Consider the following 566,052-nt stretch of genomic DNA (forward strand, 5'->3'; position numbering starts at 1 on the left):
CTGTAAAATTCAGGTTTTACCATGAAAATGTGTTTCATGGATGAGTCTGTCAAAATGTATTTCGAAACAAAAAGAAAATACTAGTTACATGCTCAAAACCTATCTAACTGAGATACACATGTGGAAATGGAACTTCTCATCACTAGGTATATGGCCGATGATGGAGGAGGGCTCCATGTTTGGCCCTTTCTGCCCGTCCTCCCAGATGTCCTCAAAAGGTCAGATTCTCTGGGTAACAGAAGAATGACAAATTTCAGATGCTGCTGTTCAAAGTTTTCCATAAATTTAAAAAGCCACCTCCTGCTCTCCTTTCAGATAATATAAAAAATAAGTCACACAGTTGACTCAGATTCGAGAGGCCCAGAGCAGAACACAAAGCTTTATAGAAAGCAACGTTTACAGAGAGGACATCTAGGGAAATGCACTTTACAACAAGCACATCGGGGGACTTTTAGCAACAGATGACATCCCCACCCGGCGCTGCGTACTCACACGGGACACGGCACGCCACCAGGACTGAGGTCAGAGCCCACAGAGTGAGGGCAGGCCCACAGAGCGGCTCCCGGGTCGCACTGGCCCACTTTCTGTCCGACTTCCTCTTGGTGTTTGTGGCTCAGTTTCACTTAGATGTTACACAATCACACTGTCATGTTATATAATCGCAACCCTTTCGTTATCACTGCCCTTCCCATACGAGGGCCCGGCAAAGACTTCCGTAACACTGAGGCAGACAGGAAAAACCGGCACTACCGGAACGACGAAGTCTGCTCACTTACTGAAATCAATCAAGTAGGTCTAGCTTACTCTTTATTAATAAAGGTGACTTTTAATAAAAAAACATAATTTAATTCAAATAAAAAAGTACAAAATGTAGCACACGCTCACAGCTTCACTTACAGTCCTGGGAACACACGCAGCACCCCCAGCAGTGCGGGTCAGCGACCCCCCGGGACAGCAGCACGGCTCGGGCAGAGGGAGCGAGGCTGCCCGCAGGCCAGCGCCGCCTCCATCCGGACGGGGCTGCAAGGAAATACGGACAGTGCACAAAGCCCAGCACTCTGGATACGGTCTGAGGCCATTACTGCTGGACAGTCCAATTTGGATTTTAATACGATCAACTTACAGATCGGAAATAAAAGCACTGCTTGGTGGTTTCAGATGCATTCTGGTATCAAGTATGTTTCCAGGCATCTTCAAACACAATAAATTACAACAATAAAGAAGACAGCCTGTGACCAACAGCTTCTTCTATGGACAGGGAGGCGACCACGACTGCTGTCAGCGACAATTCATGGATTAGAAGTCAAAACGACCTCTAGATTTCTTCGAAACAAGCAAAACTAGCACACACAGGAGTATTTAATAAAAGCTTACTGGTCTAACAACCCTTCCACATGGAAGGAAATACAAAATAAAGCTGACATATCAAATCTAACTTTCGGTAATAAGCTTCAGGCCACTTTGCCAACTCTCTGCACAACCGCCTAGTATCAAATATGCTTTGATTCTGGATGGCTAAAGCCACACACACACACAGAGTTGTGTGAACCTACAGCTTTATTGACACCTTTCAGTAAGCTATTAATACTCATATTTTCATGGGTTCACTCCTTGTAATGAATTTGAGCTATAGATAATCAACTTCCACAGAGAAATGTGTAGCCAAACCAAATTAAGAATATTGTATCTTCCACACATGGGCTCAACTAGGAAGCTTTTGTTTAGTATAATGAAAACTTAAATTTTTAAAAATATCTGCAGTCTTTTTGAAACACAAGGCACCAATAGGGAGCAGACATTCCAGCAAAGAGTGATTGTCTGGGGAAAAAAAAAATGGAACTGATCAGAGTCCTTTGTCCTTTGTTGATTAGAATACTTCCTTCTTTCACGTCTATGCAACATCTTCCAGATAATCTGCAACGTCACTGAGCTGGGACACAGTCAGGTCCTGTGTCAGGTCATCAAGCTTGGTTATTCAAAAGAAAAAAAAAGAACCAGTATCAGAATGCAGAGTCATAAACAATTCTTAAAATACATTGCTATAATTTAAATACCTTATACTCTACAAACTGCTTCATATTCCTAAGTCCTCTACCTCACCCTCTTCCTATTTTGAAATCTGTGAGAATTACCAAAAGACTGAGCTAATAGCAAAACTCTACATTAACAACAACACAAAAACCTGCTAAAATAACCCGTCTGGAGCCCCTCTGGTAACTTTAACGCAGCACGCGGTGGCCTCCGAGGCCGGCATGAGGTGCCAGGTAAGAGGCAGACCGTGGAGGCTGACCACGTGTCGGGAGTTCTCACTCAACCTCACCAACAATCCTGGGAGGCAGGCATTCCCACTTCCACTGCACGAACAAACCAGCCAAGGACTGAAGGTTAAAGCTTGCCTAAGAACCACAGTCCATGAAAGAACACGTGCCCAGACGTTGCTGGCTCAGACGTGTTTTCATTATTAACATTTCATCTCATTATAACACCATAATGAAACATTATAACATTTCATTATAACCCCTCTCAAAGGCCTTCCCGTCTGCTAATCCCTTGATGGTCACGAGCACTCCCTCCTCACTCTGGAAAGCAACGTTCACCTCCAGGCTGTAAGGACCTACGACCCGAGAGGCCCTCGCCTGACCGGGCTGCAGCTTTCTGTGGGCACGACAGGAGATCCCGAGGCTCCCTGGCCTCTCCTGACACACATCGAAGCATACGCCGCTGTCTGCCTAATAAAAAGGTCGTATGTGGACCTCCGTGGGGGACTCCTCACTGTAGAGCCTGAGTCCCCTTCTGCTGTGCCGCCCCCACGGGCTGAGCTGACCTGCCCGCTGAGACGCAGCTTCACCGCCTCTCTTACACCTGCGCCACTTTCTAGCCTGACTTCTCCAAACAGGACGACTTGCTTCTGCTGACTACACCACCAGGTGGCCAGTTCGGACTCCAGAGCCGGGGCCAGGACTTTGTTAAAGCTCTGCGGTCCACCACCGCAAGAGACTCGGGCACACGCAGCACTCCCCAGGCAGCGCCCGCACCGTACTTTATCACTGGTATTGAGGTCGTCAATTTCCACAGAAAGATCTTCTTCGATCTCTTCACCAATACTCAGCTCACTTTTCTCTGAGCGATGGCTGGTACTAGTTTGAGAGAAAGAAAAGAAAAAAGAACGCTGAATATAAACATTTAAATAAAATATAATAAAATGATATTAAATTTAATGAATTTCATACATATTATCTCACTTGATCCTTAAAGTGACTTAGTGAGCCACAAACAGGCGAGTCACTTCAAGAGACTAGAAAACGAAGATCCATAAAGGTGACCGTGGCCACAAGATCAAGGAAGACGCAAACCCAGATTTGTACTATTTCATCTACTACATCATGCCACTCCTCAAAAAAAAAAAACTATTTAATAAATTAGTGTTTTTTTTAAGATTTTATTTATTTGAGAGAGAAAGAATGAGACAGAGAGAGAAAGCATGAGAGGCGGCAGGGTCAGAGGGCAAGGCAGACTCCCTGCTGAGCAGGGAGGCTGACGCAGGACTTGATCCCAGGACTCCAGGATCGTGACCTGAACTGAAGGCAGTCGCTTAACCAACTGAGCCACCCAGGTGCCCAATAAATTATTCTGTTAAAAAATAAACATAAATTCCCAATTGGGGGAAGAAAAAGAACCTGTCAATTGTATAAAATTCTCAGACTCTAATTTAAAATTTCTAATCGTATCCATGACAAATATTATTTCCAAATTATTAGGCAACTCATAGGATTATACTGTCCTTATGTATGTAAAAAAGTGGTCTGAAACAAAGTATTAAGCGATGTCATCTGAATCAGAACAGTAACTGGAGAGGGCCATTTTTAAAGTTGTGTGTGCCTCCCCCCCTCCCCCACCGCCGCATCTGGGGAGAGCACATGGATCCTGACAACCTGACACCTCTGAGCGACTCTGCGTCCGTTCCTTGGGGCCTCTGCTTGACCCATTCTTATCAAGTTTTCTGGACGTAACACATTTGTTCACATTCTAATGCCAAACCGAAACAGGCTTCAAAGTCCAGTGTATAATCCTGGATTAACTGTCTTCTCTCCATCTGCAATCAGTACGAACAGGAGAGTCTAATACACTAAAATGAGCACAAATGGAATTCTGTCCTACTTCCTGTGTCAGAAACTGTTTACACTGTATTTGTTGCCCAACTATGTTTCTCACCTATTAAAATCATCAACGTAGTCATCTTCTTCTCCAGTCCCTGGTAAGTTTAAGAAAAGATATGTTATGTTTATACCAACATCCACAATTTATCTGCAATCACACACACACATTTCCTTCAGGAAAAACTACATTAATGAATTATATTGCAGCAGTAAAAAAGAAGTCACCAGGATCAGAAATAGTATTTTTAACATATGTGATATGAAAGCAAATGACCAAATAAACTGCCTAGGAAACAATAAAATGTCATAAAATGTAGTTAATACCCGGTCTTTTATTCCAAGTCTCTAAAAGCTTAATTGCATTGTATGTTTACCATTTATAAAGTCATTTGATATTAAATGATATTATATTCATGATAAGAGCAAGTTATCATAACTGTTACTGACACTTTTTTTGAGATTTTTTTTTAAAGGTTTTTTTTATTTGTCAGAGAGCAAGAGAGCAAGCGAGAAATAGCAAGAGATAGAGCATGAGCAGCTGGGAGAGGGAGAAGCAGGCTCCCCGCTGAGCAGGGAGCCGGATGCAGGACTCGATCCCAGGACCTGGGATCATGACCTGAGCCGAAGGCAGATGCTTAACGACTGAGCCACCCAGGTGTCCCGTCCCTGTTACTGATACTTTCAACTCAACATAGTATATAAAATTTCAAAGGATCACGAAGTGTGAAGAGGCTACAGAGCAAAGCAAACAGGAGCATCTCACTCAGTGAGACGTAACGGGGTTCAAATCCCAGCTCCCCCGTGAAGAGCTGTCAGCCCGTGGGAGAACTAGGTAACCTTCCTTGGCCGTTCCCTCAGCTGTGAAGATGGCCAAACCCACACCAAACACAGGGCTCGCGTCAGGATCCATACGTGCGAAGGGCTGGACCCAAGCCTGGGACACGGTCTGCTCCCCACAGAAGGCCGCGGGACGAGCAAGGGCTGCAGACGAACGGAGCAGCATCACCAGCGTGTGACCGCGCGGCCCGAGCACCTGAAGACTTCCGAATCCCCCTCCCCCTCCACATCACCTGAGGAACAGGGAAAGGCCCCCGAGAGCCATCTTCCAGGGACGGCCGGCACAGGGAGGACACACGGCCATGTGTGTGGCTGCCAGAAGAAGAGCGCAGACCGTGAAGAGGAGGCCCGGCTCAGCGGCCGGCAGGGCTCGGAGAACCCTGGATGCTCGTGAGTCCCTCCAAGTATCAGACCAGACTATGTCTACACAGACGCATCCCTGAGGGCATTCAAGTTGTAGACTAGTCAGACAAGTTGATCCTCTTCCGATAAAGCCCATGATTACTTTATCCATTTGTCAAATATGTGTGCGACTCCCAGGACCCCTGAAGTACCAGAGTAAGCGGTGTTTCTAGCCTCAAGGAGCGCCAGTGGAAAGAAAGAGGCAGCCGACAGCCAGACAAACCAGATGCTGTTAGAGGGCCTGGAGAGAACTCTCTGAGGGAAAACCTAAAGAAGGTACCAGACATACAAATTATTGGGGAACGTGGGTTCCCACAAGAAACACATGCAAAGGCCCAGAGACAGGAAGGGTGCAGTGGTTTGGAAAACAGTGAGGACACCAATACACCCTCAAAATAATGAGTCTGGGGGGTGGAGGGGGGAGACAAGAGGAGGGAAGAGTAGAAAGGCTGGCAGGGGCCACCGAAGGCCTAGAACGTCATGCTCAGGACTTTAACCAAAGTGCAAAGGGGGAGGGGCAGGAGTGGAAGAGAACAGGGAAGTGATGTGTAATTTCTACTTTCTGTAACATCCAATTCCTGCAGGAAGAAGTGCGCTGGGGGGAGGGGCACGCCTGGGTGGTGTCGTCAGCTGAGCGACTGACTCGGGTTCGGCTCAGGTCATGATCTCAGGGTCATGGGATGGAGCCCCATATCTGGCTCCGCACTCAGTGGAGAGTCTGCTTGAGATTCTTTCCCTCCCCCTCTACCCCTCCCACCACTCACACACTCTCTCAAATAAATCTTAAAAAAAAAAGTGACTGCCTTTGCACAAACTGTCGTCAGTCTGAGCTGAAACCTCTCCCCTTGGCCCTGACCCATCAGGTCCTGGCAGAGAAGTCACTTCCTAGGTGAGGCCTTTCCGGAATGCCTAGGCTAGGGTAAGTCACCCTACTATCCATTTCCACACCACTGCATATGGACTCTCAACTCCAAGTATCTGTAGGGACCTGTCTGATGCAGATCTTCCCTACTAGAATCCGAGCTCCACAAGGAGAGTCTGTTGCGGTTGGCTGTTTTATCCACCCCGGCATATGGAGTAACCCTGGATTCACGAAGACCATCCAAACATCTAATTACAAAGTGCTCACTGTAGGCTAAGCCACTTCAATTTAGATTTTATTCTAAAAAATAATCACCTTCGGGCCATCAATGCTAAAATTAGAAATCTAGTTACCTAATCCAAGTGATCCAATTTTATCATTGACCAACTTCAGATCTTTCAAAACTGTGTTTCCTCTTTTACCTGTGAAGAAAAATATTCACATAAATTGACTTTGAGAATACAACAATCTCTAAACTGTACCACTTTTCTTCAGCATAGGGTTTATGACTAAAACGTCCAAACCAAACACCAAGAAAGAATTACAAGCTCTGATGATGCTGACGTCATGCACTGCCTGCCCTTGGTCACCACACGTCACCACACGTCACCACATGTCACCACACGTAAACACGTAGACTTTACTGGAACCTGACCACCAAAATACTTTCTGGCCCAACTATCCGGCGTCACCATCTATAACAAGCCTCACCGGGTATGAGTTAATTACTCTCATCAATTTTACTTTCCTCTGAACTTCTCAATGTTGCTTTAATTCAATTGCTATTCCATTTACCCAACTGACCTCACTGGTTTTATTTCTTCAGTCCCAAGTGCTCAATGTCCTGTCCACATCATTCTTCCCTGATCAGTGTTAAGAGTGATGTGATGATGACATGCTAGACTCCTACTGCAGGTGACAAAGACCAGGAGAAAGGACAACAAGAGGGAAACTGATGGGGTGCATTAGCAAACATGTGGCAAGTTTGCCAGATGGCTAAAAGCAGCCACACATCATCTCCTTCGCCTGTCCCGGCAAATCCTACTGCCCCAACACATGACATAGAAAGGTTAATAAATACTGCAAAATTACACAAATTCATACCACAATTTCCTAATAAAGATCTGCTTTTTAGGAAATGTTCTCAAAAGAGGCACATTTATGCCTGTGAACATGCTGTCGATGAAATCTACATTTACTATGATACAGTAAATGAAGTTCACGCACATATCTCCGTGTTTAAGGCTGTGCTTTCGAATCCTTGGTCTTGGTGCCGTCTGTGTGTGGGGAGGGGGCAGGAAGTGAACTGTAGTCGTATGGCCATTCCATGCCTGCCTGACACCCCACCTCTCTGCTACACGTAAACACATCAGATTCATACCCCATTGAAATCTCGCCATTTGCACAACATAAATAGAGATACAGAGTATAATGCTGAGTGAAGTCAGTCAAAGAAAGACAAATACCGTATGACTTCACTGGAATGTGGAATTTAAGAAACAGGTGATGGGGATTAAAACATACAATTATCATGATGAAAAAATAATCTAAAAAATCAAACATACCTGTACTTATGAAACAAATAATACATTATATGTTAAAAAAAAAAAAAGAAGATAGCAGGAAGGGAAGAATGAGGGGGGGAAATCAGAGGGGGAGACAACCATGAGAGACGATGGACTCTGAGAAACAAACTGAGGGTTCTAGAGGGGAGAGGGGTGGGGGGATGGGTTAGCCTGGTGATGGGTATTAAAGAGGGCACATTCTGCATGGAGCACTGGGTGTTATACGCAAACAATGGATCAAGGAACACTCCATCAAAAACTAATGATGTAATGTATGGTGATTAACATAACATAATAAAAAAAAGTAAAATAAACCTACTATCATGAGTCAAAAAAAAAAACAAAACAAAACATACACACAAAAAGAAAGTGATGCCAATATCCAAAGTAGAAAAAAAAGATAAAACAGATCCAATAGCTAAAAGACGAATATTTTAACATTCTGTGGTATCACAGAATCTAAAAAACAAATTCTTAAGAACTGAATTTAAATCCTACTCAAATCAATCTAAATGTCCAACAACAGAGAAAGGACTTAAAAATGTTTACTATATAAGGCAGGTAAAAAGTCAATTTCCTAAAAAAAAGTATTTTGATGGCACAGGAAAAACAAGACAAAACGATGAAGTGAACACAACCTTATTAAAGCGCAAAGAACAGGAACTATCACTGGTAAAATTATGGGCTTTTCCTGAACAATAAACAATGACCACATAGCATTTAAGAGAAAACACATCCTGAGTCCTCCAAGTCCATGTCTTCAGTAAGGAGACCCGGGGGCTTCCAGGCACTCACTTTCAGAGTCTTTCAATGAGGGGGCTCCAGTAAGGGAGCTGAGTCCACTTTTCAAGGGGGGCGCGTCAGAGAGTGATGCAAGGCTTCCTGCTTGCTTACTAGGTTCACTTCTCCTAACAAGAAACAAGCGTACAGTTAAAGGTCACACTTACGTTCGGCCACTAAGACATAAGCAACGTGAATACACCGTACATGCACACAGTGCTGGGAAAGACAGGTTATACGCTTCATAGACTCAAAACCATCAAGCATACCTACAAGGCGAGGCAGGCTGAGCGTCATCACAAATCCACGGGGCAAGTTATCAGTGAGAAATCCGCTCAGCTCCCAAATGATACCGCTGTTTGCCATCTTCAGTGTCCGTGACTTTTATCAGAGGCCCCTTCCAGCGCCCAGCAATGCAGGCAGGGGACAGCACAGGTGACCCGCGCAGCCAGGTCGTGGGGAAGAGGCACCACAGCCCCGCCAGCTGATCTCCCCAACAGCCCTGCGCTCTGCCCTCCTGCGCACCCCCTCCCGCCACTTCCTACCTCTCGGAGGCCTCCTCTCCAACCCTGCCCTGCACCCCCCACTCAGGTGGGAACCTTCACAGGCTGCTGCCCGCACACCCCCCCCACCTGCCCACCTGCCCACAGTGCGCCCACACCCCCTCCTTCCAGCAGCCTCCGCAAGGGGGTGCTCTGCGCCCCCAAGCACAGCACCCCCTGCACATCACTCGTCTCCTCTCTTAATGCAGGACTGTTCTCAGCAGACATGCGCACTGTGATTTCCCGCTATTTTTCCCCACCCCGCTCCTCCACACCCCTGAACAACACAACTCACCAGGAAAGCACTCCCCACCTACAATCCCGCCCATCCTTTCCTAAACCCATTCTAATCCTCTGATACCCTGTCCCCTACCCCCCCCCCCACAATCCCATCATCCCCGCCTCCAAGCTGCTGTGCGCCCTGGCTGACTTTCAGAACTTAGCTCAAGGACTCACTCTGGCCTCCTCCTTCCAGAACACCTCTCCTGGGTCCTCTCGGTCCCCTTCCCTCTTCCTCCTCCTCCTCCCCTCGCTCATCTCCAGGTGCCACTCACTTCCCAGGTGACCACCTCTAGGCTCCACTGGCAGCAGGATCGAACACGGAAACCTCTCCCCTCATGCCCAGACCCCTTCCCTGCAGCCGGCTTCACCTGTGCATTAGCAACCTGCCCACACCTGACCCATCAGAAGTGAGTTCCAGACTGTCACCTGGCCCACCTGTGCAGCCAACCCTGCTCGCCATGCTTCACCTGTCAGTGGTGGTGTCCACCTTCTGGTTACTCAGCTGAAAACCCTGAACTTCCCTTGATGTCACTTTATTCTTTAACACTTAACAACAAATCCTTTTGGATCTAACCTCAAAAGACATCCCCAAACCATCTATTTCTCACCACTTTTGCCATCATCTTTCACCTGGAGAATCCTGACAGCTTCCCGGCTGGAGACCCAGCAGCCCAGGGAGCCAGTCACTCTGCTGCTCAGACCCCGGGGCCCCCAGTGTCCCTCGGGGTAAAGCCCCACTCCTGCTAGAGTCAGCGCCGCCCCGACCGGAGGCGGCTCCCCAACGCCGCCAGCCCCCCAACGCCGCCAGCCGTTCTCTGACCTGTCGCTCACCTCTGCCCGCGCTGCCTGGGGCTCCGGGATCCGGTATCCGGGATCCGCCGGGCTGACTCTCTCACGAGCTTGGGCTCTTTGCTCAACCAGCCCCTCGAAGGCAGGCCCTCCCTGACCTAACGCCATCACGGGACAGCACGCACCTCCGCACGCTCACCCGCCCCCGCCCCTGCTCCGCCCCGTCACTCCGGCCGCATCCAGCCAGCCCAGAGTGTGCGGACTCTCACTTCTCGCTGCCTCTGCCCACGGGCCTGTCAGCTTCTGACGGCAGGGGCTCTGCTGTGTTCTGGCCGCGCAGCTCGCGCCTGGAACAGCGCCTGGCACGTGACGGGCACTCAGTCTACACTTCCCTACAGAAATTACGAATATCTACGCTTTTTACCAGCGGGAATTATTTTACAACATAAAAGGCTTTATGGACAGAAAATCAGACTTACATATTCAATAAGTATAGAAGTTTTAGCAGCTCATTTTTTAAATATATTTAGAAATTGTATTTTTAAGCCCCTAGTTTGATAATCCAAAAAGAGTTTACTCACCAACCATAAGTTTTTTCTGGTTTAGGAATGGGATCATCAAAGAAAGAATCCCCTTCCATATCATCTTCATCTGGACAAAGACCCGCTTTGTCTTTGACATCTAGACTTTTGTTACTTAAGAAAGATCCAGTTTTCGTTTCGTGGGCCAGCAAGCGGAGACCACCTTTGCTCTTTGGTTCTGATGAGGAGACACTCGTATCACTCTGACTAGCATCATTACTGGCCTTCTAGAAAAAGAAATGGGAAAGAGAAGAGGCCTCCTTGGTGAAATAAAACATAAATAAGCAATTTTAAATAGCAAAATGTCACATGAACATACACAAATCTGTGTCTACGTGTGCAAGTGCATGAGGGGGAGAGTAACTCCAGGACCTAACAGTTCACCCCCAGTTCATAGCATGGCCGACTTCTGAAGGAGAAAATGTCCACAATGATGTGTTCAGGCCTTTCTTTGTCTCCCGCCCTAAATGGAAATATCTTTACCTATTCCATTTATAAACAACTTCTGCATTTCCTCTTAAGTGCACATCACTCCTTCGAAAATTATCTTAAAAATGAGTAAATTTCCAACTTGCAGAAAAGAGAAGGCATTACTAGTAACAGAGGAAGAATAGTTCACATACACGAACCAAGTACTAAAGCGTCCGTCAGTAAAAACAGCAGTTTTCCACCCAGGGCGAATGCGACAGGTGTCAGGGTGAAAGATGTCGCCTTTCCCACTGCCGTCCGAAGGTAGACTGGCTACTGAAAGTGCTGGTCTGGATTCAGACTCTCAGATAACTTCCTCTCGTGCCCAGGGACCTGCGCCATGGAGGTCTCCGGGCATCTTGAATCATACAAAATACTCAAGCATTTTTACACCCATCCCGCTGATCTGGTGATGTTGGCACAAAACAGCCCAGTGCATTTCTCGTTGCACAAGGCCTTTTTACTCCATGCTTGGTCAGACTGTCTATGTCAGTAACAAGAGTAACAGCAAACACAAACCACCATGCTCGTCACTACAGAGGGAGCTGACATTTCTGGAGCGCCTTCCGGTCCTCCCACAGGTTACGTCCTTCTCACTCTCAAAAGCAGCCTACGGTGCGGGACGAGCAGGTTCTGGCTTCTGTGCAGACACGGAAGAGGCGGCATGCAGACACTCCAGTCATGTGCCGAGGTCCCCAGGAAGTGAGAGGGTCAGGTCAATACGGAAGTCTGATTCCAGAGCTTAGCTCCTAACACTCAGGTCACGCTATTCAGTTGAGTCGTATGAAAATAGAGCTTCTGTGGGTTAAAACGGACAATTTCCCAAGATTCAGCCGTGCACACTGAAGAGGGCCGTGCTGTGTACAAGGCCTGTGGTGTGCGAGAAGACTCTCCTGAGCGGTGCGGGGGCAGGCCGGCCATCCTCCACGACTAAGCACGCGATCCTAAGGAACTGCCTGTTCGCAGGCGTGAGTGTCCCCAAGAATTCAACCAGAGCGGGCTCTTCCAAACCTGGCTGCTGCTGGGAGCTAAGCAAGAAGGCGTGTGCAGCTGGGGAGAAGTTTCTGGAGAAGACACTCCCTGAGGAGGACTGCCCTTTCAGCACGCGTAGAGACAGAATGGAGCGTGTATGAAGATGCACGTTTACAACAGGCAGAGGCCAGCACTAGCCGAGAGCAGGCAAGACATATGCTATACAATTTCTAGGGCCTTGTACAGAAATTAATTATCGTAAAAGACAGGTCTGGAAAAATAAACACCAAGTTATCATCTTTTAGACAACACAGGATATCTTCCAAGAGCAGAAACATTTTACAACTTTCTTGAAATTTTCCTGGTATGATCAAATACAGAGAAGCACTAGCCTCTTACATATTCCTTAGATTCATGGCCACTGTAATTTATGATTTATAAATGTTGAAAACCGGATTTATAGATTTTCAAAGACATATGCATTTGGAAATAAATACCAAGTCTTGTGATATTTAAACCCATTTACAATTATAGATCCTGAGAGATCTATTCTCTCCATCAAAACACTCCTGAGAAAATTGAGGACAGACTGGTGTGAAATAAAATGGAATGTAATGTACATGTAAAGCAACTTTACAAAAAAACCACACTTATTCCAATAAAGTCTGCCTTCCCCATGAATTCACACATTACCAACATAACTTAAGTCCACATGATGAACTATCTAAACTTAGTAACTAACATCTACCCATGACTAGTTTTTGACTGCATTCAGCAATACCCCTGCTATAGGAACAAAGACTAGTTTGAGGAACACAAGTTTCATGGACAAGCACACTCTGATGTTCAGCACAGTATGAATTTTTAAAAATAATAGTTTGCTTTAAAATTATAGTTTTAGTTATCTAGGGAGTAAAATTTAAAAACACCTGATCTGTTTCGGAACTGTTTTCAAAATCCATTTCTAAACCACACAGAAATGTGTCATTTTAACTATGGCTACCTATTTACCAATAGGACCGTTACTCAGTTGGGTTACTAAGGAATTCACTGAACTGAATTCCAAATCACTTTTAGGTTAGAAAAAAATTCACACCAAGAGAAAGATTTATCATAACATCTGTAAATTAACACTCAAGTACTACAGAACTTTAAGAGCAATTTCCATGCAGGAAATCCAAATCTTTTGGGCAACAAGAAATCAAGTCATGACATAAACCCTGGGATCTGTTTAAAAAACCTTAAGTTTTAAGGCATTGTCCGGGGATTTTTGTTACACGCCTTTGTTTCAAACAGTGCTTGCTTAATTTTAACTATTTAGATTCCTCCTGAACTTAGCTCCAGTTTATCCATATCTAGATGGTAGGAAGGCAAGTAACTAATGTTTATGTGTATAAAACAAAGACTTGCCTTGGCATTCATTCCCTGGATAGCCTCACAGGCCTTAGCAGTTATGGGTTCAACGGTGTCTCCCGGAACAGATGAAGCCCTAACTCCCGTAGTTCAGAGCGTGCCCTCACTTACAAATAGGGTCGCGACAGATGTAACTAGTTATGATGGGTCACGCTGCAGGAGGCAGGCCCCTAATCCACTGTGCCCGGTACCCAACAAGAGAGGACACTTGGGGAGAACACATGTGAACGGGACAGCGGGGATGGGGTGATGGGTCTACAAGGCAAGGAACGCCCGGGACTGCCAGCAAGAGACTCTCGTGCCAGCCCGCAGGGGGAGCCTGCTGCACCGTTACCCTGATTTCAAACCTGCAGCCTCCAGAACCGCGAGACACTAAATGTCTTGTTGTTTTAAGTCACCAAGTTTGTGTACCTTCTCACGGCAGCCCTACATATAGGTGTTTATATTAAATAACTAAAACCCATAATAAAGTTTGTCTTTTCAGAAAACCTAGAAACCTACTGAACAGCAGTCGTTACATTCCCTTGGACCAATCTCAAGACTAAAACTTCATGGTGAATTACTGTGAAGTTGTAAGAAAGTTTGAGCATATACTTAATGGTCTACAAGTACACTTACACATCTGGATTTCAGTCATTTCTAGATTAACAGAAAATGAGCCTCACAGAGAAAGAAGTTTCACTGTGAAAATAACTACAAATTTCCCAGGTGCCAAAACATGAATTATCACTAGAGCATCTTAAGAACCTAAAAAAAATAATAATTTTGTTTTTCCAAGCTCATAACAGAGAAACATCAAAGCTAAAGAAATACCCCAGTTCTGCAAAAGTATTTAAAAAATGCATGGGTATTAATTCCCTTCCCCACCCACACCTCAAGGCCCCAGCTCTCCTCTCCCACCCCACCAAACGCCTTTTCTTGACCCATGATTTAAACAATTCTACCACAGCGGTAACACACATATATTTAAAATTTATTCACCTAGCACATAAACACTGTAGGATTCTAGAACCAGAAAACAAACATTTAAACTCCTCTAACAACTCAGTGTTTCTAGAAATCCCGTCTGTGTGCTCTACAGACTAACTGTAACTCCCGTAGATCCCTATCTCTGGCTCCGACACCGGACTTGAGAATGACCCTCCGCACAGGTGCTCCGCTCCATCACCCGATGCAGCCAGCAGCCTGGGGGCCAGCGGGGAATGCCCGCTGTCCAGTCTCAGATCTGAAGCAGCTGGAAACGCGGAGCTGGCCAGGCACAAGGGCGAAGCGTTGGGAATACTGTTCACCCAAGTGTATTCATCCATCCCGGAGAGAGAGAGAGAGAGAGAGAGAGAGAGAGAGTGCGTGTGTGTGTGTGTATGTATAAGGGAATGACAGTGAATGGTTTATCTAGAAAGCCCTGTCTAGACTGAAAAGACCCACAAATATGCCTGCCCTCCCACCCCAAACATATATACATTGTGGTCTTCATCACTGCCCTTAATCAGCTTACCCCAGAATTTTGAAAACAAGGAATAACAAATTTAAAAAGTCCTTTTAAAGGAACTGGAAGCAAAAAATACCTCAACACACACTAGTTTTAAAATACCTGAGAACTGATTACAAAAAGGATGACCTTTCCTATTATTTAATGTAGTGATAAAAAGCATCTTAATCTAAGTATTACAAACAAAAAACATCTAATAACATCTTAAATAACAAACCTAAATTAGTAGAACCTACCAAAAGTCTGTTGTCATTTTTGATATGCATTTTTTTTCCTCAGACAACTGGCACCATGTTTGGTAGAACAAAAGGGTTTACACTGAAATAGACTATTACAGAGGATACCTTGGAAGTAAGTGTTAATATAGACTTGGAATGTTTAAAGAAACGCCCTCCCACCGAATACTTCTCCACCAAGTATTCCAATTCTCCCACCCATCCTTTACTGTCTCACAACAGTAACAAAAACTTTTATTTGCACCCAACTTAAATTCCTTCAAAAACCTTGTATTTTGCTCTGTACTTTGACAGGTTTATAATAGCAAGTACATATCAATTATTTATACACACACACGCACATGTATATATACATATATGAATAATCTTTAAAGTTCATTTCTAATATGAATATAACTTCTCTGAAAGCCACCAAGGATCTCTGAATGAGCCATTAATACTGTGCCTTCCTGTACGCAAAAGAAGTAACAAGACACATCAACAGTCCTTGTTCAATGTCCTGGGCTCTCCTGCTGCCCCGCTCATGGTCCCTTCACTGCACGCCTGGCTCATGGCAGGCAGGGTTACTACCACTTAGAGCTCTGCACAACAGGGAAATGCCACCTAGCTCCCCTGTGGATGGCTCCCCCGGGCACCTTGCTACGTACCTCAATGACCACATGCAGCATGGCATTCAAATATTAAGATGTTAAGAATGTTAGGATATTAAGGATCTGCAAACCTACTGCATGCCTGAGGCAAAGCAGAGAGGCTGAGGAATGAAGAGCCACGGGCTCACCTGCCAGGCTGGAAAACAGGCAATGCTGGGTATAATACAGACTTAGAAAGGCAATTCAGAAAAAAAGTCAAGGAAGTAGAGGGGAAAAAAAGGTTCCAAAGTGACTTAAGTATCTTGGGTCAAGAATACAAAAAATGAAATAAAAGGGGCCGGACGGAGAGCCTACAACTGCAGGGCAGGGCCCGTCCGGATCCCTCAGTCACCCCCGGTCGGGGGAGCCCGCGTGGCCTGCCCGCGGCAGAGCTGGCGGTCTGCTGGGCACCACGGCTGTGTGCTGGGAAGTGAAAGGTGAAAATCCGTCTTCTAATGTGCTCTGGTTTAGACAATGTATAGACTTCAAAGTGTTTTAACCGATAAGTGAGAAAAACTTAATACTATGAAACATGCTTTTAACTTTCTTAAAAAGTCCAAGAAATTGATTAAAAGTATCTTTAAAAATATGCTGTTTTATTTTCTTAGTCATCTTTCTTAAGGTGGGTCTCACCTCTCCAATTAGACTGTCACCTGCCGCAGTGGGGCCCACAGTGAATCTGTCTTGACCGCAGCCCTTCACACAGCAACTCCCACCAGGTAACTGGTCACACATACTTGCTAATTAATGCTCTAAATTGTCTTCTCGTGTAGTAACACATAAAAATAATGTAACAAATAGAATAATGGGAATCTACCAGTGAAACCACTAGAACTAAAGGCAGCTAAGACAGCAGATACAATTTTTAAAAACCCTTTAATTTTGAAGATCTTCAATAATCTATATATAACCTAAGGTTCAACAAGAACCAAAGATTCTTACAGCACTAAAAATTAAATATCTTAAGTATCTTATTCTAAACAAATGTGAGAAGTATACTGACGAGTAGTGCTTCTAAGACCTGTAATATTTAAATTTTAAAAGCAGCTAATCTACTGGCTTAGTCGATTTTTGTCATGATTTGGGGAGGAAAAAAAAAGCAGCCAAGGCCCCATCACTGCAGAATCAGCTCGCCCAGCCCTGCGTGTCCCCGCGGGTCTCCTGTGAGCCAGGGCTTCCAGGGAAGGCTAACCGATGTGCAATGGTCTGATACACCGCCAAATGCTCAACACAAACAAAAATGTCTTGAAAGAAACTAAGTTTAGCCTTTAATTTATCAATTGAAACTTACCCAAAAAGTAGTTTGATACGCTATTTACCTCAGATAAAAATCATAACGTTAAGAATATGTATATGACCATCCATTCAAAAGGAAAATATTTTCAACTTTATTGCCAACAAAACAAGGAATTCTCAAAGTAAAACTGACAGCACATTTTTAAAATCCAACAGTATGATTTTCACCTGGATAAAAATCGAAAAGTCAAATTACTTTTTGTTTTACGCCCCATGACGCGATCATATTCTGATCACAGCTGGAAGACAGTGACACTGCACAGAACACTGAACCCTGGGCCAACAGGGATTCAGTGCCCGCTAGGAGCCCACAGAGCTGGCGGTCTGCTGTGGCAGAGGCTGCTTTTTTCCTCTGCCCTCATGCATGTTACCTTGGCACCAGACTTCTGCCCGCTTGTCTTCTTCTTACCTTGTCCTTTATACCTTGGTATCTGAGCATGAGAATAAAATGACATTTTACCAAAAAGTATAAATCTTTACAAAGAAACTAATCCATAACCAAACTAATAAAGTTTCTTATTAGAAAAGCTCTCAAGGGGGCACCTGGGTGGCTCAGTCAGTGAAGCGTCTGACTTAGCTCAGGTCATGATCTCAGGGTCCTGGGATCGAGTCCCGCATCGGGCTCCCTGCTCAGCGGAGAGTCTGCTTCTCCCTCTGCCTCTGCCTGCCGCTCCCCCTGCTTATTCTCTCTCTCTCTGTCAAATAAATAAAATCTTTAAAAAAAAAAAAAAAAAGAAAAGAAAAGCTCCTAAGAATGGAAAACCTAATCAATATGTTCCTTTCTGAAACCCACATTTTTTTCCTCGTTCCTGAATTCCCTTCTCCTGCAGTGGTTCACCCTGCGTGTAACTACCGAGCCTCGCAGTGACTGGGCCCGCGCCCCCCGCCCCGCCCCACGGCAGCCTAGTGCAGAACCACACCTCGGCCGGCGCTCCATGGCAAAGCCAGGCCTGGCCTCCGGAGCAGCCTCCCCGAAGAGCGGCCCCGGCCTCGCCTTGCTCGGGAGCACACAAAGCGGGTTCCTGCGGGCCGGGCAGGACTCGGCTTGGCCACAACGTCCCACAGCCCCAGAGCCCCGAGTGCTCTCCGTGGCACGCAGCCTGACGAGGTACCCTGAGAGCCCAAGATGATTCAAAGACCACTGAGAGAGAAAAGAGAGCTGGCAAGGAACAGGTGGGGAAAGCTCTGAAACCCCAAATCCACATCCTCAGAACTACAGGGAACTGCAGCTCACCTGCCACCAGAAGGCCTCCTCTTGACACGAGTCAGCCACGGCCCTGCGGACACGGCCACTGCCCCATGGGCCTCCCCGCCGCACGGGGAGCCGACAGGAGGCGGCGAGCGCGAGGGGACAGCTGGAGGACAGCTTACTGCTCTCCAAACCCACCTTGGTAACTACCGGCACTTCTCTGTATTTAAGGCAACATTTCCTGACTTAAAAGATTCTCATCGTAATTCTTAGATCTTGAAAATAAAATTTGTGTAGAGAAAGTATGTCAAAGACTTTAATCTGTTATCCTGAAGATGCACCACAGTAGAAGGTTCGTGTTGCTATTTTGCTTTACAAAATAATAACTGGCCAAAAAGAGAACTTCCAAACAGCTCAATTCTATAGGTACTGATATTGTGGAATAAGCATTAATTTTAACCCCTTCACAGCCAGACATGTTCACAGAAAGCAAAGCTTTTTTACCAAGGCTCCTATATCTGATAATTCATTTAAAGGGACTTTTTAAATTTACTCACAACCTTGCTCCCTCTGTAACCATGGTGACAGCCTCCCATGAGCATCGAGGGAAAGCCCTCCCCACAGCGAAGGCTAACCAGATCTCAGAGAGAAGGGACACCTACAAACAGCATGATGGTCTCTTCCCTCGGCTGCAAATAAAGCATAAAATCCTTTGATTTCCAAATTGAAAAAAATGAAAAGGAGCAACACCATAAAGACCCAGCGACAGAACAAAAGGGACCACGCACTGGTGTCTGAGCCCAGGCATCTGAAAGAGAGAAACCCTCTAGAAGCCACCTAGTTGAAGAGGTACCGCTGTGCCCACAAGTCAGTGCAGCACCATCGTGCCCCAGGGCACCACCCGCATCCTGCAGAATGGGAGTCACAGCAGCCGTCAGGGCACAACCTGACCCAAACCCGTCCTTGGGTACAACCGGTTGGTTGTACCAACACATAGGACGCTGCAACCAGTCCCGAGACAACATATCCCCTAACGATCACTGTTCCTGTGATCCTGGACTTGAAATTCCAGTGTTCCACTCAGCATTTTTCTCCAGTATGCCAAATTCCGGCAATCAGACAGCCTTAACTTGAACAACCCATAAACCACGCGCACACACACACACACACACACACACACACCCAGGGCACATGTATTTTCTTATAAATCCTCAAAAGAGCTCATTAATATAAAAAAACCACTATAATTTACAATTCTAAACTGGTCATCCATCTACAATATTCACCACCACAATATTCTGGAACAACAGTCTGGAACCTAGTATCCTCAAGCTAGGGATTTATAAATGAAAAATAAATCCTCTTGTCAACTGAGGAAGAAAATTTTCAAAGTACCAAACGAGTCCAAATAACTCACAATTCTGTGATTCAGCAGTGCATTCCTTTCTATGACACAAAATTCAAAAAAACTACCAACAAACTGAAATAATTGTTATAAATATATGCTTCATTAAGGGGAGAAAAGCAATTTCAAGAAACTACGCAGCATTTTCATTACAAAACAAAACCTGGAACAAGGAGGACGAGGGTGAGAAAAGCTGAGCCCCGTGGAGTCTGAGCGCAGAAGTCCTCGTACCCGCGGCCTACTCACCTTACTGGGACTGCTGTGAGCGCTTGTTTTGCCTTCTGGTGACTTCGGTGGAGAATGTACATCAGATAGATCTAGTGCACCCTAAAATATTTCACAGTTTAAGATTAAAACATAGTTTAAAATAAAACATAAATACACTATTAAGCCTCAACAGCATTTTAGCATTTAAAACCACTACACAATACTGATGTTTTTAACTCTTTCTAAATTATGTAAATATTCTCACTAGATTTTCCCCAATTTTACTCAAACAAAAACAAAACAAAACACACTTAGATTCTAATTGCCTACGTATCTGACCCAGTCCCCTTGAACAGGCCGCTCAGTCGCGGGGTCCAGGTGCCCCAGACGAAGCCGTCGCTCAGGACCCGGCGGCCCGCACCAGCCCTGTCCTGTGATTCGCACACATCTACTCTTTGACCCTCGCCAGACTCGCTGCCTCCTTCACTCTGTCTCCAGAACACCAAACAGCGGCTGTGTCGGAAAACACGTCCCCCTTTTCAAAGGACCACACTCCCCTTCCTCCTCTGCACGCTCATGCCACTCTCTCATCTCTTAGAGCACGGGGGCTTGTCTGGCCACGCCACCAAACTGCACGGCCACCAGACCGCACCGCACCAGGCTGCACCGCGCCGCACGGGACCGAACCGCACCGCAGAGCCACCGCGGGGCATGGCGCGCCGCCGAACCGCACCGCACGGCAGCATCACAAACCCACCACGTTCAGGGCACCCGCTGGTCACTTCTCAGCGCTATGCTAAACGCATAGTGAATGGAATGGAATGGAAGTGACCTAAAATTCATCCACTACATCATTAGCAGCTCTGTGCACTGTGTGCCTATTAAATATTGGTTATTTTGCTTTAAAAATCCTACTGATGTCTACAGCTCTTTAAATATGACAATGTGCTGCTCATCATACCTTCTGCTCCTCCCTCGAGCAGCGTGACTTCTGGTATGGCATCATCTTCTCCCAGGCAGAAAACCTCATTTCACCTTTGCAAATTTTTCTTCTTCCCATATTACCCTCTGAGACCCTAACCCTCTGCCGTAATATTAATTTACCAAGTCTTATTGCTTCTTCCTTTAAAGGGGAATCTTTATCTGCCCATTTGCTTCTGCATTTACTGCCACAATCATTCCTGTCTAAATTTGCCTTCTAGTGGATTTCACTTCTCCCAGTCTTTGAACTTCTCCCAATTTCACCATCTAACCTTCACAAATTCATCTTCCAAACAAGTACTTCCTCTGTACAAAAGTCTGCAAAAGCTTCCCACTGACCTTGAACACATTATCTGTGAAGAATCCCCGTTGGGGGCACTTGGGTGGCTCAGTGGCTGAGTGTCTAACTCTTGGTTTCGCCTCAGGTCATGATCTCAGGGTCATGGGATCTAGCCCCTTGTTGGGGCTCTGCACTCAGCGGGGAGTCTGCTTCAGATTCTTTCTCCCTCTGCCCCTCCCCACCATGTGCGCTTTCTCTAAAATAAATAAATCTTAAAAAAAAAAAAAGAAGAATCCCTGTTGGGTTGGACCCTGCAAAGGATACAAAGGTGAGCCCAAGCCCTTGTCCCCAGCCAAGGGATGACGTGGGGAGGGACGGGCAACCGCAGGGGGCTGCCACACCCACGCAGAGCCAGGCACTCAGTTACAACAGCTGCCAGCAGAGAGAGAGGAAGAACAAGAAGAAACATCCCAGAAGGCAGAGTGGAAGGGAGACCGTGAATGACAACATTCCACGGCTGAGTATGGGGATGATGCACCATTTTAGGTGGAGAGCAGATGAGAAAAAGGCAAGAAAGCAAAAGCCACTTTCAAGTATAAGCAAGTCTGGCTGAAGCACAAGGTTCCACGTTTCAAAAAAAGGCATAAGGCTAGAAAAATGAGTAGGCACCGCATCACGCAGATCTTAACATCAAGACTGAGGAATCTGGAAACTATCTAGTTGCCATTACACAGTGATTGCAATTTTTAAAGTGAAAAGGAACAGATAAAAGGCTGAACCTTAAAATGAAGTCAACAAGCATGAAGGACGCAGAGTGAGTGCTGGCCATGCCCGCAGGGGTGCTGGGGAGCAGGACGGGAGTGACTGCAAGGTGCTCACGGGCAGGGAGGGGGCTCACCCGGGGCAGCGCGGCAAACAACCAAGTGCTGGGATTCTCCACGCTGGGGAACATCCAACACCCTGCAAAATCAACTCAAAGTCACGGTAAAGGACGTGGGGCATAGCAACCTGATTCTTAAGGTGGTTTGAAAATGCACTTTTGGCAAAAGCATCACTAACTGAGTTCAATGGGCTGAATCCACAGCTAGTTTTCTTCTCCAGCATCAGAAGTCAAAGGTTAATAAAACCTAAGGAAAGGTGTCCCCTCAAAGTTATAAACACTAGTGAAGATGGAAAAGCCAAAATGGACACCTGTGAGTTCCCTATTTTAAATATGAATTTGACCACTGATTTATGTGTGTATACACATACACACAACCAATTAAAATGACATACCCCAATATTCAGAGGAGAAAAGTAGCAAAGAGTGGGTATTTCATAATGGTTTCAAACTTTAAAGAAGTAAAACAATGACTTCTTGAAGCTATAAAAATCTTCTCCTGTGTCCGTTTGACAGAAACCCAGCTCTGAAACAGGGTAAACTGACTGGGGAGGCTTCGGATCCACCAGTCAGAAAGACATATAAAGAATACATTTATTGAGTTTTCATTTTCAAATCAACCCAACTAGACAAGAAATCTCTTACTGGGTCTCAGTTTGAGGCAGATGCCCTGTTTAGCAGCACACAGAGTTTCCCAGTAATCAAGCTTGCTTTCTTCCATCGTGCTGCTGGTACAGGCGGGAGAGAGACTCCTTCCTGACAGGACTGAACCGAGGGCACAGAGAGGCAGCTCCTCGGATTGAAACCAAGGAGTCACAGAAGCACAATCAACACGAACACAGAAATCTGGAGCAAGAACTGGAACTGGGTGGTTATCTGGGAGGACACATATTTTTCACCTTTTGCGACTTTCACTTTGTTAGAGTGAAGTCTGTTTTTTCACACAGAATTCAAATGTGTTCGTGAGTTAACAAGGGGTATGTGTGGGGAAGAGCTGGAGATTCTGGTTTCATGCTGGGGAAAGGACTGAGCTGGACGTAGGGAGCCATCAAACAGTAATGAGAACAGAACGACAAACGATGATGATGAAGGCAAAGACTTGCAGATCCCTGCATGCGAAGCACGGTTGCACAAGCTACCCTGACTCCCCTCGGTTCTCACCACCACCCGCAAGGCTGTTACTTCCATCGTCCCCATTTCGTGAGTTAGGAACCTAAAGCACGTGGAGGTTAAGTGTCTTCAGAGAGTCACACACAGGACACGGCAAAGCTGGGACGTGACCCCAAGCATCCTAGCTCAGAGCCCACGCTCGTGCTCGTGAGCTCAGGGACAGCACACCAGAGAACGGGGGCCAACAGCACCTCAGAGAGCTGAACCCAAGAGCTGCTGCAGCACGCCCGCCCCCGCCATGCCCCACTTTCCCCTGCAGCGCCCCCTTCTCACCCCAGCGCCCTACCCCTGCTGCAGCATACCCCACCCCTGCTTCCCACTCCAGCGCCCCGCCCCAGTGCCCCACCCCAGCTCCCAGCTGCGGCACCCCACTCCTGGCCCCAGCTCCCCGTAGCCGCCTTAGAACAGCTTCCCAGTCCTCTCCTCTACTCTCACATTGAGACTGAGTTTAACAAAATTTCCACTTGAAAATTTCCACTTGAAAAACCCTTTAACTAAAACCAATTTGACTCCTAAAATGTGTGGTACTAACCATTTACTGTACACTCCCTCTATTACCGTAAGCCATCACTTACACGTCCATTTCCTTATGGGAACACATTTTATCTTTAATAACTCTCAATTCTTCTAGTCCAGGAAACTGTTTTATCTTTTCATTCAAAGCACCTGTTTGTTATGCCCGATATGCAAGAGGTGCTCAGTCAGGCTCTCCTGATGTTCAAAGATTCTAACACAAAACACGCTCTGAGGCTCTCCACACAGAGCACAGCAAGTGCACAACCCTCCACATTCTTACTTATAAACCAGTGACTAAAAGCACACATTTAACCGGGAGTCTGAGACAGCTACCACATGGTCCACATCTGTGAAACAGTATCTCTCTGTAAAACTAACGTTTGTAACTAGTAACTAAGAATCAGACAATCTCATTAGCAGATCTCTAAAAAGGAGTAAGAAAAGCAGTAGCTAATCAAGAAAGCAGAAGTTTGAAAATGCTTAGAAACTAAGCACAATCAACAGCTTAAACAGCTTTAAGTCTATTTTTAAAAAGCCCTTAAGTTCAAAAAATTATTAAGTAGCCTCTAATTCAGCCCTGTTCTGTTTAAAACGGTAACAAGACTACTACTAAGGAGCTGAGTGTTCTCTGCACTTGACAAGCACTAACCTGTGCCTCAGGCCTCACAACCGCCACGATGCCGCCCAGGGGGAGGCGCCCGCTCTCCCGATGCCGCCCAGGGGGAGCCGGGGAGGGGCCTGCACGTCCGAAGCCAGCCAGCCAGTGGAGGAGCGCGGCTGGTTCCACACAGCCGGACCCCTGACCCCGACGCCCGAGTGCCCATCTGCAGAACAAGCGCGGCACCAGACTCAGCTGCCGGGTCTCCAATTTTCATCAAAATGTGCCTTTATGTGATCTGACTGTGTTTTGTTTTGTTTTTAAGGAATAGCTTCTTTCCATTTAAACTTTGATTCACTATGTATGCAAAACTCTGCATGGCTACACTAAGCAGCCAATAATTACAATAGGAAAAGCTAACAGAGGCTAGAATTATACTTACCTCCCCATTGGTTGGCCCTTTTTCTTTCTGTTGACACCGTCTGATCACTTCTAATAATAAAGGGCCACCCACAGTACCTTCCGCTTCAATAATACCTAGATCTCGGGCTAAATTCTCTCGGCCTTCAAGACCTTGAAACTAGAGGAGAGGTAAGATATAACAAGTAAGATATAAATGCAGAGAAGTATGCAAATTATTTTCAGAGATTAAAGAAAAATATTTTGGGGACGTAAAGATATCTCTAAACACAGAGAGATCATTTTTATAATGAATAAAATGCCCATTTAAAAAAATTATATATTTCTTTTAACCAAGTCTCTACATCCAAAAATGGATGTATCTGACATCAGAACAAATTAATTCGACAAAACACTCCTTTCAAAGTTCTACGAAGCAGCATGGGTACCAGCTATCTACAGCTCACGTGGCTTTTAAGAAAAAGATAATCAACTACAAAAAATAATCTATATGCAAGACCCTATAAAGTGTCAAATGTTGTTAAGTTTCAGGTTATAATGAACTCATCTGTACCAAGGATGGTTTCAAAGGATAGATGTAAAAAATTCATGACTCTTACTGTGCTGGTTTCAGGCTGAAAAACGGCCAAGGTGAAGTCAAGATTGAAAAACTGGAGAAACTCTGCAACAAGACTAGCCACCAGCCGGCCTGCGAAACGTGAGAGGCGGTGAGCACACCTGTGAGAGCCCTGAAGCCCCCTTCACTAACACCACGGAGTAAGATTAATTAACTGAAGAAAAGAGGTTTCTAAATTTAAATTATAAATTTATCTTTGAAGAACACCAGTAATGAAAATCTCAGTCCCGTGTTTTCATTAGGATCATCAGTTTGAAGCTAACTATTAATAAAACAACATAACATTTCATAAACGGATTAGAATATTTTGCTTCTTACGTAAAATTGGTTTTAACCAACAATTTCCCATGACCAAGAATATTCAAAACAACTCAACAGTTGTACAATAAAATATGATTTTAAAATGAGAACCTATAAGAATCACAGACTTCAAAAAATGTCTGAAACTCCTTGAGGCGCCTGGGTGGCTCAACTGGTTAAGTGTCTGCCTTTGGCTCCAGGTCATGATCTCAGGGTCCTGGAATCGAGCCCTGGGTCAGGCTCCCTGCCTCAGGGAGGGGAGTCTGCTTCTCTCTCTCCCTCTGTCACCCCACCCCCCCCCCATGTGCTCTCTCTCTCTCTCTCAAATAAATAAAATCTTAAAAAAAAAAAAAAAAAAAAAAACTGAAACTCCTCATCTCTCCTAAATAGAGTCAACATTTGAAAATTCGGAGACAGACAAAATAAACAAGAACGAACTGAACATCTTACCATCTTTCGTATTTAAAAACTTTCTCAGGCTCTCATTGACTAGAGGAGTTTTGTTCTGTTAAAAAATGAAATATTATGTCATGCATTTATCCTAAAAACAACTACAAAATGTGGTTTAAAGTTTAATTTTTTGGCAGAGATGTAAGTAAAATATGGTCACTCATAAAATTATGGTTAAACCCACTCCACAACTACTGATTACTAAAGGAATTCTTTCATGCTACTTAATATCTCAAAGCTAATAAAATGAAACCACACATGAAAATTTGTATTTATTTTTAATTTTTAAATATGCCACAAATTGTTTATGAAACTACTTTAGAAGCTAGATCTTCAGATACTCATGTGAAATGGCAATACATTTACTTACAAAAACAACTGTTTATTATTCTAAGTACATGTTGACATTTTGTCATCATAGATATCTACCATTTATAGCATGCTTACTGTGAGCAAGGACTCAAATTACACACTTGTTATTTGCAGCTCATCAGCAGTATGTGACATGATTTTGTGTAGTGCATAGGCCAACTTATTTTTGCCATTAGACGTTTATTTGAATAAATACAGAAAAAACACTTCTAGCTCACTCAAGCTTCTTTAAGCAGACTGAATGAATTATAGGTATAACGACAGTCTCATATTCTACTGATGGAATTATAAACGGTGCAATCACTTTGGAAAGTAGTCTAGTAAAGTTTTAAAGAGTTAGTACCCCTACCATATGACCCATCTGTAGGCATTTTCTCAAAATAAAAGCACAGATCCAAGCCAAGACATGTACTTGAATGTTCACAGAAGCCCTATTTATAATACTAGAAACTGGAAACAAGCCAAATGCTCATCAACAGATGAATGACTAAACAAACTGTCACATATCCATACAATAGACACTACACAGGGAAAGGCAGAATGAACCATTAATACAAAGGACAATATGAACAAATCTCAAATGCATTATGCTGAATGAATGCAGCCAGATCAAAGAAGAAAAGAGAGTCTGTGCAGTAGGATCCCACATGTATGGCTCTTAAATACATGGGTGGCCCTGGGGTGTGTGGTGGGGGAGGGTGGTACAAAGGGGCTTGAAAAAGCTTTCAAGGGTCAAGGATATGTGCACTATCTTGACTGTTTCAAGGTTGCATAAATGTGTTAAAATGTAACACACCATACATTTAAGTATACTGAATTTACTGCAGGTCAACTGCACCTCAATAAAGTTGTTTTTAAAAAACCCAAAAAAGACAAGGAAGGGAAAGATCACAAAGGTCCTTAGTAGGTTGGTCTAGGAAATTTTAAGACACTGAGTCAACTGAAATATTTAAAGAAAATGGAGGAACAAGAGCAGATGTGTATTATAAACAGCCAAGCTAGGAGCACTGCAGAAAAAGGACTTCAGGAAGATGGTGAGGGACAAAAGCAAAAGGGAGACTGGAGAGAAGAAAGGGGTAAAGCAACCTGCAAAAGAAATAGCTCAGCATAGAGTAAGAGGGCAGCAGAGAACCTCCTTAGACATCTCAGCTACAGAGCTGCCAGACAGAACCAGGCGAGCGACTGGATGCAGAGAACGAGGAGCAAGGTCCAGGCAACTCTCCGATTTCTTGCTTGGATAAAAAGCAGTCCCCATAAGCAAGATCGGTGCAGCAGGCAGGGTCACATATGGGTCTGAAGCTCACGATATGGATCAAGGATATAGGGCTGAAGTTACTGGTATAATTAAGGTCATCCAGGGAGAGAGCACAGAATGAGAGCTACTGGAAAATACACCAAGGATTTAAGTCAGGTGTAGAGGAAAAACATCACGCTAAAGAAACCAAGGAGTGCTCAAAAGGAAAAAAGAAGAGAACAGAAAAAAGTCCCAAAAATCAAGGGAGATTTTCAGGAAGGAAGGGAAGAATTAAGAATGTCAAATGCCACAAAGAACAACTAAGTTAAGAACTAACACAGGTAAGAACTAAAATATACTCAATAAGGAGATTCTTCTTGACCCCAGCAAAGGGAAGTCCTTAGATGTAGAAGATTTAAGGCGAACTTAAGTGGATTTAAGATGTTAATGTATTAAAGGGTGCCTGGAACATAAGAAATAAGACATACACATTCTTTCAAAATTCGACTGTGAGGGAAAAAAACTGAGTGGTATTAAAAGGAGAACATGAGTTAAGGAAAACAGTTTTCTCCTTGAGAGAGATACAAACGTGTTTCTATGCTCAAGAGAAGAACCAACAGCAAGGGAGAGGCCAAAGACACAGCAAATGGTTGAGGAGCCGAGAGTACCTGGAAGGCAAAACCCAGAGAAAGTGACTATTCTTGGACAAGACAGAGGATCCTCCACCAAAGCAGGAAGGAAGGCGTAGAGGTACATACAGACGCAGGGCAGCTTCTGAGCTGAGTGACAGATCTGCAGGGGAAGACACAGAAAGTCAGGACCTGATGCCCCTACAGGCCAGCTGCTGAGAGTGCAGCACACAGGAGAGGTGGAAGGCTAGGCGCAGCTAAGTGAGAGCTCTGAGTGAAGAGGACTCCCGGCCCGCCCAGACCCTCGCTGAGGCACGCACCCGCCAGCTAGTCACGGCAGCAACCCAGCGCTGGGTGACGGCTCTAGGACGGACACGGCAAAAGCAGGGAGGGGGGTTAGGTTGCTCAATTAAATGACGTTTGCGGTTTTTCCCAGAGCAAGTATGGCTGGAAGGCAAGGAAGCTGGGGTTTCCTAAACATGGACCATAGAGTCCAGACAAGTCAAGAACAGAGGGCAGCCGAGAGAAAACTGACACCTGGACAAACACAGAAGAGCCAAGAATTGAAGCACTTCATGCAGTTAAAGAGGAGCAGACACCTAAGTCTAAAGTGAGGAGGAGATGAGACGGATCTGTCACAGGAGCAAGGTGAAGACCCTGATTATGGAGTAATTCTCGCTGACAAGTTCCAGGATATTTATTCAGAGTGGTGGGAAGACTTGAGGTAGAGAAAAAAAACTAAATGCACTTATATAAAGAAGTGGCTGGACTTCTGACAGTGACAAAGAGCACATGATTTTAAAATAACTGGGCGGTCAGATAGTGGAGAAAAGTTACGTACTCTATTCCCCCACCTGTGGGCATTCACAATATACACACTGACCTACTAAAGGTGCTGCAGGATCCTGCAGCAAACCGACAGCGGAGCCCTTTCTTCACGGAGCGCCTCCGACCTCGTTTTTCGGATTTCCCCTACGGAAAGGCATCTGCGCCACCAAAGCCTGACCACTGGCCCCCGAGTTACTACTGTGCCTTGACTTTCTTTAGGCTACTCCAAAATTCTAAAATATAGGCAAAAAGAGAGTAAGGCTGCCTCTCTTCCAATAGTAAAAAAATGTAATCCTTAGTACTTCAAAATCATCCTTGGCTACACCCTGACGTATGTACTATTTTGGAATAACGTCTAAGTAATTAGAAATTAAACATAAACGAATACGGTAATGTTAAAATTTGTCGATTTCATACCTCTACTTTTTCTTGCTCTTCTAGTGCTAAAAACACAGCTGCTCGGAGTTCAGCCTTTTTTTAAAAAACAAGGGTAAAGGGACAAAAATTGTTTCAAGGCAATTTTCATGACCAGAGGTGCGTACGACGTAAGTTCCACAGGCACCATCCCCACCATCTAGAAGCCGAACACTAACGAGACAGCAACGCCTGGCGGGCAGGTGCAGAGAGGTCAGGTGCACCGCGAGGCCCTCCCGCACAAAGCCCCCGCTCCCCGCCCGGCCCGCCCCCAGCGCCCGCCCCGGCCGCTCAGCCCCGCTGTCGCCGCCGCGACGCCACGCCAGCCACCGCCCGGCAGCTGCGGCGCGAGCCGGCCTCCCGACCCGCACGCCGCGAGCGCACCCTGGGCCTCCGCGCGGCCCGCCCCCCGAGACCCGGCCCGGCTCCGCGAGGAGCCGCCCCCCGCCCGCGGCCCAGACGCGACCCCGCGCGACCCTTTGTGACGCCCGCCGTCCGCACAGGCCCTGCGGCCCGCGGGCGCGGCCGGCGTCCCCGCGGCCCGGCCCGGCCCGCTCCACCTTGATGCGGTTCAGGACCCCGCTGTTCTCCAGCGTCTGCACCAGCAGGTCTCGCAGCTCCGTGTCCTCCTCCGGCACCACCGCGGCCGCCGTCGCCGCCATCTTGCTTCTCCAAGACAACCGCCCAAGCCGCGCCAACGGCCAACGGCCGCCGCAGATTCCGCACGCCGCGCGGCGACGCGGCCGAGACCACGCCCCCCGCCCCGGCGCGAAGCCCGCCCTCGCGTCGGGGGCGGGGCCGAGGGGAAACGCAGAGGGGCGGGGCCCCCGTGCCCGTGGAGGGCGTGGCCTGCGGCTGGGGCGGCGCCGTGTGTCTGCGGCTGGCCTCTGCTGCCTGCGAGCTTCGAGGGCGGCGGTGAGAGTGGCCACGCAGCGTTGCGGTGCCTCGTCATTAAAATTGTATTACATCGCACGCATAAATAAATTGTGTGCTGTGAACGTTAGACGCGTTCGCACAGGTTGAAAGGGACGCCCTGTCCTGCTCAGCTAGCCCCGGGCGGGACTGGGCGGGACGGGGCAGGCGGAGGAGCTGTGTCCGAGGCCCGCGCCGGCTACCCGTGCAGGCACGCTGCAGCTGGGAAAGTCCTGACGTGGGCCTCGTTTCCGCCGTGCTGCCGAGATGTGTGCACATACACGCGGGTATGTGTGTGTGCACCGCTCACCGCGCTAGAGCCTGCACACACAGGCATGCATGCGTATGTGTAAATGTGCTCATCAAGAGAGAGCGTGTGCACACATGCGTGTGTGTGCACGCGCTCACCGAGAGATAGCCTGTACACGCATGCATGTGTGCGCACACGCTCACCGAGAGAGCCCGTACGTACATGCGTGTGTGTGTGTGTGCACGCGCTCACCGAGAGACAGCCTGTACACGCATGCATGTGTGCGCACACGCTCACCGAGAGAGCCCGTACGTACATGCGTGCGTGTGTGTGTGTGCACGCGCTCACCGAGAGACAGCCTGTACACGCATGCATGTGTGCGCACACGCTCACCGAGAGAGCCCGTACGTACGTGTGTGCGTGTGTGCACGCGCTCACCGAGAGACAGCCTGTACACGCATGCATGTGTGCGCACACGCTCACCGAGAGAGCCCGTACGTACGTGCGTGTGTGTGTGCACGCGCTCACCGAGAGACAGCCTGTACACGCATGCATGTGTGCGCACACGCTCACCGAGAGAGCCCGTACGTACGTGTGTGCGTGTGTGCACGCGCTCACCGAGAGACAGCCTGTACACGCATGCATGTGTGCGCACACGCTCACCGAGAGAGCCCGTACGTACATGCGTGTGTGTGTGTGCGTGTGTGCACGCGCTCACACAGAGCCCCGGGAGCATGTACTGGATACGCCTGAAGCGGGTAGAGGGAGCTTTCCTACTCACTGTCAGTTACAGGAACAGTGACAGTCAGTTACAGATCCCAGGAGAATAGAGGTCCACAGGACAGAATCATCAATTACAGGCCCCAACGAGGAAAACTGTACACTGCACCTCCTACAAAAAATCCACCACAGCTGCAATTCAGCCAATGAGAAATCATCCCCACCCTGAACTCTTGCTTTTCTCCAAAGGACTTTGGTTCAAAACAACCCCTTCCAATTTCCTCCTTCTCCATAAAATAATGTTCCTCTCCTTTGTTTGGGGGACTTGCCCATGGTTTTGCCATAGCTTGCATGTCCTAAATTGCAGTTCTCTGTTATTCCCAAATAAACCCATTTTTGATGGTAAAAAAAACAAAAAGAAAACCTGACTTCTATTTTTGAGGTTACCAATACATGGGTGTGTGTGTGACTATGTGCACGTGCACACAGAGAGCGTGCATGTTTACACTGGAGTACAATGCAGATTACATATGGATGTACAACATGCTATTGTACTCTTCTTTACACTCCGCATGTTTCATTAGTTTTGCAGTAACATGCTGGGAAAGTGAGGGAACCCCAAACTATGAGGAAGCTAATTAAGAAAAAGTGCAGATTCTGGAACCCTACCCTAGGCACCCTCCCTGGGTCTGCAGTAAGTCCTAGGAATCTTTTTAAAACCCCAGGTGACCATAATGCCAGTGGTGGGGGAGGGGTCTGCAGATTGCTGTGTAAAGGAAGAAAGCAGAAGTGGAGATTTTCCGCCTCACCAGGCTCTTCTCCCCACTAGCAGCATCTGTTAAAATTGGTATATGTCTTTCCAGACAACCTTATATAGAAATCTGTTCCATACACCCATAGTTCTCCCCTTGCATAATTTGCATCCTAGGCTTACTTTTTAATTTACCAAATTCACTTAACAAACCCTGACCACCTTTTGATATTTGTACACACAGATTCTACCTCCTCTTTAACTCCTGTGTAGTATATTCTGTTGAGGGGTACTCCAAATACGAGTTTTTGTAATTACATTAGGGTTTGTTTGCATCGGTTCTGTTTGTTGTGGAAGTAGTGCATACTGATGGTTAAAAATCCGAACAAAATGGGGCGCCTGGGTGGCTCAGTCGTTAAGCGTCTGCCTTTGGCTCAGGTCATGGTCCCAGGGTCCTGGGATGGAGCCCCGCATCGGGCTCCCTGCTCGGCGGGAAGCCTGCTTCTCCCTCTCCCGCTCCCCCTGCTTGTGTTCCCTCTCTCGCTGTTTCTGTCAAATAAAATCTTTAAAAAAAAAAAAATCTGAACAAAATGCACTTGTGATGAGCATCGGGTGATGTATGGAAGTGTTGAATCACTATATCATACACCTGAAACTAAGACAACACTGTATGGTAACCAACTGGAATTAAAACAAAAAATTTTTTTAATCTGTTGTCCTAACACTCAGACTATTTATCATTAAGTATTTATAAAATATTTTTGAGGAATCTATCAAAATAATCCAAACAAAATGGGAAAATATTAAAAGAAAATAACAGTCTCCACATCTTTCCTGCTCACCTACCCCTCACCCAGTCCCATACTCTAGACCCACCCACCATTAAGTTTGTTTTCGTTCTTCTGCTTCTTTTCATTATAACTCTGAATGCTATACTCCCACATCTTCACTCATCAACCATGAACGGTGCCTTCCAAAGAATGAAAACTTATCATCCAACTTCTATTTCTTAAAATTATGTTACTTTTAATTTTACTGGTGAGGATTTTGTGACTTTCAATTGTCTATCTGTATCATCATTTATCCATTCTACACATCAGCTATGCCTTTGAAATGGACTTTTTCCTGTACCATGGGCCCACCTCCAACTGCCAGCACCTGAGATGATTTGCCTGCTGGCTTTTCTGGCCACCGGAGTCTGCTCTGTCTGCGTTTGGGGAAGGCCTGAAGCGCCAGGGAAACACTCTCTCCTGAGGGCACCTCAGGCCATGAGTGCATGAGGACGCCCACCTCATTCCCCAGTGGGACGGGGTTCTCTGCTAGCCTCCATGGTTCAGGTCTGAGCTCCCGTTACCTGGAAATCTACTGGATAGCGCAGCCTTTACTGGTTTCCTACCTGCCCTGTCCCATTGCCCCCACTCCCCCTCCCGTGTTTCCCAGGCCTCCCCCTCGCATACACTGTTCACACTCAAATCCTTATCTCGTGATCTACTTCTGGGGCACTTGAACCAAGACAGTTAGTCCAGAATCATTCCCCAGGGATGAGGCTCTGGAACTGGATGGCCCACCAGCCAGATAGCAGCAAGGAGCCACCGCCCCTGTACGTGGGGTGGCCACAATCCCGGCACGCGGCGCAGCAGCTCGCTGGGAGGACTAAGCGGGGGAGGATGCGCGGAAGGGGACACTGGCTTGGGCCATGTCTCTAGCATCAGAGATGAGCACAGTGGCCATTTTAAAGATTCTGGAGTCAGGTTTTTTTTTTTTTTTTTTTTTTTAAGGAAGAAGATGACAGGTTCAAGTCGGCCAACTCTCAACCTAGGACATGATGTAGAAACCACTCTTATGAGCCAGAAACTCCCAGGATACCACATCTGCAGCTAGAAATCCCCCACAATGGGAAACTCTATGGAGATGAGCAAATGTTACAAATTAGGGGTTTTTTTTAACAGAGGGCCGGTTAAGTATTTACTAGCACACCTTTGCATTCACTAGGCTTCCTGAACCCGAGGATTTATACTGTTGGTTCATTCGCAAAGCCTCTAGACCTCTCTAAGCTTCAGACCCCTTAGCTGTGAAGTATTCACCTATCTCACAGAGTTTTGTAATATAAAATAAGGCAGTTTGTTGGAAATCACATTTCCTAATATCAAGAAAAGACTTAATGAAAAGTTGGCTTCTGAGATTGGCCTTAAGGAGAGCCATTAAATCAGAAATAAAGGTCATTCCAACTGTGAAGGTGAACATGAGTAAGAGAAGGGGCTGGGAAGTAGGGCCCACGTTGGCAAATGTAGGATCTGATCTGTCAGAATCAGCACACATGAGAGAGAATGGGAGGAAATGACTATCTGTAGACTTTAGGTGGGGGAGAGCCAAGAGCTGCAGGCAAGGGAAACTGAGGAATGGAACCGAAGTTCACATCAGTGGCAGAAGCACAGGGGGAGTGGGTTCCACACAGATAATGGTGGGTTATTTGGGGAAGGAAGATGAACCTAGGTTTGGATATCTGGAAGGCAGTATGAAACTCACTTGTCAGCATCTGACGTTGAACCCCGGCTGTGGAAGGTGGTAAGACAAGGTCAGGTTCCTTCAGTCAAGGAGCTGGCAGGCGCAGACATCCAGAGAGATGACAAACTCTCCTGACCCCTATGAAGACTCGGATGAGGGCTCTGGCGGGGAGAGGGCAGTGTTGGCTTCCCGAAGCAGGCAGCACTCAGGGCACTCACGGTGAGACACAACAGGATTACACCAGGAGGGTCCCTGAGGGGCCTTCCAGTTGGACGGAGCCAAACAGACCAGAACACCAGGGCCCAGAGTGCAGGGTGGTATCAGGGAGAGCAGGGGGGTGGCCAGGCTGCAGGGAGGGAGGGGGGAGGCCAGGGTGGAAGGAGGGCAGGGGGGAGGCCAGGCTGGAGGTAGAAGTCATTGGGTGTTACAGAAGCTAAGTAAATATGCTAAGTAATGAGAAGGGAGGCATGAGGGGCATGAGGAACGTGTGCTCAGCATATGGCAGAGGCTCAGTGACTGTGTTCATAGGAGAGGGAAATAAATAAGCAAGGGAGGGAGTGATGGGGAAGGAAGTGATAGGGGAGGGGGAGGGGCAGGGGGAAGTGGTGGGGACGGGGAGGGGAGAGGGGAGTGATGGGGCAGGGGAGGGAGAGGAAGAGTGGTGGGAGAGGGAAGAAAGGAGAGGGAGGGGTGGGAAGAAAGGAGAGAGAGGGGAGGGAGGATGTGGTGGGGGAGGGGAGGATAGACGTGGTGGGGCGGGGGAGGGGCAGGGAGGAAGTGGTGGGGGAGGGGAGGATAGACGCTGGGGATGGGGAGGGGGACTGCTCTGACCAGCTAACCAGGAGAAGCCAGGTTTTATTCAGCCTTTTCTAGGTCTACAACTAGAGTTCCTCTTTCAGCTAAACCACAATTCTCCATTTTGTTTCTTTTAGCAGCTTTAGAAGATAACTTTCTAAGTCACTAGGGTATTCTTTCAATGACTTCTTTATCATAAGAGTTCATGTAACTCCTTACCTACTCCCAGAGAGCAGTTGACAATGGGGGAATTTGCCCTATAATGTGTGTGTTTCCTGTCATGAAGACAGTAAAGTAGAAGCTCTGTCCAAAAACACTCATTTCCTTGAGGAACTTGAGGCTGAAGATGTCCCTATCTGTACATTCATAAATGTGAGATTTTTAATACTGTTGCTTAAAATCTACTTAGTAATTGAAAGGAAACATACTCCTGAATTCAAAGAATTCCCAAAGAAGCTTTACATTAAGGAGAAAGACGTGGAAAACGTTTCACTGATTGTCTAGGGAGGTAAGAGAGGTAATAATGCATTAATCTTCATATCTCACCAAAGCTGAGGGATTAAAGGTTAAGAAATATTTAAAGTGAAACAGTGAAAAAGATGCTCTTAAATGTGACTAATTATCTGTTTCCCATCTAGCTTGTTGTATTCACTAATTTAGTCTCCGTGTTTGATTGGAGAACACTAGGAAGAAGAAACAACTGCACAGCTGGTAATTATGCTTTATCCAAGCTACTCAATAAATTGCTCTTTTTTTCACAGCTTCATTGAAGAATAATTCACACATCATGCATTCATTCATTTAAAGTGTACAATTCAGGGCACCTGGGTGGCTCAGTCAGGTAAGCGTCTGATTCTTGATTTCAGCTCAGGTCACGATCTCAGGGTCCTGGGATCGAGCCCCACTGTCAGGCCCTGCACTGGGCATGGAGCCTGCTTGGGATTCTCTCTCTCCGTCTCCCTCAGCCCCTCCCTCCCCTGTCTCTAAAAATAAATAAATAAATACAAATAAAGTGTACAATTTAATGAGTCTAGTATATTTACAGAGTTGCGCAACATCACCACACTCTAATTTTAGAATTTTTTTGTCCTCACTACAAGGAACCCACACCCATCAGCAGTCGCAGAAGCCCTAGGCAGCCACTAATATATTTTAGGTCTCTGTAATTTTGCCTATTCTGGTCTATCCCTATACATGGACTCCTTGTCACATGGGGTCTCCTGTGACTGGCCTCTGTCACTTAGCATCATGTTGTCAAGGGCCATCAGCGCTGTACTTGGTTTCTCACTAAGGAGAATGTGTTACTGTTACTACAGGGTACTGCTCCATTGGGTGGATACACTTATTTATGTGTCTATTTATCGGTTGACGGACACTTCGGTCTTTTTCTAGCTTGGGCTATCATGAATACCGCTGCTGTCAACACAAAGTCAAGTTTTTGTGTAAGCGTATATTTATTTAATGTGGTTGTGATTGACACCAACAAATGCAGACAACTTGCCTTCCAAGAAAAGAAGGGTCTGGACTCAGGCTGCAGAAGTGAAGGGGTGTGGAAGGTGGTTTGAGAGACAGGAACGAGCCACAGAAGCAAACTCTTTCCCTACATTCTGAGAGTGAATTCTGGAGGCTACCGTAAGGAAATTCCTTCGGACACCCCCACCCTCCCCCCACCCCCCAGCTTGTCCCTGGCAAAGAAGAGCCCTGATTCTTTCAGGTCCCAGAACTGAAAGTGTGTAGTGCGCGCGGAGTAGTCTCTGAGTCTGTACTCAGGAATGGTGGTGCTTTCTCCCTTGAGGCCGGCCATCCTGTGCTTGTGAGGCTCAGGGGCGTTTAGACAGAAGCGGGGAATGAATGAGGTTCTCTGTGGCCTAGGGGTTTCCACAAATGTCATGTCCAAAGACATGATCAAAGCCACCAGAGGGCAGTGCGCGCAAGGACAAGAGCCGGGGGCCCCTTGCTCAGTAGTTTCATTAACTGCTCCAAGATATGATGTGGAAGCTGATGGCCACTGATATCAGTTCGTGGACCCTCCAGTTAACTGATGCATTTAAATTAGGTATTCTTCAATACCTAGAACAATATTAACGTTTTTTCTCCTTTCTGCTACTTCTGAGTATTTATGTATTTAGCTTTACGGTGCATAGCCCTCTTTATGAATTGATTTTTTATAGACCTTTTTTAAAAAAATTTTTAAAAGTAATCTCCACATCCAGCATGGGGCTTGAACCCAAAACTCTGAGATCAAGAGTCTCACGCTCCAGGGACTGAGCCAGGCAGGCACCCCTCCACTTTATGAATTTAATTACCTTGTTGCAAAGTGCATGTGTACTTGAAAGGAGTTCAAGTACTTTGGGTTCAAGCATGGGGCTTGAACCTTGTTGCAAAGTGCATGTGTACTTGAAAGGAGTTCAAGTACTTTGGGTTCAAGCATGGGGCTTGAACCCAAAACTCTGAGATCAAGAGTCTCACGCTCCACCGACTGAGCCAGGCAGGCACCCCTCCACTTTATGAATGTAATTACCTTGTTGCAAAGTGCATGTGTACTTAAAGCCATAGCTTTAGGACCAGATCAGTATATGGTACATTCAGACCTTGGAAATGCACATTCTCTGTGCTGCAGAAGCTTTCTATACACTACTCATACTTGAAGAATTGGGATTTTTAAAAATTACTTTGAATTGTTATTTATAATTCACTATTTTCATCCATTAGTTAAATATCTTTGACATTGAAGCTCAGAATTCTACCAAAATAAATTAATTAAAACCATTAAGAGGCACCTGGGTGGCTCAGTCGGTTGAGCATCTGACACTTGATTTCAGCTCAGGTCATGATCTGAGGGTTGTGGGATCGAGCCCTGTGGGGGGGGGGGGGCATGGCAGGCTCTGCGCTCAGTGGGGAGTCTGATTCTCTCTCTCTCTCTGCTCCTCCCCCAGCTTGTGCGCTCCCTCTCCCCCTCTCTCTCTCTCAAATAAATAAAATCTTAAAAAAAAAACATTAAATGCCAGTACTATTTTAATTCCCAAATGGATGTGAATTCATTCTCTACAATGTGAGTGAAATAGAAGATTGTTATAAAGAAAAGATTCACGGTAGCCATACTCTCAGTTTTGAAGGGGAAGAAACACTTCATTGATAGGATAAAAATCTAATAGAGACAGAAAGAAGAAAAGGGAAATCTGTGTATAGATGAGAGCAGTAGTAAGCAGTAAAGGAGAGTAAGACACATCAAATCGGGTGCTTACAACATCCAAACTCAGCATCTGGGGAAGCCTGTGGAGACAGCCAGTCTAGAGTCCCGGTGAAGAGGTCTGGGTGGAGTGTCCTCCCCTCACGTGAGACTTCTAACTAACCATCCCCATAAGGGCCATATTTACTGGGCAAATGACGGGTCTGAAGTTAAACATTTGTTCGCCTACATGCAGTTCGGAGGGAGCTGCATTCCTAAGTTTTCATGTTTTTGCATATTCAAGGAGCCTGGGCTAGGTGTGTTTGCCTCCCCTCCTGGATTCCATTCCAGGGGGCCAGCCGGGCCCGGAGCCAGAGGGGATGCAAGGCAAGTTCTTGGTGTCCAGACCAGAAGGCTTAGTTCTGACCTGGGGGCCAGCTAATGTCACTAGCCAGGCTCCCGAGGTCACTTACGCAGCAAAAGTCTCCCACACAACATTCCTTAACCTGCCTGCCTACATGCAGGTTGGGGTGGTCAGTTATGCCGGACAAATCATAGCAACCTCCGTCTAAACAATGTAAGAATTATGCTGATTTAATTGGTGAATCTAAAAAATACCTGTGAAGATTAAAATACACACAACACACAAAGATCAGGATATATCCATTGAAAGAACCCCTTAGCCTCTTAAAATGTCTTTCATATATATTTGCATATATACACGTACCAAACTCCTCTTTTTGCCTTTGACTTGTGTTTTAAATTTGCATTTCCCCAATGACTATTGAGATTGCATGTCTTTTCATCTGTTTATTAGTTGTATGTTTTTAATCTTCTGAGATTCTTGTTTGCCCATTTTCATAGTAGGTTGTCTTTTGCTTATTGATTTCTAGAAGTTCCTTATATATTATGGTTACCAATCCTTTTTCAACAATGTGTGTTGCAGATTATGGCTTATCTCTTCAATTTCTTTATGTTGTCAGAAATTTTAAATTTTAATGTAGTTATATTTGCCATCTTTTTTATGGTTACTACTTTATGGACTTCATTTTCTAAAAATCCTGTGTAACCCAAGATTAGAAATAAAGTATTCTATGTGTTCTTCTAAAAGTTTTAAAGTTTTGCTTTTCATATTTAAATCCTTAATATCTCTGAAATTATTTTTTGTGTATGGAGTGCAGGAGGGATCAAATTTCATTTTTCCACATACACAACCAATTATCCCAGCATTGTTTATATTGAAGGGGCCCCTCTTTCCCTATTTACCTGCAATGCGGTCTCTAACGTAAATCACAGTTCCAAACATCTGCGAGCTTTCCCCTGGGGTCTCTATTCTGTTCCAGTTTTATGTTGGTCTATAACTGCACCAATAACACAGCTAAATTATTAGAACGGTATGATATGTTTTGAGGTACAATAAGGCTATCTTCCACTTTATTCATTTTTAGGAATGCTGTGGCTACTCACCCAGATGTTAAATTAGTTTATCGATATCCTTGAAAACACTTACGGATTTTGACCGGGTCTGAGCGTTAACCTTAAAAATAAAACTGTTAAGTTATTTTACTAGCAAAAAAATGGGCTTATTCAGGAAGAGCAGAGAACTGCAATCCAGGATGCACAAGCTATGGCAAAACCACAAGCTGGTCCAGAGAACAAAGAATCAGGTGCATGATTCCCTAGAGGAAAGGGCCAGTGGGAGGGCCTGTTATAAACAAAAAGTGGATTGGATGAAACTGAGAGTTTGAAGGATCGTCATTTCTCATTGGCTGACCTGTGACCACCTCTCATTGGCTGGCAGTTGCTATGGTGAGGAGGAAGCTTTTCTTCCTCTGCTGGGATAATAAATTAATAGCTAAGTTGGTATGGACTTGCAAGGTGGTCTCTTCCCATTGGGTCTGCAATTGCTGACAAGGGGTAGGGCCTGAGAGCTCCCCCTACTGGCCTCCCTCTCCATTCTAAACAAGATTTCCTTTTATTCATTTTCACAAATGGTGAATGGACAACAGAAGAGAGAACAGAACCATGAAATTAGAAAAACCACCCTAAATAAGTCTTCCCTTCCACATGTTCAAGAAAACTAGTGTTATACAAAGACGACCAACAGAAGAGGATTAAGGTCAAATCCCAAAGTCCTTATAAGAAAAAAAGAAGATAAAAAACAACCCTGTGGGTAACAAATCATGCAAGAAAGTCCTGTCTCCAAACAGAAGAACACTATAATATTTTTAAGTGACTTGTACCACAATAAAAAATATCCTTCTTAAAAAATTAAAATAAGTTAGCAGACATAAAAATGGTGTAAGATATGAAAAAGTGACACTTCAGATTTAAGGAAAAGCCAGAAAGGATGTGGGAAACTCAGGAAAGAATTAAAATTTTTTAAAAAATTATTTCAGAAACGGAAGACATAAACAGACATTTCTCCAAAGAAGACATACAAATGGCCAACAGACACATGAAAAAATGCTCAACATCCCGTGGGGTCAAGGAAATACAAATCAAAACCACGATGAGATACCACCTCACACCAGTCAGAATGGCTAAAATGAACAAGTCAGGAAATGACAGATGTTGGCGGGGATGCAGAGAAAGGGGAACCCTCCTACACTGTTGGTGGGAATGCAAGCTGGTGCAGCCACTCTGGAAAACGGTATGGAGGTTCCTCAAAAGGTTGAAAATAGAACTACCCTACGACCCAGCAATTGCACTACTGAGTATTTACCCAAAAGATACAAATGCGGTGATCTGAAGGGGCATCTGCACCCCAATGTTTATAGCAGCAATATCCACAATAGCCAAACTATGGAAAGAGCCCAGATGTCCATCAACAGATGAATGGATAAAGAAGATGTAGTGTATATATATATATATATATATATATATATATATATATATAATGGAATATTAGGCAGCCATCAAAAAATGCAATCTTGCCATTTGCATTGATATGAATGGAACTGGAGGGTATTATGCTAAGTGAAATAAGTCAATCAGAGAAAGACAATTATTGTATGATTTCCACTCATATGTGGAATTTAAGAAACAAAACAGAGGATCATAGGGGAAGAGAGGAAAAAAATAAAACAAGACAAAATCAGAGAGGGAGACAAACCATAAGAGACTCTTAACTCTAGGAAACAAACAGGGTCGCTGGAGGGGAGGGGGGTGGGGAGATGGAGTAACTGGGTGATGGACGTTAAGGAGGCCATGTGATGTAACGAGTACTGGGTGTTATATAAGACCGATGAATCACTGACCTCTACCTCTGAAAGCAATAGTACATTATATGTTAATTGAATTTAAATAAGAATTTAAAAAATTTTTTTTCAGAAACGAGGAGAAATAACATAAAAGCCAATAAAGAGAACTGACAACGCATTAAGAGAAGATGAAAAGAGCTGTGCGGTGGCCAGAAGGACGGGTGCCCAGAGATGTCCAGATCCTGTGTGTTTTTTCTCCAGACGGCAGAGGGAGTGGAGGTGGAGAGATTGTCCGGGGCGTGTAGGTGAGCCCGGGCTGCTGACATGGTCCAGCAGGGTGGAGTATTCTTCCTGGCTGTAGTGATGAGATGCACGCACGTCAGAAGTGAGAGGTAAATGCGAGTCTTGAGAGGACAGGTGTGCAGAGCTTTCCGGAGAAACCTGTCTCAGCTGGAGCGGAGCGGCAGGACTATCCCCAAATGAGCCTAAAGGAATAAGAACCAACTCCTCTGATGATATACTTGGCCATTTGGAAGATAGCAATTAGGCTCTTTTATTCTTACATATCCCTTTGGAGAGCCTAAGAAGCAATGATAGAATGCCCCATAGTTAACAATGATTACCTCTAGGAAAAGCAAAAATTATGCAAGAGAGTAATAAATATAATCATAGTATTCAACTAGTCTCAACAGGAAAAACTACTTACATTTTCACATGAGGTAAATAATTAATACTGTTTTAACTCTTACTGCCTGGGAAGAAAGAGGAGAATCGGGGGAGATGATTTAAATATGCCATTAAATCCTTGTCTTCCCTCACTGGGAGACCACGGAGGATGCCTCCAAGTGATGCGGGGAAAGTCTAAGAGTGAGCACAGTCAGAAGGCTGGGGGCGGCAGTGTGTGCCTCGGAACTCTTCCTGATTCACCCGAGTAAACATTTAACAGAACTGAAAGCCTAATACAAGAAATTAGTATTTTAAATATCAGACACAAAGTGTGCCCCACTTTTATCTCTCCATATAAAACTTTTGTTTCTCTTTAAAAATATTTATTTTATTTATTTTTTATTTTTTTTCAAGTAGGCTCCATGCCCAGCATGGAGCCCAATGCAGGGCTTGAACTCATGACCTTGAGATCAAGACCTGGGCTGAGATCAAGAGTCAGACACTTAACCCACTGAGCTACCCCGGTGCCCCTAAAAAAATATTTTCGTGGGTGAAAATATTGTAGCAAGTGAAATAATATTATAGTTTGCACTTTTCAATTTGCTAACTTCCTGTGTTTAATATATATTTTATAGTCATTTTCCTGTGGCAAGGTCACTGACTTCCAAATGTCATGACAGAGGCTAAATTACTCTGATAGTCGTTTCATGCACCTGGAAAGAATTTAACTTGGGGGTTGGATTTAACATTTTTCTGTATACTTTGTCCCACTTTGGATCAGAATTCTATGTCTGATTTTTTTTAAAGATTTATTTATTTATTTGAGAGAGAGAGAGAGAATGTGTGTGTTTGTGCATGTGCACGAATGAGCGGGGGGAGCAGAGGGAGAGAATCTTCCAGCAGACTCCCCACGGAGTGGAGAACAAATTCTGGGCTCCAGCCCACAACCCATGAGATCACGACCTGAACTGAAACCAAGAGTTGAGCCACCCAGGCGCCCCATGCCTGATTTTGACTGGTAAGCAAGTCTTATCCCTTTATGGGCCCAACATTCTAGGATAGCTAAGACGTGTGACTTGGATGGACATGAAGAAACCAGAAAATACAGGTTTGTATGTCTAGATTTTAATTTTTAAAAATTAGATTCCTGTTTACAAAAGTAGCATGTAGTCATTATAAAACAAGTGAAGATAAAATAAATACAAGGAAAATGTTTTCAGGGTTTTGTCAATATACACACATATACACACATAAATGTTTATATCAGCTACTTAAGACAAAACAAGCATTCTTTTTTAAAAACTTTTTATTTAAATTCCAGTTAGTTAACATACAGTGCTGTATTTGTGTCCGGTGTACAATATAGAGATTCAGCACTTCCATACATCACCTGGTGCTCATCCCAAGTGCATCCCTTCATCCCCATCACCTGTGTCCCCCATCCCCCCACCCACCTGCCCTCTGTAACCATCAGTGTGTTCTCTAGAGTTAAGAGTCTGTTTCTTGAGACGATGGACTCTGAAAAACAAACTGAGGGTTCTAGAGGGGAGGGGGGTGGGGGATGGGTTAGCCCGGTGATGGGTATTAAGGAGGGCATGTTCTGTATGGAGCACTGGGTGTTATACGCAAACAATGAATCATGGAACACTACATCAAAAACTAACGATGCGATGTATGTTGATTAACATAACAATAAAAAATTTTTAAAAAAGAGTCTGTTTCTTGGTTTGTCTCTCTTTTTTTCCCTTTGCTCATTTTTTGTTTCTTAAATTCCACATATGAGTGACATCATACGGTATTTGTCTTTTTCTGACTGATTTATTTTGCTCAGCATTATACTCTCCAGCTCCATCCATGTGGTTGCAAATGGCAAGATTTCATTCTTTTTGATGACTGAACAATATTCCATTATTAGTACACCCTCCGGCTCCAGCCGCCTCAGGGCCCAGCCATGGGAGCAAACTGAAACGGGCCTGAGTCCTCCCACCAGAGGCCTCAGCGACAGCTATCCCAAACGGGCCTTTCCCTCAGTCTGTGGGCATGATAAAATCATTGTTGGTTCATGCTGCAAAGCATGGGGTCCTACCCAGCAAAGTGACACAAACACTAGGACATGGTCCTGGGCCTGGAGAGGAGAAGACAGAACGAGGGGTATTTCTTAGACGGCATTGGAGGTATGTGTCCAAAGATGGCAGGGCAGCTGTTTGTGAGGGCATTAGGCCAATTCATAGATTTTTGGCTTAGGAAAACGGTGGTGCCTATGACTGAGACCATCTTTTTCTTCTAACTTGCATTTACCCGGTACTTTTCCATGCATGACTTCATTTGCTCATATCCACAGATGGACGAGTGCCACAGGGCTGGCAGCAAGCAGGGGACTGCATCCCTGGAGCCACCAGCTCAAGAGCCCGGGGCTAGTGTGGGGCACAGCTGGGTGCAGAACTTCAACCTCTTTCTCCACCCCACAACACTCCTTGCTCTTAGGTTTGCAGACAATTCATGCGACACACATGGATTTGTATTTAATAACAGTAAATAACCATTCATTATTTCTGTCAATGGATCCCTCAGACTGGAGGAGCATGAACAGGTTAGGTTGTAGGTTCTTAGCCCCGACCCCCAGACACAGCTGCTGGTTCTCCTGCAGGACTCATTGAATACAAACACCCAGCTGCCCTTTGTGGTGAGATCCAAATGCTCGGTGTCATGGCAGGAGCCACCTTCAGTCAGTTTTCCTGGGGTAAGAACTAGTGGTCGGCCTTCCATACCTGCCACCTGCAAGAAGATAGGAAATAAGCGGTTTTCTTTGATCTCCTAACACAAGCGTCTCACTTCCTAGGTTCATGCTCTGTGTTATCCGTACACAGCTGCAGGCATTGGAACTTGAGTGAATTATGGCCCAGAGAGCACAACCATGGCTTCCCTTATCAAAGGGACATTCGTGACTGTGGACGGACACTGTTCACGGTCCCACTGCCGCCGCTACCACTGTGCGGACACTGAGCCCTCGTTTCTACCAGAGACCTCTTAATAAAATTAGTAAATAACCAATAATAAACGTGGCTAGAAACGTTGTGTGAGGTCATCCTCCAGGAACGCTCCAGCTGTGAAGCAGAGCCTCTGGATGATGCTCACAGCCTAGGGGATACAGATGCCATGTCGGGAGGGCCAGAGAGTTAAGACTGATATCTGCGGGGCGCCTGGGTGGCTCAGTCATTGGGCGTCTGCCTTCGGCTCAGGTCATGATCCCAGGGTCCTGGGATCGAGCCCCGCATCGGGGTCCCTCCTCCGCGGGAAGCCTGCTTCTCCCTCTCCCACTCCCCCTGCTTGTGTGCCCTCTCTCGCTGTCTCTCTCTGTCAAGTAAATAAATAAAATCTTAAAAAAAAAAAAAGATTGATATCTGTGTGCCCAACTTCCAAGGATTCTTCTTCCTAATACTGAGCTTCTTGAAAAGGAGTCTTCCGAAGAGGAAGGCTTCTCCTGCTCTAGAGAAAAAAAGATGTTCCCTCCGCCCATGGAGCCCCTCTCTGTGGGGCACTGTCTTGGGGTGTCAAACCCTCTAGGGCAACTAAGGGGCAGTTCAAGAGGACCGCTCCTGAGGGAGTTTTCCAGAGAGCAAAGACTCTTCCTCCTGAGGCTCCCAATCAATCTGCTCCACAGAACTAGAAGAGATAGTGAGAACCCAATATGCTCCCTTGAATTAGAAAGGTAAGCTTTTCTCAAATCAAGAGTAAGCCTGAGTTGACTGATGGGTTTGACTCTGAGGACAGGATTGGGTTTCCAGCTGACACTCTCAAATATAATAAGTTCTTTGTAGGTTTAAGGTTCTGAATAAAATATATTTAAACATGCAACAGATGATATATACAATATATAAATATATAATACACCAGAAAATATGTTTTTATAATGATTTGAATTTATGATAATGTTTACATGTAAACTTGCAAATGGGTTTGCAGGCTTTCAAAACTATTTTAAAAGTTTGAGAGCAAAACCCTTTGAAGTCCCCACATCACAGTGAAATGCTAGCCCTGGTTGGGTTGGTTTCTTAAATTGGGTCAGTGGCAGGTGTCAAAGGTGTTTGAAGTCAGAGGATCTAGAGCTCTGTTCTCAACTGGAGGTGACTTTGCCCCTTGGGTGCATTTCCAGAGTCTGGAGACACTTTAGGTTGCCCCACCCGAGGGTTTGCTCCGAGCATCAGTAGAGGGAGGAGCCAGCAATGTTGCTCCATCTGATATAGCCTCCACCCCTGCACATCTAAGGATCATCTGACCCAAAGTGTCAAGAGTGCTGAGAATGAACCCTGATCCCGAAGGTCAAGTTTATTCAATACTAAGCTATTTGAAGTACCATTTTAAAGTTCAATAAAAAACAATTTTATGAAATAGAATTAAAATTTAAACTACAACAATGAATTTCAAGACAAGTCAGTTCCCATACTAGTGACCTTGATGAGGATTAACATATTAACTTTATTCACTCTTGCCCCTCCTGTGTGAGTGTCCTAGAGTTCTGTGACATAAACCGGGGAGAAGGCGCAGAGCACTTCCCCGCCCTGGGCAGCATGAGGTTACCTCCCTGCGAAACCTGAAGCCCGGGCTGCTGGCCAAGCTGCCAACTGAAATACATTCTTATTTGAGGGAACAATGGGCAGATACGATGCTTATTCAGACTTCAATATTTGGAAGACTTTTTTTTTTTTTCCAAAAATGAATGAAGTTTAGGCTCTTCCTTCAAGCCAAACAGCTGACCATGTTTGTCCTCAACCATAACATTGGAGTTTTCAAGTGAAAACTTTGGAAAGCTAGGATCGGCCATGGCTGCTTGAAAGCTTCCTAATGTTTAAAGAGCTTTCTGCGGAGGTCAGTGTGACATTAATGAAGATGATTCTTTGATATGGTATCATGAGACACGTCAACACTGGGGAAATCTACATGTAACCCAGTGAGCCATTACTTTCCAAATTCCTGGTACACAACTCTCCAGAGTCCTGCGTGGTGCAGGGGTTTCCCACTGCTGCCGTGACAGGTAAAGTTGGGGCGGGAAGAACTGGACTATAGTGTGACTGAGTCTCCCTGGCTGAGACCAAGGTACCATGTTGGACTGAGGTCTTTTCTGGAGGTGCCAGGGGAGGATCTGTCCCCTTGTCTTTCCAGCCTCTTGGGCCTGCATTCCCAGCTCATGGAATTCATCTTCCATCTTCAAAGCTAGCAACACTGGGTTGAGTCCTTTCCATGTCGCATCCCCCTGACTCTTCCATCCTGACATCACCCTCTCAACGTCCCCAACCACCACATCAGCCAATGTCCCTTTTGCAAAGTCAGGTAACATACTTCCAGGTTCAGGGAAATAGGACGTGGATGCCTTCCAGGGACCATTATTCTGCCTACCACACATGATGAATGATGTATTCAGAATTCCGAGTAGAGCAATGGATCCTAAGGTAACAGGGCACAAAGTTCATTGACGTAGTTTCAAATCCTGCATTGCAGCTAATCTTTTCTAAATTTTACGTTCTAGAATTTTTGTCTAGTATCTAAAAGGCTATTAAAAATACTCCCACCCTTTCCAGCTACATATGTGAGTGGGCCTGGATATTCTTTATAAACTTTAACCAAGCAACCCACTGCAACGGAGTGAATGCAGAAACAAAAGAATCCAATTTTCTTTCATCAAACCAGACATTGAGGAGATTTGCAAAAATGTAAAAACAATGCCAGTTTTCCCAGTAAATTGCTTTTGTTTTGAAAAACATTGTAATTTGTATAAAAAATATGTTATTTGTGTTAATGCATAAAGGGCTTATCATTATTTTTAAATTAATAAATGTTTAGAATGTTCTCAGTTTTAACTTCAAATAAGGTAAATATTATTAAATGTAACACATAGAAACAAAAGTCCCTTGGAGTCCTCAATAATTGTAAGGATGTCAGGGATCCTGAGACCAAAAAGTCTGAGAAATGCTGTCTTACTGGGGAGGGTATGTGCTCTGGTAAGCGCTGTGAATTGTGCAAGACTGTTGAATCTCAGATCTGTACCTCTGAAACAAATAATGCAATATATGTTAAGAAAAAAAAAAAAGAAGAAGATAGCAGGAGCGGAAGAATGAAGGGGGGGAAATCGGAGGGGGAAACAAACCATGAGAGACTATGGACTCTGAAAAACAAACTGAGGGTTCTAGAGGGGAGGGGGTGGGAGAATGGGTTAGCCTGGTGATGGGTATTAAAGAGGGCACGTTCTGCATGGAGCACTGGGTGTTATGCACAAACAATGAATCATGGAACACTACATCTAAAACTAATGATGTAATGTATGGTGATTAACATAACAATAAAAAAATTTTTTAAAAAAGGAAAAGAAAAGAAATGCTGTCTTAGAGAATAAAGTAATCCTTGGGCAGGCCTGTAAAATGATGCTCCAGGATGACATTGCAAGGGCCCGTAATGATGTTTTCTGCATTATTTCCAAGTCTTAGGTAACATTTCTTAAATATTTTCCAGAACGTCTGTGGTGTAGGAGGGAGAACAGTCTCTGAGGACTCAGGACACTGGGCTCCCCCAGCAAGGACCCATCTCCTTCTACACCTGCTGACCTTCTCACGGCCCCAGGCCCCTCCTCTGAGAAATGGACGCAAACACCTGCTTGTCTACCTATTGGATTGTCAGAGACTAAATAATTAGGGTAAAATGCTTTCGAATCCAGACGTTGCTATATAAATGGAAGTTATTTGTTTTGTCTTGTTTATAAGCATAAATAGGGGAACAATATAGCTTTTGGCTGAGTGGGTGAAGCAGGGCTGAATTTATTAATTAGCAAGTGTCTGTTAATTGCCTCCCCTAGCCACAGCACAGCACATACAAGAATCACCAGACACAGCTCTGTCCTGGGGAGTTCATAATTTCGTGTCAGAGAGTGAGTAGCAACGTCCATATCTGAGAGTATATTTTCAGTGGCTTTAGGCTAAAAGAAATTCGAATTCGGGTAAGGAATTGGAAGGGTTCCATGAAGGGGCCAAGTTTCAAGGAAAAAGATGAAACTTGATTTGAGTTTTGACGAATGGCAGGATTTGTTTCCTTTTTTATTGGGATATAATTGACAGGTAACATTATATTAGCTTCCAGCGTACAAGGCAATGATATGACTTTTGTGTACATTGTGAAGGACCACGGGAGTAAGTCTAGTTAACATCTGGGACCACAGAGTTACACAGTTCTTTTTCTTGGGATGAGAACCTTTAAGATCTACTCTCTTAGTAACTTTCAAAGAGGCAATAGGGAGTGACTAACTGCGGTCTCCATGCCATACATTTTGAATGGACGGGATCTGAAGCAGAGGGGGAGCGGCTCCCAGCAGAGATGCTACAGTTGAGAACGGTTAAAACCGAGCGGGAAAGAGCATGATTTTGGTTTCTGAGCCCACACATCTGGTGCACTTGGAGGCCCCAGGCCTGCTGCTGGCCTGGCAGGAAGCAGCCTCCTCTCCTCCCGGCCACCCTAACTCTTTGCTTCCCCTGCTGCGTTCGACGCTGTGTTTATGCACAGATGCAGAGGGTTAATTAATGATGAGCCAAATGACTCCCCCATGACACAGACTTTTTAAGACAATGATGAAAGCCAAATTATGATGAGCTCTTGTTTACTTTAAGCTAGTTATGACAAATTATGAGTCACCATCTTAATCTGGCCCAGGTAAACTATTGTGTGGAGCAGCTTCCAGGCCAAATCAGCCCCAAAGGAGAGGGCAAATTGCATTAATGACTAGCTATGTGTTGAAGGAGGAACAAGATAACACTTAGACTAAAGAGTCCCCTTTTTCATCTGTGGCCAAATAAATGCTTGAAAGGGATGAAAGGGAAACACAAAGATGTATCAAAATAAGAAAATCAGCCCTTCCATCCTAGATTTGACTCACCAATGAACCCATGATGCATTTTCTTCAAAACAAAACCCAAACAAATGGACACACAAAACTTATCTCCTAGGCTTGGGCCTTTGCAAGGCCTGGAAAACCATGGCTCACCCCGGGGCAGAAAGCTCCAGGACTGTGGTCTCTGAATACAGATTTCCACCTAGAAGGATCCAGAGTGCCTTTCAACAAAGAAAGGCAGGAGTAGCAAAATGTGTATTAACTGATGTGGAATTTGAGGCAAATACAATAGAAATAGGGAAACATTCCTAATGATAACTGGGAGTTTTATAAAGAAAACGTGAAGCTGTAGCACCAAACAACTCAAAGCAAAATACACAGAAATGTAAGACCATGGCGAGGAGGTGGCGCGGGTGGTGTGGTGTGCGCCCTGTCACCTCGAGCCCAGAGGACGCCCCGTCTGCTTGTCTCCTGTGATGTTAGCATGGATCATGGCTGCGGGGGTCACCACACCCATCTGCCCCCTGTAAATTCCCTCTGCTTCTCCTCCAATGGTTTAGCTTCTGTTGACGATCATCACCAAGATCCATTATTTTACTTGGGGTTGCAAAATGGCAATATTGTAATACCTTTATTCCTTCTTCATGTTTTGGCTGGAACTCTATGCAGAAGAACTTTCCTGATCAATGATTTGATTGATGTGCACTTCATCAGGGAAGAGTGAATGAGTGATTCTTACTCGTTAGTCACAGGTGTTCAGAATTAATGACTTGGTCCTCAAAGGACCACTGAGGCTCGTTCCCTGTGAGGGAGGTGTCATTAAGCATTCACGGATTTTAATGTATTTGATGTGTTTCAATCCATTGCAGTTATCTTTTTTTTTTTTTTTGTGATGCTCAAAAAAATGTGATTTTTGCCAACAGGAGCCCCTCAGGTACACTCCTGAGCTGCGTGGCATGGCCTGGCCGTGTTGGACAGCGTTCCTCCCCCTGTCATGCTCTGGCTTGCGGGGTGTGGTGACCCCTCCAGCCTGGGAGCAGCCATTCCCCAGAAGCCCTGGTCCCCCCGGTGAGAACCTGCGTGTCGAGACCACAGCCCTGGTGCTTGTTGGTGCGAGCCGCTCACTGCTACCGGGACTTTTCAGTGGAGAGGTAACAAGGTTTCTGTTTGGCTGGCTCTGTGTCTCCTTTTTACAGAAAATAGATCGCGGGTTTGTAATGAGGTTCGCAATTCAAACTGAGCCTGACAGAACTTCCACTTAATTTGTAGTACATTTCTTCATTTTCTTTAATTTTTAGGTTGGCAATGGCTTTCTCTCATTCTTAAAACATCCCTAGTGGCTTTCATCTCATTCCCTACTTGTTTTGTTGATTTATTTTCTTAACGCTGGGCACTTGCTAACAAAATGGACAGTGGACACAGCTCGGTCCCTTTCCAGTTCTTTCTGCCAGTAGGATGTGTCCTACTGAGCAGTACGGTCAAATTACAGGGTTTAGGGTAACTTCACAGAATTCTGGACTGTGTGGTTATGCCGCCCATTCCCTACCTACACCCATTTCTTCCATTTTGCTTTCAGTTCTTAGGGGCTGCCTTTCTAAGAATTAACTTGTGTTGCACAATTATGTCACATGTACACTGTTCTGAAGTTAAATCTGCAAAGCAATCGCTCTCAGAGTCTCCTTCCTTTGTTCCCTCCGCTGAGACCCATTTGTCCCAGTTTCTAAGGCTGTGCAACAAAAGACACAAAGCTTAGTGGCGTGCACAACCATTTATTGGACTCACTAGCTTTGTGGGTCATCCATTCAGACAGGCCCACAGCAGGATGACCAGGCTGTGCTTCTGGATGAGGGCGGGCCTCAGCGGGGATCGGCCATGGCCCGGGGGCTCAGGTCCTCGGGCCGAGGCTGCTGCTGGCTCTCAGCTCCTGCCCAGACAGGCCTTTCCGGGCATCCCTTTGCCTGGGCGAGCCTGCGCTTCCTCGCGGCCCTGCTGGTGGCCTCCTCACAGTGAGCGCCCTAGGACAGAGGGACAAAGCCACGGCGACCACGTGACCTCAGAAGCCACCCGGAGTCCCTTCTGCCGCCTGCTATCTGTCGGGGTCAGCAGTCCCATCCAGGTTCATGGGGACGAGGGGTCTCCATATTTCCATACAGCAGGGTAAGGTTCTGGAAGAGTCTCTGGGCTGGGAAGAATGCCAAGGCCACTTTTGAACACAAAGTGCCATCACATTTTAGTTAGATTTTGGTTTGTCTTCTGCTGTAAACGCTTAAAGACTGGAGAAGAGCGGGAAAAGCCGTACAGGAGCATTGCACATGGCCGTGGATCTGGGCGGGGACCTGGAAAGCTGAGGAGGGGTGGTGTCTAGGAGGGACAGGCTCCCTGAGAACGAGGAACAGGGGCTAGCAGAGAGTGCAGGGCTGGGCCCTAAGGCCAGGCCAGGAGGAGCCCTCTTTTCTCCCTCTACTCTGGGGGAAGGAGGACACTTGGTCCTGTTTGCCTGAGGTGAGACTTTTTTAATTGACTTGTAAACGCTTCTGTGTAAGGGAGAGCTGCCATTATGGGACTCGTATTCAAAGACAGGGCAAGCTTCTGTGTGCGAGCTGCCTCCTGGACAATGCGTGTGGGCCCCTCGGCCCGGCGCACGCAGGTGCAGTCTTTCTAGGGAGGACGTGACGGGTGGGTGGAATGAGCGCAAGGGGCCGGGTCCCCCCACCCCCAGGGGCTGATGGGCACATCCCCAGCCTCTAACGCCACACGGTGGGCAGTGAAGACAGCTTTGTGCTACCCAATGGCTGGCTTTAGAGTGCATGCTCTTTCCAGTATATGTTTGGGCATTCTCTCAGCTCCTAAAGACTGTAAGTCAGGACTAAATTTTGAGAATATCCACTACATGAACTGTTAATGCAATATTCAACTATTTTTCATAATGCAGAATGTTTCTCTGAAGGAGAGCAGCTCAGTTAGGTAGGACCCCCTCAGAAGTCTACAGTAGATCGCTTGCTTCTTTTAAGATAATTGTTAAAAATAGCCCAAGTAAACAGTCTGTTCTAATATCTATATAGAAGTGTATATGAATGTGTGTGCGGGTGTGAGAACACGTGTGCATATATAGGTGAGTGAGCTCATCTTTTTTTCTGTTCCTTTTTCAGAGCCTTTTATTTATTTATTTATTTATTAAGATTTTATTTATTTGACAGAGAGAGACACAGGGAGAGAGGGAACACAAGCAGGGGGAGCGGGAGAGGGAGAAGCAGGCCTCCCGCGGAGCAGGGATCCTGATGCGGGACTCGATCCCAGGACCCTGGATCATGACCTGAGCTGAAGGCAGACGCTTAACGACTGAGCCACCCAGGTGCCCCTTCAGAGCCTTTTATGAGAGCAGTCAGAAATATCATAAATAATAGACTTTTTAGTAAACATTTGATAATAATTCGTTGACCTTGAAGTCTAAAATTTGTTATCAAAGAATAAACTTAATACAGTTGATTCTTGCAACAACATGGCTTGAACTGCTTGGGTCCACTTATATGCGGTTTTCTCCAATGGACAGTACAGTACTATAAATGCATTTTCTCTTCCTCATGGTTTTCTTAATGGCATTTTCTTTTCTCTATTTTATTTTAAGACTACAGTATATAATACATACAACATGCAAACTACATATTAATCGACTGTTTATGTCATTGGTAAGGCATCTGGTCAACACAGGCTATTAGTAGTTGAGGTTTCGGGGAGTCAAAACTTACATGCAGATTTCTGACTGCACGGCTCTGTGTCCTTAACCCCTGAGTTGTCCAAGGGTCAGCTGTACATTCTTTTATCTCACATTTCAGAATCTCATGCTGTTTGATTTGATTTAGTCATTTTCTGTTCCAGAAAGTTTCTTCTTTGTGGTTCCAACTATTAAAGTGACATTTTCAAAAAGCATTACCCTGAAAATCCCTCGTCTGACCTCCCTGCTCCTCTCCCATCCCTGTTTCGTGGTAGTCACTACCCAGAAGAAACAGGTCCACAAAATTACCGCCACAGTAGCCACACCACATGGAGAGGTCACAAATATTGATACAATAAGAAGAGAAAGCTCAGGGGCGCCTGGGTGGCTCAGGTCGTGATGCTGGGGTTCTGGGATCCATCCCCACGTTGGGCTCCCTGCTTGGCGGGGAGTCTGCTTCTCCCTCTCCCTCTGCCCTTCTCCCAGCTCCTGTGTGCATGCTCACTCTCTCTCAATCAAATAAATAAATAAAATCTTAAAAAAAAAAAAAAAGGAGAAAGATCAGAATGAAAACATTTAGAAAGTGTCCTAACTTTCTCAGCATACAAATAATTTAGAATACAAAGGAGTTTTTAAAAGAAGATTCTCCTAAGGGTGGCAAAGCTATTTAAAGCTTGAGAATCCTAAGCGGACACAGCAGAGACGGGGACCACAGTCACCCCTCACACCTTTAACACACAAGGTCTACAAGCAGCCCCCTAAAGCCAGGCTCAGGGCTAAGGCAGAATCTGCAGAGTTCCCACCAGGAGCCCCTTGCTGTCCTTCCCTCCCAGCAGAGGGTCCAGAGTGTCTGTAGTAAGACAGGACACAGCCCTGAGCTCCCACCTGCACCAGGCTCAGTGGGCTCCTGCTAAACCACCACTGACATCTCTTTTCATCATCCCAACACTGTTAGAGAGGATTGCTTTCCTACTTTACAAATGAGGTCACCGAAGCTTAGAGGAGCCAGCTAGTTCACCGAGTTTACACAGGTAGCGAGTTGGAAAACCCGAACTTACACCTTCGGAGTCCAGGTCCTTACCACTGTCCGCCCTCTGCTCTAAAACAAGGCCACTTGACCCGAAGCCCTTGTTCACCCTGAGCCTCCTGGCTTGGGTCAGGGCTGCTTGTTTGGAAGACACCCAGTAAACATAAGCTTTGAGCCCAATGGGCCAGAGTCCTCCCTCGGCTGGCCAGGACCCTGCAAGCTCCCAGAGTCTCTATCCTTGAGCACATGCGGATCTTGAGGAGCATGTTTGAAAACTTTGCACCCTAACATTTGGCACACTCAGTTGTTCCACAACTGAGTGCTCGTGTTTATTAGTTGCATCTGACACAAATCCCCCACCAACAGATGCTGGTCGCCCACGTGGAGCTGTTCAGTTGAGTTTGAGCTTCTCCGGAGTTTCCTGTTCACTCCACCCCTCACCCTCCAGGCTGCCCCTCTGTGGGAGCAGCATAGGGCCCTCCTATCCGGACCCTGCATGCTGTCCACACTGCTCACCCTTCACTTTCCCACCTGGGTTTGTTGAAGGTCCTATTTCTGCCTCCTCACCTATGATAGACCATATTACTCTTCCCAGCTATTTGCTGTTGTTCCCCGTGTGTCCCAGACACTTGCCCTGTGACAGCAAGGCCCCCACTTGTAGGAGGAGGATATTTTCTACTCTATTGATGCCAATCTTGACCATGTCACTTGTTTGGGCCAAAAACACTTGAAGTGGAAGATCAGACATCAGACGCCCAGGTTCAGAGCCACAGTGTGGTTCTGCCGCAGCTCAGCTGTTAGAACGGCAGGTGGTGGCTGTGGCTGTTCCTTTAGCCTGGGTCCCAGAGTGAAGAAGGCCAGGGGCTGCAGCTGCCCCGACCTCCAGCCAGCATGGAGTGAGCAAAGGTCAACCCAGTTGGGGTAGTTAGTGAGCCACTGAGGTTTGGGGACTGTTTGTCATTGCAGCATAACCTGGCGAAACTGACTTGGGAATGAGAAACCAGAAGGAGCGAAATCGACAGGAAGCTGGTCAATAAAAGTATCTTAGTCTTCGAGGCATCAGCAATGACTTAAGGATGATCTGTTCATAGAAATGGCCGTTGCCATCTGTCCCTGCGTCCTGTGCACCTGCTTCCGCATGAGCTGACTCCCCTTCTTAAACCTCACAACTGGTCCCCGAATATGCTGTCTCGTGGGAGCTGTTAATACCACCCTCCGCTTCCTCCCGGTTCCTGCAAGCTGGAGCCACCTCTGCTTGTCCCCGTGACAGAGCCTCTACTCAGGGTCAAGGAAAAACCGAGTCTCCCCATGGAGCGAAAAACCCAGTTCTTCCCGTCTGTGTGTCCCTTCCCGGTGAGTCTCTCTTACTACTGCCACGTAACACCCCACTTCTGGTCACCACATGCATGGGGAGTTTTCCTGGCAGCCGGTTCCTACAATGTAACTCAATTCTGACACTACCTGGAATTAGCATCAGACCCCACAGGTAAGAGGTCAGTCTAGAGGGAAAAACAGACTTTACAGGATAATCACACACTTACTCAAACAGCGGTAAGTCCTATGCGGACACCACCCAGGAGAACATATCACCTGTGCACCTGACCCTTAGATGGTCCTGGATGACAAAGGACCCTGAGGAAGCCATGTCCTTACTCGGAAGGTAAACATGATTGGCGTTAAGCAGGTTGGAGGGGTGTGGGGTGGGCACTGGTGGGAGCAGTTACCTCGGCAGTGACAATGGCTGGGGCACTGAACAGACCAGCACTGCGGCGGGCGCCAGGGCCTCTGGCACGGGTGTGCACCCTGGTCCTGCCCAAGAGAGCCAGGCAGCGAAGGTTGTCAGGGCCGCAGAGAAACCACGGGACAAGACATCCTCCAGTGGGGAGGTCTTGGGCAATCCGTGAGGGTATAGTTTCTGAGGACCCAGAAGGGGGCTGTGAAGGCCCGCGCAGTAGGCGGTGGAGGATGGAGAGGGGCCTTAGCGACTGCTTTGACAGATCGCCCGCCCCTCGCCCCACGCCCCCCTCTTCTTAGGCCCAGGGACATCCGTTTGCTGCCACGGCTTTGCTTTTCCGTTGGACGGTCCCGCAAGGAGGCTGATGGCCCTCGGAGGGGGAGCGGGCAGCTTCCGCTGTGATATCCAGCTGTGCTCTCCGGTTTCGTGAGGTGCCGCCCACGGTAGGGACCTGTGACTGGAGCAGAGCCGACTACAGCCCGGTGGGGCTCGTGCCGGGGCGCGCTTCGTGCTCCGGGAACTGAACACACGTGACCTCCATCAAGGTCACAGGTGCCTCCCTAACGGGCCCTGTGGCAGGGGGGGCAGGGGTCCCGAGGGAGCAGTCGCGCCCCAGCCCCCTTAAGACTTCAGCAGGGCCCTAGAGGGCCACCTTCTCTGCGGTGGACTTGCCGAGGCCCTGGAAGCCGGTCCTCAGCGCACCTGTCACGGGCTCTGCGCGGAACGGCCCGGAGGCGGCCCTGCCCCGCGGGATCCCAGGCGATTCACCTCCGCGAGGAAGGGCCAGGGGACACAGAGAACATCACAGAAGGCAGGCCCGGGCCGGGAGCTAGGCTGAAAGAGAAGCCTCCTCAGGGAGACAGGCAGGAGAAGGGCGAAGGGCGAAGAGCCAAGGGCCGGGATTAAGGGCGTGTCCCACCTACGGGGGCGTGTCCCGGCGGCTGGGCGTCAGGGGCGTGTCTGCCGGGATTAGGGGCGTGCCCGTTACGGGGGCCTGTCCCGGCGGCTGGGCGTCAGGGGCGTGTCTGCCGGGATTAGGGGCGTGCCCGTCTACGGGGGCGTGTCCTGGCGGCGGGCGTCAGGGGGCGTGCCTGCCGGGCCGGGGGCGTGCCCGCCTACGGGGGCGTGTCCTGGCGGCGGGGCGTCAGGGGGCGTGCCTGCCGGGCCGGGGCGTGCCCGCCTACGGGGGCGTGTCCTGGCGGCGGGGCGTCAGGGGGCGTGCCTGCCGGGCCGGGGGCGTGCCCGTCTACGGGGGTGTGTCTGCCGGGCCGGGGGCGTGGCCGCCTACGGAGGCCTGTCCAGGGCCAGCCGCCCAGGGGCGGAAACGCGCAGGTCCTGGAGGCCGGGCGGTGTCAACTGCGAGGTCGCGGCTGGGGTCGCGGTGCGGCGTTGGCAGGGACGCGTGCACGCCTGGGGGGCCCGGGTGAGGCGGGGGCCCTGGCAGGGCCCCCTCGGGACGGCGGGTTTTGGGGGGGCGCCGGGGCCCCGTCCGGAAGGCGGGCTGGGGGAGGGGCCGGGGCCCCCTCGGGACGGCGGGCTGGGGAGGGGGTCCCCTCGGGACGGCGGGCTGTGGGGGGCGCCGGGGCCCCCTCGGGACGGCGGACGCCTTGGGGGTGGAGTCGGCCGCCGGCCGGTCAGAGGTGGGCTTCAGGAATTCCGTCCCCTTTCAGGGAAGCGCAGGGCCTGGCGCGGCTATCTGAGAGCTGAGCATCTGCACGTGAGCGCGCAGTCCTGGGTGTGGGCACGATGAAGCCTGCAGCCCCCCACGGCCTGCTGCTGAGCTCCCTCTGCCTGGCGCTGTGCTGCCTGGGCGGCGCGCGCGGGTCCCGGAGGAGGTGAGCCCGGGGCCCCTGGGCGTGGGTGCGGCGGCTCTGAGCTTCCGCGGGGGCCGGGGCCTGGGGGCGGGGCGAGGCCCCGGCAGGTGCCTGACGCCCTCCGACATTGTAGACGCGCACTTTGGGCTTAGGTTCCAGTACAACGGCGGGGATATGGTGCTGGTTCCTCTTTTTAAGTTTCTGACGCTGGCTCTTCATCCCCCTGCCTTCCCCTTCCTCCTTTTCATTCAGGGTTGCCGCTGATCCGGGGTAAACAGGCGGTTTTGTGGAGGATTCTTGTTGCACGTTTGTAGAGGAAACCAAATTTTGAGCACCAGATTTTAATTTTTTCTTCTATTTATTTTGGGTAATGATTTCGTATTTAATAAAAGCTTTCGTACTTACATGGTAGGTGAGGGAAAAGGTGGGTTTTACTTTTTAATTAAGTGTCATTGCTGTTTTATCATCTACTTGAAAAGGTAACATTGTATTTCAGCTTTCCCCAGGAAGCTTATTTTCTGAAAAAGAGCTACGTTCATTAATGGATTAGTTTTTGCCGTCAGGTTAAGAGTGTATCATTGGAGAGGTAGTGTGGGGTGCTGGTGGAGTACCAGCCGCTGGTTCATCCAGATGTGTGACCTTGGGGCTCCCTGTGTGGCTTTGCTCATCCGTCAAGTGGACATAACAACAGCACCTGCCTCCTAAGTGTTGATTCGAGGCGAGGCAGAATGTGCTTGGAATCATGTCTGGCCAGTAGCAGTCAGTAAATGTCAGATAAAGACCTGACTCTGTAATATGTGGTCCCCGCCACCCCCATCCCTGCGTAATTCATGCACTGATGTAGTTGACAACCACAGTGAGTGAGGTGTGGTCTGGAGAAAACGCGGCTGATTCAACCCTCCAGGACTTAAGGGGTCCGAAGGTGTTCCCAAGTGCTGGCTGGGTGGACAACTTGGTGACCCTCCTCTCTTCCTCTGCCTGGTGGCCTTCCTCTTTAGAACAGCTTCTGCACTGCTTTCAGGGGAGGCTTCTCTACACCCCCGCCGCTCTTGCCTGGCTTGTGTGTGGACCTTGTCTTGTAGACGTTCTGAGTCTTGATAGAGTCCTGGTAAATAGCATACTCGGGGTCTCCCTCCCTGGCCGTAGCTTGATCCTGTAGTCTCAGTTTCCACCTAAACGAGGGTTTTGCACCCAGAAAAAAGCAGTTTCTGACATTTGTCTCAGCTCTAGTTCTCATGCTGCAGCTTATCTTTTTCTTTTATACTGAGTGCAACTTACAACTAAGTTTGTGTAACATCTGAATTGTGATTCTGTACTTATTCAGCAGGACTCACCTCTTTACAGAAACCAATGTGTGAGCACTTGGTCCTGTTTTACTTTTGAGTCATTCCTTCTAAAATCTAATTTATCCTGAATTAAGTGTCTGTTTGAGTGAAGTCCCTTTGTGGCCGCTGACGTTTCCCATCTGTAGAGTGTTTTCACCAGCTATCCTTCCTGCTTCAACCTGTTTGCAGACATAGCTCCACGCCCCCTCACCTGGAGGTCCTAGAGCCAGGGGGTTTCAGGGCGTGTGGGTCATGGGGGGCATGGCCATGCTCCGGACGGAGTCTGAGGGAGCACCGAGTCTGAGGGAGCACCGTGTCTGAGGGAGCACCATGGGGCCAAGCACCTGCACCTTCACACTGAGGGGTGTAGAGCACTAAGCAGCTCAAACTAGTTGAGGTCATGTTTTGTTGCCAAATGAACCACAAAAAAATTCAGGTTTGAGGGCCTTATGGGTTTCACAAATGTGGCTAAGGGATGACAATCCTTCTGTTTCTACACTCGTGACCAACCCTAGGAGGAAGGCACTTCAGGGCTCCTTCCCTCTGCCTCCTAGCCTCTGCCCCCACCTTTAGTGAGGCCTTCCCGGGCTTTCTGGCCTAAAATTTCAGTTCCTGTCCCCACTGCTGACATGCCTGTCCTCTTGCTTCTATTCTTTGTCACTTGTCACTGTGGGGCACCACGTGTGTTCTCTTAGCTACCGTGGTCACTGTCTCCTTCCCTGGCACGCGTGCTTCAAGAGGGTAGGGACCGGGTCCCTCTGGACAGTGCCCCCGTCCCGCGGTAGTGCCTGGGGACCAGGTCCCTCATTCACAGTGTGGCCCCATCCCACAGTAGTGCCTGGCCCATGACAGTCACTCCGTGTTTGTTGAATGCATGATGGTGTAAATGGATGGATGAATTTTTCTTTAAGCAGTTCTTGAAACATAAGTTCCTTGTCTTTTAACAGTGACAACCATGAGTGGAAAAAGCTAATTATGGTTCACCACTGGCCTGTAACAGTGTGCAAGGTGAGTTTTCCTGCCTCGACTGGCCCCGTTCGTGCATAGTGGGTTTCTGTGCCCACGTTTGCTCTCGGGCTGGCCTGTCATTCGTAGCCGTGTCTCGCTTCTGCTGCGAGGCTGCTCTCTCTGGGCCGAGGTTCCTAAACTGCACACCGCATTGTCTCCTTCTGCCTCTCATGCTGTTGCTGTGCTCTGGCTCGAGGAGTGTGGGAGGGCGGAGAATGGAGCGGTGGTGACCAGCTTTGAGTGTGGTTGGAGATCTAGCTCTCCACCCTGGCGGTGGGGCATCGCGGGAGCCCTGGGTCCCGTGGGCAGGGCCGGTGTGGAGAGCTCCCGGGCTGGGTAACACCAGAAGGTCTGCCTGGGGGCAGGGAGCAAGGTCATTTGGTGGCTGAGGCATTTCTGTGACAAAATGTGGGTGTGTCCTTGTGCACTGAAATGCATTCCTAGCTTGGGGCTTCAGAAAGGAGATTTTTAAAAAAATCTTCTGCCAGTGAAGCGTCATTGTTAGGGAATTAATTTCACTGCAGGGTGCCCATGACAAGGGGTCCCTGTACTGTGGCCCTGGTGTCATCCCGGGCAGTGGGGCTGTCTCCGGGCTTGTTCCCCGCATGAGTGACGTAGGTGTTATAGGGTGCAGTGGCTGGTCTGTCTTTCTCCACGGTCCTCGGTGCTCTGCACGGGCCTCGGGCACATGCCGGGGACTGACAGGTACTAGCTGCCCCTGGGTCTCAGTCATCCCCTTAAAGGCTCATCTGAGACACTGGACGTAGGGCCGACAGAAGACCCCCCCCCCCACTGCCCTGGCCGTGGGTCCTGACCTTGCTCTTCACCAGCCGGGCACCTGCGGGAAATGGGCCCCCTGCTTGGACTGTGCTTTCCTGAGGGATGAACCTGGGGTGTCAGGAGAGGTGAAGTATACGCCCCCCGCTCTGATCCTGCACTTTGTTGTCCTGCTCTTCTGCCCTTTCGGTCTGTGGCAGGTACCTTTCATGCCTCCTCGTGCCAGTCTCCTAAACCAGAGCCTCCCTAATTTCCAGACCAACCTGGGGCAGAGCTGCCTCCCCACAGAAGGTGATCCCCACAGGAAAGGCTTGAAAATCTGCCTGGAGCCTCACTCGTTCCTCACCAGACACCCACACCCGCTTTTCATGGGTTTATTCCCCGCGGGCGCATCGGTCCTATAGCCGATACATTTCTTGATGGTTGTTTTGGAAGAACTCCCCAATTTAGCTAAAAAATTTGGAAGTCCCTAAAGAGTATGCTACTGAGCTTTTATCTCCGTGAGTTTATCTTTATTGTCCTATCCTCACCTTGGCGTTTTCGCTCCGGAGCACTCGCACTCACGTTTATATTCTGTAACGTTCACACTTACTATATCACTAACACATCCAGAGCTGGCGCCTGGACCAGCTCATTTCACGGGTGCTGTGAGCCCTCAGACATTTATTTTTGATTACACGATAAGAAAATTAATGGGCAAATAGGTGTGTTTCCATCAGATTGACTTAATTTGAGAACATATAAAAAAAGGCAAAACTCAGTTTTTAATTGGTTATGTAATTGAGGACTGGGCCACTCCTTCCAGACGGAGCGCCCGCCCCCTTATTTACTGGAAGCCGCAGTAAATAAACAACGGAACCGTGATGTGCTGTCTGTCTTTCCTCTGCAGGAGGTTGAGAACGACTGCAGAGACCCTCCGGATTACTGGACCATCCACGGATTATGGCAAGCCCTAGCGCCGTTCACGTTTAAACAGGAAAAAACTAGCCAACCCAAAAGTAGATTGAGGCTGGTCCTAAGAGTTACCCTAGTGATTTTTGTTAGTTTATTCAGTGGACCAAATCCTTATTTAAAATATCTTCGCTGTTTGTACAATAACCCTAATTTTGTTGCGGCTTAGTTCTGTTTTGGTGGAACAGGGACGATCCGGCTTACATCTGCTGGTAGGGACTCTGGGTCCAGGCTGGGGTCACTAAATGTAACCCTCTCATTTTATCCTTCTTTGGGGGCAATAAGTAGATGCATAAAAATAAGTAAGTGCGTGTGCATTGTACATGCGTGTGTATGTGTCTACATCGTACATGGATACCCGAGTTCATCGTTCAGGTTTTGCCTGCATTTTGTGTAGTTTATTCTTCCCTCTTTGTGCGTGTATTTGTCGTGTTTAACTGTGCCCATGAGTCAGCCTGTCAAAGGGATGCCCTTGCCCAGCTGCTCCCGTGGGGGGAGGGGCCCTTCTGGCCTTTGCCCCTACGTGCTTGTTCCTCAGGAACGGGGTTCTGTGAGCAGCAAATTAGACTGCGGCCCGGGGACCTGGCTCCAGCCCCTCCTTTGCCACAGACTTGTCAGTGATCCCACACTGCAGTCTCGGGGAGCGAGCTTCCTCGGGTCGAGCTGATGTTCCTGCCGCTTCACTTGTAGCTGGGAGGACGGTGCACCGTGTGCCCCCGTCCCGGCAGGGAGCTGCGCTGGTTTCGGGGTGCTGGGCCGGCCTGTTGACACTGGAGACATGTTGGGGGTCTAGGAAGTAGATTCGGTGGCCTGGTGAACTCAGCTGCATCTGAAGACCGGGAGTTGACACGTCCAGAATTAGACCTGGGGAAGTAGGGAGGGGATCCGTGCTTGGGATTTTAGGAAGCCGTGCTAGCTGAGCCTGGGTCATCGGCAGGCGCTCTGAGCACCGTCTGTATGCGGCGTCATTGAGCCTCATCCTCCTGTAAAGAGAGGGAGTCGCGCCGCGGCCCGTGGGCACGGAGATTGGCAGAGGGCAGAGACTTCAGGACCCGGCCTGACTCCCGAGCTCCCCCGACCGGCTTGTTTCGTTTGCTTCCGGGGAGGGAGTCGTCGTGTGCCTTGCCCCTGGGCGGATTCTTTGACCGCCCCTACCTGAGCGTTCTTTGTTAAGTGACTCACACGGCCTTAGCCCTTAGCGTGTCTCTGCCTTTGCTCCCGCAGATGCTCCCGCAGATGCTCCCGCAGACGTTAATGAAGTGCTTCCTCCTGCATTGGGAGCTCATCTCAACCAAGACTAATTGCTGTTGTTTTTCATTTTAATTTCAAGGCCTGATAAAGCAGAAGAATGTAATGGATCATGGCCCTTTAATTTAGAAGAGATTAAGGTAACACTGTTCGTTATGTCACTACTGCGGGTACCGCGCGGTTAACTCCTCAGAAGTGCACCCTCAAAGGCATGCTTTCAAATGAGGAATCACGATCCTATTCACCAGGATTCAATCCCTGGCACTTTTTCCGGATTTATGGATCCCTAAAACAATCCCACACATTAAATCCAAACTAACCTTTCTCCCCTGCCTGGGGCCCACAGCACTAGAAGTGAACTGTGAAGTGACAGCAGACGAGGGTGAAGCTGACCCTGACTGCCCCCCGCCAGGCCACGTCAGTCCCGGGTCCCCTGTGCCTCCCGGTCAGCATTTCTAGACCTCTCTGGCTTGGAGGACAGGCACAGGGTACCACACCTGTCCTTCCTGGCTGTGGGCGGGTGGGTTTCCAGGTAGGGCCTGTGCGCAGAAAGGAAAGGATGGGCCCTCCCAGCACAAAGGCCTGTGTTACCGAATAGCCCAGGGAGCGGCTTTTACCCGCAATGCTAGCAGACGCTCTCTTGAGACACTTCGTTGTGCGTGTAACCAGTCATCTGTCAGGGAGCAAGTACCTGGACTTACAGGGTAGGGCCTCCCTGAAAACATAAGATGGCATCAGGATCTGCTAGAATGAGGGTCCTTCCCATGAATATATGGCCCCCAAAAGGGCAAGGCAGGAAGTTCCAAACCCTTCACACGTTCTAGTCCACGTGGTATTCTTTTCTCCTCTTTCCTTCCTGTAAGGGCCTTCACTGGCATGAACCCAGAGGCCTGAGTCTGAGGACTGTCTGTAAGAATTATTAGTGTACCCCAAAGCCTGGCAACGTCTCATTCCTCAGATCCACGTCCCCCTTCCCAGACTCACTGCAGCTTGCCTAATACCGCAGGGGTGTTCCTGGTTAGAGTCTCGTGACCCGACAGCGGAATTACAGATTCACTGACAGTGTCCTGAGTGCCTCTAGCTTTCCCGCCCGAGAGGGAAAGAGCCCGGATGCCACGCTGGCTCGCATGAGAGCTGGTGTGGGGGACGGGCCAGGGCTGAAGAGCTGAGTAGGCAGGGGCCGTGGGAATGGAGAGCAAGAGGGGAGCCCAGAAGTCGAGGAACAGGGCTCGGTGACTAGCTGGGAGAGAAGCTTCCCGTGGGGCTCTGGGTATGGGCTTTGCTGGGGGTGTCCTCCTTCCTGACATCGGGGCGCTGGCGGGGGAACCGGGCTTTGGTGGGTGTGTGGTGGACAGTCAGCTTTGCACGTGTTGAGTTTGAAGTGCCCTGGAAACATCCCGGTGGGTTACGTGTGTCTGTCACAGGAGCTGTCTGGGCTAGAGATGAGCTTTGGTGTGATCAGCGCATAGGTGGTATGAAGCCCATAGGTGTGAACGTGGAGTGGGTGGGGAAGCAGGGCCGAGCCTGGAGCAGAGATTGGGGGGGGGCATGTGACAAAGCAGCCAGAGGAGGGGAGGGGAGGGGGGAAGCCAGGAGAGGGGGGTTTGGGAAGGAGCACTAACAGGATTCATAAAAGGAAGGCTGAAAATGCCCTTTCAATTGAGTGGCCTGCTGGGCAAGGTGGGGAGGTGGCCGCAAGCCACTCTTTGTTCAGAACACTGCTGGGTTACTTGCTCTGTCCCAGAAAGCCCAGTTTAGCGTTGGTCCCCTACGAAAGTGGCCTACTGCCCCCTCCTGTGGGGCTGTTGGGAGCTGAAGCCAGAGTGTGGGAGGTGCAAGACGGGGGCACATGGAGACAGTGAGGCAGACTGCTTCCTGGGAAGTTCGGCCGTGGGAGCGTGAGGACAAGGCTTACGAGGCAGGGGACGCGAGGGGTGTCCAGTTGTCCGGTGACTGGCGGGTAGCGGGGGGTGGTGGCAAACAGGGGAAAGCGAGGTCGCCCTGAGTTTGTTTAGACACTGTTTTAAGTGAACCTTGTTTTTGGTCCAGTGGGTTTATAGAAATTGAAAAGTAAACCCGAACGCTGTGCAGTTCAGGGCAACTATCTGTATCGTACAGCACGCCCAGCCCGGATGAGCTCCTCTTGGGGGAAAGGAGAACCTGAGTTTTGTGGTGTGTGTTTTAATTAGTAGATGCTACTTTTTACAGCAGTCTCAGAAACCTAAAGCAGAAAAATTAAGTGGCAAGTGCAGAGTTCCCACGTATGTCCCCCGAACACACAGACCGTGTCCCCTGTGGTTGACACCTTGCATTCATGCGGCACGCTTGTCACAGGATGGATACTTCATCGCTAGCAGACATTGCGCCGTTCCCAGTAGGCTCGCTCTGTGTCACAGAGTCTTACGGGTTTTGACAGATACGTAATGACGTGCATCCCCCGTTATACCGTGCAGAGGCGTCTCACTGCCCTAAAATCCCTCGTTCTCCCACTATCCCCCTCCCTCCCCCAGCCCCTCACACCGCTGACCCTTCACTGTCTCTGTACTCTTGTCTTTTCCAGAGTAGCTCACATCGGGACTCACAGCCTTTTCAGATTGGCATCTTCCACTCAGTGATACGCATGGAAGGCTCTCCATGTCCTTTCATCGCTTGATGGCTGGTTCCTCGTTAGAGCTAACATCCCCTTGTCTGGGTGAAGCACTGTGTGTTTACCCACTCCCCTCTGCAGACTCCTCTATTTTCCAATGCACTTTCATGATTAGTCAGAGTTCCCTTTTATATGTGTTGTAAGAAATAATTTTACTCACCTGAGTGTTATTGCTTAACAGAGGTCAGTTCTTTTAATGTATTGGTTTATCAGATTTGCCTTCTAGGTTTTGAGCTGTTAGGTCCTACACAGATTTTCTTTTTTATGCACAGGACCTTCTGCCCGAAATGAAGATATACTGGCCGGACGTGATCCATCCACTGAATCACAGCCACTTCTGGTGAGTGCAGGAGCGCCACAGCCTCGGGGGCCCCGTGCGGGGCTGGGGGCGCGGGGACAGACCACGGGGCCGCCCTCCTGAGGCGCGGATGTGTGAACACCTTGTATTTGGGATGCCATTTTCAGGGCCTTTCTCCAATAGATAAAAAATGTGGGCGAGGGGCGCCCGGTGACTCAGTCAGTTAAGCATCTGACTCTTGATCTCAGCTTAGGTCTTGATCTCAGGGTTGTGAGTTCGAGCCCCACGTTGGGCTCTGTGCTGGGTATTTGAAAAAAAAAAAAAAATGCAGGCAAGTGGAATTTATAGAGTTGCTCTTAATCCACTATTTCATTCATCACTTTGTTTTAGACTCTCCTTTCCTGTGGTTTCACTAAGCCAAATACATGGGTACCTAAGGGGCAGTCGCTTCAACGCAGGCAGGAGAGAATGTTTCTTAAAAGACTTTGTGCTGTTGTCTCGAGATACATCAAGAAAGAAGAAGAGGCGCTTCAGAAGATCATCGTCCCGTGCTACGACTTAGGGGGGACAGGGTGAGGTCCCACCTGCGGCTCGATCCGCAGAAACATCTTTAAGTGTGGTGGGAGCTGAGCCAAGGAGAAAAATGCTGTTTAACTCAAGATAGCTTTTTAAGTCATTGCTTTTGAAGAAGGTAAAATTAACATTCATTTACATTATATTAACCGAAAATAATTATTATCTCTGCCTCGCCCCAGTGTGGCAGTTTATAGTTCACATTGCAGTTATTCAGATTTTGTCCAAAATGATTAATTCAATTTGGAAATATTTGTGTGTAGAACATTCAGGAAAGGAATTAAGTGTAGACGGAAGCTTTCTGAAACCATGGAGGGGCACTGGGTGCCTGTCCCCCGGGCTCCCTGGTGCTTAGGCCGACAAGTGTGGCAGGGGCGTGGCTCTGGGGTGCACCCCCCGGGTCTCTTCAACAGGAGAAGCACTCAGAGTTAGGGAGGGGAATGGCCCGGGTCTCCGACACATGTTCTGCACAGCTGCATTCCAGAGGACGCTTTCCCAGAACTTGACGCCTGCATGAGCTGGAGTGGGGGGATGGGGGAACACAGGGGAAACCCTCTACAGCGCTTCACAGTGCACGTAAAATGCCGAATCTGTGCGAAGTATGCAAAGTATAGTTTCCACTTGTTCCGATGTGTTCCATGACACCATCAGTCAGATTGTTGTTGCCAGGTGACTTAACAATAAATCAACAAATACCCATAAAGGAGGCGGTCCGAGCTGGTCCTTGAACATGAAATCCAAGTACTGCGGGCAGAGTACACATGTGTTTGTGCTCTGTAAAGGCAAAATGATACGTTTTCAGGTTGGATAGTAAGTAGCACATCTAAAAACTCTTGTTGTAAACTCAGAGGTGACTATCCCGCTCTCCTTAGTATTTATGCTCCCAGAGCACCCGAGTACAGGGCAGTCACCGTCACTGGCCCCCTGCGTGCGGCGTTGGGTCATGCTTCCCTGTTGCCCAAATTCCCTTTGCTGTGTGAGTTTCTATAGGGTCCTAGAGGCACTCGGGCCTGTCCACCTCGGCTTCGTCGTTGGGGGCTGGGGATGGAGGAGGGCTCCTGTCCGAAAACTGTCTTCTTTCATCCCAAATAGGAATCAAGTATGCAGAGTACACGGTCTTGGTATTACTTTATGCTCGAGATAATTCTCTAAGATTAAATCTATTCATAAAATTTGCCATATTGAAAAATACCTTGGACAGAGCCCCCTGCAAAGTAGGGTTTCTGTTTGTTTTTAGATGCTTGTACAAAGAAGAATGAGAGTTGAGGGAGGCCCAGTTTGGCGAGCAGCCTCACTGTGGGAGGACAGCCTCACTGTCCTGGGCCTCGACATCCCAGAGAAGCCCCCACCTCTCATCCCGGAGGGCGGCCCCGGGCCTGCTCGTGTGCCCTCCTGGCGGGTGAGAGGGCCACAGGATGGGCACCCCTGCCTGGTAACTGACCATTTCGTGTTAAATGCAAACTGTCCAATTCCAGGTGATGTGGGAGTCATTGTTGGATGTACGCTAACAATGCTCTAGTAGATTCTGATCCTTAAGCTAAGCTTGATCCAAACGTAATAGTAACTGACATTTGTTGAATATTTCTTATGTGCTGGGAATGGCACGAAGCTCTTCGCTCCGCCAGCACCCTGTACGACAGGTCCTAGAATGATTCCAGCTCCACAGAAACGAGGGCGTCTGTAATTTGGGTTCCATTTTCATCTAGTCGGAAAGAAACTCCTTTTTCTACTCTGTAGAAATAATTCACCCCAGAAACCGTGGTAGATGAAGAAAGGTAGCTGTTCCCACGCCATTTTCTTGGGCTGGAGCGACTTGTCATTTAACACTGGCCCTGTGGATGAGCTTTACTGACGCATCAGTGTCTGTTCAGATGACACTTCTGTAAGACAGCGTAGGACCCCTTCACGAATGCCCCTTCCATTTTCCCGCACTAACGATGGCGACCATCCGACTCGACAGCGTCCGCGAATGTGAAGGCGGCGCACCCTACGTTTGTGGGGTCTTGGGATGGCGCCGCAGCGCAGCCGGAGGGGCCCCAGCTGTGGAGTCCAGAGTGCCATTCGGGTGCAGACTCTGGGACTTCCTGGCCGAGTGGCCTCAGCAGGGCGCCTCGCTAGCCCCTCTGCCTCAGTTTCCCCATTTCTAAACCAGCAGTGTTGTTGCCTTGCAGAAGAATGTGAAATTTCCTAGTTAACTGCAATAAAACATGGGGAATTGTTATCAACAATATTCTTCTCAAATCCATATTGCTGTTCGCGTGTTCTGTTAGAGTTCTGTCTGTGGGCGGATGAGGACACGTCGTGATGGGCAGAGGCGGAGATGGGGAGGGGGCCCGCGGCGTTTCTCTTCTCGGCTAGCTGCTTAGAAAGGACCGGTCGGCGTCCCTGTGAAGCAGAACACCCGGGCCCCGTGATGGCTGGGTGCCTGCCTGCGTGGGGGCGCTTTGTTTTTCCTCAGCCGTGGTTCGTGCTGAGTCACTGAAGTGAGTTGTCCCTGACTGGCAGGGAGGGGCTGCAGGGAGATGGAGCACCCTCTGGAGACCGGACCCTGTCCCCTGGGGCCTCGTTCCCACGCGCAGGGGGCTCACGAGTCGTGCCCGTTGCACATAAGGAATCTTAGCCTCTTTCTTCGTAAAAGAAACAACGTGCGTGCGAATATCCTGTCCTAGGTGTGAACTCTTCGTTGTGAATCTGTTTCATGACTTTTAACCGGAGATTGTTTATTAAAACGCTCTCCCAGGAAGCACGAGTGGGAGAAGCACGGCACCTGTGCCGCCCAGGTAGACGCCCTCAACTCGCAGAAGAAATACTTCGGTGGAAGCCTGGACCTGTACCGGGGGCTGGAGCTTAACAGGTAGGGGGCCCCCTGGGGCCTGGCCCTCCCAGGCCATGGAACCGTCCTGAGGAATCCTAGCATCTCCCACCCAGCCTTGCAGGTCAGTCTGGGCCTCGGAGACGTAGGGCCCTGTCTGGGCTCGGACGTCATCGGACGGTGAGTTGGCCCGAGGAAACAAGACTGACCAGGGCACACGTCTTTCAGCCGGGATTTCTGACGAAAGTCTATTGCATGAACACGGCAGGTTTTGTAAAGACCGCGCATCACTAAGTGTTTGGATCTCTGCTCTAGTGTTTCTGGAACAAGCAGGAGGAGGTGGTAGGCAGGGGTCCTCGGAGCCTAGAAATTACCCAGACCCAGAACTCGTAAAAACCCCCTCCAGATGGCCCTGCTGAGGGCCAGGGCGCCCCCTGCTCATCCCGCCCGGCCGTGACTGAGAGCTGGGGCTGAGGCTGGCCATCCGCTGTCTGAGCATTTCTGGTGACCAGGTGTGTGGGCAATTCTTGCTTTTCTTCATTTAAGTGGTCACATAATAAACCTGTGACCTTGTTTTAAAGACCAGGACAGGAAATTAGATAGTTTGCTTTAGTTAGAAGAAGCCAGAATCCTATCAAGCGCCTTTGCTAGTCACCTGTGTTTAAGCTTGTGAACCACATCTGCTTAGAAGATGCGCAGGCCCGCATCCGTTCTCTGCACATGCGCTCTACTGCCCCGGCCTACAGAGGCGCAGCCGGCCCCCCGTGTCACTGGGATCCGGGTGGGGGGGCGAGCGCCCGGGGGGAGGACAAGACTGCCTGAACTACGCCCTGCAGAGGAGGCCTCAGAGCCACGTGTCCCTGGATCCTGCGGCTGCCACTGGCCCGTTGTGCACCGTGTAGGTTCTGCGTCTCCGTGCCGGGAGGTGACGGAGGGGTCCCCGCAGGTTCCCACGCCTTCCTGCTCTCGGACCGCAGGACTGAGGACCGCCGCTCAGGGGGGTACACACCAGCCAGCGCCCCGGCTCCCGCGTGCTGGGCTTCTCTGCAGCTCTTCTCACAGCAAGAGCAAGACCTTTGGGAACATTTCCTCACCCCAGAAGTGTAGCTGATACCCAGTCCGGACATCCCGGTGAGGGCTGCCTGGGAGAGTTTCCGCGGTGCAGAGTGGCGGAGCGGGGTCCACTCGCGGGCCGTCTGCAGAGAGGAGGCTGCCCCAGGTTTTCCTGACGCCTGAGCGGCGCGAGGTCCGGCTCACTGCCCAGGCCCGGTTCTGCTCAATCAGGAAAAGGGCAGTGAATGGGGACTGCTGAAAGGCTTTATATAAAACATCTCAATAATTCATCCTTTCATCCGACAACTGTTTAGGAAGCACCTCCTGCTTACACTTTCTGAATGTAGCTCTCCGTGCACACACGTGGGTGCAGGATCCCCAGTGCTGGGGTCACTGCAGCTCGGGCAAGGCCATCACCACTGCTGGGGGCGCCTGCTTATTCCTCCTGCAGAAACGTGCGCTCAGGGCCTGCTGAGCACAACGCTCTGCGGGGGTATGAGGTCTGTTAGGCTACCTGGGAATAGGGTTGGAGAGAAAGTATATTCCTTCCCCGTTCCTCCAAGGAAAATCTAAAATCTCAGTGCTCACAAAATTAGCAAGTCAAAACATAAGATCCCTTGTATTTTTCTCTGTTATAAACCCTTACCACAGATTATCTTTTTCTCAGAGGGAAGCCTGTCATGTTATCATAAACTAGCAGTGTTTTATTCACTTTATAATATGAAGGTAGCAAACCTGAAAAATGCAAAGTATCGTGAACCGAAGATCTTGGATAACCCACAGACACGGGCCAGGGAATTAATGCCAATCTAATCTTAACGCCATAGAAAATATTATAGACTAATCTGGGCTGAATGCCAGGCTTCCCCAAATATTTCTCTCTCTCTGCCTCACTTCCTTGGTGACCTGACTCTCGGGCTCTTCAGCAACACTGCCCAGTAGAAAAATAATGCAAACCATATATGTAACTTAAAATTTCCTAGTACCTCATTAAAAATAGCAAAAAGAAACCAGTGAAATTGATTTTATATTATTTAACCCAATGTATCCAAAATAGTGCAACTTGAAATAAATATTTAAAATGTGCAAAGTTTTGCATTTCTAGAGCCAGAGCTTTTGAAATCTGGTGTTTACGCTGTGCAGATAGCATGAGGACAGGCCGTGGGCACGTTTATTTCTAGGCTCCGAGGACCCTTGCCCACCACCTCCTCCTGCCTGGGCCAGGAGCGCTACAGCGGAGACCCAGACACTTGGTGGTGTGCTGTCTTTACAAACACTGTCTTGTTAACACAATATATACTGTTGCCAGAAATCACAGCTGGAGGAGGCATGCCCAGGACAGTCCGGTTTTCCTCGGGCAGACTCATCTGACGATGTCCGTGTCCAGAGAGGCAGCCCGGGTCTCACGTCTGTTCCGGGTGGTCATAGCCCCGATAATCCAGGGAGACGTGATGGAGGCTCGAGTGTTGTTTTGGGACTTTTAATCTGAGAATTGTTTATATTGTGCTCCATCATTTAACAGGTAAATTAGTCATATGGTATTTTGATGGGATAGCTGGTCAAAACCATATGCTTTAGGAAATGATTCAAGTCTGTGGGTGTTGAATGTATTTAAAGATTTGACCAAGTGTGGTTTTCTAGGATAAGCCTGGAATCCAAAATCAGTTGCTAACTATCTTTTGAAGCATGCTTGGCAAATAGGTGGTAATGTGTGTGCCAAGTCCAGTGGGTACGGGCCATCTGGCCACTGTCGAGAAGGGTCCGGGTGCTGGAGAGAGAGCCGCAGTGGGTGCGCTGTGGGGAGGGGTGGTCAGGGAAGCCCGAGTCCCAGTTGTGTGTTGTCCTTGCTCACAGATTTATTGCTGAAAGCAATAGAAAATAAGTACTTTCTTTTAAGAGTATCTTCATTTTTATTAAGAAATATATTTTAAAAGAACAAGAAAGGAAAATGTATGGTATTATACAGCTAATTTTTTTTAATTTAAATTTTAGCATGCTCCAAAAATTGGGAATAAAGCCATCTATCAATTACTACCAGGTAAGTCTTGCTTTCACCTTCATAACCGAATGTGTGTCTGCCACGTGAGGACACCTAGCATCCCACCCACGGTAGAGTGTCTGCAGCCTGAGCACCGCACTTGGGTTTTAAAGTGACTCGAACAAGCCCTCTCCTATTTGACTATTATGTTTCCAAATAGGCTTTATTTATATCTTGTTTCCCAGTGCACATTGTGATCTGAAAGCTGCATAAACCTTGAAGCCGAGGTTCACGGTCCCTCGGTGAGAATGTGTTCCAGGCTCGCACAGGGCAGGGGAGTAAGTGGTTTGAAAAGCACATTCCATTTTATAGTATTTTGTTTGAGGAAGAAGCATAAGATTTTTTTTGTTTTCATGATAAAACTACAGAAATTTAAACAGACCAGATCTTACTGTCTGGTAAGCATATGCAAAAGATAACTGTTTTCCACCCAGGATAGCCTGTTTTCATAAAGGGAGTCTTACTGGCTCACGGCCCGGCGGGTTCCTTTACTGTCCCCCGTGGTCACCCTCCGTGGGCAGGTGTCCCACGGAGAGACACTGAGTGACCCTCGGAGCCTGAAGTACTTCCCCTGGTCCTTTGCACGGTTAGCTTGCTGACTCCTGCGTTAGAGAACCTGATGTGTTCTCTACATAAGCTGATTTAATCTCCTGGGATTAAAAAAAGATTAAAGTTACTGATTTTAGCAATCCCTGGTTTCCAGGCTCCTGGCTGCACACCGAGCTGTCATTTAGGTCTCCTGACTGTGAAATCAGTCGGCATTTCTGCTGCGCTCTGTGACATCTGTGCTCCACCCTGTAGCCGGTTTCCGCTTGATCTTGATCTTGATCGGATCTTGACCTTCCGCTTGATGTCCTGCCTGCAGCGAGAGTGGGGCTGGGAGGGAACAGTGACCCTGGGGAGACAGTGTCAGCTGCCCCAGGAGAGAGAGGGTTTGCAGGGCCCCCTTGGTCCTCGGGGTTCATGTTCAAGCAGGTAGGGGGACTGTGTTTACATTTTTGCCCAGAATGTGTCTATCAGAGAACGGATTTCGATGACAGTAAAAGCACCAAGGACAACTAACGTCTTGAGCTCCCTGTCTGTGCTGCAGGCACTTTGTTAGGTTCAGAAGCAGCAAGATGTGAGCTCAGACAGGAGTCCTGGCCCGTGAAAGTTGGTCTGATCTATTGCACGCAGCACCTACGTTCTGGGTGTGGACAGAAGCTCAGGGCAGGGGGGAGGGTGGAGACTGTGGAGCATGTGGGGGCCACTGTGGTCTGAGGGTGGAGCCCAGGTGGCTGACGGCCTGTCCCCGGGGTCTCGTCCGTGAGCGCGGAGTGCCGGGAGGACTGTGCCCTGTGGTCTGCTGTGCGTGTTTGTGAGCGCGGAAGCCGGAGTGTCCCGTGTGCATGGGGTGGACCCCTTACACTGCCTCTGCCCGAGTATTTCTAATGCATTTTATTTCATTTCAGATTTCAGATATTAAAGACGCCCTTGCCAGCATATACGGAGTCGTACCTAAAGTCCAGTGTCTCCCACCGAAACAGGTCAGAGGTGCTGTGCTATGTTTTGTTGCTCTTTGTCTTTATCGAGAAGACAGGTTAACGTTGTCAGCGTCTGCGTGCTCATCACGGAGTTCCCAGGGGCAGAGATGTGTGTGCGCGTGTGTGTGGGAGTGTGTGTGGGAGTGTGTGCATACAGGTAATGCCGTGTGCGCTTTAAAATCGCAGATGGTTAGACACGGATCCGAAGGGACACATGCGTCCCTGTTTACAGCGGCATCATGTACAATAGCCAGACTGTGGCAGCAGCCCAGGTGTCCACCGACGAATGCGTGGTTGAAGACGTGGTGTATACACGATGGAATGTTACTCAGCCATAGAAACGAATGAGATCTTGTCATTTGCAACAACATGGATGGAGCTGGAGAGTATGATGCTAAGTGAAATAAGGCAGTCAGAGAAAGACAAGTATCGTATAATTTCATTCATATGTGGAACAAGCAAAGGAAAAACAGAGAAACAAACCAAGAAACAGACTCTTGACTCTAGAGAACACACTGCTGGTCACCAGAGGGGAGGGGGCGGGGGGATGGGGGCCTCGGTGATGGGGCTGAGGAGGGCACTTGTGACGAGCACCGGCTGTTGATGGAAGTGATGAATTGCTGTATTGCACATCGAAACATATATGACACTGTATGTTAACTGTACTGGAATTAAAAATTCCACACACACACACACACACACACACACACACACACACACACTGTTCTTCGATGCCATGCTCGAATAGGGTTTGTTTTCTTGAGGCTTCTCCCCGACAAGAACACACGGGCTCTGGCAGGGACGGTGAAGGAGGCGAGTGTACGAAACATTTCTAAGTTAGGGATTTTCTCAGGCTTTCCATTGTTAGTCTTAGTCGTCTTAACCGTAGATACTTGTCTAGTGTGTACAGGGCCTGTAGTTTCTTTTGTCAGCTTCGATAGAGACTTAAATCCTTTGAGCAATAGGGTCCTTTGACCCATTTATTCTGCAAAACGTCTCCCGATGCCGTGATGCATATGCCGTGCACAGAGGTGCACGTTCCTCAGGTTCAAGCGGTGTCCCCTCCCCCGAGGCCACCAGGCTGGCAGGGGGACATCTGGGTGAGGACCGGGCGGCGAGCCCTGCAGCCCCCTGCCGGTCGCTGCTGGACAGAGTGGGGGGCCCCCGCTCGTTGCTGGCCCCCGGAGTCCCCCCTTGTCTCTTCAGATTCTGAGACTTGATGACCACAGAACAGGTGATCCTCCGAGATCCAAATTCTCAGACGCCCCTCATTTTCTGTGTTTAGGGTGAGGAGGTGCAGACGATCGGTCAGATCGAACTGTGCTTCACCAAGGAGCTGCGGCTACGGAACTGCACGGAACCGGGGGAGCCCAGGGGGGCCGGGGGGGCCGCGGGCCCGGGGCTGGAGGTCTGCGAGGACGGCCCGGCCTTCTACCCCCCGCCACAGCAGACGGCTCCCTGACGCCCACAGGCCACGGGGACGTTTTGAAAAGCTGGAGAGATGCACAAAGCGCTGCCCGTCGGAAAGCGGCTGCCAAGTGGAACGGGGCGTCTGCCAGCGTCGCTGCTGCCAGGCTCTTCTGTTCCGCGTGTCCCTTCACGCCCGTGCGCTGACGCTGCACCTGTGAATCTGGGCTGACTATGGGTGCGGTGGCGGAAAGGAAGCCTCCCACGCCTCGGTGGAGGCTTTGTGGTTGGAATAAAGGATACAGGTTTTCTTTCTTTCTCCCTTATTACGCTCTTTGGCGCCCTGGGCGCGGCAGGCCCCCTTGGAGGTGGGCACACGGTGGGGATTCAGAGCGGCCCGCCTGCCCCTCCAAGCAGGTGGCCTTCTTGGCGTGGGGGTCGCGCGGGGCCTGTTCTCAGGCTGGGTTCAGGCCAGCGGCGGGTGGGCGTCTTGCCTCCTAGCTCGGAACGTGTTCACCCGCGTCCCCTCGGTGGCCTGGCGCGGGCAGGGGAGATGCTCCGGGGGGCTGCAGGGGACCTGCCAGCCAGCGTCCCCACCCAGTCGGGGGCTGCACAACCTCAGCCCAGACCCCGTCTGGGTTCCTTTCTGAGAGGAGGTAGCCCAGCCGCAGCCTGGTGGGGCCGCTGATGAATCAGGGTGCAAAGCGCGCAGTGACACAGTGTAGCCCCGGGGGGCAGCGCCCCCTCCCTGTCCCCGGAGACTGCGCCCTTCCCTTTGTGCAGGACGACGCGGCTCCCCCCGCCGACGGACAGGCTCTCCCCCTGCTGCACTGAGGCTTCGTCTGCGAAGTGAGGACACCTGACGGTCTGTGAGATGGAAACCCTCGGAACGTGACTCCCCCTTGGTCTCTGCCCTTCCGGGACGTGTTTGGCTGTGGGGGGTAAAATACGACCCATCTATTTGTCTTAATCTGGTTGATACTGTCCTAGTTCTTTTATTTATCAAACACTTGAAATAGAATTGACTCTGTGTACTTCAGAACACTAACTTACTTAATCCTAAGAACAGCCATATTTTCAAAATAACTCTGTCTCTAACAAAAAAACCTGTTGAATTGAAGGGCTATAAAAGGTCATGCTGTGAGGAATAACTGATGTTTCCTTTCACGTTTTAGGGTTAGTGTTAGTGAACAGGTAGGCATGACTGATCCTAATAGCAAGCAAGAAGATTTTTTAAAAGATGCTGGATTTCTCATCAGAGCAAGTCCTAATTTTACTGCCCCACAGGGTAAATCTCTGTATGTTCCCACGGCTGCCGTAACAAAGGACCACAAACTGAGTGGCTTAAAACAACAGAAATTTATTCCTTTATGGTTCTGGAGGCCAGACCTCTGAGACTAAGGCGTGGGCAGGGCCGCGCTCACTCTGAACACTTGCAGGGGGGACCCTTCTTTGTCTCTTCCAGCTCCTGGCAATCCCCCACAGGTGGAGGCTTCATTTCAGCCCCTGCCTCTGCCCTCCTGTGGCTTCTCCCCATGTGCCTGTCTGTGTCAGATCTCCCTCTCCTTTCTCTTGGAACGACACCAGTCATACTGGACTAGAGCCACCCTAACAACCTCATTTTGACTTGATTACATTGTAAAGACCCTATTTCCAAATAAGGTCACATTCACCAGTCATGGGGATTAGAACCCACAACACGGACCACGGACAAGACCTGTCTGGCTGCTGGCCTCTGTATTCTGTACAGTAGGGCTGACGCGCTGTGATGCTGTTACCCCAAGGAGGAGCCCATTGGAAAATTATCCTCCTACAAAAACGAGGAACCTGGGAATTGTTGGAGAGGAGATCTCTGAAGGCTCTCAACACGCTTTAAAACCCACGCAGTAAAGATGGCTTACTTGATCAAGGCCGAAGAGATTTTTTAAGCAAGATTGAGGTTATCCTTTCTAACACATACCTTTCTGGTAATGCACAGACTACAGTGAGAAAACATTTAACAGGTTCTCAGCAGGTCCGATCAGGATGTGAATAGTTACAGCCCAATTGGAACTTGAAGTGGGTGCCCTGTTGGGGGCCAAGGGCAGGCTGCCCCCAGATAGGTCACTTCGGCATAAAGATTATTTTGAGTTATAAAGGAATCAAAACCCAAATTTGGAAAAGCTCCTTGCCTCCCCTTCAAGAACGTCCAAAAAAAAAAAAAGAATTTGGTAGGGGCCCTGCTCCTGGAAGAGAGCTGTCTCCCTATGAACCAGGGGTGGAAGACCGGGGGGAGGGCCAGCGCCCTGCTTGATCAGAGTCTCCTAGTCCCAGTGGGTCTTTGTGGCCCAGCAAACATTTGTTTACCAAACATGTGCTCATTTTCCTCTTCCTGTGAATTGCATTTCTTCCTGGAAGTCCCAGACCCCTGCCCCCTTCTTACTTCAGAATGACACATACACCTCATTTTGCTGGTCTCTGGAATTTCTAGGTCTGGGTGGACTTCCCGTGTGTACACTATTAAATCTGATTTTCTCCTGTTAATCTGTCTCATGGCAACTTGATTCTTAGTTCAGCTAGAAGGACCTTTGAAGGGGACAGGAATTCTTGCTCCTGGACAGCTGACAGATGCATAAATAAACTTCTGGGAGAGAAGGGCACGAACAGCCAGGCCCTGGCCAACAGGAGATTAGAGAGGACATGATAGTTGAGAAGGGCCAGGAAGGTTAGTTCTATGGAGAAGGTTTGCTAGGATATGTCTCAGCGGATCATTCCGGATCAATTTCTCCTGGCATACCCAGTAGGTCCTTTCAATTATGTACATCCATATCTTTTATCTCTGGAATGTCTTCGAGGGTTCTAATTTTATTTTTTAAATTTTATTTATTTTTTGAGAGAGAGAGAGCGCCCTCGCGGAGGAGGCAGGAGGGGCCGAGGGACAGAGAGAATCTTAACCAGGCTCCACGCCCAGTGTGGGGCCAGCCGCGGGGCTCAGTCTCAGAACCCTGAGATCATGACCTGAGCTCAAATCAGGAGTCAGATGCTTAACCAACTGAGCCACCCAGATGCCCCTGTAAATTTTTTTTAAAAGATTTATTTATTTATTTTAGCGAGAGAAAGAAAGCCTGTGCATGAGTTGGGGGGAGGGGCAAAGGGAGAGAATCTCAAGCACACTCCCCGCTGAGCCTGACATGGGGCTGGATCTCACAACCCTGAGATGATGACCTGAGCTGAAATCAAGAGTTGGACGGTCACCCAACTGACAGCTACACAGCGCCCCATCAAGGGTTATCATTTTAAAGGGTAGTTTTGTTACATTGTTACAATTTTCTTCTTCAGGGACACCATTTATACATTATAGAGTCTTAAACTTCCTCATAACTTACAGCCCATTTGATGTGGTTTTGGAGTGATGTTGGGATCTGGACCCAAGGGCCAAGAAAGAATTCTTGAGACGTCTTTGGTGCAAAAAGGTGGTCTTATTAAAGCACAGGGACAGGACCCGTGGGCAGAAAGAGCTGCTGCCCCAGGACTGTGAGGAGCAACTGATTATAGACTTTGGGGTTGGGGAGGTAAAGACAAAGGGACGTTTCCAAAAGGACTTTGATCTGCTAAAGAAGACTCACAGGATCCAGGAGGCCTGGCTCTTGTCAAGCTGAGGTGGTTTTTCCCTCTAACAAAGCATCAGCATGAAGACAGTTGGGAGTTTCCTGGAGGAACGTTCTGCTCTGCGTGCCACAAGGACTTGTCAGTGGGCTGCAGGTTATCAGCACATTTAATTTGATCTATTTCCCTCTGCCTTTGTTGCCCACATCACACTGACAACTACCTGAGACAGGCAAGGTAACCTTCCTCCAGGAACTCAACTGCCTTAACGTGAACACCTGGCTAAGGGCAAAACGCAACCTTAGCTTGACATCAGCCGACCTCCAGGGTACTGCAAGTCTACTTTCACAAATGACAGTGCCCCCAAGATGTATGCTGGCAATCATCCTTCAAGCATATGACCCACTGATAGACATCTGTAGGGTCTCATAACTAAGGTTTTACTAGACAGTAGTAAATGCCCCCTCAGGGTTCTGGAAACCTTGCTTCCAAATGCCTCAGAGGCTCTCCCTAACCCCCTCCCAACTGAAAGTATATAATCAGCCACTCCTGCCCACCCGGTGCGGCTCCTTCTGCCCACGGGTCCCGGCCCCATACTTTAATAAAGCCACCCTTTTTGCACCAAAGACGTCTCAAGAATTCTTTCTTGACTGTTCACCCCCGAACCCCAACACTTCACATCAGTGACCACTAGAGTGAAAACACAAACCTTCCGAAGTACCAAAATCAATTTTTCACAAAACAAAAAGAACACACCGAATAAGGAAACGTTAAATGTAACATAAGACACATGGTAATTGCCACATGCTATAAATGAGAGTTGAGACCAAACAGCAGCCCTATCCAGACACGTGAATGCACATCACTTACCGTTGAAAAAGAAACTTTTTTAAATGGCTCAAAAGCAAAACCCAAACTCCCTGGTATAAAAGAGACGCGCCTGAAGTGCAGCGATTTACAAGGCAACAAGTAGAGAGGAACGGCGACTGACCCGGCAAATGGAGACAGGAGGGTATCAGGTGTCTCAGATGCAGAGAATCTGTCTCCCCAGAGCATTCCGGGGGCTGCAGAGGGTCCTTGGCTATGTCTAAAAGTAAACACTACGCTAAGACCTGGTTTCTTGAGACAAAGATGCTCATGACTGCTTTCCCCAGACCGGTCACAAAGTGGCCGTGTCAGGAGTCTGATCAAAAGCAGTGGCATTATTCTGTCTTCTCTGCAAGGCCGAGGACGGGGCCCTGCTGTCTGGGAGCTGAGGGCCCAGGCTCAGTCACCTAGGAAAGAAGAGCCTGCAGCCCTGGCCTCTGGCCCCAGGCTCTCCTGTGGGCCTGCTGGCTCCGTGCGGCTTGGCCTCCCTTCTGCTGGACCACCTGTGTCCCGGTCTGGAGAGGCAGCCGGTGAAACAGAAACAGGATTTTATCTGTCTAGACCGGCTGACAGCCCTCCAGGCCTGGGTCGCCTGCAGCAGTGTCCTTACTCCATAAAGAAACTTCATACCCCAGAGTCATTTAAAAGATGGCCATTGTTTCCTTGAGTCGTTTTGCAAATACACGGCTCGAGGCTAGAGTTTCAACTTCATTATTTCCAGCCTGGCCAGGGAACCTAAACAAGCTTCACGTTTGGACTGCATTTCAGTGCTGGCCCAGGGGGATCCAGGAAAGCGGGCGTCTGGCGACGCTCCTCAGACACCCATCTATCCAAAGCCTGCCTTGTCTTTGTTCTGATAAGCCATTCTCTTTTTAGATAGGGCGTATTTATCAGCGCGCTAGCGGGGGCACTTCCTGCGGGGGAGACTGGGGCTGGCGCAGGGGGGCGGGGCGCTGCCCGCGGAGCCGGGCGGAGGGCAAGCCGGGGGCAGGCCGGGCAAACTGCACGACAAGGCTTAGATCCCTGCGGGAGGCCACCAGGCCCTGCTGCGGACTGCTTACCAGCACTTGTTTGGGCCTGGAGCACGCAGCAGGTGCGGGACGCGCGTCCGGTAACCGGGATGGAACCCAGCGAGTACGGGCCCTGCGGGGGGCCCCGGGGCCGCGAAGCAGAAGTCCGCCCCAAGGGCTCAGTCCGGTCCGGCAGACACAGGGAAGTCTGTGTGTGAGCATCACTCCCTGGAGCCAGCTCTGCCCACGCCCTTCCCGCTGCACACACCCGGGGGCGGGGCCGGGGTGGGCCCCGGGGGTCAGCGCCGGAGGGTGGGCGGAGCTGGTGGGGGGACGGGGCGGGGGCGAGCGGGATGGGGGATGGGCGGGGGGCAGGGGTCTCCCACGGGACCAAGGAAGGCTCCTCCCCGGGGAGTCAGTGCCTAGCAGGTGGGCAGGAGCAGGTGGGGGGACGGGGCGGGGGCGAGCGGGATGGGGGAGGGGCGGGGGCAGGGGTCTCCCACGGCTCTGCCTGCCCCCGAGCCCGCTGTGGGCAGACCCCTTGGCGTGGAGCACCACGGAAAGAGCCCTTGAAAAACCCAGACGAAGAGCGCCAAAGGTGCAGCCCAAGAATGACCTTGGCCCCCCCGCAAGGGACCTGGCACCCGGTGCCCCGACCTGCCCAGAACAGTGCCTCTGCCCGCTGGTGACTTGCCGTCATTCCTGAGTGGTTACTGCCCCAGCCACTGCTTCCCGTGGAAGCCTGGTGTCCCCCCTCAGTGAATGCCATCACCACCCTCCCCTCCCTCGGTCCTGGCAGAAACTCCAGCGTTAACTCGGAACTTTCTCGTCCTTTGTTCTATTCCTGTCAGTCAGAACGTGTTCGAATTAGATTCCTTCTCTCCTTTCCAGGAGGACTTAGTTCAGAGCCTCATCCATCCTTCTGCAGACCCCTGCTGACTCCAGGCCCGTCTCTCCTCCAAAAGGCACCTCAGCACCGCGTTCTGTCACTCTGGATCCCAGCCGAGGCCTCTGCCATGGGGTCAGGCCTGCAGTCCGTAGCGTGGGGACCCTGCAGTGCCCTCCACCACAGCCCTCAGCGGCACCAGCCCCGCCCCGGGGGCTCTGGAGGGGCCCCCCGGCCGGCCAGCAGGTCTCTGTGCGCCGGGAGCGCTCTCCTGCAGCTCGACCACCCCCCACTTACACCGTAACGCCCAGCGCCCCTGGGACCCCCAGACCCCCACTTACACGGTAACGCCCAGCGCCCCTGGGACCCCCAGACCCCCACTTACACGGTAACGCCCAGCGCCCCTGGGACCCCCAGACCCCCACTTACACGGTAACGCCCAGCGCCCCTGGGACCCTCAGACCCCCACTTACACGGTAACGCCCAGCGCCCCTGGGACCCCCAGACCCCCACTTACACGGTAACGCCCAGCGCCCCTGGGACCCTCAGACCCCCACTTACACGCTTACAGGCTGGCTCGGCGGCTGTCCTACAGACAGCTAGCGCCCCTGGGACCCTCAGAATTTCCTGCAGACCTCCTGGACCCCACTCTGCCCCTGGGTCGGGCAGGGGGGCCGGTGTCTGGGGTGTCTTGCCTCTGTTAGAGCTCTTGTTGAGTGTAGACATGGGCTACACCTCACTTGCCATGAGACCGGGGGCTTCTTTATTCACTCAACAAACGTTATAGCACTTGAGTGAACCAGGCACTCCTCCAGGCACTGGGATCCAGCAGTGAACAGATAGACAAAAGCCCCTCCTCTTGGAGCCTACAGCCTAGTGGAGGGAGCAACAGACAATGAATAAAATGAAGCCCTTGCGTGGTGCTGAGTTTGGGGGGCGGGGCGGGGCTGAGGTTTAAAGAACCTGGTCGGGGAGGAAAGCGCCGGAGCTGTCTAATTACGTTTTCTCTTTCTGCGGTGTTTTTGTGAACTTTGGACCAGGAATACAAGGAATTTAATCCAGGTCCCGAGGCACTTTGTAAATATCTTTCCAAACTTCAACTAGGTCAGCTGTGCTCATCACTGCAGAGGGCTGGAAAAACACTTTGTGCAGTCCAGAGAGCTGCTTTCGCTCCCGGGATCAGGCTCGTCGGGTGGGAGGCCAGGACACGGCCCCACATGTCCCACTGATGCCCGCGCTTCTGTAAGGTCGCTGCCGCATTGTTGTACGGGTCAGCTGCGTTTACATAGAGGGGCGGTAATGGGAATTCCTCATCCTGAGCAAAACCTTTGACAGTGAGAAGTGCTGGTTTGTGATAGGAATTCTGTGTTTCTGGGAGCTGTAGCCAGCCCTCCACCGACTGTAGACGAGATGGACGGAGTTTCAGGTTCAGGTGACACTACATTGCCAGAGGGTTGGAAATGCACAGGGTCAGAGCTGATAGGTTCCACGGTGACCTCACATGGACTCGCCTGGAACATTCCAAACCTGCGCGGCTTCCGTACATTCAGAAAGCAAGAATCGTGCAGTAATTCCTATTCGTTTTTGGATGTTGAAAAGTCTGCAGGGTGGACGGGCCCATTTTCGCCAGCAAAGGCGTTGACCCTGGCTTGTCCAGCGTGGGTGGTCCGGTCATGGCCGGCCCTGCTCTCCCAGTTATTGGGGTCTGTTTGGGATTCTACCGTGAGCTGTGCACCGCACAGCTGGTTGAACACTGTGGGTGCTTAGTAAACATTTGACCAGATTTGCGGAAAGACGGTTGGCAGTGGCCCAGAGGGGTTCCTGTTCATCAGAAGTCACCTCGTAGTGGCCCTAGTTAGTCCCAGTGTCCTATACTCAGGTGCAGGGCTCCCTTCGTCACAGACTTGACGGTCACCGGCATGCTTTTCCTCCGTGTTAGAGCACAAAAAACAGCAGTTAGAAACAAGAACAGCAACAGATACGTGCGTGGTCCCACCCAGGATGCTGGGAGTCTCCTGCAGGTGGGCTACGCCCTGTGCATCGATGGACACGATTTGATGTTGCTACAACGGGCGGTCTCGTCTATGATGTGGGTGCAGTGGGGTGCCACTTACTGGAGGTGACACACTGAGGTATGGGCAGGAACCAATGGAAGAGGGGTTACTAGCTCTCGGAGAGTCTTGCCTCTTGAGTATGGGAGTTAGTGATCCATGAGCATGTGCATAGATACTTCTTTCACATTGATAATATATATCACGGACAGAAATATGAACATATATATTCATGAAAACATTCATGCATGCATATCAGTTAGGACCCTGACAGTTACAAAGAACAAGAAAATGAAAGCTATCTTTAAAAATGAAGGGAATTAGTTGGCCTCAGTAATTGAAAACTGCCTTCAGGTGTAGTTTGATCAAGGGTATAGCTCAATTACTGTCCTCCACGTGGCGGTTTTCCCTCTGCCCTGTCTCCACATGTAGCTGCGCCGAGCCTCCGGTCCATGCGGGAGGAGCTTCCAAGTCATTTCCTTTGAAAGCAAAGCAATGTTCCCCCAAACTGAATCTCCCTAAATTCCATATTCTCTTTCATTTTTATCTCTGTGGGACTTAGAAGGACAAGCAGTCCCCTTCTACAGCTGCTACTCAGAGCTGCGGGATTGTAGGAAAGGCCGAGTTTTATGCTTTATGTCTAATTACGACGGACGGTAAGTACCTCAAGTCGTACACTGGGCGTATGCCGCCGGCAATTGTCCTCCAGCTTTCTTTAACCTCGAGGTGAGGCTTGCGGTGTGGCTTCGCACGCCGTGCAGTTCAGTCACCTTCCCTTTGGGCCCTCGTTCCTGCAGAGAATGACGGGGGTGGGGGGAGCCGCCATGGGGCAGGGCTCCCGCAGGGGAGCCAGGTGGGCAGGGGCAGGGCCGTCCTGGGCCAGCAGAGGACGGAGGTCAGCAGAACACGGCCTGCTGCCGCTCAGAGGACACACTGGGTCCCCGGGCCACATTCCCAGCATACAGAGGGCCTCAGACCCCAACCCCAGACAGCTCCTCAACAGTGCGACAGGCATGGTCTGAGGGACACAGTGGCTCTTCACCCGATGAGCAAACCTGGGAGGCCCACGTTCCAGGAAGGGGTGTGGTGCAGGTCGCCGCGCAGCCCCCACGTGGGGCAGGGAGTACCGTGGCCACCGAGGGCCAGAGAAGGCAGTGAGATGGGGAGTCTATCCCTGCTCCCACGCAGGCTCTCTCCGGGGACCTGCTCCCGGCCGGGAATGCACTTAATGACTGAGCACTTGTTACAGTCGAGTGAATTGGCTCTGCCCTGTGCCTTTTCCTTCCTCGTTCTTGCCGAGAGAGAACAGGAGGGCAGGCGGTGACTCGGGCCTTGTACCACGGGCTCAGCGCCTCCCAGGCACCCCGCGTCCCCCGGGGGGGCGGGAGTGCCCTGGACGGACGCCTGCTCGGGAAGGGCTCACTGCTCTGCGTGTGGGGATAAGACAGCCTGAGACCTCCTGGAGGCAAAATTGTCACTTGCAGTTTCCTTAAATCTGAGGTGTGCAAAGACAGTGCGTTCGGTGGGGGGAGCCCGGCCCCAGCGCGCTGCCTGGAGCCGGAGACCCACCCCATCGTCCTCTCGCCTCCTGTTGGGCCCCAGGGCTGGATGGGAGCTCTTCCCAGCACCCGCCGTGTCTGTGCATTGGGATGGCAGTTTCTAGGGTGACCACGAGGAGGCAGACGGCAGTTAGCTTTCACTCAGGTGAGTGTGGCTTGTTGAATATTAAAACGAAGACTTCTTAATCCCTCCCCACTAAGCTTGATTGCGGGGCTGCTATTAATTCTGTGTTAGTTTGTATGCAAAAGGATGGGTCATCAATGTTCCATCCGCAAATAGACTGTGTTGTAAAGCTCACCTCTGCCTCCGCGATAACGTATTTTCCCTGTCTGATGGGGTCCGTGTTCCTTTATCAGTGATTTTCTGTAGTCAACAATCTCTTTAGGAGGATCTGTCAACCTCCTAAGAATGTGGTACATCTTCCCCTTATTTTAATTTCCAGATTGGTCACTGATTTAAAAAAAAATTTTTTTTTTAAAGATTTTATTTATTTGAGAGAGAGAAAGAGCAGGGGGAGGGGCAGAGGGAGAGAATCCCAAGCAGGATCCACGTGGAGCCCGACACGGGGCTCGAACCCACAATCCCGGGATCATGACCTCAGCCGAAACCAAAAGTTTGTCGCTCAACCAGCTGAGCCACCAAGGTGCCCCCAGACTGGCCACTGACTTTTAGGCTGAGCTCAGGGCGGTCCTGCGTCTGTGCTCCCTGCAAGGCTGCCGTGGGTCACTGTGCCGTTCGTCTAAGTGTAATGCGTAGAACGGTGACATCGTATCTGGAATATATCGTTGCATTTGCGTTGGACCATAGCTGTGACATTCAGGCAGTTTACCACTTTTGCATTAAAATCATGAAATACGATTTTAACCAGCAAGCTGCTGGTTCTCGGGCCTTGGGCCTCAGACTGAAGGAACCCACATGAAAATATGGGCCAAAAGCATTGAAAACTTGTTCTGCTTTCCTTCTGGTTCTTCTGTTCAACATCTTGGTCCACTGTGATGGTTAATCGTGTATGTCAACTTGGCTGGGCCACTGTGCCCAGATACGTGGTCAAACATTATTCTGCATGTTTCTGTGAGGGTGTTTTCAGAGGAGATTAACTTTTAAATGGGTAGACTTTGAGTAATACAGATTGTCCTCCCTAGTGTGGGTGGGCCTCGTCCAATCAGTTGAAGGCCTGAATAGAACAAAAGACTGACCTCCCCAGAGCAAGAAGGAATTCTCCAGCAGATTTCAGACTTGAACTGCAGGTTTCTGACTTGACAGTCTGCATAATCATGTAAACAGATCTTACACTCACTCATTCACTTAATCAGTTTCCCTTTCTCACACACACATCCTACCGTCTCTGTTTCCCTGGAGAACTCTGATACACGCGCTTTGAGTGAAGGTAGCATTGGCACAGCAAGGCTCCCAGCCAGCTGGGCTCCTGGGGTCTCCCTGAACTGGCTGAGTTTCTGCTGTTCTGCTTTTCACGGGCAAATGAAGGGTTAACGCTGATTCCATGCAGGGCTCCCTACAAGGTCTCCACTGCCAAGAACGGATGAGCATGCACAGAGACAGATCGTGATGGGTAATTGGAGGTGTCGACTCGGCTGAGCTAAGGGCTGGTAAACGTCATTGCTGGGTGTGTCTGTGAGGGTGTTTGTGGAAGCCATGAGCGTTTGACTCATCGTTACCCAGTAGAGACCCACCCTCACAACCGTGGGGGCACCATCCCATCCGCGGGGGCCTGAATGGAACGGAAGGGCAAAGGAAGGGCAAATCACTCTCTCTTCTTGAGCTGACATGTCTCTCTTTTCCTGCCCTCAGACATAAGAAGAAGGTTCTCGGGCCTTGGGCCTCAGACTGAAGGACCCCACGGGCTTTCCTTGTTCTCCAGCCTGCAGATGGCCGAGGCCTCGTGAGCCAAGTCCTGGAGTAAAGCTCTCCTCTATGTCTGTATGGATCCTGTAAGTTCCCGCTTTCTCTGCAGAACCCTAACCCAGACGGTACCACCAATATCAACGGAGTTGGTGGAAATAGTGAAATGTGGAGCTGGGAGGCCCCTGGGTGGCTCAGTCAGTCGAGCGGCCAACTCTTGATTTCTGCTCAGGTCATGATCTCAGGGTTCTGAGATCGAGCCCTGCGTCCGGCTCCCTGCTCAGCATGGAGTCTGCATGAGATTCTCTCCCTCTGCCTCTGCCTCTCCCCGTGCTCGCATGCTCACGCGCTCTCTCTAAAATAAATAAATAAAACCTTAAAAATAAAATGTGGAGCCAAAAATGTGACCAGTGAACTACCCCCACCCCGTGCCATCTCTTAGTCTCTCAGAGACACTTGGCCACATGGTACCATATGTCTTCTTCTTTCTAAAGAGTTTTGAGTTTACAGGAAACTTGCGAGAACGGTACAAAATGCGTCTCCCGTCACCCACACATAGTCAGTGTGTTTTCTACAACAAAGGACATTCTCTTACGAGCTCACAGTGCCTCCATCTGGATGAGGAAATTGGCCTGACCCTCCACTGCCACCCAGTCCATAGACTCGCTCCATCTCCACCAACTGTTCCCACATCACCTGTAGAGAAAAGCATCTACCCGGGACCCCTCCTTGCATTTAGTGGCCATGCCCCCTCGTGGCCTTCCATCCAGAATGTTCCTCGGGACTTGTGTGACCTTCCTGTCCTCGGCACATGGGCAGACTATTTGGTGGGCTTCCTCTGAGGTTTCCTCAGGGCATGTTCTTTGTCGAGTCTGCTGGAGAAGTGGGCCTGGGTCTCCCACATCCTGCCAGGGCGCCTGATTTCCACACATCCCGGCCAGCTGCTGACAGCGTCTTCACCATTGCATGTCTCCTTTCTTCCTCGTTAGTGACTGTTCTGTGTGTGGACGGACTCTGCAGTGACATAAATATCCCGTTCCTCACGGCACTTTCAATCTGTTAATTTAGTAACTTAAGTCAGTGTGGACCCGGGCTTCCTGTTTTATGCTGTGAGTTATAACCCATTACTTTCATTATTTGGTGCTCAAATAGCCCCCGGTTTGGCCCGTGGGAGCCCTTCCGGCTGGCCTCTGTGTCTGCTCACGTGGCCCTGTCGCTGGTTGAGCATTTCCTTACCTTCTGGCACAGAAAAATGCCTCTCCACACTTAACATCTACATGTGTTCCCATATTGGTCCATATATGTTGCAAATGCTGGGTTCACGCAGATGCTTTCGGTTCCACTCGAACGCTGCAAAGATCAGTGCTCTGCTCGCTTCCACGTCTGTGACTTTCCCCAGCGTCGGCACAGCTGACTGTTGACCCGTCCAGCTCCTGCCCTGCTGTGCCCCACGCGTGCGCTCCGACACCCGCGCTCCTGTCCCCCGTCCCTACGGGACCTCGTCACGCTGGGGCCCCAACGGCCCAGAGCGACCAGGGGAGGAAGGGAGTCTTACCCCTTGTGAAGCTAGTCATGGCGTTTGCGTGTTTGTGATCTACGAAGTCTATGCGCGTGCACAAGTTCTTCCGGAAGATGTAAAACCGAAGCCCTGAGACCAGACAGAATGGGGTATGCTTAGTAATGAAGCGTTCTGACAGCTAACACTCAAAACACTGTATCCCAATTATCCGCTGTGCAAACCTACCCCGAGGGCTGGCGAGGGTCTCAGCTGGGGGTGAAGGTGGGGGATGGCCTGGATTCTCCTCACCTTGCAGGGCTCCGGAGGCCGGGCCTCTAAGGTGGAGTCGGGGGGCACTTCTGGTTCCCTTTATGCTGGATTTTTGTGATGCTGCGATAACACTCTTCTAAAATCATCTGTTTTGCCACATCTGCCTTCTGAGCTGGCTGCAGCCGGGAGAACCGGGGCCCTCGCCCGGCCGTGCCTGCCTCTGGCAGGGGGGCACCTGTGCGGGGAGCGCGGGAGGCGCTGAGCAGAGCTGACGGAGGGCTTGTCGCCTGGAGGAAGCCTGGGGGAGGGGGGCACCATTCGGGGAAGGTTGAATAGGCGGCTGATGCTGCTTCCTGAAGCGCCAGTGTGAGAGAAATGTCCCCGAGCACCGGGGAGAGAGGTGGCGCCGCTCGGAGGCTGCCAGCCACGCGGAGCCACGCAGGCCGCCAGCTCTGCGGCTGGCCCAGGACCAGAGGCCCGCTCAGCATCCCAGCTTCCCCGAGCATCTCCCTGGGCCGTCCCTTCTCAGAGCTCGCATGGCAGATGCAATGCAGCAGGCAGTCTTGGTTTTAAAAACGCTCCCTTTCCCCTCTCCCGTTTATCACACAAATCCCCATGAGCAGGAGACCAAGGAAGCAGAATTTCCGGGGGTGAGAAATTCCATAAGCTCTGGCGCTTACGCACCACCTTCTGTTGGATTCACCCCCACGGAGGGGAGGGGAGACAGTCACCCCGTGAGTGATGAGGGGCTCACCGCCAGGGGCCCCGGCGGCTCCACGCCGGGCGCAGGCTCAGACCCAGGCCGTGGCTGCAGCCAGCACACGGCGCCGGTGGTCAGGCCCGACCGCTGCTTGGTGGCTCAGGGACAGACGCACAGCGGGCACCCGTGACTGCCCCGTCACCCCCTCGGGGTCCCAGGACGCGCTCAGTCCCTCTTCTGGGAGTCTGCCAAGGCCTCTGTCTTGATGGCTGTTGATGGATAGGTCAGATGAAGCACACGCATCCCAAACAGGCAGGCCTGTGTCTGAACCTCGGTGTCCACAGTAACCAGTACTGGTGTTACTTACTGGGACATGGGAGAGGGACCCAAGCGCTACGTAGAAATGAAGAATCCGGAGGTGATTGTTCATTAGCGCATGACAGCAATACTTACTCAGTATCCCAGGGTCAGGAGAGCCGTTGGGGGGCACAGGTCCAGCGCAGGGTTGGGGAGCAGAGAACAAAGATCCCAGGAGAGAGGAGCTTATGGGAAATTGGGAGATGAAAGCCCTTTTTGAATCTTTTGTGTTATGAAGAATCATTTTTCTTTTTTTTTTTTTTTTAAGATTTTATGTATTTATTTGACAGAGAGAGAGAGCGAGAGAGAGAGAGCACAAGCAGGGGGAGTGGGAGAGGGAGAAGCAGGCTTCCCGCGGAGCAGGGAGCCCGTCCCGGGGCTTGATCCCAGGACCCCAGGATCATGACCTGAGCCGAAGGCAGACGCCTAACCAACTGAGCCACCCAGGCGCCCCAAGAAGAATCATTTTTCAACTTAAGAAAGATGTCCACCTGGCTCCCCGGGTTGCCTGGGAGAAACGGTGCCTGTAGCAGATGGAGGACACAGGGCAGACAGATGGACTCGTAGAGCACCCTCGAGTAGGACTCACGAGCCTGGCAAGGAAGAGCGCTCAGGCAGATTTCTGTCCAGGCCATCAGAGGCAGAGGACGTGGTCACGCATCAGTAGGTGGCATGAACCAGCTCCTGCCCATGTCGGTGGCCCAGATACCACCACTGCCTGTCCTCTGCCCTGTCCACACTGCGAGGGGCGCGGGCCCCCAGCTTCTGGAAGCAGGCACTTCGGAGACAGTGACTTCACTTCCTTCTGGTCGGAGACTCGAGGGGGCCGTGGCTGAGGCTCCCTCGCACCCGGGGCTGGCTGTGTTTGTAGGGGTCCTGCTTCCCAGGGCCTCCGCCCCGGCCCCTCTTGTTGACCTGCTGCCGACAGGCACCTTACATCCTCCTCCCACTGCCTCCTTGGCCTTTTAATCCCGTTGCTGTCATGTTTTATTCACGCTTGTCTGTGAAGTCTGCAATTTTTATTATTAGTGTGTTACTAGCGCTCATGGTGTGTTCGCGGTGGGGCGGAGACCCTCCGTCGTATCCCTGGTCTCACCCCATCACGGGGGCCTGAGCGCCCGGCAGACACTGGGACAGATGAGGCCGCGGCATCAGAGAAGCGAGGGACCGGCCCCGGCCACGCGGACCGTGAGGGCCCGGCCAGCTGTCCCAGCTCAGGAACGTCCGAGTCCGAAGCCAGCTGCCAAGTGTCCCTTCTCGATGACAGTTTTCATCTCTCCGCATACATAACCACCCAGGACCGTTTATGACCAACGTCCTGTGGATGACCCGGCCCCTGGACGTGTTTGGAAATCGTGCGCATGCACTGGTCAGGAGTGAGTCTGCCGAGAAGCGTCCCCCGTGCCCCGGACACACTACCCACACCCGGTGGTGGGGGCTGTCTCATCCCGTCAGCCTGCCCTAGCAAACCCACCGCAGCCTGGGTGCCGTCTGAACAAGACCTTGACTCCTCACGGTTCCGGAAGCGGGAGGTCCCAGATCACCCGCAGAGTCAGGGTCCGGGAGGCCCTTCCTGGTTCACAGAGCAGCCTCCTCGCTGTGTCCTCACGTGGCGCAAGGGTCGGGGTGTCTGGGGTCTCTTTTATAAGGGCACTCATCCCGTTCACGAAGGCTTCACCCCATGACTGATCGCCTCCCGAAGGCCGCCTCCCGACGTCAACACACTGGAGATGAAGACAGCAACATGACAAATGTGGGGGACACAAACACTGAGGCTCTCCCAGGAGCCAAAGCCAGCGGAGGCCTCTGACTCCAGATCAGTCATCTCGGGGAACCTCGCTGGTTCTTGTGCATCGGGGAGTCTCAGGCGCCTCCTGGAGGTGTGTCTGGAGTGAGCCGGCGGCGGAACGAGCGTCTAACCCGAGGATGCTGTCGGCTGCATCTACTCTTCACCTGCTCACAGGGAAAGCGGGAGACCTCAGTTTTCGGGTCTTCACCCAAAGGCTTGAGCTGCCTTTCACATGCCCCCTTCTTGCAGAGGAACCATCTAGACATCTGTGCGGAAGAGGAAAAGACGCTGAACCGTGGATTGCTGTCAATGATTATCAACCATAGCATCATTAAAACTGGGCTTAGTTGAGTCAGGATCAAGGTGTAATTATTTCTGGAGGAATAATTCAGTGAAAAGGGGAAATCGAGTTTAAAAGCAGCAGCTTCTATAAACTACAGGCTCAAGAAATGTGCCTACAATTAATTCACTCACGCCAATGACTGTGGAGTATGATTTGTGAAAGAACGTGTAATTCAGACCGTTCGCTATCTCAGAGACGGCCTGTAAGTTACCCGCCTTATTTTACCCCCTTATTTTTTCCGAGCCAAGGACGTTTTTGTCCTGATATGTCTGGGAATGCTTAGGAGTATCTTCATGATAAATTAAGTTATCATGGCCTCTGTGTTAAGGAATTGGAAAGACGGAGCGGAAGACCCGGTGCAGGCCTTCTAGACGTTTGCTCTACAGTTGGGTAAAAGTACATCCAGAAGATCTACAGCGTGACGACGCAGGTGGGGCACGAGACAGCCGTGGTGTGAATGGCACAGGACGCCAAGGCGGGGAGCAAGGCAGGGCCCCCCAGGGAAGCAGAAGCGTTGGGCAACAACACGGAGGAGTGGGGAAGCCCCAGGGCAGGAGCCGGGATGGGGCAGAGTTTGTGAACAAGAGCAGCGAGCCCGGAGAAGGGCTGAGGGGCCGCCAGGACCCGGGCAGTTACCGCAAGTTGAGCAGGAAGGGGCGCCTCTTGTACCTCCCGCCACTTTCACCTTTATCTATTCGTTCATTTATTCAACCACTACTCCCAGAGCGCCTCCTCCAGGCGAGGAGCAGTGTGCCGAGGGCTGGGGGTACCATGGTGTGAGGGAGGAATCCCGGACCACCCTCCTCCTCCTGCCACACCCGCCTGGATAGGGGCGGTGAGTGTGAGGCCGGTCCCGCGAGGCGCTAGGAGCACGGGGGTCTCTGGGGACCTCATGCGTCTCGATCACCGCCCCGTGTCCCCCACGTGTCTCTGCTTTCCCTGCGACAGTCTATCCACGTCTGGAGCAGAGAATCTACCCCGCCCGGTCTCCACGGTCTCCATGGTCTCCAGCACAGAAAACACTCAAATCTCTGTGCAGAAAACCTCCCAGAGGCTCCCAGAAGGTCAAGACCACGGCTGTCCTTGCTCTTCTGCGCCCAGAGCAGCGTGCTGTGTGAGCGAGCAGGCCCACGCCACGGGCCGCACCGCCATGGAAACAGGCCCGCTCAGCGGGGGCCCCTCCTGCCCGCGGCGGTCAAGGCTGCGAGCAAAGGGAGGGAGGAGGCAGCCAATAAAAGAGAAAATTACGTATTGTGACATAACACAGCCACATGCTGTACTTTCTCATCTCCGCGCCGGGAACTGCGACCTTGGGATTTAACGCCCCCGTCCAGGGAGGACGAGGCTACAGTTCTGGCGCTCGGCTCCCAGACGGTAACTGGAATGCCCCTGCATTCCTCTCTCTTCGCGTCGTGGTCCTGCTCCCCATGTCGTGTACTCGGGGGGTGTGGTTGGCGCTGAGCCCCTGACCTGCACACCAGAGCTGGGGTGACTCTGCGGTTTGCTTCCCCAGCTGGGGATTCCTAGGCAGTGCTCAGTGGCTCCAACATTCACACGTAGCTATAACCCTCAAGGAGCAGGGAAGAGACCACATCCTTCCCAGCCTGACATCCCACGGGCGCGGCGATCGCTGGCGGATTCACCCGGCCTCCTTTTGCCCCTGCACTGCTGTCTGCACGCTGCTCCGGCCCAGCTCCCCGCCGGGGGCCGTCAGGCGGGGCAGCGTCCAGCCAGTGCCCGAGGCCTCCCGGGCTCCTGCTGTCTTGCTCCTCCTCCTCTGTGGGGCCTGTTTGTCAGCACTTCTGGGCCAAGGTCTCCCCTCTGCTCCACAGGGACCGTCAGCAGGAACCCGAAAGGTCAGCACAGCAACAAGCCACCTCGGGTGAGCTGTGCTTTATGATTTCAGTGTTTCCTCCTGCGATTTCCCACGTGGTCCTCCCCGCAAGCCTGGGCAGGTACATGGAGCAGGTATGCTCACACTCATCTGAAAGGTTACCAGAAAGCCTCCGACAGGTCCATGTTACTCCAGCGTGGGCCCTGGGCCTCCCACACTGCAATCACCGGGGGCTGGTTACAAATGCAGAGCCTCAGGCTCTTCCTCCACCCGTGTCTCAGTCTGCATTTTAGCAGGGACCCCGGTGATTGCTGTACTCGATGCCCTCCGACAAGCATGGCTTCGGGGGCCCAGAGCCGGGACTCTCCATGGCCCCCACAACCACCCTGTCCTTCGGATGGAAAGTTCAGTGTCTCCCCAGCTCCGCGCTGTCTCCTAGCGAGGTGGCTCAGGACTAGGGTCTAGATCTGGGACACAGAACCAAACAGATTCCCAGCTCCTGAAGCAGCAACTGGAAGGCTGAGTCCAACCAGCAGGGAGGGGCAGGCAGGGGTGGGTGAGAATGGCAGCAAAACCCGTAGGCTGGGCATCAGGGCAGGAGGGCCCAGGAGAGACTGCAGGGTCCCGGGTTCGAATCCCAGTCCGACCGTGCACTGGCTTCCTGTTTCTGCTTCACTTCCCTGGCCTGTGAAGTGCGGGCCCATTAGGGAGCGATAGGCGAGTCCGCGCAGACAGGCCCAGAAGTGTGTCCGGCGTGCGTTGAGATTTCCAAGGCGTAGCGGCCATCGCTCCCCGAGAAGCCTCCGGGGCAGGTGAGAGGTGCTGGGCGCCAGTTGGGAAGCAGCTCCTCCACCCGCTGGTGAGGCCCGATTCTCACCTCCCCCTCCTCGCCTCCTCCTGTGTGTCCGAGGCTGTGTTCCAGCGAGGGCCTGGCTGCCCAGGGGCTGGGGTGGGAAGCGAGCCGGGGTCTCTCTGCGCGAAAGGGCACCGCTGTGCGACCATGTCAGCTCTCGGGCACCCCCGCGAGGCCAGCGGATGCTGGGGCCATGGCCCCATTTCCAAAGCAGAATGATCATGACAGGACAGCCCCGGCAGTGCGTCTCAGCAGCGGGGCCGGGGCAGGGGCTGCCTGACTCAGGCTCCTGGGCCAGGACGCCCTCCACCCCCGGCCCCGAGGGCCCGTGCCACAGGGGAGGCGACGGGGCAGCTCCCGGTGGCCGCCTGCTGTCCCTGCAGCAGCCGGGGAGGTAAACGCACCGGCCTACTTCCCGCGCAGCGCTCGGGGCCTCGGGCGCCCAGGCCCCTGTGGAGGGCGGCCCTGCCTGCCCCTCTCGCCTCCCTGCTGGGCTTTATCGCCTCGGGGCCATGGACCCCTTCCGGTGGCCTGAGGGATGGGCTTTTCTCGGAATAACTCCTTCAAAATAAAGCCCCTGGGCTGACGGGGAATGGGGTGTGAAAATGCGATTTCCATCAGTAGCAAAACCACCAGTCCTGATGCGGCCACCGTGTTTCCCACGCTCACAGCCGAAGGAAATGGAAACTTCACGGAGGTCAGTAAACACAAAGACGTAGCTCTTTCCCCACCTGAGTCCACAGACCCCCGGCCCGCCGCAGGTGCAGACCCTCGGCCGGTGGGCCGGGGAGAGAAGGCAGGACAGCCACGCCTGTCACATGCACGGGCAGCGCCGGCGACAGGCTTTGTTCTGACACCAGGGCTCGGGCTTCCGCCCCTCGTGTCTGCCGCGCCCCGAACACTGACGTTTGCCGGTGGAGGGAGCATCTTCTCCTGAACCCTGGGAGGAAAAGTTAAATTCGGGGCCCTGCTCGTGTCATTCCACAAATCCACCAAAACTGTTGTCACCGAGTACTACCTGGCCAAGGTCCACCTGAGATCCAGGTGGGATTCCGCCTTCAGGTGGCTCCAGCTAGAGATGCTGCTGGAAGGGACACGGGCCGTGCATCTCCTCAGCTCTGCAGAGACAGACCAAGACCAGCGGCCTCGGGGAACAGGCGTGACCTGCGACCCCTCTGTGCTCCCTCCTCCACACTTCTGTCTGTCCATCTGCCCAGCGCATGACGCGGGGGCCGGGCCTTCCGCAGGTGGGAATCGCCGGAGAAGAACCAGGTTGGTCCTGGGGCATCGGGCATCTTCCACCCGCGGTATTTGTGAGGTGAGCGCGTGAAGCTCAGCCCGCACGGCGAGAGGCTCTGGTCAGAGTGGAGGTGACGCGCGGCCTGGGCCTGTGCGGGGGGCAGGTGCTTCGGCTGTTCCTCCGGCGCCCGCCGCGCGGGGACAGCCGGTCTGTCAGCCCGGAGAACAGACACGGCGCCCCAGTGCCGGGACTGCTGTGTACCCCTTTGCTCAGGCTGTCGGAGCACACTACCCCCGGGCGGCTTCCGACACAGGCACTGACTGTCCCCCGGCTGGAGCCCACCCCCCAGAGCCACGGTGTCGGCAGGCTGGGCTCTTTCCGACGCTGCCTCGGCCAGCTTCTGGTGGCTCCAGGCGTTTCTTGGCTGTGACCACGGGCCTCCAACCTCTGCCTCCGCCTTTGCGTGGCCTCCCCCGTGACTAAGTTCTCTCTTCTTGTCAGACACCAGTCATTGGATCGGGGCCACCCAGATCTAGCATGGCTTCATCTTATCGCATCTGCAAAGACCTTGTTTCCCGAGAAGGTCAATCCGCAGCTTCCAGGTGGACGGGACTTGGATGCGGGACACCCTCCAGCCCAGTACGCAACACCCACACCGGATTCCAGCCACCCCCGTGCACGCACACGCCTGGGCGCGAGGTTTCTCTCCTCCTAACCGAGCTCTACGTGCCCAAGGCTTGAAAAGGATAAAAATATGTTGCCTAGTACTTCTTTGGCCCTGCCTCGGTTTCCCACGTCCTACTTTGAGAGGAAAATGAGCAATAGTGATGATGATGCAAGGATGCTACATGAGCAATCGTGTTTCCTTCTTATGTCAGATCTGATAGGTCTTCAGCCCACGTGCTGTAAGGACTAATTGTTTTTCAGGAGGGTGTTTGTTGGAAAGTAGAATATAAGGATCCTGACTGATGATACCCTTACTTTCTCTCTTTTAAAAAAATCATTCATGCATAGAACAATTATTATCAAATCCTTGGGAGCCTCAGACATGAGCTTTTTAAAAAATCTCCCCAGTGATCTAACCCCTGACCTAAAGCTTTGGGTTTTCTGGTTCAGAGTTTTGTTTACATTCTTTATACAGATCCAACCTGTTACTTTTAAAAAATAAGCAATTTCAAACAACAAAATTGAAGGAACATCTCAGTGAACATGTGTACACTCATCACTTAGATTCTACCATGAACATTTTCCTATGTTCATTCTGCCATCTGTCCACTTATCCATCCCTCTGTCCATCCACTGAGCCATCTTATTTTTGACCCATTTCAAAATAAACTGCCAACATCTCTATACTTCCCAATAAATATTTCATCATATATATCATTAACCAGATTAACATTTGTTTATAGGTTTTTACTTTAGGTGTCATATTTGTATGCAGTGAAATGCAGAGCTGAAGTGTCCGTTAACTGGGCTTTGACAACGCACACACTTTTATAACCCTGACCCTATCAATATAGAGAACAGACCGTGGACCCAGAGGTTCCCGTACCTGTCTCAGTCAATCCCCGCCCCAATTACTGTGCTGATTTTTTTCCCATCACACATGAGATTGGCCTATTCTATAACTTTACAAAATTGAAGCCAAACAGCATTTGCCCTTTCACATCGGAATTCTTCTACTTCGTTATATTGGATTTCTACAGGGGCTGTAACCAATTATCACAAATTTAGCAGCTTAAACAATGCAACTTTATCTTCCAAGCGCAGGAGCTTCTGACCCTGTGGAGTGTGGGGTGACCACGCCCCCGCACATGGATGCGTTCTTGTTCACTAACCCAGAAGCTCTCTGAACCCCATCCTTATTTGTTTTTATGGAGGCTTCGTTACACAGGCATGATTGATTAAATCATTGGCCACTGGTGATGAATTCAACCTCCAGCCCCTCCCTTCCCCAACTTGGGGGTGGGGCTGAAAGTCCGAGCTCTCTAATCCCACGGCTGGTTCCGCTGGTGACCAACCCCGTCCTTAGGTCATCGGGGGGCTTTCCAAAAGTCACCTCATTACATATGCTCAGAGTTTGTTATGAACAACGGAAGACACACATTTCACCTTTATTGTTCTGAAACTATTTCAGGAACCAAAGACAAAATCAAATATAACAAAAGGTGCCTATTGCTCTAATCACTGAGGAAATCACAAGGGCTTTGAGGCTGTGAGCCTGGAACTGAAGACCAAAATTTCTATTTATTATGTCACAATTACACGCTCGTCCTCCGTCTCCAAAGCCAGCCTCGGCCTCTCTGGCCTCACCATGCACCACTGTGACTTCTTTTCTTCCCTGTTCAGCTGGTGAGGAAAGTGATGACAGGGCCCACCTGGGTGATTCAGGATAACTTCCCTATTGCAGGTGAGCGGATTAGCACCCCGAATGCCTCCTCACCATGTAAGCTAACAGGGCCAGGGTTCTGGGGGTCAGCCCTCGCAAATCTTTAGGAGGGTGTTGCTCGTCTACCCTGTCTTCACAGCAGTCCTGAGATTCAGCCGTGTTGCTCATGCTGGGGAGTAGAGTGGGTAGTATTCTGCACGGAATCATGGGTTTGTTTGTCCGCTCTGTGGGTGGGCAGCTGGGATTCTCCCCGTGTGGGCTATTAGGAATAAAGCTGTTTTGATCAGTGTTGTTCAGGTCTTTTGATGAGATATGTGTAATTTCTCTTGAATAAATACGTAGGAATGGAACTGCTGGATCAGAGAGTAAATAGATATTTCATTTTTTAAAGAAATTGCAGACCTTTTCCCCAAAGTGGTTATGTCATTTATCCTCCCAACAACAATCATGTAAGAGTTTTGGTTGCTTCGCATCCTTGCAAGTAATTGGTGGTATTGATCTTTTTAATTGTAGGGATTCCAGTAAGTTGGTGGTAGTATCTCATGTGGTTTTACTTTGCATTTCCCTGATGACTAATAATGTTAAGCACTTTTTGTTGTGCTTATCAGCAGTTCCTGTATCTTATTTTACGAAGGGGCTCATCAAATCTTTTGCCCATTTTTAGAGGATTGTGTTTTTATTATTGAATTGTAGTAGTTCATATTTTCTGCAAACCAGTCCTTAGATATATGTTTTCCAACTTTTTAAAAAAAGTTGTATTTTGCGTACGTGTTTCCTGAAAGATGCTGTGTTTTGATGAGAAGTTTTTATTTGAATATAATCTATTTTTTTTTCTTCTATGGTTATTTCCTTCTGTGACTTCCTTAAGAAACATCTTACTACTCCTACTCCTAAGTCACAAGGATTTTCTTTTACATTTTCTTCTGAAATTTTATGGGTTTTTTTTAAGATTTTATTTATTTATTTGAGAGAGAGAGAATGAGAGAGAGCACATGAGAGGGGTTAGGGTCAGAGGGAGAAGCAGACTCCCTGCTGAGCAGGGAGCCCGATGCGGGACTTGATCCAGGGTCTCCAGGATCACGACCTGAGCCGAAGGCAGTCACTTAACCAACTGAGCCACCCAGGCGCCCTGAAATTTTATGGTTTTAATGGTGATCTATTGAAAATCAATTTTTGTATATGGTATGACTAGGAGTCAGGTTTCCTTTTCCTACAAAATGGAAATCCAGTTATTTCAACGCCATTTGTTGAAAGGATTCTCTCTTTTTCTGGGGATTGTTTTGGCATTTTTGTTGAAATTTGGGAGACTATATAAATAAAGGTCTATTAATGGGGTCTCCATTCTATTCCATCCATTGGTGGGTCCTTTTGCCCATATCATACTGTTTTGAATCCTGGAGCTTTATGGCAAATCTTAAAGTCAGGAAGTTTAAGCCCTCCTACTTGGTTTTTCTCTTAAGGGATTTCTTTGGATATTCTAGGTTCTTCGAATTTCTATATAAATTTTAAAATCTACTTACCAATTTTTGTTTTAAAAATCTGCTGAGATTTTGATTGTAATTGAGTTACTGTGCTAAGTATACAGATCAATTTGAAAAGAAACGACATCCTAACAATACTGAGTCTTCCAATCAGTGAGGATGATATATCTCTCCATTTACTGAGGTTTTCTTTAATTTTTCTTTATAGTGTTATATAGTTTTTAGTGTAGAGTCTTATATATCTTTTGCTAAATTTGTTCTTAAATATTTTGTTTTTGATGGTATTATAAGTAGACTTGTTTTAAATTTAATTTTCCAATTATTTGCTACAAATATAAATTTTGTTTATTAATGTGATAATCTAGTACTACTTTATTTTTTTTGAGACTTTTTTTTAAGATTTTATTTATTTATTTGAAAGAGAGAGAATGAGAGAGAGAGAGAGCACATGAGAGGGGGGAGGGTCAGAGGGAGAAGCAGACTCCCTGCTGAGCAGGGAGCCTGATGCAGAACTCGATCCTGGGACTCCAGGATCATGACCTGAGCCGAAGGCAGCTGCTTAACCAACTGAGCCACCCAGGTGCCCCAATCTAGTACTACTTTAAATTCATTTATTAGTTACAGTTATTTCATAGGTTCTTTAGGATTTTCTATATATGCAGTTATGTCATCTGCAAATAGAGACAGTTTTTTTCTTCTTTTATACAGTTATGTCTTTCATTTCTTTATCTTGCCCATTGTGCTTTCTAGAATCACCAGGACAGTGTTGAATAAAAGTGATGAGATAAAGTATCCTTGTCTTATTTTTTGCTCCTAAGGAGAAAGTATTTAATAATTTACCATTAAGGATGACATTAGCTGCAGATTTTTCATCAGATGGAAGATGCTCTCATCCATTTCTGAGGGTTTTTTTTTTCCTTTAATCATGAATGGATATTGAATTGTGTCAAATGCTTCTTCAGAATCTATTAAAACAATCATGTGGGTTTTCTTCCTTTTTTCTATTAACTTGGAAATTACCTTTTTTTACTTTTTGTTTACTAACAGGGTGGTTGATTTTGATCAACGGTAAACCAATCTTGAATTTCTTAGATAAACCCAACTTAAAAATATATTCTTCTTTTCATACATGTTTAATTTATACTTGCTAGTATTTTGTTCAGAATATGTGTGTTTATGAGGGTTACCGATTTGTACTTTTCTTCCCATTTTTGTTTTTGTTAATGTTTTTGTAGGGTTTTGGTATTAATGTTAGATTGGACTCATGAAGTAATTGGAGTGTTTATCCCTCCTTTCTTTTCTTTTCTTTTTTTTTTTAAAGATTTTATTTATTCGTTAGAGAGAGAGAGACAGAGAGGGCACAAGCAGGGGGAGAGGCAGAGGGAGAGGGAGAAGCAGACTCCCCGCTGAGCTGGGAGCCGACATGGGCTTGATCCCAGGACCTAGAGATCATGACCCAAGCTGAAGGCAGACACTAGACCATTTTAGACCCAGGGGGCCCCCTTCCTTTGTTTTCTGGAAGAATTTAGGTGACATTTATACTACTTTTTTTCTACAATATTTGAATTCAACACTAAAGCTATCTGGGCCAAACATCAAAAGTCTTTTTGATATTAATTCAATGACTTTAATAGATATAGGATTATTTAGATTCTCTATTATCTGTGCCAATTTTGAAAATTTTGTAGTTTTTCATCTACAGAAGTCCCATTGGATCTTTTTCTCATAACTTTGGTTTTTCTCCTCATTTCATTTATGCTTTCTTCTACCTTCTCAAACATTATGGTACTTATTTATAATTGCAGTTTTAATATCTTTTTCTGTTATTTCTATTATCTCTGTCATTTCTTTCTTTCTTTCTTCCTTCCTTTCTTTCTTTCTTTCTTTTTTCCTTTCTTTCTTTAGAGAGGGACACGGCACAGGAGGGGCAGAGGGAGAGAGACAATCTTAAGCGGGCTCCATGCCCCATACGGAGCCCGACACAGGACTTGATCCAACAACCTTGAGATCATGCCCTGAGTCGATATCAAGAGTGGGATGCTGAGCCAATTGAGCCACCTAGGCACCCCTCATCTCTGTCATTTCTGAGTCTGTTTCTTTGATGATTTTTCTACTGATTATGGGTCATATTTTCCTGTTTTTTTAAATTCAAAACATTTTTTTAATTGAAGTGTAGTTGACATATGATATTATGTTATTTTCAGGTGTGCAACAGTGATTTAACAATTCTATATGTTATGAAATGCTCACCACAGTAAGTATAGTTACCATCCGTCACCATATGTTATTACAGTATTATTGACTATATTCCCTATGGTGCACTTTTCATTCCTATAACTTACTTATTTTATAACTAGAAGTTTGTACCTCTTTATCCCTTTCACCTATTTTGCCCATCCCCCCCATCTTCCTCCCCAGTGAATTCTCTGTATTTATGAGTTTTCTGTATTTATGAGTCTATTTCTGTTGTTACTGCGTTTTTGTATTTTCTTGTTTCTTTGCATGGCTAAAAAATTTTTTTTATTATTATTATTTATTTATTTGAGAGAGGGAGAATGAGAGACAGAGAGCATGAGAGGGAGGAGGGTCAGAGGGAGAAGCAGACTCCCTGCCGAGCAGGGAGCCCGATGTGGGACTCGATCCCGGGACTCCAGGATCATGACCTGAGCCGAAGGCAGTCGCTTAACCAACTGAGCCACCCAGGCACCCTGCATGGCTAAAAATTTTTGATTAGATGTTGGACATTTTAAATTTAACATTGTTGGGTGCTGAATTTTGTTGTTTCAGTATTGTTGAGTGTTGTTTGGGGATGCAGTTTAGTTACTTGTAATTCGTCTAATCTCTTCAAAGCTTGCTTTAAAACCCTGTGACGTGGGTTCAGGACAGCCTTTAGTCTAGGGATAATTTATTCCTATTACTAAGGCAGTACCCTTTTGAGGACTTTACTCATGCTCATGTAGTAGGAGGTCTTTCTACTCAGGCTGGGGAAAGTCTGACCTGTTCTCAGCCCCATGCGAGCTTCCTGGATTGTGTTCCCTGCTCCCTTACAATGGCTCTTTCTCTGGCCTCTGGTACACTCCCCATATACACGAACAGATAAGTATCAGCTACATTTTCAAGGGTGCACCTCTTCATATTTCTGGAGCTCCTTCTTCATTGGTTTTAAAACCAGAAATTCGAATCTTCCCAAATTCTAAATTCTTCCCAAATGCCAAATTCTGTCTCCTCAATTCAGGGGGACCACTTAAGCTCTGTTTGGACTCTGCGTCCTGCTCTGTCACCTGCAGACTCTCTCCAGGTAATAATGTGGGGAAGTCTTAGGGCTCCCCTTATCTGATTCCCTTCTCTCAAATAAATGGTTGATGGGATTTCTGTCCTGAGCTGAAATGTCCAGCATCTAATCCGAATTGGCAGCCATGCAAAGAAATAAGAAAATATGACTCATAGCCATTGTTCCACATATTTTGAAAAATATATTTTTGCATCTTTTTTGTTTTAGGTAGGAGGGTAAATCTAGCCTCTATTGCTCCATCCTGGCTGAACAGAAGTCTCTGTGGGTTTTGATCGCAGTTTTCCGCCATGCCATACTGTTACTGTGGCTAAAAGTCATAAAACAAGAAACTCACCATGTGGCATTTCTTCCAAATTGTGTCTCCCTTCCAAAATCTGCTTGTTTTAGTTTACTCTCAGAGCCTCTGGGTAGTTATTTTGTATTTTGTATGTAGTCAATGATTATTGTATTCAAGAGGTTGGTCTGTTGAGAGGTGAAACCAAACTTTACCTTTTCTTAAAAAAAAATGCAATTTACTTAATCCTTAATATATCCCCATTAATACTGCCAACCAATGTGAAAACATCCTCTCATCCTCTGGTTCACGGTCTGGTTCTTCCTAGGCTGGACCCAGTCTATGTCTAAACTGTGAACGCTCTCAGTAAGTAAATCATGACACCTTCCTTTCCACCAGCTGGTCAGTTGCCTATCTGTTTCCTGACCTTTGCTCGCCCTTAGACCACTTGGCACACAGTCCCACCTGAAAGGAGCTTTGAGCTTTCTGTGATGGAAGCAGCTTTTAAGATATAATACAACAATAATTCATATTATTAATTCCTTAAGCTCCCAGGCATTCTGTAGGTGTTAGAGATAAAGTTGAAAATCAAGGTTTCTGGGGCGCCTGGGTGGCTCAGTTGGTTGGGCGACTGCCGTCGGCTCAGGTCATGATCCTGGAGTCCCGGGATCGAGTCCCACATCGGGCTGCTCAGCGGGGAGTCTGCTTCACCCTCTGACTGTCTCCCCTCTCATGCTCTCTCAAATACATAAATAAAATTTAAAAAAAAAAAAAAAAGGAAAAAAAGAAAATCAGGGTTTCTTTTTTTTTTTTTTTTTTAAGATTTTATTTATTTATTTGACAGAGAGAGAGACACAGTGAGAGAGGGAACACAAGCAGAGGGAGTGGGAGACGGAGAAGCAGTCTCCCTGCAGAGCAGGGAGCCCGATGTGGGGCTCGATCCCAGGACCCTGGGATCATGACCTGAGCTGAAGGCAGACACTTAACGACTGAGCCACCCAGGCGCCCCAAAAATCAAGGTTTCTGTTCTCAGATCATTTCATTGTAGGTCAGAAGAGCGAACAGGTGGCATAAAGCATCAGGGAACACGTGTGAAAGAAAGTATAACACACTTAGGTAATTGTTATAAGGCTCCTAATGACGTCCAGTGTGGATTTAAGGGAAGCCTTGTACAAATCGGCCTCGGGGAGCAGGGGCGCTGCATAGGGCTGTGTAGGCACAGGAGGGTGCTAGCGGCACTGACCCCCCCTTGGATAATAGACCCTGCACAGCAGTCCACCATATAGCCTTGGAAGAATGAGAAAATCCTCAGGAGATCATTTCGAAGAAAGACTTGAAGTATGAATACTCATTTACCAACAATGATAGCATAAATTAACATTTGGGTGGCTGATGGTGACCTATAAAACCCTGTCCCTCCACACCCAGCTGACGTGCCGTTTCACGAGGCGGCTCCCAGCACGTGAAGGCTGACCCCTGAGGACCATGCTCTTTCAACTCAGTAAGACTCATTCTCCCTTATTCCAAATGTTCCAAGTGCTTAGCTCCCTCACTTTCTGAGCCACAGACCGGCTTCTGGGGACTTTTGACTCCTTCCGTTTGGCCACCCTTCCTTCCTGGATTTTGGGTTTACACCATCTGGGGTTTGGGATGCTTGTCGCGCAAGTGGGGGATGCTCCTTCCACCCGCCCAGGGAGCTCAGGAGGCTCCATCACCACCATAGGGCGGTGGCCTCCAGACACACGTGGTTGTTAGTGGCTGTTGGTTACAATACCGATACTCTTATTTCTGGGTGGAAACTGAAGGTCAGAGAAGGGAGGCCATCAACCCAGGTCACAGGATAATTAAATCATGGAGTTGGGGTGTGGACTTTGGGTCTTAGGCTTGGACGTTGTGGTCTTTCTACCCCACACCCATGTTCTTTCCGGAAGTTGATTTCACTCCTTCTTTTTATTCACACCCAGGCCATGTATCACCTGGGAGTCACGGGCTCGAATGCTGGTCGCGGCTTTTCCCCATCTTCCTGATCCCGTATTTTGTGAGTATCCTGCACCACCCTGCTCTTCCCCTTTTCTGGCCCCAAGGCAACTAGCTTTTGTGTTTTGTTTAGTTTTGTTTTCAATCCACTTGAAAATTTTCCTCAAGGCTACATAGTAATGTACATTTCTGTCCTCTCAAAGAGCTCTATGGAAGTTAGGACACGCTTGTATACTTAACCTGATCATCTTGAGCTGCCTGTCTGGGGTCCTTTTCCACACCGACAACTGCCTCATTGTTTCTTGGAACATTTAGCTCAGATGGCAACTGTTAAATCACCACCAATAATATAAGCATAAACAAGTCTGTAATTTACCCAATTACTAATTTCTCAATTTTTGAAAATAATTTTTGGACAGATGGTTCATTAAAATGTAGTAGAAAACATCAAAAGTGTTACAGACACATAATGAAATATATAGATAATGCTTCGATGTCATGTTTGAAAAAATCCATCCCCCCCCGCCCCGTTACGGAAAAAGGCAGAAGTTTTTGTTTCTAAGCAAAAAGGAAAGGGAAGATTTCATAATTATGTTCATGTTAATTAAGTTTTGGGTTTGTCCATGTATTTCAAATCTTATAATAACACAAGTTATGTAAAAGTGATTATTGCAAACCTTTACCATCCCCTCAGGATATTAAGAACAGTCTTTAAATTTTATATAGACAAATCTATTCTTTTGTGATTTATTCCATTTTTTTATGCTTAAAAAGTTATTCCCCGGGGCGCCTGGGTGGCTCAGTTGGTTAAGCGACTGCCTTCGGCTCAGGTCAGGATCCTGGAGTCCCGGGATCGAGTCCCACGTCGGGCTCCCTGCTCAGCAGGGAGTCTGCTTCTCCCTCTGACCCTCCTCCCTCTCATGCTCTCTGTCTCTCATTGTCTCTCTCGCAAATAAATAAAATCTTAAAAAAAAAAAAAAAAGTTATTCCCCACCCAAGTCAGATAAACATTCAGCTATATTTTCTTTTTGTTGTTATGACTTCATTTTTTACAATGAAGATTTTAATTATCCCTAATTAGCTTTGTGTATTTGGGAAGTGAGACTTTAAACTGTTTCTCCCCCCCAGAGGGCCAGTTTCTCCACATAGTCATTAACTCATCTATCTCTTTGTAACTGCCGTTCAGTCTGTCTCTACTATATTTTGAGTCCATCGGTATTTTCCGCAGACATCCCAGGGAGGACTCTCTGCCCCTGACTTACTGCACATCCCTTCCTCACAGCTGCTCTCCTCTCCTCAGTGTGCCTCGGGGTGTACGTTACAGCTAAGGTAACGTACTGTTCCTGCTGTTCTTTCTGCTCTTTCTTTGATTAGTTTTAAACTCTTTTTTTCTTTTCTTTCTTTTCTTTCTTTTAAAGAGTCTATTCATTTATTTGAGAGAGAGAGCATGGGCGTGGGGGGGGGGGGTTGCTGAAGGAGAAGCAGACTCCCCGCTGAGCCAGAAGCCCACATAGGACTCGATCCCAGGACCCTGAGATCGTGACCTGAGCCGAAGGCAGACGCTTAACTGACTGAGCCCCCCAGGCGCCCGTTAAATATATACACAAGGATACACCCAGTACAGGCATGAATACACATCTGCGTATACACCCAAGGACATGCCCAGTACACGCCCAGTACAAGCCCAGTACACACCCAGTACACAGTACATGCTCCGTACACCCCCAGTGCACCCCCAGTACATGCTCAGTATACCCCCAGTGCACCCCCAGTGCACCCCAGTACGTGCTCAGTACACCCCCAGTGCACCCCAGTACATGCTCAGTACACCCCAGTGCACCCCAGTACATGCTCAGTACACCCCCAGTGCACCCCAGTACATGCTCAGAACACCCCCAGTGCACCCCAGTACATGCTCAGTACACCCCCAGTGCACCCCAGTACATGCTCAGTACACCCCCAGTGCACCCCCAGTGCACCCCAGTACATGCTCCGTACACACCCAGTGCACCCCCAGTACATGCTCAGTATACCCCCAGTGCACCCCCAGTGCACCCCAGTACATGCTCAGTACACCCCCAGTGCACCCCAGTACATGCTCAGTACACCCCCAGTGCACCCCAGTACATGCTCAGAACACCCCCAGTGCACCCCAGTACATGCTCAGTACACCCCAGTGCACCCCAGTACATGCTCAGTACACCCCCAGTGCACCCCAGTACATGCTCAGTACACCCCCAGTGCACCCCCAGTGCACCCCAGTACATGCTCAGTACACCCCCAGTGCACCCCAGTACATGCTCAGTACACCCCCAGTGCACCCCAGTACATGCTCAGAACACCCCCAGTGCACCCCAGTACATGCTCAGTATACCCCCAGTGCACCCCAGTACATGCTCAGTACACCCCCAGTGCACCCCCAGTGCACCCCAGTACATGCTCAGTACACCCCCAGTGCACCCCAGTACATGTTCAGTACACCCCAGTGCACCCCCAGTGCACCCCAGTACATGCTCAGTACACCCCCAGTGCACCCCAGTACATGCTCAGAACACCCCCAGTGCACCCCCAGTGCACCCCAGTACATGCTCAGTACACCCCCAGTGCACCCCCAGTGCACCCCAGTACATGCTCAGTACCCCCCAGTGCACCCCAGTACATGCTCAGTACACCCCCAGTGCACCCCCAGTGCACCCCAGTACATGCTCAGTACCCCCCAGTGCACCCCAGTACATGCTCAGTACACCCCCAGTGCACCCCAGTGCATGCTCAGTACACCCCCAGTGCGCCCCAGTGCATGCTCAGTACACCCCCAGTGCGCCCCAGTACATGCTCAGTGCACCCCCAGTACATGCTCAGTGCACCCCCAGTGCACCCCCAGTGCACCCCAGTACATGCTCAGTACACCCCCAGTGCACCCCCAGTGCACCCCAGTACATGCTCAGTACACCCCCAGTGCACCCCAGTACATGCTCAGTACACCCCCAGTGCACCCTAGTACCTGCTCAGTAGACCCCCAGTGCGCCCCAGTGCATGCTCAGTGCACCCCCAGTGCATGCTCAGTACACCCCCAGTGCACCCCCAGTGCATGCTCAGTACACCCCCAGTGCACCCCAGTACACCCCCAGTGCACCCCAGTACACCCCCAGTGCACCCCAGTACATGCTCAGTGCACCCCCAGCACACCCCCAGGGCACCCGCCGCATACTCCCCAGCACATGCCCAGCACACCCTCAGTGCACCCCCAGTGCATGCCCAGCACACCCCCAGTGCACCCCCAGTGCATGCCCAGCACACCCCCAGTGCACCCCCAGTGCATGCTCAGTGCACCCCCAGTGCACCCCAGTGCACCCGCCGCATACTCCCCAGCACAGGCCCAGCACACCCCCAGGCCTCTGCACTTGCTGTCCGCCTGGACCGCTTCCTCCCAGGCGGCCGAGTGACCGAGCTCTCTCACCACCTCCAAGTGTGTGCACGACATTTGTCCCTGCGCGGACGTCCGGCAGCTCTGCCTGGAATCCCGCGCCCCGCTTGGCGTTCCCGGTCCTCCTTCCTGATCGTCACGGACATACTACGTGGGACTGACTCTTCGTTTCTTGTTGGCCTCCTCCAACCACAATGTGAGCTGGACAGGGATTTTTGTCTTCTTGGTCCAGATTTTTCTACCCAGGCCATATGGAAAGGCACCTGGGCACAGAAACAAGCACTGTCAACAAATTTTAAAATAATTGGTTTAGAGACATTCTGTTATTAATTTGTATCCTGTCAGTAATGATGAGCAAGGCCTATCTTGCCTCCTGCTCGGAGCAGCTTTGCCCACTGATCCTTATTACTGAGGGAATCTAACAGATAAGGACAAACTTGGGTGGAGGGACAGGGGCTGAAGGAAAGAGGCTGCAGGTCCCCCCAGTTTCTGGAGGGCACTGGGACTCCGGTGGGCATCCGGGGAAAGCACCCCCGCCTCGGCGCTCCCTGCCCTCACTCTGCGCTGGGACGGAAGGCTCTGCAGGTTCCCGTGAGCGGCAAGTGTGGCTCCCCTGGGTGCCAGTTAGCTGCGAGAGCAGTCCCTGCGGTCCCTACTCACGGCCCCGGGGCCGCTGACTTTGTGGGGTCGGGGAGGGGGAACCGTGGGCTCACACAGACCCCGCTGGCCTCAGTGGAAATGTCCTGGCCAGACCCCAGCCGACACCTCCAACCCCTCACCCGCATCACTTCTGTGTCTGACTCCGTCCCCTGGATGGTCAGTGACACTTGATCCAGAGGTCAGGAGAAATGATCTTCCCTCTCTTCGGGCTTTTCAAGTTCATTTAGAAACTATTACTAAGAGAGAGCAAAGATTTACACGCCTGAGGGACCAGCACGCGGCAATGCGGAGGACAATGCACGAGCGCCAATCAGAAAACATCTATTTTTACTGGAGAAGAAAAAAGTCAAGCTGAGCTTTCTCAGCTGACGGAAGTGCCACCTCAAAACTGTGGTATTCAGCTGGGTGGAAGAAAAACATATTCCAAACACAAGACAAAAGGCTGTTTTTAAAGGAAATCAAGCTGGATAACAAAAACGCTAGATGAAGTAAACAAATGGGAGGCTATTTGGCTTGTTTGAAATAGCTAAGACTTCAGTGTTTTTATACGAAAGGAATCCAGGTCTGTGAAAACACATAATGAAGTGAAATCACTGGAGAAATTGGGGATTGTTCTCGGGCCACCATTCGGGGCCCCAGGTAGGTCAGCTTAGGCCTACAAAGACAGGGGATGTCGATTTAAATAACCACGTCGATTTTAACCTCATTGTGGGTGCTGTACTTGGGAGGACCGAAGAGAACAGCTGGGAAGAACAGCACAAAGTAATTTCCCTTCATTATCAAGGGCATTCGAGCTCCTGCAGCTCCACACGTAATTTTCTTATTCAGCAAGTCCACGAAGCCTGACTGCTGGGAGGTCACGTCCACGGCGCGCCTGACTCCCATGGATCACGAGGAAAACCTCATTCAGGTGACTCCTTCATAGGTAGAAAACTCAGCTGTGCAGACCAGTCATATTTCTTTAACTCTAGTGAATTCTGAGACCAACTCCCAATCACTGCAGACCCCAGTTGTTCAGGGACTATATAACCCCATTGGGGTCCATGCTGGGCACCCACTCTCCCATCCACCTGCTCCTTCCCGGCCCAGCTGCCGTTCTGGGCATCTATGTCCATCAGGGGGAAGCTGCGTGGAGGCAGGAGGCGCAGAAGGGCCTGGCTGAGAGCTCCAGGGGGGTGGGTAGCAGTGGATGGGGGTGCACTGAGGACAAACGGGGGCTTCTCATGCCGTGAATCCCCGACACCCGCTCTTGCTTAGACCAGAGGATCACCCTCACTGGCTGGCTGCCCCAGCCTGACCCAGAAGCTCAATCTGCCCTCTCTGCGGTCACAGGCCACAAGCCTCCCATCAGAGGGTGGGAAGAGGGGGTATAAAGATTTATGAGAAAAATGTGTTTGGTCAATCAGATGACTAAATATATATTTCTCAGGTGTCTTTAGTCTTTGTCCACAGTTCCTGAAAACACTCAGAGCCCTAAGGCAATATGGGTGTCTTGTGATTAATGAAGGTGACCTTTGGACCTGCCCAAGGGTGCGGCTGGTGCCTGGAAGAGGGCGTCATTCTTCTCCATGGGACTGGAGGGTCGGAGTGTTCAGTCTCACCTCAAGCCCTACCCCTAACCCCACTCCAGAGAGGGGAGAGGAGCTGGAGTGTGAATCCGCCAAGGACCAGTGACTTAGTCAGTCATAACTGTGTAGTGAATCCTCGCTAAAAACTCGAGAGGACAGCTTTCGGGTCCTTTTTTTCTGGACAGCGTCCATGCTTGGGGAACTGGAACATTTCCACTCACCACTGAGCCAGGCCTCAAGCTCCATGCAGACAGAAGCTCCTTTGTGCATGACCCAACCCTACATATCTCTTCATCTGGCTGCTGATTTGCATCCTTTATCACGTCCTTTAATAAACTGGCAAACCGGAGTTTCCGTGAGTTCTGTGAACCACTCGAGCGCATTCATGGAACCTAAGGAGGTCCTGAAAACCCCCAATCTGTATCCTGTGGGTCAGAAGCACAGGTAACAGCCTGGGCCTTGCACCTGGAGACCCCGGCTGCAGTGGGGGGCCGGGGCGGTCTTGTAGGACTGAGCCTCAGCTGTGGGATCTGATGTTGGGTAGACAGTACCAGAACCGGCTTGATTCGCAGACTCCCAGCTGCTGTCTGAGACTGGCTTGGTGTTGTGTGTGTTTGCGTGTATGTTTGCGTGTGTATGTGTGTTGGGGGGGGGGAATGGGTCCAGGAACTCAAAGAGGAGGGGTCCCTTGGGGACTTGGGGGGAAGAACAGAATGGACTTTTCCCAAGACTTTTTATCCTTACAAGAGATACACACTACTTCATTCCCAAAATTAGTCTGAGAATTCAAGCTTAGGTTAAATTTTTTTTAAAAGATATTTATTTATTTATTTGTTTGAGAGAGTGAGTGTACATGTGCGAGCTCGGGGAGGGGCAGAGGGAGAGAGAGAGAATCTCAAGCAGACTCCCCACTCAGCACGGGGTCTGATGCGGGGCTCGATCTCACAACCTGGAGTTCATGATCTGAGCCGAAACCAAGAGTCGGAGGCTTAACTGACTCAGTTAAATTATTCTTAATAAATAGCCCAGTAATACAAAAGAAGCATTTGCTTTAAAAAAAAAAAAGTGCCTTGCTATGATGATTCCTTTACCAGTATTCTCATTAATAGAGTCAATATTGATCTCACAGATTCTACAATTAAAACTAGGGCAAAAAATCCTCATTCTGTCCTTATACCACTTTGGCAAAAATCAGTAATCAAAGCACTCAGATCAAGGCACAGATCCCTTTGGTCCTACACATGTTTTTTGTCTCCCTCTACCACGCCTGACCCTCTGCAGCCTCAAATATTCCTTTGTTTAGCGAAGACTTGACCAAAGACTACATGTGAACTAAGCACTTTGCTTGACCGCAGAGACGCCAGGGACAAGACGGCACAAGACGTCCTGCCCTTGTGGAGCGAAGGACGCGGGACACCTGCTGGCAAGTTGTGCTGCTTGGACGGTCCATGAACCAAGTCAAGGGGGAAAGAGCACTGGACAATTCTGTAACCTTCACCCTTTCCAGGAAATCACCGTGTCACATGTGGGCACGTGCACACACACACCATGTTGATACCTTGTCAAACTCCCTTAGCGACTAATCAATTATCATTTATTAAGCACTAAGCTTGTTCAGCTCTGCGTTGGGTGTTTTGGTGAAGGCAGCGTTACTTGTCTTCTGGGATTGTTAGTGCCTTGTTTCCTGTTCGTAAACACTCTACCACTGCTCACAAAGGGGCGACGAGACGACCCTCCTTTTCTTTTATGATGGAGAATTCCACACTGCTGTCATTATTATTCTATAATTGTGAATATTATAACGTACTTCAAATACTTTCACCAGGAGTAGATATTTGATTCCATAGGTTATTTGGAAGATTTCTATAAATACCGTGTTTTTAGTGATTGTTTATATTCTAAGAAAGTAACTAGCATGGTTTTAAGAATTCATCAAGTACTATTCATACATATGTGTAATTTTCTAAGGTCAGTAAAAATTACGACTGGTTCCAGTTCCTTCCAAAGCCTAGTACTGAGTTGAGGACAGAATGGTCTTCTAAGTTTCACTATTTATAGTCTTTCGTTATTTTTATGGATAAGTTTGTTGCCTTTTTCCATTCTTAACCTGATAAGCGGTGGTCATTTCTTAATACAGAGACTCGATCATTATTAAAACTTCAGTAAATGATGGTAATAGTAATAAATGATCTGTATGCCATCAGCCCTGGGAAAGAAGGGAAATCAGAGAACATCTCTGGGAATGTTCCCGAGTCATTGACCGGGCTTCGTTCCCGACACCCTCCCCTGCCCTCAAAGCCAGATTCTGTGTCCACATTCTGCATACACGCTGCTTCCTTTAAAAGAAACTGCACGTGTTTGACTTACAGATATTAACATTAATGTTTGTGTTTCCAAAAGGAACTTGAGTTGGTCCAACGGGCAATGCTTTAAAAAAAAAAAATCTAGGAATATAATTTTCTTTTAAAACTCTTTCTTGAAGGCATGGGTTACTCATGTGAATTCCCACAGAAAGGCCTGGTGCGCGCCGACCTAGCATCTTTCCGATGAGGCGTAGCTTCGGGAAGACAGCAAACACAGTGTCTTGCTGATGATAGTTTGTTCATGTCTGTTAGTTGAAGGGCAATAGGATTAGCTTTATGAGAGCTGAAATAAATTTTGGAACAAATATGTTTGGCTTGAGGCCACATTAATTTAATTTAAATAAATCCCTGGGAAACACTTAATTGACAGTTACTGCAGAGGACACTGAATTAGGAGAGCGCAGCTTTTGTCTTAGAGCTCGGCAGGACCAGCGCGTTAGGAGACTCCCAACCGGGAAGGCTGGTGAACGTCATGCAGGCTATTTATTTATTTATTCATTTTTACAGGATTGTGCTAACTTCTGGGAAGTATTATTTGTGGGCAAGACAGATGAGTGAGCTGAAGAGGTAAACGTAGATATTTTATCATTTTTACTTCCTCCCATATTGTGTGTGTGTTTTCTTATCTCCAGTGTGAGATTCACGTGACCGGACAGGAAAGTCTTTTGCCAGAGCTGCGTGTGTCCCTGAGTGAGACACCATCAGGACTCGCACAGAGACCCGGGGCCCAGCTGCCAACGGCCCAGGAATCATGGGGCTGGGTCACGTCGACCTTCCTCCCAAGTGAGATGAAAAATTAGTCAGGAGGATTGCAGATAAAAGTTCCTTCTTTAAAATTTTCTCCTAGCTTATAATTTACTTTTTATAGTGAAGAGATGCTGTTTACTCTGTACTCAGCCTTTTTTTTTTCTTCCTTGTGAATAATTTCTTTTGGAAAAAAAAGCTGCTGTTATGGTTCCAAATGTCACGACTCTGTTTTGTTGGAAATGGGGCTTTGGGTATTTCCCATAAAAGGGGCTGATTTGGATTCCAAATACCGTTGGGGTCTTTCTGGACAAACTACGGAATGTTAGTATGTAAAGTGGTTTCTGGAAGCCTGGGAGTTGCCAACTAACATGATGTCCCCTGGGCCCTGGCTCGTCCCCACGGAAGGAAGATGCAAACAAGTGTCTGTATGCACCAGTTTTATTTGGGCCTCTGGTTCCTGATCATTGTAGAACTGTAGCATTCTAGTGCTTTCTGATTTATTGTTATATTCTGTCCTCGTTCCCCAGTGTGCGTTTGCTTGGACCACTGTAACAAAGTAACACAGACTGGCTTACACAACAGAAACTTACCGCCTTGCTGTCCTGGGGGCTGTGGGTCTGGGATGCGGGCATCGCCGGGCCACGCTCCCTCTGAGGGAGCTGGGAAGATCCCAGCCTCCCTCCGGGCTCCCGGAGGTTCCCTGGCTTGTGGCAGCAGAACTCGAGTCTCCCATGGTGTTCTCCCTGTGTCCACACTCCCACCAGCTGCACTGGATTAGGGCCCACTACTCCAGTATGATCTCACCTTGACTAACTACAACTACCGTGAACATCAGGAATAGAGAAACCTCATTAAAGCAGAGTGGGGAGGTTGGGTGGGGGCACTCTCACAACCTATGGTTCACACTGGGAGTCCATTGCAGACCCCACAGGAAGAGCCAGACTAGACCCTACATGGACTTGACCTTGCACATGGACACTACCATCCCAGCCGGAGGAAGAGACACTTCCCTCAGCCTAAAATAGCTCAGCCAAGGAGAAGCCACCAGACTTCCTACTCCCAGCGGCTCTGACAGCCCTCCGTCCTACTTTGCTCCTCACAGAGCCTCCCGCCTCTCCTTTGTCTTCCAGACTCCCCTATGGTTTTGCCACGGCTTGTCTGCCCCAGGTTGCAATTCCTCTCTTACTCCCCCCAAAACCTATCTTTTGCTGGTGGAATAATTGGTAGATTTATTTTTAAGGTTAACCCTACAAAGACCCTATTTCCAAATAAAGTCACATTCTGAGGTGCTAGGGGCTAGGACGTCAGCATGTGAATTTGGGGATGGGGATAGGAGACATCACAATTCAGCCCATAACGATGGATAACATGCCTTTTGTTAAAATTGAGTTGGTTTTGAGGGTTTGGGAGGATTTTGTGAAACTCTGGAGATTGGAAATACCAAGGCTGATGATCATGCCCCTAGAAATTAGTAATTCTCTTCATTTTACCAAATTCTTCGAACATATCAACTTGCAAAATGCAACAGCCTGATATAAACCATGTGGGCCAGTTAAACATGCCCATCACAGCGTGGAGGACTTACCTCAAGCACTAGACCCCTCGGAGTTAGCAGGGTTCCCTGCCCTCAGAGCCTGACACACAGTTTTATGCACTATTGTGGATGAGATGAACTTCAGACCGGTTGGGTCTTCGTGGCAGAATGGGGCCAGAATCAGATTCCTGATCTCACTTCTGTGCTCGGGTGGCTTTAGCCTTCCTTTGGTTATAGGAGACCCACAGGGTGAAGGGGCTCTCTCCCATCCTCCTCTCCTTCCTTCCAGGGCAGGGGACATACCGAGTTCTCCTGTTTTCATTTACTCAGGAGAGTCATTTTTACTGGGGGCCAGGTTTCAGGGAGCGTGGTGCCCGTTCACATCTCATTTTGAAAGAGGACTTTGGCTGCCTCCATTTTGACCTTAAACTTTCCAGGTGGGTTCCTCTTTCCAGCTGGTCTCTTGGCTCAGGGGGAAGACCCTGTGGGCAAAGCAGGTTCCCTGATGGGAAATGAAACTACCCCTCAAGCATAAGGATTGCCCTGAGCCAGCAAGACCTGCCTGTGATTGACTCCGCGACAGTGATCCCTTGCCTGCCTGCACATACCCACCCGCCTTTGCCCCACATTTTCCTTATATAAACCTGGACATGTTTTCCACCTTTTGGAGACAGTCTTTGAGACACTAGTCAGCTGTCTTCCGGGCATTGGCCTCACTGAAACAAATTCCTTTCCTATTTTACCACTACTCGTTTCTCCACCTTTGGGTTTTGTCAGCAGTGAGTGGCCAGAGCTGGTCTGATTGGGATCCCCCCGCCCCCCCAAGCCAGGTGCTCAGACACCCCTGCCCCCCCATTATAATTTCACTATGATTTAGTGGCCAAGGACTCTTGAAATACTCCCCACTCCTTGTCGGCTGTAGGGCTTGCTTCACTAAAGACCCATTTCAGCAAGTATGCTTTGACAGCCATTTTTTCTTGGAAATTGATGCTTGTGGCTGGGATTCCTGGAAATCAGCTGTTTGAGCTGTTAATCCTGTTGAAAATGTTGTTCAAGTTTTCTTGGGATTGGATTGAACACTCTGACCCCGTCGCACATGATTTCTTGAGTCCTTTATTTGAAGCTTTATCCTTTAAGGTATTCAGATAGAACCATTGTCTCCTTTCCGAAAAATTGTCTTTCTCTTCACTAATTGTTCATGCCTCCTAACGCCATGTGAGCTTCTCAGATGTGGCTAATACTTTCCTGGGTCTATTATGTTTTTTTGAAAGTTGTCTTTTTTATTTTACTTTATTTTTTGGTCTTGCAGTTAGTGTGTGTTCATGGTCTTATCTCTTCTCTGTCCGGCACACCTGGTGCCGAGTCTGGGCACGTTGTCCCCAGGGAAGTGCCACGGGCTTAAAAATGAGTACAGAGGTAACTCACCAGAGGTGGTTGTTTTTAAATAATCATCTTGGCTGCTTCAGAAGGCCACGATGCACAGTGACTAAGCCCGGAAATGTGATTCCAGAGCTCCCGGATTACATCTTGTCTGGCTGTCTCCACGGGTCCCTCAGCGCTCCTGGCTCCTTCGCCTCACCTGTGGACGGGCTGAATGATGTCCGGTGCCTCTGTCGGGGCCACATCGGCAAAGTTTAAAAAGAGCCATCAGGCTGAATCGTGAACCGTATTTTCAGCAATTCCTAGAGATATGCCTTTTAATAAGAGCTCTTTTGTGTCTGATGACAGCTGATCGTGGTACGGTCCGAGCACATCAGCCGGAGGCTGGGCTCCTGGGCTGGTTGTCCTCCTCAGTGGGAGGCAGGGGGCTTGGCCGGTCATCACAGGAGGTCCCAACCAACGTCCCTCTCCATAGGCCTTCCCCAAACAAAAGGATGATGTTTCCCTTCAGTCTGCCTCCCTCAGAGTGCTGGTGGAAAATTCCAGAACGTGGAAGTTTTATAAACACCCAATAAGGAATTCAATTTCACTTCCCTCCCCACTGCCTTTCGGGGCTCCATGTTCTCAGTCGTTCAGGTATAACGATCTTGACATCCCACCAGCACTATTTTTATGTCAATGATTTCCCTATTTTTATTATGTAAATATCGTTTCATTTTATGTTATTAATCTGTGACCTCTTACCCTATGCCCCAAGCTACCTTATTAGAGTGAACACATTGAAACCCTTCGCTCTGCTCTATCAGCGAATGCTTTGAAAACAACATTATTATTTTTATTTTGGATGGAATTAATTTTCACGATCTTACTGGCCTGATTTTGTAGATAAAGTGCCTCCTAAATCAACACTAAGAATGGAATGGAGCCTCTCCTGTTAACTCTGACTCTATTTGCTCTGAAATATAAAGTATCTGGGATTTGAGCTAGTTTATTTATTTTTTTTTTTGTAAGCAACTGGATTTCTTAGTGACTTTATAAAGATGAAAAAGACAAAGGGATTGATAATTTTTGGAAGCAGTAAGCCATTTTCTTATATATTCTTCTCAAAGGTAAAGGAATTTGCTGTAGAAATGAATAGAGGTATTCGACTTTAACACTGTTTCCCAAATGGGGACCAAACATCAGATTAGCACGTAGAAGCCTGGGAGATGAATCTTTTATTCTGGGAGAGAAATGAGAAGGAATGGTGGATGGAAATGTCTCCTTGAGACACGCACACGTCCTGATCCCTCTCGAGAGAAATTGGGATCACCGGTCCTTCATTTCCGGTCCTGCCCTATGGGTGGGTGCCTTCGGGCACGTTCCTTCTCTGTGAGCCTCAGGATTTTCTCATCTATGAAAGTGGATTGTTAAATCCACATTAGATGGAAGTTAAATGAGAAAATGTGCAAGATGCGCACAACATTATTCCTGGAACTTGGTAAACGATTGACCCTACATTGTTTGAATTAATATCCCCCCCACCAACTCTTGTCCTGACTTGGACAGGTGCTGTAATTGGCGGTTTAACCAGCCCACTTTGCTTTCGTTCCCCCCGCCCCGCCCCAAGCCTCAGCCGCCTCGTGGCTGGGCCGCCGGGGCCAGGATCGTGCGCCCGGGCGAGGGGGCTGGACGGGACCGCCCGGCGCGCAGGGAGCGGGGCCTCCGGGCCTCGGGGGCCGCAGCACCTGCCGCCCCCCCACCCCCCCTCCCCCGGCCGCGCGGTCCTGCGGCCCGGCCCTGCTGCTCTCCTGCGGGGGGCCCAGCGCCCGGGATGGGGTGGGCGGCGGGGAGGAGGCGGGAGGCCCTGCTTCTGCTGCCCGGTGCGCGGCAGTTCCGACACCAGGATTTTCTTCAGCATCCGAGCAGGAAAAGCCGCTCCCCTGCACCTGGCTTCCTGCCTCATCCCCTCGTGTCGGGCCAACGGGGGTCTCGTGGGGCTTAGGGAGTGGTTGGCGAGGGAAGGGGTGTGTGTGTGCGCGCGTGTGTGTGCGCGCGCGTGTGCCGCGCCGGGAGGGAGAAGGGCAGAGTCTGCCGCAGGGCCCCCTCCTCGCTTCCCCTCTTCCCAGCCCTTGGTTGCTATGCAGTTTCTATGGCAGCAGCATCCTCAGACCCAACTTGCACCCATCATTTAGAGCTAATTAAGGTAAAATAGTGGGGGGAGGGAAGGAGGGAGTGGCAATGGAAGGGGGAGGGGCGAGGCCGGGAAGCGGCGCGGAGGCTGCGGGTGCGGGTCCCGTGGGGTCTGGGCTCTGCTCGTCGGCCCAGCGCGGCGGCGGGAGCGGCAGCTCGGCGCGCAGCCCCCTCGGCCCGCAGCCATATTGCAGACCCCGGCCCCCCGCCCACCCCCGGGCCCCTCTCCCCGCGCTGCCTGCCCCCTCTCTGCACTGCTCGGTGCCCCTGCTTCTTCTCTCCCAGCACTTGGTCAGACGGAAAGGAAAGTTTTAAAAAATGCCGATTGCACAGTTGCTGGAGCTATGGAAAAAGATCGAGGTGGAGCCCATGGAAATAGAGGTGAGTACCAAGGAGAGAAGAATGCATTCTGCAGGAGCCTAACTGTGGCTCGCGGGATGTCTCATAGAATGGATTCGTATTTACTGGGGACTTTTATGTGACAGAACCTTGAATATTTAATGTGTGCAGAGCTGTGTATGTCGTGTCCTGTGGATGCATGCGCGTGTGTGCATGCATGTAAACATTATGTACACAGGTGCCCACCCACGGGGCGCTGGGTGGGGTGTGAATTAAATGAATGAAAGCCAGTGCGTTGAAGGAAGAAACTGTTGCTCTTAAACCAAACTTCAGGATGCTTCCTGAGCAATGTGTATATCTTGGAAGTCTTCACGGGCTTCCAAACTAATCTGCATCCGTTTGATTGTCCTTCAACAAGTGGCTTTACATTTTAAGAGCTCCATTTGCTACAGTCGAGGATGAAACCAGGGGCAAAACAGTGATGACTTCTTAAGAAACAGAAGGCATGAAGATAATGCAGGGTTAATAGTGTGTGTGCCTTTCAGTAAAGAGGAGTTGTTACAAATAAGGAGAAAAGATAATGAAATGTAAGTGTCGGTGGCCCCTCCCCAGGGCTGGCTGGTGGGTGTCCTCTCTAATACTCTTTAACTACATGCTTCCCCAGGGTCCTGGAACTCTCTGGAAGTCTGGTCCATAGAATTAGATCTCCTTAATTTGAATTATAGATGATCAACACACATTTGTCCGTGAAGGGTCAGTCCCTCGTCCATTATTAGACCATCTACTGGATTCTTAGACGTACCCGTGCTGTGTCTCTAGCAACTCAGATTGCTTTCCCAAATGGCAAATTCTAATAACTTGCTAAATGTTTACTAAGTCCAAGCTTTAATTTTTGTCTTATCTCCTATCCCAGCATCATGTCTGTAAATTCAATTCTTCTTTTAAGTGTTACTTATGTTTATATGTACAATCTCTATGTTGAGACATTCACGTAACAATTTTAAACTGAATGGGAGATTCTGTTTTAGAAGAGAATTTACTTAGTGTTTTAAAGTGCTTTTTTGGGGAGCCAGACTAACTTAATGCTTGTACTATACACTGATGTTCGACAGAGGGGGTAGAGCACCGCATAGATACGAAGCCTATTTTTTGATGGAAGAATGTACCATTGCTGCCGATGACTAGCACCCAAGTCTAGAGAGGTGACACCCCCGCTCTTTATGTCATTGACTATTCTGTTTGCCCAGGATGTCGTTCCTGGCGTCCAAGACAGTGCCTTAGAAAGAGCCTCTCACAAGGGTTGCTAATTCAGGGCTCTTTTTTTTTTTTTTTTTCTTTTGAGAGAGATTTGAGTTTTTAAAGAAAGTGAATGAATGAATTGAATTAAGAACGATTAGCCAGGAGTTCTCTGACTTCCTGGTGCTTTCTGAAGCCCTCTTAGTAATCCAAACTGTGTCTGTGGTGGAGACCCAGCTCCCAGCCCCCGCACAGCTGGGCCCCACAAAGAGGGGGAGGATTTGGCTTCGGGCAGAGAAAGGAGGACAGAAGTGGGGAAGCGAAGGGGCTTTGCATAATTTCTCAAGGGGCTCCAGACTTCACATCACTGCTGCTGACCGAAGCTCTAAGGAGCTGCTGGCGTCGGAAATATTTGAGATCGACTGAAAATGGGCCAGCAGTGAATATATTCATGTTGTTCAAATATGTCACAGACCGCACTGCCTTGCCACCCCATTTAGAGGGCAAATTTTAAAAGTTTTTGAGGTTGATGTACATGCCACAACAAATCACGAAAATTGGATAAAGTAGATGGTCTCAAAGCCAAAGAAATTTTCTTCAAGCTTCCTGGGTAGATGTTTGAGGATTGCATACCCTTTGCAGTATGCTTTATGGAGACAGAGCATCCAGTCCCATTGCTTTGGAACCCAGAAAATCAGAGCTTTTTCTGGAAAGGTTAAATGTGAAGCCTTGGTCCCGAAGTCCTTCGGGTCCGGGGGCGTCCTCTGAATCCACACAGATGGGAGATCTGTCTGCTCTGGAACTGAGAGGCTCATTTTGCTTTCCACGTTTGCGCGTGTTTTATGTTGTATGTTACTAAAATATCTCACATGTCAAGACATTGGGCAAAACACATGGAGCACGTTTGGCCTCTGCACTCCACACAAAATACCACAAAATCCTTGCGTGAGAAGTTTCACATGCTCTTCCTATAAGAGAATCTGCTATACGGCGCACGTGATTCTATGATTTGCTTTTGCACAAATTTAACAGGACTAATGGCTGGTTTCCCAGTGCTAGGGACCAACACTCTGGGATTCCAGTTCTTCTCTAACTTAGGAGTCGCCCTCCCCTTGCCTTGTTTTCTTGAACTGGCCTGGGTTGGGTTTGAGGCTCACTGTACTGGACACACCATTATCTTTACATAAACCAGCTTTGCCTCAGCACGTAGATGGGGGAAATTCATTTGATTATCGAGGGAGAGTATTTGCGGTTTTATGAATTGTTTTGAAATATTTCGGGTGGTATATTTGACCAGTTAGATGTATTTTCAAGGAAACGTATGCTAATTAAAAACTGGGCCCTCCATAAAATCGCTGAAGAATCTGGCCTTAAAAAGCAGCATACATATGATGTTTTAGTGGCTTTCAGCAGGCTTTATCGCGGCCAAGGGCATGCCTGGGGTGGGGCGGGAAGGTGAGAAAATGGGAGACAGGATGAGTAAGGTGGTGGCGGAAGGCTGCCCACAGGGGCTTGCTGACCCATTTATCCCCTTTTCATGTTCTTTTAAAGGAATAAGCATGACCTTCCTTTCTGGGATGTCATCATGCATTAAAGAAAGGAAAAGCCCCTGTCTTTAAACAATGCAGATCAAATAGGACTCCCCGACATCTCACGGTCTAGCTTGTCCGTTGCTGGTTATCTTAGAGCCGCTAGGTGAGCAGACCGCCTGGAAGTGAGGGACCCAGCCGGCTTGGGGTGGTGGCGGGCAATGGTGCCCGTGCTGCGAGCCGGCTGGCTCTGCTCCCCGAGCTCTCTCCACATCCCTCCGTAGGTAGATGCTGTTAACGTTCCAGAGGTATATAGGGAAACTGAGGCCCAGGTTAAGCAGTTTGCTTTAAGTCATGATGCAGTAAGCAAGACTCAGACCCAGACCCTCCTGGTGAAGCCTTATCCTACAGAAACACTCTGCTTTATGTGTTTATGGGCCAGGAACTTGACTCTGTCCGAGTTTAGTCATTCTCTGAGTGTCAGCTGAGAGATTCCGTCCAAACAAGAATGGTCGCAAATGCCTTCCATTTGTCACTTCTCTGTTTCTGTCTGTTAGTCGTTGAACCCCCACTCGAATCCATAGCCCCTGCCTTGCTGGTCAGGGAGTTACGTAAATCAGTAAATCACCTGCTTCTTTCACGTGTGGCCGGAGTTATACACGCTTGGCTGATGGAGTAATTTACAATTGTGGATGTAAACACTCTGTGCTTTATTCACCGCCTGTTACGTTGAATACATTTCCTGGCAGGAGGAAGCCTGCGGTGCGTTCCTTCCAGGCAGGAAAGATCCATTTCCTGCCTGGAGCTGCACGAGGTTTCAAGTAGACACAGGTGGGAAGGGGCCTTGGCTTAGTTGTCCTGTTCTGCTGCGCTAATAGGGAATAGCTCGTTCGCCCTCGTATTGATTACCGGTGTGATGCTCTTTACAAGAGTGTTGCCATGCTAACGCCATTCAATGTGTATCTTTGTTGTCAGACCGCCGAGGAGGATCTTAACCTGGACTCGGAGCCCACCATCGAAGATACCGTGGAAGAAGTAATTATACGTGTTTTATTATAGCCTGATTCTTTGGGGAGGAAGGTGGGGTGGAGGGAGGAACGGCAGTTTGAAATTAACAGCCCGTGAGCGGTTATTTTAGTGAAATATGTGTGTGTAAACATACACCTGCACAGATACATACATGCACACGTGTTTGCTGTGTATATGACAGTCAATACATTTCCCTCAAAAGGGATACATGAAACAGGAGGAAAAATCACAAACCAAGGTAAAAGGCATAGTTTTTGGGCATGGGCTTTTCCGAGGGAGATGGCGTATTATCACCAATAAAGACAGGCGTGTGGAGTAACCAGCCGGGGCACGAAGTGATACATAATTTCACCTGCGGGAAGGCCTCTGAACACGTGTGAGGCTGTGCTCTCGGAGCCCCGAGAGCAGAGTAGGGAAGGGCCCCTCTGTGGGGAGCAGGTCAGGAGGGGAGGCTGGGAGGGGAGACGGGGGATGTGGAGCGGGCACCCTGCAGGGGCGTGGAGTGGGAAAGAGCCAAGGGCATTAGCTGTCGCTGGCGATGTCAGCCTGGGTTCCACGCTGTGTGGGGCACATGCCTGACCCGGGCGGCAGGAAACGGGGTTCGCCCTCAAGGGAGCGGAAAGCTCCAGACCACCCCCGAGGTCTTGGGGGACGTTGTGGTGCCAGCAAGCACGCTCTGAGGGGCCTGGGACAGGAAAGCGCTACAACCCAAAGGGGAATCACAGCCAAAGGAAAGGGATTCTGTTGGAGCAGCCGCACATTGACCGCTTGTGAAGAAGTGCCCTCCGCGGGGGAAGGTTGACAAGGCAATTAAGCAGCTTTCATTTCCTGAGTTGCTCAGTGATGCACCACTTGGAAGCATGAAAGTTGTAAGATGTGCAATTCTGTTGCTTTTTATAAAACAGCTGGGAAGGTCTGGTAGCTGGGAGGGGTGGATCAGTGAACATTGCTGGCTTTACAAAATGGTCTGTTCGGGTGCTAAAAACTGTCTGTCAAAATGCATGCCCGCCAATCTGCATTTTCAGCCCAGTGCCACCGGATCTTATGATCACATGACATGATATGTTGGTTAAACAAAGAGAAAGGGCACAGAGCGGCCTCATCTTTAGCTGGCGGCCTTCCAGCTCTGCTCTGCAAGCAGCCCGGCTCGGCTCCTGGCTTTGCAAGGAGCTTCCAGCGTTCTTGAACAAAAGGTTTGGCCTGGGGAGTGCTTTCCTTCCGTGGGAGAGTAGGTGTAGCCCTGTTTTTGCCAATTTCACGGAGGTGAAAGGCCAAATGGCCTTATGAGCCGGAGACTTACTTCCCTGAGAGGACAGGACAACTGGACAGGTCCCCGGGAGGGCCAGTGGATAAGGAAGGAGGCCCTCCTTGCAGACTAACAAGGTCCAATGCCCAGGGTCTCAGAGAAACCAAGCCACGCCTGACTGCCACCTTTATTTACACTTTGCTAGGCATTTGTGGGAATTTTGATCACCAAAAACCCGCGGTGCGTTCCTTGCAGGCAGATTGCCTGGTACATTAGCAGCCCGGTTCAGGAAGCTCTGCGGCGCGGAGCTCACACGGCTGGTGCCGAGCCTTCCCCTGGTAGGGCCATCCCGAGCGCCACGCCTGTGCGACAGGGTGTGCTCAGAAGTGCTTATGCAGGGGCACCTGGGTGGCTCAGTCGTTAAGCATCTGCCTTCGGCTCAGGTCATGATCCCGGGGTTCTGGGATCGAGCCCCATATCGGGCTCCATGCTTGGCTTCCTCTCCCACTCCCCCTGCTTGTGTTCCCTCTCTCGCTGTGTCTCTCTCTGTCAAATAAATAAATAAAATCTTAAAAAAAAAAAAAGTGCTTATGCAATTAACAGAATCTTTTTAAATTTTAATTTTATTATTTTTTATTATGTTAATCACCATACATTACATCATTAGTTTTTGATGTAGTGTTCCATGATTCATTGTTTGCGTATAACTCCCAGTGCTCCATGCAGAACGTGCCCTCTTTTTTTTTTTTTTTTTTTAAGATTTTATTTATTTATTTGAGAGAGAGGATGAGAGGAGAGAGAGAGCACATGAGAGGGGGGAGGGTCAGAGGGAGAAGCAGACTCCCTGCTGAGCAGGGAGCCTGATGCGGGACTCGATCCTGGGACTCCAGGATCATGACCTGAGCTGAAGGCAGTTGCTCAACCAACTGAGCCACCCAGGCACCCAGAACGTGCCCTCTTTAATACCCATCACCAGGGTAACCCATTCCCCCACCCCCCTCCCCTCTAGAACCCTCAGTTTGTTTTTCAGAGTCCATCGTCTCTCATGGTTCGTCTCCCCCTCCAATTTCCCCCACTTCAAGAATCTTTTTTTAAAAACAGATTATTTATTTGAGAGAGAGAGGGAGTGCATGAGCACGGACAGGGGGAGGGGCAGAGGGAGAAGCCGACTCCCCACTAAACACAGGCTCCATCCCAGGACCCGGAGATCATGACCTGAGCCAAAGGCAGACGCTTAACAGACTGAGCCACCCAGGCGCCCCTAACAGACTAAGAGAGAATCTTTTAATTCACTCACAATATTTATTTCCTAAGATCTCCTAGTCTCAGGGTGTCTTATCCTTAACATTTTGGGTGGAAATGCAGGTGCTGATTTGTTGCAGTAAAATTATTCGACCTCTTTAAAGTTATTTTTGATAATGGGAGGTGAGACACAGCAAATTATTACTATTTCCCGATGGTAGAATATCAATTTAACTTTGACTCTTAATAAACGAAGGAATAATTTCCAAACAAGTTTTAGGAGTATTTTGCAGGACGCAATGCTGCTATGTGACGGGTTCATGGTGTTTGCAGGGACCCTGAGACATAATGGGCGCTTCCTGAGGTTTCTGATAGACGATGCTGGAAGCAACATGCAGGTCCAGCCACAGCAGATGGGTGTTTTCACAACTGTCTGAGGGTTGGTGGGAAGCAAGCGCTTCCTTGTGCGTCCTCTTGGGCCTTCAGAGTGGAACTGCGGGGTCTCCTGTAACTGAAGGATTTATGGCTCAGACACGGGAGGGAAGTCAGCAGAAAAGTTTCACACTGTTGGCCAGTCTGACATGTATGATGATGAAAAACCCTATTTAGGAAAAAAAAATCATTCAAATCAACAATAGTTGATTCATTCAATCAAGAATATTTATTGACGCCCGGTGGGCAGAACATGGTGCCCAACATGGGAAGATGACAAGGAAAGTGGGTGCATCCTGGAGGCATGCGGGAGGGGACGCGGGAGGGGACTCAGGAGCCGCTGCGGCCTTGTGGTCACTCTGATTCGGCGACTGTGTGTGGCATCTTCATAAGGATACATTTTAAAGCATAGAACACACTTGGGACATCTTATGTATAAATATCTCAATGTGTGGTTCTCGTCCAGTTGTATTTCACGTCACGGCTCCGTCCATGGAAGAACGTCTAGAATAAAGATTGCAATTGAGACAGGAAGTGGGTGTGAGTGCCACGTGCCTCTCCTCACCATTGCAGAGGGAAAGGCTCCCCCCTACCCGGGGTGCCCGTGCAAAAGAAAAAACCCTCAGCTGATCGCGTCAGGAAACGTTTCTTCAGCTGTGTCTTTCAGGGGTTATTGGGAGGGACTCACAGTCCTGGAAGGGAAATCCGGGAGCAGAGAGTTGACCCGTGAATGTGTGGGAGGCGCCTGCTTTGTGAGATTTGCACTCCTGTTCCCTGTCTCCTTTTGCAGGTTACGTGTTGCAAAGCTGGGTGGGAGGTGAGGATTTAGGACCCTACCAGAGTACAAGGTTGACTGCAGAATCGCATGCTTCGCTTGGGCTCACACTGCAGGATTTGTCCACGGGTGACTGAGCCTAGGTGTCTGGGGAGCCCTGTCATTGGTCCCTGGGGGCAGTGGTGTGTGGTGTGGTGTGGGGAGGCAGGAAGGAGAGGTCCCCTTCCAGGATGCGGAAGCCAGGCCTCTAAGCACCGCTCAGCCCCAGACTTCGCATCCCCACACAACCCTTAACCTTCTGTCTCTGGATCACAGACAACAGGTGTTTTAGACAAGTTCCTAATTTCACAGAACAACAACCTGTGAAAAATACTGGAATTCGGTGTATGCATTTTTAAAGTGCTTAGATATCAGGGTTATGGTTATTATTAAAGACCACTTTCTTGTCGACTTCAGAAACAAGGTCCAGATAAGTTATTCTCCACATTAGCATGATTTTACTTTATTTCCTCAAGATGACTGGGGTGTTTCCCTGTCCCCCCTGAGCTTCTACTCCGGGTTTTGATAGCAGAGATTCTAGCATCTGTAGGCAGAACAGAGTGGGGGGGGGGGGTGGCATCTGCTGAGGTCAGCTACCTCTTGGTGGAGAGCTCTGTGGGGGGCAGAGGGGGGTACCAGGGCAGAGAAGACAACTGCGGCCCGTCTGAGGATGCTTGAAGATGCAGTCCCCACTGCCAGGCCCCTGGCCTCTCCTCAGGGGTCAGGTGGAACAATGGCGGTTATTTGGGGCAGGATGTTCTGTCAGCGTGACCTCCTTTAATGACCAGCAGCCTGACTCCCAAGCAGCTACAGCTTGGACCCCTTGATTTCTCAGCTTGGGGGAGGGAGGCTCGAGCAAGGCCAGGGAAGAGATTTGGGGGAGCATGGAGGACCCTTCATGCTTGAAGGAGAGAACAACCCAAAAGTGTTATCAGAACCCTCTGGGCTAAAGTCATGGTCAGAGTGGGATGTCACCCGGGTCGGGGCTGAGCCACCCTGATCACCTGTAGGTTCCAGCGTATCTTCTCTTACCTGTCTCGCCCGGGGGATCTAGACAGGGTTCCCCTGTTCCTTTAAAAAAAGAAGAAACAATCCAAACTGGTTTGAATAGAAATGAGACAAGAAGAATAATGAAGCCTCAGAACTAATAAAGCAATTAAGAGCAAAGCAATTACAGTTTAAAGCGAGAGTTAGCAGTTTGGAACAGAGATGGTTGGTCTTCCGAGCCCTGCTCATTCTCTGCCTGCCTGTCGGGTGCTCGTCACGTCTCCTGAAGCTGGCATCAGCCGCGTCACCTCCGCCCTGTCAGCCTGTTTATGTTCCTTCTGCCTTCCGTTTTTCTGTCCAGCAGAACACAGGCTTGCGTTCAGTCCTCAGGGAGACTCTGGAGAAGGCGCGGTAACCAGAATGTGTGGAGGGAGGGCCGTGGGCTGAGGCGGTGAGAGCCCGTCTGTGTGGTCACGGCGGGCTGGGCAGCACCACGCACTCGCGCCTCCCGGGGCAGGAGTGGAGGAGGATGGGCCGTGTCGTCGGGGAAGCCGCTGCAGCACGCCCCTGGGTCGGCGGGAGCGCTCTGCGAGCATCCACGCGAGGCCAGACGTCCGGCTCTTCGCACGCGCCCAGCCCCGCGGCCGGTCGTCCGTCACCACCGGGCCTTCGCGCCCGTCACCGCTGGTCACAGGATGGCCTCGGCTGCTTCCGCGGCCGAGACGCTCGTCTTTCTGCTTCCATGACAAAGCCAGCAGCCGGCCCGTTTCTGGGGGGCCTTCCCTCTGACGATACGAGGACTGCCTCGACAGTGCTGGCCCTGCGCGCCCCCGGGGACCCTGTCCCGCTGTCTTACAGCACCCCGCCCGGGGGCAACGCGGGCCCGTGTTTGGGCGAGCAGAGCAGATTACCCGCACGGTGTGTGTCCGGACTGGAGCCAGTGTGAACGAGCAGGGGGCCGCGGGGGACAGGCCAGCAGCGGAGGTGGTGGCCGGTCACATAAAGAATGTGCTGCTTGTCGGGGGCCGAGGGTGCTGACCCATCCATCACAGCCAGCAATACCCGTGGCCGGGTAGCTGCTAAATCACAAAGCAAACACCTCGTTAAAGCTGCACTTCAGCCCAGAGCAGGGCTTGGAAAAAGCCCTAAGATCAAGTGTGGGGTGTCCTGTAGGGCCTCCTGTGTTTGAGCCTCCAGGGAAGGACGGCGCACCAGTCCCACCAGAGAGGAAGCCCAGTGACTCGCTGGAATAAGAACGCCGCCTCTTAACGCGAATCTGATTTCTATCACCTTCCATCCTTGCTAAGCCGCGGAGAGGTGGGAGGGAGGTCCCTTACTTTCCCTCGGTTTCTCAGGTGGTGAAATTGAGGCACCAAAAATGCTGTGATTCACTCAGTATAATGCAGAGCCAACAAGTAAGGGAATTTCAAGCCAAAGCTATTCACGCTGCTGTGCTTTCTAATCCTAGAATCACTGATTCCCCGGTGTAGCTGATGGTGGCTGATGGCTTTTTGGCTACTGGGATCAGGGCCCAGGTCAGACGCTGTGGCTTGTCTTCTCCTCTGGGCTTAAAGCAAGGTGACAGGTGCCTCCCCGGCCCACACACGGGAGGCCTCGGGCAGCGTCCCTGCAGCCATATCCATGCTTCCTGGGGCTGTGGGGGAACTCAGGGTCTCTACATTGTCACACTGGGATTCTCTCTCCTTTCCTCTTTTCAGAATTCTCTCTCCCGTTCTCTTCAAAGTGGGAAAATACAGAATTGGTTTCTATGTGTACCAAAACATCCAAGAATTACAAAAGTTCCTTATCTTCTGTTAACCTCAGATGGATAATTTGAATATTTATGGTAAGAGAGGATACTTGTATCCTCCATAGTGATGCTCTATGTGTGGGGGTAAAATTCAAAGTATCAGGTGGAGAATTGTGTAGTGTATGACCGTTCAGATATTTTGAGGGAATAAAGAGTAAAACAGCAGAACTGTACTCGTGTAACAGGTGCAGCTGTGAGCTGAGTGTGGAGACACAGACTTTGCAATTTATGTGAGTCATAAACCTCTCTAGGGAATCGTTAAGACATATTTTTCTCCAAGATGTAGTACCAAAACACCCCTCAGTGCCAAATGCGTGTTGAGTAAGCAGCCAGCTGGGCATCGGCAGCGTCTCTGCCCTCCGTCTCTGTCCTGGCCCGGCTTCCCTGGGTGCCGGTGGGGGGCTCGGGTCCCTCGGCCCTACCCCAGTTCCCATCCTCCCCAGAACGAAGGGAGCAAACGGTGGGCGCAACTTATATGCAAAGAACTCGAAGTCTCTTTGAAGACCTAGTTTGGGGAGCATCTACTGTCTATTTTAGGCTTGACAGAAACATGAGTAAGACCTCCTGTTCTTCAGGAAGTCATAATTTTTGAGGATTCAGACACATAAACGCCTGTTTCCAGAGTAATAGGATAAATACCAGAGGGTGATTTCTAGATTCTTCTCGAAATGACGAGGGTCTCTGGCTATGTGGGGGACCACAGGCCCTGGGCACATGCCTGGTGGGAGCCAGCCCTCCCCTCCCCCCCACCTCCTCCCACCCTCCCTCCTCCTTAATTCTCCCGGCAAATGTCTGAGTGAGCGCTGTGTGCCTGGCACTGTGCCAGGCTCCGGGGACTCAGTGACTCAGATAACAGAGACAGACTAAAGTCTCTGCCGCATGGACCTTCCATTTTAGTGTTCTTTCAAATAAGCAACTAAAGGAGACCATTCCATTCCAAGTGGTGTAGGGAGAGCAGTGGGGATGGAGAGTGAGGGGGGCCATGTCAGCAGAGTGGTGGGTGGAGAAGCCCCTCTGGGCTGGTGGGGTTTGTGTTGGGACTTGAATGAGGGGACACACCAGCTAAGGAACGTGGGGAAGACAGTTCCAGGCGCGGGGTGGGTGTGGCGGCCGGGGGAGCGCAGAGCCCAGCGTGGAGAAGGCGAGGTGCAGGGCCTTGGGGACCCGGCTCAGGTCTCTGGGTGTTACTCTGGATTTTCTGGGAAGCTGCAGGGACTTCTAAGCAGGACCCTCCCTTGGAGCTCATGCGAGAAGAGTAGACTCCGGGAGGCTGGTGCAGGCGAGCGGCGGGGTGCAGTGCACGGCTAGCAGGTGTTTGTCGGCTGCCCGGGTACGGCATCCAGGCATCCAGGCAGCCGGGGCTCCTTCCCAGACTGCTGTGGCAGCTCCACGGACGGGCTCAGGCAGCAGACATTCATGCCCACAGTTCTGGAGGCTGGACGGCTGACCTCGAGCAGCCAGCCGTTGCTTCCTTCCAGGCTGGGAGGGAGAGCCCGGGGCAGGTGCCTCCCGAGCCCGGTGTTGCCGGCCGTCTCCCTGTTCCTGGGCTTGCGCACACGTGGCCGGGTCCCTGCCTCCGTCCTCACGGGATGTTCTCCCTGTGTCTTTACACAAGGAGTCCATCACATTGGATTAGAGCCCACCCAGTTGATGACTGACTTCTTAGCTAATTATGTCTGCAGTGACCCTCTTTTCAGATAAGGTCATGTGCTGAGGTCCTGGGGTTTAGGACTTCTGAGGGCAGAGTTCAACCCATAACAAATACAATGTTTGAGAAACTCAGTTTTCTTGGTTTCATGGGTCTGGGGCTCAAAGTCTTTGGCGCAGACCCTGCTTTTTAGGGCCTGAACTAAAACCCACGCGTGTACGCTGACTAGGTTTGTAGCAATTTCTTCTTCCACACCAGCCAAGCAGCGTGTGGGGCTCCCTCTGACTTTGGGCAACCCCAAGCTCCCGGTGGTGGGGGTGCCTAGTTTGGGATGAGAGCACGTTTTGGGGTGATTTTGCCTCAGACACCCGACCTCTGCCGGCACAACTCTCCCCCTCGGTCAGTCCCTGTCCCTCTTGGAGCGTGGTCATGGGGGATGATGCTTACATGGCAGCAGGAGGAGGGAATAAAACACAAATCGTGACACATGCTGCAGAAACCCTCCCCTGTTCTCAGCCACGAGGCCCCCACCCCGGGCCCTCTCCTGACTTCACTGCGGTGTGCCTCTGGGGGGGGCCAGGGGTGGCCAGCGTGGTGGGGACAACGCGTGTCGAAAGAGCCACGGGCTCAGAGCTTTTTAATTTTTACGTTTTCTTGCTCTGCAGTTAGGCCCCTTTCTTGGGCTTTCATCTTGCCTTCCTGCAGGCCTAGGAAACCGCGTCTTCTGCCCCTTCCCGACACCTGACGGGCCCCGCGGCCGCTGCCTCCCAGAGAGCGGGTGGCCTCCATGCCCAGAAGGCCGCGGCAGGGGCCCGGGCTTGCAGACACCTTTAACAACACAGGGAGGGGTGGGAATACGCAGCTTTCTTTTCAAGTATGGGGAGGCCGTGCGCTCCGTCCTTCGTGACCAGTGAAGCGGCTCTGCTCTATTTACGAAAAGCCAGCACGCTCACTATGGGAAACTGGAGGACGGTTGGCAGTAGGTCTCACGAGCGCGGCTGACGGACCCCGGGGACCCGGAGTATTGCTGTGGGGTTGTCAAGGCGCATGTAGAAGTCAACCCAGAACCCCGCCTTCGCCCGGCCCTGGCCTACCTGCACTGCGCAGCCTTCTGTTCCCTGGGTCTGGCCGCCCCAGCTGTGCTCAGGTCCGGAGGGAGGCAGAGGGGGCGGAGGCGGGCCTGCTCCCTGACGGGGCGCGCTCCCTCGCAAGTCTGACCGTCACCTGGAAAGTCTGATAAAGCTGCAGAGCTGGCCTAGCAGGTCTCGGGGGGCCTGAGAGTACATTTCTAATCAGCCTTTTCCCCAGGGGTGTGGTGCTTCTGGTCTTCAGGCCACACCTTGAGTCCCCAAAGCAGGGAACCCTCAGAACAAGGGCAAGATACACTTAGAAAAGGCTTTTCTAGAAGCAGTGCGGTAGACTGGGCAGTCTCTGAGAACAATGTCATTGACTTCCAAATCCACTTTTTTTCCAAGCAACTGGCGTTAGGTCATGGATTTGTCTTGTTGCTAATATCTGTAGTCATTGCTCCATCACAAGTATTTTGCTCTATGTATGGAGAATACTAATTTATTCAATAATTCAACTCATGATCTATTGGGAGGGTAGATATTTGTCATTTTCTATTTTAGTTATTACTATTTTTAAGCAGCATGAGTTTATGATCTTACGGCTCGGGAGAGCAGACACCCGTGGTCACTGGGCTCAGCTCGGGCATTGGTGGGGCTGCGTTCCTTGTGGGAACTCCAGGGCAGAGCCCGCTTTCTTATCTCAGTCCACACCCTGGGCTGCCGGCCCTGTCCACCTTCAGAGCTGACAGCACGGCATCGCGTCTCTGCTCTGACGTCTGCTTCGGCCCTCACATCTCCCTCTGACTGTGGTCCTTCTGCCTCCCTCTGATGAGGACCCTGGTGACTGGCAATCGTTTTTAAGTTGGTAAACTGAACTGCTCAAACGTCTCTATTATAAGGCGAGAAGCAAGTCCATTTAGTTTTACATTTAGAAAATAATATGAAGTAACTAAACTCTCAGGTATGGCACATTCCCCCATTCCTGTTCATTCCCTCCCTTTTACCTTCCTTAAAGGTTGCTCTACGAATAGCAAATATTTATTCACTTATCTAGGAAATATTTCTTCAGCAGCTCTCCTGCAAAGGGCAGTTTGGAAGATGTAGTGATGAATGACTCATGTCCCCTGGCTTCAGGGTTTCTGTTGGATAGAAGAACTGATAATTACAGTACAAGGCACACCATGATACATTCCTAAGGACAAGGCAGAAAGTTACTTTAAACAAAGCGGCCAAGTTCGTAGGGAAAACACGAAGAAAGCAACAAGGCAGAGAGCACTGTGATTCAGCTCACAGGGAGCCCAAGCAGTGGTTGTGTTCGCTTCTGATTGCCCGGTATGAAATGACCACACAGGTGAGGGTTCCAAGCCACAAAGGCCTAGAGATCTGGAGGTCAGAAGTGCTAGAGTCTAGGTGTTGGCAGGGCTGCGTTCCATTCCAGAATCAGCTTTCTTGCTTTTTCCAGCCTCTGGAGGTGTCTGAGTTCCTTGGCTCACCCTGCCCTCTGCTTCCACCCTCCCATCTGCTGACTCTGACCCTCCTGCCTCCCCCCAGAATCAAACCCATCTGTATGATTCAGGATAGTCTCCCCATCTCAAGATCCTTAACCTAAACACGGAAGGTAACCCATTCACAGGCTTCAGGGCTCCCCGTATGGAGCTCTCTGGGTGCCGTTATTCACAGTGGGCTTGTCTGTGGGACAGCTGGTCAGTTCTCTTCACAAGTCTGAAGCAAAAGACCAGGAAGGACAATTGCATATTATAGGGACAAAAGAGACAGAATAAAATGTAATGTATATTTCCAGGCTGAGTCCTGATCTGAAGAAACCAACTGTAAAACATGTTTCTTGGGGCAACTGGAGGATTTTGAATGTGGAATAAGTCATATTTTTGTAGATTACTTTTTGTTAGTATTTTTTGCTCAAGTATTTTTAGGTAAAGTATATGAACCATACATTTCACTGCTAAATATTTCATTTTTTTCTCCCTCAAACTTAACATTTTCCTACATAAGAACAGTGCCCATTATGACCGACAGGTGGAGGCTTTCATTCTGCCTTCCCCTAAACCATTAGATTAGGAAGGTCAAAAGCATCTCACTTTATAAGTTAAGGGCTACCTACCGTTCTGTCCATGTTATTTTACTTCCATGAAAAAAATCAGCTGCAGCTAAATTGTACCTCTGTTGGACAGGGCATTGATGTCTAGCTATTAATTTTAACAAAGAGTATTAGCTGCTGACCTCTTCGTACGAAGCTTTTAAATACCAAAGTACTCCGTTTGTGACTCAGACATACCTTGTTTACCAGACAGGGATTTGGGGTTTGTGACCTAGAGCCTTGGTCAATGAGTACTTGATCATGAATAGAGTCAACATAATTTTTGTGTGCCTTGAAAGCAGGAATTAAAAAGAGGTCTTAAGTTAATTGTAAATTAGGGCAAATTCTGCTTCTTGATTGTTTTTTCTCATGTGAAAACTTTACTTCTGAAGGGAAGGATGCTCGGATACATTATTGGTTCAAAGCAAGCAAACAAACAGCATCAACAAAAGACTTTGGTGCTCTGGTTCTGCTTAGGATGCAGAAAGTCATAAAGAAAATGTTCTCGAGAATGAGAAAAAGCCAGGTGAGCTACAAAGTCATACCTCTCCCTGAACCCATCAGAGAGCAAGGCAACCAGGGAGCTTTATCCTAAAGGATGACAAGCGCCTTCGAGGAGGGCTGGGACATGATCTATTTCACCTGTGGCAGAGAACAGGTGGAAGAAACAGTCATGGAAGTGGGTAAAAACAAAACAGCTGAGTGTGGGCTTCTGCACTAGTTTAGAATCTGGGGGCCCCAGGCATACGGGAGCCCACACTCCCTTGCATCTCCTCTCCATGGGCCTTCCCTGGAGGTATGTGAGAAAGATCGGGGCCAGGGCATGACTGGAGGGAGACCCAACCCAGCTCCTAGCACTTCTCTCATAGGATGCAAAGGCCTAAGACCATGGGAGGAGCCTCATGCTCCCTCCAATGCTCAGTACCATGGAGGGATCCTGTCTGTGGGGCAGCTAAAGGCTAGCTGCTGTGAAGGGGTCAGGAATCCCTCCCTGCTCTCTGTACTTCTAGATATTACCAATAAGAATTGGAAATTGAAATTAAGTTATATGCAATAGCCTGCAAAGACTGTAACACATAGGGATAAATCTAACAAAATCTATGCAAAGTTTATATCCTGAAAACTATAAAATACTGCTGGGGAAAAAAAAACTGCTGAAAGATTAAAGAAGATGTAAATTAATAAAGAGACATACCATATTCATGGACCAGAAGACTCAATATTATTAAGGTGTTCATTTTCCAAACTGATTTTGCTAGTCAATGCAATGCCAACTGAAGTCCCACCAGATTGTTTTCCCTTTTATTTTTAGAGCAGTTTTAGGATCACAGAAAATTGAGCAGAAAGCACAGAGATATCCCAAATAGTCCCTGGCCCCACTAATGCGCATCCTCTCCCACTATCACTGTCTCCCTCCAGAGTGGTACATTTGTTACAATCGATGAACATACATTGACACATCACAGTCACCCAAGGCCAAAGTTTGCATGAAGGATAGAGCATGGTGCTGTTTGGACGATGCATGATGACATCCATCCATTGTTACGATATCTTACAAAGTAGTTCCACTGCCCTGAAAATCCTCTGTGCTCCTCTGAATTTATTTCACCTTCTTCGCTCTGTGACCTCTGCTTCAGGTTCATCATCTTTTAGTGCAGATAAGATTTGTGTCTACTTCATAGTTGTGAGATTAAATTAGGAAATACTGAGCGAAAGTTTGGCTAACTGCCCGCGCACAGTGAGCACGCTGTAAATGCTTGCTGTTAGGATGATCTGCATTGTCATGGAAGAAAAACCTCACGAAGCATCTTAATTAGGCTAATTAAGTTGTCTTACATAAAAGAGCAAGCTGTTTTCAAATACGCTGGCAAGATCTATTTACGATGAAACATTTTAATGGGGACATTATAAATAAATTCTGCTCTTTAAGGCATCATGGAAACGCTTTGGCTCCACAGTGCTTTTCCAGCTTCTAGTTCCTTTGATTATGTGTGCTTGGAAGTAATAAGTGTATATTTAGAAAACATGATATATGATTCATGGTTTTCATTAATTTAGACTGTCCTTTACTTATTTAAAGATTTTATTTATTTGAGAGAGAGAGAGAGCGAGCTCATGAGTGGCGGGGAAAGGGACAGAGGGAGAGGGAGACGCAGACTCCCTGCTGAGCAGAGAGCCCAACGTGGGGCTTGATCCCAGGACCCTGGGATCATGACCTGAGCTGAAGGCAGACGCTTAACCGATTGAGCCACCCAGGTGCCCCTGTCATTATTTAAATATCTACTTATCAGCTACCTATCATTGTCATCATCAACTTGTTTCTATTATCTATTTGTCAATCAGTCATTCTATCTATTTATCTATCTTTTATCTACCTATCCGTAGTATGTAATTTTGAGATTGTGCGTATATATGTATGTGTATGTGGTAGAATATAGTTTGTTTGAAATGCTTCCTGTTGTAATTTCCCTTCTCAGTTTTGGAGGAATTTCTCTCTATCACCTTTTGCTGCTATGACCAGGCATGGGGAAGGCGAGGAAGAATACAGCCAGGGAAACAGGAAAGAGGATGTTTGCCCTAAAAGAACTCCTACCAGGAAGTGTGAAGCCCTTGTTCTGTAGGAAGACGCTCCTGTAAGGAGGTGCAGAGAAGGGCAAGAGCATGAACTCAAGGCTCTATGTTCTCATTTTCCTCAGAGTTGATCTTTTTTTTTTTTTGGCAGAGGTGGGGGAGGAGTGATGGTTGTTAGAAACATGAAAGAAGTTTAAGGGTAAATTCGAGTGAGAGGTGTGGTCCTCACTTCTACCGGCCAGGCCTAGAAAGTCCACCTGCTTCTTTAGAGATGCACAGTGGTCGTGACCTCCATGGATCCAACATAGCTGAGGAAGGATCCTGAGGAAACGAGTCTGTGATGGGGCTTCTGGTTTTGGCTGCTTGGAACTGGGATTCTGAAATGAAGACCTGCCTTTGAGGGAGTTTCATAGGAGTGCTCTCGGGGTCCATACTTGTGGGGAGTGAGGGGAGAGACTGGGCAGAAGGAGCAGTGGTGCACATAGGGAGCCACAGCAAAGGCCTCGTCAATCCTAATCAAGAGGGCAGGGACCAGGTCATTATACCCCAACACTGGTACCCCCCCAGAAGGGGACGAGCTCTTGGGTGAAGGGGATCTCCTAGCTGAGGGCAGTGACTTGCAGGGATTTGATTCCCCAGCCACTGGAAGGGCTGTGCTCCCGTCTTGCAGGGGTGAGGCTGGAGAGCTGGGATGCATACCCCAGTGTCTGCAGTCAGCCTCTTGGTATCGCTGTGGTTCCAAGGAGGCCTTTCATCATAGAAGTAACACTCCAACTGCGTGGCATGGTCCAGCTCCAAGGAAGAGAGAGCATCTGGCTAGAGGAGTTCAGTGGTCAGGACTCTAGTGTGACGGAAAGGGCCAAGAAAAGGTTTTAGTCTAGAAGGGAGGGGGAAAGAAGAAAGAATGTCCCAAATTTCAAATAAAAGTTCATAAAAATTAACATGGGAGTCAGGATGGAATGTCATGGCTGCGGAGCCTGGAGAAGGGAGTTAAGGCAGCAGCCCAAATACCAGACCTGCTTTCAGGATTGAGAAGGGAGGGAGACAATACCAGGTGGAGGGAACGTGTCAGATCCCACAACAGAAGCACACCCGTGAGAAAGCACACTGGTGTGGATTCACCACACTGTGCCTCTAAGACAACTGTCCTTGTTTCATTGCCTTGCAGAGAGATGTCTATGAGCTTGGTATAGCTTCTTTCTTGCACACGTATTGAGAGAGATGTTTTATACTCTGGACCAGTGATGTCATTCTTTGGGGGAGATATTTCAAAAATTGTGGTAAAATACACATAAAATTTACCGTCTTAGCCATTTTTAACTGTACAGTTCAGTGGCTTTAAGTTCATCCACACTGTTGTGCAACCATCACCACTGACCATCCAGAAAACATCTTTTATTTTGCCTGGTGATGGGTATTGAGGAGGGCACGTTCTGCATGGAGCACTGGGTGTTATGCACAAACAATGAATCATGGAACACTATATCTAAAACTAATGATGTAATGTATGGGGATTAACATAACAATAAAAAAAATTAAAAAAAAATAAAAAAATCTTCAAAAATAGTATACACTTTAAAATGGTAAAAAAGAAAAAAAAAGAAAAAAAAAAGAAAACATCTTTTATTTTGCAAAACTGAGGCTCTGTACCCATAAGCAATAACTCTCCATGTCCCCTTCCTTCAGTCCCTCCCCTCCCCCCATAGAAATAGACACCCTCTACTTTCCGTCTCTATGATTTTGACTACTCCAGGTGCCTCATATAAGTGGGATCCTACAGGATTTGACTTCTGTGACTGGCTTATTTCACTGAGCATAACGTCCTCAAGGTCCATCCGTGTTGTAGCAGGTGTCAGAATGTCCTTCCTTTCTAAGGCTAAATCAGATTGTATGTACAAACCACATTTTGTTTATTCATCTGCTGATGGACACTCTTGTTGTTTGCATCTTTGGACTATTGTGAATAATGTGTCTTTGAACATGAGTGTACAAATATTTGTTCCAATTTCTGCTTTCACATTTTTTTGTGTATATATCCAGAAGTAGAATTGCTGGGCCACATGGTGTTTCTATGTTTCATTTTTTGAGGAAACTCCACAGCAGCTGCCCTGTTTTATATTTCCACCAAAGCTTCCACAGTCTCCACATCCTTGCTGACATTTGTTATATTCTGGGGTTTTTTTGACAGTAGCTTTCCTAATGGGTGTGAAGTGGCATCCCATGGGCGTTGGTCTGCATTTCCATAATGGTGACATTGAGCATCTTTTCATGTGCTTATTGACCATTCGGAGATCTTGTTTGGAAAAATGTCTATGCAAGTCCTTTGACCATTTTTGATCAGATTATTGTTGCTGTTGTTGAGTTGTGGGAATTCTTTAAACATTCTGGGTATTATCCTCTTACCTGATGTAGGATTTGCAGATATTTCTCCCATCCAGTGGGTTGCCTTTTCACTCTGTTGATTGTGGCCTTTGGTCCTCAGAAGTTTTCCATTTTGAGTAGTCCAATATATGTATTTTTCCTTTGCTGCTGTTTTTTTGGTGTCCTATCCAAGGAGACATTGCCAAATTTAATGTTATAAAGCTCTTCCCTGTTTTCTTCTAAGGGTTTTATACTTTTAGGCTTTATGTTTAGGTCTTTGATTTAAGTCAGTGTTTGTATATGGTGTAAAATAAGGCTCCAACTTCTTCCTTTTATGTGTGTGTCTTCAATCCTTGATCTTCCTTCCAAGGACAAGGGCTCAGAGTCCCTGTGGTGTTAGCACAGAGCTGGGGACACAGTGGGGTCTCGACCCCTGCTCTCTGGGCTCATTGTATGCCACAGGATTTAATATTTCAAACATGATGAAGATGTGGCTTATTGTTGTAGTCCTCATGCCCTCCAACGTTTCTCAGAACACACAGAGAACTCTATATCAATTTTTAGATTACAAATATGAACTGCATATCGACTTAGAGTTGATTTGGAGGAGGAAGAGAAAGCTGTGGAAAAATGTTTTCTGTGCCCCAGTGATGCCAGCCAGTTCGTAAAATTTACATCTGTTTTCCTCAGTAAAACTTAAATACCCACCAACCTAGAAAATTTGCCAAAAAAGAACATTTATTTATGTCCTAAGTATTTTTTTTTTTAATATTTAAAGATTTTATTTATTTATTTGACAGAAACACAGCGAGAGAGGGAACACAAGCAGGGGCAGAGGGAGAGGGAGAAGCAGGCCTCCCACAGAGCAGGGAGCCCGATGCGGGGCTCGATCCCAGGACCCTGGGATCATGACCTGAGCCAAAGGCAGACGCTTAACGGCTGAGCCACCCAGGCGCCCCCTAAGTGTTATTTAATGACTCATTGTTATATTTGTCTTGATTCATTCTTTTAGGTTAATTCCATTTTTCTTTAGTTTCTACTCAAGATTATTGATAAGAAAAGCAGGACAATTGGGGGACAGTCATGCCAGGGCACTGGTCATTGCTGCTGGGAGATCTCATTTGCAGGGTCCAGAGTCTCCCCCACCCCACCCCCACCCCAGGGTGAAGCCCAGCCGAGCCCGGGGTCTCTTTGTTCGTGGCATTATCTAAAAACAAGAGTTAGAGTTACTGCCTGTTAGAAGTGGTGGCTCCGCGCAGACCCAGCTCCCTGGACGCCGCCGTCCCAGCCCGTCCAGTCCGTACCCCCCCGGCCAGCACGTGCACACCCTCCTTTCTGTGGTCCCACCTGGAACCCCCAGCCCGATCTCTCCATTCATTTGGAGAACCTGCTGCTGTTCTCACTTTGAAATGGATTCCTGACCATGAGGTCAGCTGAGTTCTTAAAAGGATTTTAAAGGCTCTCTTTCTTCATTTGTGTGGAAACACCCCCTGAAATGCAGCCATGTGGGTGGAACCTGAAGCATGCTCGTTTCCTGTTAGAGGCCACATGGGGAAGGAAGCTCTCAGCCCGACGAGCACTTTGGCCCATTGCGGTATGAAGTTGTGGTCAGCAGGCTTGTGGGGGCCAGGCAGCAGAGGACCCTAACGCATGACGCTTTGGCTTCTAGCTGTCTTAATGGGACAGGTCTGAGCACACGTGCAGGCCCGTGCGTGTGCTTGCACATACACACACACATACACAGAAAGAATTGAGTTGGAGCCAAATCAAATACTCAATTTCACTTCAAATGTCATTAGGAAATGTGTCCCTGGAGCGTCTTATAAAGTGAAAATCCCAAGTTCTAGCTGCTGACCGAGCACAGGACTCCCCGGCTGGACAGAGCATGGGTGGCATGAGTCACTGTGCAAAGTGGGCCGAGCGGCAGAGAATTGCGCTGGTTCCCATTTTGCTTTTGGTCGAGATCACCAGTGGTTCATCATTCGTCCACGCACTGCTCTGATTTATTTATTCATTTACTTGTTTTCTATAGACATTCGTATTCACAACACATAGAGTATATGTGCCAGTTTGTCCTGGATTTGTTGATGTGTGTGTATAGGTTTACACACACACACACACACACACACACACACACACACACACACACACACACACACACACACACACACACCGAGATGGAGTTGTTGAAAGGAATTCACAGAGAGAGCGTGAATGTTCAGTTTTAGGGGAGAGTGACATGCTATTTTCTAAATCAGTGTTTGTACAAAGTAAGGAATGATGGTTTTAGGTCACAACCACCCCATCCGGAGGAGCCCGTGTGCTTGTGACTCCACACTCACCCAGTATCTGTCAGCAGGTTGCCGCTCTGCAGGGCAGGGCCTTGTGGGGTTTCTCCTTACACAATTTATGTCTTAGGAGGGCAACATAGGAGCATACGTGACATTTAAAAGTGTGCTGCTTTCCTCACCTGACCATTTAATAGCCTCCTGAGACATAGTTTGACTTTGATTTCCGAGTACTTCCCATGGAGTAAGCCAAGACGTTCTGTTTAAAGTTTCGTAATGAGACGTAGTCCATTTATATCCACTTTAAGGCATTACTGTCATCTTCCCATTCAGTTCAGTGCAGTCCTTTTTTAAGGTAAACACCTTAGACCCGGGCCCTTCAGGAACCTTATGATGGGGTGTGCGTGGTTATGAGGGCATTATGTGGAGGACAAGCAGGACTCTGCTGTTACAGAAGAATTCTTACCTTATTTTAAAATCTCAGCCAAAGCCCTTTAATCCTCCGTCATCCCTATTCGGAAGAGGCATATGTATCGACAGCAGTGTTTTTTAAGAGGTACTGCAAGTGTTCTTCTAGGCTTGGTGCTTGTAGACCTCAGTGGAGAAACTGCTACCCTTTTGTGTGAAGTCTCCTTTTCCTTGTGGAAGCAATCAGTTTGGATGAAAACCCGAGGAGCCGCAGACAAACCAAGACCTCTATCCATGGTACTAAACCCCTCCTTCTCACAGGCGCAGAGCTCTGCGGGCATTCCCTACCTAGTCAACCAGCAGTTCTCTTGAATTTTTCTTTTTATCATCTTTTCCTCTCCAATTCTGCTGCCGAGGATCTAGCCCAGGCCCCCAGCACCTTCCTGAAATGCCCATCCCTTTGGCTGAGTGCCTGTGTAACCATGGGGTGGAGCATCCAAGCAGTTGCTTGAGAATTTCTCCTTTCATGCCCTGGACTGTTTCCCCAATTAATTGGTATCTGCAGATCTGAAGTTACAGGTGGGATGATACAGTTTTGGTAGAGTGGATTGGTTTGGACTTAGGTTGCAATAGTATTTGAATCCTAAGGGTGTTCTTATACATTAGCAACTGTAAGTCTGGATAGGCTAAAAGCTGTAACAAATTATCCCAGTAGCTCAGCAATTTGAAGAAGTAAATATTCACCTCTTCTCACATCCCATCCAAGGAAGTATCTGTGGGCAGGCTTCCCATGCAGTGAGCTGGGGCCGGGCTCCCCTGGGGGGCTGCCCTGCCATGTCCTTTTGCTCCCCACAGGCCCCACCGGGGCCCCCACATCAGTCAGAAGGGAAATGATGGAGGTGAACACTTTTCTGGATTATATGGAATGGTGACAGCAGAATAATCTTTAAACTCTTGTTTCATGTGATTTTTTAAAAAGGTTTTATTTATTTATTTGAGAGAGAGAGAACGAGACAGGGGGATTGGCAGGCAGAGGGAGAAGCAGACTCCCAGCCGAGCAGGGAGCCCAACGTGGGGCTCGATCCCAGGACCTCTGGGATCATGACCTGAGCTGAAGGCAGATTTCACCGACTGAGCTGCCCAGGTGCCCCAGGTTTCATGTGATTTTTGGTCCGTTTCTTTAATCATGCACACGAAACAGTGCTTTCCTTGGGGTTTTTCTTCTCTCCTTTGTCGTACCAGAGAGTAGCATCTCATAGATGCTGGGTTGGGTAAGATATTTCTAGCTTTGGAGGATTCATGAGAAAGCATTAGCGCATATTGCCGAGATAGTCTCCTGCAGCTTCAGTGAATAATAATGAGCAGTTTAAAAGGAAGATATTTGTCTTTGCTCTACTATGCCTTAACATGAAAGACCTCATATGATTTCTAGATTACACTTTAAAAACATTGTCTCTTTGTTCTTTCCTGATTAATATAGCCAACACTTAAAAAGGGTTCTTGATTATAATTGGTTTTATAGATAGTCTTTTTAAAAAGCATAATGTCTTCTATGTGGTGTCTCAGATGATCTGGTACAAAAAAATTTAGGCATAAAACCATACATATTTTTGAAAAGCATTAAATATATTTTATGTTGTTTATTGCAAGATGTATGTACATCAGTAACATGAAGTTGATCAGTAACAACCAATCAAAAAATACTTATTTAGTGCCTGTCACATGCCAGAGAGAATACAAGGGACCAGGCATTGCTAAGCTTTGAGGTGGAAGACAGTCTGACCTCGATGTCCTACATAAATATGCTAGAGGAAGGTGAGGGGAAAGTCTAGTCTCTCTCCAATGGTATTACTCCATAATGTCTTCTAAATTACATTGTAATTTTAATATACTTCCTCTAGGAAAAAAACAGTAACGCCCAGAGTTTTCTTCACGGGGAAGGTAAATGCTGCTAATACCAGGTGCACAGGTTGACTTGGGTCCCCCCACAAGGTATGTTGTAGTTCTCTGAATGTGACCTTATTTGGAAAGAGAGACTTCACAGATAGAAACAAGTTGAGATGAGGTCCGTAGGGTAGGCCTTCATCAAATATGACAGCGCTAGGGGAGGAGGAGGGGAGGAGCATGGACACACGGAGGGGACGGCGTGAGCCGAGGGAGGCAGAAGCCAGGCGATGTGCTGTCAGCTCAGGGCCGGTGCGCTCGCCAGCGACAGCAGGAGCTGCAGGAGACGAGGGAGGATTCTCCCCTGGAGGTTTCAGAGGGAGCACGGACCTGCCAGCACCTTGATTTTGAACTTCTCTCCTGCACAACTGTGAGACAAGGATGTGTGTTCTTTTAAGCTCCCCGGTTTGTGGTACTTTGTTACGGCAGCCCTGGGATGCCGATATAGAGTGTTCTAAATGAGCTTGGGGAACAAATGACAACATGTAGCATGAATTTCCTTTAATTTTATTAGAGTCAAACAAGATCAAATCTGGAGTCTGAACAGAATTACTTTATAGGTTCAGGTGGTTCTAGGAAGCCCGTGGTGAGGTGGTGACCTGAGGTTTGGCCAGGAGGAGCGTGAGTGGGGGAGGGTCCCCTTTGTCAGGATGCCTGGTCCCTCGTTCCTGCTGTGGGACCTTCCCCTCCACCCCTGGACTACAAACAGGACCCAGAGAACACAGAGATGCAGGAGGGCCACGTAATTTACTGTGGGTTATGAAAATAAAATCCATGAGACTGTTTTTTTCTCTGAATGGTCTTAAAGTTACTAAAAACATTTTTTAAAAGTAAACTCTACACCAAACGTGGGGTTTGAACTCACAACCCCGAGATCAAAAGTTGCACGCTCTATGGACTAAGCCAGCCAGGGGCCCCTAAAGGTATTTCCAGTTAGGGAGGGAGTTTTCTGACTTTTATAGGAAATCCTCTTTGGGCACAGTTCTGTTTTGAATGGGATCATTGAATTTATAACCCATCAAACACTCCTTGACATATCTCTCCGTGAAGTGATGGTGAAGCTCAAAGATGGACGGCACAAGACACTGTGAAATTGATCTGCCCGTGATGTGGCCTGAAAGCATGCAAATGACCAGGGTCTTCTGAGGTCTTTTAAGTTCTTAGCTTAAAATTATTCATGACACTAGGTGTGAAGTTGCAGGAACAGGGCCTCGGACCTGCCTGAGAAGGCGCTAGAAGCAGACCATCTATTTACAGCCAAGTGGGGCAGGATGGGCACGCAGGAGGAGGATCCCAGGAGAGGAAGGTAGAGGATGCCACCTCTCTGGACGAGAGTCTCAAGGGAATGCGTGTCCACACTGCATACCTGGGAAGCCATCTGAGGAAGTGGTGTTTACGCTGGGAGCTGACAGGAGGACAGAGGGGGTTGGGGGTGGCTTGCAAATATCTGGGAGGCCTGATTGTTGCCGGGATCCCCCCAGCTTCCAAGATGGGATCATAACAAGGCTGTATGGGAAGTCCCCTCTAGAGAATTCAGGCTCTGCAGGGAACCGGCCACTATTATTCTGCGTCATCATTAACATTCTGAACGAGACCCTGAAATATCCACCCATGACTCTGGAATCGCTAGAGAAAAAATGCATTATGTTCAATGTAATTTTCTTGTTAAGTAAATTTTATTTTTTGAGAGCGATTATTTCAGGAGTATATGTGGTAATTTGATTCAGAAGAACATGAGATTAACCAGGACTCTTCATCTCTTGACCACACAATGGGAGCTGAAAGCAGACTGCACTCACATTTGCCAAAATGCTGCTTTAGACCTTTTAAAAGGCCAAGAATGCCTTCTTTTTATCAAGGGATTAGAAATAATTTTTATACATATACAACTTTTTAAAAAAGGAGTGAGTATTGATTCTAGCATGCTAAGACTGTTGTGCTTTCAGGGGCTGAAGGTTCATGCAAACATTCCCCAGTTTCAGCGTCAAGTGCTGTGGGTTTCAGTTTGGGGTTTGGAGGCATTCACAGAGGGCCTGCTTCTCGATCACAGACTCGTGCTGGACCTGGGCTGTAGGCGCTTCCATCAGCAGCACTGAAATGCAAGTCGAATACGAAGCATCAGGACGTTTCCACAATGGTTTGTTTCCATTTACAACAAGAATGACAATTATTGCGTGGACGCAGGTAATCATTCTGTGTCCGGGAGCTGCTGGACTAGGGGAAAGGGCTCCTTCAGCCAGTGAGCAGGCCTGCACACGCGCGCGGACAGCAGGGGTACTGGCTGCCCGAGGGCAGGGTGAGTGGGTCCGGCCGCACTGGCCGGGGTGCAGGAGACACACAGGACGGGCCGAGAAGCCACTCCTCGCACGCAGGTGCCGAGGCGCATCGTCTGAAGTGACCTGGTGAAGATGATGTTCAGCCCACGCGCCCTGTCCCCGTGTACGTGCTGGAGCCACAGGACAGTGGTTGTGGTGGCCTCGGCCTCTCCATCCAGGTCTGCTGTCACCGTGGTGCACACAGTGTGAGCCCCCCCCCCCCCCGGCACGAATCCTCCCACTGCTCCTGTTCACACTGTGCCGTTTGGAGTGGCTGGTCTGCTTCACCACCAAGTTCAGGTATATTTGGGAGTCTGTGTGGGGCACTCACGGAGGCAGTCTCTGAACCGCGTGGCCTGGGCCCCGGCTATGTGGGCCAATGCGTGGCCGTCGTCGGAGCCGCGGGTACCGACCGTCCGTTCTCGCGGCTCGAGATGGTTACGTTCTGTAAAGTTGCCACGATTGCTGAATTAGCAAATACTGGACCACTGCCCCTGAGGGAAATACAGGGTGAGGTCGCTGTGAGTCTCTGGTCACGACATCGTCATCAGTGGACCAATATGCAGCCTCGCTTTGTTTGGGTGTCTGTTTAGCAACCTCTGACTTAACATATGCAGTTGAAACTGCTCTCAGTGACACCGGTGTGTCCCCCTCCCAGGACACTTCACGGCATGCGTATTTGCAGGACCTCCGCATCTCCCTGACTTCGCTGTCGTCGGAGTGCTGGCCCCGGGCAAGCCGTTCTGTCTGAAACGCTCAGCTGCATGGGTCCCAGGCTGCCTGCTCTGTCCAGCTAGTCCAGGGAAGAAGCGTCCTCCTAGACTGGTGCTGAGTTGTTAGCGGTCTGATGTTGTGTGCAGACACTTGGTGCACTGTGTCTTGGTCATTATTATGTATATTGGTGATCACTGTTGCCACAACAAAGCCACAGTGAGCGTCCCCACATGCACCCCTTTATGGACCTGCGCACATGGATATGCATTCAGGAGTGAGGTTTCTGGGTCATGGCTGTGCGTGTTTTTAGCGTGCGTAAACATTGCCCGAACACTGTCCAGCAGGGCTGTGCCCGTCCACACCCCACGACTGTGCGTGAAGTCCTGGGTCCCACATTTCCACTGGCCCTTGGCACTGTCCAGCACTCCGACTTTGCCAGTCTGGCGAGTGTCCAGTAATGTCCTGTTGCTATTTCAATTTGGACCTCTCTAATTACTAACAACTTTATCTCTTCCTAGGCTTGGTATCCACTTGGGTTTTCTCTTCTGAGCATTGCCTATTCATATTCTTTGCCCATTTCTGTATTTGAATTCTTGTCATTTTCTATGGATTTGTAGGCTGTCCTTATTTATTCCTCACGTTGGTCCCTTGTTGATTTTAAAAATTACAAATATCACTCTTAATATAGCTACTATATAGTCACCTTGTCCTGCAGTGAACACGAAGCCTAAATTTGATATTATCAAAACTACATTTTTTGTTTTGCCTTATGGTTTGAGCTTTGGGAATTTCCTCATTTAAACAAATGTCTTCATTCTTTAGTCACAGAAATATACTCCTCTCAGGCAGACGATAGACTCACCTATCTTCTGTGAAGGTTACAGCTTAATTTTCCAGTTGCGGTTCTTTGGCCTCCTGGGGCTCCTCCTGGCACACTGGGGTCAGGACTCTGTACCTCTCTTCATGCAGTGATCCAGTTTCCCCAAAACCATGGGCTAGAGATCAGATTAAAGTGGATGCTTTAATGCCTGGGGTCAGGCACACAGTGATGTATCTGGAGGGAGTTCAGCGAGCTTGCCGACCGCAGCGTGGGTCTGACTCCTGGGAGGAGAGGGCAGGAGAGGATAAGCATGGAGAGAGCCCCAGCCCGGGGCCCCCATTTTTTTTTAAGATGTATTTTAGAGAGAGAGAGAGCAGATGTAATTTTAAAAGCGTGTTCAGAGAAGGCCTCAGGAAGATGCCTCTGAATAAAGACTGGAGAACATGAGTACGTGAACCCTGCTTCTCCCCAGGGGGATCATTCCAGGCAGAGGCAGGAGAGCGCTGGCCCCTTTGAGGCTGGGAGAAACCATGAGAAGGCCATCATGACTGGCGGAGGGGGAGTGTGGGGAGAACGCTGAGGTGAGGTCATGAAGGTAATGGGGACCGGATTGCGTGGGGCCTTTTGGAGCCCTGTAGGGTCAGGGCGGCTGCTCGGTGAATGGAAACCACCGGTTTTGTGTGATGTCCTACCCGCGTTCTCCCTGGGTCACCCTGGCCGCCATGCTGGGAAGGGAGATGTCTGTAATCCTACACAAGAGGCCGTGACTGCTTGGACCAGAGGGAGAGGTAGCGAGGGAAGTGGTAAGTGGTCTGACTACGGGCATGTGTGGAACTAGAGCCAAGAGCATTTTCTGCGAGATTGGGTGTGGGTGTCGGAGGAGTTCAGTGCAGAAAGCTGAGTGAGGGGGGTTTTAGGAAGGAGGGAACGACCTGGGTGCTGAGCAAGGGGGTGGGGGGGGGTCAGAGGATGGACCGCCACGCTGAGCAGTGCAGAACTCAGCTCTGGTGGGGGGCTGAGTTCCAGGGCGCCGGGAGGAGGGAAGTTGAAGACGATGGTCAGCAAAAGGGGCTAAGAAATGGAGACAGGCAGCAAAGGAGACTGTTCGGGGCTCCTGTGATTCTCTAGCAGGCAGATCGTGTCTTGGGGAAGCAAGTGAACTTGCCCAGGAACACCTGGCCAGAGCCACACCCAGGAGCCGGGTCGTTGACCCCGCCCACAGCCTCTGTGGGACCTTGTGCAGGTTTGCTCACTGTGAATGATCATTCTTTTGATGGTAGTTTTTGTTGTTTTTTTGTGAGGATTTTTGCAAAGTGAACTTGTCCCAGGCAAACTTAACCTGTCATTAGGCCCCAAATTTGCAAGCCCGTTAGTGTTTCTTCATGAAAGGTCGTGTCAGAGCAGGTGATATGACCTCCTATCACATTGTCCTCCAGTCGGGTGCGCCCGGATGTGCTTTAGGCCCACAGGGGACGGCTTCACACCAGTTTAAAATCCTGGTGCCGCGGCGCTTAGCCACTTTCTTCTCTGAAATCTTAATCTCTTCCTTGGGACTGCTCCTGCCCCTCAAGGGTGACAGGCCCGGGTTATGTGCATTCACCGATGGCCACAGGCCAGGAGGGAGGGGGCCCCGTCGCCACAGGGGGGTCGGGCTTGAGCCGGGGCAGGAGAGGGGGCACCCCTACTGCGCACACTCTGAGACCGCAGCTGAGTTGGCTCTTCCAGAAGAGGAGCCATGGACAGAACCAGGGGAAAAATGAAGTTACTAGACAAGATTTATGTACATTTCCACCAGCAATAGAATGAAACTCATTTTTAAATGGCAGCAAAGGGGTCCAAGGTGCTGCTTCTGGGACATAATTGTCTCCACGCATCTTTCTACACCACAACCTGTGCAGATTTGCACATCAAACAATAGTCCCGCGAAAGGTGGATTAAGTCCGGGACAAGCCAACGTTTCTGAGGCTCTTCTCGGCCTGTACTGAGCAGGCACGAGAGGCCCGAGGACACCGCTGGGGACCCTGAGCTGCTGACCTGGCGCCTGGGAATTTACAAGAATGTAAATTGGCCGCATTGCAGAGGGAGCAGTGGGGAAGGAGAATTTCTTTTTAATAATAGTATCTCAGGAAGGGAGAGGGAAAAGGTAAGCCTGCTGTCTTGGCTGCTGGACCTGGGAGTGTGTTTTCTGTTGCAGTAGCATTAGGAAATGCTTTCTCTTTGATTAAAATCCAAGTATCTAGGGATGTTTTATCTCGTGGCTTCAGGCCAGACTTCTGATTAGTGCAGGTGCGCAGTTCACTCGTGTTCAAAGGGAATAACTCGTAATCTCCCCACCAGGCTGCGTAGAATGCTTCGGATCTTTGATAGAATTTAAAAACTCAATGGGTAATAATAGTACAAGGGATAAAACAAACACATTTATGTAGACAGAAATATAAACACAGGTAATGCCCTGACCTTTCATTGAACTCCGTGTTGTTATGGGCCTGGGGTCCTTATTTATCTTATAATAGAAACCTTTACTGTGAATTCCCACTTTATTAGCTAATCTATTTCTTTGTCTATGTATTATTTTCGTCACCTTTATTATTTCACACAGGGGTTGCTTAACTTTAAAAAAACACTTATGGAAATCAGCAAATGTAATCAACATCTAGAATCATCAGAGTCTTTAGAAACTCGACAGAAATTTCCAGTGGAAAATTTTTTAGAGGCTCATGGTTTAGCAATATTATCTGGGTTCCACAAGAATAGTCTAAAAAATGACATTAGCACATTTCGGATGTAATTTCGTAGCAGCTTTACATTTAGCCTTGTGCTAACATCTTAAAAGCAATTTTCAGCCATTTCTGCTCATTCCCGAGGGAGTTTCCATTTTTGAATTCAAAAAGGATGGCTTTGAAATATTGCACTGGAAAATGTAGGGACAATTTTCTAGATTTTATGTAAATTGAAACATCACGTGCTCCCCAGCTCTTGGCTCAAGGGGGCTGAAGAGCCCAGGAGATGGGCTGCACCTCTCTTGGGGCTTCTAGTCCCGGAGGTTCCTGTGATAGTCCCAGGTGAGGAACATGTTTGGATGGAAACCCGAGTCTGTCGGCGAAGCATTTGTCTCTGGTGGTCTGGTTGCCCGGGCTTGTCCGGGTAATCCCCACCCCGGGACTGCCACAAGCCCAGTCTTCACGTTAACTGCTGGTTTGGTGCTCAAAACCCGGGAGTTGCTCAGTTTGGGGGGTTCGCTTGGTGTCGACTCTCCTGTGGGAATAACCTGCCTGTTCCCAGGCCAGTCCCAGCCCCGACCCCCTCCACCCTGAGGAGGAGGCCAGGAGTGATTTCCACCTGCGCTCCCTCCTCCTGGGCCGGCTTCCTCCCCATCTCCCTGCAGCTCTGCATGGGTGTGGCCAGGTCCCGGTTGGGACACCTGGCGGGGGTGGGCCCCTAGCTGGCTGGCCAGGTGAGCCTGGGACCCGCTTCTGTTGGCCCAAACAAAACCGTGTCTACAGAAGAAAGGGCGTTTGTTTCTCCACATCCTGTTAGAGGAGTATTTCAGAGCCACGGTGCGCTTAGCTGCAGATCCAAACACTTTTCCTAACACACCTGCGGGCTTGCTTCTTGTCCACGTCACCAGTGGAAGCTTCGTCCTCAAATGTCTCTGATCTTCTGTTTGAAGGATATTTAGTCAAAGGGCACAATAATTTCTCTGTCTCTGTTTTTGGACATTCTTTTTTTTTTTTTTTTTTTTTTACCTCAATGACTTTGTACAGAGTCTCAGGACCAAAGGGACAGATTTAATACCCAGTATTTAAGGAGTATGGTTAAAAGAAATGACATAAAATCAAAGTAGGTCTTGAAAAGTATTCTAATTGCTCTCATTCCATCCTCTTATATTCATTATTACCTACGGTTTATCACTTGGTCGCAGAGATTATCATTTTATTAAATATAACTCTAGCAGTTTAGCATTATGGTTACATATGAGTGAATTATTTTGTCTTTGTTAGTAAAAGTGGCTTGTCTCGCTTTCTCTCTTTCTTAATAAATGATGAGCTTGGACCCACTGGCTGAACTCTGATGTCACTTTGTCTGGGGAATGTCTCACGTTCCCCATTTCAAAGCTGGGGTCCAGATGGACTCCCCTCAGAGGGACACCCTAAAAACAAAAGAGTCAGGCCGCCAGCACAGAGCAGCAGCCCGTGGGGCCGGCAGCTGTGCTGTGAGATGGTCCCTCTCTCCTTTGGTCAGGATGTCACCCTTTTCTGAGCACAGAAGACCTTCCCAAGGGCGGGGGGGTGGGGGGAGGGCAGCAAGGAATAAATGCCCTTGTCTTCCTCAATGCAAAAAAAAAAAAGATAGAAGACCTTCCAAAATCCTAAACTGGGTCTTATTTTCAAATCTTGTTTTATATAAGTCTGTTTTTCTATTTTTTTTCTTACACGAATAAGTTAAAGAGTCACTACAACTAATTACAAGTAATTCACTTCTCTTTTACTGTTTGCTGATGTCTGGGGAAGCATTTTCAAACACATTTTCTGTAATTTCCCCCGAGTTTTTGAGATTACACAACTTTGAGGCCATTGAATAATTACTCCTCCGAATCCTTTTTCTCTTACCAGTTATAAACTATTCACACAGCTAATAAGTAAAAAAAAAAAAAAAAAAAAAAAAAAAAAAAATACATTTAATTTGATTTCTCAAAATATTAAGGTTTTTGTAATTAAATATACTCATTGGTTTAAAATTATATTAATAAATATATACATAACACTATAAATAAACATACAATATGTTTAGTGTTTAAAAATAAGGTGAATAAAATTAGATTTATTACAACCATATAAACCATTCTCTTCCCTTTACTTTCTCTGTCTCCTCCTTCCCTTTTTCTATCAAATGTTTTAAATTTCTTTAAAATTAGGTGCACAATTAAATTATTCCAGAGCTGGTAAACACTTAAGTGAAACCATTTACTGAAGTGCTAATGCCTTTAAATTGCTTTCCTTGGCTTCTGCTGCCCATGGGGACGCTGGTCCCTGAGAGCCCAGAATCTCTCAGTTTCACTGTCTTTTCTGGTGTCCCTAAAACTCTGACAGTAATCCAACTGCTTTTGTAGAATGCAAGTTTTATTCCTCTTACATTCTTCCTGTTTGCGTTATGAATAGTCTGCAATTTCAGAGCTAAGCAAAGGCATGGTTCCCGTGCCTCTTGAGAAACGTTATTTTCCTGGGACAGATGATCAAGGGAAGGGCAGTGACTGGAATTTGAAACGGTCTCAAGCAGCAGGTGCGGGCTCCGCAGACCCGTGAGGGGCCGGCACCTCCTTCCTACAGCTTGTATGTGCCTCCCCCACCCGTTTCCTTCAAACATTTTAAGCAGACCCAGCCCGGATTCAGCAGGTGCGGGGTGGAGCTGGGCCGCCCCCATCCCTGCTCAGTCTCACTGGCCCAGGGCAGACGCTGCCACCAATTTGTCAAAATCACCGGAAACCTTTCTCCTGGGCTCCTGCTGTGTTGGCCTAATTGCACCCCTGTGAACTCTCATCTAGGCCTCGAATGTGTCATCGACTTAAAACTCTTTTTCTAGAACTGAGGAGTTGGCTTAATTGAAACAGCGATCTGTTTTCCAGGATCTAAATGAGCTCATGACATCAGCCACTGCCAGGACCACTAGAAACCAAACAGGTAGCTGATCTTTACGGGGGGACCGCATCATCTCTGTGAAGCCGCGGCTCAGGCCCCCCACCCAGACAGGTTGAGGGGTCTCCCCTGCAGCGTGAGGAGAAGGAACCACCAGATCACGTCTTTTAACATTTGCATCTAAAAGTAAGTTTTATTAGTTACTGAGGGAGTATCTTCTGGCATTTAAAAAATGCAGATATTATAAACTGTCCACCACTTTGAAGAGCTCCCCTCTCAGTCTGAATGCGTAGTGACTTGATCACCTTTTAAAAACACACGTGACAGTGCTTTCCTCTGAACAGACAAAATTTTTCCTGATTCCTCTTCTCCTTGAATTTGGATTTCCATCCACCCACCCCTTGGAATATTATCCTAATGTGATATAGATGGATCTTGGCAAAAAAAAAAAAAAAAAGTCTTTCATTCATCACCTATATTCTTGTAGTAAGCATCTGTTCGTAAGTTGATTTTTAGATTAATTGTAACCACAAGACTCTAGGTGTTGTTTCTTTTGAATTATTGTTATAATTATTATTGGTATACAGTTGGGTAAAATGTCTTATAAACTGGAAAATGATCAAATGTAACAAGTACAGTGACTAGGAAATCAGAGCCGCAGAGGAGAGGGCCCCTGCGGGGTTAAGCGCCGAGTGCTACCTCGGTTCCAGGCACTCGGCCACTGTGCCCTCCAGCCGTCTGTCGTCCTGCTTCTGAGCTGGGAGACCTGCTCACATCAATAGGTCTGAAAGACGGAAATGAAGAAAGATTTGTTATCGTAACGTGACTTGGTTTTTCTGAGCTGTATGCCCAAGAGCACCTTGTGATTGTTAGGATTATTTTGAAAGCTCTACCAGCTGAAACTTTGAGTAGGTCGCCCTTTGCATTTGCTGAAAGCAAAGCGCCCTTTGCATTTGCTGAAAGCAGAGATCTAGCGCCTGGGGACTTGCTAGAGGAGCCCGAGTGCGATGAGCTTCTAGGATTTCAACCAGGAGCTCTGTGTGGCCCCGAGGTGTCTGTGCCCACTGCCCCGAAAAGCACGGAGGGAGGAGATTCAGGGGGGAGCGGTGAGCCTTTGTTTTGGAAAAGGGAAGCCAGGCCGTGGAGAGGGAGGGGGAAAGGGAATTGGAGGGAGGAGTGCTTCGGTCCACTTTAGGAAGGAGTTGGGGATCTGGAAATTACAAATAATTGTTTTAAACACATCACTGCCCGCGTGCCCGAGAAAGTCTTCGCACGTATGCGTACCCAGTCTGGGGAGCACTGAAGTGGGGGTCTCGGCCGGCTGCAGGGCCAGTGGACAGTAGGGTCTGAGCACAGCCCCCAGGAGAGCGGGGCAGGTGACCCCCTGCGCTCAGGTTGGCAGAGGTCATTCGGGGCCTATTTGGGAGAAGCCCAGTAATGACCTCTTTGGGAACCAGGTTTCGGTGTTGCCAACATAAGCCCCTTTTGGGTGCTGCCTGGTAATACCACACTTGTCTGGTAGTGAGGAGCTCGTCCGCACAGCCCAGATGTGCCGTGCCAGGTGCCGTGGTTCGGCTTCTGCGTCGTGTCACCCAGCCCCCAGCGGGCTTTCTCCCTCCTGCACCAGGACGCACGAGCAGAGAGAGCCCAGCGGCGCAGCTCCCTGACTCCGGAGTGTTCTTGACTCGATTAGGCCCGTGACAGTGCTCCGAAGGACCTGGCAGGCACGCTTCACTGGTCCACACTTACGGCCTGTTTTACTTACCATGAGACATGGGCAGAAGGAGCGTGGCAGACTCGAAGTTTCCCATCCCCCAGAATTCTGCTTCGCCAACACTTTGATCTTTGCTCGGCTCATGAAGTGTGCTTGATGAGGAGGCTGATGATTCAGATGTTATTTTCCTTCTGCTGCTTATCACTGTGCAACGAACAAATTAGGGGTTCTTTTTTCACTCTTGCCTGTGTTCTACCCCAGTATCCGGTTGGTCACCCAGTCCTGGTGCTTGTAGGGCCCACTCTGGGGACCTCACTCTCCTGCTCCTCCCCCCCCCTCCCCAGGAGGTTGTCACCCATTTCTGGGCTTCAAATCCTTCAAGGGCTTCTCCACATTGATATGTATATTTCTAGGTCTGGGGGCCTTGGAATCAAATTGGCAAAAGGCATATGGGCCCCAGGAGAGAACGAGCTTACTGACGAACATAGCAAGCACCCCCGTGGCCCTGCTCCGTGATGAGTAACTCCAAGCGGTCGTCAGAATCTGGGGCTTCCACACCTGACTTAGTAGGGAAAGGGGGGAGAGAGGTCAGGCTCCTGTGGGAGGAACAAATGCGTTTCTTTGGGGAAGATAAATAGGTTTTTTAAGAGAAAGTGTGTGTAGCATTTGTCCATACGGGCGTGAGTGATCTCTCCATCTCTTCGGCACCCAGAAACCCCCCAGAGAGGGAATGCATGGCGGGTTTACGCTTCATCTCTCCCTGGGAAAGGAGCTGCCCTGTAGAGAAGATTCACGCAGACCTCATCTCTCAGAAGGTTCTGCTTTGGCTCCGATAAGGGAAACTGTGACAAGGCTTCTTCCTGCATCTGTTGAATGTCCAAGTTCTTCCGCTTAAAACAGTCTTTATATGAACCATGGGGTTCCCAGTGGTCCCCACCTGCTGACTGCTATTCCTGGCCTCTGCCTTCCTTGATTTCTAGGCCACACAAGCCCATCCGTGTCCTGGATCCTCCTTGTCCTGCACTCTTCCTTCTGCCCGGACACCGGCCCTGCTCCCCTCTGCCCGGCCGCGCAAGCCGGAGCACGGGCTCTGGTGGAAACCCTGATGTCCCGTGGCTTGACGCAGCCCCACTGTGGTGTCATGCCCCACGCCTACGTGCACACGGGGCCTCTCACGCCTGCTGTCAGTCTGTGAGCACTGAGCTCTTCCACGGAGCCCTGGGTGCTTAGCTGGGTGCGGGCACCAGGACAGACTCCGACTGCGATGGTCACCTGCCATGTGCAAGGAAAGGGGATCCCGAAACACTAGAGGAGGAGCCGGGGCAGGAAGGCTCCGTGTTCCTCTGACGCACGGCCCTCATGGGAAAGAGGGCTCAGGGAGGGAGCCCTTGTGAGCGGTGGTTCTGTGATGCCCTATGGTCACGGTCAGTCTCCAGTCTCCAGTCTCAGGGTCTCGCCCGTGTAGGGTTTCGGAGTAAAAGCAACTGTATGTATGTGTGTTTGTATGTTTTGTGTTCTTTTAATTTAAAGACTAGGTTTCCCTTATTTTTCCCCTATTATAACAATAATGTGGATTTGCTAGAACAGCAAAGAAATAGGAACACACTTGGGATTTGCAGGTTCTCTTGAAATGCAGATGCCAGTCCATCCCAAGTGGGGTTGGCATCATGATCTTAAGACATTGACAGGCCAAATAGTGTTTTTTTTTTTTACGAATACACATAATGTATATTTCTTTTCTTCCTGAATTTAAAAGAAATATATTGCCTTATAAAAAATGTGGAGAAACAGAAAAGTATAAAGAAGACATTTAAAATCACCTCCGTGTAACGAAGCAGAGACCATCGCTTATAACACGGGGTGTACTTCTTCATCTCATGACATTATTTCCTGGTCTTTTTATCTCCCCATCTGGATGCACAGGTTCACACCTATTTCATCACCTAGAATCAGCATCTCTCTGTACTCTATGTGTATATCACCACTATGTATGCAGCTTACTAGTACTGAGTCACACATTTTTATGTTTTCTTTTTTTAAAAAGAGATTTATTCATTTATTTTAGAGTGTGAGTGCGAGTGGGGGAAGGGCAGAGGGAGAGGAAGAGAGAGAAGCTCGAGCAGACTCCCCACTGAGTGCAGAGCCCGACGTGGGGCTCGATCCCACGACCCTGAGATCATGACCTGAGCTGAAATCAAGAGTCCGACACTCTACAGACTGAGCCACCCAGGCACCCGTATAATGTTTTCTTAACATTCTTAACATTTTCTTAACATTTTATAACCTTCACAATTCATAAGTATTTTTAACAACTGTAGAATTTTCCATCCTATAGTTACACCATATTCTGTTTGTACAAGTCTTTGCCTTTGTATATTTGGATAAGTGTTCAGTTTCTCACCATTATAAAAAACTATAATAACCATCTACATACTTATGTCTTTATCTTTGGATAAACTAGTTATTGGGTCAAAGACTTTAGCTTTTTCTTTATAGAAACAATTTGTATCTTGTGAGTCTTATGCAAAACAGTCTCCTTGGGCCTGGTTTGGGAAGCACAGTTTACTTGTTGGTTTGAGTGTCTAGATGGATGTTGGAAAGCGTGCATAGGCAACGTGCACAGTGAATGAGCGTTCCTGGCTGGGTGCTCCTTATACCTCTGCTGGGAAGCCGTGAGCCCCGAGTGTGCTGCAGGGAGCCTGGGAGTGCTGCTCTGGGAAGCAAGATGACTGGAAGCAAATGATAGTGGTCAAGAAAACAGGCTTCGGCGTCCGCAAAACCCCGCTCCGCAGCACTGGCCATGTGACTTTGGGAAAATTCCTTCTTGCCAAGCTCTGTTTCCTCAGCAGAACACTGAGCTGGCACCTTGGGGAGCCACCGTGAGGACCTAGTGCGGGAGGCGAGAGCGTGCGCCTGGGGCAGATGCTCGGCTGGCCTCTCTGCTGTCCTCGGGCATTTCCTGGCACATCGTCTCCAGAAAGTAACTACTTAGGACAAACAAATCCTCTAGTACATCGAAGAGCAATTGCTGCACAGACCAAAATAGCAAATGATATGTTTTTCCATATAACCTCCGACCTGGCAGTGAGGAAATGGAGGCTCACAGAATCAGGGCGACCTGCCCCAGCAGCGTAAAGGGTGGTGGCCCACGGGGGCTCGGGGAGGCACCAGGTCCCTTCCTCAGCTTTTTGGTCAGGGAGAGACTTTTCCATCAGGTTGGAAGGTGTGAATATTATAAGGATGGTGGCGGGGGATTTTTAATTTCAGAATGAGAACTGTCTTTATGGACCAAAGGATTGTGCTGTCAGGGTCCTCCGAAGACAGACTAACTGAGGGTGTGTGAGTGCATGCGCACATGCATGTGAGGGCGTGCGTGTGTGTGTGCAGGTGCATGAGTACGGATGTGCGTGTGTGTGTGTGCAGGTGCATGCATGTGTGCAGGTGCATGAGTACAGATGTGCATGTGTGCGTGTGCAGGGGTGTGCATGTGTGCAGGTGCATGCGTGTGAGGGCGTGCATGTGTGTGTGCAAATGCATGAGTACAGATGTGCGTGTGCAGGTGCGTGCGTGTGTGCAGGTGTGGGTGTGTGTGAGGGCGTGCGTGTGTGTGCAGGTGCATGAGCACGGATGTGCATGTGTGTGTGTGCAGGTGTGGGTGTGTGTGAGGGCGTGCATGTGTGTGCAGGTGCATGAGCACGGATGTGCATGTGTGTGTGTGCAGGTGTGGGCGTGTGTGAGGGCGTGCATGTGTGTGCAGGTGCATGAGTACAGATGTGCATGTGTGCGTGTGCAGGGGTGTGCATGTGTGCAGGTGCGTGTGTGTGAGGGCGTGCGTGTGTGCAGGTGCATGAGTACAGATATGCGTGTGTGTGTGCAGGTGCGTGTGTGTGTGAGGGCATGCATGTGTGTGTGCAGGTGCATGAGTACAGATGTGTGTGCGTGTGCAGGTGCGTGCATGTGTGAGGGCGTGCGTGTGTGTGTGCAGGTGCATGAGTACAGATGTGCGTGTGTGCGTGTGCAGGTGCGTGCGTGTGTGCAGGTGTGTGCGTGTGTGCGTGCAGGTGCATGAGTACAGATGTGCGTGTGCAGGTGCGTGCGTGTGTGAGGGCGTGCATGCGTGTGTGAGGGTGTGTGTGTGCAGATGCATGAGTGAGGGTGTGTGCAGGTGTGCACACGTGTGTGTACAGGTGCATGCAGGTGTGTGTGTGAGGGCGTGCATGTTTGTGCAGGTGTGTGCATGTGTGCACATGTGCGTGCGTGAATGTGTGCGTGTGTGCAGGTGCATATGCGTGTGAGGGCGTGCATGTGTACGTACACATACAGAGGGGCGAGATGTCTTGTCAGGGTTGGGCTCCCGTGGTCGGGGGTGTTTGGCCAGCTGAGCCACGTAGGGCAGCCACCAGGCGGTACCGTAGTCTCAGGGTGCCTGGAGAAGCCCTTCCTTCCTGGGGAGCCTCAGTCTTCCCCCCGAAGGCCTTCCACTGAAGGATGCGGCCGCCCATAATATGCAGGGCCATTTGCTTTACTCAGAGGCCACTGATGTAAAGGTTAAGCGCATCTAAAGCCTCACAGCGACATCCAGACTGCTGTTTGGCCAGCACCTGTCCCCATGGCCGGGCCAGGTCAACACACAAGTTAACCGTCCTGGGAACCAAAGGCCTGTCATTGGCCAGGGCTGAACAGACAGGTCCTGGGGCAGGGGTCTCCATGTTCCATCCGGGGCCGAGGATGAGGCACTCTGCTGAGTGAGTCACAAATTAACTAGAATTTATGAAAATGTTTGTAAATGTGGGCTCCCGCCCTTGCACACATCTGGTTTGTGTGGTCACAGGGCTGAGCTGAGAGGGGTCCTCTCTCCCTGGAGCCGGCTGCCTCCCAGCTGCTCATCAGGGTCCAAGGAGCCCTGCCCGCGCTCAGGAGGGCTTAGGGAGGCCGGCCCAGCTCCCTGGGCCTCAGAGTGAAGTCCTGCTTCCCCCCGGGCTCTAACTGAGCTACAGTTTCAGTACTGGGAGCAGCTGTGCTCCGGGTGTGGCTGTGTTTCCCAGTCTGGTGCGTGCATGTGTGTCTTGGCCACACCCAGCTCCTCCGTCTCCAGAACCTGCCAGGACCCCTCGTGGGCTGGAGTCTTGTTCCTAAAGATGCAGTTCATCCTCAAGCAGGGGTGATCTTACACCCCTGGGGGACATGAGCCATGTGTAGAGATGGTTTTGGTTGTCATAACTGGGACAGAGCTTTCTCTTGGCGTCGGAGACCAGGGATGAGGTTAAACATCGTACAGTGCACCTGACGGCCCTTACGACAGAGGTACCCACCCCACAGGTCGATAGTGCTGAGGTGGGGACCCGAGGCCTGCCTGACCCCAGTGAGTGCATGGTCTTCCTGAGAGCGCTTGCTTCCACGTAAGGTCAAACAACACGCTACAAGTGATGGGGAGAGGCCCTTCATACTGATATTATCTCGGCAATCCTAAAATGCATCGTTAAGTTATGGATGATTAAGAATGAAATGAAACTGGTTTCTGGTTTCTCTGGGAGAGTCGTTAATAATGACCTGACCTGATCCTAAATATGTTCTGTAGATATACTTTCTCTTCCTTGTGATCTTCTTAGCATTTTCTTTTCTCTAGCTTGCTTTTTGTAAGAATACAGTGCATAATATAACATAAATTATGTGTTAACTGTTATGTAAGCCTTCCAGTTAACAGTAGGCTAGTAGTAATTAACTTTGGGGGGAGTCAAAAGTTCCGTGTAGATTTTCAACAACGTAGGAGTGGGCGTCCCAGCATCTGCATCGTTCAAGGGTTAAATGTGCGCTTGTTTCACAGTCTGGTGTATGGATATGTGCCTTCTCCACACCTGGGTGCTCCGCCTTCAGATTTCATGTACTGATTTATTTTCCAAAGGCATGACCCTCACCAGTGGAGCCAAAGAGGAAGGCGCGAGATGGCCCGTGTTTCTGTGGGAGGGGAGCTCTGACCTTCCATCTTGCGGTGCTGTTTCTTTAGAGGGATCTTCTGGTCCTCGGGTGCTGGGAGAGACCTCAGTGCTCCAGGAGGATTTGAGGACAAGGAGTCAATAGTCTAGCAGAGTCACACAACACACCCGAGTGGTTGTGATTCGGTTACTTGGACTGTGGCGGCCACACACAGAAAAGTGCCCAGCTCGGTCTACGTGACCCAGCCAGGCTGATTTGCAAAGCAGTGTTGAGGAGGCCCGTGTAGCCTGAGTCTCGGAGATAAGTACATGTGTTCCACAGGTGTAGACGAAGACCATAAATAGCATGGTAAGTGCCCCTGAAACAACCCCAGTAGCGTCGTCAATGTCTGGATTTGGCTCGTATTTCAAGTTCAATTACTGCAATGGTTTGAAGGCTCAGTGGACATTTGAGTCCGTTCGCTGGCTCTTCCGGGCTGGCCCACAGAGGCACGTGGCCTCCCCGGCTGTGTCCGTCAACTAGCTCTGGTGACGAGCGCCGCAGACGGGGCAGCGCTCCCCACGGGCCCAGAGGCTGGACCTCTGTGGGTGGTGGTGGGGGGGCAGGGGGCAGGCTCGCTTGCTTCTCTGCTTGCCTTGCAGACGCATCCCCTGCGCCACACGCGGTCTGCCCTCGGGGTGTTCCTGTACCCTAATCTCCTTTTCTTACAAGGACACCAGTCCCACTGGATCCCGGCCCATGACATGCGTCACCCCATTTAACTCGATCGCCTCCATAAAGACCCGTCTCCAGGAGGGTCACACTCCGAGGTCGTGGGGGTTCCAGCTTCAGCATGTGACTTTGTGAGGGGCACAGTTCAGCCCATATCAGTGTGTACCTATAAATGATGGGTGCGTTTTCAATTTTTATGTGGCTGGAATCACAGTCTGTGTTTCCTTTTGAAACTTATTTTCAAAAAGCTCTTACGATATTTTTGAGATTTATTCATGTTGATCATGTGGTTCTTTTTCATTCACTTTGTGTGCTGTGTCGCGTTTCCTGGTATGAAAAATGCCAGTTTATTTTTCCATTCCCCTAGCGAGGAGCCAAGTCAGGTGATTTCCAATTTCTGTTCTTTTAAGCAGTGCTCAGTGGAGAACCTGTCTTCCCATGAACGTATTCTAGAGTTTATTTCTCTGTTTAGATTCTGAACAGTGAAATTGATGGCCATAAGATAGGTACCTTTTCAAACTAACTTGGTATTGACAAATTTCTCTCCAAACTGGTTGAACTCATTTATTCGCCCTTTGGCAATTTATCAGAGTTCCTTTTTCCAGATACTCACCAACTCCCATTGGATGCAGTTTGGCACACTTGGGCTATTTTTTTAAAGATTTATTTTTATTTATTTTAGAGAGGGGGAGGGGCAGACAAAGAAGGAAAGAGAATCTTGAGCAGACTCTGCACCTGATGCAGGGCTTGATCTCAGGATCCTGAGATCATGACCTGAGCCGAAATCAAGAGTCGGATGCTTCATTGACTGAGCCACCCAGATGCCCCACTTATGCTATTTTTAGGGGTGAAGAATTTGCTTATCTGATGAAGACGAAAAGCACCTCTCCACCTCTCTCTATTGTATGCATTAACCTTAACATATTTCTGATGCTAATTCTTTTTCAGTCATGTAGGTTATGAGTACATTCTTCTGGTCTGTGCCCTGTTTTAACCTTGTGTCTTTTGTCATGCAAAATATTTCTTATTTAAATGTAGTCAAATCTATTGATTTTTAAAAATATAATGTATGGATTTTTAACTTGTTTGAAAAATCCTTTAGTAGTTCAAGTAAAAATACAATCTCCTGAATGTCCTTTTAACAATTACATAGTTCAGCTTTTTCCCATTTTGGTCTTGCATTTATTATTATTATCCATGGTAGGAGGCTGATCGGTCACTTGGCCGGAACCCCTTGTCCATCCCTCAGTGTCCGGTCTGTCCTTCTCCGAGCTCTCGTGTGTGGGGGCGGCTTCTGGGCTCTGTTGGGCTCTTCGCACAAATGTGATCCCTCCGACGTTGGAGTGGGTGCTGTTATCTGTCCGGTCATGCATGTCTCCTACTTGCCTTTCTTCAAAATAGTGTTGGCTACTTCTCAACCTTCACTCTTTGACTTTAATCCCAGGAAAAATTATTCCTGTTTGGATGTATTATGGTCACTGCATAAAAATGTATAGATTGATTTGGGGAAAAGTGACTTTCTTTTTTTTTTTTTTTTTTTTACCATATTAAGATTTCTGTTCTGGAATGGATATTTATCTTCACTTACTTTGGTTTTCTTTTGTTTCTTTCAATAAAGTTTTTCATATTTTCTGTAAAGTCCTTACACATTTTCATTTAGATACACACTTTAGATTTTACAGGTATTCTTTCCTTGTCCTTTCTTGTCTTTCTCCCTTCTGCTCCTCCTTTTTGCAATTTTGAACGTCATCTCTTCAAATGGTTTCCTGCTGATGTACAAAAGCTCTATTAACTTCTGAATATTACTCTTGTATTCGGTAACCCATCATCCCCTCTGATTAGAATGAATAAGTTGTCAGCACGTTCTCTTGGGTTCTCTCGGATTTCATAGAGGATTAGACCGTCTCTGAACCACAGCTGTTTGTCTGCATTTACTTTCTACTACATCTCTTTTGAGTTTAAAAATTTTTATTTTATGTTCTGTTCAATGCTGCCCTCCTGCTGTTGGAAGTTCTTGGTGCAGCCTGGGCTCCCTGGCCACATCTCCACGGGTTTTGAGATCTGGGGCTGTGGGCACACTTCGGAGCCTCACCCCTCCCGTGCGGATCCCTGGCAGCCTGGCCCCAGACTGTGTCTGTCCACGGGGAGCCCTGGTGCGGCTGCGGGCGGCTCCGGTGGATTCCTGGCGTGGGGGCGACTTTCACTGAAACTCATGTGAACCTCCCGCCACTATAAATCCACCCACACTCATGGGAGGCACAGGTCTGGCATGTTCGATGACCAGGGACGACTTAAAGAAAATATTTTAAACTTGAGCCCAGGACACGTGAGGGGAATTTCCTGATTTTTTTTTTTTTATTTTTTATTTTTTATTTTTTAAAGATTTTATTTATTTATTTGAGAGAGAGAGAATGAGAGAGAGAGAGCACATGAGAGGGGGGAGGGTCAGAGGGAGAAGCAGACTCCCCGCCGAGCAGGGAGCCCGATGCGGGACTCGATCCAGGGACTCCAGGATCATGACCTGAGCCGAAGGCAGTCGCTTAACCAACTGAGCCACCCAGGCGCCCGAATTTCCTGATTCTTATGCTGCTCAGTGGATTGTTGTCCCCGCTGGCCCCTCCCCAAGCCGACTGAGTGTCCCAGCTTCCCGCGGCTGGCTCCGTGCCAGCCCCTCTGCTCACAGGGCCAGTCTCTCCTCTCCTGTACCTCCACGAGTGTGAAAACCTGCCACCAAGGACAAAATGACAAACAACCCAAATGGAAAACAGCAGAGGATGTGAGTGGACATTTCTCCAAGGAACACATGCAAGTGACCAAAAAGCACGAGAAATGATGCTCAACATCACTAATCATTAGGGAAATGCAAATCAGAACCACAATGAGGTACCATTTTGCACCCACTAAGATGACCATAATAATAATAATAAAAAGAAGAAGAAAAGAAGATGCAAAGTACCAAGTTTTGAGTGAGACTGTGGAGAAGTTGGAGCTCTGGTACATTGCTGGTGGGAAAGTAAAATGGCTCCCCTGCTCTGGAAAAATCCGGCCATTCTGGAGAACCGTTACCATAACTCAGCAGTCCCCCAGGACGGTTGAAGACAGGGACCCCGTGCAGGCTTCAGCAGCCCTGCTCCCGGCAACCAGAAGCGGGACCAGTCTGAAGCGCCCACCGGCAGGTGCATGGCTGAGCGGGGAGTGGTGTGCCCACACCCTGGAGAATGGCTCGGCCACAAAGAGGAATGAGGTACCAATCTGTGCTACACGGGATGAACCTCAGGAACGTGATGCTACGTGAAGGAAGCCAGATGCCGAAGCCCTCCGTGGTCTGCTTCCATTTACGTGAAGTCCAGAGAGGCTGCAGGGGCTCGGGGAGGAGGGCCGCTGCGGGGGGGGTGCGGACCCCTCAGGGCTTCCTTGTGGGGTGATGAAATTATGTGGAAGTGGACAGTGGGCTGGTTGCTCAACAGTGAGAATGTGCTTAATGACACTGTTCATTTCGAAATGGTTCATTTTATGTTATGTGAAATTCACCTCAATTAAAAAAATATTTTTAAGATTCAGAATTCAAAGACGACAGACATTGCAAGCCCCCAGTTGGTGGCGGTCCAGCCCTGTGGTCACTGTCCTTCAGCCCCTTCCTTCCTGCCACGCTGGCCGCCCATCGAAGGACATTTTCCTGTCGTCTCTAAGCGTGTGCGGTGACGTCCTTGTCGCTGGATGTCCCTGCCATCTGTAGGAAGTGCACATGCTCTGAGCGGACCCCCGTCTGCTTTAGCGTGGACCTGACCTCTGAGCCCCAGGAGGGGAAGGAGCACGGAGCTGCAATCGGGAACACCCCTTCTTCTAGTGTGGGACTAGCCGCACAGCCTCTTGGTCGGCTTCGTCCAGAAAAGACGCCGGCCATGGGCCAGGAGGTGGCTGGCCAGGGCGGATTTCCCGGTTGCTGTTGTAACATCACCTCCGTGACCCTTCAGGGTGAATAAAGACCCAGACATGGCCGAGGGTCTCTGGGACTTTGGGTCCCCAGCCGAGGGAGAGGACGCTGGGTTATGGAGAACAAGCCCTGACAATTTGGTCTTCGTGGGAGCTGAGCGTTTGGTCCCTGGGGGAGCACGTCAGTGAGGTCCCACAGATCAACACCAGAGCTCTCCCGCAGTGGCGGCCGGGCTGAGGATTCGCAGTGACCGGCCGATGCAGGTGGGGAGGAGGGAGGAGCGCTGTGCTTCGTGAGGACCACAGACTCCAACAGCCGGCGGGCCTGTGTGTTGGGGCGGGTGGATGTGTGTGCCGCGGCCACCCCCCGTCCACAGACATTTAAGAATCCATACTGCAGAGGAAAGCGTGGATGAACCCCACGTCTTAAATGAACTATTTTGGGAATTTCTAAACAGCTCCAGAACAACAGAATCGACATTGATTTATGGCCTAATTGTTGATGAGAAATAGAATTGAGATAGGCCGGGCCAGCCCCCTCCCCAGCGGCGCTTGGCCGCAGACCGCGTCTCTGGCGCCATCTGCTGTTCATCCGTGCCCGCGCCTCCCCCGCCGACGGGAGGGAGGACCCCAGCCGGGAACACAGCACAGTTAGATCTAGTCGGACACCCCGGGGGTCAACTTCCAAGGGATCCCAGACCAGAAACACGGACGCCAGCATCCGAGGGGCGAGATGTCTCTGAGGCCGGCTAAGCCACTCGGGCTTGGGGATCGCCTTCCTGCCTCCTCGTGGCCAGCGCTGACAGGCTGCCGCGTGCCCGGCGTCTAAAGCGTGTTGCTCCTTTCTCCCACCTCCCCCAGAAGCCAGGTGCCGCCCCAACTGTGCAAATGGGGAAACCGAGGCCACCTGGCTAAGTCACTTGCCCAGCATCTGGTGGCGGGAGACAACCAGGAGCCTGAGCCCGGCCTCCCCGCTGCTGCACCTGCTGACAGCGCCCCCGCCCCGCCCCCGGGAGCCAGTCCGCCCAGGACCACAAGGTCAGTTCTGCAGTAACATTCCAGGCAAATCAGGGCTTAAAGTGCTGAGCTTTCTCAGCATCCCACGTACTGATTTCACTGAGGAAGTAACAGCGCGTATTCACTCTGTCACCTGGTACCTGGCCAAGTGTGGCTTTGGAGGACGGTGCACAAAGTCTGCGAGGTACTCTCCTGTCCAGTAAACAGGGGCGCTGGGAGCGAGCCAGACCCCTTTGCGTTATAAAGTTGGTTGTCCGCTCTCATCTACTGAAAGCCCAATCTCCACAGACCCACAGAGTCACAACGCTTGGCCGTCCAGACTAGACATTCCAAATGCCGTACACACTCCAGTGGGTGCCCCTCACTTGTCCCGGGGCACACGACTGCTTTCTAGAGCTTTACAAAAATATTCAGCCATATTGTTTCCAGAATGGTTATTGATACTTTGTCTAGATATTTTTGATATTTTCTTTCAAGTTAACAAAGCACAAACATAGTTGCCCCTGTTCATTTATTTTCCACAAACAAGTCTGAGGAGTTTCCTCTTCGTGGAATACACCTGGAGTCCCATCCGTTTGTGTGAAGTGCTTCATACCCTCGTCACTTTAGTTTTTCCCTGGGGAGCTGGCCGTGATGCTATTGAATTCATGCTAGATGCATTTTGACAAGAACGCAGTCACGGGGATGTAACGGGAAGAGGGAGGACAGGCCTGACTCCTCTAGCGATGGAAACCCGAGGCAGCGTCCTCCCGGCCCACCCCCCTCCCCTCCACCTGTCTTCTGTCTCCTTCCCCACCTGTCATAATCACAGGTGCTCCCAGGGAGGAAAATGGGACCTGCAGGGAAGTCCTCTCTGCTCATCCGGGAGTGGAATGGAGTAGGGAGGATGGGGGTCAGCACTGTAGGTCTTGAAAGACCCCCCTGCTCCCCGCCCCCCACGTTTGGCTCAGGAGCTGAGCCTGGCAGCTGACCATGAAGTCCAGGGAATGGAGAACTGTTAGGAGGCAGCAGAGATGTGAAGGGGTCTGCGGGGTCACGTGGCTGCCAGATGGTTGGTGGACCAGCATTTCACTTCTGTTGAGCCTGATGCCCCCGCTTACTTCACTGACTCCTATTGGCAAAGGGGGGGTTCCAGAGAATGAAGGGGAAAGAAACTCATGACTGTGAATGAGAGAATATGCAAATTCAGCATCTCGAGTTTCAGGGAGAGCCCCCAAGTATTGAACACCCTGTACTCTCAGCCTCAGGGGCTTCAAGACAGCCTGGGTGTGGGCACCATGTGTGGTGCGGGCCCCCCCCCCGCCAGGAGAAGGTGACCAGTTGGTGGGTTGGTCGTGGGGTTGGATCAGACAATGGATGATTGCGTGATTCTATGGCACTTTGGGGACTTTATCTGTAAACACATCATTGACGTTGCATTAGGCCTCACACTCGTTTTCAAGTTACAGAAACCACATCAAACTGGCGCAAGCGAGATGGGCAGTTTATCAGCCCCATGGTTGAAAAAGATATGGCTTCTGGCGGATTTGAACACAAAGGTCCTAACACCACGTCCCCTCCATGCCCAGGCAGGCACGTTTCCTAGGTGCACCAAGCACAAACTCCAGACTCAGAGCGTCTGCAAAGCTGGCCACCAGGACAGGCTGGGCCGGTGGCTCTCCTGGAGCCCTGGGCAGGCCTCACCTGTTGTGGGGTGCATGCCCATCTTGGAGCAGACACTGTGCCCGGAGAGCGACCAGGCCCTTGTCACGGCCCTGCCCATGGCGATGGGTGATCACGGCAGGGTCATGCTCTCCTGCGCTTCACGGGATTCATTCCCCGTAGAAGGAAAGGTACTTTCACCATGAAGGAAGACAGGCTGCTGAGGAGGAGACCCACGGTGTTTGCCACACACACCCTTTGCAGCCCCAGCTGCCGTACAAGCTGCACAAACAGGTCACAGAACGTGTGTGTGCGCGTTATTTAATACCGTCCAGCTGGGGGACAAGAGACGGGGACTAAGGGACAGGAGAGCGAGGATGCTCAACCCTGACCGCACGTTAGCATCACCTGGTAAGCACGGGCAGCCCTAATGTGCCAGGATTCTGTCCCTGCACTCCTGATTGATTTCGTCTGGGGGTGTGCTAAGCTCCAGGTGTCTTGGGGCACCGGGTGGTACAGTCCCTCAAGCAACTGACTCATGATTTTGGCTCAGGTCATGACCTCAGGGTCGTGGGATCGAGCCCCGCGTCGGGCTCTGCGCTGGGTTTGGCTTCTGCTTGAGATTCCCTCTGCCCTCCCCACTCTCTCTCTCTCTCTGTCTCTAACATAAATAAATAAATAAAATCTTTTTTTAAAAAAAGCTTCAGATGTTTCTAATGTGCACCGAACATGGAGAGTCAGGGATGTGAAGAAATTAAGGATACTGAAGATACGCCGGCCTTTACCAGTTCTGTGGGAAGACAGTGATGGTGTAGGTTGAAGTTGAGGAAAATCATACCCACCAATGCAGAATTCTCTTGCAGCGGGATCTCTGGGCCTTTCTGTGGTCCGTGACGTGGGTGCACATCCCCGCATGGTCGTGAGCCACGGTTGCTAGCGAGGGGTGCAAGAGATTCCTTTAAAGTTTGGTTTCTTTCCATCTCTTATTTTGTAGCAAGTATGAGCCAAGGAGCAGGGAACAGAAGGGAGGTGATGGAATAAAACAGAAAAGGGAAACTGAGCCCTGCAGTTTGGGGGGTGCAGAAACAAGACCAGCCTTGCTTTCTGTTCCCAAATTCCTAAAAGCACATTGCTAAGTAAACTCTTCAGGCTACTCAGGGTCTTACTGTAGCCCGAGAGCGGCTTGGGGAGAGGCAGGGATGCTGGAAGCATGTTTCTGGCTTGAACCCCACGATGGAAGCAGGCCAGGCTGTCACGAGCTGTGTGCGCAGACCCCAGACCCTCGTGGTCCTATAGCCAGAATGATTGCCTCCCAGGGAACCAGGAGCTGACAAGTCGCCTTAGGACGTCTGTCCGGTTCCGTTAGTGATAGCCCCTGCTAATTAAATACGTGTCTGGACGTGAGACGAGTGACTTTTTGTTTTTGGTTTTTTCTGTGTTTTTCTTTTTTTGGCTTTTTTTGGGGTTGAGTTTTGAGGTTGGTAATGGGAACATCATCACTTCCTTTGGCTGAATTGTAAAAGTTGCACAAAAGTTTGCAAGTTCCCTTCTTCTGCTGTTTACTTCAAGCCTTCCTGAAAGCTCGAGAAACTCCCCCAATTCTTTAGAACCATGTGGAAATTAATGTTTAGGAGCAAAAAACGCCCAGGCTTGGTGAGTGTCTACTTGCGCTCACCAGCACAGCTGTTCGCCGTAAATGCCATCCTGTGACTTACAGGACTTTTTCTTCCCTTTCTGCTTCAGCAGGGCAAATGGGACTCGACCTTGCCTGAGACAAAGTCAGCTGCGTCCGTGGAGGTAAGACCTGTTCGAGTTGGCTTGTGTTTCTCCTGAGAATATGAGTTCCAGGTTTAAAAGAGTGTTGAGCGCGAAGTGTTCTTTCAGTTTCTTGCGTTACCTGACCCTGCTCAGTCCAGCGGAGCCGGCCGTGGTGTGCTCTTAGAGGGGGGATCCCGCACAGTGAAGTTTCCATTATCTGACGTTCCGGGCTTAGTGATGAAACGCCTGGACTGGTGCGATAACGTCTTTGTGCAGCAGGGGTCTGCCTTGTGTGCGCAGCTGGGACAGTCTCCTGCTTTCTCTGAAGATGGTGGGTTCTGTTCTGAATCTGTGGGTCGCTGGGGACATCATATATATGATTCCATGTGCATTATTCCTTTTCAAACTCTACCACGTGCCTTCAAAATAAGCCGGGAGTCACAACAACAAGGGAGCCCTCAGAACGAGGTGACGCTGGGGTGGGGGCTGGCCCCGTGCTGGGTCTGCCGGGAGCTGTGGGACCGTACGGACTGCATGTGGAGGTCAGGTCTCATCAGAAGCTTGTCTAGGAATTAGGCCTAAAATGGGTCGTTTTAGATGAAGGTAGATTTCCTGCAGTGTTTTGAGCAGCTATGTGGTTTGAATAGTAACATCGTAAATAAGAAGTTTGGTAAAGTGGTTTTATGGGTGTTTTACTTTTCCTGACTCCCTGGAAACCGCTAAGTAAGAACGCTACGTGTCCAGGCAAAGCCATGACATCCGTATTCATCGGGGCGAATATTCCCAGCGGGCAAGGCGGGAGCAATGGGCCTGGTCCTTACAGGTGCCAACAGGTCATTTGAAACCTGGGTGTTGGTCAGGCTGATGTAATTTACATGAATGCATCAGACTTCATTCTGGCTCATACTAAACAAAATACATATGAAGCCCCCCCACTAGGCATCTGGCAGCTTTCTGAGGGCCCTGCTTCCCTGGCCTTGTTGAGGTGGTGGGCTGCCCCGTTGCGTGTGCAGGTTGGGAAGCAGCGCAGAGAAGTGATGGGCTTCTCAGCAGCTCCTCAATGGGTCTACAAGTCCCAGGGGACAATAGAGAGTCCGGCCAATTCCAGGAGCAAGAGAAGACGCTTCCGCGAGTGGTCAGTCTCGCATTTGAGTGAACGAACTCAGCACTGAAGTCTCCTGTTGTGCTTTTAGCATACTTACGGTACTCCTGTCTGCATCCAGTAGATTTTTATAAGTAGCTCAGCGCAAAGAACTTGGTCGAAGAAAAGGTTCTCTGTACCATTATGTTGTGTGAATTAGATCTTCCTTATTAGACATAAACATCGTGTCAGTGGAACTGAAGGTCGGTGATGATGATTTATGGTCTGTGACATCTCAGCGTGGTTCTGGTTACTTTGGTTAAGTGATTAGACAGGTGTCTGAAGAGTCGTTTGCTTTGCAGCCTCATGTAAAGACATTCAGAAACAAGGCATGTCGTGGTGGGTGGGAATGGCCCTTCTCCTCTCATAACATCTTTGCAGTCTAGTTTATAACCTGTTCAAGAAAAAAACAGGTCAGCTCTCGTTGGTGATTCTTATCAGAGCTCTATCTGGCTCTCTGTGGTGAGGTCCGTGAGGAGCTGCATCTCACGGAGAGATAAAAAGTCCCGTTATTCTGCCTGTTGTCACACTCCACACTTGGACTCGCCCTGGAGAGCAAGCATGAAGATTCCATACTGCATGTGGTTCTCTTCTTTTGGCCGGAGAAACCGACGTAGGCAGATTGACAAGAACGTAGCTGGTGGGTGATGGAAGCCATGTGGGTGCGTGTCACGCGTGCGTTGTTCCCAATAACCAGCCCTCCATGCGTGTTGCAGTAAGAGCCACGGTCAGAGTCGGGAACATTTCTGAGAAGAACCATTGCGTGCTTGCGGCTCACATCTAGCTCAAGGCTCTGGGAGGGCCCTGGGAGCCCCGCTGCGGTGCCCGCGGCCAGCCTGACCCCCCGAGGGCTTGGCCACGTTTTCAGATTCAGGATAAACACACACCGATCCGAGCTCACGCAGCATCACCAGGGAGCACGCTGGAAGTCTGAGCAGGGTGATGAGATCTTTGAGTTAGGAGTTGGCCTTTGTGTCTGCTCTCCTCTTCCTCTCTGCAAAAGTTCACGTTCGACAGGTAGTTCGACTGCAGGAGGCTCCTGGGGTCTCCTGTTCCAAATCCTAACGCAGATCCGGCTGTGGGGCTGCAAGCAGGTGCTCCCACAGCTCTGGGGAGAGACCCTACGTGTTTTCCCAGGCGTGTCCTGGACGTGCTGATCCGGCAGGCGCAGCAAGGGGCCGACTTCCGTGTGTTTCACCTGCTCAACCCGCAAGTCGTCTCCAGTTTAACAGCTCTTGGCGTTTCCCCTTTCTCTATTATGGCTTCACTCTTTATGTATTTGATTTTATAAAAGGAGATGTTCAAAGGAGACAAAGGAGGTTCCAATGCCAAGGGAGGGACATTTCCTTTTGCCACAGCGCCAGCAGAAGAGAGGGGTCGCTGCACGGAGCCATTCCTGCCCCTCGAGGGCCGTTCTGGTCCCACCTCTCTTCCTGTCTTCCTGCGGAACATGCACGCCCCCTCCACGGGGCTGCATCATTCAGCCACCTGTTGATCTGGGGGGGGGTGTAACCAAGAACAAGCAGATGTTCCCTCAGATTTCCTGCCACCTGGAGCCAGGGAGCGTGGCCGTTCTGATCGTCACGGAGCAGTGCTGGAGGCCAGGGTTGTGCCAACAAGGGGAGACAGTCGCAGGCTGCCTGGCTCTGGGGACAGGATGGGGAGCTGCTTGAAGCCTTGCGCCCAGGCCGGGGAAGCGTGTGACGTGCCTGATACGAGCTTGCACACGGCCTGCCTGACATCAGGGGGTGTGCGTGTGTTGTTTTAATTCTTAATAATCTGTGAAAAACCTGTTCTTTTGCCAGATACCTCAATAAGCAAAGAAACTAACTCAAACTTAATCCTGTGAAAGGAAACAGAGTTGAAGTGCTGACATTCCTGGGACATGAGTCTCAACAAGTATCCGTCCAATGCTAATGCCGCTGCTTCTTGCGAATTCTGGGTGAGCGGAGCCCCGCGTGGAGGCTCACACGCGTGTGGCCCCAGCCTGCATCACAGACGCGCGTTAGTTAGGGTCCCGGGACGGAAAGGTGTGCTCAGTTCTCCTTTCCGTTTTGCTTTCTTCGAATGAAGCTTTAATCTTTCTCATCCTGGACCAAATTGATTCTGAGCCCTGTAGCTTCCGAATCAGGTGGATTTTCCTGTTTGTCTTTTTCACCAAATCTTTCCCTGCCTGTTTGAGCCGTGAAGCATAGGACTTGTGCTTCTTGATGGTGCGACAGTGTGAGGTGGGAGGGGATGTGACGAGATGGGTGACGCGTGGGGTGTAGGTGCAGGGCTCTGGTTTTCACTCTGTTCTCAGGGGTAAAATCCTATCACAGAGCTGGCTCCTCGTGCAGAGGAGCTGAGCCTCCTTGCTAGCTGGGCCCCGGGTTAAAGCATCTTCATCCATGCCCAGCCCAGCGACATGCTGGGGACGCCAGTGGGGCCTCACCTCGCAGTCCTCGGACGGAAGACAGGGTGCGGAGGGGTACCGGGTCAGGTGGTGGGGAAGGTGCGTTAGCGCTGCGGTGGGCCACAGAGCTGGGTCTCGCATCTCCGTGGCACAGGTGGGGGCCCAGGGAAGGGTCCAGAACAGTGGTGGTAGCTGAGCGAGCCGCGACCAAGAAGGAGTGCATCTGCAACCTCTGTGGGTGTTTCATTCCCTCCTTGAGTCATCAGGAAAGAGACAAAGACACAGTCTCATTTCCGCATTTAATCACTGGATGGTCCCTCCACGTGTGTGTAGCCTTCAGCAGAAACCCTGGAAAGCATTTAGGGGCCAGTTTTGTGCTAGGAACATCCTTGGATCAAGGTCATACTTTTAACTTTCCCTTTAGGATAGCTGGAGAAAAACCAAACATTAAGTTTAGGGGAAAACGTTGAACCCCGAATTTTAGCATATTCAGCTATAGCCCATTTCCTAACCAAAACCGGACAAGATTTATAGAAAAACAAAGCAAAACACCAAAAAAGTCCCAAGGCTTTTTATTAAGTTCTAGGATCACAGGTGATTTTTTTGTCATACTTTTCTATAGTTTTCCAAGAATTCTATACTCCTTATAAAATAATTATATTTGAAAAAAACTAATTAGCTAAGGCTCAACCCATCCTAAAAGTATTAAAATGACTATAATCGTTGGGTGGTGATGTATTACAGATGTCTTGGGTTTAGTGACATATGGAAAACTCTAATATCTTAGGTGATTTCACCCATTTTAGGTGACATTTCATGACATTTAGTGACAAACAGCACAAAAGAACTCAATTCAGTTAACTGACAAGTCATTGCAATTTACTAATGCAGCCTAAAAGAGGTTGCTCTCGTAATTATGGATCCAAGCAACCCAAAGGGAACTTTGTTTGAATTTGTAATTCGCCTTGTGACTTCCTCCTATTGTAATCATAGCCATCAAGATATTGACCTCAGGTGAACGTGGAGAAGCAGGAAGCTCTCTGTGGCAGATGTGGGGGGCGGTGTCAGCAGAAGGACCGCTCGTCACCGAGCACCTGCCACTGTCCCCGGCAGCTTTGCATGGCGACTGTTCCTTTCCTCTTCCTGCATTTCCCAGAGGAGGAAGTGGAGGTCAGGGGGAAATGCAGTAAGTTGCTCAGAGTCATGCAGCTGAAGGGGGAGGCTCAGCTTCTTGTCTTTCAGACGAGTAGGATGCTCTTTAAATTCTTTTATAAATGCCGGCTCTACATCTTACATCCTGAGCTTCAGTTTAGGCAGCGTTTTCTAAATTATGGTCTTGGGGGGAAAAAAGAGCTACAGGAAATTATGGCTATCTTTTATGATCTATTAAAGGGTAAATAAAGCTATTATTTTTTATGATGGTGCAACTTATTTAAGCCTCTGCGCCGAGGTGTGGGTGCACTGGGGAACCGGCCGCGTCGACTCCACGGCTCTGCAAAGTGTCCGAGCTGGGAGTGGTGGGGGGAGGGGCTGGCTGCGAGCTCAGGGCCGCAGATGGTCGCTGAGGTCCTGGAGAAGGCCCTGCTCGACGGAGCCCGGCCTTACGGGGGCACCTGTGGAATAGCAGCCCCCGCAACGCTGAGCTTCTCCCGCCCTGGGTTTTCTACGCAGCACAGCTTCAGAAAATCTACTTATTCGTCTGGAGATTTTATGGTCCTTATGATGTCAGGCCCACAGTTGCTCCTACTGTTTTTTCCGCCTGAGGAGTTGTCCACATTCTCAGAAAGCATAAGAAAGGACCAGACTAGAAGCCCATGGAGCTGGGCTAGCGTCCTACCCTTTCCCCACTTAGCTACTTGGTAACTATGACCTTGACCCCGGCCATGTTACCTGCTGGGCCTCTGGACTGCATGGAATTAAAGATGAACGGTCAGATCTTTTAAGTACTTTGTTTTTCTTTCATATATGTTTGGACCTACATGGATGTGCATGTATAAATATATAAATGTGTGTCACGTAAACATTTCATGCATTTATAAAGGTAAAGATGTCTGTTGCTGTTGGTCTCCAGATTCCTTTTACAAACACTTTCCCTCATGTTATTAGAAGCTGCCCATTCATGACGAAGGGTTTCCACTTCATTTCTCAGAGAATGCTAACACTTTAGCTCCCATTCTGCTGGAGACTCACAGCCCCCACGTGGGCAACGTACAACCCCCTCCTGACCCATGCACCTGCTAGTCGTGGGCTGGCTCTCCTCCCATCTAAACCTCCCGGGAGTGCCTCGTCTTCTCTCCTTCCCTCTCTGCCCCATTATGATCCAGTCTGGTGCCCTCAGTTCCATCACAACTGCTCTTATAAGAAAGGGTGAATGAAAAATCACAGCCTGCCTTCTTGGACCAGGTCTGGGCTGGTCGGTCTGATTCTGTGAGGCCCCGAGAAATGGGACACCTGTACTAGGTCTTACAGGGGAAGACCCGCACCGAGGCCCTGAGGTCAACGTTACCGTGTCTGATGGGAGCATGAACGGATGCTTTCTGTGGTGGCGGTGGTTTATTTCTTGGGCATAACTGTGCAAGCTGGAGGACGGATACCCAATGTGACAGCAATAGCAGTCTCTTTAAAGCAGTGGCCAATGCACGGGGAGAGCTGTTTTTCAAAATTATATCTTTTGAAAATGTATTTGGAAGATGAATATGCCAGGATTGTCATGGAGATCTACCACGGCATTAAAGGCAATTTCTTGTCTGTCACCATGACAACATTCAGTTCACGTGCTCACATATACCTGCAATTAAATTCCATTAGAAAGGAAAGGTCGTTAACGCCAAGCTGCTAGATTTACCACGACTGCTGTTTAGCTAGAGACCAAAGACTTGATCTGTTTTGCTAATGCATTTTCAAAAGCAGTAAGTCTTGGATAACTACTCTTTCATCCTTACGGGAGTTTGAGTTGAATTGCAGTTGGGACACATCAGCACACGTTACAGCCAGCCTGATGATTTGAGGTCCGGACTGTCCAGACCCGCGGCTCCCCATTCCTCCCGCCCTGCTCCCTCTGTGCTCACACACACTGCCACCAGGGGAAGACAGGGAGCGAGAATTGTCAGCACACTGTTTCAAATGATTCCGGCGAAACGTGGGGTGCAGAAAAGATGACATTTTTGGCTGAGCTTCTTTCCAAGTTTTCTGCATTGCACGTTAACCTGAGCCGGCCCATTTCCCAGGGAAGGCAGCGGCCTCGCGCCCCTCACCGTCTGCAGCCAGAGCGGGCTCGGCGTCTCCGCCCGGAGCAGGTGCATTGCCCTTGCGTCAGCCGGGAGCTCTGCTGAGCGTTATCCGTGATTCTGCTGAGATGCTTCCTGTTTAACCCTGGGGATTTCTTCTCTTATAGGAGACCAGATAGATACGCCCTTAGAAGTAGATGTTGAAGCCTTTAATTTTATTCTTCCTGGAAAATAATCAAAGCAGCTGTGACCCCAGATGAGCCCACTCTCCTCTCTCCGAAGAGCCACCCCCTCAGGCAATGCTCGTGTCAGCTCTGTTGGGAACCGTCCCGCGTGAGAGAAGCTTCGTTTTCAAGGGGTTGCATCCGTTGCAGATAGAGAAAATAAACTTTCTGTGTGTATTCCCTGCAGTGGTGATAATATTGGAACCTCAACAACCCTCTCTCCACCAGCAAAAATTCAGTAAAAAATTCTAAGTTTCAGTCTAGTCTGGATACAATATTCTTTTGCTAAAGCAGAGGATGATTGAAATAATTGAAATCTCCAGGAAGGATCACAGGAGCCCAGGTTTTAAGGAGAATGTTTTATACGGTCCTCCTTCAACCCTCTGAAACACCGTGGAGTAGGGCTTGACGCTGCGTGAACTTCTCTTTTAGGGGAAAGGCATGGAACTAGAATGTGTTCTCAGCTTCCGATGCTTTGAGAATTCCAGACTGAATTGTGCAGGGACTATCTGGGCCCAAACGAAGGAAGAGATAAGAAATTGGTGAGAACAGGGAGAACACTCACTTCTAGTAATTTCCCGATGTTAGTATTTTGTGCCAACTTTCAGTAGCAAAATGGAATAGAGAGGTTTTTTTTTTTTTTTTTTTTTAAGATGGGGGCACTTTTCTCTACTGCCATACTTTGGCCTATGAACAAACTGTGCTTTATTCTCAAATAAGCTCAGGGGTGCGACCATTCTGCTCAGAATGGACTAAGTGTAGTGGCTCCAGAATAGAAAAAGATGGGTGCAAAACAGCAGATGTATGGCACATATTCTGAAAATCCTGTAGTCTAGGTTCCTAACAAAGTCTTTCCAACGGGAGGTAGGATGAATAAAAATTCTGCCTTAGAATTAAGCCCCTCTGAAGGGCTGACCTGGTCATTGCTCTTCCTGAAGCTCTTATATGACCTCTGAGATGGGTGTGTGTGTGTGTGTGTGCACAAATAGGACACGGCCAGGATGAACATGTGCAAGTCTGAGATCTGTGTGTGTGTGTGTGCACAGATAGGACATGGACAGGGATGAACATGTGTGAGTCTGAGATGTGTGTGTGTGTGTGTGTGTGCGTGCACAAATAGGACACGGACAGGGATGAACATGAACATGTGCAAGTCTGAGATGTGTGTGTGTGTGTGTGTGCACAGATAGGACACGGACAGGGATGAACGTGTGCGAGTCTGAGATGTGCATATGTGTGCACACTAATGGGACATGGACAGGGATGACGTGTGTGAGTCTGTTCTGCCATTCGAGGAAAGGAACATTTAGCGGATGTGCTCCAGAGGCAATGGAATGAGTGAAAAGATGTTTGGTTGGAACAGATTTCCTGGGACAGCAACCACTTGAGAGCGGACAATTATACAACCAGTTTCATTTGATTGGGAAAGACATCTCCTTGAACGTATTGGTGTAAGGAAGGGATGGACTGGGCCACCCAATATCAAGGCAGTTTCTGTCCCTTTCATCTTCAATTTCTTCTTTGTCTTGGGTCCTTCTTTTTATAACCTACATTTTTATACCAGTTTATTTCCACACCTGCACCCGCAAGCGTGACTTCTGTTATCTGTCACCCAAAAGCTGATTGTTGGTTGGTAGTTTTTTGTGCTGCGTCTTTAGGTCTTCAGAGGAGGAGCCGATTTATGCACTCACAAGAAGCTTTAAAAACACCAGTGTCGTAGGTGCGACCCTGACCTCACTTCTGGCTCACAGGTTTCGTGCGAAACCTCACACGTTTCTGGCACGGCGAGATAAGGCTCATGCAAGTGACGGCTGCAGAGGCTGGTTGTTCTGCAGGAAACATGGGCGCTCCGTTTTCACCAGGAAGGCAAAGCAGATTTCTCCGTTGCCCAGGCAGGCCCCACTCCCAGTTAGCCTGTGAGAGTGTTTAGTTGAAGATGGAAAGCGCGTGTGCGTGTGCGTGCATGTGGCGGAGGTGCTAGTCAAAGGGTAAGATAGTGAGTAATGCAATCCTTGCCTAATCCGTGTCCATTAGTTGACCCGGTGCCACCTAAAACAAGAAGCCACCGTTTTTACCTACCCCTGTCCTGCCGGGGTCTCCTCGTAGTGTGGCAGTGCTCTGGGGCTGGAGGGCGGGCGGCAGGGAGGGGTCTCCCCGCCTGCCCCCTGCCGTGTGTCCGACACTTTGGAACGTTGGACTTCTTCCCCGCGAAGCTCCTGCTTTGATGGATTCGGCCGCCAGATGTTGTGTGAAAGGCTGTTAGGACTCCGCAGAGTCAGCGAGCTCGCATGTGGAGCAGGAGGGATGGACAGGCTCCAGGCGATTCCTCTCCCGCTTTCCCCGTTCACTTGGGAGCTGGCCAGGCTCTGCTCGCCTCCGCCGGAACAGCCCACCCCAGTGTGCCCAGTGCGCCCGGCAGGAGGGAGTGAGCTTCCACCCAGTGGCAGGAGGTCCGAGCTGCCTCGGAGGGGCGGAGGGGCGGAGGGGCGGAGGGGCGAGGCGGAGGGCGGGAAGAGCAGCAGGGGCGGCTGCGGGGAGCTGACAGCGGCAGGGGCAGCGTACACAATGGCTCAGACGCCCTGTGGACCGGCCCCTGGGTTCCTGCCGGTAAATGATGATCAGGTTGCCGCACAAGAAACTGCACAAACTCTTTCTCAGGAAGGTAAGGGGGCGACCGGGCGCTTGCATGGGGAGTCCTGGGGGGAGTTCTGACAGTTTGCTCCTGGGAGAGTCCTGCTGTCCTTGACCTCCACCAGCGAGGCCTGAGGTCAGAGCTCTTCCCTGGGGAGAGGGAGGCTGTCATCCCTGTCTGCGCCCCAGGCACAGGTCAGGGGCGGGGACAGAGAGCAGGTCCTCGTTTGCACTCGCCTTGGTTCTCAGGGCTGCTCCAGCCCGGATGGATGCCGTGTATTACTCTCGAGTGCATTTGCACAGTGAGGGAGGTCGGGTCACTCACTCGTGGGTCTGCAATGTTAGAGGCAAAGGGAACGAAATACGACAAAGTTGATGTTTATTGAAACTGTTACTGAAACCTGACGTTTTAGAAGAGATTCAGATTCAGCAGTCTGCCCTTACATTTTTTTTCCTTTTTAAAAAACTTTTCTATTGTAGTAAAATAAACATCACGTAAAAATTTGCCATTTTCAAAATTTGCCATTTTCATTTACCATTTTCATCATTTTCGAGGGTCCCGCTCAGGGGCATTAGGTGCCTGCACTTAGCTGTGCGGCCGCCCCCACTGCCCATCTGCAGAGCACTCTCATCTTCCCGGACTGAGACTGCCCAGGGAACACATAGTCCCCACCGCTCCTGCCCCCAGCACTCACCAGTTTGTCAGGCCGGCGTAACTCAGACGTGTTCTAGTCCCGTGCAGTGAGCATGCGTCACATTACGGTCCAAGCCAGGCTGAGAGGCAGCTACACTCTGTCTGTCCGATTTGCTAGAGAACGTGCTTTGAGTTGTATCCCTTTTGGGGGGGATGGTTATGAAATACAGGGTTTTAAAAATCACCAGCATACCAACATGGGTATGGGATTTGTGAGTCAATGCTTTTTTGAGAAAACCTGTGATTTTCCAAATTCATATATATATTTTTTTATGTTAGACAAGAGATGTTCTGATTTCTCTTGTTTCTCTTTAGTAAATATCTCTAAATGGATGTATGCTTTTTATATGCAGATGTGGTTAATAAAAATGTTATTGGTAGATCTTAATGCATGAAAATATAATTTGAAGGTAAACTTACGTTTCACTTCAAAATCACTCCTGAAATACTATTTTTAGTGATTTTTTTTTTTTTTAAAGATTTTATTTATTTGCGAGAGAGAGAATGAGAGACAGCACGAGAGGGAGGAGGGTCAGAGGGAGAAGCAGACTCCCCACTGAGCAGGGAGCCCGATGCGGGACTCGATCCCGGGACTCCAGGATCATGACCTGAGACGAAGGCAGTCGCTTAACTGACTGAGCCACCCAGGCGCCCCTTTAGTGATTTTTTAAGGTGAATAAAAGCTGTTTCCGTCACTTTTGAGCTTAAGTAAACTGAGACATTAAGGAGACAAGGGGCATGGCCGCCATGTAGAAGCGGAGAGGAATCTACACGCACAAGTTCACCCTGGACCTGCGTCCCCTCCCCCACCCCGCCAGCCCACTGCCGTTGGCACTGTTCCCGATGTTAGCTGTTAATGCCATCTGCGTGAATCCTGCGTTTCCAGGAGCATGTCCTCGGTGGGACCCCTCCTCTCCCCAAAGACATCAATAGAGTTAACAGTTATAATCAATATGAGATTAAAAAATAAGTAAGTGCATGTGGAGGGGAAGGAAATAAGGTAGAAAAAATCTGAAGCTCGGCGTGAGGTGACTGCCCCAAATGGCGGTCAGCAGGTGCCACACGCTTATAGACGTCGCGCCGTGGGTGTCCTTCTCAGACTGCTGGCTCCCCGAGGAGTGGGACGCACACAGCCTGAGCGAAAACAAACAAAACCCCCAAACCAGGCGTTCAGGTGATCTCTTTGTCCCTGAGCCCAGAGGCCTTCCTAGAGAGGGCAGCACGGGAAACGTGGTGAACAATGTCTTCTGCTGAGTGCACAGCATTTCTTAATAATGTTTTCTGTAATGCCCTGAATTGTAGGCTCAGGGGGTAAGACCCAGAGACAAAGCAGGAAAGCACTTCTCTCAGAGGTCGGCCCTCTGCGGTCCAGGCAAACAGCTGTCTGCAGACCTGACATCATCAGGAACGTAGGAAGCCACATGGACATAATGCGTGGACATCAGACCCTCAGATGCTGCTGGAACTTTGGGGAGGGAGTCCGTGCATTTCGTTAGGATGCTGTGGTCCTGAGTTTGGGTTCCTTGACAAGGATAGGAATACAGAGTTTCTGTGCTGCGGGTTATGAGGAGGGGCTCATAAATTTTGGGCACTAGAAGGGGTCTTAGAAATCACACAGCCCACTACTTATTTTCTAGACAAGGACACTGAGGGTCCCAAACGTCACAATGGCCACGATCACGCAGAGAGTGCGTGGCAGAGTGCGGCCCTTCCGAGCTCCACTGAGCCCTTTTCTTTATACCGTGATGGGAAGATGTGTCATGGGTCAGCACCGCCCCCAGAGAACTGGGATAGTGACCCCTACCCACCTGTGTTAACCGTTCTTTATCTTCCGTATTTGACACTCTGACATCTGGGGCCTTGCTGACCCCAGAGAGGCTGCCCCTCCCACGGTGAGCCAGGTCCTAGAGACAGCAAACAACTCCCTGGGAGTGTGCCTTTCCCATGCAAGCCAACCCCCTCTGTGGGGCTCTCCCACTCTGGGCCACTAGCCCCCTGCCCTCATCGCCCCAGAGCAGGGACAAGACAGCCCCCCGCCCTCATCACCCCCAAGCAGGGACCAGACAGCTAGCCCCCCGCCCTCATCGCCCCAGAGCAGGGACAAGACAGCCCCCCGCCCTCATCACCCCCAAGCAGGGACCAGACAGCTAGCCCCCCGCCCTCATCGCCCCAGAGCAGGGACAAGACAGCTAGCCCCCCGCCCTCATCACCCCCAAGCAGGGACCAGACAGCTAGCCCCCCGCCCTCATCACCCCCAGAGCAGTGACCAGACAGCTAGCCCCCCGCCCTCATCGCCCCAGAGCAGGGACCAGACAGCTAGCCCCCTGCCCTCATCACCCCAGAGCACGGACCAGACAGCCAGCCCCCCGCCCTCATCACCCCAGAGCACGGACCAGACAGCTAGGCCCCTGCCCTCATCGCCCCCGAGCAGGGGCCAGACAGCTAGCCCCCTGCCCTCATCACCCCAGAGCACGGACCAGACAGCCAGCCCCCCGCCCTCATCACCCCAGAGCACGGACCAGACAGCTAGGCCCCTGCCCTCATCACCCCAGAGCAGGGACCAGACAGCTAGCCCCCCGCCCTCATCGCCCTCGAGCAGGGGCCAGACAGCTAGCCCCCTGCCCTCATCGCCCCAGAGCAGGGACCAGACAGCTAGCCCCCTGCCCTCATCGCCCCAGAGCAGGGACCAGACAGCTAGCCCCCTGCCCTCATCACCCCAGAGCAGGGACCAGACAGCTAGCCCCCCGCCCTCATCGCCCCAGAGCAGGGACCAGACAGCTAGCCCCCTGCCCTCATCGCCCCAGAGCAGGGACCAGACAGCTAGCCCCCTGCCCTCATCGCCCCAGAGCACGGACCAGACAGCTAGGCCCCCCGCCCTCATCGCCCCCAAGCAGGGACCAGACAGCTAGCCCCCCGCCCTCATCGCCCCAGGGCAGGGACCAGATAACTGTGGGTAGCCCGACATCCCAGAGCCCACTGAAATTTTTCAAACGAGCCAGTCCTGAGCCTGCTGACCCTACCTCACCTGTTCCTCCCCGTGGAAACCTCAGTAAAGGTCCCCTGTTCCCTCTGCCCCCTGACTGACCGGGTGTCCCCGGGTGGCCCTGCATGTCGGCTGTGCCCCTCCCTCTTGGGGATGTGAGTCACAGGCTGTCTTCCCAGTTGGTAGCTGTCTCCTGCCCCCTGGCCTTGCCATCCCTGAAGAGTAATCCAGCCTGTTCTGTGAAATCCTGCCCGTTGTTTCTGAAACATTCAGCATACATGTTGTGTGGAATAAGACCGTTGAGACCACGTCCCCGTGGCTGAGGAACCGCGGCAGGTGACAGCTCTGACGCGGGTGGTGGTAACGAAGCCGCCCCGGGGCGGCGGGGCGGGAGGCCGCCTGCACCCTGAGCCGTGCGAGGGGGCGGAGACCCTGTATGGCTGGGGGCCTGGTCAGCGGGGAGCCGGCACGAGAGAGCACTGCAGAGGAATCACGGCCCGAGCAAAGGCACCGTCCAGAATTTGGGTTGCTCGCCATGGTGTTGGATTAGTAGGTGTGTGGTAAGTGCGTGCGTTCGGGTAGTGGATCCCAGGGCTTTTGGGTGTTGACCCCAGAGCCCACAGGCAGCTCAGTTCCGTGTGTTCTCCCAGCTTCATAGACGCTGATGACTGTTTATCAAGCACATTGCATGTAATAACAGTAACTCCGTCATCAACAGCCTGAATGCATAGCAGGTGCAGTGCGTTTCTCGCGGTGATAAGCTCTCATGACAATGGTTGTTCCGTTTCCTTCTGGATGCACTTCTGAACTGCGATGTGAGTTTTTATTAAGCTCATCAGAACTGATGTGTTTTTTGTTTTTACAACGCACTGTAACCTTAGAAAGTTAGCTGTGGAAGAATGTTTAACAAGGATAAAACAGAGATGGTGATTTTTTAAAAAGATTTTATTTATTCATTTGTCAGCTAGAGAGCGTGCGCATGAGCAGGGGGAGGGGCAGAGGGAGAAGCAGACTCCCCGCTGAGCAGGGAGCCCGATGCGGGACTTGATCCCAGGACTCTGGGATCATGACCTGAGCTGAAGGCAGACGCTTGACCGACTGAAACACAGGCATCCTAAGATGGTGATTTTTGTGCACATGAAGGACATTTTGTGTTCATAGGATGAGAAAAAATTGTCCAACAGCATTATCTATAGCTAGTTTATAATAAAAAGTATAATCAATAAAGTTTTGACTTGCTAGGAATGGGGGGGGGAATGTAATTATATTGTTTTAAAGACCTAAGCTTGAGAAGGATTTCTACCACATTTGAGGGACTCTTAAAAGACCGATAGGAGAGGAGTTTTTAAGGGCAGTTTATATTGAGGGTTATGTAAAGATTGCTAATACAAAACATGTACTGTTTGTTAAACACCGGTTGCAGGAAAAGAATAGCCCACGTCAAGGAAAGAGGACAGAGTGTTACAGAAAGTATAATTCAGTAACTTATTCGCCCATTTGTTGATTCTCTTCCCATTTAATCAACGAAAAATTCTGTTCAAAGGAAATTGGTAACAGTGAGTTTCATAGAAATTGAGAAGGGGTCGGGTAAAATATGTAAGCAGCTGGACCCTCAGGAAAGAACAGCGAGGTCGTGCTTGGATTGGCCCAGTCGGGTGTCTCGGTGTGATCACACATTTAGGCCAGCCTTGTGGCTCCCCAAACCCTGTGATCTTCTCAGAGCAGTGAAGCCGCAGACCTGGACTTCATGTCTCTGCTTATTGTGGAATATGTCCCCCCGCGGCACGCATTTATGTCCTATGATGACGGTGCATGTGACTGGTGACACTGCTTTTTAAGAATGAGTGGAAAGACACAGGGATCCGCTTTCTGTCATGAAGGTTGTGAGCAGAGAGAAAATACTGAGACAGCGTCTACTTAACATCAAGGCTGCTTACGTTGGAAAATATAATGGAGGTTTTTAAGTGTATTATTGGGTCTTTACAGAGACTGGTTTTCTGAAGTCGTGATTAAAATTTTATTTGTGAGAGGCTCATTTCGAGGTGGACAAAGGAAGTCAGGTGAGTACCACCGGATAACCGGAGACGGCATCTCTGTTCTAAGGATGATGGTTCGTCCATTCCGTGAGTATTTCGTTCCAGAGCCTGGCGCCGGCCAGGTGCCAGGGCCACCGCCGTGAATAAGATGCTCGGGCCCGCCCTCTGACAGTCCCGCAGGATGGCCGGCCCTCCACCCTTGCTGAACCGTGGGCTCCACACAGGAATAGCATGGCATTGAGCCCACGTCCAGGGAGCACCTTGTTCTGCCTTCTGCGAGCTGGTCATGGCGAGTGGCCCGGCCCCGCCGTGTCACAGACAGTAGGCTGCGAGTACCGTCCGGGCTCCCAGTGGAATGCGTGAGGCTCACTGCAAGGCCGGGGCCTGGGCCGCAGTGACCACGGAGGGAAAGCATCCCCAAGAGCATCCGTCCCCCTGGTCCAGGTCTTACCAGGAAATGAGCCACCACCAACACCAAACTGGGGCGGTTGTGGCGGGGGGGGACGGTGGGGGGACAGGCATGGTGTAGCAGGATTCGAGCCCGCGTCCCCCTCGGAGGCTGTAACTGGTCTGCAGGCTGTCTTTCCGTCTGACAAAGCGGGACGGCCCAAGGCAGGGATCGCCGAGACCTAGACTCTTCTTCTGTGGCATCACCGTGTGATAACCTTCTCGTGCGTATGGATCGGTCATCCTTGAGTTAATTTAATTATTTAACAACCCATCCGTTTCGTCAGCCAATGTCCTCTTTTGAAGTCAGCAGCTCCTTACAGTCTTACGAACGCATAAAATAAGCTCGCTCTCTCTAAAGATTTCTGTTTATTCTGAGTTATTCTCCAGTTCTTGGAGCTGAGGCTTTGTAATGAGTGCTGCTTCCTCATGGCCACGTGGGCGCTCAGACACCCCTCGGAGCCCGTCTCTCCCGTGGGAACTTGCCGCCGTGCTCAGCTGCCGGCCTTGGGTGGCCGCCCGACCGCCCCGCTTGCGAGGCTGGCCCCTTCTGGAGGATAAAGGTTGGAAACAAAGTCTTTATTTAAAAGAATAAACATTGATTTCACAAAATTTCTAATAACTGCACGTCAGCCATTGATAAGGTTTTAAAGCAAGATTTTTAAAATTTTAACACTCCAGTACAGAATTAATGCCTTTTTGACTAGATGGGGAAAAGGTAGTAAATCGTAACGCTCACACATGCAGCCTGCTATTACCCCTCTCTCCTCTTCAGGGCCTTTCTCTCATGGGAAGACTGGCTTCTGCTTTTCAGGATTTTCTTTGCTCCACAGCCTGTGAGCTGCGAACAATCATGAAGAGTATTCTGTTTGTTCTACAGATTCCCAGGAATCTGTGCATCTGTTTGGCTTTGCATAAAATCCCAAACTGTCTAAGTGTTAGAATCCACTAGTGATAGAAAGTCCAATCCAACTGGCTTGAGCAGAAGAAATGGAAATTTGTGGGGCTCACAAACTGGAAACTCAAGAACACCGTGATTCTGGGCTCCGCCACACCCCCTCCCTTCCAGGCTCCGCACCAGGGCAGGGTCCTTCCTGGGCCCTACGTGGGGCCCCGATGCTGTGTCGCATCAGCACATGCCCAGTCCGGCAGGAGAGAGGGGCCTTGCCCCCACCCCCCTGCTGTCGTCTGTTCCCAGTCCCCAAGGGTGAGACGGGGGTGGGGGTGGGATTCCCCTGCAGACATGGGATCTTCTGCAGGCCTCCCCTTCGAGGGTTACGGGCAGGTGCTCGGTGGTTTCGGAAGCAGCACGGACGGCCCCCCGCGCACCTGCACAAATCCTCCCCGTGACTCGTGCGGTTCCCGCCCCTGGAACTCATCGCGTGCCTTAGCCTGCGAGACCCTCCAGAATCCCCTGGCCGCCAGGCCGGTCTTCCCTCACCTCCTGAAGAATGGCAGCTTCGAAGTCCCATGTTTTCAGGAAAAGCATGGGGTTAGCCAAATCTGCTGATTTGCAGAAATGACACTGTCATATATTCCTTCTCTGTTGTGTCCCCACGGACCTGAAAGGCTGCCGTCCCCTGTAGCTGTGGGGGCCATTTAAGGTGACGTGCTCTGTGATTTGCTGAGCTGTGGGATGCGAGGCAGGGACGCCTCACAGGAGGCAGGTGGCGGCCCCACCTCTTCTAAGGCAAATAGAATCTGTTCCCCAGGAGTGGGGCCTTTCTCTCTCTATGTGATCGTGATCCACACAGCAGGAGGGAGATCTCCGCTTTGGGGGAAGATCCCCCTGCCAGGGGAGGGCTTGTATGGAGGGTCCAGCTTCTTTGCTGGCTACCAGTGCACTACTTGGGTCATGGATCTGCTGGGCACGAGCCGCATGGCCCTCCCTCCTAAAGGCCAGGAGTGAGGCTTTCGCGGCACGTCCCCAGTGAGCGATGCTGTCCTCTGTCCCCGAGGGACGCGCCAGGAACACAGCAGGTGGCTGCCCTCACGTACTGACAGTCTCGGTTATCTGGGGGAGCAATGTGTGCTCTTGGGGACAGTGAAGGGATGCGGTCAGGAGGAGGTCAGCGCGGTCAGGAGGAGGCCGTGCCGGGAGGGCAGGGCCCTGAGGAATCAAGAAGGAAGGGGCTGGGTGTCTGGGGACGAGGAGGAAGGGCCCGTGTGGGGCTCAGGGAGGGAGTTCGTGCGGGGAGGTCACAGGTGTGTGTGTGCGCACGTGTGTGCACATGGGGGGGGACGTGGGGCCTCGAAGTCCACTGTGAGGACACGGTGAGTCCCAGGCTGCAGAGGGGTCGGGACAGGAAGGTGGCCAGAGGGTGCAGAGCCCCGTGCGCCCAGCACGAACCTCTTGCAGAAACCGGGGAAAGCGGGAGGTACTTGCAACCACCACCCGCAGCTGAAGACAGCCGGCGGGGTCAAGTCCAGCCGCTCTGACGGCGCCGGGCGGGGGCCCCGTGAGGCCGGACGGGCCCGGCTCTGCCTCCGGCTCCCCCACGCCGCTCTCAGACCAGCTGCGCCTCTTCCACCCACGTCCCACCTGCCCCACCTGCCTTCCCCTGCCCAGGGAACAGGTGCGAGGGCAGAGCGGCTGGGAGAACAGAGGGGGAAAGCCGCCGAACGTCTCAGAGGCCAGCCGCAAGGCTGGACAGGGCCCGGCTGGAGCGTTTCGTCACGTTCCCTGGTGAAGGTCGGTGCCTCCTCGGGTGTGGCAAGGATCAGGAGGGGTCACGCATCCAGCCCCTGGTGAGCTCGCTTGTGTTTGAGGCCAAGAACCCCAGCAACATGGGACCCTAACCTCAGAGCCAGTGTGAGCTCGCACCCGGCCGTCCACCTATGCATCTGCACTGTGCCCACGTGTGTCGTTTCAAGAGATGGTTTCCCGCCTGTCAGCGTGCCCGGGGACGTGGGGACGGATGTCTGCCGGGGCTGTTGTGGCGTGTTCTCCGTGCTCACATACAGGTGAGGTCCTCAGCCACGTGTGTGACTACTGCAGGGAGCTCTCAGCGGTCCCAGAGTCAGGCGGCATCCCGGCTGTGGGTGTCCCGGGCCTAAACCGGCTTGCGCTCAGAAGGCCAGCTTGTATCTGGTCGCACAGCGGGCTGGACCCGAACTCTGAGGGGCGCCCATGCGCTGGCTGGTCCCCGAACTCTGAGGGGCGCCTGTGCGCTGGCTGGTCCCCGAACTCTGAGGGGCGCCCGTGCGCTGGCTGGTCCCCGAACTCTGAGGGGCGCCCGTGCGCTGGCTGGTCCCCGAACTCTGAGGGGCGCCCGTGCGCTGGCTGGTCCCCGAACTCTGAGGGGCGCCCGTGTGCTGGCTGGACCTGAACTCTGAGGGGCGCCCGTGTGCTGGCTGGTCCCCGAACTCTGAGGGGCACCCATGCGCTAGCTGGTCCCCAAACTCTGAGGAGTGCCCATGCGTTTGGCGCCCAGAGCAAGGACCTTCTTGTCCCTGCACGCATCAGAGCCCCGTGCCGCTCAGAGATCCTTGGCTTCTTTACCAAAACGACCGTCTAAAGGAAAGTTGTAGGGCCGGCGGTCAGCAGGGCAAGAAGAAATGAGCATCAGTGGCCATGACATGAACAGTCCTAGAGACCAAGGCCGACCGCTCTGGCCCGAGGGACCGGGGGCTGGTGGGTCAGGTTACGTACTTACTGGGCAGGACCAGCAGTGCCTTCGCGTGCCCTCTGAGCTGGTGGTTCTCTCCAAATTAGCCTCTATCTTCTGAGTCATTGTCATAAGACGAGGGATTTTAACCTCCATGTTTTGGTCGATGGATTTGAACAGTGACACGCTGCCGTGGTTGTGGCCGGCCTGACGTCCTCTGGGCCCGTGGGGCCTGCGGTGGCCGGACGGCACTGGCCCGCGCCCGTCTGCACTCTCAGCAAACGTGGGCTAGAACCGGCGCTCAGATCCAGTCCTGTGTCCCCCAGATTCCCATGTTGGGAGCCTCACCCCAGGACCTCCGAGCATGACTATATCGGGGCCTTTCCAAAGGGGATTAACTGAGAATGATGTCCTTAGGGTGGGCCTGACCCTGTACGACTGGTGTCCTTACACAAGAGGAGACTGGGGCACAGATGCGCACGGAGGCCCAGGGAGAAGGCCGGGGGCGGACGAGCCCTGCCGACGCCGGATCTCAGACATGGCCTCCGGAACGGGGGACTGAGCGTCTGCTGGGAGCTGCTAGCCGGTGGTATTTGTTACACAGCCCTAGCTGACTCACCCAGGGAGGGGCCCCGAGGAGGAAGACTGTGAACCGGTAGCCTTCCCGGAGCGGGACAGACGCCGGCGGCAGCTTTGCAAGGGGCCACCTCCAGGGTCTCGAGCTGGAGCTGCCGCATTCCCGTCACTGACTGAATCTGGGGACGGAGCTCGGCCAGCAGGGACACACACAATGCAGAAAGAGCTGTCCCCCCTGCCCGCATGCCCCCCAGGGGTTCCAGCCTCACCCGTGAAGACACACAGCCACGTGTGAGCCTCTGTGGGCTCTGCTCCCCCGCTGTGGGCCCCGCTGCCCCTCCTGGCATGCACCTGTCTGCCCTCTGCCTGGGCGGAGGGCCCAGCCTTGTTTACTCTCCCGCCTGTCACCATAGAGGCTGTGCTGGGAAACGAGGAAAATGCCCCCGGGATCCTCGTGGCCCCAGGAGCCCTCCTCCGGGCTGCATGCTCCCCTCCCGGGCTGGTGGCAACACGCAGGCTGTGGGTGTCAAGCTTCTGTGTGCTCACATCAGTGGCGGCCATGGCCCACGACCCACCAGCAGTGTGGCAGGCCAGGGGCTGCCCCGCGGCCTTCGCCTCCCTGGCCCAGGGTGAGGGACCCTGCTGCAGGCCTCGGGAGGTCACCGCATCGGCACGGCTGGGTGCCCTCAGAGACTTTGGAAGGAGAATGCAGGTTAGTGGACAGCCTCACATGAGGGCCAGGGGCCACGTGGGAGAGGCCACACAACGTGCTTCAGCGTTCGTCCCCGGATGTGGGAGTGTGGAACCGCCGCCTAGAAACTCGGGTGCTCTGGGGATGAGCTGACACGTAGACTCGTGATCGCCATGATGCATTTGGGCCCCAGGTTTGACGGGGAGGACGGGCCTTCTGGCAGCGCGAGAAGCTGGTGTGAGAAGGAAAATATTCACAACTCTATGTGTCTCTAAATCTCCCTCTATTTCTTCCTCGAAGGGAGGTGGGGCTGTGCATGCCTGGGAGCCCAAGACCTGCCTGATGTAGGGTGGTTTGTCATTTGGGCCACATGAGTGGAAAAGGTAGGGAGGAGAAGGGGGAGAAGCCCCTCGCCGCATCCACGCGCGGAGGATGGCAGACGGCTGAGCCAGGCGGACACAGATGTAAAATCCTGTGCATGTCTCCATGTAATAGGGGTTCTGAGGGAGCAGGATGGCTCCCCTGGGGTGCAGGACGGGCCTAATGAGCTCTCTGTTGAGTCTGCAGCCGTTGTTTGAGCAGCTAAGGCCACAGCCCTCGGCTGGACGTTCAGCTATGTGCGGCGTTGCCCGTTTGCCCAGCTATTATATTATGTGCTCGTTAAGAAGTGTGTCATGGCTAAGCCACTGGGATTTGCAATACGCTTAGATTCAGGCTTGTTCACTCTGCCGGGCTGAGCATCTGGGTCTGTTGCTTCTCCAGGGAGCTCTCCTGCTCAAGTCCTCCCCACTCGGCCGGGAGGGTCCTCGCCTGCGCCCGACCTGGGGCGCCCGCGACCCTGCGGTGTTGGCGCGCATGCGGGGCGGCTTCCCTGGGGAGCCCTGTCCTGGGGCTGGGGGGCTCAGCCCCAGCACAGCAGTGTCCGCCAGCTGGATGGGACAACCTAGATCGCCCAGCGCCCGGCTCGCGTGCATCGCTGGAGAAATATGCAGGAATAAAGCACAGGAAGGCAGTGGAAACGGATCTTTCTTGCCCCATTTTTAGAATAGTTTTGGGGGAAATATATTAGCTTTTTAAATACTGGTTCTTTAGCTCCATGATAACTGTCTTGGGAAGAATCCTGGCTTTCTGCTGGGCGGGTGCTGGGGCCTTATTCCCGCGCCTTCAGCCAGAGGGACTCCTGCTTCCTCCTGGAGCTGTCTGGTTGTGTTGGGGCCGGCCTGTGTGTCCAGCCCCTCGCGGTTGGCTCAGACGCAACCTGGAACAAGATTTGTCCTTGTCCTGTTAAACCCACCCCCCCCCCCGCAGGGCTTGTGCAACTGTCAACAGTCATGACAAAGCCTGTCCGCATGGAACTCACACTGGCTTACACGGTTAAGTAAGCCTTATGAGTGATGGGAACATGTCTGGTGCAGGACTGTGCTGCGTGCCGCGGAGGAAAAGAAAGCATGAGAAGGGGGCAGAGCACGGGGAAGGGGGGGAAGGGGTGAGCGACGGAGGGAACGCTGCTGGCAAGGGCCCTCCCCTGCGGGCACACAGACCCGGGGGTGGGGGGCAGGGCGGGTGACACGCGGCTGAGCCTCGCCTGCACACTTAGGGTGCAAGAAGCGGTTCATGAGCCGTCAGCACGTTATTAACGGGATGAGGATTCCAATTACCCTCATTCAATTAGGTGGGGCTCATTAGGGGCTGAGTTATCCACTTGTGACTTTCTTTTTCCAGCTGGAAAAAAATTAAATTTAGGAAAGTACAAAAGATGATTTGCGGGTCACCATCCAACATTTAGACACCAACCTCGTGGGCGCTCCGCACCAGGACAACGTTAGCACGTTTGCTCCGGAGCGTGTTGACATCAAGCTGACATCCCCTTTGTAAACCTCAGTCCCACCCACCACCCCTGCTCCCTCAAGCCTGCCACCAGGTTGAATTCGGGGTGCAGTCCACATCTTCACATTGTAGCATGGGTATAAGGAACGTATGCATAAACAGTACGTAGAATCGTTTTATGTGCTTTTAAAGTCTCATCAGTGGAATCACCGTGTACGTATTTTTCTGGAACCCACACTTTTCCCTTCAGTTTGCTACTGGGGTTCCTTTCCCTCCTCACCCTTCCTGCTGGACATCCACGTTCTCTCCCAATTCTGGCGGCTAAACAAGGCTGCATGGCCTCCTGCCGTTTTATGTGTAGACGTGGAATCGTGTCAGAAAGTGCGTTTTAAATTTTATTCGATTACTGCCAATTACTATTCAGATTTCTACTAAGTGGGAGGTTGCTTGATGTTTTCAGACTTTTTAAACGTTTTTGCCAACCTAACGTGTGAGATACTGTAATCAGTGTTTCTGTTACTGGTAAGGTCGGGCATTTATTGAAATATTTTGTTGGCCATTTTGGTTTCTTTGTGAATTGTTTATTTATGTCCTTTGTTTATTTTTCTGTTGGGTTGTCTGTTCTCCTTAATGATTCCTGATGTTCTTTATAAATTCTAGACATCAGTCCCTTGTCACACAAGCTGCAAGTAGCTTCAAAAGGCTTGTTGTTCTTGTCTCTGTGTGGGGTCTTTTATAATAAGAAATGTTTGAGCTTTGCAAACCAATCAATATTTTTGTTAATTTTTTGTCACTTAAGAAGTTTTTCCTACCCTAAAAACATAGACTGTCTCTTTTCCTTCTAATACTGAATTATTACTTCCTTCTAGTACTAAATTTGGTTTTGTATATGGTGATATAAAAACCAAATTAATTTTCTTCTAGAAAGACAGCTATTGTCTGGATCAGTTGAGCTGTCTTTGACTAGCCTCTCTCTTCTTTGATACTTCTATGTGTACATTTTATTGGTTTTAAATATACATTTTAGGTGCTATGAGCCCTTTAGCCTCGTGTAAAGTACACGGATTATTTGGCTGAAAATTATTTTTGAAATATGCACTAAGACAACTCGTTCATTCCGAATCACAGTTTTTCTTTTTTTTTAACTAATTAATTAATTTATTTTTTTATTATGTTCAGTTAGCACCATATAGTACATCATTAGTTTTTGATGTAGTGTTCAATGATTCATTAGTTGCGTGTAACCCCCTGTGCTGAATCACAGTTTTTCAACAATGCTGGGCTTTGGTTAGATTGTTCCTTAGGGAGTAACAGGAGAGGCATCGGATCTAGACCAGAGGGAGGTCACCTCACACCTTGCACTCTACAAGGACTGTGTTCATAGATGTTTTAGGACACCTTTCCCACACCGACTAGAATGTGAGGTCCCTGGACATGTGTCCCGGCACTGGGAGCAGACTGTGGCCTTCGCAGGTGTTCCATAAACATTTAGGGAATAAATGATTTTAAAGCGTGGGCTGTAGGAAACTGTGAAGGAGCTGGTGTCACTGACATGAGGGAAAGAACACAGTAAAAACAGGGTGTATTTCCAAACATGGCCATTTTACGGAGAAGTGTTCTCGATACCGTGGGGCCAGGGGGTGGAAGCTGCGAGGAGGAGGTCCGTTCACACTTCGCTCTTCTCGGATTCACATCCACCCGGGGATGCAGTGGCTCACCAAGTGGGAGTGCATACTGGCCATCAGGTGGCACCGGCCTGAGAGAGGGCTATGTAGACGTGTGATCGTCCCCATGACGGTGGGGCCCCTTGACCTGAGGCTTCTGCTTCTGTCACAACAAGCTCTTCCTCCATCCTTTATGGAATTTGTGGCGTCCGCGCCACACTGTTTCAGTTACCTGACTCAGGCACAGGCGAAGCTGTAGTGAACGAAACCGATGGACTCCCAGTCTGGTCCAAATGGCAGGACCCAGGGTGTTTTCACACGTTTAGGGTTATTCAAGCAGTTCATTTGGAGATCCTTAAACCTAGTGGATTTCTTGGAGTTCATACTTGTAAGTTTATCTGTTTCAAGTTTTTGCATTATAGCTTTAAGTGACTTGCAGATTTAGAACTGTTTAAAAATGGAATAGCACCATGCAAAATATCAAGGAAAAGAGGAAATGTTAAAATCGTTGAAGACATGAGTTTAGACAAGTTAAATGTGAATGACTCACTGCAGATGCTAAGCTTGTCATGAGTTTTATAAATATCTGCTAACTCTTGTAAATTTTATTTCTGATGTTAGGGTGTTTTTTCCCCTCTCTCTGCTTAAAAATAACTCCTGATTTTTTTCAACAGTCTGCATTGAAGCAATATTGCTTGTATGTGTATGAGACTGTTCACATTTCCAAATCTATGTGTGTTTTTGCAAACGTTTGTCTTGCAAATAGACAAATCGATGTTTCTGGGCACACCTGTTGTGTGATGCTCAAAAATGTCTCCTGATAACCACTGGCAGGAAAGGGATGATAACTTCTAATGTCTTTGGATATTTTCTTGGTGGTGGGTCCCATTGCTGAAATCAAACATTTCTCTTTTGAAAGCAAACTTGCCTTTGGAAACTCCATGGATTGGGGCCTCCCACATTCTGTATGAAAGTTTGCTATCTCCCTGGCATATCTCATTGTATCCAGTTATGCAGATTTTTTTTAACCCAAGAACGCCATATTCTCTTCATCTGTAAAATGGGACCAGTACTGGTAACTACTTCCAGGGCTGTAGGGACAATGGAATTAGTCAAGCTTGAAAGACAATTAAATGTGCCACGTTGTAAGGTAGCTTCCGGCTCAAAGACACCATGGAAAACTGCATGTTAGCAGGTGTAGGTGCTAGTCTCTAACCATGGCCTTCATGGTAGGTCCCTGTGTGTCTGAGGGCTGCCTTGGTTTTCATGCTGCACAGTCCCTGGCTCTGCTCTTGAATGACTTTGGCATCTGGCGCTTCTGGTCTCCTGCACCTGTCCCTCCTCTTTCTTCCTCCAAAGCCAGGGCTCCCACCCGCTGTTCTCTGCTGTCTTCTAGCAGTAAGTAATGCAAGATATGTGCCTGAGGGACCGAGCAAGGGAATTTTCTGGAAAAGTTTCTAAAATGTGGGTGGACTTCCTCCCAAAAGAGTGGCTTTTAATTGTTCAGTTATAACTTCCCTTTCTGCCATTTTATTTATAATATGACTATTATCGCTACTGCTCCTAATAATAAACTGGAAATAATGTAAGTGCACATTAATGGAGGATTAGAATATTCAACAATAAAATAGACATTCAAATGTTAATTGATAGGTAAAAAGTCCACAGGTATAAAATGCCAATGGTAGAGTATGAAACAGTGATATAGCAAAAATTGTATTTTAATTAAAGATGAGTAGGTATGTATGCTTAAAAATTCTAGAATGTAAAAGACAATGTCAGAAGTGAGTTCTCTATGAGTGATGACTTTACAGTGTTTATTTTACTTCATATAATTTTATTTTCTAATTCTTTTGCAATGAGAAATAGTGGTTTTCTTCATGATCAGAAAAATAAAGTTATTTCTCTTTACAAAAAAATTAACAGACAATGTATATCAAAGGGGATTTGAGGTTAACTGGGGGTTCATCTAAGCTGGGAATATACAATATTTCTGGTTACTCTAATTGCCATGTGCCTCCCGCCCTAAATTTTCCAAGAGTAGAGGTGTATCTTTTATCTCTAAGTTAAATCAGCTGGTATTCGAACGCTTACTGTGCGCATAGACACTCTGGGGCTAGAAGGATGCGGGTGATGCCCTCAGGTCACTCATCATCTAGCCAAGACCATTGGCTCCAAAACTTAGCAGTAGAGAAGAAAGGGTAAGTAGGGGGTGGCAAGAGGAGAAGACAGATACACTTGTGTGAACATTCCGAGGAAGAAGCATTACTTCTAGAAGGGGTGTGGGTTTACCAACACATTTCTAGAGGAAGTAGTATTTGGACAATATAATAAAAGATGGGCATATTCGTTTTCTATTGCTGTATAACCAATTTTTCTAAAACTAAGTGGATTAAAATGACAGGCATCTATTATTTTGAGTTTCCGTGGGCCAGGAATGTGGATGCCAAGCTTCAGGGTCACCACAGGCTGCAGTGTAGGGGTTGACCACATCTGGCTTCATCTGAAGACTCAGCTGGGGAAGGACCCACTCCCAGCCTCCCTTGGCTGTGGGCTGTTAGACCACAGGCCTCAGTTCCTTGCTGGCTGTTAGCTGGGGGCTGCGGCAGCTCCTTGACATACAAGCATTTGCCACACAGCGGCTTGTTTCGGTGCTGCTGCGTGATGGAAGTTACAGCCTCTCGTCACCTAACTGCAGAAGGGACAATCCATTGTCGTTGCCATATTCTGTGGGCTTGAAGCAAGATCGTAGGTCCAGCTCACACTCAAAGAGGGGGGATGGACCAAGGGGACAGATACCAGGAGGTGTGTTCATTTTGGGACACCTCAGCGGCTGCCTACCACATGGAGTTGTATGTGTAGATGTTGGGGTGGGTGTGGGTACCCAGCAAGAGCTGAGCAAAAGCAAGGAGCAGTGAGTAAAACCATGACCCTGATTTTAGAAATATGACCCTCCTCATAGTCCTCGCCAAGAAAACACATTCCTTTTTGGTACTTTGCTTCTCCTTCCTCAGAAGATAATGACAGATTTTCTCAATGTCGAGGTCATTAGATGAAGGGACTAATGCTGAGCTTCTAGTAATATTTAAAGTCATGGGATCACAGCCTCTCTGCCCTGAGACGTTCTCAGAGAGCTTTCCATGCCCAGATACAGCATCTTTCAAGTTCACGACTGTGAGTGGATCCTTTACGTCAGGACTCAGACCAGGGACCCAACTCATCGCCTGGCATTGGCGAGCATGGCTGGGGTGAACCCCTCACTTAGTCTCTGTCTCAGTAGCTTTAAAGGAGTAAAAGTTTCCTATGTGAGAAGAATTTGCGAAGAAGTCTAGAGTTCTCTTTAATACCTATGGTGTGTCCAGCTTCTCTCTCATTTATAGAGTCCTCCGTGTCTGCATGATGCTGATTATAAGGTCTGAGGTCTGAGTCATTTCACAAGGCATCTGGATACACACACTTAGGAATCTACAGGGGTTAATTAAGCACTTTTCGGAGTAAAGAGCAAACTGTAGGTACATAACCAGTTATTACACCAGGCTGCGGCAGGCAGGGGCGAAGGGTCATGGCCAAGCATGATTTATTAGGTAATGAGAACTTGACAGCTTTGAAGATCTATTTGTTTCTATGTAATTGGAGAAGTGCAGCCCCTTTCTCTGTAGATTAGGCACAGCATGATCACTATTCGGCAAGTGAGAAGAAATGACCTGAGAATTTTTTGTCTTAGGATTTCAGATAAATTCAACACCTAGAACCTTTCTTGACGTAGGTGGCAAAGCATGTCACAGCTTTATGGATATCTACCCTTTTCCCTCTGTGAACACACGCAGGTCTGTAAGCTTTGCCATCTCCCATTCCCTCTGCTCTCCACTCCTGTCTTCCCTCTCCAGTCATGGTTCTGGGAGGACAGGTCTTCAGGGATTTTCCAATTCTGTCAAATCTGCCAAGAGATGGTTTTCATTTTCTCTTGCCATTATGACACTGTCAGCTAGGCTGTGGTTTGCAAACTTTATACCTGGAAGACAAAGGCTTCTCCTTCTCCCTCTGAGATTCCCATCCCCAGGTTGCCACCCGCCCTTTCCAGCTTCCAACCAGACTGATGATCCACAGAAGTTGTGCAGGTATTCATGTGGGGTGGGGGTGAGCCCCATGAGTCTCAGAGAAACAAGATTGCTGTGTTGATGGAATAAACAGTGGATTTTTAAAAGAGGTTTTAGAGCTTTGCAGATTTAGGAGTGGATTTTGTCTTGGCCAGGAAAACTTTCTAAGTAGTCTTGACCTTCCCCACCACATGCAACCTTGATATTTTGTGCCTCTCTCTTGAGTTTGGAAAAAATTTACTGGAGAAATGAAAGGAATTCAAAGAAAAGGACAGGAAAAACATAACAGAATCCAACCCGTAGGTTCCACTGAAATGGCAAATGACAAGGGCAGGGGGGAGGGGGGTCAGAAATGACATCCTCACTTGGAAATCCCCTGAAAATAGTGTGCAAGCAGCGCCCAGTTAAGATGTGCTCTTCCCACGTGTGACTCCTGAGAAAATCTCAACAGAGGCTTTCAAGTAAGATTCAAGAAACGGGACAGAATGACTTGGTGGACTGAATATGTTTTGAGACAAATCACTTCAGCCTTACCTTGTAAGATGTGAAGTACAAATGCTCCATGAGCCTCAAGAATTTTCTAATGGAAAAGCAGAGATGAAATTACGCATGTAGATTTCACTACCAAATTACCTGCATGTGTGTGGTCTTATTTCAGTGATAAACAACTAGATAATCAGTTGTTCTGCATTTGTTGATGGGTTGGATGGTTGTAGGGAGTTTCACCATGAACTTGATCATTTGGGAACGTTCATAACATGTTTTTACCGAACCATCTGTACCTTGTTCGACTGGATCCAATGAGTACCCATAAATCACACGTTCTGCTGCCTCTCCTTCAGAGCTTTCCAGAACGCTCAGCTGGAATGCTCCCTCGGAGGCAGACTCAGTTCACCTTCCGTAGTGCTTCATCACATCTCCCTCCTGTAGACATTCACGGTTTTTTGGTGCTGTTGTTATTTTGCTTTGCCATCCTGTATTTCCCTTGAGAACCAATGGCACGTGCCTGGAGGTGGGCCTGCTGGAGAAGAAAGAGCCACCGTTCCCGGGTTTGCTGACACCACCAAAGTGTCTCCCACGTGAATAAGTGAAGTCCTTTCAGGTTTGCAGGGAATTGGATCTGAGATTGTCTTCCTGGGAATCATGACTTGGAAATTGGATCTGAAGTAGCTCAAGGACATAGGTGCAGACTTTTATAATTTGTCAACTGAGACTCATTTCTGTCCGAATAACGTCTTACTGATTGGGGTAACAAGGGGATATGAACTTTCCAAAGCTGTGATATCGTATCATTCTGTGAATGAGAAGATTGTCATGAGAAAGGTGAGTTTGCTTAATATTTCATGAGACCAATTTATAAAACATTTAGCTGCCCCTGAAGGAGAAATTGCTTTATAAGTAAAACATGGCTCTGCTCAGCGCTGGCTCAGCATCTGCTGTGTCCTGCGTGCCCCAGCCCAGCTTTCGGGGTAACAGGTGTGGCATCGCAGAGACAGCAAACCTGCATCACTAATTCTTGCTGCTGTCAGGCCCCATGTACTGTGTGTAAACTCATGAGGTCTCTTAATGCTCTTACTGAATAATGGCTGAGGGTTTTAATTGGCATATAAAAGAACCTCTGGCCGGAACCTCTGATGAGAGCTATGAGCCGCTCATCGTGAGCCAAGCAGTCACACCCTCGTCGAGTGTAAGGTGTCCATGTCATTGCTCGAGACTTGTATTTTTTTTTCCAAGAGTCTGGATGTTTCTCTTCCACCTGGGTAGGTGGTGCTTCAGGGAGGGAGAAAACCTCATGTTTGTAATCCTTTTCTGTTTAAACACACTCCAGAAGGTCCACGTCTGCTAACGGGAAGCAGAAACTGGGTGGCAGGAGTGGTCTCGTTCTGCCCAGGGCTGTTCTGAATGAGTAGCTAGTACCCCTGGTCTGTGAGCCCCGGGGCACCACCCCCCTGTGCCCGCCACAGCCAGCCCGACATGCTTCTGAACACAGGACCTCAGCTCCCACCTTGGAGAAAGTTGGAGCGGTGACCTCAGCTCCTGTGTCCCTCTGACAAGGGGGTCTCTGCCCAGACCCGTTACCTGCTCCCTGCAGCCTCTAGGGATGAGACCCTCTTCCTGTGTGGGGCCAGCCCTGGACGTGGCAGCTGCGTCCGTACCCAGACCGCATCCCCGTCCGACGGTGCCCCCGGCTCAGCCGACAAACTTGCTCGAGTCCTTTCTCACAGGGAAACCCACGAGCTTGGTTTTGAACGTACACTCCCCTCTGGCGCCCGCCTTCCTCCCCTTTGTCCTATGCAGCGTGGGGATGAGAGGAAGGACGTAAATCCATGTTGCAAGATAGCATCCGAATTACTGTATGAGCAGACCAGGAGGTTGGGGGCAGGACCAGAACAGCCCTGAGGCTCGTGCCCACAACTTACCCCGGAGGCCCCTGCAGCTTTTAGGAATGGATATGCACTCACCTTGTCTGCCTCTGAATTTCCTAAATGCCTGAGCAAGAGAACAGTGGGCAGTTCACAGTCTCCAAGCAGCATGTTGAGCCAGGTAACTCACACTGCCCTGATCACTGACGGGGTTCACGTCACTCCGTTGGGTCTATAAAGAAGACAATCCAGACTTTAGGAACAGCGCCGGCAGGCTTTTCCCGTTCAGGCTGAGAAGTCCCATCCAGGTATGACCTAGTGGGGGTCCTCAAGGTGCAGGCTGTTGCAGGTGGTCAGGCTTGGCTGGGAGGGCACGTTCACCCTTCCCCTGCACCCAGGCTCATGAAAGCCCCCTCGAGGAGGGTCCTGAACCTCCAGGGATAGATGTGACCATTGGTGAATGCCTGGGGATTTTCTGGGGAGAAGATAGAAGCTTTCATGTGACGCTGACCTGTCCGTAACAATTTCTGAGGAGAGTTAGGTGGCTAAGCTCGAGATTATGTGCCCTGAAAAATCCCAGGGGAGCAGAGCATATGGGTTACTTGCACCCAGAGCCAGCTGTCCATGCAGTAGTCATCCCCACCCCTGCCCTGGGGTAGCATTGACCAAGGATGCGTATCTGAACGCAGGGTGGATGGGAGGGGGCCCCCCAGGCCTGATGCCACCTGTCTGTGGCATGTCACCTGTGTGTCCTGCCTCATGCCATGCTCCAGACAGCCCCAGGATTCCTTCAGGCTTTGTCCTGGCCAATCCCTGCCCGGCCTTCAGAGCTCACCTGTGTCGTCGTCCCGGACGAGGCTCCCGAGGCCTCCCGTGGTGCACGTCCTCTCTGCACTGAACTCTTTGGAGGAGCCCCCGTGATTCGTCTGTTTCCACACCCTGGACAGCAGTTCCCCCAAAGCGGGCACCGTGCTTAATTACTAGAGGACATCCAGGGGCCGGCACCTGGGACGGTGACATTTTCTGGATGGAATCGGGATAGAGAGCCGTGTCCAGACCACGTGAGCTTCCAGGACAACTCCTAAGTCAGGGTGTGATGATCCCCAGCCCACCGAGCAGGGGCTCATGTGCGTGGTGGCCACCCCACCCTGCCGCCAGGCCAGCCCCAGCCCCGTGTGGAAGGGGAGGCCTGGTGACTGACTGCCTCTCTCCCACGTGGTCGATGGCCTCTGGGAACCGGATCCCACAGAGCTGGCTTGGGAGTGGACTTCTGTTTCTGAGAGCTACTTTATCCCAATGCACAGAAATACTCCTAAGAATTTTTTTTTTTTAATTTGGATATTTTGGGGAAGATCATGAAACTATAGTGGAGTTCAGAAAAAAATTTAACAAGATACCAGGTTCCCAGCATCCAATTTGATATGTTAATATTTTGGCTTTCTTTTTTTTTGTAGTAAAACAAAAAGGAAAAGAAAAAAATTAGAGTCTTGGCAAAAAGTATTTCGGCTGTATTATTTCTCCAGTCCTTCTCCCCCGTCTCCTTACTGTCCTTGGTAACAGGATTTGGTACGATGCCTTCCAAGCCACTTTTGTACTTTCTGTTAAGAATATGTATTTATTGGGGCGCCTGGGTGGCTCAGTTGGTTAAGCGACTGCCTTCGGCTCAGGTCATGATCCTGGAGTCCCGGGATCGAGTCCCGCATCGGGCTCCCTGCTCGGCAGGGAGTCTGCTTCTCCCTCTGACCCTCCTCCCTCTCATGCTCTCTGTCTCTCATTCTCTCTCTCAAATAAATAAATAAAATCTTTAAAAAAAAAAAAAAAAAAAAAAAAGAATATGTATTTATTAAAAAAAATAAAATATTAAATAGTTGTGTAGCTTAAAACTTACCCAAGCAGAGTCACGGTGTCTGCTCCTCTGCGGGCTGTGTGTTTCACGCTCCGCGTTGTGACGTGGGTTTTCCTGTGCCTGTAGTTGGGTCCTTGTCAGCACTGCCCGGGAATGATGTTCCTCACGTCCCCCCGTGTGCCTAGAATGGGAACCTCTGAGTCCCAGAGCAGGGCATTTTCAATTTTACTAGATGCTGTCAGCCTTCTGTCCAAATGTTTCTACTGTCTCCTCGCCCTGAAACCATTATTAATTGATAGGTTCCGAATAGATTTTAGAAATGGCGAGTTTGTCTGGATGCGCCTTGCTTGTCTGGATCTCCTCAGTGGGGCCTTGGAGGTACGGAAAACACCGCCCTGGAGCCGTCCTCCTTCCCTCAGGGGGCAGGGGGCCCGTCCCAGCCGCTTATCCCACCTGGGAGCCAAGCTGTGGCCTGGGGGCAGTGGGCCATCCACTAGAGCAGGGCAGAGGTGAGGCTTAGCTCAGCTGGAGCCACACAATTCTCGGGTGGTCTACATACCAGGGGTAGGAGAGTGGCTTGGCCAGAGGCAGCCATCGCCTGGTGGACCCTTGGCCTCTGACTTTGCTCCGCAGCCCTGCATTGAGTCTCTGGAATCGCTTTCCTCAGCACAGTGCTCAGCCAATAATTGGCTCCCAAGAAAGGAATCACAGGCTTGAGAGAGTAAAGGTTTTAAAAACTGTCACTCAAAGAACAAAGGTAATTAAAATGTTTTAATTAAAAAAATCAGAAGAACTCTCAAGCTTTCTTAATCAAAATGAGAACAGGTTCCAGGTGAATTGCAGGATCAGTGGAATTCTCTGAAAACTGTCTGGCAAAAATGGGGATGGTTGGGTGGCTTTTCTTTCCATAACGGGCCAAATGCATTGTGTGTTGACTCACTGACTTCTCGTTTCTGTGCACTTGCTTTCTGCCTAAATGACTGTTCATAATTCCATAATGAGTATTGCTTGGAAGCTGTCTTAGTGGAAGGTCTGAGCTGTGAGCAAGACGAGTAAAGGTGCAAGGATGCTTGAGCACACAAAACACCCCAGAAGCCACTAGAATGGTGAGGAAGGTTCCTGACACCAGGCTTTGTAAGAAATCATGGTTAGGGAACTAGAAGGCTCTGCTGTGCTAAAACGCTTGAGGTGCTAGTATGAAACACGATTAAATGTGTTTGTGTGGGTCCAGAGGATAAAACAGGAACACACGTGGAGAAGGGGAGGGAGGGAAGCAGGTCGGTTTCCAAGCAAGCTTTCAGCTCTCCCTCCCTTCTGTTGGTCCTCTTTGGAGAATAGCTAGCCAGATGGTCCTTGGAGAGGTCTGTCATAAGGGGGTTTTGCGTCTAAAGACGATCTAGATGACCTCTATGTTTCTTCCAATCCTGAGATTTTTGTGCAGAAATGGCAGATTTTATTCTTGTTAAGAATAGTGAAAACTTCACTTAAAATGCCCTAAAAATCCAGTGGGTAATATATGGAGTAATATAGAGATCACTTCCTTCTAAAATGCAGCCTTTCAACACGATCTTATCACATTCCTGATAGGTTTCTACACATCACTGTTCCTTAGAGTCTGGGACGTGTAACGAGTCTAGTTTATGTTGGTGATTTCCCATGCTGTATGTTTGTCTGTGAAGGGATGATCTTTTTTAGCCCCTCAGCAGGACTGAGATAGAGTTGACACGTAACATCATGTGAGTTTAAAGTATACAATGAATGTGCTGATTTGGTACACATATATTGCAAAATGGTCACCACCATAGCATGAGCCAACACCTCTGTCACCTCACATAATTACCACTTTTCTGTGTGTGTGGTAAGGACATTTAAGATCTACTCTCTGAGCGCCCTTCAAGCCTATGATACCGTACTATTAACTATAATCACCATGCTGTACATTGAATTCCCAGAACTTACTCATCTCATACCTGGAAGTTTGTACTCTCACTAATATCTCTCCATTTTCGCCACTCTGCAGCCCTGTTAACCACCATTATGTTCTCTGTTTCTGTGAGTTTGGCTTGTTTTATATTCCACATATGAGGGCTAGCATATAGTATTTGTCTTTCTCTGTCTGACTTATTTTATTCAGCTTAATGCCCTCAAGGTCCATCCATGTTGTCACAAATGACAGGATTTCCTTTTCTCTCATGACTGAATAATATTCTGTTCTGTTCTGTGTGTGTATGTATTCGTGTGATATCTTTATCCACTCATCCATTGATGGACACTTAGGGTGCTTAGGGTGTTTCCATGTCTTGGCTATTGTAGATAATGCTGCCGTGAACGTGGGGGTGCAGCTGTATCTTTGAGAGCCTGTGTTCATTTCCTTTGGATACATGCTCAGATGTGGGATTGGTGGATCATATGGTAGTTATACTTTTTTTTTTTTTTGAGGACATTCCATTCTGTTTTCCATAGTGGCTAGACCCATTTACATTCCTACCAACAGTGCACGAGGGCTTCCTTTTCTCTCTATCTTCACCACCATCTGTGATCTCTTGTCTTAACAGGTGTGAGGTGAAATCTCATTGTGGTTTTGATTTTCACTTCCCTGATGATGAGTGATGTTGAGTATCTTTCATGTATCTGTTGGCCATCTGCATGCCTTCTTTGGAAAAATATCTGTTCAGTTCCTCTGCTCATTTTTTAATTGGACTGTTTAGTTTTTGTTGTGGTTGGGTTGTATGAGTTCCTAACGTTTGGATATTAACCTCTTACCACACTTACAAATATTTTCTCCTGTTCCATAGGCTGCCTTTTTGTTGTGTCAATTGTTTTTTGGCTGCGCAGAAACTTTTTTAGTTTGATGTCGTTCTACTTACTAATTTTTGCTTTTGTTGCTTGTGCTTTCAGTGTCATATCCAAAAACTCATCACTAAGACCAATGTCAAGGAGCTTTTCCCTGTTTTCTGTTAGAAGTTTTATGATTTCAGTTCTTGTTCACACCTCTAATCCATTTCAAATTATTTTATTTTAATGGTATAAGGTAGGGGTCTAATTTCATTGTTCTGCATGTGGATATCCAGTTTTCCCAGCATCATTTATGGAAGAGACTATTCTTTCCATTTGTTTGTGCCTTGAAGAGCTAATCTTGTCTTCAACTTACTTTTAATTTTATTTAGCACACACAAAAAGACACTTATTTCACATAGCAAGCAAACACTGTATTTACATTATATTTTATCTACCCCTAACTAGGCTTCAGAAAGAGCAATCTACAGTTATGCTCCATCAAGTTAAATATTTAGGGAATGAAGCATCTCATAGTTAGTCAGGCTCATCCTTATGTATTTGATGCCTGTATTAGAAAACTTAGCATCTTTTTTTTTTAAGTGGAGAGCTTTTTCTTTATAATAGTAATGCTTGTCTTTGTGTATAAATGTGCAGGTGGACCCTGCACAAGGAAAGAGAGATGGTTCTCTCTGCTGTTAGCTAATGTGGGTCCTGCCTGGCCGAGTCTAACGGTGAACCTGACAGCTTATCCGAGGCCGGGGTGTTTGTCTTGTAGTGACAGGGGCGGCTGAGAATGGCAGAATCGGCGAAAAGCGACAGGGAAGCTGCTAGAAAGAGTCGTTGTGGCTGGACTTTCATTTTCTGAGCATTTGGAGGTTGAGTAGAGCTATCCCTGAATTTCACATCTGTTGAGAGTGAGCTGCAGATGATGGTTAAGAGTTTTACTCTGGACGGGGGCGTCTGGGGGTACAGTCGGTTAAGGGTCCGACTCTTGGTTTCAGCTCAGGTCATGATCTCAGGGTCATAAGATCGAGACCCACATCAGGCTCAGCACTCAGCCAGGAGTCTGCTTAGGATTCTCTCCCTCTCCCTCTGCCCCTCCCCTGCTCGCACTCTCTCCCTCTCTGAAAAATGAATGCATCTTTAAAAGAAAAAAGAGTTTTACTCTGGTTGTCTATCAGCACTTGCAGGAGAGTAGCAGGAAAGGAGGCTCGTCTCAAAGTGTTTTAGAGATATTTGAGGCCGTATAAATAAGACCCAGTAAAAGGCAAGTGTGCCGTCAGTCCTCTCCGTACCCGTATTCTGTGTCCTGCCATGCCATGCACACGCCCGCACATCCTCCGATCAAACCCCTAGGGCCTTGCTTCTCACTCCGCATCTCCACCGGTCTGCCCGGTTGGCGGGGGGGGGGGGGGGTCTGCCTTCATCCCTTCCCTCTGTGAGACACTTTGCCCCATTTAACTCTCCCTTCTGATGTAAGGTCCTGCATCGTTAATTCTGATGTAAGGTACTCGACCATAGAAGAGTAGGACTGTTGGATCCTGTGGGTGAATAAAAGCTTGACACAAAAATGGGCGTTTATATAAAAGCAAATCCTGAGTTCTCTATGCAGAGCCTCAGGTAGCTGGACAGAGGGGTGCACAGCCCATCCCCCCAATTTCAGGATGTTCATAGCACCTCTTCACTCGGAAAGTAGAGCTTTACTTTCAGGCCTTTGGGAATACGTGCTTTAATAGAGGATTGAGTTCTCTCGTTGCACTCTTCCTATCACTGTTAGGTTAACTGCTCGGGCGACATTTTATTTTATTATTATTTTTTAAAGATTTTATTTATTTGACAGGGAGAGACACAGCGAGAGAGGGAACACAAGCAGGGGGAGTGGGAGAGGGAGAAGCAGGCCTCCCGCAGAGCAGGGAGCCCGATGTGGGGCTCGATCCCAGGACCCCGGGATCATGACCCGAGCCGAAGGCAGACGCTCAACGACTGAGCCATCCAGGCGCCCCTAGGGTGACATTTTAAAAGTGATAGCAACTGTTTTCATTGACAGACATAAAAGGCATTGAGCATCTTAACAAGATCTAAGTCTTAAGAAAGCAAAAACAATTTTTGCGAAGTAGTGGGCTACTGAAACAAACTAAAAGTGGATCGTGTTCACCATCCATTTTTAAAATTAAATGCGAGTTTGAATATTTTTCTTTTGATGTATAAGATTCTTAAGCCACTATTTGAATTCTGCGGTTTCTCATGATTTTCAGTCATGATTTTCAACAAAGGGTAATTGTTCACCTTAATATATTATAAACAAAGATTTAAAAATCAGTTCTAGATTTTGGGACATGCAGTTTTTCCAATGTAACGTTTGAAAAAGAAAACATCAGGTGGCCCCGGGTGAGTATTTACTGTGGAGCCAAGGTCCGTCTTCAAGGACAAGGACACTGAGACATTTTACGTACAGGAGAAGTCAGGTCATGGAGTGATAGTAATCTTTTGGGGTTTTTTTTTTTTTGAAAGGTTTTTTTTTTTTTTTTTTAATTGAGTCAAGCAAGCCAAGGGGTACTTGCAAAAGCCATAGAAAGAGAGACAACATTGAGTCTATTTAGATACAGAACCAAAGCCAAATAACTGTTGGGGTTTTGTGACGGAAGAGAGCATGACCGTCGTCAGCATTAAGCCCGTGAAATGATGACATCAGACTCTGGGACGGCGGGAGACGAGCTGGGGAGCCTGTGTCTGTTTCCTCAATTCCCACACCAGCGAGTCCGTAGAGAGTATTTCAGTGTGATAAGTCAAGTGCACAGATATTGTTTACCAGGAAAATTAAATATTGTAATTTAATAAACCAAAACCAAAATGAGGCGGAGAAGCGAACATGCTTATCTGTTACTCTTAAGGGAGTCCGTGTAGACTTGATGAGACAAGGAATAGAAGTTTACATTTATCATAAAACTTTTAATTAAAACAAGCTGTCGATGGCTCGATGTAATAGAAATACACAGAACACAGAACTAAGAAGTCAGGCCAAACGGCAGAAGATACAAAACGAAGGAAACCAGGAAACCAGACACGTAGTATGAAGTATGGCAACAGGACGAGACCAGCATAGTTATCATTTCAAATGCATCCATGCGGTAAACACACACTAAAACTAATTCTCAGATTGAGTCAAAAAACAAAACTGCTCTTCGCCTAAGCTGCCAGAGGTGATGTCTGAGAATTGTTCCTCTTCTCTTGACCCAGAAAACCCTACAGAATCATGCAAATCGAGAGGTTCACGTCTTCGTGTTCACTTGAAGATCGCACATGCAACCGCCCAGCCCGTGGGGGTACGCACATGCGAAAAGCCACCACATGTCTGCAGGATGTCACTCTGCAGGAGCGGCGGTGCCTCTGTCGCTGCGACCTAGAGTTGGCCGAACAGAGGGCTGGACACGGGGTCGGTGGCCCCAAAAAGAGTGCTGAATATTGGCTGCACATGCTTCCAAGCAGAGAGTGATGCTGAACTAACAGGGTTAGGTGGAGACTCTGGTCCCTGAGCACGTCCCAGTGAACGGAGCCCCCAGATACGGCACAGAACTTACAGGGCTCGTGGTCGGACTCACCCAGACCTGAGCTCTCCCTGCCCCATCGAGATGAGCCTTACTGAGAAAGAGCAGACTCTTCCTAAGCCAGAAGAGGAGGTTGCGCAGAAGAAAATTCTGCATAAAATAAATGCCAATAAAAGTAACTAAAAAAACAAACAACCCCCCCAAAACAAAACCCACCTATTGATATGAAACATTGCACCCTAAATAATGTGTCTGTGATAGACTGACTATAAAAGTCTGGACTAAACAGATTTCAAACAGGGAAGCAGCCTGCACTGTAAGTAACAAACAAGGCTCAGTTCAAGACACACGCAGTAAACATGCTTATCAGGACGCTGACGGCGCCCTGTGGGGGGAAGCTCTCGGTCCGAAGGCCATGCACCAGACGGCAGCACCAAGCTCGCGAAGCAAAGCTGCAGACGATGCGCAAGCAGAGGAACCACAAAGTTAGGAAAGCTGACCTCACCGGCAGGCTGTTTGCTCTGCATTGCCCCTCGGCCCAGAGTCAGGACTGCACGCACCACCAGAGCCCAGCCCGGGGCACGGCCGGATCCGAGACAGCAGGACAAGGGAGAAAACACGAGGGCATTATTTCTCAAGTGCTGCCCTGTGCTCGGAGAATATGGTCTGAACTAACTCTACTTTTAGGAAATGATAGGGTTTTTCTTTGAGGAAAAAAGCGAGAGCACATCTTTGCAGGCTGCTTTACGGATACCAGATACGGAGGCGGAGGCTGCGTTCGGGGTGTGGATCTCTCTCTCCGTCTCTCCTCCTGTGCACTTCATATGTGTGTATACGCACGCGGTACGTGCCTGTGCTCCCACGTGGTGCCTCACCTGGTCCTGACGAGTTAGTGCTTTGGTTTTTCAGAAGAACTTGGAGATTCTGCTCCAAGCCGGGGTCACAGCCACAGGGCAGTAGAAGCAGCCTCGACCCCAGGATGGTTGGCCTGGGCCCTGGCTCTGCAGGGCTGCACCCACTGGAACATACAACTGCCCTAACTCACCTCTGCTTTTTCTGGCAACTTTATCTGGACCCCACTCAGACCCTGTTCTAGGCCTTTATACTCTTCATCTTGACAGAACTTTTCTGTAAATCCCCTGGGCACATAGGCCCCCAACATTGCAGTGAGCTTCGAGATGTTCAGGACGCTGCTGGTGTCACCTGGGGTCCTGAGGAGACACATGGATGAACAGAGAAGGAGTTGCTCAAACAAGAGCAGCTGAAATTATTCCAGGACAGGAGAGTCGTATAGAATTCCTGAGCTGAAGCTAAGATGGTTGGTCCTGTAGAAACTGGGGAATAACTAGATATCCAGAAGGGATGCTCTGCTTCACCCAGAGAAGCACAGAACATCGAATGTTTCAGAGGATGAGATCAAAGGAAATGAAAAAGCTCTCCACTGACGACCACCTTCCGGCATCCCCAACCAAAGGGTGTCATGGCATTTTTCTCCTGGAACCCCCGAGAAAGGTGATAGAGAGTAAATGAGGGACTCACTGTTGAATGGGCACTTTGCCCCCATCAGGCGGTTGACAGGTGATGCTGAGCTCTAAGCTGTGACATCAGTGGTCTGTTGCTCCTTGGGATGCGGGTGACAGTATTTTAGAGCCCCCCTTGGGTGTCCTCCCAGATCCCATTGCTCCTCCTCTGGTTCTTCATCAAGTTGAAGGCCCCCTGGCCTCACAAAACACCCTTCCACTTGGAATGCGTCCCGGCCTGTCCTTTCCCCTGAAGGAAAAGAGGAGCGGGGCCTCCAGCCTCCACACGCGTTCTCCTATGGCTTTGAGAAGAGGTGGTATTGCCCAGTGCTTGGCACACGGAGCTGGAATTTAGGGTGAACTGTTTGGGCCTTCTGAACCATTATCCTGCGTCCGGTTTACCAATGCCCAAAATGTAGGTTGCTTTTCTGGGCGGCCCAGCGTTTGATAACTAGGCCCTGAGAAGACTAGCACTTGCTGATTGATTCTGCTTGTGTTTTCTTTTGTTTTCTGATCATACTATATTTGGATTATACCTTTGTCCTGATTATATTTTCCTACTCTATTTTATATTTACTTTTATGATATTCCAAATAAAATCAACTAGTGTAATAACTCGATGCGTGTGAAATGGGTGTCTGTGTGTTTCATGGGAGTGGTGGTACCTGGCAGGCAGGGCTGTGTGATGCAAATAGGGCTGTTTGTGAGTCGAAGGGTCTGGATCTGACTCAACTTTGGCGCCCAATTTTCTCCTCTGAGTTGGCAGTTTCCGGGGCAAACAGCTCAGTGGATAGACAGAAGTTGCAAAACAAGGAAGGGGCTTCCATTAAACTCCCAGTTCTGCAAATTCTGTTGCAAAACATGCCGAAGCAGCTCGGTGTGTGGGGTTGGCCTTTGTGTGGGGCTCTGCCCGGGACTAAAGGGCTCAGTCTTAAATGACAGTGATCCACCAGCACTGCAAGGATGCACCCCACTGCTCCATTCTTCAGATGGTCTCGCATGTTCATGGGTGATTTTGCTCAGAAAACTGGACTTGTTCTTTTAAGAAAGAGCCATTTTAAAAGTTAGGTCTTCTAGAAGTTATTTTTTTAAAAACAAACACCCTTCTGGAGACACCCCTGGTGAGGGAGAGACTCAAGACCCACGAGAGGCTGCAAAGAGCTGTGGCCACACGCGCCTCCTGCCTGGAAAGGGGGTGCTGCAGCTGCCGCCGTGTGGTCCCCCCCGGATGACAGAAGAAAGACAGAGGTGGAGACTAGAGTGGGAAGTTAGGCCCAACTGCAGAAGATCCAGTTCTCTCCAAGCTGGGGAGAGATTTGACAACGGGGGCGCACATGGTCCTGAGATAATATCTCCTTTCTAAATTATGGGCACCGTGGACGCGAAGACTGTTAACTTCTATCACTTTTGTCCTCGGCAGCTCCCAGAAGGCCTTGCAGTGTTTGAATGAATGAATGAATGAAGTCCTTGAAAGGCGCTTTAAAACCTACCCCTTGCCAGTACGCGCCCGCCACGCGGCAGGTGGTAGGCGGCAGGGAGCCGCGAGAGTTCAAGGCCGGCGGGCAGCAGCGTGAGCGCACGAGCCTCGCTGCTCGGGAGCATCATGGAGCCGCCGGGAAGCCTTGCTCCTTTGGGTGGTGGATGTCCCAGTGGTGGGCACGCAGGCTTGATTTCACAAATGCCTACACAGAAATTGTGTGCCAGGCACCGTTCTAAGTGCCTCCTAAGTATTGACTCCTCTTCCTAACAACCTATGGGGCAATACTACTATTATATTTTACAGAAGAGGGGGCGATAAAGCGAGAGGTGAAGTCCCTTGCCCAGGGTCACCCAGCCTCATAAAAGGTAGAGGTTCAACTTGAACCTGGCTCCGGAGTCTGGTCTCAGCTGCGACCCAGACCTGCTTTCATGCTGTGATCAATAACGTGGGAGCGTCCTTTCTTACGGAGCCGCCTGCCGAACCCAGGGATAAACTGCCAAGCGCCCCATCGTTGCCTCCTCGTCCTGCCGGGCTTCTGGGGGCACTGGCTTCGGACCTGCCAGCGCTTTTGTCCCCTTAACTTCCCTTTACTCTGGAATGATAGTTGTGGCTTTAAAAAACGTGGAAGGCTTTCAGGAAGTCAGTATTTTGCTGCAGGTGTATAGTTGAAGAGCTACGTGGTCAACAGCTGACCTTCCCGCATGTCACCTCACTGATTTCCAAATCCACTGGGTGAAGTATGACGTGGTCACGATTATCCGTATCTTCCAGATGAGGAAAATGGAGCTCAGAATCGGCACCCCAACCTCGCACGCTAGTTGAGGGCAGGGCTCAGGTTCAGGTGTCCTAACTCCAACCTGGATGCCTGCTCTGTACTTTGTTCTTCATCAGACACCAGGGTGGGGGTGTCAGGGCCCCAGAGTCCCCGGGACCCATCCATGCCCCGTCTAGAATTCTCCCTGCTCACAGGGTCCCTCCACTGCCCCCAACTAACTGTGACCATCCATCTGTCTGTCTCCAGGGGCTCTCAGCTGGACTGGTGGGGTCCTGTGTGCTGGGCCCCGGGGTCTGGGCTGCGCATCCTCTCCTGGATGCCACACTTGCTTGCTCCAGAGTGAAATGCTGACACAGAGCCTGAGGGTGCTGTCAGGGCCTCTGGAGAGGCCAGTTCCATCGGACCAGGCTCACCAAATAACCTGAGCCTAGTGCCTTAGGGCAGCTACGAGCAAGGGACAGCCCCCCCAGATGCCATTTGTTTGTCATTATTATTAGAATGGAATCACCTTGTGAAAAATAGAAACATTATAGATAAGGCAAGAGTCTGCTCAAACTATAAAGTACATCCTACCTCAATTCCTGTCCCACCAAGGGCACCTGTCTTTAGAGTGGTTTTCTTCTTATTTTTAGAAACTTATATTTGGTTATGTAAAATATACAGTAGTATTGGGCGCCTGGGTGGCTCAGTTGGTTGGGCGACTGCCTTTGGCTCAGGTCATGATCCTGGAGTCCCGGGATCGAGTCCCGCATCGGGCTCCCTGCTCAGCAGGGAGTCTGCTTCTCCCTCTGGCCCTCCCCCTCTCATGTGCTCTCTCTCTCTCTCTCAAATAAATAAATAAAATCTTTAAAAAAATATATATACAGTAGTATTTTGAGAGGGTTCATATAATTATAACTGCAACTTGTTTATTTCCACTCAACAGCGTGTCTTGGAGGTAAATCTCCCTTATTCTTTTAAACGGCAGCAGGAAATTGCCAGGCTGTATTAAGTCATTTCCTTAGAGATGGGCATTTAGGGTTTTGGTGTTTTTCTGTTGTAAACAATGATGCATGAGTATCTCAGGACCATTGTTCTGCCCACGGCCTTCCTAGCACCAGCCTCCACTTGCCCAAACAAGTCCCCTGCCTATGCCAGAGCGGGGGAGGGCCCTGCAGCCATCGGTTCTAACTTCCTCATTTTAAGGATGTAGAAATAGACTTGGACGGTGACTGTTTATGTCCACAGCAGCGGAATGACTTCTGCCAGCCCCATCAAGCCCCACCAAGCCCCACCCACGCCGTGGGTTTGGCCTCCCAGCAACACAGCCTCCTTTGATGCCAGTCCCATAATAGACTGAGAGTCCTGTGCGTGTGCTAGAAATGAGGAGTGTCCCAAAGGCGGACGTCCATGCTCAGGTCTGGCTAGCGGATTCTTCTCTAGATAACGCTCCATCATAGCTCTTCCTCTCTCATGCTCTCCCTGTCTGCGGGGTGGCTGCAAGCATTTTGGAAAACCTGTCTAAGAAGAGGGATCCCAAGGGGCACTATCGATGTCTCCAGCATGTGCACTTTTGGTATTTAATATGCCCTGGTCTTTAGTTGTTTCAACATAAATCCTTTCATTAGTCACACCAATTTTAATTACAGATTTTGAGTTGCAATCCTCATGAAATCGATAATTCCTCATCTCCTAAAATAGCAAGAGAGCACTCCCATGAGCCCAGGTGCTGTAGAGCAGTGAGCCCCTTCCGTTTTCTGGGAGGTTTGCAGTACAGGACTTTCAACAGAGAAATTACCCTTTCGTATCAAACACGCAACTTCTCAGAAAGTACCTTCTCCTCAAATATCTTAGGTCAAATGTGGGAGTCTATGGCATAGGCACTTGGGCACTTGGTGGGAGGTGCTGGGTGCACCATGATTTAACAGCAAGAGGCGGGCTTGGCTTTGCTACTTTGTAGCAATTAAGGGCTCACTCCTGGTTTTCCTTCCCAGGTACGTGAGGGCGGAGATAACAAGCTAACAGGGCTGCACTAATAATGTGAGGTGAGGTCATTGAAAAACACCCAGCACCAACTAGATGTTTAATAAATCAAGGCCATGTTTCTTATGACCAAGTCTTTCCTCTCATTTTGAATTAGGAAGATGGTCAAACTGTGTCAAAAAGCTAATTATTCAATGCTAGTTTCTCACTCACTCAAGTCTTACTCAATTTCCTTCGATAATGCCTTTCATTGTCTTTTTTTTTTTTTTTTTTTTTTTTTTTTGAGAAGCAGTTACATGGTAGCTGATGGCTCTGGTTCTGGGTCAGACTGCCTTGGGTTTCCTTCTGGGTTAGCTGGCTCACACTGGGGAAGAGTGCGTGGGCGGCATTCAACTTTCAGTTCTACCCACTGACATGGAAACATTGGTCCTTTAATTTAGTCAACATATTCATCTTTTGATTGTAATTGTTAGAAACCTATTCTTTGTTGTGATCTTGGAAGATGAATATTGTAATTAATATCATGCTCCCATCTGAGAGTTTATAAAGTATCTACCATGTTCTTAGCATGTAATAGGAGTTCCCTAAATGGTAGTTGTGTTGTATAGGCTTCACCAAACATTTGGGTACTTATTACTTAAAATAAAATATGAGTATCTGTTTAAAGAAAAGTCTATTTTATAGTGTTCTATTATTTTAAAGTATGCATTGGATTATTACGATGAGAAATAAAAGCCAGTAATGATAAAAAATAGATCTTATGGGGTGCCTGGATGTCTCAGTCAGTTAAGCGTCTGACTCTCGATTTTGGCTCAGGTCATGATCTCAAGGTCATGAGATCGAGCCCCATGTTGAGCTGTACACTGGGTGTGGGGCCTGCTTAAGATTCTCTCTCCCTCTCCCTCTGCCCTCACTAGCGCTCTCTCTCTAAAGAAAAAGAAAGAAAAAAAGATATAGCTCTTAAGATTTGGGAGCTTGGGAATTTAAACCAGCTAAATGTTCAGATTGAAGTTCTTTCTCCCACACATCCCAAAGTTGTCATTTCTGAGAAATTGGACATGAATTCCCTTCTGCAGATCATCGTTGAATGTTGGGACATAGAATTTGCAAATTATAATATGAACATTCCTTATAAGATCTCCTACATATGCTATAACCAACATTACTAGGGTGACGTTTATCAGAAAGAATGCAAGGTTAATAATCATGCCCCCTTGCGATTCCCTGAGCAGAAAGTAGTCATTTCCAATCTGAAAAATGATTAGATTGTGGGGGCGCCTGGGTGGCTCAGTCGTTAAGCGTCTGCCTTCGGCTCAGGTCATGGTCCCAGGGTCCTGGGATCGAGCCCCGCATCGGGCTGCCTGCTCAGCTGGAAGCCTGCTTCTCCCTCTCCCACTCCCCCTGCTTCTGTTCCCTCTCTCGCTGTGTCTCTCTCTGTCAAATAAATAAATAAAATCTTTTTAAAAAATGATTAGATCGTGTATCTCTCCATTGATTAGTGTTTTAATGATAAGTGGGCAGAATGTGTGGTACATTTATTTTCTGATATATTTAACAATATCTAATCAAACTCTTGACTGGATCCAGAATATCACTCATGCGGGTCAAGGAAATCATCCAAGATCAAAGTGGATACACAGAGAAATCACTACAGACAACCTGTGTTGTTCAAGTGACAATATTAAATGAGAGATATGGCAGAGCGGGGCGCACATACTTGATTTTGAAGCAGGCGCAGATTCATTTAAATTTCTTACGGGTATCAAACCTCGCATACGTTCTGGTTATGTGCTCTCAAACCTTGCATACGTTTTGGTTAAGTGAAATGTGAAAAAGGAAGAAGACTCTGGGGACCTGGGGCCATTTGGGGAAGTGACAGCAAAGGACCAGGCAGAAATAAAGCAGAGACCAGAAAAGGAAGAGCAGTAGTGAGCACCCCACTGAGAGCACCACGTGGAGCAGGGGCAGGTGCTCGGGAGAGGGCTGCTCTCCGGCCCCAGCACCTCTGTCCAGGCAGGAGCGACTCCCTCCTCTCGGTCTCTCTGGAATTCCTTCCACAGGTTGGCTGTGGTTCATTCGGGGCTCCACCGTTGAAATAGTAGCCCTTTGTTGACCCTCAGGGGAGGGAGGCACCAGTGACGTCAGACCAGTCCTCACTGCCAGCCTTCATGTGGCCCATGACCTAAGAACACGTTTTACATTGTTTTAAATAAGTGGGGGAAAATTTTTTAAAATTACATGATCCATGAAAATGGTATGGAATTCAAATTTCACTTTCCGTAAATAAGGTATTATACCTCAGGCGCACCTGTGCAAGGACCTGTGTCCATGAGGGTTCCCCACGGCAGTGACAGCTCAGCACGACAGAGGCTGGTGCTCGACGGGGACATCTTGCAGACTGCCGCCGTCGTCCGTTGGCTGTGTTTTCAGAGTCAACCTTGGGTCGGAATGAGGATTCCGTCTATGTGGTTAGTAAACAGTCCTCAAGGTCTTTGCTGCCTGCAATTTTTAGTAACTTTCAATCGTTCGGTTGTCCATGCGCACACGTAGGCTCATGTACCCAGACCACAGGCGAGTGAGAAGAAACCCAGAGGCTGGATTTGGAGCCTTCAGCCTCCTCCCCTGTTCTGTTAACAGGCTTCAGACCTGTTCCACATGCTTGAAAATATGGGGACTTCACTCTTCAAGAACTCAAGGTCAGTTACTGAGATAAAACTGATCTCAGAGTGTTTGTCCAGTTTCCGTTGGTTCTGGGTGTGTGAGGACGCAGGTATCTTGCAACAGTTGGTGAGATTTTGAGATACGTCTCTCTTGAAATACTTGCTAGTTACTTTCTGGGAAACACGTCCTCATTAATCCATGTTTTGGGGTCAAGGTATTTTGACGATTTTAAAGGGAATGTGTGCATAAACTTGTATTTTCAGATAGATTTGTATTCTAGTGTATGATTAAAAAGGCAATATGCCTTGGTCGAGGTTCGATATAGCCCTAAGATTATTAATTTTACTCAAATAAACATGGAATGCTTAGTCTTTTTTAAAGAGAAAATTATTTTCCAAGGCTTTTAGTTTTTCCCGATGAGTTGGTTTAGGTGTCCCCTTGGAGACTGAAGTCCCGCCTGACAAATGAGGCTGAGCACTGTTTCCTGCCAGGCATTAGCGTCCTCCCCAGGCCAGCTTCTGTGACGGCTGTCTGCCCCGGCTGAGTGACAGCCTGCCGCAGATAAGATCTGCGCTCGTTCCTGGTGCTTGTAACTAAGGAAGCTAATTAAAGGAAGTGAAGGTAGAGTCACAACGCTGTTTTTGTCTTTGTAAGAAAATGACAAATAAATCGATAAAACAGTCATGACTGTGAAAATTTGTATCAAATATATCTGCCCCAGGGAGAAGTTAATTATGAAAGAAATGCATTTCCAGTGTGCTAATTTGTATTCTTGGAACATTCTGGAACTCAAGCAGATATGCTGTATGTGTCTGGCACCCCCACCCTTCCCCACCACTCTGTTCTTGAACTTGCACCTTCGTTCCCTTTCGTCTCCCCACAAGCCCGGTTCTTGGTCTTGGGCTTCCAGTCCCCCCCCCACTTCCCCCAGTCCTGCTCCGCTCACGTACACGTTCTTTGTTTTCTCACTAATCTTCATAGGCAGCTCTTCATAGGGCACATCAAGTCATTGTTATGCAGGGTGCAAATATTTTTTTGAAGTTTAAATTTTGATTATATTATTTTGACATCCAAAAGTTTTAAATTTAGTCTTGATTTCATGCTTAGAAAAGTCACATCCATCAAAAGATGACATAAACTCTCAGCCTTATTGTATTCTAGTATTTCAGTGTTAATTTTTCACTGTTAGACTTTTAATTTTTCTGGCATTCTGAATTGTAAGGTGTATCCTAGGGATTTAACTATGTTTTGTTTTTTTTTTTAAAGATTTTATTTATTTATTTGACAGAGAGAGACACAGCGAGAGAGGGAACACAAGCAGGGGGAGTGGGTGAGGGAGAAGCAGGCTTCCTGCCGAGCAGGGAGCCTGATGTGGGACTTGATCCCAGGACCCTGGGATCATGACCTGAGCCGAAGGCAGACGCTTAACGACTGAGCCACCCAGGCATCCTAGGATTTAACTGTTTTTTTCCCCAAACTGTTCACCTGCCCCTTTCTACTCACTTGTTCTTATAACCTTTCCTTTCTGTTCTGACTTCAAACATCACTTACGTTCTAAAGTCTTACATACACCTGGACCTGTTTTTGGATTTTTCTCTTCCACAAGTCTGCCTTTTCTCACTACTGTTTTCCAGGTTGTTGAGATGTAATTGAGATGCAACACTGTGGCAAGTTTAAGTGAGCTGGAGCTCACATGCTGATGATCCTGCAAGGTGATTACCGCCCCAGCTCCTGCTAACACCTGTGACGCATCACCTCATTACCATCTCTTTTTTTGGTAGGAACATTTAAGATCTACTCCCTTAGCAACTTTCAGATATGCAGCACAGTATGATTAGCTGTAGTCACCACGCTGCACATGACACCCCAGGACATTTTTATCTTTTACCTGGAAGTTTATACCCTTTGACGACCTTCCCCCATTCTGCCCACCCACACCCGGGCATACTCCTTCCTGACCGGCAGTAGCCGGGGCTGGCGGCTTCCTTGCTGGTATTTACGTGTCCACCTGACCCGATGGCCAGCGCCCGTGTGTGGCACGCGAGAAGTGCGGCTCAGGAACGGGGCTGCACCTGCCAACTGCCTCCTCCCGGAGCAGAACTGACCCGGCCTCCCTGAGCCAAGGTGCAGAGTAGGGCGATGGGGTGGGATTGCGCCGGACGCCCGCGTCTGGCTCCAGGCCTGACCAAGGGGCCAGGAGCAGGTGCCCTGCCCTCCTGCGTGCTTCTCCCCCGAGGCTCCCTCCTGCCCAGGTCCTTGTTCTGTCCGTTCACTGTCGCGCCGCGGACGTGCTCTGGTGTTGATGTCGCCTGCCGCATGTGCCGTCAACCCCTCGGCTGCCTCCGGGAGATGCGCACGGCACGGCCCCAGCACAAGTGCTGAGGGCAGTGAGGCCTGGGCCCCTGGGCTGGAGAGAACAATCTAGAACACAGGGTGCTGAAGCCAATGTGTGCCTTTTGACAAAAACTCGCCCGGGCCAGGTATTGGTTTCCTGTGGCTGCTTGTAAGAAAGTACCACAAACGAGACAGCTTAGAAATGAATTCTCTCGTGGTCTGGAGGCCAGAAGCCTGAAGTCAAGGCGTCGGTGGGGCTGCTTTCTTCCACAGGCTCCGCAGAAGAACCCGCCCCCCGTGCCGGGCTGTGGGCCGTGCGTGGCGCTCCTCGAGTGTAGACACACCAGCGCTCCGCCTGCCGCCTCCCATGGCCTCCTTTCTCTGCATCCCTGACTTCTCGTCCTGTAAGCACCCAGGCAGTTTGGACCAGGGCCCACCCGGATGACCCATCTTAACTCGTTGACACCTGTCAAGACCTTATTTCCAGATAAGGTCACGTTTGCAGTTCTGGAAGTAGGACTTCAACCGATCTTTTGGGGGACACAGTTCAACCCATAACAGACCAGTAAATAAGCTAGCTTCTTACTCCCCTCCATCTTCTGTCTTGTGGATGTGTCTTCTCAGGACCGAAACCTGAAGGGCCAGGCCCCCACTCGGAGCCAGATGGCTTTTCTGTGGTTTATCACGAGAACCCAAACACAACCCAGCATGTTGCTTCAGTGTGAGAATGTTCTGAGTCTCAAGGCGGTAGCGTGCAGACCAAGCCGGAGAACGAGCCCTCCCCAGCCCGCCCGCTGCAGGATGTTGGGGTGACCCGTATTGTATTCTGGGGGCTGGGGCCAGACTGGGTGACCAGCAGGAAGGGTCCACCTCAGACGACTGACCAGGGAACTGACGCGGTTGGCTCAGGGTGTCAGGGGCGAGCCTGGCAGAGATCTTGGGACCAGGAGGCCACGTCGGAGGCTGAGGCATGAAGCAGTGGGGTTTGGGGCCGGGTGTCAGGGGCAGTGATGGGGTTAATGCGGGCGACACCAGACTGACTTTGTAGAAAGCAGCGGTGGGCTGCTGGTGGGTGCCCTAGTCCACTGGCCGACTTCCTCTAGTTTTAGAACATCCCGCCACACCATCACCACCTCGACAAAGGACGTGGCCCAAATTGACCTCCAGGATATCTCAGGCGAGACACGTTTGGTTTTGCCTCTGGTTTCACACTGAGTATTTCACAAACTCGGTTTTGTGGGGTTTTTCTTGCTAGGAGAGTGAGTCTGAGCAAATGACTGCATTGGGCTGGGAAAGGGTTCACTTCCAGGACCTGTAATTCACTCGTTTGTTCTTCTCATGTTTTAAGCCACTCCTCGATATTCCTATTTTTAGTATATGTGCTGCCGAAGCGAGCACCACTCCTCGATATTCCTATTATTTGTCTTCCCTCCATATCATGTGCGAATGTTTTTGCATTTCTGCCCAGGGCTGTGACCCAGATTTCACTTAATAGAACAGAGCACAAAGCAAGGGCTACTGCTTGTTTGCTGCATGGTCCACGTGCACAGATGAAAATCTGCTCTCTCATCCCCCTCAGCTTCCCTTAGGTTTATTTTTCTTCTCATTTTATTAATCAACTATCATTAAAAAAAAAAAACAAAAAACCTTCACACTTTCTCCACGTGAGATCCAGCCACGGATTAGTGTGTTCTGATCTCTAGGAACCCAGTGGCCACAAAGCTGAGCTGTGCAGCTCCAGTTCTACAGTCTGAACAGAAACCAGATGTGAGCGGTTTGGACTAGGGCGGCGAGCCGGACTCAGGGTGGGGACGTGTGGGTGCCGGGGCGGGAGCGTCAGTCCCAGGGAGAAGCACCAGACCGCAGATCGCAAGCCCATGAGGCAGCTTCCGCAGAAGATGCATCCTCTCTCGTGATCGCGTGCCTGTGTTTTTCAGCTTAATTTCTAAATGAGCTGTCAGGAATGCAGAACTCCTTCATCAGACACTCTCCCCCTGTTCACGGCAGAACCTTGCCTCCCACCTGAGGGTGGACGAGCAAGTCATTCAACACACCTGTCGAGGTGGAGCATCTCCTTGAGAATCTCAGGTGGAGCATCTCAGATGGTCAGCCCCCGAATGTGTACTAGTACGTTCTAATTAACGCACCTCACTGGTGCACCGCACGGCTTATTTCTCTGCCAATAAAACAGAAAACTCAGGATACACTTTGTGTTGTAGTAGCTATTCAGGTAATCTTTGTCCATAGAACACATGGAAGCATACGTGAGGAGGAATTGAGGAGGCAGAGCCCTCTGGTCTCAATACATTTTCCGGACATGTAAGGACACAGCAATCTGTGGCCCTCGTGGGGCTGCATCGAGACCACGCGGGGAGAGTGGGGACCACCGCGGCAGCGTGTGGAGCCGCTCCACGGCAGGCGTTGCTACCCCTCTCCCTAGGCTGCTGCGGCCCCTCTTATGTCTTCTGCCTCCAGCCTGTAAGCATAGCCCAGCTCCTGGCTCAGTGCAGACACCCCGTAAGTACTTGTCAAATAGTGAGTGGTGCAGCAGCAGAGCCTCGTATAAACCTACACGATGGGTGTCAATTTGGCCCCAAGGACCTAACAGTCCTCTGTATCTGTCTATGGGTGTCGTCCCCTTATCGATAGCAAAAAAAAAAAAAAAAAAATTTTATCAGTATGGTATTTAGATTTGGACAAGAGGAGCCCCTGTCCCAGGACCTGAGCATCAGGAGCCCTGTCTGGCCTGCGTCTGGCCTTGGCCCTCACCAGAGGATGCACTCCTCCAGATTCTGCACCTCTCCCTTCTCACCATGCTCCAAGGGCCTGAGATCCAGACTTTCTTGCCCAGATGACGCCGAACTTCCCACTCCAGCCTGTGCGGGCCTCTTACAAAGGTCCATCCCCCTGTGGGTGGGCCATGCCAGCGGTGTGTCCATCCCCAGGTGCATTTCATGTGCCTTGGCAAATCTGTGTGCTGAGCTGGATCCCTTATTAACCTTTAATGTCTGCAGGATCTGTAGTGATGCCCCCTGTTCTGTTCCTGATACTGCTAATTTGTGCGTGCTCTCTCTCTCTCCTTTGTCAGTCTTGTTAGAGGTTTGTCAGTTTTATTGATTAAAAAAAAACCCCAGCTCTTTGTTTCATTGATTTTCTCTATTGTTTTTGTTTTTAATTTCATTGATTACTGCTTTTTGTTTATATTCATTCATTCATTTCCTCATACTGATTTGTATTTATTTATGTCCTTTGTGCTCGCTTTGGGTTGATGTTGCTCTTTTTCTAGATTTGGAGGGGAGGGTTTTCTATTGTTTTATCCTCCATTTTACTAATACCTTCTTCTGTTCCCTCCATTCAGCTGTTGGACCCAAACTGCAAACTTTTAATTTTGATTGTTGTATTTTTCAGATTCCAATTTTCCACTTAGTTCCTCCACACATTTCCTGTTTCTTAGTTGACGGTTTTATCTATTTATTTTTATTTGTTTCAACCTGTTTTCAACCTCTTTTTGAAGCATTGTTTCACGGCTGCTTTGAAATCTTTGTCAGATAATTCTAACATCTCTGTCATCCTGTTTTGTCGTCTATTGGTTGTCTTTTTTCATTTGGATTGAAATCTTCCTGGTTCTTGGTGTGATGAGTGATTTTTTTGTTGTTGAAATCTGCGTTTTTAGTTATTATGCGGTGAGACCCCAGATCCTTCCTAAGGCTTGGGTTTAACAGGTGCGCTCAGATACCACCGCAGCAGAGGACGTGGGGGTGCCACCTCATTACTACAGAGATGGGTGGAAGACTACCCCTTTCCAATTGACTCTTGAGTGGGGGTCTGTTGCTGCTGAACAGAAGGGGGTGTTCTGGCTCCCAAACGGCCTCCACCGCCACCAAAGGAAGGTGTGGCCTCGTTACCACTGAGCAGTGGTTGAAGCCCTGATGTCCACTGGGTGGTGGACGCCACCCCTGTGGGGTTGGTGGGCCCCTCATTACAGCCTGGTGAGGAAGGCCTCTAGGCACCCCCACACAAGAGGACAGGCTTTCCTTGGGGCTTCTCCTTTTTTCCCTCTGTGCCCGTTGGTGTTTGGGGCTGCTGGTTTCTTCAGTTCCAGGTGTGGGATACACAAGGCAAAAAGAAAACCCAGGGGACTGACCACCACCGTGTCCTGAAGTCCGGAGCTCACCTGCCTTCTTTTCTCCACATTTTAGAGTCTTATGTTTGTTTTCTACGAGATGTCCAGAGTGTTTGCTTGTTCTTAATGAGAGGAATAGGGAAAAGAGCACATGTCCCATCTTCTGCATGTGTAATATATATGCTTCCAGGATGTAGTAGAGACAGTGTTTGACCACACACCCCTGCACGAGGGGCATGCACGTACACAGTATTGCATAAGAAAGTGGACTGAGGAGTGTGGCACGAAGCACCTCTTGCTGGGGAAACAATCAGTGCTGGGAGCAACGTTTGGGTATCCATCTAAATCAGATATTACTGATTTCAAGCCCCAGCATCTGCTGGGGTCACGGCTAGAGTTTTACCTTTAGTACTTCAGATTCAAAATGAGGTGTAACATAGAAAGCTAAATCGAACCGAGTCTTTCAGATGTTCAGAGGTTCGTGTTATACGTTCTTTAGTTGACATGCCCAAAATGGCGTCAGAAGAGTGTCTTTAACAGCAGTAAACCAGGAGATTGATAAGGAAAGGAGAAAAAGACATGGATGACTCAAGACATGAGTATGATTAAACTCAAGCTGCACTGGTTTGATTAGTATTCCCTCGGGATGTTGCACATGACTTTCTATGGCAGATTCTGATTAAATATGGAATATGGCGCTTATGAAAATTGAAGCTCTCTCAGCTGTTATAAAGATGTCCTTCCATTTAGAAAATCACAGTTGTTCCATACATGATGTGGACCTTTGCAACCCGTAATTTGTTTTCAGCTGTGATGAGTCAGAGGCCGACACAGAAACTGAAGTGTTTATTTGAAAAGTACTTCTTGACGATAATTAAATCCATGCTGGAGAATAAAGGGTACATTTATGCACCTATAAATCCAGACAATGGGAGGGAAAGATTGAACACAGCTGGCTAAAGAATGCGCCAGGATCGAATTTCATTCCTTCCCTCCTCTTTTTCTTTTTGTTATTTGACATTTGCTAATCCTCTCGACCCACCTGCACATCAGGTTCCTCCCCAATCTCCTTTGTGATTCTGATTCCTGTGGGACAGGTGGTGTCAAGCATAACAATGATGACAAGTGGAATAGGATTGGAGACTAAAGTGAAACCAAACCAGTCTTAGTTTCCTCTTCTCTGTTACGTAGCTATCCTTAAGTTCATGCCCTATCTTTATTGCTGGCTTCTGGGACGAAGGATTTGGTTCCCCCATTAATAAAAGCAGTGATGAGGGCGCCTGGATGGCTCAGTTGGTTAAGCGACTGCCTTCGGCTCAGGTCATGGTCCGGGAGTCCTAGGATCGAATCCCGCATCGGGCTCCCTGCTCAGCGGGGAGCCTGCTTCTCCCTCTGACCCTCTCCCCTGTCATGCTGTTTCTCTCTCTCTCTCTCTCTCTCTCAAATAAAAGAAAAAATAAAAAAATAAAAATCTAAAAAGTAAAAAAAAATAAAAAAATAAAAAAAATAAAAGCAGTGATGAGTTACATTTGTATGAAGAACACCCTGCAAGCATCACCCCATCCCCCCTTTACAAACACCCAGCGTGAGGGACTGCCCAGTTTTAGGTAAGAGGTAACTGAGCCCCAGTCAGAATAAGTGATGTCCCAAGGGCAAGTGATGGGAGGTGTCAGAATGAGGAGTTACCATTGTCCAGGCTCCTGGCTTGTTGTCCGTGTGTGATCCCGCTCTTGTTTTCTTCTTTGCGTATGGACCTACCGAGCAGGACATCACCTGTGTTTCTCAAATCTCCCAGTTGTCAATGTAATTAGCTCAACTCAATCCACAGAGCTTAATAACTAATTTTGTGGTACAATTTACTGTTTCTATCATTTTTTGCCCATGGAAATCGATGGTCGAGACTCCAGTTGAGAAATCACCTATTCTGAAAATGTAATTAAAGTTGAAAATGAAAAGATTTCGATTGTTTTGGAACGTGAGCCACTGTGGTGAAACCTTACAGTAAGTTCACACCTGTCGATTTTTTTTAATTAGCACTGAGGTCTGCCTGTGTCCCCGGCGCACACCGCGTGGTTCCACGTGCTTCCACTCAGGGCCCCACGTGTCCGTCTGCATGGTGTCACCGAGCACCTCCTGCTCTCTTGCTTGGTGGCCACGTCAGAGGGCAGGAAAAATGGGGAGTGTCTATTTACACCGAAATTAATTTTTTTTTTTTAGCATCTGACCATTTTACAATATCCTAATAAAGGAGAGCATTGAATATGGCTTAATTTTCTGAGAGATGGGAATTTTTTTTGTGAAATGCAAGTAACTATTCTTTAAAAAAAAAGATTTAGTTATTTGAGAGAATGAGAAAGAGAGAGAGCAAGGGGCGGGGCAGAGGGAGAGAGAAAATCCTGAAGTAGACTCCACGCTGAGTGGGGAGCCTGACACAGGGCTGGACCCCAGGACCCCGAGATCATGACCTGAGCTGAAATCTATAACGGACTGAGCCACCCAGGTGCCCCCCAAGTAACTAATCTTAAAAGTGATTTAACTGTAATTTGACATCAAGCTTAATCCTATTATGGTTCCAACAGAGTTATTACTTAATGATAAAAATATGCTGAGTTCAATTAGTCTTTTTTCCAGAATCAACAGAAAACACATTTTAATGAATTAAATATGAATTTAAATGTAAAAACATAGATTTAATTATACTAGCAAATATTTTCCTTTTTTCCTGTGGTTTTACAATATTAGCAAGAAAAATTCTCTTCTTTAAAGATAACAAACAATAAAACTAATAAAGATAATTAGGCAATTCTTCAGTCAATGTGGCAGTCTAATTCTTGCCATGCTTCTGGAACTATTCGTTCAGCATGTCCTGGGTCTTGGAAGCCCCTCAATTCCATATTTCTTCCATCCTTTAAAGTGTGCCCAGATCCTCACTGTCCTGAAATGTGAGCCAAGGGATTTGAATTCTTCTGTTACCTCCTCACCACACTCACCTATAATCCAGCTGTGTCCCTTACCACGCCACTACACTTGTTTCTAGAAGGTTCCTGTTTACATTGTTCTTAGCAGATCAACAGTATTTTCTCATGAAGACTAATGCTGCATTTGGGAAACTGATCTTCTCTTATCCCTGAAAGTCTCCCAGCCGTAATGCGTTTCACTGTCAGGGTGAGACAGAGCTGGGTTCCAGTCCTGCTGCGCAGTTTCAGGGAGGTCCCCTCCATCCCTGTGAAGAGGTGATACCGCCTACGTCATGTTACTGAGAACGTTCTCTAAGGCGACCTACGCCAAGGGCCTGCCACAAGGTAGATGCCTATTAGATGCGGTTTCTTTCCCTTTTCCTATGAACTTCTCTGAGCCATCTTTAGTCTTGACTTTTCTGGATAATCTTTTTCCTGAAGACTAATTACAGATATCTTGGGCCTTGTTCAATTTTGGTAATGCTCTTTCCCTAAATCGAATTTATCCATCTGACCATCACCACTCTGCCAATAATTCTAAAGATCGTTATTGAACCTTTTAGTGTTTTTTAAAGACTTCATACACAGAGTTTCATGACTACTGTTCAAGGCACGGGATATGGTAATGGGCTCCGTCCTGGCCATGGGGGTCTGGTCTGCTGTGCCCCCTCTGTGATCATGTGGGTTGGAGGGACAGCCATGTGTGGATATTTTAATTTACTTTGGTAGTTGTCACAGCATTGCATTTCTCCCCCAAAACTGCTTTTAAAGCCTACCTAAGTACTGTCCCCTTGCCGTGTGGCCTTTTAGTCTTCGGGGTGGGGTCTCCAGGCCACATGGCGAGGACGGACAGGTCACAGATCACACTGGTACCTAATCTGCATTACCGCTGGGATATTCTCCTGAGCAGTTACAGGGGTTCAGGTTCCCAGAGAGGCACGTGAGGGGCCTTATTTCTACCCACGCTCACCAACTCTCAGCGCTATCAGACTGTTAGAATTGTATAAATATGACGGTTGTAAAGTAACATGTCCTCACTTTATTTCTCTCTGATAATGTTCAGTGAGCTGTTTCCTCATATACTTACTAGTCAGATACATATTTCTCTTGCTCCAAACTATTTTCATGAGTTTCCTATTTTTTGATCAGGTTCTTCCTGTCTTTTCTCAGTGATCACCACATTAACCATGTGATTATTGATACAGAAAAGTCATTTGATAAAAATTCATCACGTAAGTTTGATAAAAACTTTCATTGGTTATTCTAGGCAGAGAGAAATGCTATTGATTTTTAAGCTGATTTTATATCCATCAACATTTTGAACATTCATTAGTTTTAAGTGCCTTCATTCTGTTGGGATTTCTGTGTATAGGATTATGTCATCTGCCTGTAAGAACAGTCTTTGATCTTTTCCTTTTCAAGCCTCCTTCTCCCCCTCCTCCCCCCTCCCTTGTTCCTCCCCTCCTCCCCCTCCCCCTCTCCCCTTCCCTTTCTCTTCCTCCTCCTAATTCCTCTCCCCTCCTCCCCCCTCCACTCCTCCTCCTCTCCCCTTCCCTCTCCCTGCCCCTCCTCTCCATCTTCCCTCCTCCTCCTCTCCCTGTCCCCATCCCTACCCCCCTCCTTCCCCTCACTGCCCCCCCAACTCATTCCTTTGGTAAGGAAGGACCTTTGGTACCAGGTTAGACGCTTGTTATATTAATGGGTATCCTTGCTCCTGATTTTAAAGTTTCTTCACTGACTGTGATGTTTACTAAATGTTTTGGGAATATAGCCTGGGCCAAGTTGAAGACGTTTTCTTTTACTCTTAGTTTTCTGGAAGCGTTTGTGCAGAGGGTGGTGATGTGCTCAGGTCTGTGTTTCATGGGGCCGCTCTGACCCAGTGAGGGGCTTCTGCGGTCGTCCGAGTCTGGGATGGCCATAGCTTGCTTCAGGAGGGTGGTGGTGGAGACAGAGGTGTGGGTAATTTGAGGACCACTTAAAGATAAAATCATTGGGTCGAGGCGGCAGACGAGGTACAGGACAGGAGGCAGAGGAGTGTTAGGAATGTCTCCCCCTACTCAGCTTGTGTAACTGGATGGACACCATTTGTTGAGTTAGGGAGTATTGAGAGAGGTATGAACCTTGTGCGTATGGACACTGACGTGCTTTTGAGATATGCAAAATAAGATGTTGAGTAGATATTGGATAGAGGAGTCTGGAGCTCAGACGTGTGATCTGATTCGGTCCAGATTCCAACAAAATTGAAAGCTGATGGAGAGGGAACACCGGGAAGCTAGTGGGAACCTAAGAATCCCAGATGTTCCTGAGGGACAAAACAGAACCGCAAAGACAGAAGCAGTCATCAGAGACATGGTTGAAAATAACTTTATTTACCTGGGAAAGGATTGGAATACCCAGTTTAAAGAGGTCCTTAGGTTGCAGGGGACATTGAAGAGGCTCACATCTAGGCAGAGAGGCTTGTTCATAAGGTCTAAACATTACATCACAAATTATAGCAATTGTACCTAAATATCTGGATACATGAATAATTGCAAACTTCTCAAAGTTTCAGTAATAAACATAAAACATTAAGAAGCTAAGGTGTTTTAAGCATATGAATTATAACTCCATACATCCACACCGTAAGTGGAATAAAAGTTAGCCACGGAATGCAATAAGACGTCTTACCTTCGAAGTGTTCGCTAAGGGATTGGCAGGACAGGTGTGTGAGCTCTAAAGCAATCCATGTGTTCCTGAGAAACCTTGCATTGTGCAAAATCATCCACTGAAAATAGCAAGGGCTTAGGAAATACTAGGTTGCAGTGGAACATTCAAAACCTTAGAAATTTTGTAGCCAGAGCGCTAACCAAAAAAGTAACAATCCTAATTAAAAATCCTTGCATAGAAAAAACCTATCAAATTCCTAATGAATGAAGTATGCTGCGGTACACATGGAATTTTGCTGTAATACAGAGAAAGACAAGGCAGCTTGGTGACAGACCAGACAAGGACGGATGGGGTGGCCGCCTGGGCGTCCCTCGGAGAGAGAGACCATTGCAGGCTTTGCACAAAATGCAGTGACCCCAGCAACGGGTGTTCTGTAGCATTATCTGTGCTTGGTCCTCCCAACAAAGACCCCGGAGAGTCTTGCAACATAGACACTTTCAAGACTGAGCATGTGGCCAAGTAGGACCAGGAGGGGCAACGTGGCTCAGCGGATCTCGTTTGTGGAAGCGTAGGCTTCCATGTCTCGCCATGTCCACTGGTGGTAGCATCCTTGGGGTTCAGCGTGGTGTCTTCCATGGGCTGCAGAAGTGTGCCTGTGCCCACCGCCACTTCTTCATGATGCTCAAGCCTGCTCAGTCCCAACTCTGTCCCTTACAAGTGCATTTGATAAAACATATGCCCGTCGCAAACCAGGCTGCATTCATCAGTAGCTTGCACATGTCAGGGCGCTGCTTTTGTGAAGGGTCAGGTGGGTGGTTGGGAGAGGCTGATTATCTGCAGATGCTTCAAGAAGAAGAAACTGACCTTGAATCACCTTGGCTACCTACTGTATGTTATCAACACCTGCCTTATTATTATTTATTTTAAGATTGCTGTGCCTGTGAGGGGCATTTAAAAGTCTGTTATTCATGATCCACGTAAATGTGTCCCAGTTATTTGGGGGATGGGGCAGTTCTTCTCCAGATGTAACCCTCCCCTCTTATGCAAAATCAAGCTCCAACCCGATTGTGAGAAATGTGAGTCAGTTTCTTCCAAAACATGAAAATGATGCTGGGAAGCAATTTAAGTTCTTCTGAAGACAGCAGCTAGGAAGTGGGTTCACAAAGCAAATGTTAGCTGAGGAAAACATCCCAAACAATCCCGTTTGTCTGTTCGTTAGATTTTATACTGTCATAATGTCTTCCGTCCTCCTTTGGTTTTTTCTCGCATAGAAAAAATTAACACCTTAAAGCAGAAAGGTACGCATTAGATTAATTGAATTGCAGAAAGGAAATTGGAAGCGGCCAGCCTTTCTGACTGTAATCACAGTAACCACAGCTTTGCATGCTGCTACACCAGCCCTGTGTTTGATTTCACACGCTATGCATCACTTTCTCTTCTTGATATTTCTTCCGTGAAGACGTGTTGAGCCTCCAGGGCGCCTGGGTGGCTCAGTCAGTGAAGCGTCTGCCTTCGGCTCAGGTCATGATCCCGGGGTCCTCGGATCGAGCCCCGCATCGGGCTCCCTGCTCCGCGGGGGGCCTGCTTCCCCTCTGCCGCTCCCCCTGCTCCTGTTCTCTCTCCCTCTAACAAATAAAATCTTTAAAAAAAAAAGCAATGTTGAGCCTCCAAGAGGAAGATGGGAGGGGAAAAAAGCTGCATCCTTACTGATGCGGGTGCGGGGGAGCGAGGCGCTCCCCCAGAGCCACCCCGTCCCGCGCGGCGCGCTGCGGGCAGGCTCTGACTACGGTTATCCTCTGCCTGCTCTTCCCGGCTGGGTCTCTCTTTGACGAGTGCCAACCTGGTAAAACCACGTTCTGGCCTCCGAGCGAAGTTACTATGTGTATTCTCTGGATTTACAAACTGGTATCGGCGCATGTGAGTCGAACCCTGGGTGTGGGATGCGTTGTCCGTCAGTCCAAACAGAGCTGTCGCCACTCCCACGGAGAAAGTCTCCTCTCCTGTGACCAAAAAGAGAGGTCACGTCTGAAATGTGTCCAGTCGTTCCCGTGATCGACCTAATTGGGAAAGGGTGTTTTAATCAATGCCTTAGCCATTGGCAGCCATCTGTAACACGCATTCCGTGAGCGGCACACTTCACACGGGTCTTACCTGTTCCTCTTGGTGAGATGAGACCTGGCTAGAAGATGACGGAAGTCTCGTCCCATCAGAGAGACGTGTTTTGGAAAGTCAGTGTGCACCCCAGCCCAGCAAAGGCCTGTGGCCGCAGGACGATCGTGAGTCGTAGACAGAAGCCCGTGAGGAAGGGGGTGGCAGCGGTTGCTGTGGGGGGGCTCCGAAGGAGAGCTGGAGGAGGCCGTGCTCTCAAGGACCGAGAGCCCGGCGCCTGGACGTGCCGCAGGCCTTCGGGGAGGCAGGTCTTAGGACAGAGCCTGAGGGGAACGACTCCTGAGAGGGTAGAGGTGTTCTCAGGGACAGTGTAGGCGGCGCCCTTTTTGTGGTCCTCATGGGAAGGAAAATGGAGAAATTACTTTTTAAAAATCCAATGTGATCCCACACATAGCTTCCCGGGGACGGTTTGGAAAAGGACGGTGTGAGAGGTAGACAGCAAACACACCAGGTGAGTAACCAAAACTCTCTAATGACAGCATCATGAGGAAGAAGCTCACCTTAGGTAAAAGGGCTTTTAAATCCTCTTGCTTCTTTAAATCTCAGGCAATCCACTTCACCCCTTGGAATTAGGCTCTTCTCCCCCTCACAGTAAATCACTGGAACCAGACCCTCTTCCCTCACTTCTTCACCCTCCTTTTGTCTCCAGTCGGGCCATTCCCGTCCACTGGTAGTTCACACGCTCCCCGGTGCCTGCCACATGCAGACGCTCCTCGGTGTGCGGCTACAGCGGTGAGCATGCACACGGACGCACACAGACACACACAGATGCACACGGACGCACACGGATGCACACGGACGCACACGGACATCCCCTCCAGCCGTGTCGGAGGGAACTGTGGTGCAGCCCATGCTGCTGAATCCATGGATGTGTCTCAATGCCCATTTCTGCTTGGACACAAGCCAAACTGGGGCAGCAGAGAGACTCCAACACATTGTGACTAACATTGGGAAGGACTGAATCTGTCATGGGGGTCGTCCCGAGGTGCTGGTCCCAGTGGGTATGGAAGCTCGGCTCCATGAGGTCATTCAGGAACCCGGGTTTCTTCCAACTTCTCCGTCCACCATCTCAGAGGGTGTGGCCTTTGTCCACGGACGTAAAACAGGATCCTTCTCAGATGGGGTTTCCACCCTTCAGAAGACAGGAAAGTCTAGGACGTTGATTCCATCTTCGATGAGACATTTGTGGAGTCACACCAATCCCCTGCATGCACCAGCGATTTGAGCTCAGCCACTTGGCCACAGTCAGGGGGATGGGAGTCTGGGGCACAGCTCTCTTGCTATCTGGCCGGGCACCTAGGTGCAGCCCTGCCTGAGTTCCAACCTACCTGACTTTGAAGTGAACCCTGCTCATCTCCATGTCTTCATGTACTCTAGAGTTTGTTTATGCGATGTGGTACCCTGTAGCTTGTCTTGGTTTTTCTGGGGTTGTTTGGTGTGTTTTGTTTTTTACTTTACCTTCTTCCTAGGCAACATCATCCCCTCTTTGGCTGATGTATTGGTCAGGCTTCTCCAGAGAAATGGAACCAGTAGGAAACATACATACAGTGGGGGGGGGGGGCGGGCATCGTGAGGAATGGCTCACATGATTGTGGAGGTTGACAAGTCCCCATACCTACAGCTGGAGACCCGGGAGAGCCAGTGGTGTGTTAGTCTAAAAACCAGCAGGCTCAAGATTCCGGGAGGGTGGTGCTTTAATTCAAGTCCAAAGGCAGGAAAAGACTGATGCTTAAAAGCTTGAAAGCCCTCAGGTAGATGGAGTTACCTCTTACTTAAGGGAGGATCGGCCCTTTTGTTCTCTTCATGACTTCAGCTGCTTGGACAAGGCCCACCCACATGGGGTGGGGAGGGGATCATCTGCTTTACTCTCTACTTGTTCAGATGTTAATCTCATGCAAACACATCCCCACAGACACACGCGGAATAATATTTGACCAAATATTTGGGCACTCTGTGGGCCAGTCAAGTTGATCTAGGAAATTAACCTTCACAGATGATTAGCAAATGGTAGGAACATTTGCTACAATGAGGAAAAATGGAGGAGGGGCTATTTGTTTTAATGGGTGGTTCAGGGAAAAAATGACGCGTTCAGCTGTGGACGTGTTAGTCGAGTTTCTGTGAAAGAGTAGAATTCACGTTCCCAGCAGAGAGTGGACGTGTTCGTCTGAGGCTTGGAAGGTGAGTCTGGAGAGGACATAGAAAGGGAGCTGTCATCCGAATATAAGTGGTGTGTCTCCAGCTACCCAGCAGTGTCTGATGATCAGCTCTGTTCATCCTGCCTGCAGTCGCCCATCCAGGTGATAATCCCACCCGTGGGGTCTCAGGCAGCCCCGCTGTTCACGCTGCTCCAGGTCCACCATCTGGCTCCTGGAGAGTGGCCAGTGCCCCTTCCAGCCCTCCCCTGGTCAGTCAGTTACCACAGCGAGAGACACATTCTAGCTAAAACCCTTGCGTGGTCCCATGGCTCTCCCCAGCCCCAGCCACGCGGCCCTCGTGGCCTCCGGCTCGGCATCTGTCGTGTTTGTCTTGTGTCTGATATTCTGTCTTTGTGGAGGAGGTTCTCTTCGCTTTTCTTTGCCTACGTAATCTCTAATGCGCCCGTTGGGTTTCAGCTTTGATGACACTCATTGCAGCCTGGGGCACGGCCTTGCTGCCCTCCACGCTCAAGGCAGCCCGCTGCTCAGCCTCCTGACAACGGTGTTTGTGTATTGAACTTGGGGTTGTTTGTTCAGTGATGCTCCTGCCCCAGCATGTGAGCTCCACGAAGCGGGCGTCTCTCCCACTCGCCACTGCTTTTCCCGAGTTTCTTTCACAGCCCAAGTGACTCCTGCACATTTCTTGGATACATGGATGTCCGAGGAGAGTTACACACAACATGCTGATCGTGTTGGCAGCCAGCATCACGCTAGGAGGGGAGGCAAATGCATCCAGAGTGTTCTGCCCCGGCAGCCAAGTGCTCTGGGTGTTGGCGGGAAGCGTACCCCAAAGCTATCATTTTCTGAGTGACGTGGCACAGGAGTGTGAATTAACTTAGTGGACCTTCTGTCTTGATGGAGAGAGGGCGTCATTCATTCATTTCAGAAATATTGCAGTATTGGGGCGCCTGGGTGGCTCCGTGGGTTGAGCGTCCCGACTCTTGGTTTCAGCTCAGCTCATGATTTCAGGGCCATGGGATCGAGCCCCGCGTCAGGCTCTGTGCTCAGCGCGGAGTCGTGCTCTTTCTCTCTCTAAAATAATTAAATAAAATCCTAAAGAAATATTGCAATGTTAAGCAGTTCTCATTATTCTTGAGTTTGTATGTGTAGCCCTAGACATGTATACGTGTGTGCAAACCTGAGAGTAACGTGAATTGTTCCATGTTACAAAGGGGACTCTGTGGCCACACACAAGTTTATGCAAATCCCATAGTGGCCTCTGAGTCCTTCTCAGATCATGAATTGGAGCATGAAGAGAAGCAAGAAAATGCGCACTTGCACTACTGGGAAGGGGACAGTGACAGGCAGGAGTCTGGTGCCTGCACTCTGGGAGGCGGGTGGGATCCCGTACTTTTCTCTCACCTGAGTGCCTCTGCGTCTCCCAGCCTGCTCTGTGTGGAGCAACGTCTGCATCCGCGGTCCCCTGCACTCACCTCCACTGCATTTGCCTTCTTGGGTCTTGAAGATGTGGGGTAGGAGTTTGCAACAGTATCTCTGGGATCCGGGACAGAGCTGATCAGGACAGAGACCCTTTGGGGCTGTGGGCTGTGCTGTGTACGCACCTTCCTTCAGGGCTGGTTGTGTGACTATGCGATGCCAGGCTCTCTAAGGCACAGGCAGAACATCACATTCAGCCAGCCAACCGCATCCCTTCAAGGAGCCGTGGGCGGGATATTCATGGTGTAAACGTTTCTTTTTAAAAAAGCTCCATCATTACAAAACTGCTGGGGCCATGTTATGAACAGTCTGAGTCTACTCCGGATATTTGTGGCCACAGATTTGGAGAGAGGTGCTGATTTAGGAGACCAAGGAGAGCAGTTGGACGCGGGAACAGTGAATCTTTGTGGCTTTGCAATTAAGCCCCGTGGCGCTGGTACACGGCTTACATTCTCCCAGTTTTAGGTTTCTTCAGCAGAGGCCCTACCAATGGTACAAGATCAGAGTTTGAAAATGACGAAAATAGAGTCTCTGGGAAAGAACGCACGGAAACAATGCTAAGAACCACGAGAATCACGTTCTCTGCGCTCTGCTGTGCAGGCTCCCAGGCATGTGGCAGGAGCGTCACGTGGGTTTGGCAGCGGCGACCCGAGATGGGATCCAACTGCCTCCTCGCCCATCGCGTGCGTCCTGCCCCCAGCGCCGTCAGCTTCATGTTAGCGGCTCGTCTGATCTGGGCTTCGCTCAAGACAGGCAGACGCACAGCCAAACAGGTGGCCACCCTTGCTCGCTTGCCACCCGATGGAAACAGCAGTCCCTATATTAAGTAAATGACCCCGAGGTGTTGGATTAGGTCAGCCACTAAAAGTGGTTCTGGTTTGCCCTCGCTGCAAGGAACCGGCGTCTCGGATGAAGACGGTGAGAATCAGCCCGAATGTTTACAAACCACTTAGAAGTTTGCTCGCTGACACGTGGAGGGCTAAGACTCTCCATGCTCGAAGAGGAGGGGGCTCCCTGGCCATAAACCGTCATTCCTAACTCAGGCAGCATGCTTTCTCGCGTCCGGCAAGCCTTCTCTAAGTTCTATGGGGCACTGTTAGTAAGTACTTCGTTTCTGTTTTCCAAAGTGCTTTGCAGTGGGCGGTGTTCTCTTTCCAAGATGGTCCGCAGTCCCGTCGGAAGCCAGACCTGCCAGCCCGTTAGGTAGTTACTTCTCAAAGTCAAACGTGACATTTGTAACCTCCCCCCACCCCATTTCTTAATATTTAACATGAGACGGAGAGTGATTGTTTAAAGCATTCGCTTTTCTCATTTTTTTCTTTGTTAGGTGCCAACTTGTTCTCCGTTATTTCTGTTTTTCTTTCAATTTTGTCTTGCAAGAGAGTCCTGTTCTGTGTGGCGTCTGTTGTCTGTTGGAGGTTATTCAATCTCACTCTTGAGTTGGCCGACGCTTGGGTACTGTTGTTCGTATCCCTGCTCAAGCTCTGATCGCTGACTGCCCTGCTTTCTTTTCAGCAAGGGGAGCTTTTAGCTGACCTAGAGCTTGAGGCACAAGGTAGGAGGCTGAGCGGTGTCACTCCTTTTACCTTTTTCTCATACTTCTGTCCTCTTCTTTTGTCTTCCTCTGCTTACTTATTCCGCTTTCTCCTCCAGAGAGAGGAGAGGTGCTGGCAGGGGACGGTCAGCTGGGAGGTGACGTCCCTGATCCTGGCTCGCTCTGCAGGACTTAAGTCGCAAGGAGCCTCACGCCCAGCTCTCTGGTCCCTCCCCGGGAATGCCTTTTGATGTAATTGCGTGTTTGCTAACTTGTAGTTCACTCTCCCAGCGCAGGATCCCCTGTCCTGTTACTGGTCCCGCTTAGGAGGATGACTTTTAATTGGTCTGTGGCTATTCTTCAAGCATCATGAGTAGCTGCACGGGGCCTGTGCCCTGGCTAGCTTCCTTCTAGCCTTCCATGATTCTTAATATTCTCTTCTAATCTTTGGATAAATAAGTAAATGCCTGGGTAAATAAATGCCTGAAACATACTTAGCACTGTTATTTGGACTGCACCTTTGCCTCAAACCCGTGGGGCCTCCAATCCCTTTGAGGATAAATGATTGAGATAGGAGTTCTTAGAAAAGGTCAGGGCCTGGTGTGCCGTGCACAGTTCAGGTCTAACGGGGAGCAGACAAAACGTGGAGTGATGTGGGTGCAGGTGAAGGAAGCGGCTTGGAAGGGGTTGTGGATACATGCGAGGATGCAGACTGGCAGTGGGCGCCCTCGAGAACCTGGAGGGGAGACGTGCAGGTGGGGGGGGCCGTGCAGTGTTTCTGAGACAGCGTGTCTGTGTCCATTTTGCAGCTGAGGAGCCCGAGGCCTCCTGGATGAGGTGCCCAGTTACCCAGCTGGTGGCGAGGCTGGGGGTGTGAGCACGCAGGCTGCCGCAGAGCCCGGGGAGGGAACATAGGCCTCACACACAGGATGACCGTGTGGCACCGTGTGGAGGACACTGGCCTGGAGAGGGACGCGCGGGGGTCACGGAACAGGTGTTCTCTCTGCTAAGGATCCTAAGGACTGTGTAACGCTGTGTGTGGCCACCAGGACATAATTCTGGCAGCAAAGGGGCACCAGCGTCCGATCTCCGGACAGACGTCCGGCGGGAGTCCCGTGTGGCTTTCTCAGTTGGCGTGGGTGTGTTTCTGTGTCTGGGAATGGGCAGGTGCGCCCGGATTCTGCAGAATGGAAAGGGTTGATTTGCTGATTCGCTGCTCTCGTGGGCTCACTCTGGATATATGGACACCCTTCCCCACAGGAGAGGATTTATGGGACAGCCACAGGCGGGGGCTCTCTGGGGCTCCAGCATGGATGCAGACGACAGGCATGAGCCAGTGCAGGGCTTGGCACGTCCGTGCCGCAGAGACCAACAGCTTCTCGTCCTCACTCGCCCCTCCCCGGACGGGCCCCTCCCGGCGCTCAGAGCCCCTCCCCGGGCAGGGACACCGCCAGGACTCCGGGGCTGCACCAGCAAGGCCAGGGCCCTCAGCATCTCGCCAGTCCCTGTCATGACACCTCCCTCTGCAGGGTGACAGCAAAGGGATGCCCCCGTCCCAGCAGAACACGGGGACACTGGGCTCAGCCCCTCATGGGGAAGGTGCTGCCACCAAGCCAACCTCGTAGCCATGGGTGGGCGGTTTTGTTCAGAGTCTCTAAATATTTGCCTCTGACGTGTGGGAGCATTTCACTGCACAGCATTCTAGCAGCTAGCTTCCACAGGTGTCCTCAGTGACCGCCGCCTGTCCTGTGGGGTCCCTGCAGCGCCTGGGGGTCTGAGGGCGCAGCTGGAAGGACCTGACCTGGACGTGCACTGGGAACTCTGAACGGTGGGGGTGGCCCGGCCTCCCCTCCCCTCCACGTCCCTGCTCCTGGCTCATTCGAGTAGAGGCCTGTTGTTTCTATGGCCCACACACGTTTTTCCTCTTCCCCGGTCAGACTGAGGGGACACACGCTCCCTGGCAGGTGCACGCAGAGGTCTGTCATTGGAGATTTCCCCGAAAACGCTGCAGGAGCACATCGCGGTCTGTGCCGTTGGTCCCAGGCACCTTCACGTGAATTCAGATGTGACTTCTGTTGGAGGAAAGAGAACCGGTCCTTCCACAGAAGCGAAGAAACATCGTAGATTCACATAGAAGCACGGGGCACGTGGAGTTGGGAAGACAAACGTCTTTCGTGGCGGGGATGTGGCTAGAGGAGCGGCCCACTTTCCCCAGTGGCGCTGGTCCAGAGCCAGCAGAAGGAAGCCAGCTGTGGGGTCAGCTTGGGGCAGAAGGGCCTGGTTGTTCTCACTGAAGAAAGTGAGATGCATTTTTACTCGGCCTAAGTACCTTCCATCCCACTGATGTGTGCAGAGAGGAAATGTGGGCATCTGAAAGAAAGTGCTGGGGTGAAAAGCAGGTCAGCCGAGCGAGGCCTGTCGGGACAGCTGTGCCGTGTAGGAACGGGTGCTGTCCATGGCCGGCAGGCAGAGGAACCCCTTTCCCTCAAAAGGAGCCGGGCATGATGGATGTTAGGGGGGTCTCCACTGCAAGATGACCGTGTGAGTAATGAGCACGTTGTGTTGTCACAGATGGAGGAACGGCCCCTCTGGGCCGTGTTTGGAAACCAGGCACTGTTTCCTCCGCAGGGAGCCATACGTGCTGCTCAGATGAGTGGACTGCTCTGAGCAGGGGAGACAGTGCCTACGAGGGGACGCAGAGGTTGGGCAGAGTGGGCGTGCGCAGGGTGCGGTTGGAGGGAAAGTGCACTGTGCACGCCCCCCAGCTCCCCATGGTCCATCCTGTGCTGGGGAGGCACGATGCATGGTCCATGTGGCTCGGCCTTCTCTCCATCACAGTCACACTTACTCTAATTCCCACGGGTTTGGGTGTCTTCATTTGTCTTCAGCCTCTGCCTTCACAGTGGTCCCTCTGCATCATGAGCCCTGACCTGCTTACTCAGGTGACATCCAAGTCTCTTCCTGCTCATGACTTCTTGGGGGCTGTGGGCTACATGTGTGCACGCACTTGTGCATGTTCATACAGGTTTGCATGTGTGCACACAGATATAGGCGGGTGTGCAGGAGTGTACTCAGGTGTGTGTAGGTGTGTGTATGCATGCAAGCGTGTGTAGGCGTGCACATGCACACACAGATGTGAGCGGGTGTGCAGGAGTGTACTCAGGTGTGTGTAGGTGTGTGTATGCATGCAAGTGTGTGTAGGCGTGCACATGCACACACAGATGTGAGCGGGTGTGCAGGAGTGTACTCAGGTGTGTGTAGGTGTGTGTATGTATGCATGCAAGTGTGTGTAGGCGTGCATGTGCGCACACAGATGTGAGCGGGTGTGCAGGAGTGTACTCAGGTGTGTGTGTATGTTTGCATGCAAGTGTGTGTAGGCGTGCATGTGCGCACACAGATGTGAGCGGGTGTGCAGGAGTGTACTCAGGTGTGTGTGTATGTTTGCATGCAAGTGTGTGTAGGCGTGCATGTGCGCACACAGATGTGAGCGGGTGTGCAGGAGTGTACTCAGGTGTGTGTGTATGTTTGCATGCAAGTGTGTGTAGGCGTGCATGTGCGCACACAGATGTGAGCGGGTGTGCAGGAGTGTACTCAGGTGTGTGTGTATGTTTGCATGCAAGTGTGTGTAGGCGTGCATGTGCGCACACAGATGTGAGCGGGTGTGCAGGAGTGTACTCAGGTGTGTGTGTATGTTTGCATGCAAGTGTGTGTAGGCGTGCACATGCACACACAGATGTGAGCGGGTGTGCAGGAGTGTACTCAGGTGTGTGTAGGTGTGCGTATGCATGCAAGTGTGTATAGGTGTGCATGTGCACACACAGATGTGAGCGGGTGTGCAGGAGTGTACTCAGGTGTGTGTGTATGTTTGCATGCAAGTGTGTGTAGGCGTGCATGTGCGCACACAGATGTGAGCGGGTGTGCAGGAGTGTACTCAGGTGTGTGTGTATGTTTGCATGCAAGTGTGTGTAGGCGTGCACGTGCGCACACAGATGTGAGCGGGTGTGCAGGAGTGTACTCAGGTGTGTGTGTATGTTTGCATGCAAGTGTGTGTAGGCGTGCACGTGCGCACACAGATGTGAGCGGGTGTGCATGCACATGTGCATGCGTGCAGGTGTGCGTGTGTGTGCAGTGTGTTTGCTGGCAGGCGTGTGCAGGTTTATGCGTGCACAGGTGTGGGCAGGTGTGCACGTGTGTCGGTGTGTGTGTGCAGGTGCACGTGTGTGCCGGTGTGTGCATGTGCGTGCTGCAGGTGTATGCACGCGTATACCGGGGCTGCCTCACGTCTCCGGCTCCGAGGAGCCCTGATACCGGCGCTGGTCCGTTTCCTCTCCAGCCTCCGGTTCTGATTCCCTCTCCCGCAGCAGCCGTGACAAGCGTGTTCTCACCCCAGGTGCCTCCCTAATTAAGCAAGCCAGTGATGCTGGCAGAGTCAGCTCAGCTCCTTGAACCTTCGGTTTTAAATCGGGAAGGTGGAGGAGCTGGGGTAAGATCCGCTGCACATTCTTAGGAGGGAGGTGCAGTCGTTACCCCACTATCCCCACGAGAAGAGTGGGGATGAGAAGGTCACTTGTTTGCGTGTGCATGGGCGGGCATGCACGCAAACTGCCCCTGCTGCCTGTCCTACAACATCTGTGTTGTGTAGCTAACCTGGGCATTTCCTAGACCCAGGATGGAGTCGTGAATCCAGCCATATTCTGTCTCCTGTCAGCCCGCCTCCCTCCTTCGGCCCACGCTTCGTTTCAGGCACAGAAGTGGCACCGCGTGCAGTTTGCTCAGCCTCCTTTGGCTCCTCAAAGCCCGGTGGTGACATGCAGCTTCGCGGCTCTGCTCTTTGCTAAGTGGCCGTAAGTGGACCTGGGAGAGATGACTTCATGTTGGTTCCTCATCACAGTTCCCTTAGGAGTGACCCCCTCGCAGGTGTGGCTCTCCCGGTAGGAGGTTATCCCCTGGCTAGGCGGGCGGCCACGTTGAGGCTGGCCTGGGCAGCGGGTCAGAGAAGACTTCAGCTGTGGCCCTCAGCCGCCCCCACCTCTGGCCCCGGTGTCCCTGTGTCCCTGTGGGCATGCCCCACTGCACAGCTCGGCACCTCTCCAACCCCCACAAAGACGCCCTGGCGCACGAGCTTTAGTGACCGGAGGAGACATGCCCAAAGACTTGGAAGGACAGGCAGAGGAGAGTGATGACCCCAACCATGTCACAGGAAACCCAGAAATCCTTGCCAGGGCTTCCGCCATGCAGAGACCCCCGCCAGGTGTACCCCAGCCAGAGCTCCGGTGTCCTTTCTCCTGACTTTTGAGGACCCCTGCCTTCACCCTCCCATTCCGCCCTCCCCAGCTGGGCTGGCAGAACTTGTGTGCAAGCCCTGTGAAAAGAGTCCCTCCCCCCTGGCAGGTGGTGGGTGTGCAAGCCCCGTGAACAGAGTCCCTCCCCCCTCGGCAGGTGGTGGGTGTGCAAGCCCCGTGAACAGAGCACCCCCGTCAGGTGGGTGGGTGTGCAAGCCCCATGAACAGAGTCCCTCCCCCCCAGCAGGTGGTGGGTGTGCAAGCCCCATGAACAGAGCCCCCCCGGCAGGCGGTGGGTGTGCAAGCCCATGAACAGAGTCCCTCCCCCCCGGCAGGTGGTGGGTGTGCAAGCCCCGTGAATAGAGTCCCTCCCCTGTGGCAGGTGGGTGGGTGTGCAAGCCCCGTGAACAGAGCCGCCCCGGCAGGCGGTGGGTGTGCAAGCCCCGTGAACAGAGCCCCTCCCCGTGGCGGGTGGGTGGGTGTGCAAGCCCCGTGAACAGAGTCCCTCCCCCCCGGCAGGTGGTGGGTGTGTAAGCCCCGTGAACAGAGCCCCTCCCCCCTGGCAGGTGGTGGGTGTGCAAGCCCCGTGAACAGAGCCCCTCCCCCCCAGCAGGCGGTGGGTGTGCAAGCCCTGTGAACAGAGCACCCCCCATGGCAGGTGGGTGGGTGTGCAAGCCCCGTGAACAGAGCACCCCCCGTGGCAGGTGGGTGGGTGTGCAAGCCCCGTGAACAGAGCCCCCCCCCGTGGCAGGTGGGTGGCGTTGGTGTCACTGAGAGCGTCTTGCAGATCTCATTCCTGCCTCGAGGGGCTTAGATCTTTGTGTGCGGCTCACGCCCTCCAGGAGGGATGCTGCTGAGCCCCAGTTTCCCACGACTGTGCTCAGTGTCAGTGCAGAAACCCCGAGAAACCCCGAAACCTTCCACGGGTCCACCGCCGGTTCTGCTGCACGAGGGTGATACTGGCCCGTCCTTAAATGTTCCCAAACTCTGCTTGTTTGAACGCTCTCCGCTTGCTCTTCACGGAAGCAACGCTTAGCGAGCCACATCTGAGCAAATACAAGTTACAGGATTCGCGTCATCCAAATAATCCAGTCAACTGTGTTAACGGAGAAGTAGATACGGGGAAGGCAGATGGACACCCACAGAGTGACACCCGTTTTTAACAAAGCCCCTTCCCTCCGGACTGCCTGCTCCTTCCTCCTCAGCCTCGCCGGCAGGAAATCCCGCGGAGCCGCCAGCAGGTGCACGAGGCCGGCCTGAAGCTGCGCCTTCCCTAAGCGAACACGCAGCCCCAGGGCGCAGGGAACTCCGCTGCTTTCCACGCCCCGCCCCTGGGTGTGTGGCTCTCGGGACGCCTCACGGCTTCTTCGCGTTCCCCGTCGGAAAGTCGGGCGTGAGGACAGCGCGTCGCGCCGGCCCTGCCGCGATGCCCGTGTCCGGCCGCTCTTGCTGTGGTCGAGCCGTGGCCGCAGACGGGGCGGTGGGCGCCGCGACGCCGAGCAGCTGTGCGATTCCGCGGCCCGGAGCTGCTGGGGGCAGGCACAGGGGCCGCAGGGCTGGGCTCCTTCCCCTCCCCCCCGCCCCGTGTGGCTGCTGTGGGCGCCGGGCGGCCGCCACAAACGTGTCCCAGGCCTCTCTCGCCCTGACGCGGACCTTCCACGCCTCTGCTTGGCCAGATTCATCGTTCCCATGTCCCTCCACCTGCCGCTGAAGGACGGGGAGTGCGGTCCCAGTGTGTGCGCCGCCCGGGACACAGGTGGGAGCATGGCCCCGCCGCGGGAGCCCTCCGCCGGCGACCTGCCCGCGCAGTACGCTGGGGGCCCTGACCTAGGGTGGTGGGGACACAGAGGACAGGAGTGTGCTCCTGCCGAGGAAGTGACAGGTCTCACAGGATCAACGGGTGAGCCAGGACGTGGAATGCCGTGGATGACACAGAGTCTGGAGCAGGGCACAGGCGTTGGTGGCTGTCGGGACACGTCCTGGCGCCAGTCTCTCGGGTGGGCATTAGCATTGCATGCTGGTGTTCACAGAACTCGTTCAGAAGCATCTCTCCACCTGCACGTGAGGCCCAGAGCAGCTCAGGGCTGAGTCCAGTGACGAGGACAGCACCTTCGCTGGCCCACAGTGTCCCACGGCGGGAGGGGGGCATTGCTTGGTGGGCGCCCCCACATCCCTGCCCTAGTGACCGGCCTCAGCTCTGACGGTCGATGCTGGAGATGGGGGCCAGCAGGCGCGACCATGGCCCAGCCCCTTAAGGGAGGATTGGTGTCTCGGCCTGATGCGGTTCAGCCCACTCCCGTCTGGTCTGGAAGGGCCCCGAGTCTGTCCAGCAGCTGTTCTCCCCAGCCCCTGGACCCGGGGTGCTAGGAAGCAGTCTTCACAAGAGCTGGTACGGAGTAGGGGCTACAAGGCTGGTGATGGATTTGAGCTCATGATCTCCCCCAGTCCTAGCTGAAGATCGCTCCTAGCAGCTTGTAACGACGCATGGCCTATGACTGTTCCGTTCTCCGGAGGGAGCTTAGTGCAAGAAGGAAGTCAGAGGCCGGGTCTGGTTCTAGCGGCCCAGGGAGGAGGGGCAGGAAGGACAGTGACGGGCGTGAGCGGCGGATCACGGAACCGCGGCCGTCCGGGTCCTGCGCTCCGGCCCGTGCATTCGTGCCCGGTGTGTCACAGCCCACTCAATGCTCACCACCACCCACCACAGGGACTAAGCACCTAGCACCCTCCGTGTGCAGCAGGGTGGCCCCTCAGCGACATCCCCCCCACCGTCTAGGGTGTCCGTGGGGCCCCTACTTCTATGGGCTTCTCTTTGTCCCCACTCTGTTACGATGTTTCTTAGACACACAAACGCAGCTCTCCAGACTTATACAACATTCTGCTGCCACAGATTATGAAGAGGTAGAAAAAGTACTATCATCTTCACAATGAGGCCCAGAATTTCTCTTAGGAAACACATTGAGTTGTTTGTGGGAAAACGTGTTGGATAAATATTCATGTTGGGAGATACACCCGATGAGGACCCATCGAGGGTCCTCCCCATGGGGATCAGAGGGGGCAGCGCCCAGCGAGACCCCAGCCCTGCCTGGAGGGCATCTCCATCCCCACCGCAGCTGGATGACAGGACCTCCTCACAGCCTCACTTCGAACACGTGGGCTCTCATGGGACACAGAGCCTGGGGTGGAATCCGGGCGTGCACCCTTTGCTGCACCGTGGTGGGTTCCCAGCCTCCATGTGCAGGAGAAGCTCGGGAGGAAGACCGGGTCATTCCGCCCCAGGATGCCTCACCCAGTCTGGGGCCCAGTGCCTTAGAAGCCAGGTGGCCCCAAAGGCCTAGACCCAAGATACCTGCCCTCCCACCTGCCACCTGCCGATTTCCATTTATGCGCCCGCTGGTTCCCTCGCCATCTCACGGTGGGTGGGGGTTGGCCCACCATCTGGGCTGCGGATTTGTGCCCCTAAAGGTTTAAAGAGCCTGGAATGCATTCCTCTTGTATGTTCTCGGTCTGATAGGCTCTGGTGGCATTTGTTTGTATATATAGTGGTCTGGGGACATTGATTTCCCTGACAGTAAAGCGCTGGTTAATGGAGGGAAGTGTTTCAGTCCTTGATCATTCCTAGGTGAATCATTAATTTATTACAAATTAAATCTGACATTATATGACCACATAATTAATGAGGTAAATTTAAAACTAATAATTTAAACTAATAAGATCATTTTTAAACATTTCAGCTCTCTGGAACTGAGGGAATATGGTCTGTAGATTATAACTGACTCTTGAAACAAATGTTTTGTCTCTTGTTTACTCGTTGCTCAATTGGGACTAAGTACATTGTCACCTCTCTTGCCTTTTCAATGTTTTCTCCTAATTAAGAGAACATAATTGCACATCATTTATAAAATCAAAGGCTTTGAAGTTTTAGACATCTGTGATAGTCTTAGACATCTGCGATATGCAATGTTTATTCATACAGAGACATGCAAAGGTGTCGATGGCCATTGAACACGCATGTGCTTGGATTTCAAGCCTGGCCCCTGCCGTGGTGGGTCGTGGAGGTGCTCCGTGGAGCCGCGGGACCCCAGGGTGAGACAATGAGGGTCCCCGCCCAGATTGCAGACCAGAGCCGCCCTGCGTGGGCTTAGCCAGAAGCACCTGATTCAGCCAGATGTCCTCTCGCCGCCTGACCTTCCCTCCATCTCTCATTTAACATCTATTCTGTCAGTTTTTAACCCTACGGTGATTTGGCTACAAGAATACGGTTATAAACTTTAGCATTTGCATTACTAATGGGCTTCCAGAAGCAGCAGGTACAGAGGGGAGTGTGAGTCTTCGTGGAGTAGGGAGGTCACGTAACATTGAGGACAGACGGGACAGCGGTCTGCTGAGACTGGTCAGCAGTGGCCGTGCCGCAGGCGCGTGGGACCCTTTGTGTCTGCATCACTGGTGCCCACCTCAGATCCTGTTATTTTCAGCCTCTGAGACAGACCCTGGGGGATCTGCGGAGCCCCTTGCCTTGGCCCACCCTTCCGGGCTCTCACTCTACCCTGCTCTGTCCTAGCGTCGCATCCTCTGTGCTGCCCGGGGGCTCAGGGCTCTGAGTGCAGCGCGGTGAGCAGACATCTGGCGTTTACTGATGTGAGCTGAGGGGAAACCCCAAGCAAGAAAAAGAGCAAGGATATCCCGTTTTCCTTCAGTGGCATTTCAACACCAGTGTTTTATTAAATTAACGGGACTGAAAGAGCCCAGTGATGTATGTGCCTTTGTTTTTAATTGAGCTTTTATGTTCCTCAATTCATTAATGCGTTAAAAAGGAGAAAGCTGGTACTTTGTTATTGCCTATAATTATTGGAGTGGAAGTTTGTTTTGAAATGTGTTCCTTGGGTAAATTGCCTGTAGGTTAAACATAAAAGCAGCATCTGAAAACCTTAGAATGCTACTTAAGGATGAGCAAAATTTGATAATTAAACAATGTGTTGTATACATTACTTTTCTCCTTATATTCTTATTTATCATCATAAGCTTTAAACCTAAGCCCACCATCCAGGGCAGAATGGCGTGCTGGGGGTCGAGAGACACGCACAGGAGGGCTGAGTATGGGGTCCCCTTGCAGGAGGGCTGAGGGATGGGGCACTCCTGGCCATGGGGGGCGCTGGGGGTCAGCGCATCAACATCCTGGGGGGCCTGTGGTGGGGAAGTCAAGACAGGACTTTTGTCTGTGGGACAGAGGACACCCTATCATTTTGGGAGCAAACCTGGGGCAGAAACCAAGGAGACGCGCAGCACTGGGACCTGGAGTCCCATGAGGAGAGGGCGGCTAAGCCTGGGGGCCCCCGGGGCACAGCTCCCCTGCTACACCCAGAACCCCAGGTGTCAGGACAGAAAGAGGCTCAGCCTTCCTTGGGGCAGCCAGCCCTGGGCAGCAGGTGAGGGGGGCCTGGGGACAGGCCAAGGGGGAGATGCTGAGTGCGGGGCTGACAAGAGACAGGGCTCCGGGCTCAGGACAGAGAGGGCAGCGGGCTGGGCCGCCCGTGGACAATGAGGGGTTTGTGGTGTTGCCCGCCCCAGAGCCACGGTTTGCCGGGAGGTGAGGTCATCCATCCTGGGGTAGGTGAAGAGCCTGTGCGGCCCGTGGCTTCTCCTTGTCTGGAGCGCGGCGTCTGGTTCTTCGGGGAGCCTTCCTACGCGGTGTTGTAAGCTCTGGGGTTGTGCTTACATGTCGCGAGCTTTCCCAGACGGTTACGGGTTGAGCCACTAAGGAGCAGATTCTTCCTTTCCTGCTCTGATGCTTACCCCCTTTTTCTTTCTGGCTGTTTTCCTTTCCGTCTCCTTCTGCCTGTGCTGTTAGCTGCAGAATGCAGACTGACTTTGCGCAGAAGGGGGGAAAGGGGATGGGAGACGAGGCGCTGATGGGGAAGGACAGCACCCCTGACCCGGGCCTGCTCCGCCACGGCTGGCCGGCCTGCCCCGAGCACAGACGGCGCCGGGACGCCCTCCGAGCTTACGTGTGGCTGCGCTGTGAGCTGGCCGCGGACGGTCTCCAGTCCCCCTTCCGTCCTCCCTGGGCTCTGTCCTCCACGCTGTCCGGTGCTTTCTCAGTTCGAGTTGTCTTAGACGTGAACCTGCTGTGACTTAAGAGGCAACATCTCTCACTTAATTGTCGCTCTGTTTGCAGTTCTATTCTCCAGACTCACTATCTTGTTGCCTATTTGCGCTGAACTAAATTCTATAAAATTAACATTTGTGGTAAACAAATATGGTTCCATCTATTAGTGACCATGAGCAAAGATCCACTTGGAGAATAGACATCTAAATACACACAGTGACTAGAGTTTGCAACCCTTCGTCCAACTTCAGAAGTTTGTCTGCCGTCACCAACTATGTGCCGGGCGCACGAGCATCGAGCGTGGCCACACACGGGGCCGGAGGTGCAGCACGAGATGCAAGGAGTTTAGAGTTAAAAGTCTTCGAGCCCCGTTGGGCGGCTTCCCACCTGTCGTCTGACGCAGGGCTGCAGGGCTCTCTGAAGCTCAGTGTCCCTTGTTCTTTGTCTCACCTCGCCCACCCTCCCACTCTCGGGGATGAATCACAGACCACAGTGTCCTCCCCATCAGGCTGGTGCAGGCTGTGAAGACTTCACACCTGTTCTCACCTCTTGGGAAAGACGTAAGACATTATCCCCACCTTGTGGAGTTCAAGTCTTCCTTAGGAAAGCCAAAGTTTCTCGAGTCGAAGGCAGAAAGGCAAGTCTTTCTATCACATTCAAGTGAAAGAAGAGAACACTGGGGCTAAGTTCCTGTGGGATGCAGCCGACTTGCCGCGCATCGTGAGGAAGGCAGCTTGGACGGATCCGACTCCTCGGTGCAGGGCTGGAGACACGGGAGGGGGTAGGGACGTGCCCTGAACAAAGACATAGCCTTTGCAAGGACCACATGGCATCGCTGGGCAGCGGAGGGACCTAGGCGGGACCGGTGAGACAGTGCAGACTTGCTCTGTGCTCGGCGCTGGGTCGGCGGGGCGAATACCACACAGGGAGGGATCGATGTACAGACGGAATCGGTGTTATATGTGCCCAGGGTCACGGTTGCCTCTGAGCGCACCAGCTCTAGAAGTGAATTATCTCATGCTACTCTGGGATGCTTTTAATCTCAGAAGCTATTTAAAAGTTATACTCTCTACAGATAATCTACAACCACACTCATCTGCTTGAGAGATTAAATCCCTTCTTAAAAAATGAATTTTATTGTAAAAATTGTGAGCACATACAGAAAGTATAATAAATATCCATGGATCTGTCACAAATACATAATTTCAAAATTATTAAGTAAAAGCCAGTCTTGTTTTATTTATGCATCAACACCCCCACCCTCCCCCCATTCCAGATTATTTTGAGGCAAATTCTGATCATCATGTGTAATCCAAAAATACCTGCCTTCCTTTCAAAGAGTAAAAATTGGGCAGCATCATCACTACTTATGGTTGGTAAATAAAATCCATATGAACAAACTTATTACTTTCCTCTATGGGGAGGCCTTGCACCTCTTTCTCTGTGTCCTCCTTGGGACACTATGTGAGAAAACTAGCCCTGCCTGCATGCCCTTGACTTCTTGTTGGGCTCCTGGAGGACAAGGGCACTGACCGTCTCCACCTCAACTACCCCGGCTCCCAGGGCGAGCTGTTGACACACGTGGAGATGGTTTCTGGGCCAGGCTATCCATCCTCAAAATACGCCAACAGCCATGTGGAAATCCACCTGAGTTTGGTAGAACCGAGGACGTTTGTAGCAAGAGGGTTCTCCTCAAGTTAAGGAAGACAAGTTTGAAGGGAAGACCGGTCTCTCTAACACACATGACTTACGTGCCGGGTGATGAAAGAAGGCTTCTCGGAGTTTCAGGGGCCACAGCTGCGGGTAAGCCACGCCGGGCAGACCACCAGAGCGGTAGTTCAATCGTAATGATTAGCTTCTTTAATGTGCAGGCTACATACAAAGGCGTAGATCGAAGGAGATGATTTGAATCTGGGGGAGTATGAATGTGTAGACATTCCGAGCACTGTTCACACAGCAGAATGCTGAGTGCCATGGAAGCAGGAGGCAGAGATGACTACAGAGTCCAGAGGTGGAGAGTCTTCGCAGGAGAGGGTCCGGGAAGTTGGCTCCAGGTCGGCTTAGCACGGGGACACCCCCACAGGCAGAGTAGGAAGGGTCCAGGATTGTTGTACGTGAGGTCAGGCAAGATTTACTACGAATGACTTTACGTGTTGGGGGGAGGAGTTAGAACACGTGATCAGGAGTGAGGAGCCACTGAGGGCTCTGGGAACAAAATGATGGGGACGGATTGCCCGTCAGGAGATGAGTCCACTGCAGATACAGGAGAGCCCAGAGAAGGCCCGTTCCAAAACTCCAGGGAGAACACGTGAGCGTGGCAGGTCCCTTATTGAGGTGAAGCCAGTGTGCGCCCACTTTCCGTGAGGACCACAGCAGCTTTCTCACCCTCCAGAGAGAAGCAAACAAATGCTGGCCCCAGAAGAGGCAGGTGTAGCTCAGGGAGCAGATGAGACCTTTATGGACCTGCAGAGATTTGAGAAAATCCAGCACCATGGCCATACATCAAACGGGGAAATGAAGCAGCAATGATCCAGGAAGAAGGCATTCTTCCAGACTGACAATACGGCTGCTAAAAAAAATTCAGAAAAGTTGGGGAAATGTTGGGGAATTCCTCTAGTATGGAGAACTGGAAAACAGAGGGAAAATAGGATTGGAAAGAGAAGGAACGTCATTCGCTCTCCATCTGTCATGCTGGGGAGTCCCCTGTATTCCAGACTTACCAAGAAGGAAGATGTGAGCGCTCTCCTTACCTGTGGGGGGACCACCTGCCTCTGGGAGCAGTAGGTGTCGGGGACTTGCTGTGTGCCCAGCCTTTCTCCTCTGTTACGTTGGTGACCTTTCGCATGTAGGGCCTGCCGTGAATATATTCACAGGCAGGTTATGAACAGAGGGGAGAGGCACAGGGGGGCGACTGGGGCGGGGAGCGGGCTGGGACAGCTGGAGGTAGAGGTGGGATTAAAGGCGGCGTGGGGTGGGGACCCTGGGTCCTCACCTGTCAGGAACCAGTGAGGGGCAAGGCCAACGCACCCGCCCACGGCACTCTGCTCATCTTTCCCCCCGCATCCTTCCCAGGGAGGAGGTAGGTGCTGACGCTGACCTTGGGAGGGTGGTGAGCAGGAGCCCGGCTGTGGGCCTGGAAGGAGAAAGGAGAAAACTCCGGAACCTCAGCAACCATTTATTTGTTCACCGTGGTTCACTTTCCAAGTATCTGTATTAATTCAGAAATGAGAATCATGAATTTTAAAATGTTTCTTTGTGATCATGATGCTTATTTCTGGTTCACTTCTGGCCTCTTTCAAGTAGGAGTTCTGTTATTTCCATAAATAACTCCTGAATGCATTCCTAGATCCTATTCAGTGCTTCCTGATTCCCAAATCCTCTCCTCACCCTGACCTCCCTCCGAAGTCATCAACCCATTGTTCGGGGTGCCTGTTGGGCTGTGTGTCCTGCTGTCCCCTCAAGCTCAGCACGTTAGCCGCTGGGGATCCTGTGCCTTCCCCTGGGTCGGCTGCCCTGACGTTCCTCCCCATCGGGGACCAGCTGGAAATTGCTGGCCGCTGCCGTGCGTGTTTACCTTGCTGGCCTGGCCCCGCCTGGGAGTGTCTCCACTGAGTGCCCGCCCGCTGTGTTCAAAGCGCCATTGTCCCTAATCAAAGTCAACCAGTCTTTCACATTAGAGCCTTCCTGTTTGCCATAAATAACTTTCTGAACACATTACGTTGCTCTTTTTAAACAAAAATAACCTATTTATTGACATGGATGACTCTAAAGAATTTTCCGGGTGAGGAATACTTGCGGGTTCCTGTTTTCCAACCGCAGGGGTGGAAGAGACCCTTACTCGGCTTTCTTTGTCAGGAGGAGAATCCGAGCCTCCCCCAGAGCTCTGCCCCCGAGCACACCGGTCCTCAGCGCCCACTGGTGCTCCGCGGACGGCTGCACCAGAGAAAACGGTGGTCGTTCTTTACCGATATGTATTTGATGGTAACTTTTTAGAACAAGCACGTCAGGTCTGCGTGACAAATCCAGGCTGTTTTTAGCAGCAGATGGTAGGGAGATTGTCAATGCCTCAGAGTGTCTTATGGCAAACTCCCTTCTGCCTGTCCCGCTGTGTGCCTTCCCAGTCAGTGAGGGCCCCTGCCCGTCACCCACCTCTGCCACTGTGGGCCCGTCCAACCCCCACCCCCGCTTCAGGTGCAGATGAGCTGGGGGGTGAGGAAGTTCCTCTGAGCCTGGGACCGGAGTTTCGCAGCACAGAGCCCAGCTCCCTGGCCTGTTTGGGAGAGTGTGTGTGTGTGTGTGGAGGGGCATGCACACGTGTGGCCCAGGCCCCGGGGCCCAGCACTGCATCCGCTGCATCCACATGCACATGCGTGGCCCGGGGCCCAGCACTGCACAAGTAGGCAAGTAGCTTCAGAGTCAGTGGGAGTACAATGACCAAGGGCAGGTGGGGGGGAAGCAGGAGGGCGAGGACAGCTGGGGAGGGCAGGAGGGGGCTTGGGGTGCCTGCCCAGGGCGCGGCCCAGTGCAGCCCGCACACCGGCACCCTCGGAAATGACGCTGTGGGCACGGGGGCAAGTGGGAGCCGTCTTCTGCTCTCCGCTTGGCTCAAGGCAAGCGTGTCCTTCTCAGCTGAGAACAAGGCTTCCTTCTTGGGAGGCCAAGTCTGTGAAGGAGGCAAGAGCTTCCTGGCCCCCCGCACACTGAGGCCTCAGCCTTCCCGGGCAGGTGGCAGGGGGACTGCGGTCCCTTATGACGCTCCGGTGTCTGCGAGCCGTCTCGTCTCCGAGCTGGTCTCCTGGCCACAGAGAAAGGAGTCTGGTCTTCTCCACAAAATGAGCGTTGCCATCACAATCACAAAAGGTCTTTGAGAGGAATAAGCATCTATTATTACTGGTACTCAGAATGGAAATCAAGATTTGGAGGTCTCCACCTGGCGTCGCGTGCGGCTGGACAGTGCTGACCCTCCCTCCGCTGCACTCACAGACCCAAGACAGGGATCTGACAACTTTCTGCCTCTTCATAGCTTCCTGCTTGAAGAGGGGGAGCTCAGACAAGCACAAGACGTAGTGTCTTATTAGTATCTGTGGGCTAACTGATTAATTACGGCTATTATCTGGTGTTTAAGTAACAGATGAGTATCATCACCTGGCTTTTCTTATCTTCCCTGAATTCTGATGGTTTGAAGGTGAAATATCACTCACGGGTCAGGATTTATGCAGTGACGCAGCCTTGGCCCTGGGTTTGGTCTCTCTCCCACCCTGTCCTCACTCCCCAGCCTCCTCCTGGGGAGCGTGCTTCCTCGTACCACTCTATTTCTTTAATCTCCACGAGGACATTTTAATAAGTTGTTTTTTCTGTAATTTTTCCCCGTATTGACTCTAGAGCAGACACACAAGCTCTGACCTGTCAGCTGGCAGGACCCTACAGAGAATCGGGGAGGCCGTGGCTCTAACTTGTAAATCAGGCTGAGGTGGGGGCAGGGCTGCATCTGTCGGGATCCCAGCTTTCAGACCCCTCGGCGCTCCATGGAGTCTGTGAATCTGAACGTGGGTGAACTCTCGCCCAGCTGGCTCGGATCTCTGCTGCTGCCGGTTCGCGGATGTGCGATTGGAGCTCAGCTCTGAGCCCGGTCCAGGCTGCTCCACGACAGGGTCCGGCTCCGACCTTGACTCGAGCTTGCCCAGCAGCCCCTTCTGGGCCCCGTTACCTGGGGTCCCCATTCAGCCTGTGGTCTCTGTTGATTTCAGAACACAGAGATGAAGGCAGATGCTGACAAATCGACCTCGGTCATTCCTGTAGGATCACTGACGTGGTGGCCCTTCCTATCCTGACAACTAGCTGGGCTGCTGGGACCAAATTTGAGTGTCTTAGTCGGTATGGAAGAGGGTGGTGCTGGGGTGGCTCTCCCTCCATCATCGACATTCCATGGGGGCTCCAGCAGGAGTGGACGCTACTTGCCTTGGAATTCCTTATTTCCCTCTCTAGCGATCACGGTTGTTAATAAATACTTTCTACCTCAGGCAGCCCCGGATTGGTGGATTGCACCCAATTTTGAATGGAAACAGTCACCAGACACACCTTCCTAAATATGTTACAAACAGACCAAACCACAGCGAGGAGCTGCGGATTGTTTCCTCTGCCTCACATCTAACAGCCGCGTCACCCGATTTCTCAAAGTGTCATTCTGCTTGTCCTAGCTGTGTCGGACCGTTTGCTCTTCAAAGCCCTGATGAAAAGGACAACAGGGAAATTGCATTTAAGAAACATGTTAGACACAGTGGAATTGTGGAGAAATTCCTTTCCCTCCTATCACCTGGAGGAGCTGTGAGTTGTCACATCTCAAGTACAACAAAGACGATTGTGAATAAAATGCTCTTAGGGGTGAGGGTCACACTCTGAAATGGTATACAGTGGCACACTTTATTTGGGCAACTTGAAGCATATGATTTGTTTAAGGAGAGATAAGCATTAGAAACTGATCATCTCAAAGTTCAAGAGTGACTTTATCTCATGTTTCAGCTTTTCACCCCCTGTAATAAGTACCCTTGGAAGCATGACAGATTACCCCAAACATATCAGCATAAAAAGCAAGCATTTACTATGGTACAGTGGCTGTGGGTCAGTGTGGCTGGGTGCCCATGGCCCAGGGTCTCTGGTGATGTTGTTTCCAGCTGCAAGCCATGGCTGTGGTCTCACTTGAAAGCTTGACTGGTGGGCAGTTGCTTCTCAGTGCATCCATGTGACTGTTCACCAGCCTTAGTCCCAAGCCACGTGGCCATTGGCACTGGTCTTCATCACTCTGACGTTCCAGGGCCTCTGGTGTCTGCCCCTCCAAGTGCCCCACACTTCTGCACACTGCCCACTTCCATCAGGGAAATCTCGTTCAGCAGGTGGTGGTCCCTCCCCAAACATCCCGCAGGCTCCTAGCATGTCCCAGTGCTGGGTTCCTCACCCATACATCTGGGACCTCTGCCACAGCTATCCAAGGGCCAGAGATCCATCTGTCCTTCGTAACTTCAGGGCCCCGGGGGTTCAGAGTCTTACAGACACTCACTTTGGGTTGAAACTTTGGCAAGCTTGGAAGATTGTACATTATTCATACCAAGTACTCTGGGTCTCTTCATTGACATCTTCCAAATTTTGTCTCATGTGAAAAGTGTGATCTCCCTTAGGAGCTGTTTGCTGTATACTCTTTGTTCTGGCTACTTTCTTTGGCATGTAGTTCTGCAATTTTAGAATAGCGGAGAATGTGCAGTGAGCACTTTTTGCCTATCCAAGTGGTCCGTGGATGTGGAAATTTGAAAGCTGCTATCTATAAAGAACTGTGTGTTCCTGTGACATGCTTTTTGCCTGACGGACATGAAATCTGGCCTTTTGTGTCTGTTCTGTGGAGATGTCAGAAGCATTTAATTTTTTTGAAAATGCACATACCATCAAAATGTTTCTAGTACTATGTTGAACAATAGTGGTGAAAGTGGGCATCCTTGACGTGTTCCTCATCTTAAGGGAAAGGCTCTCAGCTTTTCCCCACTCTCGCCACTATTGTTCAACATAGTACTAGAAGTCCTAGCAACAGCAATCAGACAACAAAAAGATATAAAAGGTATTCAAATTGGCAAAGAAGAAGTCAAACTCTCTCTTGTTGCAGATGACATGATACTTTATGTGGAAAACCCAAAAGACTCCATCCCCAAATTACTAGAACTCATACACCAATTCAGTAATGTGGCAGGATACAAAATCAATGCACAGAAATCAGTTGCTTTCTTATACACTAACAACGCAACTGTAGAAAGAGAAATTACAGAAACGATTCCATTTACAATAGCACCAAAAACCATAAGATACCTCGGAATAAACCTAACCAAAGAGGTAAAGGATCTATACTCTAGGAACTACAAAACACTCATGAAAGAAATTGAAGAAGACACAAAAAAGATGGAAAAATATTCCATGATCATGGATCAGAAGAATAAACATTGCTAAAATGTCTATGCTACCCAGAGCAATCTATGCCTTCAGTGCCATCCCGATCAAAATTCCAATGACATTTTTCAAAGTGCTGGAACAAACAATCCTAAAATTTGTATGGAATCAGAAAAGACCCCAAATCACCAAGGAGATGTTGAAAAAGAAAAACAAAGCTGGGGGCATCACGTTGCCCGATTTCAAGCTATATTACAAAGCTGTGATCGCCAAGACAGCATGGAACAGAATAGAGAAGCCAGATATGGACCCTCAACTCTATGGTCAAATAATCTTTGACAAAGCAGGAAAAAACATGCAATGGAAAAAAGACAGTCTCTTCAATAAATGGTGCTGGGAAAATTGGACAGCCACATGCAGAAGAATGAAACTCGACCATTCTCTAACACCATACACAAAGATAAACTCAAAATGGATGAAAGACCTCAATGTGAGACAGGAATCCATCAAAATCCTAGAGGAGAACATAGGCAGTAACCTCTTTGACATCAGCCTCAGCAACTTCTTTCAAGACACATCTCCAAAAGCTAGTGAAACAAAAGCAAAAATGGACTTTTGGGACTTCATCAAGATAAAAAGCTTCTGCACAGCAAAGGAAACAGTCAACAAAGCAAAGAGGCAACCCACAGAACGGGAGAAGATATTTGCAAATGACACTACAGATAAAGGGCTGGTATCCAAGATCTATAAAGAACTTCTCAAACTCAACACCCAAAAGACAAATAATCAAGTCAAAAAGTGGGCAGAAGATATGAAAAGACACTTCTCTGAAGAAAACATACAAATGGCTAACAGACACATGAAAAAATGTTCATCAGCATTAGCCATCAAGGAAATTCCAATCAAAACCACATTGAGATACCACCTTACACCAGTTAGGATGGCAAAAATGGACAGGGAGAGAAACAACAAATGTTGGAGAGGTTGTGGAGAAAGGGGAACCCTCTTACACTGTTGGTGGGAATGCAAGTTGGTACAGCCACTTTGGAAAACAGTGTGGAGGTTCCTCAAAAAATTAAAAATAGAGCTACCCTATGACCCAGCAATTGCACTCCTGGGTATTTACCCCAAAGACACAGATGTAGTGAAAAGAAGGGCCATATGCACCCCAATGTTCATAGCAGCAATGTCCGCAATAGCCAAACTGTGGAAAGAGCCAAGATGCCCTTCGACAGACGAATGGATAAAGAAGATGTTGTCCATATATACAATGGAATATTACTCAGCCATCAGAAAGGATGAATACCCAACTTTTACATCAACATGGATGGGACTGGAGGAGATGATGCTAAGTGAAATAAGTCAAGCAGAGAAAGTCAATTATCATATGGTTTCACTTATTTGTGGAACATAAGGAATAGCATGGAGGACATTAGGAGAAGGAAGGGAAAAATGAAGGGGGGCGGAAATCAGAAGGAGAGATGAACCATGAGAGACTATGGACTCTGAGAAACAAATAGGGTTTTGGGGTCGGGAGGATTGGTTAGCCTGGTGATGGGTATTAAGGAGGGCACGTACTGCATGGAGCACTGGGTGTTATATGAAAACAATGAATAGTGGATCACTACATCAAAAACTACTGATGTATTGTATGGTGACTAACATAACATAATAAAATTTAAAAAATTAAAAAAAAATGTTTCAATATGTGTATAAGTTAAGTTTATGGTTCAACCGTGTTTTAAAAAAGCAGGGAAATGAATTTCATAGAGTATATCTTTCATAGTTTTTTTTATCCTCACATTAAAAGAAGCTTTAATTGTGGCAAAATACACATAACATAAAATTTACCATCTTGGGGTGCCTGGCTGGCTCAGTCAGTAGAGCATGTGACTCTTGATCTGAGAGTCCTGAGTTCAAGTCCCACACTGGGTGTGTAGCCTACTTTAAAAAAAAATGACCATCTTAACCATTTTTAGGAGTATAGTGCCATGACATTAAGTTCATTCATATTGTTGTACAACCATCCCCACCATCCACCTCTACCCCCTGTGCCCCAGCCCCTGGCACCCACCCTTCTACTTTCTGTCTCTATAAATCTGACAGCTCTAGGAACCTCATATAAGTGGCATCATACAATGTTTATCCTTTTGTGACTGATTTATTTCACTGAGGACAGTGTCCTCAGGGTCCATCCGTGTTGTAGCATGTGCCAGAATTCCCTTCTTTTTTAAGGTTGAGCAATATTCTCCTGTGTTCATACACCACATTTTGTTTATCCATTTATCTGTCATATGGGTGTGCCGGTATCTCTTTGAGATTATGCTTCCAGTTCTTTGGGGTGTGTATCCAGAAGCAGGATTGCTGCATCATACGGTAATTCTATGCTTAATTTTTGAGTAACAGCCATACCGTTTTCCAAAGCAGCCACTCCAACACACATTCCCACCAGCAGTGCACAAGCGTTCCAATTTCTCCATGTCCTCACCTACACTTGCTGTTTTATGTGTTTTCTTCTTTATTATGGACAGCCTAACGATTGTGAGGTGTGTCTCATTATGGCTTGGATTTGCATGTCCCTGATGATGAGTGATATTGAGCCACTAGTCATTTGTATATCTTCTGTGGGGAAATTATCCTCATGTTTTATAAGCAAAAACAAAACATACTGGCATTTGAAAATGGTACTTTCCTGAATTTCTACAGAACAGACAGCCATCAGGATTCAGATACCTGACTGACCAGACCACTTAACGGAGTGGAACATTGCTGACGTTGCTGGGAAGGTGGATTGGCTTAGAAGCCGTCAACCACTTTCAGAGAGTGCTCCCTTGGCCTGTGCGCCCCCCAGGAAGGCGCCCCATGACGTCTCCACTCTCTGACGCACAGGAAAATAGCCCGAGCTCTTGTGGTTGTGAGTGACCGACCCAAGTGTGCCTTACAGAGAAAGACTCCAGTTTTAGACGCAGACTTCTGATGAGGGTTCAGCTTTGTGCTTTCATCATTTCTGGATCAATCCGCTGGAAGAAAATTGCCTTTCAATAACTTTTCTATTTTGGGACCACTAATCACTGTTCTTTTCAGATCACAGGCTCACTGGAGATAAAGTAGCTGGTGAGCCTCTTGATGGTTTCCACTTTGATTTAGTTATAAATGTGTAATTGGGCTCATCATCATGATGTAAGAGAGACTCTCGGGACTGTGAACGTCTTATCTGCCTCTCTTGCCGAGGCCAGCAGGGCAGTGCGAGCTGAGCAAGGCCATCTGCTCTGTTCTGACGTGGTCCTGCCTCAAAGACCGTTGCTTCCCTCTTCCTTCTTGGGGACATGGGGATAGAACACCCAATTCCCCCCCCCGCCCAAGCAGGATTTGGAACACGTTCTGTGGGAGGGACTTTTCCTTTACCTTGGGTTTTGGTTAGGGATCAGCTCCAACTGGCCAGGTGATCTTAGCCACTAACTTTGTCTTAAATGAGGATTGTGTCCGCTCTGGAGTTTTTCCAATGGAAACACGATTCTTAGAGTAACTTGTGTTTGTGCTTGATTTCTGTACCCGTATTCTTTCCTGTGTGCTTTGTACGATTCTCAGCACAAGTGGGGACAACTTCATGGGGTCTCTGCAGAAAGGAGGGTGGGACTGAGCTTCTGGAGTTTTTGCTAGAACTGCTGCAATCGAGCCTACTTTAGGTTTGGTAATTATGGGTGTAGGGAAAAAGAAAAATCCCACACACAATAAAAGGCTCAGTAGCTGTTGTAAAGAGTTTTATAAACACTTTGAATCAGTTAACTTTGAATCAGTTAACCCTTTACTTTGTATTCTTAACGAAATTTAGGGATGTTCTGACTAGTACCTAACTCAGTGTGCTCCGTAAATTAATCCACAGTGTGAGTGCGTGACGACAAACTCCCGGGGCTCTCCCTCACCGGGCAGGCCTCTCAGGGGCCATTTCTCTGCAAACTGTGCCCTGTAGATTTTGTCCTGTTTGGAAAGCTGTCTCAACAGCCAGGAGATGGCAGGATGGTCTGATTTCGTGCTGATCCTTCTGGGTAGAATATAAATAGGTACATTTTAAGATGTGTACTGCTTTTCTTTCCTTGAGAGTCCCATAAACAAATGACTATTTTCAGCATTATGGTCATTTCCACACCCCCCATGTTCCTGATGATCAAGAACTCATCTCCTTTACTGAAAAAAAAAAAAAAAGCAAACCAAAAAAAAAAAAAAAACAGTAGATATTTCAAGTACAAACGACTATACCAAATTTGGTAATAAATGGTTCTGCAACATTGTTCTTTTATTCATTCTTCACATTTATTAATCAGGTGCTTTGGGTCAGGTAGCCAGGTATTCTGATAGGTTCCAGACTCAGTAGAACACGGCTGGAGCATGCAGGCTACATGATAGATTCCAGACTCAGTAGAACACGGCTGGAGCATGCAGGCTACATGATAGGTTCCAGACTCAGTAGAACACGGCTGGAGCATGCAGGCTACATGATAGATTCCAGACTCAGTAGAACACGGCTGGAGCATGCAGGCTGCGTGATAGGTTCCAGACTCAGTAGAACACGGCTGGAGCATGCAGGCTACATGATAGGTTCCAGACTCAGTAGAACACGGCTGGAGCATGCAGGCTGCATGATAGGTTCCAGACTCAGTAGAACACGGCTGGAGCATGCAGGCTGCATGGGCACGCTGTTACATGTGCAGCCTATGGTAGCTTCATGTCCAATGCCGTCATGAAAAACATGCAAAGTACTTTGTGCGGATAGGGGACAGGTGCATGACTCCTCCTGGGAGACTCTGGCTGGGGGCGGGGCACCAGGGCTGACCTTGTGTGGGGGGATGGAGAGAAACGCAAGATGGGCAGACATGGCAGACATGAACAAAGGCCCTGAGGCACAGAGAAGGACCCTTGGTGAGGTTTACCATTTGTTCCTTATACCTGCACACAAGGTGTTTGGGGGGGGAGGTGGTAACAAAAATAGAAGCAGAATGTCAGATGAATTAATATCCACAAAGTCCCATGTGGGACATACACATAGAAGTCCACAGTACAGGGACAGGACAGAGGTGGGGGGTGAGTGACATGTTCAGATTAATGGGAAAGAAACCATCATAGTATCAGGGAGGAGTGAGTCCAGAGGCAGTGGAATGGGATCAGAATTCGAGAAATTTAAGGATCATTTAAGAGAAATGTGAAGATTATTAACATTTCATTATTGGCATAAAATATTAGGCCCTCTAGCTTAGGTTTATTAAACCAAGGATTAAAATAGAGCCATTATTCTTTTTTTTTTTTTAATTTAATTTTTTTATTGTTATGTTAATCCCCGTACATTACATCATTAGTTTTAGATATAGTGTTCCATGATTCATTGTTTGTGCATAACACCCAGTGCTCCATGCAGAACGTGCCCTCCTCAATACCCATCACCAGGCCAACCCATCCTCCCACCCCCCTCCCCTCTAGAACCCTCAGTTTGTTTTTCAGGGTCCATCGTCTCTCATGGTTCTTCTCCCCCTCCGATTTCCCCCCCTTCATTCTTCCCCTCCTGCTACATTCTTCTTCTTCTTTTTTTCTTTCTTAACATCTATTGCATTATTTGTTTCAGAGGTACAGATCTGAGATTCAACAGTCTTGCACAATTCACAGCGCTTACCAGAGCACATACCCTCCCCAGTGTCCATCACCCAGTCACCCCATCCCTCCCACCCCACCCCCCACTCCAGCAACCCTCAGTTTGTTTCCTGAGATTAAGAATTCCTCATATCAGTGAGGTCATATGATACATGTCTTTCTCTGTTTGACTTATTTCGCTCAGCATAATACCCTCCAGTTCCATCCACGTCGTTGCAAATGGCAAGATCTTATTCCTTTTGATGGCTGCATAATATTCCATTGTATATATATACCACATCTTCTTTATCCATTCATCTGTTGATGGACATCTTTAGAGCCATTATTCTTTTCTTTTTGTATTAAGTTTCTTTTATTTTAATTCCAGGTAGTTGACACTCAGTGTATGGAAGTGATTCATCACTTCCACATGTCACCTGATGCTCCTCAGGACAAGTGCCCTCCTTCATCCCCATCACCTAGTCCCCCCATTCCCCACCCACCTCCCCTCTGGTGACCAGCAGTGTGTTCTCTGTAGTTAAGAGTTTGCTTCTTGGTTTGTTTCTCTCTCTCTTTTCCTTTACTTGTTTGTTTTGTTTCTTAAATTCCACATATGAGTGAAATCATATGGTATTTGTCTTTCTCTGACTTACTTCACTTATTTTTAGAATTATTTTAGTAATTATTGTTATTATTATTATTATTATTATATAATAGAGAGTATTATTCAGCATAATACCACTCTAGCTCCATCCATGTGGTTGCAAATGGCAACATTTCACTCTTATTTATGGCTGAGTAATATTCCTTTGTATATATACTATATCTTCTTTATCCATTCATCAGTTGACAGACACTTGGGGTTCTTCCACATCTTGGGTATTGTAAATAATGCTGCTCTAAACATGAGGGTGCATGTCTCCCTTTGACTTAGTGTTTTTGTATTTTTTGGGTAAATAGTTGTGGAATTACTGAATCATATGGTAATTCTATTTTTAACTTTTTGTGGAATCTCCATACTGTTTTCTGGAGTGGCTGCACAGGTTTGCATTCCCACCAACAGTGCACGAAGTTTCCCCTTTCTCCACATCCTCGCCAACACCTGCTGTTTCTTGTGTTGTTGATTTTAGCCATTCTGACAGGTGTGAGGTGATATCTCATTGTGGTTTTGATTTGTATTTCCCTGATGATGAGTGATGTTGGGCATCTTTTCATCTGTCTATTGGCCATCGGTATGCCTTCCTTGGAGAAATGTCTGTGCATGTGTTCTCTACTGGATGTGGAATCCCACAGCTGCATTTGGGGTAACATGTTACAGGCTTGTGAGGTAGAAATGACCCTGTTGTCCAGAAGAGGAAGTGAATGTTCAGAAAAGTACAGAGCTTGCCAAGATCACACAGCTGTGTGGCTGAACCAAGACTGGGCCCGGGTAACAGATTATAATTTGTATTTATTTATGATACTTTTTAGTACGTATACCTGCTATTTGATAAAGAAAAATCCAAAGAGCTGACTCTACTGCATTTTTTATGTGGATAGTGGGAATATTGAGAAGAAGGGCAGAGTTCAAGCTCCGGACATCAGGAGGCCCTTGGAAAGGTCTCCTAGAAACTTTAGCCACTAATTGTGGGTATGAACACTTCAGCCAGAAGGAACCAGGTTACAGCCTTAAGTAAAATACTGATTTTCAAATTTGTATGGCTTGCTTGAATTGGTGTTGATCAAGCAGTGATTATTAAGAGATTTTGGTAACATCCATTTGATCTTTACTTTGTTTCCCTTCATTGATCAAATGCTGGTGTTGGACCTTCTGGTTCCCTTGAGGTCTGATTCCAGGCAAACATCTTGCCCTGAAGATCTGCATGAGGCCGATTGCACCGACTTGTTGCTGTCACTCCATCAAGGGGGTGGCCACAAGGCGGTGGCCTTTTTGCCCTAACCTTATGCTTTAGAGCACAGCTAACCTGGTCTGCGCAGTCTGGAGGATGTGGAAATGCCAGGATGAACCCAGGTACCACCTTGCGCCCCATGACCCCCAGGGCACCCAGCCCCAGCCCGGAGCTCAGAGCCCTTGCTGCCCTGCAGGGGCACAGGGCAGTCCCTCCCATGACCTCCTGTGCCTGTCCCATCCCTGTGTGGTGTACTGAGAGCACAGCAAGGAGGAGCCAGGGACACGCTGCCATGTTACTGGTCCATAACCGCGTCAGCACAGCCCCTCTGAGAAACGGGGGTTGTGACCATGACGGGAGGCGAATGGGGCACGTGTTGACAGGCATGGGATCATGACTTTCCAAATGGGCACATGGGCCCCGACCCACCACACACGGGACTCTAGGCCTGTGGAAACAGGGTGACTTCAGCACCTTGGAGAATCCAGACTCTCCAGAGGGTACGGCTTGAAGATACAGGAGTCTGGACAGGAAGAGAGAATCCAGGTTTGAAGGGCTCTATAAATGGCAGAGCAGGCAAGGGTTCAAGTGTGGCTCATTCTGGACAGGTGTGGAGATGAGAGGGAGGGGCAGCACCAGATCCAGGCTGCTGGGCTGTGCCCAGGGCAGGGGTGGGGGCAGCCTTCAGGAAGGGGCCGTGGAACATGGGTGGTGGTGGGTTCCAGAAGCATTCAGTGGGTAGATGTGGGTGTTCCCTGCAGATGGGGTGTGCAGAGATGCCGGCTGGGTAGGAGCCGGTGGGGTGCCCTTGGTGGGGGCGGTGAGCTCGGCGGGGGAGGACCCGGTGCGGGGAGGAGCCGGGCAGGGGAAGACCAGGTAGGGTAGCTCCTACGTGGTCCTCTGGTATCTTTCTCATCTGTGACAGCTCCCAGAGCTGGAGAGCTGTTCCCTAAGGTTCAGAAAGCTCCCTGCAGAGCCGCTTCTTCTCGGAGGGGTCACAGGGCTTGTCTGAGTTGAAGAGAGGGAAAGCCTGCCCTTCGCAGCTCAGGTTTGTGAGGTGTCCTTTTGGTTGTAACTCTCCCCTTTCATGTTCTGGTCTATCTCCCATGAGAATAATCTGCAAATATCATTAGTAGACTTTTCTCTTGTTCTGTAGGATATAATGTATAGTGTATAAACTTGTAATTTTTATTGAAAAATGGCCAAAGTTTTGGCAATTTCATGTGGCTCAGCCTAATTTGTTTGTTATACCATTCACGATTCTTTCCCTATAGCGCTGCGATTCCCATTCTTAAAAAAGGAAACAAAACACAAAATAAAACAAAAGTGTGTATGTTTGTGTGTATACCTCAAGGACAGGCTCAACTTCAACGTTTTGAGGGAGCCCTTAAAATATCTTCTGAAATTCACATTTGTTACTAAGTATATGTTTTGGTGAATGGTTCTAAGAACATTTTGGTCCTAAGTGAATATCCCAAACATTGGCCGTGACCAAGACTACTTGTCTCTCATACAGTGTGTTTATTTCCCGTTTGTTTGGAGCACTAGTCCAGTTGTGGGTGCACTGGGCTTTGTAAGAAGAGGGATGATGTCGTCTTTGTTGACAAGGTTTACTCATAGTGAAGGCCAGTGGAACAAAAACAGAAACATCATGGTCATGTTTATTGTGGTCTAGGAAGCGGAATAGAACAAGGGAAATTAAATCCAGTACGAGTGTCATGCTGAGGAATGGCCTCCACTGTTTGCAGTGTGCAAGTGGACACATAAGTTATTAAGGTTCTAACAAATTCCCTCTATAAAATTAAAGTTTACAAATCATTTTTAAAAAGATTTATTTATTTATTTAAGAGAGAGAGAGAGAGCACACAAATGGGGGGAGGAGCAGAGGGAGAGAATCCTCAAGCTGACTCCCTGCTGAACGCGGAGCCAGACATGGGGCTCCATCCCATGACCCATGAGATCGTGACCTGAGCCAAAACCAATAGTTGGATGTTTAACCAACTGAGCCACCCTGGCGCCCCTACAAAGCATTTTCAACCACTCTTGAACTTTCCAGAAAATCTGTGAGATGGGTAGTGCTAGCCCTGATTTATAGGGAATGGAACTGAGACATCATAAGTCTAAATAGTTTATGCAAAGGTCCTCAGCTAATAGACACACGTGCAGAGCTTAAACTCAGGCCTTGACATCAGATCTTGGGCTGTTTCCCTGATACCGTATTCCTCCCTGTTTGGCAGTGAATGAGCACAGCGCCCACACCTGTCTGCTGGGCACTCAAGCCGCTTGCCATGGCCCTGCTGCCTGCTCTGTGTCTGCAGGGACCCTCCTCCCCCCGCAGCGCCCTCCCCCCAAGCCTTTCGGAGAGTGGTGAGAATCTCCAGTACCTGCTTTCTCCACAAGGCGCTGTCCCAGGTTCTTGGAGGGATAGTGGGAATAATTCTGGCCATCTGACGGGCACACCGCAGAAAGTAAGCTACTCCTTTTGGAGTAGGGGCAACACCAAGCATCCAAAGAGGGGAAGACCCCTTGTATGCCCCCCACAGTTTCTTCAGTGCATTCCCGAGAGCCCCTCGGCCGTGGTGACAAAGCCACCATCAGAGGTGAAGCACCATGCTTTCTGCTTCTTCAAGGTGTGATATCTGGGTTCTGGGGGGCGAGGTGAGCCACAGAGTGCTAGATCCTGTTTTCCTCCTCCCTTCCCGGAGCTGTCTTCTCACACGGTGCCCACTGGCTCCAGGTTGAGGCGGAGCCGCCCTGAGCCCTGAGTCCCGAGCATGGAGCGGGAGGGGGCTTGTTTCAGCTCAGATCTCCGGTGAGGGAGCAGCAGGGACAACTCACGCTCGGGTTGCTGTTGTCTTTCTGTCTGCTTGGGCTGCCATGACTCGTACCCCAGATGGGGGGCTAAGACAGTGTTTGTGGTCTCCGAGTCCTCGAGGCCAGGAGTCCAAGATCAGGATGTTGGCAGGCTCCGTTTCTCCTGATGCCTCTCTCGTCAGCTGCAGACGGCCATCTGCCGGCCTCCTGTCCTTCCTCCGTGCACACGCATCCCTGGTGTCTGTGTCCACACGCCCCCTTCTTGTAAGGGCACTAGTCAGATTGGATGGAGGCCCACCCTAACCACCTCATTTTAACTTAATTCCCTCTTCGAAGGCCCTGTCTCCAAATACAGTCACATTCTGAGGTCCTGGGCATTGGGGCTTCAATGCATGAATTTGAAAGGTGGGCACGATTAAGCCCCTCCAGTTAATTTGGTTTCATGGGCTATAATGAAATGCTACAGTAATAAGCTGAATCAGAGAGTCCAGATACACTCCATTCTTTCAAACTTACATGCTCCCCACCACAGCGTCTGATTCTGTTCCCATGCACTAAATTATGTCACTGTGCTAAGCTTATTTTTAAGTTTGGTTCCACATTTACACCGAGTACAGCGAGCCAAGAAGGCACAGATGGTTGTGCATTAGGATGGGTTGGTTCCAGGTGAGATATTTGCTCACCTGTTGTGCTCACATAAAGAAATCAGCCTTCTCTTGTGTATTTCATTTTCCATCTCTTTTCATAGTCCCACATCCCTGCAGCTGGCCCTTACGGGGGTTGATAAGTAAGTGATCCGCGTAGGGCTGAGTCCTTCCAAACGGGAACATGTGAGTGCTGCGTGGGGTCGGGCTTGCAGACAGGGTGGTTCTTACATCCCCGAAAGTGGACACCTGACACATGGGTGATTTGGGGTCTGGTGAGTCCCCGTGCCTCCTGGGTCCACCGTCTCTTGCCATCCCTGCAACAAATGTGTCCCTCGCCTGCCAGCTGAGAGCTAAATTGCCTTGGTGAAAAAGCAGTCACCTCACAATTTTCAGCCAACTCTTGGAACAGCAATATCCCAGAAGGAGGAGGACCCATGAATTAAATATGTGCAATGCAGGGAATTCTGTACCTATGATAATCTTGGAAGAGGAAAAAGGAGTTTGACAAAAACCTAAGACCCTTCCTGATTTTAAGATGTTAAATAGTTGAGAATAAAGAGATCTTCACAAGACGGTAAAGAAAGCCTGTCTTCACCCCTTTGATGCAGCCCTGTTAATTCAGGAACCAAACAAGGATTCCCACGAGCACTACTGAGAAATTTTGAAGTGCTAAGCAGGAGTAAAACAGGCTGAAACAGTTCTCCAGTACTTGGTGTGTTCTAACAGAATCATCAAAATTGGGGGACACACATACAATTCAATAAGCCACGTTGGAAAATTGAGTATAGGTAAAGAAGACCCTCACTTTATACTGTGCTCCGAAACAAGCTCCAGATAGATCAGTTAAATAAAGGTAACTGAATCATAAAGAAATGAAAGAAAATATGATTGAATATTTAATTGATCTCAGAATGGGTACGTGCTTTCTTAACAGACATGAAAAGGAAAGAAAAAGCTCACAAAAGTACATCATCTGATTTGACTTACTAAAATATTGAAAACTGTTTATATGTCAAAATTTATAAATAAAATTAAGACAGTAGACTAAGAAAAAATATATACATAAACTTTGATCAAGGGCTAATTCCTTAATATCTTAAGAATGCTTAGAAAACAATAAGGAAAATACTAACTGATAGAAAAAAATGGGCAAAGGACATGGATGTACTTTACAAAATGGAAAAATAATACAAACAACGACCAAATATTTTTAAACACTACTCAAATAAATGCAAATTAATTGAGTAGATGACTTTTGACCCTATATGTTGGCAAGTTTTTAAGTGCAATAGTCAATACTAGTAGGTGCTTTAACTTTGCTGGAGGCGTATGAATTGATTCAAGTTTTTGGAAAAAACTTGACATATGTATTATTAACCTCAAAGTTTTTGTGACTTTTAACTTGGTATTCTAATTTGTAGAGATGTGTTCTGTGGAATTAATAAGACATTAATTAATGATTTATGTCCAAGAACACTCCTTGTAGTATTATTTTTTACTTAAAAAATCTAGCAATGGGACAATGGCCAAACTAGGTTAACCCACATAGTGAGGAGACGATGCAACCACCAGAAGTTTACAGAAATGCCCATTCTGCAGTGTTAAGTGAAGAAGTCAGGCTTAAAAACTGTGTGTACTGTAAAGTCTCAGTTTGTGGGTGTTCTCCTGTACTCTCATGTCACTCAAATTATTCTTTGTAATACTTATCCTTTCTGTGAGGAAACCGTTAATTGTGTAAATGATTGTGTTTCTCCAAATAGAATTTATGCTCATGAGATAGGAACTGTGTTTATCTTGTTTGCTTCTGCACCCCAGTAAGGATATAAGGACATTGCTGTGTTAGGGCAGGCGGGCATTAAAACATTTTTTCAATAATCTCCCTCTCTCTCCCTCCTTCTCTCTCTCCCTCTCTCCCTCCCTCTCTCCCTCTTTCTCTCTCTCTCCCTCTCTCCCTCCTTCTCTCTCTCCTTCTCTCTCTCCCTCTCTCCCTCCTTCTCTCTCCCTCTCTCCCTCCTTCTCTCTCTCCCTCCTTCTCTCTCTACCTCTCTCCCTCCTTCTCTCTCTCCCTCCTTTTCTCTCTCCCTCCCTCTCTTCCTCCTTCTCTCTCAGTCTCTCTCTCCCTCTCTCTCACACACACATACATACACTCACAAATAGAGTGAGATGCAGGCAGACTCATAGGAACACATTGGAAGAGATTAGACCAAAATAATAGTACTGATTATATAAGATTCTTTACTTAGAGAGAATGACATTATGTTCCCATCCAGTTTCTGGAATAATTACCCATCATAAGCACTATAAGGAAAGGAAAGCTGACTTGGAAATTCTTCCGTTCGCTTAGTGGGAATTGTTCATGCCTTACACTTAGCTAGTGTTTCTAGTTCACAAAATTAATCTGTGAAGATTCTTAATTCCCATTGATTCCTTTGGTTCACCCAGGAAGACATCCTCCCACTAAGGGGCTGGGGTCCAGGAGGCGCTGTCCCCAGTCACATGGTTAGCACTGGAGCTGGTGGGCAGAAGGCCCGGGGCTGGAGCGTGAGGACCCCGCGTCTGGACCGCCTTCGGGGCCAGCAGCTCTGACCACACTCCTCCTTAGGCCTGAATCCCTGGACCTCGCCCCTGCGCGGAGTGGCACTTTAATAAATTCCAGGTTTATATTCCGGTCCCTGTTTAGGAAAGAAGAAAACAAAATTTGGAAGCAAATACTTGCTTTCCAGGGTAGAAAAGCAACAGGAACTATCACCCCGAGGCACTTGCGCTCTGTCCTGCAGATGCCAGGGAGCAGAGGGGGTGGTGTCCCTCCCGAGGACAGAGCGTCCCCTGCGCCGTCACCCCAGCCCTCCCAGGACCGAGCAGAGGCCACCGGGAGCAGCTGGGCGAAATTTCTAGTGCAGTTAGCTTTGTCAGGCTGTGTTAAAATGAAAGACTTAATGAGTGATCCTACATAATTTTAATTTTGGTTTTTAATTAATAGGGCTGAAATGGGGAAACGGCACTTTGTGTATTCATATATTTAGCCTATTTGACTCGTTTTCCTTCCTGCCTCGTTAGTGCTTCACTTGGGCCATCTGTCCAATTTGTATTTGAGCTGACGACTCTGTGGTCCCCATGTAAGTGCCACAAAAGGTCTTCGGGGGTGAAAGTGATTTATCATCCCACGTGGGGGGGGCGAGGCAGGGAGCAGATGAGTCCTGTGAAGGGAGGCAATCGGCTAGAGAAGCCAGTGTAATTCTGGGAGGGACGTGGAAACTTCTAGTACTTGTCAAGGGGGAGAATTGGGGTGTCTTTGATCCACCGTGTCTAGTTACTCAGTCCAATGTCGGGGCTGTAATGTGGGGGCTGTAGGCGTGTTGCTGGCGTGTCCTACTCCTCATGTGCCACGCGCTGACACGTGTGTCTTGTGCACAGCAGGTGAGGAAACGGATGTTCACGTGACTGACCCTCCTTGCCTGGTTGGGGAGCCCGCACCACCAGCCTGTTTCCAAGGTCACTGGAAGGTCATGGGAGGTCCCGAGTTTGTCCACTTGAGCACCCCCAAAGACAAGTTCCAGCCACAACTTTCGACTCTAGGACTTTCTTGAATGGTGTTGAGGGACCAGGAAGGATTTTAGGGTCTTGGGTTGCTCGGGACTGGGTATCTTAGCAGGTTCCCTCGAGACAGGCAGAGGTCAGAATAGCCGACAGGAAAGCCGCAGTCGCTGTTGAACTGCAGGGAAAACCGGGAGTTCTGCTTTGTAGGACTTTCTTGTTACGGGTCTGCTCCACTCCCTGGGGCCTTGGATGGTTCTGTCAGGGTTTTGAGGGGCATCCCCAGACTGATGACAGCTTTCATGGAGTAGCATGGCCGCTGAATCTGAAAAAGCTTCAGCATGTAAATTTAAAGTTCCCTCTGCCCCACGGATGCTGACCTGTCCGCGCTGCGCGCCGTCCGCGGATGCCACACCCAGGGCAGGTGCAGGGGGCAGACACTGCGGGCGGGGGCGGGGGGCGCTCAGCGAGGCTCCGCGGGGACCCGTGCCTGTCACCTGTGTGCGGTGGGCTGGGAGGGGAGGTGACTCGTCCTTCCTCGCTCCCCAGCTGTCACAGGTGATGCTCGGGACAGAAATCAACCCTTCTTCGGAAGAGTGAATTCGTGCCAGTTAGCGTCTTGCCCGAGCGCCCTCCACGCTTCCCATCTCTCATGGGACATGTCCGCGAGATCGGCTGCACGTCTCTGATTTCCCCACTCCCTGTCGTGGACAAGAGCTGCTCGCGCAGCCGAGGCCAACGTGCCGTCAGCTCTGCTCTGTGCCTTTTCTGCGCTCCTGACACCGTGCCCACATCCATCCGTCGGGAGCCGCTCAGCTCCACTGCTTCTGTCCTCGTGGTCATTGGCTGGACACCCTGCGGGGCCTGCTTGCAGCTCCCTAGGCTTTGTGCCCATTGTTCCGCGGACACGACTGCTGGGCATGTCCGAGCCTCAGACGGCATTGTTTGCTGAACTGACACGCGTTATTGCGGAAAAGTCATGTTTCTCTGAAGGTTTATTTTTTAAAAGAAAATCAGCAATAATGGGACAGACACTTACGTCGCATCTGACATTTCCGCAGCACGAGGACCCTGTGCTATTGTCCGGCTCTGCTCCTTGCAGTGGACGTGGCACCCCACCCGGGCAGTGGGATTTGTACCCCGTGACGCTGCTCCAGATGTCCCTGGGGGCTGCTGGGGCCACGGCCCAGGGACGCCCCTGTGCTGTTCACGCATGTGGTGCTTTATGGCCTTGAGCCTCCCGCTGTCTGGCCTGTCCTGGGCTCATCACCTCACCTGCTGGGTCCTTACTCCCATGCTGTGGGCGAGGAAGCCGAAGTGCAGAAGGATTGAGGGCCTTGCCAAAGGACACAGAGCCAGTTAGTGACCCCAGTCCTGGTCTGAGGGCCTCACGGAGCCAGTTAGTGACCCCAGTCCTGGTCTGAGGGCCTTATGGAGCCAGTTAGTGACCCCAGGCGTGGTCTGAGGCCCTCACGGAGCCAGTTAGTGACCCCAGGCGCGGTCTGAGGCCCTCACGGAGCCAGTTAGTGACCCCAGGCACGGTCTGAGGCCCTCACGGAGCCAGTTAGTGACCCCAGGCGTGGTCTGAGGGCCTTATGGAGCCAGTTAGTGACCCCAGTCCTGGTCTGAGGCCCTCACGGAGCCAGTTAGTGACCCCAGGCGCGGTCTGAGGCCCTCACGGAGCCAGTTAGTGACCCCAGTCCTGGTCTGAGGGCCTCACGGAGCCAGTTAGTGACCCCAGTCCCGGTCTGAGGGCCTCACGGAGCCAGTTAGTGACCCCAGTCCCGGTCTGAGGGCCTCACGGAGCCAGTTAGTGACCCCAGTCCCAGTCCCAGGCCCCCAGACAGAGCAACTGCCCTTTCCTGGTTTTCTTAGTCAGACAAGGTCTCACAAAACCTGAATGCCGGCAAGGGTAGCTGAGCTCATTGAGCTGGTTGACCAGGGCATTCACCTGCACTGTTGTGTACCTGATCAGCGGCACTGAGAACTCTATCCTCTCAGGGATTGAGAGGTTCTAGAATGTTCCGGCTTCTCCGCTACCATGTGCACCGCAGCGAGCTAGCCTCGCGTCGCGCTTCAGGGGCACATGAATTGTTTTCCTCCCAACCTGAGTCGAGAGTTCCTTGAAATCAGAAACCACATTTATTGTTCTTCGATCTCCCCAGAGCACAGACCCAGCATGCCTGCAGTGGAGGAAGCGTTATGGAAGGGTTTCTCGAACTGCTCTGTTTTGTGCCAATCAATACACATTTGCTAAGTGCACCCTGCTTGCGAGCGGCTCTATTTCGGGCAGCTTGCAGCCGCTGGTGCAGGAAGCACGGCACGTGCAAGGACCGTCTGCGTCTGAGTCACAGGGTGACTCGAAGGCAGGACAGGGTGAGCGCCCATTGTGGGAAACAGAGCTCCACTTGTGAGTGGGATGCAGGACTTTTCTCGTTATTCGAAATGAGTTCATAGACCCAAATGGTGCCCGAAGGGTTCCTGCAGCTTAACAAGTAGTGATAAGACAGACATATGGGGAACCCTTCTGGGGCCAAGAAACAGGATACCCCGAGGTCGCCGTCACCCTGGCTTCTGTGGAAAGGACTTCCTCGCTCTCCTCACAGTTTTCCCCGTGCAGGGCTTCCTAAGTGAGAGGTGTTTCCCAAGTTTGTGATCCATCTGGGTGCTTTCTGCTGCGTCTTTTGCTCATCGCTGCATTTGGGAGAGTCGCTGTGGCGCCGGGTGCCACCGTGGCTGGTCTGTCTCAGCACTTGCGAGTGTTCTCCTCGTACCCACGCCTCTCATGCTCCGTGCCCCCATCCCCGCACCATGCCCCCTGCCTTTGCCCCGGACAGCTCGCCCCCAGCTCAGGGCTGTCTGTCAGGCACGGTCCTGAGACCTTGCGTGTGCCTTTCTGCCCGGCACCTGCGCCGCGTAGTCCTGAGCCCCGGCCCGCACCCCCTCCCTCTCCTGATGGGGCCCTCCCGTTTTCCAAACTGGTGGCATCGTCCAGGTTCCCACCAGCCAGGCCCCAGAGTCCTTGTTGCTCTGCACAGTGGCCAGCCTTTATCAGCCAGCAGGACTTCAATAGCTGTGCGGTGTTTGGGGCTATAACAAGAAAGGAATATACATGGATCTTAGTTCTTTTGGAGAATTTTAATTTTTTATTTGCCATCTTATGTGGAGTGAATAACAAGTAGACTCCTGTCCAACCTCCAGCCACCGCCCACCAGCCTCACCTGCGATGGGTCCCACCTGCAGGGCATGGGGCACACGGTCGTGGCCGACGTGGACTTCTCTAGCACGTCCGCGGGGCTCAGTTCCACCCCTGAGGTTAGCAGGTGTACAAGAGTCATCTGTACTGGTTTCCTTACCTGTCTGGACTGCCTTGTGCATGTGGCATCATTTACCACTGACTCTGGGTGAAAACACTATCACTGAAATCAAGATCTTTCTTACAATAATGGCGTGTCATATTGAGCGGAACATGTGTTTTCTTTTTTGGTGGCATATAAATCATGGTGCACCTTGCAGTCAGCATTACCTGAGATTCACTGAGATAATCACTATAAATGGATGAACTTGCGGCTAGAAAAAAAGAAAATTTCTATAGAAGATAAATTGAATACTTCGGAAAGCACTCCAAAGCCCTGAGCTACTGAGATCCTCAACATCTCGCAGCAGGCTGTTGCCGAGGCGGCTCACCCACCCCTATGTCTGCCCTGTCACTTTAGGGGACATGGAAAGGAAACGCCATGTGGAAGAAGGAGCTCAATCAGGGAACATTCTGATGGAATCTACTTCACAGACTCAGGGTAATTTCCTCTTAAGAAAATAAAATTCTTCGATCATAACATGTTGGAAACTATCTGTCAGATCATCCAGTAAAACACCCTGACTTCCCCAGGATGAAAGGCTCAGAGTAAGGGAGCTGCCCAAGGTCAGAAAGCCAGCTGGTGCAGAGGCAGCCCCCGACCGCATGCTCCCCTCAGCCCCTGCTCCTGCACCCACACATGCTCCTCTTCCTCCCCCCACCCCTGCTCCCACCTCCTGCACCCATATCTGCTCCCATCTCCTGCAGCCACACCTGCTCCCACATCTGTTCCCACCTCCTGCACCCACACCTGCTCCTTCGCCTGTTCTCGCACCTGCCCCTGCACCCACACCTGTCCCTGCACCCACACCTGCTCCTGCGCCCGCACCTGTCCCTGCGCCCGCACCTGCTCCTGCGCCCGCACCTGTCCCTGCGCCTGCACCTGCCCCTGCACCTGTCCCTGCACCCACACCTGCCCCTGCACCCGCACCTGTCCCTGCACCCGCACCTGCTCCCGCGCCCGCACCTGCTCCTGCGCCCGCACCTGTCCCTGCACCCACACCTGCTCCTGCGCCCGCACCTGCTCCTGCGCCCGCACCTGTCCCTGCGCCCGCACCTGCCCCTGCACCCGCACCTGTCCCTGCGCCTGCACCTGCCCCTGCACCTGTCCCTGCACCCGCACCTGCCCCTGCACCCGCACCTGTCCCTGCGCCTGCACCTGCCCCTGCACCTGTCCCTGCGCCCGCACCTGCCCCTGCACCCGCACCTGTCCCTGCGCCTGCACCTGCCCCTGCACCTGTCCCTGCACCCACACCTGCCCCTGCACCCGCACCTGTCCCTGCGCCCGCACCTGCCCCTGCACCCACACCTGCCCCTGCGCCCGCACCTGCTCCTGCGCCCGCACCTGCTCCTGCGCCCGCACCTGTCCCTGCGCCCGCACCTGCCCCTGCACCCGCACCTGTCCCTGTGCCCGCACCTGCCCCTGCACCCGCACCTGTCCCTGCGCCTGCACCTGCCCCTGCGCCCTCACCTGCACCTGCACCTGCACCTGTCCCTGCACCCACACCTGCTCCTGCGCCTGTTCTCGCACCTGCCCCTGCACCCACACCTGTCCCTGCGCCCGCACCTGTCCCTGCACCCACACCTGCCCCTGCGCCCGCACCTGCTCCTGCGCCCGCACCTGCTCCTGCGCCCGCACCTGTCCCTGCGCCCACACCTGTCCCTGCGCCCGCACCTGCCCCTGCACCCACACCTGCCCCTGCGCCCGCACCTGCCCCTGCGCCCGCACCTGCCCCTGCGCCCGCACCTGTCCCTGCGCCCGCACCTGCTCCTGCGCCCGCACCTGCCCCTGCACCCACACCTGCTCCTGCGCCTGTTCTCGCACCTGCCCCTGCACCCACACCTGTCCCTGCGCCCGCACCTGCCCCTGCACCCACACCTGCCCCTGCGCCCGCACCTGCTCCTGCGCCCGCACCTGCTCCTGCGCCCGCACCTGCCCCTGTGCCCGCACCTGCCCCTGCGCCCGCACCTGCCCCTGCGCCCGCACCTGTCCCTGCGCCCGCACCTGCCCCTGCACCCACACCTGTCCCTGCGCCCGCACCTGCTCCTGCGCCTGTTCTCGCACCTGCCCCTGCACCCACACCTGTCCCTGCGCCCGCACCTGTCCCTGCGCCCGCACCTGCTCCTGCGCCCACACCTGTCCCTGCGCCCGCACCTGTCCCTGCGCCCGCACCTGCTCCTGCGCCCGCACCTGTCCCTGCGCCCGCACCTGCTCCTGCGCCTGTTCTCGCACCTGCCCCTGCACCCACACCTGTCCCTGCGCCCGCACCTGCTCCTGCGCCCGCACCTGCTCCTGCGCCCGCACCTGCTCCTGCGCCCGCACCTGTCCCTGCGCCCGCACCTGCTCCTGCGCCCGCACCTGCTCCTGCGCCTGTTCTCGCACCTGCCCCTGCACCCACACCTGTCCCTGCGCCCGCACCTGCCCCTGCACCCACACCTGTCCCTGCGCCCGCACCTGCTCCTGCGCCTGTTCTCGCACCTGCCCCTGCACCCACACCTGTCCCTGCGCCCGCACCTGCTCCCGCGCCTGTTCTCGCACCTGCTCCCGCATCCGCACCTGTCCCTGCGCCCGCACCTGCTCCCGCGCCCGCACCTGCTCCCGCGCCCGCACCTGCTCCCGCGCCCGCACCTGTCCCTGCGCCCGCACCTGCTCCCGCATCCGCACCTGCTCCCGCGCCCGCACCTGCTCCCGCGCCCGCACCTGCTCCCGCACCTGCTCCCGCACTTGCATCTACTCCTCACCGGCTGCTCGTGTGCCGAGTCCTGCTGTCAGCACTAGAGCCAACAGAACAAACTTCACCCTTTCCGACTGAACACAGTCAGTAAGGGGTGGCTTGTTTCATGTCCAATACTCAATGCGGAGCGTTGTGATGATCTTTATGGTAGTTCTGTAATATTACTGCTGAAAGGTGTCTCATTGGGGAGGAGTAAAATGCGGCACTGGAAACATTCTTTGGAATTAGCTCTGGCTCTCTTTCTTTCCAGTAGTTCAGAGGCAAGCACTTGTTAAATGAGAGGATATTAAGTCTTTGCCATGAAGCATGGGCAAGTGTCTTGGAAAACGTAACACGCGTGGTTGAAGAATCACTCCGTTTAGATAAAAGCACAACCTGCTGGTGGCTCTCATCGTCTCCCCTGGTTCCACCGGAGGGAGAGGCTTTTCCTGCAGGGGTCTGCTCAGCGTGGCGGCCAGTGCTGGGGAAGGTCTCTGTGAGACAGATTGAGAATATTCATGATGTCTGCAAAGCCTGATAATCAACAACAGCAAGCATTTGAAGATAATGTTTTAAGTGAAACAGGTATTAGTGAACATGTTTGTTCGCATTTGTGAAGCGAGTGCCCCCTGGGTCACATCCCCTTTCCCATTTGTTTCTGTTCCTACTGCAAACCAGCAAGCCTACATTGGAGTGGATGGTGCCTCTCCCCTCAGTTTTCACACCTTTCTCTTTTCCATCCATGTGGTTTATAAAATGAACCAAGAGTCACAAGTAAAATGCTATTAGGTGTTTTCATCAAGTCACACAAAACCTGTGCAAAGTTCAGGTTGCTCTGCTCTCTGTACTTCGGGTTATTAATAAGAAATGCAGGGAAACATTTGTACTTTTCTGGTGATCTGGTAAAGGCTTACCAGCCCTTCTAAGTGCCGATGACCATGTAGGTTCTGTCCTCTTGGGCCTGATTCGAGAACTTTGGGGCCTGACTCGACTGGAGCTCACGCCAAGAAGAAGCCTGACGAGTCTCCAGGGATTATTTATCTCCTCAAAAAGGACATAGGACAAAAAAAGTGGAATAATGAACAACAGAGTGGCCAGTTTGGAGGTCAGAGCCTCCACAGCCCAGTGTGGAGGCCAATCCGGCCCGTGCGGAGCCCAGCGTGACAGAGTCGGCCCGCAGAGTCGGCGCAGCCCAGGAAGGTGAGCACTGCGGGGCTCTCCCGTGTGGTCTTGGCAGTGGGAGTTTGATTTCAGTGCTTGCCCGTTCGACTAAAGAGAGGTTCCCTTACTCTCGTGGTCAAGACCAGGCGTGAAGAGCCCTGTGCAGCTCACAGCGGGGCCACCTGGGACGAATGAGATCCTGGATGTCCTCTAACACCAGGAACCCAAGCAGGTGGCTCTAGGACTTCAGCAGTGAGGTGTTACGTAGCATCTGATCATCTCACCCTCTGCCAAGCGTGAGTTGCCTCTCCACATCATAAAGAAGCTTGCTGTGAGCAAAACAGAAAATAGCTTGGTTAAGTCAAGAAATGGTGTTAGATTCAAGGTTGAGTCCCCTGAAAGTGACCCCCATGTGCCTTCTGCTAAGTTCGTCAGAGGGAACACCGTGAAAATGATCCAGCTGTGCATGGGAGGCTCTGCAAGGAAAGCAGACTCATTTCTTTTCCTTTGAAGACTATGTGTTTCCAACTGTCTTTTGGGTAAAACCATGTGTTGTAAATTTCCCAAGAAAAGTTTAAGATACTGAATAATATGTTTCAAGTGGGAAAGAAAATCGGAATGAAAATGCACATGGAAATAAGTTCCTGGTGAGATGTTTTGTGTTGTTGTTTTGTTTTTATAGCAAATAGAAATGAGAGGATGTCCTACCCCAGAACGGCCTTTGCCACATGTGATCTGAAGGTGTTCTCCTCCTGAGACCGTCCAAAGCCCCAGCCCTCCGACCGCCTTCCCCTCTCCACAGAGTGGAGGCGTTCATGGAGGCGTTCTTGCCGAGTCTCTCTTTTAAACTTCTTTAAGATTCTTACATTTGTTTAGCCTTCAGTGGTTTTGAAAACCCAACAGTAGGAAAGAACGAAGGGCTGTCAGGAGGAGAGCAGTAATGGGAGCCCGCGTGGACAGACTGCACCTTCTGCCCCTGAATCCTGACTGCGTTCAGCATCCAGGGCGGTGCGGGGTGAGGGACTGGCTGGTCTGGGTCAGTCGTGGGGGCACCCCAAATAAGCACGAGCCACAGCGGACACCCTGGTCCCTCGGAAGCTGTATTTCAGGGTGGACCCAGGGAAAGCTCTGAGGATGTATTAAACCCAAGAGTCGGCCAGCAGCATGTTGTATGCGTGCCTCGTAAGCCACACATCGGCTCGTGTCGTTGTCATCGTTAGCCAGCCAGTCAGACATGCTGTTTAAGAACCTGCATAAAGGTTGTTGTCACCTCCACGGACTCTCAGTAAGCTTAGTAACTGATGCTGTAGTATTTGATCACTATCACCAGTGTTTCAAAGTGACAGCATAAAGTGCCTCAAGGAAATCCTTTTCTCCCCTTCTTGAGATGAAAGCATCCCTAGCTTTGCTTGGGTTTCCTTTGTCCTTCTGTGAAGAACTGTCTACCATTAATACAATGTTCAGCTAAGCAAGAAAACAGCCTAGTGGATATTACAATCCTTTGCAAAGTTCGGAAATACGTAAGAAGTGAATCAACTGCAAGCTTCTAGTTTTATTGCTTGTAATAACCTGTTTTTCAGGTACACTTACATAATGCTGTGCACTGGGATAATTGCATAATCTGGTTAAAAAAAATCTTTGAACTGCTGCCCACATGAGAGAACACTTTCCTGTACTTGCTGAGTTGTACAAATGGTTACATCAATTGGAAGTGGAAGACATCTTCTGCTTTTCACCAACAAGAAAGAAAAAAAAATTAAGGTGTGACCATGAGATAAAGTAGAGAAAGTACCAATGTTCAACCAAGAGATCTCTCGGTTCTGATCTGAATTGTGATCCTCACTTAGCTGGCGATGTGTTCTGTGCTGACATTTTCGGGTAGACAGTGTCCGCAGCTATAAAATGAGCTGGACGAGGGAGGGTATGAAATGTGGTCACATCAGGTGCGTGCCCCAGCAGGCAGGGAACTTTTGCATGGAGATGTCCATGGGCCAGGATTTTAGGTGCTAAAAGCAAAACAAAACAAAATGGCCTGTCCAGGTATTAGGCCTGAGCCAACCTGAGTCTCATGAGCTCTATGCACCCACCTCAAATCTCACTACACTGCCCAGACACAGCTGAGTCCTGCAGTTTTGTCTGTGGCCCTGGGAGACACTTGTCTACAGATTGCTCTGAGAGTCCAAATCATTCAGAACTTCAGCTGGAACATTGGGGTGGGAGGATGAAGGGATTGGGTAAGCTTGAAGCCAAACACTGAGCTTTCCTGAACCCATAGAATGCGACCTCTGTGCACATGCCTGACTCAGTTTACCTTTGCACACAACACCTAGGCATCTGATGCGCCCTAGCCTTTGTGTGAGGCCCGCTGTAGTGAATGCAGGATCCAGGCCTGAAAAGAAGCCATCTTTTCTGGGCCCCTTCCATGCTGCCAGGGAGCTGGAGAATACCTCTCTTCTCCACCCCCTCATTCCTGATGCAAGCTGGATGCTGTATCGTTTCAGTGGCTATGAGTAAGAACGTGGTGATAAAAGATTTCCTGCAGAGACCCCAAAATAGAATCCCAGGGAAGCCTCATCTCATTCCCCCAGGGGAGAAAGGGACTCTTGCTCAGCAGCTTGGGGTGTGAGTAAGTTGTGCATGTTTGTGATTCCCAACGAAGCAAGTGACATGATGTTGAGGGACTCTTCCTCGTGGCATATAGACCTGCCTGGTCCAGCTGGCTGGAGAGCGGAACAGAGGCCAGGGGTGGTGGGAGCTGAAGCTTGACGGCAGCTGGGGACTAACGATGGGTGTTGTTTTAGTGTATGGTTGACACATGATGTTACATTAGTTACAGGTGTGCACGTAGCGGTTCAGCAAGTCTGTGCTCACCACCAGGGTAGCTGCCATCCGTCACCACACAACCACACAACACTGTGACGAAGCCAGTGACTATATTCCCCAGCCTGTGCCTTTCATCCCCATGACCTACTCATGCCATAACCGGAAGCCTGTGTCCCCCACTCCCCTCCACCCATTCTGCCCATCCCCCCACCCCTCTGGCAACCATCAGTTCATTCTCTGTATTTATGCGTCTTTTTCTTTTATTTGTCCATTTGTTTTGTTTTTTAGATCCTACATATAAGTGAAATCATATAGTATTTGTCTTCCTCTGTCTTATTTCACTTAGTGTAATGCCTCTAGGTCCATCCATGTTGTCGCAAATGGCACAATCTCATTCTTTTTCATGGCTGAGTACTAGTCCTGTGTGTGTGCGCATGTGCTGCGAACAATGAGTGTTTCAAATGGCAGGTGGAATAGAGCGAAGGTAGCCCCGGGCAGCACAGAGGGAAGGGGCGCCAGTCTGCTGTGGTGTGTCGACAGGAGCGAAGTCAGGATGAAGGAAGGAGCTCACCAGGAGAGCTGAGACCTGGCGGGAGAGGCAGTGGAGGGACAGGGGATCTGGGAGGCGTGGCACAGGTGAATTCCACAGGACCTGACAGTCAGTAGAATGCCCAAGAGCTGGTGAAGAGGGAAGGGGATGATGTTTCCAGTGCAGGCACCCACGTCCGGGTCTGAGGGCTAAGTGATCAGGAAACAGACGGTGTGGCGCCGTTCCCAAGGTAGGGACCTCTGGATGGGATGCAGGTGCTGGAGGAAATCCAGCCTGGAGTGACGTCCATAAAGGCCACCCAGCAGACAATTGGAATTACAACATTCGAGCTATTCAGGGCCGTTGGAGCTGGAAATACTTACAAGTTAACTGCAAAAGGTGGTTGGTGAAAATACTCAGATGGTGAGTCCCTGCATGGGAATCCTTGGTCCACGAATACATGAATTCACTCGTTCGTTCTATCAAGACCCATGACTCAAACATCTCTCCCCCAGCAGTTGCCTCCTAGTCAGATGAGACATAGCTTCTACTCTCAAGTGGCTCTCTGTCCAGTCACGTGAATGCGAGTGGACGATTAGGGTAGTTGTGGAGTGTGTGATGGAGGCGCGTACGTTATGCTATAAAAAAAAATTTCCCAGAGAAGGTGGCCCTTAAATGAAGCCTTAAAGGAAATTGGCTAACTCAAGGTGTTATTTAAAAAACAAAAAACAAAAAACCACTGTGTATGGCTAGAGTAAGGCAGGACAGCTGTAGGGAAGGGCTTTTGTCCTGGGTAGACTAGAAAGACGTTGGAGAGGCACTGGGGGCCTTGTGGGGTCCACTCAAGGGACTCGGTCTTTATCCCAGAAAGTATGGACAGCCATTGAATCTGTAGACAAAGAGGGGCCTGACCAGCCTTGACTTTTGAAAACACTTCCAAACGGCAGTGTGGCCCGGCCCACAGCGTGCTGTACACGTTGGAGCCACCATCTGCCGTGTGTGGGGACAGACCTGCCTGTGCTCAGACGCCTCCCAGGCCCTCGCTGCGCACGGAGACTGTCCAGCTGTGATCCAGAGGCAGGGGCCCCGCCCACACCTCGCGCCATGTTTCTGCACTGAGAGCAGACAGACCCCAGTTCAGCGCCGCGGCCCGCAGGCCGCAGGCATCAATCTCGACACCCCTGCCAGGTGGGAGCAAAACCCAGTCAGGGTGCAGTCTGATTTCATTCTGGATGTTGTGTCGCACAGAGGGAGAGCCCCTGCCCCGCCCCGGGTGCGTCCTGGGCTCACTGGCACCACACTGGCCCTCCCCTTGGTGGGATCTCCTGGGACATGGGACAAAGGCTTCTCACACCAGCGCTCACCCCAAAGACGTTATCCCTGTGAGCCCCACCCCCACCCCAGCTCTCACCATACCCCGCTCCTGCCCCAGCCCCAAAATCAGGGCATCTGCAGGGCAGGGTATGGCAAGAGCAGAGCCTGTCCCAGGCCTCTCCAGCTCCCGGAGCTGCCGGCGATCCTTGGCGTCCCTGGTGTGTAGATGGGGATGCATCAGGCCAGTCTCTGTCTCTGGCTTCATGGGGTGCTCTGTGCGCGGGCGTCTCTTCTTATAAAGATGACCAACATGTTGGTTTAGGGCCCATGCAAATCCAGTTACAACCTCATCTTAATCTGATTGCATTTGCAAAGACTGTTCCAAAAATAAGGTCATATTCATAGGTTTGTGTATCTGGACTTTAATATATATTTTTGGGGGGACATGAACCATAACACCCATCATATTAATACTACACAGATGTGACAAAATCCCAGACTGTAACTTCTTTGTTTTTTAAATTTTAAGTCCGTGACTTAAAATATTTCCCAGCAAAAATGTCTTTGCAGTGTACTTCCATGTTTGCAAGCCAAGCCTGATCCTCCCTGAGAGGGATCTCACTGAAGCCGGGGCTCCCCAACACGTGGTGGGGGGACTGGAGTCTCAGGCTTCCTGCGAGCCCCCCAGATGCTCCAGCCAGGCTTCCTGGGAAGGAAGTGCAAGCACAAGAATCACGGGAAGCCGTGATGTCGTGGGCTGGGGAGCGGGCACAGAAAATGAGGCACTTGTTGGCTCAGAGATGTGGCCGTCACAGCACTGGACTTCAGGATGTAGCATTGTGACTCTAACATCTGTTCCCTATAAAGAATTCTTTTTTTTAAATAGTATATGTCGTATGTCCTTCCATCCCTAAAAATACGATTTCTGGTTACTGACTGATTTGGCCCCTCAGTTAACCAAGGTGATGTCCAGTTACTGACTGAAAGGGAGGAAGAGGGAGGGGCGGGGAGGGGGCAGGGTTTTATAAATCAATCTTCATCTACACTCTCCTTCGTCACAAAGCACACTGTGCCGAAAAGCATGGGTGCCGTCTGTCTGTCTGCCACTCATCTCTCTGTTCAGCAAATACTAACTCACACCATCATGGCAGGCACTGTGTGGGGTGGTTTGCAAAACAGACACAGCTCTGCCCTCACAGAGTCTCTGGTCCAGTAGAATAAAAGCACTAATCAAATGATCACACATAGACCCCGGTGTTCCACTCCAAGTAATTCCTCTCACCTTCCGAGCATCTGCCTGGGGGTTCCTGGAAAGCGTCCCTGGAGAACTGGTATTGGAGGAGGACTCTAATCTTGGTGAAGGAGCGTGGGGTTGCTCCCGATGGGGTGGCTGGGAGCTGAGGTAGGAGGTCAGTCCTGTCGAGCTGGGTGGACACCAGCAGCCTTGCTTGCGTTTGCAGGCAAGAGGTAGCCTCTGGAAATAGGTCTGAGATTGGTGTCAAAACGTGATGAGTGTCTCCTGAAGCCTCTGCCGGTGTCCGTTCCTGTCCACGGGGGCATGTGTCCTGTTCCGTTTCCTGCTGTCCCGAGGCCTCACTGACAGTTCCTCGGGTCAGTGATTAATCACCAGATGAAGGCCCTGTGCTCAACCTTGACCTCTGGTCGGGAGAGCCCCTCTCAACGTGTTATTCTTCAAAGCTGTGTTGCTTATTCTTGACCTTTTGTTCTCCCATAAAACTGGTAGAGTTATCTTGTCAAGTTGCACCAGACAATCCCAGCATTCTCTTTGGAACCAAATTATTTCTCAACTTGGAGAGAACTTACTTTCTCAGAATTTTGAGGATACTTTTACTTTGTGTTTTTTTTCCCTTAAGCATTGGTTGTCTCTCCATTTTCTATAAATGTCCTTTAATATTATTCAATAGTTTTATAATTAAATATTTAATGATGATTTAAAACTTATTGTAGTTGTATTTTAAATAGTATCATTCTATAACTGCATTTTCTAACCTCTGCTAATGCATAAAAATGCAGTAAGTTTTGCTCATGAATCTTATTGGTGGCAGCTTTACCGAATTCCCTTAATTTGAATAATTTGTCCAAGATTTTTGTAGATTTTTTTCATATAGCCAAACATATTCTATGAATAATAGTTTTTCTCTCCAAATTTTATTCTTTGTCATGATAAATTGCCCTTCTTATAGTTGTTAGCTTCAAGTGGCTAATATTTTGCTTTAGAATACATATTTTTTCACAAGTGCGAATCCCCAGTAAGCTGTCCCCATCTGCTTTGACATCAGAGTTGCGCTGGCCCATGTAATGCACTGAACAGCGTTCCCTCATTGTGTGGTTTCTGGAAAAGAGTTCCCAAGGTTGTAATTACGTTTGGAGACAGATGAATGGATGAGGAGGTGATGAAACTCACCTATAAAACTCCCTGGGACTAGTCTTTTCTTTGTGGAAAGATTATTAACTGCTGGCTGGATTTGTTAACTAATTCTAAAACCTGCAAGATTTTTACTTTTCCTTGAGTCACTTTTCTTAAGTTATGTTTTCCTAGAATTTGTCCATCTCACCCATGTCTTCAAATTTATGGCCCTGAAGTTGTTTATAATCGACTCTGATGATTCCCTTCATCTCTGCTGTCCCTTAAGCTGGACCCCTTCCCATTCCTAAGTATTTACTAGTGCCGTCTCCTTTTTAACCGATGATTCTTGCCAAAACGTATCACTTTTTTCAGTTTTTTTCAAAATACACTTTTGAATTTGTCTTCTTTATTGTATCTTGGTTTTTTTCTCTCATTAATTTTGATTCTTATTTTTATTATTTTCTTTCTTCTACTTTCCTTGGGTTTATTCTCCTGGGGATTTCCCCCCCAATTCTTTGAGTTATATATTAATATTTTAGACTTCTTTCTAACAGAAGCATTTGATGCTATAGACACACCTCTAAATTTTAACTTAATACCATCCCACAGAGATTGAAAAGTAGTCTTTCTTTAAATCTCTCAAATCCAAATAATCTCCAATCTTTACTATAATTTGTATAATAATACATATATATTACAATACAATATTATATAAATTATATAAGTTATTAAGATTGTATTTTTAAAATTTCCAATCATATAGGATTGTTAAGTGATAAAGTAAAAGTGATCTGTATGGTATAGCAAGAAAAATCAATCTATATGGTAACAACAGTATGACTATTTTTTAGATAATTTACTAATCTGTGTGCTTTGTGGCCTAGATTACCATATGGCCAATTTTTGTACATATTCCATTTGTACTTGGAGAGAATGCATAGTCTAAAGTGGCTGGATATTTTTTTTTATTATGTTATGTTAATCACCACACATTACATCATTAGTTTTTGATGTAGTGTTCCATGATTCATTGTTTGCATATAACACCCAGTGCTCCATGCACAACGTGCCCTCTTTAATACCCATCACCGGGCTAATCCATCCTCCCACCCCCCTTCCCTCTAGAATCCTGTTTGTTTTTCAGAGTCCATAGTCTCTCATGGTTCGTCTCCCCCTCTGATTTCCCCCCGCTTCATTCTTCCCCTCCTGCTATCTTCTTTTTTTTTTTTTTTTAACATATAATGTATTATTTGCTTCAGAGGTACAGATCTATGATTCAACAGTCTTGCACACTTCACAGCACTCACCAGAGCACATACCCTCCCCAATGTCTATCACCCAGCCACCCCATCCCTCCCACCCCCCACCACTCCAGCAACCCTCAGTTTGTTTCCTGAGATTAAGAATTCCTCATATCAGTGAGGTCATATGATATATGTCTTTCTCTGATTGACTTATTTCGCTCAGCATAATACCCTCCAGGTCCATCCACGTCATTGCAAATGGCAAGATCTCATTCCTTTTGATGGCTGCATAATATTCCATTGTATATATATACCACCTCTTCTTTATCCATTCATCTGTTGATGGACATCTTGGCTCTTTCCACAGTTTGGCTATTGTGGACATTGCTGCTATAAACATCAGGGTGCACGTACCCCTTCGGATCCCTACATTTGTATCTTTGGGGTAAATACCCAGTAGTGCAATTGCTGGATCGTATGGTAGCTCTATTTTCAACTTTTTGAAGAACCTCCATACTGTTTTCCAGAGTCAAGTTTCCTGACTTGTTAATTTTAGCCATTCTGACTGGTGTGAGGTGATATCTCATGGAAGTTTTGATTTGGATTTCCCTGATGCCAAGCGATGTTGAGCACTTTTTTCACGTGTCTGTTGGCCATTTGGATGTCTTCTTTGGAAAAATGTCTGTTCATGTCTTCTGCCCATTTCTTGATTGGATCATTTGTTCTTTGGGTGTTGAGTTTAAGAAGTTCTTTATAGATTTTGGATACTAGCCCTTTATCTGATATGTCATTTGCAAATATCTCCTCCCATTCTGTCGGTTGTCTTTTGGTTTTGTTGACTGTTTCTTTTGCTGTGCAAAAGCTTTTTATCTTGATGAAATCCCAATAGTTCATTTTTGCCCTTGCTTCCCTTGCCTTTGGCGATGTTTCTAGGAAGAAGTTGCTGCGGCTGAGGTCAAAGAGGTTGCTGCCTGTGTTCTCCTTTAGGATGTTGATGGACTCCTGTCTCACATTTAGGTCTTTCAACCATTTTGAGTCTATTTTTGTGTGTGGTGTAAGGAAATGGTCCAGTTTCATTCTTCTGCATGTGGCTGTCCAATTTTCCCAACACCATTTGTTGAAGAGACTGTCTTTTTTCCATTGGACATTCTTCCCTGCTTTGTCGAAGATTAGTTGACCATAGAGTTGAGGGTCCATTTCTGGGCTCTCTATTCTGTTCCATTGATCTATGTGTCTGTTTTTGTGCCAGTACCATACTGTCTTGATGAAGACAGCTTTGTAATAGAGGTGGAAGTCCGGAATTGTGATGCCGCCAGCTTTGCTTTTCTTTTTCAATATTCCTCTGGCTATTCGAGGTCTTTTCTGGTTCCATACAAATTTTAGGATTATTTGTTCCATTTCTTTGAAAAAAGTGGATGGTATTTTGATGGAGATTGCATTGAATGTGTAGATTGCTCTAGGTAGCATTGACATCTTCACAATATTTGTTCTTCCAATCCATGAGCATGGAACGTTTTTCCATTTCATTGTGTCTTCCTCAATTTCTTTCATGAGTATTTTATAGTTTTCTGAGTACAGAGTCTTTGCCTCTTTGGTTAGATTTATTCCTAGGTATCTTATGGTTTTGGTTCAATTGTAAATGGGATCGACTCCTTAATTTCTCTTTCTTCTGTCTTGTTGTTGGTGTATAGGAATGCCACTGATTTCTGTGCATTGATTTTATATCCTGCCATTTTACTGAATTCCTATATGAGTTCTAGCAGTTTTGGGGTGGAGTCTTTTGGGTTTTCCACATAAAGTGTCATATCATCTGCAAACAGTGAGAGTTTGATTTCTTCTTTGCCAATTTGGATGCCTTTTATTGCTTTTTGTTGTCTGATTGCTGTGGCTAGGACTTCTAATGCTATGTTGAATAGCAGTGGTGATAGTGGACATCCCTGCCGCGTTCCTGACCTTAGGGGGAAAGCTCTCAGTTTTTCCCCATTGAGAATGATATTCGCTGTGGGTTTTTCATAGATGGCTTTTATGATATTGAGGTATGTACCCTCTATGCCTATACTCTGAAGAGTTTTGATCAAGAAAGGATGCTGTACTTTGTCAGATGCTTTTTCTGCATCTATTGAGAGGATCATATGGTTCTTGTTCTTTCTTTTATTAATGTATTGTATCGTATTGATTGATTTGCGGATGTTGAACCAACCTTGCAGCCCAGGGATAAATCCCACTTGGTCATGGTGAATAATCCTTTTAATGTACTGTTGGATCCTATTGGCTAGTATTTTGGTGAGAATTTTTGCATACGTGTTCATCAAGGATATTGGTCTGCAATTCTCCTTTTTGATGGGGTCTTTGTCTGGTTTGGGGATCAAGGTAATGGTGGCCTCATAAAACGAGTTTGGAAGTTTTCCTTCCATTTCTATTTTTGGAACAGTTTCAGAAGAATAGGTATTAATTCTTCTTTAAATGTTTGGTAGAATTCCCCTGGGAAGCCATCTGGCCCTGGGCTTTTGTTTGTTGGGAGATTTCTGATGACTGCTTCAATTTCCTTAGTGGTTATGGGTCTGTTCAGGTTTTCTATTTCTTCCTGATTCAGTTTTGGTAGTTGATACATCTCTAGGAATGCATCCATTTCGTCCAGATTATCTAATTTGCTGGCATAGAGTTGCTCATAATATGTTCTTATAATTGTTTGTATTTCTTTGGTGTTGGTTGTGATCTCTCCTCTTTCATTCATGATTTTGTTGATTTGGGTCATTTCTCTTTTCTTTTTGATAAGTCTGGCCAGGGGTTTATCAATCTTGTTAATTCTTTCAAAGAACCAGCTCCTTATTTCGTTGATCTGTTCTACTGTTCTTTTGGTTTCTATTTCATTGATTTCTGCTCTGATCTTTATTATTTCTCTTCTCCTGCTGGGTTTAGGCTTTATTTGCTGTTCTCTCTCCAGCTCCTTTAGGTGTAGGGTTAGGTTGTATATTTGAGACCTTTCTTGTTTCTTGAGAAAGGCTTGTATTGCTATATACTTTCCTCTTAGGACTGCCTTTGCTGTATCCCAAAGATTTTGAACAGTTGTGTTTTCATTTTCATTTGTTTCCATGAATTTTTTAAATTCTTCTTTAATTTCCTGGTTGACCCATTCATTCTTTAGTAGGATGCTCTTTAGCTTCCATGTATTTGAGTTCTTTCCGACTTTCCTCTTGTGACTGAGTTCTAGTTTCAAAGCATTGTGGTCTGAAAATATGCAGGGAATGATCCCAATCTTTTGGTACGGTTGAGACCTGATTTGTGACCTAGGATGTGATCTATTCTGGAGAATGTTCCATGGGCACTAGAGAAGAATGTGTACTCTGTTGCTTTGGGATGGAATGTTCTGAATAGATCTGTGAAGTCCATTTGGTCCAGTGTGTCATTTAAAGTCTTTATTTCCTTATTGATCTTTTGCTTAGATGATCTGTCCATTTCAGTGAGGGGGGTGTTAAAGTCCCCCACTATTATTGTATTGTTGTTGATGTGTTTCTTTGCTTTTGTTATTAATTGGCTTATATAATTGGCTGCTCCCATGTTAGGGGCATAGATATTTACAATTGTTAGATCTTCTTGTTGGATAGACCCTTTAAGTATGATATAGTGTCCTTCCTCATCTCTTATTATAGTCTTTGGTTTAAAATCTAATTTGTCTGATATGAGGATTGTAAAGTGGCTGGATATTGAGTGAGTACTATATATGTTCCTTAGGTTAACTTTCCCAAATGTATTATTTAAATACTTAATTTTGTTTTTCTGCTTGATTTATCATTTATTGAGAGATATGTTAAGAACTTCCCACATGATAATGGATTTGTTAATTTTTCCTCTTGGTTCTCTCAATTTTTGATTAGTATATTTTGAAAGTGTATTATATGGTGCATACAAGTTTAGAATTATTGAATCTTCCCTGTGAATTGAAACTTTCATCAATATGTAGTGATTTTATATCTTCAAATTGTTGTGTAATTTGTATGGCTTTAATGTTGCTTTATCAGCGTTCTTTTCAGTAGTATTTGCACAATATATCTTGTGTCATGCTTTCATTTGAAACTTTCTATGTCTCTTGCTTTAGACATGTCTCTATAACTAAACTTGTTTTATTTTTTTAAAGATTTATTTGTTTATTTTTAGAGAACGAGAGAGTGCAAATGGGAGAAGGGGCAGAGGGAGAGCGAGAGAATCTCAAGCAGACTCCCCACCAAGCACAGAGCCTGTTGTGGGGCTCTGTCTCACGACCCTGAAATCATGACCTGAGTCAAAACCAAGAATTGGATGCTCAACTGACTGAGCCACCCAGGTGCCCCAACTAAATTTATTTTAAACCAATGTAGCACTCTTTGTATTTTAACTGGAGAGTTTAGCCCACTAACATTGATTGTAATTTCTTATATACTTTTATTTATTTCTACCCTTTTAGTTTGTGTATGGTTTAGTTTGATTTTGCCTTACTTACAAACCAATTAGCCTATTACTTTTTGTGGAAGAAGACATAAGCTTCAGGGATCAGAAAGAAAGGACTTTATTATGCAAGGAATAGAAAGTGGTATGGATACCATATTGGCATAGGTTTCCTTTCCCCCAAGTTCCAAGGGGACATTGGCGTGGGGGGCAGATAGATACCATGCTCGCAGTGAAAGTGAATCCCTGTTGAGAAACACGGAGCTTGGGGGACCTGGTGTTTTATAACAAGTGGTAGCAAGCCTGCTCTTTGTCTTGGAGAAAAACATGACTTCATCCCTCAAGGATGCTTTCTGCCAGAACAATCCTGAGAAACGGCCAGGTTAAGAGTGGGCAGCGCCTTATGTTTTCACCTACTCAGCAAGAACGAATAGAGAATGCAGAGACACTCGGGGCCCATGGTGGCCGCACTCTCAACCAGACATTAGACGTTAACTCTAATTACCATCCTGCTGTATATGCTGCTATTTAAATCAAGATTTCATTTCTAACTCCATGGAAGTCCACACATAGTGCAATACTTTGACTTTTTTTTTTTATGCAGTTCCTAAGTGTTTAGCTTTACCCATAAGTGTCATTGTCAGTCAAATTTCTCAGGTTGTTGATCTGGAAGTGTCTTTATTTTGCCCTTCTTCTTTTTTTTTTTTAAGATTTTATTTATTTATTTGACAGAGAGAATGAGACAGCGAGAGAGGGAACACAAGCAGGGGGAGTGGGAGAGGGAGAAGCAGGCTTCCCACTGAGCAGGGAGCCCGATGCGGGGCTCGATCCCAGGACCTGGGATCATGACCCGAGCCGAAGGCAGACGCTTAACGACTGAGCCACCCAGGCGCCCCCCCCCCTTTTTTTTTAAGATTTTATTTATTTATTTGACAGAGAGAGACACAGCGAGAGAGGGAACACAAGCAGGGGGAGTGGGAGAGGGAGAAGCAGGCTTCCCGCCGAGCAGGGAGCCCCATGTGGGGCTTGATCCCAGGACCCTGGGACCATGACCTGAGCCGAAGGCAGACGCTTAACGACTGAGCCACCCAGGTGCCCCAATTTTGCCCTTATTCTTGAAAGATATTTTGCAAGGTAGAGACGCTGAAGTTATAATTGTTTTCCCTCAGCACCGTTTACTTATTATTCCGCCCTTCTGTGCCTTCCAACAATGCCACTAGGATGTCCGATGACATTCTAACTAACATTCATTTGTAGAAAACCTGTCTTCTGGTTGCTTGGAAGAAGCCTTCTGCAGGTTGAATATGTATTTAGGGATGGATTTCTTTTTATTTAATCCTCCTTGGGATTTGGGGAGCTTCATAAATATGAGGATTGGCGTATTTTATCAACTCTGAAAAATTCTCAACCGTTGGCTCACCTCTTTGAATAGTGAGTATCTGTTTGTTTTTCTCTCACTGTAAGACTCACACACTGGATTTTTCTCCCCCTGTCTTCCATGTATCTTACACGGGCTTTCATATTTCTTGTCTTTTTGACTTTCCTGTTTGCACTCTGTCAGTTATCATCCAATCTAACTTCTCCTTTATTAACTACTTATTTCTTGGGCTTTGTCTAAACTGCTCTTTATCTATTGAGTTCTTAGTTTAAATCACTGCAGTTTAATTTTTAAAGGTCTGCTTATGTTAACAAATCTGCTTCATCTTTTGTAATCTCTAGTTTCCTTGTAATGCTTTCCATCTTTCTTTTTGTGTTCTAAACATGTTAAACATATTTTATACTATTTATACAAAAATTTCAACCTCTCTATCTTTGCAGGTCTGATTCTGCTTATCTCTGCTGACTCTTGCTCATGGTAGCTATTTCCTTGTGTTTGTAGCAATTTATGATTGCAAGTTATGTTCCTTAGAATGTTCTCTGTTTAAGCTTTGAGACATGTTTAAAATAGTTCCTCCAGAGTACTTGTATTTGCTTCTGCCTGGTCCTCAGGATGCTGCAATCTGAGACCATTAAAAAGTAAATGTCTGGCTTGGGGTTTTTCAGGCTGGTAGTGTGAATTTTGGCCTGGAACTGGCCTATGAGCTGCAGGAGGCTGACAGGAGGAACTCTGTCCTGTGCCATTTCCAGAGCTCACACCTGAATAAGAAAGTCTCCTCCCAGAGTGAGGCTCTCCCCGCTTTCCCCCTACAGTCTGCTCTATGGGGACCATGATTTTCAGCAGAGTGGCTCTGACCTGACCTCCCACCCTGCACTGCCCCAGGCTCTCTCCAGGTCCCGTTTTCCAGACCCTTCTGAAACTCAGGTCTGGACTACAGGAATTGACATCAGACTCCAGGACAAACATCACTTCCTCTTAGGGCATATCTTCTTATCCTCAGTTTTTGCCTACATTTGTGTTCCCCTAATTACTATTAGATCAGCCATGCTTTAAAAAAGAGGATATTCTTCTCGTTCTACCTAGCATTTTTATGTGTCTGTGGAAGGCTCCCTCTGCATACGTAATCCGTCACATGACCAAGAATGACACCCCCGCCCCCACCCCAGCCTCCTCTTGAGGTTCTCTGATGAGAAGGATGCACCACAGGGACTATATCCCGGGGGATTAAAGCCTGTAGCTTTCAGTGTCTCTGAGAATTTCTTTTATGTGTTCATCTAGTTCCCATCTCTAACAGAAGTATTTTGTGTTTGGAATGCTATAGATGTCTATGAATTATTGTTTAAAAGATGAGTATTTTTTGCTAAGAAAAACTTCTGGCAGAGATTATACATTCTCCTTTGTACCCATTCCAGGTCTTGAGGGGCATTTCTATTTTGAGGATTTTTTTTTTCCCTTTTTAAGTTACAGAAACTCTTCCTGCTATAGTTTTCACCTGTTTCCTCTTTCCTGCTAACTCCCTTCCTCTTAACGTTCCTCTGTAATTTATGTGTAGGCTCGGACTGACAAGAAAAAGCCCCCCTGTCTCTGTTCACGATCAGGTTTTCTCACATACTGTTGGACCAAATGCTCCGTTCACTCGGATGCCTGCTCGCTGGCTGTCTTCCTCACGGAAGCTCACCGTCACAGCCGTGGAATGAGAAGTGTGTGTGTTCGTCTCCTTGGGCTGTAGAACATAGCACAGCAGACGGGTGGCTGGACACTGCACGTATTTGTTGTCTCACACTTCTGGAAGCCAGAGGTCTGAGATCGAGGTGCTGAGGGCCACGCCCCCCGACACGTGTAGGGGGCTTCTTTCTCACCTCTTCTGTGTGCCGGTGGTGGCCGTGACGCGCCTGGACCGGTGGCTGCAGCGCTCCAATTTCTGCCTCTGTTGTCACATGGCCTTCCTACAAGGACACCCGTCACATTGGATTAGAGCCCACCCTACTCCCATATGCCCTCATCCTAACTAATGACATCTGCAACAGCCCTGTTTTCAAATAAGGTCACATTCTAGAGGCTGGGGGTCAGGACTTCGATGTATCTTTTTAGAAAAGGACATAATTCAACCCATAACAAACAACATGGAAACACCAGTAGGGTCAAACCCAGAGGTTCTACCGATGCTGTCACCTCCCAATAAAGAATGGTCCTTTTGCCCCTCCTCTGTTGATGAGTAGAAAAGACCAAGCACATTTTCGCCTCTACATGAAATGTTTTCAGAGTTCTTCTCTTGGCCACACGCTAGGGTCCCTTGGCTCTCAATGCTATTTCATGTAATAAGCCTCCCTTTGGTGTCCCTGTGTTGTCTCGTGAGTAAAGTGACCTTTAACAAGAAGACCCAGTCATTATGCACCAAGGCACTCCCAGCATCTGTCCCCACACCCACGAGGAGGCCTGTGGAGGCCACCGCCCGGACTTCTGTCTGTGAGACACTCTGTCCACAGGATGTTGGCCTCATGGCATTTCTTGACCACGTGTAATTGTCTAGGGAAATGAGGATCTTAGCCTGTCACCCTCTTGGTTGCCTCTCCCTTCTTTGATTTCTTTTGTTTTGTTTTGTTTTTTTGTTTTTTTGTTTTTTTTAATTTTTTTTTTTTTATTTGCGAGAGAGAGAATGAGAGAGAGCACGAGAGGGAGGAGGGTCAGAGGGAGAAGCAGACTCCCTACTGAGCAGGGAGCCCGATGTGGGACTCGATCCCGGGACTCCAGGATCATGACCTGAGCCAAAGGCAGTCGCTTAACCAACTGAGCCACCCAGGCGCCCCCTTTGATTTCTTTTGATACACACCTAGTAGAATTCCAGACACGTTGCCGTGCACTCACAGACAGGCAGATCGTGCTTGGACACTTTCATCTGTGTAAGTTTAGGCAGTAGGCTCAGCTCCTTGAGCCTCATAAGATGGGGTTCACTGCGTCCATTCCGCAGTTTTTTTAAGTATGTTATACAGATGAAATAGTAGAAATGACCCAGCTCTTGGTAACCAGCCGATCTCTGAAAGTAGTCACCATAAAACCCCTTTACACAAACATAGGAAGGGTTGCAGACGGGGGCTGTCCTGTGTGTTTCCTCGTTGGTGAGAGAGGCAGGCAGAGAAGCCGAGAGTCATCGTCTGGTGCTGTGAGTAAACGGGGAGCCTGGGGAAGGCACCCTCACGCAGCCTGCAGCGTGGAGGGGTTTGGGTAGGTTTCTCGGGAGCGACATGGCCCTGTGCCGTGAAGGGGGAGGGAGGCGATGCCAGTGGGTGGAGGCAGGCGGGCATCCCGGGCAGTGACCACCGCACCCCCGTGTGGTGGACACGGGCAGCCCACCCGGGCAGTGACCACAGCACCCCCGTGTGGTGGACACGGGAAGCCCATCTTCACGTAGTGTGTCAGCGTGGCCCAGCCTGAGCTCTGGGGCAGGAAGGAGGGCAGACGGTGAGGAGAGGGAATGGTGACCAAGAACAGCACACCTGCTCCGCTCTGGAGTTTGCGCTTCTCCTGGACGACCTGGACACCTGTGGTGCATGGGGTCACTTGACCCGGTTTGCTTCTAGAAAGATCTTTTTAGTAGCAGGACAGTGGATGGGTTGTGAGGGATGGCATCTAGCCGGAAATTACTGTATTCTGACAGGAACTGATGGGGCCCAAACCATGTCCCCGAGAGCAGGGCTGGAAAGAAGGGGAGATGTGAAAAATACCGAGAAAGTCGCACCAACAAGGCTCTGTGCGTCGGTAGACTTCGGGAATAAAGAAGCGCCAGAAGTGAATGTAATTCTTGCCTCCCAGTTTGGGCCGCGGGGTAAACGGTTGTGCCGAAAGGGGACAATATAGTTTAACAGGGAGCTTTCAGATAAAAATTCTAGAATTGGGGGTCTACTCCTTCCCCAGTCATGTCAGTAGCTTTCTGTGTGAAACTCTAGGATTTTAGCAAATAACAACTTTGGTGAGCAGTTTACGATTTGCAGAGCACTTCCACATTTTGCTTTAACTGCACAGAAGTGCCACATTTGTAGGTGACAACCTCGTGAGGAAGGAGCACAGGTTCCCACCCCCGCCCCACCCCTCCGGCGCTGACCTCACCACAGTTCTCAGACTCGGCCCTCGGGCATTTCGGACGCAGAGGGGCTGTCCTGTGCGCTGTACCCCACCCCTGCCTCCTTAGCATCCCTCCCTCCCCCCCCCCCCGCCGTGACAACCACACCTGTCTCCAGACATTGCCAAGTGTCCCCCTGGGGGACAAAGTCAGCCCCACTTGAGAACCCTGTTCTAGAGGCTCAGAGTTTCAGGAAAGGTCAAGTCACAGTGGGGACAGTGGATAGAATTCGGATATTTCACATCCGATGTGCGTCCCATGGAGCAGCCTCGGGTCGCACCCCACGCAGCCAGCTCCCCGCCTCCCGCCGCTCGGGCGGGTCTGCTCTCTGAGGCTCGCACACATGCCCAGCACCCCACGGGCGCATTTCCCGGGCTGTCTTGTTCATTCTTCTGTCGTCTTACATTCTACATCCGATAAATGCTGCAGGCGGAGTTCGCGTCCGGTCCCGCGGGCAGCGGTCCTGCCAGCTTCGCTGGCGCTGGTGCCCTGGGCGTGGAGCGAGCAGGGACCGGGACCGCGTCTGGGGGAATTCTCGGAAGCCTGGGTTTAATGTGGATTTCTCTAGAGAGCACAGCTGCGTGTTTCCGCGAGGCACCTCGGGTAAGAAGTAGTCAAGACCACTGGAGCTTTTGTTGCTGTTTTCAGATGACACGGGGGTGCATGGGGGCCGCGGGCCTGTGTACGGAGGGGCTGTGCGCATGGATGCTTGGGGGGGTCATTCTCGCCCTCCTGCTCCTCTCTGGTTAGTGCCAGTGCTCAATCACGAGCCCTGGTCTGCAAGGGGGGTTATTTCCGTCCACCTCGCACTGAGGGTGCCACCCTGCGGGACCCCCACTGGGCAAGTGACTTCCGTCCTCTGAGGCCCTCACTGCTGTAAAGGGAAGCTGGACACCATTCTTGACTTATAACTGGTTCGTTGTAACTTGTAACTGGTTTGTTGACCAAACACGGCTCGAAACACACCTTTCAGTACTTATCAGAGTGAATGACGGGGAACCACATCAATTTGCATAGTTTTTTCTTCCCACTCCTGAATAACAGACAATCATGTTTGTTTTCAGTTTTAAATACTTGATTAAGAAATTAGTATTTCCAGTCCTACGGACTGGCCAGACGCACAGTCTCTTTGCCCAGCTTGAGGATGTGTCCCGCTGGGAGGGTGCTGGGTTCCTGCCAGGGTCAGAGTGGGAGGGGAGGAGATACGGGGAGAGAACAGACTCACTGGAGCTGGTCTGCACACAGGTGGCCTCACTCTGACCCTTTTTCTCATGGAGAGCTGTCTTGTCTTCTTCTGGGGTTACTGCAGCTGGAGACCCCCTATCCGGTCTGCACGCACTTACAGGATCTAGAATTCTTCCCTCAGCCCTGGGCCTGGTGCTGCACACTTCTGCTCCAGACAGCATCTCAGAGGCCCCCAGACTTGCCCCCTTTATCACATGGCCACACCTGGTCTTTAAGTAACCTTCTTGCACCCTTCCTCCTGCAAGTCCTGTGAACATAGGTCCATTCAGTGAACAGCGCTTCCTGAGCCTCCCCGGAGCAGTGACCATCCCTGCTCTCTAGAACTCAGACCTGAACTGCGTCCGCAGCAAATCACAACTCTCACGGTGGGGCTTGAAGCGAAGCAGGTGGCAGCCCCCTACCCGGTCCTTCGAGTGGAAGGAAAGGAAGGACAGTACGGATTTTGCCAAAGTTACCTTCCTTCTAAAAGCCACCCTCTCCTTCCTGTCCAGGGCGTATTCTGTTCTCAAAGAAGGGGGAATTCCAGGTGGACCAGACCTCAGTTATTGTTTCTGAAATTCTGAAATTATATGCCTCAGGTGTCCTGGGGACTCAATAGACCTTTAATTTTCATTAATCAATCATGAAACGCCCTTTGTTCTAAATTCTCAGTAACCCTGTTCTTCTACAAGCTGGGACCCCACCTCCTCTGCCCAGGACAAATGGCTCCTTATCCCCAGGGGTCACCCCAAATACCACCTCCTCCACTTAGGACCAACTTCTCATTTATCTCTGAACACGTAGCATTTCCTTACACATTTCTTTCTCATTGCATAAAAACTGCATCGTGTTTGTCTATCCGCTTACCTTCTCTTCATGCAGCTGTGAACTTCTGCTGGTCAGGAGCTGTGCCACAGTCTTCTTTGTATCCCTAGGGCTGAGCACGGCACCAGGCACCAGGAGGTGTCCGTGACCACTCGTGGGACCAAGGTGAACGCATGTGGCCAGTCCTCGCTTATAGGCAGCAGCAGAGAACGTGGCATCAGGCTTCCCATGTTCAAGGCAGGGAAAGACTCAAGGTCACCAGGGGGCTGCTGAGCTTGGTCTTCTCTCCAAGCCTCCCTCCCTCCCTCTCCACCATCAGGGCACAAGCTCACCCTTCCCCCCCCAGTATTTGGGAGGGATCATCCAGGCCCAGGTGAAAGCGGGCCCTGATATCTACTGCAGGTTTGGTGGTCTGGAGGTATTCATTGTATTAGCACAGGAACTGGTGGTAAATGATTTTTAGAGATTTTGATAGACTTAGTTTACCAGGTTAAAGATAAAGGCAAACAGAAATGTTCTAGCAATGAAATTATTTCTACAGTTGAAAATATGAAAGCTTTTTTTTTTCTTTTGAAACTCCAAGTTCAATAGAGCAGTTTGGTTGCACTCAAATGTGGGGGATCATGAATGCCCCATAAGACATTTCCTTTCCAATTCTGTTACACCAGGTCAACATGCTCTTGTGGTAAAACACAAGCCCTGATCTAGGCCTGCCAGAGGCTTTTGTCCTGAGCTAGTACAGTTGGCATACAGTCCCCGCCCCCATCTCCCCCAGTGAAGCTTGTTAGAACTGGCCCCTTCCTCATCCCAGGGGCTGGTGACCAGCCCAGTGTCTGTGGACCATCAGCTGCTCTCTGCCAGAGCGGCAACATGGCCTAGTCCTGGCCTGTCTTTGCACTTGTTTAGAGACAAGATGCCTCAAGTGAGGGCCAAGGAAAAGGGGAAGGCTCTGGGGGTAAGACACTGTTTCCTGGAGTAGGGATAATGGCCCTTCCAGCAGAACCCTTGAGGGAAGCAGGAACCATTTTTTTTTTTTTTTAAGATTTTATTTATTTATTTGAGAGAGAGAATGGGAAAGAGAGAGAGCATGAGAGGGGGGAGGGTCAGAGGGAGAAGCAGATTCCCTGCTGAGCAGGGAGCCCAATGTGGACTCGATCCAGGGTCTCCAGGATCATGACCTGAGCCAAAGGCAGTCGCTTAACCAACTGAGCCACCCGGGCGCCCCGCAGGAACCAGTTTTGACATGCATATTTTTATCTTAGAGATGCACAATGGGGACACACAACAGGCCAGTGTGCTCAGGCTCTCCAAGCAAGGACGTGGCAGCACCCAGCATCCACTCTAAACTCTGCGCTCACCACTACCCGGCCTGTGGCATCCATTAAACCCCAGAGAGCTTATGTGACCTCACCTCCTGACCCAGATGCAGTGTGAAATGGTCAGTTCTCATTTGGGGCATCCGCCCTCCCTACTCACTTTAGCAAAGATAGCCCTTTACAGGGATTAATGCAACCTTTGGCTTAGCCGAGCAGATGACAGGACACTTGGGATTTTTCACAGTCTACCTGGCAAAAGAGCAAATCTTGTCACACAGTACCATATGCATGAATGTTTCTGTGCTGACATTGTTTGACCTTATTTTAAACATTGACTCAACACGTGCACATTGCACAAGAGTAAAACGGAAGAAGCTGCTCGGAGCTCGGAGCTCAAAGATCTGGAACTGTCTATAGCCCTCTAGTGAGCCTTTCTAGGGGGAAAAAAAATGTGTTCCCTTTAAGGCAAATCCCCCCCAGCCCTACAACCAGCAGCCGGCCTCAGAGAGCCCTGCCTCAGGACACGGTGCTGGGCCTAGTAAGTCATCCGTTTGGACGATTTTCTATATATGGAGTCGGAGGTCATGGAGAACGGATGTGTCTTTGTTCTCCAAGCACTGCCAACGGCGGTTTCCCCAGACCGCGTGGGGGTCCGTTCACCCCGGGGAGTGACAGATGGACCCCAGGTGCGGGCGCCCGGGCTGCGGGGCCGCGGCGGGAAGAGGAGAGGTGCAGAGCGCCCTGCGAAGGCTCACGGAGCCCCTCGGATTTTGTTTCATTTTCCAGAAATGTTTGCTAATTAACAAAAGTTTTGTTCGGCACAGAAGAGCATTATGCCAACGTGGGTACGTGGCTGTTTTAAGGAAGGACACCATAACGCCGCCCCCCAGCTAGAAAACAGCCCAGCAGGGCAGCGGGGCAGAACAGAGGGCAGGCGCCCGCACCCTCCGCGGGGCGCAGCGCAGCCGTGCTCCGCGGGCTCGTCAGGCCTGCGCCGCCCAGGGCGCCGAGCGGGGGTGTGGGCGGGGGGCGGGGCCGCGCGCGGGGAGTCCTCGGAGGGCGGGGGAGGAGGGGGACGGGGAGGAGCGCCTGGGGCGGTGGGCCGGTGGCGCTGATTGGTGGTAGTGGCGGGGGGAGGGGCAGGGGCGGGGCGGGGTTGCTCGGCGCTGGTCCTCTCGGGGCGGGAGGAGGAGGGGGAGGAGGAGGAGGGAGCGCCTGGGTTGGGGGTTGCTGATTGGCGGCAGTCGCGGAGGGCGGGGCGGGGCGGGGCTGGTCCTCGCGGGGCGGCGGCCGCCCCGGCAGCTGCAGGAGGAGGAAGAGGAGGGAGAGGAGGGAGCATCTGATTGGCGGTAGTGACTGTGGGCGGGGTGGGGTGGGGCCGCCGGGGCTGGTCCTCGCGGGGCGGCGGCCGCAGCGGCAGCACCAGCCTCAGCAGCAGGAGGGGGCAGGGGAGGAGGAGGAGGGGGAGGAGGAGGAGGGAGCATCGGGGCGGCGGGCACTGATTGGCGGTAGTGGCTGAGGGCGGGGCGGGGCTGTCTGGGGCTGGTCCTCGCAGCCTGCGGGAGGAGGAGGAGGGGGAGGAGGAGGAGGAGGGAGGGAGGAGGGTGCGCTGGAGCCCCGGCCGCGGTGGCCGGCTCGGCCTGCCCTTTGTGCCCGCAGCCCGCGCCCCGCGCCGATGGCCGCCGCGGCGGGCTCCCCGGCGGCGCGCACCCGCCCTCGGACCTGACCCCGCGCGCCTGGGATGCGCCGGGAATGCGCGTCCTCCGGGCCTGCGGCTCCTCCCGGCTGGGCGCGGGGCGATGGACCTGAGCATGAAGAAGTTCACCGTGCGCAGGTTCTTCTCCGTGTACCTGCGCAAGAAGTCGCGCTCCAAGAGCTCCAGTCTAAGTCGACTCGAGGTAAATGCATCGCCTCTGTGTGCGCAGGTACCCAGGTCCCCGCCGCGCCCTGGAGGATGCTGCGGGTCGCGGAGCCATCCCGAGCCCTTTCTATTGTCACATGCACGGTACCCACAGACCCATGTCAGGGAGTGAAAGTTATTTGAGAGCCGGTCCGGTTTTTCTAAAGCCGAACGCTATTGTTGGGACCTAGCAATAACTGGACCGGTCCTCGTGTTCTCGTCGGGCACTAAACTCTGCCCCTAGGGAATTTCTAACTAATTTTGTTCCTGGGTCTGCGCAGGATGCGGAGCGGTCACCGTGCCCACATAGGTGCCCGGGCTAGGGAGGGCGTTTCGGTCCGTGCAGCTGGACCGCGGCTCCGTGTGGCACTTCCAAAGTCCCAAAAACAGAACCCCCGCGGCGCTCCCCTCGACTGAGGGTCTGGGGATGGGGAGGTGGGTTTATCTTTCCGTGGCCCGCAGCCACACAAGTGCTACCGTATCGTGCAGATGTATGTGTATTTGAAATCAGTGTAGCATTGACTATATATAATACATACATATATGTTAAAAGGTAACAATACAATCTACTCGGGCCAGTCTGAAACGGTGCTCAGTAGCGAAGTGCCTGGCGCAATATCCCTGCAGCCCCGGGTTTAATAGAGATTCGCCCTGAAACCCAGAGGACCCTGAAAATTATGTCCTTTTCTCCTGTCCCTCATCTTGTCATCTTTGGGTTTCCAAAATCATCTGTGGACAGTTCTCTGATGTGGTTTTTTATTTCAGCAATCAGATCTTGTTCTCTTCATCCCGGTGTCCAAATTACATTGTTGAATCTACAGATGACCAAACGGTGGAACGTGTTTAAGTAAAAAAAAAGAGAGAGAGAGAGAGATTGTGATGCTGGGGGCAGGGGCTGGCTACACAGCCTAGTGTTTCCCTTCGACATTGCCCTGGCCTTTGCCACAAGGCTGGCACCTATCTCGGCTTTGACTTATTTCTAAGGAAGTCAAATCAATTGGAACAATGTCACATTTTTCCTCTTGGTTTTCTTTGTCCTGGCTGCCATGGTATTTGATACCAGGCAGGGTTGTTACAATCACCAGATCTTCAAGCAAAGCTCAGGAATAGACATGAATGCAACAGGAAATTACTCGTATAAAAAGTTTCTGTTATGGTATCACTAAGTCAGATTTGGACTAGATAGGATCTTTGTGGCTGGTTTCTGAGGGTAGAACATATTTTTCAAACAAATACAACTGTTAATCAAATAATGGAGGAGGGCTTGCCTCAAATCTCGCATTGACAGAAGTTAAACACGAGTTAGTGAGATAAATCATTTTCCCGGATTTCAGGCACTTTTTAAAAAGCTAAAATTGATAAGAACAGAAAGCCAGGACAGTATTTACCTTTATGCCCAGTAAGTTTTTATTCATCAAAATGCCAAGTTTATTATACAGCTCCTTGTCTCCTTTTCATTTATTGTCCTTGCCAAGGGGAGGCACACGGGTGGGGAAACTCCCAGTGCTGTTCAGGAAGACCAGCAATAGATACTGGGCTGAACTCATGGAGGGTCAGGAATCCCATCAGCATGATATACTCACCTCCAGTGTTACGGTTCAGCTTGTAGAACCGGGTTTGGGAAGTGCCTCATAAAAATAGCATAATGGGAAACCAAGAGGGGGATAGAAATGAGGTTTCATAAATGTGAAAATAAAATTTCTAAAAACCATAAATACACCATTAGATAGGCAGAAGGTCAGCTGACTAGAGAGGAATGTGATCTATTAGCACGCACTCAATGAGCACCTCATATAACCTGGATGCTGGGTGCCGGATAGAAGTATTGAGAAAGATAGCTCGGATACAATGCTCTGTTCTCTACACATGCATTCACCTGTCTCTTGTGAAAACTCAAGTAGGCATGTTTTACTATCCTCATTCTATTGATAGGGGGACTCCCCGCCCAAAAATTGAGGATTTTGCTGAAAACTTACCAACTAATTCATTCTGCAATTGCTTTTTAAAAGGCTGCTATGTGCTCAGCATTGTAGATCCAAAACCACAAGTCCTAGAAGTCCTGGCCTCATGGTGCCTCCACCTAGTGGGGGATCTAATAAGTGGCTGACCCTGTGCTTCCGTCCAGCAAGTTCCATATTCCTGCCCAGCTGTCTCTCCATCTTTTTCCAGAGAAGCCTGTTTATCCATTGCATATCCACAGCAGATTGTAGGCCAAGAAGCACTCATCAAAAAAATGTAAAATTTTGGAGGGGGGGGGGTCTGTCAATAGTTTGGGGTTGGGTAGTAGGACATACAAAACACTTAGCACGGATGTATATTTCCTGTTTGGACTGATGAAATTATAAAAAAAAACAACTTTTTTTTCATTGTTTCTGTGAAATTTATTTTGTAAAATATACACAGAGACAAAATTTTTGTTTTTTGAATTCAGAATCTAGTGCCATGAACAGGAAAGTGACAGTAGTTACTTTAAGTTGAAAACACTATTATCTTTATTAAAACATTAAAATTAATGTTTTCATCCTTGCTTTTAAATTTAACTTTAATCTAGAATCCAGCATTGGGTAAACTCTAACCAACAGAGAAGCCAGATTACTTAATCAAATTTGGAAACGGTTTATGGATTATAGCTTAAATATTTTTATAGTGTCTCGGCATTGCCCCAACTGAGAGGGCCAGATCACTGACTCTGGCAAGAGTGATTTTTGGAGTTTCTAAAGGGAAATTGGGTATCTTTCCTAGACTTCTTTGTGCATGCCCTAGAAAGATATCAGGTTTCACTGTCTGACCTTCACCCGGACTTCAGGGCGCTGACCTCACTGCCTGAGAGCCTCAGCACCTACCTGGAAGGTGTAACCAGCTCCTGATTCAGCAGCCCATTTTATAGATGAGGAAACGGAGCCCAGGGAAGCCAAAGGACTTGCTTATGCTCTTGCGCCTAGACTGTTTTAAAGGAAGTTCTTGCTGTAAGAGCATGGGCCGTCTATTATTAATTTTAGCCCTTCTGGGTTGTGGGGTTACTGGAGTTTACCGTGTATTAGATGGGACTTGAAGGAAGGCTCTTGTAATTATTAAAAGGAAATTACTCTGAGGAGTATTTTGGAAGGTGCTCCACAACCTGAAATTATTCTAGAGAACCTTTTTTGGCAGTTGGAAAGTTCCAGGTGCATCTGGGCTTTGTATCACATCCACCGGAATTGGATTCTCATGTGCATCTTTCACAGCAGGTGGTTGCTCATTGACCTCTGTGAGCCCCATTTCCCTCTGCTGGGAGAAGGGCTAGTACTTCCTGCCCCGTAGGGTTAAGGTGACGGGTGTGAGCTATCGTACGTAAAGACTTAACATGGAGTCTGGATGGTGGCACTGTTAGTCAGTTGTTAGCTATGGATCCTGATGAATATTTTCTGGGCTTAGTGATGGTTTTCATAGTGTTGGGTGTCTCCTGGCATGGTGTGAACCTGGGATTGCCCCTGTGGCCTGTAGAACCCATGGCTTGTGCTATCTCAAGAAACACTCAGCCTGGTAATTAATAGTTTAGATGACCTTCCTCTGTACTTAGGGGAAGAAAAGGCCAGAGATCACTTCTCCCAGGCTTCCTTCCATACACAATACCGTCATTCACTAGGATCGGCCCCATTTGCTGAGATGGAGTTCCCATCGTCTGGCTGGATGGCGGTGTTCCTCTTCCTTTTCTTACGTATCACCCTGTGAGTCCGCTGCACCAATCCGTGAATGCATTACCAATTCAGGTCCCAAACCCATGGCGTCGTGAGCTAAGGCGGCTTCTAGAGTCAGGAAATGCCCCAGTGTCAGCAGCCCAAGTTCGGGAGCTTCGGGAAGGCATCCTCCTGGCTCAGCCTTCACTTCCCCAGGAGAGACTCCAGGGGTCTGACGTTCAAGCTCCGAAGCCTGGCTTGGGGCTGTGGGAGGTTGAGAAGGGTTGGCTAGGAAGTGCCTGGTGGGGGCGATGGGGGGGAGATATAGTTTTTAAATTAATAAAAAGTGACATTATTTACTCAGTATGATTTATCTACCAGTTTGTTGAAGGGATCAATGCTCAAAGACAGTTCATTTCAGGAACGGTTATTTTGTTTGGAGTCACCAAAACCAGGGAGTTGGTTCTCTTTATTACCTATCATTTTTGACAGTTTTACTGAAAGACAATTGAGGGTGGGTGAGAAGGACAAAATGCAAGTCCTTTAGCTGGGATACGGATAAGTGGTAAGCTGTTGAGTGGAAGAATTTCATTTATTTACAGACTTGCTCGGTTGTTTACACCAAGAATTTTTAGCGTATACCATGTACATCATGCTAAGCAATTGGTACATAGGATGTGATCTTTGTATGATCCCTGCCCTCAATGAGCTTAACATCTAGTGAGAGAGGCAGACCCAGGAATGGAACCTGCTGTGTGAAATTTCTGGCATCCGTAACTTAAACAGTCTAATTATATCGATTGTCAGATTAATTTCTATTTCCCGTGGTTGCAGGTGCAGGTCGCCAAGTGTTGTCTATGTGCACATTTGAATATATTTTAATTGCTTACCCCTTTTAAAGGAAAGCATGATGTCTTAATAAAGTAAATGCTAAGGGACTCGTAGCAAATCCTGGGAGTGATGTTGGCTCTGGTCATGGAGAAAAAGAAAGCTTCCTGGAAAGTTAAACATTAAGGTTTATTCTTGGTGCTTGATAGGTAAGCTCTTCTTCTAGATCTTGGGTGGTTTCCCGGAAAACCATTTCTAATTAAAATAATTTTCAGGTACTTGCAGTAAAAGCACCCAAAAATTCTATGGGAGGCCTGATTTTTATTGGGCTTTCAGACAACAAGAACAGCAACAAAAAATCAGAGAAGACCACAAGAAAGAGTCCATATTAATAAGTATTTAATTTGCTTACTGTTTTGCTTATGTGTGTTTATTCTATTTTAAACACACTAAAATTAATTTCTTTGTGGTCGCTTTTTGGGATATGCCTTATCTCAACAATTTCATGACATACTTGCTCTCCTTACATCAAAGAAAACTCCCCAAAATATTGTTGCTTGTTCAAAAATATGTGAAAAGACAACCAAAAATATTGAGATTTCCCCCCATTTGTCTTCATCACCTCCTTTATGCCTTCTTCTCCTAAGCCTGTGTGCCGACTGTCTTCCACCACACACCCCGATCCGGCAGAGAGGGTTTCAGTGTATTTTTCATGATTTCAGAAGCACAGGAAAGAAATGGAAGTGCACACATCACCTGACTTATCACCCAGGGTTTCACCCTGCCGCCTGCATGCTGGGTGCATGGTTCTCAGATGCGGCCAGTTATCCAGTGGGTGGGAGAAGTCTGAACTCTCCGGGGCAGGGAGAAGGTGGAGAGAGAGGCTTTGGGGCTTGGGTGGTAAGACCTGGTAACCAGTGTGGTGTGGGTTCTTCAGGACGTTTGGCTGCTCCGGTGCAAAGAGCTCTTCTGAAATGTGGGGAAACTGAGGACAGGTCTGTTTTGTATGGAGTTGGCAACCAGTGGTTTAGCCAGAAATAACCTTCCTCTTGGGCCCGAGGGTTTTGTGCTTGTCAAATAAGTACAGATGGGCTGGCACTAAAGACATCCTCTAGAACGCTCTGCTTTTATTTCTGATGACGCTGGGTCATGTTGTGTTGTATTTTTCCTCCGGCATTATATGTTTGCCGATACATTTTCACTGGTAAAAGCTATTAAATTAAACTTAAGTAGGAATTATCAACAAATAGTCTGTAAAGCTACAGTGTGATTTAATCAAGCAAATGGATGAGGCACAAATATATTCAGTATAAAATATGGTTCATCACGTCTGGTTTGCAGCTGTGTCAGAAGCCTTTGCTGCCCCGAGCTAGCGAGGAGGCGTCGCGGTGGTGCCGTTAGCCGTGAGGCACCTGCGCTCCGCGCTCTGGACGGCGAATGCGTGCCCAGGGACCACAAACCTGTGATTGCTCACCAAGCAGACAAGAGCCTGCGTTTGAAACCACCCGAGATGTGCCGTGACAAAGACTCTCCTCCAGCAAACTAGTCAGGCTCCTCTGGGTCCCCTTCGCAACGAGGCTCCGACCTTGGGCTCCTGCGTCGTCCTTGCAGTGCCCAATGTTAGCAAGAATCCTGCTGAGCCAATTTAGAGAGAACCCCCCCCCCCCGATATCTGACCGAATTCCTTATCCCCACCACTCCGCAGGTGATGTCTGGTCACCCCCTGCCTGCAGTGAGATTCCTGTGAGGTCAGTTTACACGGAGTACACACCCTGCCCTCACCAACCCTCCAGCTCTGCTCCTTGCCCATAAATCCCCACTCTTCCTTCCTGTATCGGAGTCGAGCTCGGTCTCGCTCTCCTACTGCGAGACCCCATTGCAGTGCTCTGGTGAATAGAGTCTTCCTCGCTGTCTTTAGCAGGTGTCAGAATAATCTTCCTTGGCCAGTACTTATTGTGATGGTAATTTGCATATATATCTTGAGATCCATGAAGGAGTGTCCCAGGAACACCACTCATCAGAGAACCCTACTTGATTCTACCCAGAAAATACACAGCGGCCACTCCTCCAACGAGCTTTGGTTTGCAAGGGTCCTTGGAATCCCCAGGCCGTGTTCCTGTCCCTCCACACCTGCACAGAGCTCCCTACCACTGGATGCACCCCGACCTTGCTGGCCACCCCTTCTCCTGGCCACCTGGCACGCCCCTCGTCTCTGCCCTCGGCCTCGCCAGGCACGTCATCCTTTTGAGCTCCTACCTCCTCAGCTACAGTACGGGGACAACCATATGCTAATGCCATCCTCTAGTTATTAAATGCTTGAAAAGTGAAATGGGCCTCGTCAGGGAAGGGTTTGCACTTGGCATTCTGGGGTGTTGCCCAGAGCTGGCTTTTGTTGGACCCTCTCTGTAAAGAGTTTTGCAGTACATTGTGGAAACACGGAGTTTCTCTCCTCTTTTGTCAGCCTCTCTTGCCCTTCGGAGTACACATCTGCTTCAGGTTAGTATACCACAAAGCAGCTTTTCCGAAGTTTAGCTCTGTTAAGGTTACCAAGAGTGACAGTTTCATCTACAGTGCCATCGTTTTGAATGTACCTCATGGAATAGCAGCTCTTGTATGACAGAGAAGGGGGTCCACGCTGTTCTGGGGTCGGCCCTCCAGCTCGGGGACTGACCCAGTATGGCTGGGCTGGGGTGCTGGAAGAGGAGGTGAGGTGCTCGTACGTATTCTCTGGCTTCTTACAGGAAAGAACTGTCCTTTCTTTTGTCTGCTCTGTTCTCCCGTATGAAATTAGCAAGATCCACAAAACTCAGTCCGAGAATGAGCACTTAAGACTGTTGGCCGTTGTGTTTTCTTCTGTTTGCAGAGGAGAGAGGGCTCTGAATGAGACTGGCAGGCTTCACGCCCCTGGAATGACTCAGGGGCCGTATTTTCAGGCTGGGGGTTTCAGAAGGACAGTAGCCCTCACACGCGTCTGGGACCCGCTTTAATGCGTCTCTGCAGTTCACATGAGCTGTGACACGCAGCTGAGACCACCCCGGCCACACCGTACCGCGCAAGGCCCATGGGCTTGCAGCTTGTACTCATTAAAATGTGCAGCTGAATTTATAAGGGGGAGGGGTGGAGGGATTCTACTTTGAAAGACTCTATTTTGGCATGGTTATGGTGGAAATGCTCTAGTGACTACTTAAGAAAATTGCTCATTCAGATCCCCATGTTAACACTTATGGCCCAAGATGGTTGCAAACCTTCTACAACTAAGGTTAGATATGATATTGATTTCCAAATGTATTTTCACATCCGAAGTATAGTGTGGACAGTCCCCTTCTAAAGATGACCATAAAAGAAAGCAGGTTACTCAGGAACGTGAGTAAAAGGCAAGAGGAGGCCCGAAGATGCAGTGGCGTGTCCGTGTGTGGGAAAGTGTCCGCGAGGCCAGAAGGTGGCCGCGGAAGCCCCATGGAGCCGTGCAGGCCCCGCTGGTGCCTGTGGGACCACCCCATTCGCTCGGCCGCCCACCAGTGAACCACTGAAGTGCCTCAGGGCCACGCCCCACAGGGCAAATGCACAGAGGTGCCCCGGGAGACATTCCTGTCCCGGGACTTGCTAAAGTGACTCTCTTTGGTTGACTTTGAAGATAAAGCAGAGGAAAGAAAACCAGACGAACGTAGCAGAAAGAGCCCTTATTTTTAGAACACCTTCGGCTCCTCGCAGTCAGCTGCGATTGTAATGACCTGAGGGAACAGGGCAGGTATGCTGCTGAGATGCTCTGGCGGTTAGAGCTGACTGCCTTCACCCCAGAGAACCCCAAGAAACAGCAGGAGGTCAGGCATGACTTCCATATGTCTAGGTCTTATGTTTCTAGATCTTGCACGATCAAGACTTTGTAGGATCCACTCCAACAGCGAAGTAGATGACAATGTCCGACCTGATAGGACATGCGGAAGCTGATGTGCACAGGGCTCGCGGACATGCTCGCGGTTTGCTGCAATGGCTGGAAAGATCTAGACTGTCGGAAAATCTTTATCAGTACCTAGCACTTTTTTCTTTAACAGCCTGTGTTTTGAGGCTCAGGACAATAGGACTCCAAGAGTTGGCATAAGAACGTTAAGAGTGACTCATTAGAATGAACCGTAGTCATTTTGCATGTGTACAAGGGAGGGAGAAGGGGTACAGATTGGAGACGCCACCGCGACCATGATGGGGCTTCTACTCACTAGGGGTGATGGGCAGGGCCGGCTCGAGCTTCCTGCTACTGTCTCTGGGTCCCACCCACAGAGCGAGGGCTGAGTGTGGCCTTCTGCTGTCCCTTCTAGTGCTGCACCCAGACCCACCCATTCGCAGACCCTCCCTCAACCCTCTGTGCTGTGCCCCCCGACTAGCCGCCCCCAGGCCCAGGCCCATGCACCCAGCCTCCCCCTTTGCTCAGAGCTCCTCCATGGAGGCATTAGTACAGGGCGACCTCCTTCCCCAGGGGACCCTGGCTCTGGAGCACTTGGGTTTGGACAGAGAAGCTCTGTGGGAATTGGTGCAGAAAGGTAGTCACTGCTGAATGACCCAGGTTGGAGTAGAGCGTGATGCCCTGGGTCCTCACATAGAGGGTGGTTTGTGTTCAAAATCACATCTGGGGGGAGGACGGTGTTGAATAGAGAAGCAACGGGAGAAGGTCTTCCTTGTGGTGTGGGCTCAGTCACCCATTTCTGTGATGTTCTGGGTTTTTGTAAAATTCCCCAAGTCACATGTCCTCCTGCTGGGTCAGGCCTGGGCCTGGGGCGCTCCCCGACCTGTCCTCCCTGATGCTGTCATCGATGTGGGCCCGACTCCTCCGTGCTAGCTCAGTGCTTTGTGGCCATGTGTGAACTTACATAAAACCTTTTGGAACCAACCTGCAGCTGATCGGGAACCCATCAGGCTCCACTCCGGCGGCTCTACGTCCAGGGACGGCGTGAGCAGCCCTCAGGACTCTTGTCCAGCTGTGTCCTATGTGGACGCTGTCCGTGCACGGCCCGTCTTCTAGCACATGTGACGTCCTTGGAGGCCTCACGTATTAACTGAGTGTTCACCACGTGCCTAGGAATTACCTATAGGGCTTTCATTTAGGGAGTTAAAGTGTAGGAAAAAGTGGTCATGACCCAGTACTAATGGTGGGGGGAGGTAAAACCACTGTGTCCGTGCAACAAAGAAGAAATCCTTATAAAAGTGCACGTCAGCTTAGCACAGTCCGGCGCTGGGCAGCTCACAGCTGTAAGGCTGCTGTTCGCATTTGAACCTTTTCCGTAGAAGTGGCATCTAATCTACATGCCCAGTGTAGCTGCTGATGGTGCCGTCCCACAGCAAAGATTGTGGGAAAAAATCATTTCGAGCACTTAAAATTTTTAAAAGCATAGTAAAATATCTTAAAAGTTTGAGAAACTATTAACCTCTTAAGATCTCAGAAATTGTGACATATGTGAACACCAGCAATTTTTAAAAACTGAGAAACAATAAAAGCCAATAAGGATTTTTACTTTCAAAGCTCGTGCTTACGGGAGAATGGGTTTAATTCCAAGAAGACGGTTTTTGTGACTCTCTGAAAGCAGTTTCTCCTCAAATGTAAAAGCTCTCCAAGTCCTCATGCTGGTTTTTCGTGACAGATAATGTCACTTTAAAGCTTTGGCGCCCGAGACGGCTTCCCAGCTGGTGAACGGAGCGGAAGGAGCCAGGTTCTGCCGAGGGGCTCCCTCTGTGCCCGTGACCTCCGGGGCCCCCGTGTCACACTCCGCAGCCTCCAGGCACCCCCTCTGCAATCCCGTGCTGCTTCCCGTTGCTGCTCTGGGTCAGCCCTTGCCGGCCAAGAACGATTTACGTCCTTCCTTCATGGTTTAGGCAGGAAGGTCACGGTTCTTTAAAGTTCCAGAAGGGCAGCTGTTCATCTGACGTGACCTGAAGTCTCACTGCTGCCTGCACCCAGGACGCGCCTTAGTTAAAAAGAGAAAAGCCACCCTATCTGATAACTTCAGAAGTCATAAAAAGCTCTTCTTGCCCCTCCCTCTGTCCCCAAACGCTCCCTCCTCTTTTTCCCTTCCCCCGTGAACCCTGACATGTGGTGCGCAAGCAGGGAGCCACACCCAGAGAAGCACCTGCGCGTGCGGGAACGAGGTGTTCTTTGCAGCTTGCCAGAGAAGGGCCCGCTGGCTCGACACCCAGGGGAGTCCACGCGCTTCTTTTCCAGTTGGGACACTCAGCTGAAATGCTGACAACAGCAGGTGGTGAGCATGGCCATGTGTCCTGCTGGGACGCCGATGGCAGGAGTCCCCCATCAGCCCTGGGAGCATCAGAGGGCCCAGCCCAGGGTCCACGTGTGGCACACTGGGCCGGTGTGCTGGAGGGGGGGGGGGGCGGGCGGGCACAGCATCTTTGGCCAGATGGAAGGCTGAGTTTGTGATTTGTCACAGCAGCAGATGGGACCGTCCCAGCAGGTCACCTGGTTTTGAGTTGGACCCCCAGTTGTGGAAGAGGCACCATAAGGCGATGGGCTGTCCTCTGGCCTCCAGGAGGACAGCATGTCAGGAAGTGAGGCATCTTGGGGCCTGTCGGGGTCAGCACGGTGTGTCTGAGGGTCCTCCCTGGCGCGAGGCTGGACCCACCACCAGCGGTGGCCGCGGCTTTCTCAGAGGCCTGTGGGGCACCCGGGAAGCTCAGCCTCACCAGCACTCACGTGGTAAAGATCTGTGGAGCACTCGCTCGAGGGGTGAAGCCTGTGCTCATGGAGATGCGTTCTCCTGGGGAAGAGAAAAGGCCAGATTGACATAGAAAAATGTACCAGTAGTGACGGTGTGGGGAGAAAAGCCACACGGAGTTAGCAGGAAGCCAGGGGCACAGAGAGAGCAAGCTCTGATAGGGTGGCCCAGGAAACATCCGGGGTCATTTCAGCAGGGGGGACAAAGTGGGGCCACGGCTCTTGGTGTCTCTGAGTGTTCCTCAGGGAGAAGCAGGTGCAGGGTCCCTGGGGGGGCAGCCACAGGCCGGCGCACCCAGAGCGGGAGGACCAGAGCCAAGGAGGGGTCGGATCTCAGATCACACCGTGCTGACCCCGACAGGCCCCAAGATGCCTCACTTCCTGACAGTGACACCCCGAAGGGGGTCCTTCCGAGGAGTGACAGGGCCATATCTGCCTTGGAAAGCCCCTCCCAAATGGGGTGTGGGAAGCAGACCCTAGGATGGCAGGAGGAGCAGGAAAGCTGCTTTTGATGAGGGTTGGCAGGGCTCACAGCTCCCCCAGACCCAGATCCCAGCCTAAGTGAGAGCGGAGCCATGGACAATGACGAGGCCGTGGGGGGCGGTGGGTTGAGTGGGAAGATCACAGGGTGCAGGCTGGGGAGCCACCTTGGGCTCTCCTTTGCCGGTCCCAGGTCAAGGTGCCCCCAGACAGCGATGTGCTGGCAAAGTAGTGTGGTAGACAGAAGTGTTTGAGGAGGCTCACGCTGCAGTGGGTTTGCAGCACTGAGCGTTACCTTCTGCCAGCGCTGGCCCTGCCGTCCGCGGGCTTGTCGAACAGCGCGTCAGACTGCCAATGCACTTCAAGTGAGGGGGTCCAGCAGAGGAGGGCATGTGTCAGCAGTGGAATTTCTCCTGATTCCTGGACCAAGCTTCCCCTCCAACTTTGGAAGTCTGCACACATGCTTTTCACTAAGGACTTGAAATACCAGAAAAGGTCCTAAAAATTTGATATGAATGGACACCTCCTTTTCCTCAGGCTAAGCCTTCTCTGTGTGTTCTTTTTTTTAAAGATTTTATTTATTTATTTATTTATTTATTTAGAGAGCACACAAGCAGGGGAAGGGCAGAGGAGAGAGAGAATCTCAAGCAGACTCCCCAGTGAGCATGGAGCCCGACGTGGGTCTCGATCTCATGACCCTGAGATCATGACCTGAGCCAAAATCAAGAGTCAGACACTCAACTAACTGAGCCACCCAGGTGCCCCTTCTCTGTGTGGTCTGATAACACCAAACAATAACTTATTTTTAAAAAAGAAATAATCAAGGGGTGGGCATGGAGGAGAGAGAAGGACGGGGAACAAGGAGAAGGGAAGATGGAGGGAACGATGGGGAGAGTGCAGTCGGCAGACACGGAGGGGGAGCAGGGGCAGGTGGGCAGACATACGGAGAAGGATGCATGAAAGGAAGACCAGAGACTGACATGGAGAGGATTTGGTAGTGGCCACTTCAGAAAGAACATCAAAATGTGGGAAGCAGTCGACACCCAAACTGTAGAGTCCCACTGCCCTCCCTCCCTGAGCATGAACACAGCGCGGCAGACGGGAATGGATGGAGAGTTCCCCGTGGGCTCCACAGAGGCATCTCTAACCTACATTAGAGACACAGGACTGCTCGCAGCCGAGAGGGAAGGAAGGTGGCGCAGGGCAGGGGCACAGAACAGAGGGATGGGACGTGAGCCTGGAGTGAACTCAGCGTGTCTACAGGTGTCTTCTGCTTTTCCATGGCCTGCAGTCTTCCTCGTATCTACCCTGCAGGGAGGGCCGACGTCTGTCAGCAGATGGTGGAGGGGCCGGGAATACTGCAGTTGCTATTTGGTTGCTTACATTACACCGGGCAGACACGGGGTTGGGGACATGCTGAGCCGTGAGCTTCCCCAGCAGGACTCAGGAGTCCCCCCTAGACTCTTGTTAAGCGGGGACAACCTAGTTCCGTCCTGCTGCCCTGAGCTTACCCCAAGACTGGTGGGCAGAGCTCTGGGATCCAGGGGTGGCCACACCAAAGAAAAATCGGAGGGGAAAACAAAACAGGACTTGGAGAGGGACGTTGGGGAGACACTGACGTCTTAGTGAATCTGAAGTCAGAGAACGCAGAGGATGTTCGTGTGTCCAGGTGACCGGCTGCTCGTGGGCGCCCGGGGAGGTCCACGCCGGAGCCTTCCGCTCACACCCCGCGGGGCGTCCCTGACGGCTGCTGGCGCCATTCGACACTAGCTAAAGCTTTACGGAAATGTAAGAAGGGGTTATCATCTACACAACGGCGGAAAATCATTGTTAGGAGACCGAGGAGGGATTCGAGTTTGTACAGTATCGGTGATGAAAGATTCCAGAATGGCGTCGTCGTACTTCCCCTAAGTCTGCATAACCAAAGTACTCTGGGCACGTCCCTGCCGTGCGGTCCTTATCATCACTGGCAGCTCTTCCTCGTGTTTGCAGACACGTGGCGATCTGTGGTTACCGTCCGCGTGCCGGTCGCGTCCGCAGACGCACGCTGTCACTGACCTGGCGGCAGATACGGCACACTCCCAGAGCCTCCATCTGGGAGGAGAGAAGGAGAGGCAAAACCAGGAGGAGCATGACGACGATTCTTCCAGTCCACAAGCCTTCGTGCATGTTCTAGGTCCTGCAGTGCAGGGAACAGAGCCGTCTGAAAGTTGATTTATGCAAGTTTTCTTTCTTAGCAGAGTATGAAATATTCTCTTTGACAGTCTGGGGGTTAGAACAAAATGATCCAGTCTCTATACACGTAGGTTTATGGGTACATGTGTTTGTAAGTACTCGTGTGGGTACGTGTAGGAGACCATGAGGTAGCCCAGTCTGCGGATGGAGCCGACACACAGAGGAGGGCAGAGCCAACCGTGCAGAAGTGAAACCGGAGCCCTGGATCAGCCCACCCCTGCAGTCCGTATTACCGTGGGACACTTAGGCGACCTAGCCAGTTCCTTTTATGGTTTAAGCCAGTTTCATTTGAGTTTTCGCTTATGCAAATAAAACCATCCTGGAACACACATATGATTTAATTAGCTTTGTATAAGAACCCTTAAAAAGTAAGTAAATTATACTCTTTTTACCGATGAGAAACTGAATACTAAACGTCAGACAGCTTGACAGGGGTCGTGCTGATCGTACTATAAATGGAGAATCCAGACTCAAACTCGGTTCTGCTGCCTCCAAAGCACGTGCCCTCAACCATTAGGATGTACATTAGAGCCAAAATAACATGTTCAGGCCGCATTACCTGTTCTGCGTACAGGGGCCAGGAAAATGCCATCCCAGCAATGTTTCTGTCTAAAAAATGAGAAGGGGACCCGCATATGAGGTATACATTGTGTCTGAGTTCTAGAGACCCTGGAGCAGATGCCTGCTGCATACGGTGCTCAGGTCACATGTGTGGCTGCTTCCCAGCCCTGTCCCGAGGGAGCCAATTCAGGAGGTCAGCAGGCCCAGCCCCTTCAGGAGTCCTGGGTTTCAGAACCCAGAGAACTGATCGTTCCACTAAACCACAAAGCTTTTGATGCCTTTAAAATGACCGAGAAGAGGTGCCTGCCACTCCATCTTATTTCCCCCCTTTGCCCTGGTTTTGTGTCACCGTGGTAAAGACTGCAGTGAGGGGCAGAGCAGAGCATGCTGGGCAGGTCCCCGGAGGAATCACAGCCGAATGCTGCTCCCCGGGAGGGGCACTTGGTGCTGCTGCTGCATTTTTGGTACCAGTTCTTTAGCATAAATGGACATAGGTCGTATACTATTTAACCCTTTTAGAAACATTGATAGAATTCTGATAGAATAGGAACATGCCTTAATAGGATGTGTATTTGGACAACTCAATAATAATGTTTTTAAATTGATGTTTCAAAACAAAGGAGAAATGCTTTTTCAGATTTTCCAATTTAATTGAGGTGATACCTTGGGGAAAATTAAAGTTAGGTTGTTTTCATTCATTGAAACAGACGAAAGGTATTACATGTCTGCAATCATTGTTCTCTTCTTTCAGTGTGTTTACCGGGTCTAAGGATACTTTTGTTCCTTTTCTGTCAACTTTTCTTTCTCACAGTAATCTCCAGTCTAAAATCTAGAATATATAAATAATAATATAAAGAAGTAAGCATTCAAAACAAGATAAAAATGGGTCTTGGGGCGCCTGGGTGGCTCAGTCGTTAAGCATCTGCCTTCGGCTCAGGTCATGATCCCAGGGTCCTGGGATCGAGTCCCGCATCAGGCTCCCTGCTCGGTGGGAAGCCTGCTTCTCCCTCTCCCACTCCCCGTGCTTGTGCTCCCTCTCTCACTGTGTGTCTCTCTGTCAAATAAATAAATAAAATCTTTAAAAAGAAAAACAAGATAAAAATGGGTCTTGATTCTAGGAAAATTGTTTTGTCATACTTAGCTCCCCACTTCTTAAAATTATTTGGTTATAACTGTACCTAATAGGTGGATATGCGTGTACTCTTTTTATAGAATAAATTTTATGAGAACATTATAACATTGTTTTCTTTGCTGTTATTTTCCACATACTTTTATGGCCAAATTTTCACCAGCACTGTCTTTTAACTGTAGTGACCATATTTTGATAAATTATTAGAAGGAAATGGTCGTATAAAACAGTCTACAAAACTACGATATATGAAGACTCATGCACAGACCACCTTTTCTGCCCCGGAGGTACCCACAAACTTCGCCCTAAATGCATTCAGGAGTGTTCAGCATCAGGAAACATGTCAACTAATTCCTAGGATCTTATCTTCATTTACCATCCTGAGTTCTTTCCTCTGAACTGTGTTCTTGATTTGTGCTTGTAGGTGATGGTCAACTAATTCTCTCAAAACTCAGGAGATTCACCTTAATTTTCACCCCCACTCTATCGCCTTGTCTATGTTGGCTGGATTACTTTATTCACAGGAAAGAACAAGAGCCATTTGCTTTTACCTTTCATGATCTTGTCACACTGCTTGGGTGTGACAAGAGTAATAACTTGCTTTTTATACATTTATTAAATTGGTCTGCCACACGTTATACCGAGTGCCTCACGTGCTCACGTGACCAATTCAGCGCACCTGTTTACATGCTATTTACCATGAAGTATTGCTGTATCTGGGAAGCCATTCCTGCGTTGAACTACATAGCAAAAGATCTAGTGAGGAGATGAGCGTAGAGAACAAAAATCAAAACAAGAAAAAAAAGGGTAAGAATGATCAGAAAAATGTGTAAAAGAGAACAAGTGATCCGAAGCTAATAAATTCTCTTGATCTTGAAATAGATGTAGAAAGGTATTTTCTGATTACAGGAATATTCCAGTTTGTGATTTCCCCTTTTTCAAATAATTATAGGTTAATAAAATATACTTGATAGCAAAACTTTTCTGAATAAAATCAAGCTTTGGGTCATACATAAGAGACTTTTCGATGTTTCAGTGTCCCTAGGTCGTCAGTACAAATATCAGACATGGTGTTCGCCGCTGTAGCCACAAGTGTTATATCTTGGAAGGACGACGGAATCGCCAGACAGTCCGGCAGTCCTTTCCGTGACGACCCTGAAAGTAAATTTAAATCCAGGTTTCTGCTTGTGTCTCATACCCTGGAACACTGTTTTCAAACATCATGTGCAGAGCCACAGTATATGAGACAGACTTTGGAGAAGAGCCGCTCTGGTTGTGGAGGAGGGGGCATCTTCATCTCCCTGTGCATTCCCTCTCGCCCCTGTCTCCCCCATGGGTGGGAGGCCGGGCCATACAACCCCAGGGTCCTAGAGAACCCCAGCATGAAAGCCACCAGTTGAGACAAAGCTTGATCCACAGAGGAAGCACTAAACATCTCCACCCGTTAGTCCTAGAGTGGAAATAACAGAGCCCCCCACTGCCCCCCCACCTGAGCATTTTCCAGACGTCAGTGGACATCAGGTTGAATTTGGGCTGACCCCATTATATATTCTAGAACTTGCACTTCAAAATAAATCCCCAGCCTTAAATTGTTTAGCTCTTTATGGTCAGTTCATGTTTCTCTTTCGTTTTTTAAAATTATTTTAAGTTCCGCTATAGTTAACACACAGTGTTATGTTAGTTTCAGTGTACAATATAGTAAGTCAACAGTTCTACACATTCCTCAGGGTTCATCCCAATATGTGTACTCTTATTCTCGATCGCCTATTTCCCCCATCCTCCCGCCCACCTCCCCTCTGGTGACCATCAGTGTGTTCTCTGTAGTTACGAGTCTGCTTCTTGGTGTCTTTCTCTCTCTCTCATTTTTTCCTTTGCTCATTTGTTTTGTTTCTTAAATTCCACATATGACAAATATGGTATTTGTCTTTGTCTGACTTATTTCACTTAGCATCATACTCTCCAGCTCCATCCATGTTGTTGCAAATGACAAGATTTCATTCTTTTTTATGGCTGAGTAATATTCCATTGTGTATACACCACATCTTTATCCAAGCGTTAGTCGATGGACACTTGGGCAGCTTCCATAGTTTAGCTATTGTAGATAATGCTGCTATAAACATGGGGCTGCACGTATCCCTTCGAATTCGTGTTTTTGTATTTTTGGGATAAATACCTAGTAGTGCAATGACTGGATCATAGGGTGGTTCTATTTTCATTTTTTTGAGGAGCCTCCACACTGTTTTCCACGGGGGCTGCCCCAGTCCCAACACGGTGCTGGAGGGTTCCCCTTTCTCCACACCCTTGCCAACACCTGTTTGATTTTTTTCTCTTCTTAAAAAAGTATCCTTAGCTTCCTGGTTGTTTGGATTTCGGAATAAACATGGCTTTCTGTCTAAATATATATCAACTTTAGAAGAAACAGAATAAACATCTAAAGAATAATTCCACATCTGTGAGGGGCCAAGATTGAAGGCTAACACAGCTGAGGAAGTTTTTCCTTAAAGAAGAACGGAGCAAGAAATAAATGAGGGGAAGTTCTGTAAGACTCAGAGGAAAAAAGCCATTAGACCCTTTTACCAATTTCAGAATGTTGCCTCTATCTGTGTGGTGTCCAGAGACATATGCTTTAATGGCCTTTCAGATCCAAACAATAGTCAAAATGTTATATGTCCCCAGAGACTCAAATGTTACTCCTGATTTTGTCTCCCTCACAGAGGGAAATAATCCCAAATCTGTAACTGGAAATTCTCAGATGTGGATTTGTTTCTTCCACATATGAATAGATTGTTAAATTAGATGTGAGAATTTCGAGTTGAGCATTTTTTATTTTTGTAGCACCAAACTGGATTGTTTACAGAGATAAAAGGATACTTGGTACCTCCATACGAATGAGTAGAGGTTTCGAGCTTCTAACCTGCTGACTGCCTGTTTTTTTCAGTGGTGGAGGGAGCTTCCTTCATGCCCTTGGGGGGGGGGCGGGTGGGGACACTCCATTGCCTAATTGTGTTCTCCTTTCCATCCTAAATTCTCTGGCATCGTCAGTGAGCAGATATCCCGGGGAGACTGTCCATTGTAGCTCCAGCCATGCCTCCTGGGGGGGGGGGGGGTCCTTGTGAAAAGTTCCACATTTTTTTCTGAGAATTGACTCAGAATTTGAAATTAGATGCACAAGGAGAAATGTACTGTGCACCATGTTTAAGTTGAGCTCTCATAAAAGTCGCCAAGAAAGTCCCTTCTTTTAATCTCCTCAGCATTGTTTAGTTCCACATTCCCTTGAATGCCATGAATTTTTTCTTGCTTTTATAAACAGCTTTATGAGATCTAATTCATATCCCATACATTTCACCCAGATGAGTGTCCACGCCAGGGTTTTTGGTCTTCACAGAGTTGTACAACCGTCAGCACAATCTAGAACTTTTCCTCACCCCAAGTGGAACCTCTGGACAATGGGTGTGACACCTGATTTCCCCTCCGCTGACCCTCCAACAGCTCTAGTGAGCTACGAGTTACTTTCTGTCTCTACAGATTGGCCTACTTGAGGCATTTCCTATAAGTGAAATCGGTGGTGTTGTGACTGGCTTCATTCACTTACCATCATGTTTCTAAAGTCCATCCATGTAGCAGCAGGTGTCTGTGGCCAGACATCTCCTTGAATGGACGCAGCATGTACTGTTTACCCAGTACACAGCTGATAGGTGTCTAGCTTGTTTCTACTTTCTGGCTTCTGTGATTAAAGCTGTGATGAGCATTTATGTACAAGTTTTTGAGCAGACGTATGTTTTCGTATCTCTTGGGTGTATACCTAGATGTGGGATTGCAAGAGCAGATCGTAACTCGGTGCTTAAGCTTCTGAGGAGCTTCCAGACTTTTCCAAAGTGGCTGCAGTATTTGATGGAGGAGTCCAGCCGTGATGGAGGGGTCCGACACTTCTCTTGTTCACGGTTTGGATTACAGCCATCCTGGTGGGTGTGAAGTGGTATCTCACTGTGGCTGAGTTGTGTCTCCCTACTGATTGGTGGGATTGGGCATCTTCTTATGTGCTTATTGGCCGTGTCTTCTTTGGGGACATGTCTCTTCAGATCACTTGACCATTTTTACCTCTTAGGTGATTTTTTTAAATTATTGAGTTGCAAGTGTTATTTGTATATTCTAGATATGAGTCCCTTATCAGATACATTATTTGCAGGTATTTCCCCCCACTTTGTGGGCTGTCTTCACTTTCTTGATGGTGTCATTTGCAACCATTTAGCCTTAACATCTGTGTTAGCTGCCTTCTGCCATGGTTTGAGTCCCTTTGTTGCCCTTTGCAATGCTGCTTAGGCATCCAGGTTTCCATAGGGTGCTGTGTTCAGGATATGTTTGTGCAGGACTAAATTATCAGTGCTACTTGTTTTTCTCATCTAATAAGGCAAGGAAGGCAAGGGGTCTCTTTAGCTTGGTTTCCCCATGGTGGACAGGTAGGCATGTTTCAAAGGAATCAATTTCAACTCTCTACGAGCACTCTGGTCTGTGGGTCTCAAAAGAAATAGCGTACAGAAGGCCGAAATCTGATCTATTTTATTTATTTATTTATTTATTTATTTATTTATTTATTTATTTATTTTTAAAGATTTTATTTATTCATTTTGAGAGAGAGAGAGACAGAGAGAGGACAAGCAGAGGGAGAGGGAGAAGCAGACTCTCTGCTGAGCGGGGAGCCTGACGCGGGGCTCGATCCCAGGACCCCAAGATCATGAACTGAGACGAAGGCAGACGCCCAACCATCTGAGCCACCCAGGCACCCCTGATCTATTTTAATAGTTTGATGTCTACCATTTTATTTTCAGATAGACAGGAATTGCTGAAACTATAGCCCTGGGCTGTACCTATAACAGAAATGTATTGAGGAATCTAACTTGGGGAGTTCCCCTTGCTCCCATCTATGGGGGCCTTGGGCTGACTCTAGTTTCCTAGATATTAACCATGGTTCTCACCCCAAGTGGAACCTCTGGACAATGGGTGTGGAGTCCCTACTCCAGTAGGGAATCAGCCCAGAGGCTGGAGATCTGAAAACGGGTGGCAACTTTGTGTCTTAAGCTAAGTTCACCTCAACCTGCAAAGTAACAAGCTTTCTGTTTGGGTTGCCCTATCTTGGGCAGGCTAATGCCTTTATATCTCAATCATTAGTCGTATGTTTTCATCTCAAGTCTTATCACCACAGAAAGCAACCTTTTGGTTTGTTCTTTTCAATTAAATTTGTATGCTATTTTTATTTTTCTGTCGCCTCTGAAACATCCCAGTTGAATGCATAAAGGGGAGTGTGAGAGAGTTCGTGCACACACTTCTATTTAAAATGCCACCCCCGCATGCCCTTTTACTGTTAGAATCATAGTTTATGTGTTAATTTTGTGCTATAATGTCACATCAAATTTTAAGTGCCTAGATAGAAAACATGATATTATAAGACTTAAATAGGAATATCTCATAGAGATTTATAAATGTAAATTCTGATATTCTAATTGGATTAAACCTTAACAAGCAGTTTTTAAGTTCCAAGTCAGAACTTTAGGACCCCATATTGAATCTGATCTTTTAGGCTAAGTGATGACCCAGATGTTACCTTTTGAGAGCCTACAATCTAATTGAGGAGATAAGAGTAATAGTCTAGAGATAATTTTGGTGCTGTGAGATTTTATGTCCTATGTAGCATAGATCACAGTAGGAACCTACTCTGAACCTACTGTGAAACTGCAGGTTTTTGAAAAAAGGAGAGTGTCTGGGGGCAGGCGTCTTCCCTGATATGATGAACAAATGTCCAGAGACCATGCCTGTGGGCCTTCGGAACCAGGACCCAAATGCAGATAACTTGGTTGCAAGTTACAACTTCTATGTGGGCAGAGTCTTCAGAGATAGTCTGATTGGCAGTGCTTCCAGGGGAGGCAAGAGTGGGGGCGTGAATGCAAGAATGGAAAGCTATGCAGGGGAGAGCAGTGTGCCCTTTGCGCCCGTGGAGGGAGGGAATGGGGCACGGGCCCCAAGGCTATGTGGGGCCGCGGCCCATGGAGCCCCTAGCTGATGTTCTGGACGGCTCAGGCTTATAGTCTTATTCGTTGTCTTGAGTAGTGTGAATAATTACTTTGCTAAAGAAAATTCAGGGGTTCCTGGGTGGCTCAGACGGTTGGGCGTCTGCCTTCAGCTCGGGTCATGATCTGAGTCCTGGGATGGAGCCTCACATTGGGCTCCCTGCTCAGTGGGGAGTCTGCCTCTCCCTCTCCCTCTGCCCCTCCCCCTGCTTGTGCTCTCTTTCCCTGTCAAATGAATAGAATCTTTAAAAAAAATAAATAAATTCAGGCTTGATCGTGGTTTTCTTCCCCAGACCTCATGTGCACTGTGCTCTGAGCACATTACATGTTATGTTTGAGCCTCACAGTGCACAGCCCCGTGATGGACGCCCTTTTATTAACTCGGCCTTGCATGTGAGGCAGCGCACCATTTGTAGGTGACTTGCTGAAGGTCCACGGGCCCAAGCTCCCAGACCCCCCCATCCCAGGCTCACCTCCATCTCCGTGGCCCAGCCAGAAGGTTCTCCCATCCGCTCTGACCGAGGTCAACCATCTAATAACTGGTGGACTTAGCTCACGATTCTGCAGTCACCCCGTCAGGGAGCCGTGGGCCACTTTACACAGTAGCAAATGTGGAGTTCATTCCTTTATTTGCTTCTGGCCTTTTTCTTTTCTTTTCTTTTTTTTCTTTTCTTTTCTTTTCTTTTCTTTTCTTTTCTTTTCTTTTCTTTTCCTTTCCTTTCTTTTCCTTTCCTTTCCTTTCTTTTCTTTCTTCTCTCTCTCTCTTCCTTTTTTTAGTTTCCCACAGGCTCACTCCAAACGACCAAATAGGTCGCATGAGCAATCCTGTGTTGGGGGGAAAGTTTTAAAAGAAAGTAAGATGTTTTTCTTACTTTTTATTAGTGAACTATGATGTTCCCATTTAAGTAAACTTGAAACGTCCACACACTAATTGTAAAGCAGTTATTTCCAGACCATTTGTTCAGACCCCATCTCAGTGCCAGAGCCGTCTGCACGGGGAATGTGTTAGTACACGTGTATTTTAAAATAGTGCCGCTCATAGTTAAAAACTTCACAGTGGAACAGTCTCCTCCTGGGAATGTTGTCACAGAATGTTAGTAAGAATGCAGCTTTTCTTTGTTGTATTAAATCTCTTCTTTTCATAGTAAATGTTGGCTTTTCATCCCATTTTCCTGGTGACCTTTAGAAGGGGTCTGGAGGGAGAAGTGCTGAGCTGCAGCCTCACCCCTTCCAAGGGCAGTCCCCCCGGCTCTGCCGCCCAGCACTGGGCGCCCCATTGACAGGTGCTGGGGGCAGGGTCCCCGGCCCCTCCACCGTCCCTGACATCACATCCTGTGCGCAGGCTGAAGGAGTTCATTCGGTGCGCCGTGTGCGTGGGCCCCCCCAGGCTCCGTGGTGGTGCTTCGGGCTGCCCAGCTCCTACCTGAGCTCCACCTGACCTTGGCTTGCCGTATTTCGAACGCGCCCTGCCAATGACAGGTGTCGGACGCTGGGAAAATCCACGGACGGAATCCTCCCCACGACCTCTCAGAAACCCAGCTGTCCCACGGGAAAGCTCTCAGGTGTCCTGACTCCAAAAGGACACCTGCACCGTTGCCGTCCCAGTTCTATCCCATTTCAGAGTCAAATGAAGCACTGGGACCCCATGTCCGACACCAGCCCCCTGCGTCTGGGGGACGATGAACTGGGAGGGAGCCACCTGCCCCTCCCTGAGCAGTGCCCCCCACACACACTCAGACTGCATCAGCTTCCCGAGCAATCGTGGGGAACACAGTGTTTTCTGGGAGCGCCACAGCCCGCACAGGACAAGGACGGACGTGGTGGGTCTCTGCAGAGCTCCCCTTGTCCCTCGGCAGCCATGATGTGGGTCCCCGTAGAGAGATCTCAGAGACAGGGAGTTCACAGGGATGTAGAATGTTCCGCACTTGATATCCCGGGGCCCTTTAATCTAAGGGCTTGTGTCATCATTGCAGACAAACTTAACACTAACAACCTATGTAGGTTTCCGTGAATGTCAGCGCTTACAAACACTGAGGCCTCCTAGGCTTCGAACGAACTCATCCAGAGAGGGAAAGCCGGATGAATTCCGAGGTGACCCTTGCTGACACAAAATGAATAAACCTTTGAGAATGTCTTTTAAAAAAAGGAAGAGAGTTTTATCCGAGCCCAAGTGAGGACACCTGCCTGGGATACACAATCTTCACAAAGAACAGAGAGCTCAGGAGAGGGAATGTGTAACACAGGGTTGTACATGTGTTCTGTTACATCGAGACTTACAAATCATCACGAGGAAGGACATTCCAGAAAATTACAAACTTTGTCTTGTGCTTTATGCAAAGTTGCAGGCTTCGGAGGTGTGAGAACTAAGGGAGATTTTTACTCTTATCTTTAGTTTGAAATGTTTCTTTTAGGTTATTTGCTAACGAAGCAGATGTACAATGTATGCTCAGGGCAGAAACAGCCCATGCTTTGAAGTTCGGTGAAGTCATTCTGACCTTGGGGAACATTAAAGTACAGCTTCCCTGGGAACCCAGGGGCAGGGCCCACGGACATCAAAGGTTGAAAATTGCCTTTATGACCCTGAACAACGTCTTTCTCTCCACATTCCACACTCTGGGTAAGCCCCCTGCTCTGCAGAAAACATACTCAAATTCAACAAACAGAAATATTAACTTTACTCCTTTTCCAATTTTTCTTATGAAATATTTCACACATGTATACAAATAAAAATTATTGTAACAAATACATATGTCCTCATAATTCAGCTTAAGAAATAAAATGTTACTGATACAGCGAGCCCCCATCCACACCTGCCCGATCTCATTCCGGTCCATCACCCAGAGGTTACACTTGTCCTGGATTTGATGTCATCATCCCGGTTGATTTCTTCACGTTCCCACTGTGTATATCCCGACACTCTATAGTATTGTTTGGGGGGCTTGTGTTACACGGCCGCATCGCACGTATTCTCATGCAGCTCGCTCCAGGCTACATTGATGAGATATGTCCGTGTTGATCATTTCAAGTCGGTTCCCTGTGCTTGCTTCTGTGTGGTGTTTTGCTGCCCACCATACAAACATTTGGCAGTTCTCCTGTGGACAGGCGCTGTGTGTTTTCCTGTTTCTGTTATGAGCAATGCCTCTCTGAGGATCTGGCACATCGTTCCTTGTGCACGTGGAGGAGGGCGTTTTCTCGGGCACAGACCTGGGGCGACGCTGCTGGCTTGTGGAGCCTCTGATCTTCAACTTGACCAAATACCACCGAGTTCCCTCCAGATCGGTGTGCAGTGCACACTCCGCACTCCCCAGCCAACGACGTCCAGGGGCTCCTCATCCCTACCTGCCGCAGGGCATCAGGGGTGAGATCTGTGTGGGAGCTGGTGACTCACTGAGGCTCTGATTCCCGCTGCCAGGACCCACGTGCATGGCGCTCTCCTTTTCTCTCTCTTTTCATTGATTTCTGAGAATTCTTTGCATCTTCTGGATAATAATTCATCAGTTATGTATGTTATAAATAGCATCGACTGTGTGGCCCATCTTTTAACCTTTTTATGCAGAAGCTTTTAATTTTTATGTAGCTGAATTTATCAATCTTTTTCTTGATGGTTTGTGCTTTCTGTGATAAGAAGTCTTCCTTACTCTGAAGTCATAAAGCTCATCTATTCTCATATAAAACTTTTAAAGTCTTATTTCTAACATTTTGACCTTTAGCTGCTCGAGATGAATTATTTGTCAAGTCTGAGATAGGAAACTGATTCTGTGTTTTGTCTTTTTTTAAATAAGATAACCAGTTTCTCAGCCCCACTTACTGGACTGGCCTTGCTTTCTGCACTCACCTTCGTGGTCACTCTCACATTGTAAGAGCCCCTGGAAGGATTGGGTCTATTTGTGCTCCATTTGTCTCACCTGGGCCAAAACTAACCTGTCTTATTTGCTATTGAATTAAAATAAGTCTTGGTATCCAATGCAGCAGGTCTTTCTTACCCTCACATTGTTTTTCTTCAATATCACCTTGGCTCTATGCTCCCAAAACTTTTATCTAAAGATTTTATTTATTTATTTGACAAAGAGAGACACAGCGAGAGAGGGAACACAAGCAGGGGGAGAGGCAGAGGGAGAAGTAGGCTTCCCGCTGAGCAGGCAGCCCGACACAGGGCTCGATCCCAGGACCCTGGGATCATGACCTGATCCAAAGGCAGACCCTTAACGCCTGAGCCACCCAGGCGCCCCGTGCTCCCAAAGCTTTTAGGGACAGCTAGCCATTGACGTAACTCTAACCTAACTAGATTAGCTCACTTCCAAATTAAATGAGATTTTTTTTTTCTTTTTGAGAGAGAGAGAGGGAGAGGTGGTGGGGAGGTACAGAGGGAGAGGGAGAGAGAGAATCTCAAGCAGACTCCCTGCTGAACATAGAGCCGGATGCAGGGCTCCATCTCATGACCCTGAGATCATGACCTGAGCCGAAACCAAGAGTCAGATGCTTAACTGACTGAGCCACCCAGAGGCCCCTAAATGCGATGTTTTATGTGGAAATGTTTTAAAAACAGTGGAGTGCTATATAGATTGAAGGTGTGGATATTCACATTGTGGAAATGTTGTGATTTATGTGGATTTAAGAGCATTTTATGTATTCCATGTATCTACAAGTATGTAACTTGCTTACAAGTAGAGAAATATAATTTGATTTTTATTACTTTCCCTCTCTCATGTCATGGAGCCTGTGGGTACTCAGTAAATATTGTTTGCATGGAATCCTCAGTTGGGCTGAAGGCCGACCTGTTAGCTGTTTCTGTTTTGTTTTTATCCTAACTCTTCCTTCATTTATCACCATCTTTTTGAGGTGAGGGCAAGATGTTTTTCCTTTTTTTTTTCTCTCTTAAGAAGTACTAGACACACAGAGTATTTAATAAATTACTCCTTATTTCTACTAGACAGAAGCAAGTCAGATTTCAACAGGAAAAATATAATAAAAATGACTTCGGGTTTAAAATTTAATTTCCCACTGATTTGATAAGACCATTTGCTAAATGCACAAGTATTCCATTTGCTTTTGTCACTGATGTCCACACATTTGAAATTTCATTTCATGTTGAAAAGTCTTTAGGAAGCTTTATTATTTAGCCCTGAAAATAGGGTAAGTACAGCAACTTTTGTGTTGTAAGAATTGTCATTTTGTTCTCCCATATATTCAGCCACCCTTTGGGCTTGACGCTCCAGTAGGTGATTGTTCAAAGATCAATGGGGCATGCTCCCGGCACTAACAGATCTTACATCCATCAGGAGTGAGAGATGTGCCCGAATTCCTGAGGCAAGTTAGATGACCTCAGAGAGGAAAAGTCACATCTGATTGGAGTGACTCATTCATTTCTTCATCAAACAAGCCTTTACTGAGTTTCTGCAAGGGCCAAGCACTGCCTAGGGGGGCCCTCCCAGGATGGGTGGAAGCTGCCTCTGCCCTTGGAGCCCACAGTCTACTTGGAAAGACAGACATCAGACAAAGGAGGAGTAGAGAGTGTGGAGGCGCAGAGAGCCGAGGGATCGAATGTGACGGGTCAATGGGAGGCCCCAGGGAGGAGCTGGAATTTGCTGCAAGTCCTGACAAGTGAGTGGCCGTGGACCAAGGAGTGCGTGGCGGGGGGGCGGACCTGACCGCCCGGCCCGGGAGGATTTGAGTGGTCATATCCCTGTGTCTTGAAGTACTCGCTGAAATTGTCATCACACTGCTGAACTCCACCTGGGCTAAGACCCGTTGCTCATCCAGCTCCTCTGTTCTCAGCTTATTTGTTTTTTGACCTTACGCTTATTTTGTTTTTGTTGGTAAATTCTGCCTTCCAGTCTGTCAGTGTAGTTAGAGGCCTGCCTTCCGTCATTGTGCAAGTGAACTGTCCCTTCAGCTTCAGGAAGCGATGGGCTTCACCTGGGCGCCAGCAGGAGCGCCGCACAGCAGAAGGTCAAGGATGTGCCCGTCCGAAACCTCCTTCCTGGTTGGCCCGCATTCACCGCCGGGTCTGGTTGAGTCCGTCAGGCAGCTGGGATTCCCACAGCCATTATTTCTCCTGCTCTTCCCCATGCCAATGAGAAAGCCTTAGTAAGTGTCTTTGCCAAGACCAGAGATGTGCTCTCCATGTCTCCCTCAGCCACCTGTCCGGCAACCTACCCCCAAAAGAGAAGGACGACTCTGTGATTATCATTGATCTCAACTTCCTCTCTAACATGTTCCCAGCTGCCCACAGGTCTCCTGGCCAACTGTTCACAGAATCCTCCTTTCTAAACGCCGTTGCCTGTTTTCAGTCCTTGATACCAATTTGGCTTCTTCACAAATCGCCCGGAGTGGGTCTTCAAGTCCTGGTGGCTAAGCTGTGACCCAGTGGTAAACTGGGGTGAGGAGGGACAAGCCCTAGGCATGCAGGTACCTGGGCCACGCCCGCACACCTGCTCCCCGGCCCTCACACCTGCTCCCCGGCCCTCACACCTGCTCCCCGGCCCTCACACCTGCTCCGCGGCCCGCACACGTGCTCCCCGGCCCGCACACGTGCTCCCCGGCCCTCACACGTGCTCCCCGGCCCTCACACGTGCTCCCCGGCCCGCACACCTGCTCCCCGGCCCGCACACCTGCTCCCCGGCCCTCACACCTGCTCCCCGGCCCGCACACCTGCTCCGCGGCCCTCACACCTGCTCCCCGGCCCGCACACGTGCTCCCCGGCCCTCACACGTGCTACCCGGCCCTCACACCTGCTCCCCGGCCCGCACACCTGCTCCGCGGCCCGCACACGTGCTCCCCGGCCCGCACACGTGCTCCCCGGCCCTCACACGTGCTACCCGGCCCTCACACCTGCTCCCCGGCCCGCACACCTGCTCCCCGGCCCGCACACCTGCTCCCCGGCCCTCACACCTGCTCCCCGGCCCTCACACCTGCTCCCCGGCCCGCACACCTGCTCCGCGGCCCGCACACGTGCTCCCCGGCCCGCACACGTGCTCCCCGGCCCTCACACGTGCTCCCCGGCCCTCACACCTGCTCCCCGGCCCGCACACCTGCTCCCCGGCCCGCACACCTGCTCCCCGGCCCTCACACCTGCTCCCCGGCCCGCACACCTGCTCCCCGGCCCGCACACCTGCTCCCCGGCCCGCACACCTGCTCCCCGGCCCGCACACCTGCTCCGCGGCCCTCACACCTGCTCCCCGGCCCGCACACCTGCTCCGCGGCCCTCACACCTGCTCCCCGGCCCGCACACCTGCTCCCCGGCCCTCACACCTGCTCCGCGGCCCTCACACCTGCTCCCCGGCCCGCACACCTGCTCCCCGGCCCTCACACCTGCTCCGCGGCCCTCACACCTGCTCCCCGGCCCGCACACCTGCTCCCCGGCCCGCACACCTGCTCCGCGGCCCTCACACCTGCTCCGCGGCCCTCACACCTGCTCCCCGGCCCGCACACCTGCTCCGCGGCCCGCACACCTGCTCCCCGGCCCGCACACCTGCTCCCCGGCCCTCACACCTGCTCCCCGGCCCGCACACCTGCTCCCCGGCCCGCACACCTGCTCCGCGGCCCTCACACCTGCTCCGCGGCCCGCACACCTGCTCCGCGGCCCGCACACGTGCTCCCCGGCCCGCACACGTGCTCCCCGGCCCTCACACGTGCTACCCGGCCCTCACACCTGCTCCCCGGCCCGCACACCTGCTCCCCGGCCCGCACACCTGCTCCGCAGCCCGCACACGTGCTCCCCGGCCCGCACACCTGCTCCCCGGCCGCACCTGCGCCGGACAGTGCTGTCAGCAGAGAGTGGTGGGCATGGTGTCAGAAGGGGCTGAGTCCAGTCTGCCAGGAAGAGTACAGGGTGGAAGGGAAGTCAGAAGGGAGGGAGCAGAAACACGGGGTGCTCATCCAGAGAAAGCCCTGTCGTTGCCTGGACCTCGACAGAATCCTGCAGTTGGGACATGATTTCTCTTCCCTGCCTCCATTCCTCCAAAGAAAACAGGCTTCCTTCTCCTGACGTAAGAGGAAAGAATGTTGTATAAACAGAGACACTTAGAACCAAAATGTTTAGAGCTTTTACCCACACAAACCACCCATGATTTAGTTCATGATGAGCAGATTCCAGGTTGTTTAACCAAAGTCTTGAAGTTCAAAGGGTCATCTGATTCCAAGTTCTCCATCCAGACCTGGCTTCGAGATCACATGAGCTCGGAAAGCCTAGCCTGACTTTCCATTTCTTTGTTGCCTCTGCCTGTCTACATTGTTGAGAATCCGGTCCTAATTTTGCAAACCATTTCATGCATCCATAAGCCTCTCTGCATTGTTCCTGTTAGAGCATACAAGCGTGTGAGAAAATTAAAACGTGGTCCGTCTGCCCCCTTGGCCTTTTGTAGGGACCCCTTCCTCCCACACGGGGCTGAGGAGGAGGTTGGGGATGATCTGCAGCAGCGGGCCGGCGAGGCTGCAGTGGGGGGGGACCAGCAAATAGGGGCCCCGCACTCCATTTTGGCCTGCAATGCCTTCCTCCCCCTTTTCTCTCCCTCTCTCCCTCTCCCTCCTGAGAAGTGTTTTGTTTACTTTCTGCCTGTGAGGTGAATAGTAAGGGGAAATAATAGCAGCAATTATGGTTGTCAAGCGCCCGTGGAAAAGCCGTGCCTCGCTACCGTGGGACATGTCTCTGGGACCGCTCCCGAGCCCATTTACATGGCAACAGAGTGGAACATTTTAATAGAGGAAGACAAACACCATTTGCACAGAAGCTCTGTCTGCGCCACGATGGCAGCGGTTCGATGAGCTGGCCGCGTGCTCCGGACCCACGGAGAGGAGCGGGCGATGGCGCCAAGGACGGGCTGCGCTCAGCGGAGAGCCGAGCGCGCCGCGCTGGACCCCTGCCTCTCCTCCCCTCTCCTGGGGTCCTGCCCCCGTCCCCCGTGGGTATTTCTCGACTCTTTTTGTTTCCTAATTTGAAAGCAGCATTTTGATGGTACTGATTAAATCCAGAGCAAACTAAATGAAAATTTTGGTTTTGCCCTTACCATCTATCAGAGCTTCAGTCGTGCACATTGTCCGATCACTGCAGCTCCTTTCCAAGATCGCCGGCGTTTTCATGAGTTTCCCTGATGTACTGAATCCCTCTGTGCACCATCTCCCCCCTCGTTGTTTTCTCTCCAGGGGACGACAAGTTCTTCCTTCTCTCCCTGCCACTTTTCCCTTTGCCCTGCAGCCCACATGTCCCCCCGCCTCGCTGTACTTCCCAGGTAATGCCGTCCCTTTGGCATCACCTTGCCGGGCCCGGGGCCTGTGCTGGAAGGATCCAGATTGCTCCGTGGTCCCAGCTGCTGGTTTGTAGGTCGGTCTTCTGCACTCTGCCTCCCCTCCATTCGCAGACAGGGCGCCTCCACCTGCTGACGGCCTCCCTCTTCCATGTCGGCCCGAGCTGCGCCTTCCAGAATGGCATGTGTCGCTCTGGCCTTTGAACACTCCACTTCCCTTGGCGTGCCGCCCAGCCCCCATCGCGGCCTCCCTGCCCGGCCTGCCATGGTTCACCCTCTCGCTTCCCGTCCTTCCTCCTCAAGCCCTCACTCCGTCTACTTTCCACCTGCGTATCCTTCCCTCGGTGAACGTAGGCAAGCTCGTGTGCGTCCAGGGTTTTGCTTCACACGTCTGTGTGCTGCCACCCAGCCCTGTCTCGGGCTTCACCCCACACCGCAGGGAGAATTTCCACATTGCCCCAAAGTCTCCCCTTCCTCCTTCACGTCTCAGTCTGTCTGTGAAATGGCCATTTTCCTGGTCAGGGGAAGAATCTGTGTTGGAAATCCTGCACACTCGTCTCCCATACCCAGGCCCAGGTGTGCTCCCCCCTACCATAAAACTGACATCTACCCCCTTCCTTCCTGCCCTCTCTGACCCTCACCTCGTGACATTCCCCACAGCCCGAGACCCCAGCCTGGAGGTTTCTCTGCCTTCCAAACTGTCCTGCACGCCAATTCCAGAGTGGTGTCCCTGGCATCCTGCTCCATTCACAAATTCTAAACCCATCAAAAACCTTTCCCTTCTCGTAAGGTCAGATACTGATTACTTTTCAAGGATTTCTATAGCCAGATCCTGGTCTGTACTTCCAGGCTTATCTTTTTTAAGCATTTTAAAACTGATTGAATAGCATTCCAGTAAATTCTAAGAGGCAGCCCAGCTCTGGAGGTCTCCATCTGTGATTGGCTTGGATTTGTGTGCCTCGTCAGACTGGCCAGTAAGGGGTCCTGTTCACTGATTTGGTGATAATCCATTGAAGGGAATTCCCTCCACTTAGTTGTAAGTTCTTCATCTTCCTTCTTGTGTATCCTTCTCCCTGCCCCTGTCAGTTAGCAGATCACATGGTACAGATGCTTCTCGAGACATTTACATCAGACGGTTCCCAAGAACACAACGTCCTACAAGTGTGGCTCTCACTGTGGTTAGTCAGACAGACAGGTTTTCTGTGCAGTCATTAAGATTACTAGAGGTTACTAATGTCTACAAATGTGTGCCTGCAAATCAATGGCCAAGAAGAGCCAGCTGTGAGTATCCCCCTCCGTGTATTTCAGAGTGGGAGAGGGGTCTGCAACACAGTCAGCTGGGGACTGAAGTCCCAGTGGACGGGCCCATCTGTGCGGACCCGGCACACAGCCCGCCTCCCTGGGCGGCTTGCCTGCAGCTGAACCCAAGGTTTCTGGAACGAGGAGAGAGCATCATAGAACTGTAGAGTAAACTGTCCATCTAAGCCCACTTCTTCATGTACTGGTGAGCAAACCCAGACCGAGGACTTTGGCTGAGCTCACAAAAGTCGTCAATCTGAAAGCCGATGCCAGAATCCGATACCCATGGACCGGATTTCTTTCCATTATATTATTTTGCCCCTTTTAGTTTTGCATTTCTTAGTAAATATCGAATAGGAGGAACTCTGGTGTTCTGGATGCTACTCTTAAAACAGAAAGGCAATTTGAAAGTGATACTTTGAAAAAATCCATGTGTCTGAAATAGCAAAGGTTTTTGAATTTTTTTTTACATTTGACAATTTTTTATAAGATTTTTTTGTTTTGATTTCTAAAGTAATACATGTTTATTACTTTACAAAATTATGATGGGAATAAATAAAAGAAAATATAATCTGAAATCTCCTCCTCCAAAGCAACAACTGTCTAATTTCTGGTGTAGCTGCTCTGGTCCTTCCCCATGTATACATATGAGCAGCTGCTAAAAAATTTAATCACTCTGGAAACTGCTTCATAGTCTGCTTTTGTCTCTTACCCGTACATTCTCAGCATTTTTTCTATGTCATTAAATAGCCTACACACTAAAAAGTAATGGCCATACGTCAAAAAAAGTCTTTATTTAATTTTCTTTTTTTTAACATTGAATGCATTTCTATTTTTGTATTATTAAAAGCACTATGATAATCAGTTATGACCATGAATTGCCTGTGCATCTTTAATTTTCTTAGGATGAATTCTGAGCAGTGCAACTCCCTAGGTCAATTGCACCAATAGAACAGTTCTCCACATTTATCACAGGATTTCCTGAGGTTTTTACCTTCCTGTTTTCTCGAAACCCTAATATCCTATTTTATTCCTTGTAGTAATTTCATACATTAAAAATGATAAATTTGCCCTTTCTTAAGTATCAATGAGTTTGAAATTTGTTCATATGCTTATTATTATTCATCAATGTTAATCATCTGTTCCGTTCTTTGCCACTTTTAATTGAGCTGTTTGTCTTTTTCTTACTACTTTGAAAGACCTCTTTACATAGTAAGAATGTCAGCAACTTGCCTTTACAAAAGTTTTTTTAACCAGTTTGTCTTTTTCCTTTTTTTATGGAATGTTTTGATATAGGTAAGTTTCAAATTTTAATGCAGCCAAATTTATAAATCATCCCCCCAGTGACTTCTTCGTTTGCTCTTGTACCTAAATGAGAAAGAGCTTCCTCTCTCTGGGATTCAGAGACGCTCGCCTCTAGTTATGCTGATTACGTGGTAATTTCACACCTAATACTTCATCCCTGTGACTCCAGGTGACTGTGTCATGATTCGGCAGCATCTTTTTTGGAAATAGCTACTTACCCAGAGGTTTAAAAGCTACTTTTTGCCTGTGCTTTTTCCAAGTAGCCTCAGGTTTACTTTGCTTTCTGCTCCGATCTGTTCCGTACTGGTCTGTCCTATTGCGTCTCCTTTTCAATTTGCACTAGTATAGCCTCATTTAAAGTACTTCTCTTCCAAATGCTTAGAGTTATTTTTCAGGATCCAAAAAATACACTTTGGGCTGTGATCGGAATTAACATGAACCCATCCATTATTTAGGCAAATGAGCCGGGAAGGCCCCCTGCATTCTCCTGAGCCCCGCCCTCCGTCTGTCTCTGCGCGCTGGCGGCCGCGCACCTCCCGTCTGACTGATTGTGCGGGACTTTCTCATACGGCCTGTATGAGCGATCAGCTCAGATTCTGAATGCCTAAAATATCTTTGTTTTGCCCTCTTGTGTGATTAATATTGCAGCTAGATGTTGACTTGGAGGCTCAAAATCCTTCCCCTCAAGATGTCGTGCAGATGCTGTTTTTGTTCTCCGATATGTAACGATCCTTTGTTATCGGCTCATATTTATGAATAAATGAGTATCATTAGGCTCGGGTGCTGCTACGGTCTGCCCTCTCAACAAACCCATGCTTTAAGGGAGGACGTGTCCCAGGGCAGTGTTGCTGTAGAATGCAAGGCCAGGCAGCAGGTGGGTGGGGGCTCCCCAGGTAGCCAGGTGGGGGCTCCCCAGGTAGCCAGGTGGGGATGCCTCCTTCCCTTGAAGGCAGGTGCTTCGGTGCAGTCCCCTCCTCCTGGGCCGCCGGCCTGCCTTCCCTCGCTCCCTCCTCCTTCCCTTTCTGTGCTTCTCTCTGCTCCAGATCTGACAGAGGAGAGGACACTGCACCAAGTTGATTCCCCCCTCGTGTATCGGGCATTAGAGGGGAGTGTTCAGAACCATTGACTCTGGGTCCTGGTTCAGATTCGAGCTCCTCACTTACAATAGCTTACTTCAGTTCCCTCGTATAACGTAAGATGGACAAACAGCCTCATAGGGTTGGGCTCGTTGGTTAGTGCGTGTGAAGCCGGGGCGTGGGGCCGGGCGGAGCACAGGCCTGCCGGGCATTAGCCCGCACTCCACCCCCCTTCTTCCCTGGGGAGCACTTTTCTAGTCTTCGTGGGAGGCCACACCCAGCTCTTCCAAGTGCCCCTGCTTATCAACCACCCTGTTGCTCTCCGCGCGGCCCGCACCCGCTCCTCGCAACCGGCGACCCCCGTCCTTGGGGACAGCTCCCTTCGTGCTGATGGTGACAGCCACTTCCCCAACTGGCCGCTTCCGTCTCTTCTCCACCTTGCAGGATTTCGGCAAACTTTCCTGTCCTCGCCACATCCTGGCTGCTTGTGAGGCAAGGGGGTGGGGTCGTTGTTTGTTTATTAAGCAAATCTTCGTTGTTTCCTCTGCTCTCTGAGCTCAGAGCTATTTCTGGATCACAGGTGCCGTCTGTCCCTTGCAGGTACCAAAGATTCATCTGGCCTTGGGGCTCAGCTCACTTTGTGTCTGGTTGTTGTTATGGTGCTTTGTGGCACTAACTGTCCGTACGATGCAGACGGACCCAGCAGTGGTCACGACAGGTCACCGTGGGTGCTGGTGTCCTGCGGACGGTTAGTGATGGCCAGTGTTGGCATCACGCTGGCTTAGCGTCCCGTGGCCGCCGTACCCAGCTACTGCACGCCCGGGGCTTACATGACAGAAATCTGCGCCCTCTCGGTCTGGTGGCCGGAAGTCTCGCATCTCGGGGTCCGCAAGGCTGTGCTCTCCTCAGAGCCCCTGGGGGACGGTCCTTCCTCGCCCCCTCCGGCTGCCAGGGGCTCCAGCCTTTCCTGAGCTCGTTCCCTCCGGCCTCGGCCCCCATCCTCATGGGGCACCGTCCCCTGGGTGCTGTCTTCACATGGCCTTCTTACAAGGACACCAGCAAGTTGGACGGGGGCCACCCTCCTACAGTCTGACCTCATCTTCACGGATTACATTTGCAATGACCCCATTTCCAAAGAAGCTTTGCCCCACGTCTTGACATCGCTCAGATAGGCCTCCGGCACTCTGTGGACGGAGAAGTTGCGCTTGGTGTCTCTGTGAAGCCCTTGACACGGGCTTTCCGTCCGCTGCCTCCATGTATTCAAGATTAATAATGGTCGGTCGTGGGTGCTCCGTGCCCTGGAATAGGGTCTTCTCTTTCCCAAATCTGAGGGAGTTTGAGGTCACACGTAGGGATCTGTCAACTAATCTTAAATCGACGGTTTTTTCTGCTGGATACCCTCATGGCTCTCATTCCTACCAGTGCCCGGGAGGTCCCTGCCCCTCCAAGCCCGCTGACATGGAAGCTCGTAACGTACTCTTCTGATCTGACTTCCCACTCTTCCCAAGTGTTACACAAAAAGCAAAAACAAACAAAACAATAGCAGAGAAAAGAAGCCTGCTTGAGTCAGAAAGACTTGGTGTTTGCTGTCCGAAGGGTGCTTGCCAACTCCAGCCCGTGTCCGCGGCCTGAGCCGCCTTGCCCACCTTGGACGCCCTCTCGCCACCGCAATCTTTGAATTCCCCAAGCTGCCCCGCTGTGTCCTGGAAGCGTGCCCTCCTCAAGGCGGCCCCACCCCTGCCCTGACCTCTGTGGGTCTCATTGTCCCTGCGTCCCACACTGCGTGTCCCAGGCCCGGGGCGTCTTGTTTGGGGTCTATGATCTCATCTCTCGGTTAGACTACAAGATTCTAGCCATTCTCTTCACATTAGGACAGCCGAGTGTATACCGTATACAAACTAAGGGAGTTCAACATTTTGAAAATGTTTCCAACGGATACGATTTGCGTGGGCATAAACGGTCCGGGAAGGTCCTTCTGAGACCGCCATCACGTGCTTTGCCGTAAGGAAGAGATGCTGGGGACGCGAGTGACATGTCCCTCACACACAGCACTCCCTTTCTGCGAAGCCAGGATTAAAAGCTCTAACTCCAGTTTCCAGTCTCTTCATGTACCTTTCGGCACTTACGGTCCATGCCTTAAAAAAAAAAAAAATAAGCATAAAACAAAATACTAAGGACAGAATGGCATTGCTCGTGCAGCTTTCCCATAAAACCTGAGTCACTTCAACTGATTTCAAGAGCGAAGGCTCAGCCCCCGTGTGAGGAAGACCGTGGATCTGTACCCACTCCCAGAGGCGGCTGAGTTTTCGATTCCAGCGCAAATCGGTACTGGTAATAATTTAGGACACGTGTTCACAGAACCACAGGCTCCTGCCGCCCTTGCTTCTCCTTTCTGCGTGTGCGGAGCGCAGGCGGGCCGGGGAGTGCGGAGGCCTGGGCTGCGCGCCGCTCCTTGGGAGATGTCGAGCGGATTTCTTTCCACACTGGCTGTTAAACATAACGGACTTCTGCCGGTGGCGGGAGGCGACTGGCCCCACGGCCGGGATTCTCACTGTAGTCTGACCATCTGTTTCCAGAGAGCCTGGGCTGGTTTTGTTTTGTTTTGTTTTTTTAAGCGCCTAGCTTCTGAAAGAGTGGTGACAACTCGAGATCCCGGGAGGTACGTTACTAATTTCGGCTATGATTCATCAAAGGCTTAGAGCTTTTTTCCTCTTGTTCCGCAGAGGGCCCACTCCCTGGCCACCCACCACCTAGATTCCCTGAACCACCCACACCTCCCCCTCCCAGCTTGGAAACAGGCCTGAGAAAGCCATTGTACTCCTTTCCCAGTGGCTCGAACCAGCCGGCCAGCAGTCACCCCGCGATTCTGTAGAAACCCAGCAGTCACGTTGACAGGGAACCAAGCACATTTCCCAGCCCCGGGCTGAATGTGCAGCCCCATTCTTATCAGGACGTGGTGCCTCTCCTGCCCTCCCAGGGCCCGGGCCCCCATCACTAGGGCTGCAGTGGAAAGCACAGGCTCCGGGCTACTCCTCAATCACCCCGGCAGCCAGGTCCCACAGTTGTGGGATGGAGATCTCAGGATCCCGGCTGCCGGTGACGGGTTTTCTGTAGGAATATGAATTACAGGCATACAGAGCTGCAGATCCCCAGATGGAAACCCGCTCGCATGCTAAAGAAGCAGGGCAGCCTGTCTGGATGAGAGGAAGGAGACAAGTAGAACTTCCCTGGAGCTGAGCGTCTCAGCCGCGTGCGGGGTCCAGGGCTCCCAGCCTCTGCAGAGGGGCCAGCGAGGGGAGTCCTCTGAGACCCGGGCTTCCAGGAGTGAGGAGCCCTGGCCAGCCTCGCGCCTGACGAGCCCGTGCACCGCCCAGCACCGCAGCGCCCTGCTCTTCCTGCCCTCATTTCCTGAGCAGCTGCCACGTGGCAGGCCTTATAAATGGCGCTTTGAGTATTTCTTTAAAACTTATTTTTTTTTACCTAATCCTCAAAACTGTCTTACTGTAAATATTATCGTCTACATTGTCTTGGCGAGGAGGAAAGTTCGGGGGAGGCTAGCCAGCTTACTCAAGTTCCCATGGCCGGTAAATGGTAGGGGTGAAGGAGTTTAGCTCAGACCATGTGATCTGAAGACTAGGTTTTCTCCAGAGTGGAAACGGCCCCAGGTCCTGGTCTCGGTGCCCTGGGTGGGGGCAGGGAAGGTGGTGCACACACGTGTGTACACACACGTGCTATTTCCCTAAGGAGACTTGGCTGCTTCCCCTCCGAATGTGGAGCCGACTTTTTGGAGGTCTCCGTCCCTCACCCCAAACGCAGCCTCGGCAGGGAGCACGAGTGGCTGGTGCTGGGACCTGCCTTTTCCAGTGGGGGCATCTGGGCACTTCAGATCTCCACTTAGGGTTTCAACTGGAGAGCAGAATGAAAGTCTCTCCTGTTTCATTAGAAGTCCAGATTGAGTTCATGGGACTAACAATTCTCTAACCACCATGAATGAGCAGCGCGTCGGCAGGCAGAGGGTCTCCCCCTCTCGCTCCTAGGGACACTCGCACAGCAGGGAGTGGGCTCTTCCCAGCATTGCCGCATTTGTGAGGAGTACCAACACGACACCGCCATTCAAGGCAGGAGGAAGTCGGGGGATTAAAAATTCCGGTACGACCAAACCTCCGGTTTTAACGTCTCAAGATTGATTGGTTCAGAAATTCAGGCCCTCCATCTTTTTTTTTTTTTTTTTTTTTAAAGATTTTATTTATTTATTTGACAGAGAGACGTAGCGAGAGAGGGAACACAAGCAGAGGGGAGAAGCAGGATTCCGGCTGAGCAGGGAGCCCGATGCGGGGCTCGATCCCAGAAATCTGGGATCGTGACCTGAGCCGAAGGCAGACACTTAACAACTGAGCCACTCAGGTGCCCCCAGGCCCTCCATCTTACATATTATGTTTATTTATGATGACTTGATTTCTTCATCTCTTACTACAGAGGCACAAACTTTTCCAAGGAGGACATTATATTACTGTGTCAGATATTCAGGAATAATATTGATAATAATGTTTATTATGACAGTAACGTGTGGAGGGTCCCTCTACCCCGAGCCGGCAGAATGAGTGCTGTGCGTGTGTTAGTTCCTTCCCTTCTCACAGTAACCAGCTAAAGCAGGGTCTCCCATTGTACAAAGGGCAGAATGAAGTTAAGTAAGCTGCCTGATGTCAGAGTTGGAGTGGATTTTGGAGAAGCATTTCCCTTGCAAAAGCAGATAGGACCCTCCAGCTTGTGTTCACTGCTTCTTCAGGGGCTCTGCCCCGCCCCAAGCAGCATTCAGGCTTTGGGGTCAGGCTGACCCACTGTCTCCCAGCACAGAGAAACGGGGGCTCCGGACCTTGTTGGTACTTTAGTGCAGTGAGCTTGGGAAAGCAAAATTCATTTCTTGCTCCAGGATCTGTCTAATGTCACTGTTCCCGGCCAGAGGCCAGTTTTTTTCCCCATAGTGAGCTGGGCTCCGGGTTGCACCAGCCCCAGGGCCTGGACACCCCTGCACTCCCCATGCAGGGGGAGAGCCTGAAGAAGGGGGCAACTGCTGCCTCAAGGTACACCACTGCTCTCCTTCCGTTGGCCGGACCCAGTCAATGACCACACCCTGCCACAAGGGATGCTGGGAAATGTAGTCCAGGCTGGGAGGCGCTCCCCACCCCACTGTGGCCAGGGAAGGATTTCTGTTCACGGTGGTACTAAGGGAATTCGACTCCATGTGTAACTGATTTACATCAAATCTGACATTACTTCAGAATAAACCTTGGTAATTCTATGGAGTAGTCCGTAGGCCTTATTAAAAAAACCTTTCGACAGCATCACTGTTTCTCTTTAACGTTAGAAAATCAGCCTGGGCAGTTGCACACAGTTATAAATAAATTTCAGAATTAGGCTCTGTGCTTAGATTGACAGCCAGACGTGATGCAGACCTATAACTAGTCCACCCAGATAGGTGAGCAGTGCTCAGCTCCTCACTCTCCAAAGGAAAACGTCCTAAGAAGCTGAAGGGAATGACATCGGGGTGGGGGGTCTTCACTTCCAGGCCCCCGGGTCTCACTGCCTTCTCCCTGCCGCCAGTGCTATATGCACTTTATCTATTTCAGGACAATCCAGGGGGACAGAAAAATGTGTTCCTTATGATCTTCTTGCAGAGCCTCAGCTCACAGCCCCACACGGTTGCAGACATTTGTCGGCGTGCTTGCACCTGGCGCTCAGAAGCCGGCAGGTTCTCCCACGTCAGTTGCCATAGTAGAGATCTGCCACGAGTTCCTAAGCCACTGGGATGCGCCACCCCCTCCAATGGTCCTAAAATAGCCCCAGATCCAGTGTGTGTAGTCACTGTTGTTCACCTAAGCCCCGAGTCCCCCCACACGTTTCCAGGTTTCTGTACCAATATCACATTTCAAATAGATTGTTCATGATCTGCTCAGTGGGACATGAATCCTACTGGAATAATTTCTGTGTTCACAGCTCCTCAAAGAATTTATTTATTGAAAACTTGGCACGGCAGCATAGCTCTCTCGTCTCGTTTAAATTTTCAGTCGGAATATTATAAAGTAAGATGGATCACGCTCAGATATGGAGATGGACAAATGGGTACACTCTAGGACACCGCGTGTCAGTCACACGCTGGAGGTCTGTGTAACATCCACAGATCGCCCAGGTATGTTTCGCTTACGCACCGTATTTCATGGCACAACTCTATAACCTGGCCATAAAATAGATTTTAAGATGTAAATTTTTATTGGCCCTTAATTGGAGTGTCTCTGTCACCACTGGGTGAACTTAAGCAAGTACTATAAATAAAACTAAAGTATTGACCGCCTTTCATGGAATAGAACCTGTACATTTACGAAAGCAAAAAGCTGTAGAAAAATATGAGGACGAGCAAATTTGCACATTTCTTCTTGAACATATTCATTCATCGCTTTGCACGGTGCTGTCTGGGTAGAGATGAGCCTGACAGAAACATCCGCGGCCGCCCAGGGAAGGAAGCCCAGAATCTTGTGATATTTGTTGCCTCTTTTAGCTATCAGAGCTTTTAATAAGCATCCCAAAGGAATGTGATGGGTTCAGCTTAGGTGTTTTGGGGTGGGTTTTTTTGGACATGTTGTCACATGCAAATGTCTCTCAGGGGTTGGGTTGCTCTGTTGCCCCATCTGGGTGGTGGAGGGAGCCTAGGCTTGCCTGAGCGTCCACACTGCCCCAGCCTTTGCTAAGAAAACTGTGCAGGACACTCGAGACTTTCGTAACCAACTTCTAACAACCGGTGTTCCCCTCTGTGCTCTTAAAGTTGTGCAAGGATCGTGAGATGTGTAGTCACTAAGATATACAGGGGACCAAGTGGAGGGAGTCATTTTCCAAGGTCAGAGGTGACAGTGTGTCAGTCTTGCCAGGATGTGGGCGTGTGGACCGTGGGGACGGACGCTGGATGTCAGGCCCGCAGATGAGGGCCGGGTGCTGTCTAGACAAACATGATTTTAGTGCTTTTAGCCCCCAAAGAGCAATTCGGTAGTTTCCAGGAACTCATTATGTGTAACATAAACATGAAACTTTGAAGAGCATGCAAATTTAGAATAAAACTTATCAAATTGCTTTATCTTAATTAGAATTGATGTTGAAACAACCATTTTGTTTTTCCAAGTTAAGTGTGTGTATATATATATGCTTTAATTCTGTTTTCCCCACATGATTTTTTAATGAATAAAAGAAGTCAACAATCAGGGACGCCTGGGTGGCTCAGTTGGTTAAGCATCTGTCTTTGACTCAGATCATGATCCCAGGGTTCTGGGATTGAGTCCCACTTTGGGCTCCTTGTTCAGCGGGGAGCCTGCTTCTCCCTCTGCCACTCCCTCTGCTTGTGCTCTCTCTTTCTCTCTCTCTCTGACAAATAAATAAATCTTAAAAAAAAAAAGTCAACAATCAGATTAAGGGAAGTTAAATGAATTTCAAAGTAAGAGAAAACACAGAGAATAAAAATATACTGAGGTAGGGATGCCTGGTGCCTCAGTTGGTTAAGTGTCTGCCTTTGGCTCAGGTCATGATCTCAGGGTCCTGGGATTGAGCCCTGCGTCGGGCGCCCTGCTCAGCAGGGAGTCTGCTTCTCCCTCTCCCTCTGTGTGCTCTCTCTCTCAAATCAATCAATCAATCAATCTTTTAAAAAAATGTACTGAGGTATTTTTCCTAAACCTTCAAATTGTTATTCACGCCAAATTACAAAAAAAAATTTAAGTTTTAAAACCAGCTTATTATGACATTGCTGTATTTTATGGCTTTTCCTATTATTCAAGAGGTGTTTTTCCTCTTCTGTAACTTGGATGCATAACGGCATCCCTTACATAAGAGCCTCTAAAAGGTTTTCTCAAATATTCCAGCTTTCGCAATCAAGATGGAAATCACATCAAATGTTTTTAATAATGGAAATTTTATTACCTTCTGTGTATTTTTTGGCACCATTTTCCATAGAGAATATAAATGCCTTTCACATTTTGTATGTGTTTATGTTACGCAATGAATTTGGTAAAAATAAATTGCATACTACAAAACTTGTGATAAAAAAATAACTCCCACAGATCCATAGAAGTCGTGAAATACATTTTGTTCCGGGGAGAGGACTGCGTCCGTGTCGACGCCCGCTTGGCGAGGGCACCGGTGCCACGCTGCTGGACCCGTCCGCACGATGGCTTAGAGGATGGTGGTTTCAAAGCCTTTCACTCTCCCTACAAGTTTGGTTTCATTGAACAAAGTCTGCACCCCCAGAAGCCAACCCAACAGATCCACATAACCGTTCATGGCTCTGAACGTGCATCCACCTGCTCTGGGCTGCCCCTGCTCAGCCCAGATTCAGGTCACAATTTCTAGGGGCTTTTCAAATCTAAACTCGTGTGCTTCTGAGCACAAGTGAGCCTACTTCAAATAGAAAGGAAGAGTTCACAGTGACGTCCCCGGCCCCCCACCATCGAGAAGCCGACCTCAGCTGTGGCTGGACGTCTGCTCTGTCTGTGTGGGGGGTGTGTGGGGATGACTGAATCCCACCTTGGGGGCGGTGAGAAATGCGCCCCCTCCTCGGGGGATGCGACCATCTGGGGCAGAGTCTGGGTGGAGATAGGCCTGGAGGTCACAGAGGCCTGGGGGCACATCGGCTGGGGCACACAGGGAGGGCAAAGATTTGTAATGAGAAAAGGAGAGAACTTCAAATGTCCATTGGTATTTGAGCGGATGTTCAAGTAGAGAATTTAGGCAGTGTGTACACCCAAGTAAGGCTGCTTTCATCGCTGTGAAGGTTTGCTGTCCCCAGCAGACGTGACATCCAGTCCTCGCCCAGTCCTGGGGGGCCGGGGGCATCGGGACAGGGAGCGCATGGGTGTTCCGGCATCCCGGGTGGAAGGCACCGCCGCCGAGCGTGCCTTGACCCCAGCCGTCTCCCTGGGCGGGAAATCGCTGGGGAACAGCGGCTGGAGAGTGGGGGAAGAGCCGGCCCCTGGAGGGGAAGACAAAGCAAATCACATAAGCCGTCACAGTCCAAAGTTTAACTTCACTGTTTCATATTTTCAAATCTTCCCTCCGGCGCCTGGGTTCGCGTCTGCGCTCCGGCCGGCCGTACCTGTTGCTGCCGGAGCCCGTTCTCAGCACCCAGCGATGCTGGTACGGAGGCGGCGGGGTGCACGGCGGCTGTTCAAGGACCTGCTCCGTCTTGATTTGTTAGCTTGAAATCATTCCTGTCTGTCGGGGAAAACAGGAGCCCCGCGGAGCTCCTCCTGCTCATTCCCAGGGTTTTACTAAGACTGTTATATTTTCAGGTAATAAAAGTTTTATTTTTATAAGGTCTACTATTCCGATATTTTGCTCCTTCAGAAAGTCCTGCTTCTCAAGCCGCCCGATGACTTATCATGGTTTTCCGGTAGTTCTTTGTGCGGTTCCTGTTTCCATTTCACCCTGGTAGCTGTAGAAAGTTACGAGCACTGCGCTTCTGCACTCAGCCCTGGCAGGTGTAGCAGGGAGGGAGTGAGGACTCAGGTTCTACCTGCCCAGGTCACCCGCCCAGGTAGCAGAGGCCCGGAACAACCTGTCACCTTGCCTAAGGGTTTCTGGACTGCAGTGACTTGAAATGGTTTTATTTGGACTTTATTAGAACTGAAAACCTTTTGCCTTTGAATTCTTTAAGATTTTTTAAAAAATTCTTTTTTAATTTTATTTCAAAATTGGGAAAATCCCAGACTGCTTCCCTACCCAGCTTGTTGAGTCTTTTTTTTTTTTTTAAGATTTTATTTATTTATTTGTGAGAGAGAGAATGAGAGACAGAGAGCACGAGCAGGGGGAGGGGCAGAGGGAGAAGCAGGCTCCCCGCTGAGCAGGGAGCCCGATGCGGGACTTGATCCCGGGACCCCAGGATCATGACCTGAGCCGAAGGCAGTCGCTTCACCGACTGAGCCCCCCAGGCGCCCCCGGCTTGTTGCTTCTGGTTGGACCCGCCCGTGCAGGCTCTGCGAGAGAACTTCAGTGTTTACCGTAAGGACCAGGGGTCTCAGGAAGCCACTAGACCAGGTCAGTCAGCAGCCACGGTGTCCATGCGACAAAGCCGCGTGGGCTTTGCAGAGCCCAGCTCACTCTGGCTCAGCCAACCACACAGGCGACGCAGGGGCTCATGCAGCGGGGGCACCCGGAACACCTTCCCTGCAGGCATTTTATTCCCGGGTTTTCTGTTGTCCCACATTTAAGCGGGGAGCAGTGTGCGTCTCTGCAGCGGGGCGCTGCCTGCCCTACGCCACCCCGAAGCAGAGCAGAGGGCACAGGCCAGCCTGTCACTCTCCTCCTCAGCGGCCCCTCCGTGTCCTCGAGGCTGCAGACTGGCGTTCTCCCCGCATACACAGACCGTGCAGTTCAAAAGGAAGAAAGCAGAGTCAGGTGGCGCCCATCCAGCGCACAGGGACTCCCATAAAAGGCCATGAGCAGCTGGGCTTTGCAGGATGGCCTTGTGTCGGGAATGGACTCTGTGTCTGGGGCCGCCCACGCCCAGCGGAGGGAGGGACATTTCCTCGCGTTCCTGGCATGCCAGCTGTGCCCGGGAAATGGAGGGGCTCTGCCCGCAGAGGTGGCCTGTCCCTTCCCGCCACCTCCATGGCCTCCGTCCTCCGACCCCGAGTGGACTCTCTTCCCCTGTTCCCTCCTCGAGGGGGGCAGCGGCAAGACCCAAGGATGCGATCTGAGGGGCAGCGGGGACGTGGGAGCTCTGGTCTGGCACCCGTTGTGACAGTGGGGTACCCCAGGGTGAGTGCCGCCGCCCCCAGAACTTGGGGACGGCAGGGACAGGAGCCCGCAGGTCCCTGCTCACACCGTGCGTCCCCTGCACGAACCCGCCCAGCGGTACAAGGGGCCGGGCTGTGAGCCAGGGCGGGAGCTGTTTCACGCGTGATCCGTGAGGATCACTCAGAACCCCCAGAGCCCTGCCTGCCCCCCCCACTTGTGCGTCTCTGTGCTAGCTGTCGGAAGTGCCCCCTCCCCGCACGCTCAGGATGGGGGGCAGGTGACAGCACCAGCCATCCCTTTGCTGGGGCAGCGTTGCCCTTCACATCGATAATATTCAAATTAAGTCCTGCTTCGTAACATTTTCGATCTTTTCTTAATATAAAGTTAGTAAACTGTATATGCTGATGTCAGAAATTTGAAATACTTCGCTTCTCTTCACCCATATTTGGTAACTACCAGGGGGAAGGCACGACACCAGAATGCAGACGACTGTCAGGACAGCTAGAAACCCTCCTACATCCCACCACTCACATCTAAGTATTCAGTACTGGGGGACATTTTCATCCTTCCTGAATTTGTTATAAGTCTGAACATAAAGTTTTGCATCCTTAAGAAAACTGGAATATTACAGTGTAAGTGTACTCGCTCGTCATCAGGGATCATCGCGGATGAATTTTCTTTTACATAGAACATCTACTGGCTGTCTTCAGTTTGCCCAAACAGTGCAGACTAGTTAGGGGTCTTTTTCTTAATGGTTTGCACCATAAATAATGCTATGACGGCATCCTTACACACAAATATCTGAGTATTTCCAAAAATCCTGAAAGCGAAGTCCGTTGTTTCTAGATAAGGGTTCTGGTGCAGAGGCGCCCAGGAGCCCTCCAGGGTGCGTGCCAACATGCGCGCCCCGCGTGCCCAGCAGGCGGCCACCACACTTCAGTTGGGCAAACACGGGATATTTTTATTTTCAGCATCTCGGCTAGACAGAGAGACAAGAAAGGTGTCTCCTCTGTTCAATTTTATGTCCGTGATCGCTGGTGAGACTACTTTAAAAAGTACATTTGTTGGATTTTTAACTTCCTCGTGTGCAGACTGTCACTCAGTCTACAGAGTACCCTTTTCTTTGAGAGCCAACACACACACACGCAAACACACACACTATTGCTTTGGTTCCAAATATTTTCCCAGCTTGTCACTAGCCTTTCAGCGTTGTTTATGAGCTTTTAGAATTTTTTACGTGGTTAAATATTTGTCTTTTTGCTCTGCCATTGCTTTTAGACTTCCTTCTTCCCTCATCTGCAAACAGCGATGTCTTTGCTTCTGTTTTCCCTAATTTTTCATACTGAGTGTCAGTGTATGTGTGCATTCAGCACTAGACTATCTGGAAGGTGTCAGCTGGAGGTGGGCTGGCCTAACGCCACCGGATGCCGGCTCCTTCCTGTGGATTCAGCTCCTACGTACTCGGGGGTGGGGGGGTCCGTGGGGGTCCCTGGGGCCTCGGTCCTGCCCCGTCAGCCCAGCATTGGCTGTCTGCCCCATGCTCTTGTCACTGCTGCAGACTTACCATAAAGTTTAGTAACCCGGAAGGCAAACCCCCCTGCCCCGCGCCCGGAATGCTTTTTATTTTCCCCAGATTTTTATGGGATTCATTATTATTTCATCTGTAGTTTAGATAAATTTGTCATTTTTAAATCCCTACCGAAGCCTCTTATAATTTGGATTCAAACTAGGTTAAACATCCATTACATGGGAAAGAATGAGCAATATGCAGTATTACCAGCTTGTCTTTATACTCACTCAGATGGACGTTGTGTCTCAGTCTACTAGCTAAATACCCTGTCGTTGTTATTTTTAATATTTTATTGCTCTTTTGAATGTTATTTGGCTTCCCCGTTGCATCCATTCTCTTGCTAATTTTGATTTATAAGCATGAATTGTGTGTTTTGTTTTGCATCCAAACCCTCTATCATTAAATCGAATATATTTATTTTGGTTGATGTTCTCAGTATGCTAAATATACACACATACAGCCTCCCAGCTACATTTGTAGTTCTGATTTCTATTTCTGTGCTCATTGCATTTTCTAGACGTTCCAGGGGAGTATTAAGTAGTGATAGTAATTATGTGCATCTTCGTAAGTTCTGTAGTTTGGGGGGATTTTTGTTTTTGTTTTTGCAGATGGAATACAAGAAACAAAAATTAAAGCATCGTCACTGGTGACATTAATTTCTAACAGTGGAAGAGGTATAGATGTCGTGTAGGCAGACAGAAGGCAACTGAGACCAGATTGAATGACCCTCTTATCCCCTTATCGAAGGGACAGTGACTGCCCGTACTGAAAATGCCCACAGCCGCTGTCCCCCGGGGCTTCAGAGTCTTTGCAGGGAGCGTCGCTTGGGGCAGAGACCAGGTCAACCCCTGGTTGTGTCCCTCGGAATTAGCCCAGCACAGAGCAAAGGTGTCAAGTAGGTGTTAAATGAACAGAGCTCAGGGACGCCTGAGTGGCTCAGTCGTTAAGCATCTGCCTTCGGCTCAGGTCATGATCCCAGGGTCCTGGGATCGAGCCCCACATCGGGCTCCCTGCTCGGCGGGATCCCTGCTTCTCCCTCTCCCACTCCCCTGGCTTGTGTTCCCTCTCTCGCTGTGTCTCTCTCTTTCAAATAAATAAATAAAATCTTTTAAAAAAAAATGAACAGAATGCAGAGGCTCAGGCTGCGTAGTGGGAACATGACGTCAGGTCATCCGGTCACTGAGCACCTCTTCCTTACGCCTACATGTGATTTCCTGAACTTTCTTTCAAGGGATAACTGTCTAACCAATACTTGTATCATGAGCTTCGGGACCCCCAAAGTTAAGAAAAATGTGGAAGTCTCGTCTGTGAATCCCGTCATTCTGGCTGCATCGTTACTCGGCAAAAGTACAGACAGGACTTTCCTCCAGGGATGGCAGAACTCAGATATAAGCAGCCTCTCTCACCCAGCAGCTGTGTGGGACGAAGCAAAGATGCTTTTCAAGGAACTCGCACCGCCTCGTGCTGGGGAGATGTGTCGTTTCCAAGGGGATGTCTCTTCGGGGACATTTTACCAGTCCTTCCTTTCTCGGATCACAGCAGACGACCCGTGTCACCCCAGCGAGTGACAGAAAGGCCGACCTCTAGGAGACAGTCCGCGAGCTACGTTCCAGGTACTCTGTGCAGGTGCCACGCATGTGGTCCTCACAGGAGGGCGTGTCCGCTGAGGGCCCAGGACACCTGCGAGTGTTAGGCCCGATGCAAGAGGCCTCAGAAAGACCCGCAGGCAGCTCTGAAGGGTCTCCCGAGGCAAAGCTCAGGAAGCTCACAGACCACCCAGACTAGGTGCGCTGACGGGAGGGTGGTCCTGCCTTTCCCAAACCACGCAGGTCCTTCCACAACAAGAGACGCCACAGACCTGGAGACGAGATGCAGAAACACAGAGGAACTTGCGGGCAACCCCAGAGCTAAGGCCACGGCGCCCACGGCATCCACGGACCCCTGTCCCTGCACCTGCAGAGAAGGGACATCACCGTGAGAAGGAAACCAGCCACGCCGGACAGGAAGAGGGGCCCGACTGAGACCAGCCCGAGCTTTTCAGAAGGCGCTGCTGGGACTCATGGCTGGAGGATTGTGCTGGCCCCCAGGGAGAAGTCCATGTTGAAAGAGAACAACTCTGTGTGATCACTTATTTCTAGTCAACTTGCATTTCTCTTACTTACAGACTTTCCCGGGTGGTTTTGGTTTGTTTTTGTTTTGTTTTGTTTTCAATGAATTCCTTTGCTAGTAAATTCAGAATATAATATTTTTGCATACATTTACTAAAGTAAGTTGAATTTTTTTAACACACTTTTAACATACATTGTTTGGTAAATGAGGCTGGGGCACTTACTGGTCCAAAATCATAAAACCCGGAAGAAGCAGAATTCAGACTGAAACCCAGATTTCCTGGTTTGAATATTTTCTTTGCACAAAACACACTTTTCATTTCCCTGCTTGTTTTCTAGTATCTTGAGTTTTGCCACAAACCTTCAGCAGCTCCTGTCAGAGGAGGGCTTGCGGTGTGTGCTGTGGTCAGCAGGTACACAGACAGAGACTCGTGACAGTCAGACCCTGTCACAGACTAGGCCAGGTGGCTTCTCTCAAGTCTCATGTGTTTCAGAGACACAAATAAATTCAGCCCCCCAAAAGTGATAGTCAATAATGAACTCTGCATTCAATTTTCCTTTAGCGTCATCCTTAACTCAGGGCTCTAGGGGTGGGTCTCTGCAATTCCGAACCGTCTAGGACACATCCCAGGTGAATGTGCACCTGTGTGGTTTTTTGGGGAAGAAGATGCCATGATTTCCTCCTATTCTCAAGGATTTCTGCCCCCCCCAGAAAAGTTGTTGTGTGCAGCCTAGTTCCCTTTGGTGGCCCCCGAGAGTGGTAGCGGTGGGGAGACTCCCTGGGCAGCAGGGGTCTGTGCTCCCACCACCCAGACTCCGGAGGTGGCCCTGCCCTTGGGCTCCCAGGACGCATGCCTGCTGGCATGGACGCTGCAGCATGGGCTAGTTCCACATGGATGCTGGGCTCCTTCCCCAGATGGGTCAGTTTTTAGATGAAGATGCAGGAAATAGGTATCTCTCAGCCATAATTTTAGCAGATCCCTGGGGAAGGTAAACTTGTCATAGATTGCCAGAAGGACGTCCACCTCCTGTGCACTCCTGGTCTGGAACTTCCGGGCATTCCCTGGGTTCCCTCCGGGTGCACCTGCCAGCTCGGATGGGTCGTGAGCGTGCACTGCGCCGTAGCTCAGCCCGCCACGGCGGCCCCCGCGCTCCGTTCAGTGTCCACATGGGCTGTGCTTCTCGTCAGCAGCCCCATCCACTGCTCATGCAGCACTCTCTGCTCTAAGCTTGTCTCCTGGTCAAAAGTCGTTTTCTTGGATAATTAGTTCCATTAACATACTGGCATCCTCCATAGTCAGTCAGTCCAAGTGTACTTTCTTACATTCAACTGGAGTCCTGGGAAATGGACCAAAATTAGTCATCTTTTTCTTATTTCCCCTTTGGGTGTTTGCTCATCTCGTAGACAGTTTTCCTTTTGGTTTTTGAGTCACTCTTCTGATGACAGTCTCCTTGTTAATCATTTGTGCCCAGGGCCACAATACTGAGGTTATGTCCAACGTGCAGCACAGTGGGGAGCAGGGCGGAGCGGGGCGGGGGGGGTGGGCGGCGAGGACCCAGCAGGACCCGGAGCACGGTTCTCCAGTCCTGCTTCAGAGAGAACATCAGATCTACCACTGTGGATGTGGCTGGAGTCAATCCAATGTCATAATTTGTCTTCAGAGGTAGCAAAAAAGGTGTTTTGTGAAGGTGTGTTTAGAGGACCCCTGATGGTTTAATAGTTTACCCCGGTAGCATTAATTCATCCGACCCATTCTGGAAGCTCCCAACTCTCTGGACTAACAAGTTCCTTCAGTTTACATTTGCCGTCCGTTACATAAAGGGGACTTTTCTCTTGTGAGTCACTGAAATCAGCGGGATGGTCCCGTTGGCTCAGTCTGCCGTCCGTGGTGTGAGGAGCCTGGGTTCTCTCCAGCCCCTGCACTGCGTCCGGTGGGCTGCGTGAGTGACCTTGGGCTGGCCCTCAGCTTCTCGGGGCCTGGTTGTGTGCAGGAGTGAGGCGGGAGCGTGCAGATGGGAGGCAGCCTCGCCCTCTCCCTCCAGCCTCCAGGGAGAGAGAGCCCCTGCCAACAGGCCTGGCGGCCGGAAGAGAGCAAGACGCCTTTTCTTGAAAGGCTTGTGAGACTCCAGACAGGGTTGGGCAACGCTCAGAACCGACAAGACTGGACATAAGGTCCAGTCACGTGAAGTGTGAGGGTGCGGGGCGGGTGGTCAAGAGCCGCCGGGAGAATGCCGTGATCAGCCCCCGCACTCTCCCTCACCTGAGGTCCCCGAGTCATCCGGAGACAGAACCACCGGCCCTATCTGGAGGCGGCATGTCTGGTGTCGACAGTGTGGCTGCCGAGTCCCGGACCGTCAGCAGGCGAGGGAGGGAGGAGGACCCGGCGGGGCTGAGCCCTGGACGCTCCCGCTCGTCAAGCTGGTATGCACACTCATGCAGGGGTCCCTCCAGAGATGCCAAGAAACAGCCTGAGAACACTTCCAGGGAGAATGTTCTGGAAATGACGCTGATGTAGGCTTAGCCCAGCGTAGTACAATGATGAAAAGGAAGGCGGCCTTATCTACAGTAACGGGCAGTGATAAGGCCTAGGACATTGGGTTCCAGGAGCCGAGGAATAAGTCGTTTCTGACCTTTGCACACCCTGATGATATTAGAAGTTGTCCCATACCCCAGACGTAACTTGCAGGTTAATTCCGAAATTCTAGTCTGGGTTTATGTGAAAACGTTTCCACTTTTTATCCCTCCCCCAAGTTCCCAAGGCTCATGTGTCTCTCTTGAGAGGTAGTTACGAGAACTGCATGGCAGTTTAACACCAAGTCAGGAAAATGTCCCTCCTGGTGATGTCCCTGCCTGGCATCCTGATGGCTCCTGAAGTAGTCCCAGGTGGGGCTAGATCCATTTGGCAACCTGCGTCCTCGACAAGACCTCAGAGGACACCGTCTGGGAGCTCAGCTTCATCCGGCTCATGCCGGTTCTCCCGAGGCTGCCCTACCCGCTGCCCAATCTGGTGCTGGACTTCTGGGGCTGAGAGTTCACCGGCTCATGCCGTCAGCAGCTGCTTGAAGTCTAAACCCTCTGGGGCTGGCTGTTCTCTCCTGCAAGATGCCAGCCCAGCTAAGGAGGGAACATGCTGAGTGCTCAGGGAGGGGCCAGCACCTTCTGGGGCGTGTAGGTCCTGGGCAGCACGTGAGGCTAGGAGGCCAGGCTCGCTCAGGGAGGCCCTTCCGGACAGAAGGCGGGGCAGGACCACCACTGTCGTTGCTGGGAGTAACTGCCGGTGCAGGTGTCTGCATCCTGGGGGCCGATGAGCCAGAATAAGACACACACCACACGCCTCCCGAGGGAAGCTGGAAACAAGACAAAAGCACAATGCGAAGGGGAATTCAGGACTTTAATTTTAAAGGCAGTTCCTTCTTGTTGTCATGACGGTCTTCCAGCTTGAAGGGTGAACTTCTCTCTCCCGTGTCTGAATTCAATGACTTAGAATCCATTGTAAATGTAATTATTTAGAGGGGGGGGATGCGGGGGGGGCAATCCCTCAGCAGGTGGCCGAGCACCTCATTCAGAATCTGCTCTTCACACAGGCCCGGACCTGCCAGACCTGCCAGGACCAGTCTTGGGACTTGTGAGCTTCTGTACGAGTCCCCTGTGACCTGTTCACCTACGGTCACTGCTCAGATTCACTGTAGCATGAGCGTGAATCGGCTTCTCTTAAGCACATCTCCATTGTTTAAGTAGTTGTACTGTAGAACGTGAAGTGAGATTTTGGAGAACACCAACTCTCCTGTTTTCGGTTTAATGTTGGGGATTGACTTCAGGAGCCTAGAGAAGAATAAAATCTGTTCCACGGTTACACAGGAGGCGTTTCCTGTCTCTTCAAACCCGTGATACTGAAGTGCTGATGGCTATAGGCAGTCTCTGCCCACCTCACAGGGACTTGAAGCAGGATGCAACCAGCAGAAGGGTGAATTACTCCAAAAGCAGTCCTCTCCCACTTTATCCAGGAGCCTTTGGTTGACTGCTTTGCTCCCTGCTGTAGGCTTTTAACGGGGAGCTCAAAGCAAGTCTGTTGATAAGTCATTAGAATGATCATCTTTGAAAGCCTCTTTACAGCCCACACGTGGACGGCCCAGAGATGAAAAGGGGATGTGTAGGGCCGACCGCGAGTGCCCTGCGTGATACAGCGGACAGGACCGGCAGGAGCCGCCTGTGGGTGCCGGCGCTTTGCGGGGTGAGCTGTGGGTCCTCCGGTCCCACTCCCTCAGCTCGCAGAGGCACGGCCGTCCCATCCCACCGGGGCCTCGGACTTGGAGAAGGTCGCCCTTTTCCCGCCGTAAGGCCTGCTGTGTACCCAACGAGGAAGGCACGGTTCTCGGACGGAATGTTCCTGGGTCAAGCCAGTGTAGTATATTTGAGCCCAGAGTGCTGCAGAAATGGGTAATTCCGTGTGGTGGTTACTGAACGGGTGGTTTCTGCTGTCACTCGCACTGTGAGCTACACAGGGGAATATTCTAGGAACAAGAACTCTCTCGACTCATTTCAGAATCAGGCTTGGTACGTTACCCGGTTTATCTTTGTAAGACCCGGGACTGCTCTTCATTCGGTGGCCCTGAGCGCACCTGCCGCGCACGCACGTGTGTGTGTGTGTGTGCACGTGCGTGCGTGTGTGCATGTGTGTGCGTGTGTGCACGTGCATGTGTGTGCGTGCGCACGTGCGTGTGTGTGTGTAAGACTTGCGGTGACGTTGCCGGTGGGGTCGTGGTGCGGAGTCTCCTCGGCTGGACGTCGGAATTGCATCCTAGGTCAGCTTTGCCCCGATGGAAGCTCACACCTGTTGGCGTGCTTGAGGTCCGGTCCCACAGGGCAGCGTGTGACCTTAGGACCGCCGCGAAGGAGACAGGGTCCTCACTGTCACCGACGTGCCTACCTCTACCTCCTCATGAGATGAAGCCTGGGGACTCGTCCTGGCTCCTCGTCTCTGACCACTCTCTGCACCTCCCCGAGACAGGATGCTCCTCCGGAGCGATGAAACAGACGCCTCGGGATTTCTGTTCCCTCGGCAGCTCCTGGCCCCGTTGCTGACTGTGCACATCCACTCTCACAACTGAAGGAAACACGGAAGCTTCATATCACGCTCCGCTTTGCAAAGCTGCCTTGTCGTCCGGGAATACGGTAGTCACGAGGCTTGAAACAGAAGTTAAGATTTGCACAACTCATGAAAATTTGCAATGCTCTTACTTGGGGAAAGGGCCAGTGGTAATTTCCCGGGTAACCATTATTTGGAAAGTTTGAAGGGTAATAAGAAGAACACATCAGGCTGTGGGAAGGAGGGGCCGAAAGCCGAACTGAGACTGTATCAGCTGCCGTAGTGACGGCAGTTCCAGGGACTGCGCTGGATCATTCCGTACGGTCCCTCTGTGCCCCCCACACAGGCCACGGTGCAGTTTCAGCCGCCGCTTCGGGGCAGCCTGCTGGCGAGAGCGCATCCTGGCACCCACGCCCGTGGCGCCCACGAGGGGTTTGACCTAACCCATGTGTTTCTCAGTGGAGCACAGTTCTGGGTGAGATCCAAGAATACATGCAAACCTCAGTGGGATTTGCGCTAATGGCCCAAAGCTGTCATTCTGGGAAAGAAGAGCAATTTGGAAACATTGAAACACAGATGAAAGTAGACTGGTTTTCTTTTTGAAAATATAGTTGCTGCAGAAGTTAACCAAGTCCATTCAAAGCAGCACCCTGTGCTTGGCTCAGTAAGAGTGGCAGCAGCAATGAGATGAGCCAGACGGGTGACGGTGCGACAGTGGTGTCCGGTACTGTTCCCCGGGAGGGGTCTGCACTAGCAGAGCTGTCCCCAGGCTCCTTCCCACTCTGCCTGAGACGCTTGCGGCTCACCAGAGGTTTGCCATTCTGTTCCAAGGACCTTCTGAGCATTGTGTGGTAGCAAGGAGTTTAACCACACATGAGTCAGTGGCCAAGACACTTGATACCTACAGCATATGAGTTCAACTGGGATAATTTTATTTTTTATTTTTTTAAAGATTTCATTTATTTACTTGACTAGAGAGAGAGAGCATGAGCAGGGGGAGTGGGAGAAGGAGAAGCAGGCTTCCCAAAGAGCAAGGAGCCCGTTGCAGGACTCCATCCCAGGACCCTGGGATCGTGACCTGAGCCGAAGGCAGACGCTTAACGACTGAGCCACCCAGGCGCCCCATTTTTTTTAGGATTTCATTTATTCTACTGGGAGAATGTTAATTCAGCAGTATTGTATCAGTGCACTCCTCTGCTAACGGGACCACTCAGATTGTAGACCTGTTAGTTGAGCCTGGTAGATCACACGTCCTAGCTTGACCTCAGGACGGACAGACAGCTGCCGAGCACCTGCGGTTGCGGCCAGAACGGAAACGCGGGGATTGTGTGGTTGGTCCATCGCTGCTATTCCATCGATGAAGACCTACTTTTCCTTGTGCATGGGAGATGACAGAACTCATACGCCTCGATTCAACTGACAGGGTTTTCTGAGCAAGTTTTCATCTCATTATTCTGGGGTAAACACTTCACTTTTTGGCATATGACTACCAGAGCTTCAGAACTTTAGGAATTTCTCCACCGTCCACTAGGTCTGTGACCAAGTGTGTGATCTAGAAAGGCAACAAGATACTGCCCGGAATTGTGGACCGTGGCTGAAGCGTTTTGGTGAAACCAAGCTAGGATAGGCTTTTAAAAACTTTTATGATTTCTTGAATTTAGAAATTCTCTATAACGTAGGTGATGATTCTACATGTGCAGAAAGTTCCAGAGCCCATGTCTGACGCCATAAGTAGGGGGGCATGGTCGCACTGCACGTGTGGTTCTGCAGACTGATGCTCGGAGCAGGACATCCTACGGAACGCCAAACCGGGGGGCTTTTGCTACACGTTGTAAAACCACCCAGAAGGCATTCACTGCTGCCCCTACACTTACTGAGTAAACACAGCATTGGAGGGTACCACCGAGAACAAAATGGGTGTGTGCACAAAGGCACTCCGATGGAGGAGTCAGCTGAAAACGTGCTCACCCTGCACGTAACCTCTAATTTCTCAGAGAAGCGTTCGCCACGTCCCTGAACTGCTTTCATTGGGTGACCAGGAACTTTAGGCAGGTGAAGTCTGTCTACTGGGGGGGGGGGTAAACTTTAATTGTCCGGATTGCTCGGTGGGCCCTACGAGGGATCTTTTGATTCTCAGTCTTTGGTATTCTGCTGAGGGCAGTGAGCTGCTATGTCAGCTTCGGAAAGGATGTGCTGTGAAAACTGGCTCAGTTTGTCACCTCCATAGAAATGCTTCGTCTGTGCTCAGACATTGGGAATCTGTCATTTACAGCTCCTATTGGCAAAAACTAATGCGTGTGTAGATTTCAAGGTAGCTTAATGCCTTTTGATTGCATTGTCTTGGGCAGGTTCTCCCAGCTCCAGGCTCAGGTGGGGGGCTGCGGGGTATGTGCCCGTGGGGCATGCCAAAACTTTAAGTTCTATCTGTTTTGTTTTTCAGCAGAACGCTTCGTAATCTTTGAAAATGTCAACTAAGATGGTTTAAAAACCAAAAGAGGGATGGTTATTCAGCTAACTTCTTTGAATGAGGTTTTTCTCCAAAACTTTTGTCTTTTCAACAGTTTTAGAAACTGGTAAAAAGTAATCTGCACCTTGCCACTGAAATTGTTAAAACTTCATTGTGAAGTTCACGATCATTTTCTGTCTGGATTCTGTTTGTAAGAATGATCACGGTAGGAAAATAGAGTGTATACAGAAGACCTGCTCCATGAACCGTGTTCCGAAACCCTGATAACCAAATCAGCAGTCTTCTTTAAGGATATGTGCGATGATCTACTTTGGTCAGGAAACTGGAAAAATAGCCAGGACCAGAGTATTGGCAGAAATGGTTCTCCTCCACCGCCCCAAGTACCGAATCCCGCCTTGGCCTTATATCCAGGAAGGCCACTTATGTGGAACCGTCCCTCAGAGACGCAGGGATTGCTAATCCCACACACACACACTGCAAAACCGACCACGCTTGATTTTGCTTGGATTTCTACTCATGACTCTTCAGGAAAAAATGTAAACTCTTCGTATTTATAGCTACAAACCTATTCAGGAGAAATTTATCACACTCCTCTTGGTTGTCTAATTAGCTATTAGCAGACATTCATCTCTAATCTCACTTTTAAACCAGCTTTTTGTTTGTTGGTTTCCAGTTAAGTTCATACCACCCATCCCCAAATACCTGGCAACCCAAGAAAATCATCTGTTAACTCACTGGCCACCTGCCAGGTCGAAAGTATGTGTTGGTCTCCATATAGCGCACGTTTGTGTTTACCATCTGCACCCTGATTGGAAATTTTGTGTTAATCCAAAAGATGAATCCTGCATGTTGAGTATAAAAATTTTAATAGCTTTAAAAATATTGAGCCTTTCTTTTTCACCAAATGGCAAGTTTATTCTTTGCATCCAGAAATGGTATCCAAAGTACTTAATGCTGGCTTCTGTCTTTTTGTTTTCTTGCAGCGAGATTTTATTTGCTTAATTAGCTAACAGTTAATTTTGCCTAAACTTCCCATAGTGTTTCAGTGTTGCTGGATAGGAGAGCAGTGGATGAATGTGGGAATCTCACATAGACAGTTGGTAAGGTGACTTTACTGTTTTTTAAATTTCCTTACATAGATGGGGTCTTCTTGATCATTTTATATTTCTTTATAATGAAATTTAGAAAGCAGTGGAAAGAAAATTAATCATTTACAGCCCTCCAATACTGCTACCATTAATATCTCAAATTATTTTCCATAAGTATTTTTCCTACACATCTTTTAAATATGGTAACCATCATGTACATAAAATTTATAGACTGCCTCCTTTGATGTACAGTCTTATAATAAGACTCTTTCAACGTTGCCAAATGGACTTCAAAATCACTTAACAAATTTTTTTTTATTCTGAAATAATTATAGAGTCGCAGGAAGTTACAAAAACTAGTACAGAACTCCTGTCTGCCCTTCACCCAATTTCCCCTGCTGGTAATATGTTGTATAACAATACTACAATATTAAAACTAGGGATTTGGCATTTGGTGCCATCAACAGATTTTATTCCGGTGTCAGCAGTTGTATGTGTGTGTGTCTGTGTGTAGTTCTATCCAGTTTCATCACATATGTAGATTCATGTAACTCCCACCACAATCAAGACACAGAGTTCTCACCTCCACAAAGATCCCTCCTACAGCTCTTTTATGGACACACATATGCTGCCTCTGGCAACCGCTAATATGTTCTTTTTCTCTATAATTTTGTCATGACAAGAATGACATACAAAGGAAATCATATAAATATAATCTGTGGAGATTGGCTTTATTTACTCCGCATAATTCTCTGGTGATTCATTCGAGTTGTGTGTATCGATAGTTTGTTCTGTTTTATTGCTGTATGATGATCAGTCTCAGCTTGCTCGACCATTTATCCCTCAAAGGACATCTGGGTTGTTTCCAGCCTGGGTGTTACAAGTAAAGATTTTTGTATGAACAGAGTCTTCCTTCCTCTGGGATTACTGTCCAAGGATGCACTTGTTGGCTTGTCCCGTAAGTGCAGGTTGCATTTTGTAAGAAACTTCCAGACTGTTTTCCAGTGGCCGTACCACTGGGAAGTGTGTGAGAGATCCAGTTCCTCTGCACCCTTGCCAGCATTTGATGTTATCACTGTTTTGTTTCTCCTTGTAGTCATTGATAGGTAGGTAGCGATATCTTATTGCGGCTTTATGTTTCTCTGATGGCTAAAGATGTTGAGTATATTTTCATGTGGCTCTTTGCCATCCATCTATCTTCTTTTGTGAGACAACTATTTATCTCTTTTGTCCATTTTTTAATTGGACTGTTTGTTTTATTTTACTGTTGAATTTTGAGAATTCTTTATGTTGTGGACACAGACTTTCATTGGATGAGTGCTTTGCAAATGTTTTCTCCCAGCCTCTAGCGTCTCTATTCATCTTCTTCGCGGACTCTTTGAGAGCAAACGTTTTAAGTTTTGATTAAGTTCAATTTATCAATTTTCCCTTTTAGGGATCATGCTTTTGGTGTCATGTCTGAAATTTTTCCCCTAGCTGTAAGTCCTGAAGCTTTTCTACTAAACATTTTATAGTTTTATGGTTTACATTTATATCTCTGATCCGTTTTCAGTTAATTGTTGTATAAGTTATGGGATTTAGTTCACATTGCTTTTTTTCTTTTTCTTTTTTTTCCCTTGGACGTCCACTGCTCCAGCACTCTTTGTTGAAAAGACTCTCCTTCCTCCATCGAATTAACTTCCCATCGCTGTCCAAGAACAGTTGGGTATAACTGGATGGGTCTATTCCAGGGACCCCCCTTCTGTTCCATTGGCCCCCGCATCTGCCCCTCCCCCAGTACCACACTCCCTCGATTACTTTAACTACCTTTTAAGCCTTCACATGGCTTCAGTGATTCCTCCCACTTGGTTATTCTTTCTCAGAATTGTTTTTAGCTATTTCTGGGTTTTGGCATTTGCATTTCCATTTTAGAATGAGCTTGTCTATACCTACAAAAAGCCTAGCTTAAATTCTGATAAGAGTTGCATTATAACTACAGATCAATTTTTGGAGAATTAAACTCTTCACTGTGTTGAGTCTTCTGATCTACGGACATGGCATCTCTCTCTGTTTACTTAGCTCTTCTTTGATTTCTTTCCGTAGCATTCTGTAGTTTTCAGCACACAGCGACGGTGTGTCTTTTGGTAGGTTTTACCTAAGTATTCCATTATTCTGGGAGCAATTGTGAACAGCACAATCGCTTTTAATGCCTACATACAATTCCATGTGGTAGATGTATCATCATTTACTGAATTCTTCCGAGTTTGCTGGACATTTAAATTGTTTCCCATTCCTTCATTCTTATATATTAAAAAAAAATACATTGTAACAAACAGCTTCCTATATTCAAATTTTATTTATAAAGTCGGAAAACTGAGATTCCTGGGTCAGAAGGGTATGAATGCACGTGCTCTGGATAGACCATGGAATTTGTGTATGGAATAAAAGAAGTCTGCACATAAGACCAGTGCTTATCTATTCATGGAATTTTCTTTTCTGTTCACATTTCTTTCTCTTTTAAAACATGGATTTAGTGGCTCTTTAGATCGTTTCTTGCATTGTAGCTGATTATTTTCTATCACAATATAAAATTCTTTACAGGGCACAATTATTGTTTTCCCCAACACATGACCTCATCCTGCGTCTTTGCCCAAATGGCAAATGGCACTGCCATTATTCTCCCCAAGCAAGGTGGCCCCTTACGATCCTTTTGCAAATTATTCCCATCTGAATGTGAACAATGTCATCAGTTTGAAGAATTCATCGTTATCTGCACCCTACAGATTCGGCTTTGCCTGCCCTCGTGCAGATTCCAGGCACAAGTCTGCCCAAATGGCCAGTGCCCCCCGCTCCAGCAGGGAGAGCTGCTTTGCACCTCTACTTTCAGAGGAGGGGCTAAGAGTGTCGGTATTCCAGGATAAGGGTTTTCCAGTCGGAGCAATCAGTCTTAACTCTTGCCACGTATTTGTTGGACCATTAAAAAATCTGTTACTTAAGCCACTTTTTCTTTGTGGAAACCAAAGTGGCTTTCTCTACACAGGTTTGCTTAGAGACACCCCACCAGCCTGTCCCCGTGCTCCCTCCCTCTACTTGCTCCACAGGAGAAGGGGCTGTTGCCCCGAGCCCCACATCTTTCGATGGACATCTAAGCCCATGGTTTTTGCCCACCAGCTCGATATGTGCCCTTGACTCACCTTTTAGGTCTGGTTTGCCAGTGAGTGCTAGAGAAACTGTACTTTCATTACGGTTTGTACCTTTGACTTAAATGTTCCCAAGGACAGATTTACAGTCATGATCTTCTGCATCTATCAAGAAAGACACCAACAATCCATGTAGATGTTGATTATTCACATTATCTTGGAGAATATTCTTTGCCCTTTTGAAGATTTGAACCTACCCTCTGACCGGTAGCCCCAAATGTAAGTTCTTATGGATGGTGCTGGAGAGCCGTGGTTCCATACCTCAAGTTTTCTTTGGATGGGAAAAATAAGTGAAACCCCCGTAATGACACTCGTAGATTTGTCTTCTGCCTATAACAGTGTAGTCCGGCCACGGGGCTGTCCCCTTTTACTAGAGAAGGCACAAGAGCGGGCCATGATCCGTCGTGAGAAGGGACACATAGCTGTCCGTCCAGGAGGCTCCGTGCACCCTGGGCAAGGTTTGTTCCCAGGCATAAGCAGGGGACCCAGGGCTGTTCACGGACTGTAGTTACAGAGGACTTGAAACAGAAAACAGCCTCGTGTGAGTGGAAGAGTCGTGCGGGTGCTGAGCTGCCGACCACTGGCTGATTCAGCATTTCCTTATTCTGCTCCGTCAGGAACATCAGGTTTTTTTGTTGTTGTTTGTTTCTAAAGATTTACTTATTTATTTGGGAAAGAGAGAGAGTATCAAACATTTACAAAATGTTGATTTTGGGGAAAAAAACTAGGATATCAAGTCAGAAATACATAAATAATTGGGGCGGCTGGCTGGCTCAGTCGGAGGAGCGTGTGGCTCTTGGTCTCGGGAGTCGTGAGCTCAAGCCCCACATTCGGTGTAGAGATTATGAAAATTAAATAAACTTTAAAAAATAAAAAAGAAATACATAAATATTTGAGCGTTGGAGAAGGTGACAGATAAATGAGATTTTCCCTTGCTAGAGAAAGTATGATGCTTGTCCCACTAAATACCACTGGGATATGACCGTAGCTTCCTTAGTTATACTCATCCTGTGGGTTATCATCACGCAGGTTTTTCATTTGGGATTTTAAAGCCTATGTTTTCTCTTATCTCTCAGTATATCCTCCTCCGTACTACACATCTCAAACCCAAAGTGAAAAGGTTCTGAGGAAGAGGAAGAGAAACAGTGTGGTGATAATTGTCCATTCGGTGAGCACCTGCTGGTGTTCCATCACCCTCTGTAGGTCTTTACTTGGCGCTATTTTGAAAGTTGTGCTAAGGAGTAAGGTCATCAGCCCCCTTTGTGCACGCATCCTGCTGCCCCAGAACAGTACCATCCCCACAGAAAGCTGTCTGTTCCTTGAGGAAACTTCTCTGTGTCTGGACCTAAGGTGTCCGTTTTCCATCCACACCCAGTTTTGAGGCTCTTTGGAGACTCCTTGGTGCATCTGAATAAATTCACATCCGCAGATAGCGATGTTCTTGTCTCGTGTTGGAGGGGACTCGTTAGAAAGCACATCACAGAAGGCAGCTTTCGAGAAGAGGTGGGAAGGGCCCAGGAGCCAAGTGGAGAGTCGGACGGCCCCCAGAGCCCCGCACCTCGGCCTCGGACGCTGCTTCCCCAGGGGGCTGGGGCGGGGGGCTCACCGGGAGGATGGGGAGCTGCAGCCTGCCTGCCAGTGGGACGCCGTGGCCCTCCCCCGGGCGAGGGAGGCCCTGCAGAAGTGCCGCTCCGGGGTCTGTGTTACAGTCCCAGCCCTCGGGGAGTCCGATTTGTGTGGACTGAGATTTCTACGAATGGCGGCAGACAAGAGCCTCTCGGAGGATGGAAGGGAAGGTGATTGGAGGGGACAGCAGGCGATGGGGGCGAAGAGATCCCGCCCGGTGAGGGGGTGGGGCTCTCACTCAAACACAGGGGAACACTCGACAACCGGAACTAGCCGGAGTGCAGGTGGTCGAAGGCTGGATTTGGGATGGAAGGCAACGGGGATTGGTTCTGCGGCGTCTCCCACGCTTCCTCTGTGTCCTTCACTTCGTGCTGCCCTGACGCCCTGTGCAGGCGCCCTGTCCTGACCCAGTGTCCCCGGGCGTGAGCTACCGCGGTGACCGCACCTCTGCGCTGCCGCTCTTGGGGAAGAAGGAAACGCAGCGTTCCAGGATGAGAGCAAGCCGCGGGCTGTGCGGGTCAGCGCAGGTGCCCCTCCTGCCCGCACGTGCCCCTCCTGCCCACAGGTGCCCCTCCTGCCCACACGTGCCCCTCCTGCCCACACGTGCCCCTCCTGCCCGAACGTGCCCCTCCTGCCCGCACGTGCCCCTCCTGCCCACACGTGCCCCTCCTGCCCGCACGTGCCCCTCCTGCCCGAACGTGCCCCTCCTGCCCGCACGTGCCCCTCCTGCCCGAACGTGCCCCTCCTGCCCACAGGTGCCCCTCCTGCCCGAACGTGCCCCTCCTGCCCACAGGTGCCCCTCCTGCCCACAGGTACCCCTCCTGCCCAAACGTGCCCCTCCTGCCCGAATGTGCCCCTCCTGCCCATAGGTGCCCCTCCTGCCCGAACGTGCCCCTCCTGCCCGCACGTGCCCCTCCTGCCCGAACGTGCCCCTCCTGCCCACAGGTGCCCCTCCTGCCCACAGGTGCCCCTCCTGCCCGCACGTGCCCCTCCTGCCCGAACGTGCCCCTCCTGCCCGCAGGTACCCCTCCTGCCTGTCCTGCAAGCACTGGGTCAAATAAACCTGTGCTTCCTGCACTGGAAACGACCAGGGTGGGAAACGGATCTCGGGCAGCTGAGCACATCTTTCCCCTACTCGGGTGTCTTGTGTCCCACTCCTGAAATTTCAGAGCTTCTACCTGCTGTCTCAACATTTCACCAGGTTTTCCTTTCTCTTCCCGGGCCCTCGGCCTTCCTGCTCGCCTCCCTCCAGCGCAGTTGTAGATTTCTTCCTAAATAAAGCCATCCCTGTTTTGTCTGGATTCCAGCAAGTGCCATAGGACTAGCTTGATTTCCACTCGTGTTGGGAGGGGTGCCCTGTACTAAGTGGCTCAGCTTATTTTTAGCCCCGGGGAGATGGAGAGGAAACTCTCTCTAGACATCGTTTCCCGAGAAATGAATGGGACAAAGGCAGCCGGCCCTGTCCCCACGCCCCGGCGAGAGCAGACTCTAGCCGAGGCGCGTGCAGGGCTGCTCACACACGGCCCAGGCCTGCTCGGAGGGCCGCCATGCGGCCTGCAGGGTGGGTGCAGGCCCCTGATCCGCTGAAGGAGCCGCCTGACCTGTCCGAAAGGAGGGGGTCCTTCTGGTTCTTAGAGTTTGTGGTTCCGGTCATCCTCACGTCATATTAGCACGAGGAACAGAGCCACCCACCCTGGGGTTTTTGCAGTGAGCTGCATGTCTTCATGGGTCCAGCAAGCTTTGCTGATAACAAGGACCCCAAACCTGCACAGATGGTGCAGAGCTCCCGGGGGAAGCTCCCCACTTCCCACCCCACCCCCGGCCGTCCCTCCACCTTCCAGGGCTGTTTAGGGCATCCCCTCTGATCTTCACCTTCTGGAGGAGGCACAGAAAGCTGTGGGGTGGCTCTTCTCTCCACCCCGAAAGCATTCCTGAACTTCCGTTTCTAGCAACACCCTAGACTGTGAGTGTCAAGCTCTCTTGCTAAAAAGTCAATAGTACTGGATACACGATCTTTCTTAAAATATGTAAACGCACTAGTAAGTTGAGAAGTTAGTAGCAAATATTCAGAGGCCAAAACCTGTGTTAGAGGGAGAACCTGGAATAAGAGGACAGTGGAAGTGGACTGTCTCCTTGATGGCAACTGACACAGCTGCTGAAGTTGAGGTGACCTCATGGCCTCACAGGGCAGGGGTGCTGGTGACAAGTCCCAGTGGACCTCGTGCCCACCCCTGCATGAAGGAAAGCCTCAAGGAGGACATGAGATGCCGTGTCCCCTCCGATGGCTCTCGCACACATTCAGCTGCCTGTGGTGGGCCTCCAGAGTCGGAGTCCTGGGGAGAGGTCCCGTCTGGAGGTCGGCATAAAGCCCCAGGACGGGGTGGGGCCCAAGGGGGGGCGATCACAGGGGAGAAGGCCAGGGACTGAGGCGGGCGTGGCAGGATGCTGGGAGGCAGAGAGATAAGGAAGGAGGAAAGGAGACAGAGAATGGGGAGGTAGGGGGTCCCAGGGAGCAGGACATCCTGGATGCCAGTGAGGAAAATGTCCCGAGGAAGACAGAGAGGCGGGGAGCTCGGGGATCTGACCCCTGGGGTTAGCACCCTGTCATGACTTGGTGTGAGGTGGTGGGAGCCGGATGCCGGTGGGTAGTGGAGGTACCAGAGACCCTGAGTTTGGAAAATCCTTTCAGAGTTGTGTCTGCACCTGGTGAACTTGGGGGTGGGGGGACAATGAAATTTTTATTTTCACTGAGTAGATAGAGCATCCACATAAGCTGGTGGGAAGCACAGGAGGGGAAGGAGTGCTGGTGTGAGCAGGGAAGCTAAGTGAAACCCAGTTCTGTGTTCCGAGCTAGGACCCTGTCCTTCACAGATTCCAGGCCTTGCCCCCCCACCCCAGGATCCGCACATTTAACCAGCTCCTAGCTCCCCCAGGGGTTCTGAAGGACTTGCTCCCAGAGACTCAGAGGCTAAGTCCTTTCCTTGTTCTTTTCTACACTTTTATAAACCACCTGTTTAATCATCCACTCTGTACCCTGCATGGGAATTGATATCCCATCTGTGAATTGGTGATTTCTAGAATGAACTCTCCCCCTGTTCTGGAGGTGAAGCTAACACTTGCCCAACTTTTATTTTCTGTCTTTATCATTAATAGTTCACAACTTTTGATTTGCACGTGCTTTTCACAAATATTCTCCCTTCAAAAATGACATGAATAACAGATGTTTCGGGACGGAGGACATTCTAAGAAAGTGACCTCAGTGCAGGGAGGAGGGGACAGCTGTGAGGTGCCCCCCCCCGCCCACTTTCATCACTCTCTGCAGCCACCAGCCTCTCACGACCACTGCTGGGTACCTGCCCCCGAAGCTCTGTGATCCGTCAGAAGTTCAAACACAATTCAACGGGGACTTAAAAAATTCATTGTCACAAATTATCTTGTCACATATTGATGTCATTTAAACAATTTATTTCTCTAGCTTTTATCTCTCTCATTAGAACATTTTTGAAATCTTCTTGCTTGTGAAGCAAGGTACCACTTTCTCCCCACCAAATTTCTCAAGTTATTAAAAAAAAAAAAAATACCCATTCACAGGAATCACACTAGAAACCACATGTCTAGTGCCATCTGTAGGGCATTTAGAGACAGAGTTTATCTTCTGAAAGGAATAACATTAAAATCCACAGAGTTCTACATAAAATGGCCTGCCTGATAACAAAGAAAAGGCATTTATTTCAAAATGAGACATGGGTGATATTATAATTTTAGTTGCCCTTTAGGGCAGTGATCATCCAGAAAATAGGACGTTCCATCCGGAAACAAGAGCAGACATGCCTGGGCATGTCCCCCTCCCTGCCTGCATCTATGCACACGGGCCCCTGTGGTCAGCACGGGATCAACCTCCCCTCCCCTCCCCTCCCCTCCCCTCCCCTCCCCTCCCCTCCCCTCCCCTCCCTTCCCCTCCCTTCCCTCCCCTCCCCTCCCCTCCCTTCCCCTCCCCTCTTTTTTTCTTTTAAGTTCTGGGGAAAGAGAAAAGCAAAGTATCCTCAGGCAAATTCAAGCCAAAATGTCACTACAAATGCAAAATTCTGAAATCTAAAATGTGACACTCTTGGTTCCTTAGGGATAACTGAGAGTCTTTGCTCTTAAAGACCTTAGTGATTTCACGTGGGAAATGAACCGCATTGCAGTGTGATCGGGGAAGAGAGTTCTGAGGTTTCTGATGCCATTCTCGGGGGTGAAACTAGCTATGTGCTTTGGGTACGTTTGCTCTAAATTCTTGGACAGCAAGAATACACAACACTTGAAATGTTCTGAGAGATTTGTTTGTAAGCCTTTGATTTGAAATGTTAAGAAGGTAAACTTCTGAAATGGAAGGGGGTGCGGTGGACAGGGAGGAGAAGTCAGCTTCACCGGCTGGCGCTCCAGGAGCGGGGACGTGGTGGGAATGTCCAGGGACTGGGCACAGCGGGCTCCCACTGTAAGAATGCCACCTGACGGTGTCCCAGCAGGTTGAGTGACCTCACTTACCGCCACTGTGGGCCTCTGGCTCTCCGCAAAGAGCAGCTGAAGAGGAGGAATGATCTGGAATCGTCATGAAACACACATGTGCTGTGAAGTGTGATTGGAGGCCAAGCCAAGAGTGCACGCCCCCGTTGTCCCCGGGCTCCTCGGCCATCTGAGTGGACACTGTCCCTCTCCCACTCTGCACCCAGGACAGTGTTGAATTTGACTCTCTATTCAGCACTGTGACTGTTAATGTGTCCCTTACCAAAATGAAGTCACAGAAAGACGGGATTCAGGAAATTATGACCTTGTTCGTAATGCAGGTGCCGAATTACCGCGGCTGCGTGATGGAAATTCATTCAGGAGGGAAATCGGAATTCTGGGGGACTCCCAGCGGGCTACGCCGTGGGGAGAGGGTGGTCAGTGGGCCCATTGCTGGAAAGTGCTTCATTAACAGGAAAGGGGCACTTTGTTCTCACTTAAGGGACCAATCGTCTTCCATCTCTTTCTTCAGTTGACAAGTCAACAGCAGGGAAGCATAGCATCTATGTGTCTGTGGGGACTTGGAGAAGTGTTTTGAACTTCGGCTCTGGCCTTGTTTTCTGAGTGGGAAATCGAAGTCTGCTGCAGGCCTGCAGAGTGCAGTCTCTGTGGGAAACCAGGCACCACGGTGAAGCTGAGGGTCCCGTGGTCGTTTTCCCTTCCTGTGCTAAGTGGAGACGTTCCTTCCAGAAGCTGCTCGGTCTCCTGAGCCTACAGGGTCTGCGGGTCCAGGAGGCTTGAGGCCGAAGCGGGAATGTCTTCAACTGTGACCTCCACCCCAGACTACAGTCTAAATATAATCCCCAGTTGGGTGACCTTTGCCCCCGAGCCTTACTTATTTATTCAAGAAGTGATCACAAATCAATGACATTCCAATTGGTCTCCTAACTGAGCTCCTAGGAACCTTAGGAACTGATCAAAAAGAATCCATTTTGGCTATTTTCATTTGTTTCTGTTCACAATTAGAAAAACCACTGTTTCTACAAAAATGGCAAATAATCCTCAAAGATGTAGAAATTGGAGCGTCCTCTTAACCATGGGAAGAGAAAAAGCCAAACATTCCTGCCCAGGCTGCTGACCTGCAGTGAGGTTTTGCGGCGCGTACGACCTTGGTCTGCTTCAAAGGTGTCCAAAACTGGTTACGCAGAGATAAAGTAGAACAATTCGTAACTTTTGAGAAACCGAAATCTCCGTACATTTTAGAGAGACCCCTGTCATGTAAATTATTGCTATTACGATTTCACTTGAAAATAGCTGCTCTTCGACTAACTCCAGGGAGAAGGGGTGGTGTCCCTGAGCCCCGGGAGTGCAAACCCATCTCTAACACTTGTAGCTCTGGGCCTGACTCGGACTGAATCTCTACTTCAAAACAATTTCTTAAGGAATGAAAGAAACAATGAGAAGTCCTGAGTGCCCAGAACACAATGTGCTTGTGATTACTGGGCGCTATTTTTAGATGAGCTTTTCAGCCAGCCCATTCTGCTGTTTTTCAACACCTCGCCCAATGCCAAGATGGTAGAGCAGGGGTGAGTGCTCGGATGGAGGGGCTGGAAGGGGAGTCCCAGAGAAGCACAGCGAGGCACTGAGCAACAGTGAGCCTCTACTGTCAGGAAAAACGCCTCTTTCCCAGCTTCCCAACTTCAGATTGCTGGCATTGGGTGGATTCACCCTGTTGTAAGTGAAGTGATGCATCTGTGGGGACAGGAAGTTCTCTGACGAAAAATCGTAGTGATTTCTGTCCATGTCAATTTAAAGAACAAGGACTTTTTTTTTTTTTTTTTTTCCTACTGGGAAATCTTGCTTCTGGACTGGCAGAAAAATCTTGTCTGACTGTTTCTTCTGACCGTTAGTCTCTGGGAGACCAACGGAATGCACTTTGCATTAGCTCTGGCAAAGTATCCTTCAGGAGGGAGGAGGAGGACACACATCTGCGTTTCACAAACCACGGCCACGTAGGGAGCCTGCCAACGGCCCTTTTCAGCACAGCCCCGCTGACATTGAGACAGATCTCAGAGGTTCATTCTGCCGCACGGGTCCCATAATCATCCCTATCCCAACTTTTGCCCAAACTGTTGGACACAGAATGGATTTTGTGGAGAGCTCCTGACGAGTCCTTGAGATGAGACCAAATGACAAATATCCATGTGGAAAAGAAGCAAGCGAGAGCTCCCCTGGCCTGCTTCCTGAGAGGCACAGAGAAGGATGATGGCGTAAAGCTCTGTGATGTCCCACATGTCACAGAACCACCCCCCGCCCCGGGGAGGGTACCCTTCGTCACCAGGAAATAGAGACAGCCTGTCCCCAGACACAGGAGCCTTTGCTACTTTTTCCCGGTTTACTGCCCCAGCCCAAATCCTCTTATAATTCCTAATTAACTGAAGCTCCCAAAGTCAAGCTTTCCTTGTCTTGCCCATTCCTGACAGATTTGTTGTTGTCCCTTTGTCTATAAAGAGTAAAAACTGGGGGCGCCTGGGTGGCTCAGTCGTTAAGCGTCTGCCTTCGGATCAGGTCATGATCCCAGGGTCTTGGGATCGAGCCCCGAATCGGGCTCCCTGCTTAGCGGGGAGCCTGCTTCTCCCCTCACCCTGTCTGTGCTCTCTCTCTCTCTCAAATAAATAAAATCTTAAAAAAAAAGAATAAAAACTGCCTGCTGTGGTCATTTCTCTAGGTCTCAGCTTCGTTATTGGGCCTCTGTGCACATGGAATAATACTTTGATTTTTTATCTCCTATTAATCCGTCTCATGTAAATTTAATCCTCAGTCCGGCTGGAAGACCTTGAGGGTCGAGAAGAGATTTTCCCTGCCTTCCTTGCGGTCCTCAAAATCCATAACATGACCCAGCGTGTCGTAACTTCAGTGTGGGACGGAAGTGTGGTGAGTCCAGAGGAGCCTGCTTATGGGTGTACTCACCATGTGCCACCGCTCTCTTGCAGGAGGAAGGCGCCATCAAGGAGATCGACATCAGCCACCATGTAAAGGAAGGCTTTGAGAAGGCCGACCCTTCCCAGTTTGAACTCTTGAAAGTTCTAGGACAAGGATCCTACGGAAAGGTAAGTTGGAGCTTTGATTCCCTCTGAGTGAGTCTCACGCACTGTGGCAGGTCCCCCATCCCAAGGTGGAGAGCACTTGAATGTCGGTCGGGGGACATGAGCGATGGCTGGGTTGGCTCGTGAACATGGGAGCCGCGGCCCTGAGGCCGAGGGAGTGAGACTCATGGGCAGCCCCCCGTTTGCAGGGTCCCGTGTTCACTGCCACCCACACGCACTTTGCACGGTTACGATTCTGTCACACGCAGCTGTGCGAACCACAATCGCGTGGGCCCGTGAGAATACCCCACACCGTGGCCTTCAGAGTTCCCTAGGCCTCTACCCAACATGACCGTGAGGACGGTTCTTGACCTTGAGCCAATGCCTCTCCAAAAGCGCAGACTCAACAAGAAGGAAGAAAGCAGAGCCCTTCGCGGCCAGCATGCGACTGGCACTCGGGAGTCAGGGAGGCTGGGCCTCTCCGCCGGCCTCCTCTCCTCAGCTGTGCATTTCTCTCTCTCTGAGCCTCAGTTTCCCTCTCTACACAATGGGGATGGCATAAACCTTGTGGTTATGCTATGACTGAAGAAGCCTGGATCCCACCCAGCCGTTGTCTCAGCTGTATCTACGCACAGAATCGTGCCCTTTCTGTGTCACCGTCAAGGTGTGGTGCAGGCTGATCCCTCCCAGGATGAGAAGTGCTCGGCCCTTCTCTCGGGCCACATCCCAGTCCGGCAGGATGCCAAGGGATCCTCAGTGACGACAACGTGGGAGTTCTTCCATTGCAGTGCTGGTTCCTCCGCGTCCCCGTGTAACAGTGAGAAATCCATAGACTCTGAGGGCATGATTTCTGGAACATCGGGGCCTGAGAAGAGTGGTACAGTCCTTCCCTGGGGCACAAGCAGAACGGTGGCCTGGACCTGTAAAAGAGTCGTTTTGTGTGGAACGTGGACATTCACCAAATCTCTCCATTCTTCGGAGGACTTTGTGCCGAGATGAAATCTAGTGTCTGTTGATTTAATGCACAACTAATAATGCATTAATGATGTTCTGGAAAGTCTCTTACACACCATGAAAATTTGATTGCTTGCAAAACTTATCTTTTGGCCTGAGTATACGGTAGTCTTTCTGTTTTGTTTTCCACTTTTGTACGGCCACATGGGAAGGAGGTGTATACACTGATATATATACAAACACACTCGTTTGGAACCACACCAAATTTCCAATATTTACAATTTCGTGTCCTACAAAAATGGCTTTTTAATGTGGATCATAAGGTATTTTTGGAAGCAGGGAATGAAGACTTCAGTGTCTCACAGCGTAAGGAGCGTTACTAAAAGCATAAGGCAGAGCCTATTTATGTGGTAATGGAATAGCGGCTGTTAATTAGAAATGTCAGAAAAAAAGAGAAGACATCATTCTTTGTCTAAGAAATAGGATTTCGGAATAGAGACAAGCAAATTCACAGACACTCCCCACGTGTTGTTTCCAGAGCACATTCTCCGCCGAGTCGTCTTCGTCTGCAGTGAGGGCCCAGGCAGGGGTCCCTCCGACCTCATCGCGGGCGCCGCCCTCCACCCCTGTCTCCAGGTCCTTGGGAACAGACCCGTGGAACGACGTTTCTGAGCCTGACTGAGACACGTGTCTGGGGCTCTAGGGGTCTGTCCAGAAACTCGACTGGACAGAACCTGCCCTAGAAGGTGCCCTCCTCCAAGACCTAGGGTTCCACATGAAAGGAGAAAAGGATTTGTCAATTCCCTCCACATTTCAAATTTTGAAATTTAATTTTGCTTTAAAAGACCATTCTTTGGAAAACAAGTGAAATAACAACTGGTGTTTGGCAGACTGGTTGGCACGGTCGTCTCTGTGGCGCTCCGTGCAGTTGCTCCCAGCCTACCACACACCTGCTCTTCGCACGCGCACCGAAGCCGGCGTGCGTACAGCCCTGCAGGGAACCAGAGCACCAGAAGTGACAGCAAGAGGCAGTAACCACGCGTGCAGGTGTTCTAACCTCCCCTCACTGCTTGACTCAGGCTGAGTGTGGGGCCAGGGCCACCGGGCAGTGCCGCCCTGGCCCCGGAGCTGAAGACCAGGACTCCCGGTGGATGGGGGTTGCCCAACACACGGGACAGGGCTCTGGAAACCTCTCGGAAGTGCCCTGCGATATTTGGAGCCAACATCAGGCGCTAGAGAGCTACAGATACAAATTATATTTGTCCACGGGAGGCTTCTGTTGGGAATTTTTTATAAAAGCAAAACTAATGACGAGGGGGAAAGCGCATGTTCTAACATAGTATTTTATTCTTCATCCGTGACTAAAAACTGTATGCCCTTATGCAGAAGTCATCTTGCTTTTGCTCTCTAGAAAAAAAAGGCAAGACTAAATGTTTTCATCCTGCAGAAAGCTCCTGTTAGAGAGATTTCACTTCTTGCCTCTTCACCCAAGAGCAAAGAGAGTGAATCTGGACTCCAGCATTCCCGGGTTGTATTCACCTGTCACTGGGCTCTTCCGTTCACCTCTCCCTGGGCCCCTCTGTTCACCTGTCACTGGGCCCCTCCATTCACCTGTCCCTGGGCCTCTCTGCTCACCTGTCCCTGAGCCTCTCTGCTCACCTGTCACTGGGCCCCTCCATTCACCTATCACTGAGTTCCCTCTGTTCACCTGTCACTGGGCCCCTCCATTCACCTGTCACTGGGACCCTCCGTTCACCTGTCAATGGGCCCCTCTGTTCACATGTCACCGGGCCCCTCCATTCACATATCACTGAGTTCCCTCCATTCACCTGTCCCTGGGCCCCTCCGTTCACCCATCCCTGGGCCCCTCTGTTCACCTCTCCCTGGGCCCCTCCGTTCACCTGTCACTGGGCCCCTCCTTTCACCTATCACTGAATTCCCTCTGTTCACCTGTCACTGGGCCCCTCCATTCACCTGTTACCAGGCCCCTCCGTTCACCTGTCACTGGGCCCCTCTTGTTCACCTCTCCCTGGGCTCCTCCGTTCACCTGTCACTGGGCCCCTCCTTTCACCTATCACTGAGTTCCCTCTGTTCACCTGTCACTGGGCCCCTCCATTCATCTGTCACTGGGCCCCTCCATTCACCTGTTACTGGGCCCCTCCATTCACCTGTCACTGGGCCCCTCCGTTCACCTGTCACTGGGCCCCTCTGTTCACCTCTCCCTGGGCCCCTCCGTTCACCTGTCACTGAGTTCCCTCCGTTCACCTGTCACTGGGCCCCTCCGTTCACCTGTCACTGGGTACCTCCATTCTGTCTTTCCTCCGTGCAGCGATTGCAGATGCTGGAGATTCAGGAAGGAGTAAAATGCTGTCTCTGCCACTTGGCCTTCGCACTGATGCCTGCTTCCGACGGCAGGCTTGTCCCGGGGTCCATCAGCATGCCTTTGCTATCCCGCCCAGGGGAGGGGCCCTGATGGCTCTTCCCTCAGCTGCTGTGAATCTGCTTGTGCAGCCAGAGGACTGTTCCCTGGACAGAAGGAGCCCCAAGCCCCAGAGGATGACTCCCAGGGGCAGCATCTCTGAGGGACAGTGGGGGCTGCAGCCTGCAGGTCCCCATGCGGGACCACACGGAGGGCAGCGCGTGCTCTCCTCTCCAAGTCAGTCCTGCAAAGTGTAGGAAGCAAGTTAACTGGTTTGCAGAGCAGTTTGCTGGGAATAATGGAGAACATCTCTGGTTGCTGGTAAATTGTCAAGCCATCATGATTTCAAGGGTGTCCAGAGAGCAAAGGAAGCAGTGGTGCTTGGACAGGAGAAACAGCCTTGTCCTCAAAGAGATTTAAGCATTGAATTGGGAAAGCAGTGAAACTCTGGAAGATGTGGCACAGTGTGTTCAGGTATTCAGGCGTGTGGTGCAGACCAGGCGCTCAGGCGTGTAGTATAGACCAGGCGCTCCTTGAGAGTCTGCAGGCAGGAGAGTCCAAAAGCGATGCCATCACCCTCCTCCGCCTCCCCTTGCCTGCTCCTTGGTGTTCCTCGTGGATAAACACCAGGGATCTGTATGGGAACATTCTTTTCTTTAAAATAATACGCAGATTACAATTCCCACATTCTAAGAAGGGATCAAACCAAATAAAAACATGCCCGCCCTTGCTTTCCTATCACTTAACTGGTAGCACATAAGAATGGGTCTTTAAATATCTTCCTTTTGAGGACATTGTCCCCCTAACGTCCTCTGAAAGGGCACGGCCGCCACCCAGTCGGCTCCTGCGTTGGAGAACACTGCAGACCAATCGCGACGTTGTAGCTCTGAGAGCCGAAAAGTTCGCTGAGAGAATCAGGCAGTGGTTTTGCTGATCACGATGACACCTGAAGATCTGGGGCGATTTAGGATGACACAGCATCTGTCTCTGTGTGTCCCCACATAATGTCCTTGCATGTCACATGCTGAGCTGCTGAAGAGGAAGTCGAGAACAACATGGGGAGCCCGTTAAAGCTGAATTAGAGACGGCCACTAAGTGCTGAAATTGCTGGAATTATCCAGAATGTATTTCACTGTGTCCAAATGTGTTCCTGACCGATGCGCGTCCAGCACCAGAGGACGAGGTGTGGGGCGGTGGTCAGGAGCAGTCACCTACGGCTCGTGAGCCCAGCTCCTCGCTCGTGACCACATTCACTCGTGGCACTTAGGACCCTGTAGTTCGTGCCCTCAAGGCTCTGTTTACCTCCTGTCGGGCCCTGCTTGCCCAGGGGGTCCCTCCCGCTGTGGTTCGAGTCGTAGCCCCAGGCCCCACGCATAGTGGGGGCTTCACAATCACAGCAAGAATGGAATTTCTTCCCGTTCTTTTCAAAAATAAAAGCACTCTTTTAATAACAGATGTGTACAAATTGCCATCACTATCAATCATCTCATTTTTAAAAGCCTGAAATACAATAGAGAAAAAGGTTTGATGTGCAACGCATCATGCAAAATCTAACATCATTTGCGATACTCTTAGTGGGTGGCAGCCCCCGTGAACTCGGCTTCCGGTGTTGCCTTCAGTGGGACGGGGTTTCCACTAGTCCTCGAGCTCCTATGTCTGCCCTCATGCACGTTTCCGTGTGTGTCATGCACCCGCTCCTCATATTGCAAGAGAACAGGTGGACAAAGGGATGAAAATGCAGGCAGAAAAGATGGTTTCGATATTGCACATTTTGGAAGAGGGGTCTTATTGCTGTTGCTGGTCTTCTGGTTCTAAGAATGCCTCGTCTTGGGGCTAACCAGTAGGCTTCACTGTAAAGAGTCAGTAGGTTTACTGGCCCCAGCCGAGGCGCACAGAGGGCTTGAACAAGGAGCCACCGCGTCTTCTCTGCACCGTGACTCAGTGGCCCAGGCTGGCTCCCCCGCGGCCCCACGGCCAGGGCTCAGCTGGAGTGTTTTGCTCCAGCTCCGCAGTGCTCTGACCCCAGAGGTCCCTCTCTGCTAGAGTAACAGCTGTTTAGCCAGCAACCCCTTCCCTGCCACAGACACCCCTCCCCCTCACTCCCATGCCTTTCAGGGCGCAGCTTTCTTTCCAGGGTGCTGGGCACTGAGGCTCGGGCCCAGGCCCCTCAGGAGGGCCCCCAGCCTCTCCCACCTGCTCACTGGCTTGCTGCCCATCACCTGCATCCTGCTACTCCCCTTCGCTCACTCGCCCGCGCCAGCCGGGGACAGGGCTTGGAGACCTGAGGGGACCACAGCGTGAGCGGACACACCGCAGGGCCCATGACTTCCCGTGAGTCAGAGGACTCAACATGTCGGACACTAAAGTTTTCTCTGCACACCCCGCCTTTCTGACAACTGGGGGCAGCTCTACCTGCCCATCAGGAGGCTCGTCCCCAGCCGGACGTTCCCCCGCAGAGCCCTTGTCGCACAGGCTTGTGTCTCGTCCTGTGCATCTGTGCCCGCTGAGGGAGAGACCCCAGACTCTCTCCCTGGGAGTCTGCATCACAGCCTGCTTCATCCGGCCAACACAGAGACATGTCAAATGTGCCCCAAAGATAAATATTAACACTCAGTGACGCAATAGTCCGAATCCAATAGAAAGGGGTGATTCTACTTCTAATTGTCCGTGATTGCCTGGGCCCCTCATTCCTGGAGGCAGCACCCAGTGGGGCCGGCCTGGCCCTCTTGCCCTCATTTTTGTGTGGGCCGGGGGAGGCAAGGGGTCATTGGCATTGACCCCGATTTGTGACCTGAGAGCAGTCGGGAAGGAGCTGTCCCAGGGCCAGGACCCGCTCAGGGTCAGGAGGCAGCTGCCTGGGCTCCAGGGCACACGGTGATCCGAGGACCGACCCCATGAACCCCTGTTCCTCTGCTGGGACTTGGTGTCTTCCAGGTCACTGGAACAGACCAAGCCATGTCCTGTGGGGACGGCAGACCCTCTGCTCTGGAGACCTGCCCTCAGCCATCTTCTTCCCCTTTGCTCTCCTCCCCGAGGGGGAAGCTGTCGGTCTCTGTCCCCCATGGGTGACGCTGCAGCCCCGCCCGCCGGCCCCACACACCGGTCTCTGTCCCCCGCGGGTGACGCTGCAGCCCCGCCCGCCGGCCCCACACACCGGTCTCTGTCCCCCGCGGGAGACGCTGTAGCCCTGGAGGCATGTGCAGTGGCAGGTCTTTCTGGCTTCGAGGGTCCATGAGGCAGGCATTTTGGGGAGGGGGTGGGTCCCCGTCACCCTCGTGGTGGCCCCTGCCCTGGATAGCAAGCGTCATCCGCGTGGCGGTCTCTATCATGCCAGTGGATCTCTGCGTCTACCGTCAATGCCCCAGGGGTGTGTGTGTGTGTGTGTGTGTGTGTGTGTATTTACTCATTCTGTTCAATAGTCGTGACTGTGACCCTAAGCTCGCTCAGCTTCTCAAACAATTTTCTTTTTGGTTTTCCTTGATGTTGTACCTCAAAATGTGTTTCAAAAATGTCATTAAAGATCCACACAAGTGTCTCTAAGAGCCATTTAGAAACTAACTCTATTTAAAAAAAGAAAAAGAAAAAGAAACTCTATATAAATTTAACTCTGCTCAAAGCTAAAATTTGGGTGAAGGAAGCTCAAAATAAGAGAACCCAGATTATCTTGAGAATCAGAGTCTATTCCATGTGATTGGCAGGAACTAGCATGGTGGCCTTCCCAGCAAGGACTTACAAAGGGATATTTAGAATAAACCAAATGATCTCCCTTAAAATTTCAGAATATTATTTGTTTTTCTAAACAACTGGTCTCTTTTTTTTTTTTCCAGAAGGGTGGTAATACCTTTGCTAGAAAACGTTTAGGAGAAAGTTAGTGGTGCCAAAAACAAATGATTCTTCACACACACACATGATGCTTTTCATCACAGAGTTGCAGTCAGTTAGATGACATTTGTCCCAGCAGCCTAGATGTTGGAGGAAATTTTACGTATTTATTTTATTGGATTTTTTTCCCTAAACTCCCTTGTATATCACCTTGTCGAATCAAATAAGGACAATGAGTTCCAAGTCTTCCCAATCTCAGATGTTGCATGCTCTCTTTATCAGGTGTTCCTGGTGAGGAAGACCAAGGGATCTGATGCTGGGCAACTATATGCAATGAAAGTTCTTAAGAAAGCTACCTTGAAAGGTGAGCATTTCACGAGGGGGCTGGCTGTGTTTGAGATGCCAACTGTGGTTCGTGCTCTGCTGACTGTTTGCGTAAATACACATTCTATTTCGTATCACGTGATTTCTGAAGTTGTCTCTGAAGGAGTATATCAGACACATTACTTTCAGACTGACGATAAACAGTATAAACATTTCCCTGGACATTTAACATATTCCTGCAAAATTTCCACAATTTTCAGAGAGAAAGCCATATTGCGTAAATACCATTCTCCCACATATGTCCGGCTGTGGCGTACGATTTGGAAAAAAGCTCATCAGGGAAGAAAGCAGAAGCAGGTCGTATGGCTGCCTGTGGACCACAACTCAGCCTGAATCCTCAGTGAGACTGGATTGCTCAGTTTCAAAAAAACGTGTCAAAATAAAACCGTATCCAAGATCCCCATTCCTGGCTCGCAGTCTCATAGCCAACAGCACGGGAGAGCTGAGCACCTGCTACGCTCCGATCCCCGCCCGCTCTCCCCGTTGGTGAGGGAGGGGCTCGTCCCCTAAGCAGTGTAAGATGTCCCAGCACACACAGCGGGCCCTGGGCAGGTGCGGCAGAGTTTATTGGTCATATACACTCATCAGCCTCGGGAGGAGCAGAGGGAGGAGGGAGGAGCAGAGCCACCGAGGACAGGCTGGAGGAGGCAGGCTTTATAGTAACAAGAAGGCAAGGTGGCCCCCGGTGCCTGCGGAGGATGTGCTGGGCCTGTTTGAATCATTCTGTAAGCTGATAGGGAGCTGAAGCCTGGTGAGGACCAGATGGGGGTGTAGCTGCTCCAGCTTATCCAGGAACTGCAAGGTGGGGAGCTATCTGTCAAGGGCAAGGGGCTCTGTGAGGCTCAGAGATGTCGAGGCCGCATGTGTGTTTTTAGGTCTTAAGACAATGTCCTCAGCAAGTACATTCAGGGGGCGATACAAGGAATATAACATTCTCTGCACACACGTCACTTACTATTGGCTGGCAAATAAGATAACCAACAGTTTAGGTCAGGAAATACGTAAACCATATAAATATAGACGTGCACATCCTAGGTATTCCAAGGAGAGCAAATGTTCTTCCAAAGGAGGTTGTTCAAGGCTGGGACCTTAAATGGTTCCTTTTCCCTTTGATCACAACTGTCCCTTCTTCCCCTCAAATACGACCTCACCGTCCCCTGCCCTGGGAGGAGAGGGAGGAAAGTCGGAGTGACACTGGAACCGCTGAAAGGGAATCCGCGGCCGTGCCCCGGCTCTGGAGGTGCGAAGTCCAGTCAAGGAGCTAGACTTTGCTCTGTTAACCCGCTGCTCACCCTGCGCTCCATCAGTGTTAACCTTGAACTCTCAGCTCGTGCCAAGCACTCCAGCTCAGTGATTCACCCTGCATGGATGCACATCTCCACATTTGTTTGTAATCCAACCCAGTGTCCTTGAGAAAGTGCCCTGGGCACAGTGTTACGTGGGTCAGACAGGACAGAAAGCTGTGTCTGCAGAGCGATCATCATGGTGTTAAATGCATGAGCATCTCCGTCAGTACAGGTCCGTGCGTATATGGGCAGGTAGGAGAGACACGTCATGCTAGTAGGAAGTAGGCCAAAATGAAAACAGTCTCAAGATTACCAGTAACTTTTATTTTCCTCCCTATACTCTATATTTTAAGTTCTCAACAAAAATAAAACATGTTTGACTTTTTATAATGTAAAGTTATTTGTAAAATACTCTGGAGCATGTGCTTGATGATGTAAAATTGTATTTATGCGTGAGAATGAGCCATATAAGTGTAAAAGAATAGGAAGATTTCCCATGTCCTTGTGCTTCTTTAAAAGCTGTCTTTCAAACAAAACATTATTTGACATCCTTTACTGTTTCAGCTTTCCATAATGGTCCACCACGAAAGAATAGATTTTTTTCCAGAAATGCAATTGACATTTATTTTCTTAAGAGACAATAAAAAGGTGGTATATGTATATACAATGGAGTATTAGGCAGTCATCAAAAAAATGAAATCTTGCCATTTGCAATGACATGGACGGAACTAGAGGGTATTATGCTGAGCGAAATAAGTCAGTCAGAGAAAGACAAGTATCATAAGATCTCACTGATATGTGGAATTTAAGAAACAAAACAGAGGACCATAGGGGAAGAGAGGAAAAAATAAAACAAGATGAAATCAGAGAGGGAGACAAACCATAAGAGACTCTTAATCTCAGGAAACACACTGAGGGTCACTAGAGGGGAGGGGAGTGGGGAGATGGGGTAACTGGGTGATGGGCATTAAGGAGGGCATGTGATGGAATGAACACTGGGTGTTATACGCAACTGATGAGTCACTAAACTCTACCTCTGAAACTAATAATACATTATATGTTAATTAATTGAATTCAAATTAAGAATTTTTAAAAAGAAAGTAAAAAGATTTACAAAACAGTGCTTCGAGTCGTTGGAGGACCGAGTATGTGCAGGAAGGAGGCCAGGTGTCTGTGCACCAGAGGGAGAGGGCGCCGAGGCCCTCTGAGCCTCCCTCCTTCCCCACTCGTGGAAGAAGAGGCTTGGCCCAAAGGATTACTGAAATCCGCGTGAGCTCCACCACCTCTGCATTCCACGAGCCCGAGTGTTTCAGATCCTCTCCACCTTCACGTGGGCCCCGGTTTGCAAGCTGATTAGTCATCCCGCAGAGTGTTCGAGAGAGACAAGGAATGCACGGTGACCGTGGGGTGACGCTCCCCACTCACCAGCGACACCCGAAAGTACAGACAACCCCCCAGAGCGGAAATGCGAGGAATTCGAATAGTGAAATCACACTGAGAAGGTAAACATGGAAAGGGGGCGGAGGACTTGCGGGAATTGTCATAAAACTCCAGATTGTTTCTCAAAAACACGGGTGACTGTCGTGTGTGCAGAAGAGAGAATTGTTGTCAGTGACATTCCAGATAACTTGACAGCAGGATAATGGTTTCTGACAGCTCTCTTTTATCTTTACATACCTTTGGAGCTGTCCGGCACCTGCCCCTTTCTTTAAGGAGGCGGCACATCAATCATAAGGGAAATGTCAACTGCTCAACATCTGAGGGTGTGACGAGCTGGCCGCCCCCCTCCCCAGCCCCCGCCTTGTCTTCCAGCACCTCCTCCCGCCTTGCAGGGCAGGGCTGCTTGCTTCCTCCTGCCTTAAGGACCCTTTGCAAATGTTTCCCTTCTTTCCTAACTCTGCATTCAGTCCTCAACACTGAGTTGTTCCAGTAATAATTCCATATAAAGCATTCCAAACATCACGAGTCCAAAGGCTGATGCCCCATTCGTGTTGTAAGGGAATGGGGCTCAAATGACCATAAACATGGTCCCAAGCATGAGACCAGGAATGAAGACAGCCTGGTCTCCATCCCCTGGTTAGTGAGTCGGCAAGTAGGGACCGCCGCCCATGTTAATAACAGTGGCTCCCAAGAGTGGCCCCAGCTGGAATCACCTGCGAGACTTCCACGGCTTCTGCTGCCGGGGGCCACCCCCGAGGTTCTGGGTCGGTTGGTCTGGTTGGGTGTCAACACGAGAAGGGAGAGGACCCCAATACTGCGGTCGGGAGCACACATCTGGGCCCTGGGGCGCATCTTGCTTCACCTCTGCGGGCCGTGTCGCGGTGGGGAGCCTCTCCCTCCTACTTAGAATGGGGTGATGCCCGTGAGAGTACCTGCCTCGTGGTGTTGCTGACGTGAGAAATACCTCCACGGTGTGCATCAGGTGGTGCAGGCCCGGCGAAGGCCAGGGTCAGCTGTCCTCAGCCCTGCTCCTTTTTTCCATGAAACCTGGAGATGCGTTAGGGCTTTTCCTGTCTAGATTTGGGTAGGTCTGATTGCGTGCAGGAGTGAGGAGGGAGGTTGGACATTAATTGCCGTCTGGTTAGAAAGAATCTCGTCTTCCTCCGGCCCCAGGGTCTGTAGCTACCACCACGTTCGTTAATTGCCACGAAGGACCGGAAGCTGCCCAGGGGCCCAAACACACGGCCCGCGGCAGAGCTCCTGGTTAGCGCTCTCTCCTTTCCCCGGGCCATCCTCCACTGCGTGGAAGGGCTTCCTGCATGAAAGAGTTCTTCTTTGCAATGGCAGTTTCCTGATAGGACTTCACCTGTGTTTTCATGCAGAACTCATTTTTCAACCATCTTCCCTATAAGTCAACTTTCTAAGCCCAAAGGTGGGCATTCCCTGCTTTGAAGGAAATGAGTGTTATTCTGTCCTGCCCTATTGATTCTAAAGGGAAAAATACATTATTCTGGCAAAATCTCTTTGTTGAGCAAGTTCCGTGACTCCTGGCCAGTTATGGTTATGGCAAATGTGTTTGTCGGCAGGGGTGGGAGGGCCGCCAGCCACGAGGACAGAGGCCGTGGGGACCTGGCCGCTTCCAAGCTCGTCAGATCGCTGACTGGGGCTGTTCTGCTCATCGTTCGTCCTTCCTTTATGACGTAGAACTCTGATGACATCCCCGGGACTGTCAGCAGATGGGCCGGGAGCGCTGGGTGTGCGGTGGCCGGGGTGGACACACACGGTTACATTCATCCTGATTACGGCGTTTGAGCTAGTTCCCTGTCTGACTCAGGACAGGTGGCCTCAGACCTCAGAACGCTATTTCCCGCACTGTTATATTGATTCTTTTTCTCTTACACTGATACGATTCATTCTAAGACACTGACTTGCTCAGAAACAGCTTCAATTAATGCCTTAGTTTGAACAGATTTTATTTCCAGGCAAATTCATGAATGTCATTTGGTTCACATTTGGAGAATTGCCAATTCCAGGGGTGGGGGGTTAGGAAGGTGGGGAGGAGAGTAAAGCAAGTTGCAAGCACACATTCTAAGCGCCCCTCCTGGTGTCATGGTCCTCACTAAGGCACAGAGCAGTGACGCCCTCACCATCGTCCCATGGTTTGCAGCTGTGGAATCCGGTGCTCCTCCCGTGATAGCAGGCGTCAGGGACCCGGCCTGTCCCCTCACATACCCAGGCTGTCATTTCCATATCAGGAAGCCACGGCCGGCCAGTTGTCCTTAGGGCTTTCAGGATTCAGGGGTGATTTCCCAGCACATGGTCTGGGACAAAAAGTAAAATGACAATGACTCCCCCTTACACTTCCCTTGCTTGTCTGTCTCGGGCCTCCTGGAGGCCCCCTGTACCTTAGATAAACATCATCCGTAGGGAACAGGCACGTTATCCTACAGTGCCTGTGTACTTTGGGGTCCTTCGTCTGTTTGTTCCTACCAGGACTGTTTCTTGGCTTGTAGATAGGTTATAAAGTAGGAAATAGATGACTGTCCCTCCTTGTCATCGTAATGCCTGTGCAGTGTAAATGCGGAAGAGAAACGGGCTGGGGATTCATCCACAAAAAGAGTCTTTAGTCAAGAAGTGACTTAAGTAACCATGTCCCCCTCTCTTTAAATAACCTGGTATAGAGAAAAAGACAAATCTTGTGGAGTGAGGCCTTGTATGGTAACCAACATGGTTACCATTTTTTTATTTTTATCATTTATAGTTTTCTTCCTTTCTTTTTTCTCTGGACTAAAGAATGGTACAGAGTTTTGGCTGGCAAACACGAGCAACACAACGTCTCACGGGAGGCCACTTTTTGCTATGAATTTGACCTTTGAAGATTAAAATGTATTGTGTGAGGACAGATTTTAGTCTGCATCCAGAAGACGGCTTGGGGTATAATTTCAGACCCAGTGAGTTTTTGTGGGCAAGGGAAGGAAGCAGTGAGGAGTGGTCACAGCACTGAGCCGATCCTGAGCTCACCTCCCACCTGTGCGTGGACTCCCATCCTACTCGAGCATTTCCGACTAGCGCTCTCAGACTGGACTGGCCATTTCTTGGGGAGTCCGGAAACTTGTAGGAGGGTGGGGAGGGAGGTTGAACACCTCTCCACTCCAAGGTGCCAAGCCATTAAGCTGGCCGGCAAAAACAGGCCTTGCATTTTGGTTTCTCACTTGACAGGACATCTCAAAGGACTATGGGTTTTGAGATATTCTGTTACTATGGAAAGGGGCATTTGCCACCTTTTTAACTCCTAAAACTCCAGAACAGGCCAAGTGGTTGAGTAAACAAATTAACAAGTTGGAATGTCTTAAACTTTAAATTCTTCATGAGCACAAAGGAGTAGATACATCTAAAGTTGTCTAAAGGAGTGTGTTGCTTGGAAGTCATGAAGATGGTGGTAATTGCACAATGCACCTCCTCCCCGGTTTTCCTGGGAAGGAAACCGTGCCCTTCACCGTAGGGGAATTTTTGGGCATCTCCACATTCATCTTAGTGCTTGCGGCTGCCACAGGCCATGATGGCTGAAGGACACATGAAGGTCACAGCTGGCCCCAGGGGATGCCGATGGCCGTACAGACCAAAGCCAGTCGTGAAAACCACGTCCCCCTAATCCTCCACGTTGCAGGGCAGCCACAATTATAGGGTTGGTTTGAAATACAAAAAGTCTTCATTTATCCCCAATACATATGGTTTATTAATCTCAAAATAGCTTAGAACATTTTTCTTTTTACATCCGTAGTAGCAAGCCCCACTCAATTCCAGACTCACGTGTCAAATACCAGGAATAAAAGTCCCAGGGAGATAACGTGGCCTGACCCCAGGTTCTGCGCCAGCCTAGAACCACCCAGCCAGACGGCTGCTGGCGTTTCGCTCCTGCCGGCATCATGGTCTCTAGTCTCAGCTCGCGACGTCTCTCCCAGGTTCTGTGACTCACTGACACCGTAGCAATGCAGGGATGGAGGAAGCACCTCTCTGGGCTTTCTTTTTTATGCGTCTAGGTCTTAGGAATCAAAATCCCCCGGCACTTGAGCTGTCCCAGAGGCAGCCTGGAGACTGCACCAGGCGGCGACGCGTTTGCTGTCCATGCCCAGGTCTGTCTTCGTGCCAGGACGCTCCGTGGCTGCATCACGTGGCCGAGCCGCCGGCCCAGGCCTTTCCAGCCATCCCGGGCTCCGGCCCGAGGGCGACCAGCGGGGCGGGGAGAGGCGTCGGGGAGGGCGGGGCGTGGGCTCTGCTCGGCTGGACAGAATCCGCAGACCTGGGGAGCGATGGGCCCCCGCACATGGTCTCACGGCCGGGGGGCACCGCTCTATGGAACCACTGCCCTGCGGGTTCCCGGACACGGATGGTCGGGGACGCCGTGTCAACGCTGACGAAACCGTGCCCCGTGTGAACACAGCCTGTCTCCTGGCACCTGGGGAGGAGCTGTGCACACCTCGGAGTTGCTGTCATCGCGTGTGAGTGTGGACGCGTCTCCCCAGCTGAGCTGTTAGCTCTGTCTCTACGATCACTCAGGGCTCCTGCATTTACGGAGCCTCCTGGCCCTCGTCCTGTTTGCCCCACACATCCTCTACGTGCTTTGCTGGCCTTTTAACGTTACAATCTCTCGGATGGCCGGTCTGTGGACATTTGTAAGTCAATCTCTCCCTCTTCCCTGTGCAATGTCTCCATTGTTTTTATGAGACAGATCCCCCCGGACGTCAGATGGCCATTCCTCTTTGTTATCATTTTCATGGACTGATTTTTTTTTAACACTTAACTCTTTAATAGATCTGGGATTTATTTTTGTGTGAAATGTAGGGAGGAAATTTGTTTTCTGCTATAACTTAACAGTTCCTTGGAAATTTAAATGTAAGATCTTTTTCTAATTTTTTCACCAGGCTTCTTAAGGCCTCTGGTTTCCATTACCAACACAGAATTCGGATATATGACTAAACAGTCTCCCTCACGCCAAACAGGTCTAAGACAATGGTAAGATCAATCCTATTTAGAGGATTTTTAGATGCTCTGAACCAGCGTTGAGGACTAAGCCTTGCGAGGAGATGCTAGGTGGGTGTAGGAATGCGGTGGCCCCTTTCCTTAGCGACTCTGCTTCCCCGGATCTTGTCGGGGGACGGTGGATGGAACAGAGACTTCTCCCAGAGGAGCACGCACCTCAGGGGACAGAAGACTGCCGCCCCGTGGCCCTGTCAGCGTGGCCCGCTCCGCTGAGGTAAAGACACCCCAGGAGGCTGGCCGGATGCAGCGCTGAGCTCCTCGCTGTGAGGAGGCAGCCCAGGCCTGGGGCGTGGTGACAGGTGTAGGTGCACACGGCAGGTGGCTTAGAAAGGCTTCTAACTGCATTAGGGACAGTCACTCACGGGATGTGCCTGCAGCTGATGGCTCTGCCCTCCCCGCGGTGTCTCTCCTGCTTCCCCAGACCCTGTCCCGGCTCCCGCACATACGGAGAGGCCTCCGGGGGCGCCCCTCACTGCCGTCTCTGCACACGGCTCCCCGACTCTTACTCGCTGGCGGCAGTCGGCAGCTTTGCCTGGTCGTGCCGCACGGAGGAGAGCGACACACAGTGGACAGGGAGTGGGCAGGAGGAGAAGGAAACTCCAGGCCCGGCGGGGAGAGCTGTGCCTTCACCGTCCAGAGGTCCCGTTTCTGAGGAGCAGGGGGACAGCCCTGTCCCGGGGTCAGCGTCTCCTGGCCTCACGGGGAGCCCGTGCTCTGCTGTCGGCACCTTCACCTCTGCGTCCTGCGGCCCGCCTTCTGTTTACGTGGGAGACAGAGAGGACACTGAGCGAAGCCTAGCTCACCCGACGGTGACTCACAAATGAGAAGCAGGAAGGCAAGACTAAAGTCTGCACCGCAACCTCCTAAAAGGCTTGCACGCAATGAGCACGCCCACAGAGGGGAACAGGATCTGAAACTCGGGGCTCAGGGCTCAGCGGTGCGAGGCTGCATTAACTAAAACGCCCAGCGACCGGCTTCACTGTGAGCGCCATGCTCCACTCAGTTCCTGGGGCGACGGTCCCCACACGCGGCTCTTGCTCACAGCTCGTTTCCAGCCAACGCCGCTTTGTGTCTCCTTTGTGTCCCGGGGGTCTGTGTTCTCCTCGAGGCTGGAGTCTGTTTCCAGCAGGGACGGTGCACCCCACCCCGGCGGGCCGCGCCCCCAACCGGCCTGGCCTGGAGCCCCGCTTCTCTCTGCGGCAAGCCTCGTCTGCTCTCCGTGAATGCAGGGCACATTGTGTTTATCTGTTCATCATTGACAGGCGCTCGGTTCTTTCCACCTGTGGGCTGTTGTGAGTAATGCGGCTGTGAACATGCGTGTGCAGGGACCTGTGTGAGTTCCCGTCTTCAGTTCTTTGGGGTGTAAACTAGGAGTGGAATTGCTGGGTCACATAGCAGTTCTGCGTTTAACTTTTGAGGAGCAGGCACTTTGTTTTCCAGAGACTGCGCCATCCTACGTTCGACCAGCTTCTGCACAAGTGTTCTGACTGCTTGCTCCATCCTCCCCAATGCTTGTCATTTCCCCCTTTATTTATTACAGTCATTCTTTGGGAAGCATTTCCCAAATAAAACTTTAAAAGTATGCATCACAAAGCCAAAATAGGGATGGATTAAATGCTTGTCCGGTAATGCAATATTTATACTGGTCCCTGGTAGGAATATTGGAGGAGATTTTCTCCCTCTGCTCACATGGGGTGGTACAAAGTCATTGCCCTTGGTGAGTCAATTTGCTTGTGGGAATCTTGGAGTTATTCTTATTCTCAAGCAGTGATCCTATTTGGCTTGTTTATTTTTGCCTTAAAACTAACTCCATCTATATTCTCAGATGGCTACATTTTGGACAATGTCAGCATCGAAAAGAATAATGATGTCATTGGTTAAAACACACTGATTTTTAAAAAAATCCCTAATGCCTACTTATCCTCAGGGACAGAGAGAAGCAATCTTCCTCTTGATTTCCAGTTCGTCAGAAATGAGAAGATCCCCATTTTGCAGCCCTAAATGACTCAAGCAAGGATCATTCATATGCATATGCTAACACTCTTGGATGAAGGAGTATTAGGGGCCCACAGCTCACTTGTTTTAGAAGAAAATGCTTTATGACCTGGTAATTTCTTTAACCAGAATGGCATCACCTTCTCTATCAAATACCACCCTGCAGGTTACTTATTACTTACAAAGGGACATGCCGGTCCTTACAGTAAGAGACTGAGGACTTGGCACTTTAATCACATCATCAAATTTAGCATCACCTAGAGAGCGTCCCGCAGCACAGCTCAGCTGCTGCAATCAGAGGTACACAGCACCACCATTTGCTGAAAATGTTTAGCCTGCATCTTATAAAGCCTCCAGATCTAACCTCAATTTGCAAGAAATAAAGAAGTTAGAGCCACCAGTTAAGCAACAATCAGACAAACCCAGAATATGGAACAATCTACAAGAAACTGGCCTGGCCTGACCAAAAAGTCCACAAAATATGAAGAAGAAAAAAAAAAAACCAACCCAAACTGTGGGACCATTCTATTCTAGAATAAAGAAATGTAACAACCAAACGGAATGTGTGAACCTTGACTGGCTCCCACATTGGGAAAACTAACAGCTGTAAATGACATGGTGGGGGGTGTTGACCATGGATTGGGTATTAGATGACATTGTGGAATGATTGTTAATTTCCTAGAGGTGACAGTTGTCTCAGGGGTTCTGTAAGAGCCTGTCCTTACTCCTAGGAAATGCTGCTTGCAAACACAGCTAGGAGTCAAGTATCACAGTGTCCATGATTTTGTGTCAGAATTTTGGCTACAATGTATGTACGTGTGAAGAGAGAGACACACAGAGACAGAGAAAGACCCAGAAGGAAAGCACGTGTTCAGAAAGCCCACAGCTGTTGACTCTAGGTGGATGATTTAAGGGTGATCATTATCCTACTGTTTCAACTTTTGTGTCTGCTTGAAAATTGTTGTAACAAAACACTGGGGGAGGTTGTTTGTAGCTAATGTTTTATGTTCCCTGTTCTCTAGAACCCCATTTCTCCCTCCTGAAAGCCTTTGTTTTTCTGTTTTGCAGTTCGGGACCGAGTCAGGTCGAAGATGGAGAGAGACATTTTGGCAGAAGTGAATCACCCTTTCATTGTAAAGCTTCATTATGGTAAATAGAGTAAAACATAACCTACTTTTGAGAGGACCTAAGCAACCTTCCCCAAATCCAAGGAAAATGAAACAGCACTGGGTCAGGAGAAGAGCCCTCCCTGTCACGGGGCCTGGCCTGTAGGGTGTGGGGCTGTCTTCCCTCTGCAGCCCCATGATCTCTTCTGCATTTTTCCGCTCTGAGGGAGCAAGATGCCCTGTTTTAACCAGAGACTAAAGTGAGGGGGCTATACTTTGTTACTAATTAAATTATCATCATTGATAAAGTAGTAAAAAAATAAATAAAAGGTCTCTTGGTCTAGATTGGGGTGAATCTGTGACATATTTTTGTGTTGTTTTAGAAGAAAATGCTTTATGACCCAGTAATTGCTTTAACCAGAATGGCATCACCTTCTCTATTTTAAGTGAATACTATGTTTCAAGCATTTTAAAGAGAGTAGCTCATTGAACCCTCAAAACTTTCTGTCAAGGGAGGTTACTGTTTCTGTTTCCTGGAAGAGAAATGAGACACAATCAAATAAGAGTGATTCTGGTGGCCACATGCGTGCGGCACCCACAAACTCCTCTGAGTTGGCTTTCTATCGTTTCCCTCCTCGGGGAAGCAGTAAGTGAAGTCTTCAAACTAAAAATAATGAAAGAGAGGCGCCAGACGGCATTAACTCTTACTGCCCTACCGAATAATTAATATGAGGGAAATATAGAAGAAAAAAAAAAAAACCCTACCTTGTTGGTTTCACACACCTTGCCGGGTGTGGGGGTTGTCCGAGACATTTCCACAAATCAGGATGAAGCAAAGGTGTAAGCCGTGCTCAGAGGTAGGAGGGCAGAGGCTTCTCGCTCTTTGCTGGTTACCTTCTGATATTTCTCAGAAAACACTTCAGTCTCGTGTAGAAAGTGTGTGGCTTATGCTTTCAAAGCCAGTAGGAGTGACAGTGGCTGTGAATTTGCTGGGAGGCTCGGTGGCCACAGGCAGGTGCCCGAGCTCTGTCCTGCAGCCGCCCAGGGAGGCCGACCCGACCTCCCCCTCTCACAGCTGCCTGTGCCCCCGCTGTCAGATCCAGTCCCATGTGTCACTTTAGCTGGTTTCCAGGGGGTTCTCTGAAGAAGAAACAGCATCTTTCAAGGATTTCTAAATGTGTCTTCCATGTCAGCTCTGTGGCTGATCAAAAGATACTTGTTCTCCTTCTGCCTGTCAAGCCCTAGGAGAGAGGATTGAATCCATACTTCACTTTATATGAGTCTGACAAGGATTTTTTAGTGAGAGGCTGTTTCTGAAACCCTAACACGTATCATGTTTCTAGTATTTTCTTTTAGAAAATAAAAAGTTTTCAAGTAAGCAGGGATATCAGGACCCCCTGCAGCCACACTTCCTAGGTATGTAAGATAGATGCCAAGTGATAGATCATCAATCACATCGAACTGAGAATCAAGAGTCAATGGTGATTGGTTTCTCTTGACCCTCACATGCACACTCAGCCCCCTTTGGAGCAAGGCACGCCTGGCTAAATGGTGGGCAAGACCGGAAGTATAAACAGCAGGCCCATAATTATAGTTCATGGTGATCAAACCTAGAACATGGGCCCCATTTGCCATGATGTACGATGCATGGGGCCGACCGGTCACCAACACCTCATGAAAGAAGGGGTCAAATGATGGGTTGCCTTGACCTGGCGCTGTACAGAATGCAGCTCCATGAAGGAAAGGAGGCTTGCCCACACCGGTCAGAGCCATCATCCGGCTCCTCACCGAACACCTCACCGTGGTGCCCAGAGCCCAGCGTGGGTAGTGGTGATAGAGCAGGTTGGAACCTGCAGATATGGGCCTCCATGTATTTTCCATCCCCTCTGTGATTAAAAAAGGAAGGGGGGACCAAAGGAGAGGAGAAGAAAGAAGAGAGGTGACCCTCTAGACTCTTAATAAAAGTGGGGGACACAGACAGACTCATTCCTGCCGACCCTTTCCTGGAGTTCTGCCCAACAAGGCCCTCCCCCCTCTCCCCTGCGGCCCGGCTCCAGCCCTGTTTCTGGAATGTCCGGCACTGCAGCCCGCTTGTGTCCTCAGACCCCTGGGATGCCAACCCTCTCTCCTTCCACAGCCTTTCAGACGGAAGGAAAGCTCTACCTGATCCTGGACTTCCTGCGGGGAGGGGACCTCTTCAGCCGGCTCTCCAAAGAGGTACGCAGGGCAAAGAGGGATGGCGAGCTCTCGAGGGAGGTCTGTGTGTGGTGTGCGTGCTGCAATTGTGTACAAATGGTGTGAATGCCGTCAGTATGTGTGAGAGTGTATGTGAGTGTGTGTGTGGTATGTGTGCTGTGAGTGTGTGTGAGAGTGTGTGTGTGGTGTGCATACTGTGAGAGAGAGTGTGGTGTGCATGCTGTGAGTGTGTGCGTGTGGTGTGCATACTGTGTGTGTGAGAGAGTGTGGTGTGCATGCTGTGAGTGTGTGCGTGTGGTGTGCATGCTGTGAGAGAGAGAGAGTGTGGTGTGCATGCTGTGAGTGTGTGCGTGTGGTGTGCACACTGTGTGTGTGAGAGAGTGTGGTGTGCATACTGTGAGAGAGAGAGAGTGTGGTGTGCATACTGTGTGTGTGAGAGAGTGTGGTGTGCATGCTGTGAGTGTGTGCGTGTGGTGTGCATACTGTGAGAGAGAGAGAGTGTGGTGTGCATGCTGTGAGTGTGTGCATGTGGTGTGCATACTGCATGTGTGAGAGAGTGTGGTGTGCATGCTGTGAGTGTGTGCATGTGGTGTGCATACTGCGTGTGTGAGAGTATGGTGTGCATGCTGTGTGTGCATGTGGTGTGCATACTGTGTGTGAGAGAGAGTGTGGTGTGCATGCTGTGAGTGTGTGCGTGTGGTGTGCATACTGCCTGTGTGAGAGAGTGTGGTGTGCATGCTGTGAGTGTGTGCATGTGGTGTGCATACTGCGTGTGTGAGAGTATGGTGTGCATGCTGTGTGTGCATGTGGTGTGCATACTGTGTGTGAGAGAGAGTGTGGTGTGCATGCTGTGAGTGTGTGCGTGTGGTGTGCATACTGCGTGTGTGAGAGAGTGTGGTGTGCATGCTGTGAGTGTGTGCATGTGGTGTGCATACTGCGTGTGTGAGAGTATGGTGTGCATGCTGTGTGTGCATGTGGTGTGCATACTGTGTGTGAGAGAGAGTGTGGTGTGCATGCTGTGAGTGTGTGCGTGTGGTGTGCATACTGCCTGTGTGAGAGAGTGTGGTGTGCATGCTGTGAGTGTGTGCATGTGGTGTGCATACTGCGTGTGTGAGAGAGTGTGGTGTGCATGCTGTGAGTGTGTGCATGTGTGCATACTGCGTGTGTGAGAGAGTGTGGTGTGCATGCTGTGAGTGTGTGCATGTGGTGTGCATACTGCGTGTGTGAGAGAGTGTGGTGTGCATGCTGTGAGTGTGTGCATGTGTGCATACTGCGTGTGTGAGAGAGTGTGGTGTGCATGCTGTGAGTGTGTGCATGTGGTGTGCATACTGCGTGTGTGAGAGAGTGTGGTGTGCATGCTGTGAGTGTGTGCATGTGTGCATACTGCGTGTGTGAGAGAGTGTGGTGTGCATGCTGTGAGTGTGTGCATGTGGTGTGCATACTGCGTGTGTGAGAGAGTGTGGTGTGCATGCTGTGAGTGTGTGCATGTGTGCATACTGCGTGTGTGAGAGAGTGTGGTGTGCATGCTGTGAGTGTGTGCATGTGGTGTGCATGCTGTGAGTGTGTGCGTGTGGTGTGCATGCTGTGAGAGAGAGTGTGGTGTGCATGCTGTGAGTGTGTGCATGTGGTGTGCATACTGCGTGTGTGAGAGAGTGTGGTGTGCATGCTGTGAGTGTGTGCATGTGGTGTGCATACTGTGTGTGAGAGAGTGTGGTGTGCATGCTGTGTGTGCGTGTGGTGTGCATATTGTGAGAGAGAGAGTGTGGTGTGCATGCTGTGAGTGTGTGCGTGTGGTGTGCATACTGTGTGTGTGAGAGAGTGTGGTGTGCATGCTGTGAGTGTGTCCGTGTGGTGTGCATACTGTGAGAGAGAGAGTGTGGTGTGCATGCTGTGAGTGTGTGCGTGTGGTGTGCATGCTCTCGGTATGTGTGAGAATGTGTGTGTCTGTCAGTGTGTGTGCTGTGAGTGTGTGCGCTGTAGGGTTTCCATGGTGTGCGTGGGATGTGTGTGCATGTGAACATGTGTGTGTATGTGCATGAATGTGTGCATCTGTTTTAAAGAAGTCACACAAGTGACGGAGAAGTGATCTGTTGTCCTTGTAAGATCATAAGCAAACAGGTGCTTCCGGCGCCGGGAAGCGCGCCGACCCCCGTGGGGAGCAGACGAAAGCAGAGGTGGGTTTAGAGTAGCAGCTGGGGGACTGTTTCCCAGTATGTCACCTTCCGTCGTGGGAAGGTGCTGTGAGCACGCTGCCCACACGTCCCGGGAGGTGCTTCCGGAGCATCTAGTCGGGTCTTCCCACGGGAGGGGGGGTCTCCGTGACCGCTTCAAGCCTGGGGCTTGTCCTTGACCCCACAGTCCTGATATGGGAATTGTCCAGACTGTCACCCAGGACAACACGACAGCTCTCTGGCCCTAATTGATGTGAAGAGCTCTCTGCTTCATGGCGTGGAGGAAACCAGCCTTCTTCCTGCCTGAGGCGACAACAGCACTGGGCTTAAATCCCAGCGGCTCTGAGCAGTTCCTTCACACGGAGCCGACGGTGATGAAGGCAGCCACGCGTCGGACGGCACCTCGCCCAGGTCTCCAGTCCCTCCGGTGCCGCCTTACCCAGCACAGCTGGGGTGATTTAACTGGGACGGTGTGTTCAGACTGCCCTCTCCCCTTCTCTCTCCCTCCCACTTTTTGGCCAGGAGACCCTTCAATCCTGCATGGACCTCCAAAGTGAGCAACAGATCAAAGTGGAGCAGGAGGGGGCGTCCCAGGGCCTGCGGGCTGCTCTCTCCCTCCGGTTTTTAAGGGTCCCTCAGACAACGCACACTGGTGCAGTGAGCTCCCTTTATACAGGCTGAAAGCCCAGGGCTGGAGGACTCAGATCCCACTTCCACAACCAGCCGTTCTGGAGCAGGTGTCTGTCTGGTCCCTGCTTGTGCTCACATGTTCCCAGAGGGCAGAACTACCGGCATCTGCCCGTCTGCCGCCTGCTAAGTACTGACTTCCCTTACCCTCTCAGACCACGTGGGGTTTGGTTTCGTCCAGTGTCTGGCACCACACACCCTGTCACAGGTTTCTTGACCAAATGGCAGCAGTAGTTAGCAAAAAGCCCCGTGTGACCTCCCGAGGGGAACGCGGGTCCCCCCGACACCTTTATTTCAGGATAAAGGTAAAGTCATCAAGTGTGGGCACAGCAGATTCTCAGAAACGACGTGGGACAGTATCCTCCTCCCGTCCTCTCTTTCAACAAGGCCGTTGGACAGCATTCTGCCGTGTGTGGGTCACTGTCCTGACTTCCTTCAAGGACGCACCTCATGGGGTGTTTCACTTCTGCACACTCTTTGTCACTTGGACTTGGGGACTATCCTGAGATTTGCCCTAAGAACTGGACAAGTGGATAAATACGGTTGCACTCTGAGCACGGACCTGCAGACAAGCCGTGGTGGTTATCCAGAGAGAAAAAGTCAGATTCGAGAGAATATGACAGCTAGCCCACAGACTATGTTGACCAATTTAGAAAAGAAACGCCCCGCCAGGAAGGGCGCCTGTTGAGCACGGGAGAGAGGACAGGAGGTTCTAAAGGCCAGAAGGGTCATGAGGGTTGACAGCTCCCAGAGGTGACCGCCCAGGACCACAGGGCGTGAGTCCCGGCGCCGATGGAAGTGCCCCTTCTGTGGAATGGATGGGCCCCACCTGCACCAGCCTGACGTGGTCACCGCCCTCTTCCCCAACGGCCCTGATTCTAACTCTGTGCGTCCCAGGCAGCCCGCTGAGTCTGTGTTGGTTCTTCCTGTGTCTGTGTTCAGAGAGAGAATTCAGTCATCATACACAATTCCAGTGTCGGTGACATTGATTTCTCATGGTGGATGTAAAAACTGGTTTGTGCTAACAAATCTGCCTTTCTAGAGGGTGACTTTAAATATTACACACTGATTCTAACAAGCGCGGGAGGAACGGAAACGTCCCCCAGACGATGGCTTTGAAGGGTGCTGGGCGCCTGGCCTGGTGAATGCGTCAGCTCGCCTGAACCAGGATGCCCGACTCGTGGACCCTGACGCCCACGGGTCCCTCTCAGCCAGCCTCCCCTGGCCCAGGTGCCTCACGGACTCTACGCCCTGTTCATGTTGTTTTGCTAGAACTCGGCCCACTTTGGGTAGATGGAAGGGAGTGGGGACGAGATCCCGGATACGTTCTCAGTAGCCCTTCCTCAGCCCTTCGGGGTGTCGCTTCACATCCGAACCGCTCATATTAAAATATCAAGCCCAGAGCTCCGTGATTCCTGGAGGCGAGGAGGAGGAGGAGACTAAGTGCTCCACTTACGGGCTAATTAACCATCTTTGTAGGGGACTGCTCTTCTGCCTTCACTGATCTCCAGACTAGAAAGAGAGCTCATTTTTCCATTGTGAGAGCCAGCAGAGTGTTACGGGGGAGGGGAGCCTGTGATCTTCCGCAGAGCAGGACTGAGCCCAGTGCACTTTGCGGGGCTGACTCATGATGTTCTCTGGCAGAGTTCTTCAAAACAAACCAGCCACAGAATAAGCCAAACAATCTTGTTCTCGCTTCCTAGGTGATGTTCACCGAGGAGGATGTCAAGTTCTACCTGGCTGAGCTGGCCCTGGCTTTAGACCACCTCCACGGCCTGGGGATCATCTACAGAGACCTGAAGCCTGAGAAGTAAGTGAGGACGTGGTAGGACGCCGCCTCCACACCGCCCTTCTTGCTGCCCCTACCGGGCGCCGCTGCTCTCTCTCTGATTCCCACGTGGGTGCACAGCAGGGGGTAGGCTGGGGCCGTCCTCCTGCGGGCACCCCCACGCGGGTTCCACCCGCCCGCCCCTGACACCGTGCCCACGCAGGCGTGGCTGCTGCTGATGGGTACAGGCCCTTCCCGGCAGCGCCTCTCACCCGATCCTCGTAACAACGCTCTGGCGGAGGCCGGGCCGGGGCCCCTGTCCCTGCTGTCCGGGTAAGGCTGGGCAGGGAGGGGGTTCCTGCCGCACAGCTGCCCGCTCTCCCGCCGTGGGGAACTCCTCAGACGTGCACCCCGACGCTAGCTTGCCTCTCCGCTCTGGTCCCTTTGGGGCCGTCCTCTGCAGAGCCAGGAAGCCTCCACGACTCCAGCAGGCCACTTCCAGGTGGCGAGTCAGACGAGCCTTCCGGAGAGTTTTTCTGAAAGACAGTAGCGCCAGATTCCCCAGATCTTCCAGTGAGCTTTTGCATGCCTTTGGCAAAGATCATCTGTAATATTTTAGGATATTTTAGCTATCCTCAATTGAAAGATTAAAGTCCCTCCAAAATCACAGTTTCCTCTTCAGGTTTTTTTCGTATATTCTGTGTAGAGTGGACACACAGCAGTGGCCCACATGAAGAAGGAGGGATCTAGTGGGCGCTATTTTAGGTTCAGGAGGACCGCCTGGCCGTAGTCCCGAAGGCAAAGTCACGATTTTCTCACTCAGTATATTCACTGCCCCGTGAGACCATTCGATTCCACGCACCGAGGCCGAGGCCCACAACTGCCCGTGGTAGAGCCTGGTGGGACCCCCCAGCTTTGGGCACAAGGCAGCCCGTAGCCGTGGGCTGACTCATCGCCGAGGGCTCAGGAAGCGGGCTTCAGCCCGTGCTCCTCGGCCTTTCCTCTTTCATGGACACCGAGCTGAGGAAAAGACAGCTCCGCTCTGCTGCCATTTTTATTGGATGTGGTGGTCTTTTATGGGAAACGTCTGGGCAATGTTGTGCCCATACAGGAAGGAAAGTCCGTTTGTCCCACACCAGCGGGACGCGCACATCTTGCATGGCTTTGACGTGACGACCCACAGTAGCTCGCTCCGGTCGGACATCACAGGCTGCACACCTCAGTAAATGTCTAAACAATCGCAGAAGGCCCTGTCGTCAGCGTCCCCACGGAGAGAACAGGATCCGATTAAGTGCAGCTGCCTCCCTCAGCGAGCGCTCGCCTGAGGCGGGTCCCAAAGCCGTGAGCCCCGGGCTCCCGTTGGGGCGTGCTCCCTGCTTCGCTCTCTCCTTAAAGGTCAAAGGGATCTTTACAGTTAAAAATAGTAATATTTAATCACAGAGTTGAAGAAAGAAGATTTTGTTGTCAAATAGAGTGAGTAGGGGATTCATCTGGAAAGCTGCTCATTTCCAGGCAAAGATTAAGTCTAACTGAAAAGCAAAGATGAAAACGTTCACCTCTTTCATGATAAACTGTCATCTTAATGATGCGCTGTAACATTTTCCTTCACATTTCAATAAAATATTGGTCTTTTTTTTTTAATCCCACGGCAGATGTTTTTAACTGTGGCAAGAAAAACAGTAGAAAATGAGCGTCTCAGCCTTTGTAAGTGTGCAGCACGCACTCACATCTCCGGGCAGCCACCAGCGCTGTCCATCTTCCAGACTCTCTGCACCTCACAAAACTGAAACTCTGTCCCCATGAGATGCCCACTCCCCGCTGCCCCGCCCCTGCCCAGTACTGGCACCCTCCACCGTCTGCTTCTATGGCTCTGACTGCTCTAGGTCCCCCTTATAAGTGGAACGTATGTCTCCTCGTGGTGCCTGGTTCACTGCACTCGGCTCCTTGTCCACAGGTCCATCCACGTGCTTGCGTGGGTCAGGATGCCACTACTCTGCCTGTTAAGGCAGCCGGCCTTGCTTTGGTTCCTCGCCATTCTCTTCCTGGTCTCTTTAAGGCTGGCCTGGTACCCCCCAGGAGCTGACGGAACAGGACTTAATTACAGCAAAAAAAAAAAAAAGAAGAAGAAAGAAATGGAAGACAGAGCCCTGGGGAAGCCCGAGGGCTGACAGCCTGGAAGAAGGGCTTCCTCAAGTGCTGGCCTGCGTCCGCCCTTGCGGCTCGCCCTCTGCCCTGCAATGAGGAGCACCCTCCCCCGGCAGAGCTCGGAAGAGCAAGGCGGACACTCCCTCTAGGCCGGTGCTCCAGGTGTCAGGCTCTGGTGGGACAAAGACACCCGGTGGGACAGCACCTGTGATGAGGGGCAGCCTGCCGAGCCCCAAGCCTCCTCGATGCTCAGGCCCCAGGCATCCCGAGAGGCAGGTGGGGCTCATAGAGGGGTGATGGGGAGAAATAGTGGGCCTCTGGCCGTTGAGGGCCTGCCTGGATAGGGAAAAATTCAAGAGGCTCCAGATCTCCACAGGCCAAGACAATCCTGGACCCTCTCAATCATGTTCTTCATGCGGGACGGTCTGAAGGGTTCCTGAACCTCACTGTGGGCTAAAGAAAGTCTCGAACCTGCAGGTCCCAGCTTTTGCCTGGTTAACCCCAAGCACTGTGGATCTGAATCCACTGGTGACGCAGCAGAAGCTGCTGACTGGGGAAGCAGTAGATCCCGAAGCCCACGTCTGCACGTGGCAGGCGACCCCCACGTGGGGACTGCTGCCCAGGCCGCCCTGCTGTGCCCCCCGAGGTCTGCACACCCCCCAGGTGAGCAGGCCTCCGGTCAAGCATCTGTGTTCTCCCCTCTCTTTCAGCATCCTGCTGGACGAAGAGGGACACATCAAGATCACAGGTTTGTAGAGGACGGCGTCTCCCGGTGACTTCACCTCGGCCCTGGTAAATGTGGGGAGCAGCTCAGAGCCCAAGCCCTCCTAGCACCGGCATGTGCTGGTGGTGTTTCTGATGTGGCTGAAGCTTTCAGAGAGCTCACTTATGTTACGTTGGTGTGCATCCTCACAGCCTCTAGAAATGCTCAAACTTTCCAGGTCCCCTTCCTTCCCTCTCTCCTGTCCAAAGAAACTTCCAGCACCTTCCCTGCAGGCTCTCATCCCTGGCTGTCTGTTCAAGAATGATGATGCACAGTACTGATGTGGGGCAAATATCGGTGCTCTCTCGGGAGCACATCCCCACACTCTGGTGCCCTCCTGCCTTCAGGGACCACGTGTGAATGCACATGGGAGCCTGCCTTCCTACTGAAACCTCACGCCCGTCCCGTTGCCACCCAGTTGGAGCGACCTGAAAACACACACCCCAGTTCCATGGCACGCATTGTATTAATTTCCCCTTGCTGGTGTCACGGTCACCACAGACTGCGTGGCTTCCAGTAGCACACCTGCTCATCTTATCGTTCGGGGGGCTCCAGAGAGCCCGTTCTGCTGCCTTCTCCAGCTTCTAGGAGCTGCTGACATCCCTCAGCTTGTGGCCCCGTCCTCCGTCTTCACGGCCAGCAGCACGGCCTTCCCTAATCTCTGTGACTCTGCCCCCAAATCCGCATAAGGGCCCTTGTGTCACCTGGCCCACCTGGAAAATCCAGGACAACCACCCCATCTCACGATCCTTGGCTCATCACTCCTGCAGGACCCCTTTGACCTGTGAGGTGACCTCCTCACAGGTTCTGGGGCTCTGGGTGATGGCATCTCTGGGGGCCATTCCCCCACCAGCTGCCCTGCTGACCTGGTTCTGCCTCATGTCCATACGCGCCCATTCCTGCGTGTCCACCAGTTTGCTCTTCCTGAACTAACACTCTCCTCTCCTCCCCTAGAAGCTTGTCCCTGCTCGGGGTGCCTGGTCGACCCCTGTTCTTACCTCAAAGCTTCTCTCAGCACCCCTTCTTCCCTACTCTGTGGCCCCCACGTGGCCCCGCTGCCCCTCACTTGCTGGCCTGCATGCCACCATGCCCTGTCTTCTCAAGGGTGGGTTTACCCTGTCTTCGTGGATCCCCAAGACTTGGCGGAGCGCACATAGTAACTGGCAATAAATACTGGTTAAATATTTTCACAGGCTTGTTAATGTTCAAAGTTCGATTTTTAAAAGTCATGAACTTATATACCAGACCCTGATTACCCCTTTCAGCGAACCTTCAGCCCACCCATTCCTGACCTGTAATGTCATGCCATCAGGGTCACGTGGCATGCGGTGGAGATTTACGATTCTGTTAATACTTCAGACGTGTTCTCTGCCAAATGAGGAACTGAACGTACCCTATAAAAGTCACACCTGTGCCTTGTGCCTGGCAGCTGGAATGCGTATGGAGCTACGTGTCCAATTTATCTATAATATGACAGAGTTTGGGCTTTCTCTGATTTAATAATCATAGATTATATTATTATTATTATTACTATTATTAATCATGACCCCAAGTTCATAATATGTGATAATTTGCCATTTGGGCCAGGCACAGATTACAAACAGCCCCCTCCCAGACTCTGATGTGTAAAGCAAGCCACTTTGCTGCAAGTGAGCAAACCCACCCGTGGGCGTTTGATGTTCTCACTCAGCACGTGGCCCTGGACGGAACTGATGGATATTATCCTTCTTCTCAAACATGCTGAAACTGAAGGGGTGCCCTCATCTTAGAAGCAGTGTGTTCCCTGTGTCCTTCAGTCACTAAGAGCATGAACACACAAGCTTTGGAAGAAGGTAGAACGGACTGAGGATTTCTTGGAGGAGGGAGAGGGGAAGTGCTCACGGCAAATGCTCCACAGTCCTTATCAGACTCTCCTGTCTTCCCTTTGTGCCTCACCTCCAGGGACTTCCTTCCCCAGTAGCCTTCTGCCTGGACCTCTCTTCCAGCCCTTTCCTTCAGGGCTACCCCTCCCCTCCCATCTCATCCCGGCCCCGGGACCTGGAGCATCAGCATGCCCGGGCCACCTGCTGGGCCTCGTAAACAGCAGGGCTCCTGGGACTTCTCCTGTCTCGGCGAAATACAGCTTCTCGATACTGTTACCAGGCCCCCCAGGCTTTGTAGATCCCTGAAAGACCTTGAGCTGGGGAACGCACCACGTGGGGGCGTGAGGACACTTGCTTCCGAGGGGGGTGCCGTGGCCGGGACAGAGCGGGTTGAAGTCCCATAAATGACGTGGAAGCTCGCGGGTTGGGGGTCAGCATGGAAACAGTCCTGGTGCCTCTCCGACTGAGGCAGTGCCGTGTGCTGTTTCACTTTCAGATTTTGGGCTGAGTAAAGAGGCCATCGACCATGACAAGAGAGCGTACTCCTTCTGCGGGACGATAGAGTACATGGCTCCCGAGGTGGTGAACCGGCGGGGACACGCGCAGAGCGCCGACTGGTGGTCCTTCGGCGTGCTCATGGTAATGGTCCTCCCCGTCCGCGGCGGCATCCCTTGTCGCTGATCCCCAGCACGCGGTCCCATCCCCAGGTTGGCTCAGAGGTCCAGGAATGAGCAGGGGAAACAGTGCTTGAAATGTGGATAGGCAGTGTGTCCCCAGGTGACCCACGACAAGGAGGCCACCATTTCCTGCAACCTCCTCCTCTGCCCATCCCAAATTCCCATCCCCAGGAAACAGAACTGGGATTCAGATAAGGACACAAATGCATTTAGAGTCAAACCTTCTTTATACTTAACATTTTTACAGGCTGAGCATGAAGATTTTAAGGGATGCAGTGATTTTCATATTAAAGACATTTCTCTTATGTCAAACACAAAATCCTTCTACTTAGTTACAAAAATTAACATGAGCCAAAATACACATGGACTGAGATGTTTTTACATCTACATCGAGAAACTTGAATTTTCTTTAGCTCGTGCGCAGACCCAGACACCACCTGGCCTGGGGGATTCTGTAGTCAGAGAAGTGGTGTTGGCTCCCTGTCCCCAGATGGTCCTTCCTCTCCCTTCCTCCTACCCTGTCCCTCCGCCCATCCTCCCAGCCAGCACTGTGCCCGTGGCCTTCCATGCTGCCCATGCCCTCAGCCCAGATCGGACTTCTGACGCTATGGAAGGTCGCTCAGCTGGTGTGAGGCCCAGCCCTGTGCATCCCCAGCCCAGCTCCCTGCGTCCCCAGCCCAGCTCCCACGCATCCCAAGCCCAGCTCCGTGTGTCCCCAGCCCAACTCCTGTGCATCCCCAGCCCAGCTCCCTGCGTCCCCAGCCCAGCTCCCTGCGTCCCCAGCCCAGTTCCCTGCGTCCCCAGCCCAGTTCCCGTGTATCTCCAGCCCAGCTCCCATGCGTCCCCAGCCTCAGCTCCTATGCATCCCCAGCCCAGGTCCCTGCATCCCCAGCCCAGCTCCCTGCGTCCCCAGCCCAGTTCCCGTGTATCTCCAGCCCAGCTCCCATGCGTCCCCAGCCTCAGCTCCTATGCATCCCCAGCCCAGGTCCCTGCGTCCCCAGCCCAGTTCCCATGCATCCCAAGCCCAGCTCTGTGTGTCCCCAGCCCAGCTCCCATGCGTCCCCAGCCCAGCTCCCTGCGTCCCCAGCCCAGCTCCCTGCATCCCCAGCCCAGTTCCCGTGCATCTCCAGCCCAGCTCCCATGCGTCCCCAGCCTCAGCTCCTATGCATCCCCAGCCCAGGTCCCTGCGTCCCCAGCCCAGTTCCCATGCATCCCAAGCCCAGCTCCGTGTGTCCCCAGCCCAGCTCCCATGCGTCCCCAGCCCAGCTCCCTGCGTCCCCAGCCCAGCTCCCTGCATCCCCAGCCCAGTTCCCGTGCATCTCCAGCCCAGCTCCCATGCGTCCCCAGCCTCAGCTCCTATGCATCCCCAGCCCAGGTCCCTGCGTCCCCAGCCCAGGTCCTGTGTGTCCCCAGCCCAGCCCCCTGCATCCCCAGCCCAGCTCCCGTGCATCCCAAGCCCAGCTCCGTGTGTCCCAAGCCCAGCTTCTGTGTGTCCAGGCCACCTGCCTTGCCACCACACCACTTGCCTCACTTCCTGGCTGCGGAGGCCCTGGGCCGTGTCTGGAGGTGGGGTTGAGAGGTGTCTCCTGGGGAACCTTAGCTTGGCTCAGTCTTGTGTCTTCTTTGCACTTTGACAAGTTGCTGTTATGAGTCTGTCATCTTATGTTGTGAATTCCCCCCTCGGAGTGTCTCCCCAGCACGGGGCATTTCCTCAGCACCCCCATGACCTTCTGCGTGGATTCCCATCACAGACAGCAGCGGCCATGCTCAGTGAGCTCTGTGCCCCGTGGGGATGACACAGCTGTGGGCTCCCCAGCCTAACCTCCACCTGGGGTCCCCTGCCCTTCCTTGTCCCGAAGCTATAGGAATGCTCTGGAGTTTGGGGCATATCATAGAGGTTGGTTCTTGGCTTCTCTGAAGGAGACCTGGTTCCAGCTACTGTCTGGCATCGTTGACACACCAGGGACTGTGGGTACTGGGCATTGCTTTGAACTGGTGGCATCATTTCAGTCGAAAGGACCCCGCGTTCAGTGTCTCACAGCAGCTGGCTCTAGCACGGCTGTTTTACTCAGCGGCAGGAAGCGGAGGGCCTGTCAACGACGGCAGAGTACGTCTCGTGGCTCTGAGTTTGAGAGGCACCTACGCATCTCATCTGAACCAAAAATCCACGTTATGTGGGAAAGATATCGTTCTTTCTGGTTACAGAAGTGGAAATAAGGCTCTTCGGTGATTGGTTTAAGATCACATCATTGTTCTAAAGCCACATTCTCATTTCGTCCTGCCCACCAAACCCTTTGGCCCCAAGTGGCAACCATCTTGCAGCCAGATGTCAGGATCCCTGCGTTCAGCACTTCCTTGGGCAACACCAGGAATGACTTCCAAATTGCCATTTGCAATAGAAGGATGGATCTGGTGTGGCATTTAGTGTCGTGTCTGAGCTCGGCTTCGGGAAGAGGTCAGTTGAGAGCATGTTGTGTTTACAAGGTGCCCTGCACTGGCTTTGTTGAAGAGGGGGCAGAGCCATGGAGGGAGGGCCCGAGGAACGGTCTGCACCCTGGAGGGGCTTGCTGCCCATCCCTTGCGTTTCTCCACTGAGGAACTACACCCGTGTCCTCTCATGGTCCCCAAGTGCCCTCCAGAGAGCCCGTATGAAGACACCTACATTCATGGTGGAGATCCTTGTCCTTGAACAGAATCGAATGTCTGAAGTTAGGTACTTGTAACTGGAAAAGAACGTAAGCCGTAGTGATGGTGTCCGTTGCAATGGTAGGTCCCTAACATCTCCACACTCATCTGGAACTCAGTCTTCAGGAGGAGTTGGGGTTGTGTTTTGTGGGTGCTTTAGAAACATCTCCTGAATGCCAGGTCACCTGTGAGACCACCTGAGATTCTTCTCCCATTCTTTGCCAGCACTAAACGTGTGTGGATGTTCACACGCAAGTATCTGTGTAAATTGTTTGTACACTGATGCACACATATCGCTGGCTCAGGGCTCAGGCGCCGCCCCTGGGAAAGGACACAAGGACCCGAGGCTTCCTCCTGAGGCTGCTGAGAGGAGCAGATCAGCATCGACCTTCGAGTGCTCGGAGCAGGGCTGGTGCACAGTGAGGTGGGGACTCGTCTGTGCCCCAAGCACCCTGACACCTGTGCACAAACATAAATACACCTGGTGAGGAAAACCCAGCCCTGCGCACCCGGCCCCGGGGACTGCTGCCATCTCAAACGGTCCATTTCGTTGTAGGATTTGTGCTTGTCTGTTTTCAGATTAAGGTGTAACTTGCTCTTGAGTTCTTCTGTAAGAATGTTGATCGACCGAATGAACTTGAATTGTAGGCTCCCTGCTATGAAGTGTCCCCCTTACAGAGAAGCTTCTCCTTCCGCTGCTCGCAGCACCGCTGGGCCTCCTCCTGTGTCATTGCCCCAGGGCTGGCCACTCGCTTCAGGCTCGTTGCATGTCCCTTTAGACAGGGCTTTCAACTGTTGAGGTTTGGGGCTGGACAGCTCTTTGGGTGGAGGCTCTCCTATGCACTGTAGGATGGGAAGTGGCGTCCCTCCCTCTACTCAGTAAACGTCACTGGCACCAACCCCACCAACCTCTCCAGTCCTGACCATCAGAACTGTCCCCAGACACATCAGAATATGTATCTTTCTGGAAATTTCATAAGCACTCACAGTGAACTATACCCGAGTCTCTTCGGGTTCCCTCTGCACATTTCCACGGCCGACCTTGGAGCTCCCTTGTGAATGCATCCCTTGGGGTACCCCCAGCACTTGTGCTGGACCATGAGACCCCACGGCAAACCATGGTTTGTATTAGTTTGCCCTGGAAACCTTGGCCAGTCTCAGTCTTGTTCAACACCAGACCGAAACTCCTACTATATGTAATGTCCCAGGAAAGCTCATCAGAAATGCCCTGATTTAATGAGATACTTAAATACTGAGAAATTTCTTGATGAGAACAGTAATACCGAAATGACCTCCTTTGTCCCCTTGTGATAGAAAGGGAACCCTTAAAGGGGCTGGAAGTGAAGCCAAAGCAGAGAGACACGTGTGGGTTGAGAAAATACATAGCTTCGCCATCATCACCACCACCATCATCATCTTCATTCCCTGAACACCCACGTACGCCACTGTGTTGGGTGTTCCTAAACGGTTCAGGATTTCCCACTGTGTTGCATGGGGAAGAACAATGTAGGAGGAAGACGAGCAGGCTGGAGGGGGGGAAACACAAAGAATGTGGCTCCTGGGAGTCATAGGCAAAGCTAAGAAGTAATCACTAGGCAGATGTGTGCAAGTTGCTGGTTGATTCATAATAGATACTTACATGATGCACAGACCTTAGGATGGGCTCCATTTTTGTACCAATGACTAATAGCTTTCTGGTTTCACGTGGCCTAAAAGGCGTTTCCTTGAAATTGAATTTCATTCATAGTAGACTCAAGAAAGAAAGGAGGGAGGGGAAAAAAGATAGAACCAAAATAGGAAGAGCATTTTCTTTGCTAATATGATTCTATTTTAAGACCTATTTCAACTTCCAAGATCAACTTATAAACTTTCCTCCTATTTTATCAGATGGACAGCTCATCTGCCAGAGCATTCTACCTTTCAATTTAGTTGTCTGTCCACTTTCAGATTCTCTCGGGGACTCTCTTACTCCCAGTGTTTATGACTTACATCTTGACTGGTCGCCTGCGGTCTGTTCTGTGCGCCCGCACCAGACGCGTGAGCACGGGACAGACGGCAGGTGGTGGTTAGTATGGTAGAGCAGCCTTCAAGCATCACAACAGGCAGGAATTTTTAAATTTCTTTTAAAATTTTACTTTCAGAAAGCAAACCAAGAGTATTAATAAAGGCTTAACTACATTCATTTCATTAAGTTTGTAATTTCGTTCCTGGTAGCACACCATCAGGATAACTCCAAATCTTAGGGAAGCTTTTATGTACATTTCAGTATTACTTATAATAGCAGGAAATTGGAAATGCTCTAAGTGTCCAACAACAAATAAACATATTTTGGCATATCCACATATAAAGTGATATTAGGAAGATTTTATAATCAGCATGGAAGTTTTTATCTTATTCTGTGAAAGGTGAATATATAAAACCATGTTTTAAAAAAAAAAACAGCTTCAAGAAAGTACTAGAAGGAAATAACAAACATTAATTCCATCTTTCTTTGAATAATGGGGTTATGGGTGATTGTTTTGGTCTTTCTACTTTGATGTATTTCCCAGGATTTTCATAATGCAGAGGAAAAATACTATAGGATAAATTTTAAAGGGACAGAGACACGCCATCAAAATCAAAACTAAGGCAAATTTAATAAGATCATACAAAGTCCTGCACTGAGGCTGTTTTCTTATACAGTAGACCTTTGAACAACATGGGGATAAGGGGCGCTGACCCGAAGGTCGTCGAAAATCCACATGTAACTTTTGACTCCCCTCAAAATTAACTGGTAATAGCCTGGTGTTGACCAGAAGCCTTACGATAACATAAACAGTGTATTAATCCGCATTTTGTACATTATATGTACCACATACCGTATTCTTACAATAAAGTAAGCTTGAGAAAAGAAAGGGTTATTAAGAAAATCGTAAGAGAAAATACATTTACAGTATAGGACCGTATGTATCGGGAGAAGACCCATATATGTGGTGGGTACCTCACACCCGTGCTGTTCACCCCTGTGTCATTCAAGGCTCAACAGTAATTTGAAATCACACGAAGACACGGCCCGGGACGGATGCTGAGGCCCATTTCAGTTAGATTCAGTGTCCTGTGTTCAAGGACAGGCTGCTGCCCTAGTTGCTTTCTTCCAAACGGGTCGGTGTGCACGTTGTGGTGGGGATGCCGTGCGATTGCAGACCTGCCTCCTGGGCCCGCGTCGTCAGGGCTTTTGTGTGAGAGAGAAATCCTTGCTCGGGGAAGGCTGACCCTCAATCCTGTCTTTATCACAGAGCCCATCCTGGCAAAGGTCCGCTTACTATTTTTGGTGTGTGGCAGCCTGTATTGGAGGCATTATTGGTGCCATCGTGTTTTCACCAGATGTTACGGATGGACTGAAGTCATTCTGCCCTGGTCCCCTCCACAGCACCCACCAGAGAAGGACGGGTCCTCAACCAATCCCATAGAAGCTGTGCAGTCCGACCGCCGTCCCTTCACGTCCCCCTTTGCGTCTCCACCACACTCAGCCCCTCTTACCCACTGCAGACTTCCGGTGTTTGTCTCTTGTCTGCCTCCCCACTGAACTGTGAGCTCCATGAGGCCGTTCTGGTCGCTCATGTACACAGCGCATGCTGGCCAGCATCTATGCTTCATGCATCAGGATTTGGAATGGATTAATGAACGTGGTTGCATTTTGCCCATCCAGGCTCTCTGCTATTACATCTGGTCAGTCTGAACACTCACTCTCCCTGTTCTGTGTTGCTCTGCAGTTTGAGATGCTCACGGGATCTCTGCCGTTCCAGGGGAAGGACAGGAAGGAGACCATGGCCCTCATCCTCAAGTGAGTATGAAACACTTACCCTTGGGCATCCGTCCTGTACTCCTTAGCACCTTCTGATAGCAAGAGCTTCCATCTTGGAAACCCAGATCATTGAGTAGGCATTAGCAATAACCATAAGAAGCATTCTTGGCATTTTAATTACAGTGGGTAGAGTGAATGGATCGCTGAGTGACCCTGATGGAGTCTTCCACCACAGATGACATGGAAAATTGCATATGTTGCCCAATGACAGGGATTTTAGAAATGGTGATTAGTGACCGTCACAAACAAAGTACAGATTCAGAAGGGCAGAAGGATTTAGGGGCTCCAGAGAGAACGCAAGAGGAGGGGTCCCCTTTCTTTCTCTACCTCTTGACCCCATTCGTGCAGGCGCCCAAGCTCTCCTCCCTGACGTTGGCAGGAATCATGTTACCCATGAGATTGAATACAAACAAATTTTCTGTTCAATTCTCAGAAAGAATCATTTACCATGCAAATGGATTTTGCTCTTAAGATCCTAGAAAGAAGTCTAAACCCAGTGCTGGTCTTGCTATAACACCTTACATGTGAGCAGGCTCCATCTAAGCATGATGTCAGAAGGGAGAGATCTGGGAGGAATGTGGATGGGAGTAGGGCAGCGGCTGGGGAACAGGTAGACCCCAACTCCAAATCGAGGTCCCCCTACTGTGCGAGGACATGGACTCCTGCCCCTGAAGGACAAGCCATAAAGCTGCTGGTGCTCATGACCAGCTCTCTCAACACTGCAGATGGACTTTTATAAAAGCGAGAGGAACCTAAAAAGCTTAAGTTTTTGTAGGTTACCCCATTGTATAAATGGAAGGATAGAAATTAGTGGAGGAAACCCATAGAGAGGATTTGAGCGGTGTCTTCCGGCATCAGGTGACCTTCATTGTGGCTGACATATGTGGCTGCAGTCTGTTATTTTGTGTTGGTTATCTCTGTTTCTCTTAATTTTAAGGGGGAACAAGATCTTTACTTTTTCTAAAACTAGAATAATTCCCTCCAGCTAATCCTAGGTGTGGACTTCTGAATGGGCAGCACCAAACTGTGGTCCGATGGATCCTAAAGCATGATCTGAGGACCCCTGGGGGTCTGAGACCCTCCTGGGGCCTTGCAAGCTCCTCCTTTCCCTGATTTTTTTTTTTTTTTTTTTTTGCAGTTATTTGGATAAGTTAGATTACTGGATTTTATTTTATTTATTTTTCATCCTGATAAGTACCCTCTTTAATCCCCTTCACCTATTTCCCCCATCCCCCCACCCACCTCCCCTCTGGTAACCATCAGTTTGTCCTCTATAGTTAAGAGTCTGTTCCTTGGTTTGTCTCTCTCTCTCTCTTTTTCTTTGCTCATTTGTTTCATTTCTTAAATTCTACGTACAAGTGAAATCATATAGTGTTTATCTTTCTCTGACTGACTTATCTCACTCAGCATAATACTCTCTAGCACCATCCAAGTCTTTGCAAATGGCAAGATTTCATTCTTTTTTATGGCTAAGTAATATTCCGTTGTATATATAGATCACATCTTCTACATCCATTCATCAGTCAATGGACACTTGGGCTGCTTCCATGGTTTGGCTACTATAGATAATGCCACTATAAACATAGGGGTACATACATCACTTTGAATTAGTGTTTTTGTATTCTTTGGGTAAATACCTAGTAGTGTCATTGTTGGATCATAGGGCAGTTCTATTTTTAACTTTCTGAGGAACATCCATACTGTTTTCTAAAGTGGCTGGACCAGTTTGCATTCCCACCAACAGTGTAAGAGGGTTCCCCTTTCTCCACATCCTCCACATCCTTGCCAACACTTGTTGTTTCTTATGTTTTGGGTTTTAGTCTTTCTGACAGGTGTGAGGTGACATCTCATTGTAGTTTTGATTTCATTTCCCTGATGATGAGTGATGTTGAGCATCTTTTCATGTGTCTGTCCACCATCTGGGTTTCTTCTTTGGAGAAATGTCTGTTCATATCTTCTGCCCATTTTTAAAATTAGATTATTTGTTTAGAGGGATGTTGAGTTGTATCTGTTCTTTATATATTTTGGATACTAACCCTTTATCAGCTATGTCAGTTAAAGATGTCTTCTCCCATTCAGTAGTTTGCCTTTTAGCTTTGTTGATTCTTTCCTTCACTGTGCAGAAGATTTTTATTTTGAGGTAGTCCCAATAGTTTATTTTTGCCTTTATTTCCCTTGCCCTGGGAGACACATCTAGAAAAACGTTGCTAGGGCCGATGTCAGACCTTACTGCCTGTGTTCTCTTCAAGGATTTTTATGGTTTCAGGTCTTACATTTAGGTCTTTCATCCATTTTGAGTCTATTTTTGTGTATGGTATAAGAAAATGGTCAAGTTTCATTCTTCTGCATGGTGCTGTCCAGTTTTCCCAACACCATTTGTTGAAGACACTGTCTTTTTCCCATTGGATATTCTTTCCTGCTTTGTCGAAGATTAATTGACCATGTAATTGGGGGTTTACTTCTGGGTTTTCTGTTCCATTGATCTATGAGTCTATTTTTGTGCCAGTGCCATCCTGTCTTGATCACTACTGCTTTGTAATATAACTTGAAATCTGGAACTGTGATGTCTCCAGCTTTGTTCTTCTTTTAAAAGATTGTTTTGGCAATGTGAGGTCTTTTGTGGTTCCACACAAATTTTAGGATTATTTGTTCTATTCTGTGAAGTCCCAGATTTTCTTCATAGTATGGCAACATATTGAACATAGAGGCAAGATAAGAGGATCTGGCTGTCGGGGCGTCTGGGTGGCTCAGTTGGTTGAATGGTGGACTCTGGTTTTGGCTCAGGTCATGATCTCAGGGTCCTGGGCTTAAGTCCTGCACCGGGCTCTGCACTCAGTGCTGAATCTGCTAAAGTTTCTCTCTCCCTCTCCCTCTGCCCCTCTCGGTCCCCCATGCACATGCATGCTCCCTCTCTTCTCTCACTCAAATAAATAAATCAATCTTAAAAAAAAAAAAAAAAGGTATCTGGCTGTCTCTCATCTAACCCAGAAGAGACTCCCAAAATGTAAACAATAGCACTCTTCTAGCCAAAGCCTTTGTTGTTATTTTGGAAAACATAATTCAGTTCCATTAAAAATGTTACTTCTCTTCATGGGACTTTTATTGTTTATTTTTAATGTTTGTATTATTTGTAAGTGAATTATTAAATAGCTGTTATAAAAATTTCTCCCGTAGAACCCATATAAACAATGTAGGTTGCTGCCCTCAATGACTTCTAAAGTGCCAAAGAGCCCTAAGACCAAACAGTTTGGGCACTGCTGCTCTGGGTCATGTTGATTTGGTCTGTCTGTTCATGCTGACCGAGCAGGGTCCCAAAGTGCTGGAGAAAACTCTGGTCATCCTTCTCGTCCCCAACTACAACGCTGTTTTGCAGAGCCAAGCTGGGCATGCCACAGTTCCTCAGCATGGAAGCCCAGAGTCTGCTGAGAGCCCTCTTCAAACGGAACCCGTGCAACCGACTAGGTAAGAGCCCCACGCACCCCGCAGACCGCAGGGGCTGCCTGCGCACCCCGCTCCACTCTTGTCTGGCTACACGTTTGTCCAAGTTCACTGAAAGCGAAGGTCCTGAAACGGGTGCAAATATTCTCCCGTGTCCCTGCGATAAGGTTCTCCAGAACACAGCCGCTGGCCAAGTCTTGTAAGCTGTTTTCTGAAAGTCAGTGTTTACACACAAAATGGTAACACTTTTTCCTACTCATTTCACTTCCCTTTTAGAACCCCATAAACTAAGGACAGAAGAGCTGAAAGCTGCTTCTTATTTAATCCCTCTTAAATTAATAAATCTCAACATATATTAATATCAAGATTTACATGAATGTTAACTAAGTACTAATCCATTTTCAGAATAATTCTTTACAAAGGGTTTCCCCTAGTTGCTTTTCAGTGGTGCTTCTACAAATGAGTTGTCGTGTAGACCTCCCACAGGTCACACAGCCGCTGAATCGTCCTCGTCCACTCGCGGGTTTTCATCCCTCATTGTCACGGGCGCGCATGCCCAGCGTAGGGACGCGAGGTCGGTGACAAGGTGTCTCCACCATGGCGCAGGTGACGTCTCGGCTGGGTAGTTCTTTCTTGTGCAGGACCGTCTTGCACTGTAGGAGGTCTAGCAGCATCCCTGCTCTCTCCCTAGATGCCTCCCTCCCCCTGCCGTAGTAAACCGAACTGTGCCTAGACTTGCCCCGGGGACGACCCCCCACCCACCCCCATGAGACCCGCTGCTCTGTAAACCCTGGCTGGAGAGACGCCCAGGATCTGTCTAGTCGCACAGATGAGTTGCTACAGAGTCTGGAAAACGCATCCCGTGGTGGAACCTGTACCCATTTTATACCAGAGCAGGTGTCTGCAAGGGGGTGTGGGGAGAGCCCCATGGGTCCAGCTCCTGACACCCCCCTCACATAGGCCCCTGGATGGTACCTGTTAAAATGACTGTTGTCAGATGACACTGATTAAAACCAGTCAGTGTGATAACTGCCCCAAACAGAGCCCCAGAGGCCGGGCCCTAAAGGCAGGGACTGCTCACTCTAGCTAGAGGCCTCCCCGGATGGCAGCTCTGGTCACTGGGCTGCCAAGCCACCAGGGGCCAGTGGGGACGGCAGGGAGCCTTGGGGTCCAGGATGGGGTGCACAGCGGTCTCCACAGTGGGTTTTGCACCATGCTGACATGCAGGGGCTGATGTGGCATATGTGGGTTTGGTTCGAGATCTGGAGGAACGTCGAGAGCTAAACAGAAGTTCCTCCACCTTGTTGTTACTGGGCACCTCAGCAAAGTCCCAGATGGGACCTAAAGGCACCAGCCAAGAGTCATCATGGGCCCTCCTTGTCCTGGCTCTGACCGAGGCAAGGCCAGGGCCCCGATTCTGAGAGACACAGCTCCTGCAGGTGCCCGCACCCCGCCCTTTCCTTGGGGGCTCCCCTGCAGGGTCCCTGGCCGCATGTGCCTCCACAAACAGCAGCTCAGGAGAGCCAGAGAAGCCCGTCCTCTCTCCACATTGACGGTCTCCCTGTATCCGCCCCAGGGCCACCACCTGCAAGGCCCTCCTCTCACCATGGAGCCACCCTGTCCTGTGGGTGGGGATCACGCGGACAGCGGGAGAACTGGGCCCCAGGAACACAGACGGGGAATAAAGGGCCTGCGTCTGCCCCTCCCTCCTGGAATTGCTGTGTTGTTGCACTTTTATCAGATCCCGTGTAGCCTGGCCTGGGGGCCTCCCCGAGAGAGCAGACCCTCCCCTTCATCGCTGTGCTTTCTGGGGAGGAGGTGGGCAGCACTTCTTAATGAGAGCGCATTTTAAGGCACAGAACCAAACAGTAAATGTGTCCCTCAGTTCAGTTCTAAAAGCCACACAAAGATCATAATTGTTTGCCTATTTCTGAGCTGACTCTCCTGATCATGAATTAATTATCTATCATTAATGTCTCCGTCCGTGTGGGACTAACACCAAAATAATCCCTCCCTGTCCAGGGCCAGCCTGTGGTGCAGCTTGGCCGGTCTTAACCCACAGAGATTTGCTCGTGAGAGAGGTATATCCCAAAGAATTACTTTTAGTTGCAAAGTACAGAACACTTAAGTAACTTAAAATTATTTAACACAATTTAATTTTTCAAACTGCAGTTTATTTTTCTTACAGTAACAAGTCACATGGCAGTAGAGGGTTGTAAGCATTGACTCAGCAGCTGAACCATAGTTATCAAAAGCCCAGATCTGCTTATCTTTTTAGTTTACCATCCTTAGTTCATTGCCTTTTCATCCTCATGAGTGGGGCCTTGTGATTACAAAGTGGCTGCCACAGCTCCAGGCATCACATTCAGTTGAAAGGAGGAAATGGATGAGGGCAGCTGCATCTGTCTCTCTTTTCAAAAAGGCAAAGCTTTCCCAAAACCCTGGGACTTCCCTGTACTTCTTGCTGACTAGAAACTGTCGCATGGCACTTCTAACTAAAAGGAAGGTGGGAAAACAAGGATTGGGATACAAGGAATAGGAGATTGGGAATGGTTGTCTTATTAGCCAGCCTCCAGGGTCGGCTGCAGAGGTCTTCAATAAAGGATGAGCCGATTTGAGGGAGGTTTGGTGCCCGGCCTGCCTTCCTCCAGTGCCTCCAACCCTATTTCTCACCCCTCTCGGCAGATCTTAGGGACCCGTTAGTTAGGAAGGAGAGGGACTGTATAGTATGTAATCTAGAAATAATACACACCCACATGGGGTTCCCCGGTGCTTTCTAGGCTCTGGCTCTGGCGACAGAGTGGAGCAGAACCATGGTCCTCGCTCTCACGGGGTCTTCAGGGCCGCCGGAGAGATTAGCATTAGCCAAGGAAGCGGCAAACCGAGAAAGAGAGAGGTACATGGCAGAGCTCATCGGAAGGGGAGAGAGGTTTGCTGGAACGTGGACAATGGCAAGTGTGAGCCAGGAGAGGGGGAGCTCGTGAGGAGCACCAGGTGGAGGAGCACTGGGCAGAGGGGTGGAGGGCGGCGATGCCAGGAGTGCATCCCGTCCAGCACTTACTTGCTGAGTGACCTCGAGCAGATGTATGCACCTCTCTGAGCCGGTTTCCCTGTCTGTGAACTGAGGGTGATGGCCGTGCCTACTTCATAGTGTGGTTAGAAAGACGTAAAGAGCTAGAACCGTGTCTGACACACAGGACACAAGTCCATAAGAAGGCAGAGATAATTGGTGCACCCAGATCCGTGGTGGGGGATCGCGTCTAGACCTCTTGGTCACGCTGCTTCCTACTAATCGGAATGTTTTAGTTCTCTGCCACGTGGTTGTGGGACGGAGTGGATAAAAGTCATCTGATGCACAAGTACTGGGAAACTGCAACTCCAGTAAAAACGAAACAAACTATGGTTTTATGGGATGCATTTTAGTTGATGTTGTTAAACCTTGTCCTGAGATCATTGCAAAAAAGAAAGAGTGTTTGACCTGTTTCTGGAGAGCCCGGCATTCCTTGGCAGGAAAGCATTCAGGTGACCTGCCGGGTCCCGAATTCAACCGGAAGGAGGGCAGGGCCTCTCCAACCATGGAGAAGAGGAACTCTAGCCCTGTCGCCCTCAAAGGGCTCCTTCCACCATGTTTCCCCAGTAACCTTGCCCACGGCTGAAACTTTTCTTTCGATGCCGAGTTTGTGCTGTGAAGATCTGTCCAGTCTCTGCCTTGTCATTCTTGGGTGCCAGCAGAAAATCTGGGCACGTCGTGAACTGTGCATGCGTGAGCATGTGTGAGGCGTGGCGCCTCCTCTCCCGGGACGCTTCCCTCTAGGACGAGCCCCGTCGGCCACCTGTCCACGCCCGTGGGAGCCTGGCTGTGAGTCTGACCTCCCCGCAGGGAACCAGACTCAGAACAGAGAAATGAAGACATTGGGCACATCCATTCACTGAAACACACACCAGAGAAGAAGCAATTCCGACTCGTCTCCTGCAGGAGCTGAGGAAGTCACTCTCCTTTCAAATATCCTTGCATTTGCTGGAGAGGATTTGTCACCGTGCACCAGATGAATATGACCAGGGGAGGGGCCGTGTTTGTTCTTCCTCTGTTCTGGAAAAAGGAAATAATTTCCTATATAACCTATTCCTTTGTCTTCGAATTTAATGTCACAAAAATCATAGTTCTCGAACCCAAAATATCATTTTCTTATTTAGTTTAAATCATTGATGAGCGAGAAAGATGGGCTTATCTCATTAAGTGTATAGATGATCATCTTGGGAGAGACTGGCCCAGTGGAGCCCACAGCAGGCACGGACGTCGGCCCATCTGTGGCTGAAGACTGCCCTTCAGCTAATCTCTAAAGGGAATCATCATGCACCTCTCCAGGAGCTACTGGCCATCCCTTGGGAGTCCTCACGACAGAAGACGTCCAGGCTCAGCCTAAGGAAGAAACTATATTTGGGAATATTAGTGACACGACTTTCCCCAGGGAGGCAACTGCATCTACTTGCCCAAAAATCTTTTGCCATAAGGAGGAAGATCACGTTGAGTAGATGAATCTTGATCTGCATAGGCAGCTGGATTGGAAGGCTGGGTCCTCCCCTCCGTTCTGTTTGCTGTGAGCCTTAGCCCTAAAATAGCCCCTGGGCCATTCAGGGGGCTCAGAAGGCCTCGCCCCAATGCCTATTGTCACACGGATTTGTATCATGACCAGGTCACCTTCAAATCAGCCAGAACCTCTGTCTCTGGAGTCCTGCCCTCTTGAAGAGCCCCCAGCCCTCCAGCTGACCCCAGGCACCCAACCCCTGGAGGCCGGGCCAACGTTGGTGCTGGGAAACAGCAAGCCACTTCCACATCCCCCTGCTCCCCTCCCGGCGCCTCCCCTCCCACCGAGTCCCCTCGGAGGCCAAGGCCCAGCACCAGCCCTGCAGCCCCGCTGCCCAGCTGCCTCTTTCCCTCCCACGGAAGGACATCAACGCAAGAATTTCGGAGGGACACGGTTCAATCCATGGCACCCTCCCAGGGTGTGTGCACAGAAGCGGACAGCTGGAAGGAAGAGCAGAGATGCCTTTGGTTGACCTCTTACCCTTTGCAGATGAAGAAGCCGAGACCCCTCCCCCACACGACTTGCACAGGCCCCTGGCCTCCAGGTCTAAAGCTGGCCCTTCCGCCTCAGCGTCCCCCGAATGTCCTCACCTCAGAGTCTCAATCTCACCCAGCCACTGACTAGAGGTGCTCGCTGCTTGGTAAACGTGCTGTGAACACCTGAGCAGGTGCCAGTGACGCGGGTGAATGGTGAGGCGGCCTCCAAGGGGGCGTCCCATCCACAGCTTCTGCCCTGCGGCCTCCGGGCTAACAGGCAGAAGGCTGCAGGGGCGGGGCGAGCAGAGCTGGTAGTCCTGGAGGGAGGGGTGGAGAGGGAGGAGGGTGGAAGCTGTGGGGGTGGAGGCAGCTAGGTAGACCGGATGGGAGGGGAGGAAGAGGGAGGAGCAGGTTGTTTTCTGCGCAGGGAGCAGTGAGCTCGAGAGTCTTGGAGTGAAATTTGTGTCCATTTCGACTGTGACAGCGTGCGGATGCACGGCAGCTGAGGACTCTGACCTGAATGAGGGGTCACACACGTATTTATTGTGCGATGTGATATGCGCAGTGATAGAGCCCCGGGCAAAATGCATCGGTGGCCCCCAAACAGCTGCTGTCGTCAGGAGGGGGCCAGGGGCAAAGTCGCAGGAGCCCTGCCCGTGGGGGGGGCGGTGTGTGTGTGTTATCTCCCTGTGCCGGGGGCGGGGGGCGCTGGAGGAGGCAGCGCAGGCCGCGCCGGGACTGCCAGGGCATGTCGCGCGGGCTCCCTCTGAAGGGTGCAGCCGACCAGGGACGGTCTCACTGTGAACTAGAGAAGCCCCTCGGGGCTGGTGTCGCTGGTGAGTTGGTCCACAGAGGCCTCCGGGGAGATGGAGGTGGGGGTCGGGCATGTTCCGGGAGGGAGGCCTTGGGAGACCGGTCCCTGCGCTGGGCCTCCATGTCCTCATCTCTGCCCCAGAGGTGCCCTCCAGGTGGGACACTTGTCATTCTGAACGATTCGCAAGTCCAGGAAGTCAAGGACAAGAGCGAGAGGCAGGGGCTCCGTTCCAGCCCGCACGCTGCAGCCTGGCGCTGGGGCCAAGGTGGCGCCCCCTCCCCGCCCACGCCCCCAGCCCCTGGGGAGGTCAGGGCCGAGCAGTGCAGAACCTCGGGTGCGCGTCCGGGCTCAGGGAGGTCACCAGACGGTGGTGGCCGTTCTTGTGAATGGGTGTGTCGGGCAGGGCCCTACAAGGGCGCTGTTTTGAGTAAACCCCTCTCCAGACAGAAGTCTGGCTTCCTTTCCAGACGTTGCCGCAGAATGGAAGACGAGGATGGGTACTGGAAGTACGAAACCCACTCTCTGGGCTGTTTTCAACGCTGACGGCTCTCTAGCTCGTCCCTCGGGAGCATCTGTGTCTTCCTTTAGGAACTTCCAGGAGATCCTCGGACTCCTAGGGGCCATGTGGCGGAGTTGAGAGAGGAATGAGCTGTGCTGATCCGTGTGAAACAGCACAGCAGTGTAGACCGCGTCAGATCCAGTCCCCGAGCACACCTGTTGGCTACAGCCCCGCCCACTCGCAGAGGGTTTCTGTTTCCTGTTTCTGTTCTACTCTCCGACGCTGGTCTCCACGACATGCTTCACCGGCTCGGTCTCCGATGGCCCATCCCGGGTCCCGTCAGCAGCAGGCCAGCTTGGACGGCGTGGTCAAGACCAAGCCCGCTGCTCTGCTCAAACCAGTGTCCTCTGAGCCACAGCCCAGCTTTAAACACTGAGCGAATGAAATTTCAAAGGGACAGCAAATACTTGAAAACTATGAAAAAACAACATGTAGATAATGTGTAAGTGATGAAGAGGTAAGAAGCAGACCTCGTGTTCACATCCCCGACAGGATGGCCCGGAAATTACAAGTGTACCAGTCGGGCAGAGCTCGAGGATGCAAGGACAGTAACCGAAAGTGAGCTTGTTCTGAACGTGCACCAAGAATTTGCCGTGAGGGGCGCCTGGCCAGCTCAGTCGGGGGAGAGTGCGACTCTCGATCTCGGGACTATGAGTTCGAGCCCCACATTGGGGGGTAGAGGTTATTTAAAAAAAATAAAATTTAAAATTTAAAAAAAAAGAATTTGAGGTGGACACTGTGTGGCTCAAAAACAAAGAGTAAATACTTCAGAGGCATCTCAGAAGGCCCAGGGATTAAACATTCCCAACGCTACCTGTGGAAATGAAGAAACAATGAAAATATTTGGGGCAGATACCAAAACCTTTTGAGAGTAATCTACTGAGAATGTGGAAGCCCAGTGACGATTGGCCCCACAGTGAAGGAGGTCGCCTTGTTAAGCCTGTGGAGCAGGGGGCTGAATGTCATCCGTGCCGTGGAGCAAATCCCCCGTGCAGGCGGGGGGCGCGCTCACAATGGTGCGTGGACATAAGCAGGTCCGCCTGGATGCGAGATGACGCCCTCAACCAACGTGCAGAAGTCTGACACGCGGGTCCCCACGAACACGCTCAGTGATATTCCCATCTGCAGATGGACAGGTGACAACATGTTCACACCACAGGAAGTATGAGCTCTTGAATCTACCGCTCCGTTGAGCTTTTTAACTCATCTTTACCTGGTGTTGGAGGACTTCGTGAAAACTCACCAAGCCTGATAAGAGACAAGTATCATTCTTCTGTTCCAGACCTTTCTGTCTGTAAACACATGCCTTTGTCCACTCTGTGTGATCCGGATGAAGCACAGCCCTGCGCTTGGCACAGAAGGGGAGGCTTCCACGGCATCGGGTCAGACCCGACAGCAGCGAGCTGTGATTCAGGATCTGCACAAGCACTCCCTGACCCTCCTAGCCTAGGGCTCTGCCCAACTGGCACTGTGTTCAATTGACATACAAAGGGGTCATCAATACAAAACAACCGCTTGCCTCGTTTCAGGAGAGGATAAGACTATAGAATCCAAAACAATGACCTTGTGTGCCCTAGGAAGGAGGACGTAGGCCTTAAAGAACTGTGTGCAGAAATTTGCCTCCTGTTTCATGTTTTTCTCCTTTTGGAACACCTATAATTTTTAAGCAATAACTGAAGTGTTAATTCACTGTCGACTGTTTGCCGAGGCCTCAAAGCACAGACATGGTACAAAATCTCACTGCGGCGGAAGAAAGAAAGTGCAGACAAGAATGTGCTGATGAAGTCCAAGAAGACCCAGCAGGTACCAGCACAGAATTTGGAGTCACACCAAAACCGGTATTTCTTTGCGTCTCACTTGGTTTGAATTGCTGCAGACCATGTATTTGCAAATGATGAATGAGGATGAAATGGAATGGGCACAAAATGCAGTGTAGATTCTTCAAGGAGATTTAGCCGATGAGTCACTCGGCAGGTGCAGGCTACCTCGGGCTCTGACGTGTGTGCTGACGCTCCCACCCCGGACCGACCCACGGTGCTTCTGGAAGCACGGCAGCCCTCACCAAAGAAGAGCCGGGAAGCAGTACAGATCGGGGGGTTTTAATCCTCAGAACCAGGAGGATTTTCCATCCAGAGCTCCGGTCTTCACGAGGCCGGCACACGGGTGGGTTGAAGGGAGGTCAGTGCTGGGAGTCAGACCGCTGATTTGTTCCCCACGGTTTTTGACAGCAGCAGTTTGGGGGCCTGTCACGGGCTGCAGGCTGCTGGGATCAGATCTCGGAACGGGGGCCAGACTCGGAACTCCAGAGAGGTCCTCAGCCGAGGTCCTTGAAGGACAGAACCCTTTTCTCTCTACTCAGGCCAACACTTCTGACACCAGATGCGTGCGTTTTCCACACCAACAAATTCGTCACTTCCCAGGAGACACCAGCTTGGTGTCCTACAATTCACCTTAGTTCTGGCACTAACCACCTAGCATTGGCCCAGACCCGGGCTCAGTCCCACTGCCCAAGGTATCACCTGTGATTCCGACCAGCCAGCTGTAAATCCGGAGTTTCCAAGACCCCTTCTTTGGGTCTGATAATATGCTAAAGCAGCTCACAGAACTCAGGAAACCATTTTACTTACTATTGCCAGTTTATTACAAAGGACATTTTAAAGGATACTGATGAAGAGGTACATAGGGTGAGGTCTGAAGGGGTCCCCTTGGAATTTGGGATACACCACCCTCCCGGCACATGGATGCATTTTTGTTCATCAGCCCGGAAACTCTCCAAACCCTGCTCTACAGGGCTTTTATGAAGGTCCCACTCCTTAGGCATGCTCCATTAAATCACTCCAGCCCTCTCCCCTCCCTGGAGGTCGGACGTGGGGCTGAACTGTCCCACCCTCTGTCCCATGGGTGGTTCCCACATCAGCGCAAAGACCAGGGAACGTTGGTGAGGGGATGAGGACGGGAAAGCATCCAGCCACGCCCAGGAGGGCTGCATGTCCTGGAACCCCAGCACCCTATACGGAGGGCGCCACGTGACCTCTCAGGCCCCGACAGTGCGGCTGGGTGGGCGTGCCTCCGTGACCACAGCAGCGGGGGGCGGCTTCCCCGTCCTCCACACCTTCCTGCTCCTGGTCCCTCCCATCGCAGCCGGCAGCCGCCAGCACCCACCTTCCTGGGGTGCAGGCTGGACAGGGAGCAGCAGGAGCTGAACAGGGAGCAGGGCTGGGGCTGTGGAGAACCGAGAAGTCTGTGTCTCACAAGCCACGTGACACGGAACCCCCATCCCCAGACTTGGGACGGGAGCTGGCTGGACACGGCCCAGCCCACATGGCCCGCCTCCCCTTCCCACGTCCCCGTGCCCCCAGCCCCCTCCCTGGCCCACTGAGGCTCCTCTTCCCCCTTCCCATCCTGGAGAAAACCCAGAGCTCTTAGGACCTGGGGGTTTTGGTTCCTCTGAATTAATAGACTTATTTTTAGAGCAGCGTTAAGTTTACAGAAAAGTTGAATGGAAAGTACAGCAAGTTCCCTTGGACTCCCCCGCCCCGTCTCCCCAGACAGTTTCCCCTAACCCCAAACTGATGGCAGTGCCGTGCGTTCGGTGTAACGGATGGCCCAGCGTTGGCAGCGTCCGCAGCAGGCCTCACACGCTGCCTGTGCACCTCCAGCAGAGGTAGAATGACATCACCTCGGCAGGCAAAACAGTTTCCCTGCCCCGAATCCTCTGTGCTCTGCAGATTCGGCCCTGCCCCGCTCCCCAGGCCTCGGGATTTAATGAAAGCAGCAAAGTAAAGAGAGAGGCCGGGCAGAATGAACAAACCCAGCAGAACTATTTATAAGCAGTCTCCAGGGTCCCCGGCATCCGCAGGTGTGGACGCCAGTCTCTCTCTGGGTCCCGTCCTGCCGGAAGCTACCTCTCCAATATCTGGCTGTCTTCCCCTTCCCTGTGAACCCAGAGCCACCTAAGAAGGCGCTCTGCACTGCAGCCTGCTCTCCCACTCCTTCCGCACTTTCTCACCCTTCTGGAAGGCCAGCCTGAGCATCAAAAGTGCAGCCAGGGTGGGGCTGCGTGGCTCAGTTGGTAGAGCATGTGACTCTTGATCTTGGGGTTGTGAATTCAAGTCCCATATTGGGCATGGTGCCTACTTAGATAGATAGATGGATAGATGGATGAATAGATGGATGGATGGATGGATGGATGGATGGATGGATGGATGGAAGGATGGATGGAAGGATGGATGGATGGATGGATGGATGGATGGATGGATGGATAGATGGATGGATGATGGATAGATGGATGGATGGAAGGATGGGTGGATGGATGGATAGATGGATGGATGGATGGATAGGTAGGTGGGTGGATGGATGGATGGATGATGGATAGATGGATAGATAGATGGATAGATGGAGGATGGATGGATGGATAGATGGATGGATGGATAGGTGGATGGGTGGGTGGATGGATGGATGGATGGATGATGGATAGATAGATGGATGGATGGAGGATGGATGGAGGATGGATGGATGGATAGGTGGATGGGGGGATGGGTGGGTAGATGGATGGATGGATGGATGGATACATGCACACATGCAGCCGGGCTGTGATGGGCCTCCAGCTTCCCCCTCTAGGTTTCCAGGCACCCCCCCACACCTGCAGCAGGAAGCTTCCAGCCTACCCCACCCCTGCCTCTGGCCCTGTCACAGGCCTGCAGGGCTGAATGTGGCTTCTGTGGGCTGTGAGGCAGGTGAGCAGGGGCCCCATCCCGCAGGAAGAAGGCATCGGGAGCCGCTCAGGCATCCCCCAGCCCCTCGCACTGCTATGCCAGAAACTCTCAGAGGTAATGAAACTAGGGGTTTGTCCTGATGCTCGTGTGTGCTTTGCCCCCGGGACAGGTGCTGGCATCGACGGAGTGGAGGAGATCAAGCGGCATCCTTTCTTTGTGACCATAGACTGGAATGTAAGTCGCACAGCACGGGGCCCACCGCACATGGGTGACAGGGAGGTGAGGTGGAGGGCTCACCAGCTTGGTACAGACCAGAGGGGAATGTGGCCCTGTCCCCTGGAGGGGTGCCCTCTCTCAGGAGCCTTCTGGACAGGCTGCCATTTTACAGGCACAGACCAGGGACCACCTTCCTGCAGCACCAGGCCTGAGAGCCCTTTAACACTTGGCCCTTTAGAGGCAGGTTCCGATGACCCTGCAGCCACTCCCACCGCTGAGGACAGAGCAGGGATCTCCTTCTGCTCAGCAAGAGGCTGCAGAAGCCCCTCAGGTCTCCAGGCCGCAGGGTAGCTGGGCCGCTGGGTCTCTGGGTCTCTGGGCCCCTGTGGGTCTCCAGGCCGCAGGGTCGCTGGGCCGCTGGGCCACCTGGTCTCTGGGTCTCCAGGCCCCTGAGGGTCCCAGGCTGCCGGGCCAGGCTGTGCAGACCTCTTCTTGTTGAAGGGCTGCGTCTCGTACTCTGTGCTGCTCTCCCAGCCTCTGGTTTCGGGCTCAGGCCCACCCAGCTGCCACTCTCGTAGAGTCGTTAAAGAAAACAAACATCCAGACTGTTAAGAACAGTTATTGGTGACACTCGTTAGCGACGTAAGGAAGACCTCCATGGCGATGAGTTCAGGGACCACGGGGACAGGGTCTGCGGTCAGCGGAGAGATGGGGCTCAACTCTGAGCAGCTGGGGCGGTGGAATTAATAGCGGGGAGGGGGGCTGTGGATGGAAAAACACTGGGAGGAAACACGGGGGTGAGGGGCTCTGGCTGAAGTGACCTCACAGGACTTCTGCTGGACGCAGGCCTGGGGTCCAGACGTCACCTGGTGCGGGGAGGGCCCATCACATGTCAAGCCTCGGGCCCCAGTTCTCCAGGCTGACGCCACGCTGCCGCTTGGAGCTGGACGCTGGCTGAGGGGCTCCCAAATCTCATTCGGACCCGCCGCTCGGAGCCGCCTCCCGGCCCGTCAGCGTGGGGAGCGGCCGCGGCTGGGCTTCGTGTGCCAGGAGGACGTCCCTCCTCCGATGTCAGTGTCTTCCGGTCCTTTCCTGGGGTGCACACAGCAGACACATTTGGGGGCTCCGTTCGCTGAGCTGACAAATTAACCTCGAGAGACTCTAACAGAAGATAGGTATATATTACAGTAACGTCCTCTTGGACCGAGGCTGTTAGTGGTGTTTGCCTTGCTCCCTGTCTTCGTCCTGTCACCTCCGCGGGTTCCAGCAGCAGGGGCGCCGTGGCAGCCCGCCCCTGGCCCCCAGGGTTATGACCTCTGACAAGGTGCTGACACGAATGCTGGATGGAACCAGCTCTTCCTGGAGCTTCTGACCTTACTCCTCCTCTCTCCTCCTCTTCTGAAAGTCGACCTACTGGGAGAGCACCAGCTTCCTTAAAACCCGCTTCTGTAGTTCTGATTATGCAGCTTTTACGGGGTTAGGATTCTTTTCAACACTGAGACTACAGAGAAGCATGTGACATGCTGGCACACCTGTGACCTCCCCCCCAGGTGCCCCTGTGACCTCCCCCCAGGTACCCCTGTGACCTCCCCGCCAGGTGTCCCTGTGACCTCCCCCCCAGGTGCCCCTGTGACCTCTCCACCAGGTACACCTGTGACCTCTCCGCCAGGTGCACCTGTGACCTCCCCCCAGGTGCCCCTGTGACCTCCCCGCCAGGTGTCCCTGTGACCTCCCTGCCAGGTGTCCCTGTGACCTCTCTGCCAGGTGCACCTGTGACCTCTCCGCCAGGTACACCTGTGACCTCCCCGCCAGGTGTCCCTGTGACCTCCCACCAGGTGTCCCTGTGACCTCCCGCCAGGTGCACCGGTGACCTCCCACCAGGTGCACAAGCCTGGTTAAAGGACCAGGTCAACATCAGCTTGCGTTCAGGAAAGTGGATGGTGGAAGCAAAGTGCTTGCCCGTGAAATCTCTTTTTCCTTAGCTTCCTGGAATGTAGACTTATAAGGAGCTCGGTCATCCTCAACTCACAGATGGGCACCTGGAGGTCTTTCTGCGTTCCATCCAGCACGGAAGCTCGGCTGTGCCTGTGGTGATGAGGCCTCAGGCTAGCCGGCTGTGTCCTAGCCCTGGAGGGCCAGCACGGCGCTGTGGGCAGGAGCCTCAGAAGCTGACCCCTGGGGGCGCGGCCCTGGTGCCCCGACGGGCGCTCTGCCGCGGATCATCCCCTCCCGCCCACAGACATTGGGGTAGAGCCGCACACTCCCTTCTGTTATCACTCGCTGTCCCATGTGTCCAGCATGCTGTTGACCACGTTTCAGGCGCTTCCAGGACACGGACACAGAGCAGTGGCCGTGACGCCCCAGGCTTTACAACCTGGTCGGCGGAGCGAGGCAGGAATCGAAGGCTGCGCACTAGGTCACAGAGAGAAAGCAGCGGCACCGCGAAGAGAGCCGCTCAGGGGAGGGTGGGGCATCGGAGCCGAGCCCCTCACCTGCCCCTCCCGCCCCCACGCTGGCCTCTCCACGCACCTATCTGCCCAGCACATCAGCCCTCCTGTCCCCAAGTGCCCCTGTGACTCAGTTATGTCCTCCTCCTTATGGCTTTTCTGAAAAGCCAGCTCCTCGCTAATGTCTGTCCCAACCCTTCCAAACCGCAGCTCCTCGCCCAGCGCCCTGACTCCCCTGACCTCGTTCCATCCCCGGCTCCTCGTCACCGTCCGGTGTCCTGCATCACATCCCTTATTCATGGTGCTGATTAGGAGTCTCCGTCCCCTGCTACTGGAATGGAAGCCCCAAGAGGTCAGGAGTCACTGTCGATGTTGTGTAGAGACGTCCCCCGGGCCTCGGAGACAGCCAGGCTGAGGAGGCCCCTGACAAACAGTGAATGAGCGAGGGAGCAAGGGAGTGAACGGGACAGGCTCTCAGGGCAGGAACCCCCTTCTCTCCTTCTCTCTCCGGGGTACCACAGCCCCTGCCGCCGGCAGAGATGAGAAAACAGGAGAACGGGATGGCTGGGGCCGGAGATGGGGACGGACCGTGTGACATGGGAGATCCTCGGGCTGCAGCTGGGAGGAAAGGGGAGGCCCGGCCTCACGGCTCCAGGTACCACTCAGCACAGTGGCTTGGCTCAAAGGATCTGCTTGCAAGTTGCTGCAGACAGATGCTTCTCTCAGCCAAGAAGGGGCACCCCCCGAAGAAGTGGGCATGTGGAGGAAAAGCCAAGACAGCTTTGTGAAACGCTTGGAATTTTCACAGCACGATGATGACCTTGAACACTATGCAGGTTGGGCTAACGTGCATCCTGGAAAGCCCAGGTCTGCAGGAGCTCTGAGCAGAAGCCCGGCTTCTCTCTGCCACCCGGTGAGAGTCCAGTGGGGAGACCAGCCCCAGTGTGCGTGGCTCGTCCGGTCTCTGCATTTAGGGCCAGGTTCCTGCCAGGGCAAACACGGTCACTGGATGTCTGCACCAAGACGGTGGCGTGCTGTATTATTTCAAAGTAATCAGACTAAAATTGAGGTTGGGAAGTTTCTTTTATTGCTTTTAGCATTTAATTCCATTTTGTTTCTGAGAGAGGCCCTTCAGATTCATGGGGACCAAGCGTATGTACTGTCGCCCGAGGATGTATTTGCCCAAGGATGACGAGGCAGGGACAGAGGGATGGAAGGATCTCATTCCATCCCAAGCCCTGAATGAAAACAGCCAGGGAGTGGTTAAGGGAGAGGAGCTCGGAGTCACCACTTCTGTGCAAATTCACTTATTTCATAAATAGTACTTGGTGCTCGTCCGTGTCCAGGAGAGCAAGCTGGCTGTCCATGCTATGGCAGCGGAACACACAGCTGTCCTCAGGTTGCTCAGCGGCTGCACGAAATGTCTTGTCCAGCCACAGAAGAGGTGTGCGGCGTGGGTGTCCCGTCAGAGACCCGACACAGGCAGGAGCTGATAGGTGAGGCGACATACTCCTAGCAAAGCTGTCCTTGGGACCACAGCCTTCCCTCAGCTGCAGGCCTTCCCTAGAACCAGACGAGTGACCCCCATCTCCACCCTCCCTACCCACCCGGGAGCTGCGGTCAGCCTTGGCCCCCACTCACACACCGAGCAAACGGCAGGCCCACGCTCGAGAGAGCAGACATGAAATGCAAGGCACTGACCGACGTCCAGTGCGTGATGTTACCAACCCCCCGTCCGGATGCGCCCATTCTGTTTCAGCAGCTTAGATAAGAAAACCACAGCACAGTAGCGTTTGCCAAAACTGTGAATACCGGAAGGCATTCCCTCCGCCGGCTGATGCTCAGAACGACCACACGAAGCCATTTCCCTGACCCATTTGATTTCTGACTGGGCGCGAACCCAGTGCCTGCCTGCCTCGGGATCCGCCCTGGAAAATAGAAGGATATTTATTTCACTTTCTGCTTCCCTCTGTGACCCAAAACTGCCAGGAGAAATTTTCAGGTGACCTGCTGGAGCGGAATGAGTCCATCACAGCGCATGTGGGGTCACTGGCCCCGTCCGTCCTGCTCTGCCATTAACTTGTCTGCAAAGCCGAGCGAATAAACGTCCGCTGAGGAGCGGTTCTTCCTGAAAGCTGCTCTGTCTCATGAGCCCAATGAAAAATTACAGTTACAGCCCCGAGGCCTCGGGAGAGGGTCACGGGGAGTCCCGAACATACGCCACGTTTACTCTGCCCTGTCGCTGCATGAGAGTTCATCACCACAGGCCACGGGAACCTCTCCCCACGCCCCGAGGAAGACCTCCCGCCCAGCCTGGTGCCCCTCGCCCTGGGACCGACACCTGCTGACCCAGGCTGGGACCTTCACTGTACCCGTTCAGGGCCCGTTATCGCGACGACTTTTATTAATGCTAGGAGCTTGTGCTTGAGTTGTTCTTTTTACATTACTGAACCCTTCCAAGGGTACCCTCAGTGGTTACTCGGTGCTGTGGGAGGGACGCCCGGGGAAACCAAGGCTCGGGACAGCGAGAAAAGAGCCCAGGGTCCGTGGGTGAACGGGCGGCATGTGGCAGAGCCCCCCCCCCCCCCTTGCCTGTCGTGTGTACCAGCGGCAGCAGAGGGAAGTCTTGCCCACAAGACTGTGCAGAGTGGATTATAGGGGTTCGGTTCCCAGGAGCGGTTGGCTGCTGGCCAGGATCTCAGCGCCTCTGTCAGTGGATGAGGGAGCTCCTCCCACTGCCCAGTGGAAAGATTTCTATCAGTTTATTCCCACGTTGAATACACCAGCAGAACTTCTCCTTTCAAGGGGCCCAATAAGACTCTTCGTTCAGTGAATAACCGCTCCTCGGCTCTGCAGTGTTGTAAATCCAGATACTTTGGCTGGAACGGCTTTCAGGGGGGGTAACCTGTATAGACCGAGTCCTGCTGCGTGGACCACGACCCATCAGATGCCCCGGGTGCACTGGGGCCATTTGAATTCTCCCTGTTATCCCTGCCAGCCTGGCATCACTCCACGTTATTTCTGCGTTGCTATTTCAGGGATAATCTATAGCTGCGCCATTTCCTAACTGGAGGATGTTAATTTTGAGATGCCTGGAGCCAAAGCTGCCCGCAGAGAGCAGATGTTAGGTCCGTGACCCCGAGCTAGAAGCAGCTTCCTATTGCATTACCCAGTCACCATTCTCAGAGTACCCCCTGGTTCTCCCCTTCGTCATCAGAAGGTCGTTTAGGTATAAATAGCCCTGGCGCACCTGCTCAGAGCCTCCGAGCGCATCCTGGCCTGATGTGTAATCTGTTCCCATGTGGCCATGACTTGTGTCATCCTAAGATCCTGGGACAAGTGAGGTGATTTAAAGTGCTGCCTGGTGAATTTGATCACGAGACCCCATTCTCTTTCCATCAATGTGGGATGGATTGTTCTAGAGGCTCAGAGAGCGGAATCTAGGTCAGAATTATAATGCATCTCATCAAGCTCAAAACCTACAAGAAACGCTGCCGCCAATCGTTCTTGATTTAACCCTGTGTACGGCAGTTTACATTATAAAATGAGAAGCAAGATTACTTTTTCCCTAAAACCTCAAACCCACTCCTAGGTTTGGACACAGGGAAAGAAAGCAGGTGTAATAATAACACATTCCAAAAGTTTGCCCAGTAACAGGAAGAAACTGACCAACTTTAAGACTGCATAAGGGAGCCATCCAGAGCGTGGAGGGCACCAGAGTGCCTTATGCAGCCCTCTGCTACCTGCTGGGAACCAGGATGAAACCACAGCATCCTCAGGGACTGGGAGAGTGGTGTTCTGGGGACGCCCTTGCACAGGCTATGCTCATAGGCAGATCGAGACCAGGGACCGGTGTTCTGAGGACGGAGGGGCCTGTGAGGGAACTCGCCCGCCAGCAGGCCCTTGTTGGGCTCTCCCATGCTCTCCCTCCGGTCAGTTAGGATCTCCTTAGTGAGGCACAGGCTTCCAGAGGAGGTGTGAAAGGACAAGGAAAAGCAGGCGTGCACGTGCACAATGCCCAGTGAAGCTGGGGTTTTCATACGCCCTAAGCATGCTGTATGATGGCTGGGTTCTGTGACCGGTCCGGGGGGCATGCACCAGGCTGGGAGTGCAGCGGGAAAGAGGGAATTGGAACTCCGCACCGGGCCAACAAGCATGAGCGTCCTGGGGCGGGGGAAGCCAGGAGGTACCACATCTTCATTTGCTCCCCGAGTTATCGCTAAATACTTGAGTTGAAGGGGGCAGTAGGCTCCACCCAGATGAAGCCGCACGGCTGCTGGGGGGCAGATGCCATTCTGATGCGTTCCTTCTCCTTACGGGTAAAGACGTGGAAAGTGGGAAGCTCTGTCTCCCCAGGAGGTCCGCCTCCCGGCCTGCACCGCTGTGCTTCTCTTGGGGGTGAGGAAGGGAGAAGTCTGGGGTAAAGCACGTGACCCCGGGAGTCAGCTTGGTCAGAGGACGTGTCTGTGTTTTCTTGGGCTGCTTGGATTTTCAAAGCCTTGATATCCTCCTCCGTGGGGAGGGAGGGGTAGAGGGATGGCAGGACAAGGAGCAGACGTGGGCAGGTTTCTGCAGGGAGGGAAAGGGGGCTCGGGAAGTCACCTTGACCTCCCCACCCTGCTTCTTATCAAAGCTGGTGTACAGTTATATGGGTGGTGGTCGGACGGGAAGGGAGGCTCCTGGGGTGTCCCGAGCACGGCAGAACGGTGAGCGGCGTCACGGCCTCTACCCACCTCGTGTCCGCCCACGCACCCAGTCGTCACCGCCCACGCCTCCAGGTGCTGCTCCGTGTTCCATCGTGGACCAAAACCACTTCGGTTGAGAAGCCCGGGGTTAGGGAATGTTTTATTTGCAGCTGTAAGGCTGGGGGCAGGTCCTGGCCTCCTGTTCCCAGGGGTCCTGTGTTGGTGGAGCTGGGGCGAGAAGAGAGCGGAAATGTATGACCTTCAGCTCCAGGTGCAAATGCCTCGCCTCTCATTTGGATTAAGTGACAGCCAGCACTGTGTGCATGTAAATAAACGTTCATAAAGCAGGAGCCGTGGCTCTGTGGTAGAGATCTCCGCGACCCCCACTCCCTCTCCTCCCCCACCACTCCCTCCCCACCCCATCCCCCCAGGTAGCAAGAGAGCACATGCCTGCCCAGGGAGAGGATGTGAGTTTTCCTTGAGCAGGACAGATACTGATTTAATAATGCAGCTCAAATACCACTGAAGCATCACTGGTGTGAGCAGAAAGGGTCTGAGCCCCGCAGGGCTGCGCCTCGGCCATCGGTCTTGGTAACAACTAGCATCTTAATCAGGGTGCACAGCTCGCTTGTCCTTATTCGATTTCCTCTGACAAGTGCATACATCAGGGAAGTTTATTCCCACCCCAGAGTGTGTCACCACGGAAAGTAGCATCTTTCTATTTCTGGAAAGAGCTTATGGAGTAAATCAATTCCTAATGAAATCGATTCACCCAGGGCAAGAAATGAGCAGATAATTGAGGGTAGACGTTTTCTTCTGGCGGCTCCCAGGTGCTCACCCCGAGCTCTGTCCTGTGCACGCCTGCGGCTCGTTAAACCAGGGGGGCCCAGCGGTCACCAGCCTGGACACAGCCGTTGTTCTGTCTGTCACTCCTGCCAGTTTTCCGTGGCCGCCTTGGCTTCTGGAAGAGTGTGCTCCCAGCAGGGATCAGAGCATCGCGCCCTCCTGCCGCTGCTGGACCTTCCCTCACCACGAGCCCTGCTGTAACGGGAAGAGTCAGGATGCCCAGGTCCTCCCCCGCTGGCCCTCGCTCACTCCTGACCTTGCACAACTCGCCCAACCTGTCTTAGCCTGGGTTTCCTCGTCTGTAAAGTCAGGGTGGTAAAATCTGCTCTTCTGTGTTATGGAGAGATTTAGAGCAGATTGGACGGGTGTCACTGCATCCGTTTTCTGAGCCATCAGGGTCCCTGGCTCCAGACCCACTGAGCAGAAGCACCAAGAAAGGGCCTAAGGGTCCCCTCTGATCAGGCAGAACTGGGAAAACTCGTGCTAAACGGTTGCCAGACTCGCCTCCTGGTGTCCTAGCCCTGCTGCCCGTGCCCCAACCCGCCAGGCTCTCGGCACGCTCACCAGTGCCGCGACTTCCATGCCCAGGGCACGCCGACCAACCCAGGACTGTGACGTTCTGAAGTCCACCCCGTGGCTGCCCCACAGCCTCGGCCAGAAGTGGCACCCGGAGGCCCCCGCGCCTCTCCATCACCTCCCCCACTGGCCCCAGCTTCCCCCTCCTGCCCACACCCCCTTCTTCCCCATCTGCGGCTTTACCCAGCTGGTTCCCAGGCCTGCTTCCAAACTGTCTTGTTCCTGAAGTTGACTCTCCCCAAAACAATACACTGTTGCCTTGCCTAAGAGCATTGAAAGCAACATCATCAGGTTGGAAGGCATTTTCAAGAAGGCCAGCGTCAGAGGGAAGCCGTGAGGGACATGGAGTTTCTGTGCATCAAAGGTCAGGCCCATGACCTAAGTTCAGGGCCGCCAGATGTGGCCGTTCTGGAGAAGTGCTGATTCTCCCCCTGGACTCGGCTGTTCTCACGGGCTCATCCAAGTGCACAAACGCGTGTAAAGGAACACAAAAGCATGACTCCGCCCACTTGAGCAGAGGGCTCCGGACCCCCACATCTGGGGGTACCAGAGTAGGTGCCCAAGGGGAGTGCTTCAGCCCCCGGTCACAGGCTCTGGGGGTGTGTGAGGAAGGACCTGGTTCGTTCTAGCTGGGGGCTTTCCCGGTGTCCCCCAGGTGCGGGCCCCCCACGGTGGCCAGGGCGGGGAGGAGGGCGCCAAGCAGCAGGGGCTCTTCCCTGCCGTTCCCCGGGGGGGAGGGGAGGGCTGGTAAGACCCGGCTGTCCTGTCAGATTTTACCTGAAAAAAAATTAAAAAAAAAAAAATTCTGCCCCCAAAAAGGGTTTAAAACCTCACATTGCCCTCAATGAAGAATACTTAGCATGTGTCCAGACCCTCATACCTTCAATTATGGCTTTTATATCAAATATCTTCTATAATCTCAACACATAAGAGACACTGTTTTCGGTGCATTCATACATGCGTCAGAGTATACGGGGTGCCGGGCCAGGTGCAGACCGGGGGGGGGGGGGTGTGCGGAGCCTGTCTCCCCTCCCCCGCGGCCAGCCCTGCTGCTCCGCATCGTCCTCCCGGGTGCTCTGTGGCTCCTCCCCAGCGTCCTGTCTTGCTCTCCCCGCAGAAGCTGTACAGGAAGGAGATCAAGCCGCCCTTCAAACCAGCGGTGGGCAGGCCCGAGGACACCTTCCACTTTGACCCCGAGTTCACAGCACGGACGCCCACAGGTGTGCCCCGGCCGTGAGTGCAAGCGAACCCGGAGTTCTGTCCCACTGCAGGTCCTCCTCCTCCCTGCCCGTTAGGGAGGGCGACGTAGCCAGGGGGTCTCAGGTCCGAGAATGCCTCCGTGGAGGGTACCAGTCGGTTCTGTTTGACTTTCTTGTTCTCTCTGCTCCGCCTTCAAGGTTTAAGCGGGAGAACCAATTCTCAGTCCTCCTCCCGGTAACATCTGGTTTGGAATCATGCAGGGGTTCTGTGGATCCCCCTCTCCTGCTGCCTCGTGTTCTGAGCTGCGATCCGGGGACCACTTCTTTCAGGCACGCACAAGCAGGGAGCCTCAAGACAATGGAAGTCTCTCCCGTAGTTAGAGGGTCTGGGGGAAGTCTCTCCCGTAGTTAGAGGGTCTGGGGGAAGTCTCTCCCATAGTTAGAGGGTCTGGGGGAAGTCTCTCCCGTAGTTAGAGGGTCTGGGGGAAGAGGCGGGCTGCGGGCGATGTCTGGGGCGGTGTGAACTATAGAGCTTATTCGTGCAAACGGCAAACACCTGTCGGAAATGCTCTCTCAGCTACTGGAAGTCAGCACAGCCGACGACACGTACTTTCATGAAGATTGACAGTCACTCTCGAGGTCTATCAGACTCAGGACTGGCCAGCTCCCTCTAAAAGTTACCATTTTGTGACATTGATGAGTTAATATTAATTTCTTGGCGGTCTGGGAATTGTCTTGGTCTGCTCAGGCTGCCATGACAAACGACCAGCCTGGGCACCTCAATCAACAGATATTATTTCAGTTCCTGGTGAGGGCTCTCTTCCTGGCTGGCACACAGCTTCCCACGGTCTTATTCTGTGCTCGAGGAGGAAGAGCGAGATCCCTGCTGTCTCACCCTCTTCTTACATGGACACCAACACCATTGGATCAGGTCTCATGACCTCATTTAACCTTCACGACTTCCCGAAAGGCCCCATCTCCAAAGACAGTCACATGGAGAGCTAGAGCTTTAAACTACAAATTTTGGGCAACCACGGTCAGTCCAGTCCATACAGTACAGTATGTTATATAATGGTGCTATGTGGAAAAAAAAAGGGGGGAAGAAATCTCCTGTCTATGGGGGTTCTTACTACTTTTGAATCTGAAGTTTCCTATGATTTTTAAGGATAATCGTGAAACAAATAGATGGTCAAATACAAAGCACTATGTGAAGAAACTTGGAAGAATCTACTTTGTTCTCTTTGAGTTAGGCTGTGGGTGCTGGGAAATAAATCTCCACCGTGCTGGACTAGAGAAGCTTAATTAAAACCCAGAAGGCTCCGCTGGGTAGTTTTTAGAATCTGAAAACTATGCGCTGCTAGACAGCAGAGAAGAAGCGCGGTGGGCACCAAGCCGCTCCAGACCCCGGGCTCTGCTCTCCGGCTTGCTTCCCGCTGTCTGCCTTTTTCCTGCACAGAATTATGCCTTTGAGGTCTGCCTTCTCTTGAAAATCCCCCACGCTACCGCGGGCTGCCCTGAAGGGCTCCACCAAGCACAGTGGATACATCAACCTTATGCAATCTTCAACCCCAGGGCGCTTTGGCGTCCTCCTATTCCAGCTCAACCCAGAGAATGAGCCAGAGCCTGGCAAATGGTCAGGGCGGAGTCTAGCCCAAGAGGCTCATTAATAGCCGCTGAGGAGTGTGTGTGCTTTGCGGGGGAGAACAGGTCTATTAACTTGAACTGATGCATTTTCATTCGTGAATGGAGACTTTGCAGATCAGATAAGCACTGTCTCTGAACTAGGGGCACAGAGTACACGGCCATGCCTCCCGTCGCCAGGGCTGTCTCCCCCTACACAGACCGAGTGGTGGCGGACAGGCTCAGGGTGATCAGATGAGGTTCAGATGGGTCTTCATGGAGTCACCACCACCGCTCACATTCGGTTGGTGTGGCTGGCGGGCCTGAGTGATAGGTGGCATAAATAGAATTTAACATGCTTGAGAATCATCCGGGAGATGCTGATTTTCGGCACAGTACTTAAAAAGCAGACACATGAGTTGGATAAAAGAAAATTTAAAACTTTGATGATCCCATGACTAGTTTCTGACTAGTATGTTTGAGGGGTTTTTAAATCTTGGACGGGCACCTCTCACCAGTCAGCGCGCTCCAGGGGGCAGCTGATTTGTGCGCGTCCAGGGGATAGAAACCAGCTTCAGTGTTGGCTTAAGTTTAAAAAAATAAAGAAGACCATAACCCACCGCAAGGCATTCCCACTCTGCATCCAGAAATCTCACATACGGGATATGGATTAGCCACTGTTTCAGAATCCCCTTGCTATAACTACCCTTTAACAGAACCATGCACTGAGCTCGTGTGCTTAGAAAATTCTACCTTTGTTAATATATAAATGTAGAGGGAATGATTTTTCTGTGTCCTTAGCACTTCAGTTACTACCCAGCACAAAAGCAAACTGTATGGTGTCATATGCAAAAGTGATTGGAGAATTCAAACGAGGAAGCCCCTCCTGGAAGGTTGAATTAATCGTCTCGTTGTTACCTGCAGACTCACCTGGCGTCCCCCCCAGTGCCAACGCGCATCATTTGTTCAGAGGATTCAGTTTTGTGGCCTCAAGTCTGGTCCAGGAGCCCTTGCAGCAAGATCTGCACAAAGCCACGGTTCACCCCATCGTGCAGGTAATCCCGTACCGCCAGGCTGCTCGCCCCCAGCAGGTGTGCCCGGGGAGGCGTGAGCACCCATGTCACACGTGGACTGAGAGCTGCCTGGGTCCTGGGGTGCTGATGCGGGGGGCACCAACTCTGTTCCCCCCTCCTGGGCGTTACTGAGTCTCATGGTGATCTGAGCCGTGCCTCTCACCCCTGCTCCACGTTCATCCTCATGAAGGGAAGAGTTCTGCCCAGAATGTCCCCGGGGTGTGTCTGTGGCTGGAGCCCCCACAGGGGTCAGACAGGGGCGTCCTCACTGGGTGGATCGAGTTGGTACCCCAAGAGAGTAGATTGGTTTATAGGTGCCATTTCTCTGTTGTGAAATATATTGTTTGGGAAATCAATTCAGATGACATTTTTAGGAGTTGTCCACCTGATGAGTGTAACCAGATGCAGAGAATTCTAAGAAGGAATTGTGATTACATTCTAAGGACAAAGTCAGGGGAAATGAGGTGGCATTAGATTTCTGTATTTCTTTCTCCTGGACCTTTTGGGAACCCACAGTGTGTCTAACGGGGACACTTGGTGTGACAGTGTACACCGTATACTCTACGGTGTATGACTGGGGGCTTTCTGTCTGTGCTCTCAGTGCGTAGGGTGGAGGCTCGTGCTACGGGCAGATGGGGCTGTGGCTGGGACATCACGGGGTGTGAGTTCCAGTTAGATGCGGACACCAGACACCGCTCTGGCCTCAAGCATCCGAACCACACACCCCCTATCTGCGGGGCCTTCTGCGCTCCCACCTCCAGATGCTCAGACTCTGTGTAGCATGGTCTAAAAATTAAGCTCATCCCCACAAAGTTAGGCTTTAGATCTGGAATCATTGCCGACCAGCAGCATGACCTTCATGCTCCATCATCGCTTGACCTCGGCGACCTCAAGGGCACCGTCCGGGACGTCCCTTGCTGCCCACGTCCTTGTGCCTGGGGTGCCTTTGTCCGAGTGAGCTCTGACAGCCGTCTCTGCCCCGGTCTCTGTCCACAGCAGTTACACGGGAACAACATACACTTCACCGATGGCTATGAGATCAAGGAGGACATCGGGGTGGGCTCCTACTCCGTGTGCAAGCGATGTGTGCATAAAGCTACTGAGGCAGAGTATGCCGTGAAGGTAAGACCACGCACGTGCGTGCGGGCTCCTCGTGCCCTGACCCGGCGGGCCTGGCTGAGCCGGCAGCCTCCTCCCCGCGCGCCGTCCCACAAGCTCCAATACGACGGAGTTCAGTTGGCTTGGACACCGGGTCATCCGTTCAACAATTATTTTGCAGATCATGAATATTTTGAGTTTTATCCGACACATAAGTCCTGACCACCTTTAGTAGCTTTATGTACAGTATGCCCTGAAATAAAAGTTTGGGTGCTCAGTGTTCCGGAAAATACAACTGGGGGACAGGCACAGTGTTGTTTGAGCGGGCCAGGGGGGGTGGGGAGAAGAAGAAGCTACAGTCACCAAAAATTAAATCAAAGAAATGAATAGAGGCATAAACTGGTAATACTTGTGTAAACTTAATCAGAGCGCTGGTAGTTTTACTCGAAACCATCAAGAAAAGTAAATAGTAAGAATTATCTAGAAGTATCTAGAATCCAATCTCTACATAATACCTTTAGCTTCTGTAATTGTTGCTAGGTTTGATATTTGATCTGGAAATCCCAAACACCAGTTTCTTGAATTTTCTTGTTGGTGAAATGTGGACTAAATCTAAAGCTGCCGGCCAAAAGCATAACCTGATGTATGTAAAAAGCATAAACTGTGCATTCTCTCCACAAGACAGCCAGAGATGCTCTAACTCCACCACTTCCCCGCTGAACTGACCTCGAGACTCTGGAGAAGCCGGGCCCAGCCCGTGGCGTCAGCGTGGCCAGACCCAGACGTGTCTGTGCCACCTGGCGCCGCACCTGCCCATCACCGAACATCCAGGGAAGTATGGAACTGCCCAGCAGCAGCGTACAAGGAGCGCTTCCTTCCATCGTGATTTTCCTAAGCTTGAAAGAAATTATTCAAAGTGATGCCTGTGGGGGATGACCCCGTTCCTTCGCGGGTCACCCATGCCCCGTGCTGCTTGCACTGAGAAAATGTTCAACTCTGTCAAAAAAAGACACCAGCCCAAAAAATCTAAGCCCTTTGGTCTAGTTTGGGTTGGAAATTGATGGCTTGTTGACAAATGTATCCTGAAGTCCTCAGGCAAGAAAGAATGTTTGAAATACAGAGTCGCACAGACTCTCGGCGCCCGGCCTGCCCGGAGTCTGCAGCACCGTACCCGGAGCCGAAGGAAGGGGTGTGGTACGCTTCCCGGAGCGGCGGGTCCAGGTGCACAAGCGCCGCTGTCTGGCCCCGGTGTCCGACAGTGGGTGCGGCCCGGGGCCCCGGGCACACAGGTGGCGTCACCAGCAGTGACCGCTGCAGAAGGGGCGTGTGGGGCTCCGTGCGTTTCTAAGACTTGGGTTGATGAGGACTTTCGTGTTTCCTCCTCCCTGGGAGCGTTAAGAGGCGTGCGTGCGTGGACGCCCCCGTGTGCCGTGCGGATGCTGCGCCGGTGGGCAGGTGCGCCCGACGCGGGGCGTGCACCTGCACTCTGCCCCCGGGACCAGAGGATTGCACGCGGCCTCAGAGCGCAGGGCACACATGCGTGGGCTTCGGAGAATTTTTTCTGCCTGGGTCCTTTCTCACAGAATTCCTTCAGCTGTGTATCGGGTGTCCAGCAGCAATCCTAGAAACAATCGCTGCTTCCAGTGAGCACGAAGAAACGCGTCTATTGTTCGGCTGGCTCAGTGACCACGATGCCCTTCTCGAAAACAGCCTGCCTCTGTGAGGCCGGTCAGCTGCGTTTTGTGCCTCCGAAAATAAATCTCCCACTGACAGAGGCAGTCGTGTGTTTCCCAGTACTGTCCCCATGGCCAGCCCTCTTATAAAAACACCGTCTAAATCCGGCTTTGTTCCGTGGCTTTACCTCGGTCCCTGCACCTCCCGCTGGGGCCACGCTGGGCTGGGGGCTTCTGGGGCATCTCAGCCCAGGGCCCAGGAGCCAGACTCATGGCTGCAGCTCGGTGCAGCAGAAAGAAACAGGGTTTTCCTGTTCTTTTTTTCCAAGCCTTGAAGTTCCCTGGACAAAGTGAGCTGGTGGACCTTGCAGGATTTGCCCCATCCTCACTGAGACCACAGTGGGTCCTAATTCATTGTCTGGAGGGTGTGTAAATTCACCCAGCGTGGGGGGCGGGGGGCAGCTGTGGCCCTTCGCTGCACAGCCCCCAGGACCCAGAGCTGGGCCAGCCCGTGTAAGCTGCTTGTTGCAGGGACAGTAGTCAGGTCCTGGGTCCTGGTTCGGATTTCCTTCAAAGGCAAAAGAACTGGCCGGAGTTTCAAGGCAAAGAGCTCCATATTCAGGATGGGCCCCTGTGTTACCAAAATGTTGTAACATCCTACCGATCACTCCTCTGTCTCGTCTTCAGCATTTTCCAGGTAGAACATAAGGGAAATATTCTTTGGCCTTTGTCTGTGTCAGCTGACTGGTGGATGAGTAGCAGTTTCCCCACTTAGGGGTGGAAGAACTAGAAAAACTAAGAACGTCTTTTAACAGCCGAGCCCTGAGAGCGTGGCAGTTAATGACTTGGTGTGTGAGCCAGACCTCAGGCCAGCAGACGCCCTATTGAGCCCCCGCTGCTGAACTGAGCCCCCGCATCCCGGCTAGCACGCCAGGAGCTGGCCAGCCCAGCCGTCCAAATTCTCGTGTGCACGGGGGTCTGTTTCGTGTTGAGAAACGGTCCAGTCAGAGCCAGTTGGGGCCTCCTCACCCCACTGCATGGGTGATTCAGAAACCTCCCCACTGAGTAATGAGCAGAAAAATGTAAGCAGCGACTTTGATAAACAACAGGATGCGGCTTCCGCCTGGGGCAGTCATAATGGGGGGCTGGCGGGCTGGTTCTGCCTCCCCCGGGGGCACTGGCGATGTCTGAGACACCCTGTTTTTCACAGCGGGGGTGGGCCTCGTGTACGCAGGCCAGGGATGCTGCAGAGCATCCTGCACGGGCCGGCTCCTCCCGCGGTCCTGGACACAGGACTACCCAGCCCATAACGTCGGCAGTGCTGAGGTTGAGAACCTCAGTCTAAAGCATCCTTTAGGGGTGGGGCGGGGGGCGGATATCTCATGCAGAAATTCCAGCGGACTGACATCTGGGAGGTGAGGGTGGTGTGTGCCTTCCCTGTTAAGCTCTGCTTATGCTTCGCAGGATGACGCTCTGACGGGGCCCAGTGCCCCCTGCGCTCTACTCAGGGGCAGGGCAGGCCCTCTGGCGGACGGAGCCCGGACTGCCAGGGCACGGCCTTCCCAGAGAAGGGCGGGGGCCGCCCGCAGCCCCGAGCAGACCAGGCCCACAGCCTCGGAGCACATGTGGGACATATTAGATCTCACGTCTTGGAAATATCACTATGTTTTGCTTTAAGCTTATTTCTCTGTCTTATGGGCCCCTAATTTTGCCACTATAATTACTCTGTCATCACATTAATGACATTTAAGGCCACATGTAAACCTCTCCACCCAAGTATATTCCCAGTCAACAAGATTGTTGGTTTTGCATTTATTCTCAGCTGCGTTTTTCTGTGCAGCTCTTAAAATGAGTGAGGCCACGTCTAGCTACCACGTGACAAAGTCTTTAGCGCAGTACGCACACACAGCAGGGACTCAGGAAGTGTTGGTGCAGAGTCTGAATCCCTAGGCTTGATCCTTCCCTCCCAGCCAAGGCAAACAAGGCTGGATTGCCCAGCATCTTCGCCCGGGAGAGCCTGGCCTCAGGCGATGAGGCAGGTGCTGCCCCCCATCCTTCTGGCAGGCACCACCTTGGGCTGACTCGGCGTAGGATGTCCCACCAGTGTGCCCACCTAGTGCTGAGAGAGTGGATGGGAAAACCGTGACGCCCTCTCTTCTCTCCCCTCTGTCAGGCACGTGACAGTTGAACAGATGTGCCCTACTTTCTTAGCACGCGGAGCTGCTTCCGAGGGACAAAACCGCTCAACACTCCAATGCACAACTCAAGTTCACCTTTGCTTTCATAGCCAGCCCCGGAAGGCGAGGAGAGGAGATGAAATTGTGGAGGACTTTGAAATAACGTGACATAGAACCGCACAGATGGCCAGGCCTGAGTGCATCTTCCGTTTAAAATAAGGTTAACACGGAATCATTTACGACATGCAGAAGGGAAGTAGGATTGAGCAGCGCTTGAAGGGGAAAGGTTTATTTGAATAGAAAAAATCATTAGTATTCTCTCCGTCAAAGGTGCTGTACTCACTTTACATGAATTGCGTTAAGAGGGTTGTTGGTCCCTATTTTGTTTCGGAGTCTTTGTGGCTCAACACGATCAGGCACGCATTGTGGACAGCCCAGGAAGCCAGTTTGTATAAAAAGGACTCCTGGCATTGTGCTGATGGGCAAGTGCATAGGAACGTAGCAGAGCTCATTCACTATGGAAAAGCTGCCTTGTGTCAATAAATGTCTCACCCTCTCAGAAGCCTACGCAGGTGCGCCTTGAGAGAGTTCTGGACAGTGTCTGCGGATGACTCAGGTGTACTGATCTCAGGGCGCAGAACCCACATGCACAACCAAGTACTGCTTTTGCCACCTTGATCCTTGGTTTCGAAACACAAACATCAGTAATTTCTAAGAAGCAAATGATGCAACACCTGAAGTTCATGAGACCAGGAGCAGCAGGTATTAGATAGAATTCAGACTCATCGTAAATTCTATCATCCTGTTATAACGACGATGATGATAACAGCAAACTCGCCCCACTCAAAATGCTCTGCATGTTAGGTCCGTTGATCTTCGTGACACCATGATGTAATTACTTTCACCATCCCCTCGAGGGCACAGAGACCTACAGGTCAACAACACACACAAGGACACCCAGCCTGTAAGTGGGAGAATCACCGAACGTCCAAGTGTGCAGGCCCTCGACCTCCCCGGGACGCTGCCTCTCACTTCCAAGGGGTGGAGCCCTAAGGCTTCACTCCAGCTCAGTCCCATGCATTCTGCAACCTACAGATCATGAAAGACTCAGACAGCCGTGCAGAGTGGATGCGGCTGGGCAGTAGTAAATTTAAAGCCCAAGTCATGGGATCTGCAAGGAAAATGTGTGGTTTTGATGACAATCTAGGCTCCCTAAACATTACAGTGAAGTGTTACTGGAGAAAGTGGAGGTGCCCAAGACACTGGATCTGGGCTCCTTTTCTTGTGTGTCCCCTGCTGTTCTGCTCCCAGCTCTCGACCCCCTGCCTTTGGGTTGGGGTTGACTCCACCTAACAATCACGACTTCTCTTCAGTAGCATAGTTTTGTTCTATTATTAGAAGTACTGTAGTTTGTTTTAGCAGAAGACTCAGGTGAAAGTGAAACAAGATCCTTAAAGTTATGCGAGTCTATGTCTCCCGGTCCTTGATTCTAGGGAAGAGGTGGGGCCGATGCACGTCTGCCAGGAGATGGGTAGGCTGTCCTGACACAGAGCCCGTTTTGTGTTCGCAACAGACAGTTACAAGAGCATTAGCGCTCCTGTGCTCATGTTCTCATGTGTATGTAAGTTGAAATCCAAAAACGCAGCAGGATTGAGACCAATGTTTGACATGAATAGAGCTTATTTTTAGAAGGAAAACTGATCGGCATGGAAATTTTAATTTTTTCCAGCAGGAAAACTCAATCCTCTCTCTGTGTCATTTGTTTAAATTAATTGTATGAGAGAAGTTGTCTATGAAATCTTATGAAGGATCGCATGCTTGACTACCCTTGTTCACATATGGCATTGATCCTGGGAGCAAGCTTGTGGGAATACCCTGCCTCCAGGGACATGCAGCAAGCCTGTGAGCCCCTCCTCTGGATCACCGCAAAGCCCATTTCCCCACGGGACTCCGTGTCCCAGGAGGGGAGCACCCGGAGAGAGCCGGGGAAGAGGAAGGTGGAGGGGTGCAGAGACGGAAGAGGAAGAGGAAAAGCTTGCTGAGGACGGTGAGGCCTCGTCTCTTGACGCCTCTTCCTGCCCCTTCCCGTCTCCAGCAGCCAGGAATAAAAATGCACATGAGCGGCATTGATCTCAGGGTGGTGAGTTCAAGCCCCACGTTGGGCGTAGAGCTTACATTAATTGATTGATTGACTGATTGACTAAAAGGAAGAAAAGAGAAGTGTTCCTGATACTTCCGTCCCCATATGCTTCACCAGCAGAGAGTCCTCGTCTGCCATCCATTGCGTCCCCGGGGGTGCTGACTTAGCCCCGTAAACGCACAGCTTGTTGAAGAGCAACGCGGTGGAAGGCTCGTTTACTGGCCGTGGTGGGGGGCTGACCCCGGGCAGCGTCCTGCGCGCTCCCTGCGGCCGCTGGGAGATGAGAACCACAGAGACCGTTCCTCCCCACCCCTTCCTTGTGGTTCCGCGAGATTATCTGAGCACAGCACGGAGGGGAGCAGGCCTTGCTCATCAACACGATGACTGAGAATTCCTTCCCTGAGACTATAACTCAGTATTATTCTCAAAATAAGGAACTTGATCCACCAGTGCTTTCTTGAACTAGAAGCAAGTCTAACAATGGCAATCCCAGGAAACCGATCCCACAGAAAAGAAATTCATTCCTTGACGTTTCTAGACAAATGCTCAGAACCTCTCTCTGGGCCCTGCCATCCCCCCTGCTCAGACTGCAGCCTAGGCTCAGGGACCAGTAAGCCTGCCTCACGGCTCAGCGTCTCTGTTAAGACTCTTCTTCCTCACCTTAAAAAATAATAATAATAATTCCAGAAAAAGATTTGTGGATAAAAGCAGCCGGCGCTTGCTGACAACAGGACCAAACAAACCCTGAGTCTGAACAGAACGTGCCCCTGTGTGACCCCAGGTCAGCCCTGCCCAGCTCGGGGGGCTGCTGGGAAGCCAGCAGGGTGCCTGTGGGAGCTGTACCTCCCCGGTTCTAGGACTGCCCTCCCGGGCTGGGTGCCCCCTCTCCCCTGCACACCCGCCTCCCCACCTCCCCACCCCCAGCGCCCAGCCTGTCCTCTGGCTTCGGGTCAGCCCCGCCACAGGGAGACCCCACAGGAGGAAGGAAGAGCCCCCAGCTCCTGTCAGGTGCACCTTCCGTGCAGTCGCCCCCTCCGGTCCTGTAACTGCCCCCGGGGCCACCGGCAGGAGAAGAGGCTTCCTGCTTCCAGCTCCACGGTGAGGGTGATAAAACAGATTTATGCTGAGAATACATCGTTTTGATCATGAAATTTTATTCAAAATAATGAATCTACCACTGATTTTTTTAAAAATCCACTAATGCATTTTAACCTTCTCAAATTCCAAAGACAAGGTCACAGCCCCGAGAGACTGAATGAGCCCGTGGGCCGTTGGAGCAGAAGGGGTCTTGAACCCCACTGGCCAGCTCGCAGTCCAGGCAGTGCTTTACGAACCCCCACGCTGCTGGAGAAGCCTTCAGAGAGCCCCTCCCTCTGAACGCTGCATTATCTGCTAGCTTCCTTCAATAATAGAAGCAGTCCTGGCGTCCACGCTAGAACTTTAGTGGAGTAAAATGTAGCAAGAGGAGAAAAATGTGTCAAGAAAGGGAGCTTCACTTTGTGCTTGTTTAACAGCACTTGCCACTGGGCTTGCAGTCCTGGGGTGCCAGGGTCATTGGAGCTCGGCTGTGGGCTTCAAAGCTGAGACGGAGAGCAGAGCGTGGGCACTGGGGTGATCTATCCTGACAGCGAAGGGGAGGGACGAGGGGCATCCAGGGGCAGCGTTCTAACAGTGGGTCAGATGCTGCCAAGCACTCCGCTCATCTAAACGAAAGAGATCAAGTCTCACGCAAAGCTCTGCTTAGAGTCTGATGTGAGAGAAGGTAAAAGCAAATCTCCCTCCTACTCTGGTAGTCAAATCATGGCACATTCTCCAAAGAGCAAATATTTTAAAATTAGGTGAAAGTAATGTGCAAGAACAGTATGAGGGATTCTTCCATTTTGAGTGTCGTTTCTAACGCATGTGCTTGGGATTCACTTGGATGGCGTCCCCCACCCCCACCGGTTCCACCCCGTAGAGGTGGGAGCAAGGGCATAAGTAAACCACTTGCAGAGATGTCAGCCATTTTCGGCCAACAGAGGCTTCCCTGTTCCAAGCAGGCTTCTATTCACGGCACCTTGTCCTGTCTTTGGAAGCCATCTGTTTTCATGGGTGGAAGGATTTTATCTGTTATCCTAAGACGTGGAATGCAGACGCTGGGTGGCGGAGGGGAAGGAAGGTTCGTGTCTAAGCCACGGTGGCCGACTCAGCATGCATGCCGGCCCCCGCGTCTCCTGGGGAGGACCAGGCCCTCGGTCCCACGTGGCGGCTGGTGTGTTGCTGCCGGGTAAAGCAAGAGATGCGCAGAGAGCCGCTCAAGGCTCATTTTGGGCAGAGCGAAGAGCATGGGCCACCCACTCAGAGCCTGCCACGGTGATTGAAAGCACCTGCTGCTATTTGGTGGTGCCCGTGTGAGCCCCCCGAGCCCACCCTTCTCTATCCAACCGTGTAATATCTTAACATTCGTGTCTGAGGCTTGTGCCAGCTTTCTTTTTTTAAGATTTTATTTATTTATTTGACAGCGAGAGAGAGACAGCGAGAGAGGGAACACAAATGGGGAGTGGGAGAGGGAGAAGCAGGCTTCCCACGGAGCAGGGAGCCCGATGCGGGGCTCAATCCCAGGATCCCGGGATCATGACCTGAGCCGAAGGCAGACACAACGACTGAGCCACCCAGGCGCCCCTTGTGCCTCCTTTTTGTAAATGTCACTCTTAGGCTAGTTGGGAAAGAGGATTGCCTTGAACTCCTAGGCAACTGTCACTTATCCTGGTTGAGCGTGAGCTGCAGGGGAGGAGGGGGAGGAGACAGAAAGGGTCCGAGCCTGCTGATGCCATCCCAGAGCCTCATGTCACATGCTCTGCTTGTTCCAGATCATCGATAAGAGTAAGAGAGACCCCTCGGAAGAGATCGAGATTCTCCTGAGGTACGGGCAGCACCCGAACATCATCAGCCTCAAAGACGTAAGTGGGTTCGTGCAGCAGTGATGTTCCCTGTGCTCCCGTTTCCTCACCTGGCGCCGAAGCCGGCGTTGGTTTGGTACCGGCTTTCTTCACGGATCAGTGTTGCCGCCCCCGGGAGGGTGTGCCGGAGCCGGCCCCCACCGCGTGCCCCTCAAAATCACCCGGCGGCTGCCCGAGTTCCCGTCCCTCTGACAGCAGCCCCCTCCCCGCCACCACACTCCCAAATCACGTAACGTGGACTATGAAGGAGGAAAAGAAGCTGGTGCAAATTCTCATCCAGATGTGTTATTGCTCGGTGCCATTCCTGAACACAGCAGAAACGGAGAGTCCTGCGTGGCTGAGACGGGGCTGGGGCGGCTCTGAGACCCCAGACCAAGCTCTGGCCGTGGGGCTCCTCCCAGCTTGCTCTGCCTCTGCTGGGCGATGAGTGGTCCCCGGCACGGGACAGGGAAGGGGGCAGGGGTCCAGCCCCTCGAAAGCCCAGCACAGCGCCCAGGGCTGTGGTGTTGGGGGCCAGAGGGGACACAGAGCTGTCTCCTCGCCACCTTCACGCTCACACTCCAGAATGATTCCAGTGTCGTGAACCCAAATCCTCAAGATTTGGGGGCCGCCTCGACTTCCCGCTGGGCCCCGTCAATTCCTGGAGCAAGGGGACTGCAAAATGCCAGTTCACCTCGGAGCAAAGTGTGAAGCGAGTCCCTGTGTTAACCCGTGAAGTGAACCGGCTTTCTCCCCGTGGGTCCCAGGCACCTCCGTGGTGCAGCCCGGTCCTCCGGCCGTTTTGGTGTTTATTTATGTGTTAAGATGCACAAGCAGAAGTCAGCTCATTTGAAAACTTCTAAGCTTTTCAAACCACTTTCATTATGTTGGGGTGAGTGATTCTGAGCCAAAGATGCCATCGTATGTCTATTCTCAAAAGTAGAGCTTTTTTTTTGAGGCATAAACTGGAAATAAATACACCAAAATCAACTTTACATCTTGCATTGAGCTCAGAGTCAGGCAAATTATTTTAGTGAATTGTTCTGGAAACTCACTGATTCGTAAGCTAAAAATTACTCGTGTTTAGGTGCTCGGCCCCGTTTCCACGAGGTCCTCCGAACGCCTGAGCACCGGTGTGCAGGGAGATTGCGGCTCACACGAGCATGTCATGGAAAGAGCCGGAGCAGAGGGGTGTGGGGCTGTTGTTTAAGCTCATGAGAGTGAAGGTGGTGTGACAAAACTCTCTTTTTCCATTGCTTTCCTGAGATAAGAGCACTGTTGCAAAGGGCAGATTCTGTCTCCCTCTGCCTCCCCTCCCTGCCGGGCTCCGGGGTCTGGCAGCTCTGAGGCTCGTCCACGGTGCAGGGGGAGGGAGGGCCGCTGGGGCCGGCTGGACATGACCCAGGCCTGCTGGCCCGGACCCTGCCTGCTAACGAGACCCCCTGGGGCTGTGCACACTGAAGTCTGAGGAGCTCAGCTCTGGGCCCACAGCCCAGCTCCACCTCCGAAGTTCTCCATGGCAGAGGGGGGTGGGGGCCCAGATCAGGATGAGTCATGTCAGCTAAAGTCTCACCTTGCAAGCTCCTGGCCTCGCTGACTCATTCCCTGCTTTGCATCAGATGATTAAAGCTGGTTTTCCCTAAGCACCACGTCGGGTATGACTGGAATGGCCATTCACTCACTTTCACCCGGAGCCTTGTTTTCACACCCGGGGGAGCACCGAGCCCCCAGCCTCTGCCCTGGCCGGGGCTGCCTCCGGGGCTGCCCTTCTCCCCCATGGCAGGGAGGCCTGCACGGGTGGGGCGGTGTGGAGGCCGCCAGGGTGACCGCATGCTCCGTTCTCCGCCTCCCAGGTCTACGACGACGGGAAGTTCGTGTATCTGGTGATGGAGCTGATGCGCGGCGGAGAGCTCCTGGACCGCATCCTCCGGCAGCGTTACTTCTCGGAGCGGGAGGCCAGCGATGTGCTGTGCACCATCACCAAGACCATGGACTACCTCCACTCCCAGGGGGTAAGCAGCCTGCGGCCACGCGGCCAACACAAGAACAGGAGAGACCGGACCGGGAGAGAGTTCCCTGGCCCCAGAGCTGGGGACCCCCGTTGTCCTGGCTTCCTTCTGTGTCACCGGCGCCCCTTCCGTGTCTGAGATCATTGCACACACACTGCCCCGCAGCTAGTAGGGAAATTAAGTTTACCTGGACCAGTTATAGAGAAAAAGTATTTGGGCTGGATAAAGGGACATGTTGCTCTATTTACAACTGAATCCTTAGCCAACACAAAGGAATCCTGCAGAGGACAGAGACAGTGAGAGCTCGCTTGGCCGAGGCCCTCACCGGGTTCCAGGTGCTGCTCTGTGCCCTTCGCTCATGCAGCCCTGAGCTCCGGATTACACCCGCTCACAGACCGGGAGAGTAGAGCAGAGGGGGTAGGCATCTTGCCCAGGGCTGGTTGCACACGAGTGAGTGGAGAGCTGGGGTTCCTGGCTGGCTGCTTCCAGACCATCGCTCGGCACCTCCCACGAAGCAGACAGCGCTTCCGTGGCCCGCCCTGCCCCGTGGTCATGAGCATTTAAAATGCAGCCACTGGGGCGCCTGGGTGGCCCAGTCGTTAAGCGTCCGCCTTCCGCTGGGGTCCTGGGATTGAGCCTCATGTCGGGCTCCCTGCTCAGCGGGAAGCCTGCTTCTCCCTTTCCCACTCCCCCTGCTTGTGTTCCCTCTCTCGCTGTGTCTCTCTCTATCAAATAAATAAATAAAATCTTTAAAAAAAATAAAAATAAAAATAAAATAAAATAAAATAAAATGCAGCCACCTCTGAACTGGAGGATGTTCCTCCAGGACCACACCACAGGCCTTTCTGTGGTCACCCGGTGGTCTGGGAGTACGAAGCGTTTTCCCGGAAAAAACTCTAGAGGAAACCCGTGGGATGATGGTTTTTCCAGATTGGCTTCTATTTAATGAGGGAGGTGATAGGCCTGGCCCCAAACTCTCCTGCTCCCCTGCCCTCGGAGCCTCTGCCCGTGTGTGTCCTTTCAACTTCCCTCCATCTTCTGCCCCTGGGTTTTAACAGCACAGCAGGTTCCAGGCTGTGTGAGGGCACCCACGTGTGCTCCCAATCAGCCTCTGTCCCCGTCAGACGAAATCGCTGTGTGCCCCCAGAGAGCTGCTTTGCTTTGAGATGTCAGGATGGCTTTCACCGCCCCCATCCCTCGTGCTCGGAGCGCCCTGCGCCTCACCCCCACAGGTGCAGGTAGGGCTCCTGTCAATCGCTTGATCGCTGCCCAGGAGTCACCTGCCCCATGACAAAGGCTGCATGTCTGCCTCGCTCTCTAGTGAGCCCCTGACAGCGCTGGAGCGTTCTGGGCACACAGTAAACATCTACCTGTAGAAATCTTTCTATGCACGTCACCTGAGCTCAGAGCGACATTTCCTTGTATATAATTCTCTCGTTTGGGGTAGCTTCTTATTTACTTGAGTGTCAATACGAGAGCAAGAGAGGAAGGAAGACCCGCCCTAAAGAACATAGCGTCCCAGCGGACCGGCTTCCAGCTGCAGGACCTGCTCAGGGTCACAATCCCAAAAAACCCCTTATATTCTGAATGCTTCCCCCTTCCCCTTCCTGCTTCAACCTCGCCCACTGCCTTTCCAGGTGGTGCATCGAGACCTGAAGCCGAGTAATATACTATATATGGACGAGTCCGGAAACCCTGAATCCATCCGAATCTGTGACTTTGGGTTTGCCAAGCAGCTTCGAGCTGAGAACGGGCTGTTGATGACACCCTGCTACACGGCAAATTTCGTTGCCCCGGAGGTAAGAGCTCCGAGCTGTGGATCGTTTGGTACATCGGAGTCACCTTGATTTAGTTGAGCAGTCATGTTAGAGAGGAGAAATGAGTCAAAAAAGAACCAGCCACTGACCTTGCTCAAACACAGTTATTTTATCATTCTCCTATTTGTAAAATTTTTAATGGTGATGTTTTTATGTAAAATTGTTACCATGCAATAGACCATTTGGATCAGCTCCGTGTATTTGCTGGGAGTTACTGAGAAATAATGCAGGCAGTTTCTCAGGCCGCCCGGAAGGGAGCTAACGGGTCACCTGTGTCACCTGTGATCAGAAATCTACCTGCAACCACACAGCGGGGGGGAGACTGTGTTTGTGGATTCCCCTTGTGCCGAGTTCTGCTCCAAACTCTTTTCCATGGCAGAAGCAAGTCAGCGCTGTGGGATTTAATATGAGGGCCCGTAGTGTTCTGCACGGGAGGGTTCTCGGCCACATCCAGAGCCTCGGAGAATCTCGGCAGCACCATCTTGTACATCTGGCCCTTCTCAGGCTCCCTGGGGATGGTCTCGTTAGGCTCTGAAGTCACTGATGTTTATGAAGGCAGACCCAGTTTCTTGCTTTAAGTATCAACAAAACCTGAGAGGCCACCAGAGCAGAACTGACTCGTGGCTGGTGGGATGAGGGGTCAGGAAGGAGAACAGACGTTGGATTCTGTGCGGATCCTTCTGGCTATTGCTGAAACTGGCCCAGGGTTGCAATGAGGCACACAGCAAGTCCGAAGAGAAAGGTGTCCGACTCCTGATCTCAGCTCAGATCTTGAGCTCAGGGTCGTGAGTTCGAGCCCTACATTGGGCTCCAGGCTCGGCATGGAGTGAAAGAAAGAAAGGAAGGAAGGAAGGAAGGAAGGAAGAAAAGAAAGAAAGAAAGAAAAAGAAAGAAAGAAAGAAAGAAAGAAAGAAAGAAAGAAAGAAAGAAAGAAAGAAAGAAAGAAAGAAAGAAAGAAAGAAAGAAAAAGAAAGAAAGAAAGAAAGAAAGAAAGAAAGAAAGAAAGAAAGAAAGAAAAGAAAAGAGAGAAGAGAAAAGAGAAGAGAAAAAAAGGAGGTCCCCGGGCACCGGTAGTGGGTCTTCGAACTGAGAGGCAGCCCCCGCCATCGGTCGCAAGGAAGGCAGCAGGGCGCTGAACCAGGATATGGGTGGGCATGGGGCCCCCAGAGGTGGGCTGTGAAGCCACTCTCAGGTTACCCAGATGCTATCTGTAGCCCCCTTTAACATAATCTGCTTATAAGCCTCTTTGTTGCCTTACTTGATCAATATTAATATTGATAGTATTGATTTTAGCGATTACAGAATATCTTAAATTGGTATATTACTTTCCCATTTACAAAGCACTTTTACCAATAGTTTTTACTCTTATCTTCCTTTGCCATATGAGGTACACAGGGTAGATACTACTGGCCACACTGAATGGATTAAAAAACAAAAACAGATTCAGTGTGTTCAAGTGGATTTTGAAGGTCACTCAGCTAGTGACGCACGGGCTTAAACAACCGCGCCGCCGGCCCAGCACACAGCATCAGTGATACGATGACGGAAAGGTGGCATCCTTGCCCTTGTGTCTAAGAAAGTTGAACCCAGCTCTCCTGACTCCAGATCAGTGCTAAATCCAGTAATGTACAGTAATCCATGAGTATTTGTGCTGCTCTCTTTACTGTTGTTCAGCTATAAATACATCAGAGGATTGCTCTCTGTTGAAGTATGTAATCCTAGGACACATGAATATTCTTCTGTTTTAACTGTTCCTCAGAAAATTAAACACAGGATTACCAAGTAATGCAGTAAGGCCAATATCCAAGGGCACTGAAGACAGAGACAAGAGCAGCTGTTTGCCCACCCGTGTACACACCAGCATTGTTCACAATGGCCGGACGGCGGAAGCAGCCCATGTGTTCATCAACAGCTGAATGGATGAACGAAATGTGGTGCATTCATACAAAGCAGTATTGGCCTTAAAAAGGAAGGAAATCGTGTCCCACAATACAACATGGATGAACCTTGGGCACATTATAAGCAAGGCAGAAAAGCATAATTACTGTATGATTCCACTCATATGAGGTCCTAAAGCAGCCAAATCCACAGACACGGATGGAGGAGGGTGGGAGCCAGGGGCTGGGGGAGGGGCGTGGGGAGTGGCTGTGTAATGGGGACAGTTCCAGTTTTGCAAGAGGAAAGAATGGATGGAGATCGTTGAACAACTGAACTGTGCTCCTAAAACTGATTAAGATGGTAAATTTTGTGCTACATATACTTTGCCATAATTTCTTAAAAGTTCTGCCTTAAAATAAGTGTTTCCAAGCTATCTGTCACGTATCTAGCAAGAGCTGTGGTTCCCATGTGTGCGCTGGTCTTTGGGGAATCCTATTGCAGAGCGTCATGGTTGACTTGGCGTTAATAAAGGCTATCCCCCTGTTCCCCACCTGTCCAGCTCATGGTCACATCAGGACGACACCCTATGAACTTGAACCTTCTTCACCAAGAGCTCATCTGTGGTCTGCTTTCCCCCTCCAGGTCCTGAAGCGGCAAGGCTACGACGCAGCGTGTGACATCTGGAGCCTGGGGACCCTGCTGTACACCATGCTGGCGGGGTAACGCACACTCTCCCGTCGGGGTCAGCATGCGGTGGCACGCGTGCCCGAGACATCATGAGGCAGACGTCTCAGGGGCTGTCCCTTCAGCCCAGGGCCAGCCCTGCCCCGGTGCCACGGGCGGGGACGCACACTCACAGGTCTTGGGTAAACACCTCCTTAGCCCTTTCAGGACAACTAAAGAGCAGGGATTAAGAAAGTTGGCCATATGTTTTCTTTAAAATGTATCTCCAGAATTAGGGAACTGGAGCACAGAACTCAGCTCATCAACAAAAAACCCAAGCCTCTGACCATCTGTCCACATTCTTCCTGGCACCAGGCCGCCCCCTCAAGGGGTCGCAACATCTTCTCTTAAAAACATCCTCTTGAGTTAAGAAGCACCCCTAAAGACTTCGAGGTCAAAGAGCACCTCGAGAAAGGCAGCCAGGTAAAAGCAGGTGACTGACTGGTGTGGCCGCCACATGAGACAGCCAGCCTTATAGGAGGGTTGGGTGTGCTGTGGGCACATCTGCTTCCAATCCGAGGTCTTCCCCTCACCAGCTCTGTTTCTGGCCTGGACGCCTTGACCTTTATTGGCCTCACTTCCCTCACTTTTGAATGAGAAGAGGACACTGTGTATTCAAGGCTTCCAGCCTTAAAGGTCTAGGATCCTAAGAACCCCAGAGGGACCTATGTTTTTAAATTTATTAAGGATTTGCACAGAAGGAAAAAAGAGCTCTAGACCATCCAGTCCTGCTCACTGTAATAAAATGGACAAAAGGCCCTGGTAAGAATGAATGGGAGTAGCCTGTTTTTTCTGTGGCCTTAATGAGGCATCTCGTGATAAGTGAGTGATCAGTGTCTGTAGTGAAAGGAGGCGGACGCGTGAGCCTGGGGCTGTGCCTTGAGGACCACAGTAGCAGGGAAGGCATCCCGGACCTTCCTGACGTCACACCGTTGGATTGCCCTGCGATTCTTCTGATACTCACGCTGTCTGTACATAAACCTCAGATCACCAACCTGGCCGCTAAAGGAAGTGCCGTGAGGATCACATAGAATTCCTTTTCTAACAGGCGTGTATCGACATGCCCTGGATAATGTTGGGAGCTGATGGAATAATTCACAGTGGGGCAGATGCGGGTGGCATCTTATATGTGTCCATGTAGATCCCTGTGAGTGTTTTATTCTCCCCATTGTGCAATCAAGTCTTAAAACATTAATTTATCAGAGAACCAGAGTTGGTAATAGACCAACCATAGGTCTATCAGACTTCAAATCTCAGGTTCTCCTCCATTATACCACAGTCTCAGTGTGGAAACCGAATGACCGGGCCACCCATTGAAACACTCGGTCACCAGGGGAGCCAGGAAGGGTCCAGGGATGCTCGTGCTTGGGTCCTAGAGTTTTCTACACTTGCCTTATCGACCTACACCAATGACCAACTTAGGAAGATGGACATAGCTTAAGAAATAAGTGACGCTTTCCCATGACTCCTGAATTTGGAGCGCAATGGCAAAGAAAGCTATTTTTTTAACAACAAAGAGGCAGGGGTGCCTGGGTGGCTCAGTCGGTTAAGCGTCTGACTCTTGATCTTGCCCATTTTGTGAGTCAGGTTTGTGAGTTCAAGCCCCACATTGGGCTCCATGTTAGGTGTGGAGCCTACTTAAAAAAAAAAAAAAAAAAGCAACAACAACAAAAAGAGGCAATAGCAAGCTGTGAACTTTACTGTAGGTCATAAAATCAGAACTCATACCATGCACTCTCATTGCACAGATTTACCCCATTTGCAAATGGACCAGATGATACTCCTGAGGAGATTCTGGCAAGGATTGGCAGTGGGAAGTACGCCCTTTCTGGGGGGAACTGGGACTCAATCTCTGATGCCGCGAAGGTGAGTGTTTTCCAGCACTCTTGCTTCTCAGGTGTGGAGATTCTGTATTAACCAGTGTATTTGTGAGGAAGCTAGAGGATACCTTTCATATAAATAACTCAGGTATTTTATCTCATAGATTTTTTTTTTAGCTTCTCAGTTAAAAAAAAAAAGTGTTTTTTTGCAAAAGTCTTCTTACAGCACTTTTCACATTTTCTACTGTCTTGGTGTACTAGGGTTCTCCAGAGAAACAGAATCAATAGGATGTGCATAGATACAGAGAAAGAAAGATTTGTTTTTAAGAATCAGTTCATGAGATTGTGGAGGCTGATAAGTGTAACATCTACAGAGTAGGTCCATAGACTGCAAACTCAGGGAAGAGTTGGCATTACAGCTTGAGTCCAAAGCCCGTCTGCTGGCAGACTTCCCTTTCCTTGGAAAACCTTGGTCTTTTTTATCTTAAGGCTTTCAGTTGATTGGATGAGGCCCACCAACATCATGGAGGGTCATCTGCTTTAGTCCAAGTTGACTGATTTCAGTGTTAATCTCATCTAAATAAGACTTTCACAGCAACATCTAGACTGGTGTTTGGCCAAACACAGGAGACCATGGCTTGGCCAAGGTGAAACATAAAATTAACTATCACAGTTTTAGTGATGTTGCAAACTGAGTGCCCTGAATGATCACAGACTGATCAAGAAGAACTCTGGGACAGAGGTGTATTTCTGTTACTTTAAAACTCTTTGCACTGAGGCTTCCCTGCAGCTTCACTATTTGTGACCAACCTTGTTTAAAGAGACATCAGACTTAGTCTTTTTCAGTTGAGATCATCAATTCCTCTCTAATCAAATAGTCAATGATAACACCACCACTCGGAAGAAGCAGCCTCAGTCTATTTCCTGTGTTGCCGTAAAATGACTGGGAGAGGAGTAGACCATCGGGGTTCTGATTCTAGTACTGCCATCATCATCACTGTGTGACCTCATACAGAAATGGCAGAGGGGATGGTGGAGGAGATGGTAGAGAAGATGATGGAGCAGATGGCAGAGGGGATGGTGGAGGTGATGGTAGAAGTGATAACGGAGAAGATGATGGAGGTGGTGGTGGAAGTGATGATGGAGAAGATGATGGAGGAGGTGGTGGAAGTGATGATGGAGAAGATGATGGAGGAGGTGGCAGAGACAATGGTGGAGAAGATGGTGGAGGTGATGGTAGAAGAGATGGTGCAGAAGATGAAGGAGGTGATGGTGGAGAAGATGGTGGCGGTGACGGTGGAGGTGATGGTAGAAGAGATGGTGCAGGAGATGATGGAAGTGATGGTGGAGAAGATGATGGAGGTGACAATGGAGGTGATGGTAGAAGAGATGGTGCAGGAGATGATGGAAGTGATGGTGGAGAAGATGGTGGAGGTGATGGTAGAAGAGATGGTGCAGGAGATGATGGAGGTGATGGTGGAGAAGATGGTGGAGGAAGTGGTGGACAAGATTGTGGAGGAGGTGGCAGAGATGATGGTGGAGATAATGACAGAGGTCATGGTGGAAGTGATGACAGAGAAGATGATGGAGAAGGTGGCTGAGGGGTTGGTGAAGATGGTAGAAATGATGGTGGAGGTGATGGTAGAAGAGATGATGCAGGTGATGGTGGAAGTGATGATGGAGAAGATGATGGAGGAGATAACGGAGGGGATGGCAGAGAAGATGGTGGTGAAAGTGATAACAGAGGTCATGGTGGAGGTGTTGGTGGAAAAGATGGTGGAGGAGATGGCAGAGGGGATGGTGGAGAAGATTGTGGAGGAGATATGGAAGAGACAGTGAGGGAAATGGAGGAGATGACAGAGGGAATGGCAGAGAAGATGGTGGAGGCAATGATGGAGGTCATGGTGGAGGTGATAGTGGAGAAGATGGTGGAGGAGATGGCAGAGAAGATGGTGGAGGAGATGGTGGAGAAAATGATGGAGGAGGTGACAGGGCATGGTCAAGGAGGTGGTGGAGGGAACGCTGGAGAAGATGATAGAGATGATGGTGAGTGGTAGAGAAGATAGTGGAAAAGATGATGGAGGTTATGACAGAGATGATGGTGGAGGAGATGGTGGAGATGTGGAAGAGACGGTAGAGAAGATGACGGAAGAGAGGACAGAGGGGATGGTGAAGGAGGTGGCAGAGGTGATGATGGAGGTCACGGCAGAGGTGATGGCAGAAGAGAAGGCACCTGGCCTTTAGCAAGCACTTCCCATGTGTCAGACCCTGACGCTCCCAGTGCTCCCATCCATCCACTCTGTCTCAAAAGAGTATAGGCATTGTCTAGTTCTGGTCCCCAAAGTAGACCAGGACTTGGGTGCTGGTGGTTTCTTTGGCAAAACCACCAGCAAGGTGGTTTCTGAGGCGACCTTGGAAGCGGGAGTGGGGGCCAGGGAGAAGGAGTCAGGAAAGCAATCAAGTCAAGTACCAGGATTGTCGCTGCAGGCAGAGGGCTTCACTGCCTCCTGGGACCTTGACCACTTCTTCCTGCCCCTTCACCACCATATCTCCTGCCTCACCTGCCCCATGCCTTTTCCCCTCTCTGTGTTCCCCAAACATGCAACAAAACCTCCAGTTCTCCAAAATCAGACAGAGTCTGTGGATTTGTGTGTTGTCACAGTGCAGCTTGCAGGCACTGCGTAGAAACACTGCTTTACTATGAGATCTTGAGCAAACAATACAGGTCTCTCTGCTTTCCGTCTTACCCATGGAAATGGGAACAATACTGCTTCTAGGAGATACTTGTTTCCAGAAGTTACTAAGATCAGTGTTACCAAATATTAAAAGGCATTTGATTTTTCTATTCAAAAAAGGATATTGGATTAGTCTATAGTATTTCTCTGTTGTGGTTTATGACCAGAAATTCTGTTGAGTGCATCATCATCATATCATGTACGTACGCTAACTCCCTTATTTCCCTGTGAAATGCCACGGGAATACCAGAGTAAGGTGAGCAGCCTAGCAGGAAAACACGGATTCTCATCATGGCTCTTCCTTGGACAATTGTTTGATCACTATAAATGTCATCTGCAAAACAGGGACAGTAATATTGGCCCTCTTTCCCCCAAGGACGATCCCGATGACTCTCTCAAGAACAGGTGTATCACGCATGTGCAGACGGCCTCATGAATGCCATGCAGATCCACATCACAGTTGTAATTGTGTGTGTGTGCACATGCATGTGCGTGTCATGCCATGTGTGAATGTGAAGTGGAGCTTTGTCTTTAAGCCACAGTCGTAAGAATCTTTATTGTGATTATCTTACAGTCACATAAGAAAATCACCCCTAGGGGACATTGGCCCCTTGGACCCACGTAATGGCTCCAGATGGACAGTTCTGTGGCTGGTGCTGATTTGTAGCAAATGTTTATGGACAGTGCTAATAAAAGTGTCACTACATGCATTGTCATAACTGGTTTATGTCTGTGGGACAGTTGTTACCTAGCTTCTCCCTTTGGAAGGATATCATTTTTACCAAAATAGCAGTTCAGTAAATTACATGCACCATTCAACATTTCTACATTTGATTTCTCCTTGCATGTAAAATCTTTAACATGATATAAACCTGAGGTGAGCCACCAAGGTGATGATAATTAAAATTCAAAAATCATTCACGTACTTTTAAGGCTGAAAATAAACATTTGACACCCAAATGCAGAGAATCAGTCAGAACAATGGTGAGGTTTTGCCGTGAGAGGGAATGAAGGAATTTTGCGCAGGAGGCTCTTCAAACTGGCTTCTGCTGTCTTCCCTTATAGGATGTCGTGTCCAAGATGCTCCATGTGGATCCTCATCAGCGCCTGACGGCCGTTCAAGTCCTAAAACACCCGTGGATTGTGAACAGAGAGTACCTGTCCCAAAACCAGCTCAGCAGACAAGACGTCCACCTGGTGAAGGTGCGGACAGGGAGTCATGAGAGCAAGATGCTGGGGGTGGGGGGCCCAGGAAAGTTGCCCTGATCCCCCTCAAAATAACCTAAAGAAACCACGGTGTGGGAACCAGATAGCGAACCAGTAAGAGGCACGAACAGGTATCCCTAATTAATTTACTTTTACACATTTCTTCACATACAAGCAATCACACACAAAATTCTGAATAAGTTACAACTTCTGTTAACAATCCTGAGCAGCTTCATTGTGTGTGTGTGTGTGTGTGTGTGTGTGCGTGCAGGTGCGCATGTGCATGTGGGACAGAGACAGACATGGAAGGAGGGAGGGAGACAAAGTAGGAGAGACAGACAGACAGATGGGGGTGGAGAGAGGGGGGGAGCGAGAGAGAGAGGTGGAGGGAGTGCTGCATCGGCACCAGTTCAAGGCGCCAAAGCCCTGGGTTCTAGAGCAGACGTCCACAGACTTCCGTGTAGAGGCCCAGACTGTAAGTACTGGAGGCTTCTGGAGCCGGCTGTCTCTGTCGCTCCTCCTCAAATCTCCTGTTGTGGCCCAGAAAGGCCCACAAGTGGCTGCGTGCAGCTGGGCCTCAGGAAAAGTTGATCCCCGGGAGCGGGGGCGCTGGGCTGGGCCGGAGGGCGCACCCCATTTTCCTGAGACACTTCCCAGGGCACGTGCCACGTGGAACCTGGCTGCACAGCTTCCACTAGAGCATCCTGACCCCGGAGCCCCTGACAGAGACACAAGGCTATGGAGGGACCAGAGGTCAGGCCGCAGCTGGCGTCACTGAGATAGTCTCGTGCCAGGGATCAAAGGTTCTCAGCTCCAGAGCAGCTGCTCATTCAGCTGTTGGGCCTCGGTAGACCCTGCCGTCCGACGACCCCACCTTGCAGCGTCCCACCGTGCGGTGCGACCGTGATCAGAGTCACCGAAGCCAGGCGTCACCAGACCTCGGGCCAGCTCGGTCGTGGTACACCCGCACTGCAGTGCAGTCCACACGGGCTGGCAGACATCCGAGGACTGGGGGCCACACCGCGGGCACGAGCAGCCTCTGCCTCGCGTGCTTGCAGAGGCTGCTTGGAGCTTCTGGGGAGGACTGAGGCCACAAGGGTCCGTCCTTGGAGGGTGAAGCCCGCCTCCTGAGATCCAGCTGGTGAGGCAACATGCCGTCGAGCCGGGGTCGTGTGACCCCATCCCGGGGCTCCCTGCGAGTCTGAAACACCTCAAGTCACACGCACAGTCCAAGGCGGGTGTGGGACGGTAACAGAACAGAAGCGCCGTTATTTAGGAGGACCCAGAGTGCGCCGGACACGGCCGGCCCCGGGGTCCTGCAGGCCCCGCTGTGCGTGGGAGGGAACAGCTTGGAGAGGCCCCAGGCCCCGCTCGGGAGTGGGGGGCACCGCGGTCAGCCGCCCTTTCCCTTCCTTTCCCAGGGTGCCATGGCCGCCACCTACCTGGCTCTGAACAGAGCTCCGCAGGCCCCGCGGCTGGAGCCCGTGCTGTCGTCCGGCCTGGCGCAGCGCAGGGGCATGAAGAGACTCACGTCCACGAGGCTCTAGCGCGAGCGGGCCCTGCCGAGCGTTCGGGGCTGTCGGCGCTGCCGCGGTGCCCACGCCCGGCTCGGAGCCCAGGTTCCTCCGCTCGTTCCACGCCTGCTCGCCAGCGGGGTTGGATCCAGACCGGTGACCTGCCCACGCCCTCTGTGCCAGCCTTGCCGCCTCCTTACCCCGAGCAAAGCCAGACAGACTCATTTCACTGCACACCACCGCGCCCGACGCCTGTAGGGCTCCCTCAGACTCCGTAGGTCTCTTCCGATCATGGCTTATATTTATGGAGAGAGGTGTTTTCCCAATGATAAAGCCAGTAACTGGGTCAGGTTTCCGACACACGCGTCCCAGTGACTCGGGTGGGCGGACGCGCTGACCCGCTTACGGCACAGCCTCCCCGGGAGGGGCTGGCCTCTGCGGTCTGGGGTTGCCAGAAGGACAGGGTCGGCACATGGCACCCAGAGTAGACGCCAGGTCCCCTCCCAATGATCCAAAGAGCCCTTGTCCCATCGCCCTTCTTCCTGACTGAGGTGCTGGGTGTTCTCTCTGGGTCGCGGGCCCACGGGGGGAAGAGCCCAGAACCGGCAGGCGGTATCTTCACCTGGGGAGCCTCTTTTCACAAGAATGGCGCGTCCCTGGGGAGGAGCCAGCGAGAGCTGTGCCCCCCCGCCCTGTGTCCTTGTTCCCCCCACGGCCAGGGCTGCAGGGCTGAGGCTCCACGCTCCCGCGCTGGCTCTAGCCGTGGCCAAGGCCGCCCAGGTTCCCAGAGCGCGTTGGGCCTGACGTCTGGCCGCGGCCTTCCGTCAGCCTCCTGTGCTTTCCAAAGCAGTGGTTTTGCTGTGTTCGCCTTCCCCTCTCCGGCCCGCGGGAGATCCGTGAGCCCTGGCAACCCTGAGCTCTGTCCCTCCCTTCAAGGCGCGCTCTCTGTCCCATGCAGCCGGGAGGGGGCACGGGAGGCCCTGCTGCCGCCCCGGGGCCCGGAGGGGAGCCGGAAGGTGCGTTACCCAGGGTAGCCATGCACTTTGTAGAAGCTGTGCTTTTGTGTTGCATTTGTGTTTCTGGTTTTCACCTGATGTTGCAGTGACAGTTAATGTTTCCCTTGGGGCGCGTGCACACAGGAGGGGCGCGGTGCCGAGGGAGGGGGCTGTGCGCCTCTTGTTAACTGAAACCGGGACAGGCTCGGCACCACTGCCCGGGCAGGCGGGGAGAGAGCGTGTGGCCTTCGGTGTCCTCCCACCGGCCCCACCGGGGGTGCCCCCAGGCCGGCCCAAGACTCCCCGCTGCCCTCGCTGGGTGCAGGGCACCTGCGGCCCTCAGCCAGATCTCACTAAGAAGACGTATTTCACCGTTCCCTTCATCCCCCATCTCAACCAACTACAGCACCTCAAAAAGACAAAAAACAACATGCGGCATTCTGAGTATAACTCCTTAGCTTGCTCCAGTTGTGTTCAGACCTTAAAATGCAACCTTATTTCAGAAGCTTTTATAATTCTGTGAGCCTTTCTCCCCCCTCAGAGAACCACCAGACGTAAAAGCGGGGGGGGGGGGGGGGGGGGGCAGGTTCTTGAACCGGTTTCCCACAAAGCCTCATTAGGCATCTCCCCTATTTTCTCACTAGAAAATGCTTTTCCCCGAGGCCACAAAGGCTTGGTTCACAATAGTTCTGTTTTAGGTCTGAATTCTTTGATCTATTATTAGAAGCTTAGGAGAAACTGGATAGCCCTTAGGTCACGGGTCTGCCCTCCTAGGAAGGCACCGAGGTCATCACACCTTCCGTCTGCCGCCCAGGCCACTGCTCCAGGGTTCCCACGGCCAGGCTGCTCGCGGAGAGTTGGAGCACGGAGGGACGCGGGCCGGAGGGGGCAGGAGCCCAGGAGCGGGCGGGGAGAGGGGACAGCGGGTGCTCCCTGCGCACCACGGCTCCTGCTCGTGCGCTCTCTCGGTGCCACCACGCGCGCAGCCCCACCTGCCACACCCCGAGAGCCGCAGAGCGACCCGGGGCTCACCTCGCACCACGTCGTGCCCTTAGCCAAGGCCAGGGTGCGGCGGTGGCCGCAGAGACCGTGCTGAACCAACTCTACTTGAATGTCTGTGAAATACCTCTGCTTTCTCACCTTATCCAGAGCGCGGTGATACTTGAAACCCTTCCACAAAGTCAGCCTAGAGATGTCGATACCACAGTTTAAACCGAACTCGGAGGTCCAGTGGAGCAGCCAGCGGCTGAGCCTTCTAAGCAGCAGTGGGGCGCGAAGGAAGGGGTTACTTCTCATTTGCGTCCCCTGTGGGGCGCACCCCTGCCGGCCCTGAGCGGCTCCGGGGCTTCACACGGGCGGCCAGACCACAGGGAGTCAGATGGCTGCCCCACAGACCGCGGAACAGTCCCCCCCCCCCAGGATCATAGCCCCACAGACCGCGGAACAGTCCCACGCCCCAGGATCATAGCCCCACAGACCGCGGAACAGTCCCCCCCCAGATCATAGCCCCACAGACCGCGGAACAGTCCCACCCCCAGATCATAGCCCCACAGACCATGGAACAGTCCCCCCCCCAGATCATAGCCCCACAGACCGCGGAACAGTCCCACCCCCCAGGATCATAGCCCCACAGACCGTGGAACAGTCCCCCCCACCCCGGGATCATAGCCCCACAGACCGTGGAACAGTCCCCCCCCAGATCATAGCCCCACAGACCGCGGAACAGTCCCCCCCCAGATCATAGCCCCACAGACCGCGGAACAGTCCCACCCCCCAGGATCATAGCCCCACAGACCGTGGAACAGTCCCCCCCACCCCGGGATCATAGCCCCACAGACCGCGGAACAGTCCCCCCCACCTCGGGATCATAGCCCCACAGACTGTGGACCCATCCCCCCTCTGGATCATAGCCCACAGACTCTTGTGAGAAAACCGAGCCCTGGTCCTTGGGCCTCCTCCCCCACTGCCCCACGGTCCCCCCAGGGAGCCCACTGTGGTCTCGCCCCACCTGCAGGCCCCCCTGTTTGACAGGAACACCTGACTCACCCCACCAGAGTGAGGGCTCTGCCAGATGCCGCCCCCAAGTCAAATTTGGGCAAGAGTGAGATTTCACCTGTATCCTTAGGTCAGATTGTCCGTGATTTTAATCTAACTTTGTGTGTCTTGACGCCTGGAAGATCGTCCAGCATTTTAAGTGATAATAGTACTTAACGTGAGCCGGTGTCGTTCATGCAGTGGTGTTACTCCTAAAGCCGCACGTTGGGACTGTTGCCTCACACTTGACTGATTCTCTCAAGCACATGATGAACTTGATTTGCACTCTTTTTCTTTCCAAATGGTTTTGTTGCCCTTCACCTCTCCAAGAGTCCTTAAAATTCTAGAATGGAAAAGGACACTGCAGGTCCCTGGGTGGAGAGAAGACTGGAGGAATATCCAGCGTGGGTTCGCAGAGCTCGGGAGGAAACCTGGGAGACTCGAACTCGCCACCGCTGGTCGCCCGTGGAGCACGCTTCCAACCCAGACCCCGACTCAGCACTTTGTTTACAAGCCCGCATCTGTGTTTACAGGTCATTCTTATGTTCACGCTTTGTATTTTATGTTCGAGATGGGCGGCCACTATACAGATATTTATTACGCTTTCCAGACTTTCTGAATAGATTTTTTTGAATAAACATGGGTTTTATGAAGTGCAATCTTTTTCTAGGATAACAATAATTTTTGGCCTTTCTGTGTGGTTGCCAATAATAGTCTGCAGATAAGCGTCTTGCTCCTCCCGTCCCCTCACTCCGTGCTCGGGCTGCTGCCAGCCCCTGCGGCTGCAGGGTGGCATCTTCGTAGGGAAGGTGGGACACTGTGGCCATCCACTGCACACGGAGAGCTCTGTGGGGGGGCCTGCGGGAGCTTCTGCGTGCATGCGTGGCCAGCATGCGAGTGTGTGCACACGTGCATTGTGCAGTGTGTGTGAACATGTGTGTGTGCGTGCATGCATGGCTTGTGTGTGTACACGTGCATTGTGCAGTGTGTATGAACATGTGTGTGTGCGTGCATGCATGGCTTGTGTGTGTACACGTGCATTGTGCAGTGTGTATGAACATGTGTGTGTGCGTGCATGCATGGCTTGTGTGTGTACACGTGCATTGTGCAGTGTGTGTGAACATGTGTGTGTGCGTGCATGCATGGCTTGTGTGTGTACACGTGCATTGTGCAGTGTGTATGAACGTGTGTGTGTGCGTGCATGCGTGGCTTGTGTGTGTACACGTGCATTGTGCAGTGTGTATGAACATGTGTGTGTGCGTGCATGCGTGGCTTGTGTGTGCACACGTGCATTGTGCAGTGTGTATGAACGTGTGTGTGTGCATGCGTGGCTTGTGTGTGTACACGTGCATTGTGCAGTGTGTATGAACATGTGTGTGTGCGTGCATGCGTGGCTTGTGTGTGTACACGTGCATTGTGCAGTGTGTATGAACATGTGTGTGTGCGTGCATGCGTGGCTTGTGTGTGCACACGTGCATTGTGCAGTGTGTGTGAACATGTGTGTGTGCGTGCATGCGTGGCTTGTGTGTGCACACGTGCATTGTGCAGTGTTATGAACATGTGTGTGTGCGTGCATGCGTGGCTTGTGTGTGCACACGTGCATTGTGCAGTGTTATGAACATGTGTGTGTGCGTGCATGCGTGGCTTGTGTGTGTGCATGTGCATTGTGCAGTGTTATGAACATGTGTGTGTGCGTGCATGCGTGGCTTGTGTGTGCACACGTGCATTGTGCAGTGTTATGAACATGTGTGTGTGCGTGCATGTGTAGCTCGTGTGTCAGTGTACACGTACGTGTTGTGTGGTATATGGATGACCGTGTGTGAGCATGTGCCTGCATGTGTGGTGTGTGCACGTGTGGCTGTTCGTGTGTGCGTGTGTGTGGTGTGAGCATATTTGTGCATCTGTGGTGTGCTGTGTGCCTGTGTGTACACACACGTGCAGGTGTGTGTGGTTACATACTCATGTATGTGTGGTGTATTGTGTAGACATGCACACATGTGTATCTGTATGTGGCCTGTGTAGTATGTGTGTGCACACGCGTGTGCATGTGCCTGTGTGTTGTATATTTGCGTGTGCCTTGTACAAGCACGTGGTGTCTTGTGGCGTCCATGCGTGCACGTGTGTGGTATGCGTGGGTGTGCCCGTGTACATGTGTGCACTCCGCATGGAGCGTGGCCACGTGACGGGATGGGTGCCGGCAGGAGACAGGGGGCGGTGCGTTGGTCGCGAAGCACGGGGCCCAGGGTGGGCTGCTGGTGGCCGTCCCTGCTGTGCCTCGTTCTGGGCACGGCCACCTGGCGTCCTCATGCCCATCTCCTCTTCATACAGAAATAAAACAAGAAGCTACGCGCTTGGCCTTCAGCTCTCCAACCTAATTTCTTCCTCCCATTTGGTCAATTCCTGAGCAGCATGTATCCACAAGCAAGACACATACACACGTTCACACTTTTCTGCCACCACTTTCTGGGCTGCTTCCCCAGCAGAGGAGGGAACTTGCTCCCCAAAACCCTTCAGGCTCACCGCAAGGCACGGGTGTTGAAACCGCTCAGGGATTCCAGAGCCCACGGGAAACACGTGAACACTCTGCCCCCGGCTACCGCGGGGATGCCCCGAACACACCCACAGCCAGCCGCGCCCCATCCCGTGTGACAGACCCCGTAGCACAGACCTGCTGGGGTGAGATGGCCGTCCCTTAGGTCACAGCTCTGGATGTCAGAAGTCCCAGGTGGGTGTTGCGGGCTAAAGTCAAGGTGTCCACAGGACTGCATTCTCAGGGGCTTTCGGGGACAGTCAGAGCCCTGCCTTCCCCGGGGCCTGGAGGCCCTGCTTTCCTGGGCTCCTGGCTCTTCCGCCAGACTCAGAGCCAGCCGCAGGGGGTCGAGCCCCATGTTCTCACCTCAAGCACTCCCCCACACGTCCTCTTCCACTGTTGAGAACCCTTGTGGTGACACTGGCCCACCTAGATGCCCCAGGATACTCTCTCTATTTCAGGGTCAGCTGATTAGCAGCCTGAACCTCACCTCTATGTCACTCATGGGTTCTGGGGCCCAGGATTTGAGAGCCCGTTCTTCTGTCTAGCACACCACACAGAGTGAGCGTCGATCTGCTTATGGTCTTCAGGCTGCATGTTTGTTTGGGTGGGCGAAGGTTCGGACAGTTTGCTAACATGTCAGCCGGGCACCGTCTTGTGCGTGCGGACGAAGACAGGACGCACCCCAGGTGCACCCCTGCTTCCCTTGCCCTCAGGTCTTCCGGGGTGACAGAGAATGCATGAACAACAGGCTGGGTCACAGCTGGGCACCCCGGCTTGAGAAACCCCGGTCACTTATAAGGGCTGGCCTCCCTTTGCCCCAGAGGGGGACACCACCTCTGTCCTCCCGGGCTGTCCCCCCGGCAAACGTCCTAGAGAAAACCGTCCAGTGACTGCTCACACACACACAGAAATGCAGGATTCACCTCCCAACCATAGCGTCTCCGTTCTGTATCTGCTGCCCCCAAATGCTGAACTGAGCGTCATCCAGGAGACACCAACAGGTGGGGCAGAAGAGGTAGGTTTGGGGGTGTTCTGCTGCTTCACTCTCGTGGGGACCTCCTCCTGAGTCACAACCACAAACGCACCCGAGGATAAAGTATCCATCTTTCGTAGGACCTAAAATGGTCCTCCACACACCTTTTATGCAGATGATTGTGCGTTTATTCTCAGATTGGCCTGTCCCTTGTCCTAAGTTCCGCCGACCCAAGCCGTTAGCCCACAGGTACTTCCCAAGATGCCGGAACCAAGCGACACGAAGGACCACAGGCCTGGCTCCCAGCTCCCAGCGCAGCCCCAGCAGACCCTGAGGTTTCATCTCAGGTGACGGGCTAGGTAAGATGAGTAAACCCCGTTTGCAAAGGCGAGTCCCGATGTAGCTCATGACTCACAGCCCAGAGTCAGAGGCCCCGCATCAGGCGTGGCTCTGCCTCCGGAGAGTGTGGATGCACCCCGCCCCCATCCGCGCCCTCCCCCACCCCTGTCCCCACAGCTCCGCTTGCTCGGCCTCACTCAGGTCCACGGCACCCTCCTTCACGTGACTGCAACCTCGTGGGTTTTTTTTTTTTTCAGTTTGCCAGTGTTTCCACACATAGTGATACAATTCCATAATTGATGCATGAAAAATCGGACTGAATGTGATGGTCCCTCATGGCAAAGATTCAGTCATTCAAAAAACACATCCTGAGCATGGACCACATGCCCATCACGGTCCCGGGAGCTAGAGATGTATCAGCAGCAAGGCAGAGCCCTCCGCTGGTGAAGGCAATCCCCTGGCAGAGGGAGAGAGAACATAAACAGTAAGCAGTAAGACACACGGTAAGATAAACCAGTGCAGTGAAGGAGAGCAGAGCAGAGCAAGGAGGTAGCTACTATGTTCAGGAAGGGGGTTCAAAGCACAAACCAGCCCTGAAGATTTACCAGATCTTGAGGTCCCAGAGTGGCTCAGTCGGTTAAGCATCCGACCCGATCTCAGCTCAGGTCTTGATTGCAGAGATCAAGTAGGTGTGGAGCCTACTTAAAAAACAACAACAACCGCCAAAAAAAAAAAAAAAAAAGATTGACTGGCTCTTCTCAGCAACAGGTGTTAACAGCCTTTCAATGCAGAGCTTATGAACTTCATAGTTTATTTAATTTAGTCCCCATTAATGACTATAATTCAGGATCTAAAATCAAAAGCACTCCTAGACAACATATGTCCAATTTGGGGATATGTTTGTCACTTTACTCTGATGAGGAAAAACATCAAACAAGTATGTGGCACCGAAACAATTTCCCGTATGTTGCTTTTAATCACACTTGAGCTTCGGCAAGAGAGCCCCGTTTTCTAAATGATAGTTATGGTTTCAGCTCAGAAGCATCACTGTTGGCGGTGAGTTCCGTTAATTTCAGTGTTTTCTCGTGAAATTTATCCACAGGTCTTTCTTTTCTGCGGGCACAGGCCACCAGTTCCCCGCTGAGCCAGCTCTCCTGCGGCTCTGCTTTGGACCGAAGTTGAGATTGTGAAATCGGAGACTGGATCATACGGAGCTACGTCAACATCACAGGCTTCGAACTTGGCTTCCGTTTTACTGCGGTTCGGGGGACACAGGATGCCGTGTTGGTTTCAGGTGTACAACAGGGTGGTGGACACGTCCGTTCCGTGTTCTGCTGTGCTTGCCTCACATGGAGCTGCCGCCTGTCGCCCCACACGCTGTCAGCACCGTTCCAGACACCCCCATGCTGGGCCCAAACTTGCTTCTTCATCACTTAAAACTATGGACGTAGAAACTCAACCCATCAGGTTTTGGCTTTAGTCCTAAATAACAGTTGAAAAGGTAAATATTCAGATTGAGGATGAGATTTTTTTTTAAAGAAGAAATTAAGAATTAGGCTCTTCACATAAGTTTAAAACTCATTTGTAGAGCCTTGAGTTTTGCTAACAACATTTGTAGCCCAGCTACAAAATACCCTCACTCATACACATCCAAAGGAATTCAAAATCACATAGAATTCCACCCAATGGGCTTTGATATGAGCGGTAGCGAAAGTTTAGTCTCTAAACCCTTGAGATGATTAATGACAAAATAATGAGTTTTGGCCTCACAGCACCTGACAAGCGACTGCCCTGACGTCTTAGATGAAAGGAAGCCAGAGGGTCCCACACACCTCAGGTTCCAGTGGTTTTTCAGACTTCTGTTTCCTCCAAACCTTCCAGGACCCACGTAAATTGGACGAGGCAGGACAGCTGCTCCATGGTGCCCACGTGTCTGCTCAAACTCTAGTCCAGACATCGCCCTGACACATTGTTTAGATGTGATTAACGTTTACAATTACTGGACTCTAAGTAAAGCAGATCATAATGTCCTGGGCCTCAGCCAATCAGATGAAGACCTTGAGAGCAAAGACTAAGGTTTCCCAAAGAAGAAGGAATTCTCAAGACGATACGGAAAGCCTGCCTGAGTCTCCAACCATCAGACCCACATGTCAACACCAACTCTTACTTGAGTCTCCAGCCTGCAGCTCAATCTATGCACATCAGACCTGCTAGTCCTCATGATGGTGTGAGCCAGTTCCTTAAAATAAATGTCTCTCCCTCTCCCTTGATAGATAGCCAGATCGATCGATTGGTAAGTGATAGATAGGCAGATAGATAGAGGTATAGATATGTAGCTAGAGATGGAAACATACCTCCTGTTGGCTCCATTTCTCTGAGAACTCTAATTAAGACTGTTCACCTTGCAGAAAATGTAGAGGCAATTTGGCCGTCCTCTGGGCCTGATTGAGTCACACCAAGTCGTGTATGCCATCGCATACACAGCCGGGCCCCGGGCAGCTCTGTCACTGAAAGGACCTGAGACTTGCTTTAACCACAGCTCTGTCTATACCCAGTCATCTGCTCGGCTACTTGCTGCCACGTGCTGTAGGCAGGTTTGGGTGTAATGTTGGTCACGAGTGTTTCTTACCGATACCAGGGTGCCGTCTAACAAACGAAATCCTGCCTGTCCTTTTCATGTCAGCTCAGGCAATGTGTCCGTAGAGCCTTCTCTCGACCCCGTTGGTCCCCGAAGAGCCTGTACCACAGTGAGTCAGCCTTGCAGGGCACTGGGCTTTGGTGCTCCCATTTCCCCTGCCTGGGACACCGCTGAGGAAGTGTTCTTCCTGCTCCCCGCTCAGCACAATGCCTCGCACAAAAAAATGATTGTTAACAAATAAATAGATAAGGTATTGAATGAACTGGGGGCCGTATGAGATTCTAAACTGGGCTTTGGCGTCCTCAGGTGGGTTAGGTGGCCTCCTTGATGTGGCAGGCAGATCACCTAAGTTCACTACTGTGCCCGGCACGGGGCACAGGCCATCGGTGTGTTTGCAGTGGTCACCGACTGCCACCAGAGGGTGCAGATCACCCCCCGCAGTCCCAAACTTGCCTCTCCTCCAGATTCCTGAACTCAGTTGCAACACTTCCACACACACCATTTCCAAAGGTCACATCCAGAGATCCTTTGGTCGGAAGCCCCTCTCCCGCCCCTCACAGCCATGGGTCATCACATCCTGCCGGTGCTGGAGTCCCACTCCCTTCGGCTGGTCCCCGCTCTCACCTCGGCCACTGTGATCACCTCCTGCCTGGCCCTCCTGCCGCAACATCACTTCTCAAACCCTGTCCACCCTGCAGCTCAAAGTTCTATCAAAAGACAATGATGCCTCCATCACTTCACATTGTTAGAGGAAAACCTCCAGCACGGCGGTTCTCCTAGGGCAGGTCTGGCGCCCTGACCTGGCGCACCAGCCCCCGTGACCTTGGCCGCTGTGTTTCACTGGTCAGTCCCCAGGCACGTCCGCCTGCAGTGATGCTGTGCTGACCAACAGAGTGGCCACTAACCCACGTTTGACTATTAACATTTACACTTACAATTAAATACAGTGCAAACTTCCGTTCCCTGGCCACACTGGCCACATCCCGAGGGTCCCCCAGCTGCACAAGGCTGGGGCTCCTGTGCTGGACGGTGAGACATGTCCACGATCACAGACTCGGGTGGAGTCTTGATGGCCTCCCTCAAACAAGAGAATCCACTCCAGCCAGTTTAAGCAGAACGAGAATTAAAGCATCCTAGGTAAGGTGCAGAGCTGTCAGGAGAGCAGGCCTGGACGCGGCTCGGCCAGAGACAACACAGCCAGAGCTGCTGTCCCCACAGCACGGGGCTCCACCGGCAGACACCCCTGCCCGCCCCTGCCACCCTGGACCAGACTTGCCTCCGCGCCACGCCCCGCAGGGACGTCACCCTCCCACCTGGCTCTGACCTCAGCCCAGGTCGCGAGGCGGAGTCCGTGCGGCGGGGAAGTCTGAGGAATACCGCTTCTGGCTCTGAAATGTCTGCAGCACAAGAAAGCCCATCCACGCGCCGTCTTCTCCGTGTCCCGAAAGCCGCGTGCCCGCCTAGCAGGCAACCACTCTTCCTAAGTGATGGCATCGCACACACTCTCTCCAGAGAAGCCTCACCTGAAGTTCAGCGCCATCCGCACGCGCCATGTACAGAAACGGGGAAACGGGAGGGGGAGGGACAGGAAATGAGTTATGATAAAACCCAGGAGAAATTGTGGGTAGTGTGATGGTTGAACTGTGTCCTCCTCCCCACCAAATTCTCATGTTGGAGGACCGCAGGACCTCACAGTGTGACAGTGTTTGAGGGAGGCAATCAAGTTAAGAGGAGGTCATTGGGATGGGTCCTAATCCAATATGGCTGATGTCCCTACAAAAAAGGGGGATTTGGACCCGGAGGCAGACACACAGGGAGGGCCGGCCGTGTGGACGCACGATGAGAAGATGCTTGCCTTGTGGCCAAGCAGGGAGGCCTCAAGAGAAACCAACCCTGCCACACCTTGATTTGGGACTTCCAGCCTCCAGAACGGTGAGAAATCAATGTCTGTTGTTCAAGGCCCCCAGTGTGGTAGTTTGTCACCGCCTGCAATGTCCCCTTAAGGTTAATGATTCAGTGATGCTGGTGTTTGCTTGACCGACAGGGAATTCGGTAAAGCTACACCTTCTCTTTTTAAGTGTAGAACTAGGCCAAGGATAAGAGAGAAGGGCAACCAAATATTAGCTTTCAGATATGCTGCTTAGGACGGCATTCCAGCCCCGAGTGGCCTGACCCACAGGGAAATTCCTTTGAGGCCATGTCAACAAGCCTAACTCAGGCAAAGGTCAACCCGGTTTGTGGGTGAAAGATTTCTGGAGAACCGCCCTGATCTCGTTCTGTGTTTTAATGTCTCTGCCTCCGCACTGTGACAGTTACCACGCTCCCGGCGTATTCACGTCACGCGGGCCACGATCCACCTGGCCGTCCCAATCTCCGGCACTGCGACCACGGGTGGAGAATGTGTGCCTGAGGTCTAGATGGAGCCCTGTCATGGGCTTCCCCCTGAGAGAGGCGCCAGTGTGGGAAGCCGGCGGGGCTTGAAGGGGTTATTTAGGTAAAATAGAGGTGACCATTGTCATGGCCAGGAGGTCAGAGGAAAGAATCCGTGATGTGTCTTGAGGACCACGCATAGAGAAGAGCAAGGAATGAGGAGAAACCGCATTTCGTGATGCAGAAAATTTGTCTGCGTGACAAACATGTTAAACCGACATTATATATTCAGAATATACACAAGTTCTTCCACTGTTTGAAACATCATTTAGGTTAAACAAAGTAATACCTAATGAATTGATCTAAAATATACCTATGCGGCTCCAGTATGAAACCAGATGTAAAATGAACCACAGAGTTTCAGGTGTAGAAAGAAACTTGGCCAATTCATGGCCTGGAAAGCCAACCCAGGGAGAGGGTATTTTTGAGTCTTGAGTGACAGCTAAGGGTGGATAAACTAATTTCTGTCCCAACAGACGGTACTCCAGCTATGTTAGCTGAAATTGGGGATTTATTGGAATTTTATTTTATTTTTTTTATTTTTATTTTTTAAAAGACTTTATTCATTTATTTGACAGAGAGACACAGCGAGAGAGGGGAACACAAGCAGAGGGAGTGGGAGAGGGAGAAGCAGGCTTCCCGCGGAGCAGGGAGCCCAATGTGGGGCTTGATCCCAGGACCCTGGGATCATGACCTGAGCCGAAGGCAGATGCTTAACGACTGAGCCACCCAGGCGCCCCGATTTATTGGAATTTTAAAACAAGACACTGATGTTTCTCTTGTTGCTTTGTTCCAGTATGTGATACATATTGAAAATATTCGTATTCCGTTTTCTGGAGCAGACACTGATGTGGGAAACGAAGAAGAAGATTTATTAAATGTCCTTACTCCCTACAGCCCGGTGACAAGTCCTTGAAACAGCAGAGGGACCTTCCTCTAGGAGCTCAACTGCCTCGATGTAGATACTTTGTTAAGGGCAAAAGGCAACCTTAGCCCGACCCCCAGGATCCCATGAGTCTACTTTAATGCACAAAAATTCCTTTGGAAACTTCCTTTATCTCTACCCCCCAAGATACATGTTGGCAATTATCCCCAAGCATATGACCCACTGATAGACATCTGAAGGGTCTCATGACTAAGGGTTTACTAAACAATAATAAATGACCTTTTCCAACAACAGCTAGCACCCCTCAGGATCCTGGAAACCTTGTTGTCAAAATACCTGGGAGCTCTGTGCTCTCCCTAACCCCCTCCCAACTTGAAAGTATATAATGGGCCACTCCTTATGACCCCAGTCCCGCTCTTTCTGCCCACGGGTCCTGTCCCTGTGCTTTAATAAAACCACCTTTTTGCACCAAAGGCGTCTTAAGAATTCTTTCTTGGCCCTTGGCCTTGAACCCTAATGTCTTCCCTACATCAGAGATCACTAAGAAAAAAAAATTAATACATAAACTTTTTTTAAAAAGAAAGAAAATTTAGCATTTGAATTGAGATGAATCATAAGTGTAAAATACATATGAGATTTTGGGTGAAGACTTAGTATGGAAAGAAGAAAATAAAACATTTCAATAATAATTTTTATACTGAATATATATTGAAAGAATATTTTGGATATATTGGGCTAAACTATAGCATTAAAATTATCCTCACCTATTTCTTTTTAGTCTTATTGTGGTTACTAAAAACGTAAAGTTCTGCATGTGACTCCGGTTATATTTCTAGTCCCTTTTCCCTCATGCCAGGGCCTGTGGGAGAGGGGTTCAGTGGCCTGCTGTCCTATTAAGTGTTCCACCTGCTGGACATGCCTGATTATTTCCTCATCGTTTCATTGGATTACTTCTTTTAATCCTTTCACTTCCTGTGCACCAGCTTGATTGGATTCAGGTTCAAGGTGTGGGCGGACCCCACCTGCAGGGCTGTTTCCTTGATGAGGCATCACACCAGGAGGTACTAGAGTTCTGTCCTTCTGATGGTAATGTTAAGTAGGATCTCCTAGATCCCTCCTTGTAAATTTGCATTTCCCCTTTCAGACAGCAAATAATCCCTGTAAAGATCCAACTCCCATTTATCTACAGAATAGTTTTTAGCATTCCTTGCTGATTTTCGTCTGAATCCGTCATTTCCCTAGGGATTGCAAACTGGTGTTCTTTTTAATTCTACCTTTCTTCCAAATTTATTAGCTCAACTTATTCTGAGAAGAAGAGCTTTCCTTCATCACTAGGACTATCTGAAATAGTTCATACAGGTAAATGCTTCTTTCCCTTTAATTACCAAAAGAGTTGGTGTACTAATTATGACAACGGAGTTTCAGGTTTTTATGTTGTTTGCTTTTTTATTTCCTGTGCATTTCTTAAAGTTGTGTTTTTTTTTTTTTTTTTTTTTTTGTCTTGTTTTGTTTTTTACTGTTAAGTTTTTAAAAATAACTCTTCTGGGATACAATTCACACATCATTCTGGGATACAATTCACACATCATGCAATTTCCCCCTTTAAAGTGTACAATTTGGTGGTTTTTAGCACATTCCCAGAGCTGTACCAACCATCACCACAACCCATGTTGGAGCATTTTCATCACCTGGAGGGAGACTGAGTACCCATGCCCCGTTCCTCACAGCCACCCGTGTATTTACTGTCTCGCTGGATGTGCCCACTCTGGACACTTCATATGAGTGGGATCGTACTGCATGTGGTCCCGTGTGCCTAGCGTCTCCATAAGCATGGTGCTTGCAGGATCCATCCATGTGGTAGCATGTGCCAAGACTTCGTTTCTTTTTATTGCTGAATAATATTCCATTGTATGGTTATTCCACATTCTACTTATCTATTCGTCAGTTGATCCAGCATTTGGGTTGTTTTCACTTTTTGGCTGTTATTTACAATGCTGCTATGAGCATTTGGTTACAAGGGCTGTGTGAACATATGTTTTCAATTCTCTTGGGTGGAGATCTGGGAGTGGGACTGCTGAGTCATGTGGCAGCTCTGTGTTTAGTCATTGGAGGAACTGCCAGACTGTTTTCCAGGCTATTGCTCCACTCTGTGAGGGGGCCTCTTCCTGTACATCCTTACGGACACCTGGTGCTCCATTTGCTGCCCTTCTGAGGAGTGGGAAGCAGTATGGCCTTATCATTTCCCTCGTGGCGGATAATGTTGAGCACGTTTTCATGAGCTTGTTGGCCATTTGTGTATCTTCTTTGGAGAAATCTCTCTTCAGTCCTTTGCTTGTTCTTTGAATGGGTTGTAAGCATTCTTTCAATATCTTAGGTGCAAGTCCCATATCAGATATATGATTTGCAGAAATGTTGTCCCATTCTGTGGTCTTTCTTTACATCTTTTTGTTCTCTTGAGGATCATGGGGAAGAGGCATCTCCATGCTTATAGTCACTGTTCTTTCTGATACTGATACTGTCCTGAGTTTAGTCAGGGGGAGCCCCTCCCCAAGAACTCCTTTTCTATCAGCACAACCCCTCTCATTCTCACAAAGGTAGAATTTCAGCCAGTGTGAGGGCAGATCAGAGGGCTTTCCAGGCTTCTGCAGTCACAGCCCAAGGGCTCATCCCAGCTCGGTCCCGCTGCAGCAGAGAAAGCAGGCTGGCTCCCACCAAGGACTAAGTTTGTAGTCAGAGATGTGAGCTTCCATTTCTGTTGATGCCCTTGTAGCGGGGGCACAGGTAATGAAGGAACAGAAGGCAAGCTGAGGACAAAGCAGAAGCTGACACCCCGCAACCCCACCACCCCATGGGATATATAAGACATTCCTCAGGCACTCCTGGCTGTCCTAAAGGAAAAACAAATAGTTAACTTATAGAGATCACAATCCTGCAAGACCTGAGTCTTCTTCCTCAGTTTACTTACAAAAGCCTTAGCAATAGCTTCCAGAAGGGAATGTAAATATAATTAAATGCCCTTATAACCTGCAGCCCATCGACAGATACTTGAAGTGGGCAGCATGTAAGGTTCCTCCAGGAAGTTCCCAACTATCTTAATGTTAATGCCTTACTAGAGGGGAAAACAACCTTAACCTGACAATGGCAAGGCCTCCAGTATTCTGTGAGTCTTCTTTAGCATATGAAAGTTCTTTCTCGAAACCTCGTTTTCCTTACCTCCCCCAACCCACAGTATATAATCAGCCACCCCTCACAGCCCGGGGGCAGCAGCTCTTTCTGCCCACGGGTCCTGTCCCTGTGCTTTAATAAGCCACCATTTTGCACCAAAGACGTGTCAAGAATTCTTTCTTGGTCGTCAGCTCTGGACTCCACCCCACTGAACCTCACCTATATTCCAAAACCGCATCACAGGTTTGCAGGAGCACTTGGCGCCAGGGGTCCCAAACACACTGGGTCTGCTGTCACTGCTGACAAAACCCAAGCAGGGACACGAGTGGCTGTGAAAGAAGAAAGGGATTTATTTCAGTGAGGCCAACACTGGAAAGACAGCGAAAACTAGTGTCTCAAAGGCTATCTCCGAAGTGCCGAAAATATTTTCAGGTTTATGTAGGTAAATGTGGGGCAAAGATGGGTGGCTGTGTGCAGGTGGGCAGTGAAGGTCAAACTGATCATTGTCTCAGAGTCAATCACCGGTGGGGTCTTGCTGGCTCAGGGCAATCCTTGTTGCTTGAGGGGTAGTTTTGTTCCCTTGAGGAGATGCTTTGCCCATAGGGTCTTCCCCCTGAGCCAAGAGACCAGATGGAAAGAAGAACCCAACTGGAGAGTTTGAGGTCAAAATGGAGGCAGCCCAAGTCCCCGGTCATATGCTTCCCCAGAGTGGTTTTCACCACACCCAGAACCAAACAATCGTGTAGGAGAAGTTGAGATGAGGCCCTAGAGAGGGCTGGGGTACCTCTGACCTTTCTCCAAGGGCAGAGATGAACAGGATAACATCTCAGCCCTTCGTCCTCAGACAGAGTAAATAATGCTTGGAAGATTAAAGGTGGCGCAATATTTACACACTCTCCCTGATTAAAAAACAAACCATCTGAGCCTTAGCAAAGGGAAGAGGCTGGTGGGTAGGCCCGTGGAGGCATTCAAGCTGTGCTAACGTGGAATACAGGAAGAGGTCAACATTTACTGAGTCTGTGGTGGCCACTGTGGACCTTGTCCATATGTTACTCCTGGCAATTCCCACAGAAACTCAACAACATGTATGGTGTGACATTTATTGTTTCCGTTTTATAGATGAAAACACTGAAGCCGAGGGGGTTTTAGAGACTCGCCAAATGCAGGCAGCTAAATAAAAGGGGGCAGGATGTATTCACCTGATTTGAAGGTCCGGTTTCTTCTGCGGGCACACCTTGGCTGGGAGGGCACACAGACACTGGAACCCTCCGACCACCAATCCTACACGATGCTCCTTCCGAAAAGGCCCATGGTTCAGGAAATCTGGGAAATGCTACATGGGATAAGCTTCTTTTATGCTGTCACAGTTCAGGTGACCTAAGTAAAGGCTCTCAGAAGTGCAGCAGAAAAAAAATGAACCTTGTCAGATTCAAAGTTTCCTAAATACCTTGAACCAAGAAACACCTCCCCCCCCCCCCCCCCCGCCCCCGCATGGCTTAATTTCCCCCGAGGGTCCCAAGAACAGAGCACTGGAGAAAGCTGCCTATACTCTTAATAAAGCGTGGCCTGTTTTCCCCATAAACCAGCAGCAAGCAATCTAGGAGCGACAGTTTGCCTCCTGTGGTTTACCCAGTTCCCTCTCCCCTTTCAGTGGTTGGGTTTAGTGTCCTGGGAAGTTTGTGGCCTAAATCACTCATTACAGTAGGGAATGCAAAATAGTGATGTCTCTGTTTCCTTTATCCTTCACCATTTATTCACTAGGAAATTCCTGAATTGCCAAGTGAAGCTTCCTTGCCTGTGAAACTGTTTCTTTGTGACTTCTGTAGGAACACCATGGGAACAGTGAGCCTGGAAAAAAGTGGATGGGGACGGGCTGCTAATCCAAAAGCATTCACCAAGCTTTGGGGGCAGCACGACAGATTCATGACAGGTAGGACCCAAGAGATAACTTGGCAAGACAGTACACATTCATATTCCAGATGGTGCCCAGGCCTCTGAGTGCAAGTGTCCCCAGTTCTCACTGAACTCCCGAGTTTCTCAGCTTACTTATTTACTACATTCTTTAAATTACTAAAGCCATCAAACTAATGTGTGCTTCCCTAACTGCCAAAGAAAGGCAGGTGTTGGGCTGGAATAAAAGTGGGCAGCCGGACAAAGCAACATGTCTTTGTTTATAAAACACTTTCTCACCCACTAAGTACGCCTCAAAAGTTGCCTCGTCATCACAATAGCCCTCCCAGACAGACAAAATGGTCATTATAACCCGTTTCCAGAAGAAAACATGTGAAATGAAGTGTGTTAGTTCATAAGCACATCTACTGTTTCCTCTTTTCCTTATTTTTTGCTATTTTGAGAATTAGGTGAAAAAATGTAGCTAGTTTACTACCATATAGAAGATTTCTTCGACCATATGAGGCATCACAGAACTGCCTGCCATGAACCCCTGCATGGGACACCCAACTGGGGACCCTGACCCTCCTACAAACCCAAGCACTGCCCTGGACACACAGCGTGTGCAAGCTGCCTACACAACTCTGGCCCATGCAGGTGCTCTGTAACTGGGCCAGTTTTCCCCCACTCCGACTTCGGCAATCTGTGTGAGCTCACAGATCCTGTTCCTAACAGTCAACGGGGAAGCGCTGAGGACAGCCCCTGTGTGTGATCGTCATTTCTGAACTTGGATGGGCATGTGAGATTCCTCCACAAACCTGGGACTCAAAGTATTCAGCGATGTTTGCATTTTTACCTTCTATACTCTGTCCGTGTAGGGACCATGTAGGGTGTTTAGGCCTTTCTTAAGTTTTATGAAATAATGTAGCTGGATCTCTTGCCTACTGTTATGTTCTCTTATACATTGGACCATATAGCCTGCTCCATATTGAAAGGTTTTACCCATTTATTTGAGAGAAAGAGAGAGCACAAGCAGGGGCAGAGGGACAAGCAGACTCCCTGATGAGTGGGAAGCCCCACTGGGGCTCGATCCCAGGACCCCGAGATCATGACCTGAGCCGAAGTCAGATGCTTAACGGACTGAGCCACCCAGGCGCCCCTGCTCCATATTTATTTTTGTTTGTTTTTTTAAGATTTAATTTTTTGTCAGAGAGAGTGACAGCACAAGCAGTGGGGCGAGGCAGGCAGAGAGAGAAGCAGGCTCCCCACCAAGCAGGGAGCCTGACATGGGGCTCAATCCCAAGACCCTGGGATCATGACCTGAGCGGAAGGCAGATGCTTAACACACTGAGCCACCCAGGTGTCCCAATCCCTGCTCCATATTTAAAGTAGCAAAGATACATATTAACGTGGAAGAAGTCCTTCTCATTGTGGCAACATGAAATCATGGGGAAAGCATGGCTCTCAGAGTAAAACAGAACCAGATTCAGGTCCCAGGTTAGGGGCTCAGCAAGGCATTCTTCCCTTTATATATTCCTTTATTGGAAGTCTCTAGCTCGTATGCAGTGGGAAATTAACAGAAGGCTCTAAAGAGCATATTAAAAACAATGCTGTGCATCTGAAATTGCACAAGCTTGCTGGTCTGTCCTTGGTCAATGTCAAGCACCCGCCCAGAGCCCAAAGCGGTTACATCCAATCTACGTTCCTGCCAGCGGTGCGCCCGGTACCCTACACCTTCACCAAAGGCATTTCAAGGGACCCGATCGTCTTCACTTGGGGCCCGCAGAAGTCTGCAAAGACCCGAACCTAAGCCTCCCCCCTTCCCTCCCCGATCCGCCGCCGCGGGCTCCTGCGCCGCCGCCGCGCGCCCCCACCCCGGACTGCTGCGGGCGGTGCACGCCGGCACTCCCAGCGGGCCCGGGGTCCGGCCAAGGTGCCCTTGCGAGGACGCGGCCATACACCCTCATGCCGACGCAGGAACCCGGCCCGTCGGCGTCGGGACCGTCACCATCGCGCCGGGAGGGACCGCCAGCCAATCCCCGGCGGGCCCCGGCCGTTTTACGGCAGCAGGCCCCGCCCCCGAGCGCCGCTGAGGGGCGGTGAGAAGGTGTGCGGCGCGAGCGAGCCAATCCGCGTCGCCACTTCCAGCCCTGCGTCCTCCCATAGGCCGAGAGCCGGTCGGCGCGGCGCGGTCGTAAGGCGGAGCCGGCTGTCGTGAGGCGAGCCCGCGGCGGGTGCGGTGTCCGTGCTGTCCGCTAGGCTGGGTGTCATTGGGCTCCGAGGAGCGGAGGCGAGGGCAGTGTGGGCGGCCTGGTGTCGGGCACGGCCATGGCGGGCGCGCTGGTGCGGAGGGCGGCGGACTATGTCCGGAGCAAGGACTTTCGGGACTACCTCATGAGGTGACGAGACCCCCGGGCCGGACCCCCGGAACCACCGAGGTCTCCCGGAGGTCGGGTCCGCGCCGCCCGGGACGCGGAGCCACAAGGGCGCGGTAGCCGGGCGGCGGGGCAGCGGGGCGGTGGTCGAGCGGCGGGGCGGCGGCGGGGCAGGGGCCGGCCGGGCGGGGGACCGACGGGGCAGCGGGGCGGCAGCCGGCCGGGCGGGGGACCGACGGGGCAGCGGGGCGGCATCTGGCCGGGCGGGGGACCGACGGGGCAGCGGGGCGGCATCTGGCCGGGCGGGGGACCGACGGGGCAGCGGGGCGGCATCTGGCCGGGCGGGGGCCGACGGGGCAGCGGGGCAGGGGCCGGCCGGGCGGGGGACCGACGGGGCAGCGGGGCGGCAGCCGGCCGGGCGGGGGACGGGGCAGCGGGGCAGGGGCCGGCCGGGCGGAGGACCGACGGGGCAGCGGGGCGGCAGCCGGCCGGGCGGGGGACCGACGGGGCAGCGGGGCGGGGGACCGACGGGGCAGCGGGGCAGGGGCCGGCCGGGCGGGAGACGGCGGGGCGGGGGACCAGCGGGCAGCGAGAGGAGGACCCTCGCCCCCGGCGCGGTTTCCTGGCTGGAAGTCGCCGAGTCCCCGAAGTCGGGCGGGGCCTGGTGCCCCTGTCCGGCAGCTGCGCGCCCAGGTGTGCGGTGGCGGTGCCGGGCTGCGGGGCTGGGAGGCGCCAGTGGGAGGCGCTGTGGGAGCGCTGGTGAGCGCAGGTGCGCGGCAGGTGCGCGCGAACGCCTGTCCTGCAGCCACGGAAATACAAATGCTGGGTCCAGCTCGCCTTTCGGTTTTTTCGTTTGAAAGATTTTCAGTCAAAGCCGGGAAGGGAGTAAAATCTCACATTTTTTTTTTTTTTAATTAAGATTTTATTTGTTTATTTGACAGAGAGGGAACACAAGCAGGGGGAGAGGGAGAGGGAGCAGCAGGGAGCGCGATGCGGGGCTCGATCCCAGGACCCTGGGATCATGACCTGAGCCGAAGGCAGACGCTTAACGACTGAGCCACCCAGGCGCCCCTCACGTGTTTTTAGATACGAATATTCTGCCAACCAAAGTGGAGTATCTCCAAGGACATACTTTCTCTTACTCGATTTCCTTTCCAGTTAGAATCAAAGGGCGTTTGCGCGTAAAGGCCTGAAGACACACTTGCTGTATTTTATTTTCTCCTCGAATCTTGAGACGCCTGCTTTTATTTCAGAATATTTAGTATAACTTTGAAACAGTTTTAAATAGTTTTTTTTTTTTCTTTAGGGGTGTAATTTTTAGTTTTCCTGGGTTGTGATTTTAAAACTTAGGTAGGTGTAGGGCCGCGTTTTGGGTTTGTTCTTTTTTTTTTTTTCTTTCAATAGTTAATAGTGTGGTAAAGAAGCAAAGTGATGACAGCTGAGGAGAAATAAGTCCTATAACTATCCAAAGGATGCAGTGTGAAGGCAACTGAATTTTTGCCAGTATAAAAAGGATTAATTTTTAAGGCCTGAACTTTGTTGCAAATACTGTTTACTTCTAATTTTACAGAGCAGTACCATGAGAGAGAGAATTCAGTCTCAAATGATAGAGTAAATTTGGAAACAGGCTTCACTCCTGACTTTCTAGATAGGAAGTTTCTGTACTTAAATAGGACTGTGACTGGGGCGCCTGGGTGGCTCAGGTCATGATCCCAGGGTGCTGGGATCGAGCCCCCATGTAGGGCTCCCTGCTCAGCGGGAAGCCTGCTTCTCCTTCTCCCACTCCCCCTGCTTGTGTTCTCTTGCTGCCTCTCTGTCAAATAAATAAAATCTTTAAAAAAATTTTAAAAATAAATAAATAAATAGGACTGTGATTAATTAAGACAGATGTTTAGTACTGTGGAGCAGAGTGATTTATCAGATTAATGTGTTGGGAAAATCTGAGCAAGTAGTAATACGAGGATATGTTCTCAGTCCCTGCAGTTAAGTTTCTCTGGCTTTGAATGTTACCTTTTTTACTAATGTTTTCTGCTTTGGATAATGAGCCTTCCTAATCCTTAGGTACAGCTAGGGATAAAATTGTACAGAATAATTAAAAATAAAGTGATTACACTCATTCATATTTTTAAAAAATACTGATGGTTACCTAATGTTTGTAATAGTGTTATGTAATGTGATAATAGGAATTATGTAATAATAGGAATAATTTGTTCCTAACCAGGAAGAGAGCCTGGTTTTCTATTTCTTATTTCTATTACTATTTTTACTGTTATTTTCTATTTCTTTTTCTTTTTTCCTCTAGTAGATAGGTTTCTGAGAGCCAGGCTTCTCCATTAAATACTTTGACATATGGCTTAACCTTTTTTCCTAAGATTAATTTCATGTGGCTTACTGTGCATATACTTTTTCTAGTGTTACTTTGAGTTAAGCTTTGACTCAATGAGGAAAAGAAGAGAATTGCAGTGTCCAGGAAGAGAGCTGCCTGCTAGGGTACCAGCCAGAAGAACCACTCCTAACCAAGGGACCACAAGCAAGTCTAATCCCAGTGGACCTCGGTTACTATGACATGGGTTTAATGATAATGCCCTGTCTGGTTGGGTTCTTGAGAACATTAAACTGGATGAGGGACGTGAAAATACTCAGAAACTCCAAATCACAGTTCAATTAATATTCTATTTTTTGTGTGTGAGCAGAAACACAGTAAACTGTTACAGAAGAAGTTAAAATCTTCAGTGTGAGGCATAAAGCTCTGATTTCTGACCTGGAATTACTTCTGTGAACTGAGTGGGTGAGTAGGTGGAGGGGGCTGCCAGGCGTGGACTCCGTACCATTCTTGGCGCAGTGGGGTTTCCTGCCGGCGCTGCCAGTGATGGAGGTTTGAGGCTGGTATCCAAACTCTCACCAGATCTTTATGTAAGCTTTTTCTCCTGGAAAGAGAAACTCTTCCTCCTAGAACTTAGCAGAGGAAAGTTTTCCCTCCGTGTTCTTCCGGACTTCTTGCTCACAGCCCTGCTGTGCTTTTGTAAAGAAGAATGAAGCATAAAGAAGAAAACTTCATCGTGTCCCTCTTCCAGATCAGAAATGAGGTTCTCACCTCCTCGAGAACTTGTTCTATCTACTTTGCACTCCCTACCATCTGAAGATCTGGATTCTTTTTACAGCCTACTGAAGGGATATAGAGATTTTTCTAAACTAAAGCTGTTCCAGAATTTTAAAAACTATTTTAATAACATAGTTGAGCATTTCAGAAAAAATTTAAAATCATATCTCATACAGATATTTAAAGTTCTGTCAATCACATTTTATGAGTAAGATTGAAATGTCTTTCTTACTAAAGTGGATTTCCAAGTGTATTTTTTCTTTTTAAGATTTTATTTTATTTTATTTATTTATTTTAAAGATTTTATTTATTTATTTGCCAGAGAGGGAGAGTATAAGCAGGGGGAGTGGCAGAGGGAGAAGCAGGCTCCCCGCTAAGCAAGGATCCCAATGCAGGACTCGATCCCAGGACCCCAAGATCATGACCCGAGCCGAAGGCAGATGCCCAACCATCTGAGCCACCCAGGTGCCCCAAGATTTTATTTTTAAGTAATCTCTACACCCAACATGGGGCTCCAACTCATAATCCCGAGATCAAGAGTAGCATGCTATGTCGACGGAGACAGCCAGGCACCCCTCCGAGTGTATTTTGAAATGTTGATTTTTTTCACTGAGAAAGAGGAGTTAAGGAAACAGGCTCTAACCATAGGTAGTGTGTGGACTTTGATTGGATCCAGCATAGAAGAAAACAGCTGTAAAAGGCATTACCAGGACAACCAGGGACAATTAAATAAGGTCTTGCTATTAAATAATTACAGTTTTTACTATAAGTGATTTACAGTATTATTAAACCCAAATGATGAGTTAGAACCCTAGCCCTGGTAATTTTTAGCTGTGTGGTCCTGGGCAATTACTTACCTTTTGTGCTTTGGTAGCTGTTTAACAACATAGCGTAGTGCTTGACAAGAGTAGTGTTTCATGTTTAGTTCCCTGGGCTCTGGTACCCTCTTTGGTGCCTTCCATCTCTCATGATTTCTTACCTCAATGAGGGTCTTGCATCGAGAACTTCCTGGACCTCTGTCCTTATTACTACTTTTTATGTAATCTCCACGCCCAGTGTGGGACTTGCACTCGTGACCCTGAGATCAAGAGTCGTGTGCTCTACTGACTGAGCCAGCAGGCACCCCTATCTTTTTTTTTTTTTTTTTTTTAATTCTTCATATACCTTCTTGATGGAGTAAAAAAAGATAGCTCTTTTTGCTTTTGCTGTTCTGTCCTCATTCCTTGCTGTCCTTGCATTCCTTCCCTGTCTGGAATTTTGGTTAGGAAGAATAAATAAGATTGAACAAAGAAGTTGTGAGGTGTAGGACATATGCTTTAATGATTGAGTCAGTAGCAGTCTATGCAGATTTACTCTGCAGATTTACCCCCCTTCCTGCGAGGTGGACGGGTATGTGTATATGCATGTATGTATTTGGATATATACGTGTAAAGGATGTTTTCTTAAGCAGAACCTAGGTCATGGAGTGTTTTTAAATTCGTTAGCCTGTGAGCACACTTACAAATCTGAAATTAATGGGGTGTTTTCCATGAATATTCTTTAGTTAATAAGGTATGCTATTCTAATTTTAACTCCTTGTTTTCTGGAAAGCTTTAAAGATTTCTTACTACCCAGGTGAGAAGTTCCAGTAGAACAACAGGGACCCCTTCCCAAATGATAGACTAGCAGAGCTGGAACAGACCTTAGGTGTCTGATAGTCCAACACCTCACTTGCCACACGAGAAACTGATATTTAGACCAAACTTGAGACCCTCTGGACACCAAGTTTGTGGAGCCACAGCGGGAATGTCGGGTTAGGATTTAGAGGAAAATAGTAATGCACAGAAATGGTTCAAAAAGAAGTAGGGTTGGGGCGCCTGGGTGGCTCAGTCAGTTAAGCGTCCAACTCTTGATTTCGGCTCAGGTCGTGATCTCAGAGTCCTGAGATCGAGTCCTGTGTCAGGCTCTGTGCTCAACGCAGAGTCTGCTTGTCCCTCTCCCTCTGCTCCCCACCCCCCCCCCCCGCTCGTTCGTTCTCTCTCTCATAAATAAATAAATTAATTAAATCTTTAAAAAAAAAGAAGAAGAAGTAAGGTGTGAGGTACTTTGTGCCTCTCCTCTCTGCCACGCTGCTTCTGGTACCCTGCCCCTGGTTTTCCTTCCCCGCCATATAACTGACCTTCAGACATCTCATGAAGCGGGTAGTGCTGAACAGAACTGGCCACGAGAGAGCCTTGCTGTCTGCACAGTCCAGTTTCCAGAGGTCCTTTCTGTTGTCCAGTGAGTTTGGACCAGCAAATGGTCCAGTGGAACATCACCCATTCTAGTTGTGAAAACTTCCTCACTTTAACTTGAATTAGAAAATCTGGTAAAACTTGGTGACAATAAATAAGACGTAGGTGAGCATTTTCAGGCTGCAGGAGAACTGCAGCTTAGAGCATCTCAGACTCTTACCCCACTTTACTGTAAGCAGTGGCTTAAAGAGACCGTATGAGGCTGTCGCTTGGACCCCTTAGTGCTATCTAAGCAAGTGACCAGTTAGGCGGACGAACAGTGCTTTCAGAGAAAGCTGACAGGTACGTCTGCAGTGTTCAGGAGACATGAAAATACAAATGAGCTTAGAGGAAATCTCAAACCTACCAGTCACTTCCAGATTAAAGAGAAAAACAAGATAAGGTTTTTGGTGTTTTGTTTTGTTTTGTTTTTAAAAAAAACACATGGTGGTTGTCCTTCATCACCTCCACCATCATCCTCAGCCGGGAAGGTTGAGTTTCCCCCTGAGAGTTCAAGGTTGTAAGTGAACACAAGAAGAAAGACCCTTATACTTTTTTTTTTTAACTTCATGGAAATAAAGGCAGCATACCAAATAAAGAGAAAAATCAAGGTGTTTTTTTTTTTTTTTTAAGATTTATTTATTTGAGAGCATGCATGCACACTGGTGAAGGGGTTGGGGGTGTGGGATGAGGGAGAGAATCTCAAGCGGACTCGGCACTGAGCGTGTAGCCCGTCTCGGGGCTCCATCTCACGACCCCGAGATCATGACCTGAGCCAAAATCAAGAATGGGACACTTAACTGACTGAGCCACCCAGGTGCCCCAAAACCACGGGTATTTTTTTACAGTTTTACATTACTCTCCCCAAATTGAAGTTTGTGTGTTGCTTATAAATTTATCATTCTTTGGAACAGATATTCATACACACTAAGAAGCTTTTCTTTTTTTCATTAGCATGGCTCTGCAAAAATATGCATTCCAGATTTTCTGACTTAGTAGTTGATTCATGTTTTGGACAACTGACATAGAATTAAGGGATGTTGAGTTGTGGATTTTTGTATTTACCAGTGTTGTTTAGAATTATTTTATTCTCTGATTGTTTTACAGTCATTAAATCACTAATCAACATTACGTTCTTTTTGAATTTTTATTCAGCTTATTTAAACTCTTAACAAAACAGCTCACCCATTTCTCACATCCCCCACCCCCTGCCTCTGGGAACCACCAATCTGTTCTCTGTATCTATTGAGCTTATTTTTTTGGTTTTGTTTTTTAAGATTACACATATAAGAGAGATCACACGTATTTGCCTTTCTCTGACTTATTTCAGTTAGTGTAATGCCCTTGAGGTCCATCCACTTTGTAGCAAATGGTAAAATTTATTCTTCGTTATGGCTGAGTAATATTCCATTGTATATGCACTACAGTCTCTTTATCCATTCGTCCATCAGGGGACACTTAGGTTGTTTTCATATCTTGGCTGTTGTAAATAATGCCTCAGTGAACATAGGGGTATACATGGCTTTTCAAATTAGTGTTTTTGTTTTCTTCAGATACCCAGAAGTGGAATTGCTGGGTCATATTTAATTCAGTTTTAATTTTTTGAGGGACCTCCATACTGTGTTCCACGGTGGCCACACCAGTTACATTCCCACCAACAGTGCACAGCCAGTTTACATTCCCCACATCTTTGCCAACACTTACTTTTAATATTTTTGATAGTAGTCATTGTAACAGGTGTGCAGTGATACCTCGTGGCTTTGATTTGCGTTTTCCTGATGATTGGTGAATGTTGAGTATCTTTTCATGTACCTGTTGGCCATCTGTATGTCTTTTTTGGAAAAAAGTCTATTCAGATCTCCTGCCCATTTTTTAATCATGCTGGGTTTTTTTTGCTATTGAGTTGTATGAGTTACTGTTTTGAATATTAGTCCTTTATCAGTTACATGATTTGCAAATATTTTCTTCCATTCAATATGTTGCCTTTTCATTTTACTGATGGTTTCTTTTACTGTGCAGAAGCTTTTTAGTTTGATGGAGTCCCACTTATTTATTTTTGCTTTTGCTGTCAGATTCAGAAAATCATTGCCAAGACCAGTGTCAAGGAGCTTACCGCCTAGTTTTTTTTTTTTTTTTTTTTTTAAGATTTTATTTATTTATTTGACAGAGAGATAGAGCCAGAGAGCACAAGTGGAGAGAATGGCAGAGGGAGAGGGAGAAGCAGGCTCCCCACTTGAGCAGGGAGCCCGATGCGGGGCTCGATCCCAGGACCCTGGGATCATGACCCGAGCCGAAGGCAGACGCTTAACCATCTGAGCCACCCAGGCGCCCCCACCGCCTAGTTTTCTTCTAGGAGTTTTATGGTTTCAAGTCTTTAATCCATTTTTGTGTCTAGTATGAGATAATGGTCCAGTTTCCCTCTTTTGCATGTGGCTGTCCAATTTTCCCAATACCATTTATCGAAGAGACTGTCTTTTCCCCATTGTATGTTCTTGGCTCCTTTGTCATAAATATATCGACCAAATAAATATGTTTGGGTTTATTTCTGGGCTCTATTCTGTTCTATTGATCTGTGTTTTTATGCCAATACTATACTGTTTTAATTACTACATCTTTGTAATATAGTTTGAAATCAGGGAACCTGATGCCTCCAGCTTTGTTCTTCCTTTTCAAGATTGCTTTGCCTATTCAAGGTCTTTTATGATTCCATGCAAATTTTAGGATTGTTCTATTTCTGTGGAAAATGCTGTTGGAATTTTGATAGGGATTTCATTGAATCTGTATATTGCTTTGGGTAGTATGAACATTTTAACAGTATTAGTTCTTCCCAACCCTGAGCATGGAATAGCTTTGTTTATTTGTGTCTTTAGTTTCTTTCACTAGTATCTATAGTTTTCAACATACAGGTCTTTCACCTCCTTGATTAAATTTATTACTAGGTGTTTTATTCTTTTTGATGCAGTTGTAAATGGGATTATTTTCTTAATATCTTTCTGATAGTTTATTATTAGTGTAAAGAAACAACAGATTTCTGTATACTGATTTTATGATCTGCAGCTTTACTGAATTTGTTTAACATTTTTTGGTGGAGTCTTCAGGGTTCTCTCTATTTTATATCATGTCAACTGCAAATACTAACAGTTTTTTTCCCTAAGATCTTTTTTTTGTTTTGTTTTTAAGATTTATTTATTTGAGAAAGAGCACATGAGCAGGGTGAGGGCAGAGGGAGAGGGAGAGACAGTCTCAAGCAGAGTCCCTGCTGACTGTGGAACCCTTCTCGGAGTTAAGTCACACGACCCTGAGATCATGACCTGAGCCGAAATCAAGAGTCACTCGACGGACTGTGCACCCAGGTGCTCCTTAAAGATTTTATTTTTAAGTAATCTCTACATCCAACGTGGGGCTCGAGCTCACAACCTCGAGATCAAAAGTCATGTGCTCTACCAACTGAGCCAACCAGGGGCCCCACAAACAGTAACAGTTTTACTTTTTTCTTTCCAATTTCAATGCCCTTTCTTTTTCTTCCCTAATTGCTCTGGCTAGGACATCCAATACTATGTTGAATAAAAGTGGCAAGAGTAGACATCCTTGTTCCCAATCTTAGAGGAAAAGCTTTTAGCTTTTCACCATTGAGTGTGACATTAGCTGTGTGCTTGTTTTATGTGGTCTTTATTATGTTCAGTTACTTTTTATCAATACAGTCTCTGTTTCTCCTTTGTTGAGAGTTATCATAAATGGGTGTTCAGTTTTGTCAAATTTTTTTTTCTGCATCTATTGAGATGGCTCATATTTTTTGTATCCTTCATTTTGTTAATGTGGTACAGTGCGGTATATATAGGACATTGATTTGTGGATGTTGAACCATCCTGGACTCCCTGGAATAAATCTCACTCGATCATAGTGTATGGTCCTTTTAATGTATTGTTGAGTTCAGTTTGCTAATATTTTATCGAGGATTTTTGCATCTATGTTTATCAAGGATACTGGCCTGTAATTTTCCTTTTTGTATGGCATCCTTGTTTGGTTTTGGTATCAGGGCAATGCTGGCCTTGTAAAATGTTTTTTTATAAGAGTTCTCCAGTGAAGCTCTGTGGTCCTGGACTTCTGTTTGTTAGGAGGTTTTTGATTACTGATTCAATTTCTTCACTAGTAATCAGTCTGTTCAGATTTTCTATTTTATCTTGATTCAGTCTTGGTAGGTTGTATGTTTCTAGGAATTTATCCATTTCTTCTAGGTTGTCCAGTTGTTGGTGTACAATTACTCATAGTAGGCTCTTACAGTCCTTTGTATTTCTGTGGCATCACTTTTAATATCTCTTACATTTCTGGTTTTATTTGAGTTCTCTCTTTTTCTTGGTGAGTCTAGCTAAGGTATTGTTTATCTTTTCAAAGAACCAGCTCTTACTTGTATTGATCTTTTATCTTTTTTGGTTCCAATTTCATTTATTTCTGCTCTAATCTTTGTTATTTTCTTCCTTCTAATAACTTTGGGCTTCTTTTGTTTTTCTTTTTATAGTTCTTCAAAGTATGTTAGATTGAGACTTTTCTTGAGACTTTTCTTGTTTCTTGAGGTAGGCATTTATTGCTTTGAACTTCTTTCTTAGAACTGCTTTTGCTGCATCCCATAAATTTTGGTATGATACATTTCCATGTTCGTTTGTCTCAAGGCATTTTTTTATTTATTCTTTGACCTATCAGTTATTCAGTAGCATGATCTATCTTGGAAAATGTTCATGTGCACTTAAGAAGAATATGTATTCTGTTGCTTTTGGATGAAATGTTCTTTTCTGGTCTGTTAACTTCATCTGGTCTAACTTGCTAGTTAAGGCTAATGTTGCCTTACCGATTTTATCTGGATGATTTATCCATTGATGTAAGCAAGGTATTAAAGTCCTTCTATTATTAAATTGATGTCTGTTTCACCCTTTAGGTATGTTAATAGTAGCTTTATATATTTGGATGCTCCTATGTTGCAACTGTTATGTCCCCTTGTTGGATTAACCCTTTTACCATTATGTAACACCCTTTTTTGTCTCTTATTACCCTCTTTGTTTTAAAGTCTATTTTGTCTGATATCAGTATAGATAACTACATTCTTTTGTTTCCATTTGCATGGAATCTTTTTCTATCCTTTTAGTTTGTGTGTTGTAGACAGTATATAGATGAATCTTGTTTTTTTTTGTTTTTTTTTTTTTAACCAATTCAGCTATTCTTTTGATTGAAGAATTTAGTCTATTTACATTTAAAGGAATTGTTGGTGGGTATATGCTTATTGCCATTTTGCTTATTTTCTGGATATTTTTGTAGTTCTCTGTTACATTGTTCTCTCACTCTCTTTCTTTGTGGTTTGATGACCTTTATTTTTTGTCATTTACTCTAGGTTTTGCTCTGTGGTTACCATGAGGCTTATATATAACAACTCGTATCTGTAACAGTCAGTTTTCAGTTGATAACAACTGTAAGTTTGATCTCATTCTAAAGCTCAACATAACCCCCTTATTTTATGTTTTTGCAATATTTTACATATTTTTTCTTGTCTGTCCCTTAACTAATTATTGTAATCATTGTTATTTTTACTACTTTTGTCTTTTAACCTTCATACTAGCTTTATAAGTAATTAATCCACTTACCTTTGCTATATATTTATTTTTCCAGTGAGATTTATTCTTTCATATGTGTTCTTGTTGCTAATTAACCCCATTTCTTTTAAGGCTAATTTAATGGTGATGAACTTCTTTAGCTTTTGCTTGTCTGGAAAATTCTTTCTCCCTCCTTCAATTGTGAATGATAACTTTGCTGGGTAGGGTGCAGTTCAGGAAGAGTTCTGAATCGAAAACTAAATTATCTCCAAGTTGACATTTTAGGTTTTAAAAACTATATCTTTTAAAATATTTTTGTGGGAAAAAATGTGCCACTGGTAGTTTATGGCTAATTAAATATGGTTCTTTGTTCAGATCCTGAACAAAGATGCTTTAAGAATAATGACACTGCAAAAACCAAAATATCCAGTCAAGAAATGGGCAGAAGACATGAACAGACATTTTTCCAAAGAAGACATACAAATGGCCAATAGACACATGAAAAAGTGCTCAACAGCAGTATCAGGAAAATATAAATCAAAACCACAATGAGATATCACCTCACACCAGTCAGAATGGCTAAAATGGACAAGTCAGGAAACAACAGATGTTGGCGGGGATGCGGAGAAAGGGGAACCCTCCTACACTGTTGGTGGGAATGCAGGCTGGTGCAGCCATTGTGGAAAACAGTATGGACGTTCCTCAAAAAGTTGAAAGTAGAGCTACCATACGATCCAGCAATTGTACTACTAGGTATTTATCCAAATGATACAAACATAGTGATCTGAAGGGGCACCTGCACCCCGATGTTTATAGCAGCAATGTCCACAATAGCCAAAATACAGGAAGAGCCCAGATGATGTCCATCGACAGATGAATGGGTAAAGAAGAGGTGGTGTGTGTATATATATATATATATATACACACACATACACACACACAATGGAATATTACTCAGCCATCAAAAAGAATGAAATCTCGCCATTTGCAACACTGTGGATGGAACTAGAGGGTATTACGCTAAGCGAAATAAGTCAGAGAAAGACAAACACCATATGATTTCACTCGTGGAATTTAAGAAACAAAACAGATGAACACAGGGAAAGGGAGGGAAAAATAATAAAAGATGAAAATAGAGAGGGAGACAAACCATAAGAGACTCATAACTCTAGGGAACAAACTGAGGGTTGCCGGAGGGGAGGTGGTAGGGGGATGGGATAACTGGGTGATGGACATGAAGGAGGGCACGAGATGTGATGAGCACTGGGTGTTTTATGCAACTGATGAATCACTAAATCCTACCTCTGAAACTAGCAACAACAAAGAGTGGTGACACTGCAGCTGAGTGTAGCCCACAGTCTGCTAGGTTACACTGTCTGATCCAGTAAGGCGGTCCACCCCTCCTGCCACAAAGCACCCTGCCCAGTTTGGACTTCCTGTGACATAGTCTTGGGTAACACAATCTGTTACCACAGTTGAAACATAATTCGTTCTAACAATTCACTTAACTTTGAAAGGCTCTTTCTAGGCTTCTTGTATTTCATAATAGAACCTATTTGAAGAATATTATTAGCACTGTCAACAAATGTTTTCATGCTGGAAATTAGAACCTTCTCAACCTCCAAGTCAAAATGGTGAGAAGAGCCATTTGGGTGTGTGTTTATAAGGGATTTTATCATTTTACTTCATTAACTCTTTCAGTATATAAACTTTTAAGATTTTGCTGTACAAAACAATTAACCTGTATCCTGCAAAAAGAATTGCCATTTCAGAAATAGAAGTAATTCATTATAAAACTTTTGATGTATTTTTAAACGGTACCAAGTTTAACATTCAGAAAAACACAGTGTTGAAAGTTTTTGCTACTCATTCATTCAGCAAAGACTTTCTGAATGCTTGTAAATGCCAGGCACTGTTTGAGGTTCCAGAGTTTTGAAGTGAACGAAATGTATAATTACATGACTATTTTTAGGGCTTTCGTTCTGGTGATAACCTGTTAGTAAAAATGGCGAGCTCACTGTTGCTAGAGTTCTGCAGCACTCCGTTCTCTTCTCGTCATTTCCAGAGAAATGCTGTGTGCAAGCCTGGGCCGCAGAAGGCAGCAGAGCATCGTCCCCGTGGCCTGTCCAAGTGACACGCCATGAATGTCAACACACACCAGATCTCAGACACTTAGTACAAAGAAAGAATGTAAAATATCTCATTGCTAAGTTTTGGTTGAGTACATATTCATTAAAATATTTTTGATATGTTAGAATAAACAATAAAATTCTGTAGTTTCTTTTTACGTCTAATGTGGCTTCTAGAAATTTTAAAATTACATATGTGGCTCCTAGTGGTGACCTGCATTATATTTCTATTGGACAGCTTCACTCTAAGGTTATGTTTATTTTCATAAAATTGAGGTTTAATTTCGCTGGGTCAAAGTTGTTGGGAATGCGTCCTGCTCAGCTGGTCGTTCTGCTGCTGAAACTTGAACACTCGTGTGAGGTTGAAGTAACCTAAGAACCGAAATCTTCCAAAGCATCTGATCTTTTTTTTTTTTTCCCCTCCCACATCTCTCCTGTCTGAACCTTGGGGACTCTTCACAAAATAGTACGGTAAGAACACTGTTCTACTTTATTTCAGGCTCTTGCAGGCTTTGTGCATTGCCAGACTTACGGACAGCAGACCTGGCTTCCTTTGCTTGAGCTAGCAGATGCAGATGCAGCCGCCATGCCTGGTGGCTCTCCCAGTGGCCCCTTGGTGGTCCTCATCCACTCGGGGCGCTCACTCCTGGCAGGACCAGTGCATCGACTGCTGAGCTGGACCAAACACGTATTTCCAAACAGGGAAGTGGGAACTAGAAGCTTGCACTAGATAGAAAGGATGCATTCTTAACTTTCTAAGGTTGGATCTTGTAGTAAACTAGTGTTGAGATCATTTTTACCTTTCATGTTCTTTTTAAGAAACCTGTCTGAAGTGTAGCTCAATGTTCATCATCACAAGTGTGTATACCGCCCCTAACTTGCAGAACTGTTCATGTGTAACAGTCCTCACACTAGAACCTGTGACGCCACCCTTTGAGCGCAAGCCCCCCAGGGCTACTTGAGGTGTCAGATCTACGCCATGGTCCTGCTCCTTGGCCCTGGCTGTGGGTGGAGACCCCTTTGTGCCTGGTGGTGGAGAACTCTCCAGGCTCTGTTCCAGCCCCAGCTCTATGCGTGAGAAGGTAGACATTGGGACCAACGCGCAGAGCAGAGCTATCTATGGAAAGAGATGAACTAGAAAAAGTTGAAACTAGACCAAAGTGGAGAAAGGTCAGGTCAGTAGGGGAGGAAAGGGAGACACTGGCATGACAGGGAGCGGAGAAAGCAAGGGCCTCCCAGGAAAAGGACAGGTGGGGACAGAAGGCAGCTGGTAAGGGAAGGCGAGGCCCCCTCCCTCTCCAGACCTCTCCAGAGCTCCGGGGGGGAGAGGGAGGGGAAATGGCCACCCCGCGTCCAGGTGTAAGAAATAACAGTTCCAAAAGTGTGGGTCTTCCTCAGACAATATCCAGTCCGAAGACAAGAGGACTCATTAGCCACCCCAGAACCTCAGATCCTTTACACCAGCTGCGTCTGATTTTCGGGGGTCGTAACTGTGCTGTAGACGCTTCCATGCTTAGCTTGCTGGCCCTGTGGGGGCTCTGGCGCTTTACAGCTCCTGGTGGCCTGGGCCTCCTGCTTACATTGAAGCATGTTATGTAAGCGTTTCGAAATATTCTCCTATCATGCCAGACATAATTCTCATTTACTTTTCTTGTATTTCCCTGGTTTCCTACTTCTTACGGAATTCCGGATTTTAATGACTCCTGGTCAATGTTAGAAATGCATTCAGCAGTCTGAGCTTATCTTAAATGCTCTGACGGCAGAAGTGGATCACTGATAATAGTCTGATAACTGAAAAGGGTGTTTAGCCAACAATGTGTGGTTTCTCTCATACTTTAAAGTATTGCAAATTGTACATTAATAAAAGAATTTTCAATTTAATGGGAGAAGCCACTGAACTTAGTTCAGCCTCAGAACTTCAGTCGATTGGATGTTGTTGCTGTTAAACATGGACGTCGTTTTGCTGTCCTGGGACGGCTCCCGTCACAGCCTGAAGAGCTGTTGAGCCCTTTCCAGGCGTAGGTTGCTGCTAGGACTTCAAAAGTATCTTCCAGTCTTAATTTCTTAGTATCTCTGGGGTTCTGAGTGATTTCCAGGCTCTCTTATCCAAATACAGCTCATAGGAGCTGAAAAGCCGGTTCTCCCCTTTTAAGTTGCCTTCCTCAGAAACAATCTCCAATCTGGGATCGGCATTGTAAGAGAGATTGACAAATACCTTAATGAAAATTTGAAAAAGAGATTTTGATAGTTTAAACATTACATTATCGAGAACAGTTGTAAGGAGGTTTAAGTTGCAGCCGGCGGGAATTGGGTAAGAAGTTAATCTGATTTAAAGTTCTCTCAGTGGGACGGAGATTACCTACCGGTAAGCTGGAAGTTGGTGCGGACCTTGGTGAAGGGCCAAGTCCTTTCTGACTCGGGGCTCACCCTGGAAGAGCCTCCAATGTCCAGGCAAGCCCTTGAATAGTCCGTGCCCAGACGTTAAGTGGCCATCCGTTAACCAGTAAACCCGCACGATGTAAACATGAAGAATGATTTCGAACATTCCCATTATAGTTTAAAGGAAGAAATTGCAGTGTTCACACCCCGCCTTACCCTTCTCCTCTCCTCTCCCCTCCTCTCATTTTGTAGCATTTCTGGGGCCCTGTAGCCAACTGGGGTCTTCCCATTGCTGCCATCAATGACATGAAAAAGTCTCCAGAGATTATCAGTGGGCGGATGACATTTGGTAAGGACACAGATTTGAATAATTGGGAGGACTTTAGGCTCCTGTTTACATTTCAGGTTTGTAGCTCCAGATACTACAGTCACTGTTGGAAAATAACATACAGAATATGATGGCACGGAAGGGTGTTGCTTGTGCATGCGGAGGAAGAAAACGGTGTTGCTTGCAAATATTTATCCAGGAAGTGTTAAGGTCCTGTGTGCCTTTAGATCTAGTACACACAACTGAAGAATGTGTCCTCTTGCACTTTATTTGGAAGAAGTGCCTTTAAATTTATTTGGAATCCTGATATTTGACCATAAAAGTCTCATGGGGATTAAGTGGCCATTCTTTGAGACAGTGGGTTGGGAACAGTTCTAAGGGGACAGAAAAAGCAGCTAGAGCAAACGGCCCACTCTAGCAAACAAACGTGTGCCTGAAACGTTTACTAAGTAGAATACCTCACAGTAGAGAAAATACAGGATGAGCTTCCCATTCTTGGGAGCGTTTAAGCAACAACTTTTATCGTATGGAAAGTTTTAGCAGAAGAGCTCTTTTTCTGATGAAGGTGATTGGGCCACCGATGTGTGATCACACCGGCTCCAGGTCTGCTGGATTGTGAGTCTTTGCTTTGCTGTTTGTGGCAGCTCTCTGTTGTTACTCCTTGACGTTCATGAGATTTGCCTACAAGGTTCAGCCTCGAAACTGGCTTCTGTTTGCTTGCCACGCCACGAACGAAGTAGCCCAGCTCATCCAGGGAGGACGCCTTCTCAAGCACGAGTAAGCAGATCCGATTTAATCGCTTCTGTCTTGGGAACTGGGGAGAGAGAAACTCAAATCTCGAGGCCTTGGGGGGGCTGGGTGTGAATGTGTGTACGGAGACAGGTGTTACCCGTTGGGGAAGCTGGATTCGGAGCAAAAATGTGCTGTTGGGAAAGAAGAAATATGCTGCTGAATTTAAAACCCTGATTGGCCAGTGAATGCAATGCAAATTAACATTTTTATAAAATGATAAGTTGAAATAAATGTAAAGGGGTCTCTGAACGCCACCCAAGGCCTTTGGGGTGGGCAGTGAAATTTGTTTCTCATTGAATTTTTTGTGTGTTTGTCTCCAGGATGAGTAAAAAGGCATCAGCGTAACAATGGAACTCGAGAAAGCAGGTCTGCGGAGGGACAGTGTCGCCCAGCGCTCCTCAGAATAGTCTTGCTAAGGAAAATAAGCTGAATGCTATTTTTACTAACCAATTTTTCTAGAAATAGCTGAGAGTCCCTAAACCAACTCTCTGCTGCCTTACACATACCGGATGTTTTACTTCTCTTCATAAAGAGTAGCTCAAAATATGCAATCAATTTAATAACTCCCAATGATGGTTTTATCTGCAGTAATATGTATATTACTTGGTAGAATTTACTTAATGAAAAACCGAAGAGAGAAAATTTGTACTTCTTAGCACTAAAGCACTCAGAGTCCTTCACTCTTTACCGACCAGGAGCCCACCGCGGGCTGGCCACACGCGCTGTCCTCGCCAGCCGTAGGGAACGGGTCTGTGCTTCCACGCGGCGTGTATATTCAAGTGCTGTAACTTAATGGCAATAAATGACTTAAATATTTGTCAAACGAGTATGATTAAGTATCTTGCTGTGCTAGAATATGCCTGAAAAGACCGTTGTGGGTAAGAGTGGAGCTCCTGGGAAGGCGTCCCCGCGGCTGGAGGGTGGCGGGCTGCTGCTGGGTCCGCGGGCGCCCGGCGGGAGGGGGCCCACGGCGACCACCGCCCTCGCCTGTCCGCTCCGGTTGTGCGGTGAAGGCAGGGCTGCAAAAGCTTCGCCGGGGCCGCTCGGCCGGCCTTCTGTCCCCTGTGGCAGCGGCGGGCGCGGGCGGCCTGGGCGCCCTCTGCGTCGGATCTCTGCTGCCGCTTTCTCTCTGCAGGTGGAGGCCGTCACGAAGCGTCCCCTCTGTGCTCTGGCGCGCGAGCTGCCGTCGGGCCGGGGGGCAGGCGGGACTGGCCTGCTGCTCGCTTGTGCGGGAGGGGGCGCCACACGGGCCGCCGGCCGCGCCGGGACCCCGCCTGCTCAGGGCCCCGCAGCTGACCCGGCGTGGGGTGGCTGAGAGGCTGGACTGGCTTCGTGAGGTTCCCACGACGCCGCCTGCTCGGCTGCGAGTAGCCCAGACTGCAGGGCGCCGGAGGGACCAGCGAAGCCTTCCCGGCCCTTGCTCTCGTCCGCTCTCCCAGCCGGCGCTTGTGGTTTGGGGCCTTCCTCTGCTGTCCCTTGGAAGGACTCCCGCCTGCCCGGCTTGTGTGCCGGTGACAGCAAGGGCCTCTCCCCACCTCGCCGAAGCCCCAGGAGCCCCGGGGACCGCGGTGCCGACGTCGAGCAGGAAAGGCCGCGTGACATGGAGTCTGCGGGCTGCTTCGGGGGACCTTGTCCCTACAGCTCGGGGAGGCCAGCGAGGTCACTGCTCTCCAACAGGTGCTTCTGACGCGAGCTGGAAACCTGCGGAGGGACCCAGACGAGCCCTCGGGAGGAAAGTACGTGCAGATGCAGAAGTCACCCAAGGAACGAGGGCCCCGTGCCCGTGGAAGGGAGCGAGGGGCCCACACCGGACCCCGCTCTTGTCCCTGGCTCCCTCAGAGCGCCCGAAGTTGCCAAGCGTCCGCCTTCTCGGCCCGGAGCCCAGTGCTCGCAGGGACGAAGGTGGGGGAACGGGTGCGCGGAGAGGCAGCGAGCAGGGGTGCGAAGGTGGGAGGGAGACGAGCGTGAGCAGGTGGGAAGCGCTCCGCTGCCGGGCCGGGCCCGATCTCACCCAGCATCGACGCCCGAGTGAGTGTCCGGAGCAGGCTTCCTTGGTGTTTTCATTTTAACTGCTCTTGGTTGCTTTACAGTTGCCAATGTGGCTCATTAGCAAAACGGACACTTGTAACAACGGGGCTTCAGGCCGGGTAGTAGCCTTGCGGAGAGGAGCCTGCGGGCTGGCTGTGCGCCCCTCCTGCCGCCGGGACGCGGGCGCCGTGCTCGCTCCAGGGACCCCGAGGCCTGGGCCAGCTCCCGCTCTCCTGCTTTATCCCGGCACCCGGCAGGGCTTGGTCCCCCGGGGACGTCTGCGGTGTGTGCTCACGAAAGGTGGTGTCTGCCCTGCGCTCAGGGCGGTGTGCCCGGTGGTGGTCATCGCTCCGGGCCCGGGGCGCGTCCTCAGCAGGTGCGCGGTGTGCGGGCCACAAGCCGCGCGGGGCGGGACCGCAGGAGCGGGACGGAGCCGGCCCTCAGGAGCCCCAGCCCCAGCGCTGAAACAAAGACGGGATCGGGTTGAGGCAAAATGGATTTACCTTAAGACGCCCAGTAGGACGTATTCCAGATGCTTCGTTACCGCGGTGACGTTCTCCCCAGAGATGATGCACAAGGGCTCAGAGTCGTCTTCCTTTCCAGTAATAAAGGTGGTGCGGACACAGCGGCGCTGTCGAGCTTCCAAGGTGAGGCTGGCACGAGCCGGCGGGGCTAACGTGTGGCTTTGGCTACACAGCGTCTCCTTTCTTGTGTCAGCCTCGTGGGGCGGAGGAGGTGACCGTCGCCCAGTACTTCCTGCACGTTGTGTCCCTGCACTTGGCGCCTGTGGCCGGTGTGAGGAAACCAGAGAATAACCGCCTTTTGTTTCCTAATCCCCCTCCCCCCTCGGCCTGGCTCAGCAGCACCGGCCCAGGCGCCTGGCGGGGGGGGGCGGGGGGGGGGTCCTGGTCCTGCCCGCCCGCCTCAGGCTGCGCTGTCACCCCTGGACCTTTTACACCCGCAGCTTGGCTCCGCAGGGGTTTTCTGGATCCTTCTGTATGGGCGTTTACAGACTAGTGAGGGAGGAAGCCGAGTCCTTACATCTGAGGTCCCCACAGGTCCACGTGAGGTCACATTACTTAGAAGTCACTTGCTGGCCTCAAAGATGAGCTCCCTTTGCAGGTCTGGAGGGGAAGCAAGCCTGGAGACCACGGGACCACGTGATCTAAAGCCCAGCCCCGGTGAGGAGCGCAGACGGCCGGGGTCTGTGTGCAAAGCGCCGTCCTCGTCCCCCCATCAGCAGCTGCCGAGAACTGACCTCAGCCCAGCCAGCCCACCGGACTCCCGGGGCTCGGGGTTGGTTTTGGTGGGTGTAACAGGAGCCACCGAAGAATTGCATAAGGATGAGCTACGGGCGGCTGTCTTACAAAAGCTTTATTACGAGAGCGCAAATCTGCTTCACCTCCAGGCGTAGCAAGCCGTGTGCGTTGGCCGGCAGGCCCAGGACGCTCCCCGTGAACCCGGCCCTAACTGCTTTCCTAACTGGAAGCTCGTCTGTCTGCGGCAGATGTGGCCACTCTGCAGCCCCGATGGGCCCTTCCCGCCTGAACTAGCCGTTGGGGGGGCGGTCTTCTGTCTGTTTCCCAGCCCCCCGCCCCGCTAGAAGGTGGTAGGTCCCCCCTCACTCATCAGGGCTGCTCACGTCACACAGACGCAGCCCCACGGGGAAGGCGGGACACACCTGCTCGGTTCTCTTCCACCCAACTGTACAAGCAAGGGATTGCTTCAAAAGCTGTTTCACGTGTAAGAGATTACTGTGGGTTGTTTTTTCTTTTCTGGCTTTTTCTTTTTTGAGCATAAATATAGACTCATGAATTTTCAAAGATTTAATGCAGTTTTATCAACTTGGGTTATTCTGCTTTTTGTGTTTTTGTATTTGTTTTTTTTTCATAGCTCATTCTTCCCTCTCCCCAGCCCTAGCTACAGAATTTTTTTAATTATATATATATATATATTTTAAGATTTTATTTATTTATTTGACAGAGAGAGCACAAGCAGGGGGAGTGGCAGAAGGAGAAACAGACCCCCCCACCAAGCAGGGACCTGGGATCATGACCTGAGCCGAAGGCAGATGCTTAACCGACTGAGCCACCCAGGTGCCCCTTGATTATATTTTTTAAATTGTTTTTAAAGTGAGCTTTATGTCCAATGTGGGGCTTGAACTCACGACCCTGAGATCAAGAGTCACACGCCTCACCAACTGAGTCAGCCAGGTGCCCCTTAGAGAAAATACGTTTAACCACATTGGCTGGTGGCATGAAAAACTGTGTAAGTAAAACACATTTGCCAAAACTGGAATAATTAATGTAATTCATTCAATAAACATTATTGGATAAAGACTTCATCCTGTTTAAGTCAAAAAAGAAACAGATACATAGTGAAGGAGACAGGACTAGAAAGGTGTTCACTGAAATAACATTGGTTTGGGTCCTGTGTTTAAGGTGACTTTTACAACTGGAATGAACTTAATCTTGAAAGGAAAACAACCTGGGGCTCTTGGGTGGCTCAGCTGGTTGGGCGTCTGACTTTTGGTTTCAGCTCAGGTCGGGATCTTGGGGTTGTGGGATTAAGCCTCCTGCCGGGCTCTGCACTCAGCGAGGAGTCTGCTTGAGATGCTCTCTTTCCCTCTGCCTTTGCCTTTCCTATTCGTGCTCTCTCTCTCTCTCAAATAAATAATTAATTATTTTTAAAAAATAAAGGAAAACAATCTTGTCATGCATTCTGCATTGTTTTAGATATCGGGAGAGTATTAATAAAAGAAAAATGTCTGAAACAGCTACCCGCCTCCAGCAGAATGGGAAGTTCAATATTGGAGAGTGAAGTCTACCCAATAAAGTTGCAATTAACTTAACGATTATAAGTTTGTGACTAATAACTATAAATTTAATCAGAGTTTACAGAAGAAAAAAAGTGAGCAGAGTCTGGGGACCAGGAGTTCATGCAGAAAATGGGGTTTTCTCAGGATCCTGGATCTTATGACCCAATGTGAACATGCAGATGTCAAAAGGCTAAGTAGTAGGATTTGTGAAGGATTTAATTTGGGTTAAGTCTGAGGTAAGTGGTAAATTTTACCATTTTTTATTGAGGTGTAATTGACATGAGTTTCAGGTGTACGACATACTGATTTGACGTTCATATGTGTGCAAAGTGATCACCGCGAGTCTGTTAACATCCGTCGCCACAGTTACAGTTTTTTCTTGTGATAAGGATTTTAAGATCTAGTCTCTTGGGGCACCTGAGTGGCTCAGTCAGTTAAGCGTCTGCCTTCGGCCCAGGTCATGATCCCAGGGTCCTGGGATCAAGCCCCGCATCGGGCTCCCTGCTCAGAGGGGAGCCTGCTTCTCCCTCTGTCCCTCCCCTCCACTCATGCTCTCTCTCTCTCTCAAATAAATAAAATCTTTAAAGAAAAAGATCTACTCTCTTAACAACTTTTTTTTAAAGATTTTATTTATTATTTGACAGAGAGAGAGAGAGCGAGAGAGAGAACACAAGCAGGGGGAGGGGGAGAGGGAGAAGCAGGCCTCCCGTGGAGCAGGGAGCCCGATGCGGGGCTCGATCCCAGGACCCTGGGACCATGACCTGAGCCGAAGGCAGACGCTTAACGACTGAGCCACCCAGGGGCCCCTCTTAGCAACTTTCAAATACAATACACTGTTATTAACTACAGCCACCATGCTGTCCATCACATCCCACGGCTTGCTTATTTTATAACTGGAAGCTCGCACTTTTTGATTCCCCTCACCAGTTATTCTTTTTGGCTCGAATGTCATTCCTTTGGCCACTAGTAACCCCTTTAAAGGTATCTTCAGATAGGATCCCACCGATCTCTGACAGCAGACATGATCTGGCGCATGGTGCCTCCTATCCTCCACATGGAGACACGTCCTTCCCGGGGCGCACCCACCCTCGGGGCTCCTGCAGGCTCTCGCTGCCGGCAGGACAGTCCCTTGTGGCCATGTCGGCGCCCAGCACTAAAACAGAGCTTTCTAAAACATCGTAAGTCCGTACTGATATTTCTCCTGTTGTATATAGTACGGTATTTCTTTCATTTTCACAGTTGAATCTTTTGTACTGAACAGCACCATTTCTAACAACTCGGACACTTCATTACCCAACTAGACAAAAATGGTTTCACAATCGCACCTTTATTACCATAAATGATGAAACTATGAAATAAAAGCTCAAAATTTTCCGTACAGTTTGTCCTCAGAGTGCATGTCCTAAGTATGTAAGTTCCAGGTAGTAGTTGTAAATTCACATAAAATAATCCCTCACTCTGTGTTGCCCGGGCACATACTCAGTGTGGCGTTCCCCACGATTGTGCACGTTTGTTCTCAGGCGAAGGTGTGTGCCTTCTGGCAGCCGATTGTTCCCAGGAGGACACGGAGGACGCAGGAGCTCTGGGCCAGTCTTCCTAGTGCAGGAAATCGGGGCTGGGTGAGCCCGTGCGTTTCGAGGTGACTGGCCCATCTGAGCAATCTCTGTGAGTGCTTCAGGCCAGAACTGATGAGTTCTGGCTAAACAAGTCAATTCTGCCTTTTACTATTTTATTTCTAGTACCGTCACCCCCCCCCAGTTTGACTTTTTAATCTTGTCCTGATGTGAAAGTTCTCTTGTGCCCTTTCTGACTTTTCTCTGTAAGTAAAAACGGGACCCCAAAGTTCCCACAGACCATGCTGTGAATTTCCACACCAAGGCTTACCCTGTGTAAATTCAAACAATTCTCTCCGTGAACATGCTCCTGATTGTGTGAGTCCCTGCTTAACTTTCCTCTGGGAGATTCCAGGGAGATGTGCCTTCAGGGTTTCTTCAGATCCCACAGGGAAGCAAAGGCGACTTAGGGAAAAGCAAGCTCTAGGGTTTTGTCTGAAATTTTCCCTTTACTTGGAAGTCAAAATGCTTTATTTATATCTTTTCTAGCACAATTAAATACCCTTCGAGTATAGTGACCATAGTTATGTACTTGCCACCTTTTAGTGACTCTAATTGTTTAAAAATACAAACGATAGGGAGGGGGGTGGGAGGGACGGGGCGGCTGGGGGATGGACACTGGGGAGGGTGTGTGCTACGGTGAGCGTGTGAATTGTGTAAGACTGTCGAATCACAGACCTGTACCCTGAAAGAAATAATACAGTATATGTTAATAAAAAGAAAAGAAAAGAAAAACGAAGGAACCCAAGACAAAATGTGCTTCGTTTGGCTCAGCAACAGTACTTTGGGCCCGACTGAGCTGTAAGTCAGGCAGGGGTGAGCACGGGGCGGCTGGAAGGCTCGTGTGGGCAGCAGTGAGCTTCACCGCAATATCTCTGCTTCTGGCCAAGAGAGAGAAATAGGAACACAGGGCAGAACACATTAGAGCAGGCTGCGAGAGCACGCCCTGGGCATGCCCGGGCCCCTTCCCGGCCACGAGTCTACTGCGCTTTGCATTTAACCTAGAAAGTGGACTACCTCACGCACAGTAATAGAGTGCTCAGCAGATCTTCAAGTTTTACCACATTTAAATTCAACCCACTCCACTTCCTTCTAAAAGCCTTTTTTAAAAAAAAGTTCTTATTTTTTAGAGTAATCTCTACACCCAACGTGGGGCTCGAACCCCGAGATCAAGAGTCACACGCTCCCCCGACTAAGGCAGTCAGGCGCCCCTAAAAGCCTTTCTCATGAAGAATTACAACTTCATAATTTGTTGTAGTGTTTAGAAGTTGCTACAAGTCTTTAAAAACACTTGGAGTAGGTGAGCCAGCTGAGGGGCGGGGAAGGTATCTCAGTAGTAAGTATACTTTTTCTAGACCGATGCTCCGAAAGCCCTCTGGACCAACGAGCTAACGTCTCCGTTGAATAGACGAGCTTAACAGTGTTTGTAAAATAGCCTGAAAAATTCTGGACACATGAGGGAGAACTCGGCAAATTTCATTTACAACTTAAAAGTCTCCCTTTTCTTCTAGAAAGAGAGTCAGGCAAGCCCTCAAAGGAAGTGTCCGGTTTTCCGTGTTGGTGTCAGCTGTCTCAGGTTAGAGGTGACATCGTGGGTAGACCTGGGTCACTCGGCCAACAGGCAGTTCGGAAGACTGCGGAGACTGCAGGCTCCCCGGGGCATCCGCGGGGAGGGAAGGCGTGTCCTAAACCCAGCCCACAGGATTTAAACAGCCTTTATGATTTTAGGAAGTTCCCAAACTCCATTTGTTTTTCTTTTTTAATTTAAATTCGAGCGAGTTAGCATCTAGTGCAGTCTTGGTTTCAGGGGTATCAGGCTCCCCGTTGATCAGCTCTGGCTCCCGGCCACCCCCGGGCCGGTCAGGCTTCCCGGTGGAAGCGTCCCAGGAGGCAGGCTCTGGCAGAACAGCCACCTGGGGGCCGGGCGGCACCCGCCGCGGAGAACCGTGTGCCTGTGGCAGTGGGAGCCCAGGCGGTGAGCCGGGGGTGCGGTGCGGTGCGGGCAGCTTGCTGCTCCGCCCTGGCCACGCTGGGGGCTGGGGGCTGGTCCTCAAAGCAGCGTCTCGGAGATCTTCCCATTCTGCCGTGACCTCGTAGCCTGCAGTAAATTCCTCGTCTGCTTACGCTGGTCAGAGTACATTCTGTTGGCAGTTAAGGACTCCAACCGAGCCTCACACAGGAACAGGACTTCTAAGTCCTCGTGTCCACAGTTCCTGATGAGAAATCAGTAGAGGGAACATAGATGGGGGCGGTGCGGGGGGAGAGAAGGTGGGAGGGAGAGCAGTGGTTCAGGCATAAGGAATTCACAGAAGGCCAAGCAGGGACGCAGGAAAACCACGTGTAGGAGCACCACAGCAAACCCCAAGAATATCACATGCAGAAAGAAAATTCTAAAAGATTCCAGAGCAAAAGAACAAATCACCTATAAATAGGTTGACCAAACAACCTATAAATAGATAAACCATGTGACTTAGTTCAGCTATGACCTTGCTGGTTTACACCTACTGTCCAAGCTTAATCATTTGTAGTGTGCCCTTCACTCTCAAAAGTCTCCTGGCTGAACGACAAATTATTTCTTCACCTACCTACCAAGGAATAAAAGACAGATAAAAGACTTCTTAATAGCAAAATGGTATGCAGGGTTAATGGTGTAATGTTTTTAATGTAGTAAAAGAAAATAACTCTGAATGTTAAAATTGTATTCAAATTGTCATTCAAGTGTGAGTGTAATATAAATGTTCTCCCTCATATAAAGCCCCAAAAGTTTGCCATGCATTGGAAATGCTCTTGAAGGGACGCCTGGGGTGGCTCAGTCGTTAAGCGCCTGCCTTCGGCTCAGGCCATGATCCCAGGGTCCTGGGATCAAGCCCTGCATCGGGCTCCCTGCTCTGTGGGGAGCCTGCTTCTCCCTCTCCCACTCCCCCTGCTTGTGTTCCCTCTCTCGCTGTGTCTCTCTCTGTCAAATAAATAAATAATCTTTAAAAAAAAAAAAAAAAAAGGAAATGCTCTTGAAGGAAGAATTGGGATAAGAAAAGAAACAAGTCCGGGAGATTGTTACAAGAGACGTGGAATTCAGGGAGATCAAATACCTATGGAAAGTCCATTATAGGATCCGGGAGTGGGGGCAGCTTCCGTCCAACCTGGTGGCCTAACAACCTGTGAGGGATGGCCTCCGGCCCACAGCACCGCATGGGAGCTTGCAAGGGGTCCTCCGTCAGCCCAGCTGTCAGCTGAGACGGCAGCCCTGCCCTCTGGCCTGACGGCAGCCTAAGAACAACCTTGCAGGGCGGACCCTGAGCTGATGACCCAGCCAAGCTGCTCACAGACTCCGGCCCCACAAATGTTTGCCGTTTGAAGCTATTACACTCGGGGGCAGTTTGACATGGCAGTACACAACTTATAATTCCAACAATTAAAAAATTATGTATGTGTGTGCATTAGGTTACTTATTGCAACATTGTTTTTTATCGAAAAATTACAGAAAGAACCTAAGTAGTCATTGAGAAAACTATGGAACGCAATGTAGCATTATGCCCTTGTAACAGAGAGAGAGAGAGAGAGAGAGATCTAAGAACTGATATGGACTGATTTCAGAATATATTAAGTGAAAAAAGCATACATGCCATCCTCATGTAGGAAAGAAGGGGTGAGGCAAGTACATGTGTCTGATCTTTTGTGCAAAATCAGCACAGGAAGCACAAACCAGGAGTTAATGAGCTACCTGCCTGCAAGGGGAGGGCGGGGGTGGGGGGGCAGGAGGAGGGGGAGGGAATGCAGGAAACGTGTCTGCGCGTGTTTGGGTATAGTTCTCTTGGAACAATTCCGCCAAAAATAAATTCTTAGACTGAGCCGGGTTGTTGGGGGATCCCAAACGGAATGCAGCAGCAGGAAATGCCCCGACCGGCCTTAGGAATGAAGACAGAACTACAGCAGGGTGGGGTAGAGAAGAACTAACCTGTATCAGTCTGGAGAACAGTGTATCGACTGCACATGGGAAGCTCCAATGAAGAAACCTACACACAAATGTTAGACTCTCATCAGGAAATGTGTTTTCCACAACAGTGCGGGCAAGAAGTTCTGAAACTATGTTCGTTTCATCCAGGACCCAGCAAATACGTAAATACACTGTGGATGACCAGAGCCAGATTTCTGGCTCTCAGAAAAAGACGAAGGCAAAGTGGGCGTCTAAGACTGAACTCATGATGTGTGTATATGTAAAACTCCCCCCGGCTCTACCCGCTCAGGTGGCCTGGAGGCGATGGATCGCAGGACGGACACACGTACCTAGGGCTAGGCCAGATTCCCGTTCATAAACACCAATTTCCCATGAAAGGAACCGGGGTTCCCCGGGAAATGGTGGGGTGGGGGAAACACATTGCATCGTGCCAGAAGTTAAGGAAGTCGCAAGAAATGAAGAGGGCATATTGAAAGAACACAAGAGCCAGCTTGCAGAGCTCCCAATCAGGGACAAATTTAAGCAACAAAACAAATAATGATAGCAATTACGAACTCACAGAGTAAAATAAATACCCAGAAGTCCATAGTCCTACAACTGAATAGTTAAATGAATGAGTAAATGAATACACACACACATGCATACATGTATATACATGTGTTCATGCGGAAGATGGGGCGAGCTCCGCCTTAGGATAGAATGCCACGAGATAAATATTGAACGGGTGATGAAAATTCCCGTTAGGCCAACACCACGGGAATACTGGGCGCAGGCCAGCTTCATTGTTGGTGCTGAACTCAGTGGGCGGAAGCGTAAGGAGAAATGACAGTTGCAGTGTCAGCGTATCTCCTCCCAGGTACACTGGATGACAGTGGAAAACAGCAATCCGACAGTGAAGGAATCTGGCGGCCAGCACCCCGCCCAAGGGATCAAAGTCGGGAGTACCTGTAGTAACATGGACACACCCCGCCCTTCCTGACAGGACGCACTAAGAATTCTCACAGCCTCAGGGCGCCTGGGGGGCTCAGTAGGTCAAGCATCTGCCCTCGGCTCGGGTCATGATCCTGGGGGCCTGGGATCAGACCTGCATGGGGGGGGGCTGCTCAGCGGGGAGTCTGCTTCTCCCTCTCTGCCTGTCCTTCCCCTCCCCGATCCTGCACGCACATGTGCGCGCTCTCTCTCTGATAAATAAATTAAAAGCTAAAAAGAAAAAAAAAAAGAATTCTCACAACCTCAATCTAACCATGAGGAAATACCAGATTAACCCCAGAGCCAGGGACATGTACAAAATAACTGACCGCTAATCTTCAAAAGTGTTAAGGTTGGGGCGCCTGGGTGGCTCAGTGGGTTAAGCGTCTGCCTTCGGCTCGAGTCATGATCTCAGGGTCCTGGGATCGAGCCCTGTGTCGGGCTCCCTGCTCAGCGGGGAGTCTGCTTCTCCCTCTCCCACTCCCCCTGCTTGTGTTCCCTCTCTCGCTGTGTCTCTCTCTCAAATAAATAAAATCTTTAAAAAAAAAAAATTAAAAAAAAAGTGTTAAGGTTATGAAAAATAAAGGTAGTAGAGCTGCCGCAGGCTGGAGACACGGCGGCCGAACGCGAGGCGGAAGGGATCCTGCCCCAGAAAGCAGCGTGTTGGCAGGACAGATGGAGGAACCGAGTAAGGTCTGTCGATCGGTGCGTAATACTATTGCATCAGCACCGACTTCCTGGTTTCGATCCCAGTGGTCTGGTTCTGTAAGATGTTAACATTAGGAAATTAGGGGAAGGGTAGAAGCAAACTCTACTTACGTCTGCAACGATTTTGTGAGTCTACAGTTATTTTGAAAGAAGACATCTTGCAGGACAAAGAGGAGCTGCGACAAACAGGATGCCATTGTACTAACTAATGTATACGGAGCCCTTGAGATGCGCCGAGCACGTCCCACGTGAAGAGCCTGAATGCAAAGAGCTGAACTAGCACGGCAGACCAATCACGCAGCTCGGGTTGAGAGCCCGAATCCAGCTCTTTAAGACCGGAACCCACCACCTAACCCCTGAGCACTGCCGTGGGTTCATTCCCAGTCACCCTGGACCGTTCACCTAGAAGCACAAATTCGGATGTGGTCGTTGCCACAGTCACGCTAGCTGAGACACTTGTCTCATTCCGTGAGAAAAATGCAAGCACTGGCCGCCCCGCTGGTGTTCCTAAGCAGAACTCAGAGGACGCACAGCCGTCAGGGCACACACGTGTCCTCCTGTGGACCTCCGGGACCCAGAAGTCCTTCCAGAAAGCCCTGGACACAGAGCTCATTTCCCAGGGGTGGCCCTCGGCCCTTTGCTCTTTTTCCTGTTACAGAGACACTTGTGGGCTGCTCCATAGGCAGAAATGCAAAGGTCAAGGCCAAAAGTAAGAAAGGAGATGGAGGCTCCTGAAAATGGGAGGAAGGGAGGGAGGGAGGGATGGAGAGAGAGAGGGGGGAGAGGGAAGAAGGGAGAGAGAGAGAGGGAGGGAGGGAGGAAGAGAGGAAGAGAAAGAGAGGGAGAGAGGGAGAGAGAGTGAGAGAGGAACAAAGAGAGAGAGGGAGGGAGAGGGGGAGAGGGAAGGAGGGAGAGAAAGGGGGAGGGAGGGAGAGAGCGAAGGGGGGAGAGGGAGAGAGAGGAAGAAAGAGAGAGAGAAGGAGGGGGGAGAGGGAAGGAGGGAGAGAGGAAGAGAGAGAGAGGGAGGGAGAGAGGGGGAGAGATGAGGGATAGAAGCAGAAAATGTTCACCTATAGCCCAGAAGGCTGACCTGTAGCCTGCGGAGTTCCTATAAGGATCAAATACCCGCTGGTTGCTACATTCTTAAAGGGTCTCATGACTGCCTGTAAATCTCACCAACAGTTAATATCCAACTGAACGACGGGCACCAGAGAAATCTTGTGAAAGTAGAAATCTGAAGACATTCATGATCCAATAATCCCTGCACGTCCCCTCCTGCTGAGCACTAAGCATATAACCACCAGCTTCATACAGCAAAAGTGCAACTCCTTCTGCCCACGGGTCCTGTCCTCACGCTACTCAAATAAACTTACTGAGCTGCACTGTAAAAGGTCTCGAGAATTCTGTCCTGACCGTCGCGCTGGGCGACCCCGCCTCAGAAGGAAGGAAGGGAGGGCGGGAGGAAGATAAATGAAATCCCCTGTGCGATCCACCTACCGGCAGAGATCACTTTCTCCCCCCTCGGTCAGCTGAGGTCTCTTGGGGACACGGTCACTGGGCCGTGCAGGAAGGGACTTCCTTGGACTCCCGAGCAGTAGGCAGCACGTGAACGGGAACCGGGAAACAGGCAAACACCTGCCTCCAGAATGCCAGCAAGGCCCCAAAGGGAGAGATTACCAACCCCCGCCGCCCCACCGGAGACTATTTTGTGGCAAAATTACGCCACCTTGTGGCCTCACAAGGTTTGAACGCAGAGGTCACGAGTGATACACTGGGCTTCACGTCCAGCTAGTATTTGTTGACATCCACCTTACTGGAATACCCCTCATCTGCTAAGGCGCACGTGCAAACCCAGGGCAAAGCGCGCGCAGACGGCGGGTGGGGCGTCTGGGCCCAAGTCGGGCAGGGGCGAAGACACACAGACTGGGATTGGATCGTAGTCCAAAACCTGCACGTTTTGTTTGTAACCAGCCCCTCTGCAAGTGACCCTGATGCCAACACAGAAGTCTACCCCTGGCTGACTTCCGCCTCCATAAATGTATATCCGCATGGGAGAGGCAGCTGGTGAACACAGGAGGCTTTTCCTGTCGGGGAGGACGCCTGAGAGCCTGTCCTCACCATCTCCCACCCAGCCCACCCAGATGAGTTCTGGTCACCAAGAGTTTGTTAATTTGGGTGTCATTTGCTGCACCTTTAACCAGCTAAAGGACAGCCAAAAAACAAAAATCAAACCAAAACAAAATAAAACGGAAGGGGCCCCTGGGTGGCTCAGTCGGTTAAGCATCTGCCTTCTGCTCAGGTCATGATCCCGGGGTCCTGGGATGGAGCCCCACATTGGGCACCCCGCTCAGCGGGGGGGTATGCTTCACCCTCTGCCTCTCCCCACCCCCAACTTGGGCTCTCCCCTCCCCCACCCAGTCAAATAAATAAATATAATCTTTAAAAAAACAAAACAGAAGAGGAAAGACAGCATAATTTCTAAATGAACTTTCATTTTTTACAATATTTTATTTATTTATTTGAGAGAGAGAGAGAGCGCACAAGCATGAGCAGGGAATAGAGGGAGAAGGAGAAGCAGGCTCCCCACTGAGCAGGGAGCTCGACATGGGGCTCGATTCCAGGACCCTGAGATCACAACCTGAGCTGAAGGCAGATGCCCAACCAACTGAGCCACCCAGGTGCCCCCTGTAAGTGAACTTTTTTTTTTTCATTTTCTTTTTCATAAGAGACTCTTTTTTTTTTTAATTTTATTTATTTGACAGAAAGAGAGACAGTGAGGACACAAGCAGGGGGAGTGGGAGAGGGAGAAACAGGCTTCCTGTGGAGCAGGGAGCCCGATGCGGGGCTCGATCCCAGGACCCTGAGATCACGACCTGAGCTGAAGGCAGATGCTTAATGACTGAGCCACCCAGGCGCCCCTAAGTGAACTTTTAAATATGTGGGGCTATTTTGTTTTGTTTTGTTTTTTAAAGAGAGAGAGAGAAAGAACGGGCAGAGGGAGAGGAAGAGAAAGAATCTTAAGTAGGCGCCATGCCCAGCACAAAATTGCAGTTCATTTTCTTATCCAGAGAATAGAACTGCCAGAAGATGCAATCAACAAAAAACTGCTGTAATAATGTTTTCTTTTTCCTAGGGAGACACATGAAGTTAAAACACAAACAAACAAAACCATCTGCACAAGATCATACCCAATAAGCAACCAAGCTGGAATACAAGTAATGGTTTATCCAAACAAACAATGCCAAAATCCATCATTCATTGATGGAGCTCGTGGTATGTAGCAGGTGCCATTCTAAGACCCCACTTGTATAATCTCATTTAATCCTTATAACATCCCTATTATGTAATTCTATTATGATTCCCAATTTATAGAGAAGAAAACAGAGAAAAACATGAAGTGAATTGGTCATGCTATTCAGGTCAGGATTCAAACACAAACAGCCCCCAACGTTGAGAAACGCTATTGCCAAACTGTCCTGATCATCAGCCAAGTCCGCCTCAAGAAAGTGCAGGTTGCTAAGCCTTTCTGGCCACACACACGGGCCTCTCCCCTGCCCCACCCCGAGTTGTGGCTGTTGCCGACCTTGCCTTAGCTCCCAATACTGGCCTTGCGGTGAGCTGCACAATGGTGCTCACCTGTCCTCGGTCACTAGGCTGACCCCTCTCACATGTAACCTTGGATGAGCCACCTGAGTGCTGGGATATTAGCAAGTAGATCAGGAGAAATAAATGATCAAAATGCTAACTTTACTTTCGCTTTTAAGCAATCAACATCCAAAACTTGTTTACTGCTGGCCTATTAATTCCAAGCGTCAGTCATGGAAGGAGGACTTGTCTTCATGCACTAGCAAAGGAGTTTCAGGAAAGTAATCCTGACTTTCAGGAGTTTCGGAAGGACATGAACGCAGTGACTGGAGCTCCACTTCAACATAGCTGTGACCGCAGCAGGGACACTGCGGCCGACGACACCAGCTGTTGTCGGAAAGATACAGCGAAGAGGAGAGTTCTGTTCTTAGGGTACCAGGTTCCCCCTGCTGCCTTTCAGGAGATAGGATCTGGGGAAGGCAGTTTCTCTCCTGGGGAATCGAGGTATAAAAACTTCTCTCTTGAGGGCGCCTGGGTGGCTCAGTTGGTTAAGCGACTGCCTTCGGCTCAGGTCATGATCCTGGAGTCCCTGGATTGAGTCCTGCATCGGGCTCCCTGCTCGGCGGGAAGCCTGCTTCTCCCTCTGACCCACCCCCCTCTCATGTGCTCTCTCTCATTCTCTCTCTCTCGAATAAATAAATAAAATCTTAAAAAAAACAAAAACAAAAACTTCTCTCTTGAAAAGATACAATGCCCGATATCCATGAAAAGTCACCTTTGTGTCTTTTTTTTTATAATAACACATATGGGCAAAATTTAGAAGCAGAGTATTTTCTACAAGGTGCAGGTCCCTGGGGAAAATATTTCACTCACTCACCATTTGGTGACTTACATGGCTCAGCAAATGTGAACCTGAGTGTCAAGGTGAATTGGGCTTCGCTGGACATACTTAATGCGCACGCAGCAAAGATTCTGGATCTTTTCTTCGGTAATGGGGTGATGTTCCATGAGCACCCATGGCAGAGGAAATGCCTGCTTGAGTCGAGCCATTCGAATCCTCATCAGTCCCCTGAAGGGAGAGCTACAGAAGTACGCAGGCGCTGTGGTGGCCCACGTGAGTCCAGCCGCCTTGCTTATCTTAGACACTGCGCCGCTTCCCCGCCCTCTGCTCACTGCTCCTCTCCTTTGTGCAGACGTCTCTTCTGCCCACACGCTTCCTGGGGGGTTTCCTGCACCACTAGGGCTCCACCCAGATGCCCCCCAAATTTCCATCTCCAGTCCACCTGCGCACCACGCTCCGTGCCCACCCCGGGAGCCCCCCTACTGCTACCCTCTCTGCGAGCCATCAAGGCCTGCGGATCCCATCGTCAGTCTGGTGACTGTTCCCTCTGCCCATTTCCACGCCATCGCTGTCTAAGGCACGGTGCCCCTCCCTCCTCTGGCCCACCTTACAAACCCTAAGAGATGGTGCACATCCACGTCTGCCCTCTGAGACCCACTTTCCAAGCATGAGTGAATGAGCTTTCTTTCTTTCTTTTTTTTTTTAAAGATTTTATTTATCTGTCAGAGAGAGAGAGAGAGAGAGCATGAGTGGGAGGAGCAGAAGGAGAGGGAGAAGCAGGCTCCCCACTGAGCAGGGAGGCCGACTTGGGGCTCGATCCCAGGACCCCGGGGATCATGACCTGAGTCGAAGACAGATGCTTAACCGACTGAGCCACCCAGGTGTCCTGAGTGATCGAGCTTTCTAAAAACCGCAAATCTGATGTGTCCCATTCGCATTTGATGTGACAAATTCAATGGCTTCCCATCTTTCAGAGGTGACAATTCCAGATCCTTAACAAGCTTGCTATGGACTGAATGTTTACGTCCCTCCAAACTTCATATGTCGAAACCCTAATCCCCAAGGCGATAGTATTTGGAGGGGGCCTCCGGGGGAGATTAGGATAGATTAGGCCACGAGAGTGGTGCTCTCATGATGGAATTAACGCCTTTATAAAAAGAGGGAGACACCAGAGCTTCCTTTCTGTCCAGCATGTGAGGACACCAGGAGAAGTCGACCGTCCACAAGCCAGGAACTGGGCCCTCACCAGACACGGAATCAGCTAGCGCCTTGGTCTTGGACTTCCAGCCTGCAGAGCTGTGGGGGACAGAAATTTCCGTAAGCTGCGCAGTCTGGTATTTGTTGTGATGGCCCAAACCGACCAAGACAATGGTCTGCAAGCCTTCCCCAGTCAGCTCCTTCCCACCTCCCCTAGGGAGGCAGTTTCTCTCCTGGGGAATCGAGGTATAAAAACTTCTCTCTTGAGGGCGCCTGGGTGGCTCAGTTGGTTAAACAACTGCCTTCGGCTCAGGTCATGATCCTGGAGTCCCTGGATCGAGTCCTGCATCGGGCTTAGTCTGAGTGACTGTCTGAGTGAATGAGCTTTCCTTCTTTTTTTTTTTTTTTAAAGATTTTATTTATCTGTCAGAGAGAGAGAGAGCACGAGTGGGAGGAGCAGAGGGAGAGGGAGAAGCAGGCTCCTCCCTGCTTGTGCTCCTCCCTCTTGTGCTGCTCAAACCAGCCAAACAACGTACACTCACAACTTTCTTCCTGTTTCAAATACACTAAGTTCCTTCCCAGCTCAAGGCCTCGCATGAGCATCGCCCTCCTCCTGGAGTCCCTCTCCGCGGTCTGTGCCCACTCATTCCTGAGGTCTCAGTGGCCTCTCCTGCTTGCGGAGACCAGCAGAGCTCCCAGGCACAGCTCTTGTGGAAACCTGCATGTCCTTACAGAGCCATGCTCACAACTACAACGAACTCAGTGGTATATTATTATTTTTTAAATTAATACATTTTTGGAGCAGTTTTAGGTTTCCTGGAAAAAGGGCAGAAAGTAGAGAGTTCCCATATATTGCCTCTCCGGTCCCTGTTTCCCCTACTATAAACATCTTGCATTAGGGCTCGTTAGTGTTTGTTACAATTGATGAGCCAACTGATACATTGTTACTAACTGAAGTCCGTCTTCTACACCAGGGTTTCTTCCTTGTGTTGTACATTCTATGGGTTTTGATAAAAATGTGACAACATGTGTCCCCCACGACAGTGTCATACAGAACAGTTTCACTGCCCTAAAGGCCCCTTGTGCTCTACCTGTTCACCCCTCTCCCCAGCCCCTGGCAAACACCGATCTTTTCACTGTCTCTGTAGTTTTGCCTTCTCCAGAATGTCATGTGGTTGGAATCATACAGGATGTAGCCTTTTCAGATTGGCTTCTTTCACTTAGTAATGTGCATTTAAGGTTCCTCCATGTCTTTTCATGACTTGATAGCTTGTTTCTTTTTAGGGCTGAGTAATATCCCATGGCTTGGCTGTTTGCCCATTATAATGACTTCTTAAAGCCTCTTCTCTCCCAGCCAGCTCCATCACTGGGTAGGGACAGGACTTCTGTCACTCATCCATGGACATACGCTGCCGACCCAGGTAGCATGGCCACACAGGACATATGCAAGAAATAACTGTTCATTAATTAACATCTGGATTTATTTTCTCCTCTATAGTCAACCCTAGATGTCATACGGAAGCAATTTATACCTCAGATTCTTTAACATGCTCTAGTTATTGTTACTCATTTATTCATTAGAGGAACTCATGCTGAGCTTCCTTCCAGCGCCGGGCTCTCGGCCCCGGGATGGGGCCAGGACACGAACCAGGTTGTCTCGGGGGGCAGCTGACTGGGGACAGGATCAGCAGAGTGATTGGTGAGTCTGTGCGGGATGGACAGAGCAGCTAGGAGGGCACGGGGAGGGGCACCTGGCCATGTCTTGGGAGGTCCAGGAAGGCTCTCCAAGGAGACCCACAGGTCAAGTGAGAACTGGCCAAGAAAAGAAGCTTGGGTGGGGGACAAGGCATTTTGGGGAAGTAAGATTTCAAGCAACGAGAACTGAGTAGAGAAAGGCTTTTAGGTGGGGCACAGATTTCATAGACTTTGAGCAGGATGGTCTGGCTAATCATGTGAGTTTCTGAGGAAAGAAGACTGACCAGTTCTCTGTATTATGCTAACTTACTCTGTCCTTTACGACTATCGCTGTGGTCTTTATTCTAAAAACATGGGGGGAGTGGAAAGCTTTTAAGCAGAAGAATGAGTGGAACAGATTAAAAAGGACCTCCACACCAAAAAATTAAGAAATAAATAAAAACATTAAAGGGCCTCCCCAGCCAGTGCACGGAGAGTGGCTGCAGGTGGGGCCAGCCTGGACGTAGCAGCCAGAGGTGATGCTGACCACCCGCACACCTTGTATGTGCTGGGACCGCCGGCCTCCTCAAACCCTGGGACATCCTGGCCTCCGTGTCTGCCGTCCCTCGGGGCGGGTGTGCCTCTGGATCAGCGCAGGATCCCTGCGGCCTCAGTGCAAGTGTGGGAATGGAGCTAGCGCTCTGTTGTAATCGGCCACCTCCCTCCTGTCACCTTCCTGGCAGTGGTGGTCAGAGCAGCTCACTCTGTTTCCGGGGGGATGTCAGGAACAGGACCAGGAAATGCGACAGGGAGAATTAAGGTCTCTTTGGAAAAACAGGAAGCATGATTAGAACTTAGGCTGTTTTTCCCGAGGCCTGTATCGTCTCTTCTCAGCTCAGTTCTATAACTTCTAAGCAACTACAGGAATCTCTGCTTTCCACCCACACCTTCGCAAGCAGTCCTGTTCCCTCTGCTCAGGCCCACCTTGCTCCCCTCTGACCCAGACCCCTTCTGCTGTGAAGGACTCGGGTAACTCTGGCCACAGACCTGCTCACTGGTTACTGATTTGTTCCTTCACAAAGCGGGGCGGGGAGGGGGGGGGCTTAGTCCTTAAGGAGGATATGATGTTACTACTTGTATCAAGATTTGCTACCATGTCCAGGGAAGTGGTTGAGACAAGCTCATGAGAGAGAGTAAAAGACCAATGATTAAACATTACTCCATCTTTCCAAACTTAGGGGTTCTGCACTCTTTCCAAGATACTTCTAATTCAATTTCAAGTGTCATTTCCTACCTGAATGCTTAAGAGTATTGGACACATTTGATACTTCCTACCAAGTGCTACATGAGATCTTAGAGGAGGGAACAGGACATTTTAAAAGTTCTACAGTATCTTTTTTCAAAATGCTGGAAGTGCTGCCACAAGGGAAGGGCTCCCACATCCCTGTATGATGCTCCTCTCCTAAGAAGCTCTCTGGGAACCAAGCCTCATTCACCCAAAGTGGGAATAAGGGGTGGTGGTTTGTGCAGAGTTCCTGACACAGGACGGAGGCTCCCATCTGGAGGGTGGGCTGGGCCTGCAGAAAGGACCAGTCTCCAGCTCCCGTGGCCCACTCCCCCAGCGGGGAGACCTCTGTCTCCCTGACCCAGGCTCTCCTCTCTGGCCTGGTCTTTGCCTCGTTTATTCTTGCTTTCCTGCGATCAGGGGAAGTGAGGGAGGCAGGGGGAGCGGGCAGGGGCTGATTTCAGGTGTGGGGACCATGGTCCCAGGGAAAGCAGCCTGGGAGCCGAGGCCTCCTCCTGAGCAGGAACACTAGACAGCCCTTAGCACTACGCTTGGGGACCATTTAAAACGGTGAAATCATCAACAAAAGGTGCACCTGGGTGGCTCAGTTGGTTGAATGTCCAACTCTTTGGGGAGTCTGCTTGAGATTCTCTCTCCTTCTGTCCCTCCCCCACTCATGCTCTCTCTCTCATAAATAAATAAATAAATAAATAAATAAATAAATAAATAAATAAAATCTTTAAAAAAGAGAAGTCTTAAAAAAAGAAATCAACAAAAAGCACAAAGATGTGAAAAACATGACACTAAATAGACCACAAAAATGGCACTTGTTTATGGTATGAACTGAAATGAGAAGGCAGAACATCAGCTTGCTCCCTCTTAGCGGGGACCATGTGCCCCAGATGATTCAAATTTTATGCTGTTCTGCACCTGTCCTTCAGTTACCATGAACACACTTGCAAGTATTGATTTAGAGGTTACAAATGAACTTTGGCAATTAGGCAAATTTGCAAATACGGAACCCATGAAAAATGAGGATCCATTGCAGCAATTTTTTTATTCAATCCTTATAACAATGCTGCAAGGTAGGAATTGTTATCACCTTCATTTTCACACATGAGAAAGTGAAATAGTGTGGGTTGCCTGCTCAAAATCCCAGAGTTACAAAGTGGGGGAGCCAGGTCTTTAACTCAGGCAGTCTGGCTTCAGAGCCTAGATTCCACGATTTCACTGTTTGCATTGGGGGTCACACCCTCAATACACTTTGTGCAGTATTTTTCAGGAAACTAAGCCTGGCTCAGGAGGTACAAGAAGTGAAAAAACCCAAACCACATTCTTAAATGTTCAGTATTATTTTCCAAGTAAAATGTCTTATACCCAAGTACGGGTTGAAACATAGGAAATTGTCCTTTTTAGGTTAAAAGTAGTTAGACATTGTCAGTTTTACATGGTTCAATCTCATATATCCTTGGAAAGCTTTCTGTCCATTACCAGAGATATCCATTTTTTCCTCTTTTTGCATATGGAAAGCTAAAGTTACTATACTTCAAAAGGAAGTCTTTACAGAAGGTATAGATGTATTTACTCTTTTATTAGTTAGAAGCATAGAGATTTATCTTATAGCAGATGTTTATCATCTATTTTCTGATCTTTTAAAATTAAGGACAAAAAGATAAGATCTCACACTTTAGTATAAATAGGCCAAATGTAAGTATTTTCTGCCCAAAAGATGCTGAACATTGGACTGCTTTATTTGAGCAAGTGTATGATCTGCTTTTTTAGGGTCTTTATAATATCTGTATTTATCTGAGATGAGATAAAATCTCTGCTGAAGGCATTATGATGGATAACAAAAGTCCCTGGGGATCACCTTTTAATTGTCAGATTTTAGGAATCTGGGTGATGTAACAAAACAAAATAATAGACATTTTCATTATGATCTTACCAAACTCAAAAGCAAAACCTATCACTTGATGACCTTAGAGTAGTATATTTACGGAAAGCTCCAAGATACTCTGAAATTCATATTGTACAGGTAGTCCTAATTTTTAATCTCTCTTTAAAATATCCATGGTGGGTAATAAGGAAAAAAATGCTTCTTCCCCATGGGCTAGTGTTCATTCACCCTGGAGCAACCAGAGAACAGCAGACAGTTTTTTGAAGGTTTGCAGTGTTTATGCAAAACTGGAAAGATGGGTTGGATTAGTTATTCCTCTAGTAAGTAGGGTTTCACTCTTTCAAATTCCTAGTTGGAAGATAAACTGAGTCAGTGAGTACACTCACAAGTAAAACAGAGTAAGGCAGCCTCCTGCTATTTCGCCTGAGATCAGGTGCAGTATATCTATTCTCATTTAACCATTGAAGTAGGTGTTATGTCTTGAGGCGATTAGGCTGGGAAGAGCTGGTTCCCAGTGCCACATGGTGAGTGGCAGGGCTGAAATCAGAACACAGAACCATCTGCCCCAAAGTCTGCCCTTCCCCCGCTGACTCCTTGCAAATGAAGATATTTTGAAAACTTCACTTGTAGTAAGGAGATGTCCAGTTTAGAACCGAAACCCTACCTGTCGGTGTTCCCAAACTGGCCCCAGTATTCTTCTGGTGTCAGGCCTGCGCAACGCATTTGTTGCCCTGCATGTCGGGTCTGCAGCACTGGATGTTGGTGTGAAGTACTGGACCTTGGTCTGCAGTCCTGGAGGCCGGGGCTGCAGTACTGGGTGTCAGGGCTGCAGTACTGGATGCTGGAGCTGCAGGACTGGAGGCCGGGGCTGCAGTACTGGGTGTCAGGGGCTGCAGTACTGGAGGCCGGGGCTGCAGGACTGGATGCTGGAGCTGAAGTACTGGGTGTCAGGGCTGCAGTACTGGGTGTCAGGGCTGCAGTACTGGATGCAGGGGCTGCAGTACTGGATGCTGGAGCTGAAGTACTGGGTGTCAGGGCTGCAGTACTGGGTGTCAGGGCTGCAGTACTGGATGCAGGGGCTGCAGGACTGGATGCTGGAGCTGAAGTACTGGGTGTCAGGGCTGCAGTACTGGGTGTCAGGGCTGCAGTACTGGATGCAGGGGCTGCAGTACTGGATGCTGGAGCTGAAGTACTGGGTGTCACGGCTGCAGTACTGGGTGTCAGGCCTGCAGCCCCGGCCGCCGGGGCTGCAGTGGGGGGCTCAGGTCTGGAGCACTGGCTCTGGATCTGCGGCACCGAGCGTGGAGTTCACGCGTGAAGACCTGCGTTCATCCTATGGCCATAGCTGTGCGTCTCAACGCCAGGTGATGGGAAGCAGCGACCGCAGCAGTCGCAGCCCGAGCCCCAGGGCCCGCGAGCGCAGCGCCCCCTGGCGCAGACTCCCGGCCCGGCCCGGCTCGCGGGACCCCGGCGCGCAGGCGCGCGCTGCTGGGAAGCGCCGGAAGCGGCGGCCCGGATGTCCGGTCACGTGGGGCTCCGGGTTCCGGGTTCTCGGAGAGCGTGGGGGTCCGGCGAGCGGGGCCGCTAGTGCGGCGGGGAGCAGGGCCATGGAGAAGCTGCGGCGGGTCCTGAACGGCCAGGACGACGAGGAGCAGGGCCTGACCGCGCAGGTAGCGGGCCGCGGCGGGGACGGGCTGGGCGGGGGCCGGTCTGCCCGCCTCCCGGGAAGAATCTGGGGAGCTTTCCGGGTTTCGTGGGGTCTGCAGAAGCCTTAAGTGCCACCCCACGCCCCGGCTGCAGGGCCCAGTGTTCTGCGCTGCGCTGGGCTCTGCAGCCGGGCTGGGCAGCGCCGGCAGGTGGGCAGCTGCTCTGTCCTGCGAGCTGCGGGAAGCCGAGTTCTGAGCTTCGCTGCATGGGTTTGCCCCTGGAGGAGAATGAGGTGCCGCGAGTGGGTGTGTGTCTTTTGGAAATAGGGCCACGGAGGGGGGTGAGTGAGGGTTACTTCCTTCATTACCACCCGAGAGGGGGGTGAACTCGATGAAGGTTACTTCCTCTGGTGGAAGAATTAAAAATAGCCGAGGAGCAGGAACTGCTGTCTGGCGTGTGCGTGCTGCAAGCCCTTCTCTGCCCGCCCCAGAAGTGGAACGCTTGGAACCGAGTGTGCTGCAGAAGCGTCTTTCGTTTGTCCCTTTCCTTGCCCAACTCCCTCCGCCGTCCTATTTATTCAGCCCTTCTTGCGGCCAAGACGCTAGGCCAGTCTGTGAGGGTCCAGAGACCACGAGGCAGCGTCTGCTTTCGTTGGACCCGTAACCAGTTGGGCAGACGATGATGGTCACACGGAACCCACTAATAGGGCGGTGAGAGGTGTCAGTGCGGCAGTAACGGCCCGACTCACTCACTGCATCTGTGTTGTGCTGCACTTTGCCCCGAGCCCGTGTGCTGTGCGGTGCAGTACCCAAGCCGCATGTGGCCACTTACGTTTAAACTAGTAGAAATTAAAGAAGACGTAAAATTCTTTTCTTAGCCACGCCAGCCACATTTCGGGTGTTCGGCAGGCACGTGTGAGTGGTTGCTGCACGGGACGGTACTGAGTGGGACATTTCATTACAGGAAGTTCTGTTGGACGGAGCTGCTCTGAACCTTGGGACCGTGAGGGTGATAGTGTCGCTTCTCTTGAGCCCGCAGTCTAGAGGGGAGAAAGATGTTGGGAGTGTTTGCTTGGGCATGTGGGTGGCCAGCTCGTGCGGGCTGATGGGAGGAGGGGGGAGAGAGCGTGCAGCACAGCTCCCCACATGCTGAGTTGGGAGCATGAGAGGATTCTGTCCTCACTGAAATAGGAAGTAAGGTTGCCAGTTGGAAGTTTGGGGGCGGTGAGTGTTGAGGTTCAGGAAGAAGGTGCGAATAGACAAATGAATGGACAGGGAGCAACGGTGGGACTGTCGGCGGCACAAAGGCCCCCCTTGTGGGTAATGGTCCTGACATTGAGGTGGGAGCCAGATTCAGCAGCAGGAGTGCAGGGCAGGGCTGGCAGAGTTGGATTTAACCAGGGTTTGGATGCTGCCCAATGAACACATCAGAGGTGCAGAGGGCAAAGAAGTTGAGGATGTACGCAGGACTGATTATAGGCGGGCAGCAGGGGTCGGGGGTGTGAAGGGGGAGTGAGTGGTGACATCGGTGGGCTGGGTAACTAGGGATGCTAGAGGGTAGGAGGTGGTGGTTGGAAAGGGGGATACTTGAAATTGAGATCGTGGAAAGATTTGAGATGATGGCACATTTATTACTGTAGATAAGGGGCTTGGTGGTTGATGTAAGGTGCAGAGATCATTGGAGGAGAGAGGGCGAGGAACCAGGAATCCTAATAGTTTTGGAAGGCTTGCTTACTCCAGTGATGGAATCACCAACAGTTAAGACAGGAGTGGAGGGATGATAGTGAGCCCCACACAAAATCCTTAGAAGAGCAAGAGGTGTGGCGTGGGGGTGACCCCAGGATGGTCGTGACAGCAGTGAGGAGGTGCGTTCACCTAGCCCACTTCCCGTCCCCAGTGGTCAGGATGCGTGGGCCTGAGGAGATAGGCCCCGCTTGGAGAGTGCAGGGGAGACCAGAGTGCAGAGAGCAGGAGGCGGGGACCTGGCAGGGCAGAGAGTGAGGATGGGGGAGCTTGCTGAGGGTGTCTAGGGGGATGTCCTGGGAGTGTGGCAGGACGCACGTGGGGTGCGGGTTGGAGGACTGGATGGGATTGGCTCAGGGTAGACTGGGGAGGTGGCGAGATGGGGGGTGCCTCTGAGATCTGGGACTGCCCCACCATCCTGCTGAGGGGATTTAGAGGCCAGGCAAGAGGCAGAGTAGCCAGAGTTGTAGGGTCCCTCCTTGTGAGATGTCTGGGAAGATGGAGGGAGGGAGAGATGGAGCTAGGTGCGAGAGGGTCCGGACCGATCACATGGCTTCCTGTAGCACTCGGTATAAGGTCTAAGCTCTGCTTGAGGCGCCTCAGCCCTCTGCACAACCTCCCCACCTCCCCCCGCGGCCCCCCAGGACGACTGTGCTCTGCTCAGCGGCCTGATGGCTGCTGGGATGCCCCAACCTGGCTCCCGGGGCTTGCCTACTGGGCCTTAACCTGTGTGGGCTGCATCTCGCGGGGATCCGACAAGGGTGGCAAGGCGGTTTCTGGAGTGTGAGATGAGGACCTGGATCTGGGGGGAGGTTGGTGTCACGGGGAGGAGAGGACTCTCTCCTCTGATGCTGTCCCCACGTCGGTCAGCTCTCTGTCCGATGCAGCCCCCCAGAGGCCTGTAGCACGACTCCCGACGCAGCTGAGGGAGCATCGCCCGCCCTGCCCTCCACCCTTGGAACTGCCTAATTCCTCCCTACAGCACACACGGCACCTGATGTCCTAGTATGTGGGCGTTTGCTGGTGTGGGGACAGCCACCTTACCACGTTCACAGCTTTGTCACCAGCGTCGAGCTCAGCTGCTGGGCAGTCGGGGTCAGAGTAGCTGATTAAAGCAATGCGCCGGGGCGCCTGGGTGGCTCAGTCTGTTTAGCGTCTGACTTTGGCTCAGGTCGTGATCCTGGGATCCTGGGTTCGAGCCCTGCATCGTGATCCCTGCTCAGCAGGGTTCTGCTTAGGATTTTCCCTCTGCCTGCCGCTCCCCCTGCTTGTGTGCTCACTTGTGCTCTCTCTCTTTCTCTCAAATAAATAAATAAATAAATAAAATCTTAAAAGAAAGCAGTAGGCTAAAATGACAGAGCGAGTTGTGCCTCGGATTGCTTTCTGTGACAGTAGTAAGAGGCTGGAAGCGAGGGGGGCTTCCCTCTGTGCCATATCCCCCGTGGTCTGGGCACCGGGCGGCGGTCTGCTCCCTGTCAAGGGACCCCCAAACACGAGGAGCTGACGTCACGGAGGAGGGTGTGCAGAGGGCCAGCCCTCAGCAAGGACAAGCACCTGGGAGCGCTCAGTAGTATTTGCTGAGGGAATGAATGAGCAGACGCTGGAGAGTGAAATCAAGTGAGTTTTTTCTTTAAGCTGGAAGAGGCCTAATCATGCATACAGGTTGGTAGGAAGGGTCTCAGGGAGAGCACAGGGGTCACTCTCGAGAGCGGGGAGCAGCCGATACTGCACGTTCCCTGAGAAGGTCGAGGGCTTGGGCTCTAAAGCAGGTGGATTGACCTCAGCCCCTCTGCGGTCATCCGCGGAAAGGAGGAGAAGGTGTTCTTGAGGGGGGCTCGGTGGTTTGGTGGGAGCAAGCAGTGGAGGGTGGGCACATTGGTGGCTTGTGTTTTCTGTGTGAAGGAGGGAAGCTGTCTACACAGGAGTGTCAGGGCCACACCCGGAGGTTTGGAATAGCCCGTGGGCAGTGGAGTGAGAAGGGGGGTTGTCTTCACGGCGCCCGTCAATCCGCCACGTCAGGTTGCCAGGCAGGCGGCGTCAGGGCCCATGGGAAGGTGGTGATGGCCTGGTTATGACCCCCCCCCCCCCCGGTTCTGCCACATGACTGGCCAGAGGAAGAAGAAGCGGGCTTGAGTCATGGTGGCATTTTGCCAGATGGATGCAGCAGAAGGGGAATTTTAAATGTCTTCCTGAGCTGACGGAGCATGTCGTTTCTGCAGAGAGAGAAGAAGGACCTGTGGGCTGGATGGGGGACCCAGAGGCTGCAGGGCAGTCCAGGCGCAAGCAGGTGGATCCGCGTGCCACCAGGACGACATCGGGGCCTAAGAGCAGCAGCTTGAAGTTTGGATGTGGAGTGATTTTGGGTGGTTAAGAGTGTCCTGGGTCACTGAGTGGAGTGGAGGGCAAAGGCCATGGAGATGGGGGGGGGGGCCGAGGAGCAGAGACGCTGGGCTGCCCATGTGGATGTTGGAATCATCCAAGATTCTGCCAGGATCCAGGGTAGGACCTGTGATCGGGGGTCCCGAGTGAGAGAGCATGACAGGGAGAGCAGTAGGTGACAGAGGGAGGAGGGCCTGCTAGTCTCGGAGGAGGCTAAGGAGCAGGGCACCTGAGACCGTGCGGCCACCATCCCGCTGGAGAGCGCCTGTGCGCACCTGTTCCTTGAGCTCGCGGCGGCTCACCTTTACCTCTGTGTGCGCCACTGCCGTTTTGAAGGAGGCCCTGTAGGAGTGCTGCATTTGTGGTGTTCACTCGCTGAAGGCCCCCCGCGTTCCCACTGTTGGGGCGCCGTAGCCCCGGAGCAAGGCTCAGGCCCAGACAGCTGCCCCTTTGTGATCTGGGGGCTCTCCTCCTGGCTTCTCCATTGCTAGGAGAAAGCAAGAACCCACTGGGCCGCAGGTTCATTCTGTCATCTCTAATGTTGCTGCTGCCGGGAACATGTTTCCCAACTATTCTTTTTCAATCAGTCGCGTTCTGGTTCCCGGGGGTGCTGTTTTACTGCAGCAGGAGGAATGCACCAGAGAAAGGGGGGTCTCTCCTGCTGACAAGAGGCTTTCTCTTTGCTTCCTCTTCCTTTGTTTTTCTAATTATTTTTATTTATTTATTTTTTAAGATTTTATTTATTTAAATAGAGTGTGAGAGAGAGAGAGAGCACAAGCAGGGGGAGTGACAGGCAGAGGGAGAAGCAGGCTCCCCACCGAGCAAGGAGCCCGACATGGGGCTCGATCCCACGACCATGAAATCGTGACCTGAGCCAAAACCAAGAGCTGGACGCTTAATCGATGGAGCCAGCCAGGCACCCCACTTCCTCCGCCTTTGATAACAAACAAGTAGAGTAATTGTGCCAGTGTGCATGCGTATCTGTTTGCTGAGACAACCTCTAAGAAATCAGTACCGTTGCTGGTTTTGCTGCGCTTCTTCCTGATCATGCTTGGACCAGAAGGTCGCACCTGAATGTTTCTGGGGCAGCGGGGCTGGAGGGTCCGGGCTCCTTCTGGCTCCTTTGTGGAGAACGCAGTGTCAGGTGTTCTTGCGTGTTGTCCCACTGAGGCGTCAGGGAGTCTGTGATTTGTTTCCGTGTCCTGGACAGTTGGCAAAGCTCAAGGCAAGTCATTTGCTTGTGGGTTGAATATTCCATATTTACAAATGGAAATAACTTGTTTCCTTTTAAAGATCATTACTTGGAAGATGGTAATAAGGGGGAAATACCCGCAATTATATAAATGACCAGGTTGAGAGAAGAATGAACTGGCTCTTGAAAACCAGCGGCTGAACTTAGGAAGGGGTGGGGGGGAATGTAAATTTGTAAACCTGTCCCCACTCACTGCACTCTCCCTGCCCGGTTCCCAGTTCGGCCCCCGTGGGACACTGCTCGGGGTGCACCAACCGCAAGCTGCTTTGCGGTGAGCGGTCTTCGGGGTCGCGGGGCTCTGCGGAGGGGAAGCACTGCAGGGGCCTCTTCCTAGTCAGGAAGCATGACATTGGGACGTGTTCATAGGCAGGTCCATTCTTTGTTTAACGTGGAACAGTAGTTTTGCTCTAAACAGGTGACATTGCTGGAAACAAGAATGTGAGTTAAAGCAAATTTTACAAACCATTTAAAATGTGTTAAGTGATATATGTTGCACTTACGATCTTTATTTAGTTATTTTTATCTATTTTTCATGCTGCATAAGGATTCCCAGGTTAATTGGTTGAGGTAAGGAATGTAGTGAAAGGTATTTTCTGTTTTTGCTTCATTCTTGAGAATACATTATAAGCATATGATCTTATTTTTAAGCATTTATGGTAATATAAGTTAGAAATCAAGTTTTGATATAAAATTCTTAATATATATTTCTAGTTTCCTGAAATAGCCATTGCTGATATTTTTTCAGCGTCATTGGAAAATAAGTTCTGAGTGTACTTAGAAATCGGAATGTGTCTACAGCTGCGTCTGGATTACTGTAGAAGGAATGCCTGGTGATGTCCACTCTGCCCACGTGACTTGGTTACAGTTTGCTGTAGGAATGCTGTTGCTCTAGCATAAGTGATCATTTAAAAAATGGGTTTTTAGTAATGGTTGAGGAGATACCTAGGGCTCTCCTGAGTTGGTTTTAAATGGACTTTGTATAATAAGTGGAAGTTATGTGTCCAGTGGCAGACATGACGGATGGCTGCCCAGGTCCCCGTTGTGAGGCAGATGTACGCGTCCCCCAGGGGCTCACAGCTGTGCCCTCCTGCACACCGTGGGGGTCCTGCAGGCGCCCCCACTCTGCTGACAGCCCGTGGCCAGCTGGCCCCCTGCCTCAGGGCGGGACCCACACTGAGGTGCAGTTGACGGCCCAGGCCCAAGCTGAACTCCAGCTGAAACCACATGATCCCCCCCCCTTCCCTGTCAGCTCCTCTCACTTCCCTCAGGGTTTCTGCTGAGAGCAGTTCATGCAGCAGGACCCCTGTCTCAGGCTCTGCACTTGGGGGGCCTCTGCTGCCTCAGGCAGGGACTGAGGGAGGCATGGTGAGCCCTGCGTGCCCGGGACCCAGCCTCAGTGGTGCTCCACATTTTCTGGTCTCATTTCATCTCCCCCCTATTTTTTTAGTCACTGAGTATTTTATAATACGTATCATACATTCTGTCATTCCATGCGTGTCGGGGTACATCTGCTGTCCTGCAGGCGAGGGCTGTTAAAACCAGGGGCACAGTGCCGCGGGCATGCCTGTCCTCCCGCTGGCAGAGGGAACAGCGGGGCCCCGAGACCGCCCGAGCCCCACGTTGTGCCTACATTTCCCTTCCCAGCCTGGGGCGGGAGTGGGGGGTGGGGGGGTCTTACCCTTCTCACGTGACCAGATTCAGGGGAAGCTTTGCCCTCCTGCCGCGGGGAGTCAGATTGCTCAAGGCAGCCGGGGGACGTGTTCTGACTCCCCTTCCTTCCTAAGGTCCTGGAGGCCTCGTCCCTCAGCTACAGCACCAGGCTGAAGTGGTTCGTCATCTGCTTCGTGTGCGGCATTTTCTTCTCTATCCTTGTGAGTTACAGCCTTCTGTTGCCTCATGACTTATATTTTAGGCCAGACTAACCCCATTTAGTTCCAGCAAGCAGCCCGCGGTCTGTTTCCGGGGGACATAGTCAGACACCTGAAATAAAGGGCTAGAGATCAATATAGAGATGCAGAAATTCGTATTTGGGGGGTGGTTTATAGGTTGTGAAAATAATTCTTTTTAAGAAAAATCCATGTGTGTAGAAAGCTGTAGAGTCAGGAATTGAGATATGTTAACTATTTAACTTGCCGCTTATAAAGAATATTAATTTAAGTAGAGTGAGATTTATGCACATGTGTAGGGAAGGTGTATTACGGTTAAGTTATACATACTTATATGCAAAATAGGCAGAAGAGTCCAGTTAGCAAATAACAATGAAAATTAACTGTCTTTTTAAAATGATGTAGAGACTATATTAGCACATTTATACTTAAACTGTACATTATTATATAATCATTCCTATTGTAGCACGTTTATATTTTACGCTCTTACAATGGTAAAATGATTTCAAAATATATCTGAACTCAGGGGACCGGATTGCTGTGGCTTCCTGGTGGCATAAAGCTGTTTGCAGTGTTTTATACCTTTGGAAATCTCGCTGCGCTAGCCAGGTGCGTATGGAAGTCGGGCTCCTCCAGGTTTGGTTTGCTGGCACCATCACCAGCCTTCTTTCCTGGAGGCACTTCCCGAATAGTATGGCTTCTGGAGCCACAAGATTTATGTTCGTCCAATAAGTGTTTATTGACCCCTGCTGTGTGCCCGGGGCATCACGGTGTGGGAACGGTAGGAATGGCCAGCCTGTGGGGCACTTGCTAAGTGTTTCTGTCTGTTACCCCAGTGTCTGAGTGGGCACTGTTATCACCCCCACCTCATGGCCCGGGGTTGTAGCACAGAGAGGGTAAATCAGTGTCCCGTGATGTGCCCAGTAGGGTGACCGGCAGGCTTTCTAGCAGACCGTCCTCCAGAGCCCCGGCTCGTGGTGCCGCGCTCGGCTCCCTGCTTGGGAAGCCCTGTCTCAGTGGGGCCAAGGACCGGACTGCGTCCCAGCCAGCCAGGAGATCCTCCGGGAGTGGTGCTGAGCAGAGAGAGGGTGAGGACAGCTAGCCCAGCAGCATCTTGGATTGGGGCACAGGAATCCCTCTCTGAGGATCTTGGTGCCCATTCGGGTGTGTTGATGTCTGTTGGAGTCGTTGTCACATGTATGCGTTTTGCATTTGTGTACATTGAGCTTTCAGAGGTGACCTTCTGTCTGCTCAGGAATTTTCTGGATCAGAGGTAGTCAGGTGAACCTGTGTGGCCGAGGCCAAGCTCAACGGGCTTTCCTGGGCTCTTGCCTGCAGAGCTGTCCCTTCAAGCTGGAACAAAGCCCAGCTCAGCAGGTTTAGGTCATGTCACTGTTGGGGGCTTTGCACTGACCGAGCATTGTTCTGGTCTGTAGCGTGCAGGGGTGAGGGGTAGCAGTGTGTGAATTGGCTCAGATTGGGAACACGTGACCTGTGAATTCGGGACTGCTCCGGCCGTCACGTTCACCTGGAGCTATGAAACAGCACTGCGAATACCTCGTGAGAAGGCATTGGTGTGTCCTAGAACGCTAGATTCACGGTTCCTTTTGGGGCGCCTGGCTGGCCCAGTCGGTAGAGCATGCATTCTTGATCTTGGGGTTATGAGTTCAAGCCCATGTTGGGCCTAGAGCTTAGTTAAAAAAAATAAAGTATTAAGGTTTTAGAAAAAGTTTGCTTTTAATGTTAAGGAAAAATATAACTGATTTAGTGAGAGATTTTTATTAGTAAACCAACATAAGATATCTTTTCTTTAAAGCATTTATGTTTATATAGCCAGACAAGGTAGCAGATCCATCTCTTCGTTCTCCTGTTTGTTTCATATAGTACGTACTTTTCTTTTCTTTTCTTTTTTTAAGTACGTGCTTTCTAATGGGACCCGTGAAGCAACTGAAGAAAATGTTTGAAACGACAAGATTGCTTGCAACAATTATTATGCTTGTAAGTAAATAATGAAAATTAAAACTTAGAGAAGTGTTTTTTGCATTATCTTACAGATAATTGCCCGCTTTTATATATATACTATTATATTTCTCTTGCTGCATGTAATAATCCTATCCTCAAGGCTGTGTGTTAGAGAATTTAGATGATACACATTACTTAAATTGACTGACTTGCTCAGTCCTGCTTTCTGTTGCATATACCTACCAGTGGAGCTCTGAGTATTAACGTGGAGATTAGAGGTGGATGTATGTCATTTCCCAGCCCCATAGAGCACCTCAGAACGGATGGCTGTGTGTGCTCTTTGGAGGGTGGGGCTGGAACACAGGTCTCTTCTGAGGCAGTTCACCTCTTTTCTCAGGGACGCTTGGCTTCATTCACGTAGCCTGTCGTCTGGCTTCTGTCCCTTCCCTGTGTGACTGTTCGTACTCCCAGCAGCATGGCTTCTGAGCCGTGCCTTTCAGGATGCCATTCATCACTTGATGGGTTTTGTGCATGGCTGTCAGGTCATCACTCTTAAATGTAGGATTTATCTTTGAATCGGGGCAGGAGTGGGCTTGTGGTCAGAAAGTTTGCACATCATGCATTTTGGGTTCTTGGCTGATGTTTTGGGTGTCATGGGCCAAGGAACTGAAGTGTCCCTCTCTCCACTGAGCCCCTTCTTCCTAATTGGCTTGTCTGTGTCTCTTGCAGATTTCTCTTTAAGCACGTTGTTGAACTTAAGGATCAGCATCAGCTAGTATGTCCTTGTAATACTAGGAAGCTTTTAAATACAGCTAAATTGGTTAGATGTGTAGTCAGGAAATGTTCTCAACCGTAATGTGTGTGAATCTTCTCCCACCTCTTTACCAGAGGAAAAAGCCCTTTTTAGCCTAACTTTTCATTTAGGTCCTTATTCAACTTCATCATATTTTATTACCATTTTTCTAATTTTTCCAGTTATTTTGAATTTCCTATATTAACATGTATAGCAGTATATTAATATTCAACTTTGTGTGGGTTACCTAAGCTTATGCTGTTAGACTGTGAGAGGTTTATATTTTACTAATATTTTATGTAGATTGGCTTTCTTTAGGATATCCTGGAACCCATCTTAGTAATGTACTCTACACAAAGAAGCATAAAGTCAAGAAGGCGGTTCAAACATTTAGAAATACATACTGTTTCCCAAGAGAGACCATTAAGTATTTAGAGGACGTAACTTTGGTGATGACCTGAGCCATGGCGTTTCCAGTTGAGTGTTCTGTGTGCTCAGATTTGCTGCTGACGTAAGTTGTGCTTAATCATGACAGTGAAGCAGTGACTGCCACTTACGCAGCATCCTGTCAGTGCCGGCCCGAACCCAGGCCGTGACAGGTTCTGATCTGCTCGGTAGGCACCGTCCTCATTTTAAAGAGGAGAAAGCTGAAGGCGAGAGCAGACGACTGATTGAACGCTCTGGGCGTCAGCGCTGGGGTCTCACGCAGGGCTCTGCCTGCCAGCCTCCTGCTTGTCACTGTTGGCTGTCGCCCGCCCCGCACCTCCACCCCCCTGCCTCCTTGGGGGGACACAGGGACATGAGTGATGATGTCATCTTCCGTGTGAAAATCATTGCAGTAGATTCCTTATGTCAAGTTAGGTAAAGTAGAATTTTCTGGGTGTTCCGGCTGCGCTAAGTATCTGTTGCAGTGTTCTGTTACTGAACGTTAACGTGAGCGCTTCTCAGCACGGCAGTCGTCGGGATGAAGAGCACAGGTATCGTGATGAGCACTGAGTCGTGGATGCAAGTGTTGAACCCCTGTCCCGTACACCCGAAACTAATGTAACACGGGACGTCAGTTATACAAGACTTAAAAAAAAAAAATTAAAAACAAAACAGCTGATATCCTTCCTCAGACATCTTTTCTGTTGATTTATTCAGCGGATTATTTACTAGGTGCTGGTAGTTTGCCAAGGAACAGTGCAGTCCTAGACTTAAGGTGGAGTCCACTTGGCACAGAGTAAGTAAGTTCAGCTCGCGTGGCTGTGTCCTTGAGTCGGTCCTAGAGCTTTATTCGTGCCAGTGAATGCAGGTTGGTTTATGAATCCTTTTAAGCTTTTGGAAGGACTCACATTTGCGATTTTTTCTTTCCTTTCCTATAGTTGTGTTTCATATTTACCTTGTGTGCTGCTCTTTGGGTAAGTTACATCAGCCGTGCCTGCCTCCTTCTAACGTGGCCCCTCACCCGCGTCGTCACACGGCCCCAAAGGAGCTCAGAGTCTGGCGTCTAAAACTCCCCAAGCTTGGGTGTCCCTCAGATTGTGTATAGTAACATGAGGTTAGTGGTTAGCCTTGTGACGACTCTGCCCCCCAGAACAGACAGGTGAGTTCAGACCTGCTCTTAGGGCAGAAGGCCCAGCTCCTCTAACAACTCCTGGGCTCCGAGAGGCTCTTGCTGGGGGCGTGTTCTCTCTGTCTGCTGTGCTTGCTGGCTGGCTATGCTGTCCCCTCAGGCAGGGGGGTGCCGCGGATGCCGGACTACATTTTGAGTCACAAGATGTTGAAACTGATAAGGAGAAAGGGCAAGAAAACAAATGAACCAAAAGAGGAGAAAGGGGATGCTTGGCTCACTCAGTTGGAAGAACAAGCAGCTTGATCTCGGGGTCATGAGTTGGAGCCCCATGTTGGGTGTAAAGATTACTTAATTTTTAAAAAGATGTAAAATCACTTAAAAAAAAAGGCAAAAGAACTTAATCTTGTACCTCTTAAGGTATGGTGAACAGCTCCTCGTTAGCCTCCAGGAAATGACACTCTTCCAATTCAGCTCACTTCTCAGTGTTCCTGAGTCTTCATTATATGTATTTATTGCCCCCCGTCTACTTCCCAAAGGGATTTGAGGTGGTTCTCGAGCTATCAAGAAAACTGCACATTTAAAAAAAGAAAGAGTAGTGTATAATGTTTTAGGAATATTCTATCAAAAATGTTCTGATTTTCTTTTTAATTTTGGTGATGTAAGGACTGACTTCAATTATGTGACAGTGCTTACTACACCTCATTTCTCAATGATAACTCAAAAGAATATTCTTAAGCCGTACTTGCATGTCCGTGTGAGGCATTGATTCCTGGCTCTTGGATGGCCTAACCGCCTATTTACTTGTAGGCAGTTAACTAAAAATGATAAGTGAACAAATATAAATAAAAATGGACAAGGAATCCTAAAAATAGGCCATTTTAACACAGAAACTGTTCATTTTACGTTATTCTAGGAGATTATAATAAAATGCAGTTTTCCTTCAAAAACTAGCACCAGGAGCAAGAGAGGAGTGACGTGTGTGGGCCCCACAGAGGGTGGAGACCTAACGGCTCCGTGGTTTGGGTGTTGATGGTGTTGGAGGTCCTCTGACCCGGACACGTGGCTTTAAGGAGCCTCCGCAGTTGCCCTGGGGCCTCTGAGCCATGGCCAGACATTTAGCAGTATTTAAATCGAGGTGCAGAATTTTAGAAAGGAAATGTGCAGATCGAAACTTCACATCTACTGAATCTTAAATCTGTCGTCCTAGGGGCGCCTGGGTGGTTCAGTGGTGAAGCGTCTGCCTTCGACTCAGGTCATGATCCTGGAGTCCCGGGATCGAGTCCCATGGCGTCGGGCTCCCTGCTCAGCGGGGAGTCTGCTGCTCCCTCTGACCCTCATGCTCTCTCTCTCTGTCATTCTCTCTTATTTATTTACTTAGAGAGAGAGAATGAGAGAGAGAGAGCACGAGCAGGGGCAGGGTCAGAGGGAGAAGCAGACTCCCCGCTGAGCAGGGAGCCCGATGCGGGGCTTGATCCCGGGACTCCAGGATCATGACCTGAGCCGAAGGCAGACGCTTCACCAACTGAGCCACCCAGGCACCCAAAATAAAAAATATTTTTTAAAAAAACCTGTCGTACTAAAAAAATTAAAACGAAGCTGTCCTCTGCATTTTGAAGGGCAGGAATTGAACTTGCTTGTGAAAAATATTTTTAAAAATCCTTAACTTGTCATTTCTCTGTTTTTGCTGTTGTTAGTGGCACAAGAAGGGACTGGCCTTACTATTCTGCATATTGCAGTTCTTGTCCATGACCTGGTAAGTCTCACAGGGATTAGAAAGTTAACATTCCCTGAGCAGTGGGAAGCGTTTTGTTCCGAGCCTTTGAGCCTGGGAATGTCGTTAGGCTGTCACGTGATGAAGGCTGTGCCCCGGAGGCCGGACCTCGGGAGAGGTCAGATGAGTGAGATCTGCCGAGTGTCCCGTGAGACGCACGCGTCGCTCGGCGGTGGCCGGAGGGCGGGCCGTGGAGAGAGGGGTGGGGGTCACCGCCTGGGGCGTGGGCTGCTGGGCCGGCACGCTTACACCATGATGCATTTACTGCTTTCCGAGTACGGGAAGGAGAAATGATGAGGAATGTAGGTGATACCACGTGAATCCATAGAAGTGAGGCCACGTCACGGGAGAAGCCCCAGAGAATGTCGGTTTACCGTTCCCTTTGCGCTGTAGGGGTAATTACAGAGTCGATGTCGTTCTGCTGAGTGTGGCCCTGTCACACCTGGCGCTGTCCCATCGGAATTGTCAGTGAATACGGGTGACCGTTCAGCACCTCTGGGGTGAGGGGCACCAAGCCCCCCCTGGTTCAACACCTGTGTAACATCTGAGTGCCCAGAACTCCCCCACTAAGAGTCTACTATGACTGGAAGCTGATCAGTACATGTTTTCTCTATGTCTTAGATGCTGTATTCTTACAGTAATACCTGTTTCTTAATTCTTTTTGGTATTCCTAGGCTATGCGGTTCATCTGCAAGTTTTTTCAAATTGTTGCAAATCTCCAACAAAAAAATTTCCCGGAATATTTATTGAAAAAAAAAAAAAAATCCACGTTTAAGTGGACCCGAGAAGTCAGCTGCACGTAGTCATAGATACTGCTCCCCTGGCCCTTCCACTGCCCGCACGTCCCTGTCCCTCCTTCCGAATGTTCTGTTCTGCCCCTTCTTCCTGATCACACGTTCCCCTCCGGAAGTCTTGTCATGTTTGGACTGCATGCAGTTCGACTGCGTGAAAGGCCCAGTGCGTATGTGATTGAATTGGATGAGCTCCACCCCACACACTTCCATGTTTTTCCCAACACCAGAGTTTCTGGAGTGTTTCCCTTTGTCTTTAGAGCTCAGTTGGTCAGTCCCCCCCCGAGTGGCCGTTTCCTGTCTCCCTGATGGTGCCCCTCTGAGATCACTCTTTGCTTTGGCCCCGGGTCTCTGCCCGCTGACGGCTGGAGCACCCACGGATGCTGCGTGCACTTCTCCACCTGCTGTTCCACTCTGTTTCAGAGAACTGTGGCAAGGTTTCAGTCAAATTCCTTGGCCTTTTTCTATAATGTGTTGCTTTCTCTATTGTGTCATCTGTACTTGATGATGGGCTTACTCCCTAAAGGAGAATGCAGTTTATTCTCAGTTATTTTATAGTTTTTATTGAAAAAACAGGGTCATTTCTAGTATCCCCAGCTCAGACTTCAGCAGGCGTCAGGGTCACGTAGAGAGTTTGTTCAGGAGGTGGGGGGTGGGGCACAGAAATTTGTATTTTTAATCAGTTCCTGGATGATGCTGTTCATTACTGGTCTGGGGCCATATTTTGAGGATGTACAATATGTCGCCATATTTTCTGGGGTGTTCGGGTAAGGCCACTGGGCGTGAGGAAGTGCGGTATTTAGATGGTCTCAACATCTGTGGACTCTTCTTGCAGGTACAGCCTGTCGTACATCCCGTATGCAAGGTGAGCTGCTGTTGCCGGTCCTCTCACGGTCTTTACACAAACATGTGAATTTTAGCATATGCACGTTAGAATGCGATATAAAAGGCTGTTTTTTTTTTTTTTTGTGGACTTTGACATTCTTCCCCCGAAGAAATTATTTTTTAAATAAGATGAGTAGAAGTCTGCCATATAAAGTGAAACCGTTTTGAACGTATGTAGCATTTAGGTTGGGAATGTGCTGCTTTTGCCACCTGGACACTTGCAGGTAGGAAATTCCTGATCCTTCCATGACTGCACATATCAGGACATGGGACGTAGAGACACCAGCAAAACAAATTCTACATTAAAGATAAAGCAAGTTAGTGAAAAAATGACGTGTGATACATAAGCGTTTGTTTTAAGCCAGCAGAAACATACTTACATGTCAAGAGTAACTGCCGTCTTATATTTTTCCCGAGAAATGTATTCATTTAGTTGTGGAGGGAAAAGCAAAACTCACTGTAATCTTAAACCTGAGCAGTTCAGAAGAATACTCTGTTGAGGCACAGCTTTGTTTCTTTGTAAAATCTGGAAACATAGGTTACATATGAAGCACAGCAAAATTGTATGCCGAACATGAACAAGGAAGGAGACTGTAGAAATTCTATTTTTGTCCCATTTCAAATGGCCCGTTCTTTTTGATGAGTGCTTACAAGGAGGACAGGCAGACCAGGGTCAACTCCAGGTGGGCAGGCTGTGGGACCGGAGACTGCAGGTGGTTCTCCAGTCTTCAGGACCTCTGCTGGGAGATCTGGTGCCGTTTCTCAGCTCGGGGAAAGGTCACCTAGAATGATGGCCAGCCCTGTGAGTCTGAGCTCGAAGCCACAGCAATTCCAAGCCAGGCCCGACCCCTGCATTTGAGGGCCATGCACAGATCTGCTCAGACATCTCCAGTTCATTGGTGCATCCCTATACAAAGAGTAACTTCAAATGAATGAAAATGTTAAGTAATAGTTGAAACAAATTGTTTTGGAAAGAAAATATGAAAGGCGAAGGAAGTGAACGTGAATATTTCTTTGAAGTTCCGAGGATGTCGTTATAAACATTATCCTTTTTAAAATCCAGTTCATTATTTCTCTTTAAAAATTATTCTTTTGTTAGGTTATTTTTGGTGTTTACATTTATTTCTTTATATTAAGATTAGCATATGTGCTAGAAAAGATTGCCTAAAATAAATGTCATTTCAGACATTAAAACATTATTTTCAAGTTTCAGTTCTTGATTTCAGGTGATATTCAGCAAAGTTTTTGTTAGGGAATGCTTCAGAGGCTCCACCTGAATTCTGAGGTAGAGAGGTGATCGTGCATTTGTCTCTTGGCAGGAATGTTTTCTCCAACATCATCATATATGAGGCAGATTATTACATTGTTTTTTTTCTCTCTTTTTTTTTTCCCCCACCAGGGATGCGGTAATTAAATGCTGTTCTTCTCTCTTAAGCTGAAAATCAGAAACTCTTTGAAAAGAGCCTTAGAAAGTCGATATTCTGTTCACTCCCCAAACAGCTGCTGCGACAGGTTATTAAGACCATTTTGTGTACTGGTGGAAACTACGTGCTCGATTCAACTGTTAAATACTTGTAACATGAAATTCATTATGTCTCATTAACATGTTTTTCCCCAAATAAGGCATTTTTAATCATTGCCAATTGTAAGTGATTTTTAGCTCCTTTTTTAATCCTTTCTAAATAGCATTTAAGATGTGAATATTTAAGGATCAACCTATGCTGCAAGCTTTTTTGGCTCTTTAAAAATGCCTACGTTTTTCTTTTTTCTTTTTTTTAAATTTTAAATGTGAAAGTTTTTACTTTAAGCTAAAAATTGCTTATTATATGTAATAAAAATAATATATAAATCTTTACAATTTTGAAATAAACCCACACTTGGAAAAATAATATTTTCTGGGTCAAATTTATAATGTGTTGGGGGGGCATTGATTCAGTCCTGGCGCTGTGCAGCTTTTCTGTAGAAGAATGAGTAGGATACCGTCTCTGTCCTCCTGCGCCTGAGTGCACGTTTGCAGAAGATCACCGTGTCACGGTGAAAGTAGTGCTAAGGGTGCCGTTCAGGGTGTAGGGACAGCATGCTGCAGGCGTGCCTCCGTGGCCTGGGCCTGGGCCGCCCGGGCCGTTTGGGGTCAGGCAGGCCGAGGCGCCTGCCCGAGGCCCGCGTGGACAGGCTTGTCTTCCTCCAGAGGCCAGGCCCCCGACAGCCCTGGCTTTCTGTTCCGTGTTTGTCAGCACGCCTCAGAAGCCTCAAGATCAGGGAGGGCGAAATGTCTCTTCCGTTTCACTGCTACCAGTGGGGACTTTTGTTTTCGGAACCGGAGTGGTGTGACCTTTCATCCTGCATCGCTGGTAGGTGTACGGTTCAGCCAGACCAAAGTGAGGGGTCCGTCCAGGTGGCCCGCTGGGGCAGCGCCACCGGGCGAGTCCTGAGCACGAAGAGCCAGGCCAGGGACCCGACACGATGCTTAGCGGGGAGCGGACGTAGCCAGGCTGGAAGGTGCCCTAGTCCCGCAGGTGGAGGCCGCTGTTGGAGCGCCAGGGTGGAACCGTGAGTACGCAGAGCTCCCCGGAAGCCCGTTACCTCCCCACCAGCGCAGGGGCTCCCAGAGCCGAGTGCAGAGCTCTGGTAAAGAGGTCTGTGGGGGGGTAGGGGGTGGCCCTGGGACAGACAAGAAAGCCCACAGCCCTCCGCTGGCCCTCCGTCCCAGCCCAGGTGGCGGCAGAGGCCCGTGTGCTCGGGAGCTGGCGGGGGCACGGGGGACTCATGACTGACGAGCTCGTGTTCCCTGCCAGGCATGGTGTTTGTGCACCTTGTTATGTCTCCCGGTCGCCGACCCCGCGATGCCCATTGACGAGGAGCAAGTTCCCTCTCGAGGGGACCAGCCTGGTCCTGGCACCCCCTGCCCCCCGGCAAGGGGAGGACGGACGGACATGGCGGTGGGCTTCAGAGCCTGTGGGGTGAGGGGGACCGGTCTGCCGCAGTGCGGGCCAGGCCCTGGCTGGGGTGTGGTTTGGGGGAGTCTCACGAATCACGTGAGAGAGTTCGGGTCGGACTGTCCCTGCACACTTAGGTCCTCAGGAGGGGGTGTGTGGGAGGGGCCCTGTCCTGTTGGTCCGCCCCACAGTGCTTCCCCTCTTGTCACAGTGCAAGTCACCGCCCGCCCCTGGCAGGTCCGTGGCTGGTCCGTGGCACCAGCACATCACATCCAGTGGCATGTGTCTGGGCGGGCCCACAGATGAGCCCTGGGGACTTCACGACTCCCGGGCTCCCCACGTTGTATGCAGAATGTAGCGTTTGTCTGTTCCCATTGCTTTTGCCTGCTCCTTGTAGGGATCCTCAAAGCATGAAAATCTATTGGCGTAAACAGTGGAGGGCCTTCCGGATGAAGGCCAAGGGCAGGTGTCGGAGGAGGGGAACAGGCCAGTGTGGGTCACCCTGGCTGGGATTGTCAGCAGCTCCATGACCGGATAGAGCTGGGGAGGGGGGCTCCACAGCCGTGTCGCTGTGCACACGTGGGCTAGGTCCTTAGCTCTGCAAGCTTCCACCTCCTAGCCGACAAAGAGTAAAGCTGAGGGTCTGCTTTGCCCGAGAGGACTTCCCCCGGGGAGTGGGGAGCAGTGCCCGGCCCGGGCACAGGCCACGGACTGAGAAGAGGCCACGGGCGTCCGTGTGGAAGGCCGCTTTTACACACACCTCTGCGAGGCCTTGGACATGACGTCTACCTGAGTGCCCCCAGAGGCCCCGCTGTCATCCTTTGGGGGTCTTGGAAAAGGGCTGTCGCAGAGGGCAAGGCAAACAGGGAGACCATTCCTTCTGCTCGTCTCTGAACGTCAAATCACCTCTTGACGTGTCCGCGGGCCGTGCAAACGCCGGGAGGTCACTGCCACCGCCGCGGCCGCACACAGCTGGCCGGAGCTGTGGGTGGGCCGCCGAGCCCCGGGGGCCTGAGCAAGCCGCGCCGTCCCCGCGGCCCACGTCGCTGTGCGGGCGCCCCGGCAGGACGGCTGACTTCGGGCGCTGCCCTTGCCTTCCCGGGGAAGCTCTGGACGCGCTGCTTCTGCAGCGTGAGGGAGCAAGTCCCGGCGGCGGACGGCGCGGCAGGTGTGGGGGCGGCCAGGCCCCCGGGAGGCGTCCCCCGCCGGCTGAACTCAGCGCCGCCGCCCCCGGGCACCCGGGCCGCGTGGGGCTGCTGGCCACGCCGCTGGCGGTCGTCCTGCGGCGCTCGGAGCCGTGGGCAGCTCGGGGGCCTGGCTGGCACCTGCACGCTCACGCCTGCCCCCTCCCTTCGCAAGCGCGCTGGGAGACGTGGCGCCCCCCCGGGCGTGCTGAGGACGCCTAGCGTACCCCAAAGTCTGAGCTCTGCAACAAGGTGTGGTATAAACTGGAGGCATACCATTTTTTTTTTTAAGATTTTATTTATTTGGCAGAGAGAGACACAGTGAGAGAGGGGACACAAGCAGGGGGAGTGGGGGAGGGAGAAGCAGGGATCCCGATGCGGGGCTCGATCCCAGGACCCCGGGATCATGACCTGAGCCCAAGGCAGACGCTTAACAGACTGAGCCACCCAGGCGCCCCTGGGTCTATTTTTTTTAAGTTTATTTTTTTAGTAACCTCTACACCCAACGTAGGGCTCGCACTCACGATCCCGAGATCAAGAGTTGTGTGCTCTTCTGGCTGAGCCAGCCAGGCGCCCCGACGTAATGGGTGTATTGTTAATGTAACGGGCTCGTCATTTTTAAGTGTAGTAATAAACATTTTTTTTTAAAGTCTTCCTTTAAATTTCTAATAAGGTTAACATCAATAGATAGAGGCCATAAAAACAGAAGCCCTTTGAGTCCTAAGTGTCAGGAGCCTAGAGTCCCAGGGCAGCAGCAGGGGAGAGTGCCCTGGGGCCCCACCTCCGCTTGCCTGGATGCTCCTGGGCAAAGGATGCTCCTGGGCGAATCTCGGTTCTCCTCTGTAAAATGTAGGTGTGCTGCAGCTTCTGCCCACAGTCTCTGCTGAGGTTCGAGTGAAGCAATCCAGATGAAGTGGATTATTACCTACTGTTGGGGAACAAGACTCCTAAGTAAGTAGCATCTGAACACTTTCCTCAGTGTTTTCTACCCCCAGAGCCTCTCCCAGGAACAGAATGGTAAGAAGAAGAAATTTAGTTATTTTTAGTTATCAACCAATTTTTCTATTTCCCAGGAAAACACTAGGATTTTAAAAACCGGAAGTAGCTGTGTTTCAAAATTCAAATTTCGTTTTAGTTCTAGGTGTTTGACTCTTTATTGCTCCATCAAGGAAAATCATTTGCATCTGAATATAGAAATGAAGTATTGCCTGTGGGAAGGAGGTGTAATTTAGAAAAACAGAGCATTGATCTGTTTTCCTTTTGAATTTTTCTGAACATGCATGAAGTATTACATGCCTTAGTAAAACCAAGACATTGGTAAGTTAAAGAGAAAAATGAAACATTTCTTAACTCTGATACAACAGTAGGAGAAAGAAAATTACTAATTCCCACGTGGTGGACAATGACTATGTTTATTTGAAATTTGAAAATCAAATAAATGTTACAGCATCTTATGGTGACAGATGGTAGCTACGCTTGGGAGCAGAGTAGGACACCCAGACTGGTGAATCTCGATGTTGTACCCTGAAACTAATGTAACATTGTGTCAAGGAGGACAATCAAATAAATGTAGTTGGAAAATTAAATGCCATAGGTAAAAAATACAGACAGTTCTGAATACATATATTTGATTTGGGGTAACTGACCTTTCAAATCAACCAGCTTACTTGAAAGAGTAACTTTCGTAACCTCAAGATGAAACGTACTAATGTGTTTTAGCCGTGGACTCTTGTAGTGTGGTGATCCCAGAAATACGGTTGGGGAACTGATAAGCCGATCCCAGGATTCTGATACTCAAGTTTCACTATTTAATATATAGTTGTAGCCCCATTGTTCGGTTCTGGGCACATTGCGCAAAATCCCATGCAAATCACAGGTTAGATTTGACCCGATTTCTTGACTGTGGTTGCTTTTCCATCGCAGCCCCTATCCCAGGCTTCTATTTGGCTGCCTGTCCTAGTGTGGTTTTCCTTACTGGTAACTGTCACCAGCTCTCTAGTCAACCGGATAGAATGTGTAAGGGACCGTGTGACAGCCAGCGGGCCGTGACAGCGTGGGCAACAGGTGCTGCTTGCCCACGTTCTCAGCCAGGCTCTGCCACTAGGTCTAGCCTCCAGTTTCCAAGGGCTGAAGGGCTCCAGTAGAAGCAGTGGGAGGGAGCATCGATGCGCTCATGTGGATGCTCGAGCAGAATCGGAAGAGCCAAGTCCCCTCAGGAGCGCTGGCTCCTCCATCGAGAGGTATGGGAAGTCCTCACCCCTAGCCATGGTGCTTACTGGCCCTTCCGACCTGGGCAGGTGACGGGATGGCAGGTGCTCGGCATTCACTTTTCTCCTCGGAGGTCAGGCACACTTCCAACTTCCCCAGTTTCCAAGCTTCTGGGCTGGGACGGGATGTGTGGGGGACCTGGAGAATCCCAGAGACCGTCTGGTCAGATGTGTGCATTGGTTTGGTAAGTCTCACTTTCTCCGCTGGTGTGGTGGGCGTGGCCCGTCCCCTCCACGCCCAGGACTGTCCTCAGTGGGGTGGCTCAGGTGTTGGCTGGAAATCTGTTGCTGGGATTGAGTGTCCTCACCGTCCCGCTGGAGCTGTGTGATGCTGGGGCTGCTTCCGCCACTCGGCTCCCATTTCCTAGCTGAGTGGAAACAGGTAGGAGCCAGGAGGGTGCCTGTCGTGCCCCAATCAGTGTGTGCTAGCCCTTATGCTGATGGGATCACCCACCCAGCCCCGCCCTGACTGCCCTTACTTCTGCAGCACCCTGGGAGCCGGGAGGGAGACAGAACCCCGTCGCTGACACCACCGCGGCTCTGGAACAGCTGGGGTCCATACTCATGTCTGTAGGCAACCCCCTGTTGGTTTCCCTCCATAGTTTACCTCTGGGGCTGTGCCCACCTTCCCCTCCTGGTCCTCCTCTGCCTCCGTCCTCTTCTGTCTCCATCTGCTCTCCAGTCCTGTGCTCTCCCGGCGGGAAACTGTCCACCTGCTGCCGCCGCTAACGTACCCGGCCCCAGCCCCACCTAGAAACACAGGAACTTGGAATAAAAGGTGCTTTCAGTACCCACTGCAGAGATTTTATGACCTAAATTGTCTCAAACACACTCGCACCCCAGTGGTGGGCAGCGATTGGCCACCCTTGAGGCCCTGGCAGGAAGGGGAGGATGTCTGTGTGAGAGAATGACCGCTGGGCCACTTGTCCTGAGGCTGTGTTTGCACATTTTATGGAGAATATGTATGTAGGTTTCAGGTGGGTTTCGGGTGTCCCTGGAGATTATGGGGCCCAAACCTTCCTCTGTGCCCCCAGCCCTGGTGAGAAGTGCTTCTGGCCTCCTGTGGAGTTCCATTCTTGCCTGGTGCCCTGACCTGGTGGCCACCTCGACTGAAAACATGGGAGCAGGAGGGGCACGGGGTCTGGGCCCTCACACCCCAGAGGTGCTGCCGCGGGGGCACTTTGGAGTTTACCCGCACTTGGTCACGTTCCCGTGTTAGGCTTGAAAAGCATGTCCTATGGAAAAAAATCTCTTGGAGATCTAATGAATTGATAATCCTCCTTAAGAGTGCAGGGGCTGTTTATGTGACACTAATTCTGACGCACTCCTGAGTAACTTCACTTGTTCACTGAACATTGTAGGAGTGTGTTTGTGTCTCTACAACTGGAATAGAAGTTGACGGTGAAGGCGTCTCATTCATTTTGAACCCCTGTCGTAGCAATAAATCCACTGCTTTGCTCACCACAGTGATCACTCATTAGAAGAACTCAATGTGTCATATTTCCTATGTTACTATGATATAATTGAAACCGGACTGTTTGCCTATTCATAAACTAGGTCTTTAATTTCAGATGACTGTCTTTCAGCAGCGGCATTAACATGACAAAAAGGGAACTACAATGATGCCCTGAAGTGCCTTCTCCCCCCTCCCCCCCGACACCCGAGCAGGGCGCGGGGCTAGCCTGGCCCGTCTCCCCGCGGCGGGGCCTCCCACCATCTTAAAGGCACTGGGCGGTGGTCAAGGACTTTCCCTCCAACGGGCGAGGACTCCGCCTAGGGCTGAGGATGCACCCGGCCCTCCCAGGATCTCTCCCCGCCTCCCGGAGATGAAAACCGGCCCCGGAGGGAGGCGGCGGGCAGTGTCCCCGGCCACTCCCGCCCGCGCTGTCCCGGCTCCGTGTCTGGTCGCACGCAACAGTCGGTCGTGACACCCGCCGGGCGCTCGGCTCCTCCTTCTGCCGCCGCGCCCCGCTCGGCCTGGGCCAGGCTGTGCCCGCGCTCGCCGGGGTCGGGCGGCTGACGCCTGTCCCCGCCCGCCGATCGGGCCGAGGAGTCCCCGAGCTCGGTGGGGTGGGGGGGGGGCCGGGGGGCGAGCCCCGGCCCGGAAGCAAGGAAGGAAGGGTGCTTCGGCTTGCGGACCGTGGGTGGGGGCGCCGGGACGTGAGCGAGCCGGGGATGCGGCGGCCGCACGCAGGTGGGTGTGGCGGGAGCACGCGGCGCCGAGCCCCGCCGCCCGTGGGGGTGCCCCGGGCCCCCGCGCGCCGCTGAGAGCCGCCCGTCTCCTTCCAGGGCGCAGATGACCCGCCGGCTCGGCGCCACCATGCCTTTCCCGCCCACGCCGCCCCGGGCGGCCGCCCCGAGCCCGGGGGTCCCCGCCGCGCGAGCCCCGCCCCGGAGGCCCGGCGCCCCCCGGAGGGCCGCGGCGCCCACCTGCGCCCTGCCTGCGCCCTCCCCGCCCGCCGCCGCCGCGGAGAAGAGGAGGCCCGCAGAGCGGCCCGAGGGGCTGCTGTCCGGCTCCTGGCCCTCGACCACCCTGAAGAGGCCGCCGGCTCGGCGCGCCCCCGGCCCGGCCCCTCCGCGCGCCCCGGCCCGGCCCGCCCGGCCCGGCCCCAGCCCCAGCCCCGCGGGGGCCGCAGGGCCCGACGCCGCCGTGCGCTTCTCGCTGAGCCTGACCCCCGAGGCCGTCCTGCTCCTGCAGAGGCGCCACCTGGAGAAGCAGCTGCTGGCGCGGCCCTGCCGGCCGCCGCCCTCGCCCTCGCCCGCGGCCGACGCCCGGCGCCTGCTCGGGCCCTGCTCCTGCGCCCCGCCCGCGGGCCCCGGCCGCCGCCCGCAGCCCCCCGGCCCCCCGCAGGCCCCCGGCCCGCGCCCTGCGCTGCCCGTGTCGCTGCTCAACGACAGGCACAAGTACGACGACGTGGAATACGAGGAGGAGGCCCCGGTGGTGGACGAGGGCCTGGTCCGCAAGTGCACCGAGTGGCTGCGCGGCGTGGAGAAGGCGGCCGCCGCGCGCGACCACGCGGGGCCCCTGGACGCGCTGCCGCACCTGAGCACGCTGTGACCGGCTTCCCGCTGGCCCCGCACCCGCGCCCGCAAGCCCGGGGGCTCCCCGGCAGCCGCCGCCACCTTCCGGCGCCCGCGAGCAGGACCAGCGCCCCCGCTGCCCCTCTGGCTTGGTGGACTCGCCGCCTGGCACCGCGCACCTGCTGGGCTCCTGGGGCCGGAAGGGCCGGCGTGAGGCAGGCTCCCCAGACGCCCCCCCGCCGCCTCCTGTCCAGGCTCCCCCCCCCTCAGCCCGGACAGCCCCCCTTTCCCTCTCCCACACCCGTGGACTCCACCCCACGACCTTGCCTCCTGCGGCATTCTGGCCTCCTCCTCGCTTCCCCACACGCACCTGCGGCTCAGCCGGCCGGGGAGTAAGCCCCGGGGAAAATGCCTCTGCGCCCCCACCGCTAAGAGTCTTCTATGTCCCAGACACCCTCTGGCTGGGCCAGTGGCCTGTCACTTTCTCGGGCGCCCGGGTCCAAGGACAGGTGTCGGCCGCAGGAGCGCATCCGCGAGGGTGGCCGTCTGGCGCAGAACTGGGCGTGGTGCTGCATTTATGGTTTTGTTTCTCCAAAATAGAAAACATGTCGGGGGGTGGGAAAGCTTGGAAACTCAAGTTAACCTAACTTTGCAACTCGGAAGGGGAAGGGTAGGAACCGCAGCAGTGACTCCACCGGGTGAGTGAGGCCGGATTGGGAGGGGCTCTGTCCACACGGAGGCCCCTCCAGGCCCCCGTCCTGCCCGCCGTGCAAGCCCGCACACACTTGCCCACGCGTTCACACGCACGCTCCCACACCCATACCCACAGCGCCCACTCGTGAACACTTACACTCGCTCACACGCTCACTGCTCCACACACACACACTGTCACACACAGCCTCACACTCAGTGCTCACACGCACACGCACCTCTCCCCCTCACACGCACACAGCTGCGGGGACGGTTTTGAAAGGCTGGGTGGAGATGTGAGCAGGAGTGAGGGTCAGCTTCTGCTAAAACTCATTGTTTTTATTTGAAGTGCTGCTCACAGAGTAACTTCTGTGCTACAGAAAGAAAGGCTGACCGCAGGGAGGGGGGAAAGGCGAAGAGCCGTACGCAGATGTAGGACAGAATGTTCCGGGCCAGAGGAGCAATTTACTGAAGGAAGAAAGTGGGAGCCGCTGGCTGGGGTGTGGGCTAGATGTGTCTGTTTCCAGTATTTTTAATCACTGTGTAAAAATCAGTAACATGGATGTACAGTTGTGTATAGTGATTTAAAAAAAAATTCTACTTATTATTTGAATAAAGGGTAAAACTCCTCAGCCTTTTAGGAGCCAGCCATAGCCTTCCCCGCTAACTCCAGGCTGATTTCTTGATATTTCCTCCACACATCTGATTATACTTAACTCTAAGGTTGAGAAGGAAAACAAATGTCATCATCAGATAAGGCTGGGCGTAGCAGAGTAATCTATTACCTCAACTCTGACTTATTTTGTAAGAGTCAATAAGTAGCTGAATGTTTATCATGTTGGACTTTAATGTGGTAAGTCTTAATTACATCTTACATCGAAGCCTTACATTTTTAAAAACCAATTTTATATTTTTCTTGTGATCTTTGCGCTAGTCTCTCTCTCTCTCTCTCTCTCGCCCTCTCTCTCGGCACAGATCTAGTCAAACGTGAAGCATGTAATTCAGCGGGAGCTAGGTCAGCCAGTAGATGAGTTGCCAAAACAAACCCCCACCACTGAACAGCCTGTGTTGTCTGAATGCAAAGAGCTCGGTTGTTCTTTATTTCAAATGAATGTACTAATACCAGGGGGCGCAGGTGGCAATCTGGCCGGGGTGGCGTGGAGACGTGTCCCATGGATGCTGCGGCGGAGGCGGAGTGCTGGCCTGGACGGTGCCCGGCGGGCTCGGAGTGAGCTCAGGGTGCAGGGCGCTAACTTGCTCTGTGTGCGCTCAGTGCAGAGACCAGTCACTGAGAGACCGAGCTTTCTGCTCCTTACAGTAACGCTTTAAAGACTGCCCTAAAGTAATCGACTTCCGCAAGCATCTTTCCGTGTCTGCCTGTGTGTGTGTGTCCCGGGTCCTGACGCTGCCACAGCGCGTGGCTCTTTGTGTCCCTTTCACTTCTTTGTCTCTCTCTTCCCCCCCTCCTTCTCTGGGTCCCCGTCCCCATCTCTCAACTGGCTGCAGTGGGACACTGAGCTCTTTCTTCGCCGTGGCTTTTGTCGAACAGTTTTTTGTGCCTTGTTCTTCGCTGTAAAGGCAGATGAGTGGAACGTTTATGGTTCTCTGTTTGATGACCCTCAATAAAAACAAAAGGTTCTACACACGACATGATGTCTCTTCATGTTGTTACTGACATTTTGAGAACATTTTCTGAGTCCCTGTGCTGCACTTTCTTAATGTTCAAATAAAAGAGAAATTCAGTGCCTCATGTTTTCTTTTTGAGGAAGATTTTTAAAAACTGGTTGGGAAGAGATTCCTGAGGTGTTTGGAGTTGGAGTGAGGCGGTCCTTCTGTGTTGTTGCCCCACCCGAGGGCCTGGGATCTGGGGATCCGTGGGGGTTCATTGGCTCTGATTACTACCAGCAATGACCAAGATTTTAAGAATTCTAATGATGGTCCAATATTATTGTAATAAAGCTGTTGGGGGCATCTGGGTGACTCAGTCGGTGAAGTGTCTGCCTTCGGCTCAGGTCGTGATCTCGGGGTCCTGGGATCAAGCCCCATGTCGGGCTCCTTGCTCATCAGGGAGTCTGCTTCTCCCTCTGCCTTGTGCTCTCTCTCTCTCTCTCAAATAAATAAATAAATAACCTTAAAAAAAAAAAAAGCTGTTTGGCAGTGATACTTAACCTTGCTTCAGATCGCAAACCCCATGCAAGCTCTTTTCCAAACTTGCTCCCCAGATGTACCACATGACAACAAAACTCTGCGTCCGTGTCAGGAAGCTTGCCCCATGCATGCTCACTGGGCCACTTCTTACTTGCTGAAAGTAACTTCAAACTGGTAGGTCACACCAGTTAGAAGCTGAAGGGTCAGTTTGAATAGTGGTGAGGACTATTTGATCTCTAGAAAGGGTAGTATCCCCTAGTAAGTGTGGTTTGTCTTTAGAATATTTGGGTTCACAGAGAAAAAAAATAATACAAGGTGTCCATGGAAGTAAGACGGTTGGGAACGTGCTCTCTCTGTGGAAGTGCTGTATTACGTCAGATTTTCCCGTGGCCGCGCTGTCCTGCAGCAGGGGGAGGGGGCAGGGGCCCCCACTGCAGAGGCTGAGCCTTCGGGGTGGGGGTGAGAGATCATTGAACACCACGGTGCAAGCGAAATGCATGTGACATTCTAGAGACTGGGCGTATATGACCTAATTCCATATGTTTAGGGAATACCCTAGCACTTCAAGACAGATTTTTATGTTGATCTCCTTTATTTCTGGAAAAAGGAGATGGCAAAAGTCAGAACCTTTAGGTTTGTGGTTTCCCTGGAAAGTGCCCAGTTCTGCCGGGTGGATGATCTACGGGATCTGCTCAATTAAACTTACTCTGAACCTGCACTTTTGCACCTGTGTTTTTTAGCATGGAAATTTCAGCCAAAGCAAGTCCTGAACTATGTCTATGCAGAATGCGCAGTAAGAACACCTGTGTGTTGCCCGTAACACACACAGACGCCGTTGTCACCTGCGGGGTGCTTGGAGTGGCCCAGTTTAGACCATCATCACCTTGTCCAGTTGGAGGTGGCTGCTCCCATGGCCTGGGATGGGAGCCTCAGGCCCAGGTTAGAGACTGAGCACGTCTCTGGTATGGTCCAGGAGAACATCCCTTCCCGTGGTTAAAGGTCGAAGACAGAATTTCCATACTGATGCTGTCCTGTGTCAGCCATGTCTCATTAAATGTCTTTGTGTCCTCTTCCCTAAAATGGGGATAAGAAGACGGAGCAGATCCTGGTAAGGATTATGATGAGATGTGTGTAAAGCATTGGGGACAACCTCTGCATGTCACCAGCTCAAGGTCAGCTGGAATTATTACTACCTCAAAAAAACCTCACTACTCATTATAAGACATTATTCTCTGGCACTTATATGTGCAAAATCAATACCCAACTTGGTTACAGTATTCTGAGGTTTTTCTGTCTAATGCATACCTGTGGTGGGGGATCTACACTTTCATTTTCCTGAGGAGTTTAAAAATAAAAGTGTCGATTGTGCTTTACCTTCTTATTTCAAAATTATTTATTATTTATGTTCTGAATACAAAATTCACCTCTGAGCTGGTAGCAAAGACGAAATTAAAAAATAGTAAGTTATATAATTTCAATATCTAATAACGAGAACACTGACCCATTACGGAGACAAACTTTTTCTTGGAGAAAACGATTTTTGTGTTATGTATATATTTGTATACAACACAATGGACAGTATCCTTAAATGCAGTTTCTGGAAGATGCATAGATGTTCTTCCTATCAATACTTGTTCTTGATAAAAGCCAGTGGGAGAATATCCAGTTGCATCCTCTCCCACATTGGCCCATCCCGTCTTGTGGCCGTGGGTTATATGGGAACCTGCAAAAAAATGGTAGAGAATCTTTAGGAAGTAGTTTTAGATCATTAAGTACTGGCTGAAAACTCTAGAAAATTATATATGAATTCCTGAACTTTTAGGTCTCAAAGACTAAGTTCTTGAGGGAGGCCAAATAACTTTTGTTTATGTGGATTCTATCCTCCAACACATCCTGCATTAGAAATAAAAACCAAGACCCTAAAAGGGCCTGGGGACCCTCAAAATCTTAGGGCCACACTGTGAGAACCACTACATCTGACATACTAGGAAAACATTTCAAGATACAGATGATCCGGACCCCAAACCTAGAGACCCTAATTCAGGAGATCTGAGGGGGGCCCTGCAGGAGCTGGGGTGTACCTGGGTTTGGGAACCACTTCTCTAAAGGCAGAAGTACTGGGAAGTCCTCAGGGATCTTGCCAGTTATGTTTGTCATAAAAGACCCCAAATGTCAATATCAAAATCTCCTTTTCTAGGGGCCAAACCCCTCTCCCAGCCGCATGTTAGTCATGGCATGGAGAGCGAAACATGCTGACCCAAATCGAGAAAGTTATCACAGGTTGGTGTTGGTTCTTGGCTCAGAGTGCCCATGGGAGCCATGGTGCTGGCAACACTGGACATCCCACTTCTGGAGGCCTTGCCTCTGACCTTCGTATTCCAGAGTCCCTGCCGTCCCCTGAACCGCATTCCACAACTCTACCCCACAATGTTACCAGAGGGGGAGTGGTGTCCTGGGAGGACCGCGGACAACCCGACTGACGTATTGAAAACCATCTCCAAGTGGTGCGCATTGCTCACAATTTCCCGATTTTCCATGCCAACTCTAATAGATATTGATAGAATATCTTACTTTGAGCAGGACAGTATTCCAGTGGGCCCGGAATAATTCATTCACCTATTCAGCAAATCTCTATCCTGAGGGGTACCTGAGATGCAAAACTACTTAGATGCTGTTCTCTAACTGAATGAACCCACCTGTTAAACAGAGTAATTTAGGAGACCGTCTGCCAGGAGCAATGACGGTGGTTGGACCACACTTACCACTGAGCTGTTCTTCAGGACACCAATGGGTCTGTGCCCGTAGCTCAGGCTGCCATAGACAGCCCGGGGGCTTCGACAGCAGACATGTATGTTCTCACGGTTCTGGAGGCTCAAAGTCCAAAATCAATGTACTAGCAAATTCGGCATCTGGTGAGAGCTCCCTTCCGGGCTTGCAGACGGCTGCCTCCTCACTGTGCTCACATGGCCTGTCCTTCACGGACAGTGGACAGCTGACAGCGGAGAGAGCCCTCCGGGGTCTCTGCCCCTTTGTATAAGGACACCAGCCCTACTGGATCAGGGCCCGCCCCCATCACCTCCCCAAGGGCGTCAGCTCCAAATACAGTCACGCTGGGGCTTAGGGCTTCAACATGTGAATTTTGGGGTGACATCATTCAGTCCATAACATAGTCCATGATTTGGGGTGCTTTTTAAGGTCATTTATGTATGACAGTAAGATAGGATCATCAATTCCCTCCTACCATTAAGGTTCGCTTGTGTGCACGCACACGCACACGCACGTACACGCACACACACACACACACACACACACACACACCTTTGGGAAGCATAAAGAGGTGAGAAAAGAAATTTTTACTGAAATCTGAAAAAAAAAAAAAAGTCCTTCTTCTCTATTTCTATGCACAAGGACATGGAGGTGAAGAGATTTGCCCTGCTGGTCAGAAGGGCTCCAGCTGGATTGTAACCTAACATTTTAAAGATTTATTCTGCCCTCCATCTCTCTTTTTTTCCTTCTCTGTGTTTGTTTCAGTGTTAACTCTCGTCCTGGAGCTCCTGATGGGGTCTTCGGCGGTGGGTGCCTGGTGGTGGGAGGGGATGTGCAGGGGGAGGCTTGGGTGTGGCTGGGGTTTGGCCCCGCGCGCTGTGCACGCTTTGGGGTCGCGCGCGCTGTGGGGGCCGTGCGCGCTGTGGGGGCCGTGCAAGGGGCTTCGCTGCCTGGCCCCCCTGTGCTCTCCCGCCATGCGCACTTACGCGAGCGCCCCTTTCTGCCTTCTTCATCCTGTTTCTCTTCTTTCCCCAGCTCTCCTCTCTGCCCTCTGAGCACCTCCTGGCTGCTTTTCTGGTTCCTGGAAGTCGTCTTCCAGGGCTGCCGCTGTTGCTGGGACAGTTACTGCCGTTGTTTCTGGCTGATGCCCAGTTATGTTCCTGTCTCTGTCGGGGTGGAGACCAGCAATGAAGACGCGATGAGAGAGGGCAGTGGGCCTCTTGCAGGGCCTGTGGGGAGCCCTAGCGCCCTTCCCTTTCCTTTCCGTGTCTGCATCTTTGCACACACAAGCATACTTGCACAGACACGCGTGGACTCACATGCACACGGACATGTGCCCAAACACGCATGCACACACACACACACACACACACACACCCCTACAGAAGCAATTACGGGAGCCGTTGCACTTGAAGTGATGGAACTTGATTCTAAGTCACATCCAACAGGGTCTCTAAAAATGCTGAGCACCTACGAGTGGTCACCTTGAAAAATTCTGCATGGTCTCCCTTCGATGGTACTGAATACTGAATTTTTTAAAAAAGATTTTATTTATTATTTGACAGAGAGAGACACAGCGAGAGAGGGAACACAAGCAGGGGGAGTGGAAGAGGGAGAAGCAGGCTTCCCGCCGAGCAGGGAGCCCGATGTGGGGCTCAATCCCAGGACCCTGGGACCATGACCTGAGCCAAAGGCAGACGCCCAATGACTGAGCCACCCAGGCGCCCCTGAATACTGAATGTTGAAAAGGAAACTGTCCATTTCCCACACACTCACCCCAGTTCTGTTGGTGAAGCACTATGTTTCATTTCTTAGCGTTTATGTCATAGTTGACAAGTGTCAGGATTCAAAACACTGGAGCCATGAAAGAATTATAATTCACATGTGATGAGGGATGCGGGGTAAGAGTTTGTGGAATGAATGAGGGAAGAATGATGCTCATGAATTCATTTGTCTGTGCGATATTATGAAATTCAAGAAGACTCTCGTTACACCTACAAGCATCAGTGACTAGAACAGGAATGAGGACACATCAACAGCTCAACTCTGTGGGTAGTGATAGACAGACAGACGATAGAGACAGAGTACTGAATGTCTGTGTCTCCCCAAAATTCCCGTGTTGAAACCTAACCCCTGATGCGATGGTATTAGCCCCTGTAGGGAAGTGATTAGGTCATGGGATGGAGTCTTCATAAAAGGGGTTTGTGCCCCGTGAGGAGTACGTGTGTGTGTGGAAGCCCCCAGCCTGCAGTGTTCTGTTAGAGCAGCTGAAACTAAGACAGAAATATCAATATGTATACAGGTGGATAGACAGACGCTATAGACAGACAGACAGGCAGACGGGGCTGAGCACCTGCCCCATCACCTCTCAGGATGCGCAGCTCCTTGTCTGTTGGCTCTCAGCTCCATCCCCTCCGTGCGTCGTCAGCATCTCCCGGACTCCTGCCAGCCGCCTTCCAGTTGCAGTCTGCACTGGGAGGACTGCAGACCACCGGAGGCGCGAGCGACGGAGGACACCGTGCTCCCTTTTGCTTCTCCAGACCTTCCAACACTTAGGAGCCAGTGCGCTCTGTGAGATCCCCCTGCCTGAAGTTCTACAGCGTTTCTCCCTGGTGGTGATGCACCGGGGCTCACAGGGCCAGTGCAGGCTGTGACTCCTGGAGGTGCTTCCTCCACATGCCCCACCTGGTACCTTCGACACCCAGGGGGGCTGAGACGCTGTGCTAACCGCACGGGCACGTTGGTCCTCATAGCAGCCCTCCTTCTATTTACGGGTGTAGAAAGAGTTTAGAGGGTAAAGAGCTCACACCGACACCTCACAACGATCCGGCTGTTGAGCTGAGCGTCATACCCAGGTCTATCCGAGCTCCAGTTCCCGACCTTCATGCAGAGGAGACAGCTTAGTGCTCTGGGGGCCAGGGGGCCGGCAGCTGAGCACCGTGGCAGACACGATGAGCAGACAGCAAGGACTGTGCACAGTGTGACTCCGGGGAACCTCCTGCGAGGTGGGTTTTAGGAAACTTGATGTTTCTGTGGAACACTGATTTAAAACTCTTCATGAATAAAGATCACAACAAAAGTCAACAAACCAGGCTACCAACAATAGAGAAAATGAACATAGACTTAAGTTGGTTCTTTTTAAAGATTAGTTAAATTGAGCAACCCGTAGCAAGACTCAAGAGAAAAAGAAATTTTTAAAAATATCACAGATTGCTTAGATCAGGAGCAGCAGAATGGCTGTAACTGCAGATCCCACAGATTTTGAAATGGTAATCAGACAAGACCCTGGACTGAAAGCAAGGGCCAGCCTCCAGCCTCCAGCCTCCAGCCTCCTGCCTCCTGCCTCCAGCCTCCAGCCTCCAGCCTCCAGCCTCCTGCCTCCAGCCTCCAGCCTCCAGCCTCCTGCCTCCAGCCTCCTGCCTCCAGCCTCCTGCCTCCAGCCTCCAGCCTCCAGCCTCCTGCCTCCTGCCTCCTGCCTCCAGCCTCCAGCCTCCAGCCTCCTGCCTCCAGCCTCCAGCCTCCAGCCTCCAGCCTCCAGCCTCCTGCCTCCTGCCTCCAGCCTCCAGCCTCCTGCCTCCTGCCTCCTGCCGACAGCGCTGCTCAGAGCAGGTGCTGAGCAATGCTTTCTCTGCATTATTTCAGAAAATATCCTTTTTCTGAGATCCCTGTCTAGTTTGCCAAACAGTAAAAACAGCTGATATTCATGACTGAGGCGTGCATGTTTTTGACTTTGTGATGTGTTTCATCAGATTGGACGCGAAGAGGATTTTGCTGTATTTCTTTAAGCAAAAGAACAGACACAGTTCCGCAACACACACAGTCACTAATATGTGGGGAAAGACTTCCTTTTTGCAAGGAGAGCCTGATCGGCACAGTCACATCAGTCAGTGAGGGGAGTCTGTCCTGCACCAGTGGCCATTCTCCACCTCCCCGTCCACAGCGTCCCATGCTGTCCCCAGTGTCCCACAGTGTCCACAGTCCCACGGTGTCCAGGGTGTCCCACGATGTCCCACAGTGTCCACGGTGTCCCATAGGGGCCACAGTGTCCAGTAGTGTCGCACAATGTCCCATGATGTTCCGTAGCGTCTGCGGTGTCTCACGGTGCCCAGTGCTGTCCACGGGATCCGTACTGTCCCCTGTGGCCCATCGTGTCCTCCGTGGCCCACAGGTTTGCTCTTCTCCTTGCCAGGCTGTGGCCTGTGTCTGAGCAGCTCTGGTATCCGGGGCCACGGACCAGCCCTGTTTGCCTTTTCAGTGCACAGTAAGGGGACTAGTCTTCATTTCTGGTCTTACATTCACCCCCGGTTTGGACGACACTCCTTGGCCAGTCTCGTAAACAAAGGGGGGAGATTCTCTGTGATGTGTCCCCAGCCACTCAGGTACCCGTGACAACAGGACTCAGAGCCGATGCCCGGTAGTGACCGCCCGCGGCACCTCCCCACTTCCTGCTCTTTGTGCCCGTTGGTGCGCAGGGCAACCCCTCTGCCAATCTACGCGGGACAGCCTCGGGACTTGCGCGGACTTTGCCACTTTAAGAGCAGAGGGCCAGCGCCCTTCAGCTCCAGATGATTGTACAGGAATCACAGAAGGTCATGTGTGTTTTACTAGTTTCTCACACAGCGGAGGGGTGGAAATGGGGTCACGTGGTTGCTGTGACCAAAGCACAGAAAACTCATCCCAGGGCGTCGCTGAGAAGACCCTGGGACGAAACCCACCACCTGGCAGATGCCGACGGAGAGAGGGGCGCGGGATCCAGGCTCGCAGTGGTGCCTGCCACTGGCTGGGGCCCAGGCCCAGCAGGTTCTCGGGGGGCCTCTCCGGTCAGGGGCCGCGGGGGGGGGCTGCTCGGGTGGCCACAGTGACTCGGCACTGACATGATCTCACCCACAGGCTCTGCTTTCCATCCCCACCTGAGTGTCTCCAAGCCCCCCGCACCTTTTCTGGGGACACCTGTCTGTGCTAAGAGCCTAGCGACTGTTAGAAGAACCCACTCTCCCACAAACAGTGGAATATTTGCCAGAATTTTAGGAAGATGTGGTCAAAATGTTATGAATGTGGCCCAGAATGAAGGGACCCCCACCTAAAGAATGGGGAAAGGTGAGTGATGTCCGGGTGAGGCTGAACTGACCACATGGGTAATGTTTCCCCTGGTGTAGTATTTTCATCCCACTTTCCTGTGTTCTGGAATTGCCAACACAGCTCGTTAGGGAGCTCAGTGAGGAGCGGGGGCACAGACAGGGAGGAGATCTGCTGGCCAAGAAAGAGCCCTGTGCTTTCTGGACAGGAATGCAGATGTTCCCAGCTGGACTGGGACCAGGGACGAGGCTGGACATGGCCTGGTTCCCTGATTCCTGTAGCCCCCCGCCCACCACCAAATGCAAGACATACTTGTCAGTGGCCCGAAGACTCTAACTTTGCCCAGAAGCACAGATATTGATAAGCCTAGGCATGCAAGGTGACGGAGGGGGCCCATTTGCTCCGGAGTAAGTTTGGGGGTTCTTTTTTCTCAAGGGGACAGGGGAAGGCATGGAGCATTTGGAGAGGTAGAGGGTGGGGGGGACAGCAGATGCGGGACTTGTGAATGGCAGGGACAGGGTTGGCTGGGGCATGGGCTGTCACACGGTTCTGTCTGTTGCCCTGGGGAAGGGGAGGGAGCAGCCTGGGGAGCAGGGCGGGGGAGGGCCCATTGGTGTGCACCTTGTGAAGTGCCCCGGGTTGCCCCCTTGGCCCACCCTCCCAGGCCCGTCTCCTGGGCAGGGCACAGGGCAGCTGCGGCTCCAACCCCACCCCGTCCTGTAGGTCCGACCAACCCTCCAGAGCTTAAAATACTTCTGATACTTCTCTGTGGGAAACGCCTTCAGCGCCTGTTTTTAAGGAATCCAACTCGAATTGATATTATTACATCATTATTCAAACAAATACTTGACATATTTTGGACCCTGTTCCCGGGAGACATGTGGACAGAAGCATCCTGCGCGCTGTGCGGGCCTTGCTGGCTCGGATGGGCTTTCTGGAAAGGTCCAGAGTCGCTCCGGCAGTCTGTCTCGGAGCCCTGACCGCCGTGAGATACACCAATTCCTTTAGCTCTGATGGACCCATTAGCCCCTCCACATGGAACCACAGAGAATGGAAGTTGTTCCCTCAGCCCCCTCTCGTCGCCAGAACGTGACTAACCGACCCTGGTGTGGCATGCTGATATCGTTGGCTTGTTCAGCGAGTCAGGAGACCACGAGTTCCCACGCTTGGTCTTGGGAACACCCTCCCAGGCACATCCCAGGACCATATGCGGGCGCCTGCCGCCAGGAGGACACATCCAGGTGTCTTTCAGGAACCGTAAACGGGCTACGTTCCGCAGATCTGCTCTTCGATATCCCTGAACGACAAGTGAGAGGTTTTTAGTGGATTGTGTTGACATTATACAAGTTTGTTTACCAGTCATTCTGGAAGCGCCCAGAAGCTGTCTCACATGATTCTGCAAACCCAGATACTTGACAGATGGAAACAGGAAATTCTGCCATATGGAACACATGCCTGATCAGGCCTCACATGGTAAAATACTTTTCAGTTAAAGCTTTCTTTCTTTCTTTCTTTCTTTTTTAAGATTTTATCTATTTATTTGAGAGAGAGAGAGCACAGAAGGGGGGGGCAGCAGAGGTGGGGGGAGAAGCAGACTCTCTGCTGAGCAGGGAGCCCGATGTGGGACTCAATCCCAGGACCCTGGGATCATGACCTGAGCCGAAATCAGACGCCCAACTGACTGAGCCACCTAGGTGCCCCCCAGTTAAAGTTTTCTTTAGCAGATTTTTTTTCATTATAAAATTCCATGTGCTCAGTGTGACCAAAGATACCAAATATACAAAGAAAAAGGAGTCCTTGTCCCTGGTGCCCCAAGGCCCTCCTCGCTAAGTAGCCATGATGAATCTGGAGTGGGTTCCTCCAACCTTCTCCAGTCAACATTGGGGTTACTATTATCCTTGCTTGTTGTGATGCTAGGCTATGAATTTTGCAATTAAAAAAAAAAAGATAAATGAAATTATTTTTTTAAAGGGTATTTAAGAAAATACTCATCTGATGTTAGAAAAAAGCCTCGCGCCCTTGTCCAGCAAAAGAGGTTGATTTTCTCAGTGTGAATCAAAGGGGCCCCGGCCCCCACCCCTGTGGTCACCAAGGATGAGGCAAACAGGCTGGTGGTTATCAGGCTCCAAAATAATCGGAGTGTTAGTATGGGCGTGCAGCTGCTCTGGGGCCCCGCCTCTCAGCGAGGGACACCCCCCACACACCTGCGCCCCTCAGTAAGAGCCAGCATCCCCCGGGCTGCCGGCACCTTCACATGATCTCTCGATGACTGTTGTCATTCCTGGATGGAGGGAATTGCAGGGCTACACCTTCATCATAACCACCAATTCTGGATTTTCCAGGGACATTCTGGTGCACGAGGATTCTTTCCCCGTGTCACTTACAATGTCACGTGGGGAGAAATAGACATTTCATCACACGGACATGGCTGTGTGTGGCCGGGGTGGGCATCTTCATTCTGCCGGCTGGAAGGATTCAAAGCCCCTTTACAGGTTCTTCCATAGGAGCCTCTTCCAGCCGCGTTAGAATAAATAAGGAGCACCTCAGTGCACAGTAAACCCAAAGTGAAAAAGTGATCACCTTTAATCAGAATTCTCTCTGTTTCTTGGTCAAATAATAATTGCTTAAAATAACAAGAAACCACACCAAGAAACGAACCCAGGGCAAGGTATACTCCTGTGCTCTCTAGCTTAAGGCCACCATCAAAACCAACACATGGGAGACTGGTAAATAAATTAAAAAAAACCCTCACATGCCTTCCAGAGCTCCCTCTGGATTCTCAAGAAGTCTCTTCTATTCATATATCAATTAATTTGACTGCAGGTCATTACTCATTTATTTTTCCATTCTCAAAAAACTTAAGGGGCACCTGAGTGGTTCAGTTGGTTAAGCATCTGCCTTCAGCTTGGGTCATGATCCCGGGGTCCTTGGATCGAGCCCTGCTCAGCGAGGAGTCTGCTTTTCCCCTCTGCCTGTTCCCCTGTGCCTACACTCTCTCTCAGATAAATAAATATAATCTTAAAAAAAAAAAACTTAGTGTCTCATAGAAGCTTACAATCAAGTACAAATTTTATAAATCATAATAAATATAAGCACTACATCTCTCATGACATTTTAACAACCTCATGGTTATATAATAGTAAAATTTAAATTATTATTTAAAATTATTTAAAATTTAAATTAAAATCTAAAAAGTGAAAGGTCACCCAGAAGCAAAGGAAAAGAGAAGGCTCCCTGTGATCACTGTAATCTTGGTCAAAAAGATTAATTTTCTCTTGTCTCCCCTCTTCTGGGTTTCTTTAAGCAGGCAAAGAAATAAGATTTAAACAGAAGTACTTCATGCCTTATGCACGTGTCATTAAATATCAGCTAGGATTTGAACATGGATGTGGTTCGTCTTTAAGTTGATACTTAATTCTCAGAATGAAACAGTGTGGATCCGTTCCTCCCGACCTTCCATTCATGGAAGGACTGAATGAACCGTTACTGACCCCCTGTAATTACGATTTGAAGCCCTTTCTCACTCCTGTAAACCCTTTATTCATACTGTTACTCATAGTTAACGCACACTTTGGAATGTTGGTGTTCTCTGGTGGTGTTAAAGGAGAGGTAATAATCGAGGAGCTCGCGTGGGGTGGGGGGTCCTCTCCTGCACAGGTGTCTGGCCCCACACCTGACGCCTGTCCTCATCCCTCCCTTCAGCTCGTTGTCGTCTCCGGCTACTTCCCGCACAAACTCCAGACACGCAACCACCAACAGCTGTTCCTGTCGGCGTCTGTGCCAAAGTCACTGTCACGCCTGAAAGCTCAGCTACCACCTCTTTCCTGGAACCAACCCTCAACCCACAGCTCCCTTTCCCGCTCTCCCTTGACTTGGGCAACAGTCCACCTGAGTTGCAGCTATTTTTGCCCATGAAAGGGGACTTGCATTCTGTTTTCGAAGCGTGTGGAGAAATCTATAGGCAGGTGGGATGACCCAAGCAGAGATTTCAGGTGAATCAGATGAAACCGTGTTCTGGGGGTCACCCAATTTTCTACCCACTGGTTCGGATGGTCCGTCTTATCTGTGGATGTTCGAAGTCGGGGAGGGGGGATCATCCATCACCTTTAGCAATCAGTTCATAATGGAACATTCGCCCTGTTTACTCTTCGATTACCTTTTCTATTCATCTTTACCTAAAGTATTAGGTAGCCAGATAAGATCGTCATCTGCTGATTTCCCAACATAACAGCAAGAAAGCTGGTGACTCAAAATCCATTCATGGGAGTGCCCGTAGCAACCAGTAATGGGCAAACAAGTTGATGTCCTTTCGCTAACAAGAATGCAAGTGAGGGGCCCTGGACGCTGGGAAGGTATGGGCAGATTTTTGACATCGTTTCTTTGGTATTAGATCCCGCTAGTCACTAACGCGGGAATTCCTGTGCTGTGGCTGCGAGACCTGACCTGCAGCTGCGTTTGCGACTGGCCGGCTTCTACAAGCTGCAGGACGTGACAGCGCTGTGTGTTTTCAGTTCTCGGAAGTGACTAGTCAAGAATCATCTGGGCAGGAGCTACACACTAGCACATCCAGGGAGCTCGGTCTACTTATTAAGTCAAAGACAAATGACTTCCTAACCCTGGTTTTCACCACCCATAAAAGCATTTAAGTAGAGAAACAGAGAAAGCAAAATCTATTTTTAGGGTTCTTCGGTTTCTGGAAATAGAAACGAACTCTGCTCCCACTTGAGCAAAAAAGGAAAGTTCTGAGAAGGGCGTGGGATCCAAGGAGGATGGGAGGGGAGGCTGAGCAAGCAGGCTGCGGGAAGGGTGGGTGGGCTGCAGGCACCGAAAGGGGGTCTGTCAGGGTCTCGGGGAGAGGGCGATGGTGGTTTGACCTCACATGTTGGTGGGGGGGGGCGGGGGAGATGGGGATATTTGGCCAGAGAAGGGCGGAGTGCTGCTGCCCCCACTGCAGCTCAGGGACGTGGAGCACCCACGCTGTGCCGGGCACCCCACGTGCCTTGTGCCACATGGCAGCCACCGTCATTCACTTACCAGGTGCCGACCAGGGGCTGGCGCTGGCTTGAGACCTGGGATGCGTGTTCGTAGGGTGTTCATGCAGGCGGAAAAAGAAAAAGCAGGTCGAATGAGACGATCAGGTGCGGTGGGGGTGGCAGGCTGCACCATTGGGTCAGGTAGCTGGATCGACACCATTGGGAAGGGGGTTCTGAGCAAAGACTTTAAGAAGGGGAGGGGCTGGCCGTCAAGTCTGGGGGGCTAGCGGTCAGGCAGGGAGTCAGGCAAGTGGGGGGACTGAGCCGCAAGAAGCCCAGGTGCATTGAGCCACGAGCCCAGAGGAGAGGTGTGGGAATAGGGCCGATCACTCAGGGTCTTGCAGGGACCCCCATGAGGACGGTATGAGACAGGCAGGTTTAAGAAGTCGCCCGTCCAAGTCTATACAGCTATCATGTGGCAGAGCTGGAAGCTAACGGTAAAGAATTCTCTGCCTTCCACCCTCCCCAGGAAGGATCGGCGTTCAGCCAGCGTTGCCGCACCACGGGGACTGTCCCCTTAGCTCTGTCCATGGGCCACTGTCCCCCAGACTGAGACTCTGACCCCTCATGAACGCTTCACCAGCTTTCTGAGTGGAATGAGGATGGTTCTTTGTATCACGAGGGCCCACATTTAGCTTCCGGATAATAGTATTGGACATTTTCATCTGCTTTGTCTCACTCACCAACGAAAACACCTAATCAAGGGCAAAAAAAAAAAAAAAAAAAAAGCCTATTTCTTAGGAGATGAGGTATTTGAATATGATACAACACAGATGAAAGGGAACAGGATGATTCTGGGACGGTTTCCCAAATATTTGGTGCGTAGGAAGAAACCATCGACTTCAAGTGATTGTTTCTCCTAAATATCAAAGTCAAATGATGAGCTCTTGTTCTTTTTCAATAACTAGGTTTTTCTTGCTTGTAAAAGACCTAGGAGATATGGTCTCACGATCTACTATTGGGTATCCACACGATCTACCTAGGGGCTACGGATTCACGATTCTTTTATTAGGCATCACCTCTTCTCTCGTCTCTGTGTGTCTCCCATTAACACGTGTGCATATGCAAGGAGAGCTTTTGCAGATTCACATGAGGATGTTCTCACATTGTTAAATATTTTCCTACCACATGACTGAATTGCTCTGTAGTTTTTCACTATTACCATGATTTTTATTTATTTGTTATTTTATTATTTTTTTTTACCATAATTTTTAAAGCAAATTCCCTAAACAATACTCGGCTGGTCCCCCCTCTGGGGCATTGTAATAGCACCGAGGTGAGTGGCTGTGCCCGCCAAATTTGTATATTTGTGAATCGTGACAAACACTTCGCTGAGCAGTGATGTTCATGCATCTTTATGTGCATCTCTGTGTTTTCTTGGGATGAACTTCTGGAAAAGGGAGCTGGGAGTATGAACATATTGAATTGTCTTTGATGACTTTTCCTCCAGTAAGTTTGTACCAATGTTCACACCAAAGTGTGTCTGAGAATGTCCCTTCCATTCACCTGCAAATACACAGCATGATCATTTTTAAAATGTTAATTTGATAGGCAAAAAAAAAAAAAAAAAAAGACATCTTGGTGGATCTCTTTGATTAATGGTAAAGTCAAACTTCTTATTTATATTTGTGTGGTAACTATATTTCTTCTTTGACACTATTGTTTGTTTTTAAAAGTAATCTCTTCTGCATGTGAAATGTGACAATAATTACTAACGTCATGAAGTGTTCGGTGTCTACTAGACTTTCTTTCCGATGGCAGACATTCCGCTTAACCAGACTTGACATTGGCCCCTCTCGTCCTTGGGCCCCGTCCGTGGCCAGCCCAGCCCCATTGTAGCAGGAATCCTGCTCAGTCCGTTCGGAGAGGGTCCCCATGCTCCATGCCTGGTCACCGTGGCCTGCCTTCACCTGGGGTGTCTCCGTGTGCTGACCCCTACTCTGCTCCTCAGCTGTGAACCCCAGCCCCCTTCGTTCTCTTTGGAGCTGAGCTGGATCTCTCTTGCTCTTGCAACAACAGTCTTGGCCTCTAATGCGTGGTCCTGAATACACTCTTCCTTAGCGACTTCACAAGCTGCAGAACGATCTTTTCTTGGACGCCAGAGATTGTACACATAGGAACCCGTTTCATTACCTTGACATCGTTGTGAGGGAGGTGTTACTTTGCAGAGAGGAAGACCGAGGCCCAGAAAGGCTGGTTGACCTTCCTGCTGTCTGCCCAGCGACAGGTGTGACAGCCGAGAGTCACAGCTCCCCAGGCCGGCTCCTGACCACTGCCACATGGCCGTGCCAGGGGCTTCAGGGACAGAAGGAGGAAACTTGTTGTTGCATCCTCAGTAAAGAAATACCCTTCCAAGTTGCTTTAGTTTTATTCCATCAGGAGAGCACTCCATGCTCGCCAGGGCCCCTGAGAGCTGGGCAGACGAGGCCTGTGGCGGAATAAGTCAGGACCTCTGCCTCCCGTGAGTTTAACTGCTGACCCGCTGGGACAGCTGGTCTGAAGGGTTAACTTGTTCAAGGTAACACACTCCGTGCTTGCTGACCTAAGGCCCTTGATCTGTCACCAAACTAACTTCCTTTCTTTGAGATCTGCAGGCCACTGGCCTTGGGGAAATGAAGGACCAGAACGTCGCCAGGCCACAGAGGCCAGAAGTCTGTTTGAAGCTGCCGGGGCTTTCTGATCAGCCCAGCCATCTGTCAGCGAAATGTTTTTCTTTGTTTTGTTTGGTTGTTTGTTTTGTCTTGTTTTTAAGTAGGCTCCCCACCCAGCGTGAAGCCCAACGCGGGGCTTGAACTCATGACCCTGAGATCAAGACTTGAGCTGACATCAAGAGTCAGACACTTCACCGACTGAGCCACTCAGGTGCCCCTGAAAATGTTTTTCTTTTTTAAGGTCACACACATGACTTCACTGACCTCCCTTTGCACATCTCTGGACCTTACCCTCCTTTACAAAAGAACACAACTACCCCAGGGCACCAAGGAACCAGAAATTCTTGCACAACCTGAGAGCACTGAGATAACTCTGTAGCTGACCTCATCGGTCTGCACGTGATCAAGAAATGTCACAGCCCACTGCACTCCCTTATCCGATTAAACCCCTTTACACATCCCTGCACCAGGCAGAAAACCAGGAGTTGGCCTTTGGACAAGAGTCTTCCTTCTCCCCAGGTGCCCAGCCTCCTGAATGAAGCTCATATTCCTTTCCAGTCAAAACTGGGCTCTTGAATATTGGCCTTTCGAGAGGGCTGGGCAACAGAACATGGGTTTCTGTAACAAATTCTGTGAGCCAGGCAGACAAGCCATTCGGCCCCACGGCATGCTGGGGCTTTCTCTTCACTTCCAGGCTAGTCATCCTAGGTCATGGGGGACCAGCTGCCCCAGGTTGGTTGGCCTTGGAAGGGAGCCTGGGGGGCCCGACCCTGCAGCCAAGGAGACTGCTTTTGTCTCGGGGAAACTCCCTGCTGATTCCCGACCAACACCAACTGCCAGTTTCACTTTTTGGTTTGAGTGGAAATGAAAGGAGCCTTTGGGGAAGCTGATGAGCTCCTGGACCTGGCGTGTCCACGCCGACACATGTTTCCCATTTGTGAAGCTCTGGGGGCTCAGGCATGGCTTTGTGGAGAAACTAAGGCCTTGAGCCATGGTCTTTGTGTTTGGAATTTGGAGCGGATCTGTTTTGGTGTACGTGTGGGGTGTGTTGTGTTAAGTTTGTGTATGATGGGAAGTTCTATTTCTGTCCTCCCAAACAGCCCATTGGGCCATATTTTGAATA

At 50.2% G+C, this 566,052-nt stretch overlaps 6 protein-coding genes and 7 long non-coding RNA genes across 32 annotated transcripts; 8 read left to right on the forward strand and 5 right to left on the reverse strand.

The window, feature by feature from the left end:
* Positions 1-345: 345 nt before the first annotated feature.
* CEP43 (centrosomal protein 43) lies at positions 346-30,536 on the reverse strand. 4 transcript variants are annotated; one of them, XM_036102635.2, is made up of 13 exons: positions 30,350-30,534; positions 29,793-29,846; positions 26,313-26,367; positions 25,546-25,634; positions 24,969-25,106; positions 20,141-20,221; positions 17,672-17,731; positions 10,798-11,024; positions 8,619-8,731; positions 6,612-6,680; positions 4,213-4,252; positions 3,041-3,137; positions 346-1,966 (listed from the first exon to the last, which is right to left on the reverse strand). In XM_036102635.2, the coding sequence occupies exons 1-13, from the start codon at positions 30,449-30,451 to the stop codon at positions 1,892-1,894; spliced, it is 1,200 nt and encodes a 399-aa protein (XP_035958528.1). In that variant the 5' UTR covers positions 30,452-30,534; the 3' UTR covers positions 346-1,891. The 4 variants fall into 4 exon arrangements, with proteins under 4 accessions (XP_035958528.1, XP_035958530.1, XP_035958529.1 ...); XM_036102637.2 differs by lacking the exon at positions 6,612-6,680 and having other exon boundaries at positions 30,350-30,536; XM_036102636.2 differs by lacking the exon at positions 17,672-17,731 and having other exon boundaries at positions 30,350-30,532.
* A 27,840-nt stretch (positions 30,537-58,376) lies between these two features.
* RNASET2 (ribonuclease T2) lies at positions 58,377-76,889 on the forward strand. 3 transcript variants are annotated; one of them, XR_013441002.1, is made up of 10 exons: positions 58,377-58,527; positions 58,775-58,939; positions 61,191-61,251; positions 62,918-62,973; positions 64,310-64,367; positions 67,147-67,214; positions 70,486-70,599; positions 72,920-73,132; positions 73,603-73,648; positions 75,100-75,175. XR_013441002.1 is itself a non-coding variant. In XM_036102634.2 (10 exons), exons 2-10 carry the CDS (start codon positions 58,851-58,853, stop codon positions 76,631-76,633), a joined length of 744 nt encoding a protein of 247 aa, XP_035958527.1. In that variant the 5' UTR covers positions 58,377-58,527; positions 58,775-58,850; the 3' UTR covers positions 76,634-76,889. The 3 variants fall into 3 exon arrangements, 2 of the variants coding, with proteins under 2 accessions (XP_035958527.1, XP_077910599.1); XM_036102634.2 differs by lacking the exon at positions 72,920-73,132 and adding an exon at positions 76,457-76,889 and having other exon boundaries at positions 75,100-75,174; XM_078054473.1 differs by lacking the exons at positions 58,377-58,527; positions 58,775-58,939; positions 72,920-73,132 and adding exons at positions 59,190-59,285; positions 76,457-76,889 and having other exon boundaries at positions 75,100-75,174.
* Positions 76,890-120,391: 43,502 nt separating this feature from the next.
* On the forward strand, positions 120,392-464,795 carry RPS6KA2 (ribosomal protein S6 kinase A2). 12 transcript variants are annotated; one of them, XM_078054474.1, is made up of 24 exons: positions 120,392-120,555; positions 120,828-120,923; positions 124,622-124,681; positions 171,767-171,820; positions 372,813-372,929; positions 380,383-380,464; positions 391,314-391,394; positions 393,489-393,568; positions 398,109-398,215; positions 401,029-401,066; positions 403,440-403,582; positions 410,058-410,128; positions 413,523-413,611; positions 424,907-424,971; positions 434,625-434,727; positions 437,251-437,381; positions 438,396-438,521; positions 447,337-447,426; positions 449,259-449,417; positions 451,052-451,213; positions 453,752-453,828; positions 455,581-455,698; positions 459,453-459,590; positions 461,015-464,795. In XM_078054474.1, exons 2-24 carry the CDS (start codon positions 120,861-120,863, stop codon positions 461,138-461,140), a joined length of 2,280 nt encoding a protein of 759 aa, XP_077910600.1. In that variant the 5' UTR covers positions 120,392-120,555; positions 120,828-120,860; the 3' UTR covers positions 461,141-464,795. The 12 variants fall into 12 exon arrangements, with proteins under 12 accessions (XP_077910600.1, XP_077910604.1, XP_077910602.1 ...); XM_078054478.1 differs by having other exon boundaries at positions 463,252-464,795; XM_078054476.1 differs by having other exon boundaries at positions 171,770-171,820.
* LOC118542430 (uncharacterized) lies at positions 127,806-134,088 on the reverse strand. The gene is made up of 3 exons (XR_004920584.2): positions 133,949-134,088; positions 129,442-129,480; positions 127,806-128,099 (listed from the first exon to the last, which is right to left on the reverse strand). It is a non-coding gene; the product is annotated as an uncharacterized LOC118542430 (long non-coding RNA).
* Positions 330,244-336,135, forward strand: LOC144378943 (uncharacterized). The gene is made up of 2 exons (XR_013440881.1): positions 330,244-330,886; positions 335,068-336,135. It is a non-coding gene; the product is annotated as an uncharacterized LOC144378943 (long non-coding RNA).
* A 16,414-nt stretch (positions 464,796-481,209) lies between the features above and the next one.
* MPC1 (mitochondrial pyruvate carrier 1) lies at positions 481,210-498,747 on the forward strand. 3 transcript variants are annotated; one of them, XM_078054487.1, is made up of 5 exons: positions 481,210-481,389; positions 483,261-483,264; positions 497,057-497,153; positions 497,777-497,909; positions 498,245-498,747. In XM_078054487.1, the coding sequence occupies exons 1-5, from the start codon at positions 481,319-481,321 to the stop codon at positions 498,267-498,269; spliced, it is 330 nt and encodes a 109-aa protein (XP_077910613.1). In that variant the 5' UTR covers positions 481,210-481,318; the 3' UTR covers positions 498,270-498,747. The 3 variants fall into 3 exon arrangements, with proteins under 3 accessions (XP_077910613.1, XP_077910612.1, XP_035978794.1); XM_078054486.1 differs by lacking the exons at positions 481,210-481,389; positions 483,261-483,264 and adding an exon at positions 492,098-492,179; XM_036122901.2 differs by lacking the exons at positions 481,210-481,389; positions 483,261-483,264 and adding an exon at positions 494,776-494,896.
* Positions 498,748-499,293: 546 nt separating this feature from the next.
* On the forward strand, positions 499,294-502,803 carry LOC118555052 (uncharacterized). Its single transcript, XR_004926777.2, has 2 exons — positions 499,294-499,826; positions 499,872-502,803. It is a non-coding gene; the product is annotated as an uncharacterized LOC118555052 (long non-coding RNA).
* Positions 502,804-504,078: 1,275 nt separating this feature from the next.
* On the reverse strand, positions 504,079-511,694 carry LOC118555051 (uncharacterized). The gene is made up of 3 exons (XR_004926776.2): positions 511,513-511,694; positions 508,339-508,396; positions 504,079-506,596 (listed from the first exon to the last, which is right to left on the reverse strand). It is a non-coding gene; the product is annotated as an uncharacterized LOC118555051 (long non-coding RNA).
* Positions 511,695-515,122: 3,428 nt separating this feature from the next.
* Positions 515,123-522,019, reverse strand: LOC144379018 (uncharacterized). Its single transcript, XR_013441003.1, has 2 exons — positions 521,159-522,019; positions 515,123-515,737 (listed from the first exon to the last, which is right to left on the reverse strand). It is a non-coding gene; the product is annotated as an uncharacterized LOC144379018 (long non-coding RNA).
* On the forward strand, positions 522,005-539,046 carry SFT2D1 (SFT2 domain containing 1). 2 transcript variants are annotated; one of them, XM_036122895.2, is made up of 8 exons: positions 522,007-522,164; positions 529,299-529,385; positions 529,927-530,009; positions 531,317-531,398; positions 533,520-533,555; positions 535,405-535,463; positions 537,108-537,137; positions 538,557-539,046. In XM_036122895.2, the coding sequence occupies exons 1-8, from the start codon at positions 522,102-522,104 to the stop codon at positions 538,594-538,596; spliced, it is 480 nt and encodes a 159-aa protein (XP_035978788.1). In that variant the 5' UTR covers positions 522,007-522,101; the 3' UTR covers positions 538,597-539,046. The 2 variants fall into 2 exon arrangements, with proteins under 2 accessions (XP_035978789.1, XP_035978788.1); XM_036122896.2 differs by lacking the exon at positions 533,520-533,555 and having other exon boundaries at positions 522,005-522,164.
* A 3,624-nt stretch (positions 539,047-542,670) lies between these two features.
* LOC144379019 (uncharacterized) lies at positions 542,671-545,069 on the reverse strand. The gene is made up of 2 exons (XR_013441004.1): positions 544,170-545,069; positions 542,671-543,912 (listed from the first exon to the last, which is right to left on the reverse strand). It is a non-coding gene; the product is annotated as an uncharacterized LOC144379019 (long non-coding RNA).
* Positions 545,070-545,235: 166 nt separating this feature from the next.
* On the forward strand, positions 545,236-547,076 carry PRR18 (proline rich 18). The gene is made up of 2 exons (XM_078054488.1): positions 545,236-545,738; positions 545,834-547,076. Exon 2 carries the CDS (start codon positions 545,841-545,843, stop codon positions 546,600-546,602), a length of 762 nt encoding a protein of 253 aa, XP_077910614.1. The 5' UTR covers positions 545,236-545,738; positions 545,834-545,840; the 3' UTR covers positions 546,603-547,076.
* A 26-nt stretch (positions 547,077-547,102) lies between these two features.
* Positions 547,103-549,005, forward strand: LOC144379020 (uncharacterized). Its single transcript, XR_013441005.1, has 2 exons — positions 547,103-547,263; positions 547,605-549,005. It is a non-coding gene; the product is annotated as an uncharacterized LOC144379020 (long non-coding RNA).
* The last annotated feature ends 17,047 nt before the right edge of the window (positions 549,006-566,052 follow it).

The sequence above is a fragment of the Halichoerus grypus genome, chromosome 9, assembly GCF_964656455.1.
Source record: "Halichoerus grypus chromosome 9, mHalGry1.hap1.1, whole genome shotgun sequence".
NCBI classification, from domain to species: Eukaryota; Metazoa; Chordata; class Mammalia; order Carnivora; family Phocidae; genus Halichoerus; species Halichoerus grypus.

Coding starts and splice junctions, on each gene's coding strand:
- CEP43 (XM_036102635.2), bottom strand. CDS start 30,451: ATGGCGGCGACGGCGGCCGCGGTGGTGCCGGAGGAGGACACGGAGCTG. Junction 6,681..8,618: donor CTCATTGAAAGACTCTGAAA/GTGAGTGCCTGG, acceptor TTTTCTTCACAG/GTAAAAGAGGAAACACAGTT. Junction 3,138..4,212: donor TACGTTGATGATTTTAATAG/GTGAGAAACATA, acceptor CTCTCAAACTAG/TACCAGCCATCGCTCAGAGA.
- RNASET2 (XM_036102634.2), top strand. CDS start 58,851: ATGAAGCCTGCAGCCCCCCACGGCCTGCTGCTGAGCTCCCTCTGCCTG. Junction 58,940..61,190: donor GCGCGCGGGTCCCGGAGGAG/GTGAGCCCGGGG, acceptor GTCTTTTAACAG/TGACAACCATGAGTGGAAAA. Junction 62,974..64,309: donor TGGACCATCCACGGATTATG/GCAAGCCCTAGC, acceptor TTTAATTTCAAG/GCCTGATAAAGCAGAAGAAT.
- RPS6KA2 (XM_078054474.1), top strand. CDS start 120,861: ATGCCGATTGCACAGTTGCTGGAGCTATGGAAAAAGATCGAGGTGGAG. Junction 171,821..372,812: donor AGTCAGCTGCGTCCGTGGAG/GTAAGACCTGTT, acceptor GCTCTCTTGCAG/GAGGAAGGCGCCATCAAGGA. Junction 455,699..459,452: donor CAATCTCTGATGCCGCGAAG/GTGAGTGTTTTC, acceptor CTTCCCTTATAG/GATGTCGTGTCCAAGATGCT.
- MPC1 (XM_078054487.1), top strand. CDS start 481,319: ATGGCGGGCGCGCTGGTGCGGAGGGCGGCGGACTATGTCCGGAGCAAG. Junction 497,154..497,776: donor CAGTGGGCGGATGACATTTG/GTAAGGACACAG, acceptor TGTTTGTGGCAG/CTCTCTGTTGTTACTCCTTG. Junction 497,910..498,244: donor GGACGCCTTCTCAAGCACGA/GTAAGCAGATCC, acceptor GTTTGTCTCCAG/GATGAGTAAAAAGGCATCAG.
- SFT2D1 (XM_036122895.2), top strand. CDS start 522,102: ATGGAGAAGCTGCGGCGGGTCCTGAACGGCCAGGACGACGAGGAGCAG. Junction 522,165..529,298: donor AGCAGGGCCTGACCGCGCAG/GTAGCGGGCCGC, acceptor TTCCTTCCTAAG/GTCCTGGAGGCCTCGTCCCT. Junction 533,556..535,404: donor CCTTGTGTGCTGCTCTTTGG/GTAAGTTACATC, acceptor TGCTGTTGTTAG/TGGCACAAGAAGGGACTGGC.
- PRR18 (XM_078054488.1), top strand. CDS start 545,841: ATGACCCGCCGGCTCGGCGCCACCATGCCTTTCCCGCCCACGCCGCCC.